This window comes from Myotis yumanensis, unplaced genomic scaffold, assembly GCF_028538775.1.
Source record: "Myotis yumanensis isolate MYYU_CA2020_CCGP unplaced genomic scaffold, mMyoYum1.0.hap1 SCAF_8, whole genome shotgun sequence".
Lineage (NCBI taxonomy): Eukaryota > Metazoa > Chordata > Mammalia > Chiroptera > Vespertilionidae > Myotis > Myotis yumanensis.
The window spans coordinates 31,668,654-32,227,353 of NW_027223759.1; the positions used below are offsets into that span (position 1 = coordinate 31,668,654).

Sequence of the window (558,700 nt, forward strand, 5' to 3'; positions counted from 1 at the left end):
AAGGCTTAGGAAGAGCCACACTCAAGGGGCCAAAGAGCCGCATGTGGCTTGAGATCCACAGTTTGCCGACCACGGACCTGGACCATTGCAATGTCCTTTAATGGTCTCCTGGGTTCATTCTCTCCCAATTGCTTCCAGTCCTTCCCACCCCATCCCACTCAATATGCCATGTGAACATGCTGACACAGTCCTGAACCTGTCACTTTCTTCTCAAAAACATCTTATGTAACCTCTGTTAACAGTTTCCTGAGTATTCTAGAAATGTTCTCTCTACATACTCTCTCTCACCCCCTGCACCCCCCTCTTACACACCTACATCCTTTTGTTTTATTTAGGCAGAAACACAGCATGTACCAAATGTATGTACTATTCTGTATCTATTGTCTTGGTACTTTTCCAATTCAGCGCACCTTAAAGTCCTTCCCTCTTTAATAATGGTCGATTGTTCTGCTATAGGAATATTCTGGGGTGATACTGAGTGCCGTAGACTGAGTGTTAGTGTTCCCTCAGAATTTATATGTTGAGACCTAACTCCCAAGGTGATGTGTTAGGAAGTGGGGCCTGTGGGAGGTGATTAGGGCATGAAGGCGGACTCCTCATGAATAGGTTAGTGCCTTATAAGGGAGACCCCAGAGAGCTCCCTTGCCCTTCCACTAGAGGGAAGACGGCCACCCATGAACAAGGAAGCAGGCTCTCACCAGATACTGAATCTGCCAGTGCCTTGATCTTGGACTTCCCAGCCTCCAGAACTGTGAGAAATCAATTTCTGTTGTTTATAAGCCCCCCAGTCTGAGGTATTTTGTTACAACAGCCTGAATGGACAAGACAGGAGAAATCATTTCAACCCTTGACCAGAAGCTTTTGTGATGTTTTCTGGGTGATAATTTCTGATAGATCATTAATGGACTTAATAATCATAAACCAGCTATTTTAAGGTGATTATTACAATTGCACATTGGCGGGAATTGAGTGGTCAAGTATAATAAGCTTAATTCATTAAAAGAGATTTAAAAAAAGATTTTCTACTAACTTCCATGTAAAGTTTGCTGTTGGGAGTGGGAAGAGGAGAGAAATGTAAATGTTTAAAATGTAAATGTTTTAGAAATTGCATTTTTATTTTTAAAAATACATTTGAAATACATAAAGACAAGGGACCAGGTCTGGTCAAGAAAAAGAACTGAGCAGAAGCTAGGATAGTTGCCATACATCTATTGACAACCTTTGGGCCAGGCTGTATTCTAAGCACTTTACATGAATTAACTTGTTTAATCGTCACTACAGTCTTATGATGAAGAAGCCAGACATACAGAGATTAAACAGCTTGCCCAGGGTCACATGAAATTTCCTGAACATACAGAAATGCTGAATGTAGACATATATGTGTGTATATATATATATATATATATATATATATATATATCATATGTATGTATTATAAATATATATTTGATTTCAAGAGCAAGGAAGATAAATCTCTAGATGCCATAAGTTAATAGGTAATTCTATATCTATCCTGGTGAGTTAATGCTTCAGGAACTATTACCCACATGGCCAGAGATATATTTGTTTTAAGTTAACAGTTGTGGGGGAACAAAATTCAAAGCCTCTGAACTTGAACACAACAGGAAATTGGGAGGGAAATTACAGTGCAGAGGTTAAAAATTGTCCTAGGCAATTTCTATGAGTAGAAATAGAATCACTTACAAGAAAATAGAAAAGCTGGGTTTGCACATGAGGTTTAAACCTTCACCACTCATGAAGTATAGAGACTCTAAGATAGAAACAGAGGAAGAAACTTGAGAAATCATGAGCCCTAACACTGAGGTAGAGGCAACTTTGGGGAGGTTTCCACAGTCTGGGGCACTAGTGGGAACACCTCCACCTCCACCACCTCTGAGAAATAATTCCCACAGAGGATGAGCTCACACACAGAAATTGTAAAACATTTGAGGAAGACCAATATGAAGAATATAAACAATTATGAATTATTAAAACAGATTATAACAAGTTACACAGCATTTGAGGAAATCCAATTGAAGAAAAACATCCCACAAAAAAAATGGGAAAATAGAAACAATGGAGTAATATAAAAAGAGACTTAAAAATAAGTATATTTAAGGTGTTTAAAACAAAAATAAGAAATCATTTTTTTAGAATTTAAAACCACTTTTTTAGAGTAGTTTTAGGTTCACAGCCAAATTGAGGGGAAGGTACAGCGACTTCCCATATACACCCTGTCCCCACATATGTATAACCTCCCCCACTATCAACATTCCCACCAGAGCAGTATACCTATAATAATAAAAGGGTAATATGCTAATTAGACCAGACATCCTTCCAGACATCATTCTGGACGAAACCAGGATCGGAGGGAAGCCTGGGTCCCGAGTTCCAGAGTGAAGCCAGTGCCGGCAGCTGTGAGAAGGAAGGCCTACTCTTGCACGAATTTTGTGCGTTGGGCCTCTAGTTTGTTATAATTTATGAACCTACATTGATACATCATTATCACCCAAATCCATAGTTTACATTAGGGTTCAGGCGGTGTTGTATGTTTGGACAGATGTATAATGATATGTATCCATAGGATATTACACAGAGAGTATTTTCACTGCCCTAAAAATTATCTATATTTCTCCTATTCACCCTCCCACCTCAACCCCTAGAAATCACTGACTTTCCACTCTCTCAGCAGAATGTCATCGAGTTGGAATCATGCAGTGTGCAGCCTTAGCAGTTGGCTTCTTTCACTTTATAGTATGCTTTTAAGGTTTCTCCGTGTCTTTTCATGGCTTAATAGTGCATTGCTTTTTAATGCCGAGGAAATTAGTTTTTTAAAAAAAGTAAATTCAAAGAGGAACTGAGTAGAAATTGTAGAAATAAAAAACAACAACATTGCATTAGAAAAAAAACCAACAACACCTCTTAGGTAGACACAACTCTAGATTTAGTGATTTGGAAGATATATCGGGTAAAGCACCCAGAATGAAGCACCAGGAGGCAAAGAGATGGGAAACATGAAAAATAAGTCAAAAGACATCTGAAGAACAAACAAGTATACATTGAAGAGGCTGTTCTAAAGGAGAGAGGGGAGGAGAGGGAATGTTCAAGCATTAATGACTGAGAAATTTTCACAATTGAAGAAAGACTTGTCCTCTGAGTTTGGAAAAGCATGCTGAGTCCACAAGGTAAATAAAAATGAATGCACACCTGGACAACCCATAGTGGGACTGCAGAGCATCAAAGGTAAGGAAAAATCATAAAGGTAAGGAGAGAAAATAGATTACTATCAAAATAATGATGATCCTGACCAGCCAGCACTATCCTGCTTCCTTGCTTCCTCAGACTCAAACTGCACCCACTACATGCTGCTGAAATGTTCTACCTCTGCTTCTGTAAATTTTACTTTTCTTCCTGGTCTAGCTTAGGTCATAAGCCTTCGTCCAGGAAGTCTTCCTGACTACCCCTGTTCCCACTTCCCCTTGTTCTTAATCACTGTCACCATTACAGTCCGCCCCCGACTCCTGGGTGACTGGCTTCTGTTTCTTGGATGTTTGTCTCCCCCCCCCCCCCCCCCCCCCACACACACAAATAATAAACACGGGAAGCTCTGGGACTTTATCCAGGATCTTTCTCTCCTCCTTCCAAGTTAGTATGGTGTTGGCTACATGTATGTGTTCGGTGAATACATATATGTTTTAATATGTTTTTATTGATTTTAGAGAGAGAGGAAAGGAGAAGGAGAGACAGAAACATCGATCGGCTGCCTCCCGCATGCTTCCTACTGGTTATTGAGCCTGAAACCTGGACATGTTCCCTGATGGGGAATTAAACCGGTGACCTTCTGGTCAACCAACTGAGCCATACCAGCCAGAGCTCAGTGAACATTTTTGAACACAATAAATTTATTATCCTTTGGAGTCAAAAATAAATTAAATTTTCATAAGCTTGTTGGGCCTTTTTGAAAGCCCTTTTGATGGTCTGGCCAGGATAAAGTGAGTAGGCACTCTTAGGCCATATATTATTACTTATCATCATTTTAAAAATAATGTTTTGTTTTTTTTTGCCTGGCTGGTGTGGCTCAGTAGTTGTGTATCAACCTATGAACCAGGAGGTCACAGTTTGAGTCCTGGTCATGGCACATGCCCTGGTTGTGAGCTCAATTCCCAGTAGGGGGCGTGCAGGAGGCATCTGATCAATGATCCTCATCATTGATGTTTATATCTTCCTCTTCTTCTCTGAAATCAATAAAAAATATTTTTTAAAAATGTCTTTTTAAACTAATAATTAAATCATATGTGCCTGGAAGAATACAGGAAGTAAATAAATATCATTTGTAATCCCACTAGTTAAAACTGACTACCGATAGTATTATTTATTCATTCTATATTCACTGGATATTTGCTAAGTATCTATTTTGTTCCAGGCACTGTGCTAAGTTTTGGGGGAGACAGCAATACATATTTGGTATAATTTTTGTTTATTTTTAATATAGATTTCTGAGTATATAATATGCAGATTTACAAAAGTGGGATCCTAGTTTATATGCTATCTTGTATCCCAACATTTTCATGCATTATCTTTAAAACATGGTTTTAATTAATCAGCTGCCTAATACTCCATTTTATGGATGTGTTATGATTTCTTTAATGAGTCACCACCCTACACTTACGTCGCTTTTAAAATACACCTTCTGTGGCCAATTGAATATAACAGCATCAACTTCAAGGTGATTCCTGGACCTCCAGGGGATATGAGTCAGAGCTGGGGTCTGGGTTTACTAGGGTGTTCACATGGACTGGCTTTCGCACGGGACTTTCAAGCAGTCAATTCCAAGGTCACCATAACACTTTCTCTGCAAACTGATGAGAGGGTTAGACCAGAGCAAGAACAAGGGGACCCAGAACTGGCCATCCAGGGGTCACTCCGACCTGGGGGGCAGCCAAGGAGAGCTGAACTTGGCTCTGCGCCACAGGAACCACCTAGAGCTGAAGATAATCATGGGAGAACTATGTTCAGTGGAGGGAAGGGAAATAAGTTAGGGAGGCCTCCCCCATCCCTCAGTTCTAGACTAAGCCAAGAAGTGCACTTTGAAGTGAATAGACTGCCTTCAGGTTTTTCCAGCTCCTGAGGCCTCACCCACGCTGGCGGTGGACTGGGTGAGCTGGGTTGTATTTTCTGACAGTGTGCCAGCTCCTGACTCCTCCTCCTGAGAATGAACTTGGGGCCCATGGATGGTGCTGTTTAGACATGTTGTGATGGGTCCAGAAGAAAAGGGCTTGTTGCCATGGCAGTCCTTATCATGAGCTGATGCTGAAGAGATTTAGACAGGTTATCTAAATCCTCACATTGTCAGCCCTGCCTGGAAAGGCAGCCTCATCCATTCATTCACTGAATTGATGAGTATGGATAGAGCACTGATGATTGTCTGAAACGCCATAGGTACTGGGTTATAGTAACAGGTGAGTTATATAGTCTGCTCCAGGCAGCTTGGTCTACTGTGAGGTTTTTGTTCCCATTTTTCAGCAGAGGAAACTGAGGTCTCAAGAGATCAAGAAGGTTGCCCTGCTCACCTAGCTGGCCCAGGCAGATCCCAAAGAGGAGTTGCATCCTGGGTGGCTCCAGGTCCTCCTGCACGTCCACACCCTCCCAGGCCCTGAAGGTCTGTTCCTTGAAATGCACACACTTTGCCCACTGCATCCTTTTAAGAGGCAAGCCTGACTCAAGTGGCCTGCGGTTCACCCTGATTCAGCATGACTTGTAGATAAGTCCTTCCCCGGATGATGAGAGGCAGTGCCCTCCAGGGCTGGGCTTATACACTGACACTGCCTGGGGCCTCCCTCAGGTGTTTATAGGCACAGGCCCAGTAGTGGAGCCATGAGACTCGGGGTGAAGCCAGGTGAACACAGGAGCTGCGCTGACCTTCTCAAAGCTGGTTCCCACTGCCTCTTCTCGCACACTCTGACGTCCAATCCAGGCCCCGGGATCCAACCTGGAACACTCCCTGAGGTGAGGCTTCTCTTGGAATTGACCCACCTGTTCCTTTGTTGATATAAACAAGAGTTCTCCTGTACCAGGTAATTGCGGGGTGATGGTGCCATACTTGGAAATGCCTCAGACAGTGGCCATTTTTTTAAGTGTACTCATGGCCCCTCAACCCCCGATATGGTGCTCACTCTGTTTTGGGGGTATCGAGGGGACATGTTGGATGGGAAATGCGGAAGAAGGCTCAGATCAGCCAGGCCAGGAAAACTCTTCATTCTGCCCCCAAGTTATTGCTGGTCTGAGCTTCCAGAAGGCTGCTCAGGCTCCTGTCCTGGCGTGGGAGTTGGGAGAGCTCCTCTCAGCTTGGGGTGCGAATCCCAGCCCCGGGCCCAAGCTGCATTGAGCCCATGGACGGGGTTTTCTTGGGGGAGAGCACTTTGGGCTTGCTGCCCCACACGCTTGCTTTGCTGGAACTGAGGGCAGACCACATGTGGGCCCCTGTCTGCTCTTTGGAGAGATGGCATTATTTCAACGTGGTAGCCAACAGGCCAACATTCCATCCAAAGCTGGCCTCAAGAACAAGGGCTATTCCTCTGGGGAAAGCTGCAAAGTGTGTCTCTTTCTTGCTCCCCGAAGCACTGGCTGTCACTTATTGTGGGCTTTGGAAGGGCAGGGACCAGGCTGGTGTGTTTACCTGTTTCCAGGCTCATGGAAGGTGGTCCATACAGATTTGAGTTGGCAAAGACGCCTCCTGAAGCAGGTGAGGGAATGCCAGCAGCCAGTGTGCTCCCAACAGGAGAGAGAGAGAGGAAGTGGGCAGGGGCCCTCCACCGCTCGCCTTTGGTTAGGAAGCATTCAGACCTCAGGGTCCCAGCTGTGGGTCTGTGGCAGGAGAATCCAGTGGTTAGGGGCATGTGTTCTGAAATAAGGCAGATCCAGCCTCAAATCCACCCACCTTCACCGACTTAAGGAAGTCATCCACCGCCTCCCTGACTCACTTCTCGGTTTCCCCATATCTGAGATGGGAGCACGAGAGCTGGCCTTGTAGGCAGAGTGAGGAGAAGTAAGATGCGTTGCTCCAGATTTGGTGCCCACAGACTACAAGCCGTGTCAGCTGCTGGTAGCCTTAGGTGGGACCATCTGGAATCGTCACTATTCAGTCATTTTTGACCTACCAAATGGCAGTTTTTCATGGTGCAAACTGACATTATCATCTCTCTGGTTGCCTTTGTGCTGCTGTGTGGGACTGGGTTGTGCCAGGGCCCCTGCCCAGCCTCCCCGAAGGAGTCAGGGCCTAACTCAGTGCCTGCTCTGGAGATGAAGGGGCCTATGCAATCACCTTCTTCAGCCCCTTCCTTGCCGGGTGGGGAAATGGACCTCCAAGAGGAAGGTTCTTGCCCAAAGATGTACAACTTGCTGGACATGAGCCTAGGCCCAGAATCTGATTCCTAATTCAGTTTTCTTTCCACTACCTTGGCCTGAAGCTGCTGCCACATTTGGAGCTAGGGCTGGGGCCAAGTGGGCCAGCTAGCTACCTGCATGCGGTGCTAAGGCATCGTGTGACAAGGTGCAGGAAGATGGCACCTTCCACAACTGCCCTGAGAGGCAGGCTGTGTGGGTCAGAAGAGTCTGTAGTCCCAGCTCTGACACTGAAGGGCTGGGTGGGCTTAATTTCCTCATCTGTACAATGGGCAATGATAGCATCAACTTCATGGGGGTGTTGTGGGGATGAAATGAGTACATATTTGTGAATCATGTTGTAAAATAATACAATTTGTAAATATAACTTCCAAAAAAACTTTTTTTTAATATTATAGAGCACTTAAAGAGTGCCCAGCATTTGGTAAGGGTCACTTTTGTGTTTGCTATTATTATTCTAAAGACATTTGGGGACTGGTATTGCCAGTAAGTGTGTGAGTTTGGACTGGTGCTGAGTTACTGAGAATAGAGACGAGCTCTCTAGAATGGACCCCAAGACCCCCTTTTCCTCTACCCCATCCCCTCCTGCATCAGCTGTGGCTCTAAATCTTTAAGAGACAAATACTTATATTAGCAGCCTGTGGGGACTGAGGTTAGTTGTCTTATTCATAAAGTATCCCAAGTTCCTAAACAATGTAGGGCACAGAGTAAAAGCATAGATTGCTCAAACATGTTAAATAAGTTTTAAGTAGATAATAATGTACACAGTCGGGGGGGGGCGGGGGGGAGGGATGCAGGCAATGGGAACAGGTATACAGAGGAGAGGTGATGTGCCTCCTAGGGCAGCTGCAGTTGCCCTGGACCTGTGCTGGCCCTCAGAGATCCAGATAGGTCACGGGGCCAGGTCTTCAGGTTCTGGGCAGGCCGGCCATCAGATGCAGCCTTTCCTGGGGATGAGCAGGAGGAGGTTATTCAATGATAATCTCGTCCCTGCTGCTCAGCTGAGAGCCATCTGCTCTGCAGCCAGCACTCCCTGCAGCTGGGGGTTCATCCCCTGAAGGGGACCCCAGGTGGCCTAGCATGGAGACCACTGTCACACACAGTCACTAAGTTACCTCGGGCCCTCCCTACCCTCTTTGATCAAATGCTTTTTTTTTTCTGAAAAGCAGCCATGTATAAAAATTATTCGTTGTCATTATATCTCCAATAGCCCAACAGATTGCCAAACTTCCAAAAGCTGAAGGAATTGAGTCATCTGCTAATCCAAGCTCAGTCTTCAGTCCCTTCAGAATCACTTCTCTCTTGGACATCTTTAACCTGCTGATATATTTCCATCTGACCAAGCATTTTTGTAGGCTGTGAGGTAAGTGAATAGAGCAATGCTTTCTATCTGGTCATCCCCCCTAGACTGTGTTTCAATGTCCCCAAGTTTAATTAACAGAACAGGGAAGTTGCCCTGAACTGAACTCAACACTTTGGAAGCTTATTTTTATAATTTTTATTTTATTTTTTTGTACCTCTGGAGGACCCTCCCAGCCCGAGTGAGCCGTTGGGAGCTTTTCTCTTCCCTTCCAGATGCTTCTCCCTCCCCCAGGGGTGAGGCCCCCACACTGGAGGCAGCTAGGAAGTCAGCCTCAGGCAACCTGGAGAGCAAGCCTGCAAAATCAAGGCTCCCCCCCAACACACTTTTTTCCTTTTTTCTAAGGTGACTTCCAGGCCTGCAGAGTTATAAAAAGTTCTTATGTGTCCTTTTCTGGCAGTTGGACAGCTGCAGAATGCCACTTGGCAAACACTTTTATCCAACCCAAGGCTTGGCATTTGATGGGAAAAAGCAGCTGAAGGTTATCACAGATTTGTCCTAGCAAGGTTTAAAATGCAACACAAAATGTGCTTTTCCAAATACCCCTTCCCTGAAGTGTCATGGACACAGCGCTGCATAGCTCCATGGCAGGCATGTGTAGCATCATAGACAGGCTCTTGGGAGGTAATAAGGGGGTCGAACCCCATGGGGAAGGAGGACAGGTCACCAATCTCAGCCTCCTCGCCCTTGGAGTGGGCACCCCCTGCCTGGGAGGATAGCTCAGCCCCATCTCAGGATGTGACTTCAGGGAACTCATCTTCTCTTTCTGCACCTCCCCTAGGCCCCATGGCATCCCTCCCTGTCCTGCAGAAGGAGAGGGTGTTCAAGTCGGGAGCACAGGCCTACAGAATCCCTGCTCTGCTCTACCTGCCGCAGCAGAAGACTCTGCTGGCCTTCGCAGAAAGGCGCAAGAGCAAGAAGGACGAGGACGCAGAGCTGATTGTCCTGCGCAGGGGAAGCTATGATGAGTCCACCCACCGGGTCCAGGTAAGGCAGGATGAGGCTACACTAGCTCTGCCGGGAATACCGGGACCATGCCATTCTTAGATGGCTGGGGTCTGGGGGACAGAGGGAAAGGAGACATCGAAACCCAGGAGGGATTCAGGGCCCTACCATGGATGGGGCAGAGAAAGTGCCCCAAAGTGGTCACCCAGAAAATGTGGGTTCACTGGGACCAAGTCCAGTTGGCCTGGCGGTATCAGCTTCAGTGCATGATGGGACAAGTCCAGGGAAACTAATGCTCAGAAAGGTTGTCCTGTGTGATTGAGAACCTGAGGGAGGACTAGTTTAGAATTCCATCACTGGGGTTGTAGCCTTTGAGTAAACTTAACCTGGCGAGTGGGACCTGGGGAGGGTTGGAGTGATTGCTGTGCTCTAAAGTCCCAGCATGTAGATCAAGTAATTGATTTTGACAAAGACATCCAAGGCTGGCGTATCACACATTACTATTAGTATTATCATTACTTTGTGGTCATTATTACATAGCAGCTGTTCAGAGCATGGGGTTTGAAGCAGATGGACCTGGGTTCAAGTCCTGGCTCTATCAGTTAGAGGTATGGCCTTGGGCAACTCACCTTCCTTATCTAAGCCTTCCATTCTCCAGACATAAGTTGGAGCTAATGACACCTGTTCCCCAGGAGTTTAGGGGTTAGGCTCTTGGTACAATGTCTGCCTTTAGAAGGCTCACTGGGGGACAGGCGTTAATGAATGGGGGTAGATGGCAGAACTGTTGCATATATGACACAGACTTTGGGATTATGGAAGCTCCATGCAAGTCCTAGTGTCATGTAGCAGCACCCCCCCACCCCCCAGGCTGCATTAATAGAGTATGATGTATAGAAGGTGGGAAGTGATTGTCATATTCTGTCCCACACAGGTCAGACTATTGTGTTACTACTAGGGCTTTACTTTTCAAGAATGGAAAGTTGGACTGGGCTGGTAGGTTGAGGGAACCAGGATGAAGATGGGAATGGCTCGTGCCCAAAGGACCTCTGCATCTGAGGTCTAGCCCACCATACATGTTGGTGGGAATGGAGGCAGCAGACATTCAGGAGGAGTGGGCTGCTATGCAAGGGGTGAGGCGGAGCCTGGCTCCCACAGCTCTGGGAGGTGATGTGAGTTGATCGAGTAGTGGATGAACACTTCCTCCATGACCTTTGACCTAACCCCATGAGACCCCCCCCACCCCGCCCCACCGAGAGTGCAGCTCTGTCACTGGTCATTTCAAGGCAGTGCTTGTCTTTCTTCCTCTCCTCACATTCAGTGGCACGCTCAGGAAGAGGTGGTCCAAGCCCAGCTGGAGGGCCACCGGTCCATGAATCCAAGTCCCTTTTATGACAAGAACACGGGGACCCTCTTCCTCTTCTTCATTGCCATCCCCAGGCAGGTCTCTGAGCAACACCAACTCCACACCAAGGTCAATGTGACACGGCTGTGCCAAGTCACCAGCACCGACCACGGCAGGTCCTGGAGCCCCACCAGAGACCTCACAGACTCTGCCATTGGCTCGGCCCACGGGGAATGGGCCACCTTTGCGGTGGGCCCGGGGCACTGTCTGCAGCTGCACAACGAGGCGCAGAGCCTGGTGGTGCCAGCCTACGCCTACCGGAAACTCCGTGCCCACGGGCGGCCCAGCCCCTCCGCTTTCTGCTTCATCAGCCACAACCACGGGCTCACATGGGAAAGAGGCAACTTTGTGGCCCCGGAAACCGTGGAGTGCCAAGTGGCTGAGGTCGGGGGTGCAAAACAGAGAATGATATATCTCAATGCTAGAAGCCCCCGTGGGGCCAGGATTCAGGCCGAGAGTGTCAACGACGGGCTTGATTTCAGGGGGGCCCAACTGGTCCAGAAGCTTGTGGAGCCTCCCCATGGCTGCCATGGGAGTGTGATCGCCTTCCCCAGCCCCAGAGCGGGGTCAGGCTCCTCAGACAAGTGGCTGCTCTACACTCACCCTACTGACCCCCGGCAGAGAACCAACCTAGGTGCCTACCTCAATACACGGCCCCCAGCCTCTAACGCCTGGTCCCACCCAGCTCTGCTGGCTGAGGGCAGCTGTGCCTACTCAGACCTTCAGAGCCTGGGTGTCGGCCCCGATGGCTCACCCCAGTTTGGGTGTCTGTATGAGCATAATAACTACGAGGAGATCATCTTCCTCATGTTCACCCTGAAACAAGTCTTCCCAACTGAATTTTCAGCTCAGTGAGCCGGCCATGTGCTACCCCCTATTCTTGTCCCCCTGCTCATGCAAATACCCTATGATCCAGCAATTCCACTCAGAAGTATACATCCAAGAGAAATGCAAGCATATAGCTGCCAAATACACGGATGAGCATATTTACAGCAGCTTCATTCATAAGAGTCCTAAACTGGAAACAACCCAAATGTCAATTGAAAACAGAATGGGTAACTAAACTGGGGACTATTGATGCAATGGAATATTACCCAATAATAAGATAATCAACTACTGCTATACATAATAGTAGGGCTGATTTTTCATATGGTATGTTGAGTGAAAGAAGTCAGACTCAAAAGAATCCATTCTTTATAATTCTATGTACATGAAGTTCAAGAACAGGCAAAACCCAGTCTATGGTATATACAGCAAGACACTGGTGGAGGAATACTGTTCACTGTGAAGGGTCCTGGGAACATTCTAATGTTTGACCTGGTGCTGATGAGGAGGGTGCATTTGTATGTAAAAATTCAATGAGTTGTACACACATGATTTGTGTACCTTACTGTATGCATGTTATACCTCAATAAAATATAAAAGTTGAACTGAATAGTGGATTTGCCAATTAAACCTCCAAATCAATATGTTACATTGGATTGTAAAACTTTGGAATGGAATTTTTTAAATAAACTTTTTTGGAGGAATAATGATAGATTTACAGAAAACTTGCAAAAATAGTATGGAGTGTTGCCATACATCCCACACCAAGTTTCTCCCAATGTTAGCATCTTACATAACTGGTATATTAGTCAAAACTAAGAGATTAACATTGCTCCATTACTATTAACTGAACTCCAGAGTTTATTCAGATTTCACCAGTTTTTCCACTAATGTCCTTTTTCTGTCCTAGGATCCAATCCAGGATATATTTAGTGCATTGAGTAAAACTGAATTTTTACTATAATTTGTGTCCATAGAGATACACACATACCCAGAGATTGGTGCACAGCTACAACAGGCCCCTCCCCTTCACCCACCTTCCCCTAAAAACTACTTGTTGAACAAATAAATAAGCAAGCAAATGCCAAGATCATGTGCTTCAGGCCTGGACTGCTGGACTGCAAATGTCGGAAGTTCAGCCTCTAAAGCAGCGGTTCTCAACCTGTGGGTCGAGACCCCTTTGGAGGTCAAACAACCCTTTCACAAGGGTCGCCTAAGACCATCCTGCATATCAGATATTTACATTACGATTCATAACAGTAGCAACATTACAGTTACGAAGTAGCAATGAAAATAGTTTTATGGTTGGGTCACAACATGAGGAACTGTATTTAAAGGGCCAGAAGGTTGAGAACCACTGCTCTAAAGACTCAAAAAGGTAACCCCCAGGTTAGTTACACCAGAGCTCCAGGTCTAGGCTGTGGCACATTGTCAGGGGGACTTTTCAGTTTTGAGCCCAAAGCTAACTAAACATTTTCCTTTATGCCATTGCCTGGGACAAAGAGGACTGGTTTGGAAAGTGTGTGTGTGTGTGTGTGTGTGTGTGTGTGGCACATGGTCATTGTTCTTGCACTGCCCAAGTGAGAGGGAGTCTGGTAGAGCAGCTGTGGTTAATATTCTGCCTGGTGACCTGACAAGCAGGGCACAGACTCAGCAGGGAGCCTGATCTCACCAGTGTACTCCCCTTAGATCAGAGCTCCTGGTTTGGGGAGCCCCCTTGGTCCTGGTCCTTGCAGATATTTGACTCAGGGCTGCTATCAGCTTGGAGGAGTTGGAGCTCTTATCACCATTAGGAACCCCCAGGGCCAGGTTCAACATTTCCATCATGTCCCCATTCATTTCTCCTCTGTGTTCAGTCAAGGCATCTAATGGCTCATTAAATGATAGTGGAGTATTAAGAGCTTCATGCTGAGGTCTCACCCATTGCCTCAAGTATTATAAAGACTTTGCAGAGCTAGTCCACTAAGGACCCTGGGAATAGATCAGGGTCTACACCACCCACTGCAGACACCAAGAATTCAGTTTGTTCCCCGGGATGGCTGAAGGCCACCATTCCACAACGTTTGCCCATTGAGTGTCAGTGAGAGACCAGATGTTGTTCTAGGAGATGAGGATTCAACAATGACTAGACACCCTCAAGAAACCCTCATCTCATGGAATAAAGTGGACAATAAACACATAAACAACTAAGTAGGAAATGCAACTCTACTAATTAGTGATTTAAAAGAATATAGAAGGGAACAATATGATCAAGAGCAGTGGCTACTATACCTGGATCATCAGAGACTGCATCTCTGAGGAAGTGAGGTCTTAACAGTGGTCCAGGAGAGACAATACACTTGATTGTTCTCCTCAAGGAGCCATCACCATGGACCGAGGACCTGGCCAGGGTCTAGCTGGATATGGGCCCACGAACATATTCTCCTGCCTTTCCCTAGGGTTGCCCTTGGAGCCCAATCCCTGGGTTTCTACCTGTACTTAGAGAGGCCCCTGGAGCACAGCATCACTGGGGAAGTTGTGAGAAATGCAAGTCCTTGGGTCGTCCTGAGTCCTACAGACCCTTTGAATCTGAAACTCGGGGCCCAGCAATCTGTCTTAACAAGCCTTCCAGGTGATTCTGGTGTGTGCAAAATTTGAGAACCTGGAGAAACCCTGGTGTAAACCCCAACCTGGCCAGGACTTTGTTCAAGATGCAGTACGCTCCTCCCAGGTCTGTAAGACCACCTTGACCACCCTGGTGGTCTTACTGATACAATGGCTGCCTGTGGGGCTCAAGGCCTAGAATCTCTGGGGACCTCAGATGAAGGTGGTTGATGACTGGGCTAGGAGTAAGAGGCTAACAAAGCTCTCTCTCTCTCTCTGCCAGCAGCACATGTGGATGGAGCAGGAAGAATGTACTGCTGGGGACATCCTTCTAATTTGGTCAAAAACATTAGAAGAGGATGTGCTCTGGGCCTGGAATAAAGATCCTTGGGAACTTCCCTTGGTAACAGCGGGTGTGCAACCTCTCGTTTTCCGCTGGCCTTTTACTGCCTTGCTGCACCCCCCATCCTCCGTAAGATGTGGTCCACCCCTGACCTGGCCCTTTCTCTGTCATATATCTATGCAATGAACTAAAACATCAGTGGGCTCTTGGAAGGTAAATCTGGCCCCTTCTTGGCCATTCTGTAACAAACATATGTTTCTAATTGACATAACTCAATAGAAAGGCTGGTAATGACTTTTTACACGATTCCAAAGTCGTAAAGCTACACAAAGAACTTCTGCAGGCTTTGTGTGTTCAGGGCCCTCAGCTGGGGCCACCCCTGTCTGCTCTTGGCAAGTCCACCACCTGCCTTTGTTCCACTGACAGATGCACGTGCCAGGTGCGTGATGACCACGGGACGTGCGCATACACAAAGTCAGCCATTGGACAGGCTGTCCCATGACAGTGGAAACTGTCTGAAGTTTGCCAATTGATAATGAAAAAGTCATTTTCAGTTGACAAATTTGAAGAGTCATCTTTATCCGTGGTCGGCAAACTGTGGCTCGCTAGCCACATGTGACTTTTGGCCCCTTGAGTGTGGCTCTTCCACAAAATACCACGTGCGGGCGTGCACGTACAGTGCGATTGAAACTTCATGGCCCATGTGCAGTAGTCAGTATTTTGTGGAAGAGCCACACTCAAGGGGCCAAAGAGCCGCATGTGGCTCGCGAGCCGCAGTTTGCTGAGCCGCAGTTTGCCGATCACTGGGCTAGGTCCACTATAGCCATATCAGATTCTGTCTCCTCCCCTAAGAATTGTAACCATGCCAAAGCCACACAGACATGTGCACATACACATGTGCACACGCATGCACATGTATGCATATACTCACGTAGAGTTTCTGCTCCTACTCTCTCCTCCTCCAGGGACCAGCTTGTCATGTTGATTTATGCTGCAAAAGACTGTGCCTCCTAAACAGATGCCCTGGATGGACGCCAAGATGGCCTGCAATTCCTCCCAGGGGACACCCTCCTCTGCATTGGACACCTCGGATAGGGTGATGGTGGAGGTCAAGAAGGCCCCTGCCAGAGGTGCGTGTGAGGCTTAGGAGAGGAGAGAGAGGGCTGGGGCCTTGTCCAGGGTGCTCACCTTAGAAGGCCCAGAGCCTGCCCCTGTGGAGAGGCTGGGGGTGGGATGGGGGGGGGGGGGGGATGGTGCTCTGCTAAACCCAGTGGTGCTGATAGGAAGGGTCTGCCTCTCTCAGGACAGACCCTCTCTCTGCACAGCTGAGATTAATTGGGACAACATGTGTCCACATAGACTAGCTGAAGCATGTGCATTCTTAGAAGTAAGGCCACATATAGCAGCAAGACACAGGTTAGACCTTTAGAGATGAAAGTGACCTTGAATCAAGTCCATCTGAAGTTTGGTGACTTCCTCAAGACCACATGGCCAGGTAGAAGCAGGGCCAGGGAAGCAACTGGGTTTTCTGAGCCCAGACCAATGTTCCTGCCTCTCTTCAAAGTTGTCTCTATTGTCTGTGCCTGAACATTCAAAAAGTGCAGGGTCTGTGTGTCCAGGTTCTGGGATGCAGAGTTCTGCTTGGTCTGTCTCCAGAGCCTGTGCCCTCAGCTCCTGGGCACGGTGCCACCTTCCCTGGCATTCCTTCATGGCTTTGCCAGAATGGGCAAGGAGATGGCAGCTTGGATGGCAGCCCTGGTCTGAGGACTTGCCAGTGCAGGGTATCTAAAAAGGCAGCGATTCATGCCCAGCCAGGAAGAGTGAAGAGCCCAGCGCTCCAAGGCCCTATTCAACGTCGTGAGGTTTCCATGCTGGAGCCAGATTGCCCCCCACCCCCACCATGGGAAGAAGAAAGGAAGGGATCCAGTATTTAAATGGGATACTTGCATCACACTGCTCAAAGAGGTGAGAAAGCTGACTGTACTTTTGGCAAAGTGTTACTTCTTCAAATTCCATTTTTGTACTGTTTTTAGGGGAGGGTTTCAAAGTACTAGATGCTGAACATTTGGAAGTGCAAAGAAGCAGGAAAAAAATTCCCACAAATCCCACTAACCAGAGGCACTTTTTCTTCTGGTCTTTCATCTGTGAACTTTTTTCCCCCTAGAACTGAGATTATGAAGCAGAGATGATGCAGGATGGTACTTTTTCTCCCCACTTGACATTATATATCATAAGTATTTCCTCCATGTTATTTTCTTGCAAAAGACACATACCATGGATAATTTAACCATTCCTTGAGTATTAGAAATTGAAGTTACTTTAATTTTTTTCTATTATAAGTACACCGAGATGAACATCTTTGTGAGCAAGTCTTGGTGCTCATCTGTGATTATTTCTGTACATTGAATCCTCTAAAAGGAATTATCGAGTCAGAGATGAACATTTGAAATCTCCTGAAATGTGTTGCTTGTAGATGTAGAGTATAACTCCCATTGTGAGTTAAATTCTCCTCTCCTGAAATGGCTTTCTTCTTTTGTACTTTTAGACACCTGAGCTCTGAGCGTTTGTTCTTTAGTTCATGTCATGGTCCTTGCTTCTCCCTGATGTCATCTATAATCTAGGTATATAATATAGAAAGTTCTAGAATCTGTAGAGGTCAGAAGGGCCCTGAATATTCTTTGGTCTAACTTTGTTCATTTGATGAGAGTTTATCTCAGGCCTGGGGAGGTGAGTGGCTTGCTCAAGGTCATACAGTCCTGGCCTAGATGGTATCAGGTCCCTGTAGGCACCCCCACTTCTCCACCTCTGCCCTAGACCAGAAGCTCAAGGTTCCCAGCAAATGCAGATGGAATCCCAACCATTGTCACCTCCTTTCCTTTTCCTTCACACCTGAAAGGTCCTTGGTTGAGCTGTCAGGCCCTCCTCCCTTCTGCACAAGGAGGCTCTGGGTCAGAGGGTACTCAGCTGGCCATTGTCATCTGAACATGTTACTTCCATGCATGGAGCATGTTCTTTCTTTTTAGATCTTTCAATGGCATTCCCAGTGCAGTTTTATAACACCAGGGCCACTTGGAATTCAGTGAGAACATAATTTCTAATGTGCTAACCACTTACACTTCTGTTGTTGCTGTTGTTAATCCTCACCCAAGGATATTTTTTCCATTGATTTTTAGAGAGAGTGGAAGGCAGGGGGAGAGACAGAGAGAGAAACATCAATGTGAGAGAGACACATTGATTGGTTCCTCCCGCACTTGCCCGACTGAGGCAGGGGATCAAGACAGCAACCGAGGTAGGTGCCCTTGACCAGAATCAAACCTGCGGCCCTTCATTCCTCAGGCCAATGCTCTCACCACTGAGAAAACTGGCCAGGGCTACGTACACTTTTTTATTCTTTGATCCAACCAGAAAACATTTATTGAATACTCATTATGTGTTAAGTATTGAACTGAGGGTATAAAAAAAAGTCTATCGGGACCTGACTGTGCACCGTCAGGCATAATTCTAAGCCCTTGGTGTGTGTTCACTCTTAATCCTCACGACAACCCTATGAGACAGGCTACTATTATCATTCCCACTTCACAGAGGGAGAAACTGAGACACAGAAAGATTAAGCCACTTGACCATGATTTTACAAGCTGGTAAATGACCAAGCCAGGCAGTCAGGTTCCCAAGCCTGCCCTTTCCCACCTGGCTATGGAGAAGTTAGACTGTAGACAATTGCTGCAGCACAGGACAGAAGTTCCCACATAAGGTGTAAGCTCCAGAGGGCAGGGCGGTTTGTTCCCTGCTACCTCCCTGGGGTCTAGGACAGTGGCTGGGCACATGGTAGGCTCTTAGGCAACATTTGTTGAATGAATGAGTGAATGGATGGATGGACACAGGCAAGGTACTGATTTAGTGGTATTGGAACCCTGAGTGAGTGTGGGAGAAAATCAGGAAAGACGGGCAAGGTGAAAGGCTTGGTGTGACCTGCCAGGGAGCATGCATTTCATCCTACCATAGAGAGAAGGAGCGGCAGACTCAGATTTGCATTTTAGAAAGTGAGCCCTGGTACAAATGGGAGGACAGAGAGATGTGGGTGGGGTGGGGTGGCACCTGACAGAGGACAAGCTCATGAAGGTCCCTTGAAGTCTGGGGGATGAACGACACAAGTGTGGAACACAACCAGGGCCAATGCATCAAAGGAAGTGGATTCTAGAGGTTCCTACAGATCCGGGATCAATCAGATGTGGGCGGGGATGAAGATGTCATCTGAATTCTGGCTTGGGAGACTGGGTGGATCGGTGACAGGAATCTAGATGGGCAGAGCACGTAGAACAGGTTTTTGGTGTAAAAATGGGACATACAGATGAGGTGGGGCTTAAGTGTTCATTGGGTATTCATAGAGACAGCAGCAACGTGGGTGGGAGCTCTGGAAGGTCAAGCCTAGAAATGCGATTTGGGAGTCATGGGGGAACATGCCCTGGGGAGAGCGAAGGTTGGATCAAAGAGAAGCCAAGAACAAAAGCCAGGGAAACGCCAATGGGGCAGAGGGTGGGGCTGAAACTGGATGGTCAGTCGGGAGAAGATGGGGAACTGGAAGGAGTAGTCAGAAGAATGTGGGGAGGCCACAGAGGGTAGAAAGATGTTGGGAGAAGGAAATAGTTGGAGATCTTTAATATATTTATATATGACTGATTTCAGAGAGAGGAATGGAGAAGGAGAGAGATGGAAACATCAATGATGAGAGGTAATCATTGACTGACTGCCTCAAGCACGCCCTCTACTGGGGATAGAAATCGGGCATGTGCACTGACTGGGAATCAAACCGGGTAGATCGACCCTCAACCACTGAGTCACAACAACCAGGCTCATTAGAGATCTTGATGAAGTTTCAGTGGGGCAGGGGGAAGGTGAAAACAGGCTGTAGTGGAAGGAGATGACCCTGTGATGGTGAGTGAGGACAGTTTATCCAAAGGTCATCAGTTTAGGGCAAGGGTGGGGAACATCCGGCCTTCGGGCCATATAAGGCCTGGGAAAATCATTTCGTCTGGCCCTGCCAAGGCAACTACAGGTTGGACTCAAAATTTAATAAATCTAGGAGCTTTTTTCATAGCAACATAAATTTATTTTAAGTGAATGATATTAAGCAAATGATGTTATAAATATCCAAACGTCCCTTGGCAGAAAAAAGGTTCCCCGCTCCTGGTTTAGGATGAAGATACGGGACAATCCCTGAGCAAGAAGGAAGCAAGTGGGAGCTGGTTCTTAGTCTTGGTCACCCTCTGGACAAACCAAGGTATGCCCAAGAGTCTTCTGTTTAATTGACCTGGCGTGAGACCTTTCAGATGCACAGCCAAGGCAGAAAGCTGTTGGCAGGGCGTGTCTTTGTCATCGTTCTTGTTGTGTTGGTTGTTTTTAAGGTAGAAAAATCATAAGCTTGCTTATAGGTGAGGGGACAGAGGGGAGACAGTCCGGGAGGGCCTGGGTGCTCTAGGTGCTTTCCAGTGTTGTGAGTGAACCTGCAGAAGTAGGGGAATGACAGGCAGATGTGGATGCATTTTTAAAAAATATATATATTTATTGATTTCAGAGAGGAAGGGAGAGGGAGAGAGAGATAGAAACATCAATGATGAGAGAGAATCATTTGATCGCTGCCTCCTGCACGCCCCCTACTGGGGATTGAGCCCACAAACCAGGCATGTGCCCTTGACCAGAATCGAACCTGGGACCCTTCAGTCTGCAGGCCAACGCTCTATCCACTGAGCCAAACAGGCTAGGGCTGTGGATGCATTTGAAGGTGGCCTTGGCACATCTGTTTGTGGGCACAAAAGAGAGGGATTTCTTTTTTGATGGCTTCTAGAAGTGAGCTGCTCTGCAGAGAAAGAGGAGGTGAGGTAGGGAAACAAGATCAACTAGGAAAACACAGGCTTGAGAGTGGGAACCATTGAAGAAGGCAGACGGATGTTTGGAAGACCTTGGCCACTTCGCTGGCTGGGAACTGTGGGTTTGTCCTGGTCCTACGCTGCCCGGCAGGGGATTTCTCTGGCAAGGTCAGTCACCCTGTCAAGAGGGAGGAGTCTGGCTGGAGGTTTCCAGGGAGGTATGGTGGGAAGAGTGGGGCTGAAGGTTCTGAGAGAGGAGTCCAGGGTGTGAATGCTGTGTGTGATAGAGGCTGAGTGTTGTAAGCGGGGATGGAGCAGGACGGGGTGGTTCGAGAACTGGGGCTTGTGAGAGGTGGAGGGAAGAAGGCTGGTCTGAGGGGGTGGAGTGAGAGGCTGAGGTCAGGGTTCAAATTGCACATGTTCCAAGGGCTGTAGCTACAATGGGCAGAAATGGAAGTAGATGCCGATCCAGACACAAAGTAAGGAGGACTCCTGCCAAGTCCCCAGGACTTGGGAAATAAGAGAAGGCAAGTGGTGACCAAGTTAGAGAGTCTTTGCAAGTAAATAATTTTGGGCTTTGTCCTATGGGCAGTAAGAAGCCACTCAAAGATTTTCAGTACAGGAGTGGCAAGTCCTGGGAAGACGAACCTGGACATTCTTTGCAGCGTGGCTACAAACCAGAAACTGTAGATCTAGGAGATTAAATAGGTCATGGCTGCATTGAGAACAAGGTCCTCCAGGTGGGAAGGGATTTGTAGTTTGACAGGTTCAACAACCAGCCAAGGCCCTGTCCTCTCTACCATACCTCAACCAGGTGGTCATCAAGACATGTTTGAGCCCAGCCAGTGTGGCTCAGTGGTTGCGCATCGATCTATAAAAAGGTCATGGTTTGATTCCCAGTCAGGGTTCATGCCCAGATTGCGGGCTTACTCCCCAGTGTGGGGCATGCAGGAGGCAGCCAATCAATGATTCTCTCTCATCATTGATGTTTCTATCTCTCTCTCCCTCTCCCTTCCTCTCTGAAATCAATAAAAATGTATTTTAAAGAATATATATTTGAGTTTACAATAAAAACAACTATAACTAGAATAGGGTGAGACCCATACTTCTTTTCTACCAGGAACCTATCTAATTCTACAGTCCACACACATCTCCAATGACCCTTAAAATGATCATCCAAAATTCTTGTATGCAGGGGACCAGCACCCCATGCCTGGAACTCAGCTACTCCTTCATCTGTGCTACTCCAACAATGGTCTAGGTAACTGTCACATGGGTGCCCAAGGGGATGCTGGTAAGAATTTAGGTGAATGGGGCAAAGGGTCTGGCCTAAGAATTTCGGAGTTCAGCACAGAATCTCAGGCTTATATAGCTCAAAATATGTATTATGCATGGTGGCTATGAGATCAAACAGACATGAGCGAGAATCTCATATCTGCCACTAACTTGCCAATGAATTATTTAACCTCAATGGTTCTCAGTTTCTCTGCCAGTAAAATGGAGATAACAATAAGATCGCCTTTGAAGTATCACGAGGATTGAGTGAGGCAACGCATGCTGAGTGGTTAGCGCAGTGTTTCGCACATAGTAGCTGATAGAGATGAGCTGTTGTGACACTTTAGCAGATATTTACTGGACTGAAATGATTCCCTTCCTAATGCACATGTTGAAGCCCTAACCCTCAATGTGACTGGATTTGGAAATAGGGTATCTAGGAGGTAATCAAGGTTAAATGAGTTCATAAGGATGGGGTCCTAATCCTTATAGAAGAGGAAGAGATCTCTCTCTCTCTCTCTCTCTCTCTCTCTCTCTTCTCTCTCTCTCCTCATACAGGGAGTGAAGAAAGGTCACATGAGGACACAGTGAGAAGGCCATCTGCAAGCCAGGAAGAGGGTCCTCACTAGAACCTGACCACTCTGGCACGCTGAGCTTGGGCTTCCAGCTCCAGAGCTGTGAGAAATCAATGTGTGCTGTTGAAGCCCCCCAGTCTGTGCTGTTTTGTTATGGCAGCCCAAGCTGCATGGCAATGCGGGTGAAAGCTGCAGCCTCAAGGGATGAACCAGACACAGGTGGACTCAGAGAGGTGCATACAAAATAACGCAAGTTGCGATAGTGAAGTGCTCTGAGCGGAGAGCAGGCAAAGCTGGACAGGCTGGGGGCTTGCAGAGGAGGGGATGCTCAGCAGAAGTGTAGTCAGAAGAGACTACAAGGCAGATGGACACAGACAATAGGGTGGTGAAGGCCTGCGGCGGTGGGTGGGGGTAGGCTGGGGGGGTCAATGGGGAAAAAAGGAGGACATATGTAATACTTTCAACAATAAAGATTAAAAAGAAAAGAAAAAACTACAAGGCAGGAACAGCCCAGGAAAGAGGTGATGCAGGGAGCAGGGGGTGGGCGGGGGGGGCGGCGGCGGCAGGAAGGGTAGTGCAGGGCACCACAGAGGTGACTTTCATGTGGCTTTGAGAGCAGATCAATGGGCACAGATGCAGTTAGGAAAACCCCAGGCTTCCTGAGACTCAGGGTGGCCACACAAGAGGAACAGATCAGGAGACAACACTGGGCAGAGGTTCTGATGGGAATGAGGCTGGAACCAGCAGGGAGGGTATGTTTCTTGTTTTGGTGCATTGGTCAGAGGCACTGCTGACAGCACAGAAGAAGAGGCAGAATATGAAGCTGGAAAGGAGCTGACACGTAATCACTGCGGAAAGTGAGTGGCTGTTGGCAGAAAATGCGTTTAGGAAATGCAGTCATAGGCCCTGCCAAGAAGGGTTGTCATGATTCAGGCTTGGGAAGTGCTCAGGACCGGAACAGAGGTTGGAGGCTGCACAGGGGCCTGGGCAGTGGCCGCCCAGCATGGGACAGCGGCAGCCAGGCAGGCTGACCAGTGCAGGCAATGGCTTGGCTCAGGGCCAGAGAGTTTGGCCAATCTGACCTGGGGGCAGAGAACCAGGAGAGGACAGTTGCTATGGCAACATGGTACCTTGGGGAGATCACTGGGTGTTTTGCTTTATACCCCAGGTGTGGGCCTTGGCCACAAAGATGCAAAGTTACCAGGGCCTTCAAGTTTATTGAGCTAGCACCTTCGTATTTTCCACGTTCGGCCCAGGAAACATCCAGGCAGCTTTCTTGGAAGGGAAATTTATACATTTTTTGTAAAAATTCAAATCATATCATAGATACAGGGGACAGCTCATTTTTAAATGAAGACTGTGATGAAAGTCAAGAATCCTTTTTGAAAAAAGTCACCAGGGCTTGTTTCTTAAAATCTGTTTCATAAGTAGGATTTTCATGCAAGTCACTTACTTAAAGTGGGTGCTCCAGAATTGCCCCTCTGGGCTGATTCTCATAGATGGTGGGTATAGCAGCTGGTGCAACCACTTTATTTTATTTTTTTAAATATATTTTTATTGATTTCAGAGAGAGGAAGGAAGGGGGAGGGAGAGATAGAAACATCAATGATGAGAAAGAATCACTGATCAGCTGCTTCCTGCACTCCCCACAATGAGGATTGAGCCCACAATCCAGGCATATGCCTTGACCGGGAATCAAACCATGACTCCTGGTTCATAAGTCGACACTCAACCACTGAGTCACGCCAGCCAGGAGGTGCAACCATTTCAGAATATAATACTGTATAGTCCTAGCTGGTTTGGCTCAGTGGATAAAGTGTTGGCCTGCGGACTGAAGCATCCGGGTTTGCTTCTGGTCAAGGGCACATACCTGGTTGTGGGCTCGATCCCCAGGAGGGGGTGAGCAGGAGACAGCCAATCAATGATTCTCATCATTGATGTTTGTATCTCCTCTCCCTCTCCCTTCCTCTCTGAAATCAATAAAAAAATATTTTTAAAAAACGAAGACAATACAGCATAATCCATCAAAACTGAAAGCATGCTCTGCCTTTGAACCTGGGTTGCTCTTCTGGGGATTTACCTAGCAGGCACCCTGACTGCACAGTATGCAGAGATCTGGCCACATGTGTGCATTGTGGCGTGGTTTGTGATAGCGAACGCCGGAAACCCTCTGCGTGTCCAACAGCAAATTGGTACCATGAATTATGCTGTGGCACAGAATGGTATGCTGGCTTTAAAAAAAAAGTGTGACCAACACAAAAACCTCCACGAAATGTTCAGAATATTGTTAAGTGAAAAGAGCAAGGTGCCTCTGGGCAAGCAGGAGAACTTACTTTTCACTGTGCTGGTTGAATTTTTAGTGTGAGCGTGTATTACTTTTCAATTTTAAAAAGATTAAAGAAAAAGGTCAGTCTCTTTACAAATCCTGAGGGCTGTGTGTCTCTGGGGACTCCACCAGCAGTTCACATGAAGCCAAGCTCTCCCGGAGGATTTCACACACACTTCAGGTACCAGAGTTGTCTTTATTCATTTAATTGTATTATTACAAAAAGTAGTGTGTGGTCATGAAGGAAACCTGGAAACGTAGAAGGAAGAAAAAAAAAATGTTTGTAGAGTTGTCACCTGAGCACTCTTCAAAATCAGTGATTTCCTGAAATAAAGCGTTTCCATCATTAGAATCAATCTCTTTCATTGGTTTCCTGATTTTTTTTTTACTTACCATTGTATTATTATGAATACTTCCCCATGTCCTTAACAACCTTGGCGGAAGATCCAAGTGATTTTTGTGGATGTGATTTTTCCCAGAGTCAAACTCCTTATTGCTGTTCACCAGTTTGATTTTCCGGTATGTTCACTGAAAGGACAGAGCAGCTCACTGCCAGGCCTTTGGTATTCATGGATGTCCTTGAGCACAATTAGGACTCTATTGGCCTTTGAACCTCTTGAGAAATTCTAGAGTTTCCCCCCAGATGGCGGAAATCACTAGGCTCAGAACCTGACCCAATTATGTTATTTTTAGTTGCAGATAAAGAGCACTTGATAGGATCCCATCCTCTTTCAAACCTGGGTTGGTAAGCCAATGGTGCGTGTCACTGATACTGGTTGTAGGTTGGAGCCAACCCACGCTCTGCCCTCCAGGCATCGATCAGGAGGGCCACCTCGAGACCTGCCTTGTTGTGAGCACCTACTTTGCACCAGGCACTTTCCACAATTGCACAGAGGTGCAAACTGAGATTCAGATGCTAGGTATTTGTAGCAGAGCCAGGATTCAGACCCTGGCCTCACCTGTGTGTGATTCCAGGGTCTGATTTACAGCTCAGAAACAGTTACCAGAGCTGTGGGGAGCAGAGGGTTGACAGGGCTGTGGACTGAGACCTCACCTGCCTACTCTTCAGGATGCTCCAGGCCCCAAGAGGCCCCAAACTCAGGCACTGTTGAACCAAATTGGCACCAAATTTGTGTCTGCAGGGGTCCAGGAGAGGATCTGGAAAGGCCTACTTGAAGATGCCAGTAGCAGAAGTGAAATTGAGACTCCTTGTGAGGAGAAGGAAGGCAGGGGCACACCTCCACATAAGCTCACTTCTTCAACACTGAGGTTTCATCTCTTCTTCCTAGAGCTTCTAGACCAAGTGCCCGTGCCTTGGTGCCTACCAGACCACCCTGATGCTGCTCACTTTCCTGACTTCCTAGAGATGTTCCAAGTACCCTTCCAGCACCTAGGACTGGCCAGGGCTGGCAGTGCAGTTGGGTCAAGTGCTCCGGTCTGAATCTGGGCCCACATGACCCCTGATCCTACTGTTTCCCTGTCAGGTGCTTTCCAACTCTCTCCCCTACATGTAGGGTTGACCAGATGCTCCAAGGAACTCTGAGACTCAAGCCTATGGGATCTTTCTGGACCCCCATGGCTAGGTGTGACTCAAGAGGACAGCCTTGGGTGCAGGGTAGTATTTCTTTTGTGTGATGGCACAAGATTGGGTGACTTAGAATGGTGCTGAGACACTGATTTGGGGTGACTCTTACATCAGACATAAGACACGTTTAGGGTTCTGGGCAACTAATGGTTCATAGGCAATCCCTGGCCTCGAATTGCATATGTGCTCCCAGGTCACCACTCACCTGCAGCGTCCCACCCATGGCGCTTCCTCCATCCAATAGCAATGAGGATGGCAGGGAGAGTGGCAGGTATTTCTTGCCCTCTGCACACCTGCCAACAGCACTTGAGCAGTCACTCTGCCGGCTCTAGAGGTCCCTGTCCAGGTGTCAGGCAGCAGCATCTCCTCTAATGGCTTTTGAAACCATTGCTCTTCACTGCCTGTGGGCTCCTCCAATCAGCTGACATTGAGCTCTCCAGGTTGATCTTAATCATGCCCCGTGGGGATGGACATTCCTTGAGAATGGGGCTGCTCTCCTGTGTGCAAGGCAGGGATGTTGTCATCAGTGAAAGAGATCACCATGTTGATTATGGCCCCCAAATTCAAGAGAAGCTGGTTAGAAGATGTGTTGTCCTATGTTTATGCTATAAGAAAAGGAGCTTTAACATGACCAGAAAATAAATTGTTGTTAATAATTTCTTGCGTGCTCTGGGCAAGACATGCATCTGTGTTTATCTATGAAGCAAAAAACAACCTCAGAAGGAATTACTGGAAGCTGGTATTCACACTGGCACCATGGGTGAAGCAGCATCATGGGTAATGAAGCACCCAGCAATGGATAAATGGTGCTGGGAAACGCAGTGGCAAGATCGTTGTCATCTCAAAATGGAGAGGCTCACACTGCCACCTTCATCTCGCTGTAGGAGATACACAAACAGCCAGGAATCATGTTTGTCAGTAGGCAACTAAACCTGAACTAGAAAAGAGGACCTGACATCATGAAGATGCTTCATGCACACTGATTAGACATCAAATATACACAACTTTCCTCCTCTCTGTCCACTATTCTACATCTTCTTTGATAAATCACTGTACCTCAGTGGGTCCATTAATTTCATAATACAAGTTTTTAGTACGTTGTTTATGTAGATGAGGCCCTGCAAAAAATGTTTACCCAGGCCTGACCCACCGCTAAGGGCAGCCCTGGTCTAGATGCTGGGATTTTCTGAGGGGGGAGGAGGGGAGAGATAAAAACAGAGGGACAAGGAAGCTGACCATATCAGATGGCTTAGGCAATTGGGTTGGGAAGGAAGTGAAGATGGGACGGGCCTTACAAATTAGGGAAACATGTGTGTCATGTATGTGTCAAGCAGGTGTCATGTGTGTGTCAAAGGAAAATCACATGAGTCAAATGGCAAGGATAGGCCCACTGTCCAACAAGTCTGTTGAGATGTAGGACTCAGTGGGAACAGAGGCATGAGAGAGGGAGGGTGGGAAGCTGGAAAGTGGGCGGCGGGGGAGGGGGGTGATGGTTATAGGTAAAGAGTGATGGAGGGACTCTAGGGATGCGTTGGTCAAGGCACCAAGGAACCAGGATTTTGGATGGAGCCTTCTTTTGATGGACCCTAGAGTGACCCGGGGCTTTGAGTCTGAGAGCAGGGTGGAAGGTGGTGCAGTTCAGCAGGGAAGGGAGAACATGGTGGGAGCATCAAGGTTGGATAGAGCTGAGGTGGGGATGAGGGAAGGAGAGGCCTCCACCAGTGGCTGCTGGAGAGTTGGCAGACCCAGGGCCCAGCTGTCTTCAGAAAGGCCAGAGCATGAAGGCCAACTCTCATCTCCACTGAGTCTCCACGCCCACTCAGGGCCTGCCCAGAGGGCCCCTGGTACGAGCTTGCTGAAGGTTCAGTGGGAGGAGCTAGGGAGGGGGTTTGGGGGAAACTGGCTTGGGGAGGTGGGGGTGATGATGGGAGTTCTCTAGACTCGAGTTTCCAAAAGGAACTTTGCCTGGAGCCCAGAAGTGGGCAGGGGGAGGAACACACTTGCTCTGGGCCTCAGAATCGAATGGGGTCAGTCCACCTGGATGAGAGCACTTTGCTCACTTGAAATCTCCTGCTGTGTGTGCTGCTGTGGGTTGCAGGGACTCTGTGGCACACATGAGTTCCTTTAGGGGCTACTTTCCTCAAGGTAGAGGCCTGGCTCAGGCCCTGGAGGGGATTCTCTTGTCATGTCCTGTGGGGGAAGGCTAAGTGTGGAGTTGGGGGGTTCCCTTGTGCAATAGGTCAGCACTTGCCCCTTCACCCTGGTGGGTCTGACCCAAGGATTGAGGGCAACCGTCTGGGGACCAAGGAGTGGATGCCACTTCAGAGTCCTCAATCTGCTGGTCCTGGATGGTGGCCTCGCGGAGGCAGCTTCCCTTTGAGCTGTGGGCAAAGACAGCCATGCCTGGCCACCCCCGATATAGAATGCAGGAAGGAGCATCATTGTTGGCCAGGTGACCAGCTTGCCCCTGGGGATGTGTGGGTTTCCTGGGTGTTCTGGAAAGACCCATAGGTGAAAACCCAGCCTGCATTTATGTTGCCATGGAGAACAGGTTGCCCCAGGTCCTTCACACTCACCAGCCCCTGAGGATGAGTGTAAAGGTGTCACAGAGCGGCCACCTGGGCCCTTGGAGCCATCACGTGGTGTCACCCAAGGTCCCTCCAGTACCCAGGGCTGAATGGTGTCTGAATGACCGCGAGTCTCCGATATGGGGAGGAGGGCTTGACGGTACCCCTCCCCTCAATTTAATTCAGCCCCACGCGGCTGAGACCCAGCTGAGAAGCCCTGCCCTGGGAGCCTCCGTTCCTTGGGTCTGTTGCGGGTTAGAGGGTCAGTGAGTGGAGAAGCCCTGGGGGAGGGAAGAAGGCTGAGAGATCTGTCCAGGGTGTGGCCACCCCACGTGAACAGAGGGACAGGCTTCTGAATGGCCACTGCTTTGGCATGTCCACGCCTGTCAGGTCCTGCTTCTGCAGAAGCCAGCTGAGCCTCCTGACACCAAAGGAGCTGCCAGTTCCCCCAGGACTTCAGCTGGCCTTTGACCCTCTGAGGACGGAGTCCCATCCAGCAGAAAAAGGGCGGGCGGGTGGGGTGGGAAGGTGGAGGACCCGGCTCCTGCTTGGTCTCTGCAATGAGGAAGTTCTCTGCAGCTCGTTTCCTTTCCCTCGCAAAGCGCCTGAAACAGGAAGTCGTCGGTCAGTGAGCTGGTGGCAGCAGCTGGGGCAACAGAGAGGGGACAAGAAGGGGTGGCAGCACAGGGGCCTCCGCTCCCCTTGGTGGTGTGTTGGTCGTGGGGGAGGCTGCCGGCCCCGCCCGGCCTGGCCGAGGAGGCCCACGCCCGCCATGGTCCCCTGCTGGAACCATGGCAACATCACCCGCTCCAAGGCGGAGGAGCTGCTCTCCAGGACCGGCAAGGACGGCAGCTTCCTCGTGCGCGCCAGCGAGTCCATCTCCCGGGCCTACGCGCTCTGTGTGCTGTGAGTACAATGCTCGTCCCCGCCTGTGCCCTCCCTCCGCCCGGCCTGGCCTCCCGTGCCCCCGGCACAGAGATGCGGAGGTGCTGCTCAGAGAGGGGAAACCAGCTGGCGGCTCAGCCAGGGCCCGGCACTGAGTCGGGGTCTCTAGGTCATGGCCTGGAGTGGTCCTGCGTGCACACTGCCCGGGTTTGTCGGGGCCACCGAGGCCTGAGGTGCACCGCTGTCCCCGGAGTTCAGGCTTGGCAGCGCTGGACCCCTCCAGAGCCACCCCGAGGCCTGGTCACACACTGCAGCTGCCCGGGCGGGCGGGCGGCTCCTAGGGGCTCCAGGGGCAGGAGAAGGGGTGCGGGCTCCGTGGGGTTGGCGGAAGCTCAGGGCTCCATGGGGGTAGGTGTGTCAGTGCTCGGTCAGCTCAGGGGCTGCTCGCAGATGCCCAGTGTGGAAACGTCATGGAGAACAGATGTGGCAAGGCGGCCCTCCCATGCCCAGGCTCCAGGCCCCTGGAGAAAACCGTTATCGGGGGGAACCACGAGAATGGAGTGGGTTCACTCCAGAAAGGACTTTCAGTTCACCCAGAAGTGGCATTTGGGGCCCTGCGCACAGAGGAAGTCACCGACACAGCAGCTACAGCCTCTTTCCTCCCTGTCTCGGCGCTTGGGGCCTCTCTGCTGCGTGAACTTCCCGGCTCCTCGACTCTAGATGTTGCTGAATGGGCCAGTTGTCCTAACAACTGAGGAACCAGCCACTTGCTGAAGGTTCCTTTTTAAAATACCCTTCTTGACCCATATCTAAAGGAGGCCCTCGCCCCCGCAGCCCTGTGGTCCAACCATCCAGCTGGGGCCTCGGGCAGCGTCAGGGCCCGGTGGGTGAAGGGTGTGTCCACAGGCACCTCTCAGCAGTGGCCCTGGGCTTGCAGAAAGGCCGCTCTGAGCTGGCTGGGCCCTGCCCTTCTCTGGGCAGGAGCGAAAGTGGGTCACTGAACTCGGACCTGTTTCGAGCATCGTGTCTAAGCGTTTGTGCATTATCCCGTTTCATCCTCACGACAACCTGAAGTACGGGTCCTGTTCTCACCCACTTTGCAGATGAAGAAACTGAGGCTCAGACAGGTTAAATGCACGACCATCGTCAAAGCCAAGACCATCTGCCCCCAGTGTCTGCCCCAGACAATCAGACTTCTGTCCCTGTCAAGCCAGGTGTGAGGATAGGTCCCAGGTAACAGCCAGGGAGGTCAGAGTGTTTACAAGGGCCAGCTGGGAGTACTTAGAAAATAACCCAGGCTCACAGCGGCCTGACCTACCAAGGCCAGCTTCCTGAGCCCCACCCCCTCCGCCTCCTCTCATACTTCGGGCAAGAGTCTCAGGCCCAGACTTCCCCGCAGACACTGCTCCTGTGGGGACCCACCAATGGGGCCTTGGAACCGGCAAGGTAATTCTTATGGGACTCCACTGGCCCGTGTGGATTTGTCCTCTGTCCCCGGAGGATCGTGGTCGGGGCTGATTCCTTAGGTGTCCCTGTGTGCCAGCCTTCTGCAGGGAGATGGCTTCTGCTCCCTTGACGGGCTGCACTTGTGCTCAGGCTGCACATGTGGAACGCCGGTCTCTCTCACTCCAGACTGGGAGTGTCATGCCAGCCAGAGCTGGGGCCAGACGCCTCGGGAAGCTCTGGTCCAAAGGCCCCTGACTTTGCAGGTGAGCAGATGGAGCTCGGAGGGCTTGAGGCCTTTGTCTAGGCTGCCCTGCTAGCTGGTGGCAAACTAGGGTCCAGGCCTGGTTTCCCGAGTTCATTCTTCCACCTCTCCTCCCTCCACTCCCCTCGCACGGATTGAGTTCCTCTCAGACCCTCAGCAGATGTTCAGGGTCTGCACCTTAGGGAAGGGGCCCATGGTGCCCTGCCCACAGATGTCCACCTCCCTCTTAGCCCAAGTCTGGACTTGTCCACCTCCCATCCCCAAAGCCCCAGACACCAGAGCTGGAGGCCTCCCTGGGAGCCCCGCCCCTTGGCCAGGTTTCACCCCCCAGGCCCGGGGCCCCCCTTTCTCTACTTTTTGTGGGGAAAGCCACCTTCCTGCGGGGTCAGGAGCCACTGGGGGCTGGGGGATACCATGGACTCCAAATTTCCCCCAAAGCTGGGAGACCTCATTTTGCTGTTACCCTTAATTTTGCCAATTAAAGAGATTTAAAAACTAAATGAAGGACAGCTGCCACCTCCCAACAGCTCATTTCATGAAAGAAAGCATCCTTTAACACCAAAGAAGCAGAAAGAACACACTCTTTAAGATAAAAATTTAAAAAGCCAATCCTTTAAATCAAATAGGTTTAATTTCCTGAAAAATAACCCACCATCCTCAGTTTTCTCTGTTCCCCACGTACGGGGTCCCTGGCCTGGTGTTGGGGACCCTGCTGGGGGAAGAGCAGCTGGGCTTTCCTCAGTCTCAGGAAGTCAGCGAGGGTGCAGGGCCCTGCATGGTGCAGGTGTAAGGTCAGGGCCTCGTAGTAACCCTGCTCTAGAAGTGAGCCAGGGCGGCTGGAGGAAGCCACATCTCCTGCTCTAGAAATACCCACATGGAAAAGACCTTACAGGCCAGGGTGCCCTCACCTCATCCTCCTGTGCCCTGCCATGTGGCCAGAGCTTCTTCCTGGTGCCCCCTTGTGAGGGGACAGTGGGGGTCCAACTGCTGATTTAGGCAGTGTGTTCGAGCTCCAGGAACGGAGTGTAGGTCCCCAGAAGTGGCCTTCATGCTCAGAAAAGAGGACAGGATTTGACTATTTAAATGGAACTGGGGGGTGGAGGGCAGGGCACCAAAGATAAGGCTGTAATTCAGTGCTGCCCGCGTGACCTGAGAGTCACATTCACCCCAGGCCTAGTGAACCTGCACTTCCTCTGGGGAGGTCAGCCCTGCCAGCTGCCACCTGCCAGTGGCAGGAAAGCCCAGCTCTCTCCTTAGCAACTCAGAAAGCTCTGGTTTAGGGAGACCCTGGGGGCCCATCTTTGGGTACAGAGAGCTGGAGGGGGAAGATCCCAGGCTGCTGACCACATGGTTTGGGTCCAGCTCTGTCGTCTATGATGAGGGTGTTGAGAACATGAGTGACAGTGGGCTCTCCCGGGTAAGGTCTATGTCAGCTTTACTTGGCCCCACTCAAAGCTGCCAGCAGAGTTGGTCCCACTGCAGGGAGTCTACAGGGCACTTGGGGGCTGCCCAGCCTGTCCTGGATGAAGGATGCCAAGAGGCTGTCAAGGTCGTGCCCTCTTCTCCTGCCAGGATTGTATTTCCACGCAGGACCGAGTGCACCTGTCAGTTGTGTTGTGCTGCAGAGAAGAAATATGCCTTTGGGAACAGGGGGTGTGTGTGTGTGGGGGGGTGTCCATCAATGTAAGGGCCAGCCAGGGCCAGCCTCCTCTTGCCAGGGCTGCACAGGCAGAATGGGAACAATGGTCCAGGGTTGTTGGAATTACAACCTGCCCGCCCTGTAAGAGCATCCTGGGCCCCCAGAGCGTCTGCTGGGACTGGGTTCATCATCCAATATGGAGCTGCCTAGTTGGGTGGTGTTCCCACCAAACCACACTGGTGAGAGTTGGCTCCCCTGCTGGGGGAGGGGCATGCACTGCCGCCTTTGGCTCAGAAGCCACAGCCTGGTCCAGCAGCTGTAGCAGGGAGGCAGCCTCGGTTTTCCTCAGCACACGGCCTGCCCAGTCTCCTTCCCAGAGACACTGTACCAGGCAGCCTGGACTTGGTGGCCTTATTGGCAGAGCCAGAAAGATGAAAAAGAAGGAGACAGCCATCAAAGTCCCTCAAAGAAGGCATTCTACTTGTTTGGGGAAGAAGAGTGTGACAGTCCCCTTGAGAAAGAGCAGGCTCTAAACCTTGCTCCTCTAACAAAAGGTGTTTACTAACCCGTTCTGCCTAGAAATGACAGCAAAAGACTCATAAAGGGTGTAATGTGTGCCAGGCTCTATTCTAGGTTCCTTTTGTGTATCGCCTCACTTACTGTCCACAATGGCTTTTGGACGAAGTGCTATTATTATTCCCACTTGACAGATGCAGAAACCGAGGGAGGTTAGGTGACAAGCCATGTTTACAGGATTAATAAATGGAAGGGCCAGGACTTGAACTCATGCTGTTCTTGGGGAGGAGCCAGCAAGCCTGGTCATGGGTGGGGTTGTGGGAGGGAGGCCTGGAGGAGAGACCCCTGGTGAAAGAACCACAGAGAGGGGCTTGGGAGGGCAGAAAGGTCCAGCAGAGGTATGAAGCCATTTCCTGTGGTGTGAATGGTTGTGATAGAATCCTCTTTCCTTCAACCCCCTTCCAAAGATCCGGTAAAGCTGACACTGCTCATTAATTACTTTTGTGCAAATGCAAAGAAAAATGCTGTTTTTTGTACCTGGTATTGGCAGAAAGCGGGGGAAATGCTGGCACAGACAGTGGCCAGTAGCAGAGCTGGAGGACCACAGGCTCCTGAAGTCTGGTTTGCATAAGAGTCTTTCCAAGGACAACCCCCCTGAGTTTTCTCTCTGTGTGCAAGCCCAGGAGGGAGGGGAGGCCACAAAGGCCACTGGGCGGTGGATTCCTGGGATCTTCTATGGGCAGTGACTTGGAACAACTGTGGTCAAGTCGAGTGTCTGTGCCCATGCCCAGCATCCCAGAGCAATCCTTCCATCCAGTGTGGACTCTGGGTTTGGTGCATTGTGCAAGCTTGCCTACCTGACAGGTTAAACTCATCTGTGCATAGACATCAGCTCTTCTCTGTTGAATGGTCCCATCTCCTGGAGCGTGAACCCACGCATGCTGATGAGATGTGCTCCTCCCAGCCAGGGCTTCCTCCCCACCCAGTGGTGGAGGTCTGCTCTCTCCCTAATTCATGCCATGTGGCACAGTCCTTATGAGGGAGCCCTCTGTGGTTGCTCTGATGTGAATTCTAGCCTTTGTGAGATGCTAGCCTCCGTATGCTCTCCCAGCAACCTCATTGGTGCAATGCCCACTCATGGGGTTAATTTTTCTACTGGGAGAGAATTCACATCCCATAAGATCACCCTTTGTACAGTGTTTAGTCATGCATAATGTTGTGAACCATCACCACTTTCTAATTCCAGAATATTTTCATCATATCATCCCCCAAAGCAACCCTGTATCCCTTAGCAGTCATTCCCTGTGCCCCCTCCTCCCAGCCCCTGGCAACCACTAGTCTAATTTCTGTCTCTACCATTTGCCTCTTCTGGGTATTTCATAGAAATGGAATCAGACAATATGTGGCCTTTTGCGTCTGGCTTTTTTCACTGAGCATAATGTTTTCAAGGTCCATCCATGTTGCAGCACAAATCCTTCCTTTTCATAGCTAAATAATAGCCTGTTGTGTGGAGACTTATCTGTTCACCAACTGACGGACATTAGGTATTTCTACTTCGTGGATACTGTGAATAATGCTGCAGTGAACATTGACATACAAGTTTTTGTGTGGATATATGATTTTTATTGTCTTGGGTGAACTGCTGGATTATGGGAATTCTCTGTTTAACTTCCTGAGGACCTGCCACGCTGTTTCCACAGCAACTGCACCGTTTTACATCCCCACCAGCAGTGGAGGAGGGTTCCAATCTCTCCACATCCTCACCAACACTTACTATTATCTTTTTGATAATAACCATCCTCGTGGGTGTGAAGTGGCATCTCATTGTGACTTTGATTTGCATTTCCCTGATGATTAACCATGTCGAGCGGCTTTGCACGTGCTTCTTAGTCATTTGTATCTTATCTCTTCTTTGAAGAAATGTCTATTCATATCCTTTGCCCATTTCAAAAATTGGGCTATGTGTCTTTCTGTGGTGGTCATTGGATTACTCAGAGGATAAAATGGGGGAATGTGGGAACACGTATAACCCAAGGCCAGCAAATGGTAAGCACCCACTGAACGTGGCCGCTCTTGTTTATAAGCTATAATGTGAATGGTGTCATCTCAGGAGTACAGGGCCTGTCTGTGAAGAGAATTCACAGAAAGAAGGAGCAGAGCGGAGGCAGTGTGTCACTTCTGTAACTTCCTGGAGGCCCGAGGAGCCTCCGGGAGACACCGAGCTGTCTTGTGGGGCCTCCTCAGAGGAAGTGCTCAAAGAGATGACGCAGGAAGAGGACTTGAATGACACACTGTGGCCGTGACTGCTGGGACCAGGGTTCAGTGCCTGGAAGCCTGAGGGAGAAAGTGGCCTGGGGCATGGATGCTGGGAATAACCACCAAATGAAACCAGATAGAGTGAAGATAAAGTGAGACGAAATGGAGGCCATCTCCAGAGTGACTAGTTCTGGTTTGGGAGGGAGGTGCTGAGGACTGAAGTCCTAGGCTCCGAGGAAGCTAGAAGGAGCGCAGTGTGTGGGAGGTGAGGTCAGTGCTGGTGGCCACAGCGGGCCTGGGCCCCATGGGAGGTGGTGAGAACAAGCGTCAGCAGACCAGGTCCCTCCTCCTTGGCCTGCTCATTGCACATTCCCTTGCCCGTTAATTAGAAAATCATTGTATTCCCATGTTCCGGGACCCAAATGGTTTGGGTTCAATTATGTATTACAAATAACACCTCTTCTGGTGTTTAATGCCGACTCTGGGACTCCAGGTTACCCTTCTAATTAGATTTCCTCCTCTCATGTTGCTCAGTCTTCACAATTGATTTTTCTAGACAGCAATGGGTATGTTGTCTGGATTATGTTCTAGAGTAGTAGTTATAAAAGATGATTTAACTCTAAATATTTCCATGTAAGAGTCTCTCTGTGTGTGAATATATATATATATATACACACACACACACACATACACACACATACACACACACACACACACACATATACACACACTAGAGGCCTGGTGCACAAAATTTGTGCACAGGTAGGGTCCTTAGGCCTGACCAGTGATCAGAGCCGATTTGTGGGGAGACCAGTGGGGCCATGTGGCGGGGGGCCCACTGGCACCCTCCTTGGCTGGCCTGGGGCCTGTGGGCTGGGGGCAGCTCCTGCATTGAGTGTCTGCCCCCTGAAGGTCAGTACACATCATAGTGACCGGTTGTTCCACCAGTCATTCTGCCATTTGGTCTATTTGCATATTAGGCTTTTATTATATAGGATATATATAGTATCTGTGTGTGTGTATATATATATATATATTCACACACACATACATATATATATCCATGTGCATTCTGTGTGTACAGGCATGTACATGTGTATGCATATAGGACCAGACTGAAATGCAGCTGCTGGTGGGAGAAGCTGGGGAGTGCCCCCTCCACTTCCCTGTGAGCCCCCAGCACCCCATGGTATGCAGTCTGGAATGACTGCTCCCCTGTGGGTTGTGTGCGTGTGCGTCAGTTTCCCTTGAAGATCTAAACTGATTTGGCCCCAGGAACACGGTATCTGCCCCAGGCACTGGAGCGGCTGAGATGTGACTGTCCAGGGCAAAGTGTCCCTCTTCCTCTTGTACTTGCTTTTGATCTATTTACGTCATGTGGAGCTGCTTCATTGTTTCAGTGTTTCTGGAACATCTTTGAAAAAGTCATAAAGGGCCTTCCTGTTCTGTGCGGCTGTCTCTGTCCCTCTCCTTGTGACAATGTTCTTTCTTTCTGCCTACAAGCTAATGTTTTGGCCCTGTTCAGCCTCTTCCACAAATTAGCTGCCCTCAGCCCCTTAAGAGGTGATTCTTGTCCGGCCCTCATTTGTGTGTTCCCAGGAAGAAGTGTCATTAGAACTAGAGGTGAAAGATAAAAGCACAGTAGGGTTCCAGCTATTTGCCATTAGTCTGGCAGGCTCTGAGGAGGAGTGGAGGCTGGAGGTGATGGGGCTGGGGCAGACATACCAATAGCAAAACATATGAAAAAAAGAAATACCGATAGCAAAACATATGAAAACATGTTCAACCTTTCTCATAAAGCAAGCTATCACCTCTCAGATTTGCAAAGATTGAAATGTCTGATAACAGTCAGTTGGCAGGGTGTGGGGAAATAGACACTTTCATATCCGGTTAGCAGAACAAAAAGTGACACCACCTCATTGGGAGGCGATTGCTAGTTTCTATCCGAATAGAGCCCTGTCCTTTAGCTCAGCTGTTCTTCCCAGTGATTGGTCCAGGATCACCAGGAATCTCAGCATGGAGTATTTAGTGTGGTCAGGAAGGAGGTGGGAGTGCTATTCTAAATGTTTTTATATCAACTCACTTAGTCTGCACGACAACAGTAGACCCCATTGTTGACCCTGGGTTTACTGATGGGGAAACTGAACTTTGAACTCGCCAATATATGCAAGGTATAGGAACAGAGATGTTCGCGGTAGCATTATTTACAATAATAAAAAGCATGGTCTAGTCAAGTAAATGATTGTACAGCCTAAAGGTGGAACATAACTTGGGAAGACTTCTAAGATATTTTTTTTTTTGGTGAAAAAAAGTACGTTTTTGGCACTGGTCAGTGTGGCTCAGTTGGTTGGAGTGTCGACTCGTGCACGGAAAGGTTGAAGGTTCAATTCCTGGTTAGGGCACACATGGGAAGCGGCCAATCACTGTTTTTCTCATACATTGATCTCTCTCTCTCTTTCTTTGTCTTTCTCTCTCTCTATTCCCTTCTCTCTAAAATAAGTAAAACATATTCTCTGCTGAAGATTAAAAAGAAAAAAGCACACTTCTGAACAACAAATATTGTATGATATTATTTGCATTTAAAAAGACATGCATCTACCCCAGCTGGCATGGCTCAGTGATTGAGCTTTGACCTATGAACCAGGAGATCACAGTTCGAATCCCAGTCAGGGCATATGCCCAGGTTGCGGGCTCAGTCCCAGTGTGGGGCATGCAGGAGGCAGCCGATTAATGATTCTCTCTCATCATTGATGTTTCTGTCTCTCTCTCTCCCTCTCTCTTCCTCTCTGAAATCAATAAAAACATATTTAAAAATAAAAAAATAAAAAGTGTGTGTGCATGTTTAAAAGTTCTGGAATGGCCCTGACCTGTTTGGCTCAGTGGATAGAGCGTCGGCCTGTGGACTGAAGGGTCCCGGGTTTGATTCTGGTCAAGGGCATGTACCTTGGTTGCGGGCACATCCCCGGTGGGGGGTGTGCAGGAGGCAGCTGATCGATGTTCCTCTCTCATCGATGTTTCTAACTCTCTATCCTTCTCCCTTCCTCTCTAAAAAATCAATAAAACATATTTTTAAAAAATTAAAAATAAAAAATAAAAGTTCTGGAATGATTTACAAAAGGGGGCGGTAAATCTAAGAAGCTGGACTTACAGGAGAAGGGGTAGGAGACATTTGATTTTTATTTTATATCTTTCTATATGGTCTTAAAATTTTAAGACAAGTGTATAATTTTAAAAATCTAGTTAGACAGTAACACATATGAATGCTTAGTGAAATGCCAGGCACACAAGCAAGGCTAAATAAGTGAAAATCCAGGCACACAAGCAAGGCTAAATAAGTGAAATTTTTGTAATGAGGTATTTATTCATTGTCTTGATCCCAGAAATAAAACGAGTATCTGTGAGTTGGAATGTGGTCCCCACCTGGAGGTTCAGCAGGAGTGAGTGGTTCAAGGTTCCTGAGAATCTCAAGTGGAGGAAATGGGGGGAGATTATGGTGGATGAGAACAGACCAGCAGTTTCAACTGAGAGTATAAAACCCAAATAGTGTTCCCTGAAACTCCCTATGCCTCTGGCCCAGCTGGACCACCCCCCAGTGTGTTCTCCCAAGGTGCTCAGACTTGACAACTTATCTTACTCGCAAAGGTGTTAGGAAAGTAAAAAGTATCTCCTCCTCCTCCTCCTCCTCCTCCTCCTCCTCCTCCTCCTCCTCCTCCTTCCCCTCACATTGGGGACTCCTGAACAAAAGGAAAGTGGAGCTTCTAGAAAGAGAAGAGAATCCAGGGCCCCTGACTCTTCCGCATTAGAAGCAATCCTAAGGCTCACTCACCAGCTGTTGAGGAAAATCCAGGTCGCTGATGGGATGGTGGCTGACCTTTGGGAGTATGAACTTATGGGGCCAACTGTCCAGGGACAGGCCACAGGGTGGGAGGGTAGCGCAGAAGGAGGGAGGTGCTCCACCCAGAGCCTCTCCTTGGCCATTGTGGTCCTCTCTGTGGCTGTGGCTGACACCCATTCAGCATGTCCCCACCTTGTTTAGCCCCATGGAGTCTTATTTACATTTGAAACATCCCGTCTGGCTCTGTTCTTTGGCCAACATGACAGCTCCAAGGTTGTGGAAACCCTTCCAGCTGTTGGATGGCTTTAGCTCAGACCACAGAGCTGTCAAGCACCAACGCAAATCATGCCCCAAAGACCCCCCTGCCTTTTCCTGACGCTCCACTGGATGTCAGGGCTGATCACCCCTCAGAACAGTCAGCTCCAAAGTTCAGAGACTTCACACTCAGACTCCTCGAGCCATGTCAGGAATTCTTGTCATTTCAGGTACCAGAAAAATGTTCCTGCGTGGGTTCTAATAAGGTCTTTGGTCTATTTCAGGTATCGGAATTGCGTTTACACTTACAGGATTCTGCCCAACGAAGATGATAAATTCACTGTTCAGGTAAGCCTGTAATAAACCTAGAAATCTGAGCTGATTAGAGCCTATGTTGGTGGAGAAAGAGTGAAAAAGAGGAAGAAGAGAAGGGGCCCCAGGTAGCCTAGACACTAGGACCTGGCTGAGCCTGTCTTCCTCATAGAACTCCATGGGTGGGAGTGGCTTAGCAGGGGAACTGTGACCCTGCTCTGTGACATGATGGAGCAGGCATAATAGACATTATTTGCATTAATGGGTGTGAAGGGGAAACAATGGTAAAGAAGGACCCAGAAGTGAAGGAAAGTTAGCTACTGTGGCTCCTGGGTTATTTTCTTCTGTGGCTGAAAGGAGTAAGAGTCAGTGGACCAGGAAGGAGAAAAAGAGGGGAACTTGCAGGAGAATAGACCACCCTTTCCAAGGGGCTAGAAGGTTGCCCAGAGGATTAGCACGAAACAGCACCTGAAAAAGTACTTTCCATTCGTAGAGGTCTGTCTTGTCAAAGGCTGACGGATGCTCATGGCATCAGATGCACCATGTAAAGTCCGAGTGTGTAAAACTGGCCGTGAGATGTTAGAGAAAAACCAGTGTGCGCCAGTCCAAGTCGGGAGGACCACCCTACTCTCAGTTTGTGTGACAAACAGCAGGGCTTTGTGTGACCACAGTGCATGACAGCTGAATGATGTGGAGGCCAGGGGAGCTATTTTTATCTGGCTGCATGAAGAGAGCAGGGGGTGGGCAGAATGAAGGTGGTGACATTCTCAGTGTCCTCAGTGGGGGCAGAGGAGTCACTCCTGGCTCATTAGACTAAGGCCAAGTGCACCCACATGGCAGCCAGAGCAGCCAGGATACACAAGAATTGGGACAACTGTGTCATGGAGGAGCAGTGACAGGTCTGCGGGGTTTAGTTAAAAAGAAAATGGAAGTGGAAGGGAAACAATCCCTGATTGCAGAATGGTAAGGGGATGTTGCATTTTGTGCAGGACTAAGATGCAGTAATACAAACAGAGCTGGCCTCAAGGGCAGGACCCTGTCACTGTTGAATAGAATGCCTCTAGGGAGGCTAGTTCTGTGGATCAAAGGTTTCACTTGGATCAATGAGCCATTTGGGACAGAGAGTGAGACCTGGAGGGTCATGCTTGAGCCACACAGGTAGTCATGAAGCTGTCTTCTCAGTAGTCAGGAGCTGTTTGCTGCACAGCTTCCATGGGAGATGCAAGTTTGGGCTCAAGCGGAATTGCTCCACCTGATCTAGGTCAGGCTGAGCTTTGCTTCTGGCTTCTGCATCCCTCCTATCTGTGCATCTGCACCAGTATCTAAAGAGTATCCATTCCAATGTCTTAGCTAGTCTGGGACACCCATATGTCTTGACCTGCTCCCCAGAAACAAATGTTGGCACACCTGGTACACGACTGTCCTTTCAAGTACTTGCTGGCATTATAACAGTCATCTCCCATATGGGCTTCACCTTCCAGGGATGTGACCAGCGAGGGGAGGGCTGCATGGGGCAGGCAGTGTGCCTCCATGGCCTCTTGGCTGGGTGGCATCCTTGATAGGTGCTTAGATGAAAGGAGTCTAAACTCTCTTAAGTTAAAAGTTGGTTGATGTGTTTGATCTTTTTCCCCTTGTGGTTTGTTCTATTCCTTCAAAGTAAAGAAGACTTTAATTATGACTAGGCCTTAAGCTGGAAAAGACGTGACTTTGTACCCAGGGCTTGTAAATGTTAGACCCTGTCTAGCATCTGTTTCCTCTCATCTCCACGCATTGTGTGTTCCTGTGAATTGTTGTCAGTCCTGCAGCAGCTTCAGGACCAGGGGGCCTCACTAGGTTTGGGGGGTTGCAAAGAACAAAGACTCGGTTTGGCTAACTCATGTAAGGGGCGGGCGGCCTTTGCGGGGGATGTACAGAGCAAGGAGGGAGAAGGCCTGGGACCAGAAGGGTTTGGGGCCCCACACCCCACGTGCTACCTGCCGCAACTCAGCCCTTCTCTGTGGGTCTGCTCTTCTCCCACTAACAGGCTCACTTCTTAGTTCCCAGTCCCAAGAGGGAATATGGTTGGATTTTCTGTGTGGGCCACTCAGGGGCCACAGGTCTGTGCAAAAATCCGTTGTCTTGAAGCAGGTGCCCACTCACCACTCTGAGATGGGGGTAGAGTTGTGGGGGCAGAGTGTGTTACCTGAGGCCCACACTCAGCCAGGGTGATAGGCAGGCAGGTTTCCTGGGAGAGCTGTGGCCCTGCTGGACATGTCTGCTCCTGACCCCAGCACTGGGCCTGTGACCTCCTTGGTGGCCAACACCGACTAACCAGGGGATAGTGAGCTGTGGGGCCTAGATGGCCCAAGGAAGTGCCCACCCCTAAGATACGCCTTCCTGTAAAAGGACAACACCTTACTAAAAGAATAGGAGTATATGCCTCCTGGGAGCGAATTAAGGCAGGCATGCAATTAGGCGGAGTCCCATGTTAATGTAAAAACATTCAAACCTGTAAAGAATATTTGTGAGTTTATTTGAGCCAAACTGTTGACAATTGCCGGGAAGCAGTATCTCAACAGATTGGGATAATGCTCCAGAGAATGGTGGTTTTTCATATATTTTTATACATTGCAATCAAAGGAGGGTGGGTTACATGATGTAGGTGGGTTACATGAAATCCACTGGTGATAGATAAGAGAGGCGGGAGAAAGCAAAACAGGGGGGAACCCTTGGGATTGAATAAAAAGTAAAATGATAGACACATACTTAGGTGGGTGCAGGATAGTTAACAGTCAACAATTAACATGATAACAATAACAATGAAGGAATTTGTGTTATCTGTCCTGGCACCCAAGCACATTAGGTTGTGCCCCAAGGGGTCTGGAAAAAGGGAAGTTACAAGTTACCCAGACATTTCAAGGATATGTTATCATAGATGTAAAAAGACAGATAGGCTCAGTTAAGGTAAAGGTTGACCTTGTCAGTGAAGATACCAGCCTAGGACGTAACTACCCACCATAACTGCTGTTAGTTAAAGTTTAATTCAGACCATCCTTTGTGGTGACTTTAGGTCTCTGAGTTTGCAAGCCCACCTGCAGGCCTCCCCTGAGCTTGTCAGGTTCGCATGCAGCCCCTTTCGTCCACACCCAGCTCTGGTGGCGCTTCAGCAGGATCATTGCTTATTTTAACTCGAGTTCCTCTTTTCATGTGGAGGCAAAACCTCATACTCTTTTCTGAGCTTAGCCACAGTTTCTAAACAACTCATTCCTTACACCTGAGTCTGCATAGGGCCACCAAATAAAACAAGGCTCCCAAAATATGAATCTGGCCTGAAACATTGCCAAGTGTGACACCAAAGGCTTCCATCGCTTTCTTATGTTAATTACTTTAGCTCTTCTCAAGGGGCTGCCCTCTTTCTGTGAAAGCCAGCGCCCCTGCATCTTCATTCTTTGCAGGGCGACCTGGAGAAGTGGGACCACGCACCGTGGCCATGACAGCCCCATTTCGGTCAGAAAGAAGAACCTGACACTCGGTGACTTTAGTCTTACTCCACCTTTGCAGACTTATGGAAAATCAGAGCTGGGTGGAAAAGATTAAACTACTAGTAGCTTCACTGGAACCCTTGTTTTAAGTATGGTCAGAGCTGAGACGGCAGGAGGTGGAGCTCACAGCAGCAAGTGTGTCCAAACCTGGCTGGGCGTGGGATGCCCTGGGCAAGGATGGACTTGGCCCCAGGAGGACAGGGAGGCAGGCGATGTAGCTTCTCCAGGAGCGAGGCCTCTTTCCCTTCCCACGGTGGAGGTAACCTTTGATCACAAGTGGCATTTGGTCTTGTGGTGAATCGGAGAGGGACCTGGAGCCAAGATCGGGCCCTCTGTTCCCAGCTGGTTCAATTCCAGATTTTGCCAGTCATGTGGCCGTGGGTGAGGATGTAACTCCACTGGAAAGTGGAAGTCACACACACGTGCCTCTCTGAGCATGTGTAAAACACCCAGCCCAGGTGGGTGGTTGGCATGGGGAGCCGCTGCCGCCACTGTGACTGTCTCTATTTGTTGTGAGAGGGAGCCGACATCCAACAAACGATCTCGTCTGCTAACCAGCATAAGTCAGGTCTGTCTCCTGTTCAGGTGAAGAGAGGAAGGGAAATGAGGAGAGGGAGGGAGAAAGAGAATGGGGAGAGGAGAGAAGAAAAGAACAAATGAAAAGAAAAAAGGAGAGGGAAAGAGAAAAGGAAGAGAAAGGAAGAAAGAGGGAGGAGTGGAGTGCATGAGGGTTAGGGGCAGTTTTGACAGAAGAGATGGAAATAGGTGTGGGGCAAAGAGCTGGCAGAGAAGTGGGAGGTGGAAGGGAAGGGAGACAGGTGGTATTCTAGAAGATTCTAGGCAGAACCTGGGTGGCAGATTCTGTGGCCAGCAGCTCTGCACCTTGGAGGTCTGTGTTAAGTAGTTTTCAACAACCCCTGTGACCCTCAGACCCAGAGAACCTTCTGGACTAGAGCCTGAGCCGCTGGTCCTCAGGGGTGGGCATCGCTGAGGGCAGGGGAGGCCAGAGGAAGGCAGGGCAGCTCAGCCCCTTAGGTCCGAGTTCCCTGCACCAAGAGTGGGTTTCTTGTAAAACTCAAACTCCTTCCCTGACTGGAAAGGGAAGTGACCTGCTCTTGGAGTCTGGGTCCAGAATAAGCTGCTAGGCTCCCACTGCCTTTTAAAATGATTTCCTGATCTAGCCGGTTTAGCTCAGTGGATAGAGCATCAGCTTGTGGACTGAAGGGTCCCGGGTTCAATTCTGGTCAAGGGCACATGCCTGGGTTGTGGGCTTAACCCCCAGTAGGGGGCATGCAGGAGGCAGTTGATCAATGATTCTCTCTCATCATTGATATTTCTATCTCTCTCTCCCTCTCCCTTCCTCTCTGAAATCAATAAAAATAAATAAAATAAAATGACTTCCTCCCTGGGAGACCGAGGACAAATGAGTTTGAGGCAGTACAGCGTCCTAATGGGCCAGCTGGAGCGTGAGTGAGGGGCGGCCACAGGGTTCATGAAGTGGCCTTCAGGCTTGTCACCTAACTGGCTACCCCAAACCCAAAGCCACAAAGTTCATGGGGCCCCTTGAGAAATGAGGCCTCGAAATAACGGAGGCTCTATTCCTACAACCCTGCCCCCCTGGCTTTTTTTTCTGACATCTTTCCTACCAAGAAGAAGAAGAAGCAGAAAATAAAAACCAGCCCGAGTCCCCAGACACGTCAGTATTCGCTGTGAACTTCCTGTCGTTTCTCATTTGAGATCTTATCCAGGATACTAAGTCAAGACGAGAACACGCACAGCTTGTAATGCAAGTGTAGGTGAAGAAGGAATTTGAAACTATCAGACACTTTCGGTATTCTTTCCCAATATAGAAGAAAAGCCAGTGGCTCGAGCCCTGCGTGAGACTCATGACTCAGTTCCTGGTCCCTGATGGCCGGGGGAAGGGGGGGCCACGTCATGTTGCTCTGGGCAGTGTGGCTTTCGGAAAGAGACAACAAAACAACTTTCTGAAAGCCGTTCCATCGCAAGTGTCCGGGTGGGTAAACGGTTCAGCCATTGTTATTAAACTCAGGAAGAGGGTGGCAGCTGTTATTGTTCTGCGTGGTCACCGACTGAAGTAAAGATTCCGTACGAGCCCCCGGTGAAGGATGTGGCTCTAACGCACACTTCCTGACATTGCGCAAGAGGGGGCAGAAAAGATGCCGGCAACTGCGCCAGGCAGGCAGGCCTCCGAGGAGGGGGGTGGCCCAGCGGGGGTCCCCAGTGGCCAAGCAGTCCCTTTGTGCCTTGACTGCCATTTCTGGAAGCCTGCATTTTCATTTGATTTTATTCTATTATTTTGTCAGGTTCTGTTTTCCAAGCTTCTGGGTATCTCAAAACGTCTTCCAGTTGCCTTCCCATTCAAAAGGGGAATTTGGTGGACAGAATATCCTTGGGAACCAAGTTATCCCTCAAAATGCCATCCTGGTGCTCACATGCCTTGAGAAATGTAGTAATATAAATAGTCGAAAAGGCAAAATCCAATGCATCGCAGGGAGCCAGTTTTTTTCCTGCCCTGAAGCTGGTGGGGGTTCCTTTCCATCCCTGTCATTTTCTTTTCATTGCTAGTTCCTGGAATGTGTTGAGCCTGTTTGCTTTGCAAACTTGGGTCTGGCTTTGGCTCAGAGGACTTTCCTTCTGTCTGGTCTTTGTGTACATTTCTATTCCAGCCCTTCTGCTTTCCATTTGCCATCCTACCTACAAACAACTGTCTTTACTCCCCCGTCCCCACCCCCCGCCATCTTGTCCCTGCTTCTCGGGCTCCGAGCCTCTGGCTCCCCTCACCCCAGTACCTGGACCCATTTCCTCTTTGTTGCCCAAAACAGATCTCACCCGGCGCCCACACCAGCTGTGGTTGGCAGGTTTAGGCACAGGATTAGGTTGCAATTGTAACCAATGAGATGTGAAGGGAAAGTTCTGCGGGGCTTCTGGTAAAGGTTGATTTGTCTCAGGTGAAAGGGTCCCTTTTCTCTCTCTGGAAGCTGTCACAGGAGGTGATGGCTGGGGCTGTCGCTGCCGTCTTGCAAGCACAAGGGCAGGGGGCTGGAGAGTGAGGCACTAAGCAGAGGGCAGAGCAGAAAGATGAAATGAGCCTGAGTCCTCAATGATGCCACTGAATTAACGGAACAGAATTCGCCAGCCTGGCCGCTGCCCTGCCTCCAGACTTCCTGTTTGTGAGATAATGGATTCCTTTTTTGTTCAAGTAGCCGAATTAGGGTTTTCCGTTACCTGCTGCTAAAAGTATCATAAGGCACAAAGGCTTGGATTATCCTATGGGAATTTCAGAGCAGAAAATGAAAATTTAAATTGAACATCAAGTGTCACTGCACCACAAGTCATGGTCTGGCACCCATAGTTCCTGACTTCCTTCTCTCCGAGGCTGTGGCCTGCACCATGCTGCCGGAACCATTGCCACCTCCCGGACATTCCCTATGGCGTGTCTGATGTGTCTCTAGGCCAAACATTCTGGGGGGGCAGTAATATTCCTTTCTCCAAATCTAGCCAGAAAAAGCTCAAAAAACAAATATTTTAACGATTACTTGCTTATTGCAGAATGGTTTAACATCTCCTGTCAAGGTGACCCTTCAAGATCAGGTTCTGGGGCCCTAGCCAGTTTTGCTCAGTGGGTTAGAGCATTGGCCTGTGGACTCAAGGGTCCTGGGTTTGATGCCAGTCTAGGGCACATGCCCAGGTTGCGGGCTCGGTCCCCAGTAGGGGACGTGCAGGAAGCAGCCAATTAATGATTCTCTCTCATCATTGATGTTTTTTTTTCTCTCTCTCCCTTCCTCTCTGAAATCAATAAAAATATATATTTTTTAAAAATTAAAAAAAAAAGATCAGGTTCTGGGCCTTGGCCAGGTAGCTTAGTTGGTTAGAGTATCATCTCAATACACCAAGGTTGTGGGTTTGATCCCTGGTCAGGGCGCATACAAGAAGCAACCGATGAATGCATAAATAAGTGGAACAGCAAATCAATGTTTCTCTCCCCCAAGCTCTTTCTCTCTCTTCCTTCCTCTCTCTTTCTAAAATCAATTTTTAAAAAATCAGGCTCTGGGTCTAAACTTCAGATATGCAAGAGGCTGCTTAAAGTTGCCCAACAGAAGAGAATCTTTCCTCTAAGAAAATACCTCACCCGAGAGGCTTTCCCTGTCCCTCCCTCACCCCTCACCTGCTCTCTCTTCTTCATGGCACTTGTAACTACCTAATTTATATACTTAGTACTTGATGTGTTTATTGTCTGCCCTAGAACTGCTCCTGGCATAGGGTGGCACTCTGTAAATATTTACTGAATGAATTAATTCTGCTGCCCCCTTAAGAATTTAGAAAAATCTGCATGTTTCATTTAAAGTTATGACTTGTTTTCCCTTGTTTCATTTATCATTCTTTTGTTGTTGTTAGTTCTCACTGGAGGATAGTTTTCCATTTATTTATTTATTTATTTAAGAGAGTAGAAGGGAAGGGGAGAGACAGAGAGAGAGAAACATCCATGTAAGAAAGATACATTGATTGGTGGCCCCTGGTCAGGTCTGGGGATTGAGCCTGCACCTGAGGTACCTGCCCTTGACTGGAATCGAACCCATGACCCTTCAGTCCATGGGCTGGCACTCTACCCATTGAGCCAAACCAGTCACCCCAGTGTCCGCCACATCTGTCGCCTTGTTGCTCTTGTTTCTCGTGCCTTGGTCGGTTTCCTCTGCCTTCTGGGCTCAGTGCTCTGGTCCCAAGTCTCGCTTGTGCTCTCACTCCCTCCGACGTGGGTTTTGATTTTGACGTTGAGCTTTTCATTTTGGGGCCAGCCTGCCTTATGTGGCCAGTGCCTTCTGTAACTGGCCCTGCTGTCTATCATCGTTCTTGTGGGTCTTTAGTCCTGGGTATTTAAAGGCTTTGCCTTTTCACATCCACACGAGGATGTCAGCTGCTTCCCAGTGTGTTTTACTAGTTCCTGCGCAGCATTTTCAGAGAAGGCTTCCTCTGGGTCTCATTCTCCCTGGCCTCCATTTCCTCCTCTGAAATATTGGGGTAATGGTAGTGCTTCTCACCTAGGGAGGTTCCCAGGACCAAAGCCAGGGTTTATGTGAAGCACATAGTGCAGTGCCTGACACATGACTCAACGAATCATTGTTGAGTAATTAATGAATATGCCTGCTCATTGGGCCTATGTCATCCCATCTTTGAAGGACTGGGGAAGACAGAGGCAGGGGACAGGGCAGGGGTTGGTGCCAGGGGTCTCGGTAGGCAGCAGTAAGAGAGAACCTTGAGGATACCCAGGGGTTCAGAGGCAGGATCCCAAAGCTCTCAGGGGGGGCCCACCTCATTATCCCTTTTCATCATTGCCCTCACTTATTGAGCCCTCTGTCTTAGGAGCCAGACACTTGCTATACACTCTTTAATTGAATACTGTGGAGGAGGTATTATCATTATTCTCATTTTAAATACAAGGGAACTCAGGCTCAGATGGGCTAACACTGTTTGCTTGGTTCATAAAACTAGCCAGTGACCTGCCATGTTATGGCCAAGGGTCAGACCACTGTCCCCCTCCTTGGCTTGGCCCTTGGTCATTGAGGTGCCGCAGCTAGAAGGTGAACGCCAGATTGGGTCTGGTGCTGCTCTCACGTTTGGCTGCTGGCCTTTGGTACCCGAGCCACAGAAGGTTGGGGCACGCTGTGGAAGCAGCTGTGAGCTGTATGGTATTTGAGCCATTAGCCTTCTTGAATGAGGCTCAAGATGGCCCTACTCTTAAGCTGAGTCCAGTCAGGGTATAGCTGCATCTCCTGACCATATTCCTTGAGGGTTAGCATGACTTGGCTTAGAGATTTCCCGGAGCCACCTGTCATCTGCTCATTCATTCAGAAAATATTAGTTGGGCACTGGTGATACGATAACCTCATTGACATAGTTCTTGCCCTCAAGGGACATTCAGCTGAGAAACTGAAGACAAGTAATTATCAAGATCATCCCCTGAGCCGTAGCCAGTTTAGCTCAGTGGATAGAGTGTTGGCCTGCGAACCAAAGGGTCCTGGGTTCGATTCAGGTCAAGGGCACGTACCTTGGTTACAGGCCCCTCCGCAGACGCATGCAGGAGGCAATCAATCGATGTGTTTCTCTCACATTGATATTTCTCTCTGTCTTTCCCTCTCTCTTCCCCTCTCTGTAAAAATCAATAGAAAAATATCCTCAGGAGAGGATTAAAAAAAAAAAGATTATCCCCTGAACCCTAGATCTATATAGCTTGAAGTAGAGGTGATCAGTTAGTCATTTTTACAAAGAGATTCACCATAAGAGACTAGGAAGTTCCCAAAGTCCCTTCATTTTCGGCTGTTCCCTGGGAGGCTGATGGCCCATCAGAGTGTCTGCCTGTCTGTCCACCATAATTTGGCTCCCTCATGACTTGGGAGAAAGGGTTCTGAAATCTTGAAATGAAGAAATGTGCTTTCTCAAATCCAGTGTCTCCAGCAAATGTACACTCTTAAGTCTCTAAGAAGAGGCCTTAGCACCTGATATTGGGACAAGGACAGGACATGAGGACATAGTCCTGGGCTTTAAAGAGGGAAACCAGACATCAAACAAGTAGATTAAAGGTTACTCAGAAATCTGCAAGAAAGACCACTTGTTGCTCAGGAAACCAGACAGTAGAATGGTTCTCTCCTCCTGGGAAGACATCGAAGAGATAGTTACCCCCATGAACAGAAACTCCTCCCTGCCCTGGGATCTTAGCATTTGCTCTGACCTCTGCCTAGAACTATGACCCCCAGATCACCATGTGGCTGACTGCCCTGATGTTACTCCCAGGTCTCCCCATATAAAGTCATGCCCTGCCCCGATGATCATTCTCCATTATACGCCTATTTATTTTTCTTCCTAGTCCTTAACACTGTCTTCATCAGTATTAGTTTCCTGTTGCCACTGTAAAAAATTACCACACAGGTAGTGGTTTAAAAACAGCACAAGCGTATTATCTTAGTTCTGGGGACTGAAAGTTTGAAATGGGTCATACTGGGCTAAATCAGGTGTTGGCAAGACTGAGCCTTTCTGGAGGCTCAGGGGCAGATTTGTTTTCTTGCCTTTTCCAGTTTCTAGGGACCACCTGCACTCCTTGGCTCATGACCCCTTTCTCCACCTTCCAAGCCAGGCCATCTCTCTGGTTCTGCAGCTCCTGCAAGAGCACCTGGCACATAGTAGGTGCTCAATAAATATTGGCTAAATGGTTGAATGAAGGGGTAAATTTGTAATGTGAGCGAGGGAGGAAAGGTCTCCATTTCCTCACTTCTAAAAGGAAGGCAGTAGACTGGAGACCGCAAAGGCCTCATGCTCTAAACGGCTGTGATTCCTTCTGTAACAATGACATCAACAAAGGCTTACGAGGGTGCCTGTTTCATAATCTGCTCTGCGGCTTCGGGCACAGTGACTGCCATAGGGGTAGGGTCTGGGGTGAAGTGAGGACAGCGGGAGAGTGTGGGGGTGAGCTGCAGAGTTCATTGAGGGGCCGCCCCAGGCTTCAGCTCCCCCGAGGCAGCTCCTCCCCAGGCTGACTCCCAGGAGAGGACTCAGAGCTTGTCTGCCAGCTGTCACTTCTGTCTGCCAGAGTACCTAGAGTGTTTCACAAAAAGAAAAGAAGCAAGCATCTCGGGGATATGTAGCTAAGGATGAAAATATTCCTCTAGGCTCCTGCAGAAGGAAATGGAGAATGCTCCTATTCTGGGACCATTGGGACCAGGGCGGCTTCCGAAAGATGAGCTGTCCAGGCCTTTAGTATCGGTGAGCCTGTACAATGATAAACACCATCTACATCCCACAGGCCCGTCGGTGTGGGGGTCCAGTCTTGAAGGAAAGGTGCTTCAACCATGCAGCATCTTAAATAATGGCCCTTTGCTTGGGGTCATTATTTAAGAGAAAAGGGGAAATGGAAACAGTGAAGAAGATGAGCTTCCTTCCTCACATGTGTCAGAGGGAAATGGCTCTCTTAAAGGCAAATGTTGAATATTGGAGGGGAAGGAGGACTTAGAGACTCCCAACCGCACCCCTTCCTCCCCCCATTTCCCACGCTCTCTTCAGTCTTGAGACGGATTGAGCCAGGCCTCGGAGCCGAGGCCCATGACTGTCTCTGGCCCTAGGTGCCCAGGGATAACTCCTCCGGTCCCTCATCTCCACCCTGCACCCAGCCCTCTGTGCCCCTCGGCCCCACCCCGTGCTTTGACCTGCTGATGTGGGTAAACACATTTTGACCCCGTGGTGAAAATGGTTGCACAGGAAGAAGCAGAAAGATCAAATAGCAAGTCCTGAGAGAAATGGGGAAGTAGCCGACTTCCGATCTGAGTGCTGCCCACGTCTTGCTCTCTACACAGCCTGCCTTGGACCTCCGAGTTACTCTCAGGCTAACTTTTCTTTTCTTTTTATATGAAGAAGGGTTACTGCAGATCAACATGTGCTATCTCTGCTTTGTCTCTTAGGAAGGTAGTCTGTGAGGGTGCGGAAGTTCAAACCAAAAATACAAAATAGAGCTAAAATCCCCCAATGCTGAAACAGGCCTTGCTTCTTGGGGCCCTGTCAATGCAAATACATTTCTCTAAAATTTAACTTTCCCAGACCCAGTAATGTTTTTGGCATCTTAAAAAATGGTCACAAATACTTTATGTAAAGCCCTTGGATGCTCACCGAGACATTCTTTAAATGTCAACAGTCCTCTGATATTTGGGGGAGAGAAGATTTGCAATAATTTGGCAATAATAACATCATACCTAGTCAACTAGAACAAACTTTGCAAAATTTCAAGTATGCTATGATTTCCTTTCAAAATTAGTGGATGGCCCGGCCAGTGTGGCTCAGTTGGTGGGCGTCATCTGTGCATCACCCGTTCCATTCCTGGTCAGGGCACGTGCCCAGGTTGCAGGCTCAATCCCCAGTAGGGGCCTGCAGGAGGCAGCCGATCAATGTTTCTCTCCATCTCCCTTTCTCTCTCTCTCTCAAATCAATAAAAACATATTTAATAAAATAAAATAAAAATCACTGGGAGAAGGTAGTCAAAAGATACAAACTTCAAGTTATAAAATAAAGTGTCCTAGGGGTGTGACGTATAGCATGGCGACTCTAGTGAATAACATGGTATTTGAAAGTTGTGGAGAGAGTAGATCTTAAAAGTTCTCATCCCAAGGAAAAAAAGTCACTGAGTGGTGATGGATGTCAACTAGACTTGCTGTGGTGATTATTTCACTATATATATAAATAGCAAATCATTATGTTGTTCACCCGAAGCTAATAGAATGTTATATGTCAATTATATCTCCACTTTTTAAAATGTAAGAAACAGTTATTGGGAACATTGCCTAGGAACAGATAGTAGTAATCATATTAATAATAACATCATGGCTTGGAGTCCTTATGCCAGACACAGCTCCCTCCACTGTCAGTCCCATGGTGGCTACAGGCAGAACCCAAGAGATGCTCTAGGGCAGGGCAATGCGTTCAAACAAAACAAGCACAGAGAGCAGAAAGTGAAAGCAGGCCCTCGCCATCCCCACCCTTCTCTCCTCCAAGGGGGTATGGCATTTCCACTTTTGTGCATTTAAATAGAGATATGAGCCTATACAAATAAATATACATATAAATATACATATAAATATAAATAGGATGAGTTGTACATATTGCCCAAAATTTTCTTTCTTCCCATGACAGTATGCCTTTCAGATCTCCCCAAGGCAGGTCACGTACCTCTGTGCTTTTGGAGGTGGGGCAGGGGAGGGTATTTTATTTTCTTTTTTCATGAGATGTAATCAACACATAACATTGTATTCATTTGGGGTATATAACCTAATGATTTGGTATTTGTATATGTTGTGAAATGATCACAATAGGTTTAGTTAACATCCATCACTACACAGAGTTCTGAATTTTTTTCTTGTGATGAGAACTTTTAAGATCTGCCCTTTTAGCAACTTCCAAATAAACAACACAGTATTGTTAACTATAGTTTTTTTAACTATTGTGTTTTAACTTTATGCTTAACTGTCATGCAGTAGTACAGTTCACCATCCTCCCATAGGTAGACATTTAGACAATTTCCTCTTTTTTTCTCTGGTTATTACTACAATAAGCAAGGCTTGTGTGTGCCTCTGTTTCCTTCAAGATGAAATATTACTAGGTTGTAGGAATGCATATTTTTACTGTAGATACAGCAACGTCACCCTGCCAGAGCCTCTTCCAACGAGCCAGCACCCGTCTGATGTCACGTGATGTCTACCATGTCCCCACCTCGTCTCATTCCCGGATATTAACAGTCTCTGTGATTTTCACCAGACAGTGGGTGAAACATGCAACCTCAATATTTTATTTTGTATTTCCCTCATTAGAAATGAGGAAAAGCACATTTTTATACCTGGATTGGCCGTTTATATTTCTTTACTCGTGAACTGCCTATTTGTATTCTTTGCAGTCTTTCCCTTTTTTAAAAACCTGACTTTAAAAAGCTCTTCATATGTTTTGCATAATAAGTTTTGGTTACATATGCTGTCAATAATTTCTCCCAGTCTGTCACTTCTAAAAATATTTCCTTACAGTTCATTTGTGATATGGAAGTTTACAACTTTTCTATAGTCAAATGTTTTCATTTATGGACTCTGGGTTTCATGAGTCACTCATTTCAATATTATTTATCCAGGGAAAATGTCATTTTTCCTAGCACTTTGGTAACATGCTTTTATGTCTAGCTCTTTATTTATTTTTACGTTTAACCTAAGATAGGGACTATAACACTGACCTCCAAAATGGATAGCCATACCATATATTAAACAGTCCATCCTTTTCCATTGATTCAAAATGCCGTCATACCACATGCTACATTCCCCCATAGTCCTAATCTGACTTTGGACTCATTCTGTTCCACTGGCTGGTAAACCTTCCTTGCCCCAGTTCCTACAGTTTCATTCCTGCGGCTTTACTGTGTGTGTGCCCAACCATCCAACCAAGTGCTTATTTATTGTTCTCTTTACTCCGTGGTGGTCCCCATGTATGTCCTTTTCCAGGTGAATTTTATAATCAGCTTGCAAAGTTCCCTAAAAATTACAGTTGGGATTTTTATGTAATTGCATTGAATGTATGGGTTAATTGGAAGGTCACTCAGATCCTTGTAGCACTGAGCTCTCCTATTAGCGGACATGGCATCTCTCTCCATTTATTCAGATGTTCTTTTGTATTTGGTTTATGTTTGCTACAAATAGTTCTTTTTTTATTTGTAAAGATTTTTTACTGATTTTTACAGAGAGAGGAAGGGAGAAGGGGAGAGAGAGAAACATCAATGTGAGAGCACTACATAGATCCCCTGCCTCCTACACACTCCCTACCAGGGATGGAGCCCACAACCCGGGCATGTTCCCTGACCAGGAATCGAACCAGCAACTTTTCAGTGCATAGGGACAATGCCCAACCAACTGAGCCACACCGGCCAGGGCTGTATATTGTTCTTACATCTTCCCTGTTACTGGGTGTGAAGTATTTTTAGTGACTTTGGCAAACAGAAAACACGACGTTTTCTGATTGGGTTTTGTTGATGTCTAGGAAAGTTATGATTTTCGGAGGGCGTTCTTACCTGTTTTTCTGAATTAGCTCACCAGTTTTAATCATTTTTGTTGTTGTTTTTTAAATATGTTGTTATTGATTTCAGAGAGGATGGGAGAGGGAGAGAGAGATAGAAACATCAATGATGAGAGAGAATCATTGATCGGCTGCCTCCTGCGCGCCCTGCACTGGAGATTAAGCCTGAAATGTGGGCATGTGCCCTGACTAGGAATTGAACCATAACCTCCTGGTTCACAGGTCGACACTCAACCACTGAGCCATGCTGGTGGGGCTTAATCTTTTTTTTTTTTAATGTATTTTTTTGGCTTCTCTGGGTACATGATCTTGTGATCTGCAAATAATGATCGATTTGTTTCTTCTTTCCAATATGGTTAATTTGGGGAAAGGAGAGTCGTTTGGGTTCGTTTCACTCTGGCTGGACCTGCAGTGCTGTGAGGCAGGTCAGTGGCAGTGGCATTCATCATTGTCTTGTTTCTGATGGCCGAGACGTTTCTGCTCTGGAAGGAGGATGCCAATCAAAAACAAGGAGTAAAATGAGAGTGCCAAGAGGAGGGCATCCACCAAACCATGCCCACCTTGGAAAGGTGGAGTAGATGGGAAGCTGCTAAGTACTCCCGGGTGGTCGGTGCCCAACGGGACCCTGTCTCTGACCTAGCCCATTGCTCCAGACCACTGAGCTCTGTTTCATCTTGGTTCTGCCTGTCACCCAGCATATTTGAGATGGCCCCTAGCTTGGTGATGGCCACACATTGGTAAGCCCACTTCCTAGATCCTAATCTGAATCCCTGGTGTAAATGAGAGGGAGAACCCAACAGCACCAGAAACCTATATCCAGCCTGACATTGGTGTAGTCGCATCCTAGCCCACATTCCTTCAAAAATCACAGATGAATCTCACAAAATGCTCTATTAAAATCTATATATATTATGTCAAAGAGCACAAATTCGTAGCCCAACTTATGTTTGGTTTGGTGTTATTTGCCTGACATACGTTTTTTAAAAATTATGAGCTAGTTAAAAGCATTTCTTAGAGTTCAGCGATTTTATATAATAGTCTGAATTTTCAGCTTCCCTTGAAAAATTTGAACATCTGGTAACCTTAGACCTATATTACCCCCTCGGGGATGTAACAGAGTATAGTGGAAGCATCCCCTTTTCAATGAGGCATTTCTCTTCAATGTGCCACAGTCCCCACCTCTCCCTACTGCCTCACTTCCATACTGTTCCACTGGTTTACATAATCTGCCTGGCCTCTGTAGGCAATTGAACTGTAATCTCTATCAGATGCAACAAATAATCCGATTTATTAGGCTAGCAAACATACATTGACCTGCTATTATGTAAATAAAATAAGAAAAACAAGTTCACTTGACTTGTTCTGTTCCCAGTGAACTCCTGCTGGTTCTTAGGATCACTCCTTGCTTTGGCACATCTTACAAACCCTACTCGTAGTAATCTGATCTAGATTCATGCCTGGGTGGACATAATGCTCACTCAATTATAAACTGCAGAAGAGCCGTCTTACCTATTGTGAAAATCACAGCTTCGCTGGCCTGCCTTCAGCCAGCTGGTCCCCTCCTCTTCACTCTCTGCCAGTTGCGAGCACCCGTGGTTGAGCTCACTCACCCAGACTTCTCGTCCTCCCCTGGGATGAGGCTTGGATTTTGTAGAGCAGGTATAGTGGCATTCCCCTTTTCTGTCTGGGGCTTCGGTCCCATGACAGGAGCCTTATCACTTCCTCAGAGCAGCAGGAGCCTGCAAACGGTGACTTTCAGTTCCTCTGTTGGGCACATGTTTACCAGAATTGGCCCGTCTACTCCTGATCACCTACACAGAGCCTCTCTCCCCAAAGGTCTAGAGTGAGCCCTGCTGGGGAGCTGGAGGATTCACATTTGTCACTCCATCTTACCAACACTTTGCTATCATCCCTTTCCAGCTTCTCCCAGTCTCAGACAATCCCACCTACCCATGAAGGCAGACTGGAAGCTTCCCATTTTCTAGGCTTTTGCCATCTTTAAGTGAAAAAGTATTTTTCCTAACTGAACAGTAACCCCCTCCACATTTCCCCCAACGAATTATTACCCATCTGGTGTCAACGATATTTTTTCCTGACCCAGTATTTCTTCTAGGAGCCATGCCGACAGAAAGGTCCGTGTGCAGAAAGGTCAGGCTGGGGCCTGTAAGAATTGAAGGGATGATTTTGCCCAAGTAGTCCATGTCGCTGGGCTACCTGCAGTGGCAAACATTTGACAACCAGTTCCCCAGGGAAGAAAACAAAGCCTGATTTGCAGTGGTTGCCAATTTCTGTGGTGTAAAGACTCTCACCATGGTGGCCACATTTAACAACAAGCTCTTGGTGTTCTGGAAAAATTGGGTTTTGAGCCAGCACAGGTTGGCACAAGCTGGCATGAGCCAGCAGCAGCTCACACCAGCCTGGGTATTGTAAACGCATACCTGCTGCTGTCCTGGTGAAGTCTGCATGCTGCTGGGACTGTAGGTGTCTTTATTAGAGACTCTGGTGGCTCATTAGCAGGTTAATAATCACTTCTGTCTCACTTGGAGCCCATTAAATCCCCAAACCCTTGCTTATAAGTTATTTTCTTCCATTTTTTCCATCCTTTTTTATCACATTTGGGGAGGATATATATATATATTTTTTTAAATATATTTTATTGATTTTTTACTGATAGGAAGGGAGAGATATAGAGAGTTAGAAACATCGATCAGCTGCCACCTCCACACTCCCTACTGGGGATGTGCCCACAACCGAGGTACATGCCCTTGACCAGAATCGAACCTGGGACCCTTGAGTCCACAGGCTGATGCTCTATCCACTGAGCCAAATCGGTTAGGGCGAGGATATATTTTTTACACCTGACTCTTCTACTTAATTTTCCACTCCTCTGAGCATCAGTGGTTTTTTTTTATCTGAAAAATAAGAGTTGATCATATATTAGCATATTCAACACACAGCAGGGACACAGCAGGTGCTCCATGGTGATAATGACTCTTCCTGACTGAGAGCCTTGCCCTGGATTTATATGAGCTTTTTAAATCCTCACCCAAGTTATACTTTTACTGATTTTAGGGAGAGTGGAAGGGAGAGGGTGAGAGAGAGAGAGAAACATCAATGTGAGAGGGAAACATTGATCAGTTACCTCCCGTCCATACCACGAACAGAAATCGAACCCACAACCTGGGTGTATGCCCTGACTGGGAATGGAACCCACAACCTTTTGGTGTACAGGATGACACTCAAACCAACTGAGCCACACTGGCCAGGGATATATGAGCTCAATTAAACATATGGTTGAGTAGGTCTTAGAATCTTCATTCATGGATGAGGAAATTGGCTGAGCCTTAGAGAGTTAAATATCATATTCCAGGTCACACAGCTTGTTAGTGGTGAAGTTAGAATTTGAATTTGTAGCTCACATGGTGTTTTTAAAAAGTTAGGTGCAAGCATTTAAAAATCTGAGATTTTATCTAAGAATCTGGATTTCTACCTTCCCTTCAATATTCTGAAATTCTAACAACTCTAGGCCTATGTTACCCCACGGGGATAAAACTGGAGCTAAGTGGAAGCCAATCCCTTAGAAGGGACATTTCTTCAATGCGCCACAGTCCCCAGCTCTCCCTAGTGCCTTACACCCTGCCTGCTTCACTCGTGTCAGGCTTCAGATTTTGTGCTCCTACTTATGGACCACACTGCTTTCTAACTAAATGTTACTTCCCCTTGCCAAGTCCTTCCTCCATACTTGACCAAGGGAGAAACAGACACAGAGGATTTTGGTAATTCAAGTCCAATCAGAAAGGTCACAACAAAGTGAAGAACCCATCTTTCGCAACCGGGCCACATGAGCAAAACTGCTGTGCGGCAGCGCAATCTCACTATAAAGCAAGGTCTTTACCACGGGTTTGATCCTATCCCCATAGTGCACTTACATAACCCTTCCTTTAACAGGCAACTGTTTGAGTGGGTGTCTTTATTTGAATGTGTTCTTTTAAAGTGTTTATTGCTGTTTTGTGTACATGCATTTTCAATTCACTGAGGTGATTTCATAGCTTTTATTCTGATTTCTACTTTCTTCATTTAAGGATCTTTTAAAGAGCTTCCATGTGGCTGCGTATACCTTTAATCTTTGTTTCTGGCTGCTGCATAGCATCCTATGTACTCCTTGAGCACACTTTACCTGTCTGCTGTCCCAGTCGTGGGCACCCAGTTTCCCTCCAGATCTCTGCCACCACAAATTTGTGATGACCCTCCATATAGATGGCCCAACGTGAGCCAGGGGTGAGATCACTGGGTCATAGGATATACACATATTTAATTTGTCTACATTGTGTCTGATGGCTCAGCAGAATGGCTGCACTGGTCTGCACTCCTGGGATTCTCTATAAAACACAGACTTTAAGGGGGGATTGACAGGAGAGAGGACTTTAAAATATATGACATCCATTAGTTCAAAATAGGCTTGCTTGCCTCATACCCAGATGCCAGAACACAGGCAGAGAAATCAGAGAATGGCAGCCTTTCAGAGTCCAGGAGCACAGAACTTACAGTGAAGGATCCAAAGTCCCGGTGCTGTCACATACAGGGAAAGTCACTTGGCCCTTCTGAGCCTCAGTTTCTTTATCTGTAAAATGGGAAGACCAACAGAAACTTAAGTCAGGTTGTTTGGATACTCAAAAAATATTCATCTTTTCATTCATTCATTCTCAACATGCAGGTAAGTACATGAGGCATTTTGTAAATGTTGGGTTTTGTGTGTGCCCAGTCTCATTTAGGACATCTTTTTTCCTTTGTCATTGGCTGAAGGATTCACAGGGCCAGAGGCCCAGCTACATGGTGGGGCTTTGAACTGGTCTGTGCAGAAGTTAAGGCAGGATGTGTGCTGAGCCCGGGGCAGGGGTGGGGCAGGGGGGAGGTGGGAGTATTGGTCCTCACAGGTAGCCATGTTTGGGAAGGAAGCTAAGGAGTACAAATCTGATCAATTCCTCCATAAAGTGGGGAGGAGTTCCAGATTCTTTGCTCTTGGTGAAAGGCCCGAGGATAAATCCTTGGATCAGCTGTTGAGGGAGGGCTTGAAATAGGCAAGTAAAAGGATTGATTTGAGAGTTGACCATCATAGGTCAAGTTCTCCCAGAAGCTGACCCTGAGCTTGGGTACCAGTAATTCACTAAAGAATGGCTTCCAGGAGAACCAGTAAGAGCGAGAAGGATTCAGGACAGTGGAGAGAGGCCAAGCAAAGGTGCATTTTCAGGTGAAGTCTCAGACCTGCCTAATCCCACAAGGAGCTCTGAAGTGTGAATGTACCTTAGGATTTGTCCTGCATTCAGGCAAAGAGCTGGGCTTTTGCACATACACTCCAGGCACATGTTGGCTACCTGGGGTGGGCCCAGGGAACATAATGCTCCCCAGTTTCTTCTCAATGTCCCTAGGAATGAGGTTGCCCCAGTGCCCAAGGATAATCATTTCAGGTTACAGGTTGAAGCCTTTAGTAGCGAAGCACAGAGCCCCCAGAAGAGGGAGGTTGGGAGCACAGAGCAGTAAGGGATCTAGAGGAACAGTGTCGGACACCAAAAGCATTCGCTGAAGGACCTAACTATAGCCACAGATTTATACGAACACCCAGACTTGGCACAAGCTGCTCCCTTGCTCTTTGTCTCGACAACTGCTACCATCCTTTGCATCTCAGCGTAAGCGTTGCCTCTTTAACAAATAATTTCCTGGCCCACTTGGCTAAGTCCCCTTGTAATAACAACCTCCCAAAGTGTTGTCTTCCCCACACGGCCTCTGCACCTTGTAATTGTTTACTTCATTGTTTATTGTCTCATGTCTTATTTCTGGGTCTGTGTGGATCCCTGCTGAATGCTCATGGCTGAGCCCCAGGTGGGGCACATGGTAAGAGGTTAATAACTAGGTGTGGGCTGCCTGTGGCTAGATGAGCCCCCGGGCTCTGGTTTATTCCAGCCCTGCTCAGGTGCAGGAGGTGGACTGGGGACCTGATCCTAAATCACAGAGAGGGCCTACACGGGGAGTGGAGGGTGACATGGGGCAGGTCTCTGGTGGCCACAATGGGGTTCAGGCTTGTCAGAAAGATGATGGGGCCCAGAGAGGTCTGATGGCCTACACAGTGGAGGAGATTGAAGAATGGGGGCCTCTAGGAGACTACATGCTGGGAATGAGGACACAGAACTTGAAGATTTGTCCCTTGTGGGGGTGAAGTCCTGCTAATGAAACAAGTTGTATGACACTAAACAAGTTACCAAATCTCTTGAAGTTTCAGCTTCTTCGTGGATAAATGGAGATAATTATGTCATAAAGTTTCAATAAGAGGAAGACTCAGGAAAAGTCCATTCTTGCCTTCAAATTTGTATTTATCAGTGTTTGCTTTGTAATAAACACTCAAAAATCTCAGTAGTTAACAAACATTTATTTTCCTCTCCTGGGTCTGCAGGTCAGCTGTGGCAGGCTGATCTGGGCTGGGCTCTCCTGGACTCAGCTGGACTCCAGGTTTCCAGTCAGGTCCAGGTCTGCTCCTCATGTCTTTATTCTTGGCCCGCACTGAAGGGCCAGAGGGTCTCGGAGACAGATCACCGGGGCCCAGGAGGGGCAAGCAGAAACCCACAATACCTGTGAAGCCCAAAGTTTAGAACTGGCACTTTTGCCCACATTGCCTTGGTCAAAGCAAGCCGCATAGCCAAGCCCAACCTCAGTGGAACAAAGACATGAATTCTTGAGTGCAAGATGTCGCAAGGTGCCATGATGAGGATGTGGCTGCAAAGTTCTATAGCAGGAAAGACTCACTCTGCCACTGCCTCCTCCCTCCTCTCTGGGCTTCTGTTTATGTGAGCTCTTGGAGAAAGCACAGCAACCTTTTCCATAGTTAGCTGTCAACCTGACTGTGATGCTAGGTATGAGGCATACATTCGACTGTGATTCTACTGACAGAGAATTCATCCTCTCCTGGCATCTTCACTGTGGGCTCAAGGTCCCCAGATGAGAGTTCCACTGTCTACACACCCAGACCACAGTGCTGGCAGAGAGCATTGTCGTGCCCTACCCCCTTACAACGACTGTGGTGACACCACCAACCTCAGAGGACACGTCTCAGCGCTGTCATTTCAGTACCAGCCGAGGTGTGAATTTCCCAGCCTGTAGCTCCTTTGATGTCAGAGGTTCAAAGCACTTTGTAAGACACTCAGGTCTTTGAGGAAAGCTCAGCGCTTACTCCCATGCACAGGTATCTGGGAGTGAAAGGCAGAGATTTGGGGCTCCCAGGGGGATCCCAGCTGACAGGTGACAAAGAGAACAGCCTATGGGAGCTGACCTAGCATTGAGGTTTCCCCATTGGGAGAGTGCACTGGGCAGGGCTGCTGTGGCTGCCGGCTCTGTTGGAGCCTGGTGAGGGATTACAAGTCCAAGGAAGGGGTTAGCTCTGAGAATCTGGGAGGGATATGAATTTCGAAGTGAGTACAAAGCCTATGCCAAGTTGTTCTGGGAAGTCTGCCCAAAACAAAGCAAGAGAGAAGCTGAAGAGCCCAGCTTCTGAAAGTGGGGGCTGGAGGCAACGTGGTAGGTGGGAGACGCGCCTGCCAGCTGAGTGTAAGACAGAACCCACCGAGTTCCAAGCCCACCAGTCCTGGTGGAAAGGGTCCTATGGGCAGCCTGCTAGGAGCAGAGAGCAGTGATGTTCCACTGGCGACAGCTGGTGGGTGGGGCTGGGCAGGCTGGGCAGTTTCCACTTTCTTCCTTTAAGCTTCATGCCTCCTCCCAGAGCCTTCGAATGGCTCCCTTGTGCACAAAAAGGACTTCGAATGAGCCTGGTGTCATCTTTCAGCCTCTCCAAGCCCTAGACCTGTGGTTTTGGGGACCCTGCCATGGGGCAGGCCAGTGGAGACGGGATTGTGCACAGACAGCAAATGCCAGCCTCTGCACCATCTCCACCAGCCATCACAGCCTGGAGGGCAGGCCTGCTGCCTCCCAGGATACAAGCTTCTCCCACATGCCGGGTTTCACACCACCCAACCCACCCCTGAGCTGGAGGCTTGAGTCTTTGGGAGAATCTCTAACTGCCTGGTTCTACCCGAGCTGGCAGCTCCTACACCCCCTCCTGTCTAGCTAGCAAGTCGTGGATGCCCACCCACAGCCTCTTGTTTTTTTTTAATCTTGAAATGTCCCCTGAGTTTCTGCTCTTTTGACAATGTCTCTGACCACTCAGTCAAGTTGTAGATGTCTCTGAGACTCAGTTTCCTCACTCATCTATACACTGGAGCTATGTAGCCACCTATAATATTAGATAGAATATAAATTAGATAACATACCTAGCACACCTGGCCCAGTTCCAGTTTCTTCCATTTGGCGGGGGGGGGGGGGGGGGGGGGTTCTCAACAGAGAAGAGCCAAAGAGGAGACCCTTCAGATAGACCTTCCCCTGCCCCAACACAGGACACGGCGAGAACTGTGTGCTTGCCACCATGACCTACATTGTGTCCTAAGTGACTGATTCAGGGGACCAGTCACTGTTTCAAAACAAGACCTGAGGAAAGGTGGAGACCCCACTCCCCTGGACCTGGAAAGTCCTCATTCCCCACCCACCTCCTCTGCCCATCAATGCCATTCCAGCCCACAGCCTTCCAGCCCACGGGCCTACACCAGGCCATTTCTGAGACGTGGCAGCTCCAGCGCTCTGCGGTCTGACTGCCAAAAAGTGGCCCCCTCAGAAGGTTCCAAGAATAGCTCTGGGCCATCCGGGAAGACCCCTCATGTGCCCTCCACTGGCCAGCCAGCTGCAGGAGCCACCTGGCATTGTTCCTCTCTCCTTCATCAGCTGCTGCTTGTGTGGCAAGACACTTGAAGAAACTCCACACGGCCCCTGTGCACCATGAGAACGCCAGGGTTCCTGTCCCTGCCTGGGGCTCTGTGCCAGGTGCCTAAAGCTCTGTCCAGCAGCCTGCCAGCTTTGGCTCCCCAGAAGTCCATATCTAGCACACCTGGCCCAGTCCTCTGCCTACCCCCACCCTCTCAGTCTCTCACTTTTCCTAGTTATAAAACAGAACCTTGCCGGAACCGGTTTGGCTCAGTGGATGGAGCATCGGCCTGCGGACTGAAGGGTCCCAGGTTCGATTCCGGTCAAAGGCATGTACCTTGGTTGCGGGCACATCCCCAGTGGGAGATGTGCAGGAGGCAGCTGATCGATGTTTCTCTCTCATCGATGTTTCTAACTATCTCTCTCCCTTCCTCTCTGTAAAAAGTCAATAAAATATATTTAAAAAAAAAACAAAAAACAGAACCTGACCTGCTTATCCACGAATGGGATTTTTGCAGGAGCCCAGCTCAGCCACACAGTGCCCAGGGCACCTGATTTCCTCAATACCTGTATGATCAAAGCGGGTGCTGCCCCTCCCCTCTGGTCAGTGTCAAGAGCTCTCACATCCACCCAGAGGCTGCACCCACCATGTGGTTGGTTGTGGGGCTGTGGCTACTGCCTCACCTCCGTCCACATGTACCGGGAGATTCTGTGATTGTCTTTCTATTTTCGGTATGTGAATGTTATTATGGTTATCTGAGCCTCAAAGATGTTTCCAAGATATTATTTTTGTTCAGAAACCTCTGGAAGGATATAGACCAGGAATAAAATTTAAAACAAATAAAAACAGCCCTAACTGGTTTGGCTCAGTGGATAGAGCGTAGGCCTGGTGACTGAAGGGTCCTGGGTTCAATTCCGGTCAAGGGCATATGCCCGGGTTGTGGGCTCAATCCCCAGTAGGGGCCATGCAAGAGGCAGCCGATCAATGATTCTCTCTCATCATTGATGTTTCTATCTCTCCCTCCCTCTCCCTTCCTCTCTGAAATCAAGAAAAATATATTAAACAACAACAACAACAACAAGAAACAACCTGATGCTTTTAGACAAAATGCCTTTTAAACCCGTCTAACCTTTGGCGCGCGTGTGTGTGTGCGCGCGCACGCGTGTATGTTCCCACATAATTAAATGAGCTAGGTTACAGGAGCTACTTTTTTATTGAACTTATTGGGGTGACATTGGTTAATAAAATTATATAGATTTCAGGTGTACAATTCTATATACATCATCTGTATATTGTATTGTGTGTTCACCACCCCAAGTCAAGTCTCCTTCCATCACCATTTATTTCCCTGTACCCTCTTCTACCTCCCCAGCCCCTTCCCCTCTGGTAATCACCATACTGTTGTCTGTGTCTATGAGTGTTTTTTACGTGTGTGTTTTTTAATCCACCTTTTTCATCCAGACCTGAAACTCCCATCCCCTCTGACAGCTGTCAATCTGTTCTCTATCTATAAGTTTGTTTCTATTGTGTTTGTTAGTTTATTTTGTTCATATGGTAGCTCTGTTTTTAATTTTTTGAGGTAACTTTATACTGTTCTCCATAGTAACGACACCAGTCTACATTCCCACCAACAGTGCACAAGGGTTCCCTTTTTTCCACATCCTCACCAACAGTTGTTGTTTGTTGATTTATTGATGATAGCCATTCTGACAGGTGTGAGGTGATAGCTCATTGTGGCTTTAATTTGCACATCTCTGATGATTACTGACATTGAGCATCTTTTCTTATATCTATTGGCCATCTGTATGTCCTCTTTGGAGAAGTGTCTATTCAGGTCCTTTGGCCATTTTTTTAATTGGATTGTTTGGTGTGTGTGTGTGTGTGTGTGTGTGTTGAGTTACATAAGTTCTTTGTAAATTTTGGATATTAACCCCTTGTCACATGCATCATTGGCAGATATGTTCTCCCATACAGCGGGTTGTCTTCTCAACCAGAGCGCCCACAGAGGTTCGCCCTTGCCCTCTGCCCTCCATGCTCACTCTCCTGCAGGGGCCCCAGCTGCTTCTTCACGGTGGCGGCCGGGACTGTGGGGTGATCAGGTCCTAGAGACAATCTTAGAGTTAAACTCTCATCTTGCAGTCAGTCTCCCTTGCGGGTGGGAGAACAGCTCTTTGTGTCCTGCACCACTCGAGGACGGTTAACGTGCGGACTCGTCTTCCATCTTCAGAGGGCGCTCCTGGTTCTCGTCTCACCCACCCAACTTTTCACCTCTGGGTGCACACTTCTGAGAGGGCCGGCCTCCTCCTCAGCCTGTTCCTACTTGACCTCCATCCACTCCGCATTCCCTGGAGCCATCCTGTTTTTATTACAGCGTATAGCTCAGAAAGGTGTCCACATTGGCCCAGCCAGAGAGGTCTGAAGGCCTACACAGAGGAGGAGATTGAAGAATGGGGGCCTCTAGGAGACTGGGGGCCTCTAGCTGACATGTAATCACTGTCCAGGTTAAGATATAGATAATTTCCAACTTCTGACAGTGAGAGGTGGACGGGAAGGTGGTGCCCAGCCCCCACTGAGCTGATCTCCGAGTGGAGGACACACTGCCGGGCCTCAGCTGAGAGCCCCGGGGGCAGGAGTGATGCTCAGGGCACAGGCTGGGCGCCTCTCCGCCCCCTCTGTGCGGTGCCTCTGTGGATGGGTGGGAGCCCCGGGTCTGGGGGCTCTGAGCCTGAAACCAGCTCTGCCCTCCCCATGGCCCCGAGGCCTCCAACACCTTTCCCACCTCCACAGAAAAATAGAAAAGAATGGCATCAGCTACCCACAACCACCCTTGCCATTCTCTCCACAGCAGCCAAATGGTATTGTCACCCTGCTTAAGACCTTTCTAGTGGCTTTCTTATTGAATGTGGAAAAATGCTTTGCCACAGTGGGATAATGATACTTAATAGTTTTCAATCATTTGTAAAATTTCCACAGTGCTTGTAGATGCTTGTTAATTTAAAGCGAAGGCTGGCAGGACCTTGAGGAGGGTGTTGTGCAGTGCCCCTCGGCTCCCACCCGCTCCTGTGCGGGCTTCCCCCTGCGAGGTGCCTCTTTCGGTTCCCATTTAGGACAGCGGACAGTGCTGGAAGTAAAATGACCCCCTGGGAGAGCTCAGCCTGCCAGCCTCCCTGCCCCTCCCCCACCTTTGCAGGGTGTCTGCAAGTCACAGGCCAACAGCTGTTTCTAGAAACATCATTTATCAGAATTCACAGCCCAGAGCCTCCAGCAGACTGGATGTTAGCTGTCCTTTGTTCTGAAGACCCCGGAGGTGGTCTCTTCTCCAACCCGGGGCTGGAGGTGGCCCTCTCCCCTTGCCCTGTACCTTCCCCAGGAGTATGTCCCTGGGTTGGCTCAGGTGTGAAGCCATCAGGAGAAGGGGCCCCTCCCTACAGGGCCCCGCTTGGAATCCACGTCTCTGTCTCCTGCAACTTTTCAACCGTCAGGTCCGTTTTATGCAACGTGCCCATCTCCCCAGACAGCCGCAGGGCCTGTCGGTACCCCTGCCAGGGGTCTGGGGGACCAGATGAGGCTGGGCCGAGCAGGGTCTCATTCCTTCCAGGATTTCTAAGCTTGTGGGGAGGCAGGCCCAGCCGGGCTTGGTGGGGCGTTGTCTGCAGGATCTTCATGGAAATGACCGCGCTGGAAAGATTCTAATGGGAGGCAGGAGAAGAGATGGTTATTTTGTTTCACCATCTGAGCTAGCCCCTATCACATTGTGTTCTGTGTGACTTTTGGTGATGAACATCAATAAATTCATGTCCATTCTGTTGATCTCATAAACCCCGAAGGGACGTCTGCTCTGTGCCTTGCACATCGCAAGTTGTTAACAAGCCGACGGAACTAGGAAATGCTGCTCTTTGCTGTTCAAAATGGCGCCTTGGTTATGTGCTCTAGGTACCTGCCGAAGACAAGGAGTTCGTTCCGGTGCCGGGAGAGTTGTCTCAGAGCAGAAATGCAGTCACCCGTAGGCACTGCCCTGGGTGTGTCTGTCCCTGTGCTGGGCTCACGTTCACAGCGAACGGCTAGGGTGTCAGGGTTTCCTTCTCTGTTTCAAAATGACTTGATAAATCTCTTCAGGAAGCCAGTGGCTATGGAATGAGGAACAAAGTCTGGAGGCCTTGACCGTTAAGGATCATGGGCCACCCCCTCCCTGGCAGCAAATGTGGTTCCCCTCCTGGCGTGAGCACTGACTGTGCTTGCAGGACAAACAGGCTCTTCTCCCATGGACTTGCCGTGCTGAGTGGCGGCTGTTTGTCCGGGCCCCTCCTTTCCAGCTGGGCTTGGCCGGTGGGGGGGCACCGTCAGGTGTTGAGAAGTGGAGGCCATCCTGCCCGGCTCCAGCTCCAGGGTGGGTGTAGCACCTGCAAGGCCGTTCTCTCCAGTTCCCATGCCTCCCCCTCGCCTGTGGCCTGTCTCAGGGTGGTAACTGCTCCCCGGTGCTAGCTCTGGGGTGTGGCACCCCTCTTATTGGTATCCCTACGCCCTGTCCACTAAAGTCTCCCCAAACTCCCCAGTTTCATGTGACATCTGCTTCCTGCCAGGACTTGACTGATATACATGATACTTCTTTTGGACATTTTGCATTTTAAATGATTGAAACGGCAGTGGTGAGGGGAGGAGTGCTCCCTGCTATCTACCTTCCCCCGTGCCCTTTCTCTGCATGCCCAGTCCCTGACCTGCCTGGGGTACAATCACACCCTTTCTCCTGGCTCCAAATGCAGCAAGTCCATCCAACCATTGATTGCTGAGCACCTCCAACTGCCAGGTGCTGCAGCACCATCGGGGGTACATCAGGCGACAGGTGCACATGCACTGGATCATCCCCACGGAGCCCTGTGCTCCCACCAGCCCATGGTCAATGCACTATTCACCAGAAGGCCCCAACTCCCGCCTCTCACTTTGACTGGCAGGTTTGTTAGGCCATGCCCAGGTGAAGCTGCCCTTTCTGCAGACCCAGAGCCTCGCTGGCCCCCTCCCTGCCCTCTTGGCCATCCTGCCTTGACGGAGGGTCTATCTAGGCCCCGCTTAGGAATAAGAATTCCTTGACTGGCTGCTCCTGTCTGTGCAGGGCCTGTGGAGCCCCCATCACCGGTCTACACTGTACTCCTCACCCACCCACCCCCAGTCTGGGCCTCCGGGTCCTCGTACCTCATTGTATCTGTAGGGGTTAGATTAACTTTATGTATTTGGGGGGTTTGGTTAACTTTAGAGTGTTCTATTATTCTGCATGCTTAGTACACTGCATATTTCATCAATTCTAGAACCTTTATCTTTTCATGTCTCTGAAATAAAATGTGTCCACAGTTGACGGTGTATGGTAGTTTGCATGTTAGCGTTTTAGCAGTATGTAAAACAATGCCTTAGCACCAGCACCTTAAATTCCCACATCCTACGTGCTCTCTCACACACCTATTCCCCGGCTGAGAACCCTCTTCCAGACTCACACACCCTTCGTTTCGCTTTGACTTTCTCTGATATTTTCAAATCCTTTCCCCACACGCCTAAAGGCCTGTCATCACTAGCTGCCCATTCTTTGGCAGAATGATGCTTTTATCACGACTGCTTTAATGAAGTCAAGCTCATTGATCTTGCGTCATGGCAAATTATTTTTGTTATTCTGCTCATTTTTTGGTGCCAAACCTATTTAAGTTACTTTCTAGAAGGCCTGGCTGCCGCTATTCAGATATTTCTGGTTCAATAATGCCTGAAGGAGATTGCTTAGCAGGGGGCTTTGTGAAAACAAGAGAATTTATTAAAAAGAACTTTTTAAAATCCTTTTGTTAAACTTTCTACAAATGCACTGAATAACTTGAGCTGCACACTCAAGCACACACACACACCTTTCCTGCACAGATTTAGACACGCGTGCTGTGTATATACACATACAAACACACTTGGAGAGAAAAAGAGAGGCCAAAGGGAAAGCCCTGAGTTAAGCTGAGAGGTTGAGGTGTGTTCATTGAAGGCAAATGTACCCTCACTGCAATGTGGGGTTAACCACCAGGAATAAGGAAGGGTTGGGGACAGGTCTGAATCCTGGTCCATTCCCCGAGGTCTGGGTCTGGGTCATCCATCCTAGTCTTCTCTCCCAATGCCTCTTACCTGTAGCCCTGAAGACCCTCACACCAGAGCACCGCCCCATCCTCCCTGCTGGGCCCAGTCATGCTAGGGCAGGAGGTACTCGGCTTAAAGGTGAATGAGTCACGACAACCCAGCCACACACAGCCCTAGACCCTGCTGGTTCACCAGGGTGGACTTTCCATCCCCTCCCTTTCTGCCTATTGGCCTCCTTTCCCACCAGCGATGGGACCCAGTCCCTTCAGTAAGAAGGCAGCTGGCAGTCCCTAGGGGAGCAGTTGGACCCCTGACCTCCAACTCCAAAGATGGCACCTTCTCAACTCATTTTAAAATCGCATGACTGTCTTTGACCTGATGGTGGTTATGATAACAAGGGTGAATCACAGGCACTCAGTGTTAGGACTAGGGGTGCTGTGCCCCTTCGAGGCCAGGGAAGACCCACCAGAGGGGGGTACCTCCTTGGTACTCATCCCTGTGTCCAGGCCCCTCTCTGGAGCCCAGCTGCGTCTTCCTCCCCTACCCAAGGCTGCAGCCCTGCTCAGCATCTCCCTGGCTGGATCAGGGACACCCTGCCTCACTCTGTCTACCTTTGCCCTTTGGGAGGGGAAGTCCAAGATGCCTCTGGATTTCTGGCTGGGCCAATGGGGAGATGACAGTGCCACTCTTCGAGACAGGGGATGCCAGGCAAGGAACTGGATAGGGAGGCTCGATAGGACACTGGGACCTGTTGGGTAAGGAGCTGTAGGGTACAGCATTGATGAGAATGTAAGTCTTCTGCTGGGAGTTGTCCCATCCACCCTGCTGCCTGATAACCCCTCAGGGGAACCAATAGGGGCGGGGCCTGGGGTGGGATCTCAATAAGCAGAGCCTCAGCAAGAGGAGCTGACTGCCCCTGGACCTCCTGGAATTTCCTGCTGAAGTCACAGAACTGGAGGAAGAACTGGCCCCAGGGCATTTGAACAGCCCTGGGGAATTGTCACCTGGCTTCTCTGTCATCAGCCACAGAGATACAAATCGGGGAAGATTTTTGTGCTAATTCATCTTCTGGACTTTGATAAAACAGAAGTATAGTAAATGAAAAAATATAGAAATAAAAGCCAAATAATTGCTAGAATCGATTTTTCCTGAATTTAAAAATAAGTGATTTTTTTCAGAGGGGTGGAGGGATAACTTCTCCGCCAAACACACACACACACACACACACACACAGAGAGAGAGAGAGAGAGAGAGAGAGAGAGAGAGAGAGACTAGAAAAACATTCCAAACTATTAAAAAGTTCTCTCAAGGTTGTGGGATTACAGGTGATTTCTATTTTTACAAAAAAAAAAATCTGTATCTTCACACAGACAATAGGGTGCTGAAGGCCTGGGGTGGAGGAGGAGGGGGTAAGTTGGAGGGGGTCAATGGGGGAGGGGGGGGAAGGGGACACATGTAAGACTTTCAACAATAAAAAATTATTTTTAAAAATTTTCTATCTTCTAATTTTGCCATAATGAAAATATATTACTAGTATAAATAAAACACTTTTTAAAATAAAAGGTTTTTTTTTTTAACTAAAAGAAAAAAATCTTTCCAACTGTCCTATTTGTGCCTTTCGCAGACTGGCTCTTGGGGGCTGCTGATCACAGGATGTGAGGGTGTGGGCGTGGCAGGCAGGCAGGCCCAGGGCTTTTTCTGGATCGCGGTTGCCCCCTGGTCTCTGCTGCAGGTGGCCTCAGCCCCCTGGTCTCTGCTGCAGGTGGCCTTTGTGGTTGGGTGATGTCCCAGCCAGTCAACCATGCTTCTGTTTGGGGTTCTGTCCTCAGGCATCTGAAGGTGTCCCCATGAGGTTCTTCACCAAGCTGGACCAGCTCATCGAGTTCTACAAGAAGGAAAACATGGGTCTGGTCACCCACCTGCAGTATCCCGTGCCACTGGAGGAAGAGGACACCGGCGATGAGCCAGAGGAGGAGACAGGTAGGAAGGAACACCGGGCAGAGGTGGCGTGTTTCTCTCACTACACGTGTTCATAGATTAGGTGGGTCTGATTATCAAGGGGAGAGAGTGTGACACAGTGGTTAAGGACACGTAAGGGCACAGGCTCTGGAGCAACATAGTCCTGGGTTGGACTTCCTACTCTTCAGCCTCTTAGCTGTGTGACCTTGGGTGAATTACTTAACCTCTCTGAACCACAGACTTCTCTTAAAGAGACAGTAAAAATAGTATCTACCTCTCAGGGTGTCATCAAATGAGTCACTAAACATAGAGCCCAGAGCCTAGTACATAGTAAGTGCTCAATAAATGCAGGTGCCATCATCATCAAAATAATTGGCTGCATTTCACTGGGAAAAAAGTGAAGGAGGGGGAATCCTTGCTGCTAACTGGAAAGGAAAGAAAGGTGTTTCTTTTTGTCATCATTAAAATAAAATAAAATGTACAGACCCTTAAAAGCATCTGTGAATCTGACCTGCCCTGTAAGCCGCAGAGGGACAGACAGAACAGAACAAGACCCGGCAGAGAAGGCCCTGCAGTTGGCAGCACACCTGGGTGGCACCCTTCTCTTCTGTTCCCCCTAAAAGTTTACTTCCTCAAAGAAAACCCTGAGATACTGAATTGAACCCTTCAATTTAGAAGGTCAGGGCTCTTTCTAAATTCCAGGGCCTGGAAACAACCAGGCCCCCCAGGGTGACCCCCAAGGGAGGGCAGATTAGAGCAGAGAGGCTGAGGTCCCTGGCTGTCTCCCCTCCTGTCCCTGGCAGGCTGCTGCCAGCCATGTACTAGACACCCTTCTCATCCCACTACCATGGGCTGGCTTGTGGGTCCCCACCCACCTTCTTCCCTGCTTCCTGGCGACCCACTTTGAGTGGCTACACAGCTCACCCACTGCCTCTGAGGGTGAACTCTCAAGGCAACCTTATCAGCTCGGTGGAGAGGGCGGGGCAGGCAAAGGGTTTCCAAAGGACCGCAGCAGCCGTGGAGGCTGAGGGGGACCCGGGCGGGCCATGTCTCTTCTCCCTCCCTCAGCCCAGTAAGAGGTGCCCTCAGTGGTGAAGTAGTCAGAATCGACCTGTCCATGTGTGAGTGCAGGGTCACTCACCAGGGCTGTGCCACAGCGAATGTCCCCCAGACGTCCCCCAGATGTGCTCGCCCTTGGCCTCGACACTGAGCGACCACCCTGCAGAAATGCCCTCCACATGAGTGTCCTCACTTGCCTTACAGCCCCAGCCCAGCTTTTCTGCCCCTCTGGGGATGGCCATCTGAGAAAGTCCCGAGACCTGTAAGAGCCAGAAGGAGAACCAGTGTCTGCCAACTGCAGGCTTTACTTCCCCAAATGAAGCCCAGGTCTCAAGGCGCTGCAGTCCCCATGGGGCTCATAACAGATTCAACCATCTAAAGAGCCAGAGAGCCCCACGGGAGAGGAAGTGAGGGCTGATCCTTTCAAGAGGCAGAGTGGCCAAGGCCGTGGGGCGGCCATTTGGTGTGCAAAGAGGCTCAGGCAGGAGGGCCTGGATGCAGGGGTTCAGGAACCTCACCCGTTTGCGGTGTGGAGGGTGGAAGTCCTCCTAAAGGTGAATGGGCAGGAGTTTCACTTCCCAGGCCAGTTCAAGTCATTTGTGTCCTATTTCAGTTCCCTTGTGAAGAAGACCCCTCAGTTGCTTTATTTTATTTATTTATTTATTAGTTAATTTATTTATTTATCTGTCTCTGAGGGCCTGGGGTTCAGGGGAGAAGGAGGGCAGAGGCTGGAGTGAAAGCAGAGAAAGGGGGCAAGGTAGGAGAGGAATGAGCTGGTGTCAGCCTGCCTGCTCCCCACCCTGCTCCTCCTGTTCTGGGAATGGGGCCTCTCTCTGCCTGGTTCAGGGCCTGCTTCAGCCTGGAAAGCTGGCCGTTCTGCTGAGCTGCCTAGGGCTGCTGGCTCCACCTGCCCAAGGCCAGGCGCTCTGCCTGGCATGGCCATTGGACTCCAAGTGTTTGCTGGGTGCCTCAATGGGACAAACCATGCTAGGCCCCCCGAGCCAAAGACCACTAAGACTGGGCCCCTGGCCTCAGTGGGCTCCCCGTCCAGTCAGGGAGGCAGTGAGGGGACGGGGATGGCAGGGGCAGTGTGGGCACAGATGGGTTCTGCAATTGGGTGAAGTGGCCTGCGAGGTCACTGCTCAGAGGACATAGTGCATCAGCTACGCGGCCCTCTCTGTAGGCGAGTGATCCAGAGAGAAGCTAAAGCTCAGTCCGAATGACATTTCTGCTCTTCTCTTGGGTAGAAGGTGTTCCATCTCCACCTGAACTGCCACCGAGAAACATCCCTTTATCTGCCGGGCCATGTGAGGCCAAGGAGGTGCCCCTCTTGAGTGAGAATCTGAGAGCCACCGAGGTCAGCCGGCCGAGCCTCTCTGAGACCTTGTTTCAACGACTACAGAGCATGGACACCAGCGGGTGAGTCTCCACCTGGTGGTCCCCTCAGAGGCCAGCCTCAGAGCCACAGCTCCCAGGCAGCCCCCTCAGAACTCACTCCTGGAGGTACCGCTTCCACCCCAGGACAGGTGGTTGTGGAGCCACTGGCCGGCCAGAGGGCCTGGTGTGTCTGAGGGAGCCCAGCTCACCTGGTGGCTCCACGGCATGGGCACTGGGTGGCCCTACTCAGAGGCTCCGTCTCACAGCCCAGCAGTGTGCCAGGAGCTGGCTCTGGAATGACGTACATCTGCTGCCGTCGGTGTGGTCCACACTTTAGGGACCTGTGCTGAGACTCCCTTACTGGGACTTGCCATAAACTACACCCAGCATCTTTCCATCACAGTGCCTCTAGAACAGGGGTGGCGAACCTATGACACGCGTGTCAGAGGTGACATGCAAACTCATTTTTTTGGTTGATTTTTCTTTGTTAAATGGCATTCAAATATATAAAATAAATATCAAAAATGTAAGTCTTTGTTTTACTATGGTTGCAAATATCAAAAAATTTCTATATGTGACACGGTACCAGAGTTAAGTTAGGGTTTTTCAAAATGCTGACACGCCGAGCTCAAAAGGTTCACCATCACTGTCCTAGAACCACCCCATCTACTGAGTGAGATGGCCCAAGCGGAGGAGCTGCCTGCCCTGCAGCCCGGACCAGCCACACAGCCCTTTCCTGCTCCGGGCCCCGCTCAAAGTGGGCCACCTTCCTTGTCACCGGTAAATGGGTCAGAGCAATAGTTCCATGTGTGGTACAAGCTGTGAGGTTTGCACAGCATGGCGCTCCTTCCTTTGTGATGGAGGGTGTGAGATGCTTTCATTCCAATACTCTAAGTCTTACTTGCTCTGACCCAGGGTTCTCAGCATACTGGCTGGTCCACACTGACGAGATGCGTGGCTTCTTTGCCCTGTGGTCCCTCTCTTAGCAGGCCCAGCACTTGCAAATCAGAGGCCCTGACTTCCAGGCCCTGGGAACGGCTTCAATAGGAAGGAAGCTCCCTGAGGATCTTGTCCCCCGTGCCCAGCATGTTGCCTCATGTATGAATTAGTTAGTACCAGTAACTTCCCTGCATTAATAATTTAGAAACATTTTTGTTTCTTTGTGAGAAAAGGGGCCCCCAAAGAATATCCCAGGGGCAGGCTGCTGCAACATCTCCAACTTGAAAGATCAACTTGAGCTGCCGAGGCTGCTCACCTACCACCCAATCTGACAGAATACAAAGGAAATGCCTGCAGGTACATACAAGCACCCGGTTGCTAAGATACCTGGTGTTTCCTGTTTCCACCCGGACACATCCCCTGATGCTTCTCCAGGCCCACCATGCTCTGCACACTCTGAGTTCCCTGTACTTTTTATCAACTGGCTACACATCCAATGCTTTGAATATGTTCCTACATTATCCTGATTATCCTGATATATGCATCTAAATAACAAATGCTTATTAAAATATTTCATGCAGAGCCCATTGTTGGTTTCCTTGAGTTTGCATTTCTCTCCAGGTTTAGATGCCAAATGCAGTGACTTCCTTGAGGAAATAGGCAGGGAGCCCAGTGGTGCCACCATCTCCCCAATCTTCCCGCCTCTCCCACATCTACTGACTCCATCTCCTCTCCAGTGCCTCCTCTCTAGGGACAGGTGTTCTCTAGGGCCCAGTGGAGCAGGACAGTGTATGCAGCGGAGCCTCTGGGCAGCCTCCTGAGGAGCCTGGGGGCGGCCGAGGGCTTGTGAGCAGGGGAGGCATGCTCTCTCTGGTTTTGCTTCTCAGTTAACATGCGGCAGTAGAACCTTCCTAAAACTTCTGCGTGGAGTTGGGGATGAGTACATGGCGCATGGTGGAGGGACCTCGGTGACACAGTGCCGGCCCTCTGTTCTCTTCTGGGTCATGAAAAGCTGAGATTCTTCCTTGTGTTTGGAAGTTAATCAATTTTGCTTGTTAAATAGCTCTGTACACAGAGGACTGCCTTTTGGTTATTGTTAATTATAAGACGACCTGCACAGTCTTTTGTGCAAGTGAATTAGATCTAATCAGTTAGGTGCTGGTTAACATAAGACCGCTGAGTAAAATTAACCTCTGAACAGCAGAGTTTCCATCTTACGTCAACACGTTTCTAACGACAAACATTTGAACAAGTATCGCTTCCTATAGCAAGGCTTCGTGGTCTCCAAGTTGTAAATCAGTAGTCATTAGAATGACTAAAAATACATATCTTAATATATATGGAGATTTTTATGATGTCAAGACTCAGAACAAGTATAGATTAAACTTAAATGTTCTGACAACTGGTACATAAATAGTTGCTGATTTCTCAAACTAGAGAAGTGGCTAGTTCACTTCTCTCTAATCTTAAGAGCAACAACTTTTCATACTTTCAAGGATCCTCAAAAGAAGCCCCAAAAAACCTGTGACCTCCAGTTTGAATTTGATTACCTGTCAAGGCTGGAACAAAGATTTTTAAGGCTTGCAATAATTTTTTTTTCACATGGGTATATCACCATCCTTGAATCTCAGCTTCCTCGTCTGTGAAACAGGAATAATAATACCTGCCTCATAACATTGATTTGGGGATTAAAGGACAAAATGAGCATAAAGTGCTTAGCAGAGTGACTGGGGTGTTATACTCAGGAAATATTTGCTGTTATTAATTTTTAATTATAGGAGCCAAGATTCAAAAGTTATCTAGAGCCCTGTCTGGTGTAGCTAAGTGGTTAGAAAGTGGTTAGGCAGCATCCCGGGTTTGATGCCCAGTCAAGAACACATTGCAGATTCAATCCCCGGCCCTGGTCAGGGCACGTGTGGGAGGCAACCAATCAATGTGTCTCTGTCACATCGATGTTTCTCTCACTCTCTCTTTCTCCCCCCCCCCCCCCCTCCACTCTCTCTAAAAAAATCAATAGAATGCGGAAACCGGTTTGGCTCAGTGGATAGAGCGTCGGCCTGCGGACTGAAAGGTCCCAGGTTTGATTCCGGTCAAGGGCATGTACCTGGGTTGCGGGCATATCCCCAGTAGGAGGTGTGCAGGAGGCAGCTGATCGACGTTTCTCTCTCATCGATGTTTCTAACTCTCTGTCTCTCTCCCTTCCTCTCTGTAAAAAATCAATAAAATATATATTTTTAAAAATCAATAGAAAAAATATCGTTGGGTGAGGATTAATAACAACAAAAAAGTTATCTGGGAAAAAAAGGTGCCGGGACATAGAGTAGGGGTGTGATCAGATATGGCCTGGGCTCTCCTCTGCTGGGCCGTGGTGTTCAATGAGCAAGTCTGCCCTGCAGCCCATGAAGGGGCTGGACCAGAACTGGGAGGGAGGCCCAGGGCAGGGCACCTGGGCTGCCACTACCACATTCCCAGCCCCATCTCCCATCACAGAGACTTCATTCCCCACGGAGCCTAGAATGCCTTGGAACTTCCCGACACAGGGGCTCCAGGTGGCCTTTGGCTGTGAATTTGCAGCTGGCATGTGAGCTAGAAACATTTGCCATCACTCAGCCCTCAGATTCCATGTTTAGGAGTAGATGAAGTAGTGAAACAACTCCACGGGACTTTTCCAAGGTGTTTTATCTTCTTTTTAGAGGATAAACATTTCTGAGTATCACTACCTTCCAAGTACTGGCTTGGGCAAAAGCCTTTATGGGTAGGTTACCAGGCCCCCTCCCTTGTCCAACCCTTTAATCTTGCTACAACCTGTTTTTCTAGCCCCTGGTGAGACCCAGGGAACCAAACAGATGGAGATGATCCCCTGAAGGACCTTGTCTCAGCAGGAGACTCAGAATGCAGATTTCTTCTCCTTTTTGCTGGTGTCTGTGGCCAGGGGAACAGGACGGGCATGTTTTTATTTGTGTGTTTTTCCCCTCAGGCTTCCAGAAGAGCATCTGAAAGCCATCCAGGATTATTTAAGCACTCAGCTCACCCTGGACGCTGATTTTGTGAAGACGGGCTCCAGCAGTCTCCCTCATCTGAGGAAACTGACCGTGCTGCTGTGCAAGGAACTCTATGGGTAACAAGCTGGTGGGCAGAGGGCGAGGACCTGGGCAAGAGAGTCAGCTATTAGGGTGACCCAGGGCTCCCCCTGGCTGCTCAGATACTGCTGCTGTACTAGGAATAATCAGACAGTTGGCGGGGCTTAGAAATCTTCATGGTTGTTTCAGGTTTTGTTTGTATGGTATTTGAATTGTAGTGCCTTTTTTTTTTTTTTTTTTAAACTGAAGTTCCTTGGAGGCCAGTTGCTATGGGAAGTGGTGAGCAGGAGGTTCTCCATTGGAGATATTTTTCCATTTGATGCTGTTGTTATCATTCATTTATCACCAAGGAAAACATATACACATGTTACTCTCTTTTTAACAAACAATTTCATGATGACTGGTAACAAGCTTTTATTTCTGCTCTAATGGAAATCCCACTCTTCGCTCCTTCCTTGTCCAGAAGAAAATATACCTTTAATTCTCTCCACTAAGCTTCTCCAGTCACTTCAGCACATGGGCAGTGTTCCCTGACAGCTGATTGCTACCTGGATCTGGGTCATTCAAGGTCATAGAATTAATCACATGCCTCTACTTCAAAAAGGAACCAAGAATTTGTTTTCCCCCGTTTTTGAGTGCCAGTGATCCTAAAACTAAGAACCCAGCAGTTTACTGAGCAGCTAGATATGAATACACTCAAAGCAAAAGTGTTCATTCTATACTCCCAGAACACAATATAATGAAAACAGAAATAACTAACAGAGCTAGCCATAACCACTCAACCATCAAGACATTTTTAGATGGTTTCCTAAATCACAGCTGAGTTAAGGAAGAAACTGACACAGTGATAGGCTACCTGGTGTAGGTGTGGGAGACTGAGTGCAGCAGGTCCACAAAAGACCCATATAAAACATAACTTTTAAAAAGGTGAGAGACCGCCCTGGCCCGTGTGGCTTAATTGATTGTCATCCCATACACCAAAAGGTCACCAATTCGAATCCTAGTGGGGACACATGCCTGGGTTATGGGCTCGATACTCAGTTGGGGGCATGCAGGAGGCGGCCGATCAATATTTCTCTATCACATAGATGTTTCTCTCTCTCTCGCTCTATCTCTTTCTAAAAATCAATAAAGACATATTTTAAAAAATAAAAGAGTGAGAGACCAATTTAAAATGAGCAAGTAATTGCTCACTAGTAAATACTGATGATAAAGTGTTGACTAAGGTAAGCAAAAAAATTTTACCAAGGAAAAGATGAAAAATGGAACAGTAAGAAATTACAGATCACTTTATAATGAAATCCACCCCACTGAGGATGAAAATAGCAGAATGGAAAAAACCAACAATATCTAGATTAAACAAAAAGCAAAGCAATATATGAAGTTTATACCAATGTATAAAACTAACAAAATTCCCAACAGAAAACTAACAAAGGACATGAACAGTTTGTACAAAGAGAAGTACAGTTACAACCAACCTTGTAAAAAAAATACTTAATGACATTAGAAATTAAAGATATGTAAATCAATTCACCAGCATTGAAATGCAGCGTTGAGAGAGAGAAAAGAAAATTAATTGAAGGAATTCGGACAGCACATCTGGCTTGGACAGTGCTGATGACCTTATAGTTGATACTATGACTCAAAGGCTTAGAAATATTGATCAAGTGCTGTAATCTCTGGTTATGCTTAAATTGCAATTGAGAATAAGAAAGGAAAAGCTATATGAACAAAGCTGTTCAGAGAAGCCTTTATTTATGATCCCCAAGATCTTAAAATAATCTAAATATCTACAACAATTTGAGCACATTTACCCCATAGATTATTTGGAAACCACTAGAATGTCAAATTTGTAAAAACATTAACAGTTTTGGTGAAGTAAGTGAAAAGTAGAACTCAAAATTGTCTGCCCACCATGCTTACAACAATTGAAAAAGATGAGAAGGGAAGGAAGAATCCATAAAGCTCTAGTATTGGCTCATCAAGGATCAGGCCAAGGAAAGTCTCTCTGGGCGTCCATCTGAGCTTGGATGAGGGGACTTGAACCAGGAAGCACGGATTTCCAGCACAGGGAGCCCTGGGGCACCTATTTAAAATGCAGATTCCAGACCAAATCAGGTTGGGACCCAGAAATTTGCATTTTTAACACAGGTATATGCGTGTGACTGTGTGTGTGTGTGTGTGTGTGTGTGTGTGTGTATGATTCTTAGCAACAGTAAATGTTGGAACCATGGGTTACTAAGTGATTTCAAAGTAGTTTTGAGATTCTAGATCAAAATTTTCTACAGGCCTTGTATGACTAAGCAGAGGTAAATCAGGTCTACAAATCACAACTCCAGTTTGGTCCGCGGGGTGTGGGATGGGAAGGAGTGGAGGTCTGGGGGATGGGCAGGCCTGCATCTTTGCCTTCTGGGAAGGACTTTTGCCTTTGCCAGACAGGGCTCAGATGGAGCCAGGGTCTCCTCCGCTGGAGTCCTCACTAATCCTTGACCTTCACCTTGTCCCCTGCCCCCAGAGAAGTCACCCGGACCCTTCCCTCCCTGGAGTCTCTGCAGAGGTTGTTTGACCAGCAGCTCTCCCCCGGCCTCCGTCCACGGCCTCAGGTAAGGCTTTGTGGGTTGGAAAGATGAGTTTGATAAACTGGGGTTGGGGGTGGGTTATCGAGGTTGCCAGAGTCCAGATGGCTGGACTGTCAGCGTATGCTGTGGGTGAAGGGTGAGAGCCACAGAACTCTGCCCATCCCCCCCACACCACCCCCATAAGGCATTTCCCACTGCCTGATTTTGATTTGAGAAATAAAGATTTTAAATTATGCACCCATCAGCAAAAGGACTTATTAGTACTAAATAAGGTGGCAGGGCCTCTTCCCAACATTTTCTTCAGAAACCTAAAGAAACGCATGAGGTGCCTAAATTCTTGATCCTGCCTTTGCCCCAGGAAGAGCAAGGAATACATGCACCTCTCTCCCACCACAGTCACCTGCTCACGGCCTAGCTGGGGGCCGAGACCAGGTGTCCTTTGAGCAAAGATCTGTGTGACAAGACGTGTCATCTGCAGAATTAAAAACAAGGAAACTAGTATCTCAGAGAAAGTACTTGCAGCCAAGATAAGAGACAAAGGGTTAACATGTATGTTTTTTTTTAAGTCTATAAATAATTCAGTCAAAACAACCCACTTTTTAAAATGGGGAAAGGATATAAGGAAGACTGTTTTACTGAAGAACTTGGAATGGCCAACATACACATGAAAAGATGTTTGACCGTACCTCGTTAGTAACCAGAAAATGACATTCAAAACGAGGACGTGTGTTCTTTCATATCAGATACGCAAAGAGCTGATTGGTGAAGTCAGGGTTTGATTGTGTGGGGACCAAGAACTCACAAGGGCTCACCTGTCCACACCGCTGGAATGGAAATGGATTTTCTGAAAGACTATTTGGCCATTTGCATCATTAGGGAAGGGAGAGCATTCACTCCCTTCTACCCTTCTTTAGTTTTTAACTGCTGGACTAGTCATAAAATAATACAATTGACACAAGACTAGATTAACAGGAGAAAAAAACAAATTGACACATGCATATGGGAAAGCCACAGTGAGATGCTCAGATTATAAAATGAGGCTCAAAGAAATGATCAAACTAGGCACCTTTTTATAGTTTTTAGAAAAACACATTTGTGAGAAACTGACAAGACAGAGAAAGTCACTGCTCATTAAAAGGAATGTATGCATGCATATAAGCATAACCAATGGACACAAGACACCGGAGGGTAGGGGAGGCCGGGGGAAGGTCAAGGGGGGAAAAAAGGAGACATATGTACTACTCTTTGTAATACTTTAAGCAATAAAATAAAATAAAATAAAATAAAATGAATGTAAGCAGGGCTTGGGCTCAGGCGAGATAGGCTTGTTGACACAGCTCTCTCATTCCGGATTCCCAGATGTGATAAGGTTTGTCTCAGCCTTCAGGAGCAGGGAGGGCACCTGTCCCTCCAAGGAGAGTTATCTCCTACTTTTGGGGGCACAGAGGAGAATAGGGCTCCTTCTGCTCCTGCTGCCTCCCAGGTGACTGCAGTTGGAAATAATCACTAGGCCACTGTATAGTGATATCAAGGGGTGGTCTGCCCTGGGCCGCAGCAGCAAGGAAATGTTAAATGCACGCGTCCTACAAGCAAGCAGTTCTGTATGTAGGCAGTTGTCTTAGGGACAAAGAGATGTTGACAAAGATGTTTATTGTGGCTTTGTCTCTAAAAGCAAAAACATTGGAAACCACACAAATGTAGAGTTGTTAAACTGTGGTGCAGAATTTTATATAGTGGATGCAATGACGTGGAAAGATATCCAAGGCATACTGTAGGGTGAAAGAAAAAAAGTAAATGGTGGAACAGTATGTACAGTATGTTGCGGAAATTGGACCAGAAAGATTTACACCCACAAAGCGCTAAGTGAAATTGCACATGTGAGCCATCTGAATGTGCTGGACTCTTACCAACATTAGACCCTTGCTTTTAAGTGGGCAAGACTCCTGGACCCCTGTGTGGAATTTATTTGAGACTGCCTGGGGGTATAAAATGTAACCTTATTAAAATGACTGCTGGCCTGAAGGTTGAGGAAAGACCCGAGTCTGCCCTATGTGAGAAAGAAGAGTCATTGACTTTGGAGCCCACACCCTCCTTTGAAAAGTCAACTGAAAAGCAAAGTGAAATAACTCGTCAATTTATGTAAACCCACAGGTGGCTCTCAGACCAATTCACCCGCTTCTAGGCAGAGCTGTGAATTATGTCCTCAACACCCAGGCTAGTGACATTTTGGCTGGATCATTCTTTATTGTGGGGGACTATGCTGTGGCATTATTGGGTGTTAACACATCCTAGCCTCTACCCACTAGACACCATTAGCATACCCTAGTTGCAACAACCCCAGTGTCTCCAGACTTGTCAAATGTCCCCTGGGGGGCAAAATTGCCACCACTGGGTTAGATCTGCATTCAAATCTCCGGGGGACACTAGCTGTGTGATCTTGGACAAGGTGACTCATCACTTTGACTCAACTTCCCCATCTGCAGAATAAGGATTATAAGAATAAATATACATGCAGATTAGATGAGTGAATATGTTCAAATTAAGATGGATTTGAACAGTGTTGCAAGAACTCATTGGATCCTCCTGTGCGTTCCACTGAATAAGACTCAGACCTATGGACAAAGCTCCAGCATCATTCTCACACCTTCCCGTCCAAGAACTCACCCCCGGTTTGTCAGAAACTTCATTTATAGTCTGTGAGTTTTTGCCAAGCCTGCTCCAAAAGACACAGATTCAGCAAGAGAGTGAAAAACACCAGCCTAAAACTGCTACTTAGAGGGAAGAAAAAATGACAGCCAGGTGACTATCCCAGGTAGCAAGCAGGTAATTCCAAGTGTCCAAGAGGGAGGATAAGGGGGTTAAAATATGTTACCTTTTCAATCCTTTATGAGAAAACCCTTAAAACAAGGGGATCCTGAACTGTCTCATCTATTGACCAAAGCAGTCAGAGAAAGTGTTGGTAGGTGTGATGATGATGGTGATAGTTATGGTGGGGGTGTGGCTACTGGTTGGAGGTGGTTGTGATGGTGCTGATGGAGATGACAGTGGTCATGGTGGGGAGGGGAGTGATGGTGATGCTGCAGATGGTGGTGATGGAGTGATGGTTGATTACTGATGGCAGAAGTAGTATGTAACGTGGTTGGGTGGGAAATTGAGGTCAAAAGCAAAGGGTGGGGTCAAAAGGCATCACTTGGTTGGAGATAACCCTGGTTCTGTTCTGCTTGGTATTCAATTAATCAAGCATATGTCTGACTCTCATTCTACTTCTGGGGGGCAGGGATGTCTTATTAACTCTATACCTGCAGCACTGGCAGTGTGTCTGGCACAGAATAGATGCTTTAGAAAAGTTTGTTCTGGGAATAAATGCTTGAGACTGTGGATTTGGTGCCAGGCCAACAGGATTCAAATCCTGCTGTGCCATTCACTAGCTGTGCGACTTCCAACAAGTAACTTCAGCTCTCTGGGCCTCAAGTACACCTTGAAAAATTGTACTGAGCATCTTCCCTGGGCAGGCACTGTTCCAAGCCCCAAGGTTGCAGCACTGAACAGAGCACTCTGGTCCCAATTCTCATGGAGCTTGCTTTCTAGCAGGGGAAACAGTGAACAAATAAATGATTGTGGTGATTGATATGCAACAAAGCAGGGTGATTTGGTAGAGATGTCTGTGGCTGGCTACTTTAGCGTGGTCAGGGAAGACCTCTTTGTGGATCTGAGACCTGAGTGATAGGGGATGGCCTTCCCAGATGAAATTCATGTCTCTGGGGATTCCTCAGAAAGTGTAGCTCGAGGCCATGGGCAGATCAGAAGTGAGGCTGAGAGTGTCTGGGCGTGGAGGATTAGATTATATGGTCTCTGAGGGCAGGGTAAGCAGTTTCCCTGTGGTGGGAAGCAGCTAGTCTAGGGCTTTCAGCAGTAGGGTGGCTCTATTTTGGGAGTAGAGCAGGAGCAGCGATGCAGTAGACGTAGGAAGAGGAAGGTAATTTTGTTTAAGCAAATAAGTGGATGAGGTGTGAAACTCTGGGGAGAAGCAGATTTAGAGGGAAGGAAAAATGACTTATTTTTTGGCCATGATGCATGTGAGGTGATTGGCAATATCCTTGATTTCTTCATCTGCAAAGGGGGATAATAACAGCACTCCTGGGGTTGTTAGGGGATGAAATGAGATGAGGCCTGGAAAGCGCTGAGTGTTACACCCCTCAGTGACAGGTCCTCTATGACTGTGTCCTTCTTTGCTTGTTTCCTCGTCTCCCAGGTGCCTGGTGAGGCTAATCCGATCAACATGGTGACCAAGCTCAGCCAACTGACAAGTCTACTGTCCTCTATTGAAGATAAGGTACTTGGGCGGGGGGGTGGTTCCTACAGCTCCTCTTGGCATCTCTTTGGTCCCCTCTTTGCTCAGAGAATGCAGACTGTGCTCCCTTTGACTGCCCCAAAGATACTGCCTTCCCTTCGCCTCCCAGCCTCAATGGCTTTGTACATTTATGCTCACAGGTCAAGGCCTTGTTGCATGAGGGACCCGAGTCTTCCCACCGGCGTTCTCTCATCCCTCCAGTCACCTTTGAGGTAAGTGGCTGTGCCCTTATGCTTTGCAGTTGGAGGCTGAGGGACATTCTCTTCCCTGTGGAAGGAGGGCTTTGGGCTCACCTGTACAAGGTCAAGGAGCCCAGCAACTGAGATTAGCCATCAGTGGAGCCACCTGTGAAGATGTTTCAGCATTAGAATGGGTGCCATATGAATCTGTGGAATCTCCTTCATGGGGAGGCTCCTCAGGAAAGATTCCCTTGGCCCAAGATGACTTAAACTTTGTCCTTCTCAACAGGGGTAGTAAGTGACATCAAATGGGACCTTCAAACTGGCTGCATAGTGCCTTAAGGGAAGATTAGGGGGGAAATGCATATCCCATGATTTCCCCAGGAGTGAGTGAGTTAAAATCCACAGGCTTCGGCCCAGAAATTTGTTTTTCTTAATTATCCCCAGAGATTCTGATGCATCCATTGCAGCCCTGGTCCCATATTCAGAAGCACAGAACGAGAGGTCCCAAGATGTCCCTCCCCGCAACATCCTTTCTAATCCTGATGATAATTCTATCTTCTGAGCATGGCAATTGTATTTTTCCTAATTGTTATCAATCAATGTTCAATTATTAGTTGTAACAAGGCTCAGGACCTTAATTCTATTAGTAAAATCCTTCCTGGAAGTAGACGACATCAAATTAATGAGTGTTGTCAGACTAGGCAGTGAATGAATAATTTTCCAGTAGTTCATCTGTTTCCTCCACCAAACCTGTTGGTAGAAGAACTAATGTGCACACAGCAGACTGGCTGGGCTCCTTACCACATTTTATCAATTCTTGGGAGCTGCCAGTGGAAACCTGGGTGCGTGACCCTGGGCAAGGGAGGCTTAGAAATAGAAACCAGGTGGCCCAATATGGGACACCGAGGCTGAACTGGCCAAGGGCTGCCCAGCCATATAGATGAGGAGCTCATGAAAGCCTGGACAGAGAAGAGATAACCTACATCTCTCCCCCATCTTCTTCCCCTCCCCTTACCCCTCCTTTCTCTTCTCCTCCTCTTCATAGGTGAAGTCAGAGTCTTTGGCGCTTCCTCAGAAATTGCAGCTCAAAGTTGATGTTGAGACTGGGAAACTGATCATTAAGAAGTCCAAGGATGGTTCTGAGGACAAGTTCTACAGCCACAAGAAAAGTAAGACCCTCACACCCATAATGCTCTCATCTGTCAGTGCTCTTACTGATGACTGGTCAGCAACAGGCAGCTGGGGATGCACGTCCTGCCAGGCACATGCCACCCCTATGCTAGGATACCCTCTGCCCCATCCTGCCTGTGGAACCCCCCACCCAGCTCTAGGACCCACCTCTCAGGGCCCCTCCTTCCTGAGGCCTTCCCTGTCCATTCCGCCTCCTTCCTCTGAATCCTGGGGACATGTGGCAGCTCTGTGATGCATTCCTCCCCAGTGGGGGCCAGGTTGATGCATACAGTCACCTCCCAGGGCCTGGTCCAGAGCCCTGCATGCATAAGGGCTCTGGCCCAAATCAGGCGGCATCTTTAGTGTAACAGAGACTGAGAGACAGTTTCAAGTGCATGGGCTCTGAAAACAAACTGTTCAAATTCACATCCCAGCGCTTCCTCTTAGCAGCTGTGTGACCTTAGACAACTTAACTGCACTGGACTTCAGTTTCCTCAGCTGTAAAATAGGTTGATAAGGATTAACTGAATTATCTGCATGTAAGGCTCCTTAGGAGTCTAGCATGTAGGAGCCACTCACAACACCCGAGGCTTTATACCATCAAGTAAACTCATCAGTACAATGGGAAATGTCCACATACCAGATGATTATAGGCAAGTTACTGTGGGCTAAGCACTGGGGATCCAAGGCCTCTCTACCCACACGGAATTTACATTCCAGAGTGTTGAGTGACCATAAATACTCCAAATACAGGGCGGGGCAAAGTAGGTTTACAGTTGTTCATATCGAAAATAATACAATAATTAATGAACCATAATAATACAAGGTTAAACTCTATTTTGCATACTCACAAGTGTAAACCTACTTTGCCCATCCTGTATATCAACACAATGATGTCAGCTGTTGACTAAGTGTTGTGAAGGAAAACATCCAGGGTAGTTGTGAGGAAGGCAGACTAGAGCAGTGAAGATGGATCAGGAATGAAGTCCTTAGACATGAGCGTGACAGGCCGTCATACTCACGCAGAGTTGAGACCACAGTGTTTGGCAGGACCACTCTATCCACTGCCGAGCTGGGCAGGAGAGATGGGGATTTATTGAGCGTTTGAGCAGGAGAGGACTGTATTGAAAGTGATCAGCTTAAAGCCATACTTTCCTCTTACCTGTCACAGAGAGTGAGTTAAAACTGAAAGGGCGGTCCCAACTCTGAGAAGAGGAAGGAGAAACCTACCATGAGTGAAGAGATTATCAAAGAGTGCCTGATTGTTCTAAAAAAAAACCTTGAGGTTTCTGGGTTGAAAGAAATACCTCCCAGGATTCTGAAAAGCACTGTGAACTCTTGTCAGCTTAATTCAAAGACTTTTTTTTCTGAACATTTTCCAAAGGCCAGATCTGACTTACAGACTTTCCCTCAAAGAATTAGCAATTTAAAGGTGGAAGCTGACATGTGAGCTTGTTTTAGAATGTATGTCAGAGGCAGGGTTAGCCTGGCAGGAGGATTGATTAGCTCAGCTGTTGGGTGGTGCAAGGAGGCTTCATACCACAGAGATAGCTCTGTCTGGGCTTTGAAGAATTAGTTCACCAAGCATGAGGCAGGGAGGGCACTTGGACTAAGACATTGGCATGTGCAAGGAATAGAGCAGGATATTAGGAGAATTACATGTTATTTGTGGCCGTAATGAGAGGAGCAGTAAGAAATGGGGTCCCAGATGTGGGGCAGGGCCTTGAATGCCAAAGTCAGGGCTGGAGATGTTCTCTTGTGGGCACTGACGTATTTACCACCAGTTTAGAACAGTGTTTGGCACAGAGTAGGTGATTAATAGATATATATTGAGTGAATGAATGAGTGAGTTCTAGACCAGTGAAATGCCACACTGGGAAAAGCCACTTTAGGTGGCTTTTGTAACTGGCAGTGTGGCTCAGTTGGTTGAGCACTGTGCGATTACTGATCAGAGCACATGCCCGGATTTCGGGCCCGATCCCCAGTATGGGGCATGCGGGAGACAGCCAATCTCATTGATGTTTTTTCTCTCTCTCTCTCCCTCCCTCTCTCTAAAATCAATAAAAGCATATTTTTTAAAAAAACAAAACTTGAAGGCAAGGTGAAAAGATAAAGTTGAGGAAAGCTTTCAGAAGGTAGAACAAATGGACAAAGTGAGGGAATAATAGAAGAGATTTTTTAAAATTATAAGATCGGTTAGGAGGTTCATTATCAAAATAATGTGTCAATAAGAGAAAATGGAGAGTGAGAAAATTTATTAAAGAAATAATTTAAGAAAAATCTCAGTACTGAACAACACCAGTTTCCAGATGGGAACAGTCCATCAAGTGCCCAGCACAACAAAGGAAATTGTTCTACCCTGCTACACACACAACATTGGGAATGCTTACAACACTGCATTCAAAGAAAAGATCCTGAAAACTTAAACACAGAAGATAGAATTACAGACTGTGTTTGGGGTCCCCAAGGTCACCTCCAGGTTCAATGATTCTCAGGAGTCTGCTCCTGGTGCAGTCATGGGACACACAGTTCCTCCAGCAATGAGGTGTGAACACACATGTGAAGAGCTGTCTACCAGGGAAAGTCATAAGAGATCCGGGTCCAGGACTTTTACTGGAGCTGGTCATGTAGACGCTCTCTTGCCTGGCACTTACCCAAATTTCAGACTCCCAGGAGGAGAGCAGGGGTTCAGGCTAAACTATGTTGTTCGTACCAGGTAGGCACCGTGAGCTGCTCTTAGCAGTTCAGCAAATGCTGGGACCCCTCCCCAAATCCAAGTTCCAGATGCCAGCCCAGGGCCACCTAGAAAGCAGGCTTTCCAAGGATAGCAGTCAGGCCTGCTGTGTGAGCTCACGCACGCAGGCAGATCAGAACAGCACTGAGTTGCTCAGTAGCAATGCTATAAGCTAGAGATGATGAGACAAGGTCTCCAGGGTCTGAGGAAAATTATTTCAGACTTAGGGTTCTGTTAGTGAAGCGTGAGGGTAAAGTTTTCAGACATGCGAGGCCTCCAAACATTTATCACCTTATTCCCCCTCTCTTGGGAAGCTACTAGAGATGTTGCTCTACGAAAATGAGGGCATAAACCAAGAAAGAGGAGGACACGAGATCCAAAAAAAATGGGATGTAATACAAGAGAGACAGGTGAATGGGTTCTTAGATGATGAATAAGGAAGGCCCTAAGGTAATGGCTATGTGTCCAGAGGTCACTGTCCAGGGAAGCGAAGGCCCAGAGGCTCTGGGAGAGGCTCCCCCAGGATGATAAAATTGATAAAAAGTGCTTGATCATGTGGAAAAGAGAGTTACAACGTTAGGACCAATGAACAAACATGGTGATCATTAATTCCAGGAAAAAACAAAAAGCTGTGTAGAGAAACAATCGGGACTTGTCTGTCAGTAGCATTTTCATAGTCACAATACAAAACACTGACTGGTTACCCAGCCAAAATTATGATATAATTATTGGAAAGATGATGGGGGGACTGGCATTATGAATTGGTGGTGGCAGGGGGACGGCAAGAGGGGGGGCAGGCTGTATGTGTGAAAGAGAGCTAAACCGTCATCTTCCATAGTGCGAAGTCAATATGCAAAGGAAATATTGAAATATTTTAACCTGAAACACCAGGAAGTATCAATATAGACATGTTATTTAGAGATGGAGTAAAATTCCAAAAGAATCCATTAAGAGAATTGAAAGTGGTTGTTTCTAGGAAGCAGAACATTAAAGGGAGGTGAGATGGAGGGGTGCTATTATATGTACAAATCTTATAGAACAACTTGAGTCTTTTAATCATTGATAGAAATAAAAAATGTTAATTTAGCTATAAATTAAAAGCAAAGCAAAAGTAGGAAAGGAGATAGGGAGGAGGAGAAAGAAATAAAGAAAAGGGGAAAGGGAGGAAGACAAGAAAACTATAGTCACGCTCTCTCTGCTCTGACCAGGCCACTCGTTCTAAGCATGAGCTTCTCCCTGGAAGAGCAGCCAGGGACAAAAGGATCTGGGAAACTAGGCACACATTTGGTGCTCTGCCTGAGGATGGGAGAGTCAGGGTTGTGGATGGTCAGATGCCAGAATGTAGTGGACACTCTGTACATATCGGGTGATGAGTAGGTGAATGAATAAGTGAACTTGCATTTCTCTTAAGTCCTGCAGCTCATCAAGTCTCAGAAGTTTCTGAACAAGTTGGTGATTTTGGTGGAAACAGAGAAGGAGAAGACCGTGCGGAAGGAATATGTTTTTGCTGATTCCAAAGTAAGTGATGATTACTAAGATAGCCGAGAGGGGAATGAGGGATGCATGTTTTCCAAGACTGGCTCTGTGCCTGGAAGTTCGTACCGAGAGCTCACTCAGTTCTCACAACCCATTTTCTACCTGGGAAAGCTGAGCCCAGCTGGGATTTGAGCAGTCACAGCCCCATCATCTTTCCCTCCTTCACGCTGTCTGCCCAAGAGAATGCATATTTTATTAATGTGTTTACGCAGCCCCATTGTGAGGCCGTTAGCTTCTCTGAGCTGCACTAGGAAGTGCTCTGGGGCACCTCATATTTAAACCTGAGTCCCAACCAGCGCTCTTTCCATTTCTACACACGGCCCCACTCTGCAGAAGTAAGGTGCCTGTTAGGACTGGCTCTTGGAGTGAGAGGTAATGCAGGCCAATGGGAATACTCGGGGACTTTGGACATCGCATGGGCAGGGTTCTCTGTGACCTAATCTCACCTCTGACATGCCAACCAGGGGCTGAAACCCACCATTGTAGCCCATGAGGCAGGACACAAAGGGCTCCCAGAGCATCCGGTGTCAGCTGATCACATGTTGGCACTGTGGTAAGGCTCAGGGACAAGGGCTCCCAGTACAGGTTCACAGTCCCCTCTGGGTGACATGGCAGGGTTGGGCTGGTGGGAAGCCATTGAGGGGGGGATCTGAGGGTGCCCAAAACTGGCCAAGAGGATGGGGAGGACTATGAGGAATGATAGGGAAGGGACTGGGAGAAACAAAAAAGTGGGGCCAGACAGATGATGGAAGGCCTGGCTGGGCATTGTTCTGGGCACAGGGACATAGGTCCCAAAACCAGTGCTACCCAATGCTGCAAGCTCAGAAGGGTTGAGACATAGCAGTAAACTGAGGCTCTAAATTTTGAGTATCCCAAACTAAAGGCAGGTTTCCGGGATAACAAAATAAAGACTACTAAGGAGGCTCTGACAGCCTTCCTGTGTTCTATTCAATTAGTTTCTTCACTTTAAATTATATTTCGTTACATAAGTCATCTAGTCTCATTAGTGGAAAAGTTACAAATAAGCAAAAAATTTAAAATAGAAATGCCTGTCTACCACTAGTAAACCTTGGACAATATATTTCAGGATGGGTTTTGTGTTTTTTTATAAAAATGTAATGATGCTGCCCTAGCTGGTTTAGCTCAATGGATAGAGCATTGGCCTGTGGACTGAAGGGTCCCAGGTTTGATTCCGGTCAAGGGCACATGCCCGAGTTGCAGGCTCAACCCCCGGTAGGGAGCAGTCAGGAGGCGATGGTTCTCTTTCATCATTGATGTTTCTATCACTCTCTCCCTCTCCCTTCTTCTCTGAAATCAATAAAATATATTTTTTAAAAATGTAATGATGCTATTCATATTGTTTTCTCAACAGGCTTTTTATACTTAACAATATATTTGCCCATCTATCCTTCTTGACAAAGTATTTCTGCACCACAATTTTTGAACCCTACAGTATTCTAGTGTATGGATGACCCAGAATACCATTATGAATTCATTTCCTAAGATTGGACATTAAGGTTGTTTCTCATTTTTTCCATATTGAAACACATGCTATAGTTCCTCGACATGGTGGGGCCCTTGTCCAGTTCCTGAATATTCTCCTGGAGTCTGGTCCCTGCCGCGGCGCAGCTGGTCACAGAACAGCCACTTTCTTAGTCTTGGGATCCATTTTCCCATTGCCCTCCTGGAAGTGCGGATTGATTTGTGTGCCTCTCAGTTTTCCTGAAGCTGGCCAAGCACTGTGAGAGTGTAATGTGCGGGTGCAGAGGCCTTTCTGAGTCTGTCTGCCCTTCAATCCCTAGAAGAGAGAAGGCTTCTGCCAGCTCCTGCAGCAGATGAAAAACAAGCACTCCGAGCAGCCGGAACCCGACATGATTACCATCTTCATCGGCACCTGGAACATGGGTAGGTCCAGCTGCCTCCCCTCCCTCCTGTCGCCTTCCCTTGGGTTCTGCTTCCTGCATCCAGCATCCTCAAAAGGGAGGTTGGGGAACCTGTCCCCCCCACCCCAGCCCACCTGCACAGCCTCCCTTCTAGCATTTTCCTGAGACAATAGGTAAGGGGGCGAGTCCTGGGACTTACACCCCAAGAGCCACTGCAGTGGGTTACATTGTGTATCTAAGTTGGAGAATATTAGGTAAAGAATCTGCATGTGTAGGTGAAGGGGCTTTTGGACACCTGCCAGTCTTAGGCAGCCCGCCAAGGGGCCCCAGACCTGAAGAAAGAAAGAACTTCCTTGAGTAGCATTGCCAGAGAGAGAGAGAGAGACAGCGAGAGAAGAGAGAGAAGATGCCCAATTAAATTTGAATTTCATGTAAATAACAAATAATATTTTGGTATAGGTGTTTACCTAGAAATGCATACATACTAGTACAGGGTGTCCCAGAAAAAAATGTATACACACTTTGAATAATTATAAAGGCAGTATTTATTAAAACATATTTCATTTTCAAAATGTAATAGAATCTACAGAACTAGTATGTATACATTTTTTGGGACACAATATATATACTAACTATATATTTCACTAAATGTATATATTTATATATAAATATATATTATATACCAAATATATAAATATTATATGCTGAGTGTAAATATTACTAAATATTCAGTATAACTCTGCAGCTAGAAATAAGTACTAGATGTATGCTAGCTATGTACTATATACTTATATACTAATATATATTTATATACTAACTGTAAATTATATACTTAATGTGAGTATTCAGCTCAAAATGAAAAATAAGTAGATATAGGATGCCCAATTAAATTTGAATTTCAGACAAACAGATATTGCATGGGATATACTTATTCTGAAGATTATCTGTTGTTTATCTGAAATTCTAACTTAACTGGGTGTCTATCTCCCCAAGCTGGTCTGGAACAGAGTCAGGCCCACCCCGTCCTGAAGCAGTGGATAGTCGCCCAGCAGCATCAGGAAAGGAGGGAGTGAAGGGGCGTCTACACACCCTCACATCAGACCTTGGCTGAGATCTCTCTTTTGCAAGGAAGCCATTGTTGTCTCCCAACCGTAGGCTAGAAGCCCCATCCCAAACCTGTCAGCCTTTGGGGTCATCTTGACAACAGAATGTATATTCCTCAAGGACTGTGTCTCAGTTCCCAATGTGGCTTCAAAGACCAGCTGGTGTTTGACCTCATGTGCAACTAGTTCAAGACACCATGTGGAATCTTCTATGTTTCTAGTCCTTGAAACTTCACATTATCTTTAAAAAGAAATGTATCTGGGGATGATAGTACCTAGTTCTCCATCTAAGGTATTTTGTTGGGTGGCCTGAATGGTTTTCGTGTCTGTGAGGCTCCCCCACCCCAATCCTTCCCCCACCTCTGTTTGAATTCTTCTGATGTACCTATGACTCACTTGGTGTTGGGTTTTGCTGTTGAAGGTAACGCCCCCCCTCCCAAGAAGATCACGTCCTGGTTTCTCTCCAAGGGGCAGGGGAAGACGCGGGATGACTCTGCTGATTACATCCCCCACGACATCTACGTGATTGGCACCCAGGAGGACCCCCTGGGGGAGAAGGAGTGGCTAGAGATACTCAAAAACTCCTTGCAAGAAATCACCAGCATTACTTTTAAAATGGTGAGCAGCTGGCCACAGCCCCAGCTGGGACTCCAGGGGAGTGGGCTTTGCAAGGCCGGCCAGGACATCTTAGAGGCAATGGTGGGCTCAGCATGTCAACTCTCAGCTTACAAAGTTGCCCGGGTGCTCAGTGGTTCTCCCCTACCTTCCAGGGCCAGCGAAGGGAACCTGTATTCAGAAATTGATGGGGCCCAAGGGTGTTGCTGAAAGTGACAGGTTCCTCCCTCTGCCCTACCTGTGCTTTACTTCATTGAAACTTGGTCAGTCCCGGCTCTCATCTTTAAGATACTCTGTGTCACCCGTGGGACACCCTTAGGAGTCTCCCAAAGTTTAGGGCTTACAGACAGGGAACTCCACACCTGGGAGGTGAGGACTAGGTGTGAATCTCTTGCTCTGGGGTCAAGCAGTACGTCCTGGCCGAGAGTCACACCATTGTCCTCCCCCATCAGATCGCCATCCACACCCTCTGGAACATTCGCATTGTGGTGCTGGCCAAGCCCGAGCATGAGAACCGGATCAGCCACATCTGCACCGACAACGTGAAGACGGGCATCGCCAACACTCTGGGTGAGCAGAGAGGGCCCCCTTATTCATAGCAGGCTCCTGCCAACATGCCCATCCATCCTGTCTGGCCCCACTGGGACGTCCCCCGATTAAAAACAGAGTCTCAGATCCTGAGACCCCCTGGTCCTGGGCAAACTCATCTGGGTCGACACCAGCACTCCAGGGATCTGGCTGACATGCAGGTTCTGACTTAGCAGGTCAGGTGGGGCCTGACTTCCTGCATTTCCAACCAGGTAGTGTCAGTGCTGATCCATAGGCCCCACCTTGAGTGTCAGGGACCTAGGGGGGGCTCAGCACATTTACTATGAAGGACCAGAGAGTAAATAATTGAGGATTTGTGGGCCATATGTCACTCCTCGTCCCCACTGCTGTCACACAAAAACAAACACAGATGCATGAAATGAATGGGAGGAGCTGTTCTATAAACTTTATTCATAACACAGGCTGTGGTCTGGAATTGGCCACAGGTGTAGGTTGCCGACCCCAGTCTGGATCTAGACTGACTCGGGTGGGATGTGACTCTGAGCTGGTGGGACTCATTGGGATGCTTCAGAGAATCGAAATAAGAGCAGAGGACCCCATGAGTGTGAGTCTGTGGGTGTATAAGTGAGTGTACACATGCATCTATCTGTGTGATTCTGTCTGTGAGTGTGTGTGGCAGGTGCCCCACGTGGGTGAGGGCAGAGGTGAGGGCGAGGCCAGCGGTTTCTGGGGTTGGAGTCAGGGACAGGACAGTCTCAGAGAGAACAGGAAATAGAAGAATTTTTGCAATCCATCTTGACAAGCTCTCTCAAGTTTTCTGCTGACAAACCGCACCTGCCTGGGTCTACACCCCCTCGTGCCTCCTTCCTTCCTGTCTCAGTAGCTGCCCTGTCGTGAAGCCCACGCCCTTCCACTGCCCAGGAACCTCTTTCTAGTGCTTGCTCCGTCTCTGCTGGGCCACCCACCTCCCCCACCTGCCCCTTCCCAAAGGGATGGTCCCAGTTTATCCCCAAGGCCCTTGCAAAGCTCATGCTCTGCCCAGGGGCTGTCCAGCCCAGACAGAAGGGGAGCCATGTGGGGGGTTTAAATTTTCTCTTAGCCACGTTAATGAAAACAGGCAAAATCAATTTTTTTAAAGTATATATTTTTATTCATTTCAGAGAGGAAGGAAATGGGAGAGAGAGATAGAAAGAGATATTTTAGGCTCTGCAGGTCATGCAATGTCTGTTGCACCCACTCAGCTCTGTCTATGGGTGTGGCCATGTTCCAATGAAATGTTGTTTATGGATTCCGAAACTTAAACTTCATATCATGTCAATGATGAGAGAGAATCATTGAACGGCTGCCTCATGCACGCCCCTTACTGGGGATCAAGCCCACACCCTGGGCATGTGCTCTTGACCAGAATCGAACCTGGACCCATCAGTCCACAGGCCGACGCTCTATCCCAGGGGTGGGCAAACTTTTTGACTCGAGGGCCACAATGGGTTCTTAAACTGGACCAAAGGGCCGGAACAAAAGCATGGATGGAGTGTTTGTGTGAACTAATATAAATTCAAAGTAAACATCATTACATAAAAGGGTACGGTCTTTTTTTTGTTTAGTTTTATTCATTTCAAACAGGCCGGATCCGGCCCGCGGGCCGTAGTTTGCCCACGGCTGCTCTATCCACTGAGCCAAACCAGCTAGGATCAAAGACAATTTTAATAATAAAGTTTATCAAGCCTCATACATTCAAAAGATTGCCATTTCAATAAGCATTCAATAAAGAAAATTATTAGAGTTTCCACTCCGTTTTTCTTACCAAGGCTGTTAATTCCGATGTGTCATTGGCACTCAGGGCTCATCTCAGTTTGGATCAGCCACGTTTCAAGGGCTCTGTACGTAGGCTCATAGCTGCTGTATTGGGCAGACCAGGTTCTCAGACTTCATGTATCAAAATCACCTAGAACAGAGGTTGGCAGACTTTCTCTAAAAGGTCAGATCATGAATATGTTAGGCTCTGCAGGTCTCTGTTGCACCCACTCAGCTCTGTCTATGGGTGTGGCCATGTTCCAATAAAATGTTGTTTATGGATTCTGAAATTTAAATTTCATATCATTTCAATGTGTCACAAAATATTCTTCTTTTGATTTTTTCCAACTCTCTAAAAATGTAAAAACCATTTTTAGCTGGCGGTGGACCAGTGTTTACCCCTGACCTAGAAGACTCGGCAAACCCAGAGCACTGCGCCCCACCCCAGATCCAGCAGGTCCAGGGCAGGGCCTGAGAATGTGTACTTCCCACACATCCCCGGGTGATGCTGATGCTGCGGGGCCAGGGAGCACACTTTGAGAACCGCTGGTCTAGAAGAGCGTAAAACTGATAGAAAAAGAGGTGGTTTAGGTGCAGGTTTTGGTCTCACAGGAACCTGGAGTTAGCTGGGTGGAAGATCACCCTCCCCGGCCCCCGCCCCCGCACCGCCCCCCCCCCCCCCCCCCCCCGCACCCCTGGCTCCTCCTCCTCCTGAGTCTTCTTCCCACGGCTTCTGTCTGCTTTCAGTGTCCTGCCTACGTGGCCTGTGTGGTGACTGAGAGCCCCTTCCGGGGAGATGCCAGGATGGGTTACACTGGCAACCTCCTCCCTCGGCCCTTCAGAGAACCCAAGGCTGCTGACCATCCTCTTGCTTTCTTACTCCGCTGGCGGAGAGTCTCATCCTCTAGGCATTCCCCCCTCCCCCCCCCCCCCCCCCACACACACACAGGAAGCTGTTTTGCTTCCTTCTCTTCCACTTTCCCACACCTGCTTCCGCCCCTCTTTCTTACCTTGATGTCCTGGTAAGCGGCAGGTTTGCCTGTTTGACATTCTGACTTCTTTCTCCCTCTCTTCAGGGAACAAGGGAGCCGTGGGGGTGTCATTCATGTTCAATGGAACCTCCTTGGGGTTTGTCAACAGCCACTTGACTTCCGGAAGCGAGAAGAAACTCAGGTAATAAATAGCATTTGTTCCCGAGAGCCTGTGTCAGGTTTTCTGCCCAGACAGACCTCACGCCTCTGATAATGGCTTTCCCCGTGGTCTCTTCAGAGGCAACTGCAGCTCAGTAGTGACCCCCCGTGTGGAGGAGGGCAGAGCAGACATTTCCTGTGTCATTAACCGAATAGACACCCGAATACCACCACTTCTTTCTAAAGGGGAGAACCTCACCTGGGGCACACTGACAGATGCCCCTGGGTCGTGAAGACAGCCATCTAGAACATTCCCATTGAGCACATGCTCCCGGGGCCCGGGCCGTGGTCTCCTGCAACAGGGCCAGAAATTCAAGTCTCGGTCCCGCCACCCCCTTCCCCCACGCCCCTCTGATGTCCCACCATGGTGGAGTAGGGAGCCCTGTGCTAAGATGGCTGTTTTGTCATTTAATCAGGCGAAACCAAAACTATACGAACATTCTCCGGTTTCTGGCTCTGGGAGACAAGAAACTGAGTCCCTTTAACATCACTCACCGCTTCACCCACCTCTTCTGGCTCGGGGACCTCAACTACCGTGTGGAGCTGCCCACCTGGGTAAGGAGCTCCCTACCCGCTGGGGCTGGGGCTGCGCATCTGGGTGAGGAGCTGTCTGCCTGGGCCTGGGGCTGCCCACCTGGGCGGGGAGCTTTCCATTGGGTGAGGGGCTTCCATCTGGGTGACCAGTGTCTGACGGGCTGGCCTGCATGGGACAGAGGCTACCTTGCATTGTCTCAGGGCAGAGGGCCACAGAGACACACAGACCGAGCTGGGCCAAGGCAGCTACTCCACCTCTGGGACTCAAAGCTGTTCCCATGGCGGAGTGTCCGCCTTTCTTATGGGTTGCCTGTGCTAATGCCTAGTTCTCACATGCCTGTCCCCGCTGCCCCTCCTCACCACCACTCTGCTACTCTGTCCTCCCGCTGGCGGGCCACACCCCTCAGCCTGCAAGTCCCAGGTCTCCAGGAGAGGCTAAAGTCTGATTCGATCAGCTCAGTTTTCTCCCCAAATCACAGGTCACTATCCAGCTCAGGGAAGCCATTCTCTAAGTTATATGCCCACCCCTGGTCCAGTGAGCAGTGGTCAGAGGGCCACATGGCACAGATGCAACCTTGTACCCTCGGGGAGGGAAGGGGGTGGACAAGCATGGCCACTGGCTGCATCTAGAACCAGATGAGGTTGTTTCCATGTTCCTGGAAGGAAGATGGAGCAGGAGCCAGACCTAGGAGCAGAACCAAGCCCGTCTGCCCAGAGACCTTGGTTAACTGCCTGTTGTGTCCGCGTCTAGCTGCCATCCTTTGAGGGGTGGCAGTGGTGGCCGAAAGTGACCTACTTTTACAGAGCAGAGAGAGCCCTGGGGCACAGACAGGCCAAGGAAAAGGCCTTGGGCCTGTTACCGATCACTGACAAGGCTGGAATTGAACCTGGACCTTCCCACTGTCCCACATCCCTTAGCTGCCTCCCCCTCCCACTGCCACAGCGGCTCTGCAGAGACTGGGCAGCTTGGGGTCCATCCTGATTCCCTGACCACTCCCTCTCCCCTCTCAAGGTGCTTCCCATGGCCCCTTTCCTCCTACTGAGCAGGCAGATGGGAGAGAGGTGGATATCACAGTCTAAGTGGCTGTCACAGCCATTCACTCGCCAGGAGAGGACCAAGTGCATTGGCCAGAGCAGAGGTAACAAGTCTTGGGAGAGAGGACTGCTAGTTCCCAAGGCCAACACATCCCCTGGATGTCACACCGACTCCCTGGGGTCCCAGCCCAGATCACAGAGGCCCAATGGGATTTCACATCCTTTCATGGCCTTGCAACAGGCTCGCTCAGTTCCCAAAGAGAGAGCACTAGAGACATACCTACCTACCTAATGAAGTGTTAATAAGATGATATTAAGAGACAGTATGAAAAAATAAAATGCCCCTCAGCAAATTTGGAATAACCAGGAACTTATGTTGTCAGGTTGATATTTCACTATTGCAGGATTTTCCCTGTAAAAATGGTTGAGCTAAGAAGCACCAACCCAGCAACCCCAGGTGGGGGCTAGGGTCTGGTGCAGCACCAGGGCTCTGGGGCCTGGTGCAGTGGGCAGCGGGCGATGGCGTGCCTCCTGAGCATGTTGGTGAAGAGGGGTGTCTCACAGTGGCCATGTCCTTGCTCCAGGAGGCAGAACCCATGATCCAGAAGATCAAGCAGCAGCAGTACGCAGAACTCCTGTGCCACGACCAGCTGCTCATGGAGAGGAAGGAGCAGAAGGTTTTCCTGCACTTCGGTAAGAACTGCCATCCTCCCCGGGACCCTCTCAGCCATCATTCTGTCTCCCCTTCTCCCCAAATATCCTCACGGGGCGGGGAAGAGAAGGGGAGGATTATGCCTGGAGGAGAAGGAAACTAGGCCAGATGTGAAACGTGGAAATGAAAGCTGAAACCAGGGTTTTGTTTGGTTTCAGAGGAGGAAGAAATCACATTCGCGCCCACCTACCGTTTTGAAAGAATGACTCGGGACAAATATGCCTACACTAAGCAGAAAGCCACGGGGGTGAGTCCTCATAGACCCCTCCCCTGCCCTCCACCTCCACGCTCCTTGTACATCTCACCGCTCTTGTGTCTGTTCCTATAAAGGTGAACAGACGGATGAATGTCCTTTTCCATTAGGCAACAAGAAAAAGAAGAAAATTGGAAATCTCGTGTAGATTGTGTCACAGAGCAAAAACCTCTAAGGAGAGGCTTGGCAGCCAGATTTAGACACTGTGAGGAGTTAGACTCATAAATCCTACAGTATTTGCCTTTTATCCAGGTACTTGAAGATTCTGAGAGGACTTAAAGTGTTATTTCTTTAACTGGGTTCTGAAGCTCACTTAGCAAATATATCTGCTAATCTGCCAAGTGATTCATCATTAAACAAGCTTCTTGCTGTGGGACTAATCGGAGTCTTTGTGGACTTATGAACATTGTATTTCTCCATGAGGAAATTCAGGTGCCAAACTTGATTGGTTATGGAATACCAATTAACATCATATGAGGCCACTTGTGTTCCAAATAACTGTGTTTGGGGAAAGCTACAATAAAGCATTTATTTATTTTTGTTTGACAGATATTTACTGATGACTGGGTACTCTGCTAGGTGATGGGAGATCAAAGAGGAGTGGGGTGTCTGTCCCCCAAGAGTTTAGAGTGAGAAAGACAAAACAAGATAAATATACTATATGACTGTGACAATGATGGATGCAGATCAGATTGCCATGTATTAAAAACCAGAAAATCAGAAGGCAGAGCTGGCTTAGAGGGATAAAATAGAGCTTATTTTTTAGACTTATTGTACAATATTTGTGGAAAATCTCAGAAAACATCCAGAAGGCAGTTAAAATACTAGATTGATGCTAGAGAGAGATGCCAGGGCTGGGTCATAGATTTGAGAGTTGTCGGCAGAGAAGACAAGGAATGAGCAGAAATTAGTACGGAAGAGCTAGGGACAGATCTGAGGGCCATCTATCTTCAGAGATGAGAGAAAGAAGCAGACAACAAAGGAGATGGAAAAAGTATGCTTGGTAGGTGGTGGGAAGACCGACCGCACAGCTCAGCCTCACAGACTTAGTGGTAACCAGTATGAAATGTGAGTCGAGAATGTGTGCCATTCACATGACCCTGCCTGAAGAGCAGGACTTATGGCTCAGAGTTTTCGGTAGACGTTAAAAGAACAGTGTGCGCAGAGTCTTAGAGATGAAATCCAGGCTGCAGGAGGACAGGGTAGCTCTTCACCAAGGCTGTGCAGATGAGTCACTGGTGGAGTTTTCAGAAATGCAGTTGTCTGGGACTCATCCCCACAGGTTGTGATGCAGTAGATCTGGAGTGGAGCCCCACTTTCCATGTCTTTGTGAAGCTCCACCAGTAATTCGCTGGGTGGCCAATGCTGAGAACTGTAAGGTTAAAGAAATGACAGTTTGGCAGAATCTATGAAATGACATATGCATCTACCCCATGATTCAGTTGTTCCACTTTGGTTTACACACAAGAGAGATCAGTACATTTGTTCACTGAAAGACAAATATAAGAGTGGTTATAACAGCTTTGTTTACAATGTCCGAAAACTGAAAACAACCCTACTTCCATTAACAGTAGAATGGAAGATTTGGTGTATACATACAATGCAATAAAACCACAGTAATTATGTGAAAGAATATATAAATGCAGCAACATGAGTGAAAGAAGCCAGACAAAAAGAGTATGTAATTTCCCCTTGAACAACACAGGGGTTAGGGCGCTGACCCTCATTCAATAGGAAATCCATATATAACTTTTGACTCCCCAAAAACCTAACTACTAATAGCCTACTATTGACCAGAATCCTTACCCATAACATAAACAGTCGATTAACACATATTTTGTATGTTATATGTGTTATATATTATATTCTTACAATAAAGTAAACTGGAGAAAAGAAAATGTTATCAAGAAAATTGAAAGGAAAAGAAAATAGATTTATAGTACTGTACGTATTTATTGAAAAAAATCCACGTATAAGGGACCTGTGCAGTCAATCTGTGTTCTTTGAGGGTTGACTGTATATTGGATGAGTCCATGTATAAGTTCAAGAGTAGGCAAAATTAATCAGTGGAGACATTATTCATAATAGTGTTCACCTCAAGGAGGTGATAGTATTGACAAGGAAGGGACAGGGAACCTTTTGTGATGAAATTTTCTAAACCTTGATCTGGGTAGTGATAAAATGGATGTATGCTAATGTAAAAATTCCTCAAGCTATACATTTAAGATTAGTACACTTTACTGTATGTAAGTTATACCTCAAGTCTTAAAAAAAACACCCACAAATGGACAGTCCAAAAGTAGAGGCAAAAAGAGAACATTCTTGAAAGAAAATTGGTAAAAATAAGAAAAGAAAAATATTGAAGGACGTGGCAAGGGTAGGTTCTTTTAGGATGAGTACCTTTACATTCTTAGGCAGAGGAGAAAGAGCTGGAACTTAAGGAGATAAGGATATTGATTAAAGAGGATTATTATCATTGCCAGGTTGCCTTGTTTACCATACCCAATAGTAGTCTTGCTCACCAGTATAGTCTTCAGAGGGCTTGTACACATTGTTTGAATGATTGGATGGGTAGCTGAATGTGTGGGTGGGTGAGTGGGTGGATGGATGGATGGATTAATGAATAAGTAGATGGGTGGTAGGATGGATGAATAAGTAGATAGGTGGATGGATGTGTGAATGGGTGGATCAGGTGTACTGGCCGGAGTATGTTATTAAAGGAAGTAGCTGGAAAAGATAAGCAGAGACTAGGTTGAAAATACTCATAGAGAGGTTTATCTGAGTTAGAAAAAATAAGAAAATATAAAAATACATGAGATTCTGAAATAATGAGGAGGATAAGTAAGGGAGCACAGCCAGGTGAATCAATCTTTGTTCTAAAGCTGGAGTCCAGGGAGTCTGAAAGTGTGGGGCATGGCAGTGGAATTGGGACTTGCAGCAAGCAAAAAGGGTTTAAAGCCACCTACGGGTAATTCCATAAAGAACCAACAGCAGATGAAGCCAAGGGTTATGAAGGCCACAAGTTCTTTTAAAGTTGCAGGCATTTTACATAGCTTGTGACTTTGATTTGCAGATGAAATACAACTTGCCCTCCTGGTGTGACCGAGTCCTCTGGAAGTCGTACCCCCTGGTGCACGTGGTGTGTCAGTCCTATGGTGAGTGGCATGCTGGAATCTGTCCATCTGTAAAATGGGAGAGCTCCCTACAGCCCTAGTCAGGTTGGTCACCTGAAGAAGTGGGTGTATCCTCAGTATTTCTAGAACTGTGTTCTCTCTCTTGCCCACTCCAAACTGCTCTACTGCCTTTCCCCTGGCTCCTTAAAAGAGTTGTCTACCCTCAGTGTCTACACTTCATCACCTCCACCCTCTCCTGATCCTGCCAGTCATTGTGGGATGGGGGGAGGTGTCATCTCTTTTACCAATGAGCTCAGTGACCTTAAACCCCCATCCCATTCTGGGCCATGAGCTTCTCACCAATACAACAGAGTGCTTAGACCATGAAAATATAGCATAGGCACATTTTAACTATGGAAGAGACAGTGTCACACACAGTTACTGAGACTTTTGAGTGTAGTTGTGGAAGGTCAGTGAAATGACAGGTGCAAAACTTCTGGAGGCTTCCATCAGTGTGAGTTGATTTCTGCTATGGGTTTGCCATCCTTGGTTTGACCAGAAGGGTTTCCCTTTCCCTGCTCAGAAATGCCTTCCCTCCCCTGCAGGCAGCACCAGTGACATCATGACAAGTGACCACAGCCCTGTTTTTGCCACATTTGAGGCAGGAGTCACCTCCCAGTTTGTCTCCAAAAATGGTAAGTGGTGGGCAGTGTCCATCCCTTCATATTCCACAAAGACAGAGGCTTTGGGCACTCATCTTCTGGTAGCAAGAGTCAATCGTCTGTGTTAGATGAAGGCCCCTTCTTCCAGCAAATCCACGGTCTGTTTATCTGGTTTCTTCATGTCCAAGCCACATCATGATTTCAGCCCAAAGCATTTTCTTGCTCTCTGTGGCAAATACATCAGCCTTTTAAGTCTTGGGTCTAACACAGTCTTTAAAATTGGGTAAATGAGTGTTTTCTAAGTTGTGGCATGTCTACCATCAAAGACAATCCTAGATGGGTCCTTGACACCATTTATTAGTAATGCATTTATCTTAATACATTTTAGGTTTATCTCTTCAGTGTAAGGCAAGCAACTCTGATTTTCCATTTAGTCTTGTGATCGATATTCTTAAATACATTTATGAAATTTTAAAAAGTGAGTCTAAAGAAAATTTAAGTCAATATTAGTGCAGCTTAATGGTAGGCAGAGATAATAAAAATGTGTAGATGGGATGAAATGACTGAATAAATAATACTTAGATTTACAGGTAAGTTTTCAAAAAACCAGCTTAGCCCTGGTCACCGGGCCAACCTCATCCTAACAGAGGCTGGTGTTCTCTCTGGCATGTCAAGCCCTGGGCCTAGGTGACTATGGAGCCATGTTATCACGTTCTCTGCCAACCCCCACTTCTGTGGGCAGCAGACAATCCAGACTCATTTATGAAGGCTGAGCAGGTGGCTCAACACAGGTTGGAAAAGCCTGTATCACTGTGTCCTTTGCACTGTGATGGGTGTAGATGAGGCTGCAGCAGTCTTCCTGGGACGCTTCTCCATGCTTTTGGGTCTAACATTCCTGGCCCCAGTGATGTGGCCTCCCCTCTCCATGCAACCATGACCCACCATCCTGTCTCCCTCCTAGCTCTGGCCACTGTGGCTTTCCAGAACCTTCACCTTTCCCCACCTCCCACCCATCTCCCCTTTCTCTGAGTTCCTGCAGCATTGATGGGTGGCCTCTGCCACTGCACCCTCGATGAGGACCCTCATTGCATCCTCAGCGTCAGGCTTGCTCTCCACTGGGACTCAGCCACTATACATGCTCATAAGCCCCCATGACCTGCATTGAGTGTTGGTTGAACATCTACCTAAGCAGAGCCTGGCCTAGATGCTGTGGGCTTAAAAAAAGAAAGGAAAGCTAAGCAAAATAAGCCAGGCAAAAACACAAGTACTGCATGGAATCACTTATGTGCAGAAACTTTTTTAGAAAGCAGATTTCATAGATCATGGAAACAGAACAGGATGGTGGATGCTGGGGGGTAGGGGGTGAGGGAAATGGGGAGATGTAGGTCAAAGGGTACAAACTTCCAGTTATAAGATAAAGAAGTTCTGAGGCCCTATTCAGCCTGGTGACTATAGGTAATAATACAGTATGACACTATTGTATACTTGAAATTTACTGAGAGAAGATCTTGAGTGTTCTCACCACACCAGAAACCCCCACAAACAGGTAACTATATGTGGTGATGGAGGTGTTCATTATCTTGGTCTTGGCAATCATTTCACAATGTGTATGTGTATAAAATCATCATGTCATACATTTTAAATATGCACAATTATGTTTGTCAGTAACTCCTCAATAAAGCTGAGGAAAAGAAAAAAAAAAACAGAAAAGAAGGAAGGATGGGAAAGACAGAGGAAGGGAATGTCTGTCCTTCCTCTCAGGTGGCTCAGAATTTATATGGCAGGAGAGAACACATGTTCAAAACCAGCCTAAGGATGTTTGCAAACGCATCTTCTAAATGAATAGCTTTGAGAGCAAGTTCTCAGCATGAGTGAGTGAAGAGCTCGAAGGTCAGGGTGCCTGAGGAAGGAAGAGCAGGGATCCCTCACAACCTGAACTTAGAAACGAGATGGATTTGGGTATTCAGCCGCTGAATCATCAGACAAGCTCTCTTTGTTGGAACAAATAGGGAGACCAAGGCAATGAGCTTCAGGGCATTGCCTGAGGCCACACAGCTCTAGTAGCAAAGCTGAGAGCAGCTCTGATCCTGGAATTCTTGGCGGTTCTCACTCTGTCCCCACCAGTTTGTGATTTGTCACAGGGGCTGTTACCACCATGGGGACACTCAGTGTGGGTGGTGGGACTTTGGGGAAAACCTCTCTTCCCCCTGGACTCTGACCTTTCTGGACCCCAAGAAAGAACATGTTGGGAGGCTGGGGCTGATTTAAAATGCTCCATCTCCAGGCACACTGTGGAACCCAATCTCTGTTCTCACCTGTTCCAGGCCCCGGGACTGTCGACAGCCAAGGGCAGATCGAGTTTCTCAGATGCTTCGCCACCCTGAAGACCAAGTCCCAGACCAAATTCTACCTGGAGTTCCACTCGAGCTGTTTAGAGAGTAAGGGGTCGTTGGGCTTCCTTTGGTTGTGGCAGGCACGACTCTGAGTCGTAATGATTCTTTGCCCCATTTCTTCCCTCTGGGATGGACTCAAGGGGGGTCTGAGAAGCAAGGCTGTAGATGGAGGACACAAGGGGACCCCTATTATGTAGCCTGCGTCTAGTGGCCCCAATATTTCTGAATGGATTTCAATTCCCATAATGGATCGTGGAAGAGATCTAGAGGTCACCTTGGCTTTACAAAGAAGGAAACTGAAGCAGACCCCTGCTGCTCCAGGGACAGGGCAGTCACTGATACACTGATCCCTCAGCCTTGTAGGCAACTGGGCAGCTGGATTCTTCCCTTGCCCCTCACGGCAAAGAATAGCCCACTTGAGGGTCCCCCCAATCCAGGTTCTGACTCAACCAGAGGATCCTGAGTGAAGGTCCAGAGGTACTGGAGGCCAGCACCGGCCCCGAGCTGCCTATTCTCTGTCCTACACCACAGGCACTTTCCCAGGTGATCTGCAGCATCTGAGAGCAAGCTGGATATGACCAGCCTCCTCTCTGCCAGCAGTTAGCACAAAACTTCTAGGCATGTCATCTAAAGCTGTTCTGTGTGAGAAGACCCATGTGGTGTCTAGCTCTCCTCACTGAGATGGTCCGGGTAGTGGTGGTGGTAGCAGGGGTAGAATCAACTCCATCATAAGAGGTGACAGGATGATGGAAGCTTCCAGAAATCGGGAAGAAGACCTGAGCCCCCAGCTGCAGGCTGTCCCACCCCCGACTCACCTGGGCCCAGTCCTGGTGAAAGGCCCAGCTTCTCCACAAACTCTCTAGGTCCCAGTTCACCCAGCAGGGCCAAAGCTCTTCCAAAAATTATGAGGATTTTCATGTGGGTGTTTTTAATAAACTATCGAGACATTTGCATGCATTTCTATGGAAACAGCATATTCGAAGAAGCTTAAATTAGCTTTTCAAAAGGCTGCTATCTTGAGTGGCGTGGGAGAGCTGTCATGTTTCCTAACCTCCTTGTCTGAGAAGTGATGATTTCTAGTTGCCTGGTTTGTTGCACAGAGGAGCCAAAACGGAGGGAAATCTGATTGTCCTAAAAATAACTAGAGCCCATTGGCAAATGACCATCCCCTACACCAAAACAGAATCCCCAACAAGCCCGACTCCTAAACGATGCTGTGGCCCCTACAGAGATAAGAGGCAGACAGTATCTTCATTGATCCAGTGGGCCGGCCCTGGGAGTCTGTTGTGTCTGGTTCTTATTTTGTCCTCTGAGAACCAGCCGTCTTGTCCTCCAACAGGTTTCGTCAAGAGTCAGGAAGGAGAAAATGAAGAAGGAAGCGAAGGGGAGTTGGTGGTGAAGTTTGGTGAGACCCTTCCAAAGGTAATTCAAGGAGAGCACACTCCCAGGAAAGATTTTGCAATTACCCAGCCAGCAGGGTATTTGCTGGATATTGCTCTGGGGGATATGACCAGAGGGAATGGGCATTCCAGGGGCCAAATGTGGAAGAGGCTCCACAGACCTACCCACCTCTGGGCCAGCTCCCTTTTAAGGTGGTTTGTGGCTCGCTTTCAGCGATGATTAAACATGAGCCTGTGTCTAGTGGCCCCAATATTTCTGAATGGATTTCAATTCCCATAATGGATTGTGGAAGAGATCTAGAGCTCACCTTGGCTTTACAAAGAAGGAAAGTGAAACAGATCCCAGAGAGGTTTGTCCACGGTCACATGATTTTAGCGACAGACCCCTGAGGCCCAAACTTCCCTGCAATACTCCTTTGCCTGGTCAGCCCCAGCTCGGAGGGTCAAGTGAAGGTGTAGAAAGGAGTCCATTGGCTCCTACACAAACACTGAATGCAGAGAGAACTTGCTACGACCATGACCCGTGTGAGCGGAGGGTTATAATTAAAAACATGTAGGCAAAACTTAGTGGGAACGCATTCATGTTTATTGCAGAAAAAAATGGTTTTCTACCTGAAACCCAGGACTGTTTTTCTGATGCAAAATTTATGGTGGACACATCTGGATGTTCATGCTGGGTGCACAATGGAGAAGGACCTGCTTCTTTGTCCCATAACCAGGGAGGGGTGCATCGAGGGAAGGTACAAGGCTGGGGAAATCTATCACGTGGGTGGGAGTCTCAGGCTTCCCCTGGAAGTTCCTCAGAGGTGCCATCCGAGATGAGGTTTGAAGGATGACCTTTAACAGGTAAAGGGAGCCATCCTCTCCCAAGGCTCAGGTTTCAAGGGCTGGGCTGCCCACACTGACATTAACTGTTGATTGGAACCAACTTTTGGGCCACACACACAAAGGCCATATCATCTCAGGAGCAGAGGCCAATGCCTGAATCGCAGTCTCCTAATTCAGGTACACTCTGATCGGGGTCCTCCATGAAGCGGGAGTGAACTGTCAGGGTCCTGGGCTGTTTTCGGGTACTGACTCCTGGTGGCTTTGGCTCCACGGTGACATCCTGCCTTATCCACCCTCCCCACCCTCCTGCGTCTTCTCCCAGCTGCTCCCAGGCAGCACCCAAATGGTTTCTTTTCGCCTTTGTTTGTCGGGAAGGATATCAGCATCCCAGTCCCTGCAGCACACTGTCCACTTCCGAGACCTGATGCTCCTCCTGTCTCTATCCCTTCCTCTCTACCCACCACCACCTCCCCAGGGTCTCCATCCCTCCTTTCTTCTTGCTAAAGCATCCTGATTCCTGATGAATCTTTCTGGAATGCCCACCTCAGCCTGGCGTACCCTTCTTTATCCTGTCCATTCTCTGCTGTCACATGGGATGAGCCCAAGCTCCTCGGTGTGGCTCCCAGCCCCTCCGCCATCTCCAGCCTCATCTGCTCCCCCAGCACCTTGGGGTCTCATTCCTTCCTGCTCCCTGAACGCTGCCACCCACCTCTCTCACCTCCTCTCTCTTCATCCTCTAAAACCCCTTTAGGACACCTTGACACTCTCTCCTGCCTCCCTCCCCGCCCCCACCATGGTAAGTGTGCACCCACAGACATTCCTCAGACACCAGCCCCTTGCTCCCGCTGCTGCCTGAGAGGGCAGGGTCTTCCTGCATCTGCTGCACTGGCCCAGGGTCAAACTTCGAGCTGGCCATCATGACAAGTCAGTGAACGGAGTGATTGGTGTGGCTCTGGGACCCCAGAATGCCTCAGAGCCCCACTGCAACATTTGTTCTGAAACTTTCTGTCATCAACATGGCACCAGGCCTGCACCAGGGGTCTCTGTGTAACTGTGGGTGGGAAGGAAGGGGACAGCCTGGAGCAAGATATTCGGGGACTGGGGACCTGTGCCTGTCATCCTTCAACTAGCTACAGGACACTCCAGACCCACCTGGGCGCTCTGCGTGGGTGGACACAGAGGCCCCTTCTGCCCAGATGGGCACAGCCTTGTGGTGCCGCCTTCCCTGCAGCCTCCATCCTGGGAGGGGCTGAGGGAGAATTGCGCCCTGCTGGGGAGACTGCAGTGGGAGTGGGTGCATTCAGACTTGGTTTCTGGTCCTGTCCCATTTGCTCATCAGCCTGGCCCCACTCCCAGGATCCTGGGGACTGCAAAGGAGGGAAGGGAGACAGAAGGTGGGGCATTCTTGGGGTCAGGCCCTGTTCCTGGGGCCCGGAGTGCAGTGTGATGGAAGGGGACAGGAAAGGAAGCTAATCCCGCCTGGCTGTGTAGGGGGTACCCATGGGCTCCTTCCTGCTCTCTGGGCATGAAAAGCAGAGATTCAAATTTGTTTAATGACAACATCTACAGGCCTTGTTTTCTCCAGCATCCCCTCCTCTGGGCTGGCGACCCTCACCCGCCTGTCCCCAACTTGTCACCTCTAATCCCATGCCCTTCTCTTTGCAGCTGAAGCCCATTATCTCTGACCCCGAGTACCTGCTGGACCAGCACATCCTGATTAGCATTAAATCCTCCGACAGCGACGAATCCTATGGTAAGGATCCCACAGGTGCCATAGGTGCCACACCTGCTGTTGGCTGGTGGCCTCTGATGTAACGGGGCATCTCTATCACAGAAAGCCCACCTGCCTTTCCCCATCCTACTCTCCTGCTGATCCTTCCTCCACCTCAGGGCCGCAGGCGGACAATAACTCCTCAGTCATCCTTCTTGCCCCTTTGGGCTTCTGGGAGTAATGACTAGTAGCCACAGCCCCTCCCATTTACTAAGACTTTCCTGTGTCAGCTTCTGTGCCCAGGGCTTTGCAGGAATTTTAAAATTTAATTCTGACAAGACCTTATGAAGCAGACACTATTCTCCCAATTAGTCAATGAGAAAACTGAGGCTCAGAGAGGTTAAGTGACTTGCCCACATCACACAGGTAGGAACTGGCTGAGCCCTTATTGGAACCCAGGTCTGCCCAGCATTGCTCAGTGCTCAGGCTGGTGGCCCCGCCAACTGTCCTACTGGAGAGACTCTGTCTTCTGTAACGTCTTCAGCCTGTCCATGGCTCCCACCCAATGTCAGGTTCGCCCTTACACTTGGCACATTCAGGGTGGCTACAGCATGGAGTGAGAGGGGTAATGGCCAGAGAGAGGAAGGCAGAAGCCAGATCAAGCAGCTCCCTACAAGCCAGGCTAGCGGCAGACACTTTATCCTGGGAGCAGTAGGAAGCCATCAGAGAGTCAAATAACTCAGTAATGTGATCAGCTTTCCATCTTACAAGTATGTGTTTGCAGTGATCAAGATGAGAGAGGAGCCCTGGCCGATGTGACTCAGCGGTTAGAATGTCAGCCCATGCACCGAAGGGTCATGGGTTCGATTCCTGGTCAAGGGCACATACCTGGGTTGCAGGTTCGATCCCTGGCCCTAGTCAGGGAACGTGCAGGAGGCAACCAATTAATGTCTCTCTCACATCGATGTTTCTTTCTCTCTCTCTCTCTCTCTCTCTCTCTCCCTCTCCCTCTCCCTCTCCCTCTCTCCCTCTCTCCCTCTCTCCCTCTCTCCCTCTCTCTCTTCTGACTCATTCCCCCTCCCGCCCAGCTTTCCACTCTGAAAGCAATGGGGAAAATATCCTCCAGTGTGGATTAGCAACAACAAAATCACAAAAAGATGAGAGATGAGGGGGCCAGAGTGAAAGCAGTGACAGTAAAAATGGAGAGGACAGGATAAATTTGAGAGGTGTTAAGAAGGGAAATGGTTGCCCAGCTGGCATGGCTCAATGGTTGAGCATTAACCTATGAACCAGGAGGTCACGGTTCAATTCTTACCCTAGCTATGGGCTCCATCCCCAGTGGGGGGAGTGCAGGAGGCAGCCAATCAATGCTTCTCTCTCATCATTGATGTTTCTATCTCTCTCTCCCTCTCCCTTCCTCTCTGAAATCAATTTTAAAAATTTTTAAAAAAAGGAAAGAAGGGAAATGGTTTGGCCTTGGGAACTGAGGCAAGTGGGTTGTTGAGGATGACCCCACACTTCTGGTTTGAGCAACTGGGTTAATGTCTTGTTTCCTGATCTGGGTCAGCTGTGGTGAGGAACAGGCACAGGAGGATGACAAGGCACAGCCAGGGAAGTGGGAGGTCAGGCAGTGGCATTGGGGACACTGTCAGAGTTGGTTTGCAAAGAAGGCAAGGTTATGATAGCAGATGTGCCGAGAGACCCAACAAAATAAAAACCAAACAGCGGTCCTTAGACAGAGTGACTCGGGGACCATCCACGTACTTGGAGAGGCAGTGTTCACAGGCACTTAGGCGAGAATGGCGGTGAGGAAGTAGAGGGTGTGAGGCAGGTGAGAAAGTGAACCTGGTCCAGGAAGGGGGTTTGTTTTCAGTGGAGGAATTTGAAGGTGCTCAGTGCTGATGGTGGAAGTCAGGAAACAGAAACAGGCAGAGACACGAAGGGTGCCTGTGGGTGTTGGTCACCCCTGTGCAGGCTCTGCCAAAGCCCTGGGACTTAGGTACAGTCACTGCCCTTGTTTGCAGAGGTGAGGACATGAAGTGACTTGTTCAAGGTCATGTAGCTACTGCGTGACTTTGACAAGCTACTGTGTGACCTTGGACTTGAACCTAGGCAGCCCAGCTCCAGAATCATTCCTTTTACCCCTTCCTAGTGTAGCACTAGAAAAAGGGTCCCCGAGCCAAAGCAGGGGTGGGCAGAGCCTGGGGAGTGTTCTGGCTCCAGATCTGAATCTCCTGTCCTTCTCAACGGGGCAAAGAGAAAAAGGATCCATGTGGATGCCGGAATGTTTGAAGGTTCAGTGGCAAGAAACAGGAACTCAGGTCTGATGGTTCCATTTCCTTGATCAAATACTGTATTATTCCTTTGTTTGCTCTTTTTGATATTCATACTCACAAACAGCAAATCATAATAATAACAAGGAAAAAAATCGACCAGCAGTCTCATTCCCCTCTACAGAAATCCTTTTTATTTTGGTTTCACACTTCTATCCTCATCCATAGGCATAGGTCCTAGATTTCTAGATTTCTAATCATCACAAAGATACCATTTCTATTCTGCTTTCCTCGCCTCATATTAGATAAGACCCATTTTCCACAACCCTCCTACATGGTCTTTGTGATTGTGGCTTTTCATGGCTTCATAGTATTCCATGGATTTGCTGTAGCCTCATTTTTCACAGTCGTCTTTATTACTGTTATTGAGGCTCTGTCAGTTACTTTTATTAGTGTTACCAATAATGCTGAGATGATCTCTTTGGGGACATTTTTATGTTCTTCTGAAGCTACATTTTTTTATTCTTTTGGATCATCTTTTCAGGATGAGTTCCATATTTGCTGGTCAAAGGGTATACATATGCCCGTGATTCTTGGCCCTTGTTATCGAACCGGTTGCCGGAAAGACTGTCTTGCCATGTGGACCTTGCTACGTCCCAAGGTCCAGGTTTCCCTGAGCCTCGCTGGCGCTGGGTATTTTTCTTCCTTCTGTTTTGTGCTAAGTTCATGTCTGTGAGAGAGCCTCTTTGTGCTGCTTCATTTGCATTTGTGATGGCTTTCGAGGCTGAATGAATTTCCATTTATTGAAATTAACCAGCTACAGTTCTCTTTTGTGTGAAATGATTGTTTGGGTGACCTGACTCTTTATCTGCTGGGCATTTAATTTTGAGGAGTTCCTCCTGAGTTCAGATAAAATCCCTGCTTTGTGAAGCTGACTGCAGAGAATGGTCCCAGTCAATCATCTCAATTTCCTGTGGTTTTTTTCCCCTCTATGTAGAAGTTTTAAACTTTTATATTCTCTTACCTGCCAATCTTATTTTGTCATTTCTGACATAGCTTCAAGCCTTAGAAAGTTGTCATTCCTCCAGCCAGGAGATTACCTATGATTTAACTTTTTTTTCACAGCAACTCATCTACATGGAGTTCATTTGCTATAAATTTTGAGATGTTTTCCCAGATTGCTGAGGGGTTGTTCTAAAATGTTTATTTGATGATCCCTGCCTTAGCCATCATCTTGAATGACTGCCTTTGGTGGTAGAACTAACTCTCCAGGCCAAATTCATGGTGTTTCTCCTGCAAAATGGCAGGGTCTTAACATTACTGTTGTCCCCTCCGTGTCCCCAGGCGAGGGCTGCATTGCTCTGCGGTTAGAGGCCACGGAAACACAGCTCCCCATCTACACGCCTCTCACCCACCATGGAGAGATGACAGGTCACTTCCGGGGGGAGATCAAGCTGCAAACCTCCCAGGGCAAGATGAGGGAGAAGCTGTATGGTAAGTGGCCATGACCCCCCACCCCCAGCCCTCGTCAGCGCTGCGGGTTTAGACAGGAGTGAGGGTTCTCTCGGCAAAGCTGTTGAATATTCTCTCTGAGAGTCGGGCATCGTCCTTGTTTGGTAGATGGGGAAACTGAGGCATAGAGAGTTTAAGTAATTGACTGAAGGTCATATACCAAGAAAGCAGTCAGCCCAAGGTGAAGTGCAGGTTCACCCAGTGCCAAGCTGAGATTGTAAATGAGATGGGGTTCTGCCTCACGTGGACAGTGAGACAGCAGGGCTCACTACATGTGGACCCTCTGGCACCCTCGGCTCCTCAGAGGGCGCTGGGCCATCAGGGGTGCTGCCTCCCATGGATGTGGCCCCCCCTTCCGCCCTGTGGGAGCTCCTTTCTCTAGCAGGACTGTGGGTTGGAATGAGGAGGTGTCGGCACCTCTGCAACCACACGTCAGTCAGAAATGAAGACAGGGTCCCAGCTGCCCACAAAGAGGTTGGCTTTGGTACTGGAAGCTCTGCTGGAGCCGCCTTCTTCTGTTTTATTTGGATCTGTCCAGAACAACTGGCTTGTTTTGTCCTTTGCCAACACCAACAGGTGGGAAATGTCACATGAAATGACCCCTCTGGGTCACATGTGTCAATTCTCCTCCTCTGAAGCTGACAGGCATAACTAATCAATCACTGAACTCACAGGAGGTGTCAGAATCTTGCTTAGCCTGCCTCCCCAGGCAGCAGTATTCACCGTCCGGCTCTGGCATGTCAACGGAAACCTCTGCCATCCTGGCCCAGACCTGCACGCTGGGCCCTCACATGCTTCTTCCTGGCCCTTTCCTTGCAGACTTTGTGAAGACTGAGCGGGATGAGTCCAGCGGGCCCAAGTATCTGAAGAGCCTCACCAGCCACGACCCCATGAAGCAGTGGGAACCTGCCTCCAGGTAGGGCAGGGGGGTTGCCAGGGCTTCCCAGACTAGCTGGCCTCACAGACCCAGCACCAGAGAGGGTAAGTGGAGCACAGAGAAACTGAGCTCAGCCAGGAGAGGCGCTGTCCTGACCACAAACCCATGTCTCTGGGGGTTAGTATGACTGCACCAGGCCTGGTGACTCCTCTGTGTTGGAAACTTCAGTTCTGTTCAACAAACATGTTCTAAGCACCTACTATGTGACAAGTTCTAGAGAAACCAAGGCAGATTAGGTGCCATCCCTGACTTAGGGACTCATAGCCCCACCCAGGAGAAAGCACCTGCAGAGATGGCTACGTGGAATGGTTGCCGTGTGTCCTGGGGACAGCAGTCTTGGTTCCATGGCCACAAACCCCATCCTGTTCCTAGGGGAGAGGCCACTGGGGGAAATGAACGCAGGCTGCTCTTGGCAGAGACTGGGCTGGCAATAACCCGGAATTTAGAAAAGTCCCCAATAACAGAGTCACCCCAGCTCTGACATGATCTCAAGTCCCAGAAAGAAGCCCAAGGCTGTCATGGTCTCTTACCTCCCGAGGGAGCAAAGTTGTGCTGTTTGCTGAGCGAAAATCCAAAGCCTCTGCAGAGCCCCATGCGCTCTGCCCCTGCTGGTCCCCACACTGCCTGTCCTCCCAGCCAGCCCTTGCACACGCCACCCACCCACTCAGAACACAGGAGCTCACGTCTCCAGCCCGTTCCTTCGTCTATGTCCAACCTCTGAGGGCTGTAGCCATGGATGCTAAAGTATTCCCACTCCATCTTTTTCTCCCACTGTTACCCATCAATGAAAGCATCACAGCTCTCACATGTCTGCTCTGCTCCAGAGTCAGGGTCAGTGTAGGTCTACAAATTATTTTCCTTTTGACTAGTATTAGAATTAATATTTGTTAAGCAGGCGCTGACGGCTGAGAGTGAGCTGTGCACAGAACCAGACTGGCTGAGCAGAAGGGAGCTGGGAGGCTTCGTTATAAACTGAGTACTCAGAACTCTGCCTGTTCGTTCTCATGACAGCCCTGTCTTACAAGGATAGCACTTCTGTCACCAAGAGGCAGCACAGTGTTGGTGTCTCAGGTCTCCTCACCTGGGCCATCTCCTTGGCAGCTTTCAGCTGACTTCCCATGTTTGAGACTCCAGCCTTGACCTTTGTTCTCTCATCTTCAAATGCCCACATGGCCACTTCCATTCTCACGCCTCACACACAAACGCTGATGTGTCTCAGGAGGAGCTCTCCATTCCCCCCACCCCAGCCTGCCCTCCCCCACGGTCACTCGCCCCACCAGCCTCAACAGCTTCTGATTCTGTTCTCCCCACTTGCTCATAGGCCCTCCGATGGTTCCTGGAACCGTTAAGGGCCATTGCAATTGCTCTTACCACTGTCTCCCCGCTTCCTTCTTACCTGCCTCCTCAGATAGGCCTTCCCTGGCTACCCTATGCCCAGTGGGTCCCAAGGCTCCTGCAGTCTACCCCTGCCCCTTCTGTGGCTCTCATTCAGACTTCGGCACTGTATAAACCCCATGCGTCTCAGTCACTGAGTTTTGTTTGTCTCCCCGACCAGATCTGAGATCCATGAGAACAGAGACTATGGCTGCCTTACTCACAGCCATATTCCCTCTGCCTGGCCCAGGGTCTAATGCACACTAGACACTCAGAAACTACTTTGTTGTATGAATGAATGAATGAATGAATGAATGAATGAACGAACGAACAAATGAACAAATCCTCTGCCCAAAAAGTGAAGGAGTTGAGGAGATCCTGAGGGGTCCTGCAGAACAGCAGAAAGCACCGTCCTCAGGCTGGGACTGACTTGTGACTTTGTATGTCTCCCCCACAGGGTCCCTCTCTGCAGTGGCTCCAGTGTCACAGAAATCATCAACCCCAATTACATGGGGGTGGGATCCTTTGGGTACATAAAACAGACCCTGTCCCCTGACCAGCAGCCTACAGCCTGGAGCTATGACCAGCCACTCAAGGACTCCTCCCTGGGATCTGGAAGGGGAGAGACCCCTCCGACACCACCCTCCCAACCGCCCATATCACCCAAGAAATTTTCATCCTCCATAGCAACCCGGGGCCCCTGCCCCAGGACACAGGAGTCAAGGTGAGTGTTCTCTTCACCAAGACCTCTCCCTTCCCTACGTTTTCACTGCTGGGAAACCCAGCCCTAGAACGGAAGCTGCATGAGGGCAGGGGTGTGGGTCCACTTTAGTCTCTGACTCATCCTTGGGACCTGGAGCACAGTAGACACTCAAGAAATACTTGTGGAATCTCCAAGTCCTACCTTATTAGTGTAAACTTGATTTTTTTAAATAGAAAATTTTAAAGATACGGTCAAGAAAAATACCCTCCTATAAAAACTACATTTATTGAAAAATACATTTCTATAACCAGTGAACCCTTTAGGCAATCTCTCGCTCCCTCGAGGCCCCTGGGGCACAGAGCTGGGAATTTCCATGTAGAAGTTCCTCTCCAACACCAAGTTCCCTTCTCTCTTCTTAGCCACGAGGTGCCTGTCCCCAGGTGCAGCTTTCCTGTCTCTCCTGTTAAGGATAGTCAGCAAAAGCCACAGCTGAGCCTGGGAATGCCAAAGGGAGAGAGCAGCTAGCCTGCAGAGGGAGGGGCTTTGGCCGTGAAACTTCAGCAAAACTTCAGCAAAGGCCAGGAGGTTAGAGAAAGATGACTCAGACAGCCTGTGTCAGGAGGAGGGAGCCAGGGACAAGCCCAGGCCAGGTAGCCAAAGCCATAGCCACCTCTTATACGTGCCACCGTAACCAAGCAAACCATTCATAAGCATCGCATGGAAACATAAGATAGGGAGCCGTGCAAGTTTCTAGTAACCATGGATGACAGATGGAAATGGAAAGTGCAGAGCCCAATGAACAATGATCACAGATACACAGATTATCATTAACATCATCGTTCCTTGGTGGCTGTCTTTCTTGTTTATAATGACTTCTGGGGGCTGCTCTCTTTTGTGAGCGCTTACGTTTCTCAGTGGTGTTTTCTGTCATTTCCTAGTAGCCAGGAAAGGGAGTGCTGTCAAACAGTATTCTCCCTCATCTCACCACTTTCCCACCTTTTTGAGGGGCAGCTTACAGTTTTATTCTTTAAGCTTTTATCTAAAATTTTTTAATATATTTTATTGATTTTTTACAGAGAGGAAGGGAGAGGATAGAGAGTTAGAAAAATCGATGAGAGAGAAACATCGATCAGCTGCCTCCTGCACACCTCCCACTAGGGATGTGCCCGCAACCAAGGTACATGCCCTTGACCGGAATCGAACCTGGGACCTTTCAGTCCACAGGCCGACGCTCTATCCACTGAGCCAAACCGGTTAGGGCTAAAAAAAATTTTTTTAATGGATAAATGAATGGAAGGAAGGAAGGAAGGAAGGAAGGAAGGAAGGAAGGAAGGAAGGAAGGAAGAAAGGAATAGAGGATGTGGCAGGTGGGACAGGAGAGGACAGGACAGGATAAGTGTGTGGGAAATGTGTTCCCTCCAGTTTCATGGACAGTGACAGCTTCAGAACAGGGACATCTGTAGGCAAGGGGCCCCCAGGGTGGCAGTCTAAGCTCACTGCTCACCAAGGAGATGATTAGAGGCAAGAAGCCAGCAGCTCCCACCCTTGCCTGCAGCCCTCTTAACTGCTCTCAATCCCTGGCTCAGCCTGAGCAAAGGCTGTGGAAAAGGGGGTGTCACCAGCATCCTCCATGTCGCCTCATCATTGCTCTACACCCAAAGTAGGATGACCAGCCATCCCAGTTTGCCCAAGACTGTCCCTTTTTTGCACTAAGAATCCCACATCCTGGGAGCCCCTTGAATCCTGGACAAACCTGAACAGCTGGTCATCCACCGAAGTCATGTGGTTAGAAAGATGGCTCTTCTCAGCCCCTGCTCGGTGCTTCACTCCTTTAGAAAAGAATCGACTCCAGAATCGATCTGTGAAGTGGAATCCTTTTGCCACAGGAATTAACTCTGTGCCATGGATATTGGTTGGTTTGCTTACTCCACAACCGTGGCCTACTATGGGAATTGGTTTCCTATCACCTTTGGTCATGGAAATAAGACTTTTACATTTCTGTTGTGATTTTCCCAGTCTCTCCTGCCCCAACCAAGCTTTCCCCTCTGCAAGAATGACAGCAGCCCCTCCCAGAGGCAGAAGTTGAGTTGCACCATCTCTGCTCTTGTCGTTGGGGAGTGAGCTTTGGAATTAAAAAAAGGCTCACATCCAGGGCCCTGCCCCTGATTCTCAGAAGCAAGTCTCTCCTCCTGCTCAGCCACAGAGAGTGGGCTGTAAGGTGTCAGATGCTGAGTTTTTCTCTTCTCCTTCTTGCCTCTTTATTAGAAGCTGATGGTCAGTGCCGCTTGTACCTTCCCACACCTTCCTTCCTGGGGCTAACTCATAGCAAAGGTCTTCGAGGTTCCAGACGGGGACAGAGGGTGGCCAGTGGTGGAGAGGCAGCTTTCCAAAGACTTCCTTCAAGGCTCTAACATTCCTAGTTATACAACTGCTTCCAGGTCTTTCCAAAGAGGAATGAGCCAAAAACTGAGTTGACAGTCAAGCCCCCATTGGCATGTCCCCGAGGCTAGTCTCCCCGATACCCCCTGTCATCTTGTCTCATTGGCACCTGGGCAAGGATGACATCTCGCCCCGCCCCCTGAGCCCACACCTTACTCCCCAAAGAGTCTGTTCGCTATGGCTTCTGAGCAGTGTTTCAGCCCATCCCATCAGTGAGAAGTGCCATGGCTGAACAGTCCGTGGGTTCCCAGGGACCAACATTTTCTTCTCGACAGCCTCCTTTTTGCAGAAAGTAGATCCCAGAAGACTCTCCAGGAGATTATGCCATTGGCCAGAAAGTAACACGTGGTCCCATTCCTGGTTCTCATAATTTGCTCTGCAGGAAATCGCCTCAAGTAAGAACCATAGAAGCCAGGAAACAGACGGAGGCAGCGCTTACCTGCTTTGGCCTATGATAGGCGCTCCCTCTCTGGCCACAAGTCAGCAGGCCCACTTGCTTGCTGCTGGCCTGTTTCCCCATCTCTCCAGGTTCCCTCTGATTTCTAGCGTGACCACTGTGCTTTCCTTCCCACCCTACACGAGGCCATGAAGGAAACTGTGGTCACTAGGAGCTCTCCAGGCAGAGACTGTGTCTTAGGAAGAGAACTATGTTAATTGGGAACATGGGCCCCTGAGCCCAGATTTTGTCCTGTTCACAGCTGACTCCTGGGCCTGGGGCACACAGTGGCTCATACATATCTGTTAAATGGCACTCCTTGACCTGGGACTCTCAGGTAGCACAGATGGTGGCTGAGGGTGTCTAGTCACCTGCAAGGCTTTCATTCCCCTGAGGGTCAGAGCAGAATTTGCTAGAGACAGCAGAGAGGCTGTGGGATCCTTGCGGGGAGCCAAGAAGATGGATCTGTTAGCAGTAGTGAGGGGCAGGCTGTGGAAGGCAGGCCTCTCTGATGAGGACTGAGGGGCCGGTTTTGATATTGGCAGTGCCACATAAGCCCTCTTCCTCTTCCTACAAATCCCCCAGCAAACTCCCCTTGCTCACCAAGGCTCTGGTGGCAAATGTCCAGGCGACAACTGAGATTACCTATGTGAGCATCAACATATGACTAACACAGTTCCTTTTCCTTTCATTTTTAATATTTTTAATTTATTTCGGAGAGAGGAAGATAGAAGGAGAGAGGAATGGAAACATCAATGATGACAGAGAATCATTGATTGACTGCCTCCTGCACGCCCCCTACTGGGGATCGAGCCTGCAACCCAGGCATGTGCCCTGACAGGGAATCACACCATGACCTCCTGGTTCATAGGTCGATACTCAACCACTGAACCACACCGGCCAGGTTCCTTTCATTTTTAATTTTGTTTTTAATTGAGGTGAAACTCACGTAACATAAATTACCCATTTGAAAGTGAACAATTCAGTGGCATTCAGTATTTCATAATGTTGTGCCACCATCGCCTCCATCTAGTTCCAAACATTTTTATCACTCCCCAAGGAAAACCCATAGGCTTCAGGCAGTCATTCCCCATGTGTTTTCCCCATGTGTCCTCTTCTCACGTTCCAGGCCCAGTGACTTGGGGAAGAACGCAGTGGAGCCTTTGCCTCAGGAGGACTCCAAGCTGACCAAGCCTGAGATGTTTGAGAACCCACTCTATGGATCTGTGTGTGCTTTCTCTAAGCTGGTTCCCAGGAAAGAGCAGGAGTCTCCCAAAATGCTGAAGAAGGAGCTCCCACCCTGCCCAGACCCAGGAAGCTTATCTCCCAATATCCTGCTCTCCAAAGCCCAGGAGCCCGAGGGCAACAAGGGGACAGGCAAGCCGGTGCCTACACCTGCACCCACACCCTTCATCAGTCCCGCGCCTCGGCTCCGCTCCTTCACTTGCTCGTCTCCTGCCGAGGGCCGGCCGGCCGCAGGGGACAAGAGCCAGGGGAAGCCCAAGGCCCCTGCCAGCTCCCCAGTCCCAGTGCCAGCCAAGAGGCCCATCAAGCCTTCCAGGTCAGAGCTGAGCCAGCAGGCCCCGCCAACCCCGGCCCAGCGTCCTCCCCTCCCACTCAAGAGCCCAGCCGTCCTACACCTGCAGCACTCCAAAGGCCGAGACTACCGTGAGAATGCCGAGCTCCCCCACCACGGCAAGCACCGGCCCGACGACACACCGCTCAGCAGGACTGCCATGCAGGTGCCCTGGGCTGCCTGTGGGGGTTCATGTGTGTGTGCGTGTGTGTGACACAATAGCCATGCTAAGGAGTTCATGCACGTGAGCCATGTGCACATATGTGGCACAACCACCATGCCCAGGAATGTGTTCAGATGCACAAGCGAGTGGGTGTGCATGTGCACATTATACAACTACTGTGCCTAGGAGTAGTGTGCCTGTGAGCTCATGTGCATGTACCTGCGTGTGTATGATATAACCTGTCATGACCATGGATGTGCTCAGGTGCACATGGGCTGGCATGTGTGCATGTGAGTATGAATGTGCATGATCCGACCATCCAGCCTAGGAGTGGGTTCTAATAAACAGTGGCTCTGGGAGCTGTTCTGTGAGGAAGGGGTGGAGACGGGATTTGAACCCAGGCCTCCTGTGTCAGGCCCATAGGAATAAGGTTCTAGACATATGAAGAGCCCAGCCCTATGGATTGGCTCAGTGGATAGAGCACCGGCCTGCAGACTAAAAGGTCTCAGGTTCAATTCCGGTCAAGGGCACATGTCCAGGTTGTGGGCTTGATCCCCAGTGGGGGGCGTGCGGGGGGCGTGCGGGGGGCAGCTGATCAATGATTCTCTCATCATTGATGTTTCTATCTCTCGCTCCCTCTCCCTTCTTCTCTGATTAAGAAAATAATTAAAAACAAACAAACAAAAACAAAGAGCCCAGATCATGTACATTTCATTCTTATCATCATTAGTATTAGTACTTAAAAATTTTCCAGTCCCCTTCCTTTTCATAAAATAGATTTCTTTTTTAGCAGAACTAATAATGCTTAGAACAGATTGTGGGGCCAGAGTGTCTTAGGTTTGAATCCCTGTTCTCCAGCTTCCTGGCTCTGTGCCTTGAGCCTCAGTTGACTCATCTGTAAAAAGGGGGCTACTAGTGGAACCTGCCTCATAGGCTTATAAGGAGGCTTAAATTTTATTATATACTAGAGGCCTGGTGCATGGATTCATGCACTGGTGGAGTCCCTCAGCCTGGCCTGCTCCCTCTCACAATCTGGGACCCCTCAGGGGATGACTGCGAGCTGGTTTTGGCCCGATCCCCACAGGCCAGGCCGAGGGAACTGGTATGCATATAAGATCTCTGGTTAATCTTTTCCTGCCCTTCCCCCTCCCCCCTTCCCTCTGAGATTCATCAATCTTTTCCATGCCTGTGGTTTCTGCTCCTGCGCTGAGCATCTGACCCCTGGTGGTCAGTGCACATCATAGCTACTGGTTGGTCGGCCAGTCACTTAAGCTTTTATATATATAGATTATTGCTATATGTTATTGTGTACATCTAAATTATGTATTTACATGCTATATAGTCCTATAATATATGCATAGAACTATATAACATATATTTAAGGTACTTAGGCCTTTACTAAGTGTTGGCTCTTTTCAGCACTCTGTTAAAGGAATCCTGACCTAGACCACAGCATGCGGGGACATGGGGACCTTTGGTTAAATCTGGCCTGGTGAGAATGCAATGCTGACAGTCTTCTGTCCTTGGCCCACAGTGAAGGCCCTGGTGAGCTTCGGTGAGATGTGAGCCCAGAGGAGCAGCACAAAGCCACTCGGACCCTCTCCTGGGACTTCCTGTTGGCCTTTCCTACCCAACTTCCTGTGCAGGGCTTCAAACTTTTCAGGAGAGGCCAGCTTCTGCATGGTCGGCAGAGTGTGTTGGCTTCGAAACTTGGCCCCAAGTGCTGAGGTTGGAAGGAAAAGCACACCCGAAGGGCAACAAACAACTCGGGCACCTGGGCCCCCAGCTTGATCTTGGTACTTGGGACCCAAGAGCCTTGTTCCGGTTATCATTTTGAAGAAAGGAACTAAAGCACTGATTTCCAGGTGGAAATATAAATAATAATAATATCAATAATAATAATGGCTGCATGTACCACGTGCCAGGTACCTGCTAAGTGATTTACAAACATTATGAGTTGAGTCTTCTTCAGCCCAGCAAAACCACGTTCCCAGATCCCCCAGTTCAACACAGTATGTTCTGAGTGGTTTGGACAAAGCATTAAACATTAAGGCCAGTGCCCTCCTGGAGTGAGACAGGGCTCGGCCTGCAGGGAGCTGGAGAGTCAGTATTAATTTAGGGTACAAGGAACCTGACCTGGACACAAACTGCATTAGCTAAAGCCCCCAGGAATTCGGGCAGAGCTGGTGCCGAGATCAGGGGTCTCTCTGGGTCCTCTCAGTTCTTTATTCTGAAAAAGGACAATCAGCACTTCCTCTCCATGGGAAGTGCAGCTTCAGCCTAGGCTAGAGATGCCCAGGCCTGAGCCAGGTCCCCCATGCCCTCCCTGATGTGGGCAGCCACCACCAGGCCAGCCCCCAACACGCCTCCCATCATGCTAATACCTGGCTGCCTGGAGGGTGGACCTCTTGGTGCCCAGCTTTCAAAACTGTGCAGCCTTTTCTTTGAACTCTCATGGCTTTTGGCCCTGCTTCCTTGGTTACTAGCATAGATCGGTGACGTCTTTCCTTGTTTTGCTTTTTCACATAACAGAATTAATGCAAGAAACCAAATCCAGAAAAGTGTGTGAGTGCCTGAGACTGGATATGCACCCACATCCCCTTGTGTGCAGTCTGTGTGATCAATAAATTGTGCCTCTCTCACTCAGCTCTCATCTGTGTGGCCTTTTTTTCCTAACATTCAGCCACAAACAATGCTTCTAGGCTGTTGGGGATGTAGAGCAGCAGCAAGGGGAGGGGAGGATGTTGAGGTTAACAGTGGTGATGGGCAATCTGGTTAGAACCAGTTTGAAGTTGGGCCTGGACCAGGAACAGCAGTAGATGTCACACATCTTCGAGGAATTCCGGGCACCTGCAGCCGCCCAGCTTCCACCAGAGGCATCCCCCCAACCACCACCTGCTGTCCTGCACTCACAAGTTCCTCCTGGCTTTTGTAAGTGTTCATTGCTAAGCTCCAGAGACAATAGACACTCCCCAGGTCGTGGGCCTTCAGCTCCTTGCATTTGGGGACAGCGTGCACTGCCCACGGGTCAGGGAGTGGCCCCCGTGCAGAGAGCCAGAACGGGGGCTGCTTGGCCTCACCTCCAGGGTACTTTGGCCTGGGCTGCTGTTCCCACCACCTCTGGCTACTCAGCCTCTGCTCTGTTTCAGACCGTAAGGGAGTGGTGTTCTTGGCAGCCATGGAGCAAACCATTCACTGGCCTTCAGCAATGGCCTGTGGAGGCTGCCAGGGTGCACTGGCATGCTGGGAGTGAGAACAAAGAGCTTGAGCTCCCACCTTCACTGAGAATGAACATCCAGGCCCTCACCACCATTTTTGAAGGTTCCCAGGAGAAGCAAGTTGAGTGGCAGTGTGGGGTGCACCTTGGACTCCTGGTCATCTTTTACTCTGAGTTCTGGTGGCCTGAGCAAGATCAGGGCCCGTTATGCCTCTCGCCAAAGCTCCAACACAGACATAACTGTGCAGGAACCTTATTTTCTTTAACCTTTATTTTTATTTTCTTTTGCCTTTGACTCAAATTGGCTTTACCCAGCACCTTGACTCACCCACCTCCCTCTCCCTTGCTTAATCATTAAGCCCTCAGGACAGCTGGTTCTGGTCAGCATCCAGTGGTCTTAGGAACAAGGTCCTGGATCTGTTGATCATAGAGACAGTTTTCAATCAAATTGAAGACAATATCTTGGCCTCAGTTGTGTTTTAGCTCTTGACCCAGGAAAGCGGAACAATCTCACAGAACAAATCCTTGTGAAGCTGGACAGACCAACTCCAAGGCTGAAATCAGGACAGATGCAATAATCCATTACCCCCTACCCTAGCTCCAACCAATTAGTTGAGACCAGAACCCTAACTCCTTTAGTTGCCATGATTAATGATTTTTTTTCCCCTCTATAATCCATGCCCCAGTCTTTGAGCATGAGCTATCTGCGACTCCGGGCATGGTGTCATTTCCTTAATAAGTCCTTACTTTCTTGGCTGCAAACTCCTGTTCATACCTTATTGGGCATTGATGCATGCAGGCAAACAGACCCTTTCTTTTGGGTAACACAGGCTGTGTGAGCACCAACCAGGCTTTGTCTATAAGCTGGTGGACAGCAGAGCCCGCTGCAATGACTGGAACTGAAACACCGTGAAATTGAAAAACTTTTATCCTTGTGCCTTTAACCACTCAGCCCCACACCCAATCCTCGAGATCCCTCACCACCTATGTCCCTGAGTTCTGGTCATCACCATCTATTGGGGGCCCCTATAGCCAGATTTCTCTGTCATCCCTGCTTTGCTCCCAATCCTAGGCCTCCCAAACACTCCTACAGCAGGATGAGAAGGGACCCCATAAATTCCTACCACTTAATCACCTAAGTAATTTATAGACAGTCCCTGATTTGGGGTGGTTCGGTGGTTCGGTGGTTCGACTTATGATTTTTTGACTTTACAAAGGTGTGGAAATGATACACATTCAGTAGAAACTGGACTTCAAATTCTGAATTTTGATCTTTTCCCAGGCCAGTGATATGCAGTACCATACTCTCTCGTGATGTGGCTGCTAGCCATAGCTCCCAGCCAGGCACTCCATCTCCAGGGTAAGCAGTCAATATTGTGTTGTTAGTGGCTTTTGGATATAGTTTTCTGAGCACCTTTAAGGTAGGTTGGGTGAAGCTATGATGTTTAGTAGGTGAGGGGTATTAAATGCATTTTCAAATTACGATATTTCCCATTTGCAAAGGGTTCATGGGGTTGTAACCCCATCATAGGTGGAGGAGAATCTGTATTTTATGTAAGCTTTTCTTCACCAAGTTCCCAAACCAAGCAGGCGGGTTCATGAGAAAGCTTCCTCACCAAAGTGCCCCACACCCAGATAAATTCTGCAGTCTTTTGAGATTGCGGAGGCTGCTACAGTCACTTTTTTTTAAAGAAGCAAATTTTTCCTTCTTTGCATGATTATATGAATGCTGGTTGAAATCAGCAGATTTTGTGCCAACAGAAAGGTGTTGTTATATAGTGGATATTCTCTAATAGCCCCTGGATGAGCACCGGGCACCCTGCTTGGCCTGGAGGCCAGCAGCTGCCCCGTTTCCTAGGGACTGACAACCTTCGGACTCCTCCTTCCTGGGTTTTGGTTCTGTTCCATCCTGATAGGAGGAAATTAGTCTTTCAGAAAAGCTCTCTCCCACAGCTACCTCCCCTAACTCTAGCCTATAGGTTCTCTCTTCTCCTGTCCTTAAAATAGCTGCCTTCTCTACGCAAGCTAATTTCCATGGAGATCCAGCTATCTGGGGGCCTAGAAGCTTTCTGCAAGGCAGCAAACCCAGTTCTCAGCCTTCACTCCAACAGAAAGAGACCCTTAGTAATACAAATGCCTGTTCTCACCCGCACAGACACTCCCCCACTCCCCAATGCGCGCACACACACACACACACACACACACTCCAAGGTCCCTTTCTGGGAAACTTGCCCTATGTCAGAACAACACTGGCAGGTAAAGTCCAGGACAGTTGAAGAACTTTCATCCTTGTCCTTTTAACCGCTCAACCACTCCTCAAGGTCCCTGACCACCTTTGTCCCTGAGTTCTGGTTGTCACCATCTATTGGGGCCCCCCTCCAACACACACATTATTATATGAACAGATTTTCATGCCTGTTATTTTCTGTTTGAGTAACTAATCTTCACTGGTCAGTTCTCTCTCACGTCACAGTCTGGGCTTCTCTGTGAGCACTTTTATCCCCGCCATGTACAGCTGGCAGTCTTCTTCATTCCCTCAACCACATACATGTTGATGGAATGTGATTGGCCTTGGGAGTCAACACATTTATTAAGGGGACCATGAGTGGTGGGGGAAAGGGTGGTACATCCTTGGCTGTGGGGGTCAGACAGAATGGGGTTTAAATATCTTATTTTTCATTTGCTAAAAGTATGATCTCATACTGGGCACTTAGGTCTTCTGAGTCTTAGTCTCCTCCTCTTTAAAATGGGAAGAAAGGTGCCTAGTGCATGGTGTGGTTGTGTGGATTCCTGAGCTCTGGGGAAACTCAGCCTGCCTTTTTAGACATTCATTGACACACATTAACTCTAGCCCCTCCCTCTCCCTGAAGACAAGTTTGGGAGGGAAAAGATCCAGGCAGCCAGGAGGGAGGCAACTGAGCAGGCACTGTAGGAATGTCTTGGAAGAGGTAGGTAAAGGTGAGAGGTAGGTGTAGGCGAGAGCATGAAACAAGTCAGGCAAGAAATCAAGGGGAGGGTTGAGACTGGGAAAGCCTTGAAGACAAAGGGCAGTGAGAGGCTAATTGAGGCCAAGGAGGAGTTAATTGAGGCCAGGTGGGCTAGTTGAAGCCAAGAAGAAGCTAGTTGAGGCCAGAGGAACTAGTTTAGGTCAGGGAGACTGGTTAAGACCAGGGGGACTAGGTTAGGCTTGAGTAGGGGATAGCTGAGGTAGGGCAGGGGGTGAGGGGCCAATTGGATAGCTACACATATCAGAGCTGCTCAGATTGCCTGAGCCAAAGGGAGTGCACCTTGAGGACACATAGGAAGTCCTTGTGCAGGTGCCCAGCCATGCTTCTCGGGGCAGAGCTGGCCAGTGCTCCTTGCCGTTTGGACATGTTGGCAGTTCCAGTCACCACACAGCAGTTCTGTGGCCTTGGCAGTTCTGGATCAGCCTGTTCCTGTGAGACTCAGCTCCAGCACTCCTGTTTCTCCCTCCTCGGGCTTCTTCCTCCTTCCCTTACCACATAAGTGACCCCTGGCCCATGCTTCATCCTGCAGAGACTCGAGCAGACAGTGACAGGAGGTGAGTGAGGTGCCAGATGCAAAAGGTAAGTGGCACTCACTCTCAGGTGCCCACCTGAGCTTGCACTGTCTTAAATGTAGTGCCCGATGCCTCACTTGCTTCACCCCAGCCCTGGCCTGCAGAGAAGGTGGGAGGAGGGAGCACTGGATTCCTGGAGGAGCTGAATTGCTGTGAAATGACAGAGCGCAGGCTCTGCAGCACTGGCAGGGCCCAGGGAAGGAGGGGGAGGGGCAAAGGGGCATATGGGAGAGCCTTCCTTTGCATTATGTAGAATCCTGTTTTTGTGCATCGGATATAAACTGAATTTTCATGCCCAATTTTGAGCATATCCCCAGAAATTGTCTTGCTTCAGTTATTTTAAAAGAGCCTTCAAGTTAGGTAGTGACCAACAGCCCAGACTCTGGAGCCTGTAATCTGGGCATGTGCCCTAACCAGGAATTGAACCACAATCTCCTGGTGCATGGGTGGACGATCAACAACTGAGCCACACCAGTGGCTATTATACTGCCTCACCCACCTGTTGTCTCCCCACCCCCCACCCCCAATGTGGCTTATTATTTGCTCATCCAAAATATAAATATATTAAGCCCTTCTGTGTGCTTTTCATAATATTATATATATAATACCCTGACAAGGTTTTTTTCAGACAATAAAAAGTATTCTCTCCAGATCATCTTATTACTAATAAACACTGGCCCACCCTAAGGCCGGCTTAAGAAACCCATATTTTCTGATATGAAAAGATGTTAAATGTTACTAATTAGAGAAATGCAAATTAAAACCACAATGAGATATCACCTCAACCATGTCAGAATGGCTATTATCAATAAAACAACAAACAAGTGCTCATGAGGATGTGGAGAAAAGGGACCCCTCGTGTACTATTGGTGGGAATGCAGATTGGTGCAGCCACTGTGGAAAGCACTATGGAGTTTCCTCAAAAAATTAAAAATGGAACTGACTTATGACCCAGTAATTCCACTTCTGAAAATATATCCAACGAAACCTCAAACACTAATTTGAAAGAATATATGCTCCCCTATGTTCATTGCAGCATTGTTTACAATAGCCAAGCTATGGAAGCATTCTAAGTGTCCCCTGATAGACAACTAGATAAAGAAAATGTGGTACATATATACAAATGGACTATTACTCAGTCATAAAAAAGAATGAAATTTTACCATTTGCAACAACATGGATGGACCTAAAGGGTATTGTGCTAAGTGAAATAAGTCAGACAGAGAAAGGCAAATATCATATGATTTCACTTATGTGTTGAATTTAAAAATAAAAATAAATGAATAAACAAAACAGAAACAAACTCTTAGATACAGAGAACAAACTGATGATTGCCAGATGAGAAAAGGGACTGGGGCATGGTTTAAAAAGGTAAAGGGATTACGAAGTACAAATTGGTAGTTACAAAATAGTCATGGGGTTGTAAAATACAGCATAGAGAATATAGTCGAGAATATTATAATAACTAAAAAAAAAAGAAAAGAAACCCAAGTCTGAATTTAAAGCATTTTTGCAGTCATCTATTGTTACATAACAAACCACCCCAAAACTTGGTGGCTTAAAACAACAGCAACACTTTCTTTGCTCACAAATCTGCAATTTGGGCAAGGTTTGGCCCAGCTCCACTCACGATCACTGCGTGGGCTCGAACCATCTGAAGGTTCATTCATTCACAGGTCTGATGGTGGATGTTGGCTGTCAATGGGAACACCTGTGGTCTCACCACTGAAGTCACGCAGAATCACTTCTGCTGTCTCTTACTTAAAGAAAGCCCACATTCCAGGGAAAGAGAAGTAGAGTTCACCTTTTGATGGGAAATGGGTCAAAGAACCTGAAGACATGTTTTAAACCCCACATCCTTGAAGAGAAATGCTGATCATAACTGATGGGCAGCCAGGAGAGGAGTCACACTATATCAGTGATGGTGAACCTTTTGAGCTCGGCGTGTCAGCATTTTGAAAAACCCTAACTTAACTCTGGTGCCGTGTCACATATAAAAAATTTTTGACATTTGCAACCATAGTAAAACAAAGACTTATATTTTTGATATTTATTTTATATATTTAAATGCCATTTAACAAAGAAAAATCAACCAAAAAAATGAGTTTGCATGTCACCTCTGACACACGTGTCATAGGTTCGCCATCACTGCACTATATGATACACAGGAAACTTCTTTAAAATTCTCCTTATCGGAGGAGACCAAGATGGCGGCGTAGGTAAACACCGGAGACCGCTGCCGCAAACAACCATTTCAAAAATACAACTAAAAGACTGAACGGACATCACCCAGAACCACAGGAAGGCTGGCTGAAGAGAGACTCTACAACTAGAAGGAAAGAGAACAGCAAATCGAGGCTCAGAGGCGGCGCAGTGTGGAAAATACAAAGGTACTGAGGTGCGTGCGCAAAGCGGGCTGGTGGCTGAGGGCGCAGTTGTCGTTTTCTGTCGGGAGTGAGTCTCAGACTCTGGGCTCCAGATCCGGGCGAGTCTCTAGGGACCCAGACTCAAACGGGAGAAGCGGGATTATCCGGCATCAGTTGGAACCTGAGGGCAGCTTTCTCTCCGAGGTTTGCAGCGGCTGCCGGGGTTCTGAGAAGCAGAGCCTCTGGGAACGGGACTGAGCGTGGCCATAACTGCTCCCTCCGCCCGCCCTGTTGATCCCGCCCCGCCCAAACTCTGCGCACAGCCATTTGCCGATCGCCTCAGGCAAAGGCTGGATTAGCGCCTCCCCAGAAGGCAGACGTTTTCCATACAGCTGATTCCTATAGCCAGTCGGCCTGGGGGTCAAATCCCTCTAGTGTTAACTACAACAATTAAGGCTTGGCTAGAACAAGACTTCGCACAGAGACCACAAGGGGGTGCACCAAGAAAGCATAAAAGATGCGGAGACAAAAAAACATGACAGAAATGGAGGATATGGAGCTAAGAATCGCAATTTTGAGGGCTTGCCATAAATTTGTGCAGAGCCTCACGAAAACTAATGAGACCCTCGATGCTACGATAAAGAAATTAGAAAGTAAGCATACACGGACTGAAATAAAGAATATTATACCCAATAGCAGACCAGAGGAGCACAATAATCAAACCAAAGATTCGACAAAAAACATCCAATTGGAAAAGCAAAATGAAAAAAGAATCCGAAAGTGTGAAGATAGTGTAAGGAGCCTCAGGGACAGCTTTAAGCGGTCTAATATCAGAGTCATTGGAGTGCCAGAAGATGAGAGACAGCAAGATATTGAAAACCTATTTCAAGAAATAATGGCAGAAAACTTCCCCCACCTGGTGAAAGAAATGGACTTACAGGTCCAAGAAGCGCAGAGAACCCCAAACAAAAGGAATCCAAAGAGGACCACACCAAGACACATCATCATTAAAATGCCAAGAGCAAAAGACAAAGAGAAAATCTTAAAAGCAGCAAGAGAAAGAGGCTCAATTACCTACAAGGGAATACCCATACGACTGTCAGCTGATTTCTCAACAGAAACTTTGCAGGCCAGAAGGGAATGGCAAGAAATATTCAAAGTGCTGAATACCAAGAACCTACAACCAAGATTACTTTATCCAGCAAAGCTATCATTCAGAATTGAAGGTCAGATAAAGAGCTTCACAGATAAGGAAAAGCTAAAGGAGTTCATCACCGCCAAACCAGTATTATATGAAATGCTGAAAGGTATCCTTTAAGAAGAGGAAGAAGAAAAAGGTAAAGATACAAATTATGAACAACAAACATGCATCTATCAACAAATGAATCTAAGAATCAAGTGAATAAATAACCTGATGTACAGAATGAACTGGTGATTATAATAGAATCAGGGACATAGAAAGGGAATAGACTGACTATTCTTGGGGGAAAAAGGGGTGTGGGAGATGCGGGAAGTGACTGGACAAAAATCATGCACCTATGGATGAACACAGTGGGTGGGGAGTGAGGGTGGAGGGTGGGGTGGGAGCTGGAAGGAGGGGAGTTATGGGGGGAAAAAAGAGGAACAAATGTAATAATCTGAACAATAAAGATTTAATTAAAAAAAAAAAAAAAAATTCTCCTTATCATCTCTCTCCCAAGGAACCATGTGTCCACACTGCGTGGCAGCCCTCAGCTCTTCTACTTTCTCAGTCTCCCTCCCTCCCCTCTCCATCCAGCTCTACTGTCCTCTCTCTATCCTAGCTCATGCAATCTCCACCCCCCTTTTTTATTGTTAAATTTAGACTTTCACATTTTCCCTTTCCCCATGGTCCGTTTTATCAATTTCCTCAATGGAACCTGCAATAAGTCTTTCCTTCTAAAGAAGATAGGAGGGCTAGGTTGTTGTTCTTTAATATTTTCATGTATGTATATGTGTATGCATTTGTGTATGTATATAGTTTCATACTAGTATTAATCCAGTACTTGAGATAGACTAGAGATCTTTCTATGCACATAACCCATGAATATAAATAGATGCGCCTGAATGTATAGGAAACAGGGCACATTCAAGGGAGACCTTAATTAGAAGGCTATTTACAGAGATGCTGGCAGACACGTGAGAATTACCCAAGGATGCTGAGGCATCCAGGGACTAGCAATCGCAGGGAGCCATCATCTCCCTTAGATCTGAAGGGTCCAAGGGTGGTATTACCAAAGGCAGTGAAGAGCTGGAGCCATAAAAGAAACCAAGAATAGTAGGGAGACAGAAAAGGTGTGAGTTAAAGATACCTTGACCTCCCTCTTCTCCTGACCTTTTATTCCTATTGGCCAAACCCAACCAGAGGCCAGAGGGCAAGGGAGCCCTGGTGGTGGTACTGTCATAGGGGTTAGCCTCCAGACTGAGAAGGGCAGAGAATGGATGGGGAGGACAGTGCAAAAGGAGAAAACCCAAGGCACCTCATTGCAGAAATGAGTAAGATCACCTTTTGATGGCAACGCTTTCAAACTACACATACATTGGGAGGGAAAGATATTGGGAGGACCACATGTCTAAACAATTAAGAAAAACAGACATTGACAGCAATTGGCATGACAGCCATTCTTAATTGCATGAGCTAATGAAGTGGGATCCCTGGCATGACTTACTCCAGAGTAATTTATACTTGGCTTAGAAAGCAAATGGTTTTTATAACAGATTTTTCTCTAATTATGTTTCACTTATGTTAATACGAGGCTTTGATTCCTCGAATAAATACCACAAAGCAAGATGGCTTGAAAGCACACTGAGCACCAGGTGGGAGCCAGACTGGGGTTTGCCCTTCGCTGCACACCGTGCAAAAGTAAATGGAAGTTTTTGCTTTGGCTTCATGGGGCCTGCTCTCTGCAACTAGTTTGTAAAGGCATGAAGGGCCACTGCTGTATCTCATGCTTCTTCTGGATCCCTCTGAAATAATGACACTCAGACTTTACCGTGTGTGAGTATCTCCCAGAGAACTTGTGGGAGTGCAGGTTCCCAGGCCCACCAGTGTGGTGGATTCCCTTGGTCTGGGCAGGGCCCGGGAATCTGAATTTCAACAAGCATTCCAGCTCATTCTGCTGGAGGTCAGTGCATTACATTTGGGGGAATGCTGTTCAAAGGCTGGCCACACGATTCATACACAGAGGAGGCAAAGTGGTGTGATAGATGGAGTGGGGAAATGATTTGGGGTCAGAGCTGGGTTCAAATGCCAACTTCACCACTGGTGAGTTGAGGCCACTTATCTTCTGTCATCTGCAAGAAGGTCACAATGCATGTACACTTGGAGGTAATAACTGAAGATCGAAAACCATGATTAATATACAGTGGTACTCACTGTTTGTACCCAGAAGCTTCTTGAGCAAGCCTTTCTCAGGATGATAGGGCTCTGGGAGTCCTACCTTGAAGACCCAGGAGAACCATACTGAGATACTGTATTTCAGTGATGGCGAACCTATGACACGCGAACTCTTTTTTTTGGTTGATGTTTCTTTGTTAAATGGCATTTAAATATATAAAATAAATATCAAAAATATAAGTCTTTGTTTTACTATGGTTGCAAAGATCAAAAAATTTCTATATGTGACGTGGCACCAGAGTTAAGTTAGGGTTTTTCAAAATGCTGACACGCCGAGCTCAAAAGGTTCGCCATCACTGCTGTATTTCATACATTTCAGAGTTTTTGAGGCTCACTCTTTCCTTGTTACACTCAGGAAATTACTGTTCATCCTGCAGCATATGGATAATAGGTTTCCTACCCATTCTCTCTTGCTGTTGGCATCATATCATTCGACAATATGGTGTTAACAAAAAATATTAAAACTAGCCGTGTTAAATTTTTGGTTCTGGTTCATCTTGTAGCATGATGAGAAGGAAAATCTTTTGCACAGCCCTAGTGGTGCAGAAATGTTAAGAAATTATTCTAAATATAGACTCCCAAGACAGAGGGACTGTTTTATGTCATTCTGTGATTTCTTTTTCACAGTGTGTTCTGTGTGCTGGAATACAGATTTTTAATGAAGCCAGAATGCTAAATGTAAGTGAACCTTTGCTCTCTGTTCATTGCAAAAGGCATTTGTTACATTTAATTGTCTGTGCATCTTGCATCAGACCCCCGAGCAGCAAAGCAAAAATCAGACCTCATAATGCAACAGCCTTGATTACGCCCAGAATCTAACTACCACTGTGGGTCTTTCCTAATCTACTTAACTGACCTTCAGTGAATACATGTACAAAGAGTTTCTAATTGTTCATCTTAAATCACCCTAATTGGACATGAGTAGGTGATAATATGTGACTTGAGGAATATTTTACATAATATAATTACTAATCCTAGATGATACATAATAAGCTTCCATTGTTTCTGCCAATAAATAGCCTACAAATTCTGCTTGTTATGGGAAATAAATTTGAACTGCAAGCTGTTCCAAGCAAGCCGTTCAAAACATTTACTTAAAACTTAGGTACAAAGTCTAGTAGCCTGTTAGTGACTACAAAATCTGAACAAGCTCTAGATCCATGCTTCTCAAACTTGGGTATCCACAGACTCACCCAAGGGGCCCCCTTGGCAATGCAGGTTCTGGGGCCACCCACAGAGTTTCTGATTCAGTAGTTCTGAGGGCGGGGTGAGGTGAAACTTGGAACAAGCGTGTTAAAGAACTATGCAGGTGATGCTGATGTAGCTAGCTGGGGACCAACTAGTCCATATTTCCTGGAGGTGTTCCTTCTCTCTTATATGTACCTGCCCATCCCCTTACCTGTGAGCAGATTCCCGACCCAGGCAACCTCTTCAGCACTGGCTGGGAAGCAGGTATATATATAAGATTAAGGAATATTCTTTGAGCTTTTCAACTTCTCTTGACCTGATCATGACAATTAATCACAAACAAGGTAAATTCTTGAAAATCCAGCAGGTTACCTATCTCAGGGATTGTTCAGAGAAGGACTAATACCGAATGCTTTTGTGCCAAATGGAAGTTCATTGTCATATGTGCTCTGTACTCGATCCTCACTACTCCATAGGCTGGGTCTTAAGTGTATTTTATAGAGGAAGAAACTAAGGTTCAGGGAGGTTGAGGCACTTGGCAAAAGTCACACAAGAAAGGCGGAGAACCACGTCTCCTAACTGTGCCTCCAATCTCCAAAGCTATTCTTTCTAACAGCGTGTTATGAGTTTGGTTACAGCCCTGGCTGGTGTTGCTAAATGGTTAGAGTGTCGGCCCGCACACCAAAGGGTCAAGGGTTCAATTCCCGGTCAAAGGCACATGACTGGGTTGCAGATTTGATCCTCAGCGACTGTTGGGGCACGTGCAGGAGGCAACCAATTGATGTGTCTCTCTCATACTGATGTTTCTCTCTCTTCTCACACTCTCTCCGTTGCCCTCCCCACTTCCTTCCACTCTATCTAAAAATCAATGGGAAAAATATCCTCAAGTGAGGATTAACAAAAACAAAATTTAAAAAAAAAAGAGTTTGGTTACATTGCCAGGATATTTGAAGGTGGGTTAAGCATTTTACATTAAAAATGGGGGGGAAATTACTTCTTGGAATTAATTTACATATAAGAGAAAATTACTTATGTATTCTTCTGTAAAACTCTAAGAGAAGTCTCCCTCAGTCTCTATTTTCAGACCTTTTACAATGCTTTCATACCTATTACGGGTAGGGATGAAATAGAAAAATAAGTTGAATCCTGATTTGCCCTTGGTTTTCTAGTCCTTTGGCACTGCCCAAGGACATGCTGACTTGGCTCCCTGGAGCTGAGCCAGGCATTTCAGGAACTGTTTCCCCCATGGGATCAGAAACATGATCTTCACAAACCTAACTGTGTAGAACTTTCTAAACTGACATTTGTAGTTTGGATGGTTTTGTAGTCTTGATGGTCTGCTCAGAGCTCAGTTTCCGGTGAGAGCCCACTTCCTGGTTCACAGATGACCATTTTCTGGGGGTCTTCACAAGGCAGGGAAAGAGAGTCTCTCTTACTCCTCTTAGGAAGGGATACCAAGCATCCTATCAGATTAGGGCCCCACCCTTATGACCTCATTGAACTTTATCTCCTAAAATCCCTATTTCCAAATACAGTCGCATTGGGGTTTAGGGATTCAACACATGGATTTGGGGACAGTGGGGGCAGGGGGAGAGGGGTGTGACACAATACAGGCCGTAGCAGATGGAGTTAAGTAATTTTCCAGGAAAGATGCGAATGGACAGCTTTCCTACCAAAGACAGAAAGTTCTGTCTGAGAAAGTAGCCTTTCAACACTTTTGTGGTGAAATGGCCGGTGGATCAAGAAGTCAACATGTGGCATTACCAGTCCTTACATGGGCACCCCAGAAGATGCTGTGGCTGCTGACTCTGGCTCCCCAATGTCTTAAACAGAATTATATGCAAATCAATCCATAGGTGAACACTTCCTGGCAGGCATGCTTTAGTCAATGGCTTCCCTGCTGGGTTTTGGGCAAATCAGGTAAGCTCTGGCCTTAGGGCTGCCTTAGGCTGGGTTCCCTAAAAGCTGAGCCTGAGACTGGGGTTCCTGTACAAGAGATTTGTTGGAGAAATACTCTCAATCTCAGAGGAGACAGAATAGGCCAGGGGAGGAAGTTAGGCAGAACTGTAGTTTTAGGAGCAATCTCACCTCAGCCTGCCCCGTGGGGACCTCCAGACATACTCTACATAACAGAGAGTGTCCCCTGCAGAGGCAAGGGCACAGGGTACCTTTGCCCACTCCCAACTGTCATTGGCTTGGTTTAGAAATTATATTCTCTATTCATTCAAAAAATGTTCCCGATGAGGAGCCAGGGACACATTTATTTTACATAAATTGGATTTATACCACATACTGCTTTTATTATAAACATTTTTAACAATATATAATAGTCATTTACCTCTTATTGTTGAAAATATAGATTGTTTCCAACATCTCCATTTTTTCTCCCAAGGTTCTCTATATATGGACATTAGTCCAAATATTTCTAGGCATCAATTTCTACAAGTAGAATTGCTGGTTCTGCAAATTTGTTAACATATTTTCATCATAACATTGTCTGGAAAATTAGTATATTCAGCTGTCAAGATCTGATGCTATGTGATGCTATGATCTTTTGAGGTTGGTATGGCTGTTACATTTGAAGGCATTCTTGGAGACTTTCAGAACCTGCTTCTTAATTTTCTTCAGTGTGTGAGGAAGTCACTTTTGTTTCTGATCTCCATGGGTCCTTCCTTCAAGTTCAGATCACTCCGTACTGGCGGTCAACAAAATATCCTTTTCGACATCTCTAGAAGCATGACTGTCCTAGTCCTGGGCTCCATAGAAGAGGAAGGGCTTTTATATCTGCTGCTGAAGGATCTTTCTCTGGACTAAGACACACTGGAAGATAAGCCAGTTTCTGATATTCCTTTCCTCTCCTCTGGTCCCTTACTTTGTCCAGTTCTATGTTCATGTGCTAAATTCACCAACTTGTGAAAGGCAGGTGAAGTTCAGATGATTTGAGGTTCAGACTGAGGTTTTCTATTCTACAAAGTTGATAGATGCCATCTCCTCCTGAGTCTGTCTCTCCCACCTCCCCTTTCAATATCTAGCAAACGGTCCTTTTTCTCTTTCAAAGTCCTGTTTATATCTTTTGTTACCAGAAAGGGACCAGGCCCAGAGCGGCTCTGCCTCGGGCAGGCCTGTAGTGTGGGGGTTCTTAACTTCGTGCAGGAAAGATTTTACAACATGAGTCCAGATGATTTTGAGAGCACGTTTATGAAACCTGGGGACAGGGCCGTGATGAATGTGGTTAAGTGGTTAAAGCATCAGCCTGACCACTGAAGGGTCTGAGGTTTGATTCCCAGTCAAGGGCATGTAACTGGGTTGCAGGTTTGATCCCCGGCACCAGTCAGGGCGCATGCTGGAGGCAACCAATCAATGTGCCTTTCTTATATGATGTTTCTCTCTCTGTCCTTCCCTCCTTCCCACCCTCTCTAAAAAAAAAAATCAATGGAAAAAATATCTTAAGGTGAGGATTAACAAAACAAAACAAAAAATTAAAGCTGGATAAAGTGAAATAAGGACAGAAGAAGCAATGGGAGAGAGCCTAGGCAGGGCTGCTTTGGCTCACTGAGAAGTCAGAGACAAGGGGGCCTTGAAGACAGGTTCAGGAAGTTAGCCCAGGCGGAGCTGCTGCTGCAAATCTCATGGGGAACCTTAGAGTTTAGGAGATGCACTCCTGTGGGGGATGGAAAGGGGAAGGAAAGGCCTGACACTACTCCCAGGAGGAATTTAAAGACTGGGCTTTGGGGGAGGTCTTAGAAAAGGGTCTAAATAGAATATTCATCAGTTTTATGCTGATGTGCCAAATGAGATTTATTCCCTTAACTTCATCTGTCCTTGGGTGTGGTTGGCAAATGGCACTAGTTGGATTTCTGCTACCTATTTCCCCAAGTAGAGTATTTAAGCTATTTACCCTCTGACTGGGGAGAAGTGTAAACCACTTACTCTTAAGTGCCCTTGGTAGGGAAGATAGGACTTCACCACTTACTGATGGCTGAACACTGCTTGGACGTTTACCCGTCTGTCTCAGCTTCCCTATTCCACTTGTCCTGGCTTACTGGCCTGTCTCATCTTGACCCTCAGATTACCTTCCAACCCAAGGACCCATTTACGGTTAGGCCATAATTTCTAGGTTTCTAATGATTAACGTAGGCAATCTTTTCACACCTTAAACTATTCTTTGCATTTTTCTTCTTTGTAAAAAACAAACCAACCTGTTTACAAGGTCAGGGGGATGCTCTCTCTAAAGCAGCCAGACTTTGGGCAGACCTTGGAAGGATGCTGGGTGTCTAGGGAAAGTTAGGCTTACCATGGGCCAGGCACAGTGCTAACTGCATTATATAGGACTTATATAAAAGGAAGAACCTATATTACAGGTTCTTCCTTTAAACCTCAAGACAACCCTGTGAGGTAGGTATCATTACGATCCCCATTCATCCACAGTTCACAGCTACTATGCGGACCCCACTCAGCTTGTAAACTAAGGAGATGAAGAAAAGGGAGGCAGGCCAAGAAGTAAAATATAAAACGGAGTAAGAAGCAGAGGAAACGTAGGCAGGCAAGCGGGCGCAGCCTCTTTCAGGTCTCCTTTCCAGCCAGGGCTGAGCCAGCACGATGCCCCAACGCCTCCCAGCGGCCGCCTCTCTCCCAGCAGTGCTTCCGGCCACGGGAGGGTGTCATTGACGAGCGCGACTGCGTCGGCGCAGACCACGTGCGTGCGTGTGGCGTAAGACGTCGGCGGGGAGGCGGGCCTTCCGGTCCTGGCCCAAACTATTTCCGACAGGAGCCGGAAGACTATCCCGGATGGCGCCGGGGGCGGCCTGCTGGTGGAGGTGAGCGTGGGGCTGCCCGCCTTCCCGCGCCCGCGGGTCGCCTCATGCTGCGGGCCGCGGCCGCCAGTCCCCGCTCGAATCGGCGGCGCTGAGGCGCCCGGGCCGCGTGCACCATGTCGTCGGGTCTCCGCGCGGCCGACTTCCCCCGCTGGAAGCGCCACATCTCGGAGGAGCTGAGGCGCCGGGACCGGCTGCAGAGGCAGGCGTTCGAGGAGATCATCCTGCAGTGTGAGCGGCGGGCGGGCCCCGGGAGCGGGCGGACGGACGGGCCTGCAGAGGCACGTGGGGCGCCGGCGGGGACCGGAGGCCGAGCTCCCGGCGCTGCCCGTGCCTCGGACGCCCCAGACCATTTTTTTTTTTTTTCTTAGACCTTCTCTTTCATTTTACCCTTGGGTGTGACTCTGGAGGGGTTCCTTTACTAAATCGTGCGCTCTTCGGAGGCAGGCACCGTGCACGCTGGCGTTTGTGAATCCCCGCAGCTCACACAGCGCTTGCTCCAGAAACGTCCTGTTTCTCGGGCAGCCGTGTTTTTGAAACGGGCACTGACTTTAAGCATTAACTCGCGCAATTAACATCTTCTGAGTGTCATGAAATGTTTGGCCTTTCATCCTTTAGACCTCTGTCCTTACTCCAACTTGATATTCTTTGACGATTGAATATTTTGAGGCTTAATATACTTTCAATTTGGGGCAACATAGTTTTTTGCTATTACTGAAAACTTCAATATAAGAAAGGTAGTTTCGCCCTAGCCGGTTTGACTCAGTGGATAGAGCGTTGGCCTGCCGACTGAAGGGTCCCAGGTTCGATTCTGGCCAAGGGCACATGCCTGGGTTGCGGGCTGGATCCCCAATGGGGGACATGCAGGAGGCAGCCGATCAATGATTCTCTCTCATCATTGATGTTTCTATCTCTCTATCCCTCTCCCTTCCTTTCTAAAATCAATAAAAATATATTTTTTTTAAAAAAAGAAAGTTTCCTTTCACCACCGGTGCAATATGAGTAGAAAAATGTACCCTTAAATGCGTTCTAATGAGCACTTCCTAGCTCCCCCCTTCTTCAATTTTACCATAACTGATGACACATTTAGGGTAAGAAATGGGCAGTGTTCAGTCCTGTGGTTTCATCTACCCCCTTGAAGTAAGCCTGACAAGTCTCTCCATTTATATTGATTGATGAGATTTGTAATACTAGTAGTTGACCTGTGTTGAGTTCTGATTGCACTAAATCAATGGATCCCAAACCTACCTATACATTAGAATCACCTGGGGATCTTATAAAATGTGCCGACAAGTTTGAGTACTGTAGTCAACATTTGGCATTTATTATTCCACTTAATCTTCCTGAAAATCTTACGAAGCAGGTCCTGGTGTCCATTTTACACAAGGCGGAGAGAGGTTAAGTAATCTGTCTGGAAAGGTACAGCAGGTTAACAGTGGGGGCCTAGAATTGAAGGTAGACTTGTTGGCTCCCAACTTGGATTTGCTGTTCTCCCTTGGTCCCCCAAGAAATGGCCCTTAGATGGGAAAGAAAGGGAGATGGTGGACCCCTGTTATGGCTTGTACTCAAAGGCCCTGGCAGACCAGTATCATTTCAAACAGCCAGAGGCACAGGCTAGCCTCTTACTCAAATGTGATTCCTTAGCAGGTCATCAGGTATTTATTGAATGCTTGTTCTTCAAGAGCTAATGCACATTGTAAGTCAAATTGGGTTGGAGGCCGAAACCGATTTGGCTCAGTGGATAGAGCGTCGGCCTGCGGACTGAAAGATCCCAGGTTCGATTCCGGTCAAGGGCATGTACCTGGGTTGCGGGCACATCCCCAGTAGGAGATGTGCAGGAGGCAGCTGATCTGTGTTTCTGACTCTCTATCTCTCTCCCTTCCTCTCTCTAAAAAATCAATAAAATATGTTTAAAAAAAAAATTGGGTTGGAGATCAGACTCAACTCCTTACTAACCATTTTTTTACACTTGCCTTTCTGAGTCTGGTTTGCTGCATCTATAAAATGGCGGTGACGCTTGCTCTGCCTGCTTCATAAAAACAAGGCTGTGCATGTAAGTGCTTTGGAAGCCATGTCCGTAAGTCTATAAATGAAAGATGCTTGTAATCAATCACATTGGCACAATTTGAATGTTTTTCTGCACTTTAAAAATGGGCATCTTGATGGGGTGTGAGGATGTAGAAAAGTCAGGAGAGATCAGTCCTGGAAAGGGAACATATCTTTTAATGAGCTGTGGTGGGCAGAGAATATCTGAGGGGCTAGAAGCAGGTAGGAGAGCAAGACCACCTTTCTTTATGCTGAGGATTGTCATTGGGGAGATCACTTCTAGTTTGACCTTGAAACGGCCCCACTGCTCCTTCCAGCCTTCCCAGTCAAGTTCTGACTGTCCATCAGCCCAGAATCTCATGTTCAGTTCCTGCCTCTGAGCCTGAAGAGAAAGATGAAAAGAGGCTGTGGGAGCAGTGGGCATTTTCATCCTTCTCTCTCTTTTTATTTTTTTAATAATTGGTGTGGGGTTTTTTATTGATTTCAGAGAGGAATGGAGAGGGAGAGAGAGATAGAAACATCAGTGATGAGTCATTGATTGGCTGCCTCCTGCAGGCCCTGCACTGGAAAGCAAGTCCACAACCTGGGCATGTGCCCTGACTGGGAATCAAACTGTGACCTCCTGGTTCATAGGTCAACGCTCAACTACTCAGCCACTCAGGCTGGGCCTGCCTTCTCTTTAGTGAGAGGAACTTTAGGAAGGATGCCTCAATACCGCATGTCCTTTGAAAGACCTAATATTATCACAGGGCACCCAGCTCTGCTGTAACATTTGGAAGATCTTCGTAGAGCCCTTTGACACTGGTGAATATCTGAAGTTGGAGCCACTTCCCTGTCCTGACTAGTTCATTAAATTAATGTAGATGAAGAGAGTGTTTTTTTTTCTGCCAGTAATTCCATTTTCAGATATCAAGGAGAAATAGAACTCAAGACTCTTATTTATTCATTTATTTATCCTCATTGGAGGATGTGCTTATTGATTTTGGAGTGAGAGGAAGGAAGAGAGAGAGAAACATCAATCGTATGCATCCTGGGGATGGAACCCACAATCTAGGTATGTGCCCTGACCAGGAATCGGACCTGGGACCTTTCAGATGCAGGGTTTGATGCTCCAACCAACTGAGCCACACCGACCAGGGCTGAACTCAAGGGCTTAAGAACCTTTAAGAAAATAAAGAAGCTCTTCTAACAGGAATGGTCATTAGCATAAACCCTATCAAAATTTTGTTCTTAAGCAGTTATAATCTTAGACTTTTAGGATATGCAACAACCCCCATCAAATGTAGCTATTCTGCAAATTCCCCATGGTCACTCTCTTGTTCTGGTTAAACACCACCCCCCACCCCCACCCCCAATCTGATCTTGCTGGGCCCCATGTGCCTGTCATTACTAACTACAAGTCCGTTTCTAGCTCTGACCTTTCTTTTGAATTCCTGCACTGTGTTGCTTGTCACATTTGCTAAGTTCAGATAGGGAACTCATTTTCTCCCTTAAGCTCTCCACTCATGTGTTCTCTTTGACACTGGTGACCACAAGTGATACAATAGCATCTTCCACCCAGTTTCCTGAGCAAGGGATCTCAAAATGATCTTTGACTTCTTAGGTTTTTTTTTGGTGCCCTTGACCGGAATCGAACCTGGGACCCTTCAGTCTGCAGGCCGACGCTCTATCCACTGAGCCCAACCAGTCAGGGCTTGACTTCTTAGTTTTTACTCCAGGGTAGAAGGTAACTGTGGGAGTAGAAAGCATTTTCCATTGCCTTTAATAGGGGGAACATGGGTCCCTTGACTGGGTTGTCCTTGCTAGGCCAAGCAGCATCTAAGGAGTGTATGTTCCTGAATTTTGGATAATTGCTCTAGTTGGTGACAAAGTACAGTACCTAGTACCTTGATACTTAATAAAAGTGAAACCATTTATTTATTTAGGTCCAAGTCTTTGTGTGTGTGTGTGTGTGTGGTCCAAGTCTTTATATGACATTAAGTAGTAAACACGTATGTAGGTTATAATAAATAACTTGATTTTCTCTCTTTTGGGGGGTAGATAACAAGTTGCTGGAAAAGTCAGATTTTCATTCAGTGCTGACCCAGAAGCTACAAGCAGAAAAGCCGGACATACCCAACAGGCATGAGATAAGGTATTTTGAAACTATCCTGTGTAATTTGTACCTCTCACGAATTGAAATTAGTCTCAGTTCATTTCTCTAATTTAGAAGCAAACCAAGTACTGTTTCTGGCTCTAGTTTTTGTCAGCTCTTTTTAGATAAGATTCTGAAGCCAGATAACTAAAATATTTTTTAGAGGTTCTCACACCTACCCACCTTTAAGGGTTATTGGTAAGATGTTAGCTAGAGAAATTGCTTAAGGCGGTAACTAGGCCAGTTCCTTCTCCAGCCAGTCAGGGTTCACATTTTCTAAATAATCAGACAAGTAAGCATTCCTGAGCAGATTTACATAGATCTTGTTTAATACAGATTGCCATAAGTTGCTTTTTCTACAAAACAGGTCTATTTGATCCTTTTTATTCAGTGTTTTTTCAACATATTTTAGTAGATTGTGAAATTAAACTAACAGGTTGCAACAAGCCTTTTTTTCTTTTAAGAAAGATTAGGGGAAAGGTCTGCGTTTCTATAGGAAGGATGAGTATTGTCTTGTTAAATATGCATATATGAGTTCATGATGTGTTTACTTGGGTCATTTCTTTCTGAGGGTGACGGTCCAAAAACCTGAAAACCAGTCTTCAAAGCAGGGTAATTGGAATCATTCTAGAGTCCTACTGTCTTTTCCCATATGCTCATGTTGCCATATTAAATTTGATGGTTTGTATGAGAACGGTAGCCATCATTGCTCTAAAATTCCATTCTTATTTGCATATTAGTTAACAGTTTTAAGAACAAGGTTAATGGTAATTTGGGATTTTTAAAAATCCCACAAATGCTAGGTGTAGCTTAATACGTATCTTTACTGCTGTAGCTGAATGGGCTGTGTAACTGCCATGCATGTTTCCACATCTGGCCAGATGGGAAACATGAACAAATGGGCTGGCCCAGGTTCCATCCTTGCTAACAACAGTTCAACAGAGTGTGCCTGGCTGGACCCTATTGGGGGTCTTCTGTAGCATTGAAAATACTCGGTTCAGTCTTCTAGTCAATTTCAGGTATAGAGAATACCATTTCACCTTTTCATCTAAAATCAATCGATTGAAAACTCGAAGCATTTTATTTCTACCAGGCTAGACTCTTGGGGACTATATTTCTGTATATATTTTTTTTCTGACAAACTCATTTGCTTGGAAAGGTACTATAAGTAAATGTAAAAACAATTATTTTGGCTGAATATCACAGGGGTGGTAATTTGATTGGGGGTCTTTCCTTCCCCACAAACGTGTGTCCATAATCAGGCTTCTCCTGACTGCCTGGTTCTTTATTTTCCATGAGTCATCTATGGTTCCTTTTTCCTTCACTGACCTGCCCCTCCACATATAGTCAGTTCCCTGGGCCTGTTGGTTCCTCCCACAGTCCCGAGTGCATCTGTCCTTTATTTTTACTTATTTATTTTTTTTGCTGTGCCCCTCTCCCCTTTATTTGTTACCTGCCCTTTCATTCCTGCACTGTGACACCTTCTGCACTCAGACATTGTGTGACTGTAGTGTGAGCCAGGTATTAGGGATATAGAGGCGAATAAGTCAGTGCCCATTTTTAAGGAAGTGGGTCTAATGGGGGTGACCAGTTCAAGGGGTGTTTGCTAGTGTGATAAGTTATGCACAGAATATGGCTACCTGGGTGATTATGTTTTTAAAAAAATTCAATAGTAAATTTGGAGAACTAATGGAATTTATTAAACAATTTGTGAATCTGGCAACATCCCATCTAGCAACTGGAAGTTGTATAAAATAGGAAGTTTTTATAGGAAGGGTGGGCCAAGGGATTACTAACAAAAGAAAAGAAAGAATTATTATTCCAAGGATTTTTATAATGCAGATAGCCTCTTTCTTTGAGGAGGGAGGAAATTGAAAGGGTCCACCTGACAGATTACCTCTAGATGTTGATCAGAAACTTTTAAACTGGCTGACTAATATGGGAGAGATTGAAACTGCAGTTAGATCAGACATTAAATGTAGGTTTGGGATTATAGGCTTTTAGCACAGGTGACCCCATTTTGGGCCTTTTGTTTTTTAAGTTTCCTTTCTCCCTCCTGTCTCCTTAAATCCTGTGCATCTTGTCCTTATTAATCTTAAAAGAATTGTACAATTGAAACCTATTTAATTTTATTAACCTGGGTCACTCCAATAAATTTAATATTAAAAAATACTATCAATTATCTGACTTCCCTCTTCAGTGTTTTAATCCCCTTGCTTACTAAATAGATTAAAATTAAACTCTTCAGCCTGAATATCGTGGATTCCAGTAATTTTCCAAGTATGCTTCCTGAACGGCAGCATCTGGGAAATTGTTAGAAATGGAAAGCCTTGGGTCCTTCCCCAAACCTATTCTTTCAGAAACTCTGAAAGTGGGGCCCCATTAATCTGTTTTAAGAAGCCCTTTAGGTGATCCTGATAACCTCTAACTGTTGAGAACCACTGTGTTAGTCCATGGCTACTCAGGAGTCCTTGTAAATCAGCCGGTGGACGTACGGATTATCAGCTCTATCTCAGACCTGTATCAGTCTGGGGTGGGGCCCGGGAGTGTTTAAACATGCCTTCTAGGTGACTCTTACCTACCTAGTGAAGCACTGTTGATGGACTATTGTTAGGAGTTTGACTTTTATTTTGAGTAAAATTGGAAGTAGTAGGAGGCTTTGAAGTGGCATGAGTGACCTGTATCCTTACCCTAGTCTCCAGCTCTTCTTTAGAATGTCAACTCCTTTTAAGAGGGCTTTTACATTTTGCATATTCCCCATTGCTCTGCATTAAAGTAAGGAGATTTGATAAAGATAATTTCTAATCCACATATGCAGTTAATCACCCAGGCCTGTTGATGATTTCTCATAAGATTGGGGAAGCACTAGGTCGCCTCAGAAGATGAGGCATTGTGTGCTTGAACTTGTGATAAAACTTTAGAGATGGAGGGTGGAATTGGAGGGAGCACTGTGCTCTCCCCCCTCCCACTTTCCCCTCTTTCTATTTCCTTATCAGTGGTGGAGGAGGCAGTTCTCCCCTCCTTTCAGGTGGTGGTATCCCAGCTTTCTTCCTTTCCTCCATCCATGTACATTCCCTGGGCGATGGTCTGATAATTCACATCTGTAGCTCCAGCTGAGACCCCTTGCCTGCTGCTGTTTCTGAGATACTGTGCAAACACCTGCAGAGTTCCCAAAACTGCATTGGTCCTTGAGGCAATCTGAACTCAGTTGCTACATGTCAGCCTCCAGCTAGAACCTCTTTGCTTGAGGTTCAGACTCCAATTTCCACTTGCTTGGTGGACATACCTACTTGGTTATCCTCACTGAACTCTTCAGCCCTCCCCCAAACCTGCTTCTCCCATTGTCCCTCCCATCTTAGTAGGTGACGCCTACATTCTATCAGTTGCACAGTCCAAAACCCTGGGAGTCATTCTTTATTCCTATCTCTGATACCCCACATCCAATTTAAGGGCACATACTGTCATCTCTCTTCAGAATGGATCTAGCTGGGATCTGACCACATCTCACCCTCTCACTGCTACCACCTTCATCTGAGCTGCACTATCTTAAACCCAGACTGTGGGCTGTATAATAGCTCTAACTGGTCACTCTGTTTTTACCCTTGTCCCCTGCATTCTGCTCTCCACCCAGCAACCATAGTCATCCTTTTAAAACCGAAGTCTCTCCTCTGCTCAAAACCCTCCAATGGCTTGCAGTCATACCCAGTAAAAGCCACAGTCCTCCAGCCTGTGAGGCTCTGCCTGACCTCCCCGCTCCTCCCCAACTGGCTCTAGTCACACTATCCCTGGAGAACACCATCTGTGTCCCTCCTCCAGGCCTTTCCAACACTTGCTGTTCCCTCTGCTTAGAAGGGCCCCCATGGACCACAAGGCTTGTACCTCACCTCTTTCCCGTCTCCATTCTTGTATGACCTCTCAGAGAAGCCTTCTTTAATCACCCTGCATAGAGTAGGACCCCTGTCACTCTGTACCTGACTAAGTTTTTCTCAGTACATCTGACCACCTGCCTTTATGTAGTTACTTATTGTCTGTCTGCTCTTAACTTCTTGTCAGTTGCATGAGAGCAGAGCTCTGTGCACTGCTTTCTCCAAGCTGCAGGAGCAGTGCCTGGCACAGAGTTGGTGCTCACATACTTGCCTGGTGAGCAGCCTGCTTGTCTCTTCCATAGTTACCTAACCTTTATTCTGGAACCTACCCTTTATTCCTAAAGCACGTGGTGGTTTGGGTAGTGGTTGGTCTCCTACTTTCTCCATCAGGTTTATGTGGCGTATAACTACACTGGCCTGGAGAGACTGGCCCGCTTTATTGGCTTTGTTGTCATGTTCATGGTTGAAATTCTGGAGTTATTGTTACACTACCTGATTGAAAGGGGTCTGATTTTCCCCCCCTCTTTTTTGCACATTCTCTTCATCTGCCTGGTTTGGGAATTCAGTCCCGGACATGATGGTGCATGGAATGATGGCCAGCTACAGGAAATGGCCCACCTGAAGATGAAACACCAGGAAGAACTGACTGAGTTGCACAAGAAACGTGGGGAGGTAAAGATAGCTGCTCTCCTTGTCTGTTTTCTGCTCTCTGTGGGTCTTTTAGTGGGAGGATGGGCAGGCTGGCTTCGTGTGGCATCACCAGCTCTATCTGTGGGAATGAAACAACGGGAAAGGTGTGAGGGCCTTGCTTCCATCAGCAAGAGGGCAAGCCATTGAGATAACTGCCCAGTTGTCATGCTCTAAGATAGCATGGAAGATACAAGTGGAGAAATTTGAAAGGAAAGAAGTTTTCTGCTTGGTCCACTGAAGATCGAAAGCTTTTTAGAAGCAGATAGCAGATGGGTGGTTACCAGAGACAAAGGGAGGGGGGTGAGGGTGAAACAGGTAAAGGGGTCACTTATATAGTGACGGATGGAAACTAGACTTTCGGTCGAATTATATATAACAGTGATGGCAAACCTTTTGAGCTCAGCGTGTCAGCGTTTTGAAAAACCCTAACTTAACTCTGGTGCCGTGTCACATATAGAAATTTTTTGATATTTGCAACCGTAGTAAAACAAAGATTTATATTTTTGATATTTATTTTATATATTTAAATGCCATTTAACAAAGAAAAATCAACCAAAAAAATGAGTTCACATGTCACCTCTGACACGTGTGTCATAGGTTCGCCATCAGTGATATAATGTTGCACACCTAAAACTTCTATAATGTTATAAACCAGTGTTATGTCAATAAAGAAAATAATTTTTTTTGAATCTTTTGAGAGTGAATCCTGAGATTTCAGAAAGAATCGTTAGAATTAAATCCTGAGCTATGTTAACTCTCAATGGTATTGTGATGACACATTATGAAAAAGTACAATAAAATTTACAAATCAGCTGAATTGATCATTTTATCAGCTGAAGAGTCTGAAAAGATAGCTGGGGTGCAGGGGTTGACAGAGTCCTCAGCAGGAACCTGTCAGTCACCTAGAGCTCTTCTCACCCATCCGAGCCTGCCTTCAACAGGGACCAGCCCCCACCATTCCCATGAGCATCCCTATGGGCCCTTCGGCTCCTCTCCGCCACCCAGCTCGTTTCTTCCTGCCTTGGCTCAACCCACAGGCACCTTTTCTTTCTTAAAAATAATTTAACCCACTGTTATTTAGTTTTCAACTGAGGCTCTAAAATCTCTTATTTATTAAAGTATTCTTCTTTACCCCCCAGTTAGCTCAGTTGGTGATTGACCTGAATAACCAAATGCAGCAGAAGGACAGGGAGATGCAGATGAATGAAGCAAAGTGAGTAGAGACAACACCTACTTTGGGACTGGTCGTGGGATCGTGCCCCTGTTTTATCTACTGTACTCTTGTGAGCAGGGCCAGTGGTGATCAGTGGCAAATGGTAGTAGCCACGTTGGACTCAGCAAGAGTTTCATTTTTGTGCATGTATAGCTTGGGATCTTTTTTCCTGCTCTAAAGATGGAAAAGGCCAGGACAGTGCCCTCAGTCTTCCAGGTTCCCAGCATACTCCTGGGAAGTACCTTTGGCCCTTGCAAATGTCCTTGGGGCATTCACAGTTCTCCCTGTGGCCGCTGGGTATGGGAGCTGGTGTCTTCTGTGGTGGAAATGGCCCAAGATAAAGAGTGTGTGGTCCTTGAGAGCAGGGATGAGTTTGTGGGCAGGATTATTCTTGATTGGAGAGAAGCCTGGCAGATAAGATAAACAGAGACTCAAGCCTGAGTCATTGTGCCTTTTTCCTTAACGTGCAGAGAGGGATATCTAGAGGCTTAGAAAAATGGGGGGCTTCCTCAGGCATTCTCAGTCAGTGAATGATAGAGCTGATGGAATACACAGGATTTCCAGCCTCTTAAGCCCCTGTTGACCACTCACATTAAGGACCAGAAGCTTCCTCTCTTCAAATTTTGCTTTTCTGAAAAATGCTGTAATAGTCATTCATTGTCTGGATGAATTTGACCCCAGATGCTTCCTCTCCTAATGAGGTTGTCCTGTAAACCATTGGGACTGGACTCTAAGTGAGGTGTAATAACAATGAAGTCTCCTGCATGGTGCCTGGTGTGATGGCTGAGGTCACTGCTGGTGCCCGAGCACATACAGCTCCAGCACCTGGCCAGGTCCTCTGGCCCCCAGCGGGGCTCCTGCAAAGTGCCATTTCTTCCCTGTGTTGTGCTTTCAGAATTGCAGAATGCTTGCAGACTATCTCTGATCTGGAGACAGAGTGCCAAGAACTACGCAGTAAACTGCAGGACCTGGAGAGAGCCAACCAGACCCTGAAGGATGAATATGATGCCCTGCAGATCACTTTTACTGCCTTGGAGGAGAAACTGAGGAAAACTTCGGAGGAGAACCAGGAGCTGGTCACCAGGTGGATGGCCGAGAAAGCGCAGGAAGCCAATCGCCTCAATGCAGAGAATGAAAAGGATTCAAGGTAGGAGATGTATCCACAGTTAGTAGGTTTCTTTTTTGCTAAAGTGGAACCTAGGTCTTTGAAAAGAAGGAAACAAACCTGGCAGCTCCTACCACAGGGTGGGGGAAAACCAGAAAACATTAATAAAAATAATTTTGAGAGTGGATGCAACTGTTGACAGCATTAAGATTTTGCCACAGACGAGGCTTCTGTGTTCAGCCCTAATCTCATTTGTAAAATGGGAATAATGGCACTTAACCTCAAAGCTTGTTATGAGGATTAAATGAGTTAAAAACTGTAAAGTAATAAAACTCAGCTAGGAACAAGTAAATTGTAAGTGAAGCTTAACTATTATTATTCATGCTCTTGGTATGTCGGTGTGAGGCTGTTTGCTGTAGAAACTAAGTTGCAGCCATGACTAACCCTGTATACACCTTTCTGTCCTGAGAGGCCCTGGGTCCCAACAGGCTTCTCACTTGCTGGCTCACTGCTTTTTCTAATAACACTAGAGGCCCGTTGCAGGAAGATTCCTGCAAGAATAGGGCTTCCTACGGCTGGAGTGAAGCAGAGAAGGGAGCGAAGCCCATGCGGGCTTCGCTCCCGTCTCTGCCACTCGGCTTGTTTCGCGCCCAGCCTGGCTTGTTTCGCTCCCATCTCCGCCTCCCGGCTTGTTTTCGGCCGCCTGGCTTGCTTCGCTCCCAGCTGGTGTATCCAAGTTAACCGCCATCTTTCTTGGCGGTTAATTTGCATATCATGCTGATTAGCCCGTGGGAGGCATAGCGAAGGTACAGTCAATTACCATGTTTGTCTATTATTAGATAGGATAATCCTCCCTCCAGGCTTTGCTCTGACATCCTTTATAACAGCATCTTTACCAATGTTACCAGTATGGATTTGGGACTTTGGAGTCTTTGCTCAGGGCAGTTGTTATTTTGAATGCACTGAATATTTAGATACATTATTAGAGCTAGTTTATTGAGAGCCAAAGCCCCATGCATTTTTTAAGCAAACATAAGTAGTGGGCTTTCTTTTCTTTTTTAATAGGCGGCGGCAAGCCCGACTGCAAAAAGAGCTTGCAGAAGCAGCAAAAGAACCTCTACCAGTTGAACAGTAAGTAGAGATATGCAATCAAAACTGTGCTCTGAATAATTTGATTCTCTCTTTTTAATATATTTTTAATTTCTATAAAACCATTTTATGGATTGCTGAAAGAAATGTAAAAAATTTAAGGAAGGAAAGAACCCTCATTACCTTCCAGAAAGTTGTTCCTCTTTACACCCCTCATGTGCTGTGAGTTCTAACTACCTGCACCCCTAACTCGTGACAACCTCCCTGTTTTCCTGTTGCTACTGACCCACTTTCTCCCCTTGCTTGGGGCAGTGTTATGCTGGGCAGGGTTCTTTTGCTCTTGGTTTGTGGCTTTAAATGGATGTTTGGGCAAATCCTTGAAGCATAAGTGAAGACTAGGTTCTGTTGGAACAAAAGGAATTGAATCAGTTGGAGCTTTTCCTAATCTGGAGACAGGGTGGAGAATCTTCCCTGAGACCCAAAGTTTTGTTTTGAGGTGGTGGGAGCTTTCATGACTGAGTTCCTTTTGTCTCTAATTCAGAATGTGTTCTTTTCCTGTTGAATTATATTTTGGAGTATGGCATTAGAATTATCTGGTTTTTAAAAAGTTGCTTGCATAGCCGAAACCGGTTTGGCTCAGTGGATAGAGCGTCGACCTGCGGACTGAAGGGTCCCAGGTTCGATTCCAGTCAAGGGCATGTGCTTTGGTTGCGGGCACATCCCCAGTAGGAGATGTGTGTGAGGCGGCTGATCGATGTTTCTCTCTCATCGATGTTTCTGGCTCTCTGTCTCTCTCCCTTCCTCTCTGTGAAAAATCAATGAAATATATTTTTAAAAAAAAAAAGTTGCTTGCATATAAATGAAGGGGGGTGGTTGAAATTCATTTAGGAGTCACCTAGCAGACAAAGGTCTTATTTTATAGGGAAACAAGAAGGTTCTCATACCAAGCCTTGGCTGTAGATGCAGAATGGACATTTCTTCTGTAATTGTAGAGGTGAAAAATGAACCTGACAAAACTGCAATGTAAATAAATTAATTGACCTGGAAATGAGGTTTGATTTCTTAAAAATTACAGCTTTGTTATTTTTGTCCACCAAAGCATTGATTGTCCACCTATTTGCCAGCCTAAGGGGGTGACTAGGTGTGACATGATTTAGACAGGTGGAGCATCCTGCCCAAGATCACCCAGAAAAGGGCTGAGCTGGAATGCAAAGCCAGGGGTGTCTGTCAAGGCCTGTTCTTAGTCTCTGTGCTTCCCTAAGAGAGGAGTTTCTAGAGGAAAGGACATTTACATCTTTGAAGGGTTTTGATAACCAATTGCCAAACCCTTGTATTTTCTGATGGCCCTGGGCCTTTGTAGAGTTCAGAGTACCTTTATGGCTTTAAAATTCTACTTTAAAGCATTTACATGATCTCAACTCATTTTTGCTACTCTTGCCATCTCTGCTGGTCTGTTGTCACCCTTGTGTGAACACAAGTGACTTCCAGAACCACAACCCAGAAGAAAAGAAAGCCCAGCCTTGTTCTCTTTCTTCAGACCTACCTTTGTTTCCCTGTACATCTTGGCCCAGACTGGGTTCAGTTACACGGAACCCTAGATGCAATAGCCAAGGAAAATAAGTTTACTTTGACTTGGTTTAACTTGCTTGATAACAGGTCCTTACGTATATACTTACCTAATCCAGATAATCATGGAAAAAATCTTGCTTTCAAGCTTCTATGAATCCAAAAATTAGTTGATATAGTCTTGGGTTATTACATTTTATTATTTTACTTCTCCATGAAGATTGAAACTCGGTAGGAGGTCATTAAGACCAAAATAATTACTTGACTTGCCCCTACCAGGAAAATGGGGGGGAGGGCGGTGGATTCCAGAGGTGATCTTGCATCCATAGGATGAGCAATAGCAAAGGAGTGTGTTCCTATGACTTGATGGCTTTGTGTGAAATGCGTTGGACTCTCCAAATGTCAGGAGCACCAAGGACTTAATTTTTTTTTTTCTTCTTAATCCTCACCAGAGAATATTTTGATTGATTTGAGGTGGGGGGTGGGGGTGGGGGAGAACATCCATGTGAAAGAGAAATCAGGAATTGAACCTGAAACCTTTTGGTGTACTGGATGACACTCCAACCAACACCCGGCCGGGGCAGGAGCACTGAGTAGTTTAAACATAAACTACCCAGAGTGTAAGTGAATTATGTTTAGATTTTGCTTTCCTGTTTTTTATATTATTAAAGTAATATTTAAAACAGTTGTTAAGGCAACTATTGATTTCATTGCCCTTTTATGGGTCCCTTTGCTTATTCAACAGGACCTTCTCCCTTTACTTGTTTTCTTATACTTTGTAGCTGCCCCTATCTGTGTCCCTTCCCTGTCTCAGGGAACTATTTATTGGTTAGTACGGTCCAGTTGTTCAAGGGCAGGAGGCCTTCAGCTGCTCGCCAGACTTCTGATGGCAAGAAGTTATGTGCTGGTTATGTGGTTCTGGGCTTAATAAACCATTATTTGCTTTCTAAGTGGGATCTGAAAAGATCAAAAGCTCACTTTTAAGGTTGTCCTCAGCTGAATTCTGGATATGATTTAGACAGGTTGAATGTTTCTTTTAGTATTGTTCAGAGCATGACAGCTCCTTTTTCTCCAGAGAACCCTTAAACATTGATGTCATAGCGAAGTCACATAAGTGGTATGTTACTGGGAAATGGTGTTGGCATTTGCACAACAGACTCATCATAAAAATCCTGTTGAGCCCAGCCGGTGTGGCTCAGTGATTGAGTGTCAACCCATGAACCAGGAGGTCACAGTTTGATTCTTGGTCAGGGCACATGCCCTGATTTCTGGCTCAATTCCCAGTAGGGGGCATGCAGGAGGCAGCGATCAATGATTCTCTCTCATCATTAATGTTTCTATTCCTCTCTCTTCCTTCCTCTCTCTGAAGTCAGTAAAAACATTAAAAAACAAAAATCCTGTTGGTCCAGATTGAGCAGAATCAAAGACTCTACCTCTTGCCCTTCTTTCCAGGGATGATGACATTGAAGTCATTGTGGATGAGACCTCTGATCACACTGAAGAGACCTCTCCCATGCGAGCCATCAGCAGAGCAGCCACGTAAGTAGACGGGTTTGGCCAGGAAAGGAAAATGCGGGTGCAGTTTCACAGAGCACATTTGTGGCCACGACAGCAATCTGATGCACCCAGGCCTCTGTGCTGGGGCACCGGTCCTCTTGCACAACCACAGAGATCAGTAGGCTCCTCAGTGACCCCATCTTGCAGTCTACTTAAAGGGAGGCAAGCCGTCCCCTAATGTTGCCACCTGCTGTGAAGGGAAGCAGAAAAAGTTCAATGGTTCCTAAAAAATGACAGTTCAACCTTATTAGGCAGGGTGATTGTTTAGATCAGCAGTCGCCAACCGGTGGTCCTCGGACCACTGGTGGTCCGTGAGATCCGAAAGGTTGGCGACCACTGGTTTAAGGAAACGTTTGGAGCAGCGGTCACCAACCAGTGGTCCGTGAGGTCGGAAAGGTTGGTGACTGCTGGTTTAGATCATACTGATTAATTCTTATTGGGATCCAGGATTCTTTTTATTTGGTTAAGCAGGACTGAAAGAATGGGGATTGGATATTAATAGCCAGAAATTGTTAGGTCAGTTAGACAGTTTCATTGTCAAAAGCATTATTGCCAAGGAAGTTCATTTAATTCTAGGGATCCTTGTTTCTTTTAAAACTTTGAGGCTGGGTTTCCCTCCGACCTTCCCACTGTTGTCTGGTGGTTTATACTGCAATGGGTTTCTCGGCTGGGGTTTGGGAACTCGTGGGAAACATACTCCCAGGTAACCTATTTTTGTGGACTGTTTTATTGATTGATTATTTGGGCAAAATGTTCCTAAGGTTTAAACCTATCCTCCCCTCCTCTTTAGTAAGCGACTCTCGCAGCCTGCTGGAGGCCTTCTGGATTCTATCACTAATATCTTTGGGTAGGTTAGAAACCTTCACCTTTCCTTGTTGATATGTATGTAAATATACCTAAGTATATGTACATGATTTATTATCTTTTTTTTTTTTTTAATGTACACCAGAATGTCAGTGGTACAGAATATACAGATGCCTTAATTTCAGCTTTTCATTTAGCTTCTTTCTTTTTCCTCAACTTCCTTTCTCTTAATCTTGCTGCGTGCTGATCTCTGGCCTTATCCTTTAGTCTGTCCGAGTCTCCCATTTTGGGACATCACTCTTCTTCTGATGCTGCCAGGTGAAAATATTATCTACTCTTATCCCAGCATGTGGGTGTGGGTCATTGATAATTAAGCTGATCACCGCTTCACTGCCCTCCATCATCTATGTCCATGTTCTAACCAAGACGCTTTGCATGTTCCTAGGAATGCCGGCAGCCCTCTGAATGGGGGCGATTAGGTTGAGCTCTGTACAACAGCCACGCTCTCGCCGCTCTTTCTTGGCATGTGTTCAACTTGCCTTGACCACAGTGTATGCTGAGGATGACTGACTAGGCATAGAAACGTCTTTAAATTGTTTTACAAAAATACCGAGCTCTTTCTGAGCTAGCACTTAGATTATGTTCAGAAAGTCTTCAGTAGTTTATGGACTGGGAAGCAGTAGTTCAGGACTCTTCTCAATGTTGAGTTTTGGAGTCCATGAGTTAGCAAACGGGAGTACAAGTATGTGCTGCCTATCTTCCCAGTTGTCCTTGAGTGAGGATGTTTCTGATTTGGCCAATCATTTTGTAGTTTGAAGGGTCTAAAAGGGAAAAAAGTTATTGATAAAAAGGTCTTTGACTCCCTTCTGAGGTTGATGGACAAGTAGCCTTGTGCGGTCTTTTCTAATGTTCTCCTTTGTGTTACTTCTTAGGAGGCGCTCTGTCTCTTCCTTTCCGGTTCCTCATGACAATGCGGATACTCATCCTGGTTCTAGTAAAGAAGTGAGGGTCCCAACAACTGCAGTGTGTGTCTTTGTAAGTATGGTTTCTCCCCAAACCCACACGAAGCCTAGTATGGTAACAGTGTGACAATTAAAGGGTCCTTTCTCCTGCTGCAGCTGATAAGCTATTTCTTGCTTTATTTATATCAGGCCTTTGCACCTGTCTCTGTCTGATGAAAGGGATTAATACGTTTTGCTTAGCTTCAGAGGATAGAATTTATTACAGTCACCCTCCGTAATACAGGACTGGCTAAGAGAGGATTGGAAGCATGAGGGATGGAGCAAGGGAAAATAATTAGAGATGTGAGAAATTAGTAATTCATGCAATCGCTGTCACCAGTTGGCTCCAATTTAGAGTAAGAGTCTAGTCCAGTGATGGTGAACCTATGACACGCGGGTCAGAGGTGACACGCGAACTCATTTTTTTGGTTGATTTTTCTTGTTAAATGGCATTTAAATATATAAAATAAATATCAAAAATATAAATCTTTGTTTTACTATGGTTGCAAATATCAAAAAATTTCTATATGTGACACGGCACCAGAGTTAAGTTAGGGTTTTTCAAAACGCTGACACGCTGAGCTCAAAAGGTTTGCCATCACTGGTCTAGTCCATGGTCTGTTTGGAAGGGTCAATAGGGTGACTATTGGCTTCATGATTCACACCTCTATCTGTGGGACTTCTGACCATTAGGAGCACATGGTTGGAAGCAGTTCTTGGCAGAAGCCATTATGGTATCAGGTACTGTCAGCTGGAGTTCAGAGCTGGGTCCTAGTACAAAAGGATAGTGTGGTCCCTGCTGGAGAGGCTGAGCAGACACTGAACCAGCGTGGAAACAGGAGAGTGCCTGGCTCAGGGCTCAAGTGAAGGTGGGGAAAGGCAGACAGGAAGAGCAGATCCCAGAAAGTTGGGCTGACTCTTGCAGTGAGTTAGAGGAGCCAGCTTTCTGGGGAGAGAAAGACTTGTTTTAAAAATGAGATGGGATTTATATGGGGGAGCTTTCCGTTCTAGGCATCAGGAGAAACTTTAGTAATTGGATATTTGCACACAGTGAACTACCTTAGATATAAAGAAAGTCCCACTGTACTCCCGTGGTTCCCTGGCAGGCCTGGCACCTCACAGAGGTCAATGATGATTGGTAAAAGGTCTGATTGCACTTAATGTCACAGTCCCTTCCTTGCCCTCAGCTCCCAGCAGCCCATTTTTTCCTCCTATCACATTTAAGTCATGTGCATGGGATAATGGAGCAGCTGATAATTGGGATTCTGTCAGTGTGTGTTTCTGAGAGTGGTCAGTTCACAGCTGACAACTATCCAACAGAACCAGCCTTCAGGAGCGTGACGAGGGCAACCATGGGTGTGATGGTGCATGATCTCAAGTTTTCAATCTGAGACCTCTTCAATAGAAAGATACATTCTTTTTAAAAGACAAGGAAGGGAATTACAGGAGCTAAAACGTTTGGTCTCCTGTCATACAGCTTTTCAGCAGTGGACACAGGAGGGACGGGAAATCAGATCACCAAGCAAGGAAATAATAAAGTGATGTTTATATCCAGTTATGCTCGAAATAATATGTTAAGTAAGCATCTTTTTCAGTCCCAGGCAAATGTGAAGATCAGATTTTGTCTTCCCAAAATAACCTTTTGGGCAAATGATTGATGACCTGTCTAATGATCTAATGTTTATAATCCATTCTTTCATGGTCTTGTGGGTTTTTTTTCCATTTTATTGTGGAAATTTTCAGTCATCAGAGTGGAGAGTAAAAAGAACGTTGGGGTACCATCATCCAGTCTGGCAGCTTCATTTAGCCACGTTTCTCCATCTTACTGTCTCTCCCCTGCACATTCTTGTTGGAGCAGAGTCCCAGACATTGTTTTATCCATAGATATTTTAGTATCCATGGTCTTTTTTTAAAAATATATTTTTATTGATATTTTTAGAGAGGGAGAGGGAAAGAGAGAAACATCAGTCGGCTGCCCCCTGCACAACCCCTACTGGGGATCAAGCGACCTCTTGGTGCATGGGTTGATGTTCAACCAACTAAGCCACACCAGCCTGGCCATGGTCTTTAAAAAATTTTATTTTATTTTATTTTATGTTATTTATGTTTTAATTACAGCTGACATCCAGTATCCAGGGTCTTAAAGAGAAGAGATTATAGCAACCACTTCTGGCATTTTCTCCTCTCAATCTAGGATGGGATGCTTTTTGCTTGGTTTTCTTTTTTTCTGACCACAGATGCCATTTTGTCATATCATGCGTTCCAGTGTGGATGCCAGTCTTAGTAATTTCCCTATGATGAATTTAAATTCTCCCAAAATAACACCAGTTAACTTTTGTTGAAGGTCTTGTAGTCAGGCACAGTCCTAGGTCACAAGACTTCTGGAAGTCCTTTTGTATAGATGAGCAAACTGAGGCTTCAGGAAGGTAAGGAACTTGCCAGAAGTCACACTGCTCATACACATTAATGCCCGCATAGAATCTCACTCTAACACTGCTGTGCCTCAGTAGCACTGGCATCTGCTCATATTGGGACTCCATGTTAGAATATCCTTGTTAGGAAAGCCATAAAAGCTTTCTTTATCATGAGAAGTCATGCTGTACATTAATTAGATACATAATGTGATGTGTATTCATGCAATCTGGACCAAAAGGGAAGCAGGTAATCACATTCTTACTCTAAAGCTATTAAGATCATATAAGAATATAAATTGAAATTTCTTATTCTTAAAAGAAATAAGATTAATGTGACAACAAACTTGAAGCAGTTTACACAGATTTTGAATCCTGAAAGGTTGCACTGTATTTAAATAAGTGGAACTGTTAGCTATAAGAATAAAATGATAGAATCTTAGGAAAGCCTGCGCTAGGAGCCCGATGTAGTTTATGATGAGATTCTTCTCATTAAGGATGAATGTTCAACCTCGTGAGACATTCAGAGGGCTCACTATATTGGGCTGTTTCTTCCTGGGAATGGCAGTGATTGGGTCTGAAAGGGTGCTTGTCTTGCAGGATGCTCATGATGGGGAAGTCAACGCTGTGCAGTTCAGTCCCGGATCCCGGCTGTTGGCCACGGGCGGCATGGATCGGAGGGTTAAGCTTTGGGAAGTGTCCGGAGGTGAGATCTCAGAGTGTACAAAAGGAAGCTGTGACATCTGTTTGACTTGGTTTCAGGCAACCTTTGAATTGTTCATCTTCTCAAAGCACAGTTTGTGTAAGGAGCCTGACCAGAGCATCATTACTGTCTCAGTTGCACTTTATAGCTGATGATGTTTTCTCTGTGTTTCCAAGCAGTGACTGGAAAACACTGTAAAGTTATGGATATGTTTGTGTTTTACAAATATATTCTAATCAGAATACCTTCCAAGAAAGTGCAGGTTTTTAAAGGAAAATTAAAAGCAGCTTATCAGACAAGGACCCTAAGATCAAGACACGGGGTTTCAGAATTGATCTCAGAGCTCTCAGAAATGGGATGGCATTTTGAAAGATGGGAGTTAATGAACCCATCTCTTAAAATGCTGAAGCTACAACATAGCCCAATTTCAACATTTTGAGATTCAGTTAAATATACATATACTTTTAATAAAGCAAGGTCAAAGAATAGGCTGAAGGTTTTTGTAGGAACCACTTTGTCAAGTTTCCATAGTTACAGCACATACATGCTCCCTGTCCAGCAGTTAATAGTTTCAGAGGGCCTTTTGTCTGTGTTATTTCCTTTGATTCTCACAATGGCCCTAGGCAGTTAGAAAGGTGGGTATCACCTGTATTTGAAAACTCAGGGGGCACTACCAGATTTACATAGTTGATTTACATGACTGATAGATGATTTACGTGGAAAGGAGTGGTGGAACCTAGGAGCTGAGTTAGGTCTTCTAACTGCAAGTCCCTTGTTTTCTCCATGACAGCCTCCCCTAAGCTGTAGAGTTGCTGAAGAACACTGTAGATCACTGTGGTTACAGAAGAGCAGTCTGTCTGTTAGAACAGGTGGTCAGTAAAGCTCCAAGTGTGTCTGCCCTGGCATTTGATTTTCAAGAAAGTGGCTCAGTAGTTAAATCCCTGGCAGTTACAAGTAGTTGAAGCCCATTAGAATTAGTCCACAACAGCCTGTTCAGTCTGCAGTTTTGTTCCTCTTGGCTAATATTTACTGAACCTTGGAAGGTACAAAGTCCAAGAGACTGTTTATGAAATAGTTTGGGGTGTCCTGTTTTTACTCTTTTAAAATATCAGAAGAATGGCACTCTCCACCCAGTAGGAACACCCATCCTTGCTCTTTCTGTCAAAGCAGAGGCTCCATTGGTAATTACTTCTATAAACAGCGTTAATATAACCTCCCTTGGTGCCTTCTAGATAAAAGAGCTTTTTACTTTTAACAAGGTGTTTGGTCTTTTGAGATCAATCTCTTGTGTGGAATAGCATTTATCGATCACTTCTTGCATTTTGGCTGCCAAACAAGTAGACGACTATTTTGGGCATAAGTCAGAGAGCTGTTTCTTAGAATTTGCAATAATAATTTGGTCTGTAAAGGTGTAATCTAAATAAAGACCTAATTAGTGGATGTTGGCCCTTTTTACTTTGGAAAATCTAATGAAAGCTAAGATCCAGGAAGAGGCATATAATGTGCTATATTTTTCAAGTAAGTATAGAGGTGGAGTTCATAGACCAGGTTAATAATCCCAGCCCTAAATATGTTTGACAGCTCCAAACCTGTATTCATATTGCTATTATTTAGAAGTGTTGAGTAAGAGATAACATTGAAATGTTTCTCGTCCTGTGCTCCCCTTTTATGAACTTGATTTAGAATGGGTCCGTAATTGTTTTCTTAGCTTGTCTATATAGGTCACCCTTAAGCTACCCTATAAAAAAGGAATGTAATCACTTCGTCATCAAGACTTGTAATCCTCTAAGCTTATGTCTGCATAATTGAAGTTTCCGTGTGTGGGGCCAGTTCTGTGAGAGTAGGACCCAGGAGCGGTAGCTGAGTCTGTTGGTGAGGGAGGCTGGATAGAGGGAGGGAGCACTGGCAGGCAGCTGGGTTGCCGGAGTCTTGGAGTTCATGGACATAGAGTAAGTGCAAGGACAAACTCCAGAAATTTCAAACTGGTTAACTGGAATTCTAATGACTAGCCATTTACACCTACCTAAAGCAAAAGCTCTTTTCAGACATTCCTGAAATGATCACACCTGGGTTCTGAAAAGTTGATGGTTCAGAGTTGGTAGTTAAGTTGGTCCAAACACGGATCAAACCCAAAGATGTGTTTATGATGTAAGTTAGAAAATTTTACTGAGAAATAACAACTAAATGAAACTCAGTCTCTAAGTCAATTGACATGGCCTATATACACTAAATTTCTCTAAAAGAACAGCTTAACACACATGCAAAATGCTAGGCTCTGCATCCACATATACCTTCATTGCTCTTAGAAATGTCTCGTATTCTGTCTGTCCTGCTGGTTGATTCTGTGATGGTGCAGGAATGCTGTTTTGACAATATAGTTGGCTTCCAGTGTTTCGGGTGCCCCATTTTAACTTACATAATGGCTTTACCTTCTCTTTCCTCCATCTTTCTTTTTATCCAGACAAGTGTGAGTTCAAGGGTTCCCTCTCTGGCAGTAACGCAGGAATTACAAGCATTGAATTTGATAGTGCTGTAAGTATCTAACACCTGGGGAAATAGGTGCATTCAGAGGTGTTTAGAAACAAGACATCTGGTTTTCAAAATTTTTAAATAACTCACCTGGTTTGCTACTTATCTTGAGTAAAATCAGTATTAAAGAAAGATGCAGGTAGATTACAAATTCTGTGCTGATCGTAACTGGGTTGGGGAGGCAGGTCTGCATTAACCCAGCTGATCTCTGCAGACTTGATACAAGTCCCAGTTTGGGCTGAGGTGTTGTGGGTGGAGAGGAGGGCATCCAGCTAGACCTGCGCCAGAGATGAGCAGATCTCCGAGGGGGTAGCTGGGAGGTGAGACAAGGGGAGAGTCAGTTCCTGTGGGCTTTCTGGCCGGAGCAGCGTGTAGAGAATTAGTATTTGCTGTTACTGAAGGTGGGCAGCGGAGGGAAGTGAATGCAGGAGGCCAAGTTCCATTTTGAGCTGGAGGGTCTTCGACCTTCAGGCGAGATTGAGCGAGCTTAATAGAAAGGTCTGAACGTAACGGGGTGGGTGAGTTGACAGACACTGGTGATAATAGTTGGTATTTGGATCAAGTGTATAGTTTTAGACATCTAGACCTTCTTGGACTTTATTATTGGGGAGTTTGTATTGTGTGAACTAAATTCCTCTATTTTGGCTGAAATTTGTGTCTCACCCTCCCTCCTCCTTTATTTCAATAGGGATCTTACCTCTTAGCAGCTTCAAATGATTTTGCAAGCCGAATCTGGACCGTGGATGATTATCGGTTACGGGTAAGACCCAGTTAGGAAAATTAGTATAATCTCCTAACTTCTCATGGTTATCGAGGCACAACAATGGTAGGCAATAGCAGGTCCATTTAATCTGCAATAGGAAACCTTCACTTTTCCATGAAAGACTCGGAACATTCCTATTTATAAGAGGAGGTACTTTCATAGATACCAGTCTTAGCTTAATTTCAGCGGTCTTGATGACAGCATATAAACTGACAGTAATTACCTCCCAGAGTATAGCTGGAAAAGTAGGATATAGACATACATATGGATGCTCTGTGATTGAGAGAAAACAACTAATGCTAGGAGTCAGATGGGAGGGCAGGGGGAGGGAGTGTAATGGGATCAGATGTGGAGGAAGCCTGTATCTGAACCCAGACTTGCCGAGAAGTCCTGTGGATTCCAAGACAAAGACCAAAATGTGAGGGTTATATTGCCTTTGTTCTAATGAAAAACACATCATTTGATTTGGAGACTGGCTTTTCTCCTTAAGCTTGAAGGAGTCTTCCCATGAGCTCGTTAAATAAGGGCTGCTGAAAGCTAAGATGGAGGGCGAACTTGACATTGGTAGGCATTTTACCAAAAGACTTTGACAGCAGCTCTGTGTGTCAGCCCACACAGAAAACGGCATGATGTCAAGATGAACTTATTAAAGGTAAATGCAGGGAGGTGGGAGCTGCGCTGGGTGGTGTACGGTGGTCTGTTTTGGTGACACAAGAGTGCAGCTAGAAGAATCATTAGAAACACAGTGAATGGATCCCTTAGACTTTCCATTTTCTTGAAGGTGCTGTGAAAAATGATCACAGTGGTAATTCTTGACTCTTAGTTGAAAGAAGATCCAGGGCTGCACATATAAAGTCTAAAGCGTGAAGATGACAGATTATGTTCCCTGAAAGCTGAAGAGCCTGCCTGGGTTCTTGTCTGAGTGAAGGAGTGGAAGTGGACTGCTGGCACCCACAGGCAGGGCTAGGCCCGCCTCAAGCAACAGTTCACTTCTGTTCAAATATTTGAGCGAGTTTTCAGCTTAAAGCGTGAGAGTTCACGCTAAACATGGAAAGATGCCTAGCCTGTTCTCGTAGCAGTTTTTTAATTCGTTCTGTGGTCTGCCATGTTCTGTGTAACTGCCGTGTAAGACAGTTGTATGCGTCTGCAATCATTAACTTACCTGAAGGAAGGTGGCTTTTCTTGAGTGGCCTCTGTGTATTAGATCCAGTACTGAGGGTGTTATGTGCATTACTGCTGTAGTCCCCAGGAAGGCAGCTAAGGTGGTTAGATGAGGGGGCTGAGGCTCCGATTTGCCCGAGGTCACATAGTTAACAAACAGGTGAGAATTGGAATTGAGGCCTGTGCTCTTTCCTGTATTGGATTGGCCTGGATTATTCTAGACTGGGAAACAGCTGAAGTGTTTAATTGAGGGACGTACAGCTTTCCTTACATTTGCGGCCCTTGGAGGGAGGACCCAGGCAGGCAGTTGAGTCAATCAGTTGTGCAGGATGTATTTTTCGTTGGTAGAGTTCTTTACAGGTGGGCATCACCTTTGGGTCTGACATAAGAGGAAGAGAATCTGGAGGTGAGGTAGTTCTAGAAGACAGAGGTCATACTGTTGAGGTTTTATCAGAGAGGGTTCTGCAACTGAGGGTGCTGGCAAGCTGGGCTCGTGTTGGGGCCATCGTCTCCTTCGCTGGACTAGCTGGCTCTGTGGCCTCAGGTCTGCTCACAGCCATGTCCTGTTCCTCAGTAAATGTGAGAAGAGATCCAGGAGGCCTTTTTCACACATCATACCCTTACTAAGGCCCGGAACTAAGTGGGCTTCCTGTTGTAGGGGCTGTGGCTCCCACTTAGACCCTCTCTACAGAGGATGAATGGACACCTATGGTCTAAAACTCAGATCCAAGCACTGGTCAGTATCTCTTTAACTTTGATGATAAGCGAATAGTGTTGGGAGAGACTAGATGCAAGAAGCAGCTGGGTGAGTGCTTGCTTTAAAACCCTTTTAGAAAAGGGCCCCTAGAAACAGCCTGGCATTGAAGGGGGCCCATGACAGGACTCCTTCAATACCAGGTGTGTTAGACTCCCTTAAAAATCTAAAGTCAGTGCCAACTGGCCCGGCCGCTCTCTGAGCTGTGACTTGAGGAACTGGATTGAAGAATCCACCCTGTTCAGTTCTCTGACAGTGACATGGAGAGGTGGCCAGAGGCAGGACTGGCTTTCAGGTGGTGGTGATTATTTCAGAAACTTCCTCATCAAGTTCTGCATTTCTCTGGCATCAGTGGTCTTCAGTTGATATTAACAGTAGCTGCCTGCATGGTGGGCAGCCCTCGGGGTCTGCCCCGGAACACGCGAGTCTGGGCAGAGCGCTAGAAAAGCATGCCAAACCTCCCTCCCATGTGGGGCTCGAGCTGCTGCAACAGCCGAACCCACTGTGGCATGTCTAGTGAGTCCTTGTTGAAAAGACTAAGGTAAAACTTAAAAGTAGTATTAAAATTAAATATTATAAGTGAATACAAAAAACTGAGTGAATGAAAAAAATTTTAATAAATCTGATCCACTTAAAATAAGCACTTTTTAAATGGTAAAAGTGAGTGCTTATAGGAGGCTCAATTCCTTGCTGTTGAGAACATAGAGATGGAGCTAGTCAGCCTCAGGCAGATCCATCCGGGTTGCCACCAAGAGCAAGATTCACAGAAGTCCAGACTTTAAAAAGCAAGCTAACAATACATATGAAGGGCCAACCAATAAAAACATTCCTTTTCTTTATTCCATTAGTCCAGTGGTTCTCAACCTGTGGGTCGCGACCCCTTTGGCGGTCGAAAGACCCTTTCACAGGGGTCGCCTAAGACCATCCTGCATATCAGATATTTACATTACGATTCATAACAGTAGCAACATTACAGTTATGAAGTAGCAACGAAAATAATTTTATGATTGGGGGTCACAACATGAGGAACTGTATTTAAAGGGCCAGAAGGTTGAGAACCACTGCATTAGTCCAATAGTTCATTCCAGGAAATAATTCAAGAAAAAGCTGTGTGCTCATAGTGTTCATTGCAACATTATTTGTTATCATGAAACTTTTAAAGCAACTTAAGTGTCTGCTGGCCAAGGAAATTTCAGCTAAATTGTCACCTCACCACATACAGGTTATTCAGCTATTAAAGTATTTATGAAGACTTAAGCGTGAGGGTGCAAACAGGAAGAGTTAGTGCTGTCCACATGTGCCTATTTCATACTGTTAAACCAGCGTGAGAAAGAGATTTGTCTTCCTCAGTTTAACTTAGAGGCCCAGGCTGTGTAGAGCCACATCAGGGTGACTCCAGGCCCATGTGTTTTCAGCTATCACATGAAAACCTGCTTATACTATAATGTTAAAAATAACATGAAATGTACAGAAATGTGAAAGTGTGCAAGAGTGAGTGCATTCGCATAGCCCATTCATGAGCGATGTCGTTTTCTCCCTATGTTGGTGAAATGTGATTACAGACAGTGCATATACACAGAACTAAGGACTTAATTTGCATTGCATGAGAAGTACCTACCCAGATTCCTGTCTCCTCTGACTTGTACAGATTGGATGAGTTGTACTGAGTGGACTCACGTTCCTGTACTGTGTGGAATGTCAGCTTTGGTGCTGGAGTTGCTTTCACCAGCAGGATTGGTGGCAGCTTTCACACTGCTGCAGCCCAGCCACCACCTGCTGGCACACTTGTAAGATCAGTCCCAGTTTCAGAGAGGTGTCGGGTGAGGGATGTGAGTGAGAAGCCGAGCAGACTTCTTAGAAAGGGAGAAGTACGCATGTCCTAAGTTTCTGTTCCTGTACTAAATGCAGTTGCTCCACTCAGTATAGCAGAAAGACGGGACTCTAAAATTTCAACACTGAAAACTTTACACGAAACTCTGAGGTCTCATCTTTGGGAGTGAGGTTGAAAGCCATCATTACCAGTGGAGTAAGTATACTAGGGTCTTTTAAAAAGGCTTGTTTTTATTAGAAAGAAAACATCAGTGAATACCTTTTGAGCCTTTGAGGTTTTGCAAATATAAAAGAGGTCAATGATGACTAGTAAAAGGGCTGACTCCCCAGGTCCCCTCCCTGCATCCTCACCATCCCCAGCCGCCTTGCTCCCATCAGGCTCCAGTAGTGCTTTGATGGGTAAAAGGGCAGCTGACACTCTGTGATGTCCCAGGTCTGTGTTCCTTGGCGAGCCCAGGGAGGACACGTGGTTGGCATCCCACAGCCAGTCTCGAAGGGATGTGATTACTGGGAGTGTGGTACCTGTGGTTCTGATCTGACTTTCAAGCTGAGACCTCTCTTTGAAAAACCCCCAGGGCTTTTAATTGTTTATTTAATGAGGCCTGATGTTTCCTTTTGTAAATTGTGTCTATTCTGACTTTTAGAGGCACTGGCTAAACCCAAGGCTTTTAAAATGTTGTGATTTGATATAATACAGTCTTATTAAAAAGGTGCAAGAACAGTGCAGTGTTTCAAAAAAGTCCTCTGGTTGCCCTTGCTGGTTTTGAGGATGGGACACGTGAACTTTGTACTGCTGATGTTTTTGTTTTTTTGCTTTTTTTGTTTTTTTATGTTATTGTGGTCAGAGATTTATCCTATTCCTCTAATACACCTCACCTCTGGGCAGTACCCGTAGATAGATAGGCTTTTTGGGTGTTTCCCCAGCTACTGGTCCTTCTGCCTCTGATGTTCCTGACCAACCGTTGGGTGTTTGGAGAAGCTGGCTCCCTCGCAGTGTGCTGCCCACAGGCTTATCCCGCCGTATTTTCTCTCTCCTAGCACACACTCACGGGACACAGTGGCAAAGTGCTCTCTGCCAAGTTCCTGCTGGACAATGCGCGTATTGTTTCTGGAAGTCATGACCGGACCCTCAAACTCTGGGATCTGCGCAGCAAAGTCTGTGAGGAAATTCAGTCTCTCTGTTTATATGTGGGATTAGACATTAACTGCAGAGGTGTTTATTTCTACCTCAAAGCCTGCATTTAGTGTGATACAGTTTGAATGCAAGTGAGAATGGTGCTGAGGTGGTGGCAATTTTCCATGTTTGAAGCTTCATGTGAATGAGGAGTTCTGTTGGCTTGGGGGTCTGAGGGAGTGAGGTTATGTGGACGGCCACGGAGGAGCCTCTGCGTGATGACTGATGTTCGGCTTTCTTTCAGGCATAAAGACAGTGTTTGCGGGATCCAGCTGCAACGATATTGTCTGCACAGAACAGTGTGTAATGAGTGGACATTTTGACAAGAAAATTCGTTTCTGGGACATCCGGTATGATACCCAAGAGCTCCCTCGGTGGGGAGGCATGTGAGAGGGTCTGTATGTGGTAGAACTGTGAATATTTGTATGTGGGTTTTTTTAAATCCCTGCAAATGCAGAGATAAACTCCAGTCCACATTTACTTTAACAGTTTGATATTCTTTACCATGAAATCGACAGTTGTGGTCAACATCCATGGATTTGCACTGTGTACTTTCCGGTGCATGATCAGCAGAGATGAACACCTGGGTGGGTGGGTAATTAAATGTAGTAGGTGGGACAGTCACACAGGTCTGCCCTGAGTGCTGAGGCATTCAGAGCCAGCTCCTTTGTTCAGGGATGTTAGAGCATGCCTCAAGACTCATCTTGAGAGGAGAGCAGGCTTCATATTGCAGAAAAGCCCCCGAGAGACATTCTGGGCAGGTGAGACTGATACTGTGTGTTGGGACCAGATGGCCAGGGGCTTTATATGCCATTTTGTAAAAGACTTGATCTTAGAAGCCATTGGATGTTCAGCAAAGGATTGCTTCCCAGGAGTCTAGTAGTTTGTGTGGGTGGCACTTTTAGAGGGAAATTAATAGAGTTGATGAGGATCTGAACTCCAAGCAGTTGAGGAAGAAGGTGGGCATCCACTTGAGTGAGAATTCTGGCAGGACTTGGTGACAAGTTGAATGTGAAGGTGAGGAAGGAGAAAACTAAAGCAAGACAATAAATGACAAGTTTAGGAAGAGGGTGCAGAGAATGTGTTCAGCTAAAGACATTAGTTTGTGGTTTCTAATAGACATTTGGAAAAACAAAAGCAGAATTTTTGAAAGAGGTTGGAAGTCCTCAAGAGAGGACTTTGGAGGTATGAGAACAGATTACTCAGACACACGTAAAGCACTAAGAAGATAGCACTTAGGGATCCGTCTGAGGAGGAGGAACTAGAAAGGGCAAGAGAGCCAGAGTCCTGTGGATGGGCCACGGCTAAGGGAGTAACGGGGTCAGGTGGCAGGAGGAGTCCAGTTGGATGAGGCTGGTTTGATAGGAGGTGGTTGGTGATCCGATTGAGTGAAGGGAGGGCAACTGGGGCAGAAGCCCAGTTGAACAGTTGTGGACGGAATGGGGAGTGAAGAGCCATGGCTATAGATGAGGCTTTGAAAGGCCTGGAATGATGCTCCTGACTCCTAGACATCACTTCAAGTTTTATTGGTGTAGCCCCTAATTTAAGAGATGAAGACCCCGAGTTCCAAGGCAGTGGAGTGTCTTGCCTCCAGCTACATACTTACCAACACTAAGATAAAACACTCTTACTTAGTTATGGTTTGTGGTAGGAAATCATCTCCTTGATCGCTTACTAGTACACCAAAATGCCTGCAGAAGGGTCTGCGCCTCCTTCACCTGCATCAGCAACAGGGTCCTGCCCAGGATTTCTGTTCACAGGCCTAGCTATGGACGGGCCCAGGTGAGAATCTAGAGAGTGAAAGAGAGAGGGCCTTGCAGAGTGTGGTGACTACCCCGGAGTCCCAGTTTCACATCTAGCATCACCAAGAAGTTGGGGGCCCCTGAGCTGAACTTAGTGTGGCAGGGAGACTGAGAAAGCACAGCTTTCTCCATATTTGGATAGGAGCCCTGGTTGGTACATGCTGATCAGAAGCTCCGATTGGCATTTATCGTATGGTTCCAAAAGTGGGCAAGGAAATGAATCCTTGCCAGATTTAGAGTTCTAGTTCTCAAAATTATTACCATAGAGTCTGTTGATGGAAAGATAATAAAAGCAACACTGGTTATTTTTATAAGGCTGGGAACACATTCACTGCCTGGAAGAGCTTTGCATTCTGGTTGGCTTGCCTTTTCCCCTTCTCTGCTCCATGGCATGCCATCCTGGTTCAGATGGGGAAGTCTGACATTTCTGTGGTACATTTTCTCAGACTTTCCATCTCTTTGGTAGGTCAGAGACTATCATCCGAGAGATGGAGCTCTTGGGGAAGATTACCGCCCTGGACTTAAACCCAGAAAGAACTGAACTCCTAAGCTGCTCCCGTGATGACCTGCTAAAAATTATTGATCTCCGAATAAATGCTGTCAGACAGACATTTAGGTAACTAAAGCCACGCTGGTTTGGAGCTCCTGAGAGTTGCATGAAGACCGGAGGCCCCGGTTTGCTCTCAGACCCTGAGTACTCTGAGCTCTCAGAGTGACGGTGCCCTCTTGTTTGTTTCAGTGCTCCTGGGTTCAAGTGTGGCTCTGACTGGACGAGAGTCGTGTTCAGGTTAGTGGTGATGCTCCTTCTGCCCCACCTCACCCCCAAGCTTGGTTCATCGCAAAGGTTAAGCATGGGCATTTTCCCGCTGGGAAAGTGAGCCAGATTTATACAGTGTCTCAGCCGAGCATCCAGGAGTGAACCTGTAGATTCAGTGCTAGAGGTCACTATCATGTCCTTCCTCCCTCCTGTTCCTTCGTGATTGTACCAAAATGAACTGGTTGCCCACTTGGTTCTTGCTGGGCACAGCAGGTTCGCATCTCTCCATGCATTTAGAGAAGAGCTGTTTGAGAGCTTTTAGGGAAGTGTGGGAAAGTCTCATGGAACAGTTCCGGCATCACAGTTAATGCTTCTCTCTTTCCTACTTTCACTGAGCCACGTGACCAGGCAGTCTGCCAGACAAAAGAAACCCGTCACCATTCAGGGGTTGACTCCCTGTGTGTGCTGAGTTGGAGTCTGAGATAGTGAGGGACTTGTGGCCTCAAGAAGTAACATAGTGACACTATTCTTCATTGGGTGGGTGAGGCCAAGATAACAGGGTGAAATAGCTTTGGTGTAACAGTCATGAGTGTCAAGTTCTGATTTTTTGGGTATACAGGACCAGTCTGTGTTTGTCTCATAAATGAAGACTAAACATTGCTTCTTGCCAGGAGGTCCATGAGGATGCTGGGGAAGGGCTGGGGGGGTGGGGGGGGGGGGGGTTGACACCATTTCCTGTCTTCTGTGTTCTCCAGCCCTGATGGCAGTTATGTGGCAGCAGGCTCCGCGGAGGGCTCTCTCTACGTCTGGAGTGTGCTCTCTGGGAAAGTGGAGAAGGTCCTTTCAAAGCATCATGGGTAAGATGACCCCTGGGAGCCCCTCTGAGGTTGTGAGCGGGTCCTGTGACTTCATCATGCTCTCTTCAGGCATGGACCTGAGTCTGCCCCATGAGGGCAGTGTGCACTCATGTGCTCTGCTGTGAGCTAGGTTAGTGGAGAGAAGCAGCCAGTCCCCCCAGTGCAGCCTGCTGCAGTGCTCTGCTGGTATGTTTATACAGAATCTTCCGGTTTGAGCAATCAGAATAGTGGCTGCTGGAGAAAAGAGTAGAGAAACATTCTCTTGTCTTCCCCTAGGCTCCTTTTTTTCTTAGCTTTGCTCCATCCACCCAGGCCCAACTGCTAATTAGAACACAGTCCCAGGGTTCCTCCACAACCACCTCTCTCTGTGCCTCAAAAGCAGTGACAATTTCTACTCCTCAGTCAGTCGTCCTGTCCCTCTCTGCTTCATTCACCCAGAGCTGTTCACTTAGGGTAGACTTGATCGGGCCTGCTCCTTTCATTCCCAAACTGCTTCCTAAAACACAGTGCAGGGTTCCTCCTGCATTCTTCTGCTCTTTACTAAGTGCCTGCCTGTGAGCGGGAGCAGCCGGGTGAGTAAAACAGCTGTGGAGAAAGCACAACCCCCAGGAGTGAGGGAGCCTGGTGCCGAGCTCACTGAGGCCTCACAGATGTTCTGACCTCTCCCTTTGAAGCTCGTCCATCAATGCAGTGGCATGGTCCCCCTCCGGCTCCCACATCGTCAGTGTGGACAAGGGAAGCAAAGCTGTGCTGTGGTCAGAATACTGACGGTGTCTCCTCAGGAGAGAGCAGATCCGAAGCCGGAGAAGCACTCAGGCCGCAGCTCTGTCCTGGCAGGTGGCATGTGGGGTGTAGCTTTGACCTCCAGAGAAGAGCCAGCCAGGCGACTTTCCTTGAGCAGGACTTCTGAGGATTTGGGCTGCAGTCTCCAATGACCTGGAGGAATGACGCTACCTCTGCAGCCACTTAGCAGAGGTGGGTCGCTGCCTCCATTCTGTGGGAAACACTACTAGCTCTGACCGTCCATACCTCAGCGGGGCAGGCAGCACAGGCAGTGCCAACAGCACCCCACATGTGTGTATGTGGGGGGGTCCTCCCGCTTATTTCTCCCTTCAGAGTCAGTTCTGGCCAACGCATGTCCTGTCGCCTTGGATCATTTTCCTGGTGAACTTGCTTTAATCATTGGATTAACAGATACCCAAACAGGATTACCCCTGTCCTCAGGTAGCCCGCAGGGACTGCCCTGGTTTCCAAGGAGACATGGGACTGCCGTCCACCCTGCTGGTTTGTATCATTATTCCGAAGCTCTTAGTGTGATCTCCTGATTACGGTTGGAATTTTCTTAGGTCTCCTAAACAATTCTTGGAAAGTAACTGTTCTTCGAAACTCCTGATTCTACATATCTATTTATTGGTCAAAACATAAATCTCAACTTGGTTACAAAATATTTTTTTGAGAGGAAGTGCAAAAACCTTTTTTTCCAGAGAAGTGTGTGTGTGCTGCAGGAGTAGGTGTCTTCCTAGACCCATCTGTCCCTTCCAAGAAAGTGGGTGCATGCCACAGTCTTTGGGTACAGCTGCTGGGACTCGGGTGTATCTCTGGAGCCAGCAGCTCCAGGTCACTGCCCCTGTGCCAAGCCCATGTGCAGTGCCCTCAGTGCTGGAGCGCAGGAAGCCCATTCCAGGAGGCGGGGAATGAATATCACCTTCCATTTCAGGAGCTGTGATTGAGGCCAGGGAAACTGGCCTGGGGCATTTTTTTTAAAGCATTTCTTTCCCATCTTCCTTGTGTATAAAATTTTCGTTCCTTGAGTGACTGAAACACCAATATTTTTATCACTTTCTAATTTGCACTTTATTTGTTCCCTCCCATACTTGCTCTCTGGACAGATGTTGGTGTGAGTGCTAGAGCCTGGTGAGGGGTGGGGGATGAGGAGTGCCTTTCCTCCCCCGGGGCAGAACTCCCCTTCCCTCTTGCCCACCTTCATCTTCTCTTTTCTGTTCAGAGAGCTCGAGTTGAGGGGAGTTGAAATTCACAGGCCAGGGCACATCTTTTATTTATTTAACTGTGTTGCCCAACAGAACTTGATTGTAAATAAAAAAGAAATCTGTTATATACTTTTCAAACTCCATGTCTCTTGGTGGTTCTTTTATTCTCCTTTATCCTAAGGGGCCGGTGGGAGCTCTTTTATTTATTTTCCTGGCTTTTATTCATTTGTAAGTAATGGAAATACTTTCCTGGTGTCTTTTTCTCCTTGTTCATTTAAGTCCAGGTTGTCACTGCCTATAAATATGAACGTCCCAGCTTCCCGTCATTTGCAATTCTTAAACAGGAAATGGGTGTCTTCAGAACTTGGGGAGCTGTGTTCTGAGAGCCGCATGCACTTCTGTTACCCCTGCAGTTGGCTCCACAGGCAGCAGGACAAGCTCCTGGGCCCTGCACTGGAGACTTTGTCCACAGGATTGATCATGAACTCTCCGTGTCTCCAGGCTCCTCTTCGTTGAAGGGGCATGAATTACCTCATTGAGGAGTGACTTTTAAATGGCAGCTCAGATACCTAGCAAGCATCCTTCTGCATTAACAATTAGGATCTCCCTGGAATGCCCCGTAAGACAGTTGCATCACAACACTGTGTTTACTGAGGAGTTGGCCAAACATCTGCTCGGCCCAGCAGCTTGAGTCAAGATTCCATCAAGAGCTGACGTCTCAGGCAGCACTCTCCAGAAAGCTGAAGAAACCCTTTGCAAGTGGGAGTCTTTTTTATTTTTTTAATGTTTTTACTGATTTCAGAGAGAATGAGTGAAAATCTTCAATTGGCTGCCTTCTGCCCGCCCCTATTGGGGATCAAGCCCAAAACTCGGGCATGTGCCTTGACTGGGAATTGGACCATGACCTCCTGGTTCATGGATCAATGCTCACCCACCAAGCCACACCAATCAGGCAAGGGAGTCATTTTTAAAGGAGACCCAAAGTTATCGTTGCAGTAGCCTTTGATTATCCTATTTTCTTTGAACTTGGAGGGGAGCATTCCTGCTGTCTCTGCTTTTTTAAAAAGTTTCAATTTGAGGTTCATCCACACTGAAGCTTTTCAAGTCACCTGGCCACCAAGATTGAGTTGATGGTGTAGACTCACTGCAGTGGAGTATGGCTTCCATCCAACTCGTGGTCTTCACCCTGCCACCTTTGAGGTTATCGGGGACCCTACCTGTGCTACTGATTCCATTGGAGGGTGGGAGGTGGGCAAAGGACTCCTGGGTGGTTATAGCTAGTGAGCTCCCTAGTCAGCGTTGTCAGCTTTGATGCATGCATTAACATGTCAGAAGTTGAGAATTTTTAAACATCTTAACTATTTCCTTAGTCGTTGCCCACAATAGTGTAGTAAATCAAGTGTGATGTCTTACTAAAGCACAGACTACGCACACTTGCCTTTATCCTAAGAGTCTTGTAAAGCCCCTCTGATCTTCACATGATGGCACATGGGACGTTTTGTGTGGACATGGGGAAACGGAGGGGCCCAGAGTGGGTGGGTGGGGAAGTTCCAGATCACGGAGTGTGCCAAGGTGCGCAGAGCTGCCTGTGTCTTCACAACTGTGTTCTTGGGGAACTGGACATTTTAAAATGTAGACTTGAAACTCATCACCTATGGGGCATCCAGAGAGGAGAGTGGCCATGATAAAGCATCCCATGCAAGACTGCTGGGCTGCAGAAACCAAGTGTTTCTGGCCTGGCCAGTGTAGCTCAGTGGTTGAGCATCGACCTATGAACCAGGAGGTCATGGTTCAATTCCGCTCAGGGCACATGCCCAGGTTGCTCCTCAATCCCCAGTCAGGGGCATGCAAGAGGCAGCCCATGAATGCTTCTCATCATTGATGTTTCTCTCCTCCTCTCTGAAATCAATAAAGATGTATTTTAAAAAATGAAATCATAAATGGTATCTCAAGTGGGCAGAGACCCTTGAAAAGCATTTAGTCTACACCCCATCCCTTGCTTGGCTCTCTTCTACAATAGCCACAAGAAGTTGTTGAATGCTTTCAGGGATGGGGAAATCACTACCACCTTTCTTTGAAAAAGCATGAGGTGTGAGAAAACCAAACCAGCCTCCACTCTACTTCTCTCCATTGCTCCAAGTTAATCTAATCTCCTCCAGAAGTGACTATTATAATTAGAACACGGGTGCTTATTTTTCATGGGCACTGAAACCCTTTTGCCACCCTGGGGTCCTACCCCAAGACAAATTTCAAATGTCCATCTTGAGGCAACGTGCCGAGAATGTACATGGTGCTCCTGTTCTCCATGCAGCAGGAGCATGTTGTACAAACAGCCCCAGACTGGAGTCCTGGGTTCTGAGGCTCACTGATTTCAGGTATAAGCAGCCCAACCCATAACAGCCCTCTATTCCCCAGGTCCATTGACTTAGATCATCTTGAAATTAAGGTGGCTTTTAAAAGCTCCCAATCTCTGGCACTTTTCATAAATAGAGTTGCCTCAAACTTCTCAAGCACTCTGCTTCAGTAAAATGAAGGCCCTGAAAAACAAGGCTTATATTCTGTAGCTGATGGTCACAGCGTGTACCAGCTTTCCTCATGCATGTGCCCTAATGAACCCCTGGATGATAACCTTGCCCCAAAGCCCATAAGCTTCTTAGCTGAACATCCCCACCCCCACAAGCCAGGGCTGGGATTGGTGGCAAGAGAGGAAACACGGCATGTTAGCTTCATCTCACAAGATGCCAACTCCAGAGAAACAAGTATTGCTAGAGCCCATGGTGGCCAGACTTTGAGAATTCACAGACCAGTAAATTTCCAAAAGGATTGTAGGAGAAGGATAGTGACTTTAAAATTTTTTTATCCTGACCTGAGGATGCTTATTGATTTGAGAAAGAGAGAAGGAGGGAGAAAGAGAGAGACAATCAGTTGCCTCCCGTACTCACCCTGATCAGGGATCAAACCTGCAACCTAGGTATGTGCCCTGGGCAGAAATCAAACCCAAAACCTCTTGGTGTACTGGACAGTGCTTCATCCAACTGAACCACCTGGCCAGGGCAGGTTGGCAACTCTTCTCTACTATTTTAAAGTTCATAAATAATAGAAAATGCAAAACTAATGACAGAGGCAAATTAGTGTTTTCCTGGGTTGTGGGGAGGGGGGTGGCAGAGGAGGTTGGTGGAGGAGTTGACTAAAATGGGGGCCAGGGAACTTTGGGGTGATGGAAGTGTTCTGTGTCTTGATCATAGTGGTGGTTGAACTCATCAGACTGTATATTGAAAATGAGTCAATTTTGTTGTATGTCAAGTATACCTCAATAAAGAAGGGGGAAGAAACACAATATTTTATCAAAAATTGAGAACCTGCCCTGGCCAATGTGTTCAGTGGTTAGAGTGTCGGTTCGCACACTGAAGGGTCACGGGTTTGATTCCTGGTCAAGGGCATGTACCTAGGTTGCATGTTTGGGAGGCAAGCAATTGATGTGCAGTGTGTCTCTCTTATCCCTCTCCTTTTCCCTCTCCCTGTCCTCTCCCCTTTCACTCTAAAAATCAATGGAAAAGTATTCTCAGGTGAGGATTAACAGAAAAAAAAATGTTGATAACCTTGCAAGGAAGGTTTGCCGGTTTGATTCCACTCGGAGCATATGCCCAGGTTTCAGGTTTGGTTACCAGTCAGGGGTGCACACTGGAGGTAACTGATTGATGTTTCTCTCTCACATTGATATTTCTCTCCCTCTCCCTCTCTAAAATCAATAAAAATATATTTTTTTAAAAGTCATAATTAATATAATCAGTTGGTCAAATGATGTTTTACATTTATTAGCTGACATTCCTCTATTTAAAAAAAAGTTTTCTCCCTTAGAAATTTTTTAAAAAAAGGTTCTGCCCTAACCGGTTTGGCTCAGTGGATAGAGCGTCGGCCTGCAGGCCTGCAGACTGAAGGGTCCCAGGTTCTATCCCGGTCAGGGGCATATACCTTGGTTGCAGGCACATCCCCAGTAGGGGGTATGCAGGAGGCAGCTGATCGATGTTTCTCTCTCATCGATGTTTCTAACTCTCTATCCCTCTCCCTTCCTCTCTGTAAAAAAATCAATAAAATATATATATTTTTAAAAAGGTTCCCCCAAGTTTATTGCCAGCTATTACACTGTTGCAATCCAATGGCTCTTTGATTCACTCAAAGAATATTAAGGTCCCTATTCTAAATGCTGGAGATGGGATAAGTAAAAACATTTTAAAAAGCTCTAAACTCTTGGAACTTATATTCTAATAATGAAGTGTAGGGGGGCAAACAATAAACAAGATTAAGAAAGTAAATTCTCTTGTATGTTAGATGACAATGAGTGATATGGAGAGAAGGAGGATAAAAGATTTGGGAAAGGGTATAAAAGGATGTAGATGAATAGGGTGACATTGAAGTGAAGACCCAAAGGAATGAAGGGCTATCAGTGGGAAGAGTGAGTGTTCCAGAAGAGGGAACTGTGAGTGCAAAGGCCTTGAGGCAGGTTTGAAGAAAAGCAAAGAGGCCAGTGGACGAGCTGAGTGGGTGAGACGGTGAGAAATTATGTCAGACAGCAGGAAAGCCAGGTCCTGCAGGACCTCGCAGAAATTACCACCTTAGGCAGGAAGCCACTGGCATGTTTTGATAGATGCTCACACCCCAAACAAGCTTTCTGCATATACTCCCTTCATTCCCAGACACCAGGTAACGTCCAGCATGTGAGTAAATGGGTTAGTGGCCACGTCGTGCCATCCACTCACTCCCTGGGTGTTCTTGGGAGCAGCTGTTCTGAGAACTGGGATCCAGAGGTGAGGGAAATGCAGCGGCTTGAGTCCCTGCCCTTGTAAAGCCTAGAGCAGGGGTCCTCAAACTTTTTAAACAGGGGGCCAGTTCACTGTCCCTCAGACCGTTGGAGAGCTGGACTATAGTTTAAAAAAAAAACTGAACAAATTCCTATGCACACTGCACATATATTATTTTGAAGTAAAAAAACAAAACGGGAACAAATACGATATTTGTATTTGCATGTGGCCCGCAGGCCGTAGTTTGAGGACCCCTGGCCTAGAGCAAGTGTCAAGTGCACTGTGCCTCTAACCTAGTCCTGGAGGATGGGGAAGGCTCCCCTGAGGAAGGGGCTCTTGAGCTAGAATCTGAAGAGGGACTGAGTCAGGGAGGTGAAGCGAGGAGAGAATTGTTCTGGCACAGAGAACAGTAGGACTGGGGTTCAGGACCATGCAGAGAGGTGGGAGAGTTTTAAAGATGTGTGCCTGTGTCCTGAGAGCAATGGGACATGGTAAGCAGGCGGGTGCAGAGCAGGGCTTGGAAGGGCCTGGAGGGTGGAGGTAGACGGTGCAGTCAGACACCGCAGGGAAGCAAGGTGGCTGCTGTGGATTCTGGGGGAGGCTCTGGGCCCAGAGAGCTGTGGACAGATTCCAGAGACACTGGGGAGTCAGGACCTAGTCCATAGGACAACGGGCTGGAAGAGAGGGACCTGTCTAGTTTGGCTTGCCTAGCACAGGGGTTCATCTTGAGGTTGACATTTCTCCTTGACCTTTTTGTTTATATCCCTGCCCCCAAGGTTGTATTAGCTGCCTACTGAGTTTAATCAAGTGTGTTGAGCACTCGAAAACCCCCTGTCCTTTGCAGGGATAATCAGTCTATTTCCAGAACCCAAAGAGGGTTAGGATAAAAAGCCGCTTTCTTTGAGCCACTGTGCCTCCCTCCAGCCCCTCCCCACTCAAGTGCCGGGGGAGGGGGGGAGCTCCTGCATCTGAGCCCCTCTGGACGGAGACCCTGGCCTAATGCCTAGAACTGCTGAAACGGCCAGTTCACCCATCTGGACACTAATCCAATTTTCACCCTGCTCCTTACATGGGATTTGGCTTTGAGACACAGACCTGGGTGCTGGACCCCACTCCAGATCCCCTACAAATTCCCCACACACGTCAGCCAGGGGCCTCTCTGGGGTCATCTGGTTAGACAGCGAGGGCTGGCTGCCACCCCGAGGGCACAGAGACCTTCTCCCCTGGGCCCAGCCACTGGTTGCACAAGGTATGTGACTGCCCTTGCACAAGCCTTCTCAGACACTTGGGGCAGGCACAGGGAAGAGCCAGGGCCAGGATGACAGGAGTCAGGTTTTCATGGAGTCAGTCTGTCCCCATTTCGCCTGTTCCGTGTAGCTTCCATGGACTTTGCTTGTTGGGGAGACTTGGAGGGCATTGGGCTCCCGAAGCTAAGACGGCCTCTTCATGGTGCAGCTGGGCAGGAGGGAGGAGGAACAGGAAAGCACCACCGGCTACAAACGGCTGCACAGAACTTTTCGGGGGATTCAATGCATTTGAAAATGGTATTTGTGAAGGGGCTCTGTTGTGCTTTTCCGGAAACTTTTCTATTTTAATTGCCATAAGACGGAAAACCTTAGGACGGAAAACCTTCTCTTTGGAAGCCAGCTAGACTTCCTGAAGAGGTCTACTAAGAGGTCTGCTGGCCCTAGCCAGTTTTGCTCAATGACTAAAGGGTCCTGGGTTTGATTCCAGTCAAGGACACATGCCCAGGTTTCGAGCTCCATCCTAGTGTGGGGTGTGCAAGAGGCATCCGATCAATGATTCTCTCTCATCATTGATGTTTCTATCTCTCTCTCCTCTCCTTTCCTTTCTGAAATCAATAAAAATATTTTTTTTTAAAAAAGAAATGTTTGAGGCTTAGCAATAAAAATAAAAACACAGCTCTAAAAAGTAGCACACTGCCAGGCAACACAAATTAGACAAAGACCCTATTTATAAATCAAACATGGAGATTGAGGCAGTAGCAGGAAAGGTCTGATGGATGTACTGCATCTCACAAGTAGGTTTTCTACCCAGAATGCTCTTGACTTTATATTCAGGATTGATTTTACCTTTCTCCAGCCCCCTAACACCCAACGTACATCCCAAGGTGGAAGAAGCTGCCAGAGACAGATAATATGGCTGCCAACGTCAAGACCAGTAAGTCTACACCACACCATGTTATCTTCAAGAAGATCTCCCGGGACAAATCGGTAAGTGGCACAGAAGTGAGTGGCTTGTGGAAATGTATGTTTGTTTGCTTATTTGTTTTTTAAAGGAGCATTTTCAAGAATAGATATGATCAACACCGAGACCCTGTGAGGCCAAAGGAAGCTCTATGTCTATTGTCTATCTCTGCCTGAGATGGACGATAAGTGAGATATAAGTGAATAAGTGAATTGCAGAAACACAACTTCTCTTCAGTTGCAGCAAGACTTTAGTCCTGAGACCCTTAATTTTTTTCTAATCACTCATTCTCCAACCAACCTCCAGTTTTACTTCTTTTCCTAACACAACCCCCAATTTTATTTCTCTTCGTAGCCAGCCTTGATCCCATGACTTACCATTTCAAACACTATTTTGCCAATCATTGTATTTGGTCTTTTGTCTATCACCTGCCCAGGGAAAGCCCTAATGCTGCTTCGACACAACTCTCTATTCCTGTGCACCTGCAATGCTCTCAACCTCGCTGGGCCTTCAGGGCCACTGGGTAAGGGAACATGACTGGCTGCTCCCTTTCCACCATGCTGCCTGTGGCTGCGTGGCCACTAATATCCCGGCAAACAGCATACTAGACATAGATAACACCACTGTTGGCTCCCTCAGAGGCACATTAGCTGGTCTAGATGTGCCTATGAACCTCCTGGCAGGGGAGACTGGGGAAGGTCCACCCCAAAGCCTCCGTGGATGGGGTCTCCTTGCTCCATTCAATGGCTTCTTAGGGGCCAACCATCTCGCTCAGCACCATCAATACAATGCTGCATATGTAATTTTAAATTTTCTAATAGCTGCATTGAAAAAGTAAGAGGAAACAGGTGGAATTCATTTTAATATTAAGTTTAATTGACCCAATATATCAAAAACTCATTTTAACATGTAAATGATATAAATATTATTGCAAACATATTTTACATGCATTTTCTGGTCTTCAGTCTACATTTACAGCACATGTCCATTTGGAATGGGTATGTTGTACCTATAAGTCACCACCTGTAAATAGTAGCTACCGTATTGGACAGTGTAGCTCCAGGTCCTTCTTCCAGTTGACTTCTGAAGCCTATACTGGACCATCCAAAAAACTCCATGATCTTTATGGTGTCACACAAGGAAATCATGCTTTGCACAGTCTCTCTCTACTCTCCTCTCCTTGCTGAGGAACTCCATCATTTTCATCAAATGCTCTGATTCTTTGGGGTGATACGTTGGGTGCTCCTCAACCTTTCATTCTTCAAACTCTTTTCCAACTTGTGTCTTGCCAGCATGCTTTATCTTGACTTCTGGCAGAAGTAGAGAGAAACCACTCCTGCTGGGCCATATCATTTATCTACTCTTTTGTTCCTCACACCTAAATATGCATCCTTTGAACCAAGACATTTAGGATTTTTTGTAAATGTAAAAAATAATTTGTCAATAATGTCTCACAGATTAGGATCATTCCAACTGCAACCTCTGTATGGGTCCCGGCACGGAGTGCCAGGGCTCAGGGGTCACTTCTCTGTGACTCTCTCCACTCGGCCCTCTTTCGTCATCTTCACCCTCCAGCTGGTGGCTGCCCCAGCTCCATGTGTCTCTCCCTCCCTGTCTTCCAAGAAAAGGAAGAGGCTATTGCTTCCCGGGGTCTCTTTTTAAGAGTAAGAAAATAGGCCCTGGGCCTGTGTGGCTCGGTTGGGCATGGTCCTGTTAACGTAAAAAAAACATTGAAACCTGTAAAGAATTTTAGTGAGTTTATTTGAGCCAAACTGTCGACATATGCCGGGAAGCAGAACCTCAACGAATTGAGATAATGCTCCGAAGAATGGCAGGGTTACATCCGTATTTATACATGAAATCCATTGGTGACAGATTTAAGGAGGTGGGATTAAGCGAAGCGGGGGGGGGGGGGGGGGGGGAACCTCTGTGATAGGATAAAAAGTAAAATGATGGACACATACTTAGGTGGGTGCAGGAACAATTAACATGATAAATGAAAGAATCTGCAGCATCTGTCCTGGGCCCAGCACACCTGGCTGTGCCCTAGGGGCTCCAGATACAGGGAAATCACAAGTTACCCAGACATTTCAAGGGTATGTTATTATAGATGCAAAAAGACAGATAGGCTCAGTTACGGTAAAGGTTGACCTTATCAGTGAAGATATTGGCTTAGAACGTAACTGCCCACCATAACTGCTTTTAGTTAAGGTTTAATTTCAGACCATCCTTTGTGGTTACTTTAGGTCTCCGAGTCATGTGGCCCCTTTCGTCCACAGTCCCCTGCACCCAGAGGTTGCTGGTTCCATTCCAGGTCAGGGCATGGGCTGCAGGCTCGATCCCCAGTAAGGGGCATGCAGGAGGCAGCCGATTGATGTTATGTTCTCACATCATGTTTCTCTCTCTCTTAAAAATCAATGAACTATTCTTTAGAAAAAGAAGAAAAAAGTGAGGAAATATTTTCCCACCAGAATTCTGTCCTATATCACTGGTCAAAACTGGGTCACATTCCCTCCCTAAGCCAATCCTGAGCCATAGGAATTGGATGATCATAATTGGATCCAGCCAATCAAAAATGATCCTCTGGCCCTAACTGGTTTGGCTCAGTGGATAGAGCATCGGCCTGCGGATTCAATTCTGGTCAAGGGCATGTACCTTGGTTGCAGGCACATCCCCAGTGGGAGGTGTGTAGGAGGCAGCTGATCGATGTTTCTCTCTCATTGATGTTTCTAACTCTCTATCCCTCTCCCTTCCTCTCTATAAAAAATTAATAAAATATATATTTTTTAAAAATCATCCTCTGGGGCTGGTCTCCTCTTAGCACAGGACCACATTGGGGATGGTGGACCCTGCCATAGTTGGTGACTTTCATCCAGGAAGAAGGAGCACGTGGCTATTGGATAGGCAAGCAGCAGGTTGGCTACAGTCTCACATTCAGTCCCACTTCTCTACCTGTCCCTGTCCTTTCCCTCCCCCTTCTACTCCCACAAAAGAGGTGCCTTTGCTCCCATCTGAGGTTCACGTTACTCATACCCTGAGTCTCATGGTCCACCACCTCCTTAGAGTCCTCCATCATCAGCCTCCCTCCTGGGCTATATCTGCCGCCTCTCCTTCTCTACCAGGACTTTGCCTGAGCAGCAAAACAAGTATTGATCATATGCACCTTAAAAACACCACCCACTCCCCTTGATGCTTGTTCCCTTTCTAGCTCGCTGACCTTCACAGCCAAAGCATGAAAATGAAGATAACTCCCACTCCTGTCACCAGCCCTCTTCCCTACCACTCACTTTTCAGTCCTCCCCTTCCTGACCATCTCAGCTGCCTAACTGGCCCTCTTTCCAAACCTGCCAGTTCATTCTCCATTTTGCTGCTGATGTGATCACAATCGGTATTCTCCTTTGTTTTTTTTTTTTTTTAAACATATTTCATTGATTTTTTACAGAGAGGAAGGGAGAGGGATAGAGAGCTAGAAACATCGATGGGAGAGAAACATCGATCAGCCGCCTCCTGCACGCCCCCCACTGGGGATGTGCCCGCAACCAAGGCACATGCCCCCGACCGGAATCGAACCCGGGACCTTTCAGTCCGCAGGCCGACGCTCCATCCACTGAGCCAAACAGGTTAGGGCAGGTATTCTCCTTTGTAAAACGTCGTTAATTCCCATCTCAGAGAGTTGTTGTGAGGATTAAATGAAATAATGTAGCCACAATGCTTAGCTTGGTGTCTGGTACAAGATAAACACTCTAAATGCTATTTAATTGCAGATTTTTCATCCAGCTACAAATGCTTCACTATCTTCCTAGATTCTTTAGGGTCAGTTGCCCTAAGACCCTTTCTGGCATCAGTCTGCATTCCCATTCGGTGACCATTCACCTGCAGATGAAAGCATCCTTTTGGCTGTGGGCTTTGTACACACAATTCTTTTGCCCAGAAAGCATCCCCCACCACCCAACCTCTCATCCCCCATCTGGTCACCTGGCCATGCCATTCTCAGGTGCTTTAACATCAATCACAAATAACCTAAGACTTGGGGATTCACTCCAGGACATCTGATGGGAGAAGGTAGATCTAGGACAGTGATGGCGAACCTATGACACGCGTGTCAGAGGTGACACTCGAACTCATTTTTTTGGTTGATTTTTCTTTGTTAAATGACATTTAAATATATAGAATAAATATCAAAAATATAAGTCTTTGTTTTACTATGGTTGCAAATTTCAAAAAATTTCTATATGTGACACAGCACCAGAGTTAAGTTAGGGTTTTTCAAAATGCTGACATGCCGAGCTCAAAAGGTTCGCCATCACTGATCTAGGAGATGATTTAATGCCAACAAAAATGATTTGGGGTGTTTATGGAAATAAAAATATGAATTTAAGAGGCTTAGGGAAGAAGGGGGTTAGCCAGGGTGCACCCATTCACTGGTGCACTTAGCAAATGTTGATTGAATTCCTGTTATGTAGCAGGTATTGTTGTAGGTACTGTGATGGCTGAAGGACAGAATTCTTGCCATCAAGGCACTCACAGTACCTCAAGCTAAAGTGGTGACTGGCGGTGAACCAACCTGTGCTCTCCCACAGGGGGCGTTGGTAAAGAGACCTTTGCTGCCAGGGGCATGGAGATGGACAGGATGAGGGCTGAGGCAATGATCCTCTCCCTTGCACCCAGCTCCACCCTCCCCCGTCCCTCAGAGCACAGGTTCAGGTTTACCTGTAAGGAAGCTCACCTGGTAGGATTTCAGAGACTTCTCCAAACTCCCGGCTCTTTGCTCAGTCTAGAATTCCTTTTAACAAGGAGGGGAGTCTTTTCACTCACAGCTATACATTAAAAGTTTAACATGCAAATGTGTGGGAGAAGCCTCATTTGCATAGATGTAACTTTCTACTAAAGTATTATCAGTTAATTCAACCAGTTGAACTGGTTGATATCAGACCTGGGCTTGATGGGTAAAGGTGGAGAGAACAGGGTGCACCCAAACGGGTGGGAAAGAGCAGATTTATGAGGCGGAGGCAAGCACACCCCTCGCCTTCAGTCCATCGTCTCCGTCCATGGCCACGCAGGGGGAGAGCAGGTTGCAGACCCAAGTGGCTCCTCTTCTCAAAACTCATTAAAAGGTTTGGTTCTTGCTGATTATTAAGATGAATGCCTTAGGTTACTGTACTTTGGCCATTTAGAATCCATACCTGTTCTTCCCACAGGTGACCATCTACCTGGGGAAGAGGGACTATATAGACCATGTTGACCAAGTAGAGCCTGTGGGTAAGTTGAGTTTAGAGTAAAATTTTCATGCTAGTGTTCCTTTAAGTTATCAGACAACTACTTGTTTTGTATTTATAAAAATCAGCTTGCTAATAATCTAACCAAAGAAATGCAGATTAAAGCATCAATAAGGTGCCACTGCCTGATTGGAAATAATTTTAAAGAGTATGGAGGAGACAAAGGACTCATCTCTAGACTATACAAAGAACACTCAAAACTCAACAGTAAAAGGAAAATAAATTCTAATTAGAAAATAGATAAAAGACATGAGGCATTTCATCAAAGAAGACATATGGATGTCAAATAAGCACATGGGAAAATGTTTGACATCATTAGTCAATAGAAAAATGCCAATTGAAACCACAATGAAATATTATATGTCTGTCAGAATGGCTACAATTAAAAATACTGACACCGCCAAATGTTGGTGAGGATGCAGAGACACTGGTTCATTCACGCATGGCTGGTGGGAATGCAACATGGAAGTCACTCTAGAAAATAGCTTGGCAGTTTCTTAAGAAATTAAATATACACTCACCAATGACCCAGCAATTGTACCCCTGGGCATTGATTTTCCCCAGAGAAGTGGAAACTATGTCCACACGGAAACCTGTACACATTTGTTCACAGCAGCTTTGTCCGTAATAGCCCCAAACTGGAAAGAACCAAATGTTTCTCCATGGATGAAGACGGTTAAGCAATCTGTGGCATATCCTAGCATGAGATTCTGCTCAGCGATAAAAAAGAAGGAATGGCTGATTCATACAACTGCTTAAGGATCTCCAGGGTGTTATGCTGAGTAGAAAAAGCCAGTCTCAAAAGGCCATGTACTGTAGATTCCATTTATATAACATTCTGGAGATGAGAAAAATTATAGAAATGGGAAACCGACCAGCAGTTACCAGGGGCGAAAGGGGTAGGGGTGTGGCTCTAAAGCAGCAGTTCTCAACCTGTGGGTCTCGACCCCTTTGGCGGTCGAACGACCCTTTCACAGGGGTCGCCTAAGACCATCCTGCATATCAGATATTTACATTACGATTCATAACAGTAGCAACATTACAGTAATGAAGTAGCAACGAAAATAATTTTATGGTTGAGTCACAACATGAGGAACTGTATTTAAAAGGCCAGAAGGTTGAGAACCACTGTTGTAAAGGAAGCACCTGAGGAAGTCTCGAGGCTGCAGTGGTGGACACACAGCTCTGCACAGGCGATGAAATGACAGAACTGTGCACACATTGTACCCATGTCAGCTTCCTGGTGGTGATATTGTGCTGTAATTATCTAAGATGTAACCACTGGGAGAAACTGGATGGCGGATGCCCAGGGACTTCTCTGTACTATCTTTGCTACTTTCTGTGATTCTATAATTATTTCAACTCAAATAGTTATTGAAAGAGAAAAAAAGGAGTGTACAAAACAGGCATTTTTAGGCACTGAGGATGAGCATGTCTCTCAGCAAAATGTCTCTGGAAGGTGGTTTGGCAGAGTGTTATCTAAGGCTAACCCAGGTCTACCATGGGTGCCGACAAAGGCGTCTATGAGGATGCTCATTACAATATTCATTACAATGGGGAACATTGAAGCAGCCTAACTCCCCTAACAAGAGGGGGGTAATTAAAAATTTATGCTACATTTAGTCTTTGGAGCCATGTGTAGCCATTGAAATGATGAGTATACAGTGTGTGTGTGTGTGTGTGTGTGTGTGCATGCGTGCGCATGTGTATAGATGTTTGCAATATTGTTGAATGAGAAAAGCAGTTACTGAATAGTATGTGTAGTAGGATCTCTCTTTTTCTTTAGTAAAAACATCCATGTAAGTGCATATACGTCTGGAAAAAAATTCTGTACCAATGTCTTGACCATGGAGATCTCTGGGGAGTGGAAATTTAGGTGACTTTTCTCTTTGCTTAATTTTCCTATGATGAACATAGTTTACAAATGCAAGTAAAGATCTCTGTCTATAGAGAAGGCCACTGGTCTCTCTTGTCTCCTCCAGCCTCACTGTTCTCTCTCTTTGCTGCAGATGGTGTTGTGCTGGTGGATCCTGAGCTTGTGAAGGGAAAGAGAGGTGAGAAGCTCTCGTCCTCTGGGAACAGTGGTCTGGGCTGGGCTGGGACTAGGAAGGGGTGTTTGTGTGGCAGGAGGGCTGGGCGCCGCTGGGGCTCTCCTGCACACTGTGCTGCCCTCCCTGGTATCATCCTCCGGAGCTGGTCCTGCTCACAGCAGAGCTCAATGTCCCCATTTCTCAGATGAAGCTGAGGACTCAGGGAAACCAGGTGACTGAGGCGGCAGGAGAAGTAAATGGTGACAGGGCCGGAGCCCAGGTCTGTGGGCTCCATCAACTCTGCACGTGTCCCCATGTCACGTAGTTCTATGCCACAGCCAACCACAGGCGGGCTCCTTGGTGGGTTTCTCCGAAAGGGGGAGCTGGAGGCTGCAGGAAGGCAGGGTTGGCCTGCTGCTCACGGTGGTGGTTCTGAACCACAGCATCACAGCTGCCTTGAAGATTCTGGCAGTTGGGAAGTGTGGCAGGTAATTTGGTACTAATAACAGTTCAGAAACTAAATTAGAACAGATTTGAATTATCCTTGTGACAGTGTCACAGACTCAGTTCCATTCTGAAGATGCCTTTTTAAGTAGTTGCTACTGGCAACCATGAGGCATTGTTCCTAACCCTGGATGTGCCCCCGGGAACTATGCCAGATGTGGGGCCATCGGCACTGAGAGGGCCTGGCAGAAATGGGGCTGAACATCGCCACCCCTGCTGTCTGCTCCCTCCTCATGGTGCCCTCACCAGGGAAGGGCTCCTGCTCCAAGGTAATAACAGGTCACCTCAAGCGATCCGTGTCTCTTATCCTTGGGACAGACACAGACAAAATCCTCAACTAACTCCCTAGGTCCATGGGGGACCACTTTTGTATGCTTTATGTTCTAGAACAATGTGTGGTTTTATTTACCACATTAAAGACAGTGGCAGCATGTGTAGGTTCGTGTAATTCTTTGGTCCACTGGGCACAATTTACATCTTTCAATCAGATTGAGTCTCCAGCAGTGGCCACTGCAAGCATGTCAAACTCAAAGGCTAACACAGACCAAATAAACGAGGCATGCGGCCCGTGGGCTGCGAGTTTGACAGGCTTGACTTACTAGTAGAGCATGCTGGTTTCCCAGCAGTGTGGGAAGAGGGGTTTCTTCCTGCATTCGACTCCATCTCTTCACTTGGTCCAAAAGCCTCTCTAGTTCCTCTCGCAGACCCACATCCAGCTCTGGCACAGACCTGTTTGCTCCCTGGCACAGCTTCCCTCTGCTTCTTACCTTTGCCCTCAGCTCCATCCAGACATCCTCCTCTCAGAACCCAAGCGACCTGTACTGTTTAAAAGCCTCCTGAGGTCACTGAGCTGGGGGTCAAGAGGAGGGGGTGGTGAGATGGAGGAAACAGTGCGGTCAGGTGACAAAGTAACAGGGTTCTTGGGAGGTGCCCCCAGGCCCCTGGCATGCCCCTGTACAGTAATTAACACCCGCCCTGGGAAAGGTGTGTGGCCCAGCTGGGTGGTGTGGTTCTCAAACCCCATCCCTCCAGAAGCTAAAGGTTGGACGCCGTGACTGATGGTGTCAGTGGTCGCCCATGCTCACTCAGCCGACGGGCAATCCCACCCTTCTCTTGCCTGCCTTCCAGTGTATGTCTCCGTGACGTGCGCCTTCCGCTATGGCCAGGAAGACATCGACGTGATGGGCCTGCGCTTCCGCAGGGACCTGTACTTCTCTCGGGTCCAGGTGTTCCCTCCTGTGGGGGCTGTGAGTGCCCCCACAAAACTGCAGGAGAGCCTGATCAAGAAGCTGGGGGCCAACACGTACCCCTTTGTACTCACGGTGGGTGACCCCTACTATGTGCACACCCCTGCCCTGGTTCCTTCACCCGCAGCACCTTGTAATGTGACCCAGAGCAAAGGAAAGGGGACAGGAGTGACTTCACATTTGTGGGCCTTCAAATTGCACCCTAGGAGGAAATTCTAGATTGCACGGGCTGTGGTTGTCTTTTTTTAAGCCCTTGAAAATAGCCTGTCAGCCTTTGAAGGCACCATTTGAACCAACGGCTTAAATATTTCCCTTCATCCGACTACCTAATTACATGCGCATGTTGTTCCTTAACTTGCCCAGCTATAAAAAGAAAGATGTGCCCCTCCGCTGGTCCCGAGGAATTCTAAACGGAAGAGTTCCTTATGGGACAGGAGATCTTAGGGAAATAAGAAGCCTTGTCTATAGCTCTGTGAGTCATGTCAGAGAAATCGCCTCACCTCTCGAGGCTGCGTCTCCCCTGGGAGCACCTGACTCCCCAAAGGCCAGTCTGCCTGCCCTCTGAGACTTGGCGTGAACTCTGCTAGTGTGTCTTATGATTATATGCTCCTCCAAAGTTACATGGTTCAGCCTTAAAAAAGGAAGGAAATTCTGATACACGCTACAACATTATGCAAAGTGAAAGAAGCCAGACAAATACTATGTGATGGTTCTCATAGGAGGTCCTTAGAGTGGTCAGACCCATAGACTCCGAAAGCAGAATAGAGGTTGCCAGGGGCAGGGGAGAGGGAATGGGGAGTGAGTGATAATGGGGACAGAGCTTTGGTGGGGATGATGCAAAGGATCTGGAGGTGATGGTGAGGATTGTGCAGAACAGTGTGAATATACTGAATGCCACTGGACTGTGCCCATAAAATGGTAAGTTTCATGTTGTGTATATTTTATCACAACGCTTTTTAAAGAAGTCACTTTAACAATGTTTCATGGTCCTGGGTGGTCCCATGCACTGGTGCTGGGAGTCTGAAGTGACATTACCTTTTGGAGATAACATGTCAACGTGTATCAGAACCTGAAAAGTGTGATTTTGACCTGACAGTTCCCTTCCCAGCAGAGTAGTCTCTGGAATTGATTGACACTGTGCTGCGGGGGATGAGGAAGGGTACTTATTGCGACATTGCTGGCCATGGCAAAAAAGTCAAGACCAGCCAACGAAGGTGTCTCGGAGCCCTAGCAGAGCCGTGACTCATGGCGGGAACATCGTCCTAGCACAAGCCCATCCTGAGGAGTAGGATCAGGGTCAGTGACATGAGCAAGCCAGATGTCAGGACACCCGCATCACATGGTCCCATGTCTGAAAAACACACACATACACACCCGCGTATTTGTGTGTCCGGTGTACACAAGACTCTCGGGCGGTTCTGTTCACGGCGTCCTTCTGGGAATTGGGGTCGTGCATGAACATGTGTTTCCTTTTGCCTGCTCCTCATCCTCGTTTTCTAGTTTTTGCATGATGAGCATACATTCCCCGTGGAATCACCTCTGAAAGAAGTGATCTGTTGTTTCTTTCCAGTTTCCTGACTACTTGCCCTGTTCGGTGATGTTGCAGCCAGCTCCGCAGGATACGGGCAAGGTGGGTTCAAGAAGAAATGCCATGGATTCGTTCCTTCAAAAGACTTTCAAAAATGGCTTTTTTTTTTAATGGAAAATTTCAAACATACACAGAGAGACAGTCTAATGAGCCTGTAGCTTGCCTTCAGCAAGTATTAACCATGAGTAATCCTGTGGACAAAATGGTAGAGTCCCTTCCCTCGTAGGTCTCACAGGTTGATGGAGAGAAACAGGCAAGAAGCAAGTAACAAGTACCTATGGTGCATTCGAGGATGCCAGGCGCTCTGGAGAGCAGGAGGCTATAAGAAGCAAAGGGAGCCTGGAGGGTCCTTGTTCAGGATGTTTAAGGACGGCCTCTCTAATTGGGTAAAGGAGACGCCATTCCCTCCTAGGGGACAGCCTTTCAGGCAGAAGAGATGCTGCATGGTGTGTGCTGGAGCAGGAGGAGCAGGGGTGAAATGTGGGACCAGGTCAGAGAAGTGTGGGAGGTCTGGCCAGATCGTGAAAGGTCTCAGGAACCGTGGTGTAGACTCGGACTTTTTCTGAGTGAGATGGGAGCCCCTGCTGGGTTCTGGACTTAGGTTTCCAAAGGATTGCTCTGGCCACTCGCTGAGAATGGGGTTGGATGGCCAAACCTGAGCTGCAAACCGACAGAGAAGCAAAGGGGCTGAATCTGTGCAGGGGAGCAGTGGCCATGGTGGACCAGGGACTCCAGGCAAGGAAGGAGGACAGGGGACAGGAGGAGGGAATGGAAGGTGCTGGGACCCAGAATTACTGGCAGAAGAGTCATTGGCATCTGGGATACCTGGGGGAGGGAGCTAGACACATGACAGGTGAGGGCAGAGTGGCAGGTCTACACCTGGATGGAGTGTGCAGTGACAGGCAGTGAGGGGTCCAGGGCAACGCTCTCCAATGTGGGTGTCCTGCCTCCATGTTAGAGGTTGTGAAATCAGTGCCATGGGCCCGCAGTGGCATTGAAGAAAAGTAGAACAGAATGAAACAGAAGAGAATGGGAAATCTCAGTGTCTCACATGCAGTAAAGCTCAGGGATATTTTACGGGAGTTGTTTCACATGCACGTGTCTGTTTGCTGGGCCACACTATAAACTTGACTTCTTACCATGGTGGTGAGATATTTGAAAGCCACTGGTCTAGAAAACCGGGTGTGGGCAGCCCAGATGGAGGAAGACAAGGTCACTAAATCAGACTGGGGGACACTGTGCCAGCCAAAGTGCCACCCTTCAGTCCATCCTGGGAGAGGAAGTATCAGAGCTCAATGTGAACTGAGGTCAGCAAGGCCTGGGAGAGGGGGCGTCTGCATGCCTGGGGGTCTCAAAGCCGTACAGCTGAGGAGACCTTTGCATTGGGGCTTGGAGAATACACAGGAGTTTGTCAAATATGAACAAGAGAGAAAGAGGAGCATTAAGCATTTCAGAAGAAGGAATCGTGTGTGCCCACGGTAGACTGGTGAAAAATGTGGCTTGTGCAGGAAACACACACGGTGGGAGGGCAGGGGGACCAGAAGCGAGGTGTTGCATGGCTAAGAATGCTGGGGTGATGGTGGGTAATGACATTTTTATGGCGAACCCTGAAAAGGATAAGGCTGAGACCAAAACAGAAGGTGCAAGTGACACTCCCAAGTGCCATATAACCTATCCAAGAAGGGTGGTCCTGACCTTGATCTTGTCTGCTCTTTGTCCCTGCAGTGCTGTGGGGTCGACTTCGAGGTCAAAGCATTCGCTACAGACAGCACCAATGATGAAGAGGACAAAATTCCCAAGAAGTAAGTTGTGGGAGTTGGTGAGGGGCCAGGGTGGGAGGTGGTAAGAGACCACCCTTCAATTTGTGTGTATGGCAGAACTCTTCCCAGGGGGCCTGCACGTTGAGGATAATGGAGCCTCCCTAGCCCAGGGCAGTTGGGACAACCTCTACCCAGGCTCCGAAGGATCAGTGACTGATCATTTGGGGGAAAAACCAAAAGAGAATGACGGGAGTTAGCAACCTCAAGGGCTCCTGTAAGGCCCTGAAAGCCTCCAGATTCCTTCTTTCGTTTTCTTCTTCTTTTGTCATTTTTTTCATGGGGTAAAACATATATATCATGAAGTTTACCATTTTAACCATTTTCAAATGTACAATTCAGTGGCATTAAGTATATTCACTATGTTGTGTAACCATAGTTACACACAAAATGTCTCATTACTCCAAGCAGAAACTCTGCTCACTGAGCAATACCTCAAATCTCTCCCATCTTCCCAGGCCTGGTCTCCCGTTTTCTTTAAAAAAAATAATAAATTTTTTTATTGTGTTTGTTTTTAGAGAGAGAGAGGAAGGGAGAGGGATAGAGAGATAGAAACATCAATGAGAGAGAAACATCATTAACTGGCTGCTTCCTGCACGCCCCCTACTGGGCATTGAGCCCACAACCCAGGCTTGTGCCCTGACTGGAAATCAAACCAGTGACCTCTTGGTTCTTGGGTCGACACTCAACCACTGAGCCACTCCAGCCGGACTTGTCTTCTTTTTCTTCTTCTTTTTTCCCCTGTTTTCTTCTTATACCTGAACACAGTTTCCAACTCTGTCACCAACACTTTCTCCTCATACTCAGCACACACCTATCGCTGCCATAGTAATGAGTAGCAGTGATGGAGCGCACATTTGAAGCATGTCATGTAAAGCACATGACATGAATTCCCACATCAGCCTCCCCCAGTGGAGGCGGCCCAGAGCCCTAACCCAGGATGTGAGAGTGACCCTCCGGAGAGCGGATGGGCCCCACACCACCCAGCTGGTGAAATCACAGAGAAAGGCCTGGAAACCAGGTCCCTGGGCCCCTCCTCCATCCCTCATTGGGTTCAGCTGTTTGTTGGGTCCCAGGGTGACTATGGGAGAGAGACCTGGGGGCCGTCCTGAAGAGGCCCGAGCACTAACTGCAGGACTGTCTGTGACTTCCCGTCCACAGGAGCTCTGTGCGTTTACTGATCCGTAAGGTACAGCACGCACCGTCCAAGATGGGTCCCCAGCCCCGGGCTGAGGCCGCCTGGCAGTTCTTCATGTCCGACAAGCCCCTGCACCTCGCAGTCTCCCTGAACAAAGAGGTAACCCATAGGCACTACTGTGCTCCGTGTGGGAGCAGATCTGGGGGTGGGCTCCGCCCAGTGCCCTAACAGCTGTGGGTGTGTTTCTAGGGACAGTTTAAGTACCAACCTTTGAGAACGATTGGCTCTTTTTCTTCATTTGGAGCTAGTAAAGGTGACCATTAGAATAAGGTCACACTGACTTGCACTCCACTCATTGTCAGTCCTGACCAACTGGCTATGGGAGGGGCAGAATGTCACACCCTGACTCCAGGCTATCTTTACCCCTCTCTGCCCTCATTTATTAGTGTGGCATCAATGTGTGTGGTATTGCAAACTGTTTACTTCCCTGGAAAATTCAACCATGGGGGGGCGGCCATGACACAGGTTAATGTCATCTATGAGGTGTGTCATAGACAAAAAAGGTGAAGAACCACTGGCTGAGGCTGTCTCTGGCCCTTCTGGTCACCAAGAGTCACACACACATGTTGGCAAGAGCCTAAATACTCTGCGTGCACGTGGGTGTGTGCCTGCATGTGCATGTGTGCACGTGCAAGCATGTGTGTTCACACATGTGCAAGGGCTTGCCTGCCTGGACCCAGGTTACACAGACACCTCCACTGAGGAGAGCTCTACCCCACTGATTTCATTCCATTTCATCGTTCTGCCCCAAATAACCTTATGGTTCCACCCAGAATCCCAGGGCTAACTCTGCAGTGACTCTCAGGACTTGGATATTCCGGGCAATTCACTCTGCTCCACATTAGTCACCTTTTCCGTCTCAGCACCCACAGATGGGCAGAGAGTGTTCCAGACCCTCCTCTAGAGGAGGCACATGGCTGTCACTTTATCTTCCTTGAAAGTATGGGGGATCCAGCCACTCATTCTAGTTAAAGAATTGAGATGAATTTAGAAAGCCACGAGATTAAAGATACCACCACACTCTGTTCCCTTTTTCTGATTTATCTGTTAACATTTTCAGATCTACTTCCATGGGGAACCCATTTCTGTGACCGTGACTGTGACCAACAACACAGAGAAGACAGTAAAGAAGATTAAAGCATTAGGTAGCACCTGCTGCTCAAAGCTGGAGGGTGGAGTCTTCTGGAATTTCTCAACCTAGTCCTATTTCCCGAGGGTCTCTCCTCTGGTCAGATAAGGCCCTCCTGGGTCCTTGGAACTACCTGTTTGCCTCTGTTGTCATGGACAGCAGGGCCTCACAGGGAGGAAAGCCCTTTGATGTCATCCCAGCTTAAGGCTGACTTTGGTCTGGGGACAACTTCCTGACAGGTGGTCTTCCTGGAGGGGCCCCGGGCCAGGTCTCAGGACAGCCTGGGCGGGAGTTTTCCTCCTGGGATCAGTGATGAGTTGTGTTGACAGATCAGCACAGCATGGTGGGAAGACACTGGCCTGAGGACACTGGCTTCCTGTGGGCTCTGCTGTGTGCATCCTCTCCAAGTCTCATTGGCATTCATGGCAGGGGCTCCTGGTCTACCTCCCTGGGTTTTGTGAGGGGCTTTGTAAATGGTAAAGTGCTACTGTTGCTGGTCATGTTGAATCCCCACGAGGTAATGGATAAGCCCCACCAATACTACAGGAGAGGCGCCGCCCACTTGCTGTTCCGACACTTCCTCAGCTCAAAGGGCGTCAACATGCAGGAGATGGTCTTATATAATGGTCTTATATGGGCTACATAAAAAAGACATGACAAAATAACATAGGTGGGACACCTCCAAATTCGCTTCCAACTCAAACATTTGATGACTAAGACAAAGGCAGACTTTGTGTGTTAGGGTGACTTACCATTCCAAGACTTTCAGGCTAAAACGAGGCCAGCCCCAGGCAGACCAAGATGGGTCACCCTATGTGTCATTGATAAGGTTCAGGAATTTTGCTGCATGCATACTAAAGAATTCTAGGTATTTCCTGATGCTAATATGAATGTTTAATTTACGGCTTGTTTTATATTGGTTTAGTTCATATGCCTTTAATTCCTTATAGAACCTGACTTATTTATTTAGTGTTCAATACAAAGTAACATGATTGTGAAAGTATCATTTGATACTTTGATTTAAAATTATTTCTCAAAGTTTTATGAATGCTAACATTAACACCATTAATTTTTTAAAGAAGCTATTAAATTTTCGGCTCTGTGCTGAGTGCTTCAAACAAATTGTTTCTTTTAATCCTCAATTTTTATTTTTTATTATTATTTTATATATATATTTTTTATTGATTTAAGAGAGGAAGGGAGAGGGAGAGAGAGATAGATATATCAATGATGAAAGAGAATCATTGATCAGCTATTTCCTGCACACCCCAGATTGGGAATCAAGCCTGCAACCCGGGCATGTGCCCTGACCGGGAATCAAACCCTGACCTCCTGGTTCATAGGTCGACGCTCAACCACTGAGTCACACCAACTGGGCTCAATTTTTATTTTAGTGGAGATTAAAATTCATCTTTTTAATCATCACAACACCCATATGAGTTAGAGACAGTTATCACTCCCATTTTGCTGATGGGCAAATTGAGGCTTAGAGGTGCTAAGTAACTCACAGCTGACAGCTAAGCTGGGATTTGAACTCAAGTAGTCTGGTTCCAGAGCCCACCCTCCTGTCCACCATGTGCACCCACAAGCCCATCCTGAGGGACCTCCAGATGGTTTCTGGCTTGGACACCTGGAAGGAGATGCCCCTTCAGTTAAGACAGAATGCTGGAAGGGGTGGGCTTGAAGGAGAAGAGCAAGTGGTGAGTTATTTGATGCTGGAAGATTGTGTGCCTTGGGAGGACACCCAGAGGCACATCAGAGGCTCAGCAGAGAGGAGGGGCCTCCCAGGAGGTGCAGTTTTAGGAGACTGGCTCATGGGTAGGAGTTGTGACAAAGCAAGTTGTAATGGTGAACAGAAGTGGCTTCAGAAATCTCAGCCTTTAAGCTTTGAGCTGAGAAAGCTAAGCCTGAGAAGCATGAGAGAAGGAAGACCAACCGCATCCCCAGAAGGCCAGGCACCTGCATGAAGGACCCCACATGAATCGCCCACCCCTGTCCTCCCCCTGCAGTGGAACAAGTGGCCAATGTGGTTCTCTACTCAAGCGACTATTACGTCAAGCCGGTGGCCCAGGAGGAAGCACAGTGAGTAACTGTTGGGGTTCTATTTCCTGGGCGGCCCAGGCTTCTTTGTCAAGTTCCCCTTTTGTCCTCTTGACAAGGGAAGTGAATGCTCAGCTAGCTTGCCAGCTCTTCACTTCCTTCCCTTTTCTCACTTCAAGGGCTGCAAAGAAGGTTAGCGTCTCCATTCCGTTCTCACTCCCAAGAGTTCTGAGAGATCGGTTAAGCTAAGACTTGACAGAGAGGAGAGAAATAAACCTAGAAATGTCACAGTGGGAACAGCCTGACCTTGTATGTATCCTTGGAAGACATTGCTAGAGACGATACTATTCCTTACCTCCCTCCCCGCAGCAGATATTCAAACAGTCTTTCAGCCCAGGGAGGGCTCTCTATCTTTTGATCTTCTCCTCAATTTGAAAATCTCATACCAATTGGATTAGCATGCTGGATCAAGTCTCAGCCCCTTATCACGAATGACTTTTCTCCCTTTATTAGAACCAAAACCAAGAATCAAAACTGCGATGGCTTCTTGGTGGAGGGAGAGGCCTGCCCGTTCTTGCTTTGTGCTAGGCAGGCTGATAGAGTCATTAAACACACATGCCCCAGGGAGGACCCCTTGGAAAGGTCTTTGTCTAGCTGGCATGTTCTAAGTACTGATGTATGCAAACAGTATTACCACAGTTAGAGGAAGGGGTGGTGAGGAAAGACAAACTGATTCGGCAAGATAATATTACCCGATATTTTAAAGGTAACTTTGGGATAAACTATTACCCAAAGCAGATCCAGTTATGCAGGAAAGAAGTATAACTCACCAACCAAGCCTAAGGTCTCTTTTAGGAGCATCTTTGCACACTGTGACCTAGGAGTCTTCCTGGCTCACCTTTGGGCATATGCTCAACAGTGATAGGAGGGAATGGTCCTCAGCTGAGTTTCCCCTAATATACCCCATAATCTGGTTCTCTTTTCAGTTCTCCGTACATTTTTGGACCAAATGATTCTCAGGAAACTAGGAACCAATCTAGGGCCCCCCTAGAAGTGGCAGGGAGACTGAAAGCTAGGTGGGAATGTGCTAATGGGTCTCAGACCAGAAGCCACTCAGAAGGCGAGGGCGGCAGAGCATGGCCCTCGTCCTTGAACCCTGGGGCTCCCTGGGCTCTAGTGGGTGGTCCTCCATCACTCATTCAGGAGTACTGCCCACCATTCAACCCCAGGTCCTGAAGGGACTGAGAAGTGGCCTTGCTGGCCATCCCTCTTCCTGTTACCTTCCCCTTAGGATATAATTTCTGATTTTGTCATTTGTGGCTCAAACCAAACATGTTAAGAGAGGTTCCTGCCCAGCCAGCATGGCTCAGTGTTTGTGTCAACCTATGAACCAGCAGGTCACAGTTCAATTCCTGGTCAGGGCATATGCCTGGGTTGCGGTCTTGATCCCCAGTGGGGCATGCAGGAGGTAGCCAATCAATAATTCTCTCTCATCATTGATGTTTCTATCTCTCTCTCTGTCTCCCTACTTCTCTAAGATCAATTTAAAAAAATATATATATATATATATTATATATATATATATATATATATATATATATATATATATATACATATATATATAAATATATTTAGAGAGAGAGAGAGAGAGAGAGAGGTTCCCACAGGGCCCAGATGGGAGGGTGGGGGCCATCTCATGCTCCAGCAGAATTCTGTAATGAGCATGCCCAGGAGCTTCCCGTACACACTGCAGGTGAGAGAAGCCACAGCTGCTTGAAACTCCACAGGAGGCTCAAATAGGGAAGCCATTCTGAGTGTGGTAGTTCAGACTCCCAGCCTGTCTCAGGGCAGGCTAAGGAAAGAGTTGAGGCCCACTCCTGGGCACTGTTTTTTGGGCCCCGCCCCGCCTACCCCTGGCCAGATACGGGGGTGGGGGAGGGGGGTGCCCGGCATGCTTCCCTGGTTGCAAAGTGGAGATCCTGCGAGTACCTACTCATTCATAAGGTTGGCAGGGAAGAGGTACAAGGCCACTCTGATGGCTCAGTGTGGCATGGTGTCAGTGTGCAGATGCGTGGCAGAGCCACTGGGATCAGTGAGCTGGGTCCTGCTGGCCTGGAGAAACATGCTGCTATGTCCCCAGCTCCATTTCAAATCTACGCTTTGATACCAGTCCCCTGTGTCTGTCGGATGGTGGGAACACCCCCGTCCGACTGACCATGGAAAAGATCTGGGAGCATGTGCTGCTCTGAACCCAAACCAGTGCAGTCTCTGGTTCACAAATGGAGGACCTTGCCTTCCCCTTTTTGATCACCCCCCCCCCCCCCAGAGTGACAGTTTTTGGCAACAGGTGGCCCTGCAGCCAGCTGTGTGGTTCACAGTCTCAAGAGGAGATCGGTATGGTCCTTGACCCTTGGGCCAGTTGGTATCATTTAACCCCACAGAACATTCTAGAATTCAGTTATTAGAGCAGACCAAGGGACTCGAGGAAATGTCGTACTGTTGCTGGCAGCCTATTTTGAGTTGTCAGTAATACGCCTCTGCCTCTCGTCAGGCAAATGCACGGGTACCTGAACTACCTTTCCAATGAATCGCAGGGAGCTTAGATCTGGAACATGCCTCATGGCACACAGGGGCTCATGGGACGGATGGTGGCTTTATGGCTGTGAGAGCAATTAGTCAGATCACCTCTCTGATTATCTTCCTGCAGAGAAAAAGTGCTGCCAAACAGTACTCTGACCACAACGCTGACGCTGGTGCCCTTGCTGGCCAACAACCGAGAACGGAGGGGCATCGCCCTGGATGGGAAAATCAAGCACGAGGACACGAATCTTGCCTCCAGCACAATGTGAGTCCTCACAGCTCAGGAGATGACTCAGTGTAAGGCAGAGCAGGGAGAACCAGGAAGCACACCCTGTTCTAGGACTTTGACAGCTTGGTTGAGTTCACCAGGTCCTTGAGAAGACGCCCCCATGATGGTGTGCCTGCATGGAGATGAGGGGTTGGTTTCCCAGTCCTTGCTTTCTATTGCTCCCCTGCATTCTTCTACTTTTCCTTTCTGTTTATGCAGCATCAAGGAGGGCATAGACCGGACCGTCCTGGGGATTCTGGTGTCTTACCAGATCAAGGTGAAGCTCACAGTGTCAGGGTGAGTGTCCAAGTCCCACCACTCTGTTGGCCCTGTCTTGGCCTTTGATTAAATTGTTTCATTCCTGAATGATGGGGAGACAGAAAGCACAGGAAGGGCCACAAATTCTACTGATTACCGAGTAGAGTTTTGGAGAGACTCTGTTGATTTAGTTTCATATTTCTGTCTGATAGAACAGCACATGGGAAAGGGTAGAAAAGTGGATGATGAAATATGTGTACTGTTAGTACCACATGACAAGAGTGGGTGTGCCTATGCTCATGTGGTGGAAGTTGACATGCAAAAAAGGATGATGAGTTCAGTGTGGTGCTGAACCTCAGGAAGGAATGGTGGCTATCAAGGGAACTCTCTTAGATCTCAGGGAGGCATCCGTCCATAAGGAAGAGATCTTTCCTTCCCTTCCTAATGTGTAATCACAGGATTTGGGAGTTTCCTTTTTATTCAAGAGCACAGATATCGCAGAATTCCGAGGAAATGGTTTTATCTTTTTTAGTAAAATGAATTTCATCCATTTTAAAAACCTTTTCCAAAAGAGAAAAACTTGAGCCCTGGCTGATGTGACTCAGTTGGTTGGAGTATTGTCCCATGCACAAAAGGTTGCTGGTTCAAATTCCTGGTCAGGGCACATGCCGGGGTTACGGCCTTGAGCCCCAGTAGGAGGCATGCAGGAGGCAGCTCCTCCCTCTTCCTTCTGATCTCTCTAAAATTAATTTTAAGAACATATTTTAACGAAGGGAAAACTTTGAATTCTCATTTTCCTTTTCAAATTCCATTGCCAATGGCTCTGGCCTCTAACCTATATGAGCCTTGGTTAGTTCAACCATCAAAGACAAGTCCAGGCATAGATTCAGTAATTCTGAGTAGATAAAGAGTTGCCCAAATTTTGGTTGGGACAACAAAGTAGAACATAGGTTGATTTTGCAAATTTTGTTAACAGTGTTTGTGTTCGTTGTGTGTTTTTCAAGATGTACAGTGTTTTCTTTCATTTTCGCAAAGAGGGTGTAAAGCAGAGTAGAGTTTCTCTTACAATAATCTTTGTGGCCAAGAGAGAAATTCTGATCTGTGGTTTACTCTTAAACAGTAGGGCTTGAACCTAAGTGCCTCCTCATTTGAACTAATCCACTTGAGAAATCACAAATGGAGAGGAATAGTGGAGTTGAATATTCAGGGACACAAAGGTCCTAAAAGTTGTGAGTGAAGGACAGGACTGGGACACGTCCCTCCTCTAAGTAATGGGAAATGAGGCCATGCTACATGGTGGGCAGTCACCACAGCCCTGTCTGCTTTTGTTTCCTAGCTTTCTGGGAGAGTTCACCTCCAGGTAAGCCTCGTCACCTTCCTTCCCGCTTGATTCCAGGGTATCAAAGAAACAAACCTGGGGTTCAAAACAGTCACAGTAGAGCCTGGTTTCCTGGCAGCTGTGCTCAGAGCCATTATGAAACCATGCCCTCTGCCTTTCAGGTGCATCATGCAAAACTTGGCCAAGAGCTGGGGATGTTTCTTTGAGACCACAGCTGAGCCTACACCTGGGCAAGGACACAAACACACACACTCAGGAAACCGGCACACTCCATGCAGCTGCCTTGGTGTGGCTGTGTGTTTGATAAAATGTACATAATATGAGGTTTACCATTTTAACCCCTTGAAAGTGTACGATTCAGTGGTGTTGGTTGTGTTTACAGTTGTTGTGTGATTGTCACTGCCACTGAGCTCCTGTACATTTTGACCATCCCAAGAGAAAACCTATATTCTCTCCCATTTGCCCCTCTCCCTGGTCCCTGGCAACTTCTAATCTGCTTTCTATTTCCAAAAGTTTGCCTATTCTGGACATTTCCTGTACACAGCATGAGACAATATTTGTCCATTGGTGTCTGGCTTCTTTCGCCCAGCATAGTGTTTTCAAGGTTCATCATGTTGTAGCGTGTGTCAGTGCTTCGTTCCTTGTATGGCCAAATAACATTCCACTGTATGGATATGCCACATTTTGTGGTCCTTTCATCTTTTGTGGACATCTGGGTTGTTTCCACCTTTTGGCTATTGCGAATAGTGACAGCTGCCTTTCATACCATGCGCAAAGAGGCAGTCTCACACGTTGGAGACAGGCACTGAACTTACATACTCCTTCACCCCGACTCTTACCATCTCCTTCCCTCACAAACCAGGGTATGCATCTTCTTCTAGACCCCATCTGTATGTCTGTACTGGGGTGTGGTGACAACAGCCTTGTAAACATGTGCTTTGACCAAAGTGGTAACTGTGGGGCGGGAGGTAGTGGGTCCTAGGTGAAGCACACACTCTCACACACACAGACTCACACACACCCTTGCCATTCTCCCTTTGTCTAGATTTCCCTTCTGCTTTCCTTCCTGACTCTTTTCCTTCTTTCTTTTTATATAAATTCCAATCTGCCCCGAAGCCCTTTAGCCTCTGGAATTTGGTGATCTCTGGTCATCTTTATTCTGCTCTCTATTCAAGAGACTGTGTCCCCGGTCCCCAACCCACCAGCCTTACATAGAAGATGTAACACATACAAATTGTGTACATTTTTGCAAAGGATATTTTTCAAAACTATTCTCCCTCCACCTGTCCTGCACCACAATATGGTGTCACCGAAACTAATAACCAGGAGGAAAGGAACCTGAAAATCCTAGACGCCTCGGCCACGAGTATGTGAAGTTTCTGGACCACCTGCCAGGGAATACATTTAAAATTCCTACTTGTTCACTTCTTGACATCTGGTTTGTTTTGCTCTGAATCTCACTGGATCCTGTGCAATTTATAATTGTGTGTGTAAGAACAATCTGCTTTCTTCTTTTTTGTAGTGAAGTGGCCACTGAAGTGCCGTTCCGCCTCATGCACCCGCAGCCCGAGGACCCAGGTCAGTCTGCAGCACCCTGACTTTCTCTGTCATTCACAACTTTCAGATTGATTACAAATTCACTGCTAGTCTTTCCTGACCACACCTGTGAGCACGGGCGGGCATGGCCATGTCATCCTCAAGGTGCCCGGCCCCAGGAAGACATGCTCACATGCTCAGTCCTGAGCCAGGTGCTTGTCCACCCTCCGTGAGCTTGTCCGAGCCTCCCTGGGCTCAGACATGGGCAATCTTTTTTTTTATTTTTTTTAAATATATATTTTAATGATTTTTTACAGAGAGGAAGGGAGAGAGATAGAGAGTTAGAAACATCGATAAGATAGAAACATCGATCAGCTGCCTCCTGCACATCTCCTACTGGGGATGTGCCCGCAACCCAGGTACATGCCCTTGACCGGAATCGAACCTGGGACCTTTCAGTCCGCAGGCCGATGCTCTATCCACTGAGCCAAACCGGTTTCGGCGACATGGGCAATCTTGTTAGGTATTGTCAGGAATGATTTAAAAGCATAGGTTCTCCTGTTGAACAGACCTAGGTTTAGATGTAAAGAAAGTTTAAGGTGAAAATAATTTTGAGAGCCTGAGGCTTTTGTATTTCATTTGGAAACATTAGCAGGCCTTTGGAAGATGAGTGTTTTTGACAGTGGAGATTGTGATGAGAAGATAGAAAATACCAGGAAAGAGGGTCAGGCTGGGGTCCTGACACCGTGGCTCCTGTGAATGTAACTCTATTGGCTCTCGTACAGTTGTTAAAAGTAAATGAAACAGTGCCTATACGACTCTGAATGTTCTAAAAACTGTTGGCCTGTACACGTGAATGGTGAATTGTATGCTATGTGAATTGGATCTCAACAGAGCTCTCTTAAAAAAGATGGATGAAGCAGCAAAAATAATACAGGTGCCATCTGGGAAATTCGGAGAAAAATTCTCCACTGAGTGTTCAGTGGCTTAGTTGTCAGGACAGAGGAATGGGCCTGCTCGAAAGGGAATCTCACAGTTACAGCAGTAAGGAACATTGGGAGTAAAAGTGGTGTAAGCAAGCAGGGTTTCTTTTTCCCTTATACTTTATATCTAGCTTTTATGAAATTGATAAGGAAATGACATCTGAACAGTAGAAGGGGCCCCAGATTCATTTGGGTTTGTCTCAAAAATATTTGGTCTCCAAGCATCTTTTCCAAATAGTTTGGATTCAAATGCTCAGTGTGCTTTGCCAAAACCTTCCCCCGGGGGAAACATACAGTCTAGCCATGTTTATTTTATTCACTTATGCTTGTGTCATTAAAATACTATTTTGAACTATGTGAGATTGAGATGCATTCTGGTCTCTGTCAAGGACATTTTCAAAGGCTATTTTAAAACTGTGGCCTGAGGAGATGTCACAGTTTATGTGAAATTGTTTTCTGCAGCTGTGAACAGGCAGACGTTATGGCTGAGCTGGGGGGAAGTGGCATTATTCCTTTTCTGGGTATGACATTTCCATGTTCCAGTCATTCTGGTCCTTCCATCGAACATATCACACATCTGGACTCTCCAATGATCTTTTTTTATACTATGAGATTTCAGGGAAAAAGGACAAGTCACCCTATGGCCTTGAAATTCTGATTTCCAGAGATTTATGAGTCACTCAGTTTTATTCATGGATGCATGCTCACGTCTCACCTGCCTAGGTCCCTGCTTCCTGGCCTGGATGACAGACTCCAAGCAGAGGAAGCTTTAGGTTGCGGCTGGGAAACTCTGCCAGGGCCAGGGGCCAAGTAATTTGCATGTAGTAAGTGCTGTAGAAATGCTACCAAGCTTTTATTGTCCCCTGTCAAGAGCATCCACAGGAACCCAGGGTGTTGATTGGATTCTCTTCTGGGCTGATGGTCCCACTTAGTATAATTTTATGCTGAGCACTGAGGGGGTCCTGGAGGCTTCTTGCCCAGGGGATGTTTTGATGAGTCAGCCTCTCCGTAGGCTTCCTGTGGTTAGCAGCCCACACAGACACTTCCCTTTCAGGGCTGGCTTCCAGGTGGGCACGAGGCACAAGAGCAGTGGCTTGCCATCAGCACGGGGCTCCCGAGAAACCATCTGGAGTTGTTTAGCATCACTTCGCTCTTCCTGGCTCACCACTGAGGGTTGCACCAGTACTTTACTAGGGAGGCAGAAAGCTAAAAAAGAACAAAAAAACACCCCAAATGAATAGCAATTAACTGGGGCTGCAAAACATACATGAGAATATAACCCAACAAAATGAAGATCAATATGCTAACAGAGAAATGGAGAGGGGCCAGAGGTAGTTCTCAAGGTCTAATGCCCACCTCAACCGCTGGGGATGCTGGGTAAGCATGAGGCCTAGGACTCACCGCTCAAGAGCTGAACGTGTGGATGGTTTGAAGTGGGTAGGCTTGGATCCTGACAGCACCTGGGGACTCTGATCTGGAATGGTCCTAGGGACACGTAGGGAGAGACGCTTTCAAAGAGAAGTGTGACATCAGAGAGAGTGAGGCCAACCAAGGACAGGGTTCTGGAGGTGAGATTGTGGCTTGGTCCCCTTGAGCAGGTGAGGGTTGTGGCACTTTAAAAAGAAGCGATGGCTAAAAATGCAGGGAGAAGGCTCTCTGAGCAGGAAAAGGCAAAGAAGAAGGAATTACATGCCATTATCATGAAATGTATGTATCTAGACCTTTTATTCCCCCAACTATAAATCACTAAACAAGGAAGACATTTTCCAGGTGCAGCCATTATACAGAATTTATGCTAATCTCTCTCTTTTTCATTCCATGCCGCAGCTATGGCAAAGGAAAGGTGAGCCGCTGCCCTTTGTTGCCCTGTGTTCTGTGACTTTCTCATCTGGCACAACCACTTTTAGGGTCATTTTGTACACACCTCGTGGTCTTGACACAGGTTTGGACCCTGGTTTTCCTTTTGTTTCCTAGTACTAAGACACACAAACAAACACATGCACACACATGACACATGCATGCACGGATATAGTGGGTGTGTAGTCTGCTCTTGGGTTTTCACTCTTTTTTGCCCATTAAAGAGATTTTCCATGAACAACTATGAGAAGGGTGGGGTCCTGTGTTCATCATGCAGGAAACTCTCCATGGGTTCCTTTGTTGCAAAAAGATCTGTTTTGCTCGAGATTTCGTTGTAAGCCTCATAGTGTGCCATGATCAAAATGTTCTTTGTTTAATTTTAGTTTTCAGGATGAAAATTTGGTTTTTGAGGATTTTGCTCGTCAAAATCTGAAAGACGCAGGAGATCCTGAGGAAGGGAAGAAAGACCAGGAGACAGCTGCGGATGAGTGAAGAGGTGACTGAGGATCGGAAATGGGATATTAGCAGTCCATGAGCAAAGCTCCACAGTTAGCTCTTTAGTTATGCTAAATACCAAAGTGTGAGTCTCTTCACAGAAATAAAGTTTGTCTGTTCTGTTGGGTCCTGAGTCAGGCTGGCTTTCTGGGGAGGCTGAGTGACGTCACCAACAGAAGCTGCAGCCTTTAGGGTACCTGAGTCTGGGATGGGGAGGGCAGCATCTAAAAAAGAGGCCAACCTTCCCTACAGCGGCTCAGCTCTGGCTCTTCAAGGTGAGAAGGCAGCTGAAATGGATGTGCTCACCTGTGGGGCCCAGTGTGTCCTGGGCTTTCTCCTAGGGTCCTGTGTAAGCCATTTCCCTGGAAATATATAGGGGAGGGGCAGTGTTTCTGATCACATTGACCAATTCTAGCTCCAGGACCACAAAAGAACCTCCTGAGATCAACTGGACAGAAGACAAATGTGGGCCAAACACACTTCACTGATTCAACTCTGGGGGCCAAGTCCCTGTCTGAGCTCAGGGTTGTTGGCTAAGTTTCTATTGAATGCAAGCAATAAACTCAGATTTGGCTGGTTTAAGGTGGGAAAGGAATGCATTGAAGGACCTTGGAGTGGCTCAGAGAACTGAATTAAAGGAAGAACCTGAGCTGCCATTTCTGGGTTGCGCAGAAATTGGAGAGGCTCCAGGGGTCCTGCCATTTACCCAGAGCTGTGGCTCAGCACCAGAAGCTCCTGGTCTCAGTCAGGTGGATCAGTGCCCTGTGGCCCACTATGGCAGAGCCAACCCTAAGACCGTGTTGCCCTAGAAGAGGGGATTCATTGCAAGCCTGACAGGCTTCTTGGTTAGAGTATCTTCATGGAGATCCGGCTTAGAAGGGGTGGGGCAGAGAGATTGCTTTGTGTCAGGGAAAAAGGAGGAGCTGCAGGGGGAGGAGGGAAAACCAAGGTGATGCCAGGGCCCTGTCCTTCATGGAGTCCCCTCCTGGCCTGTGGTACCCAGCCTGGGGGCCTGCTAATGATGCAGAGAGAGCTCTCTTGGTGGCCTGGAGGGACTTGAGGGATGGGTAGCTCTAGTCCACGCTCCAAGGAGCAGGATAAAAGGGGTTTAGAGAGTTCTGCACAGTTCAACCCACTCACAGGAGGTTGGAAGGTGAATGGGAGGGGGTCGTGTAAGGAGTGACACTTGGGGTCAGGTCTCCAGCGCTAAGAGCAGTGGCAGAGGGCTGGATAGCAGTGTGGGGTCCATGCACACGAAGGTGCCCAGAGCTGGGGTGGTTCTGCCAGATGCCAGGCTGGTCTGTGTCTTGGGGACTGGGATTTAGACCAGAGGCTCCACCTGGGACTTTGGACAGGAGTCCACATACACAAAGCGAGGTTTTAACTCTTGTGTTGAGTTTGAGGCATTCATATTGACAGGGATGAATATTCATTCATTTCTAGAGGAATAATAATAATAATAATAATAATAACAGGAAGAAGATTGGGCCTTTGGCCTGTGGGTTTGCAAGGTCAGACACAATTTCTTCTTCCTTATTTCTCCCATGCTAAGAGGACACAGCATGTGACCCCCTCCAGCCCGGGCCTCTCTCCCCGTATACTCAGGAAAGGGATGATCAGGGTGGCAGACTCCTCTGGGGATCTGAGCCCTTCCCCTGCTGCCACCCCTCCCCCAAAGCCCAGAAGCCATCGTGGTTGGCTCACACCCAGATCTTGGGTAAGCCAGGGACCCTGGAGTGCCTGCTGAGAGAACCAGCTTGCTGGTTCCTGCATTGCTTGACCCCAAGACATCCTAAGTCAGGGTGGATGTTATTAGGCCTGACCTTTGCAACTGTGTGGGTGGGAGAGACGGAGAGAAGAGTGAGCAGGCCAGTTCCTGGAGACCAGAGGTCAGAACAGTCCTTGCCCTCCAGGTTATTCTGGTACCAAAATGGCTGACTTTCGGATTTCCAGGTGCTGGTTAGTTTATGGCCTGCAGTTGGCCACTAGAGAGGGCGTGGGGGTGGGAGCAGGAAGTGAATGGCTGGCCAGCCCAAAAGGGATGTGGAACTTGGCTGGGCCTGCACACGCATGGCGTTGTGTCTGCTGGTGTACTCCCTGCTGTCAGGAGACAGGATGTCCGTGTGTAGGTCGGATGTGTGACCCAGGGTTTTCCAGGTGAGCACAGTGCAAGAAACAGGGTACAAAGGAGTTGAGGGTGCTGCATGGAGCAAGTGGTGGGTGGGAACTTGGGACAATGTTCTGCAACCACAACCAAAGGGCTAGAAAAGTAGGGATCCCTGCTATGTATTGAGCACCTACCTCGTGCTGGCCATTTCCCATATTACATCTAATCATTCCACAAATGCTTGCAAATTGGTACTGTCATTCCATTTGTTGGATGAGGAAATTGCAGTTCAGAGAGATCATGTACCTTACCCAAGGTCATACAGCTAGTGAGAGTCAGAGTCAAGATTTGAACTCTGGATTCCCTGACTCTATAACCAGACCTTCGTTCACCTTCTGATGCTGAAGTGGATGAGAGTTTGGAGGGTCAGAGGGGGAGATTAGCATTTGTGACTTTACAATGGCTGCCCTTAAGTTCTTTTCTTAAACTGAAAATTTTATTTATTGAGATAATTTTGTAGATTACATGTAGTTATCTGTCCCCCAAGGGGTAACATTCTGCAGAACGATAGTACCTATCCCAACCAGGATATTGACATTGGTACAATCCACCCATCTTACTCAGATTTCCCCAGTTTGACTTATACGTGTGTGTGTGTGTGTGTGTGTGAGTTTACTATCATTTTATCACATGTGCAGTTAATTTCTTTTTAGAGTGTCTGTTTTCCTGCTCCTTCAACATGTTTCATCACTTCCCTCCCAATCTATTGTCACATCCCTAATGGTTTAGTTTACTGAATCTTGTGGGTGGGATAGATGGGGAGTTGGACACATTTGGAAATGTATGGGGGTGGTTCAGGTTGCCACCATGCCTGGGGGCCAGGGAAACTGTATACCACACCCAGTGAATAAATGTCCCGTTCCACATGTCAATCATAACCCTAGTTCAGGGGAGAATGAGACCATCCCCGTTTTCAAGTGCATTGTTTTTCTCCTCTAACGGGAAGCGGTTCTTTTTGACAGGAGGTGCGCTTCTACATTGACAGGTCGAGAAGAAAGATTAGGTTGGATATGAAGTGTGTTATTACTGCCACCTTGCTATGCCCTTAAGGTGGGGTAAACATAGGGAGCAGCGTGTTGTCAGAGATGATTCACAGCATGACTCAGACCATAAAGCGGCACTGGGGAGAATGTGCCCTTACAGGCCTGCCACTCTGGGGAGATCTCCAAGGGAACAGCCATTACAGTGAACATAAAGGCTTCTTTGCTCTTCAGGGAAACATCCTTATCAGCTTTTAAAGATTACACATTTTATTTTCAAATAGTTTTAGATTTCCAGAACAGTTGACAAATAGTACAGAGAATCCCCCCATACCGTTTTCCCTATTATTAACATTAGGAGGCTACGTTGGCCACACTTAATGATTCAACACGGACATTTTACTATTAAACTAAAGCCCATTCTTTACACAGATTTCCTTAGTTTTTTACCCAATGTCGTTTTTTCTGTTCCAGGATCCCGCATGACATTTAGTTGTCATATCTCCGTAAGTTTCTCTTGGCTGTGACAATTTCTAGTACTTTTTCATAATTGCAAATCTACTTCCATCCAGCCACAGTATCTACCTGCCAACTCTGACTTGCACTCACATTCATGCTCATGGCTTTTTCACCTCTAAAATGATGATTTCTAGGGCCCAGATGTCCCCTGAGCTTCTGACATGTGCAGGCAACAGCACACCCAGGGACTGCAAACTCAGTTTGTTCAAAATCAAGTTCATCTCCTTCATCTCCTCTAGGGCTGCTCATGCTCAGTGGGGCTTCATCCCCTGGAGCATCACAAGTAGTCCTGCTCCCTCATCTCCTAATAAGAAGCAGTTGGTCCAGGTTATACGTCCTCTCTCACTCCTTTGGAGTGGTATCTAAGCCTCTAGAACAGCGGTTCTCAAACTGTGGGTGGCGATCCCTTTGGGGGTCGAACGACCCTTTCACAGGGGTCGCCTAAGACCATCCTGCATATCAGATATTTACATTACGATTCATAACAGTAGCAACATTACAGTTATGAAGTAGCAATGAAAATAATTTTATGGTTGGGTCACAACATGAGGAATTGCATTTAAAGGGCCAGAAGGTTGAGAACCACTGCTCTAGAATAAGACCATCGAGCTTATCTGTGGGGCTTGTGTGAAGACTAGACTTGCTGGTCAAGTGTTTGGCATGTCCCCGGTGGTCAGCACAAGGGCACTGTGTGCGACAACAGAAATGTTCTATATCTGTGCTGTCTATGTGGTAGCTTCTAAGCCACATGTGGCTACTGAGCACTTGAAATGTGGCTAGTATCACTGAGGAACTGAAAATTTAATTTTAATTAATTGAAATTGAAGTAGCCACCTGTAGTTAGTGATTATAGTATTGGGCATTGCAGCTCAGTATACCAGGGGCCCTTGGCTTGTCCCAGAGTGTTTCTGAATTAGACCCTTACATGCTCTGCCATGGATATGAGTCCATTCCCCTGGCCATGTCCCCATGCTGGATGCTACTCTGTGGCCTCTTGGGGTCTTCATTTGTTTTGCTCTAGAAAGCATTGCCAAGTGCAGTAGGGGCCAGAGAAGGCTGACAGGTGGGCAGGCCAGGGTCAGCTGAGTTTCCAGCAGTCCTTTGAAAGAGTATGGGGACACTTATTTGTGCAGTCCCCTAAAGATCTTCTCCTCTTGGATGGCACCACGCTCCTGTCAACTGGATGTCCCAAAGGGTGGCAGAAGCTCAACTGATTTTATCTCCAACTGCAGGCCCCCAAGTGAAGGGCTCCACCAACCTACCCTGCAGCTCAGCCCAGGGCCTCTGCTTCTGCCTACAGATCCCTCCCATCCTGAGTCCACTTCTCTATGTTGGCAGCCACTCCCAATAATCCAGGGTAGCTACCTGCCCTGATTACCTCAAAGCCTGATCACAAGTCCCAGTTTTGTGACCCAGCCCCTCCCAGCTTCCAGTTGCCCTCAGGACTCAGCAGAAAAGACTCACCCCATTATCAGGTTCACAGAGTCTTGTCTGACCTGCCTGACCTAGGCTTATCTCCTCCTGTTATTTTCCTTCCGTTAGGCTACAGCTGCTTCTTCTTCATTTTTTTTTCTTTTTTTTGAAGACTTGTTCTTTCTTGTCTCCAGGCCTTTGCACAATCTGGTCTCTCTGCCTAGAGCACAGATCCTGGGGTTCTCTTACCATTAGTTAGAGATAACTCCTGCTGGCATTTCCCTTAAACATCATTTTCTCCAGGAGCTTCCTCAGATGGCATTGTGTTCTGGCATCCCAGAGGTCCGTCCAAGTAACTTCTTTCTCTCCTGCATTCATCCACTGCCCAACTGTTTATCGTGCAAGTAACTACAAAAACCAGACTCCGCTTTAGATGCTGGCGGCACAATGCAGGTCCGGGGTCTCCTTAAGGTCACTTACGTTCTTTAAAAAAATTAAAATAAAAAAAATATATTATTGTTGGTAATATTACAGATGTCTCCCCCTCCCCCTTTACCACCCTCCTCCCAACCCCTTCCCACCCGGTCACTTACATTCTTGAAGGGGAAGGTTAAAGATTAAGAAAAAGTGAGCATAGATACAAAAAACAAAAAAAAACAAAACAGAAATTGTGTCCTAGGAAGACAAACAAACGCTAAGATCAGGGCTCCGGACACCAATGGTGGGGGTACGGTCCAAAGCACTGCTTGCAAGGGACACAGAGGGACGGAGCGGGAGGTCCGCCTAGGCCCGGCCCCGCCCCCCGCCAGGACAGGCCCCGCCCCCGCCCGCCCCCAGCCGCCGTGCGCGCGCTGGCCGGGCAGCATGGCGGCGGCGGCGGGAGCCCCTTCTCCGGGTTCACTGCAGCAGCCTCCGCCGCCGCCGCCCGAGGAGTCGTCGGACAGCGAGCCCGAGGCGGAGCCCGGCTCTCCGCAGAAACTCATCCGCAAGGTGTCCACGTCGGGCCAGATCCGCCAGAAGGTGAGACGCGGCAGCGGCCCGGGAGCGCGCCCCTCCCGCCGAGGCAGCCCCGTGAGGCCCGCAGCTCGGCCGGAGCGGCCGCCCAGGCCCGGCCCAGGGTCCAGCTGCCGGGGCGGAGCGCGCTCCGCGGTAACGGGCTGCGCTCCCGGGCTGAGCGCGCCTCCCGGCGGGGCGGCAGCGGGGACCCCGGGCCGGGGGCGCAGGTGGGCGCCGCACGGGGCGGTGGGCTGGGAGGAAGCCCCGCGTCGCAAGGTCCGGGAGGAAACTGAGGCCTAGAGGCGGGGTCGGGGGGTCGAGCGCACCAGAAATGGGGGCGCTTGGCTGCGCCGCAGGCGTGCACTCCCGGAGCCTGGGGTTCTGCCCATTTCTGATAACTGGTCAGGTCATTTCCCGTTGGCTGCTCTGCAGACACTCACCTGTGGTCTCCTTATAAATCCAGTGGATACCGGTGTGGAGGCTCGTCCCTTCACTCGGGTGCGTTTTCGTGCCCGAAAGGGAAGGGATGCCCGTTTGGTGACCGTCCCTCCCTCTCTCCTCGGGGAAGCGGAGACGGGGTTTTCCCAGGCTGTGCACCTGCTTGGCACCTAGATCTCCGTAGAGAACTCTAGACGCCAACTATTAGCTGCAGAAAGACGCGCTTCCTTTCTGCACGAGGAAAGTTGCACCCTTTGTTTTCCCATTGCGGTTCCCGTGGAAAACTGCTTACGGTTTTTGCTGTAGGTGAGCCCTCCCTGTTAGAATTCGTCTTCCTCAGGCAGGTGGCTGGACAGGTGGCCGGACAGGTGGCCGAGGGCAGGCCGGTCTGTGGGCAGCTTCGGCAGATCCAGCTGGCACCGACTTTCTCATCCTGCTGCAGTGCGCTTGTCCTCGGGCCAGTTAAGTTCAGCTGTTACTTTGACCGTGGGAGCCATTTCTCTCATTATCTTCTGCTGGCTTTTGATACCCGTGGCGGGTTAGTCCTTAGCCCCGACATGCTACGAAGCGGGTTCATTGTGATGTGCTCCAGTTATCCAGCAAATAGGTATTGAACACCTCTTCTGTTCCATGCGGAACAGTGATAACTAATGATAGCAAGTCTTCAGTGCTTGCTGTATGTGCCAGGCACTTTTCTTGGGTTAACTTTACAGCACGTGACGTGGGTTAGCTCATTTAGTACTGGTGATAGCTCGTGGAGTTGGGTGTTACCTATCATCCCCATCTTATGGAATTGGAAATCCAGGTAGAGAAGTTAAGGGACGTGCACAGGGTATCACAGGTAGTAAGTGTGGACCTGGATGTGAGCCGTGGTCAGAATACCAAGGTGGAAGGCCGTTTCTCCACCCAGGGGTTCCCAGTCTGTAGGAAATGGACACCTGTGTATTTTCTTGACTGTGTGGCATTGTAAGTGCTGTGGAAGCTCATAGGACTGAGAATCCAATTATCCTGGGAGGCAGGGATAGAGAGGTCCCCTTTACGACAGGATCTTGAGGGAAAGGATTTGCCAGGCTAAGTGGGAAGGGAGGGCTTTCCACAGAGTTTACTGTCGTAGCTAAGGTTTAAACACACCTGGGAATGGTCAGAAGGTGAATGCATCAGGTTGAGAGGAATTAGGAAGAGGAGATGGGAAAGGTAGATTTTGAAGGGCTAGCCTGGGCTTGGGTTTTTGGCCTTGGGCAAGAGTGAGCCCCAGAGGGTTATTCAGAGTATGGGAGTGACCAGGTCAGATGTGTTTTTAGGAAGATCTCCAAGTGACCTTAATCGGTACTGATAGGAGTTGCTCTCTCCTGTTGATTGGTCCTCCAGCATGTTATGTTCCTAGTGTAGGGTAGATCATGTGATTTACAAGTGTGATTAAGATTTCATCTCTCAGAGATTCCAGTATTTGACCAGAATTCTGTTCTTTGGAGATGGGTCTCCTCCTCCTCAAAACAACAACAACAAAACAATAGTAGCTGCTATACCAGCTGTTCTGATTGAGGAGTGATGGGGAGAGTATTAAAAATACACTCTGAGGCCTTGAGTTTCTGAATACAGTTACATCTGCTGTACAAATAGCTCAAGACTGATTTTTCTTTTTGGTAGTTTGTGATTGTCAGAATGTGGGAATTCTGAGGTTTACTGTGTGTGCAATAGCCCCTCCTCCCCCTTTTAAGCCAATAAGCTTAAAGAAAATTCTCTGCTGTATGTGGTGCATAAGAGAACTATTTAAAATGTATGGAGTATCATTCTGGGCCCAAAAAGGAAAACAGAATCCACTTTAAGTATTTAGAACAGAGGGAATTTAATGTAGGGCATGCTCGCATAGGTGATGAAGAATTGGGAATGCAGACAGTGGGCAGTGAGGCAACCCTGAGATGAGGCAACAAACAGGAAACTACTGCTACCCCTAAGCTGGAGGACAAAGGGAGGAGGTGGCTTGGCTGACTCCAGGAGGTGGCATAGCTGACTGACTCCCCAGAGGCTGGAACCACCCTAAGTTGTCTGGATGGGGCTGGAGCCTTGGGGAAGACACAGCTGCTGCCAGGGACTCACCCATCACCGTTCCTGCATGGGAAACTCAGCCTGCAAAGATCAACCCCTCCACCACTTGGAATACAGCAGATGAGGAATGGAACTGAGGACAAGCTGGCCCAGGACCAGAGCTGTATGTATGTCAAGTTTTGAAATATTAGTCCAGCAAGCTAGAGCTATCTTAATGGAAAAAAAAAAGGAAGTGTTTTAGGACAGTGCTTCTCAAATTTGAATGTGCAGCAGACACATCCCTTGGGGATCTTGTTGAAATGCAGAATCTGGCTGAGTAGGTCTGGGTTGGGGTCTGAGATTCTGCATTTCTAATCAGCTCCCAGGAGATGCTGCTGCTGCTGGTTCAGGGACCTTATGACATGTGTAAGGAGAGGCCTTACCAAACTCCAAATCTTTAGTTTATGAGTTTCTTTGAAGACTTCCCCAAGTCTTCAGCATACTGAAAATTTGATGTGTGTAGATTGGGGATGGTTATTTGTTAATTTAGCATTTCATTCATGTCTGATATTTTTATATGTTCCAGTTTTCCCAGCAAACAATTCATTTGTATTTCCTAACCATAATACACAATAATGATTCTATAGGACTGCATAGCTAGAGTGGAAAAAAGAAAATGGAGCTAATACACTGGTAAATTAATTCACCAGCACATTATAGGGTATGATGAAATTTGAGTAAAAGTAGTGTGATCTGTGGAGCTTATCAGTTAAGGTAGAGTTTAATTTATTTAAAAGCTTTTTAAAAGTTAACATTTTTGGCTTTGTGCATAAAAGTGCTTAAATTCATGATTTCAAATTTAAACAAAGCACTTTTCCATTGAAATGAAGACTACTAGAAATTAGGTAAAAGCTTAAAGTTGTAGAAGTCTTAAAAAATGACATCTTTATTAAGATATAATTCACACACCACACAGTTCACTCATTTAAAGTGTATAGTTCAGTAGTTTTTAGTATCTTCACAGTAGTGTAACCATCACCACAATCAATTTTAGAACATTTTCATCACCCCAAAAAGAAACCCCACAACCATTAACTCCCCATTTCCTCCCAACTCTCTCAACCTTAGGCGACTGCTAACCTACTTTCTGTTTTTTGGGTTTGTCGATTCTGGACATTTCATATACTAGTAAGTAGAAACATGCAGTACATACCTTTAGTGACTGGCTTCTCTTATTTATTTATAAATAATTTTTTGAAAAATTTAAATAAGTAAGTCCTCACCTAAGGATATTTTTCCATTGATTTTTTTTTTTTTTTTTTTTTTTAGAGACAGTGGAAGGGAGGGGAGAGACAGAGAGAGGGAAACATTGATGTGAGAGACACATCGATTGGTTGACCCCTGTGTGTCTCTGGTGGGGAACTGAGGTATGTGTCCTTGACTGAATCAAACCTGGGACCCTTCAGTTTGGGGGCTGACGCTCTATCCACTGAGCCAAACTGGCTAGGGCTGGCTTCTTCATTTAGAATAATTTGTTTGAAGTTCATCCATGTTGTAGCATGTGCCAGTACTCTTCCCCTTTTTATTCTTGAATAATATTCCATTGTATGGCTATACTACATTTTACATTTATCAATTGATGGGTATTGGGGTTATTTCCATTTTTTGGCTGTTCTGGATAATGCTGCTATGAATAATCGTTGTACATGGTTTTTGTGGATATATGTTTTGTTTCTCTTGGGCATCTACTTAGGAGTAGATTTGCTGGGTCATATGGTAACTCTGCTTAACTTTTGAGAAACTGCCAGACTTTTCCAAAGTAGCTGTACTATTTTACATTCCTGCCAGCAATGTATGAAGGTTCCAGTTTCTTCATGTCCTCAGTTACTGTCTTTTTGATGATAGCCATCCTAGTGGGTGTGAAGCGGTATAAAGGGTTTTCAAAGCTAGTGTTTAGTAGCATTTAATATCCTGAACTTTGGTGTCAAATCAAGTTGATTCACATCCTGCTCTTCTGCTTATAAGACATGTGATCACAGACAAGTTTCTAAATTTCTCTTAAGACTTGGTTTCCTTATCTGTAAATAGGGTAAATATTAGTTCTTGGGTTGGCAGCAGTGACAATAAATATTAGCTGTGCATTTCTGAGTCTCAATTTCCATATCTGCAAAATGGAATGATAATCATAGTTTTCAGATCCGTAAAATAGAAAGGATGATAACTCAGAGTTAAATGGAATAATCCATGTAGAACACTTAGCATAGTGCGTCACACATTGTAAGCATTCAGCAAATGGTTGCTTTTATGATTAGTTCTGTCTTTCTAATTATTCACTTTTTGTATCTCATAGTAGCCATCTCCCTAAACCTGTCCTTCCCTAGCTCAAGCTGATCTGGGTGAGTCTCCATTTCTGTCAGCTGGAAGAGCAAATAAAAACGAGTCTGGCAGACAATTAGCAATGGAGATCTTTTTAAAAAATTGCTAATTTCTTGAATACTACTGGAAACACATGGGCCAGGCATTATTTTCCTTTTTTCACAGATTCAGTTTAACTCAGCAAACATTGGAGATCTTAGGCCCTGGTCGGGTAGCTCAGTTGGTTAGAGCATTGCTTGGCTATGCCAAGGTTGTGGGTTCAACCTCCGGTCAGGGCACATACAAGAATCAACCAATGAATGCATAAATACGTGGAACAACAAATTGATGTCTTTCTCTCTCTCTTTCTCCCTCTCTCCCTCTCTCCCTCTCCCTCTCCCTCTCCCTCTCCCCCCTACCCCTTCCCCCTTTCCCAGTCTCTTCCTCTCGCCTTCCCTCCCGCTCTCCCTCCATCTCTCCCTCTCTTTCTCTCTCCCCCCTTCTCCTCGCTCCCTTCCTCTCTCTCTAAAATAAATTTTTAAAAAATTGGAGATCTTAAAATTATTAAGTGTGCTAGGCACTTGGAGTACCTTACTGAACAACAACAAAAACACTCCTAGAGCTAATAGTCTGAAAACAAGACAGACATTAGTAAGATGATTACATTTAATGTGCAGTTGTTGACAGCAGTGAGTGCTAAACAGGAGAGGGCTGGAGTGCTCTGGGAGGCTACAGTAGGTGAATTTTTTTTTTTTTTTAAAAGGTTGATGGGCTTTATTTTTTTTTTTTTAAATATAGATTATTGATTTTTTACAGAGAGGAAGGGAGAGAGATAGAGAGTTAGAAACATCGATGAGAGAGAAACATCGATCAGCTGCCTCCTGCACATCTCCTACTGGGGATGTGCCCGCAACCCAGGTACATGCCCTTGACCGGAATCGAACCTGGGACCTTTCAGTCCGCAGGCCGACGCTCTATCCACTGAGCCAAACCGGTTTCAGCAGTAGGTGAATTTGACTTGATACTCAGGGAGGTATGGAAAGGGCTCCTTGAGGAAGGGACTGTTTAGTTTAATCTGAAAGGTGGGTAGGAAAAGGTGACTTCTGGTAATGGTGGGCCAAGCAGCTGACTAAGCCATTCTTCCAGGCACCATCAGCTACAGTAATGGCAAACCTATGACACGCGTGTCAGAGGTGACACGTGAACTCATTTTTTTGGTTGATTTTTCTTTGTTAAATGGCATTTAAATATATAAAATAAATATCAAAAATATAAGTCTTTGTTTTACTATGGTTGCAAATATCAAAAAATTTCTATATGTGACACGGCACCAGAGTTAAGTTAGGGTTTTTCGAAATGCTGACACGCCGAGCTCAAAAGTTTGCCATCACTGAGGAGAGAGCTAAGATAATGTAGAATTACAGGTTAGGATTTGGGGAGGATGTAATTTGAGGAAGTGAGCATGACATTTGGGGCTGCTTTTTACCTTGGGGTCTATAGTGGGAATAGTGTTCCCTCAAAATTCACCCAGAACCTCAGAATGTAACCTTGTTTGGAAATAGGGGCTTTGCAGATATAATTAGTTAAGAATCTCGAGATGAAATCATCTTGGATTTAGGGTGGACTCTAAATGTAGTGTCTGGTGTCTTTATAAGAGAAAGGGGAGGGGGAGTTGGACACAGGAAACACAGAAGAAAAGAGCATGTGAAAGAAAACAGATTGGAGTTCTGTTACCACAAACTGAGGCCTGATGGGGCTACTGGAAGGAGGTAATGAATGGAATCTCCCTGGATCCTTTAGGCCTTGTTGACACCTTTTATTTTATTTTAAAAATAACTCTTTATTGTTGAAAGTATTACATATGTCCCCCTTCTCCCCCATTGACCCCCTCCAGTCCGCCCCCACTCCCCCCTCCCCGCTCCAGGCCTTCAGCACCCTAATGTCTGTGTCCATGGCTTATGCATGCTGACACATTGATTTTAGACTTCTAGCCATCTGTATCACAAGGCTACACATTTCTGTTGGTTAGGCCTCCCGTCTGTGGTACTTGGTTACAGGGCAGCCACAGGAAATTAATATAGGGCCATATACTGACTCTGAAGGGGAAACTGAGAGGCTGAGCTCTGCGAGGCTGTCAGAAATGCTTTGGGGAAAAGGGGAAGCTGAGGTATCAAGGTCTGCCAAAGGGCAGCAGTTCTGGGTGAACTCCCTTAATTTGGGTTGGGATCCCAAAAGCCACTTCCAAGATATGAGGATGAACCAGAAGTAGGACTTCCTAAGGACTGCAGTCCTGCTTCACATTGTGTCCTGTCTCTGAAATTAATCTTTTGTAGAAGCGATAATACCATACAGTCCTCCAGTCATTTTCACAAGCCCTGTTGTAAATTCAGTGTCTGGATACAATAAAAAATAGACAAACAGGGAGGCAAGGCTACATGAGTTAAAACAAATACAAACAACAGACTATGAAGACGGTTTAATAGGGGCTCCAGATATCAGATGCAGACTTTCAAACAACTATGCATCTCAAAATCCTTGACTGATTATGTTGCAAAGACCCCATTTCCAAATAAAGAGGAGATAAAGACCAGATTGAGAATTTTGGCAGAGACTTAGAAACTAAAAAAGAACCAAATGAAAAATTTAAAACTGAAAAATGTAATAATCAAAGCTAAATTCTCAAAGGAAGGGTAAATTAGACACAGCTGAAGAAAGAATTTAATGGCCAACAGATAGCTCAACATACCCACAAGAAAGCCTGGAGACATGGAAAATTTTAAAAGACAGGGTAGGAGATAGAGATAATATGAGAAGGTCTAACGTGTGTTCAGTTGTCATCTCAGAAAGAGAGGAGAGAGAAAATTGGGCTGAAACAATATTTGAAAAGATAATGCCTGAGAATTTCCCACAACTGTTTAAGGTACTTACGTCCACAGAAACGATAACCCCATGAACACAAAGAAAACCACAGCCAGTCACTTCATGATATAACTGCTGAAAACCATAGATGAGAAGGAGACTTGCAAGCATCTGGAGACAGATTACCTTCACAAGAGCAACAGTTAGATCAACAGCTGTGTTCTGAACAGAAACCATGGAAAACAAGTCAACTGAAATTTAAGTATGAAAGAAACTGACTGCTAACACGATTTCTTTACTCACCAAAGAAATCCTTCATAAAGACATTTCAAATAAATAAAAACAATTTTTTGGTGAGCAGACCCACATTAAAGGAAACACTAAGGTGTTTTTTTCTTTGTTTTTGGCTGAAGGAAAATGATCTCTGGTGAAAGGTTAGAGTTGCAGGAAGAAATGAAGAGCAACAAAAAGTGTATTTATGTGGAAAAGACCAAGTGATTATTGACTGTAAAAATTAATTATGTCTTTGGGTTTAAAATATCTATAGATTAAAATGTACAACAATGGAGTATAAGTCAGAAAGGAGATAAATGGAATAAAACTATTTTAAAGTCCTTGCATTTCCAGGAAAAAGAACCATTAATGTTAGACAAGTCTCAGATACATGTAATCTGTGTGGCAGCCACTAAATTGTGAAAGACTATATTATATTAAAGCTAAAAGGCAAGTAAAAAATTGAATAATTTCTAAATTTGAAAGAAGGCAGGAAAGGAGAGAAAAGGGAACATTGAGCAAGCAGAACAAATAGAAAGCAAACAGTAAATTGATAGACTTAAATCTTTATGTATCAGTCATCATATTCAATGTAAATGGACTCTAATGCTCCAATAAAAAGACAGTTAGGTAAGAAAACAAAACCTGACTAGGGCTATTTAAAAGAGACATTTAAAATAAAAGCATATCAAAAGATTGAAAGTAAAAGAATGGAAAAAAAATACTACGCACACACTAACCAAAAGAAAGTTGAGTAGCTATTTTAATATCAGACAAAATAGGCTTTGAAGGCAAAATATATTAGAGATAAAGATATACTGATAAATGATAAATGGTTTATTTCAGGTATAATTAAAATCCTCATGCACTTAATGTAATTTCAAAAATCAATACAACTGTAATAGAAATAAATCCGAAATCAGTGGGGTTTTTTTGGTTAATCCTCACTGGGAGAATATTTTTTCCATTGATTTTAGAGTAGAAGGGAGGGAGGAGGGGGAGAGACAGCCACATCAATTGGTTGTCTCCCGCACTCCCCCAAATGGGACGGGGTACCTGCAACCCAGATGTATGCCCTTCACTGGAATCGAACCCATGACCCTTTGGTTCTCGGGCTGACACTCCAACCACTGAGCAACGCTGGCCAGGGCCATAGTGGGATATTATAACATAACTGTCTCAGCTGCTGTTATGATAAGCAGATAAAACATTTGTAAAAATGTAGAAGAATTGAGCAGCATAAGTATTAAACTTGACCTAGTGGACATATATAGAGCACTGTACCTAGCAATTGCAGAATCAAATTATTTTCTTAAAAAAATATATTTTGCCCTAGCTGGTTTGGCTCAGTGGATAGAATTTCCACCTGTGGACCAAAGGGTCCCAGGTTCGATTCTGGTCAAGGGCACATACCTTGGTTGCAGGCTTCTCCTGGCCCAGGCCCTGGTGGGGTGCATGCAGGAGGCAGCCAATGATGTTTCTCTCACATTGATATTTCTCTCTGTCTTTCTCTCTCTCTTCCACTCTCCCTGAAAATCAATGGTAAATTATATATATATATACATATATACATATATACATATATATATATATATACACACATACATATATACATATATATACATACATATATACATACATATATATAAATATATATATTTAAGAGAAGAAGGGCGAGGGAAAGAGAGATAGAAACATCAGTGATGAGAATCTGACTGGCTGTCTCCTGTATCCTGTATGCCCCCTACTGGGAATTGAGCCTGCAACCTGGGCATGTGCCCTGACCATGACCTCCTGGTTCATAGGTTGACCCTTAACCACTAAGCCATACTGGCTGGGCAGAATAAAATTATTTTCAAATGCACATAAAAGTGCATTTATGCAGTATAAAAGGCACATTATGCTGGCCACAAGGCAATTCTCAACAAATATAAAGTGATTGAAATTATATAGACTGTTCCCTAACAACAATGGAATTAAGCTAGAAACCAATAAAATGAAAATTCCCATGTATTTAGAAATTTAGAAATCTATTTTTAATTAACTTATGAGTCAAAGAAAGCTAGAAAATATTTTGAGTTGAATAATAGCAAAATATCTATCTATCTATCTATCTAAAAGCCTAAGCAACCGTTCGACTGGTAGCTATGACGCACACTGACCACCAGGGGGCACTCAGCGCCATTCAGCTGACCAACAGGTGCCAGACGCAGGGCTCATGGCTGGCAAGTGCAGCTGTAGTGGGCTGAGCCTCCCCCTGCGCGCCTCTCCCCCATCCAGACTGGGACCAGCATCAGGACTGACTGGGTGCGAACCAGTGGCCCCTTCTCGGTCATGGGCGTGCCAGTATCGCCCTAGGACGGGGCGCACCAGAGACCGCAGCTGAGTGACGGCAGCAGGCGTAGTGGGGCCTGGATGAGCGGGGGCAGCTAGTATCAAATATAACTAATGGAATACAGCTGAAGTCATCTTTAGAGGGAAGTTTATGCCTTTAAATGCATTTATATTGGAAAATAAGACATGCTGAAAATCCATGAACTAGGTATATATGTATCAGGTAGTTAGAAGAATAACAACACATTAAATTCAGAGAAAATAACATGGACGAAATAGCGAACAGTATTTAATGAAATGGAAAACATTAGAGAGGACCAACAAAGGCAAAAATTGATTTGAAAAATCTGATAAAATTGACAAACTCCAGCAGGAATAATGTTAGAAATGAAAAGGGACATCATAGAAGGTCCTACAGACATTAGAAAGAATTAAAATGTATTAAAAATACTTTTACAACTAAAATGAAAATTTAGAAAAAGTGGACAGATTCCTAGAAAAACACAACTTAAAACTGACACAAGCAATAGAAATTGCATATTGTTTTATAACTATTAAAGATATTGAATTCATAATTTAAAATCTTCCAGTAGACCCAGATGACTTTTCCAGTGAATTCTAAGTATGTAAGAAAGAAATAACAACAGTGTTACATAGTAAACACTTCCAGGAAATGGTAAAAGAGGGAACACTCTATATCTTTTTATGAGACCAACAAAGCTTGAATAGTAATGTTAACGTAAGAAACATTCAAATTGTAAAGAATTTTTCTGAGTTTATTTGAGCCAAACTGTCGACAATTCCCAGGAAGCCAGAGGATGGTGGTTTTATAAATTATCATCAAAGGAGGAGACGTAAGTGGGTTACATGAAATCCATTGGTGATAGATTAGGGAGGTGGGAGAAAGTTGATCTTTGTCAGGGAAGATACTGGCCTAAGATATGACTGACTACCCACTACAAACTGCTTTTTAATTAAAACAGTTTAAATTTCAGACCATCCTTTGTGGTTACTTTAGGTCTCTGAGTTTGTAAGGCCTCCACGTAGGCCTTCCCTGAGTTAGTCAGGTTAGTATGTGGCCCCTTTTCATCCACAGTATAAAACTTGATATGGTCATTACAAGAAAGGAAGAATTCAGACCAATATAACAATGAACATAGGTGAAAATTTCCTAAACACAATGTATGATCATCTCAATAGATGCAAAAAACCACAAATATTTTGAGAAAATTCAACATTCATATTCAAATTGGAATAGGGAGGATGTCTGTAAAGGGTCAGAGAGTAAATATTTAAAGCGTTGTGGGGCCGTCCCGCCCCGGTGAGGTTGAAAGGGCCCCGGTGAGGTCGGGACGGCCCCAGTGAGGTTGAAACGGCCCCGGTGAGGTAGGGACGGCCCCGGTGAGGCTGAGACGGCCCCATTGAGGTTGGGACTGCTCCAGTGAGGTTGGGACAGATAATGGGGACCAGTATAGACTGATGAACAGGGGTAGATGCAGAGGCAGAGCAACAGTGAACAGACTGTCAAACTACAGTGGGAAGCCTGGGGAGGGTTTGGGGGGGGATTAAGAGATCAACCGAAGGACTTATATGCATGCATATAAGATTAACCAATGGACACAAGACATGGGGGGGGGGGGGTAGGGCCCAGGGGAATGTCAAGGGGGGGGGGAAAGGAGACATATGTAATACTCTTTGTAATACTTTAAGAAATAAAAATTATAAATAAATAAATAAATAAATAAATCAGTGCAAAAAAAAAAATAAAGCGTTGTGGAATATATACATTTCCTATGGCAACTGTTTAGCTCTGCTTTGTAGTGTAAAGCAACCATAGACAATATGGGCATGGCTGTGTTTTTTACAAAAATGGGCGATGCGCTGGGTTTGCTCATGGACTGCTTTGCCCACTCCTGGAATAGGGAAACCCCCATAATCTAATCAAGAGTGTCTACAAAAGCAGCAAATCTCAAGCCTAGTGATAAATGTTGATAGCTTTCCTCATGAGATGGGAACAAGAAATGGATGTCCACCATCACTATTTCAATTCAACATTTGCAGTAATGCAAGAAAAAGAAATAAAGGTATAAGGATTGGAAAGGAAGAAAATAACATCATTATTTGCAGATGATAGAAACATTGCCTTAGATCTACAAGTATACAGATAAGTTATAATAAATAAATGAATATAGCAGGGTTGCTGGATTCAAGGACAGTGTACAAAAATCTGTATTTCTGTGTGGTATAATAAATATATTTGCTCTTTGTCCCTGGTTCCTGACACAGAGCTCCTTGGTGATAGGGGTGTCTTTCCCTATTCATAACGAGCCCTTTTTGACTATACTTGACTTTATGCTAATGAGTTGACTCAGGGTAGGGACCCTTTCAGCACGGGAGCTGGTCACCAGAAAGACCAAACAAGTGATTAGAGGTATGAACTTTCAGCTTTACCTCCTCATCTTCCCAGTAGCGGAGGGGGGCTGGAGATTGAGTTGTAAAAACTCTCAAACCGGAGAGATTGAGGGTTGGTGAACACATTAATGTGCTGGAAGGGTGGCATATGCAAAGAGGGCATGGAAGCTCGGTCTATGCCTATACCTTTCCCTATGCATCTCTTCCATTTGGTGTCTCTTCCAGGTATTGGTAAGGATGTGGAGCAGTGATGGCGAACCTTTTGAGCTCGGCGTGTCAGCATTTTGAAAAACCCTGACTTAACTCCGGTGCCATGTCACATATAGAAATTTTTTGATATTTGCAACCATAGTAAAACAAAGACTTATATTTTTGATATTTATTTTATATATTTAAATGCCATTTAACAAAGAAAAATCAACCAAAAAAATGAGTTCGCATGTCACTTCTGACACGAGTGTCATAGGTTCGCCATCACTGATTGTGGAGCAAGCATGTCAAACTTGCGGCCGGCAGGCCACCTGCCTTGTTTATTTAAATGTGGCCCTGCGGCTGAATGGAGCAAGGGACCACTCATCTATTAAATTGGTAACACCACTTTAGAAGACATCCTGGCAATTTTACTTGCAAGTATATATATCTAACAGCTTATATAAGCAAATGTACTCCAAGGGGCATGTACAAGAATATAATTAGTGTTAGTAGTTGTAATAGCTCAAAAGTGGAAGCAATCAAATGTCTACCTATAGTAGAACAGATAAATGATGGCATGTCCTTATAAGAGAACACTACACATCAATGGAAATAAATTGCTACTTGCTGATTTAAGGATTAATCACTGCATTAAAGTTGTCTGGCCAAAAAAGCTAGACATGAAAGAATATGTTCTGTATGATTTCATTTATATCCAGGTCAGAACAGAGAGGATACTAAGGGGTTTAGGCTTGCCTGCTTGTGTATTTAAGCTTACGTGCAAGGAAATGAGTACCAGAGAATTCCTGATGGTGGGAAAGACGGGTAGCGATTGGATGGTCCATGAGAGAAGGAGCTTGTGGAGTGCTGGTAGTGTTCTGTTTCTTGACCTAGTCCTAGGTGGTGGTTAGTTGGGCTATCAATTTGTGATAATTATACATTTTTGTTTTGTGGACTTATGTTTATGTGTGCTATTTTATAATGAAAAAATTTTGTTTTAAAGGATTAATAAATGAATGAAAAAGTGGCAGCTGATCAGAGTCATGCAAAGGCCCTGTGGCCAGAAAGAGCTTTGGGAAATCTAGGGACTAAAAGAAAGCTGGTGTGGATAGAGTTAGCAAGCGTCAAGGAGACCCTGATTGTGCTGTGAGGCTGGGAGCTGGGTAGGAGAACCATGTTAGTAGTAGTGGGCTACTATTGCTTTAAGATTTTAATACGCAGACATAACCCGATCCAGGTTGAAAAGATTGCTCCGACTGTGTTGTGGCTGCTTGAGTGGATGGTGGCTGACCATGTGGTAAGAGATGATGGTAGCTTGGACCAGGGTTGTGGTGGTGGAGAGAATTGGTTGGATTTGACATGGTCAGAACTTGGTGATGGTTTTGGTGTGGATGTTGGGGAAGAGAAGGCTTGTGGTTTACATGACTAGCTGGGTAATGGAGCCCTTTTCTAAGATAAGGAACTGTAGTTGAGGACTATTTAGGACCATCTTGGGTTTTGTTCTCTCTGAGCTCTGCTGCCTGGTATCCTGGGTCCTGTTATGCTCAACTACCCTAATTTCACAGGTGAGGGATATAGACTTGGAGCAGTTAGGTGACTTGCCAGTATGCCAAGTCTCATAGATTCCAGGTTGCACCTCTTCCTACAGTACCCTCCAGCCCTTCACAGTTTTGTACAGTTCCTCTGAGCCTGACTGAGAACAGTGGGCCAGTGGCAGAGGGCCTGGTCAGGCTCTGGTTGTTGGCGTTTAGGAAGCGGGCAGGGGAAGAGGACCAGTCAGAGAAGGAGTGGGGAGATGGAGTGATGGGTAAGAAGGTAAGCCGCTGATCTCAGCACCCAGAGCTCCACCAGCACTATCGTTATCATGACTTTTGTATTTCCTTCTCCACTCTTTTCTGGATATGTTTAATTTAATTGAAATGAAACTGTGTAAGTTTATACTTTAATGTTATAAGCATTTCTCCATGTTATTAAAATCTCTTTATTCTTACCCTTTGTAATAGTTGCACCAGTCTGTGAAGACTGTCTTTACAAAGAAAGCTCTTTAAAAATTTTTTTATTATGAAAAATGTAATAATAATAATAGTAGTATACACCCAATATACCTACTACCAAGATTTAATAATTAATGTTTCCAAATAATGTTATCCATATGTGTTAAATATAATAATAGTAAATTCAGTGGTTATAATAAAAATTTGCTAAACCTTTTGAAAGTGATTTGTAGACATCAGGACAATATACCCTTAAACAGCTCAGCATGCATATCTTAAAAATGACATTTTCCTATACACCATTATTACAACTAAACTCCTAAAAATAAGGACTTTTGCCTTGACTGGTATGGCTTGGTTGGTTTGAGCATCATCCTATGCACCAGAACAGTGGTTTTCAACCTTCTGGCCCTTTAAATACAGTTCCTCATGTTGTGACCCCAACCATAAAATTATTTTCGTTGCTACTTCATAACTGTAATGTTGCTACTGTTATAAATCGTAATGTAAATATCTGATATGCAGGATGGTCTTAGGCGACCCCTGTGAAAGGGTTGTTCGACCGCCAAAGGGGTCGCGACCCACAGGTTGAGAACCGCTGCACCAAAAGGTGGCAGGTTTGATTCCCAATCAGGGCACATACCCAGGTTGCAGGTTCGATCCCCAGTAGGGGTGCATGCGGGAAGTAACCGATTGATGTTTCACACTGATATTTCTTTCTCTCTGAAATCAATTAGAAATAATAAAAATAAGGACACTTAAAAATAAGGAATTTTTCTATGTAGCATTATACTTAGACAGTTAATTGTAATTTTCTAATATTTAATATCCACATAGTTTTTAGATTTCCCCAACTGAAACAAAAATGTCTTTCATAGCCTGACTTTTGGGAACCTCATACCTGTCAAAATTCATGCATTGTATTTACTTGTATCTCTTAGTCTTTTAACTAAGAACAGCTCTCTCCACCAACCTTCTCCCTGCCCTCCCCTCTATGACACTGACTTTGAAGAGAGGAGGGCAGTTGTCTTGTAAAATCTGTTTCTGGATTTGTCTGATTGCTTCCTTGTGGTTTCTTTTTCATTGTTCTTTCATCCTCTGTGTTTGCTGTAAACCGAAAGTAAGAGGTTTGAAGACTGGTTATATTCAGGTTGATGTGTGTTCATTGGGTTTATGTGCAGATGCTAGACGTTTCCTTTGGACATGTGGATCTCCCTCTTGGCAGTTAGGAAGTAATCTGTGAGGTGATAACTGGACACTGTGAAAATACCCTTTTGTCCAACAACTGATAACCAAATGTTTTTCAGCATTCATACATGATACTTGCCTGAGTCAGTTTTATTGAGAGAGTCGGCAAAATGGAGATCCCCGCCATGCCCTTTCTTCCATTGCTTCCACCTTTATCTGTTGGTTTTCTTCTGGAAATTTTTCCACTTAACTGGAGAAGCTAAAAAGGCAGGATAATTGCCAATTTGATGTATAATTACCAATTTTTAAAGCAAGGATTTGGTACAATAGTCATCCCCAATGGAGGCAAATGTCAATCTCCCTCTCCTCCTCTCTCTCCCTCTCCCCCCTCTCCTCTCTAGGGTGTGTATATGTGCCACTGTGGATTCATGGCTGTTTTTATTCAGTGTTTGACTGTCAGTCATTCTTTCTGATGCTCACAACATTATCCCCATTTTCCCAAAAGAGCCTCCTCAGGCTGGCTCTTTGGTCTTTGAATGTTTGCTTACTGTGACACAACCTGTCTTTTAATTTTCTGGATGTAAACCAGAGGTTGGGTTGCAGGGCAGAGTGGACAGCTTCTGTCCTGTGGCTGAGGTGGCTGGCCCAGGGGCCACGTGTGACACTGCCCGTCTCTTCCCTATGCCTGGGATAGACAGTGCCCTGTGATTTCAGCACATCAGGCAGCATATCAGCTCTTTGCTTTTCATTTTTTGGTTGTATTAAAATGAATTGGAGAGTTTTTGTCTTCTCTCTGTCTCTCATTTTTGAATCTTTATTTATTTTGTATTTCTTTTGGTTGGTTCTTTATTACTGTTGGTTAGGCAGTCTGTGCCTTCACCAGGAGCATTTCTCATCTCTGCTCTGTCCTACAGCATTCTGTGAGCATCTCCATTTTGCTCTGTACACCACCAATGACATTTTTTCAGTGTACACTTTTCCCTTTAGCCCCTTCCACGTGGATTTTAATTCTGCTGAGGTGTGATGATTTGCTTCCTTTTCTAATCATGGCCTTTATCTTAGCTTGTTTCCTTTAAATTCATCCTGCTCTTATTTTGTTTGTCCCTGTATTTAAAAAGAATTAACTTAAATTTTTTAATAGAGGCACTAATCTTCATGTAATCTTACAAGAACATATTGCCCGGCTGGTGTGGCCCAATGGTTGAATGTTGACCTATGAACCAGGAAGTCATGGTTCAATTCCTGGTCAGGGGATATGCTGGGGTTTTCGGGCTTGATCCCCAGTAAAGGGTGTGGAGGAGGCAGCCAATCAATGATTTTCATCATTGATGTTTCTATTTCTCTTCCTTCCTCTCTGAAGTCAATTAGAAAATCTACTTATATAAAAACCCTGGGTGTAACATCACATCCCGAAGCTCGACCAACCGGAAGGAAGTTAGTTCTGCAGGGGTAGTCTTGGAAACGGCTGCACCTTCCCCCAGCTGTCCCCCCCTCCCCCAGGGCGAGGTTTCAGGCAGGAACCCGCCCTCGGAGCGGAGCGTGGAAGTACTGAGTCTGGCCTTCAAACCAGACCCTGACAGTAGGGAGGAGGCAGCCCCATTCCTCACAGAATCTGCTGTTGGATAGCTTGCTGTCAGTGGCCTGCCAGCCAGGAACCCCATTCACCTGCACCCTGGACCCTGACAGGAGGAAGGAGGGAGCCCCATTCCTCACGGAATCGGCAGGTGGCCAGCTTGCTGTCAGGGGCCTGCCAGCTAGGAATCCTATTCACTTGCATATCTGTATAAAGTTTTAATACATTATATTAGAGGTTGTGGTGGTGCTGTTTTACCCACAGCGTCTACAGGAATTGCTGCAAATTTACTTCTCGGTGGAAGCACCTTTCATTCCCAATATAAATTACCGATTCCATTAAATGAAACTTCAATTTCTAGACTCAATATAAAGAGTGAAGTTGCTAAAACTATTAAAAAGGCCCAACTCATTATTGATGAATGCACTATGGCATCCAGTCATGCTATAAACGCCATAGACAGATTACTAAGAGAAATTATGAGTTTGAATGTTGTATTTGGTGGGAAAGTTCTCCTTTTTGGAGGGGATTTTCGACAATGTCTCAGTATTGAACCGCATGCTATGGGATCGGCCATAGTACAAACGAGTTTAAAGTACTGCAATGTTTGGGGATGTTTCAGAAAGTTGTCTCTTACAACAAATATGAGATCAGAGAGGATTCTGCTTATAGTGGATGGTTAGTAAAACTTGGAGATGGCAAACTTGATAGCAGTTTTCATTTAGGAATGGGTATTATTGAAATCCCCTTGAAATGATTTGTAATGGATCTATTATTGAAGCTACCTTTGGAAATACTATATCTATAGATAATATTAAAAATATATCTAAACGTGCAATTCTTTGTCCAAAAAATGAGCATGTTCAAAAATTAAATGAAGACATTTTGGATATACTCGATGGAGATTTTCACACATATTTGAGTGATGATTCCATTGATTCCACAGATGATGCTGAAAAGGAAAATTTTCCCATCGAATCTCTTAATAGTATTACTCCTTTGGGAATGCCGTGTCATAAATTAAAATTGAAAGTGGGTGCAATCATCATGCTATTGAGAAATCTCAATAGTAAATGGGGTCTTTGTAATGGTACCAGATTTATTATCAAAAGGTTACGACCTAACATTATCGAAGCTGAAGTATTAACAGGATCTGCAGAGGGAGAGGTTGTTCTGATTCCAAGAATTAATTTGTCCCCATCTGACACTGGCCTCCCATTTAAATTGATTTGATGACGGTTTCCCATGATGCCAGCATTTGTGATGACTATTAATAAATCACAAGGACAAACTCTAGACAGAGTAGGCATATTTCTACCTGAACCCGTTTTTGCACATGGTCAGTTATATGTTGCTTTCTCTCGAGTTTGAAGAGCATGTGATGTTACAGTTAAAGTTCTAAATACTTCATTACAAGGGAAATTAGTCAAGCACTTTGAAACTGTTTTCACTCTTAATGTGGTGTACAGGGAGATATTAGAATAAGTTTAATCACTTTATCAGTCATTGTTTGCATCATTGTTGTTTTTATATCATGTTTTTGTTGTTTTCATATCATGTTTTTGTCATTTTTATATCATGCCTCTGTTATATCCTTTTGTTACTGTTTATTTATTAATAAATTTATATATTATTTTCATATACATTTTACTAATTTCCTTTCATCTCTCACACTTCTATTTATAGAGAAAGGGCAAATAGCAATATTAAAATATCTCCGCTAATTAATTCTCTTTTAATGTGCATGAATTTCGTGCACCGGGCTACTAGTATATATATAAGCACATATTTTCTAAAGCCTTCCATTTTCTATAATAATTCATTTCAGATTTCTGTATGTGTTTTATGGTATATCTCCAACCACCCACGCTTCCACTTTTTTGTTCTGATTTATTATCCTTGAATGGTGTTTGCTAACTGTGGGTTTGAACTGCCACTAGCTGTATGCTTGGCTGTCCCATCTGAGACTGGCCACAGTGCTGACCACTACTGCTTTCCTGCCCCTTTGGTCTGAGTAGTGGGTTGTTTTGGGTCACCTGCCACCTACTTCTGGCTGGCTCTGCGTTTCTGCGTCGACGGTGAAGGGTGCCTATGTTGGTGGTTTTCCTAAATCTACTTCCTCTGGCCCCATTAGGGTGAGGTACAGCCCAGGCTCCAGGACGAACAGTGATTTGTCCTGTGGCAAGAAGAGGGCCACTCTCTTTCTTTTTCTTTTTCTTTTTTAAAATTTACAATTTTAACCATTGCAAATTTACAGTTCAGGGGCATTAAGTATATTAACAATGTGTGCAGCTATCACTGCTATTTAGTTCCCTACATAGGAACCCCTTCCCCATTAAGCAGTCAGTCCCCATTCCCCCCTCTGTCCCAGGCCACCACCAATCTGCTCTCCATCTCTATGGATTTGTCTATTCTGGACATTTAATAAAAATGGAGTTATCCAATATGTGTCCTTTTGTGTCTGCATCTTTCCCTTAGCATAGTAGCATGTGTCAGTGCTTCATTCCTTTTTTTAAAAAAAATACATTTTTATTGATTTCAGAAAGGAAGAGAGAGATAGAAACATCAATGATGAGAGGGAATCATTGATTGGCTGCCTCCTGCACACCCCCTACTAGGGATTGAGCCTGCAACTTGGGCATGTGCCCCAACTGGGAATCGAACCAGTGAACGCTTGGTTCATGGGTCAGTGCTCAGTCCATTGAACCACGCCGATGGGCAGTACTTAATTCCTTTTATGGCCGAATAATATTCCATTGTATAGATAGGCCACATTTTATTTTTCTGTTCACCTGTTGATCTATCTTAGAAATGCTTTTACCCTTTGGCTATTGTGAATAGAGCTGCTATGAACAAGTTATTATTTGGATGTTTGCTTTCCGTTCTTTTGGGTATATGCTCAGAGAGTGGAATTGCTGGGTAATTCTGTGCTTACTTTATTGAGGAAGCTTCAAACTGTCTTCCACAATAGCTGCACCATTTTACAGCAATGTTAGAGTGTTCCAGTTTCTCTGCACTTTGCTAACAACACTTGTTGTCTGTTTTTTGTGTTTTTGAATTATGGCCATCCTGATGGGTGTAAAGTGGTATCTCATGGTATTTATTAATTTTCACTTCCTTAATGACTAATGATGCTGAGCATCTTTTCATGTGCTAGTTGGTCATTTGTATATTGTCTTTGAAGAAATGTCTATTCCAGTGCTTTGCTCATTTATTTTAAAATATATTTTTATTGATTTCAGAGAGGGAGAGGGAAATAGAAACATCTATAATGAGAGAGAATCACCGATCGGCTGCCTCCTGCATGCCCCCCATGGAGGATTGAGCATGCAATCCAGGCATGTGAACCAGGAATTGAACTGTGATCTCCTGGTTCATAGTTTGACACTCAACCACTGAGCCACACTGGCCAGACAAATTTACTGCACCTTTAAATATAAAAAGGTGCAAATCCAGAAACACTTCAATTTAAGACTCAGTGAGTTAATGACAATAGGGTGACACCTGTTGTGTGCTGGTCCTGCACTGTGCACCATGCAGAGTGGTCTGACTTCACCTTCATGACTGCTTGACCATCGATTGCCATGAGGTGGCTGAGGCTCCCAGCAACCCCAGGTCACATAACTGGGGAATGGTGGAGTGTGGTGCTGTTCCTGTGCCTAATGAAGCCATGCAGGTGATTGAGGAAGGCAGTAGGGTGGACAGTACTTGGAGATGTTGGGGAAACAGAGAGGCATTGTGTCACAGGATACCATTCAGCTGTGTACAAAGCACGTGCAGGGGAAGGAAGACAAAGGAATTGTGCAAACTGATCTCAGGGATTGTGCTGGGTGGTGCAATTGAGATTTCTTTTATTTCTATTTTCCAAAATGAGCATTATTATTTTATACAAAACACAAGCATGGCATGCTACCCTTGAAGTGAAGATTCCTGGTGGAGGCATGGTGACATGATGGTTTAGAATGCTGTGCTCTAGTAGCAGAAGATGGAGAAGAGTCTGCCCTCAGTCTCCTCTCTCGAATGTCCTAAAACACAGTTGGAACGGTTCCAACTGTTGGATCAAAACAGATTAAATTTAAGGAACCAGATATACAAAAGGGCATGACTTGTAAAAACATAGGATTTAAATTTCATAGCATCCTAATAAACATATACAGTCTATGGAACATCTTAGCTATGTTTTCCTTTGCCTCAATTTTTAACTCCTATGTTGAAAATAAATCTAAACAAGGAGTTCAAGGACTTGATATAAATTAGCCTGACACTGAAACGATTTTTAAAAAAATCCTCACCGAGTATATCCTTAGAGAGAGGAAGGGGAGGGGGCATTGATGTGAGAGAAACATCCATCACTTGCCCCCTGTACATGACTGGGGATCGAACCTGAAACCTAGATATGTGCCCTGACAGGGAATCGAACTGGCAACACTTCTGTGCAAAGGACAATGCTCAACCAACTGAGCCACCTGGCCAGGCAACACTGAAACTATTTGATGTATGAAACATCAGTTTCTTAGATGTGTTCATAATTATGCCAGGGTACATTTGAATAAATTAAGTAGAAATAGGCTGTAGAGAACAAAACAAAATAAAAGCAGAACAATATATTGTTTGGGAAAGCAGCTTATTAAATAATTTGTGTGTTCTGTAACCCACTTTTTTAATACCCTGAAAACATACTGGAAGGATCTTATTTCAGGTTGTAGTGGTGGGTGTTAGCAGTGGCTGGACTCTTGAGTGTTCTCGAGTAAAGTAATCACCATCCAGTATGCACAGTGGCCTGGCCTTGGGCTGTTTAACAAGGGACTTTATTTCCACCTGATGTTAGAAAACAGCAGGAAATAGTGGACCGAGTGTGTGCCCAGCGAGGAGGATAGTGATAGTTATGATCTTGCTGTGCATTTATTTGTGCAGCGTTTGGTTGGATATGAGTGTTTCCTGCTCTATACAGCACCCCCTGAGGTGGGAGGGGCAGATTGGGAAACTGGAGTGTAGGAGAGTGGCTGCTTTCAGCTCAAGTAGTTGCAGCTTCATGCCTTGCATTCCAGCCTTGGTGTGTTTCATTCACTTCTGAGTTACCAGAGCATCCTGTCTGTACCTCTGTAATGGAAATTTCCTAACTTACACAAAAGTAGGGAGAGGAGTTGGATTAATCACTCAGTCTAAACAGTCGTCAGTGCGTTGTGTCTTTCTTGTTTCATCTGTCCCCACCTCCCAACCCTACTTTTTTCTGTTATTTAAAGCAAATTCTTATGGTACTTTTTACTTTGTAAAAGTATTTCTCTACCAGCATGCAATTTCCTTAAAGGTCAAGGGTCCCCGTCTCTTTCATCATATTCCCAGCAGTGCTAGCACTTAAGTGTTCAATAAATATTTGTTGAAACAAAGAGTGCATTTCATTCTACTATCCATAAGGAGGCAGATTTTCCTTTGTAGGCTCAAAGATTCCGGTGAATCTTTGGTGCCTTAACCGAACCCCACTGCGTGTATTGTGTGTATTGGGGATGTCGCACCTGCTACTGGTGACTCAGGTTGGCCCACTTCCTGTGTAGAGAGCTTGGGTTGTGCCTTGATACATGCACACTTATCCATACGTTCACCCCAGAAAAATGGGAGGAGTTATGACTATAGTTAGCCTTGCTTACTGGTAACTTGTAAAAAAAAAAAAAACACAAAAAAATCTTTGCTCAAGCACATATTTTTTTCACTTGATAATGAATCTTAGAATTGAAATCAGACAGACCTGGGTTTGAGCCCGACCTCTGTCCCTTCTCTATGGATACAGGTTCTCTCTGACCCTCAGTTTCTTCATAAGTGAAATGGGGTGGTAACTGTTCACAGGGTGGTGAAGATTAAATGAAATGCTGATGATAACTAAGTTCCTGGTATAGAGTAGACACTCTACAAATACTGACCCTGTCTCGCATCTTCTTGCCCATGTTTCTGTGAAATTGGATGTTTACCATACCTCCCTTAGGATGGTGTGTAGATAAAGTGGGATCATCTGTGGAAAGCTCTTAAACCCTGGAACACCAGCATTAGTGATCATAGTGGCCACTGATGGTGACCCAACTGAGCTAGCTCAGCCTACCCACCTTTATTAGACAGGAATGCATTTAGCAGATCGATGACACCGGCAGGATCCAGATTGTTTCTGCTTTACTACCAGCATTAGACTGTTGCTTGCCACCTCATGATCTCAACATGGCTGCTATAGCTCTGTACACAGTGACTACATTCAAGGCAAGAAAGAAGGGGGAGTTGAAGCCACTTGTGTTCCCAAATATTAATGAAGCAACTCCTATGCAGAATTTCTGTGTAGGTCTGTTTGACCAAGACTGAGCTATGTGGCCGGAACTGAGGAAGTGGGATTAGGATTGTGATGATGGGCAACATTTGGTACAACCAGTCCACTTAGAATTGAGACCGTGTTAGCAAAGAGGGGAGGGAGACAGTAAAAGATGTGCCCTCAGATGTAGGGAAAGAGGCTATGGACTCCAAATGAAGGGCAGATCTGTGAGCAGCCCTTTTGGGGACTTGGGGATTACATTTTAGGCTACTTTTAGGCTCTTCTGCTTGTCCTTCGTCATATAGTGGGGACAGGAATGAGGCCTTTCCCTTCTTCTCAGTGGAACCTCTAATGACATAGGGGCTTTGGGATGTGGTAGCTTTAATCTTGGTGGCACTGCATTGAAGGAGGCAAACCAGTGGGAAAAGGGAAATTATGTTCTCTTGATTAGTAAGAAAAGAAAGGCAGTCCTCTTTTTGGGTTTTGTTTTAATTTTTATTTATTGATTTAAGAGAGAAACAAACATCAATTTGTTGTTCCACCCATTCATGCATTCACTAGATGATCCCCTTTTGTACCCCGACTGGGCATCAAACCCATCCGGATGACGTTTCAATCAACTGAGCTACCTGGCCAGGGCAAGGCAGTCCTTTTTCTCTGAGTTATTATTTTGGGTCTTTAGGAAAAACCTAATGTGGGGTGCTTTTGAATCAGATTGGCAGCATCCGATGTAGAACCTGGCTCTGCAAAGTTGAGAGGAATTCTCCAGCAGAGCAGTTACCCAGGTGTCTCTCCTGCTGGTTGTTGGTGCCACGCACACACAAATGTGTGCAGCATTTGGTGTGGCCCTACGTGTGCAAACGTCCTCAGCTTCTGATAGGCTGTGATAAGACCAGATGGTAGGTAGGTTGTCAATAAGTTGCAGGTAGTTCGGAATCAGGATGAACTAGTGGATGGTGTTTTGAATAGGTAAAGGAATTTACCTTTGCCTAGTTGAATTAAATCAGATTTATCAGTAGACTTTTATGCTGGTTTCATTTTGCCAACAAATATTTTTGGTCTGGTTGTGTAGGTCTCCCATTTACTGTCCGTGTGGCCTTGCATGAGTTAATTCTTCTGTTTCCTAATATGTAAAATGAGAACAAATCTCCAGAGCTGGTATGAAGGTTAAAAGGTAAAAATGGCTCATCTGTATGTAGTAAATGTGATGAGTACTTAATGTTTAAAATAACCTGTAATTCTTTGAATATGTTGTACATGCTTTATGCTTTTGAACAGATTATTTTTTGATTGTTTCCTGTTTATGAATTATGGTATTCATAAACTATAAACCATAGAAGAAGGTTCGAAATAAGAGTAAGGAGGCCTGACATTTCTTTTGTGGTCTGTTATGAGCTGTTTAACCTTGAACATATTACTCGGTCTCTTGGTAACCAGTTTTCTTATTTGTGAATTGGAATATTAGTGTCCGTTTTGTAGACCATAAGTGTTGTATTAAGAAGGCAAATAGATATGAAGATGCTCATGAAAAGTGTGCTGCACATTTAAGGTAATAAGTTTTTCTAGCTTCTTTCCATTGAAATATTTTAATAGTCCTTTTGTATATTAATGTTTTACGCTAACATTCCTACTTTTTTTGGACTTGGTGAATTTGGATGGTATTGTCTAACATAGTTAGTTCCATACCATTTTTTTGTTGAAGGACTAAAAATGTTTAAGGACAAATAGATGACTGAAGTGAACATTTGCTTAAATTTTCACTCCTTTTATTTGATCTCTATTCCCCCTTCTATTATCTGGCTTGCCTGCAGCCTCTGTCTCCTCCCTCAGGCAGGTAGTGATCAGGAAAATGGGGAAATTCTCACACTTGTATGCATGAGACACTGATAGCATCAGCAAAGCTCTGCCTGGAGTTGTACTTCTATCCTTTTATTGATTAACTTTGTTTTTCCTTTTTTTTTTTTTTTTTTTAACAACAGACAACATAAATTGTAATGTATGTAAATAAGCTGTATACACATGCACCCATGCACCCAGCAGAGCACTAGGATGTCACCCTCCGGGCTCCTTTTTGTCAGGCCCATGATTCAACATCTTTTAGTCACCATTCTGCTGACTCCAGGTCATGCCTTTTGCCAGTTTTCCTTGTAATAGTTTCTTTTTCTTTGTTACTGTTGTTTTTGCAGAAGTTATTAGAATATTCTGGGTGCTGGCTCTCACGTATCTTCTCCCAGAAAGTGGCTTCTCTCTTCTCTTTTTTTGTTAAGGTTCTGATGAGCAGAATTTCTCATTTGAAATGTAGTTGGCTTTAGTAGTCTTATAGTATAGTATTTTTAAAAATCCTGTTTAAGAAGCTTTTTCTAGTCCCAAAGTCATAAAGAAATTCTCCGATATCATTTGCTGAAACTTTTAAAGTTTTGCCTTTTGCATTGGATCTGTAGTCTGTCTGGAAGTGACTTTTGTCTGTGGTTTGTGAGGGAAGGGACCATTGTGCTTTGTCCTTCAACAGCCCATGTTTCAGCCCCATTCACTGACTTGTCTCTCTGCTCCTCTAACCTGTGATGCTGCTGCTGTCAGTTTCAGGTCTATTTCTGGGCTATCTTTGATCCCCCAATTCTACTTCTAGTAATTTGCTCTAAGGAATAGCCCAAGACAGTGTATGCATTTCGTTATAGCAGTATTGTTTGAAGTATTGTTGATGGTGCTGAGCAGGAAGTATTCTAAATGTTCTAGCAGTGGAGTGAGACACATCTGCACAGTGAAATATATACTCTGTAGTTGTTAAAAATATGTTTACTAATATGAAAGGGTGCTGACATTATAGCACGACAGAAAAAATAGGAAGTTCAAGTATGGTATGTACAGTCTTGATTCCATGCTTATAAATAGTTAACGTGCATGTTAATAAAACAACCCTTTCAGTGCACTTTGATCTGGCTTCCCCCGGCAGGTCCTCCTCTGACTTCTCCCATTGCCACTGTATTTGACATCCACGAGGTCTTCCAAGTGCTTTCTCACCTGCTCCCTGTTTTTTTGCTCACTCTTCTCATCTCTGTTTTGGATTCCCGCCTCCTCTCTGCACCAGTGTTGGTGTCCTGGGGTTCCTGGTTGGGTCCCTGGACTTCCTCTCATTCCATTCCTTATCCATAAGGGACTGCCTTTAGGCTTCTCTCTCGTAAACTTTCTCTTATACTCCCCACTATATATCTGCAGCTGGCTCTTCACTCAGCTGGCCCAGCACTCTCAAGGCCCTTAGAGCCAGGATGTCCAGAAAGAAGCCCACATCCTCCCCATGAGAACCCTCGGAATCATCCTGGTTTTCTGTCCTGCCTCCTTGCCTCTGTCTGTGGTGGGTCTTCTTCCCTAACATGCATGACTATGTCATGTCTCTTCCTCCCAGACGCTTGTTGCTGGCTGCTCTTTTACAAGAGTTTCTGGTGTATTCTTCCTGCCTCTAGGTTTTATGCCTTTTCTCTTTGCTCCACACTGTGGCCAGAATCATCATTCAAAAGTGTATATATGCCAGGGAGACACCACCCCTTGACCTGTGGCTCACAGGCCTGGCTGTCAGTGATCTAGGCCTGTTCCTCACCTTCCTGGCCCTGGTCCCTGCCTTCCTGACCCTGTCAGGCTCTGTGCAACCAGTGCTGTGACTGTGGTGGGTGTGAAGGACTGATGAGGGAGGGGCTCCCACTTCCTTACCAGAGAGGGGCATCCTCACCCTGTAACTGGGAACATGCATTCCCGCAGAGACAGAGGAAGTCTGGTGGGCAGGTGGGTTTGACCAGGGCTCACCGGGTCTGTTTTTGCATTTCTCTGCCTTCTCGTTGAAGCCTCTTTTAAGGACATTTCCAGAGCTGCCTTCCTCAGTTCTTTCTTTGTGTCTGAACTTCCCCTGCAGCAGGTGACTAAGCAGTCTCGCTGTGGCCAGGCACATGTCTGTCTGGGCAGTGGGTGGCTTAGGCTCAGGCTGAGTGCTCTGCTGGGTTTCACCTCTGGAGTCCAGCTGGGGATTTGCTTCCTCTCTGTTTGGATGTGGGCCAGTGCTCACATTCTCACTTGCTACTCCATCTGATTTTCAGTGCCTGTGTGTGTACTTTTCTCGTCTCTGGTGGTAACGAAAGTGTCCTGGATTGCTTGTAGGACAGAGTCAGCCCTCTTGTTTGTGCAAAGAACGTTACAGGATGATTCTGAGAGCCTGGCTGCCCAACATGCCCTGAGCTAGCTGCAGTTGAGATCTGGGTGTTTGGCTCTTTGCTCTGTGGGGTGTAAGTAGGAGCCCTGCCAGCCCTGCAGTTTCCTGTGGGTGCTCGTTACAGGCTGCCTGATGCAAAACATAGCAGATTATTCAGAGGTGTTATTTTCTTGACCACTTTTGGTTCATTGCTTTTGACCGAGTGTTTAAAAATACTCTGCAACATATCTATAGTATTCACAAGCAGTGAATCAGGAGAAGAAATTAGTTTCTGAGAAAGCTTCAAAGAAATACCGACTTTATCTCTTCCCCAGCCTTTTCCGCTGAAACCCACCAGTCTTTTTCTGAGCATTCTTGTTCTATAAATAGAACAGCAGCTCTCCTTGGGTAGCCCACGATCAGTTCTCATTCGCTCTCTGAAAGGTGTGTGTGTGTGTGTGTGTGTGTGTGTGTGTGTGTTGGATTGTGTTTTAATTTTGCTTTTCTTATGTGTGATATGTGTAGCAGGAGATGCAAGAAAAAATATTCGAGTGTTTATCCTTTAAAAATAACTCAGAACTTTTCTGTGTCTGTGCTTGTTTTTTTTTTTTGTTTTTTTTTTTTTAAATTTGCATTTAAGAAAGAGATGGAAGAGATTCCTTCCCCTGCAGAGGTAAGGAAAACTCGTGGGCGAGGAGAGGTGCTTGCACCTGTGAGCAAGTCCTGTGGGGTCAAGAGGAAAGGCTCTCCTGCTGTGGGGTGCAGGCGTCTGAGGTTCTGAGCTACTGTCCACACTAGCTGGCCTGTGTCTTTGAAGAGCACATTGAAATGAACATCACCATGTAAAGAAGGGGTCTGCAAAGAAGGTCAGGAAATCCCCTGGGATTGGAGGTTGGGCTGTCTCTCAGTCTGGGTTCTGTCTGGTTCTGGTTTAGCATATGTTCCCGAGCTTCCAAAAAGCCAGGCCTTTGTTCAGTTAAGGATGGAGGTTTCAGACTCTGACTGTAGTTGGTGTGTCTCTCCTTTTGACCACTGGGTGATGTTGTGTTCCTCTCTCTGGAGCAATTACCTGGGAAAGCAGGTGGGCGACCTTCTTACAAGTAAAGGTGCAGGTATACATCACAGAGTGAGTAAGTAGATTCCTCAGTAGATTTTCTCCTGGGTTGGTTCTCTTGGGAGTTGAGAGCATCTTCCATCATACCTGGCCTGTGGTTGTGAGTCGGCATGTGCCCAGGAAGTTCACAGAAGGGACATCCTGTAGCGGGGTAGGAGAAGAGCATGCTGTCTGCATTCCCAGGACACCCTGGACTGCTGTGCTGCTTAGGTGGGGGTTCTGCTGCACAGCCAGGTGTGTGTGGTGTGTGTGGGACAGGGGCTTTCTTCATTGTCATCATCTGGGGGCAGGTAACATTGCATCCTGAGTTCTGCTCCCTCCCTGGTTAGGAGTAGGCCGATGGAGGGAACAGATGACTAGTGCTCTGCTCTTACCTTCTGATGTATTTGGGGGACAGGAAGTTTCTATGTCTGGTTTTTTCTTATGTCATCTGAGGTGGCCCCAGATACCCAGATGCTTCTTACAGATACTTTTTTAAAAGTTACTTAAAATTTCTATGGGATTAGGTGATTAAACAAAAGCTTATTTGAACCAATATTCTTGTCCTTTAACAGAATTTTTGTACATTCTGCCTCCATTCCGTGATGAGACTCTATGTAGAATGGACATTTCTGTTAGGTGGGGTAAACCATACCCTGCAGACTCTGAGAGCCAGACTCTTGCTCATGCATCTTGTTTATTAGTTTTGACCTGTGTTAGTGGCTCCTAGTGGTTCCATGTGTCAATGACCGGGTAGACTCTGGAGCATTTAACTTCTAAGTGATCTGCTGGGCTCTCTCAGCCCTCTAGGTGTCCAGCCCATGGGATGCAATGTGAGGGGAACAGCTCCAGGATAAGCCATCCCCGATCTTAGCTTTCATTGAGACGAGGTGAGTAGACTGCTGTCCACCTCTTGATTCTCTTAACAAAACTCCTGTTTTGTTGTGGTCTCCTCAGATTTACAGGATGAGATAAATTTTAATGACTTTGGCTATCCACTTATCTCTCACTGTGTGGACAGACACATGTGCCTGGCCTGTGAATATGGGTGAGGGCTGAATGGGTCGCAGGTCTGGAGCCGCACTGAACCCCACAGCAACCTACGTCGACAGTTTTGGCAACAGGATCCTGAGAAATGGCAGGAGGCCAAAGAGCATGGAGACGAGGCCAAGAATAACTAAAAAAATACCAAATGCTGAAGTTGGAGAAGGCACTGGCCCAGGCCGCTTGCTGTGGTCCTTCTAACCTTCTGTCCATTTTTGCTGCTCCCCAGGCATGTCCAGGGCACACCTTGGGCCTCTGAAACTCCCACCACTTAGGCATGCCATCGCCCCACAGAGAATTGTGTTAGCCCTCCCCCAGCAGTGCGCTCGGCTTGTCCATAGGTCAAGGTCTGGGGAGAGTGTGAGAAATATTTCTGTTAGGCTGTCAGCAGTTAGAGACGCGCATGTACCAGACCGTCAGTGTGCAGCTTGGGTGGATGAGTGCAGTGGCGCTGTGAAAACGCGTGCTCATGAGTTCGTTTCTGTGCTTTCAGACTGTCATCAAAGAGGGGATGCTCACCAAACAGAACAATTCATTCCAGCGATCCAAAAGGAGGTACTTCAAGCTGCGAGGTCGAACACTGTACTATGCAAAGACTGCAAAGGTAAGGAGAAGTACCGGAAACTTAATGGGAGGAAATATCCGGGGACCTGCAGGGTGCTGGGTCTTCATCTGGGAAGAAATCTTCGATTTTTAGAGCTGTGTTTTCTAGAGAAAATACTCTAGGGTTCTAGATTTTATTTGTTCCCATGGAGATCTAGGTGCTTATAAACATTGAGTTTTATTTATTTTATGTTGCATGTCACCAATGGGGGAGGAGAAATGTCACAGAAATAACCATATTATAGCTGGATATCTTTCCTGCAGAAAGATTAGGGGTCACAGACTTATATATCTTTTATGGATTAGAGTGTATTTTTAAAAAGTACTTTGAGGTATAATTGGCATACAAAAAGCTATAGATATTTTTTAATGTATACATTTTGATGAGTTTGGAGATAAGTATACACCGATGAAACTAACACAAAGTATTTTTGAAATGTACGGGGCTTCTTGGTGTGTGAACAGCAGTTCCTTATCCCTGGGCTCTCTAGCCAGGGTACTTCCTGCTGGGTGTCATGTTGCACGTTAAGACTGAAAGCTAGAATCACCGGGCAGATGCTGGGAAAGAGGAGGAGACAGCGAGAGTCACTAAGTTACCGCCATGTTTAAACAAATGTGGTCTTATACTTTTCAGATATTTGTGTGTTTGTAAAACTAGTTTTTGGTATTCTGAACACTAGTATTTTTGTATCATGTTGCTGTCAATACTGATATTTTGGTGTTAAGAAAAATCTGAAATCTGAATCATTTGCATTTTGAGGTGTATCCTTAGAGAGTTAGTACACTAAAATTTGAAATTGAACAGAGCACCTTGTTTATAAAGGGTTCTGACCATGTCCCTCATTTTAAAAAAAACAACCTTACAGTTATTTTAGTTCTATGGGCATTAGGGGTTGGGGAGAGGTTATTTAAAAGGCCAAGCCTCTTTTCTGGGTTATTATTATTTCCTCCAGGGGTTCCCTATGGAGTCCTCGTAGAGGGGCCAGTAAGGTTAACAGGAGGTGGGGACTGTGATGGTAGGTTTGGGGGTAGAGGAGAGGAAAATGGGGCCTGTTCCCAGGCCTAGATTCCATACCTTTTTCTGGAGCCTTTCTCTCTCCAGGACTAGATACTTTCCACTTTGCTCCCTCGTTTTCTTTCACAGCCCAATGTCTTCTCTTTGGGTCAGTCTCTCTTCCACTAGAATAATTTATTTTAGTGGGGACCTTTCTTCCAAATTTGCTTACTGGAGAAGCTAGAGCCAGAAGGACAGAGGATCCTAGTCCAGACCCCTGCTCTCTCAGGTAGATCCTGTCTGAGGACATATTTCCCATTTAAAATGAAATGCTGATATTACAGAAAATAAATACAGAATTATATTATTATCATTATTTTTTCTACTAATGCAATCACTAGTGAACTCCCTGTTTAAAAAAAAAAATCACGGAGCCATGCCTGTGGCTAGATGGGGGGATGTTGTCAGCGCTTAGTTAGGCAACAAGCCTCCAATTTCAGGGTCCTTGGCATCTGTGGATGCTTGACTGGGATTGAGGAGAGTGGTGGGCAGCATTGGGCCAGGGCTTAGGAACGTGCCCACCTCAGAGGTGCCTTAGCTTCATGCTGACTGTGGTCCCTGTGTCTCTCCAGTCGATCATATTTGATGAAGTAGACCTGACAGATGCCAGTGTGGCTGAATCCAGCACCAAAAATGTCAACAACAGTTTTACGGTAAGACTCTGGGCACACATCTTTCCTGATTCTTCACCATATCTGGTTTCCCTTTTTAATTTGAACAAATGTGTGAGCAGTTCAGACTTTTTCATCCTTTTCACTCTGATGGGAACGATTCCTGGTAAATATTGAATTTAAGGCTTAAAATAATACTGTGGTTGCTGAATAACGGAGAATTTGGCACTTGTAAGCACAAAAGCTTGGTACAAATGAAAATTTTTAACATGTTGTAGTTTACATTTCTCTAACAGTTTTACATAGAAGTTTGTTTTTCATGATTATTGTAGAAAATTTGGAAAATACAGGCAAGTATGTTGAAGCAATGAAAAAATAGCCATAATTAGGCCACCTCAAAACAGAATGTTGATATTTTGGTGTATTTTTCTTTTTTTAGTTTTAAACTACCCCTCTCCCTCCCACTTATAAAAGTTTTGTGCTTTCTGCAAAAGTTCTAAGTGCATACAATCATATGACCCCCCCCTCCCCCCTCAGACAAAGGTAGCAACTGTGCACTCTGGAGTGTTTATCTTTATTTCTAAACTAGAGGCCTGATGCATGAAATTCATGCAAGAGTAGGCCTTTGCAGCCCCGGCTGCCCCGCGGCCCCACCCCCTGCCCACTGGTCATTCTAGAAGGTTGTTCTGCTGTAGGTCTAATTAGCATATTAGCTCTATTATATAGGATATCTGTGTCTTCACCCACATCCACCATAAGATCATAGTGATCCTTTTGTATTTACACTTTTTTTTCTCTTGACAATTTATGGTGATTATTTCTCTGTGTTAATTGATCTGAATGTTCATCATATTTTTTAATGGCTATGTAGCATTTCTTGTATGACTTTCCAATTTTGGCTTTAGGAGTTGACTTTAGAACCTATAAGTTATGACTCCAATATTAGGAATGGAGTATTTAAAAATCGTTTTCTTAGTATTACTAAGCTATCTCATTTAGACATAAAGTATGCTTCCTATTTTTTTTTCAATTCTTTGATAACAGTCAAGGTGGGTAATTTTCGTCATGTTTAGGATCCGATATTTTGGATTAGTGTTAGTTTCAGATACTTCCAGGTTTTGTTTTTATCTTATTTAATTATTGATTTGATTAATTGTTGATGTTGCTGATACAAATGGGATTTTCCTTTCTTCATTTAAATTTCTACTTTGTGATGATGTAACTAACTGTTCCTGGTTTTGCTTCATGGCTTATCGAATTAGCCTTTCCTGTTGGTTTCTCTTATCTTTTGCTTTATTTTACTTGGAATATTTTTAGCCTTTTCTCCATGAATTTTATGGTTAGTGTCTGGGAGAGACATCTAAAACTATGTAAATGATTATTCTTTGATATGTGGCTTTTAGATTTTTTAATTTAATAAGAATAGGTATTCTCATTGGAGTGTTTTGAGCATTAATTTAGGTGACCAGTTTGTTTTAGTATTTGTACATTTCCTAGCAATAAATTTTTCTTGGTAATGTTGAACTTTACAACCAAATTTTGGATTTAGAATTTTCTGTCCATGTGTGTGCTTTTCTTTGGTGTGGGAAAGTAGCCTTTGTTGTGTTTTGATTTCAGAGTTAAAATAGCTGCATAAAATTCATTTAGTAACTTTTTTTGATTTTATGTGTTCTGGAACACTTAAAAAAATCTTCACTGTTGAAAGTATTACAGATACCCCCCTTCCCCCTCTCCCCATTGCCCCTTCCAACTGGTTTCCGCCCTGCCCCAGGCCTTCACCACCCTGTTTTCTGTGCCCATAGGTAATGCATATATGCATATAAATTCTTTGGTTAATCTCTTCCCCCCTCACCCACTCCCTCCTTCCCTCAGAGATTTGTCAGTTTGTTCCATGTTTCCATGCCTCTGGTTCTATTTTATTCATCAGTTTATTTTGTTCATTAGATTCCTTGTTCGTCTATTTTGATTTTTAGATTCAATTGTTGATAGATATGTATTAATAGCCATTTTATTGTTCATATTTTTTATCTTTTTTCTTCTTACTAATTGCTTTTCTTTTGCTGCTTTTAATATTCTCTTTGTCTTTAATCCTTGGCATTTTAATTATGATCTGTCTTGGTAGGGGCCTCTTTGGGTTCCTCTTGTTTGGGACTCTCTGTGCTTCCTGGACTTACAAGTTCAGATAGGGAAAGTTTTCTGTCATTTTTGTCTTTAAATAGGTTTTCAATATCTTGCTCCCTTCTCCTTCTGACACCTCCATAATGCAAATGTTGGTGTGGTTGAAGTTGTCCCAGAGGTTCCTTATAATATGTTCGTATTAAAAAAAAAAAAATATATATATATATACACACACACATACATACATACACATACACATATATACACATACATACATCCTAGAGGCCCAGTGCACAAAAATTTGTGCACTCGGGGGGGAGGTGTCCCTTAGCCCGGTCTGTGCTCTCTCACAGTCTGGGACCCCTCGGGGGATGTCCACCTGCTGGCTTAGGCCCGCTTCCTGGGGGGGATTAGGCCTAAGCTGCCAGTCAGACATCCCTCTGGCAGCCCGGGAGCCCTCAGGGGATGTCCACTTACCAGTGGGGAGCAGGCCTAAGCTGCAGTTGGACATCCTTAGCGCTGCTGAGGAGGCGGGAGAGGCTCCCGCCACCACCGCTGTACTGGCAGCCGTTAGCCTGGTTTGTGGCTGAGCAGAGCTCCCCCTGTGGGAGCGCACTGACCACCAGGGGGCAGCTCCTGCATTGAGCGTCTGCCCCCTGGTGGTCAGTGTGTGTCATAGTGACCAGTTATTCCCAGTTGTTCTGCTGTTAGGGTCAATTTGCATATTACCCTTTTATTATATAGGATAGAGGCCTGGTGCATAGGTGGGGGCCGGCTGGTTTGTCCTGAAGGGTGTCCCAGATCAGGGTGAGGGTCCCGCTGGGGTGCCTGGCCAGCCTGGGTGAGGGGCTGAGGGCCGTTTTCAGGCTGGCCACAGCACCTTCAGGGTGGGGGTCCCCGCTGGGGTGCCTGGCCAGCCTGGGTGAGGGGCCGAGGGCTGTTTTCAGGCTGGCCACACCCCCTTCAGGGAGGGGGGTCCTGCTGCAGTGCCTGGCCAGCCTGGGTGAGTGGCTGATGGTTGTTTGCAGGCTGACCACAGCCCCTTCAGGGTGGGGGGTCCCTGCTGGGGTGCCTGGCCAGCCTGGGTGAGGGGCTGATGGCTGTTTGCAGGCTGGCCAAGCCCCCCAGCGGGGACCCTCACCCCATGAGGGTGTGGCCATCCTGGGTGAGGGCTGTTTGCAGGCTGTCCACAGCCCCCAGCCACCCAAGCTCCCAGTGGAGGCTGGCTGGAAGCAGGTATCTGGGATTTATTTGTCTTCTATAATTGAAACTTTGTTGCTTTGAGTGGAGCCCACAGCTGGCCAGGGCAGGCGGGAAGCTTGGCTTCCTCCATCGCTGGGGCAACCAAGCCTCCTGCTTGCTCCAGCTCCGTGGCTGCCGGCCGCCATCTTGGTTGGGTTAATTTGCATATAATCGCTCTGATTGGCTGGTGGGCGTGGCTTGTGAGTGTAGTGAAGGTACGGTCAATTTGCATGTTTCTATTTTCTTAGGTAAGATATATATAAATACATATTAATTTCAGAGAGGAAGAGAGGGAGAGAGAGATAGAAACATCAAAGATGAGAGAATCAAAACATCAAAGATGAGAGAGAATCATTGATTGGCTGCCTCCTGCATGCCCCACATGGGGGATCGAGCCTGCAATCTGGGCATGCGCCTTAACTGGAACCTAACCATGATCTCCTGGTTCATAGGACAGCGCTCAACCACCAAGCCACGCTGGCCAAGCTATCTTCATATTTTTTTATTCTTTTTTCTTTTTGCTCTTCTGATTGGGTGTTTTTTGCTTCCTCATATTCCACATCGTTGATTTGATTCTCAGAATCCTCTACTCTACTGTTGAATCCCTGTAAATTATTCTTTATTTCAGTTAGTGTATGCTTAATTTCTGACTGGTCCTTTTTCATGTCTTTGATGTTCTCACTAAGGTTCTTGTATTTCTCACTAAGATCCTTAAAATTCTCACTAAGACCCTTGAAGCTCTTATTAAGTTCCTTGAGCAGTTTTATAACCATTGTTTTGAACTCTGTATGTAGTAGTTTGCTTTTGTCCATTTCATTTAGTTCTTTTTTTGGAGATTTCTTCTGTTCTTTCATTTGTGAATGTTTTTTTGTCTCTGCATTTTGGTTGCTTCCCTGTGTTTGTTTCTATGTATTAGGTAGAGCTGCTATGTCTCCTCATTATGTGTTTTCTCATAATTTTGTTTTCTTTCTGTTAATTTTTGCTTTATATAATTATTTTATATAATTGGTAGAATGACCTTGTGTAGTAGGTGTCCTGTAGGGCCCAGTGGCTCAGACTCCCCAGTCACCTGAGCTGGCACTCTAGGTGCACCCCTGTGTATGTTGTGTGCACGGTCTTGTAGTTGAGCCTTGGTTGCTGTTGGCATCACTGGGAGGAATTGACCTTCAGGCCAATTGGCTGTGAGGACCAGCTGCGACTACAGTGGAAGAGCTGCTGTGCAGGAGACACCAATATGGAGCAGGACTTGCTTCAGTGGGGCTTAAGGTGCTCACAAAGTCTGCCCCTTGAGTGTGTTGCTCATGGATGTGTAAAGTTGTAAGTTGGTATGATCTGAAGCTGTCCACCTGGTGCACTGGCTCTGGGGCCTCTTGGGAGGTGCAAAGTCAGTCACTGCCTAGGTCCACCTGCCAGGAGCTACAGAGAGATCTGTAGATGGCTGCTACTTGTATTGGGCTTGGAAGTGCCCAGGCGAGGTCAAGCTCTCTTGGGCCTCTTAGTGATAGGTATGTGGCATGCTGACTCCTGCTGCTTGTTTGAGAGATTTTAGGAAAGACTGAAGCCTAAGCTAGGACAGGCCATTCATAAGGAGAAGCTGCTGTAAAAAGCTTGGGTGGGGGCTCAACGAATCACCAGGGTGGAGTGAACAGTGTGAGCCAGGCTGATGAAAACTCAGATATGGCTTCCAGTCAGCTCTGCGATGGGGAAGGTCTCAGCATAGGAAAAATGACCCCTGCAAGCACCTCTGTCAGGGAGAAAGCTGCCCCTGAGTTCTTGCTCCAATGTCAGACAATTCAGTTCTTCCCCATATGTCCCTGGATCCCCCCTCCCTCCCAGCCTTTGCCCAGTGCTGGAGTTCAGAGGGAGTGTCCAAGTAAGTTCATGTGCCAGCCCTTTAAGAAGAACCGGCCCTTTAAGAGGAACCGCCTGGGACTCCAGCTGCCTCCGGGTTACTCAGTCACAATCCCTGCTGGTTTTTACAGCCCGAAATTACTGGGACTTCTCTTCCTAGCCCTGGTACCCTGGGCTGAGGGGTCTGGTCTGGGGCTGGGACCCTTTGCTCCTCACAGGAGCTTTCTGCAGCCTAGATATCCCTTCTGATTAAAAAACATGCCACAAGTGGGTGTCAGACCAGCCTGTTCAGCACCTCCGCCCCTTCTACCAGTCTTGATGTGTTTTCTTCTTTATTTCTCTAGTTGTAGAACCAGCTTTGTTTTTCTTATCTGATTTTTTAAACCCTGTCTTTTTTAATTTTTAAGAGAACCAGTTATTGGATTATTGATCAGTCCTGTTTACTCATTACCTAATTCAATTTCTGCGAATATTTATTGTCCTTTCTTTTTTTTCACAACTTTATTTAAAACAACTTGTTGATTGGCTTATTTTCATATACATAATGTCATATATATATATAAAATGAAAACATGAGGGACTGAATTTAATTGAGTGCCTTTTTGTTCACATGCCCAAAGTTGTTTTTTCCCAGTAGAAAAATGTTATTAAAGACAAATTATTTTTTGTTGATCATTGAAGTTATTGAAGAAAACTTTGAAGTATATAACTATAAATAGGAAATTTGAAACCATCCATATTGCTATTACCCAAATATACCCAGTAATATATTTTGGTTTATGTCCCACCAAATACATTTTATAAAATGCAATTTTTAACTTTCTTCACGTAACAATGAGCTTTCTCTTATAATATCCTTCAAAGTCTTATTGATATTTTTAGTATTCCATCTTATCAGTGTATAAGTTTATGTATTCGGTCTCTATATTAAACATTTCAATATTGTGATGTACATTTGCACACAAATCCTTTTGTGCATTTCTGATTATTTCCATAGTATAAATTATTGGAAATGGAATTACATTTGAAGTAGAAAACATAAACTTTTAAAAAGCTTTTGAAAAATAAATGTGGTACTGATACTTGTTACAACTTGGATGAGCCTTGAAAATAACTAAGTGAAAGAAGCCAGACACAAATGGCCACATATTTTATGATTCCATTTATGTGAAATGTCCACAATAGGCAAATCTGTAGAGACAGGAAGTAGATTAGTGGCTTTGAGCGGCTGAAGAGGAAGAATTGCCTGCTAAAGTGTGCAGGATTTTTTTTTTTTTTTGAGGGTGACAAACTTCTAAAATTAGATATGGGAAGTGGTTGCACAACTTTGTGAATATGCTGGAAACCACTAAATTGAATACTTTTAAAGGGCGAATTGTATGGAAATTCTATCTCAATAAAAACATGATGGAAATAGTATGCATTTTGGGACTACACTTGTTACTATGGAGCTGTCAGTCTGATCTGAGAATGAAGTCTGACTTATATTTCATCTCTGTGGGAAAATTTGTGCAGAGGACCAAATGCTCAGCTTCCAGATGTAGAGCTTGTTCTATGTTGGAGCCTTTGGAACTCCATATCTGGCTGGTAGTCATGGGTGATTCCCAGCCCTCAGGGAAGAGGCACCTATTCTTTCACATTTATTTCCTATTTTGTTACTGCTCTAACACTGCCTTTTCATCTGAGGATGTGTGGAAGGACAAGAGAAAGAAAGATTCATACTGAGTTCCCCAGAAACATTCCAATATAAGGAAGCTCATCCCTTGAATAATCTGTGATGGTGCATGGAATATGGAGATAAATGGGGAGTGTTTGGTGCCCAGTCCCCTAGTCACGCTTCCATAGAGTCAGTAAGTTCTGGGCACTGGGGCTTTAGGTGATACAAATATTTTCTTTGCTTAAAATTCACTTTTAATGATCTGGCCTAATTCTCACCCCCTGCGATATTTACTGTCTGACCTCTGAACCTGTCACTCACCATGCAGCGAATGCAGGAGTCGTGTGCAGGTGTCTCTTCCATTGGCTGTGCCCTTCAGGGAGTGAGTGCAGAATGAATCAGTGAATTCACCCAGAAGCTACTGCACTTTCTGGAATATCTCATTTGGTTTTCCAGCTATTCCAGTAGTGATTTCCAAGCTCTACAACTTCTACTAAAATTTGATGCCTGGTACAAACTACCAGTCAACGAGAACTACTGTTACCATGAATCAACCAACAGATAGAAACGTCTAAGGGAGATGGGCGGAGGTACTTGTAGGAGAGGAGAGGTTTTGAGACAGGCTTGATGGAAGACATGGCATGAATGAGCTTCATGTAATTGGACAAGGGTCTGCCTCTCTTGTTCTTTAAGGACAGTGAGTCGGGATGAAGCTAAAAACATAGAGATTGCCTTTAGATTTCTGACAGGCAGAGCGGTGGCACTGGGTGCTTTCAGAAGGTGGGGAGTAGAGCAGACAGTGGGGCCAGCCCCTTACAAGGCCAAAAACACAGCAACATGACGAGAAAGAAAAGGGGATTTACCAGCTTCATGTCTCAGCCTCTGCAATAACATGAAATTCTATGCTTTTGATGATTAAACATGTTAATGCTTTTCTATGAAGACTAAAAGACTTGGTATATTATTGCCAAATTCCCTTAGAAATATCAATAAGATTTCATGAAAATGCTTATTTTTCTATCCTTTTACAAATACCATGTGTTCACATTTTAGAATATCTTTGCCACTTTGATAGTTTAAAAATGGCAATTTTCTTCTTCAATGATTAAAGTGAGTTGAGCTCAAACATTCCTTGCGGTCCATTGGCCATCTGTATTTCTCGTTATGAAATGATTTTTTTCATGTGCTTTTAGATAGTAGAGTATTTGTAGGGTTCAAAGTTACCTTTTTCTCTCACTCTTTGCCCTCAGGGGCTATAATAGTTGTAGTGCTCTTTTTTTTTTTTTTTTTTACTAGATTTCATACACTAACAGTGTGCTGATGTTACCAGGTAAAATGTTTTTCATTATCTAACATCTATTTATTTATTTTATTTATTATTTTTAATTGATTAATTAATTCTGTTATTTTTTCTCAATTTTCATCTGAGGATATGTTTTTTATTGATTTTTAGAGAGAGAGAGAGAGGGGTAAGGGGAGAGAGAGAGGAACATTGGTCCAACCGGGGAATTGAACCTGTAACCTTAGATATGTGTCCTGACCAGGAATGGAGTCTGTAGCCTTTTGTTGCACCAGACGACATTCCTACCAACTGAGCCACCCGGCCAGGGCCTAACACATTTTAAAATTATTTTCAGCTTTAGGATTACAGATTTGTGCTGAAGGTATATTTTTACTACCATAATTTTTCAAAGGAGTTTGTTAAAGCAGCATTTCTGTTTTATTGAAACTATATATTTTAAATAAATTTTTAAATTGAAATGTGACTTCCAGCCTGGCTGCGGTGGCTCAGCAGTTGAGCATTGACCCAGGAACCAAGAGGTCTCCAGTTCGATTCCTGGTCAGGGCACATGCCCAGGTTGTGGGCTGAATCCTTACTGAGGTTGGGTGCAGGAGGCAGCCTGTTCCTCTCTCATCGATGTTTCTATCTTTCTATCCCCCTTCCTTTCTCTCTTTCTAAAAATCAATTTAAAAAAATTAAAAAAAAATATGACTTCCATACCAAAAAGTGTATAAATATGAGTACAGAGTTTGTTGTGTAACCACTATGCAGATCAGGTGATAGAATGTATCCAGTTCCCCGGAAGCTCCCCTTCCCACATGTAACAACTGTCCTGACTTCTGATACTGTAGATGAGTTTTGATTGTTTTAGGTATTTGATGTAAATTGACTCATAATGTATATTCTTTTGTGTCTGTTTCTGATGTAATTCCTGATTTAATGGCATGTGGGGAATTTTTCTAGTTGTATTATTACTGATTTGTAGCTTAATTTTACTGTGATCAGAGAACAGAGTCTGTGATTCTAATCTTTTGAAATTATCGAGACTTTAATACCTGTTGGTTTTTATAAATGTTCCATGTGCATTTGAACAGAACTTGGATAGTAGTTCTTTATCTTTTTTAAAAAAATAGCATTTAGCCCTTGACCGGTTTGGCTCAGTGGATAAAGCGTCGGCCTGCGGACTGAAGGGTCCCAGGTTCGATTCCGGTCAAGGGCATGTACCTTGGTTGCGGGCACATCCCCAGTAGGGAGCGGGCAGGAAGCAGCTGAATCGATGTTTCTCTCATCGATATTTCTAGCTCTCTAACCCTCTCCTCCCTTCCTCTCTGTAAAAAAATCAATAAAATATATATTTTAAAAATAGCATTTAAAAAATCAAATGTTTTTAGAGAGAGAAAGGAAGGGAGAGGGAGAGAGAAATAGAAACAAAAATGAGAAACATCTACATTGATTGCCTGCCTCCTGTGCGCCCCCTATTGGGGATCCAGCCCACAATCCAGGTATGTGCTCTGACAGGGAATTGAACCAGTGATCTCCTGGTGCATGGTTCAATGCTCAACCATTGAGCCACAACGGCCCGGCAGTAATTCTTTATTTTGTTGATTAGGACACAAGTTTAGACATTTTTCTCAAATCTTTTATAATCTGATTTATTTTCTGCTTGTCCTATTAGTTATCGAGTGAGATATATTAAAATATCCTATTGTGATTGTAGTCTTATCTGTTTTTGTTTTCTTTCTGTTAATTTTTGCTTTATATATTTGGAGGGTTATTATTGAGTCCATACAGATTTAGAATTATTTTATATTCTTACTAGGTTGACCCTTTTATTATGAAATAACCATTATTATCAATCTTAATGTTTTTTGCCTTAAAGTTTACTTTGATGTTATTATAGCTACAATAGCTTTATTTTGGCTAGTAATTGCATTATAAGTAATGGTATATAATTTTCCATCCTTTTACTTTCAACATCTTTGTTTTTATTTAATGTGTGATTCTTGTAAGCAGTATATAGTTTTGTGATTTTAATATTATTGTATATTTAATTTGATTATGTCTTTAACTGGATTATGTTTAATCTATACTTAATTTAAATATATTTTTATTGATTTTTTACAGAGAGGAAGGGAGAGGGATAGAGAAGCTAGAAACATCGATGAGAGAGAAACATCGATCAGCTGCCTCCTGCACACCTCCTACTGGGGATGTGCCCACAACCAAGGTATATGCCCTTGACCGGAATCGAACCTGGGACCTTTCAGTCCGCAGGCCAACGCTCTATCCACCGAGCCAAACCGGTTTTGGCAAATCTATACTTAATTTAGATACTCTTGTACTTGGGTATAAATTTAACACATATTATTACTTGTTTTCTCTATGTCTCACATTTTATTTTTTTTTCACACCTTTATTTTTTTAATCCTCACCCGAGGATATTTTTTCCATTGATTTTTTTCTTCTTTTTTTTAGAGAGAGTATAAGGGAGGGAGGGATGAGAGGGGAGGAGAGAGAGAGAGAGAGAGAAAGAAAAAGAGAGAAATATTGATAAGAGAGGGACACATCTATTGGTTGTCTCCCACACCCATGTGCCCTTGACTGGGAATCGAGCCTGAGACCCTTCATTGCTTGGGCAGGTGCTCTAACCACTGAGATACCACCAAGAGCAGTGCTTTCATCACTTTTAACTTAAGTCCTATTTTAATAAAGACTTGATGAAATGTCATCACCTCCTTTACTGTTACTTAAAGTTTCAAAATGCAGCAAAAACAAAAGTGGTGGGGTACACCATACCTCGGTTCTCACAGTGCCCCCCCACCCCTGGCATCTCTCCCTGAGAGTCATCACTGAGTCCATTTGGCTTATTTTGTTTTGTTATAATGCTGTCATGGATTTTTGTCTGTTTCGTTCACAGCTTTCCCCAGGTGCCAGCACAAAGTAGGTGCTCATAAGTACTTGTTGAAGAGTGACTTTGTCAGCACTAGTTTCAGGATGATTTGGGCCCTGTTGTTGTCACTGATGTCACTCAGCAGAATGCTTTCAGTGGCCCAGGCTTTCCTTGATGCAGCATACAGTGCCACAGGGCGGCAGGTAGTGCCGATGCAGGAACAGCAGGCCATCAAGGAGAGCTTGGCTGCAGTGGGGGGCGGGGTCAGGGAAGGCCTTCCGGGCTAAGGAGGATTATGGCCAGTGATGCCAAGTGTCTTAGGTGCAAGTGGTTCCTGTCAGAGGGAACAGATGTGTGAGGTAGGCAGAAGTCAGGGGTGTAGTACTTTCTTGGCTTTGAGGGGATTAAGACTTTTTTTTTCTAAATGTATTGGGAAGCCATTAAGATTTTTAAAGCTAGGAGTGGTATTTGTTCTGATTCTGGCTGCTGCTGGAGACTAGATCTGCAGAGAAGAGGTGGCCAGAATACGTGTGAGGAGGTCAGCAGGGTCCTTTACTGTGGCCAGGCAAGGGATGTGGAAGTTTGGCTGGAGCCATGAGGTTACCAGTGCCATTCTTTGTTTTGCATGACTTGGGAATTCAATAACTGTATTGAAGAACACTGGGGAATTGAGCAGTCCATGGTAGATGGCTTCCTAGAAAGCATCTGGTCACATTGCACATGGCGAGACTCAGGCAGCTCCGTACTCTCCCTTTACCAGGAACCTATTGCTAACCCCTTCCAGTTTCAGAAACTAGACCTCTTCACCTCAGAGACTGACTTCATGGTGGCTGGTGTCCAAGGCTCTGTTCTTTTTGAGGAGGCAGAATTAGTGGAATTCAATTTCGTGAAGTTTTTCTAAACTTAGTAGGACAAGGAGCTCGTCATCTGAGGCAGACAGGTGCTCCTGATGGGTTGCAGGAAGCAGGTCAAAGGCTGAGGGCAGGCAGGTGTAGGCTGCAACCTGGCCTGTGTCCCTTGAAGGGCAAGGTGCCTGGAGCATGTGGGGATTGTGAGACATTCATGCCCACAATGTGGGCAGAGGATGGCCCACATTGCCTGACAGAGGACAGTGGCTTTTTTTTTCTCCTATATTTATTTTTAGAGAGAGAGGAAGGGAGAGGGATAGAGCGATAGAAACATCGATCAGCTGCCTTCTGCACACCCTCTACTGGGGATTGAGCCCGCAACTTGGCATGTGCCCTGACCGGGAATTAAACCAGTGACCTCTTGGTTCCTGGTTCAGTGCTCAACCGCTGAGCCACACCGGCTAGGTGAAGATGGTGGCTCTTGATGGAAGTTTCACTCCCTGGAGCTCTTCACTTCATTCAGTGTGGCCCTCCCACTTGCTGTCATACCACCACCCACTTGTTGCTCTATGTCGTGGGGGACTTGTCTGAGCCTTACGCCTCAGACCCCTCAGGTTGTGGTGCTGGCGTTGGGCGACACATTGGCCCTGGGTTTGGCTGAGGCATACATTGGTTGGGGATTGGACACCCTCCCACAGGGGGCCTCTAGGTCCACCGCAGTCACAGTTGACTGAGCAGCATGATTATAGGCACTCTATTCAATGAGTTAATTGAAAGCAGTTACCAAATAATTTATTATGTCATTTGGTACTTAATTGGAAGTTTTTATTTTAGTTTGGTTTACTTATATTACTTAAATGAAATATCACATACTTCTTCTGTTTGTTGAATAATAACTTTTAATTAAACAAGTCACTGTGGATTACTCCAGATTTCACTGGGCCTAGTGTAGCTGACTGTTCACTTTTACCCTTTGGGTCATGGCAGCAACTGCAGTTGAGTTGGACCTTAAAGAGAAAAGACAAGTTTTATTGGAATATATCTGAAATATAAAACCATTAAAAAGAATCATTCTGCTCATTGTTAAAAGCACTAACTCATCTGGTGCCTCCTCATTTCTTACCTAATGCAGTCCAGGGATCTGTGCTCCCATCATCCTACCCTCCTGCCCAACACAGACCTGCTCTAGCCAAGCCTCTGCCCTTTGTAGGGAATGACTGCCCTGTGTACAAGTCACCTGGTCTTCATGGGGCCCCTCCATCTGGAGCCCTCTCCCCAGTTCTCTCTATAGATCTGTCCATTCTTCAAAGGTAGGGCAAAAATTTTCTCTTTGGTAAGATCTCCCTGTTCACACCGTGGCCTCTGCTCCTTTGGGGCAGTGGTTCCCAAACTTGGCTGTGCCTGAGCAGTGTTACTTAAAAATGGTTCGTGGCACCATCCCCAGAGATTCTGGTGCTGTTTTACACAGGGATGATTTGTTTAAGTTTTCCATGATTTTTTAAAAACATATTTTTATTGATTTTGGAGAGGGGGGGGTGGAGAGAGAGAGAAACATTGATGTGAGAGAGAACCATCAATTGGCTGCCTCCTGTATGCACCCTGACTGGGGATTGAACCCACAACTCAGGCATGTGCCTGACACCCTTTGGTACATGAAATGGCGCTCAACTAACTGGCCAGGACCACTTTCCATGATTTTGAAGTGTAGCCACCTTTGGGACACTTAGGTGACACTGCATGAGCACAGGCTCCTAGTGATCTGTGCACTTGGTCACACACACCTACTTACCTCTTGCCTTTCACACTTGCTGTCCCCTGTGCAAGATACACCCTGCTGTGCCAGTCAGTGGGAGCTCGAAATCACCTCCTTGCTCATTTCTGTTCAGAGAGAATGTTGAGTCGTTTCTTCTTTGCAAAGCCCTGCGGGATAAATGTTCATTATTGTGGCAGATCCTGTGGGCCAGCCCCATAGATTAGCTGTACCCACTTACCCACACCTTGAGTGCCGGAGTGAGCAGGAGCCAGGAACTTCCCTGACTGGGGATTGAACCCGTGGGAGGAGCCGGCTCCCTACTGTGTGTGTGTGTGTGTATGTGTGTGTTTCCAACAAGTTTGACAGTTTGAAAACTTCTTTACCCCTGGAGAATATAGGAATATGGGACAACAATTATGGCTTTACCCTGGCAACCTAATTGCTAAAATCAAACAGAAACCAACTGGAAAAAAATGCATGATGTAGAAAGACTCGTTCCTTCTTTTAACAATACTGTGTTGTGGCAAACCCTGAGTGCCTGAGGGCAGACAGAGGTGGATAAATACTTTCCCTGTGATTAGGGACTTCACAGCCTGTTGGACATGAAAAGAAATAATTATAGTCCCTGTGACAAGAAGAAGTTTCAAAATAGAGAGGGGCTGGGGAGGTGGGGCTGGGGAATGGAAGCTTCCCAGAAGGGGACATGTGAGCTGGACCTGAGAGGAGACTGTCTCTTACAGAACAGCCTGGGAAGAGCCGGCAGGTGCCTCGAGTTCAGAGATCCGACAGACTAGCAGTGTGTCCCAGGTACCCGAGGCCACAGAGGGGGCTGCTTATTTATTTCCTGAAGTGTTCAAATAATAAGTAATGATCTTAGAGGAGATTTAAATAGGGGGAAAAAAAGATCCCACAGTAGCTCAGCAGCTGCTTCTTTTTTCCAAGTTCCCTTCAGACTTTTTATTTTATAGGCAAACACTAAGTGATACATATGTAAATCACACGTCATGTATGTACCCGTATAATTTATATTTTTGCTTTATTATTTCATCATAAATGTTTCTACCTCAGGAGTCTGTAATGATCGTTTTTATAGTTGCAGATAATTCATTGTGTAGACAGATGTGTCATAAATGATCAAACTTTACTTACTCCTCAAAGTATTTAGGGACTAAGTATGGTTTTCATTTTTCCTGTTGATACTCTTCCTAGAGTGAGTATCTTACTAGTAGGTCCCAGGAAGGACATTTGGGAAAATGCATGTAGTCTCCCCAGCAGAGCAGCTCTGATGCTGAGCCCCCTTCCCAGGAAGGGGGCAGTTTTCCCTGAGAGGATGGCCTGTGCTCCATCTTTTCACCTCTGTCACCTGCCCTTGAAGTTGAGAAGATAAAACTTTTTCTGCTCTATTTGATTTGGGTTTGGTTGTGGCTTATAGCTTCACTTTTGGGCATGAGTACTTCTGTATTCCTGCTTCTACTTACATTGTTTTAGATGGATCATGATGGGCTCTTTCGTGTATTCTAACCCCCCAGAATCTCTGGTGAGTATGTCACCTGTGATAAAGGAATAGAGGAGACCGGGCTGGGTTTGATGATGAGAAAGTGGACAGATCAAGGGACCCTGGCATTAAGTGACCGAGCTGGTGGAGGAAGAAACGTGAACAGAAAGCTGGATGGAACATCTGCTGTCCAGGCAGTATGGCCCAGAGAATGGTGGTGGAGAAGTTGGAATGTGCTGGGGTGAAGGGTGAGGGGGTGGTTGGAGGGGACGGAAGAGCTTGGGCAGAGGGCGGAAAGTGAGGACTGAATACTTGTTGGTGTCATAGAAGAACAAAACGGAGGAAAATACATGCCCCAGGTTTATTTTTAAATTTCAGGAAAATGGATTGGTCAAATAAAGAGGAGATTGAAAATAAAGAGGGTTTTCAGTATAAACTGAATGAGAATTAAGTCTAACATATACATGTTAGAAAGTTGCTTCTGCATAACGTTATATTTAACACTGCATACACAAAAGGGAATTTATGTGTAATTCTTAGTAGTTAATGTTTAGAAAATCATAAAAATGTGTTCATTAGAAATAGGTCCCGCTGCCCTGTTAATTTCCTAGGGCTGCCATAACAAATTGCCATATGGCTTATGCAACAGAAGTGTATTCCCTCACACCTCTGGAGGCTAGAAGTCTGAAATCCAGGTGTCAGCAAGGCTGCACTCCCTCCTGACGTCCTAGGGGAGATCCTGTTTCTCACCTCCTCCAGCGTCTGGTGGCTCCAGGTGTTCCTTGACTTGTGGCCACATCACTCTACCAGTGGTCCTCAACCTTCCTAATACCGCCACCCTTTAATACAGTTCCTCATGTGTGGTGACCCCCAACCATAAAATTATTTTCGTTGCTACTTTATAACTGTAATTTTGCTACTGTTATGAATCGTAATGTAAATATCTGATATGCAGGATGTATTTTCATTGTTCGCGACCCACAGGTTGAGAACCGCTGCCTAGTCTCTCCTCCATCTTCATATGGCTGTCTCCTCTTTCCCCTGTGTCTTGTCTTATCATTGACACTAGTCATTGATTTAGGGCCCACCCAGATAATCCAGGATGATTTTATCCCAAGATCCTTAATTACATTTGCAAAGACTCTTCCAAATAAGCTCATAGGCACAGGTTCTGGGAATTACAGCATCATGGACATATCTTTTGGGAGGCCATCATTCAACCCACTGCATCTGCTTGTAGGAAAAAATGTCAAGATAAGAATGGTGTAAACATGCGAAGTTCATTCTTCCATGCAAAAAGAAGGTAGTTCTTGTTCAGTATGGCAGTCCTCCAGGGCATCTGGGTCCTCCCAGAATTTGATTCTCCTGGTTCAAGATGCTGCAGAGTGCCAGTCACGCCCATGTCCCCTTTTGGGAGATGGGAGACAGGGAGGAGAGAAGACTATGTAGCCTGGCAGGGGTTTGTAGCTTAGGTTCATGGGTTTCCCCACTTTCTAAAGAGTCTGTGGATATGACTATATTTTATTAAAATTAGTTTCCATTGCAGTCCTAAGTATTTCATTTTCTATATTTAGAGACATTCTGAGAAGGTTTGTATAGGCTTTATCAGACTGCCAAAAGGGGTCGTGGCACAAAAATATGTTTTTTTATATATGCACACACACAAGTATAACATATAAGCTTCAGTGTAAATTGAATGAGAGTTATATTCTCATGTAGGATATACAGGTTTAGAAGGCTGGCTTCTGCAAAATACCAGGTTGAAATCTTGCATGACTCCATATGGCTGTTGGGATGGGGATCTAGCAGGCTTCACTCCTAGCATCATCCTAGTGATTGCCCTGCAATGACCATGTCAGAATAACCATGTTGTACAAAGAGAGGACTGGTCTTTCATGCCTGTGTTATAACTTCCTTTTCCCCAAGTGATATTGTTGAAATATTTTATGGTACCCAGAAGTTTCGTGAGATATTATAAACGTGTTCTTTGTTAACTGTGTGACTTAGGGTAAGACGCTTCATCTTTTAAGGCTTCATTTTCTCATCTGTGAACTGGGGATAATACTGATCCATCTCACAGGTCATTTTATTAGGTTTGCAAAAAGTGCACTCTAAATATTTCTGGCTTTTATCTCCACCACCACTCATCACTACTAATAGGAATGTGATAGGGTTCAACTTGCTAACACAGCAGTTATTCTGATTTAAAGGGATTCCAAAGGATTTCAGATGAAGTCAGTTTTCTTTTTTTTTCTTTTCTTTTTTTTTCAGGAGGGGACCACAGGTTTATTGGGGGCTCCACACACGCACTCACGGTGTCACACGACAATGGCACGGTTACGCAATACACACGAGGTGGCCTCCGCCCGCAGCTGGGGCCCAGAGGCAGTGGGGTGCAGTCTCCTCCCTTGCGGCCCAGACCCAGCTGGGTGCTTCCTCCTGGGCAGCTGAGGGAGGGGCTCCGGGGCAGGCCCCGGGCCTGGAACGGGGAAGCGAGCAGGCAAGTCCATGGGAGGCTGGGGCGCAGGGGCCGCCGCTCACTCCAGGGACTGGAGCATCAGCAGCTGTTTCAGCACCTTCGTCTGGCTGGTCTCGCGGATCTTGCTGGCCAGGAACATCTCGTCCACGACCGTGTAAACCTTGTAAAAATTGAACACCAGGTCCAGTTCACAGACGTTGTGGAAATATTCGTTTAGGACCTCCACGAAGTTGTGGATGGCCTCCAGGTAGGCCAGGTTGTTGTCGTTGACGTCCACGCAGATGCAGAAGTAGAGGCCGGCATAGCGTCGGTAAATGATCTTGAAGTTCCGGAACTCCACGAAGTTGGTGTGTTTGGCATCTCGGACCGTGAGCACGGCGTGCACCTCCTCGATCAACTTCTGCTTCTCATCGTCATCAAACTGCATGTACCACTTGGCTAGGCGCGTCTTGCCCGCTCTGTTCTGGATGAGGATGAAGCGGATCATGGCGACCCCCGTCTGGACCCCAGCTGCCCCGGTCCCGCGGTGACTGGGCCACTCCCGCTCTGCAAGGTGTTGGGGGATCCAGGCTGAAGTCAGTTTTCTAGACTTCTAAAAAACTGCAGTTGCAGAATAGATATCCGGAAAGAATTGTTATCCTTAAGAGTTCGCAGGCTGCACTACTGTAAACAGGAAAAATGAAATATAAAGAAAACCAAGTGTGATTAAAAATATAAGACGCCTTTGTTTAATTACCTTACATTTTAATTGCATTTGGTTTTCCTTGTATTTTCCCTGTTTTTTATTACTCTAAATAAAAAGGAAGCTATGTGATGGTTTAAGTAATATTTCTAGTTTTTAAAATCTTATCTACTTGGCAATCATGTTTGTTGAATGAATGAAAGTTCCTTATTAAGCCTGCAAAGGGTGAAACTGCAGACCTGTTTCTCACGCTGTTTCCAGCAGATGTCAGTCTGTGGTGTGGTCAGGGCTGCTCCTTTGGTGAGGATCCATGACCTTTACCCAGATTTCAACATCAATTTTCCCTCTCAGCTTGTTTGGAGCTCAGGTACTTCCTGGGCAAAACCCCTGGGCTGGTCATTTTGGCTTGGAGAGAGGAAAAGCTATATATATAATTGGCAAATTTCCTTGCATGGAAAAACTCTTCCTAATTTTTTTGACTGCTGGCCAGGATCTGGGATGGGAGAGTTGGACTTGTGGGTTGGACTGTCTCATAAGTCCTCTTAGGCCAGAAGCCCTGCCAGCTGGGAAGCTCTACGTTAGGGAAGCAGCACCTGCCGCCTAGGCTCCCTGCCATGAGTGAGCCCACCCAGTTCCTGGTCACGTGGAGGGCTCCAGGAGAGCCTGACCTCACGTCCTGGCTGTGCCAGCTGTCAGCTGTGGGATCTCAGTTCTTAACACCTGTTGCTTCATCCTCCCATTAGCACAGTGGGGGCAGTACTACCTTGCTCATGGTGGTGGGGCAAGCACCAGGCACATAGTAGGTGCTTAGTGAATTAAATGCTGTGATTGTTAAAACACATCTTGGACAGTAGAGCAGGACTGAAAGGGCAACTGCAGAAGGAAGTTAATCCAGCAAATTCTATGCTTTATAATCTGTGTTCTCAGTTTCAAGAAGCAGGAAGAAGCAGGCATCGAGCCCAGTTGGTGGCTGTGTGTTTGCTAAGTGTGGGGTTTTGCTGAAGCAGCACCTGCTCTGTGGCACAGATGGTCTGCAGAGCCAGGGACTCCACGTGAGCGCTTGGGATTCAGTTCTTACAATTGTTCCAAGCAGGCAGAGAGAGAAGACACTGTCTTCTGCTGACAGCCTGGCTGGTGAGCAGTGGAACCAATTGTGGTGTCTATTAAGTGGATTCAGAGTTGGGGGTGGGAGAAGAGGAGTTGTCTGGGTTGTGTGTTATTAGCGAGTAGGGAAATTTGTGAAGTCCAAGCTATTTTCACAATACTGTTTGTGTGTGTGCGCATGTATGTGTTATATATGTGTGTGTATATGTATGTATGTATGTGTGTTAATTATTAATACTTCTAATTGTCTTTATTTCCTAATGACAGGAAACCCAAACCTAAAAAAATAGATAGTTGACAGACTATAATTTGACTATTGTACTTTTGTAAAGCAAAGAGTTCTTTGAGAAAAAAAAAAAAAATGGAGAAAGTACATGGATTTGATTAAAGTTTTTTCTTTGTGTTTCTAGGAAATTAATAATTTTAGTCTTTCTTTACCCAGTATTCTTTGATAAATATGCCAGGGATTTGACTGGGCCAAGTCCTGTTTGGCTGTTTTTTTCCTTGAAAGTTGGGAAAATGATATCATTCTGTACCAGAATGAGCTGGTATTTCAGAGCATGTTGAGTGGTGAGATCTTTTATTTCCTTGAAACAATTTATTAAAGTAAGGTAATTCCCTGCTCTTTGGTGGGGAGGCTGTACTATTATTTATTGACTCAGTAATTTCTCCCCTCCAAAGCTGACGCACCTGGTTTGAAATGTAAAATCAAAAATAAAACATGGGATTTTTCCCCCACCCCCTGCCTTTTCCCCCCTCCAGATGGTGGAGGACTGTAGGAGCCGTACTAGTTCTGTACAGGATGTTTAGCTAAACCTTAAGATCTCCACCCAATGTGGAGGTGCTCAGATAAGGCGCCCTACTCGGGGCGACTCCATGGCTATTCCCAGGCTCACCTCCATCCCTGGATGTGTATTAGAAAAGCTGGTTAGTGTCAGGGTGCCTTCTTCTCTATAGCCTTCACTGGCTGCAAAGGTCTAAAGACAGTGGGTCAGAGTAATTAGACATTTGGAAAATGGGCATGGGGGTGGTCCCCACCTCATCAGTGGAATGGCTGTAGGGACACTGACCTTGAGGCAGGAGCCCTTGTGTCTTTCCTGTCCCTGACACTGAAAAGCAGGACCACTTCCTTGTCTGGAAAATAAGGGCCCAGGCATAGCTGAGCCTGGAGGCTGTTGCCAGCTCTGGTTCTGTCTTCTGAGAAATGAACTTTATGGTTCGCTTTATCAAGAAGTATCTAATCACACCAAGGAATAGAGTGGGTATTTGTTGTTCCCAGAGTCATAGTGCTGGTTTGTCCAGGGCACTGCCTGTTCACACACCCTGTTGTAGATGAGTTAACACCTATTAATGATTCTTAGCACCCACTTTGACTTGCAGAAGTTTCCTGGCTTGAGTGATAAATTATATGGTCACTTTAGTCATTCAGAAAAAGGTTCACCCTGTCTTTTAAAGAATATTCCAGTACACTAAGATATGTAAACATTAAAAATATTTTATAACTTGGTTGAGGCATAATTGCTGTACAGTGACCTGCACTATTTGAAATGTACAGCTTGATGAGTCCACACATAAACACACCACCTATTGAAACTGTAATCGCAGTAAGGATAACAAGCATTTAGTCCCCCAAATTTCCTTATAATCTTTCCCTCTCTACCCCTCGATCCACAAGCAAACATTTCTGTTTTTGAAGATTAGTTTGTATTTTTTAGAGTTCTGTGTAAGTTGAATAATGGTAGTATGTTCTTTTTAAAAAATGTCTGGTTGCTTTGGCTCAGTATAATGATTTTGAAATTTTCCTTATCAGGTATATCAATAATATGTTCCTTTTCCATAATTTGTTGATCCATTTACCTGTTGGTGGGTGTTTGAGCTGTTTCTAGTTTAGAGCTATTGCAAATAAAGCTGTTCATGAGCATTCATATAATAGCATATGTCTGTGTGTGGAGGTATCTTTTCATTTCCCTTGGGTAAATACTTAGTAGCAGAATTGCTGGGTCATATAGTAGGTGTATGTTTAACTTTTTAAGAAACTGCTCCACTGTTTCCCAAAATGCTTGGAACATAACATTCCCACCTATAGTTCCAGTTGCTCCACACCAACTCTTGGTGTGGTCGGTCTTTTTATTTCACACTAGAGGCCTGGTGCATGAAAATTTGTGCACTGCGGGGGCGGCGGGGGTGGGGGGGGGGGTGTCGCTCAGCCCGACCTGCCCCCTCTCACAGTTTGGGAGCCCTCAGGGGATGTCCTACTGACGGCTGAGGCCCGATCCCGTGGGGAGCGGGCCTAAGCTGCAGTCTGGCCTCCCTCTGTGGGAGGCAACAGGGCCGATCAGGGGAAGGTGCCGCCCCCATCACTCTGCTGCTGCCGCTGCTGCCGGCTCTCAGCCCTTGCTTCTTAGCGCTGGCCCTGCCGGCCCCCCCCCCCCCCCCCCCCCCGGCCCACTGGTGGGTGAGGGGCGATCTGGGGCCAGGCCGGCTGGGGAGGGGGCTGTGGGGTTGAAGCACAGCAGGTTGCACTCTGTCCAGCCTCTGGAGGCATGGCGCCAGGACCAGGCCTGAGCCGCTGCCTCTGTGGCTGTCTCTGCGGAAGGGGCAGCACGGGGACTGGGACTGCGCAGCCTCCACTCCCACTGCCTCTGCGGAAGGGGCCGTGGTGCTGGACCGGCCTGTGCTGACACCTCTCCCATGCCACCAGCCCTTGGCCCTCGCAGTTGCTGTGGCTTTGTCCGGAAGACGTCCGGCCTATCTGATCTGATTAGCATATTACCCTTTTATTAGTATAGATGTTCTAATATATATGTAGTGGTATCTCATTGTGGTTTTAATTTTCATTTGCATTTCCATGGTGACAAATTACATCAACATCTTTTCATGTGTTTATTGGCCATTTGTCTGTCTTTTGTAAAGTATATGGTAGAATCACTTGCCCATTTTTCTATTGAACTGTTTATCTTATTATTGAGTTGTAAGAGTTCTTCACACATTCTAGATATAAGTACTTTGTTTGATATATGTTTTGCCAATGGTTTTCCAAATCTGTGGCTTGCCTTTTTAAAAATGATATCTGCAGATGAATAGTGTCTTTCTTTTTGGTGACATTGAATTTATCAGTTTTTTTTTTCTTTATAGTTCATGCTTCTTGTGTTCTGTTCAAGAAACCTTTTTCTACCTCAGCTTTTTCTAGAAGTTTTGTAGTTTTAGGTTTTACAGTTAGGATTGTGATTGATGTACAGTTAATTTTTGTGTAATGTGAGGTAAGAGTTAATATTCATTTTTTTCATATGATCGATTTTTCCAGCAGCATTTGTTGAAGCGACTTTTCTTTCCCCATTGAATTACCTTGATACCTTTGATACAGGTCAGTTGACCATGTATTTGTGAGTGTATTTCCAGACTTTCTCTTCTGTTCCATTGATCTATATGTCTACACTTACCCTAATGCCACATTTTATTGATTACTGTAAGTTTACAATATGTGTTGAAATAACACAGGGCAATTTCTCTAACTTTGTTCTTTCTTTTTTACTTTATCTCTCTCTTTTTTAACTTTGTTCTTTCTTAAACTTGCTTTTGTTATTTCAAGTCCTTTGCATTTTCATGTGACTTTTAATATTAATTTGTCAATTTCTAAAAAAATAAGTCCTCCTGGAATCTTGATTGAGATTGCATTGACTCTATAAATCAGTTTGTGGAGAATGGTATCTTAATAACAGTGAGGTTTCTCTTGAATGTGATATATCTATGTATTTATTTAGCTTTTTAAAAATTTCTCTCAGAAAGTTTTATAGTTGTCATGTAGATATCTTTAACATCTTTTGTTAGATTCATTTCTATGTAGTTTATTTTTGTTTCTATTAAATGAAATTTAAAAAATTATTTTCCAGGTGTTTACTGCAAAAATATAAGAATATAATGGATTTTGTGACCTTGGAAAATAACTTATCAGTTCTAGTAGTTGTTTTGTAGATCTCCTAGATATTTCTATGTAGACAGTCAGCATGTGCAAGTAGGGACAGTCTTACTTCCTCTGACCCAGATGCCTTTTATTTCATTCTCTTGCTTCATTGCCAAGGCTGCCAGTACAATGTTGAAGTAGTGAAGCAGTAGTCCTTTCCTTTCTTCCAATCTTAACAGGAAAGAATTCAGCCTTTCAGTGTTAAGTATCATGTTAGTTGTAGGCTTTTTTTTTTTTTTTAATCCTCACCTGAGGACATGCTGAGAGAGAGAGAGAGAGAGAGAGAGAGAGAGAGAGAGAGAGAGAGAGAGAGAAACATCGATTGGTTGCTTTCTATATCCTCCCCAGCTGGGAATCAAAACCAGAACCCAGGTATGTGCCCTGCCCAGGAATTGAGCTGGCAACCTTTCAGTACATGGGACAATACTCAACCAACTGAGCCACTTGTAGGTTTTTTATAGGCACTGTTATCAGTTTGAGGATTTTCTTGTTTGCTTGTAATTTTAATTATGGATGTATGTTGAATTTTGTCAAATACTTTTTTGGATATATAAAAGTAATCATGTTTTTTCCCTCCTTTATTTTTTTAAAAGGGCAAATTAAATTGATTGATTTTCAAATGTTAGACCAACCTTGCATTCCTGAGATAAACCCTATTTCTTCATGTTGTATTATTCTTTTATTTATTATTGGCTTCAGTTTGCTGTTATTTTGTTAAGGATTGTTTTTTGTTTGTTTTATTAATCCTCACCTGAGAATATTTTTTCCATTGATTTTTAGAGAGAGTGGAAGGGAGAGAGAGAGATAGAGAAACATTGATGTGAGAGAGAGACACCAATTGGTTGCCTCCTGCACGTGCCCAACGGGCACTGGGGATTGAGCCTGCAACCAGCGTACATGCCCTTGACCTGAGTTGAACCCATGACTCTTAAGTCCGCTGGCCAGTGCTCTAACCAACCAGCCAGGACTTTTAAAGATTTTTGCATCTATATCCATGAAAGATACTGATCTTCAAATTTTTCTTTCTTTTCATTGTCTTTATTAGGTTTTGGTACTGAGGTTAAGCTGGCTTTATAAAACATAAACTAGCATCATAAAATGAGGATCATTGTTCTGATAAAGTATGGTGTTATTCCTTTCTTAAATTTTGGCTATAATTTACCAGTGGAACTGACTGAGTGTGGAGTGTTTTGGGGTAAAGTTTTTGATAGTACCTTTGAAATTTTTTGATAATGAATTAAAATTTTTAATGGATGTAGGCCCGTCAGGTTTTTTGTTTCTAATGGCTATATAGACATTTTATGTATCGATTTCTGTTTGTTGGAGGAAGAGATAATAAACTTCCCGAGAGAAAGAATGTCCTGGGACTTGTTGACTCTCCATATCCTAGTGCCCCAGAGCCATGCATGGCACAAAGTAGACATTCTGTAAATAGTCTTGGGTTAATTGGTTTGTTGTTGCTGTGTGTCTATCCCTTGGCTTTTCTGTCTGGGAAGCTTTTGTGTCTGCTCCATCCACATGGGACTGTCACAGCTGTGCCATGACAAAGGGAGGTGCCTACTAAGTCAGGCCAGCTGGCCTCGGCTGACCCGAATGCCATGGCTCCCCCTGTGGCCGTTCAGATATCTGTGATTTGTCCACAGCCCTGGGAGACAGATCATCTGGGTCAGAGCTTGCTGAAGGGAAAAAATTACAACATTTTTCTGTTTTAGTTTTTTAAAATGTTGAATCCTCTGGTTGGAGTGAAATTTTTGAAATATATTTGAAATACCAGAGGGAACACAGGAAATTTGGTCAGAGGAAAGGGGTAAACTGGGTGAAGCTTGGGAAGGGGGTTATAGATGAGAAGGGTTATCCCGAAAGGTGGTGACTTTGCATGTGATCTACCTGCCTGCTGGGAATGTGCTCTGAGATCCTCTTTCCTGGATCACTTACAAATAAAAGCCCCCGACTGAGTATATTGGTCACTTGGGGAGTTCAAGGCAGGCTGATTTGGACTGGACATCTCTGAGAGGACATGACTGCTGTGGCCATGTCCTCCATTTAGGCCCCCAACATCTGGAGGGGGTCTAGTGCCCACTCCCCCATTGCATCTCGGAGGCTGGTTCTTTGTGCACCTGCAATAGCTCCAGAGGTTGGGTGTGGGAGCCAGGGCTCCCTCATCAGGGCTTGAGGCAAAGGACAAGAGGACAACCATGTTCCTCATGGTCTTGTCTCCTTTCTGGATTGAGATTCGAAGGACACAGGCCCAAATGCTAATTAGAGTGCTGCATGCACGTGCTGGCACTCATGGCTCCCCAGGCCATGTGTGTCATTGGGTGGGCACTCCACCCCTTGAGGAGGGAGCTCCATGGGCCACTATGTTCCTTGGATGTGATGATTGGGCCAAACTCTTCTGGCCCTAGATATGTCCTACGAGCAGTGTGGCCTTGAGGAGTCCCCTGTCCTCTCTGGGCTTTTATTTCCCAATGTGAGAAAAGGGGTTAGAATAAATGGTCATCCAGTTAACAGGCATATGCACTAGTCTGTGACCTCACCTTCCAGCTAAACCTGACTGTGTGACAGTCATCAGCTGTGAGAGAACGGGCTCAGATCCAGCCATCCTTGCTTGTCTCCTCCTACAGCTTTGTTTCACAACCATCACATTTGAATACCATGTTGTGGTGTTTTGTTTTGTTTTCTTCTGTGAAAGTAACATGTCTGTAGACATTTTTCTTAGACTTAGTTCTGGGGAGAGGAGATGACTGCCCCCTTTGTCTTGCATGGTGGATCACCTGGGAGGGGTGAGGCCATTTCATGGCCAGGTTCCCACTTGAGGATTCTGCTCCTGCTGGCCTTGTTCTTTACCTAGAGCAAAGCTTGAGAGCATCCTCACACAGGTAGCAGTGTGGCCTTCTTCCCAGACAGTTAAGCTTCTAGGCTGACTCGCAGTCAAGTCCACAGGCTAAAACTACATAGAAATGTTCCTTGTGAAACGGGTGTGTTAGGGGAGTTATGCTGAAGTATTTATCAGTGTAGTGTTTTTCACTTTGTGAGGCCTTTCACTTTAAATTGCTTACTAAATGTAAGTACACATACACAGTTTTCATAGGTGACTCTGTAAGTGGGAAGTGTTCAATTCTATGAGTTTTTATTGAGCACGTATTACCTGCCGGGCACTCAGGGATTCCTCTGGGAACAGCACTGAGACCCCTCCTTTGTGGAGCCAGAGGCAGAAGGGACAAGGTACATGTTCCATCTTTTATGCAGCAGATTGCATTTTACACCTTCACTTCTAATTATCTTTATGCCCTTCCTAAGGTATATTGTTGTAATGTACCCTGCGAAACACAGAAGGACGCCTCAAGAAGTCGAATTAAAGAGTCACATTTATTGCAATCCGGGACTATGAGGGGGCATCTTGCTCTCCCAAATCTCATAGTAATAAGATGGTCGCAAAACCAGACTTATATAGGCAAAGATCACAAAGGTATTGATTACATCCCAGGGTTTCGAATGAGGAACCTGGTTCGTAAAAAAGCAGTTTACAGAAGCAGATCAGCATGTTATCTAAATTATAGGTTGGGGTTTCAGGATTGACAGAAACACATTAGCTAGAGCCCTCGGGTCTGGAATGAGGAACCTGGTCAGACTTAAGCATGTTATCTAAATTACAGTTTTGGGTCTCCGGAACACTGAGTCAACAGGGACACGTTAACTGGAGCCCTCTGACCTTGGGATAATTGTGCTGTCCTTCCCAGGTAAAGGAAAATGTGCTTTCTAAGACCAGTATGACCACAACCAATGGAATATTCACAGTACAATCAATAGGGTATTCAATCGAATGGGGTGATTTATATAATTCAGAAAATCAAAATAACTTCCCTATTATTTTAGCAAACAATTAAGTACAGAAACCAAACAGCAGGGTTAAAGTTAAACTATAGTTTCTACCCGAGGTGATTGCCGCCATACTTCATTATGGGACCAATAATTTACATCAGAGGTTAGTGATAAACTTTTATAGAGAGCCATGTATTTTCAGGCTTTGAGGGCTGTAGGGTCTCGGGCTATATGTAGCAGCCAAAACAATGTCAATAAGTGGGTGGTGGCTTCGTTTCAGTAACTTTGTTTAAAGAAGAGGGGACAGGCTGGAATTTGCCCAGCCCTGACTTGAGTCCTCAGATTTGGTCTGTGGGGTTGTTATTTCAGCCTTACTGGTATTCTCTGTTAAATCAGGCTTCCTTAGTGTTGCTGCCCATTTGAGTTGAGAGTTTTGTTTTTTGTTGTTTTTTTTAAAAATATAATTTATTGATTTTTTACAGAGAGGAAGGGAGAGGGATAGAGAGTTAGAAACATCGAGAGAGAAACATCGATCAGCTGCCTCCTGCACACCCCCTACTGGGGATGTGCCCACAACCAAGGTACATACCCTTGACCGGAATCGAACCTGGGACCCTTCAGTCCGAAGGCTGATGCTCTATCCACTGAGCCAAACCGGTTAGGGCTGAGTTGAGAGTTTTGAGTTCTTATCTAATGAAGTAAATTAAGCTATTTACCTGGAAGATAAGGAAAACTCAAGTTCTGTGCCTCAGCTTTCTCTTCTGTGAGGTGAGGGGCATGGTGCCTCAATTCAGATGAGGTTTTGGATGTTTAACAGAAAACACAGGTAATAGTGGTTTGAGTAAGGTAGAGGCTTATTTTTCTATTTTTGAAAAAACCAGGGCCAGAGACCAGGCTTTCCCTCTTGGTCCCCTCATGGCAGATGCCACAGGAGATGCCACAGGGAGACAGGGAGGAGGTAGCCCGGGCCAGGGATGGCTGCTGCTGCTTCCCCCATTGATGGCCCTAGCTGCAGAGTGGTGGGAAATGTGCTGTTAGCTAGGCCACCAGAGGCCACCAGGCACAGCAGGGTCAGTTTGGAACGAAGAAGAGGAAAATGCTTGTAGTTTTTGTCCCAGATGTTGATTTTGTAGGAAAAAAGAAAAGGATAGGTATATTTTAAAACACTTTTTTACTGTAGAAAATTTAGAAAATACAGAAAACCAGAAGGAAAAGAAAAAATAATCCCTTAACCCCACCACCTGAAAGGTCAATTTCCAGTTTTCCAGGCTGTGTCTTGCCCTTTAATCAGCCTCCCTCTCTCCATCCTTTGTTAGGCAGTACTATAATGTAAAGATGCCTTCTCATACATTCCTTGTAAACCTGGCTTTCCCCTTTGGCGGTTTGTTTTCTGGCTGCATAGCATGTTGCCTGGTTTACTTAGCTCATCAATAAAGGCATGCATAAGACTGTTCCAAGGGTGGCCTCCTGGTGAGTCAGCACTTGCAGCATTTTTTCCTTGGGCCTGGGATATCTTACTGCCTAATCAGATTGACCTTTGGTGGTCAGTAAAGTGCTTGGCTGACCTTGGACTGCAGAGGTTGCTTATGAACCCAACCCCTCCCCTCCCCTCCCCTCCCCTCCCCTCCCCTCCCCTCCCCTCCCCTCCCCTCCTCTCCTACCAGTTACTGTAACATTACTTTAGATGTACTTGGGTGTAAGCAGATCTACCATCAAACCATCCCAGAGAAAAACAGATACATTATGACAACATGGTGGTGGCAAGATTTAAAATTGCCAAAGCCTTTCTACCCTCCTCCCTCCATCCCCATGATCCACTGTTAGGGTACTTAGAGTTCATGATCACTGGATCAATATTAGTTTGAGCTAATGACTTGGAGCTCATTGCTCCCTCTGTGCAGTAGCCAAGAGGGAGATGCACTTAGTCCTTTTTGCTGGGTGTGTTTCTCTAACAAAAAGTGCACTGGCCCAGTTGTGATCACTAGATGCAGGAGGAGGCCGGCCAAAGGGGAGCACAGTGCTGGGTTCCCCGCCTTCAGGCTCTGCCTTGGAATTACTTATTGTGTCTTAGATCTTTGTGCATTTTGCTCATAACTCCACAACTCAGCTGCAGCAACTCTTACTTTTTTTAAAAAAGGTAAAGTTCTATATTTACTGTAGCATTTTCTTATGCACTAGTATTTTTATTAGGATTGCTGTTATATGTTAATGCTTGGTTACAAAATTGCACAGGTTTTGAGTGCTCTGCCCCATCTCATCCTTTCCCATGAGACTTGTTTTTATTGTGCCTTTTTATAGAGTGCGAGGGTTTACCGCATTGCCTTATAGCAACCCGTGAGAGAGAATTTTTTAAAACGTGCAATACTGACTATTTCATCAGGGGCACTGAACTCTTTTCCCATAGATTGTCAAATAAAAAAAATGACAATGGCCAACAAAACAATATCTGTTTGGTGTGAATGAAGTATAATTATACCTATTTTTTTTTTTTGGTCAAGTTGGCAAAATAATATATTTTTTGGTGTGTCACAGAATTTTAGTAATTTGTGTGTCATAAGATGGAAAGGTTGAAAATCTCTGCACTATAGCAAAAACACTTGTAATGTTTTACCAATGCTAGGATTGTTTTTTATTCACCTTTATATACAAACTAGAGGCCTGGTGCACAGCATTCATACACTTTGCGGGGGGGGTGTCCCTCAGTCTGGCCTGCACCCTTTAGCAGTCTGGGAGCTCTTGGGGGATGTCCTACTGATGGCTTAGGCCCGCTCCCCATGGGGAGCCGTCAGTCGGACATCCTTAGTGCTGCTGCGGAGGCAAGAGAGGCTCCCGCCACTGCTGCTGCCCTCGCCAGCCATCAGCCTGGCTTGTGGCTGAGTGGCGCTCCCCCTGTGGGAGCGCACTGACCACCAGGGGGCAGCTCCTGCATTGAGCATCTGGCCCCTGGTGGTCAGTGTGCATCATAGTGACAGGTCGTTTTGCTATTCGGCCAATTTGCATATTACCCTTTTATTATATAGGATACTAGAGGCCTAGTGCACGGATTTGTGCACTGGTGGGGGGGGGCATGGCCTGCGGGGATCTGCCCGCTGTGGGAGCACTGCTCTTCCTGGTCAGCTGAGAGGCTGTGGACCTGCCCTCTGAGTGGCTGCTGGATGAGGAAATTAGTCTGAGCTGATATTTCTGGTTAATGTCTTGAGTAAAGGTGTGTTCTGTGTCCTGGAGGTACTTGGCGGAGAGCTTTGCACCCCAAAGTCACTCGGTGAATGTCCTTGATATGTGATGCCAGGTTGGTTACACCATTGGGAATGTTCAAGGCAGATGTGCTCCAAGATCCTCAGCCATCAGGACAGCCTCCCCGGGGAGTCCACAGTCACGTGCCCTCTTGCCATCTGCCTATGCCAGCTCCCCACGCTCTTTCTAGAACACACCTTAGAGGGGCTGCATCAGCTGGTGGGGTCAGGCCAGAGTCTGGATTGTCTCAGGTATTTGATAGGTGCAGAGACTCGGCCTCACCCTGGGCCTGCTGGCAGCTGCTCCCGCTGTGGGAGCACACTGACCACCAGGGGGCAGCTCCTGTCTTGAGCATCTGCCCCCTGGTGGTCAGTGTGCGTCATAGTGACTGGTTCACCAGTTGTTCTGCCATTCAGTTGCTGGGCTTTTATATATATAGTCTAGAGGCCCGGTGCACAAAAATTTGTGCACTCGGAGGGAGGGGGGGGGGTCCCTCAACCTGGCCTGTGCCCTCTCGCAGTCTGGGACCCCTCGAGAGATAACGACCAGCTGGCTTAGGCCTGCTCCCGGGTGGCAGAGGGCAGGCCCAATCCCTAGGTGCAGCCCCTGGTCAGGCTCAGAGCAGGGCCGATTGGGGAGTTGGGGCGCCGTCCCCTGTCATGCACAGAGCAGGGCGGATCAGGGGGTTGGGGCGCCGCACCCTGTCACACTTAGGGCAGGGCCAATGGGGAGGTTATGGCTCCACCCCGTCACACACAGAGCAGGGCCCGTGAGGCGGGGGGGGGGAGGGGGGGTTGGGGCGCCGCCCTCTATCACCCACAGAGCAGGGCCGATCAGGGGGTTGGGGCGCCGCCACTGTCACACTCAGGGCAGGGCCGATGGGGAGGTTATGGCTCTACCCCGTCACACACAGAGCAGGGCCCGTTGGGCGGGGGGCGGTTTGGGGTTCCTCACCCTGTCACACACAGAGCAGGGCCGATCAGGGGGTTGGGGCGCTGCACCCTGTCACACACAGAGCCTCAGGGCAATCAGGGGGTTGGGGAGCTCCCCCCTATCAGGCACAGAGCAGGGCTGATCACGGGGTTGGGGCGCCTTCCCCTGTCACGAACAGAGCAGGGCGGATAGGGAGGTTGTGGCCCCGCCCCCTGTCACACACAGAGCCGCAGGGCGATCGGGGGGTTTGGGCGCTGCCCCCTGTCACGCTGATCCCGGTGCCGGGAGGCCTCGCGGCTCCGCTGATCCTGGTGCTGGGAGGCATATTACCCTTTTACTATATAGGATAGAGGCCTGGTGCACGGGTGGGGGCCGGCTGGTTTGCCCTGAAGGGTGTCCTGGATCAGGGTGGGGGTCCCCACTGGGGTGCCTGGCCAGACTGGATGAGGGGATGATGGCTGTTTGCAGCTAGTCACACACCCTTCAGGGTGGGGGTCCCCACTGGGCTGCCTGGCCAGCCTGGATGAGAGGATGATGGCTGTTTGCAGCTGGTCACACCCCCTTCAGGGTGGGGGTCCCCACTGGGGTGCCTCCTGGCCAGTCTGGGTGAGGGGCTGAGGGCCGTTTTCAGGCTGGCGGGTGACTGAAGCTCCCAACCGCTCCTTTTTTTCTTTAATTTTTTTTTATTCTGGGCCAGCTTTAGCTCTGAGGCTCGGCTCCAGCTCTTAGGCCTCTGCTGCTAAAAGCAGGTTTCTGGCCTTTGTTTACCTTCTGTATTTGAAACAATGTTGCGGTCCTGCTGGCTGAAGCCTGGCTGACTAAAGCAAGTTTCTGGGGTTTTGTTTAGCTTCTATATTTGTTACAATGTTGCTTAGAGTGCAGCTCAGAGGCCGGCAGCAGCAGGTGGGGAACCTGGCTTCCTCCGTCACTGGAGCAAGCAAGCCTCCCTGTTCGCATCAGCTGCCTGGCTGCCGGCCGCCATCTTGGCTGGCAGTTAATTTGCATATCGCCCTGATTAGCCAATGGGAAGGGTAGTGGAGGTACGACTAATTACCATGTTTTTCTTTTATTAGATAGATAATAAAGATGAATAAGTAAGTGCCATAACCCAAACAAACAAAAGGACTCCCAGGTCTTATCACTGAGATTCTAGATTTAAACACTATTATAGAGACCGTGGTTCTCAAACATGGGTGGGATAGGGGGTGAGGGAGTGTGATCAGCCCACAGAGGACTTTAGTAGTCAGAGACATTTTGAGTTGTGATAACTTGGGGGTGGGGGAGTATGTCCAGGATTGCTGCTCAGCATCATACAATGTTGTGGGGGACAACAGAGAATTAATTGGCCTCAAATGTCAGTAGTACAGAGGTTTAAAAACCCTAACATAGACATATAGTTTTTTAGGTGTTTCCTATGAATATCAATATATATGCATTAGTTTCACAAACAGTGGGATCAGTGATACACATACTAATTTGTAACTTACTTTTTAAATTTCTGTGCCTCATCATCCTTTTAACAATTGGCTATAAGGTATTCTGTTGTATGATCGAGTCATCATTTATTTCACCACTCCCCAGTTTTGGAGATTTAGGTTATTTCTAGTGTTTTGCTGTTGGAAATATGCTAGATTTTTTTGGTTTGTATTTTGCCTTCTTTGTGCCTGTTTCCTGTTTCCTACCTGCTATTGGGAAAGTGCCTTCTGGGGCACCACCTCTATACCTGGTGCCCTTCCTGTGGTGGTGCCCCAGGGGCTCTCTGCCTCCACCACCCATGCTCAAGGTGGGCTCTGCTCTATCTCTGAGGTTTCCCACACATCAAACACATTGCAAGGCTTAATGAAGCACTGTTGAAATAATGAATAGATGAATAACCCCAAATAGGTTTTTCATGTTTCAGTTTTAGGTATTACTTCTTGCTTCATTTTGCTTTTTGTTCCTTTTTAAAAATCTGTCTTCTGATAGATTACATGTGATTTTTAACCTCTGGCCCAATTGGCTGTGCTGCCTGCCTGGGCGTCCTGCATTCCTGGGTGCTGGTGTCCTCAGGAAGGCTGTGAGGTGGGGCAGAGCCGGGAGGAGGGTGCTTGGCCTTGACTCTCTGCTCTGGGCCCCTGGGCAGGTCAGTCGCTGTGGTGGTGGTGACCCCATCACCACTTTGCCCCCAGAGATTGAAAGTGAGGTGCGGATTCAGGGAGGAAAGTGTTCCATCAGTAGTTCATGCCTGGCTCCTCTCTGGGGCTCAGGCAGCAGGCAGAGCTGAATGCCTGGAGGTCTGGACCTGCCTTATGGGGTTTCTTTTGCATAGGGACTTTCAGGAACTTGTTTGCGTGTGTCTATTTTTGTGTTTCGTACGGCTCTCCGTGAGGAAGTGGGTTGTCTACGCACATCCAACTGTTTTGAATAGTCTGTGTCTCAGGGGGCTTTAAAGTAGGATTTGTGTGCACCATTCCAGGATTTTGGGCAGCATCTGAACATCAGGATGTGAGTAACAGGAAGTGACAGAAATTACCGAGTGTGTCAGATGCTTATTCTCAGCCACTTTTTCAAGCCCTGCAGACCGGGGAGCTATATTTAGGAGAGCGTTTCCAGGCTTCTGGTCCTGTCCCAGTACTGTCGCTTTTCCCCTCTTCTGGTCAGTGCTGACCTGCGTGGGGCTGCTTTGTTACTCTGGCGTCTCTGCTCCTCTTTGGTGGTCCACAGGTTTTTCTTGTCCATTGATGTTAAAACTCAGTTTTTGGTTTTGCTGGACCACTCTAATTCTGATCCATTTTGAGCAGTTGGATTATGTTTTGAAAGAGAGGAGAGCAGCAGGTAAGAGTTCCAGATGATGGTGGGCAACATGGGAAGCTGTGTGGGAAAGAAGTTACACTGTAAGGATTTAAATGAAGTGAGTTGTGGGCTCGATCCCTGGTGAGAGGTGGATCAATGATTCCCTTTCGTCATAGATGTTTCTATCTCTCCCTCTTGAAAATCAATAAAAATATATTTAAAAAATAAAATGAAGTGAGTGGAAAGAATTATAGATTATTGGGTCTGTGGAGGGTTGACTTTTGTCTTGTATTTCTTATAAGAGGAAGGCTGGGATTTTTAAAGCCATTGGCTTGGTATATGACTTCACCTATATGTTAGAAACAGCCTTTAGTCCCTATCTGACCAGACAGAAAGCCTGCAGGACAGGTAAGCTTTTCTGTGATGAATTCCTGTTGTCTGAGCTTTGTCACAGGAGAAATTTCACCCCTGATCTTGAAAACAAGCACGGTGGAGCCTGGAAGTCACCTGCCTAGGTAGAGTGCCTACTCCTTACTCGTACTGCTGTAGATGTGGGTGATCTTTGCCCAGTGGTGTTGGACGGTGCTTTAGGCAGGTGCTGACCAGATGCCCACATGGGTTGCTCAGTGTCCCCTAAGCCCAGGTGTCTGCTGTGGCTGTCCTCGCTGCAGGAGTAGCTGGGGAGCCAGCCATTTGCTCTTATGCGTCGTCTTGTATGCCCTGACCGGTGCTGGGCCTGATTATGGCTCCTGTTGCTAGCAGCAATAATGTTCTATCTCCTTCCCTTCGGAGTGATCTGAGGGCCAGGCACTGGTACTCATTTTGCAGGTGAAGAAGTTGAGAACTAGAGAGACAAGTCATTTGCACCAGTGACTCTGACATTTTAGTCTATGTAACTTTTGCAGTATTGCTCCTGTGCCACACACCAGTAACCCTCACCGAAGCTTATTGAGCTGGCTTGTCCTTTAAGCTGCAGGACACTTATCTCTGTGCTTTGAGGATCCTGAAAAAGGAGTTTCCAGTGTTCAATGTTAGCTTCCAATGGCTGCCACCCTAACGATTTATGGAAGACGGGTTATGTTGGGAGAGAAGGCTTTTTATTGGTCTCTAAAAGCTTCCTTCTGAGGGGTCCCACCAGTACCTGCCTCTTCCTCCTTTTATAAAGCATGCCCCTTACTTTCACACACTCAGCCAGCTCTGTAAGATTAAGGATTCTACTCCAGGATGAGATATTTGAGAGGCAAGTTAGGCACAGTAGTGTCTGCCATGAAATGTATGGCAGCCAGTGGTGTCTGTCTGGTGTGAAACTGCCAGAGAGTGCCTGGTGACGGTGTTAACTATGGTGAGAATGCAGGCATGGAAACCAAGTTCCAGCGCTGGAGAGTTCCCCAGTTTCACCAGCAGAATCTCTCTGCAGGCATGGCTTCAGGCTGACCCATTCCCTTTTGTAATGCTAAACTATACGTTTATATAGTATAACTAGAGGCCTGGTGCATGAAATTCTTGCATGGGAGGGAGGTGTCCCTCAACCGGCCTGTACCCTCTCCAATCTGGGACCACTTGGGGGATGTTCAACTGCCGGTTTAGGCCGGCACTACCCTCCCCTGCAGGCCTGGTCACCCCCAACTGCCCTCCTCTGCCAGCCTGGTCGCCCCCAACTCCCCTCCCTTGCCGGCCATCTTGTGACGACGTTGTGCAAGGGCATCGTGTTACTCCACCTAGGCTTTTATTATATAGGATAAACTATGTGAACTGTATATGTGTGTATATATACATAAACATAAATACTGTAAACTACAAATACAAGTCATGCTGTATGTGTCACCAGCTCTGGCTTGGGTATTTTAGCTTATTTTTGTGCCAAAATGTTTAACATTTTAAAAATCATTAAATATTTTAGACATTCAAAAAGTAATATAATGGCCTGGCCAGAGTGGCTCAGTTGGTTGAGCATCGTCCTGTGCACCAAAAGGTTGCTGATTTGGTTCCGGGTCAGAACACATACCTGGGTTGCGGGTTTGATCTCCGTTGAGGGCCTATAAGGAAGGCAACCAATTGATCATTCTCTCTCACATTGGTGGTTCGTTCTCTCTCTCTCTCTCTCTCTCTCTCTCTCTCCCTCCCTCCCTCCCTCCCTCTTCCTCACTCTCCCTCTCCCCCTTCCTCTCTCTAAGTATGTCCTCAGGTGAGGATTAAAAAAAAAAAAAAAAGAAAGTAACATACTGAACAACTGTGTACATTTCCTGGCCTGAGAAAGAAGCATTATGGATGTCCTCAACATCTATGATGAAAGGGAATCATTGATCCACCTTGCAGTCCTTTGTCATCCCTTTCCTTCCCTCCTGCCCTTCCTCCCCAGAGTTCACCCCCATGCTGACTTTGGTGTCTATCACTTGTTTGCATGTTTTTAATACTTGCTCTACTCATATATGTAGGTACAAACAATATGTAGCATTTTTCACCAGTTTCAAATTTTTGAGTAAATGGTGCAACCTGCTTTTTCCACCCAGCATTGTTTCTGAGATTTATTCATGTGGCCACATCCATCTCTAATTAAGTAGTTCAAAGTTTAAAACAACTAATTCCTGGGGAGTGGGGAGTGGGATGTGAATCTCACAGTTACAAGTGTAGCCCACGTTGAGGACCACAACGCTTAATTGTTAGTGTTTATGGCTTATGTATACAGTGTCCTACTGTTGACTTGGGTTTCCCCAGTTTCACACTATAAACAGCACTACTGTGAAGTCATACTGGTCTTCCTGGGCACTTGGGCACAAGTTTCTCTGGAGTGTGTTTCTGAGGGTAGAATTGCCAGGTGTGTACGTCTTCTGCTTGACGAGATACTGTCAGATTGCTCTTCTAAACGTCACTTTTTAAACTACTGGCAGCAGTGGTAATCTATGAGGGATCTCCTTTCTTGTTTGTAGCCAAGCTGCTGGCAAGGTGAAAAGCTCATGGGTGAGATGACATTCTGATAAGACACCTCAGCCTCAACATGTCCGAAATGGAATTACTGGTCCCCACCCCACAACTGCAGAGCCTGTTCACAGCTTTCTGTCCCAGATAGTGGCTCCTTTTCCAGCTGTTCAGGTGTTGCTATTGGCTCCTCTGCCTCACAGCCAGCCAGCCGTCCGTCCGTCCGTCCATCCATCCATCCATCCATCCATCCAGTCAGTCTGTCAGGAGATCCTGTTGCCCTCAGCATACTTCAGAATGCACCTTCCCTTTTCTCTTGATGGGATCTCTGAGCTCCTTCCAAAGGGTTTCCTGACTTCTGTCCTGGCCCTTACACTCAGTTTTCAATAAAGCAGCCAGAATGGATGTTTTTAAACCTAAGTCAGATGCCAGACTTTTGCTCAAAAGCTCTGTGGTTCCTATTCCACTCCGGAGTAAAAGCCCAAGTTCCTACAGGTACGGGCATGGCTCTCTGTGTCCCGTTGTTTCTCCAGGCTCTCTCCTGCTCCAGGCCTTTGCTCACCTCTTCCTGCTGTGCCCTTTCAGCCTTTTCCAGTGAGGCCTACCTTGGCTGCAACCTCGTTTTTCTGATCCTTTTTTCTATAGACTTATCACCAGCTGTATAATTTCTGTTTGTTTTTTTGTTAATCCTCATCCAAGGATATTTTTCCATTGGTTTTTAGAGAGAGAGGAAGGGAGAGGGAGGGAGAGACAGAGAGAAACATCGATGTGAGAGAGACACATTGATTGGTTGCCTTCTGCACGCATCCCGACCAGGGCTGGGGAGCCTGCAACCAAGGTATGTGCCCTTGGCCGGAATCAAACCCAGAACCCTTTAGTTCACAGGCTGGTGCTCTATCCACTGAGCCAGACTGTCTAGGGCTATAGTTTATTTCTTTATTATGTTATTTATTCCCTGTCTGCATTTGAGCAGGGATCTTGTCTGTTTGTTTAAATGAATTTATTTCTTAGAAAAAAGGAAGAATTTGGAGCCTGAGGCCTCCCAGCTGGGTTGGGGTGGAGAGTAGTCAGCCTGAGGACATGTCTAGGTATGTGAGAGGGGCCCCTGATGGTTCTGTCTGTTGGGCAGTGGGATCTATGGGTCTGGAGCTGGGGAGGCAGCTTGTCTTGGTGGCATTTCTGGTAGTTTCCACAGTGCACCTGCTGTCGATGGGGTTCACCCACCAAGGAAGCACAGTGCTGTGTGAGGCAGGACCTGTGGTTCACGACTGGTGTGAAGCACAGCCTGACTGATTTCTCAGGCACTGCTGGTGTAGAAATGAGGCCTGCTATTTCCGGGGCTCTGCCCTTCACAGGCCACGTGTCGCAGCCGGCGGCAGCACCATGGCCCTCCTGTGTACTCGGGCACAGGCATATGCATAGGATGTGGTTTTCTTTGGGAATGTGTGCCAAAGGTGTGTCACATAATGTTTCCTTGGCAAGTCAGATGTTTCATGAGCTTGCACTGCCTACAAATAGGGACTTTAATAAGATAAGATTACACTTTTAATTTGTGCTGAGAACACAGATGTCCTTGTCCTTAAGAAAGATAGCATTATTCTGGAGTTACTCCCAGTTTTCCCACCTTAAACATATTAGATGTTAGAAAATGTTGTTGATTGTTGTTACTTATTTTTGGTGTATAGGATGATGCTCCAACTGAGCCACCTGGCCAGGGCGTGGTTGCTTATTTTTAATTAAACCTTTTATTTGGAGAGCAATGTAGATTTACACGGAATTGAAATAATACAGAGATCCTTTGTGTCCTTCACCCAGTTTCCCCAGGAGTAAGGTCTTGCAAAGCTACAGCAAAACTTCACAACCAGGATGTTGACATAGACACAATTAAAATCCAGAACGTCTTCATCTCCACCGGGATCCTCTGGTTTCCTTTAATAGCCACACCCCCCTTAACCCTCCGCAACCACTAATCTGTCATTTCTGTACTTTTGTCATCTCAAAAGTGTTCATGGGATCCCACAGTATGTAACCTTTAGGGACCCACACTTTTCACTCAGGGAAGCTGCTGTGGGTAGGTGGGGGTAGGGGGTCAGCAGTCAGGCCTGGAGCCAACTTGCTTGGTGTCTGGCCCCCTACTTAGTTAGCTGTGGGACTTTGGGCAGGTGACTCAGTGGGCCTCAGTGTTCTCTCGATAGCTACTTCATTAGGTTGTAGAGAAGATGAAACAAGCAAATACCTATAAATACCCAGACATTTCCCTGGACTACTAAGTGCCCCACCATGGGAGCTGCCACTGTCATTTGACACCGCCTTTGTCATACCAGCTAGTGTCTTTATAATTCAGGAGTCCACCTTCTCATCCAATTAAACATCACATCTGTATTCTTCCAGCACGTCTCCTTTTTCTCCTTGATTTCTCGAAGAAATCAAGGCTTAATAATCTTGGCTAATTCTTCCCAGGACCTTGGAAGATATTTGTCTGGCTTTAGTGTCATAGACTCATTTGGAGTCTCCAGATATTTTATATTTCCTGGAAGTTCATTTTTTGGAAGCAAAAGTTCTTGTTTCAAATAGAACTTTTAAAGTTCTTTTTTTTTGGTATTTAGCATGTAATTCTAAACTTAAGAATATAAGAATATGATATAGCTGTATAGTATTCCACTATAGCAGCGGTTCTCAACCTGTGGGTTGTGACCCCTTTGGGGGGTCGAACGACCCTTTCACAGGGGTCGCCTAAGACCATCGGAAAACATATATATAATTACATATTGTTTTTGTGATTAATCACTATGCTTTAATTATGTTCAATTTGTAACAATGAAATTGGGGGTCACCACAACATGAGGAACTGTATTTTTAAAAAATACATATTTTATTGATTTTTTACAGAGAGGAAGGGAGAGGGATAGAGAGTTGGAAACATTGATGAGAGAGAAACATCGATCAGCTGCCTCCTGCACACCTCCCACTGGGGATGTGCCCGCAACCCAGGTACATGCCCTTGACCGGAATCGAACCCAGGACCCTTCAGTCTGCAGGCCGACGCTCTATCCACTGAGCCAAACCGGTCAGGGCGAGGAACTGTATTAAAGGGTCTCGGCATTAGGAAGGTTGAGAACCACTGCACTATAGGAATGCTCCATAATTTATGCACCAGTTGCCTACGGATCTTTTTTTTTTTTTTTAAATTCTCACCCTCGATGATATGCTTTCCTTGATTTTAGAGAGAGAGGAAGGGAGAGGGAGAGAGAAACACCGTTTGGTGGCCTCCTGTACACACCCTGACCAGGGACCAAACCTGTAATTTGGGTATGTGCCCTGATTGGAAATGAAACCCGTAACCGTTCGGTGTATAGGACGATGCTCCAACCAATTGAACTACACTGGCCAGGGCATACCGGTTTTATCTTGATCAATATTTGAGTCATTTCCAATCTTTTATCTTTACTATGAATATTGCCATGAAAAACTGTGTATATATATTGTATGTCACTTCGCATGAGGCATATTTGTAGGGTAAATTTATAGAAGCACTGTTGATAAGACAAAGATTTGTATCTTAAAGTTCGCTAGATTTCACCCTGTGTTCTCCATAGGAGTTGTGTTAATTCATGCCCCCAATATAGCAGGTTACCAGACTGTTCTCTATCTGGGAGATTAAAAAAAGGTGTCTTGCCCCAGCTGGTTTGGCTCAGTGAATAGAGAGCGTATGCCTGTGGACTGAAGGGTCCCGGGTTCCATTCTGGTCAAGGGCACATGCCTGGGTTGCAGGCTTGATCCCCAGTAGTGGGTGTGCAGGAGGCGGCCAATCAATGGTTTTCTGTTATCATTGATGTTTCTATCTCTCTCTCCTTTCTTCCTCTCTGAAATCAATGAAAATATATTTAAAGAAGAAAAAAGGTGTCTCATAATTTTAATTTGCATTTATTTTGTAAGATTGAGCATTTCTCATGTATTCAAGATCCATTTCTAACACTTTAATATTTAATTTCTAACATTAAAAAAATAGCTCTACCAGTCTCTCATATTCATTTATACGTCTGCCTTCTTTTGCTTCGGCATAGAATTCATCAAGTTACTGCGGTAGCCGTGGTGGGTCATTCTCGTCCTGTACTAATCTGAATATCACTGTGTTTCAGTGTGTCCACTTCACAGTGCTGAGTGTTCGGGTGTGTGCAGTGCAGGCCTGTGAAGAGTAGTGCTGCTGTGTCTTGATGAGGATGGCACGTTTGTATTGCTGTTGTGTGTGTGGATGGAGTTCCCGAGCCATGGGGTGAATATAAAGTCAGCTTTACTGTTTTCCACAGTAATTGCAACGAACCGCCTTCCCACCAGCATGTGAGAGTTCAGGGTGTTCCGCATCCTCACCAATCCTGGATATCTGTCTTGTTAGTGTTGCCACCTTGTGAACATGCCGGGGTTTTAATTTTCATTTTCCAGATGACTTGTGAAGTGGAGCACCTCTCCATGTGGCTTTCCGGCCTTTTGTGAAACAACTGTGATGAAATAATGGTTCAAGTTTTTGTTCATTTTTTTCTTAGTTGGTCTGCTTTTTTTCTTACTGATTTTTAAATGCTTTTACCATCAGGATTCCAGCAAGAGTAAGAATTAAAGTCCACTAACTGCTCTTCTAGCTTGCCTCAGGGAATTATGTGAGAGATGCTTTTTACCATTTCTCTCTTTCCCCTTCCTTTCTGTTTCCCTCTGTCTCTTGTCCTTCCAGCTTCAAGGCCTGGGGTGTGCTTTCTCTCAAGCTTGTGGGTTTCCATGTAGCTGTCTTGCTCTGTGGTACTACTCTGCTCCTTCCCTTGGTATCAAGTCTGCTTATTCCAGCCATGGACCCTGGCCCGCTGAGTCTGGGATGTCACTGACTTGTCCTGTCACATTCACGGTATTACCCTGGTTTTAATTTGCATTTATATTTTAAGTTGATTTAGTTATGTGAGCCATTTTTTTACGTTAAAACTTTGCTTGAAAAATATAGACCAAAAACATTCTTTGGTCTGCAAAGCTTTTCCTGTGTGAAAGCTCAATTTTAGGGATAGTTCTAGCTTTCTCGTACCATCTTTAGTTTCTAGGAGTTATGGTATTGGCTGCAGTCCAAATGGACACTCTTATTATTCCTTAGAGTGTCTCCTCTAAATCCTGCCTTCTTTTGGTGATGTGGTGAGCAGCCAGGAGGGAGTCACCTGAAGGTCTCTTCCAGTACCTGCTTCTCTCCTGGGTCCTGTCCTGGCTGCTCTGTTCCCAAATCAAGGGACTGAATAGGGAGCCCTGCCCAAGACATCTCTCTTAGAAAGCTCTCACTTCCCTTTCCTCCCGAGGAGGCCCTCCCAGCCTCACCTGTCTCACTCTCAGTCCTGGGTATCTGAGGTGTGCAGACTGCTCCCTGGTGTCTGGGAGGCTTCTCCTGGGTTGGAAGGTGATTGGGGATAAGGAGAGGAGTCATGCCTGGTCCGTGGGTGGCTACGAAGCATGGATTCTGTCTCAGGTGGCAGAGTGTGACCAGACAGAGGCAGAGACTGATTTTTGTGTGTGTGTGTGAATCCTCTCCTGAGGATATTTTTTCCATTGCTTTTCAGAGAGTGTAGAGGAGGAGAAGGAGGGGGAGGGGGAGGGGGAGGGGGAGAGGGGAGAGAGAGAGAAACAGAGAAACATCAATGTGAGAGACACATTGACTGGTTGCCTTCCACACACGCCCTGCTGAGACTGATTTTTATTTAGTGGGTGGGAGTCTTCTCTGATGATTCTCATAATCTGGGAGGTGGACTCTTGGCCCCAGAATGGCCTCAGAAAGGTTGGTCCACAGGGAAGAGCCTGAAATAGCACTGAGAGTGACAGTGGGACACGCTTACACGTGAGCGCTGTTCTCAGCACTTCCGGGTCCCCACCTAGAACCTCACAACAGCCTGGTATGTGTCCTCACCATTAGTAGCCCCAGTTTTCAGATGAGCAGATGGAGGCACCGGGAGGGGAAGCAGCTGTTCCAAGTTGCACAGCTTGTGAGGGCTTTGGACTCGGGATGTGTCCTGAACACTGTGCGTTGGGTCCCATGCTTGGTTCTGTCCACATTTGGTTCCATTTAATCTCATAACAGCCGTGTCAGTTAGCTTTTATCACCCCCCATTTCCAGAAGAGAAAATATGACAGTCTTCCCACGTTCCCTAACCAGTCAGTGGCCAGGTCTGAGGCTTCCGACAGGCACAAGTGTTTCTTGAAATAGCTGAAAACCAGGTTCTTATACATTTATCTGTTGGTCAGTGTTTACTCCCTGTAAATAACTGCACAGATTGAGGAAATGACATCATTTATCATTTGTTCCATTAAGTCACCATCTTTAAACATAACAGTTTTGTCTGTAACTTGCTGTCCAGTGGTGCTAGTGCCCACGAAGCTATTCCAGTAACCCCTCTCCTTCCTTCGGCATGTGGGAGAGGGAGGGCCCAAAGGTCCACCTGCTCCGACCACAGAGCTGAGTTCTGGAATAACATGCACACTTGATCTTGTACAGGTTGTCACGGGAGTAGTGGAAACAAGGCTTAAAATAGAACAGGACATGAAAAATCTCATTGTTCTCTTCTGTAAATACCTTATTGCATAACCCCCAATAAAATGCCCTTTTGGCTCAGTGGATAGAGCGTCGGCCTACGGACTGAAAGGTCCCAGGTTTGATTCCGGTCAAGGGCATGTACCTTGGTTGCGGGCACATCCCCAGTAGGGGGTGTGCAGGAGACAGCTGATCGATGTTTCTCTCTCATCGATGTTTCTAACTCTCTATCCCTCTCCCTTCCTCTCTGTGAAAAAATCAATAAAAAACATATTTAAAAAAAATCCCCAAGTTATGCAAAATAAATTGTATTATATTTTTAAAATTGTATTTATTATACTGATAAAAATGTTCAAATATTAAAACTCACCCCGGAGTGAATAAAAAGAAGTATTTGCTGAGATTTTATAGTTACTGATGAAAAGTCCTTAAGCACTGACCCAAGGCCTTGTCTATTGCCCAGCTGTTTTATGGCCTTTTCTGACCACCCTCCAAAGCACCCATCAGCCCCATTCCCATGATCTGCTTTGTCCTCATGGCACATGTCAGTTTCTGAAATGTCCTTTTTGCCTGGGGTGAGTTCTTTGTGAGCAGGAACCTTGGCTTGTCATGGTCTTTGAGACACTCAGCAGGTGTTTGCTGGGTGGATGGGTAGGTTCAGTGCTGGGATATAGGCTATATGTGGTGCTTTTGAAGCTTCAGAGACAGTGGCTCCCACCCCCCACCCTCACTCTGGAGGGCACTCACTTCTCCAGTCTTCTGTTTTCTGTCTTTCAGGCTCCCTTCACCTTCCTCTAGCTTCGCCTCTTTCTACACCCAGCCTGGCCCCCTTCGTGTAGTTATCCCAGTTACCCTGGTTACCTAAAAGAATGAACAGTACCCTGCATCTGTGACTCACTTCTGATTATCCCCTTCTCTGGTTAAGCTTTGTGGGTAGTTTATGGAAATCACAGAAGAGATAATCTACAAAACAGCAGAAATCCAGAAGTTAAATAACATACTTCATTGGTGAGTCCCTGGGAAAGCTGCCGTTTCTCTAATACTGCAGATGGGAATGCAGAATGGCACAGCCCCTGCAGAGGGTTGGCAATAGCTACAAAATTACATATGCATTTACTCTGTCACCGCAATACACTGGTACATATGAAAAGATCTGTGTAAAGGCTGTGCATTTCGGCACTTTTGACATGCCAAAGGCTTTTCAACAACATAATACCCATTAATAGAGATCGGGTTGAACAGACTGGGTACAGCTACAAGAAAGACCAAGGAAACACTGCATGCTGCTAAGGAGTGAGGGCGGGGTCTTATACTCAGAGGGAAAAGCAGAGGAGGAGAGCGTCTGTGGTGTGCTACTGCTTCTAAAGAGAATTGTGCTAATACATGTATTAGCAAATATCTTACACATGGAATGATAAACCGTAGTTTTGTTTATTTATTTTTAGGGCTCCTTTGGCATAGGGAGGGAACCAGGATGGAAGGAACAGATACAAAGCTAGACTTTTGAATGTACTATATTTTGTAGATTTGACTTTGGAACCATGTAGATAATTTACATCAGTATAAAACAAAAATAAGTAAAAGGCTATAACTTAAAAAAATTTTAATAGACATGGTCAGTTTTTCTTTTCCCACCCTTTTTTAAAAGTAATTTTTTTAAACTATATTTTTATTTCAGAGAGGAAGGGAGAAGGGGGAGAGAGAAAAACATCAATGATAAGAGAGAATCATTGATTGGCTGCCTCCTGCATGCCCCATACTGGGGATTGAGCCCACAAACTGGGCATGTGCCCTTGACTGGAATTGAACCTGGGACCCTTCAGTCCATAGGCTGACATCTATTGGCCAAACCAGCTAGGGCCAGTTTTTCTCTATAAAGTTTATATGCTGTTTACCTCCTGTCAGTACTTCAGGAGAACTCCCCCCCTCACCGCCCCCATATCTTTGAAAACACTGGAATATCATCTTTTAAAACTTTGCCAATCTGTTAGGTGAAAAATAATTTGTTATTTTCATTTGCATTCCCTGATGGCTAGAGTGGTTAATTAAGCATCTTTTTGTTTATTAGCCATTTTGTATTTCTTCTGTGAAATGTAAATTTATAACCTTTTTTTCCGTAAGAAAGATTTCTTCTGTTGGTGTGTAAAGACTTTTTTATATGTTGTGGGTATAATTGCTAGTTGTTGATTATTACCAGGTTCAGTTATGTTGCTCAGGCCCTGCGTGCAGTAGCTGGCTGTTATTCCATTGTCATGTATTAAAAGGTCTTGTGTGAGAACACTTACATGTGGTACATGTGAAATGCCCACCCTGTTCTTTGAGTAACTTGGACCAGACTGTCCCTGAGCTATGTCAGTGCAGGATGTCACCCCATGAGCGCTTTAGAACAATAACAGCTGTTTCTATTCCTTTAAAAATTTTTCCTATGGCTTATTACTGTGCCTGAGTAGTAAGTAGATCATAAGTGTCCACTTAAGTTGATTTTTGGTGAATGTATAACCTAAATATGATTGTCTTTTGGTTTGAGATTGTTCTTGTTTTTTAGTGATTCATGATAACCATTTTTATGCTCTGTTCAATTGAGTATTTGAATGAAGCAGTTATTTTTCACTAAAATATATATGGTGAAAGTAGGTTTTTAAGATGTTTTTATAGTTGTTAGCATTTGTATTTTGTTAATAGATTTGTTGAATATGTTCCTTTCTTTAGGTTATCACTCCATGTAGGAAACTCATCCTGTGTGCTGACAACAGGAAAGAAATGGAAGATTGGATCGCAGCGCTGAAGACTGTCCAGAACAGGGAGCATTTTGAGGTAGAAAGAAACTCTTCTTGTTGCCCTTTCCTTAGTTTGCTGCCGTCTGGGTGTCTCTCATGTGTGGGTCGTACAGCTCTGGACTTGCGTTCTCAGCATGGTCCTTGTAAACTAAGGTCGCCCCATCGTACTGCAACCCTGTCTTTTATAACCTTCCTCCTCTCCTCCTCTGGATACTTTATTGATTCCTGTTTAAGTTACCATATTTAAGAATGTCAGAGGTTCACCTTCTCTTTGCTGCCTTTATTTTCTTCTTCCAGCCGACCCAGTACAGCATGGACCACTTCTCAGGGATGCACAATTGGTACGCCTGTTCCCACGCGAGGCCGACCTATTGCAACGTGTGCCGCGAGGCTCTATCTGGGGTCACGTCCCATGGACTGTCCTGTGAAGGTGTGGACGATGTGTTATCTGCTGGGAAAGGTGGTCTGACCCTAGAGGTCCAAATGTAGTCACCCCACATCATCAGAAGTGAAGTGATTGCTGTGACCCCATGCTTATTTATTGTGCCTACTGAGGAGTCTTTGATAAGTTCTTTTTTGTAGTAATGGATCAAAGGAAAGAATGGAGGCAGTAATAAGGAGACATGGAGAAGAAAGTAGAGGCCACGGAGGGAAAGAGTTGAAACTGTCAGCCCCAGTGTAGTTATACCCCCTCTTGGGGTGAATTGGGCTGTGGATAAATGGATTGAAAGTTGTCTTCTAGATCTAGAGGGCAGGGTTCCAGTGTTTGGGCAGGATCAGAGAAAGGCAAACTGTCTTCCTCGGGCCAGATCCCACCTGTGCCCTGTTTCTATGCAACTTGCGAGATTAAAAAGGGTTTTACATTTAAAAAAGAATGTTTTTATTGATTTTAGAGAGGAAGGGAGAGGGATAGAGAAATAGAAACATTGATGAGAGAGAAACATAATTTGTCCACCTCTTACATGCCCCCCACTGGGAATCCAGCCGGCAACTTGGGCATCTTCCCTGACTAGGAATCGAACCCATGATCTCTTGGTTTGTGGGTCGACATTCAACCAACTGAGCCACCACTGACTGGGCTGGTTTTACATTTTTATTTTTATTATTATTTTTAAATATATATTTTATTGATATTTTACATAGAGGAAGGGAGAGGGATAGAGAGTTAGAAACATCGATGAGAGAGAAACATCGATCAGCTGCCTCCTGCACACCTCCTACTGGGGATGTGCCCGCAACCAAGGTACATACCCTTGACCGGAACTAAACCTGAGACCTTTCAGTCCGCAGGCCGATGCTCTATCCACTGAGCCAAACCAGTTAGGGCTGGTTTTACATTTTTAAATGGTTGGAAAAAGTCAAAAGAAGATGACTATTTTGTGACACAGAAAGTCAAGAAATGGACATTTCAGTGTCCATATGTGAAGCATGGTTCATGGCGGTCCTTGGGCTGCAGGGGCAGGGTGAGCAGTTGGGATAGAGACTGAACTGGTTACTCTCTGGCCCTTTCCAGAAGGTCTGCCGACTCCTGGCTATACTGGGTGTCTGGTCTCACCGAGATCAGTCCCTACCTATGTCCCAGTAGTTAGTTCATAACACAGGGAGTGCTGTCTGTTTGTTCCAACTGTCCAGGAGGCTTGGGCAGTTCCACTGGACCATCTCCTCAAGCACAGGAAGCAGCTGCCATGAATGAGGCTTGAAGGTTCATGTGTTCATTCTCTCACAGTGTGCAAGTTCAAGGCCCACAAGCGGTGTGCTGTGCGTGCAACCAATAACTGCAAGTGGACCACACTGGCCTCCATCGGGAAGGACATCATTGAGGATGAGGACGGGGTACGCAAAGGGGCACTGGTCAAACTATTGTGGCTCTCCTCTCCCTCAGTTCTCTTCCTTGAGGTTTTGAGTTGCTCCCACTCTGCATTTGGGGGCTCACTGTGGGCTTTTGTGCTGCCGAGCTCTGTCCAGTCCCTGTGAGTCATGCTGTGCCCGGGGTAGGAGTATGGGTGGGACAGTCCTGTTCTCCCTCTGCTTGTGGTGAGAAAAGTGTCTTGATTGAAGTCATTTTGGAGCATCTTTGCCCAAGGTCTTCTGTGCCCTTGTGTGGGGTGCTGGGACATGTCCCTAGTGCATGTCTCTGCTTGGTCTGCAGATTGCCATGCCTCACCAGTGGCTGGAAGGAAATCTGCCTGTGAGTGCCAAGTGCACGGTGTGTGACAAGACCTGTGGCAGCGTGCTGCGTCTGCAGGACTGGCGCTGCCTGTGGTGCAAGGCCATGGTGAGTGAGCGCGGCCCTCTCCTGAATCCTGTCAGTTCCTCGATGGGAACAGCCCATTCCTCCTGCAACTGTAGGCCATATGTGAAGGAGGCTGTGACCCTTTGTGATGCATGGATTCTTGTTCCAGGTACACACGGCGTGTAAGGAATCCTTAGTGACCAAGTGCCCGCTGGGCCTGTGTAAAGTGTCGGTCATCCCTCCCACAGCTCTCAACAGCATCGATTCCGATGGTGGGTATCAGGCTCTCTCCTGGCCTATCCCGTTCCTCATGCTCTCCCTCGTGCATTCTCCTTCCTCACTCTAAAAGGCTCTGTTGGTGATTTTGAGATGTGGTGGGGAAGAGGTCAGGCCCAGCCATCAGGGGAGAGAACTTATGTACAAAGGTGGTAAATGGTGTCCTGATGGCCACTGGGCAGGCTTAAAACTCAAGGCTGGTACCTTGGTTAAAGGTGATGGATCCAGTAGGCTGTGAGTAGACACCGAGTCAAAGACTTGTGTCTGTCTCTGCTGTGAGCCATTGAAATCATGTGCTACGTCAGCTGGTCTCCATCTAGCAGCAGGTATTAAATAGCACGTGATTCCATGCTGTTGGCACTTGTCCAGAGCATGTTTGATGATGCACATTAGTACGTCAAGCATGGGAAACCCTCTGGCCACGAGTTTGACATGCTTGTAGTAGTGTTTGTTGGAAAGGTGGGAAAGTGGGGCCTATATCCAGGAGGAAATCAGCTCTTCAGAATAAGAGCAAGAGTGAAAGAGCAGTGCGGTGCCCCTTCTTTCTGAAATTTAGAATCCTTGTAAATATGAAGTCAGACTGGATGGGCACTCACTCTCTTCTGTAGGGATAATGGCGATGTGGAAATATGCTGATTAACTCTTGCTGGTTCTGTGTAAGTTACAGGGCCCTCGGGTGATTACTTCCTATAGGATCAGGCATGCCCATCTGTCTTTCATGGCTTTTAGTCTTCCTCTGCCCTTTTCCGTTCTCAATCCAGGCTTCTGGAAGGCCACATGTCCTCCGTCCTGCACAAGCCCCTTGTTAGTCTTCGTCAATTCAAAAAGTGGGGACAACCAGGGCGTGAAGTTCCTCAGAAGATTCAAACAGCTGCTGAACCCTGCCCAGGTTTTTGACCTCATGAACGGAGGGCCACACCTTGGGTAAGCTTGTAAAATAGATCTTTCTTGGAGTTTAAACATTTTTTGAAGATAATGCATGTTTATTATTAAGAGATTCAAACATACATTTTTAAATAGGAAATAAAGGCCGTGTTTCTTGAATCACCCCCTCGTTCCCCAAATTCTACTCGCAGAGGTACCCACTCAATAGTTAATAGAGTTGGGTGTCCTTCCAATTTTCAAATGTATATTTCAGGCGTGCACACACACTTTTGAACTGAATGTGGTGCATTGTTGCCTGGCATTGTGCAGTATACTGTTTAAGGGTGTCAGCATGCAATAGTGTGGGCGTTTTCTGATGTCAGTGGTTACAGACTTGCTTTGTGGCTTTCAGTGGCTGCTTAGTATTGGGGAGACTTTCCTCCAAGGAGGCCAAACAAGAGAGTTTTCATTTTGGAGGCACAAGAAGATGCTCACCTTGCAGGTGCAGTGACACATGCAGACGTGCGAGGGCCCAAGTAGCTGGAGAGCTGATGTGTCTTCTTCCTAGTTTTGTGCATACTATAGGTTTGTAAAGACATTTGCTTCTGTAAATTTTGTCGTTTGAACTAACTCCGTCCTCATTTGGAAGCAGCAGTTCAAGGTCAGCGCTGTAAGCCTCCTAGCTTGTGAGGGGATGGATCATCCAGGGTATTTGTAGTGGGAAGTGCTTGGGGGCCTGTTCTCTGGTTTGTGTTTTCTGGGAGGGTGCTATGTTTGGAGCAGGGGCTGATGTAACAGGAGCTGCGGGGCGGGGAGAGGATGTGCACATACCCCCAGGGCCTGATGTGGGGATGTTCCCATGGCAGCAGCTGCTGGAGAAAAGTCCCATGGCAACTTTCTAGCCTGCTCCCTCCAGGCAGCACTCCCGAGATGTAGATAGGTGGACTCAGTTAACTGAATGACGCAGGAGCGTATTCACCGCTGGGTTTAGAAAGGAATCTTTTTAGTTAAAAAATGGGGCCAGTGCTCTGGCCTGGTGGCTCAGAGCATTGTCCCATACACCAAAAAAGGTGAGGGTTCAATCCCCGGTCAGGGAACATACCTAGGTTTTGGGTTTGATCTCTTGTTGGGGTGCATATGGGAGCAACCTATTGATGTTTCTCTCTTTCTCTTTCTCTGAAAGCAATAGACATATCCTCAGGTGAGGATTAAAAAATGGGGAGGGGGGTAGTGAAGGGATCAGACAGCCCTTGTCCTGATATACTAAACAGGTTCACTCAGCGAGGCACCGAGAGTGTTGGACGAATGCTGTGGAATGGCTTTGGACAGGGAATTTGAGAAGAACCAAATATTCCTTGGCTGCATGCAGACCCGTGTTTGGGGTGGTGTTGTGTAGGAGACGGGGCCCCACAAAGGCACAGGGGCAGTTGGTTTAGTAAACTCTTATTTCTGGGAAGCAGCTTCGATCTCACACTTTATAAACAAACTTAGGCACACTGTTTCATTTTCTTGATTCCTGCCCTTGATGTGTCACCTGTCCTTGGAGAGCAGGAGGCCTGGGAGAGGTCAGTGTTCTCAGAGAAGCACCCTGACAGTCAGAGGCAGCCTTGCTGCTTCAGAACCTCACCTGTGTTTATTCCCTAAGTCACGTGCATCCCTCATTCCCTTTTGTCTTTCCAGGATGTCCTCTGGCTCAGATTCAGCTAGGTGGAAGGCCTACTAAGGTGGGCCCCTGCCTGCCGGGATGTAGCACATGGACACATAGTCAAGGTCACACGACAGCGTCTGTCACCATGACAGGGAGACATGCAGATTCTGTGGGAGCCACAGGAGGAGTTTATAAATCAAATCGGGGTTTCTCAGTTTCTCCCTGAGCCAGTGTTCGAGGAGAATTGGTGTCATGGGGGGAGGGAGGTTTGGAGCCTGTTGGGCAGAAGGTACTGTGTGTGCCAAGAGGTGAGAAGACAGTGGGATGTCAGCTGCTGGCCAGGGAGGGTTGTGGGTGCTGGCCAAGAGGTTGGAACCTTTCCAGGAAACAAGTGGCAACTAGTTAAAGTGAGACACTGGACAAGACTTGTTTAGGGAAGATCATACTGGTAGCAATCAGAGGTATTCGCAGGAGACGTGAGCTAGGAAGAAGGCTCATGTAGTGCTTATGAGAGAAGCAATGGTGGACGGGACAGCAATGGTGGTCTGGTGACTGTTTTGATGGTAGCTCTGCTATTTTCCCAGGAGGGGAACCTAGAACACCCGAGTGACTCTTTTGGTAGACAAGTGCAAGTATTGTCCTTCAGGAAAGCCTGGAGGTCATGGTTTAGGGTCATTCAGGGTTATCGGCATATGTGTGGTCTCTGAAGCCAAAACTTGGATCAGGCCACTCAGGAAGTGGGTGAGGAGTGAGCAGAGGGGGACACTACATGCGAGGGGCAGGTGACCATGAAGAGCTCGGGAAGCAGATGGAGGTGGGTCACGTGGGGAGGAGGGATGGGTCACATCACCTGGGAGGATGCAGTGGCCCAGCGGGAAGGTAAAGTGGACATAATTGTGCTTCTTGGGCTCCTCAGCTGCCCATGCAGGTTCTGGCTGCGTGTGAGGACTAGGCGAGGGGGTAATGGGCACAGAGGCCTCGGGTGGGAGGCTTTTGCAAATGGGGCGTGGGGACTAGGCAAGTGGGGCGTGGGGACTAGGCGAGGGGGTAATGGGCACAGAGGCCTCGGGTGGGAGGCTTTTGCTCTCAGGTGCCCAGTGGCCCCAGCAGGCTGAGTCTGAGCACCTGGGCTCTGCCTCTGAGGGACTTAATCACAGGGAAGGTGCAAGGTCGGCCTGAGTACCACAGACGGAGCCCTCGCCCAGGACTAACTGGCCATCATTTGTCATTTAGAATGCACCTCATCTCATTACATTCTCTTTTCTTTGCAGCTTACGCTTATTCCAGAAGTTTGATACATTCCGGATTCTGGTTTGTGGTGGGGACGGCAGTGTTGGCTGGGTCCTCTCTGAAATCGACAGCCTCAATCTTCACAAACAGGTGCCTGAATGTGGAGGAGCCCAGCCCTGGGAATGGGGTGGGGGTGGGGGGGTGATGTCACAGTTAGAGAGAAGCTGGGCTGTCTTGGTGACACTCCATGTCCCCTTGGAGTACTGTTCCCAGGCAGGGGTCAGCTAAGGTCTGGAAGGGAAGAGCTGGTAGCTCGATAGCATCATGGGGCCAGGGGCTGGGGCTGGGGCTGGGGCTGGGGCTGGGGCTGTGACAGGGGAACAGGAACTTCACAGTTAGAAGTAAAGGTATGACCTTTTTGTCTACTTAGTTGGGCAAAAACGAATAAGATGAACAATGGACAGGTGTGGGAAAGGACAGTTTTTTGTGGCATTAGGAGATGAGATTGATGCAGTCTGGAAGGACAGCAGTGTGGCAGTACAGAGCAGAGTCTAAAGGTTGGACGCTCTTTGAAAGAGCATAGCTGGGAAAGGGTCTGTATGATTTTCACCAGTAGTCGTTATGAATGCCCAGGTAGGGGATCATCAGTGGGGGAGTGAGCTAGCTCAGCGCAGAGCTTTGCCAGGTGGAAACCACCCACAGATCTCCACTTCCTGCCAGGGGGTGAGTGCAAGATGCCACAACATGCTGATTTATAAAGTGCAGGCACGGAACAGCATGGGTGATACGAGTCTGTTGTTGATAGAGCGAGGTCCAAGGAAGCCTAACTGTGACTTGCAGTTCCAGTAAGTCTATTTCTGACCCTTCCTGCTCTCCAGGGTATGTCTTATTTTTATTTCTTCACTACTGGTGAAATCAAACATCTCAATTAACCGTGAATTTTTTTTCTTTTTCTTTTTTCAATATATTTTTATTGATTTCAGAGAGGAAGAGAGAGGGAGAGAGAGAGATAGAAACATCAACGATGAGAGAGAATCATTGATTGGTTGCCTCCTGCACGCACCACCTGGGCATATGCCATGACTGGGAATCGAACCATCACCTCCTGGTTCATAGGTCGATGCTCAACCACTGAGCCTCGCCATCCAGGCTAACCATGACTTTTTAAGTGAGTTACCTGTTTATGTTCCTTGCCTACATTTCAATTGGGGTATTTGCCTTTAAAAAAATTTAAAAATTTTAATTTTTAAGGATTATTGTCATATTAGGGGTGTAAACTCTTTGTTGGTGATATTTTTTCCTAGTTTGTCATTTGCTTTCAACACACTGTTTTCCAGATCTTCGACCTGACTCTCAGGTGGGGTGGACTGTTTTTAGGCATTTTTTTAGCCTCTGGCACTAAAATGATGTTGGAAGTTGGACAGTGAACTCTCCAGCAAGGCCACTTGCTCAGGAAAGAGAATGCTGCCCTCTAGTGGTAAAGTTAGAGCACTACACTTAGGTCCTGTGTTCTGTTGACTTCCAGGATGATCATCAAGTTTGTCACTAATCAGGAAGGCAGGTTTCATCCACTCAGCTGAGTTCAGTGAGCACTATCTCCTTTGGCTTCTCTGTGGCACTTGATTCTCTGGTCAGCCATCTTTCTCCTAGCTTTCCTTGGTGTTTCTCGTCTTCCTGGCTGCCCCTTCCCACCTCAAGCCCAACATTTCCAGCACTGAGCACCACTCAGCCCTGCCCGCCCCCCTTTCTTTCCTTAGAGTCTGAAAATTATCATCCACCAGACATCCAAGCCAGAGATTTGGCAGTTGGTCATTCTTGATTCTTCCCTTGCCCTCCCTCCTCATTTCTACTTAGTTGCTGGGCTCAGTCCTGCCACCCCAGAGTGTCTAAGCTAGCCCCTGTGTGCTGCCGTCCACCCTCCCCGGGGACTTTCACCATGGGCAGTTCTGCCCATGAACCCCCCTAAGTGTTCTTTGGTGGCCCCTTGTCTTTAGGACAAAGTCCAGACTTCATAACACAGCTTGCTAGGGTCCCAGTTTGGCTCCCTCTTCCTTCTCTGCTTCTCTGACTTTTTCCTCACTACCCTCCTCTTGAGGAACTCTGACTTGGCAGGGGGTCACCTCTCCAGCTGGACCATTACTGTCACCTCCATGCCTTCACCTCCACTGCTTGTGCCTTTTCTTTTAGGTTCCAGGGAGCCAGTGCCAGGACCTCTTCACCTAGTGCTCGGGCTCCTGGTCCTCACCCTCCAGCTTGCTGTCCCCCCCAGGGTGGCAGCGCCTCCCTTGTGGCTGGAGCAGGTGACCATTGGGTGTGCAGTTATTAGGACCAGTGACCCACCCTGCACACTGCATGTAGACGATGGAGGTGGAGAGGTCTCGGCAGCCAGTGTCTAGGGAGCTTCCTGAGGACTGACTTGATGTGGTGGGAGCTCTGGGGTGGGAATTCCAAGGGGAGGGTTGAGGCCTGAGCAGTGCAGGGGGGGTGGTCTCTCTGGGGAATAGCATGTAGAGGTATGTTGGCTGAGCACTGGGTGTGTTTGAGTTTTGTGGCCAGACTGGATGTCCTGGTGCCTTTTCTGATGGGACTTAGAAGCCATTGCCAATGTTTTTGGAGGAGTAAGATGACGCTAGTGGTGTCTTTAGAAGATGAGCTTGGCTTCAGTGAGTCAGATGCAGTGGATGGAGGGACAGGCGGTGGGAGTTACAGAATCATTCTTCAGGGGTTCAGACACTCAACAGTCAGAGACAGGACTGTGGCCATAGCTGTAAAATGGGAGGGGAGGGGATTTGGGAAATGTAGATCAGAGAGGTACTAGAGCAGTGGTTCTCAACCTGTGGGTCGAGACCCCTTTGGCGGTCGAAGGACCCTTTCACAGGGGTCGCCTAAGACCATCCTGCATATCAGATATTTACATTACGATTCATAACAGTAGCAACATTACAGTTATGAAGTAACAACGAAAATAATCTTATGGTTGGGGTCACAACATGAGGAACTGTATTTAAAGGGCCAGAAGGTTGAGAACCACTGTATTAGAGGGTAGTTAAAATGTAGCAACATGTGAGATACAGCTTGTGGAGAGGGAGGACTTTTCTGTGGGATTAGAAAGGCCGTGGGCTCTGTGGCTCTGCCTGGGATGGAAGCCCCACTCCTTTTGGAGCAGGTCTCTTACACTGAGATCAGCCACCATTGTCAGCAAAGAGGAGGGGGCTCAATACTGTATCTTCCCACTGTGTTCTGCCAGTGTCAGCTGGGAGTGCTGCCCCTGGGCACAGGGAATGACCTGGCTCGCGTGTTAGGCTGGGGCTCGGCCTGTGACGATGACACCCAGCTCCCGCAGATCCTGGAGAAGCTGGAAAGAGCCAGCACCAAGATGCTGGACAGGTGAGTGGGGCGCATTCTCGTGTTGCACCACAGGAGCTGGTTGGAGACAAGTCATCTCGACCAGCTGTTCTTACCTGGGGTCCCTGCGAACCATAGGCCTTTGACAAATAGTTGTAAAAATTTGACCTGAGCCGGAATTCTTTTTTCCTGGGAGTTAAGTTTTGACCAGGATTATGAAAAAGATAACAGACAGGTTATGAACTGAGTGCTGAGGTCTTCTCTTGAGGCCAAGCCTGATCCACTGGGACTATTAAAGAAGGTGGCTCTGTCCCCTTGAGCCATTGCAGCCGTCATCTGATGCCTATCAGTAGAGTGCTCATTATCCATAATTGAGCAACCCCATTTTCTCATGTTCTGTTCCTAGAAGGATCTTAAGTATTGGATACATAGTCTCTGTGTGTTTAATAACACTTTGGCATCCTTCTTGGGTGAACTGCTTTGAGTTCTGACTCATGTCTGAAATCCTGCTAACCAGAGCCTGTGGTGGATTGGTGTCATTGAAAATGCTCATGTTCTTCACGATCCTGTGGTTGCCATGAGCAGGTTTGATCACGCATCCACTCAGCTGCCCCTCCCATGTTGTGCATTTGATGAAGAGCTGGCTGCTGGCTTTCTCTTCCATCACTGGAGCCATAGTGACTAACTGGTGTAGCATTTTTCTTAGCTTTGGGAGGAGCCAAGTTAGGAGACACAGCCAAGATAAAGGACTTACAGATGAAGTTAGAATTGTTGTAAGGTCAGGTCTCCAGGACACAAGGAGGGAGGTGTAGGGCCTGCCTGGGAGGTGGAGCAACCTGCTGGGAGCTGCCTTTGTGTGCAGGTGGAGTGTCATGGCCTACGAGACTAAACTGCCCCGGCAGGCCTCCTCTTCTACCGTCGTCACCGAGGACTTCAGCGAGGGTTCCGAGGTATTTTCCGGTCACCTCCCCTCCCCTCCCCTCCCCTGTACCCCAGTGCTCTCATGCCCAGCCCTAGGTTAGACCAGGAGTTCAGGGTCAGCTCAAGGTTGAGGTGGAGCCACATGGACTCTGACCTCCCCAGGTTTTGGGTCATCTGGATGGAGGCTTCCCAGTTGTCATCAGGATTTGGGGCCTTCGTGGTGACACTTCCCTAGGACTTCCCACCCTCCCTGTACCTGCTGCTGCCCCATCATCCTCTTTGTAGCCTCCCTTTGCAGCTAGCTGTGCCACTTCAACCATTCACTCTTCTTTTTGTTTTAGGGCTGTTATGTCTTAATAGTTCATAAGGGCCTAAACTTTGCCTTCCTTATTTTATATCCTGCAGTAGTGCAGTTCTGGCACATAGCTGTGCTCATCCCCACTGGGCAAGCTGGCTGCTGGCTGAGCAGGAGAGAGAACTCTGCCAGGGGCCGTCTGCTCGCCAGCAGGGTCAAGGACAGTGGGCTAGATCAGCGATTGGCAAACTGGCCCCCAGGCCACATCTTCCTGGGCCTGCTTTGACATGGCCTGTGAGCAGAGAATGGTCTGTACCTTTCAAGAGAGGAAGACTATGTGTACGGTCTAGCTGATAGTAAAGTTTGTTGGCCCTGGGCTAGGGACTAGGGATTACACAGCGTCAGATCTCCCATATCAGCAGACAGAGATGAGTGAGGAAGGGGGAACTTACATTGAGAGAAGAAGATGGGCCAGGCCACATTCCCAACCAGGTAGACAGATGTGTTGTCTGCTGTGAATGGAACCTGAGTTAAGGAGTGTTGCCTATGGAAACAGGATAGAAGATCCTAGTTCCTAGCACAGGCTGCTGGTGGTGAATCTCAAGCTAAAGGACAAAGAAGCATGAGATACTTGTCTTTATCAATATGCTCTTTTTTGTTAAGGCCCTTCTGTCCACATCTGGATCAAGCCTTTGACATCTTTCAGATAGCACTGGCAGGTCTCAGATTGTTGAAGGAAGTGAGCTGAGGCCCGACTAGCGGGCGCAGTGGGTGAGGAGTTCACTGGGTGAACTTCCTACAATAATCCCACCCTGTTTTGGGGTAATTGTAGGTGCAGCAAATTCTCTTCTATGAAGATTCGGTCGCGGCCCATCTTTCCAAAATCCTGACTTCTGACCAGCACTCGGTGGTGATCTCATCAGCAAAGTGAGTGCCAGCTGCCTCGGCGGGTGGGGGGTGGGGGTGGGGGGGCAGGGGCGCCCACACGGGGCCAGTCCCCAGCCAGGACTGTGTCTAGAAGTGATTTTCTGCGCTTTCTCCCAGAGTGCTCTGCGAGACGGTGAAGGACTTTGTGGCTCGAGTGGGAAAGGCCTATGAGAAGACGACCGAGAGCTCGGAGGAGTCTGAGGTCATGGCCAAGAAGGTCTGTTCCCTGAGCCCCTGACTGGGAGGGTGTCAGGATGAGAGGCACTCCATTCCACTCCATTTGTTCCCGTCCAGTGCTCTGTCCTGAAAGAGAAGCTGGATTCTCTCCTCAAGACCTTGGATGATGAGTCCCAGGCCTCGTCCTCTCTGCCCACCCCGCCGCCCACCATTGCTGAGGAGGCAGAAGATGGAGATGGAACGGGCAGCAGCTGTGGCTCAGCTGTGGACCGCTCGATGGGGTCAGCATGTCCAGCCCGGCCGCAGATATTCAGGCCTCGGGAACAGCTCATGCTGAGAGCCAACAGCCTGAAGAAGGCGATTCGTCAGATCATAGAACACACAGAAAAAGGTAGCTGGTCTCTTAATGACAAAGGGAGCTTTCTTCAGGCAAGTGCTGGGCACACCCAGTTTCCTCCGAACATGGTGCTGGAAAGGCATCCACCATGTAGGTCAAAGCCTGATAGCCCGAGGTCACTTCCGGCCTAGCGGTTTATCTCTAGGCTGCCTGACAGGAGGCAGCACCTCCTACCTGAGCGCATGCCCGCAGCGTTTCTCCCTGCTCACCTACTTGGTCTGATGTAAAGACTGTGGAAAGAGAACCCAGGGATCCAGAAAGTAAAAGGCAGAGCTGGAGGGTGCCCCTGGCTGGTGAAAAGGTGCCTCATGGGCATACGCAGGGGGCTCCTTGGAGAAACTGATCCCTGAATAGGGGGCCCACTCCCTAGAAGGGAGTTAACCTGTGGGAACTCTGCCCAACCAACCTCGGGTGCAGCCCTGCAGGATGTGTGTCCTCCAGTTGGAGGAGGGGCTGCTCTGGGGGAGTGTGTTCTGAGAGAGCCGTGGTGCTTAGAACTGAGGTGCTCTTAGGACACCTGGAGAGGTGGGCCCCATCCATCAAGTCAGTGGACAGAGAGAGGTTGGAGGTTGGGGGAGCCCAGGGAGGTAGTCAAAGAAGTGGGGGGACCATGTGCACAATGGTGTCTGAGTCAGGACTGCTGCAGTGGTGGAGGGTGCCCTGGGCATGGGCAGGTCATTGGCCTGGCGTGCTGACTGCCCACCATCAGCCTGGGGCCTGGGAGAGGTAGATAGACCACATAGGATAAAGATTTGCCTGGCTAGTCACTCCCTTTCTCCAGACTCGGTTTGCTAAGCTTAGATGAGAATGCTGAAAAACCACATTGACCTGTGAACTTCATTGCCTCCAACCTAGCCGGGACCCCCAGATCCCTCCTCGGCAAGTTTTTTCTTGTCTTGGGTCTGTCTTGTCTGTCATTACCCTCGGAAACCATTTCACAGGTCCACACCCTTCAGATGCTTTCCTAGCCCTCACCTTTTCACTCTGAGCAGATCAGCTGCTTCTTGCTTCCGTGAGAAGAATAAGTCGTGACCTCCTACCTACATACTGGTGGATGCACGAGGTAGAGCTCTCACCACATCTCCCAGGGCTGCTCTAGGCTCTCAATCTTTCACTCACCTTCTTTCCACATCTTCAGCCTCTGGGCCCTCCTCCCCAGCCAGCTGGCATGGATGCCCGGTGCCCATGGTACTTGCAGTGTGGTAGGCCCAGGGGGACAGTGGGTGAGGTGGGAGCTTCAGGTCTAAGCTGTAGCCAAGAGGACATTTGAAGGAAAATCAAATTGGTAGATGAAGAGGGGAGTCTGTGCAGCAGGACCTCCATCAGCCTGGCCTTTCCTACAGTAATGTCCTTGGGCTGAGCTGTGGACGTTCTTTCCATGCAGCTGTCGATGAGCAGAATGCCCAGACCCAAGAACAGGAGATGATTGTCTTAGGTCTCTCTGAGTCAGAGGAGAAAAAGGACCTGAAGTCAGAGGACACCATGTGCCACAGTGAGAGCTGCGGGGTTGCCAAGCATAGAAGTCTCCGCAAAGGTACAGCCGCCAGCTGGGTGACCCTCAGTCCTGCGATCGGGCCTATGACACTCAGAAAGCTTAACACATGGCCTTTCCCTGTACCACCTGCTGTGCGTCGTTTGTCTGGGGGCAGGTGGGAGAGGGTGCTGGGGAGGGGGGAGCCTTGCTGCTGAGGAGTGTGCTTTCCTCAGAACCTCCCTGTGCCCCAGACCCAGTAGGGCTCAGAACCTCCCTGTGCCCCAGACCCAGTAGGGCTCAGAACCTCCCTGTGCCCCAGACCCAGTAGATCTCAGAACCTCCTGGTTGCAGCCAGCCACCTGCCATGAACATAGGAAATTTGTTCCAGCCAGAGCCAGCCTGGCCTGGCATTTAGGTCAGAGCATCACCCAGCCCCATGGGTCCTCTTCCTGTGCCCCTTATCTGTCCTGGAACAGCTCAGGCTCCAGGTGTGGAGAATGTCCCTGCCCCCTGGCTGTTCATGGCCCCTCCCTTGTACCCAGACAAGCCAATAACAGGTATCTGTCTCGGAGTTCACTCCATGGTCATGACCACTTAGAACGCGTCCCCAGTGTGAGTAGGGTCCAGCCCCTCCCTGCCCCGCCCCAGCCTCACCCTCTTGAAGGCATTCAGACCCACTTGCCTCTTGTCCCCTCTTCGTCTCTCTCTCTGGGCCTCTTTCTTTATCTCACCAGCTCCACATGGGCTGACCAGTGGCTTGTAAGCTCCACACTTCCCCCGGCCCCTCCACCTGGCATTTCCCTAGTGAACTTTCCCAGTAGTCAGTCATGGTTTGTTTTGAATAGTCTTGTGGCTTTGTGTCCTGTTTTTATAGTGTCCAAGTCCCCATGTGAGAAGCTGATCAGCAAAGGGAGTTCTGCCTCTCTTCCTCCCCAGTCAGGAAGCCGGGATGGCCTGCCAGCGCTGAACACGAAGATCCTCTTCCCGAGTGAGTGTTCCCACCACCAGGTGGGCACAGTGGTGAGCCTGTCTGTGGGAGGGTGTCAGGCCCGTCGCTTTGCCCAGCACTGGGTCTGTGGGAATAAACGAGACCGGGTCTCTGTCCTCCAAGAGTCTATAGGTCCTTGGGAAAGTAGATAGAATTCAGAGTTCAGTCACGGTATGAAAGTGCTCTTAGTCATTACAAAGGGCAGATGGCACCCAGATCGCCTCACAGGTGGGGGTAGGGGAGTGGGGCTCCAGGAACGCATGTGAAGCAGGCAAAATAGTTGTCCTGAGTGAACAAGGAGGGTGGCAGGCTGTGGGTGGGACTGTGGAGTCGTGCCTCTGTTGCTAGTATGACTGCAGCAGGAGCAGTTAGCCGCCGGGAGGGCTGGCCCAGTCCTCTTCCCTGCCCTTGCTCTCATTTGCTGGGATGAAGTGCAGGCAACTCCAGGGCAGTGGTGACAGACCTTATCTTCATAGGAAGAAATGCCATAAGGGGTTGAAATTGCCAGCAAGGCTCCCTTAACCAGCTTCAGGTAGAGTCTGGAGGCCTCCTAGCCACACCATCTACTCCTATAAGTGATTTGTCAATTTCTAGTGAATCTCCACTAAATAAAAAGAAAATTTCAGAAGCCCTTGGGAAGTGAGCCCTCGGAAATGAGGAGCATTTGGGTAGCCAGTGATAAAGATATTACTGGAGGCATGGATGGGCAGAACGTTCAAAAATAGGTTTCATCTCTGCCTTAATGTGTGATTTAAAGATTTTAAATGGATGCAGGCGGCTTGAAGGTGTTTATTTCTCATGACTGTAGCCTTCCAAAGCTGGATGACTGGGTTCTAAGATGAGTCGTACGAAGAGCTCATTCTGGCGGAGCTTTGTACATTTAATGAGGACTGTCTTCACAAGCCATCTTTGTACGTGTCTCACAGGTGTTGATTTCTGTCACCAGTATGTTTGCTTTTGTCTCATGAATATGGGTTGTCTCCCTCACAGATGTTCGCGCGGGGATGTCTGGTTCCTTGCCTGGCGGTTCAGTTATCAGTCGCTTATTAATTAATGCTGATCCCTTCAACTCCGAACCAGAAAACCTGTGAGTGTGGCATGAACCAAGGGGGCATGTTGGTAAAAGAATGCTGGAGCCTAGAAAAGTGACTTGGCATTAACTGGAGTAATTTGTGAGCAGTTGACTAGGGGACCCTTTTCCAGCTGGTGTCAGCTGGTAAGGAAACCCCAGAAATGGGACGATGGGACGATGGGATGTAGCCTGTCCTGGCTCATTTCCGATGGTCATGAGGCAGCGTCTTCTGAATATATGTAATGTTCTGAGTTTTTGGCAGGTTCAGAAACTCCAGTTGGGAACTAACTTTCCACTTATTCTTCATTATCACTGTTTGGTAACCTCGGCTGACCCTGTGTTGGCGCCTCTTCCTGACTACTTCCTCCCCACCCCCCCACCCCCCCTGCTGTTCTGCTGCTTTCTCCTATGGGGTCTGCTCCCGTTAGAGCTGCAGTCACAGATCCCTGGGCTGGAAGCTCCTGGTGATGCCCAGGGAGACACTGTCCTGGGCTGAGATGTGTGGGGAGGAGAGTTCCAGAGTTGCTTTGTGCTCCCGCACTGTGTCCTCTGCCCCTGGCCTGAGGCAGTGAGCAGTGTGTACAGCAGTTCAGTTGAGTCTGTTCCTGTGTGTGTACACGCCATTGCAGACACAGATGGTGTTTGAAAACCCATTCTTCTAGGTTTTCCTTTCTGCTGGCTGATAGCAATTTCTGGGCAGTTAGCGACAGGTGGTAGTGATTGGTTAGAAGTTGCCAACCATGTGTTTGGTGTGGTCGGGGAGAGCTGTTGAGAAATGTGCGGTTACAGAGACTCTGAGTTTTGGGAAGGTGAAGCTGGAAGTACGAAGAATGACAGTCCTGCCAGGCCAGTTGCCAGGGAGCTGCCTCTGTTCAGACACCTGTTGCCACGTGCTGGCCTGCCCAGTGCTTGGGCATCCTGTCTAGGACCTGCCACTGCCACCTACAGGCCTGTCTGCTCCTCACTCCAGGCCCCTCCCGGGGTTGCCTGGGCTCTTGTTTGGACCCTTCCTGACATTGTTTCCTCGAAAAGGCCTCCTGTGAGCAGTGTCCTGGCCCTCCCTCCCCCCCACAACTCCATATTTTGTTTGTTTTCTTAATCTGAGATCTCTGAGGTTCCAAGTCTGGCCGCCGCAGCCATTGGTCTACCTTTGTTCTCTCCTCTTCAGACTGGGGAGACTTCTCCTTCACCTAGGGAGACCAAAGCTGCTTTCCTCCTCCACCCAGGCTGGGGCACCAGGCCGCCACCCGTCACCCCAGGACCTGGTCATTCTGTCTGTGCTGCCATGGCCTTCTGTGGCCTGCCTGTCCACTTCTCAGGCCCCCGAAGCCCTGCTTCCTCCAGGCCCTGAGCCCTGGGAACACTGTTCAGTGAAGGGAGCCAGACACAAGAGCCCCTTGTTGTTTTGGGACCCCATTTCTATGAGATGTTCAGAGGAGGCAGATCCATAGAGATAAGAAGTTGATTAGTGGTTGTCGGGGGCTGGGGAGGGGTTGAGAGTGCTGGCTAACGGTGTGAGCTTTCTTTTTGGGGTGATCCTGTAATTCTGAAATGGATTGTAGTGATGGTTACATGACTCTGTGATTGCATCAAAATTGCGTTGTAGTCCTAGCTGGTTTGGCTCAGTTTTCAGATGGTCGGACCCACGGACTGAAGGGTCTCAGGTTCCATTCTGGTCAAGGGCATGTACCTCAGTTGGAGGCTCTATCTGCGGTCCTGGTCGGGGTTTGTGTGGGAGGCAACCAATCGATGTGTGTCTCTTACATTGATGTTTCTCTCTCTTTCCCCCTCTCCCTTCCACTCTCTAAATATCAATGGAAAAATATCCTTGGGTGAGGATTAATAAAACAAAATGAAAAACAGCCCCCCAAAATCTCATTGTACATTTTAAGTGAGTAAACTATATGGTATATGCATTATTTCTCAACACTCTTACAAAAAAAAAAAAAAAAGAGTTTTGCCTTCAGAAGAACTGCTAGAGGTTGGGAAGCTGCTAAACAGGGTTGTTTTAATTGCTCTGAAACCCCTTTTGCAGAGAGTATTACACAGAGAAATGTGTCATGAACAATTATTTTGGCATTGGCCTGGATGCGAAGATATCCCTGGACTTCAACAACAAGCGTGATGAGCACCCGGAGAAGTGCAGGTGGGTGACACCTGTGTGCACACCTGTCCTCGAGTCTTCCCCATTTCTCCTGGTCAGTAAGGTAATTTTTGGAGTCAGCAGATAAAAGGATGTGCAGTGTGCTACCTGAATGCCTTGTGTCTGCAAATGGAGGTGCTTTCAAAGGTGGGTGGAAGCAGGTGAAAGTCCGAGAGGCCAGCTCAGAGGAGGCTTCCCCGAGGGCTGTCCAGGTTTGGGCAAATTCAGCACAAGAAAGCGAGTGACCCCAGTCAGTGGGAAGAGGGACTGAGTCTCTTAGGAGACTCATAAGTCTATGAGGTTCCTATCCAGGGGCAGGCAACACAAAGTGTGCTAAGAAGTGGACAGTGCGTCAGGAGATGGCAGGCTGGTTATTCCTCCTGTAAATCGCACACCCAGAAAAGACAGAAACCCCCAGCAGCATTGATCACCAGCACTTACAGATGTGCTTTTCAATTGTCGGGTGGTAAACATAATTTTATAGTCAGAAAAGCTCATGGTTTATAAAATTTTTGTGAAGTTTTACCTTTCAGGGTATGATTACTTTCTTGAGAAATACTACTTTTCCAGTCAATAAACATACCTCTGTGCCTTCCTTTCATAGATACTAACAGGAACATGTCCTTCCTTAAGGGGTCGCTGAGAATCGCTGAGTCTCACCCTTTTGTGATCAGATGCCACCCCACACTTTTTAGCAATGACTAGTTAACTAGAAAGAAAGCCATGACCTACGCCCGTTCTGTCATTCCTTCTCTAGGAGCCGAACCAAGAACATGATGTGGTATGGGGTGCTGGGGACCAAAGAGCTGCTGCACAGGACCTATAAGAACCTGGAGCAAAAGGTCCTGCTGGAGGTGAGCTGGGGGCTTCCTGTGAGCGCTGCTCCCTGTGGACCCCTCGGTGGGAGCCCCCCACAGCGGGGCCTCCTCGGCCCTGGGGCGGGTTGCCTGTGAGGAAGGACTGGTTGATGCCCGAATCTCTCCTTTCCTTTTCCTGCTTCTCCACCACGCAGTGTGATGGGCGGCCCATCCCGCTTCCCAGTCTCCAAGGAATTGCTGTCCTCAATATTCCCAGTTATGCCGGAGGGACCAACTTCTGGGGGGGCACAAAGGAAGATGATGTACGTACAGGGGTTCTGGTTAGCATGGGCCTGAGCTTGGGGGCAGGGAGGCGGTGACCAGAGAGGCAGCCCCTTCAAGGAGCATTAGCCACTTGGGGCCCTGATAGAGCATCAGCACTCGGGGTGCTCTGTCAGTGATGCAGAGGGATGGATGCACACCACCTTTCTTGTATTGGCAGTGGGGGTACAGTGGAGAGCAAGACAGGTGGTGTCCCCTGCTCATGAGAAGGGAGGCTGACTAGAACAGATGTGCTCAGAGGCACAGGTGTGACGCTGAAGCCAGGCCCAACCCTGACTGGTGGCGATCTGGGAAGGCTTCTAGGAGGAGCGGACATCTATGTTGAGTCCTGAAGGATGATTTGGGGTCAGCCAGGTCAGTTGGAGTGTTGGGGGAGGGAAGAAGAGGGGGAGGCTCTTCCAGGCAGAGGGAGCAGCAGATGGAAGGCTTAGTGGCTAGACAGTGACATGGGGCAGAAGTTGTCTGATGGCACTGTGCAGCGGGTGGGGTGCAGAGAAGTTAGAGTTCACATGGGGTTGTATAAGCCAGGGGAGAACTTCGGAATTTATGCTGAGAACTCTGGGAGGCAGTGGTAGGTTTTAACCAGGGGCATGGCTTCCTTTGGACATAAGAGCTAATAAAAATAGTTAACACTAATTGGACACTAATATGTGCTGGTCACTCTTCTGAGACTGTGAACATAGTCAGTCCTCATAACAACCCCTTGAGGCATGTACCAGTATTACCCTACTTTACAGATGAGGAAACTGAGGAACAGGGTAATGAAGTGACTTGCCAGGGTCACAAGGCTAGTAAGTGGCAGATCCGGGATTTGATCCTAGGCAGCTTGGTTTCAGGATCTTAGTAACAGGTTCATACTGTAGCTGCTGCTTCAGTTAGGACGCATCACCTCCTTGTAGGGGCCTGTCTGCTTTCACCAGTGCAACAGCCCTAACAGGGAGAAGTATGTGGCATGTGTTCAGGGAAGTGGGAGCCCAGGTCAGCTCTGCCTCCACCTTTCAGACCTTCGCAGCTCCGTCCTTTGATGATAAGATCCTGGAGGTGGTCGCTGTGTTTGGCAGTATGCAGATGGCTGTCTCTCGGGTCATTAAGTTGCAGCATCACCGGATTGCCCAGGTACTGGCTGTGGTCCTGGAGGCAGGGAGGGCCTGGGAGGCCGTCTCTGGGAGAGCAGGACCTGGCCCAGAACCACAGTCTTGACACTGCACTCTCCCCAATAAATGCGTCCTGGTGCAGAGCCCAGAAGAATGGGTGCTCAAAATTGGGACCAATTAGCACCCAGCCTGAGCTCCCTGCCCTCTTTCTGGGGGTGCCCCCTGTCTACCCCTCTTGCTGAGGTGGGATGAGATGAGACAGGCCAGGCCTGGATTTGGACCATGCCTGCAGCTTTCAGAAGCGGCAACTTGTGCTTAGGAACAGAGGCTGAGCATATATGGTCGGTGGAGAAAGTGTGGCCTCGCCTAGCTACTCTGAGGCCCAGTGCGGGAGGGGATGTAGCTTCTGCACCGCCCCCCACCCCCCGTTACTTATTTCTGGTGACGGGTTGGGAAGGGTCTGTCAATCTGTGGGGTAGGGGAGGGTGGTGCTTTATGCCTAGAAACCTGGGTGGGAGCTGACACACCAGCTGACTTGAGCCGCAGCCTGTGTTGTCCCACCTGTTCCCAAAGGAGGCTGCTGGGATTTCACTGTTTTAGGTCTTTGACTGCATTTTTTGTTGCAGAGAGGAGCAGTGCATTCTTCCCCACTTGTGGGCTGTTGGCTCTGTTCAGTGTCGCATGTGCTCAGGGACCCAGTGGCTCTTGGAAGCCGTGCGTCCCGACCCTGGGCCTGGTGTTTGTGTCTGATCACTGAGATTTCCTCTGCGATCACAGAGGCAGTTCTGGGCGAGGGGACAGTGGGGCCAGGGCACAGACCCTAAGGCTCCCTGAGCTTCGACCTGGACAGGGATGCTCTGACTGCAGGGTTGGCTGTGGGTGTGGTGCCTGCTGCTCCAGAGGGCAGCTGCCTGTGCCGGGTGCAGGGCAGGAAGGTTCCTGTAGTGCTCAGCGGCTGTGAGGCTCCTTGGTGAGCTCTGTGCACGAGTAATGCTGTGATGTTTGCTCAGTGTCGCACGGTGAAGATTTCCATCCTGGGTGAGGAGGGCGTGCCTGTGCAGGTGGACGGAGAGGCCTGGGTCCAACCTCCGGGATACATTCGGATTATCCACAAGAACCGGGCCCAGATGCTCACCCGAGACAGGGTAAGAGGCTGCCTTTGGGGCCAGGGCTCACCTGCAGGCACACCTGTGCTGCTTCTATAAGAAGACTCGGGGGTTTTTAATGTTTAGTTCTAGGAAATTATTCTTTTTTAGACGCCGGTATTAAGCCAACGGTGTAGGAATTCCTAGGACCGTTTCTCTTCCCCAGTGTAGAAGAGTCTGCCTCTCCCTCTCTGGGAGCCTAGCATGTCAGGTGTGCTTGTCATTGGTAGAGACGTGCTCACCTAGAGGGCAGTAGAAAGTGTAACTCTGGGTTCTCGTGCCCTAGGCATTTGAGAACACGCTAAAGTCCTGGGAAGACAAGCAGAAGTGCGAACTGCCTCGCCCGCCGTCTTTCTCCCTGCACCTGGGGATCCTGTCCGAGGAAGAGGCCACCCAGATGGACCAGTTTGGGCAGGCGGCGGGAGCCCTTATCCACAGGTCAGTTTCCGCTCACTGGAGCGCCAGGCTCCACGCCCATCGTTGGCATGCATGGGTTGAGTTCCTCCTCCCAAACCCTTGGTGCTGGTTGGCCTCCTTCACACAGCCCAGCAGGGTTTCTGCTTGCCCTTGGCTTTGATTTACTTCCACCGATCCTCTTTGAGAGCTACTCAGTTTACGTAGACGGAAGTTTAAAATCTAGGGTGTTTTCAGAGCCAGCTCACAGATCTGCACACCTGTCCTGGATTCCTAGGAGCAGTGCACTTACAGCTTCCACTTTAGACCACCCTTCATCTGCTCTGATGTGTGGAGTTTCTCGTTTTCTCTAGCATCCGAGAGATAGCTCAGTCCCATCGAGACATGGAGCAGGAACTTGCCCACGCCGTCAACGCCAGCTCCAAGTCCATGGACCGTGTGTACAGCAAGCCCAGAACCACGGAGGTACCTGCCCTTTTCCGGTCTTGCTCCTCTGGGCATGTGTAGCCCTCGGGCCTCCTCCATGGTGTCTATCCTGGTTGTTCTCAGGGGCTGAACTGCAGCTTTGTCCTGGAGATGGTGAACAACATGAAGGCCCTGCGCAGCGAGACAGAGCTGCTGCTGTCCGGGAAGATGGCCCTGGTGAGCTGAGGAGCTGGGCTCTTGCTGTGGGACTTGGCCATTGTCGCACATTTCAGTCCAGATTTTCTGGCTTTAAGAATCTAGACTCATTGTTGGGAGGGGCCTCAGAGATCCTGTGACCTGACTGTGTGGGTGGAACACACACTTCTGGCCACACCTCACCCACGCCATCCCTAGCGTGTCAGATTCCTGCAGATGTGACCGCCTTTGTCATCGTAGACAGAATTCTCCCTTAGTCGTCTGTAGGTCGGCAACCATCCTCCTGGGCCTGGTAGGCACACGAGCTCACTGCCCATCCTCACTCAGCCCTGCAGACCTGGCTGAAGCGGCGGCTCTGGGGAGGCACTCAGGGTGGGGAGGTTACTGGGTCACAGGAGCTAACATAGGGAAAGGCCGAGAGATGGCCTGACCAACCTTCTTGTTTTAAAAAATGAGGACTTGGAAGGCCGAGGAGGCGAAACAACTTGCTAAAAGTCACACAGCTGGAGAATGGCCCCAAAAGTCTAGTTTTAATACCCTCTGCTCTTCCCTCCATTGTGCCGTGCTATCCTGGAATGGAAGGGCATTTCCTGCAGCTGGTGCTGGCGGGCTGGTCTGTCCCTTTTGACAGAGGGCCCCACGGCACAGGGAGGCAGGTGAAGCGTCAGCCCTGTGAGTGTGACTGTCCGGCAGGCGTGGTTTCCTCCACTGTTTATGAAAGGAGAGTTTAATTCTCTCCCCCAACACTCCTTAGAAGGGGAGGTTTAGAGGACCTCTCTGAGTGAGCTCAGCCCTGGGGACTGCGTGGCCCCAGCTCCACTGCTAATAACCAGCGCGTCTCTCTTCCCCACGCGGGAGCAGCAGTTGGACCCCCCTCAGAAGGAGCGGCTGGGGGCTGCTCTTGCCGAGATGGACCGACAGCTCAGGAAGCTGGTGGACACCCCTTGGCTGTGCCAGCCCCTGGAGCCCAGTGATGAAGAGGTATGTGGGCACAGGCCTTCAGCGTGGGCACCTTAGGTGCTGGTGTTGAGTGTGCTCTGTACAGCTTTGGGGTTAAGATGATGTCAGTCTTGTAGCCCCTGATATGGCTTCTCGAGTCTTCTCTAGTCAGATGCTGTGGAGAGAGGCTGGCGGGAGGAAGGAGTTGGGGGGTGGTATCGAGAAGGACCCTTGGTGACTGGGCATGTGTTGCCCTTGGAAGCAGAACTGCCTGCTGACCAGGGAGTGGGTAGAAAGAAGGCTGAGCCCAGCCCACTGTTTCCCCTCCTGTGGACAAACATTGGTCGGTTAAATGGCAGCTTTTTGGAAGTTTGTTTTTGACAGGGACAGAGTTGGTGTGTTTGACACTTACTCACACTTTTCTTCTTCATGCATTTAGAGACCCCCCACTTGGCACAGGTTCTAGAGTTGGACAGACAGGACCCCAGGCACATTGCGCCCTGGGATGCAGTCACCTCCTGCCGCGGAGAGCAGGCAGAATAGCCCAGACAGGTGCTTGCCGAAGGGTTGTTTTTGTGGGCAGCGTCTGGATAAAGGCAAACCCTAGGCTGCTTCCTCTCAGGGATAGCGAGCAGAGTGGGCCAGGAGGAAGTTTGCCCTGGGTGACACATCCCACAAGGTAACTCCTGGACACGAACATTGAGCAGCACAGCCCTCGGCACAAGGAAGCCTCAGATGCTAACTCGGAGTGGAAATTGTGCTCCTACGTCCTGCCCTGACCACGTCGGGCTCCTCCCTCCACACAGATTTCCTCTGAAGACGGAGAATGGAGGGCTAGGCTTGTCTTCAGTTCATGGGCAGAGGAGCAGCTGCAGCCATGGGGGGCTCGCAGCCTGGTGCATGGTTGCAGGGTGACCAACCCACCCTGTTTGTTTGGGACTGTCTGGTCTTGGTACTAAAAGCCCATGTCACAGGGATTATGGCTCCAATGCTTCAAACCTAAGAATGTTTTAAAAACAAATATCACCAAGTGCTGTGCAGCCGCCACAGAAACAAACACAAACCACCACAGGTCGTCCCTGTGGTGACCCTATAAGCATGTCTAGAGCCACTGGTTTCTAGGTTCCCGGACATGGGCTCAAGGGATAGCGCAGGTGTTAGTTCTTGCAGGAGTCGGTGGGAAATAGTACAGGTAGGTGGAGCCTAAGAGCAGGTTTAGTTACAAACCAGAAACGCTCTGCACTCAGGGAGGGCAGCATGCAACACAGGGAGGGGCTGTGGCATTGCCTTCATCTGATGGAACCTGAGGCCAGAAATTGCAGCCAGATGTCCTGGGAACACCCTGGGCCCTGGGGCCTCCTGTGGCTCCCCTGCTGGCCGCCTTGCCACTCAGTGCTCCCTCCACCGCGCTCCGGCTCAGTCTCCCTTGCGAGGGAGGAGATGGGGGTGAAGTGCAGAGGCGCCAAGGAACCCTGGAGGGGATGGTGGCATTTCTACTGACAAATAGGAAAGTCATTTACTTGAAAGAAAAAAAATAAGGCAAATCTATGAGCTGGGTTTTTGGGAAAGTAAAATAAGTCAAACCACTCTCTGGCAAATATAATCAAAGAAAAAATGAACAGAATGCAGTGTTGAAGGGAATGTAACAAAACACAAGAAAATAAAGTAAGTTATAGTAAAAGAAATGGTAATAAATTTTAAAATCTTGATGAGACTGTTGATTTTTCAGGAAAAATTTAAACTATACAAATTGAAATCTGAAGACATTTAAAAAAGAATAGCCACAGAACAACTTGCAAAATAATCTAAGTAAATACAGCTTCCAAAGGCAAACTGCCAAGGGATGTGTACTTCCACATGTAAGAAGCAGCATTAAGCTGGAAAAAGATGGACATTGTCCCAGTTCATTTTTTTAAATTGTGGGGAGAAACATAAAAGGTACCAGTCTCTGTCCTGTCTAACTTTAGTGTTAAGTGTATTCACAGTATTGTGAAACAAATGTCCAGAACTTTCAGTTTATTTTTTAAAATTAGCACATTGATTCCAAAATTCAGTGTTATCAGTAGATCCGTACAAGTCATTTCTTTAAATCAAATAATTGATGAAAGAAATGATTTTTAAAAGAACTCTAGCTGGAAAGTGCAGCGGGATTAAAAGGTCATTTTCTGTCCCCTGGGAAATACTGGCATAGGCAGGTCATTGGTGGGGAAGGGAGGGATGGGCTTAGCCAGTGACCTCCTCTTGCCCAAAAGTGTCCATGTCCTGAGCAGCCTTGCGCTGCAGGGAGGAGCAGGGAGCCATCAGCTCTTACAGGACAGACAGCTGGTTTGTTGGTGGGTGAAGCGGGGGTGGCCGGGGGAGGCGGGGAGGGGATACTGAGGTTGCTTGGGGACCTGGTCAGGGCCCTGGTTCAGATCAGCGTACTGAGGACAGACCGACCGGGAAGCAGTTGGGGAGATTGGGCACAAAGAGAATTCATTCGATATAAGTGGATTGTTGGTGGTGGTTTCCCGTGATAATGGTGCTGTGATTGTGTTTAAAGAAGAGAGCATTGTCTCTTAGAGTTGCTAATGAAGTAGTCTTGGTGGAATAATTTATCTGAAATGTGTGTATTTTAAAAGGCTGGGGAGTGCTCACTTTGGCAGCACATATAGTAAAATTGGAACGATACAGAGAAGATTAGCATGACCCCTGCGCAAGGATGACATGCAAATTCGTGAAGCGTTCCATATATATATATATATATTTTTTTTTTTCACTTATACTTAATTTAATACCATGTTATTTTTTTTTTTATTGCTTAAAGCATTACAAAGGGTATTACATATGTGTCCTTTTTTCCCCCCCACCCTTGACAAGCCCCTGCCCTCCCTTACCCCCCAGTGTCTTATGTCCATTAGTTATGGTTATATGGATGCATACAAGTCCTTCGGTTGATCTCTTACTCCCCTCCCTCCTGTCCCCCAACCCTCCCTGGCCTTACCACTGAAGTCCGACAATCGGTTTGAGGCAGCTCTGCCACTGTATTTATTATTGTTCAAAAGTTTGTAATGGTCTTAATTATCCATGAAAGAATGAGATCATGTGGTATTTTTCCTTCATTGACTGGCTTGTTTCACTTAGCATAATGCTCTCCAGTTCCATCCATGCTGTTGCAAATGGTAAGAGTTCCTTCTTTTTAACAGCAGCATAGTATTCCATCGTGTAGATGTACCACAGTTTTCTAATCCATTCATCTACTGATGGGCACTTAGGCTGTTTCCAGATCTTAGCTATGGTGAATTGTGCTGCTATGAACATCTGGGTGCATATATCCTTTCTGATTGGTGTTTCTGGTTTCTTGGGATATATTCCTAGAAGTGGGATCACAGGGTCAAATGGGAGTTCCATTTCCAATTTTTTGAGGAACCTCCATACTGCCTTCCATAGTGGCTGCACCAGTCTGCATTCCCACCAGCAGTGCACAAGTGTTCCTTTTTCTCCACATCCTCTCCAGCACTTGTCGTTTGTTGATTTGTTGATGATGGCCATTCTGACAGGTGTGAGATGGTACCTCATTGTTGTTTTGATTTGCATCTCTCGGATGATTAGTGACTTTGAGCATGTTTTCATATGTCTCTTGGCTTTCTGAATGTCCTCTTTTGAAAGGTGTCTATTTAGATCCTTTGCCCATTTTTTGATTGGATTGTTTATCTTCTTTTTGTTAAGTTGTATGAGTTCCCTATAAATTTTGGAGATTAAGCCCTTATCAGATATGACGTTGGCAAATATGTTTTCCCACGAGGTGGGTTTTCTTGTTGTTTTGTTGATGGTTTCTTTTGCTGTGCAGAAGCTTTTTATTTTGATGTAGTCCCGTTTGTTCATTTTCTCTTTAGTTTCAACTGCCCTAGGAGCTGTATCAGTGAAGAAATTGTTTTGGCATTGAGATTTTGTTGACTTTGTATTCTTCTAGAATTTTTATGGTTTCCTGTCGTACATTTAAGTCCTTTATCCATTTTGAGTTTATTCTTGTGTATGGTGTAAGTTGGTGGTCTAGTTTCATTTTCTTGCATATGTCTGTCCAATTTTCCCAACACCATTTATTGAAGAGACTATCTTGGCTCCATTGTATGTTCATGCCTCCTTTGTCAAAAATTAATTGAGCATATTGGTTCGGGCTAATTTCTGGACTCTCTATTCTATTCCACTGATCTATATGTCTGTTCTTGTGCCAGTACCAGGCAGTTTTGAGAACAGTGGCTTTGTAATACAGCTTGATATCTGGCATTGAGATCCCACCTACTTTGTTCTTTATATATATATTTTTTTAATAAAAAATAAAAGGCTGGGGAGACAAAGTAAGATAACATGTTGATAATCAGCCTCATTCTACTGGTCTCCTGTCATGAATGGATGAACATATCCATATTAAAAGTTAGAAATAAATGTAATGCTCATTTACACTAATAGAAATTATATAAACGCAGGAACAGGATTTTGTTTGGCTCCTGCAGGAAGCGCTGGGAAGTGCGAGGTGGGTGCCAGCCTGTGTGGGGGACCCATGAGCCGGGCTGATCGCCTGGGAGCTGAAGGTCTAGCAGAGCAGCTAGACTTTCATAGTAGAGGACTTAAAACTTAGAATGCCTATGATAGGAAGTCCATGAAGGCGACTCTGAAGGGCGTGCAGGGAGATTAGAGCGAGCGGCTCCACAGCACATTCCCACTATGAGGTACTTGTCATTTCCAGACTCTAGGTTTGGTGCAGTGCCAGTGAACATTCCTATGCAGTTTTTTCAGTGTGACCAAATGTCCCTATCATAAGCTGCGAAGTCTAACCGTGAGGGTCAGTGTGGGGATGTAGGGGGCTGGGTCCTGGGGCGGATTCCAAGCCGGCGAGGGCAGGAAAAAAGGGGCACAGCTGGGGAATAGGGAACGTGGCTTTATTTGCAAGTGCAGCCAGTGACACACGCTCAGCTTGAAACACAGGTATCTGTGTGCACGGAAGACAGGCCCACCAGGGGGGAAGCAAAGTCGAGTGAGGGATGCTGGGCAGTGCTGGCTCTGCCCGGCCCCTGGAGTGCGCTATGGGGCTGTGGCTGTCCAGTGGGGACTTCGGCCAGGGTCACGCTTGCTCCCCTCCTTGACAGTCTGCCTCCAGGAGTAAATCCAAGGGAAGAGTGCAAAGTGCAGGAAAAGCTTTATTTAGGAAGTTGTGCGTGACACTGATGGGAAAACAAGGCAGTTCTGTAGCTGCAGACAGATGACTCCTGCAGGCCACGTGGGTGGGGGGTATGGAGGGAAGAGGGGGGCATCAGCCTGGGAAAGCACTAGAAGATTGGCTAAATAACCTATTTAATAATCTTCCTATAATGGTACTGATATCTATACTAATAAAAGGGTAATATGCTAATTAGACCGGGTCAACCGAACATCCTTCTGGACAAAACCGTGATGGTGGGGGCAGAGGCAGAGGCAGTTAGGGCCGAGATCAGGCTGGCAGGGAAGAGCATTTAGGGCTGAGATCAGGCTGGCAGGGGAGAGCATTTAGGGCTGAGATCAGGCTGGCAGGGGAGAGCATTAGGGCTGAGATCAGGCTGGCAGGGAAGAGCATTTAGGGGTGAGATCAGGCTGGCTGGGGGTTAGGGGCTATCAGGCCGGCAGGGAAGGGCAGTTGGGGGCGAGATTAGGCCGGCAGGGGAGGGCAGTTGGGGACATTAGACAGGCAAGCAGGTGAGTGGTTAGGAGCCAGTGGTCCTGGATTGTGGGAGGGATGGTCCGAGGGGTCCCAGATTGGAGAGGGTGCAGGCCAGGCTGAGGGACACTTCCACCCCCACCCCTGTGCAGGAATTTCATGCACCGGGCCTCTAGTTTAAATTATATTTACAAAGCTTTTTAATCACATGGGAAATGCATGGTGTAAAATGAAAAGTGAAATATGAAAATACACACAGCGATCACTGTGAAACCACTTTTAAAAGGCATTAGAAATTAACAATAAACACTAGGCTAAAAATAAAGGAAAAACACAAGAATAAGTAAATTTGGAACAAAGCATCTTTTGGCCCTGCTGCCTCTCTGATCCAGGTGTGACTTGGGGCTTGGTGCCCTGCGGTCTGATTCTCAGTGTTTCTTGCTTTCCACACAGAATGTGATGGATCTTTCCAAACGCAGCCGCAGCGGAAAATTCCGCCTGGTGACCAAGTTTAAGAAGGAGAAGAACAGCAAGAACAGAGATGCCCACAGCAGCCTGGGAGCCCCGGGTACCTGCCTCCTTCCTCTGGCTGTGTGCGCCGCTGTGTGTGCCTCCCAGCCTCCCCTTCCTCCCCTGGTCCTGTGGCTCTTCCCCGATTTCCCAGGCTGACCCCCGCCCCCCCCCCCCCCCCCCCCCCCCCCCCGTGGCCTGCAGGAGTCGTCTGTCTGCAGCTACAGAACTGTGCCTTGCTTTCCCCTCTGTGTTGGGTGCTGACCATTGTCATTTCCTGCCCTGAACTTGTTCCCCATGTAGACTAGGTGACTGGCCACTGCGCCACCTGCTTGCCTGGATTGGGGGTTTGGGGTGGGAGGACAGCAGAGGTGACGAGACAGAGACACAGAGCTCCCACTCAGACCTGCTTCCTCTGTGGGGCTGCTGATTACCTTTCAGTCGGTTCACTGATCAAGGCCCCTGCACCTCGGGGACCTGGGCCACCAGCTCTTGTGGGCGGTGAAATCAATAGAAAATGATACTAAAGGAAATTTTTCTTTTGGGTCAGCAAATTGGTGCTTAAAGTCTCTGTCTGAAGAGTCAGCCCTGAGCACTGCTGTCCCCAGCGCCCTTGGGTGCCAGGGTCCAGCCTGGGCTTGGGTGGCATTGGTGCCCGCTGGGGCAGTGCCCTTTGATTATTCTTTTTTGCATGTTTGCCCAGAAATTGGGTTTCTTTTAATGATTGTGGCTCTGACTACATGAGCTTTCTGCGTGTCTCCCTTCCTGCTGTGGCTCAAACTGAAATGAACCCTCTTAGAACAGCGATTTTCAACCAGTGTGCTGCAGAATGTTTAAAAAATGCAGTGCCTGACTGTTCAGTCAGGGACACTGACCTCCTTCCCTTAGATTGTTCAATTAAAAAATAATCATAGCAGCCAGCAAAACAATAGCCATCCGAAATGAATAAATCAAAATTATGCCTATATTTTTTGTCAGATCGGCAAAAAATATACTTTTTGGTGTGACGCAGAAGTTTATGTGCCAGGAGGTGAACGGCTGAAACTGCTCGAGGTGGAGGGAAAGCTGGCTTTAGCTGGACAGCCAGACCCACTTTCCCTCCATTTGGTGCCTCTGACTCCTCTGGGGACACGGGGACAGGGCTGCAGGGACAGACACCAGCTCCTGCCGCAGCTGCACCCCTTTCTGCACAGCTCAGGGCAGTGCCAGTTGCTGGGGCATCGTGGGTGCTGGCTGCTGTGGTGTTCTGGGGTGCCTGTTGGGGTGTTGTGGGTGCTGGCTACTGTGGTGTTTCAGGGTGCCTGCTGCTGGGGTGTCTGGGGCACCTCGGGTGCCCGCTGCTGCCTGCCTGGTGCTGGACGCTGGCACTCACTGCTCTCCTGCTTTTCCGTCTCTGACAGTTCACCTCTGGGGGACAGAGGAGGTTGCTGCTTGGCTGGAGCACCTCAGTCTCTGTGAGTATAAGGACATCTTCACTCGGCACGACATCCGGGGCTCCGAGCTCCTGCACCTGGAGCGGAGAGACCTCAAGGTACTTCCACACCTGGGCTTGCCCGCGGCTCCGTCTGTCCCCTCCCTCTGACCTGGCCATGTCCCAGATCAGGATTCTCTTTACGTTTCTTCTCGGTCCTTTGTGTACAACGCGGGGTGACGTATGCGACTCAGGGTGACGTGTACGACTCAGGGTGACGTATGCAGTGCTCTGGGCAGTGGTGTCTCTACCCACCATAGCCAGAAGGAGCCAGAGCAGACAGGCAGCGGGGCGGGGAGGACCTTGCTCTGCTGAGCCTGGTTGGATGGGAACTGTTGTCACTGAAGAGCTCCCTGTGGTGGAGGACTCGGAACAGAGGTTCCTCTGTTGGTGACACAGTCAATTAGAGTCAGGGAGACCGTGGCTGCTGGGGGCCTGGCAGCTTCTCCAGTGCAGCCCTTCTCACCTGTGTCCATGCGCACGGCTTACATTGCAGGCTGGGTGCCTCGCCTCATCTCAGGAGGGACAGGAGAGGTGGCGCCTGGCCCAGCTCAGGGCTGTGGTCTCGGGGCCATGTCCTGGGCAGTGGTGCTTGGGGAGGGAGGGTTTTACTTGCTGCCGGTTGTGTGTGGTCTTTGTCTTGGGTGATGTTCCCTAAACAGTGTTAGTGACTGGATCACAGGAGGGGTGTGGAGGCAGCTGCACACTTGTCACTTTTTATGCCGTTCCTGTCCATCTGGTGCCACCATCACTTCCCTCATTTGTGTGCAGAGTTGCTGGGCAGCCCATGGTGGTGCCCGGGGCCTGGCTTGCTGCCTGGCGTCAGGGTGCTGTGCTCTTGTTGCAGGACCTCGGCGTGACCAAGGTGGGCCACATGAAGAGGATCCTGTGTGGCATCAAGGAGCTGAGCCGCAGCCCCCCTGCCACCGAGGCCTAGCCTCCGCCCTCTCGGCCTGTGTCCTCCGTTCCACCTGCGACTGAGGCGGGGCCCGTCCTGGGCCCTTCTCATGGTGCTATTTCTACGCCCTGTGCTCGTGACAGGAAGCCTCTCGGACACTGTTCCTGGCCAGCTCCAGGGCCTCGGGCACACCAACATGGCTACCTTTGGACACGCACCATTCTAACCCAGTGGTGTATGTGGTGACTGTGCCACCACCTCTCTGCTCGCTGACCTACATCCTGGGCCAGGTCTGGCCTCCCTGGCCCCCGGCATCCCAGCAGAAACAGCCTGGCTGGGCTGCACACAAGTGTCCCAGGGCTCCTCTCTACCCTTTCATAGCGCGTTGTCAGGCACCGTCTCCCACCAGCCTCTCATGGTTCTCCACGGAGCCCTACGAGGCCGCCACCCACTGCAGATGTCCCTGCTTATGAGGTCCTGCCTTCCCTGGTTCGTAGGCACCATGGATGCATTTCCAGTCCTGTTCATTCAAATGTGACGTGAAAAGAAAGGAACACTCGCTCCTCCTGGAGCTGGTAAACAGGTACCACGTTCTAGGGCTGATGAACCCCTGCCCCGTATGTCTCGGGTCCCTCCTGAGCTACGGCGGGGTACATGGTCCTGTGTGTCCAGGATGCAGTAGCCTCGGTGCTGTCCGGGGCTGGGAGCACCCGATGGCCGGTGGCCTCCCTGCAACGGAGGCTGTGTGTTGCGCTGGGTCAGTATTTCTCTGGAGACAGCATGTCCATTCTGTGGGACAACAGGCTGCTGCCTGGGCTGTCCTGAGAGCCTCTGACCCGTGGGTGGCTTCTCGTTTGGTGCTGCCAGGCCCCAGGTTCCTGGAGGTGTCGGTGCCTGTGTAGCTCTGCAAGCTGTCACTGCCTTTGACTTTGCCCCTTGCTGCCCTTCCAGAGACAGTCACACCTTACAGGGCTCTCTTCCACCCCGGAAAGGGGGTTCTATGACCCCCACCCCTGGGTGCCAGGATCCCGCATCCCAAAGGGGAGGGATGACCTTGTGAGGGGACTGGGCAGGAGGCCTCAGGGCGCTGTCCAGAGTCACTCATAGGGGCCCCTTGGGGACTCACAGCTGAACAGCATTTACCTGCCACTCACTTTGCAGACCCCTCTGACCAGCGTGCCCAGTGGGTCCTCCCTGGGCATGGCCAGGCACCCGTCTCTGGTTTGGGGGTGCTCCCACTGGTAGTTCTTCTGGGTGCCCACTCCTGTGCTCACGTGTGGCGTGGCGACGGGGTTTGGAGTGAGCCCGGTGTTCTGCACATACCTTCATTGGAGGTGAGACCAGGCAGTTGTGTCTGCCTTCCCTGCCTCGTGATTCTCTTCCCCATCAGAACAGCTGAAGGTGAAGAAAGGCACTGCCTGTTCGAGGTGGGCACCTGGATTCCGAGGTTCCCAGGGCGTCTGGATGGGACAGGACAGGCTGGAGCTCGGGGAGGAGGTGCGGGGGGAGTTAGGTTTGGGTCGTGTGTGGTATTTAAAGTTAACACGTTGTCAGTGATGAAAGCAGCACTGTTTACATAAAAGCCATTTTTAAAAATCTCGTCAGAAGCAAAGGAATGAACGTCAGTTTTGCATGAAGGTGCGTCAGTGAAGGGCGGGCGTCCGTTCCTTGTGGTGTCTTTGTGGTTGCACGTGGGGCTGTACCTCTGCCCGCTCCAGCACCCCTGCCGTGTCCTAGGGTGGGGTGCCTGTCAGTGTGGGGGCAGGAAGGATCCCTGGAGAGTGTTGGAGAAAAGGTTTTGTGTTCTCGGGTGGGACTCACCCTCATATTTATGATCTTAATTTATACAGCACTCACCGTGGAGCATATGCCTGCTGTGTTGCTATGTACATAGTCCACGTCAGGGGTTGTAAATAAGTGGTTCTGTGTGTAAATAAAACAAGCCTGTTTTGGATCTCTCATTGTCTGATTTCTTGTCCTCATTCCTTGTACTTTGACATAAAATGTCGGTTGCCATAAAATGTCGGTTGCCAAAATCCTTCCAAACTGCATCAGAATGACATTTTTCAGCTGCTCTAAAAATAAGTTGAATTTGTTCATCATAGGCTTTTCTGCATTAACTTTGATTTCCAAAAGTATTGTATTGAAGATGACCTAGCTTGCTTACTGAGTTTTTGGGTGCCTTTACATTTTGTGCCCAAGGTCTCATCGTACCCTAGTGCTGGCCCCGTGCTGTGTAATCTAATTTTGAGCATTTCTAACATTCTTAGCTTTTGTGGAAGCCACTGCTTGATGCCTGCAAACACCAGGTCTCCTTTCCTTCCTGCACTGTAGTGGTTGCGCCAAATATGCCCTGCAGCTGTGACCATGTCTCCTCTGCGGCTTGACTGATGTGACTTACTTTTGGTAAAAAAGATTCAGTATTTACTGGGATTTCCAGAAAGTTTCCTTAAAAACCTGGGAGCATGCCTTTCTTTCCTCCTGCTGTTGGCCTGGAGGGTGGACTTGATGGCTGGTCCTCCAGCAGCTAGCTTGGGCCATGGATGGCTTGAGAATGGAAGCGAGTATCGAGGTTAATGATTTTGTATGGGAAAAGCAAAAGCTTTTTTTAGAGACATGAGTTATAGTGATTATGCAGGTGTGGGGCCAGGGCCCCTACAAGAGATGGGTGAACTGGTGCAGAGAAAGCTGAGCAGACTAGGCACATCTGAGCAGATGGTTGTGGTGTGGAGGCCTCAATGGAGGCGTGGTCTGAGAGCACTGAGGTGGGCTGCACAGGGGAGCTGCCCACGGGGGTCGGGGCGGGGGGTGCAGCTCTGACTGTACCAGCCCCGCCAGGGTGCTGGCCTTAGAACCTGTCTGTATCAGGCAGAAGCGAGTGCTCAGCCTCCTCAGTTTGGATCACAAAAGCATGAACAGGTTGTAGACACATGGAAGGTGAGCACTGGCGGGGAGGTAAAGGCTCCCTGGCTCACGTTGTTCAGAGGCAGATTCAACCATAAGTCTCTGAGCCATTAAGGAAATGGTGTTGCCAGCTAAACTCCAAGTGAGCCTGTGCTCACTTGGTCCCCAGGCACCTCAGCCCCTAGGCCTCCAGGATGAGCCTCCTCGGGAAGGCAGTGCCCAAGTGTGAGGTTCTCCCAACACCCACGGGAGGTGTACCCACAGGGACCGCGGATGTGCGAGCCTTTCCGGAGCAGGACAGAGTGGCCAGCGCAGCAGGGCAGGGGCTCACCTCACAAGTGGGCGGGGAGTTTGTGCCATCGTGTAGCAGCTTGGGCTTGTGACTGCTGCATTGGGCATCTTCTGTTTCTCCGAAGAGAGGTTTCATTGTGGTCATACCACTCCTGTGTACTTGGTTCCAGGCTGGGCTTACATGTCATTTAGCTGTAGATTGAACCTTGAGGTGTTACATCCCAGAGGACCTTGTTGTCCTCCCCCAAGACGGTGGGGAGCAGGAGCTGCCTGTGGAGGGGGACATGTGTGGTCCGCTGGTAGGTGGACTAGCTGTTAACATCAAGTTGGGTGCTGTCACATTTGATGTTTCTGTTTGGGGTCTCTTGTGGGCAACCCCACCTGCCTTGCTCTCCCTCCACTTTTATTTGAATGGAGTGACAGCAAGGTGGGCAGGGCACCCACTTTGAGCCCATGGGTGTCAGGCCTAGGACTTTTACCGACCCTAGAACAGGGGTGGGCAAACTTTTTGACTCGAGGGCCACAATGGGTTCTTAAACTGGACCGGAGGGCCGGAACAAAAGCATGGATGGGGTGTTTGTGTGAACTAATATAAATTCAAAGTAAACATCATTACATAAAAGGGTACGGTCTTTTTTTTTTTTTTTTTTTAGTTTTATTCATTTAAAACGGGCCGTAGTTTGCCCACGGCTGCCCTAGAATGAGGCAGAGTCTGAGAGGATGTCAGTGTAGCGCTGCTGGTGGCGTCTCGCCACCTGGGGGAAACCTCTGGGAGGTGGAAACCAGCAGAGAAAGGCACCAGCACCTGGAACGGCTGCCGCAGCTCTGCTGTGAGCTCTGAGGTTCATGAGCCAGGAGTCCTCAGGCCAGCGCCACAGGGTGCCTGGGTGGGAGGGGTGAGCACTGGAGGGAATGTAGACATTTCTCCCTCCCGACCTGTGTGAATTTCACTGCTTCACTTTCCTCTTTGAAAGGTAGTGAGTCCCCAGAACACAAAATGAGTTTGTTGTGTACTTGACTGACTCGCATTACTGCCCTGCTTTAGATGTGACACAATCAAGAACAGAATGAGATGAGCTGCTGTGCCCCCTCCCCGATGGGGTGAACGGCCTCTAATACTGCACAGTCAAGTCCGTTCTAGAGGGAAACGTGCCTGTGAAGCCATAGTTCTGGATTACTGGAATTCTTGTAACCCCTTTTGGCAGAAAAATGTCAGGGCGAGTAACTGTCTTCTGCACCCTATGCCAGTTCTGTTCCCTAGAAGGAAAAGGCCACTGCAGTTTCTTCACAGTTTTTCCCAGGAATCTGAACTTATTTAAAACCAAAACATGCTTTTGTTGTTTCTACTGTGGTCCTGATACAGTATTTCCAAATATAAACCATGCTTATTTAGCATCTGACATGCACTTGGGGAAAAAAGTCCAAGCGGAACACGAAGCAGTCAGCTTAAAATGGAACGTGAAGACACTTTATTTGTTCTTTATTAAATTGTACAGCTCTCTCTGCAGCCCCAGTGCATCGCAACTTTAAGAAAAAAGGGAGCTGGAGGCCCCGGTGGCTCACTGCGGACCCTAAGGCACACCCACCCATCCCCCTCTGTCTTGGTGAGTCACATCCAGTGAGGTGTCTGGCTTCTCAACAGCAAAGCTTTCAGTTATTACATTACTTCATTACCTTAAAATGACAAGAAGGGTGCAGCAGGAGACATGTCAGTTACAGTAAAAGGAACAGGAGAGTTTGCACCGAGGGCTGGGCTCCCAGCCACACTGAGCTCACAGTCCAGGATCTTCACAAACATGCCGCCACCCCAAGTGCGCATCCTGAGGCGGGCTGAGTGTTGAGAACATGGGGGCAGCTTGCTAGTGAAAGTCCAACTTCTTACAAATTAGCACAGTTTAGACCCAACAACCTCAGACAAATAGGGAGGAGACTGAGGGTTCCAGCTGGTTCTGATGAGGCTGGAAGGGGGACAGGAGGCAAAAGCGGGCTCATCCAACCCAATGTCCACTTACTTCCTCTCAGCGAGCGGGACAGGAGACCCCGTCCACCTCTGAACATGGAAGTGCTATCTTAATGTCGGTGATGAAGGGCTGATGAGAGATTTGTGTGACGTTGTAACCGTACTTCGCCTTGTTGGAGGCATAAAAGTGAAGAATTTACTTTCTTTTCAGGAATCCCACTTTTGACTGAGTTAAGTGAATCGTCTGTGTCCTAAGTGTCAGTCGGTTCGTAACACAGATGCAGCATTTGTCATGACTGCCAGTTACACCTTTTAAATCCATAGCTGGCCATGCCGAAGGGAGAGCAAAAGGAGCTTGTGCACATTTCCTTTGTTTGTTCCAGGAGAGGTTTCTCGGATCATTAGCTCAGCGCACAGGCTTCCGGAACGTTCTGATCATGGACGACACACTTTGAACTAGAACAGACTCCCTCTGTGTCCTGCACCAGCCTGGCCAGCCCATCAGTGTGCTGAGCTCTCAGAACCTCTGAATGCAGATACTACGTTGTCTGAACAGTGAAGGGAGGAGAGTGGACTGTGTGCACTTCACTGGCCAACATGCTATGCGAGCCTGGAGTCGATGCAGAACTAGGCAATGTTCTTGTAACTGTGGTGGCTGGGTCCAGTGCAGTCTCACTGGCGCCTGTAAGACAGCCCAGCTGGGAGTCCCTCGGTGGCCATGCTGTGCAGGCCGGTGAGAAAGTGCACTTGCCTGGCCCGAGACCAAACATCCCTCTAATAAAGTGGAAGCAGCCTACAAGCCTGCTCTCACGGAACCACAAGCAAAGTTGGCAGGGGCAGAGCCCGCTGCTGGCCAGGCCCTGGTACCAGTTCCGACTGGACCCGAGCCTACAGGGACCTCAGCGGTGCCGGCGCTATCTGAAACTCCCCACGTGGATGGATAGAGAAGCTTCTGGTCTGTGGGGCCGGCCAGGTGTCTCTGCACTGGAGAGAAGGCCATTGCTCTGCACGCGAAGTGCTTCCTGGCTGCGGGAGACAGAGGCTGTCACCAACTCACAGTCACTGACACGGGGTCCACCCAGGCCGAGGGGTGTGGAATGACTTCAGGAGACCAAAGTGGGGAGCAAGTAAGGAGGACTGGCAACCCCTAGTGTGGCCTGGGTGGAGGTGACGACGCAGTGGTGAGCTGGGTCTGGGCACTGGGGTTTGAAGTGTGGGTTTCAGAGGATGTTTGGAGGTCCTGGGAGGTATAGGTGGCCCAGAGGCCAGGGGAGCAAGCCCACTGTACACAGAAGAGGAAAGGGTAAGAGCGGGGAGAGCAGGGGGACTTGACTCCGGAGGAGCCCTGCCAGGAAGAGGTCAGTGAGGTGAGGCAGCTCTGGAGCAGCCCCCAGGGGCAGGTGACAGCTGGTGGACTTGTGATGGGGAATGCCCCTGTTTTCAGGTGACTGAGACCTCTGTGTCTGAAGGAAAGACCCAGAAAGTTGGGGGGAAGGGGGGAGGAGATTAAACTGTGTGGCTGCGTCCTCCAGGTGAGGCTGTGAGCACCTTTGTCCCAAGCTCACAGGCCTGGTTCATGTTCTAAAGGACACGAAGTTTCTCCAAAGTGCTCAGCCCTGTAATGAGACCTGAGGCTTCGGCCAGAGCTCTGAGTAAGAGCGAGCCGTCCAGAGGCCTCGGCGTCCATGAGACAGTGAGAAACCTCACGTTACCTTTTCCTTTTCCCCAGAGCAGGGTCCTCCCTCCCAATGTCATCTCGGACTGTGCTGAAGTCATCGTCCTCTTCCACCAGGAGATTCTGCATTTCAAAATAAGGAAGGAGCCACATATTCAGACATCGTTTTAGCCTACGTTTGAATAAAGTATGTAAATTTACCTAAACCAACATAAGGATATATCCACCTTTACGTAAACTGGATTAATAACTGACAGGAAAAACTCTAGTGCCTTATGACAGACTGAGTGGCAGGCAGAGCAGAAGTGACTTTGCAGCCACCTGACCTTTGCTTGTGACTAAAAACGCTGCCCCTGGAGTGAGCCCTGCACAGGCCCCATCAGGACGACAGGGAGAGGCAGAAACACGCTGTGGTCTGGGGGCAGCCATGTCCACCCGGCACCTCCAGCTCCACTGGAGCTGCTGAAAGGTGCACCCGTCTGACTTCCTGGGAACCTCCTGGAAGTGTCTGGCAGTGCGTTATAGACGCAGGACGCTCAGCATGGCCTCCTGAGGGACGAGCGCTCTCCCGGTGCTTGCCGTCAGTTTTACATCTGAATTTATTTACCATAAATACTAGCCACTCTCAGTGTGAACCAATCAAAATGTTAACCTGAAGGAAGATAACCCCGAAGGACAGCATAGGTCAGAGGACCACATGGCTCTGGGGGAGCTGACTGGGTCACCTAGGCTGGGACCTCCACAACTGCAGGGCTGCCTGCTTCTGCTCTCGGGAGAAACTATCCCAACAAATACTGTAATCTCCAGTCCAGTAACTTGTACATGATGTGCTTTTGTGAAATTACAGAGATAATGAGACAGACACCATGTCCCCAGGGTAGTGAGGGCTGGGCATGGCCCTGCAGTTAGCTCCCTCCCCCTGGCTGCCATGAGGAAACCTGAGTTAAATGTGTACATGGCCTATAATAGAATTATCAGTGAAAGTTAGCAATTAGTGCTAACCTTTTACCATATTTGCTTCATTTTAGTATTTTCCAAGGAAAAGAGAGACTCGGTTGATGCCCACCCCTGCTCCAGGTAAGCCCACCATCAACTGGGTGCTAGTGTTCTGTCTGCATTGTCATTCGATGGCAGCACAGGAGGTGGACTCAGCATTTACATGGCTTAGACTTTCTGTAAAAAAAACATCCTGGGACATCATTTTCTACACCAGATATGTTCACCTGGATGCACACAGCTCTGGTTTATAAATTTTAACTGCTGTGTTCTATACCTGTTTCAGTATTTTTCCCCATTTTATCCCCTTTCTGAGGGTCATTTAAGTTCTTCCCAATTTACGCTGTCACACAGTGGACATTTTTGTGTCTCCTCGCCCCCAGTGTGAGTTTTTCTGGGGTGATGACTGAGTGGAATTACCTTTCCTGAGTGCTGCCCGCTGCTTCCAGAGCGGCTGGATGCAGTGCTGGGGGTCTGGCCACAAATCACTGCTGACTCGCAGCTCCCTGGCTACCCGGAAGATGCCCACCTTTTCATCTGCTTATTGGCCATTTAGTTTTCTGAGAATTGCCAGATATTATTCATCTTTGCCTATTTCTCCCCAATTGTGTTTTTTTGAAACTGATTGGTAGAAGTATTTTACATTTGGATAATGATCCTTATTTATTCTATTGTTGCATATATCTTTTCCTATTTGTGGCTTGGCTTCTGATGACGGTTTCTTTTGATGTATAAATGTTTTTCCTTTTAATGTAGTCAATTTAATCAATACTTTGAGTTGTGCATTTTGTTTCTTATTTTAAGAAATCCCAAGTCAAATATTTTCTTACATCTATTCTTCTAAAGATTGGAAATCACTGCTTTTCACATGTAAGCCTTTACACTGACTGCTGTGCTTGGTGTGAGCAGAGGTGCACAGATGTTATGGGACCTGGGCTAATGTAAGCTTGAGGACCCTCTTTATGAAAACCAAAATGATGACTGCATTTTTTTCTACATGGAACCAATTTCCCCAGAACCACTTACTGAATAATAATTTTTAATGTGGATCTGAAATACCTGTCAGTTCCCTGTCTGTGGGGGTCGGTTTGGGGGCTGTAGCGTCAGTCCTAATGCTGACCAGGCAAGGACCCTGGCCGAGCTCTTCCACATATTTATCCTCTTTAATGTAATCCGTCTGGGTTTTCCCTGGGACGACACCGTTACTACTGAGAGGCTTCCTTTCTAAGAACATGGTAAAAACTGAAGCTTTAACGCCACTCAAAATTTCTGTGATACTCTCCAGAGAGGTCTTAGAAGGCTTCTTGTTGGATGTATTCCTAGTTACCTTAGAATTTTATGGATGTTGATCTTGTAGTCTCTTGAATGTCCTATGCAGAAACATGGCAGGTAAACAGCCTTATTTACTTTTTAGGGAAGAGGGTCAATTGTCTAATACAGTGTTGACTAGAAGTGGTGATTAAGGGATTAAATCAATTGATTATCAGTAAATAGTTCACTTAAGAATTAAAGAATTAAAAAGTATTGACAACAAACCAGGTTTGTCGGAGGAATGTAAGAATGGCCCATGTCAAGGACATACTTCTTAGTAACACCGATTTTAATGATTTACAACGAAGAACTCAGCAAACTAGGAATGGAAGGAAATGTAACCTAATGCAGGTACCTACTCAGACCTACAGCAGCATTTTACTCAGGTCAGACCCACAGTTAGGGTTTTGGTGCTGAGGCCCCACTGGCCACACGAGGAGCTGTCTGCTCTCCCTCTTCGTGTTCTGTGCTCTGAACAATTTATATACAAAAGACTCTGTGCCTTGAAGATTTCATAAATCATTTCTACGAAACCATCTAATCCTGGTGTTTTGTCAAAGTGGGAAACTTGCTGTTAAACAACTTACCTTAATACCAATAATATCTCCATCTTTCAAGTAGTAAGGTGCCCCCTGCAAATTATCTTGCTTTTTCTTCTTTTTCCTCTTGGTAATTTGCTGGTTCTATAGAAAAATCAAGCATCTTGAATAAAGAAAACAACCTCGCATTCTTACTAAATTCCCTCTGTGAAAACTTGCAGGGAAGCTGTTGTTATGCAGGAAGCCCCACACTTTACCCAGCTGGACACTGGAAGCCACTCAAACTTGTCAGGAAAGTATTTGGCAATTTCAATCTTCTCTACAGGAAGGGAATAGAAGTCAGCCAGTCGCTGCCGCAGGGAGCTGGCAGTGCCCCGGGCAGCGTCCCACACCACGTCCACGGGCAGGGCATATGCCCGTTCGCCAGGGAGGCGCATCTGTGTCCTCAGCAGCATGTCCTGAGGGCTGCACCAGAAAACAGTAAAACATCAGCTTTGAAGTAAAATGAGGAACACACGATAGATACGAGCGGGGTGATGTGTGAAGCTTCCCTTCCAGCTCTTCTCATTTTTATAAGAGGTTGCCACTAAACCCTCATTTCCTTTCATCCTGACCCAGGATGGAGTGAAGCTCCTCCCAGACGAGAGGGTTCCCAGCCACAGTGACTGCCTGGGCGGTGCTAAAAATCTGACTGCTGTGGGGTAGCCAGGGAGGAGGGAAAGAACAGTCAGAAAGATGGGAGTAAAAGAGATCTATGGGAGTTGTTATGTACATGAAGTAAAAACTGCAGGCAAGACTGGAAGCTGGAGGGGGAGAAATGAAAACTACTCTTTCAGTTGTTTTTAGGATGGTGCGACAATGAGTGATTTTAAAGATTACTTCTGTTATATTGGTGTTTTTACCAAAGGAAAGAGTGATGCAATGGGAGAAAAGGAGTAATTGGAGGAGACCGAACCTTCTCCATGCGGGAGTGGAGGGTCAGCACAGATGCTGGGGTGAAGAGGACAATGAGGAACCAGAAGCTGGTTAGGGGTCTAAGTAAGTGCAGAGCACAGGCTTCAAAGGGATACTGCTTATTGAAGACAAAAGATCCTGCTTAAAACAGATATGCAGAAAGAGCTCACACACGTTAGACCCCATTAGAACAGGCAAAATGTATGAAATAATTCACAAACTACAAATGGCTCACAAGCCTTTGAAAAAAATGCCCAATCTTAGTAGCAATCAAAGCAAACCTTTAAACAATGACAATATTCAATGTTGATTTGAGGATGAGGTGAAGTAAATACTCAGAAACACTGTGTGAACATAAATTGATATAACTTACCTGGAAAGGAATAATTTATTTTAAAAGGTTTAAAATGTCCATATCATTTGATCCAGAAATCCCCCCCTGCCCCCCAGAAGCTACTGGTAACACAATTTGTATTAAGACAGTCACATCACAGGAAGGTCAGTGTGGCTGAAAGAGCGCGATCAAAGTTACTGGATGTCAGGTGAAGGAATCTTAACACTCGGTGATGCTAACAAAGATGGCTTATTCAGTTAGCTGCCACGCGTGCAAAATGGAAACCATCCCCACACGCCATGACATTTTGAATTTAATTTAAAAAATCAATTTGCAATGAATATTATAGATATATTACAATTCAGGTGTTCTTGAATATTCTCAGCTGAAAATTCTCATGAAAAATGATTTTAAAGTTGGTCAGGGCTGCCACTTGCGTCTACAGACGCTTATGGCGTACAATATAAAAGATTCTTCTAGCCCTACCCGGTTTGGCTCAGCGGATGGAGCATCGGCCTGTGGACTGAAGGGTCCCAGGTTCGATTCCGGTCAAGGGCATGTACCTGGGTTGTGGGGACATCCCCAATAGGGGGTGTGCAGGAGGCAGCTGATTGATGTTTCTCTCTCATCGATGTTTCTAACTCTCTATCCCTCTCCCTTCCTCTCTGTAAAAAATCAATAAAATATTAAAAAAATAGAAATAAAAAAAGATTCTTCTATAGTGAAAAAATAATAGAAAGAAACTTTGGGGTGCTTCTTTATTCAAAAAATACATTGACTATGACAAAGGCACTGTTCTAGATATTGGGGATACAGCCATGACCAAAAAACAAAGTACTTGCTCTCGCAAAGATTACATCCTAGTAGTGGGAGACATAATATGTCAGGTGTGATATTAGGATGAAAAAAGTGGAAAGAAGGGCCAGAGTGAGAGGTGCTATAAGGCAGTTTGACTTTAGACTCTCCACCTGCATCAACAGAGCAAAACACAGCATCCTGCTTGTCCTTCAAGACTGAGTGGGCTTAGTGTGCACTTGGACTTACTGAACAAGTCTAATTTCTATGGAAAATGGGTTCCATGTTACACAGAACAAAATCTGTTTTAATCTGCCATACCACTGAGAAGCCACCCATTGTGATAAGACATGGAATTCTTACCCTAAGTGTTCTTCTTTCTGAAGGGGTTCTAAGCAGATCTCAGTTCTCTTCCCCAACTTATATTCCCTGATAATCAATAAAACAAAATAATAGTGACATCATTTAATTTTTTAAAACATTTTTTTGTCAATTTTAAACTGTCTTAATAAGCAAAATATTATACATTTAAGACGACTATGGCCCTAGCTGGTTTGGCTCAGTGGATAGAGTGTCGGCGTGTGGACTGAAGGGTTCTGGGTTCGATTCTAGTCAAGGGCACATGCCCGGGTTGCAGGCTCAATCCCAAGTAGGGGGCGTGCAAGAGGCAGACGATCAATGATTCTCTCTCATCATTGATGTTTCTATCTCTCCCTCTCTCTTCCTCTCTAAAATCAATTATATTTATATATATGAAACTTTAATACTACTATGAACAATTATACTCCAACAAAATGGAAAACTTAGGAGAAATGGGTAAATTCCTAGGAACATGTAACCTACAAGGATGAATCATGAAGAAATAGAAAATACAAATTATTACTAAGGAAATTGAATAAAAAATCACAAATCTCCCAACCAAGAAAAGTCTAGGACCAGATGGTTTTCACTGATGAATTCTACCAGACGTTTAAAAAAGAATAGTAATCCTTCTCAAACTCTTTCAAACTTATTTTATGAGGGCAGCACTACACTGATATCAAAGCCAGACAAGGACACTTTAAGAAAAGAAAATTACAGGCTAATATCCCTGAGGAGCATAGATACAAAAATCCTCAAATTAGCAAACTGAATTCAACAATACATTACAAGGATCATATACCATGATCAAATGGGAGTTATGCTAGAGATGCTAGGTTGTGTCAAATATCTGCAAATCAACTAGTGTGACATACCACATTAACGGAATGAAGGATAAAAATCTGATCACCTCAATAGATGGAGGAAAATACATTTGACTAAATTCAACATCTTTTCATGTTAAAAACTCAACAAACTGGATATAGAGGAAATTACATGAGGAAGGTCATATATGACAAGCCCACAGTTAACATACTCAGTGGTGAAAAGCTGAAAGCTTTTCTCCTATGATCAAGAACAAGACAAGATGCTTGCTCTTGCTGCTGTTATTCCGTAGTACTGGAAGACCTAGTCAGAGCAATTAGGTAAGAGGAAGAAGTTAAACTGTTTCTATTTGCAGATGACATGGTTATATTTAGAAAAACTTAAACCCTATACCAAAAAAACCTATTAAAACTAATAAATAAACTTGCAGGAAACAAAATCAATATACAAAAGTCAGCTAGCTACATTTTATACACTAACAGCTATCAGAAAGAGAAAGTTCCATTTACAACAGCATCCAAAAGAATAAAATACTTAGGAATACATTTAACCAAGGAGGTGAAAGGTCTGTCTACTGAAAACTGTAAGACATTGATGAAGGAAATTGACCAAAACACAAATGGAAAGATATCCCATATTCATGCACTAGAAGAATACTGTTAAAATGTTCATACTACCCAAAGTGGTCCACAGGTAAAATACAAACCCTATTAAAATGTCAATGGCATTTTTCACAGAAATAGAAAAATCAATCCTAAAATTTGTATGGAATTTGTATGAAATTATATTATGAAGCTATAATAATCAAAACATTATGGTACTGGCATAAAAACAGACACATAGTTCTATTATGGAACACAACAGAGACCCCAGAAATAAATCCACATATATGCTCAATTAACTTACAACAAAGGCACCAAGAAAATACAATGGGGAAAGAATACTCTCTTCTATAAATGGTGCTGGGAAAAGTGGACCACTATCTTACTACACCATACACAAAATCTACTCAAAATAGATTAAAAACTTGAACCTAAGACTGGAAACTATAAAACTCCTAGAAAAATAACAGAGCTCCTAAGTTCCTTGACATTGGTCTTGGCAATGATTCTTTGGATTTCACTAAGAGCAAAGGCAACAAAAGTGAAAATAAACAAGTGGGACTACATTAAACTAAAAAGCTTCTGCACAGCAAAGGAAACCAACAAAATAAAAAGGCAACCTATGAACTGGGAGAAAGTATTTGCAAATCATATACCTGATAAGGGGTTAATACCCAAAATGTATAAAAAATCCATAAAACTCAATAGCAGAAATCCCAATTTGATTAAAAAAAAAATAGAGGAAATGAATAGACATTTTTCTAAAGAATGCATACTAATAGCCAATAGGTACATGAAAAGGTGCTCAACATCCTACACTAGTCATCAGGAAAATCAAATCAAAACCACTAGTTTTCACCTCACACCTATTAGAATGGTTATTATCCTATATAATAAAAGCCTAGGTGGCATCGTGGCATCACGCCCTCACGCGATGCCGCCACAAGATGGCCAGCAGGGGAGGGCAGTTGGGGGCGATCGGGCCAGCAGGGGAGTGGTTAGGTGTAAATCAGCTGGCAGGGGAGCGGTTAGGGGCAATGAGGCAGGCAGGCAGGCGAGCAGTTAGGAGCCAGCAGTACCGGATTGTGAGAGGGATGTCCCAGATTGGAGAGGATGCAGATTGGGCTGAGGGACACCCTCCCCGCTACCTCTCCCCCCACCTCCCCACCTCCCCCGTGCACGAATTTCATGCACTGGGCCTCTAGTAAACAAATAAAAAAAAAACCCAAGAGATAAGTACTGGTGAGGATGTGGAAGACAGGGAAACTTTGTGTATTATTGGTGGGAATGTAAATTGATACATACATTGTGAAAAAACAGTATGAAGGTTCCTCAAAAAATTAAAAATAGAACTACCATACCAAATGATCCAGCAATCCTACTTTTTCAGGATATCAATGAGAAAGGAAATGAAAACAGGCTATCAAAGAAATACCTGCACTCCCATGTTCATTGCAGCATTATTCACAACAGCTAAGAGACAGAAGCAACCTAAATGTCCACCAACAAACAAATGAATGGATAAAGATGAAGTGTGTACACACAAACACACACGGCTATTTTCAGCCACAAGAAAGACAGACATGCTGTTGTTTGTGACAACATGGATGGACCCTCAGGGCATTATAATAAGATTAAGTCAGACAGAGAAAGACAAATACTGTATAATATTTACTTATTGTAGAATCTGAAAAAGCCAAACCCATAGCAGTAGACACCAGAATGGTAGTTACCAGGGGCTGAGAGAATAGATATTAAATGTTCTCACCATGAGAACATTTATGTGATGTGATACAGGCATCAGCTAACGCTACGGTGGTGATAGTTTTACAATGTATGTGTATCAAATCAACATGCTGTATGCCTTAACTTACACAATGTTATATCAGTTACAGCTTAATAAAGCTAGAAAAAAAAACACTCAAAATTCTGTTCACAGCCTCTGGAACATAGTAAACTTCCATGAAGCTACATTTTATACTTAATATGGAAACTGAAGCTGTTCCAGAGTTTGATTTACGGTAAGAAGCGTCACCCAGTTGACATGTGGAATTGCCAGGGTCGGGCTTTGTTACTGAATTCAACAAGGAACCCACCTGAGCTGCTGCTGGTTTTTTCGTAAAAGCCTCCCGGGGCGCTTACTGTCCACTGTCCAGGCTCTGAGGAAGGCAGGGGACGGGATGAAAAACTCTGACAAGGAGGGCAAGGTCATAGCCTAGAAAAGAAACAGGCATTTATAGAAATTTGCCCGAGGGTTTGGAAAAGCACTCTTAAAAAGATACTGCTTTAGGAAGAAATGAAGCACCATACAAGAACATCTGAGGGAAAGAGTATCTTGAGTAATGGTACTATCTACTGAAACATTCCCAGAACTAACTCAAACTAATCAGCTGAGAGAGAAGTGAGTTTCTGATTTCTAAATCTGAGCCCAAAACTCTTTTTTGATCAGAATGTTTTAGAAAATGAAACTTTAAAATTAATTTTTAGATGAGTCTAACTCACAAGAGCAGAGGTCACTGTAGAGGAAGCAAGGGCTTCGTCTACATCCATCCTGTGATTCTCTAGCAGTGTCTGCATTGCCCAAGAAGAATCTTTTGATTCTGAAATATTTCAATATCTCTGGATCCCACTGCTAGCCCCAAACTGATGCACTAATTCTAGAGGAGTAGGTAATTATTTATATTATTTAGGTTGCAGTATATAAAATGGCCAATATTCATCCATTTTAACCTAAAAACAGCAACTTTGTATCTTTCAATCCAATATGAGGAAAACAGGTCTCTTCCTACTTGGTCTCATGATAATTAAACCATCTGCTTTTTTTGAGGACACAGGTCAAACGTTAGTGACTGATACTCTTACTATCTGCCCCCACATTTTTCCAAGAGGAAGAAGGGATGTTCACTTCAGTCCAACAATAGTAAGATGCTTCTGAAACATTTAGTGTTGTATTCAATTTAGTCTTTCCATTTGGACAAAACACTCTTTCTCTATGAATATTAACACACAAGACACTATAATCTGACATAAAGCTGATATTCTGACCTGGGAAATGGATACTGCCTCTTTAACAACATATAACACATGGGTCACAATGATACAAAAACAATGTAAAGGTTAAACTGAATGTTTTACAAATGTTTCAATAAATCATGTTTACCTAAAAGGTAAAAATAAACATAAGCTGCAAGTCACTGAGGGTATATTTGAATGAAAGCACAGCATGCCTGTCAGAGGAGGAGGAATGAGAGCCGCAAGGGCAGCTGGCGGAAAAGAAGACCAGGGAGCTGAGCCGTGTGCGTGTCGCCTGCTGGGTACTTACCACTGAACATGGCATGTAACACATGCCATATCAGAACAGACTGTAAGTGAGGGAAGAGGAGATAGAAGAATAGATTAATATCTCACTGGAAGCAGCCAGACCCCCACTCAGGTACGCTGCAGGAAGAAGTCTGACCTGAGCCTTCAGCTCCCCTAAGGTGGCATCTTCTGAGATTTTGACGTCTCCCAGGTAGCAGAGGGGAACATCCGCATGCACATCACCAGCAGCACCTGCAGAGGACAGAGCCAGATGTTAGAAAGGAGCTTGAATGCATTTATTTCATATTTTTAAAATATATGCCATGTTTTGATGTTGTAAATACTTTTAATACAATTCCATTCATGTAACTCAGAATCAGTTCCTCCAATTCAGGCCTCCTGCCTTTGGAGGGGAGGAAGCTATTGGCACAGGACCATGGCTTTCTCACTGGTGGGGGTTTGAGGAATTTCACACATGTGTCTACTAGAATGTTCTTTTTGATACTCCTTCCTCAAAGAGTACTTTGCCCTTATTCTTTGTATCACCTTCCTGTTTCTTTCTCACATCACACCTATCCCACCTGTTTCTCTCTGTCTGTTTTCTTGCTTGTGTATAAAGACTATGACAGTCAGGGGAGGGCAGACCTGCATTCTCATTGTCAAGTGTGTGGCAGGGTGGGTGTCACGTGGTTGATGTTTACTGACAGTCCTTGAGAGTAAGAAGGCCTTCTACATTTGTTATAAAAAGGGGGAAATAAAACACGCTCTCATCTAAAATCCTGGGTATAAAAGTTGGCAACTAAATTTAAAATTCAGAATAATTTAACTCATTTTTGCTTTAATTAAATCTCTTAGTTTATTGTTGGGCACACTGCTAATATACAACAAAATTAGATTGGAAATAAGTTAAAACAAAAAGCTTCATGAATGGTTTTTCTTGTATCTCAAGGACACCAAATGCTAAGAGATACTTTTTGGAAACTCCGGATTTAAAAATGTTTCTCATGTGTTGTTATATAAAGAAGGACTATCAAACAATGATCCTATTTTTTCACTTTCATGGAAAAACTCACTGATTAAACACACTTTTTAAGTTTGTAGCCAACTCTATATGTAACTATTATTCTATTACCATAGCATTTTTAGAATTAGTTAACACATCTAATATGACCCAACCAAAAAATAACTTAATGCTAATTTCATAGCTAATTCAACATGAAATTATTTTATTGGTCTAAACATGTATTCTTAACTTCAAAGAGTAAGGAGAGAAGAACTTGATTCATTTTTAGTAGTTTCAATACTGAGGTTTAAAAAATAAAAAATAAATGTAAGTATATAATACTTTAACCCCCGCCCCCAAAAAAAGCTAAATAACTAAGTAAAGCATGATTAACAATATATAAAGAGTTGATCCTAATAATATATCTACAGTTACAAAGGAGACTGATTGGTGTTTTCTTTATAATGAAATGGAAACCCACTGTTGACAATGGAAAATCAAACTCGCTGCCTGTGATTTCTTGCTCATCGTGACATGTGCTGAATTCTGTCTGTGGAGAAACCACTTAGAAGTAAAGCAGAGCATATATACTGTTCAGAAGGCAGTGGGGGTGTGGAATGACCTGCAGGCAGTTCAGGGTGGGGGGGGGGGGAGTGGTGAAGGGTGCAGGGGACAGACTCCAGCCCTGCCTCTGTCCCAGCTGCCTCCATATCCTAGTCTACCAGGAGAACCCTGAGAGAGGGCATAAAAATTCCTTGAAAAAATATACTGACAAAGACTTTAACAAATTGTACCTTATAGCGAATGGTTGGTTTTAAAGCACTGTATAAAAGGATGGTGTTACTGCTTTGGAATGACTTGTGGGATAAATAGGTTGATTTTCAACCATACATTTAAAAAAAGAAATAAATGTCATTTGCCCTCAGAGCAGAAGCAGTTGTTCTATTTTCTTTAGGACACGTAGGCCACTGCGATTCTGTTGGTCTCACCTGGGGTGGAAGCAGCTCTCCAGACCCCGCCTTGAGAAGGGGTACAGTTCATCTGGTCCAGATGTCTCTTCCCCTGACTGTTGGGCCCCGGAGGCTGGTACCACCAGATGGGCACCTTCAGGAGACCCTGGAGAAGGGAGCATTTCTCACTGCTGTGAGGTACACAGATTAAGTGAACTTCCATTGCTACTTCCATAAAGAGGAACATCTTGATGACAAAAAGTGTTCCCAAACTTAATTGTTTTTCCTTTCAGATGTATAACTGCTATATATTACACTTTTAATTGTTTTTACAATCAAAAAATTTAAGTGATAAAATAAGACTAAATGTTCATTGTTTAGAAGTAGCTCAGTAGTTACATACATGAACAGTATAAACAAAACAGCAAAATGTTTGACAGAACCAACTATATAAATATATCCAGGTCCCGTGAGAGCAGCAAGGCCCCAGATCCAGCTGTTTTCATTCATTCGAGTTCCCATGGGAACTTGAGAGAATCAACAGCCTAATGGTCTAAGTTGGATTCCTATACACACACTACAGGAAATAAGCACATTTCCTTAAACCTGTCTTGTAATTTTAGTTTTACTAGTGTAACAACTGGTTCTTCACTAACCTTTTTTGTCTGTTAGTAAAGAACTTTAATAGTTTTATTAGGGATTAAAGATGTTACAGAAGATGAGAATGTGAAAACACCATGTAAAATATTTTAAATATGTATTTCAAGAAATGCATATTAAAATAACTTGTTTATTAAGTAGGTGAAGATTAATAAACACTCAACCTCCATTCAATGAAATAAGTATAAATCAGAAAAACAAAATTCTATTTTTTTTACTTATCAGACTGTCAAAAACCAGAAAGTTTAATAATATTCTATATGTTGTTGAAAGTATGGGTAAATTGGTGGCAGAAATATAAACCTGAAGCAAAGTTTTTGGAGAGTAATTTGAAATTGTCACAATTTAAATGCCACGCCCTAGACCTGCCATCCATGGTGAGAATTTGCCTTCTGATGGACGAGCCCTGAGACAAAGTCACGGGTACAAAGACAGTCACTGCCAATTGTTGATGGCAGCAGAATAGAGTGGTAGGTCTAGGAATTTATTCTGTAGATAAATGGACATTTATAGTATTTTTTGCAGGGTCATTTATATTAACAAAAGACTGTAAGCAACCGAAATCTTCTTTGAAAGAGATTGGTTAAATTATAGTACCTCCATACAATGGGAGATATAGATACCACCTATAGAATGAGATGACTTGATGTGTATTGCTACACATCAAGGTGGGTGGGCAAAGGTGGGTTTACAGTTGCAATGCAAACAATACAATTAGTAAATAATAATACAAGAATAATTTTGTATTTCATGTACTCATAATTGTAAACCTACTTTTGCCCACCCCTATATATGGATAACAAATATGTATATATGCGCTATGTACACACACAGACTTACTTGTGTGTTGACACAGAGGCATCTGGCTACCTCTGGAGGGACACACTGAGTGGCTGGGGGGGCAGGGAGGATAGTTATTTTTCCTGGCTCAGCTTTTTATACACTTTGAATTTTGTATCATGAGTATTACCAATTCAAATATTAACTTTAAAGAGCATGTATATAAAATACCACAGAATTTCATGAAGTCATGGAAAAGAATAAGGTAGGTCTGTATGTGCTGAAAAAACCAACAGATATAAAACACTGTATGGAATATGATCCCCTGTATGGAAACTTTAAATATATATGCATATATTTACACTCAGCATACAAACAGGTATCACTTTTCTTCTTGAAAGGACAAGTAAGTTAATTGTGGCTCTTTCTGGGGAGAAAGACGTAGAAGAAACTTTTTTTTTCATTTTATATAGCCTTCTAGGCTGTGTGAATTTTCTAATCATAAGCTAATGGATATCTGAGTACTGGAGTTTGGGGTCAACTTTTTAAAAAAAAATCTTTACATGTGTCCACATTAAAAATACGAATAAGTAATTAATGGGTTTAGAAAATGGGAACATGCAGTGTTTATGAAAGAGGAGGGAAAGGAGCCCTCATATCTGCTGGTAGGACTGTAAATCTAGTACAACTCTCTGGGAAAACAATTTGGCAACATACATTCTCAAGTCTTTAAAAAGTTCATGCCCTTTGACTTGTTAATTCCATCTTTAGAACTATCTGAAGATGATTTCGTTTTTAAGTACTATTATAAGAAAAAATTTAAAATAAGATAAATTTCCAACAATGAAGATAAAAAGTTAATTAAACTGTGATAAGTCATACATTGTAACTGTTTCAGGTTCACAAATTAAATAGAAAAGGTAGAAAATAAAATTGTATATACAATTGATTTTATAGGAAGGAAATACCTAACATGTTAAATATGATGGCTGTGTCTGGTAGACTTTGGGGTAAGTTCTTTGTTCTCTTTCTGACTGTCACACAGAGACAACAATAACCATTATTCACAGAGTGTCTATTGGAAGCAAAGTCTTACCGGAGAAGGAAGTTTTCCTTCAGTTAAAAGCAGAGTGTCTCCAGAACATAGCATAAGCTCTTTCAGTGTTGCATCCTGGGAATACGGAAATTCTTTTTTGTTACTTGTGACTTCTGCAAGGAACAAACAGACCACTGGACTTTTGTTTGTGAACCCTATGCCTCTATTACCCTTGAAATAAATAAATGAATAAATGATAAAGCAGATGTTGAATAGAAAATAGGCTTATAAAACAGTCTATTATTATATATCAAATTATGAGTAGGAACTACAAGTATCATAGAAGATTAGAGGAAAGAGAGAGGTGAGAAAGAATGAGACTGATTTACAGAAGATGACATTTTAGTTAAATAATGAGACTGATTTACAGAAAATGACATTTTAGTTCAACCTAAAAAGATTCGTTGGATTTGGAAAGGTGAATGAAACAAGAGAAGGAATTTCTCATGAAAAAGTGAACAAAGTCAAGGTCATGTCAAGAATAAGTATGGGCCCTAGCCGACTTGGCTCAGTGGATAGAGTGTCAGCCTGCGGACTGAAAGGTCCCAGGTTCGATTCCGGCCAAGGGCACATGCCTGGGTTGCGGGTTCAATCCCCAGTGTGGGGCGTGCAGGAAGCAGCCAATAAATGATTCTCTCTCATCATTGATGTTTCTATCTCTCTCTTTCATTCTCCCTTCCTCTCTGAAATCAATAAATAAATATATTAAAAAAATAATAAGTATGGCTTGTTTAGGGAAGAGCTTAGACTAGACTGATTAGAGTGGACAGTATCAGAGTAAGGGGGGGGTGGGGGCTGGATGGGAAGGGTGGTCACAGATCTAAGGGATGTGGAATAGAAAAAAGGGAGCTTTTAGTTCCTTTGTAAACAGCCACTCAAGACTTCTGAGAAGGAGTTTTTAAAAATCAATCTGGCTGCTACATGCATAACACACTGAAGTGGGGAACACCTGGGCTCAGGGAGGCCAGTTGCAATAATTTAGGTAAAAGGAAAAATAAATGGCTTGAACCAGGAGGCCAGCAGTGGACTCAGGAAGGAGTGGAAAAACTGACAGGCCTTTGAAAAGGCTGAGCCCAAACAAGAAGGCGGCAGGTAAGTTGGATTGGCCACATTTCAGGCTGAAGAAGATCAGGATGGGAAAGACAGGCAGCAAATCGGGAAGAGAAAGCAATTTTGAGGGTAATGAGTTTGCTCTAGACAGTTTTAGAACTGTTTGATACCAATTTGGGACTTAATAGAGAAGAAAATCTGGAAACTATGTGACTACATATTACTCTCGACATCCAAACTATACTAGTATGTCCTGAAGATTCTTTTCTTTTTTTAATATATTTTTATTGATCTCAGAGAGGAAGGAGAGGAAGAGAGAGATAGAAACATCAATGATGAGAGAGACTCATTGATCGACTGCCTCCTGCACATCCCCTACTGGGGATTGAGCCTACAACCCAGGCATGTGCCTTTGACCGGAATCGAACTCAGGACCTTTTAGTCCACAGGCTGACGCTCTATCCACTGAGCCAAATCGGCTAGGGCCTGAAGATTCTTTAGGTCCACTTCTTACTCTGGGCAGTCAAATCCATGTCCAAGATTCAAGAGGGTCCTCTCTCCATAATGTTACTGACCATGACACAGCAAAGAGTGTTCGAGGGGTGACCCCGCTACCTGCTTCAATCAACTTCTGTTGATGTTCAGTGCCACTGTATGTCACTGAACAGAAGCAGGCAGATAGGGGAGGGGTGGCTGACCACGTTTTACTGTCTAAACGTTCTCACAAAGCTTCATTTTGGGTCTACTTCTAATGCTGTGAGATTGGATAGGAGGTTGGGTGCTATTTGGATAAGATTAACCAGACCCCACCTATCCTGTGATACAACTGTTCCTAAGGCTACCCTAAGAGTTTGGCTGGATCTAGAGATGTAGTTAAGATCAGAGCCTAAGTGATTGGTTGGTAAGATGAATTCTGCCATCAACTCTGAGATTAAAATATTCAGGTTTCAAAATTCAGAGTGTATCTCCAAATTCTTTCATTAGTTCAAATGTCTTTTGTTTGCTAAAGTTCTCTGCTTCCTAATGAAGAACCACCATTCCCAGGAACACACTCTCTTACCAAAAGAGGACTTAACACAGATGTCAGAAATAGTCCCACTTGGCTGAGACCTTCCCTCTGAATGCTCTCAAATAACTACAGGGAGGGAAGAGTAAAGGTGGATGCATGTATACATTTTTGAATCCTAAACAAATTAAATCTTTCTCTAGAATTTATTCATGAGTAGGATAAGTATCCTGTATGAAAATACCATATAAACACAATCATTTTAAAGAGTGAAATATATAAAAATAACCTTACTTCTTCATACAAAGGCTCCCCAGCTTCATAGCACCAATCCATTTTCCTTAAGTGCCATGTGTCACCTGTGAAAGCAGCAGAATCAGAATGAAAAAAAATTCACAAGAATGTGTTTTAAGAGTTTGTCAGGAATGACCCTTCTGGGAAATGAAAATTGAATGGGATTTGATCTAATAATTAACTAATTTTTTAAAAAAAATTCCCTCACCTGGCTAGTGTGCCTCAGTGGTTGAATGTCAATCTATGAACCAGGAGGGTCACAGTTTGATTCCCAGTCAGGGCACATGCCTGAGTTGTGGGCTTGATCCCCAGTGTAGGGCAGGAAGCAGCTGATCAATGATTCTCTCTCATCATGATGTTTCTATCTCTCCCTCTCCTTTCCTCTCTGAAATCAATAAAAATATATTTTAAAAAATGAAATCAATAAAAACATATATTTAAAATAAAATTCTCTCTTCCAGAGCATGAAAAATAAGTTGTTTCCACAATTTGGTTAATCTCCTATTCCACCAAGAATAGATGTATAATTGTGTATCCTATATAATAAGGAGGTAATATGCAAATTGACCGTCACACCCTTGCACACAAGATGGCCACCCCCATGTGGTCACAAGATGGCCGTGCCCATGTCATCACAAGATGGCCGGCAGGGGAGGGCAGTTGGGGGCGACCGGGCTGGCAGGGGAGGGCAGTTGGGGGCAATCGGGCCGGCAGGGGAGGGCAGTTGGGGGCAATAGGGCTGGCAGGGGAGCAGTTAGGCGTCGATCAGGCTGGCAGAGTGGTTAGGGGGTGATCAGGCTGCTAGGCAGAAGTGGTTAGGGATTATCAGGCAGGCAGACAGGCGAGTGGTTAAGAGCCAGCAGTCCCGGATTGTAACTGGGCCTAAACCGGCAGTCGGACATCCCCCGAGGGGTCCCAGATTGGAGAGGGTGCAGGCTGGGCTGAGGGACACCCCCTCCAGTACACGAATTTCGCACCGGGCCTCTAGTAATTATATATTTGCAAATGAAAACACTTGCTACTATTACATGATAGCTATGTTACACCTTTGTTTACATGTATACACATATCACACATGAGTATAAATATATGTACATATACATATAAGTACAGAAGTTAAGTTTCATTTCACTGTCTTGGCTGAAAGTATATGCTAACATTGCTCAGCAATTGATAATGTGTTCAGCAAAACTGATGCTATCCAATTAGCGGTTAATCTAACAAAAAATAGTACTTTTGGAATACATTTAATAAAGTTGGTATAACACTTATAAATGTAAACAGTCTTTAATTAAATTTCTGTTTTTCACATGCTTGCTGCACTGAGGAAATGGGAAGAAAATTTTTTGAAGGGAGCCGAGTCAAGTGGAAATTGGAAATCCTGGTTATTAAGTTAAACAGCAACATCTTAAAAATAGTCAATTCCCCCACCCACTGAAAGAAACTACAGCCAGAGGAATAAACCTAGATCTCATATTCATCCTGCATAGGCCATAGGTTTTGAATCCCAATACTCTTCTTTGCAGACCCTTTTTGTCATTAATTCTAGTTTTAAATACAGTAAGATTTACAAGAATATTTAACTTAATCTAAGTATATATATTTTTTGCAAACACACCAGTAAGTTAAAAGTGAACACCATTACTTCATAGCACAGCAAGATGGAAAGAACTCGGGTTCTGAAATCAGAGAGACTGTGTAAATTACACTTGCTGTGTAACTCTGGGCAAGCCATTTAACCATTCTCAGCCTCTGTCCCGTCCTCTGTAAAATGGGAACGGGGATGATCCCTGCATGGGAACACTACTGTCGAAATGAAATGGGACAATGCATAGAAGCTCCAGAGCACATGACCTTCCCTTCCAGACAAGGAATGCAGTCAGAGAGTGGCAAAGCACTCCAATGAAAGCATGTGATGCTCGCTGGCTGGGTTCCCCTGGTAGCTACTTCAGATGTCCTGCATTTGTGTTTTCATTCATATGACATTCCCTAATCAATACTAAACCACACAGGTATGAAGCACAATCACCAACATTCTGAATCAATGAGGTTTAAACAAAACCAGCAAAAGATTGGAGTGATTCCACAAGGTAATCTTAACTTCATCTCTTTTATGTCTTTGTTGGATCCTCAGTGGTCGGCTAATTTACAACTAGTGTTCTTCCAGCTTGCAAACAGAATCAGGAGAACTTATTATGTACACACAGATATAAAGTGTAACAGATAACCCTGAGAAAAAAAAGGGCTGAAACATTTTCATTAGGCTTATAAGTACTTTCTTATAAGTCAAGGATGTGGATAAGATTCTACATCATCATGGCCTGTAACTTACCTGGTAGGCCAAATTTCTCCAGCATTATCTTCAAACACTGTAAAAAAAAAAAAAAAGTATGTTCATTAGTTTCCTGTTTCAGAGTTACAGTATTGAAAGAAACAACCTCTTTGGACCCTGGGGCCTATTTAAGTCTGATCAAATAGGTAATACACATAGTTAAGAAGATGACCGAATAAGCTCTCCTTCCTAAGAGCTGGAGGGAAAAAACCCAGTTATGTTTTGAGAGAAGACCAGAAATGCTGTTGTGGGTGTGTTGTAATTTGGGATGACAATCAAACAACCAAGTAGCAGCTGGTTATGTAAGCCTGGAATTTTGAGGCGAGATCCAGTTTAAGAATTGAGCCCTAAGGTACTTATAGCTGGAGAGAAGAGGAAGTAGCAAACTAAGAAGGGGTAGGAAGGGAAATCTGAAGAGCTGCAAGGAACAGTCCTCACATATATGCCATGCTGCCAAGAGAGAGGGAGAGAGAGGAAGACTGAGAACCACCCGCTGCACTTGGTAAGAGCTGTTTCGGTGGTGTGGTGGGAACAAGTTGCTTGCCACGAGAACAGAAAGATACACACATCGCTCCTTTGTAAAGATTTGTGATTTTCTTTCTTTGAAATTAAAAACAAACACAACACTCAAATTCAAAGAGAGAATCTTAAAAGCAGCAAGTGAAAATGAAAAACTCCAAATGAAAAACTCCAAAAATATTTTCAGCATGTAACAAGAGTAAAGGAACTTACTAAAAAGGTGTTTACTCATGGAACTCTTTCACCACATGCAAGAGGATCGTAAAATGATCCTCAAGTCTCAATCGCTGCTGCAGCCATTTGTGTTTGTCAGTACCCCAACCCACTTCTCGTCTTGTATCCCAGATTCTTTTTTTTTAAATTAAATCTTTATTGTTCAGATTATTACAGTTGTTCTTTTTTCCCCCCATAGCTCCCCTCCACCCGGATCCCACGCCACCCTCTGCTCTTACCGCCCCCCCCGCCACTGTCCTCACCCATAGGTGTACGATTTTTGTCCAGTCTCTTCCCGCACCCCCCACACCCCTTCCCCCCCCAAGAATAATCAGTCCACTCCCTTTCTATGCCCGATTCTATTATAATCACCAGTTTATTCTGTTCATCAGATTATTTATTCACTTGATTCTTAGATTCACTTGTTGATAGATGTGTATTTGTTGTTCATAATTTGTATCTTTACCTTTTCTTCTTCTTCCTCTTCTTAAAGGATACCTTTCAGCATTTCATATAATACTGGTTTGGTGGTGGTGAACTCCTTTAGCTTTTCCTTATCTGTGAAGCTCTTTTTTTTTTTTTTTTTTTGAATTGAACATACCATGATTTTATTGTCATATAATCAAACAAAATATGAAGCTTAGAACTGGATCACTTGGCCCTTTCTCTTCTTATCTCCTCCCAATTCAAAATGCTTGCATCTCTTAATAGCCAGCATTCTCTTAGATCTGCAGTTAGACTCAACGCATTCAAACCTCAGCACAATCTTCTTTGTAGTTTTAGCCTTTTTTCGGAAAATCGGCTTAGTCTGCCCACCATAGCCACTTTGCTTCCTGTCATAACGCCGCTTTCCCTGTGCATACAGAGAATCCTTGCCCTTCTTGTACTGTGTTACTTTGTGGGGTTGATGCTTGCCACACTTCTTACAGAAAGTTCGGCGGGTTTTAGGAACGTTCACCATGTCTGCGAGAGCTATCAGCAGGAAAAGGAAAAGTTATCTGTGAAGCTCTTTATCTGACCTTCAATTCTGAATGATAGCTTTGCTGGATAAAGTAATCTTGATTGTAGGTTCTTGGCATTCATCACTTTGAATATTTCTTGCCACTCCCTTCTGGCCTGCAAAGTTTCTGTTGAGAAATCAGCTGACGATCATATGGGTACTCCCTTGTAGGTAACTGTCTGTCTTTCTCTTGCTGCTTTTAAGATTCTCTCTGTCTTTTGCTCTTGGCATTTTAATTATGTGTCTTGGTGTGGTCCTCTTTGGATTCCTTTTGTTTGGGGTTCTCTGTGCTTCCTGGACTTGTAAGTCTATTTCTTTCACCAGGTAGGGGAAGTTTCTGTCATTATTTCTTCTAATAGGTTTTCAATATCTTGCTCTCTCTCTTCTTCTGGCACCCCCATAATTCGGATGTTGGTACACTTGAAGTTGTCCCAGAGGCTTCTTACACTATCTTCATATTTTTGGATTCTTTTTTCTTTTTGTTTTTCCAGTTGGGTGTTTTTTGCTTCTTTGTATTTCAAATCTTTGACTTGATTCTTGCGATCCTCTAGTCTGCTGTTGGAACTCTGTATAATGTTCTTTATTTCAGTCAGTGTATGCTTAATTTCTAGTTGGTCCTTTTTCATAACCTCGAGGGTCTCACTAGATTTATTAAGGGTCTCACTTAATTTATCAGCGGTTTCTTGAAAAACCTTATAACCGTGGTTTTGAACTCTATATCCAGTAGTTTGCTTTCCTCCATTTCTGTCATTTGTGACCTGTTTCTTTGTCTCCGCATTTTTTATGCTTCTCTGTGTTGATAGAGTGGCTTTCTGTGCTAGGTGTCCTATAGGGCCCAGTGGCTCAGCCTCCCCAATTACCTGAGGTTGACACTCTTGGCGCACCCCTTTGTGGGCTGTGTGCTCAGTCTTGTAGTTAAGCCTTTTTTTTAAAAAAAATATATTTTATTGATTTTTTACAGAGAGGAAGGGAGAGAGAGAGTTAGAAACATCGATGAGAGAGAAACATCGATCAGCTGCCTCCTGCACATCTCCCACTGTGGATGTGCCCGCAACCCAGGTACATGCCCTTGACTGGAATCGAACCTGGGACCTTTCAGTCTGCAGGCCGACGCTCTATCCACCGAGCCAAACCGGTTTCAGCTGTAGTTAAGCCTTGATTGTAGTTGGTATCGCTGGGAGGAATTGACTTCCAAGCCAATTGTCTGTGAGAATCAGCTGTGTCTACAGTGGGAGAACTTCTGTGCTGGAGGCACCCTTCTGGGGCAAGACTTGCTTCAGTGGGGCTTTGGTGCTCACTGAGTCTGCCCCCTGAGTGTGTCCCTTATGGATCTGAGGAGTTGTAATCTGGATGGTCCCACTCTGACCACTGGGTACACTGATCTTGGATCTCTAAGGAGGTGCTAATTTAGCCTCTACCTGAGGCTACCTAGCAGGGGCTATGGAGAGATCTGCAGATTCCTCTTCTTTGTTTGGGGTTTGGAGGTGCCCAGATGAGGCCCAACTGTGAAGCAATGCAAGCTGCTGTGGGAACTTGGGCCTTCTTTTGGATGTTCTGGGTCTCTCTGACCCAGCTGCAGTTTGTTAGGTAATTTCAGATTGCAAAGGGCCAGGCCATTCATATGCAAAAGCCTCTAGGAACAGCTAGGATGGGGAAAGGGGCCCCAGGAATCAACAGGGTGGAGCAAACAGCTATAGCTGATCCTCAGCTCTGCCCTAAGAGGCCCCGGGTCTCAGTGTCCCGGTAATCACTGCAAGCACCTCTGAGAGAAAGCCGCCCTCGAGTTCCAACCGATGCCAGACAGTCCAGTTTCTCCCCGTATGAGTCTGGGTCCCCAGAGACTCGCCCGGAACTGGAGTTCAGAGCAGTTGGGAGCTTGTGTCTCCCTCCCAATTGAAAAAAACAACCACGTCCTCAGTTGCCAGCCCTTTCCACGTGTGCCTCCATACCTCTGCACTTTACTTCCGCACCTCCTCTGAGTCTCAGTGTGCTTTTCTCATTCCTTCTAGTTGTAGAAGTTCCACTCAGCCAGCCTTCCTGTGGTTCTGGACAATGTCCGTTTTGTCTTTTAGTTGTATTTTTGAAGTGGTTGTGTGAGGCAGCAATTTCCCGTGTTTACCTATACCTCCATCTTGGTTTCTCCTATCCCAGATTCTTTTGAAGCAAATGTCAGGTATCATATAATATCATTTATTAATATTTACATGAAGATAAACATCCTTAAAAAAATAACCCTAAAACAATGACATTTAAAAAAAATTAAGAATTCTTTAATAACAATTATCTAGTCAGTGTTCAAATTTCCCTTTCTTCCAAACTATTATTAGTTCTTCTGATTTGAATTAAGGGCCAAATGAAGTCCACACCCTGCCCTGCTTGCTGTTTCTCCTAAGACAAGATCTTTTAACCTACAGGCCCTCTCCCCTGTAGCTGATTTCTTGAAGAGTTTTCCACTTTTGGACTGTGCTAACTGTACTTCTAGGTTTGATCAGACTCAGGTTGTTTGGGGGTTTTGGGAGGCAAGAAAAGCATGAGTAGTGTTAAACTTCTATAATGCCTGAGTGTTGTCCTTTTTGGGTTGTGCACAGGCTTTCAGGATCACTGCCTTCCAACGTCATTCGGAGTTGAAAAACTGAGAATTTAAAATTCTTTCTTTTTATTGGCTGGGATTGTTTATTTAAAAACTTGTTATCTGTCTAGTTGCCCTGCAGTATAGTCTGTAAAACAAAAACAGGACAAATGCTCAATTCTTTCCTTCATGGTTCCCAAGCATCCACTTGGTTACCCATCGGTACCTAATGAAGATGGCATTTTTAGGGTCATATGAACTCACAGACTTTATATATACCAGTCAACTTTCATGACCATTCCCACTGAGGTCCAAGCTGTCTCATCTTTGACCAGAGGCAGCCTCTTCATGTTGGCTTCTGTGTTTCTTTGCCGACGCCAGTCATCTTTGCTGGCTTCTCTGCTTTCTGTTCTGACAAGATGCTTTCTCTCTCTCTCTCTCTCTCTCTCTCTCACACACACACACACACACACACACACACACACACACTCACTCACTCACATTTCTACCTCTGTGTATGTAACTGTGTCTGTATATAAAGTAAAAACAAAGGAAATATGCCACAATGTTCATATTATGGGATAAGGTATGATGAGAGGTTTTAATGTTTTTAAAAAATCTGTTTCTACATATTCCAAGTTTCTATGATCAACATTATTGATAATAATAAAAAATAATCTAATGTAAAATTCCAGTTTGCTCACCAATTTTCAAGCTCCCAAAACTACTCCTTTAGTGGATACATAGAATTATTTAAAGTATATTATGTAAACCCCTAGCCTTAGGACCTCAAAATCCTAATACAGATTATTCCTGTTCCCCATATCAGACACCCACAGACTCCCCTCCTCCCCCAAGTAAAATAACTTACTTCTCTCACAGAGATTGTTTCTTCTACTATGATTTCCATCTCTGACCCAGGCTGGATATCACTTCCCATGGCGAAAAACAGGAACAGCTAAGATCGAGACATAGTGTGAATGCAACTCAGTCTAAATTTTAAAATTCTACAAATGTATTATTTACTCCCCAAAAAGAAAAGTTTCATGTAGTCCATGAAACTTTAAAAAAAATATCAAATTATGTAAAACAAAACTACGTTGGGTAATATAATGTTACAATTTAAATAATAATCTCAACTACCTAGAAATGTAAGATGCTTAATCACCAATGTTTTTACTCCTAAAAACATCTCTCATAGATATTCTTTATTCTTCCATGATCTCCATCTTTCTTGGTCATTCCTCAAAGGGACTTGCAATTACTATACACTATAAGCGTAACTCTGTTTTTCTCTGAATCATTTGGTTTCTGTCCATATACTATGATTCCCAAGACTCTACAGGAAAAATGTGAGTCTGATCTCTTGTCAACTCAGCTGCTTAGAGCCCTATTTTCCTTCCCCTTAAAAAAAATATGTCTTTATTGATTTCAGAAAAGAAAGAAAGTGAGAGAGCGAGAGAGAGAGAGAGAGAGAAATGTCAATGATGAGAGAATCATCAATCGGCTGTCTCCTGCATGCCCCCTATGGTGGATCGGGCCCGAAACCCAGGCATGTGCCCTGACAGGGAATCGAACCATGACCTCCTGATTTATAGGTGGATGCTCAACCACTGAGCAACACTGGCCGGGCCTACTTTCCTTTGTAACTCAACTTCACATGTCATGTTTTCCTTCTCCAGCTTATTCAAGGAAGAAGAAATGAAAGAGAGGTGGCTGGAAAACGAATGAAGTGGATCCAGACAGAGGGCTCCTGATATGAACCAGCTAAACTCGACACAGTCTTAACAATAAGGACATAAATATGACTTTGGGACTGTAATGAAAGTTTATTAAATAGGTAGGGCTTCTGGCAAAGTCAAACAGATGGTATTTATATAGGAAATGAATACTGATAAAGACCAAGCTGTTGAGAGATTATATTATTGCAGAGATAGTACAACCAGAATTAATATTCTGTATTTCATTAAATCTAAAATTTAATTAGCTATTACTCATTGCTTTATGTACCACGAAAAAAGAAAACACGGTGCTGGCTATAACTGTAGGATGCCATGGACAAAATATGCAGCCTAATCTCACAGATGTTAAAAGTTGGGGGGAAAGGGCACATTTCAGAATTTCTGAAATATGGTTGAAACTGGTAGCTGTAACATTCCCCTTAACCAGTTTTTGCAGAAAAAGAACCTTTTGACTATGCTTTGACATAGTATTTTTCATTTACAATTTTTTATTCTCACCCGAGGACATACTTAGAGGAAGGAAGAGAGAAACATGGATGTGTGAGAGATATATTGATCAGTTGCCTTCCGCATGTGCCCTGACCTGGAAATCAAACCCAGCTATATGCCCTCACAGGGAATCTAACTGGCAACCTTTTGGTGCACTAGACGACACTCAACCAACTGAGCAACACTGGCCGGGCTAGTATTTTTTATTTAAACACAGCATTCCTAAAATAAAAGGTTATCATTTAAGGAAAATAAAATGTTTAAGAATTACAGTTTTACTGGAATAGTTAAGGTATCCTATCTAATAACAGATAAACATGGTAATTAACCGTAACTTCGCTACCCTTCCCATTGGCTAATCAGCAGGATATGCAAATTAACTGCCAACCAAGATGGCGGCCGGCAGCCAGGCAGCTGAAGCGAACATGAGGCTTGCTTGCTCCAGTGACGGAGGAAGCCAACGTTCCCGGCCTGCCTTGCCCTGCTCTAAGCTACACTCTAAGCAACAAAGTTGCAATTATAGAAGCTAAACAATCCCCAGAAACCTGCTTTCAGCCAGCATCGGCCTCAGAGCTGGAGCCGGCTCTCGGCTCCAGTGACAGCTATAGAAGGTAAATAAATCCCAGAAAAAAAACCAAAATACAGTAAAAAAGGAGAGGCTGGGAGCTTCAGTTGCCCGCCAGCCTGAAAACGGTCCTCAGCCCCTCACCCAGACTGGCCAGGCACCCCAGTGGGGACCCCCACCCTGAAGGGGGTGTGACCAGCTGCATACAGCCATCATCCCCTCATCCAGGCTGGCCAAGCACCCAAGTGGGACCCCCACCCTGATCCGGGATACCATTTAGGGCAAACCAGCCAGCCCCCACCCGTGCACCAGGCCTCTATCCTGTAAAGTAAAAGGGTAATATGAAAACTGACCCTAACAGCAGAAGGACTGGGAATGACTGGTCACTATGACACACATTGACCACCAGGGGGCAGATGCTCAATGCAGGAGCTGCCCTCTGGTGGTCAGGGCGCTCTCACATGGGAGGAGCTCTGCTCAGCCACAAGCCAGGCTGATGGCTGCCAGTACAGCAGTGGTGGTAGGAGCCTCTCCTGCCTCCTCAGCAGCGCTAAGGATGTCTGACTGCAGCTTAGGTCTGCTCCCCGCTGGCCTGTGGACATCCCTAAAGGGCTGCCGGGCTGCCAGAGGGATGTCTGATTGCCATCCTGGCCCAATCCCCCGGGGAGCAGGCCTAAGCCAGCAAGTGGTCACCCCCGAGGGGTCACAGACTGCGAAAGGGCACAGCCCGGGCTGAGAGACCCCTACCCCCGAGTGCACAAATTTTTTGTGCACCGGGCCTCTAGTCCTATATAATAAAAGCCTAATATGCTAAGTGTCCGGTCGTCCCCTCAACCCATCAAAGCGTAATATGCTAATGATATGGTACGGCTGCTCAACTGCTCCCTATGACGTGCACTGACCACCAGGGGGCAGACACTCGAAAGGTCAACCAGTTGCTAGGATGTGCACTGACCACCAGGGGGCAGACGCTCTGACCAGTAGGTTAGCTTGCTGCTGGCGTCCAGTCGATCGGGACTGAGCGAGATGGCCAGATATGCCCTGGAGCCCTCTCATGGTCCCTCCCCGGCTGGCTAACCTCCTGCGTCCCTCCCTGGCCCCGATCGTGCACTGGTGGGGTCCCTCGCCCTGGCCTGAACCCTCTCACAATCCAGGACCTCTCAGAGAGCCGGTTTTGGCCTGATCACGCAGGCCAGGACGAGAGACCCCACTGGTGCACGAATTGGTGCACCTGGCCTCTAGTGAATTATAAAGTGAAGAACTGACTGTGGGCAGGTGGGTGTGGTGGCCAGGTGATCTCATGTTACCTGAGAGGAAGTTGGTGCTCTTCCAGGACAGAGTCCCAGTGAACTCCCCATCTTCAGTTCTGCTTCCTTCAACGTATAACTGTCTGGCACTACAAAAATTTTTTATAACAGAATGAATATTATTCATTCCTACCTTTCTGGGCAAAATACTATACTTAAATCAATTTTTCTTTTGAAAATCAAGAATGTCAAGAAAGAGAAAGCTGCACTCCATGAAAAAGGGTTATATATATTATCGTTATGTTTGATTTTCTATTTCCAAATGCTAGAATATATTATTCCTGTTATCTGTACAACAATGCTAAGGTATGAGGTGACTATGAATATTCTAGAGTCTACTGTCAATAATTAGACTCAATTACATCTAATGACAAGTGTTACAGAGGTTAGAAGAAAGACTCTTCCATAATAGATACCTCAATAAAGTTAGCAAATTAAAAAACTGACAACAAATCTATAAGGATAAAAGTAGATCAAAACCCATGACTAGCCAAAGCCAGTTTGGCTCGGTGGATGCACGTCGGCCTGCGGACTAGAGGGTCCCAGGTTCGATTCCCGTCAAGGGCATGTGCCTTGGTTGCAGGCACATCCCCAGTGGGAGGTATACAGGAGGCAGCTGGTCGATGTTTCTCTCTCATCAATGTTTCTAACTCTCTATCCCTCTCCCTTCCTCTCTGTAAAAAATCAATAAAAATACATTTTAAAAAAACAACAAAAAAAACAAAAAAACCCATGACTAAAATGAGGATCAGCTAATCAGAAAGACAGCTGTTTCAAAACAGAAGTGTTTGAATTTTGGTTAAGATATTCTGTAACACGTGAGTAAGACACCTGGATGAAAGTATGTCCTATAAATCAATTTCTAAAAGGTAATTAAAGAATATTAGGTATTGGAAGCCATCATTTAAAGTAAAAGTGTTAAGAAAGTTAGATAGCATGAATGAATATGTGTCAGCTTTTGAAAGCTACCACAAAGATTTACCTGGACAAAGAAGCTTCCCATTTCTATCAATAGGTCTCAAACAGCTGTTCTCAGCTGCAAGGAAGAAGAAGCTGGTCAGTGCACCAAAGAAAGGAAACTCAAGAGCCTCTACTGTGTTAATTAGCAGGAAGCTATGATAAGCTAAAACAAAAACAATCCCTCCTTCCCCAACAACCAGAAAACAAGTACAGGCAGTCTTCACTTTGTACTGCAGTAGCACAGGACTGTAAGAATGCCTTGCAAGCTGAAACGGTGCAAAGCAATCTTAACAGTGAGAAGAATTACAATTTTCTTGCCCTTTAAAAGATACTGTCTTATTTCTTTGTGTGAAACATGTCAATAGTGTAAACAGGGCTTGCTTTCTTCAGCTACTCAAATGACTTATGCTACACAGTGAGCATCTTTTCTTTTCACAGCAAACTGTCATACTCAGATTTCTAAGTTTGGATCAGCTTCCAATATTTTACATTTTGTGCTTTCAACCTCATGAAATATGCCCAAGAGCCCCTTTAATGTGAACTGTTTTTTTTGCTAGCATCACTTCTGGGACAGCTTTATTCTTTCTGTCACAACCACGGTCCTCACTTCTGTGGATAAGTGCCCATTCATTAAGTTCCTCCACCTGCGTGGCTAGTCTCTTGAATGATTGCATGTCAACACCCCCATGTCAGCTATTTCTTCTATCACTCCACGTGCTTTGTTTCTTTGCTGCACATTCCTCTTGGTTGGCCAGTTTGATGACCTGTCCTTATAAAATGTCACATGGGTTTACCACTGGGAGAAAAGGAGGCAATGAACTATACACACTCTACTGTCCGTGTGGTGAAATTAATGATCAGACATGCAGTGATGTACGTTTGTTATTTCTGTAGTGATCTGTGGACTGAAGCTGGGAGCCACGTTTGTGCTTTACACAATTATGCAGTTAAATCCAGTGGTAGCTGGAATTTGAACTGTGTTTCTGGGTCATTGTTACATAATAAACTGTGATAACTGAAACTTGTGCACATAGGAACTTTGCAGAGACTGTCTCTTTAAAATGTTAGGTGATTTTTTTTTATGCCCATTAAATGGATTAGGGCAGGTGTGCCCTATTTTTGAGGATGCAAATTCCTGTTTTGTGGGAAGGAACACACCAGGTTTGGTCCAGTCAGAATTCTTACAAAGTTGGACATGAAATGGGGAGGTTGGGAGGGTGGAGCCTTCTGAGAGGGAAAGTATGACATGGGTCTTAGAAGTCCTAATTTTATTAGATGTTGGCAGAATCTCCTTTCTGAGATTCTTGAGTTCTGTATTCTATATTATAGTCATATGAAACTAGCACATAATTCTAATACAAATTTTTTTATTGTTAATCCTCACCCAAGGATGATTTTCAATTTATTCTCCCCCCTCATGACCCCAAAAAACCACCTTCTAGGATTTTGAGTGAGATTGCATCGGATCCACAAATTAATTTTGAGAGAATTAGCCTCAGCAATATTGTGTCTTCCGACCCAGGAACATGGGACATCTCTCCATTTATTCAGGTCGTTTTTATTTTTCACAGCAATGTTCTCTAGTTTTCAGTGTACAGGTCTTGCACACATTTTGTTAAATTTATCCCCAAGTATTTTATGATATCTTATTCTAAGTGTTTTCTTAATTTCATCTTCCATTTGTTTTTGTTACTAGTAGGTAAACATACAATGGACTTTTGTATATGATTTGAATTCCTAATAAACTCACTTATTATTTCTAGTAGCTTTTTAATAGAATTCTTAGGATATACAAATGGACCATAGCACATCAACAGTGCTCACCATCACTGCATAAGGAAAATACAATAGAACACACCATGACCTACCAATTCATATTCACTAGAATGGCTATAATAAAAAATACAGTGCCAACTAGTGCCCTGACATATTACTGGTTCAGCCACTCTGGAAAATAGTATGGCAGCTTCTTATAAAGCTAAACATAAATTTGCCATTTGACCCAGCAATTCTAATCCTGCATAAAACAGGATGTCCACACAAAGACAGTGTTTATAGCAGCGGTCGTCAACCAGTGATCCGTGGACCACTGGTGGTCCATGAGGTCCAAAAGGTTGGCAACTGCTGGTTTATAGCACACTATTCATAAAAGCCAAAAAGTGAATGAATCAATCAACTGGTAAATGAATAAACAAAATGTAACATATCATAGAATGGGATACTAGGAAAAGGAATAAATTACTGATACACAGTAAATCATGGATGAATCAAAAAATGGAGTGCTAAGTGAAAGAAGCCAGACATAAAAAAAACAACTTATTATATGGTTCCATTTACATGAAATGTCCAGAAAAGCAAATCTAGACAGAAAGTAGGTGAGTGGTCATCAGGGGCTCAGAATGTGAAAAGGAATGAGGGATTGTTTTGGAGTGATGGAAATGTTCTAAAACTCAATTACAGTGATGGTGGTAAATCTCTATACCTTAACTAATAATCACTTAATTAGGCTTCCAACAGGAATTTGATATATAAACTGTGGTATATAAACTGTACCTCAATAAAAGACTGTTAAAGAAAACCCAATGCTGAGTGAATAGTGAATTTATAGAATGCTATACTCAGTATCTTAATTTATGTAAGTGTAAAAACACAATCTACACATACACATATATAAGGGAACATAATATATACAATATGAGTCCACAGACTAGACACACACCCAAATCAGATATAGTGGTTGCAACTGGGGAGGGAGAGAGAGTGGGTCTGAGGAGGACACAGAGGGCTTTGTAATGTTTCAAACAAAACAAACACATGCCAAAATGTTAACATCTGTCCATTTTGGGTGGTACGTGCATGAGTTTTCCCTAAATTATTTTGTGTACTCTCCCATAATTTTTTTCAATTAAAAATCAAAACTAAATTAAACCCCAAAGCCAAAAGCAAACATAAACGATTACCTAGTTCCTTCATTAATTTTAATTCCTTTATGGCTTTAATTCGAATATCAAACACCACCTAAAATAGAGAAATAAACTAATGACTGTGTATAAGTTGAAAACAGTGGGAGGAGAAGAAAATGGAGATTGTCAGTGAGTGCATGTACAGATTGAATTATTAATTACCTGATATTTGGTAGTTTTTGCCTACTTAAAAAAATTTTTTTTCATCCCTGAAATTCCTTTTCTCTCTTCTACATAGTCAAAATAAAAAACTTAGATTTTAATGGTCAAGTTTTTACCAAACTGATGTTAACTGGAACAGAACTCCTATAGAAAATCAGAGAAACAATTCTAGCTAGAAAAAACAAAAAAACTGACAAACAAGTAACCTTTTTGATGAGAGGAAACAAAAGAAATTTCAGGTCATCACCTTCCTTTATGTTAAGAATGATATATTCAGTGCCAATAAGCATAAATTATATAAAAATATATAATACTAACCCAAGGGCACTATTTAAAATGTTTAAATTACTTTATTTTAGAACTGTTTTCATTTTAGTTTAGGCTAATTGCCTCTAGGGCAGCGGTCACCAACCGTTTGGACTCACAGACCACCAGTGGTCTACGGACCACCGGCTGGCAACTGCTGCTCTAGGGCATAAAATTGTGAAAATTTAGGGGTAAAACTGATGTCAGAGATCCACTCTACCCTCTCACACTGTGCTAAGAAGGTTCAGGGATTTCACCAAAGTCTCCCACTTAGGGTCAGGGTGGTAGGTCTTAAACTTTCCCCTTTACTATACCAACAAATATTAATGCACCTTAAGAAATTATAATACTCACAGAAAAGAAATCACTCTAATGGTTCTTTTAATGTTATAGAAAAAAAGCAATGAACTGAGACTACATAAATAAAAAAAGATGTTTTCTGAAATAATGTTTAAGGAAACTAGTATCACAGTCTTTAAATGAAAGACTGGAGGACGCCCTTTTAGAGAGAGGATGGCTTTATATAGAGCAGTGGTCGCCAACCTTCCAGACCTCACGGACCACCAATGTCCACGGACCACCGGTTGTTGACCACTGCTCCAAAGGTTTCCTTAAACCAGCAGTCACCGACCTTTCGGACCTCACAGACCACTGGTTGGCGACCGCTGATATAGAGCACAGAGTATAATGTAGAGCAATTTCAGTTAAACTTAAAAAACAAAACAACACAAAACATATATACCTGTTTTAAAATTACCAAAATGACCCTTGAAAACAGCATTTCACATTTTGATAAAGATAAATATATCTTCATATTTTGATATAGCATTATATATTTGACAACAAAGCCAGAGGATTCCATTCCAGTTAAATAGCTAACTCCCACTTTCTAATTCTAGGCTTTGGAGGGGGGAAAAAGGCACATATTTTCTTGAGATATGCCAAGGACTAATAATAAGTAAACAAGCAGTAATCAAATATTAAAAATAAAACATTGATTTCTTAGGATTTAGAAGTCTGAAACTTTTCTGAAAGAGTAAGGTATTGCTTTCTAAATAAAACTGTTAACTAAAACACTGTCAACTAAACTTTAATTATAATCTACTCACTGCGTTAACAGTTGCTGATATTTTAACTTGGTCCTCTTCAGATTCTAATTGACATAAATTATTAACTTGGACCCAGTCAACCTCATTCACAGTAGTGATCCATTTCCCTTGTTTGGTCAACAAACTGTAGGTAAAAGATGTTTAAAAAAAAAAAAGTGTCTTTACAAAGCACTTTTATGGATCAGGAAGAATCAGAAAAATCAATACTGTTTCTCTGGCACCACTTCTAAAATCTGCCTCGGTGCCTTAATGTGACTCACTGAAGTTGACTAACTTCTACTGAGCTGGCTTTATGAAAGTTGACTATCTTTTTAGGACAGTGTCAGGCAGTACTCTATGGCGTTTATATTCTATGGAATCTATATTAATGACTCAGATATTCTTTGACTTAGACAAATAATTTGTTGCTACACTTTTCAAAGAGAACTGTTGTAACTGAACAATCAGCTGTTGACTTCTGCCTGCACACTTATAACAGTAGGAGGGCTTTAAGAGCAGCTTGCGCAAGGCCCACCCACAGGACTCCGATTTAATAACAGGACAGCCATGTACAGTTGTGCAGACCGACACTGCATCAAAGTGCCACAGCTAAGGGGTATCACTTATATCATACACACTGAATATTTGTATTTTATTACAGAGTGCTATTTTATGATAGCAGATAGCAGTAGAGTGTCTTGTTCTAACAAGCCTTTCCTACAGGTAGTAGTAAAAGATCTTAAGAAAGAAGTGACTTCTTTCTAATTCACATGGAGGCACTGAATGGCTAGTGGAAGTCCTCTTTGGGAGTGCGTATCAGAGCCCTGAAACACAATCCTACTCTTTATTTCAGTTATTCCTATTTGGACCCCACGTGAAGTTAGCAATCCTAAATACAGCAAAGTTTTAAGCACAAAGATGTTCCCTGAAGAAACCCTTAAAATAGTGAAAAGCTGATGATGACAATGATGATGATGCTAGCTAAAATATTCAGCACTCACTATGTGCACACCCTGTAAGCACTTAACTCTTTCAATACTTACACCTTTATGAAGTTGGTACTAACTATTATCCCCATTTTACAGAAGAAGAAACTTCTTTAAGCAGGCAGAGAGAGATGAAGTAACTTGCCCATGGTCACACTGTTAGGAGGTGATAAAGCTGGAAACAGATCCAGACAGCTGGTTCCAGAGCCCTTGTCCTTACCCACTACCTGTACTGCCTCCCACAGGAGCAGCTGGGTATACTGTAACATCAACACTGATTCTTATGTAGAATGAGTTTTATGAAGAGTCTACAAACATGGGGAAAGCAAAATATTGCTATCTGCAAAACAACTGGCATGTTCAAAAAGAAACATTTTCAAAACAAAAAAACCAATGATCTGAGCTCAAACAAACAGGAAAGCTAAAAATGGACTGACATGCTTGGGAGGTGCAGTGACACTGTTGCCAGTCTCCAGTCTTCAGTTCTGTATTTCCCAAGTCCTAATAAGTGTATTACTTTAAAAAAAGAAATACATAATAAACTTTTTAATTAGATACACATGGTGGGGAAGTAAATGTCTGGAAAACACTTACCCAAAAGAATAATATTGATAAATGTCACACAAAATTAGCATAATCACAAATGCTCCTCTGTGTCGCAGCCACTAAATAATACAGAGGCTCTGTAATCTAAGTATATTCACAGCACTGATGAAGCAGGGAACTGACTAGGTTTGTAACCTAAAGTCTCCTATATGTGGAATTTGGGGGGAGGGGGGAGTTACAGTATGTGACACAATGACTACAGAAACTGACACTCTACAGCAATGGTTCTCAACCTTCTGGCCCTTTAAATACAGTTCCTCATGTTGTGACCCAACCATAAAATTATTTTCGTTGCTACTTCATAACTGTAATGTTGCTACTGTTATGAATCGTAATGTAAATATCTGATATGCAGGATGGTCTTAGGCGACCCCTGTGAAAGGGTCGTTCAACCCCCAAAGGGGTTGCAACCCACAGGTTGAGAACCGCTGCTCTACAGTGTCAAGACATGGATAACAAAAATGAAGAGAGGCAGTGTTTCTGGGTTCCAAATGCAACTTATGGAAATGCGGGCATAGTTCCCCATGTAACTGCCCTATGTGGGCAGCTGGGAGGAGCTCAAGAGTCATAAAAAGGATGAAAAACTGAATTGCCGTACGGGATTTTTGTGACAAAATAGTCAGGTAAATTTAGCTATGATCTTAATATAATTCTCATAAAAAATTTCAGGAACAAACTTTGTGAGACTATGTCTTCAATTTTATAAGGAGCGCTAATCAGAATTTCTCAGATAGGATTCTGCTTTATAGCCAACTAATCTTGACTGTATCTTGTTTACATCTATATTATGTAGTTATCACATTACAATATCATTTTTCTCCAACTTGCCTAACCTAGAACATTCCTACTTACAAAACACAGAACACAATGTCTAGAAATAAAAAGAAACATTTAACTCTTAGTAAAATAAAGCTTTAGAGTTCTAAAAGATAGTGCTCTAATTTAAATAACTTAAAAATTTTTTTCGAGTTACCTGTTATTATCATTACTGGAATCCTGAATCAGAATCGAGCTTCCGTTTCTGAGGCCTTGTTCTCTGAATGTCTTCTTCAAGTCCTCCTTGGGAATGGCAGTCCAGCTCTCTCCACCTACAGATGCAGTATTGCTGGTGAAGATGACACCTCCTGGAATTGCTAAGGCTGTGAATACTGTGCCCACTTCTGCATTAGCTGGGAAGACCTGTGGAGATTCTACCAACTGCCGACACTCTTCACTGCCTGTTGCCAGATGAAGAACATTCAAAAGCAGAGGTTCACAGTCACTACCAGTGGGAATCTGGATTCCGCCAACCTACAATAATGCCAAGACATCCATTAGTATAGTTTACATTTGCCAACATGAAGTCAACACAGTAACAAAAGACTCCTCTTGCAGAATAATTCTCATGTTTTTTCTTTTCAAGTGAAGTTCTCACAAATGTCTTTTAAGTATCAGAAAAATAACTTTAGATATTTCATTTGAAACTTTCTCTTAGCTGTCTTTTATTTTTTAGGAGAGAAATCTGGAGTGGGGACAAAGATGTATGAGTCCTCGGTGGTGGTAATGAAGCCTTGGGAATAAGTGCGAGGGAGAGGTCACTGAGTGGCTGAGATGTTCCTCGCCCTTTTCCTGACTTAGAAAGTTCACTCTGCTCTTACAAGTCACCTCTACTCCCTAATTCAATAGAGCTATAAGCCTCCTTCTGAGTTCCCACAGGGAATATGCACAGACACCCCCCCCCGTCCCCAGCACTTAGTGCAGTTATACCATAAAACCTGAATCTTTGTATTTAGCTCCTGACATCTAGCCTGGCAGAGAGGAGGTGCTCAATAAATATCTCTTTAACACATAACTACTACTAACTGTACCTAAAATTTATTAAATATTTCAGTAGTTTTCTAATCCCTAATTGCCTTCACATATGCTGAATAAAATTTCATTACAATGACTTAAAAAATCCAAAACTATCATGAATATTTCTTCAGTATTTTCTTACCTCCACTCCATTCCATACAAAGATGTCTTCCTCATCAGCAATTTCAATGTCACACAGTGTCAGATCATCTCCTAGGACAAGGAGGTAGTCAGTGAGACCATTCATCTAAAGAAAGAGCTGAGACACTTAATTTTTTTAAAAAAATCTTTCCCATTAAGAAAAATTAAGAAGGTAGTAACTATGTTTATTATATCACTTTTATCTTTATTCCTCCCATCACACCCTTTAGTTTTTTTCCTTTTGTAAGCATTTCCCTATGTTGCTGCATAAGTTTTGTGAGCATGACAGCAGGAAAAGAGTTTAATATAAAGTCAACTGTACTTGACCCTGTGAACAGGAGTAAGAATTAGGCATCAAATGGTCCCAGCTCCACTACTAATTAGCTGTTATGTCCTTGTGTACTTCAAGTCTCTACACTTCAATTTTCTCATGTATAAAATGGGGATAAAGGAATTTTGTAACAATCAAATGAGATAATTTATATAAAACACTTACCTTAGTATTTGGCAAAGTGAAGCCCAAAATAACTGTTACCACTGTGACTGCTATTATTACTGTTTTGTTGTTATTTAAAGGAAGTAAATACTTTCAAGCTCTCAAAGTACATTTGTTTGTTTTGCTACAAAATGTGAAGCTAAGAGCTGGGTTAAAAAATCATGCTACATAGCCCTGGCCGGGTGGTTCAGTTGACTGGAGCACTGTCCTGTACACCAAAGGTTACAGGTTCGATTAACTAACAAATTAATTTGGTACAGAGGCAGCCTTAAATTTCAGAAAATATAAAATGTTTCCATGTTAGCAAAATTTTACATGTTTCATAAATTGGACACATTATAAACTGGATAGATTACATAGTTAACCTCGATGAGGGGGTGGGGGGATGAGAAGAGATAAACCAAAGAACTTACATACTTAAATGCATAGCCCATTGACATGGACAATAGGGTAGTGAAGATGGGGGAGGGGGGGAAGGGGAGGGGCTGAGAGGAGGGGTGAAAGGGGAGGAAATGGGAGATACTGTAATACTATCAACAATAAAAAAAAATTATAAGTAAATTAAAAAAAAAAAAAAGAAAGTAATAGGTAGGGGCGGAAGACTGGCCAGGAGTAGAAAATCACAGATGAGCCCCACAAAAATATAAATATATAAAATGAACTGCTGTGTCTTAATATTTATCTTACCATCAAGTGTCTGATAGATGTGAAGTCCTGCTGGTACAAACTTTGCAACACTAAGGACCATGTCTCCTTCCCAAAATTCTAACAGCTACAGAATATTTGTAAAAGAAAAAGAGAACAAGAAAAGTAACATATATCACATTTCCAGATTAAATAAGACAGGTAATGTGACAATATACATATGTGGAAGATACAGAGAGCAAACAAATGAATACCCCCTTCCCACCCAAAAGGGAAAATAAGGAAAGAAGATATCACTCATTGTTACATCAAAGATGGTTAATCTCCCCCATTAGTGATGGAAAAATCTTGGCATACACAAAGGGCACAACAACCATCTAAACAATTCTATGTAACTTATGGGAAGACCACTTTTATCAGAGGCAAACTGACCAACGTGCCAGCCCAGGAATCTGTCCAAAAGAGCAAAATGATTTAATCAGTGCTGTTCAGAAAAAGCGGCACTGACTCTAACACCTGAAAGGAATGCTTCCCACTATAAATTTAAACCGTGTAATAGATTATCGGGGGTTTGTTTTATAAGTTTGTAGATCCAAGACTCTGGGGACTGTGGTAACCTCTACAAAATAACATCACCCATAAAGATTAGTTCTATTTAGTCTCTCTCCACAATACCACAAGACAGTTCTCTTAAGAAGAAATTTCATATTTATAAACCATTAGTTAACTGTCAATCTCACAGCCCCTTGCCAGTGGCTGGCTTCTAAGATAACAGACCTGCACTTAAAGGTCCTTTTCATTTATCACCTAATGTCATCTTAGGGTCAGATCCACAACTCCACTTCATCAACATTGCCAGGATTGGCTCCGAAATGAACTTTTAATGCAAAAGTTCAGAAATATTAGACAATTTTAGAAATCCTGATGCTGATCCAACATTTAAATATAATTCAAATCAACTAAAGTTAAAAAAAAAACTGGCCTGCTTTTCTTTGTACAATAGGAAAGTCAAAAAAAGGCTAATAATTTTAGTAATTGATAGTTCAGAAAATTCAATTATTTCTGGAAAAGAAAAAAAAAAGCTTACATTTTCTGTTTCCCTTTTCCTAGATCAGGAAGTAGAGTGGGGAGAAGAAAGAGTAGGAAGACCAGGACAGGAATCCTAGTTCCACCACTAACTAGATGTCTGACCTCAGACAATCACAAATAAATCACAATCTCTTCATCTTGGGGTTAGCTTGTCCCAGGAGGTTAAAGAACCAAATGACATAATTAATATGAAAGCTCTGGGGGTAAAATAAAGAGCAGTCTTGTTATTGTCATTAAAATACAACTGGATAAATTATTTGGAAAAAATGATTACGACAATGTTTGTTTGATATAAACCAATAGGTATTTTCCTTCACTTAGCAATCTTATTAATAAACTAGAGGCCCAGTGCACAAAATTCGTGCACGGATCGGGTCCCTAAGCCGGGCCAGCGATCAGGGCTGGCCAGGGCCTTCCTTCATTCCGCACTGCCCCCTGGTGATCAGCACACATCATAGCGGGCGGTCAAACTCCCAAGGGGACAATTTGCATATTAGCCTTTTATTATATAGGATGCTATTCTGTACTGAAAGGTAGAAGTGAGCTGCTTTTATTTGTTCAGTAGTTCTTAGTTTTAGATAACATGCCTATCTTTATCTCTTCATTACCTTTAAAAACACTTTTTACATTTATTCAAAAAAGAGACAACTTGGTACTCTCTCCCCAAAATAAAATATGCCAGTTTGATTCTGCCCCTGCAAAGCTCCTGCAGGACTATGCCTTGATTGGCAGAGAAGCCTCTCTCTAAAAGACTGACCAGTGAGGGGAGAACACCTGAGCCATCCCTCTATGGAACTAAGCAGCTTTGAAAAATAAATAGTCATATCTTAAATAGGATTTTTGAAAAGAAATCCAGCTTGAGATGGACCTTAATGTCTAAATTAAGAAGAAGTGCAACTAAATTACCTGAAATATTGATTGTCGAAGATCTCCCAAAGTTTTTCTTTTATCAAAGGTTAAATCCCACACACTTTCTGTTTGAGAGACTACTGGGTGCAGGGCTCCATTGAAGAAATGATAATGAGGGCCCAGGTGGAGATGCAATTCAAAGATATTGTTTGTAGAATCATATTCTGTCCTTTAAAGAGGCATAAAAAGTACATAAATGCTATGTTTTTACAACAAACAGTTTCATTTCAAACCAAAAATATTTGATTTACAATATAAATAAGTTCTCCATTCCACCTAAGTAATTATAATTAACATCATTTTCTTCCATGCTCCAAAATGACTCATTTCAGCTTCTCAATAAATAGCAAAATTTCAGCTCTGCCACCATGCATTCCAAGGAAAATGTATTTTAACGTACATTGTGCAATGTTACTCTGAATACTGACACTCAAACTCTTCCAATCCTGAGATTATAAACAAAATGCTAGAAACCTGCTCCTAATAACTGTGAAGTGTCAGATTTGCAAACTTTTAATTCATCCTGACTTCCACTAGCTCCATAGAGTTTCCCTTGAAATATCTGAGGTTGATCTAATAATCCTCCCGAGTCTACTCCCTCCAGGCCCAATGACCTCAGCAGCAGCCTTGCAGCACAGTGCCCAACACTCTACTCCAGGCAGTGGGCCAATGGAAAGTGGAGGAGACTTTTGCCACCGTCCAGGTACTTCTGACACAGTCTATTAATGTGGTCAAAGACAGCATCAGCTTTTTTGATGGCCACATGACTAAAACCTCTTGGTGTTTTTTTGTTTGTTTGTTTGTTTAATACCATCTGCTAAGCCACACCACTCATGCAGGTTATTTTTTATCCTTAAGATATTTTACTCTTTTAAGTTTTTAAATTTTTAGTGTCTTGATTTTTTTTTTTTTTTTTTTTTTTTTTTTTTTTTTAGTGTCTTGATTTTTGAGATTTCCTTTCATCTTGGCTTGCCATTCAATCTACCTGCTATTTTCTCCCCAGGTTCAAGGCAATGATAAAAATGTTGAACACACCCCTGCTACATAAGCAGCCACCTTGGTCCACGAAAAGACCATTGGACTTCCATTTCTCTAACCCAATACCCCACAGACCATGTCAGAGAGCAAATAAAGAACCAATTCTTCAGGGGCCAAGATTAGACATCCAAAGAAAATAATGCTGAGACCATTAAGTTCTCACAAAACATCCCCTTAATAATCCATTACAAGTTTTTGACCAAGACTGACAGTAAGCCCCGTAGTTTGTAGAATCTACATTTCCTTCCTTTGCCCACCTCTGTTCTTCTGCCAGTTCTCCACAACTACTTAAATATGAGGGGTGATTTTCACAGCAGGTTCTCTTTGTACCAAGGGAATAACCTGACAGGCTAGGATACAATTTAGCTAACTATGCGCTCACAGATTTCTCTAGTCTTCTAAGGCTTCAATTCTTACTTAGCAATGGCCATTTACAAGTCATCATTTCGTTCACTCTCACACGATAAGGATAATTTCAAAGTCAAAGATAATCTCACTATAAAAATTCAGCTGAAAACAAATACTGGCATTAACTAGATGACTTTTTTCTTTCTTAATTTTCATTATTAAATACTTAAGACCTAATTTAGATTAATTCTCCAGAAAAACCATTCAATCTCTAAAAGTAAGTTAGTTACCTTTTTGTTTGCAGTTCAATGTTGGCTGCATCCATTTCATTCAGCAAATGACATGGAACCCTGTATCTTGGATTAGCTCGAGCTGTGGACAAAATTTTTCATTAACTTATGCTGACTAAATGAAAACTGGTTGCTGAAAATTAGCAAGGAAAACTAGAAAGCTTTATCTGTGTGAACAATCATTTTCTCTGGCTCTCAGTTTTCCATCTGAAAAATGAAAACATTAGAACAAATGACAGGTACACAGTTCCTTAGGTCAAGTTAGAAGAATTCCACTTTCTCAACTCTCCTTAAATATACCTTTTAAAATGAACACCATTTTCTTTTTGATAACAATTGTAATAATCTGTCACTGTAAAAATTCTGAAAATCATTTTAAAATTGATATTACCTATAATCTCATTCCCAAAAGATACCGCTAAAATATATACTTTTGGTCTTTTTTTCTATACTACACAATGTGTCTTGTACACACACACACACACACACACACACACACACTTAAAGCAATTAAATTTGTTACAAAATGGAATTATTTTCAACAAATTTGTAACTTGCTTTTTCATTGCATATACTGTTGAGTATTTTTCCAAAGCTTTAAATGACTGCAGAGTTGTCCATTCTTTAAATAGCATAATTAATCTAACCAATCTTTCTGTTAGACATTAAGGTGATTTCCATTAGTCATTATTACAAAACAATGGGGTTAACAAACATCTTTGAACATAAACAGTTATACACAGCTCTGATTATTTCAAGACAAATTTGTAGAAGTAGCATTAATTTAAGGTTTTTAAACACATACAACCAAATTCGCTATATTACTTTATATGCCTACTAGCTATAGAGGAAATGCCAACTGTTGAGCATCAGAATCTTAAGAAATATCTGACTTGGTAGGAAAAGAGTGTCATCTCAATGCTGTGTTGTTGTTTTTTAAACCTCACCTGAGGATATTTTTTCCATTGATTTCTAGAGAGAAATCAATGGGGAGGGAATGGGGGAGAGAGAGAAACATCTATGAGAGACACATTGATTGGTTGCCTCCCCTACACATCCCTACCTTTGGTTCCCAGGCTGATGCTCTAACCACTGAGAAAAATCAGCCAGGACTCAATGCTGTTTGGATTCACATTTTTTATTATGAGTTAGGTTGAATTTTTTTTAATTTTCTTTTTATTAATTTCTTTTTTTATTGTTTAAAGTATTACATATGTCTCCTTTCCCCCCCCATTGACCCCTCCCCGGCCACTCCCACCCCGCCAGGACAAGCCCCTACCGCCCCAGTGTCCATGTCCATTGGTTATGCTAACATGCATACATAGAAGTCCTTTGGTTGATCTCTTATATCCCACCCGCCCTCCCCTGCCTTCCCTCTGAGGTTTGACAGTCCATTTGGTATTTCTCTCTCTGAATCTTTGTTCATCAGTTCATTATATTCCACTAATGAGATCATGTGATACTTATCTTTCTCTGACTGGCTTATTTCGCTTAGCATAATGCTCCCCAGGTCCATCCATGCTGTTGCAAATGGTAAAAGTTCCTTCTTTTTTTTTTTTTTTTTTAGTATTTTATTGATTTTCTACAGAGAAGAAGGGAGAGGGATAGAGAGCCAGAAACATCGATGAGAGAGATCGATCAACTGCCTTCTGCACACCCCCCACTGGGGATGTGCCCGCAACCAAGGTACATGCCCTTGACCGGAATCGAACCCGGGACCATTGAGTCCGCAGGCCGACACTCTATCCACTGAGCCAAACCGGTTCGGCAAAAGTTCCTTCTTTTTATAGTAGCATAGTATTCCACTGTATAGATGTACCACTGTTTTTGAACCCACTCATCTGCGATGGGCACTTAGGCTGTTTCCAAATCTTAGCTATTGTAATATGTACTGCTATGAACACAGAGGTGCATATATCCTTTCTGATTGGTGTTTCTGATTTCTTGGATATATTCCCAGAAGTAGGATTACTGGGTCAACTGGGAATTCTATTTTTAATATTTTGAGGAAACTCCATACTGTTCTCCACAGTGGCTGCACCAGTCTGCATTCCCACCAGCAGTGCATGAGGGTTCCTTCTTCGCCGCATCCTTGCCAGCACTTGTCCTTTGTTGATTTGTTGATGGTAGCCATTCTGACAGGTGTGAGATGGTACCTCATTGTCATTTTTATTTGCATCTCTCAGATGATTAGTGACTTTGAGCATGTTTTTATATGTCTCTTGGCCTTCTGTATGTTCTCTTTCAAAAAGTGTCTAAGTCAGCCATGGGCAAACTATGGCCCGCGGGCCAGATCCGGCCCGTTTTAAATGAATAAAACTAAAAAAAAAAAGACCGTACCCTTTTATGTAATGATGTTTACTTTGAATTTATATTAGTTCACACAAACACTCCATCCATGCTTTTGTTTCGGCCCTCCGGTCCAGTTTAAGAACCCATTGTGGCCCTCGAGTCAAAAAGTTTGCCTACCCCTGGTAAGTCCTTTGCCCATTTTTTGATTGGATTGTTTATCTTCCTTTTGTTAAGTTGTATGAGTTCCCTATAAATTTTGGAGAGTAAACCCTTATCAGAGATAACATTGGTAAATATGTTCTCCCATGCAGTGGGCTTTCTTGTTTTTGTAATTTTTTATTTGCAGTTTATTGGTTGTTCCTACTTCTTTATTTTGCATATTGCTTATTTATAAATATACTTTTCCCAATTTACTACTAAGGACAATGGAATATATATAAAAGCACTCTACAGATAGCAAAATATATGACAAATATATTTCCTCTATTTTCCATAGCTTAATATTGTTTAAGGTTTATATCACTTTTTTTATAATTTTTCGTTTCTTTGCTTTTAAGCTTAAAAGGGTCTTTACCTTAAGATTAGAAAAATATTTCTATTTATACATCTTAAGTTACTTTTTTGCATAAACATTAAAAGAACTATAATTTCATTCAAGTGATTACTATAATCACAGCTTTATGTTTTTACTGAGAGCAAATTTTCCTTCAATAGTCCATTCTTCAATTTTCATTGATTTATCTCTACGTAAATTTTAGAATCACTTTGTCAAGTTCCATTCCTTCATTCCCCAGAAAAGTCCATCAAAATTTTGGCTGGACCTTTATTCAATTCCCAAGCTAATTAGAAAACTGTCATTTAGTACATATTTCAATTATGTACATACTAAACTTCATTTTAGTGAAAAAGACAACACTCCATCTGAAGATAGTCTTTTTCTGTTAATATGTTTTTATAACTGTGACTTCTGCTCCAGGAAATATTTATGAGAATCATTATCATATCTTTTTTCCCCTTAGAAAAGTACAAAGCCCTTTCTGGTCAATAGAATAGTTATGTAACTGTTTCAGATCCAGAAAGTTAATTTCTTTTCACTGACATGCAAATTATTAATTCTTTGTTCTTATTCTTTATAAAAAACGATCACCTTTCTCATTTCCTAACAACAGTATCCTCATCTCTAATCACATCTTTAATCTAAAGAGCTTCCTAGTTAGGATGTTTTACTTTTGAGTAGATCTTAGGAAGTGATCAAGTCTTACACACTGATTTATGTTAGTGGCTTAAATTAAAAAAATTATCATTGTGTGTCTCAATGTTTAACCTCTTGGTACAAGCTCTCTCAGAAGGTTCAACAACGAGTACATCAAAGATACTTTAATTGCTCAGAAAATATTACCTTGAAGGAAAGACACAAGAAAGAAAAATAAAAGGGAATATACGAAAATGCGACCAAAGCCACTTACAACTAAAAGGCAACACATGGCCAGATGAGAGAGTCACACCTGAGGACAGGGCAACAACACTCAGATCTGCTCACAGTATGTGATCCAAGAAAACCCAATTCTGAAAATCTCACTATGGCCTCATATTAGAGAAAAAAATAATTAGAAATATAGGTTCTTAAAATGTGACAGATTGTTGGATTTCTTTCAGCAACATATATTTCTTACTATTAGCTTAAAAATATTTTTAAGTGTTTCAAGAATAAACCTCCTTTTAAAAGGGTAACAATACAAATAGCATTTAATATTTATCTTTTTAAACTCATCAACTTAAACAAACAGGAACATTTTTCTTTCCATACCTTCAGGTGGTCTCTGCAACTGGGATTTCCGGTAAAACAACATATAGGCGCTCTCTTTGCCCTGAAATTGCTGTTTAATATCCTTTTCCTCAATGGGTTGGACCTTGGAATCATTTATATCAAACCAGTGAGAACAGGAGGTTCTATCATTTAATCCTGGGGATTCTGAAGTAAGTGTCTTGAAAATTTGTTGATCCTTCCTTTGGAAATCAGACTCAGCCTGCAGAGAAGAGTTCTTCAATAGACTGACTGTACTTTCATCTGAACTGAGTAGAAAGATCTGAGAATGAAGCTGTAAAAACTAGACAGAAACAAACCAACAAAAATACTAGGTTAACAAAAAAAATTTTTAAGATTGGAAGTGATTTTTTAAAAAACCTTCATCTTCCTTTCTGATATCAGATATTTTAACTTCCCTTTTATTTTTGGCCTGACCAGCTACGAGGGAAAAAACAGCCATTTCAGCCATAATAAAAACATTTAATAAAAATCAAAGTTCTCTCTGTTAATCTAGTAGTTGTATCAAGAAAGTTGTCATGCCACAATCTAAAAAATATTTTCATTATACCTCAATAATGCTGTTTTAAAAAGTACTTTATGGAAACAGATTAGGAAGAACAAGCAGTTCTGAAGTATTTAAAGCAACGGAAACAAAGCACAAAACAAAGGCAATCACATGATGAAGCCTCAGAGAAGATAATTTCAAGACTAGTGACTCAGACTAACTCTGTTGGGATAAATTAGAAATTGTAAGCCTAAATTATTGCTTCACATTAACTAAACTGAATGTTTTCTGTCCAGGAAGCTGACAGGCTAGGCTAGCTCAGGAAATCAAAGCATAAAAAGGCTGTCATAATCTCAAAGACCATTTCTCAGGTTTTTCTAGCTCAGTGGTTCTCAACCTTCCTAATGCTGCGACCCTTTAATACAGTTCCTCATGTTGTGGTGACCCCCAACCATAAAATTATTTTTGTTGCTACTTCATAACTGTAATTTTGCTACTGTTATGAATCATAATGTAAATATCTGATATGCAGGGTGTATTTTCATTGTTACAAATTGAACATAATTAAAGCATAGTGATTAATCACAAAAACAATATATAATCATATATGTGTTTTCCAATGGTCTTAGGCAACCCCTGTGAAAGGGTCGTTCGACCCCCAAAGGGGTAGAGACCCACAGGTTGAGAACCACTGTTCTAGCTAAAGGATTAGGAAGAACACTGTTCTCTCTCCACTGCCTATCCCACTGCTTCCTCCCCTACTCCTCTACTCTCATTCCCTAATCTCTGTGCAGCCTTGCATCTCCTTTTCTCTCAGTACAAAGTTACCTCATATAGGAAATCGCTTAGCAAGTATATGTAACATTCACTGAGCTCATCAATCATTATGGAAAGGTGAAAAGCTTCTCTTGGAAAGCAATAATCTATGATAATGCCAACTCTCAAATCTGAAGTATTATTTTATTACAAATAGAAGGGTATATGGTATATGACACAAAATATTGTTAACACTGTGTGTACCAGTTGATAAAATAGGTTTGTAGCTAACTTGTTTTAGGTACAATAAAATATCAAACATTTGAAAACTCTGAGTAATGAACTTTTTGAAAAGTTAATTTTTTCTTTGCTTGATAGTTGAGATTAACTCTTTTAAGATTCAAACTTCACTGAAGTCAGCTCCCAGTAGCAGCAGAGAACTTTTACTGAACTAACCCTCCTAATAAAAATAATAAACTCTAGATAAAATAATGAAAACATCTGTTTGCAGAGTAACCAAAAGCAGGCACAAAGTGGAGGAAACATAATCCTTCAAATAACAGACACAAACTAGGTGAGTTTTACATTAATAAACCACTTTTTGGTTTGTATCAGTGCATGGCAGAGGAGAGTTCAAGCAAAGTCTCAATAAATTTAAAAGAACTAAAATCATAGCATGTCCTCAAAGCACAAGGGAATTAATTAGAAATAAATTTCTAGATATAACAAAGATAACTCAGACATCCCCCAAATATTTGGAAATTAAGCAACACACTTCCAAAATACTCATGAGTCAAGGAAAGAATCAAAAGGAAATTACAAAATACTTTGAACTAAATTATAATGAAAACATCAAATTTAGCTACAGCTAAATTAGTGATTAGAAGGAAATTTATAGCTTTAAAAGCATGTGTTGAAAACACAAAAACCCCTTGTTCTAAACTCTGATGGGACTGCAAGTGGAGCCTACTTTCCATAAGAACTTATCACTCTGTTCTTCAAGGAAGGTGAATTCCCCAACACCAGAAACCTCAATTTACTTTATGAATAAAACCCAGAAATGAAGATGGGCTTTAGCCTACTGCACTTGATGGATGACTAGGGAGGCTGTACATTCATTCAGCTTTCTCAGTATCTATATAGAGTATTATACTGTATATTGTGTTATGTAAAGGAAGTAACTAATTAAGTGCCAGATATGTAGACCCAGCTTACTGGGTTCTCATAGTATTATCTCCATCCATTCCCACTTAGTATCACTTACTCTTCCTAAGCACTGATCAAGAATATAGATGTCACAAAAATTTTATCAACAAACTTTAATGAAAACAAGAATTATTATGATAACTGCAGTAGTGACATTTATATCACATTGTATTTTGAATATTCTATATTATGTATTATTTTGAGTAAGTCAATAAACATTTCTTCACACACACACACAAAAGCATATATAAAAGGTTTAAAAACAACTGAGACACCAACTCAAGAACCTATAAAAAAGATGACCAAGTTAAATCCCAGAGTTGGAAGGAAATAATTAAAGAGCAGAAATCAAGGAACCACAGAAGAGATGAGAAGTAGAGAAAAATCAAAGGCAAAAGTTTGTTTTTGAAAAAGTTTAATACATTCAATAGGCCCCTAGCAAGACTGATGAAAAAAAAAAAGTAAGAAAACACAAATTATTAATATTGGGAATGAAAAATACACTAAAAAAGATAATTCTGAACAATTTTATGCCAATAAATTTGAAACCACAGGTAAAAGGACAAATTCCTTTAAAAATATAATTTTCCCAAATGAGAAAATAGAAAACTTAAATGACTACAATCAAGGAAATTAAAAATATAATTTAAAAACCATACTACAAATAAGTCCCAGGTCTAAATAGCTTCACTAAACAGTTAGAAATAATCAATCTTATGGAAGTTCTTTTCCAGAATATAAAAAAGGGAATATTTCCCAACTTGCTTTATAAATCCTGCATAACCCTGACACTAAATCTGACAGACTTTACAAAAAAAATAAAATTAAAGATGGGTATTTCTCATAAACATAGACACAAAAGTCCTTAATTCATATGAGCCAAACGAATATAGCAACACATAAAAATATATTATGACCAAGTGATTTAATCCAGAAATGTAAGATTTTATAAACATTAAAAAGATCAGTCAATAGAATTCACCATATCTATACTAATAATAGAGGAATATGCAAATTGTCCAGGACACGGTCACAATAACAGTAACGACCAAATAGCAGGATGCATGGGGCGACAAGGCCGGCAGAGGGGTTAGTGAGGGACGATCAAATGACTGAACAGCAGGCTGCGTGGGGTGACCAGGCCAGCAGCAGGGTTAGTGAGGAACGACCAAACGACTGAACAGAAGGCTGCCTGGGGCAACCAGGTGGCTGGGGGGGGCAGTTGGGGGCAACCAGGCTGGCAGGGGGGCAGTTGGGGGGCGACCAGGCCAGCAGAGGGGAGAAGTTGGGGGTGACCAAGCTGGCAGGGGGGCAGTAAGGGGCAACCAGGCCAGTGAGGGGGCAGTTAGGGGCGACCAGGCTGGCAGAGGGGGGCAGTTGGGGGCAACCACGCTGGCAGGTGGGGCAGTAAGGGGCGACCAGGCTGGTGGTGGTGGGGGGGGGCAGTTGGGGGCGACCAGGGTGGAAGTGGGGGCAGTTAGGGGCGATCAGGCCGGCAGGCAGAGGTGGTTAGGGGTGATCAGGCTGGCGGGGGGGGGGGGGGGGGACAATTAGGGACAATCAGGCAGGCAGGCGAGCAGTTAGGAGCCAACAGTCCCGGATTGTGAGAGAGATGTCCGACTGCCAGTTTAGGGTTCCGAGATTGGAGAGGGTGCAGGATGGGCTGAGGGACCCCCCCCCCCTGCACAAATTTTGTGCTCCAGGCCTCTAGTTAACAGAATAAAAGAGTAAAACTATGTGATCATATCAATAGATGAAAAACAAACAGCATTTGATAAAAATCCAACCCCAAGATGAAACTATCAATCAAGTCTGAATGAAAGCTAACTTCCTCAAACTTATAAAGGCTATTTACTAGTATATATATTTTTAAAACCTGCATAGCTAATATACTTAAAAATGAATACTGAAACATTGATCCAACCATTTTAACCTTCTATGAACTCAGGGCCATTAAACATTTATTTATCAACTGTGATCTAATTAAAGGATGCACTTAAACACTTATTGAAGTAAGCTCTTCGCTTCTGTAGAAATAGCTCCCAAACATTTGCTGTGTGTTCTGTTGCTCTGCTTGTTTCCTGTTGAGTTATCTCATTTCTGGCAGTACAGTTTTTACATCTGATTGTACAGCCTAGGAAACCAGATCACCAAGTTTACTAGAAGTGTGTGTAAAAGAAAGGTAAAGTGAAATTTGGGTTAATACCTGAAGACATTTCTATAAGTAAAATGATAAGTTTTAGGGTATGAACTTTGTGACATTATTTGGCTGTTTTGGTTAAAAGCCCCTCCCCTTTTCTTTGCTTACTTCTTGATTCTATGATAAATTATTTAACTTAATAATAAGTAACTTAATGGAATTTTAACCATTCAACAAAAATATTGATTTTGTTTTCACATAATTTAAATTTTCTTCAAAGAATTCTTGTTGTGGGATCATAATAAGATTTCATGAGAAAAGGACTTTCTATAAGAATGTCATATATTACCTTTCGCAGTGGTCCATACTGTTTTCTGTACTTCTTGTTCCAAGATATTCCTATCTTTTTCAAAAGTTTCTGGCCCAGCAGATCAACAAGAATCAGATTACTCTCCTCCTTATGAAAGAAACACAAAATCATTTAAGAATATCTGTTCCAATTACCTACCAATGGTAAGAAGTGACCATTACAGGATGCAATGTGACCTGCACCTACACCAAAATTCCATGTTGAATTCCTAACCTTCAAAATTTCAACTGTGGCTATTTTTGGATAGGGTCTTTAAAGAAGTTAAAACAAGGCCATTAGGGTGGGTCCTAATGCAAACTGATTGGTGTCCCTATGTGGAAATCTAGGCGCACACAGAGACACCAGGGATGCACATGTACGGGAAAGGCCTATGGGTGCTGGAGGCTAAGTCCAGCGGGTCCTCGTAATAAATGCGAGAAGTCCTCAAAAGATTGAATGGACTCTTTCAGCAGAGCTGAAAATCTGCATGTTATTACCTGCTGCTGGAACAGCTGAAGGCAATTCCCCCAACTTGATGGTACTTTATTGTTTACCAAACCTTACCTTTGATATGTATATCTGCTTTGCTATAGGGCAAAATGTGTGAATAAAAAGCCCTGGGTGAGGAGATTCGGGGAATTTAGTTACTAAAGCTAAGCCTCTCCTGGCTCCCCCAAAAGGCCCCCCAAACTTATATTTCATGTCTAGTCTCTTTATTAATTTATGTCACAGCCCCTTCTCCAGATTCCTGAACCCTAGCAGATTCAGGTTAAGACCCCAGCATATGGGACACAGAGAGGAGGCAGAATCTACAACAGACAAGGAGAGAAGCTGCAAGAGAAACCAAACTTTGATTGATCTTGGACTCCCAGCTTCCAGAACTATGAGAAAATAAATTTCTATTGATTTAAGCCACCCAGTCTGTGATATTTTGTTACGACAACCCTAGTAGACTAATATGGTGACCATCAAGGACTGAGCCTAAGTCCCCAATAAACAATTATAAAAAACTGTTTACAAATGAATGAATAAATGAAAGGAGACCTAACATTTATTACAACAGGGTACTAAGCAAACATTAAAAGTCATCTGTATGAGGTATTACCAATATTAGGAATGAAAAAGGAGACATAACTTCAGATCCTACAAATACTAAAGGACAATATAGGAAACAGTAAATTCTAAAACAGTATGTAAAGTGAATCCCAATTCCATTTAAAATGACAATAGTAATACTAAAGAAACCCATAACCCAATCCCAATATAAGTGTGTAAACACAAAGAAAACAGAATGTAAAGAATATAGTCAAAGTGTTAACAATGACTGAGCATTTGGTTTATTTACATTTTTTTATTTTTTTATATATTTTCTAGGTTTTTTTCCTCTCTCAAGTTTTCTACTATGAATATGTATTTCTTTTAAAAGCAGAAAGTTTCCAATAAAAATAAAAGTTCAAAAAGAGATACAATGTCCAAAGGAAAAAAATAGTATCAGATCCACCAAATCAACCTCATTTACATATATCTGATATAGATACACACAAATATAAGCACACTCTCTACCTGTGATAAGATTGCTTTTAGAATCATCAGTGGATCATCAATCTCTTCTTCATTCTGAAGATCTTTCAAATTCACATCTGGTTTACTTTTTTCCTCCTAGAAAAGAAAACAATAAAAAAGTTTCTATCACGGGGGAAACACTTTGTAAAGTACATGATTGTCTAACCACTATGATGTACATCTGGAACTAATACAAAGTAATATGAATATAAACTGAAAAAAAAATTTTTTTTAATATAAAACCCCCTTTTTTAAAACCTCCAATTCCTTAAAAGGTAACTAACAAAATAGGAATGTTTATGTTATGAAGATTTCAAGATGGAGAAATGACAATAAAAACAATATAATTTGTATATGGTTTTGAATTCCAGCTTTGCTTGAATAATCCTGGACAAGTTATTTTCATCTCTCTGACCTCATCTATAAATTAGGATCGTGAGATAAGTAAAGCTTCTAGCACAATACAGTGTTACAACATTTTCTCAGCACTAACAGAAGCCACATTACTACATGTGGAGCAACTATTCATTAATAACATAATTAACTGTTTGATAATCAAGAAGATATGTTTTTAAGTATTCTACATCCTAACATAATGATTTGTATCTTACATTTTGACATTTTATTGTGTTTTAGTTACATTTAAAAAACTGGTGGAGAGATTGGGGTTGATGGGTAATGCATCATAATTTTGCCCGTTGGAAATAATTGGAACTAGAATCTCAGTTCAGGCTTTTCCTCAGAACATCTGGAAGTTCTTTTCTTGAGACTATTCAAAACTTTTTCATAAAATGTTAAAGAAGCACTAAAAAATGAAAAGATATATCATTTTCATATGTAGATTAAAAACCCCACTAAGCACGTAAGAGAATAGCTGATTCTAGAAATGCTCACAGAAGCATAAAGAGGAGGGATAGGCACAACCCTCCTGAAGAATAACAACACAGAGGGAGACCTCGCCCTACCACATGGCGTGACTTCTTTTAAAGCTACAGAAATTAACAATGTGGTGTTTGCCTAGGAATGGAAAAGAAGTATGGAGCAGAAAAGAATGCCCCAAAATGGATTCACACATACATAAACAATTGATATAACAGGATTGGCATTCTAGATTGGTGGGTAAAAATTGATTATTGAATAAATGGTAATGGGCAGTTGGGTACCCAAATGAAAAAAAAAAACAATCTCACAACATTCACAGGAGATGATTCCAGGAAGAAGGAAATTTTAAATGTAAATGAAAAACAAACTTTTAACTGGGATAAGAACATACAATACAATATACAGATGATGTATTATAGAACTGTACACATGAAACCTATATGATTTTATCAACCAATGTCAGCCCAATAAATATAAAAAAAAAGTAAAATAAAGGTTTTTAAAAATAAATAAAAAAATAAAAATCCAAAAACCCCAAACCTAAAAAAAACCCCACAAACTTTTAGAAGACAACATAGGAGGAAAATCTTCATCATCTTTGGTTGGTGCCATGCAAGACAGAAGAAAAGCTAAGGAATTAATGATTAAAGGACTTAAGCAATATGCTAACTAAATGTAGTTCGTGATCCTGGACTTGATACTAGAGTGGGAAAGAAAATGCTATAAAGGATTTGGATCAGACAAATGGTGAAATCTAAATATAAATTAAATGTTAGCTAAAAAGATGGTATCAGTGCTGAAGTTTCTGATTTTGATCTCTGCTTATGAAAGGGAATGTCTTCATTTTCACGAGATAAGCACTGACGTATTTAGGGATAAACTTAACTTCAAATGGTTCAGCACTAATAATCATAATGTTAACTCTGTGTGTATGTGCACGCACACGTGTGCATGTGTGTGTACAAAGAGTGTGTGCTTGCACAAATGTGGCAAAATGTTAATTGGAGAATCTAGGTGAAGAGTATACAGGACGTGTTTGTACTCTGCTGGTTATGTTTCTGTAAGTATGAAATTGTTTACACTTGGGTTGCGGGAAACGTCTTAACTCGGTTCATATAGATTTGCGGTGGAGTGCGGGAAACGTGTAAATTCGGGCCGATTGTAACTGCGTATTACCAAATATTTGTTTCAAAGATACCTACCTGCGTATGCGAACCGTTTCATACCCATTTCAATCGAACCCATACTTCAAAAGATATAGGCATTTTAAACTAACTCTGATTTTGCGCGGGAAACCTAAATAATTGCCCGCGCCAGCTTATATTTTGGCGGGAAATTCACCCGACACCAGAGTGTTAAGAAATAAAAATTTTAAACTATCTATACTCACTTTCAGTGCCTATAAAAGTATTCCAGAGTGAATACATAATAAATGACAAAAGATTATCTTCACCAAATAGGACTAAAAAAGGAAAAATATTTCAAAGATACTTCTAAACTAATGTCCACGCTCACCTGAAGTTGCCAGTTTCCCAAATGATCGACATCTTTAATATACACATGATAGTGCCCTCCATAGCAACCACCTTTGTGTATAATAACTGAGAAGAGGTCATACATGTATTCCAAGTCATCCAGTTGACTCTACAAAAGACCATATAAACATGGATATAGTTTACACAAAGTGGGAAGATACATAACCAAAGGGCAAAAGAATTTTAACTACTGAAATAAAAATTTCACTGTTTATTATTGTTCTTTAAGGGTAAATTAAGATAAATTTGAACTGACTTTAAATTTTAAAATTCTTAATTCTTAGAAGATTATCTATCATTGATCCAATACCAAACACACTACACCAATCACATTCTGTGTCTTGCTTAAACATGAAAACACATACCCAAACAAGATGCTACTTTTATGTACTTTGGCTAAGATCATGTAAACCAATGTGATAACAAAACACACTTGCCTATCAGTGCGTCTGTGATCTTGGCAAGCCCATCTTTGTTATGATACCTATTTTGCCACTTTATAAATGTGGTCTTTAGCTGGTAAATTTTTCCTGTGTTCCAACTAGATTTGTCACGTGCCTCAAAGTCAAAGCCGTATCTGTCACCGCTTCTGACATGTTGGTCCTCTGCATATAAGAGGAATTTAGCAATTATGAATACTAGCTGGGTTTGTGAGGCAGCTTAGTGGAATGAAAAAGTTTTTTGTTAATTTATTAATTCTATGATCAAACTTTTCTGTAATTAATGCGCTCTATAATATGACTGACCCAACAGATGAATAACTACACTGGCATTTAAAAGAAAAATCTACTTTAGGTTAAGAGATACTTTGCATATTGGTGCTATTTGAAGGGATCCCAATTATTTGAGAAAATATATTTGCTTAAAAATTATACTATTAAAGTAAGCAGCATTCTTTTTTTAAATGTCTGGTTCAGGCGAAAGACAAGAGAGATATAAACAAAGATGAGAAGTGGTAATTTTTTTTTCATTAATACAGATATCAAAAAGAAATATTGCAAATTCCTTGGATAAGTGCTCAATGTTCTCCTTATTTCAGTTTTGTTATTTCAAAGTATGTTAAAAATCATTTGACAAACTGCTGTTTATAAAAGGACAAAACTTTTCCTATATGAGATGATGGATGTTAACTAAGCCTGTTGTGGCAATTATTTCACCTACATGTAAATCAAGCTATCATGCTGTACACCTTAAACTTATAAACTGATGCATGCCAATTATTTCTCAATAAAACTGGAAAAAATAATTAACTCAATTATCCTGAAAAACAGTTTTTATGTGTGTGTGTGTGTGTGTGTGTGTTTTTCAGGCAGTAAATGGAGGGAAAAGTCCACCAACACTGGAAAAACTGTTTATTCTGTGTGTCCAATAACAAACTCAGGGCCAACACAAATTACAACCTTTGAATGTTAATTCATATAATAAAACAACCAAAAAGCTCAGTAATTACGCTTGAAGTAGAGGAAGGCCCATCTAAATTTAAGAATATTTTTAAAAATTACTTTCATGCATAGAAATTCAATAGCAAGCTAATAAATGTTCTGGTCTTAATAAACATATAAAGAATGATTTGTAACAAGAAATACATCAGTCTTGTCATTGTGATCTTGACATGTATAACAATTACATAGAAAATATTTTTAAATGGCTTATAAAGTAGGTTGATCATGCAATTAATTTGTTTCCAAACTTTCTCTTGCCCAAGTCTTAAGTACTACAAATCCCAGGCTAGTGAAGTTCCAGTTACCTGTTCACTTTCTAGATGTGTGATTCATTACTGCATTTAAAGTAAACTAAATCCAAATAGCAAAGTGCCAATTAAAGGTAACTTCTTTTAATGTAAGGTGACTTCTAATTTTGCTCTTAAATTTCATATCAAAGCTTTTTCAAGAGAGTTTAATAAAAAGAACTGAGAACAAATCCATACTTTGGAAATTCAAAAGGACTGTAATAAACCAGGAGTTCGCAGCTGGGAGTGATTTTACCAATTCCCCTTCCTGCAGGAGACATGGACATTTGACAAGGTCTGAATACATTTTTGTCACTAGTGGAGAGGAGGGGGAGGTTGCTGCTATCATCAGGTAGCAACCAGGAATGTTGCCTCACATCCTACAATACATGGGACAGCATAGTGCCATGGCTGAGATTCTGCAATAAGCCAACTGAAAACCAGGTCAGTTAAGAATTCAATACTGAGAGGGAGAAAAAAAATAATTTAAAAATAAGAGTTCAAACCTGTTCACAAAAAGGCTTGAGATTGATCCGAAGAGGGAATGTGTAACAGCTAGTTTCCTTGTATCGTTCACACTTCACAAAATCAAAATTAAATCTTAATAATGAAACAGTAAGAAAGGGAGGCAGCTTACGTAATTTGGCCGACTGTTAAAAGAAAAATTTTTTAAATTTTTAAAAAGCAGTTGCATAAAAGAATACATGTTTCTTAACATATAAAAAAGCAAATTATGACATAATTTTAAGAGGAATATGTCCTTAAATCACAAACTCATCATGATGAACTGAATATAGCCCTTGATATAAACTCATATATTTTACAGGACTAAACGTGGTATCACTCATTTATGCTTACAACTAAAATTTACAATCCAATTTTATGTTTTTAGTGTTCATACCCTAAAATCAAAGCTATCTGATGAGCATGTTATAACTGGATAGTCCCCTCCCTAACAATGTTTCTTTCCTGCCCAAGTCCTAGTCTTTCATCTTCTTCCTTTTATTTACGAAGAACTGGAGCTCTTAATCTGGGATCTCCAGACCTCTTTCAATGGATCTGGGCCCTTGAAATATCAAAATTGTACATGTTCATGTATTTTTCTGAGGAGAAGATCCATAGCTTTCATTAGACTTTCAAAAGCGCTCTAACTCCCCAAACATTAAGATCTACTGATTGGGGTTTTATAGTTATTGTTCTTACAAGCAGGTAAGAAGTTTTTTAAAAATTTCTTGCTTTAAAACAAACCACATAATTAAGTTTTTTTTTTGTTTGTTTGTTTTTAAATATATTTTATTGATTTTTTACAGAGAGGAAGGGAGAGAGATAGAGAGCTAGAAACATTGATGAGAGAGAAACATCGATCAGCTGCCTCCTGCACACCCCCCACTGGGGACGTGCCCGCAACCCAGGCACATGCCCTTAACCAGAATCGAACCTGGGACCTTTCAGTCCGCAGGCCGACGCTCCATCCACCGAGCCAAACCGGTTTCGGCTGTTTGTTTTTTTTTTTAAAGTCATCAGCTTTTAGCCCTGGCCAGGTAGCTCATTTGGTTAGAGTGTCATCCTGACATGCCATGGTTATGGGTTTGGTCTCTGATCAGGGCACGTACAAGAGGCAACCAATGAATGCATAAATATGCAGAACAACAAACTGATGTTTCTCTCTCTCTCCCTAAAATCAATTTTTTAAAAAAGTCATCAGCTTTTCCCAACCCTCTTACACTAGTGGCACGTGAGGGGGGCAAAACATCCTTCCCCACATATAAAATTATCCAAAATCATAAATATTAAACATTCCTAAAAATGTATGTAAAACAATCCTAAAAATCAAGTGAATAAAAAAAAGTTAAATGATAAAACAGCAATTTAACCACATGGTAGATTTTCAAACAAGCTCAAAAAATAAGTCTAAAAAACTAAACTACAATGTGGCTGAGAAAAGAAAGACTGCTCAAAACAAGAAAATATGCATTAATTTAGGTAGTACAACTAAACCTAAATTTAGAATGCAATAAAACTAATGCAACTACAACCGAATGTAATTTTAAAAGTATCAAGATAAGCTCAGCTGATGTGGCTCAGGGGTTGAATGTCAATCCATGAACCAGAAAGTCATGGTTCAATTCCAGGTCAGGGCACATGCTTGGGTGGCGGGCTCCACCCCCAGTAGGGGGCGTGCAGGAGGCAGCTGATCAATGATTCTCACACTGGTGTTCTGTTTTGTTTTTTACTTTTTTAAAAAATTTTATTGTTCAACAACATTACAAACTGTTGAAAAAAAATTAGAGGCAAAGAAGCATCAAACAGACTGTCACACTGATGTTTCTATCCCTCTCCCCCTCTCCCTTCCTCTCTGAAATCAATAAAAACATATTTTAAAAAAGTATCAAGATCAAAATATTTCCACTGAAAAAGAATTAAACCAATGATATACAAGATGCATAAAAGAACTGCTTTTGTTTAACAAAAGGTTTTTGTTTTACTAATGTGCCAATTAAGCCCAAGTAAAACTAAAAATGTATTTAAGTATCTTTCAAAACTTTTTATCCTCTGAATTTTATATTTACTTTATTAGATTGTAGTCGTAATGCCAAAGATGAGATACAAACTAAATAAGAAAACAATAAACCTCTCTATTTAGGTTTCCTAAAGGGGTAAAGGCTGGATAGAAGTATGGACTAAACAGTATAATATTTACCCTGGTTCAAATCCTATTGTGAAAGCTACAGGCGTTGAGTTTATTGTTTTTATTACATTTTCACCTACAATGACCAGGATCCAAATCAGTATCATGTGTTATCTAAATCATTCCTCATTTTCTTTGTTAGAAAAGTCAGTCATTATCAGCTGTAGGAATAGTGTTATCTTGTTGTCGTAACAGAGTAACTGCAAAGATATGTCTTTTGTGGTTGTTCTTTCAGTGAGTACTCAATAACCACCAAGTGACTCGAGCTCCAGTTCATCATGCTAGGAAGCGCCTATGATACCATCCATCAGCAGTGGAATAGTGACCACTGTGGAGAACAATGGCAGCAGAGGAGTTGATGCCACATTGCAGAAAAAACTGTTGCTTACGTCCTGCCCTCCTTTCATCCTGTGTTTTGCTTTGCTATACAAAAAGAAACCTAGAAGTACTATCAAGCCCTTTTATTAGGGCATATTAGATCTGCTGGAGTTGGGAAGGGGATATGTACATATATCGAAACTGTAAAATAAGTGCATATGCAGAAAGTGAAGAAAGTCATCTATTTTCATAGTAGTAGACAAAGAAAGGAAAGCTCAACAAGCATCTTGGCTGGCAGTAATAAAAACATATTGCCTTCTTTGTAATGGTAATTTGCAAAAAGCAGTGATGGTGAGTTTATAAACAAAAGGTGTATTTAAGAAACACTAAGGTACAAATAAATTTTTTCCTGAGAAAGAAAGAAGTTGAGAAAATTATTGAGTTGAAAGCTTAAAAAAGCCTTTACTGTAAAAATTAAAATACAGATAACATGTAAATGTGTTTTCGATCCTTAGTATTAATTAACAGCTTCATGTATATCTTCCACAGCTTCAAACAAGCTGACTTCACTTGATAGACCTTCTTGCTAAAGTACTAAGTGGGCAACCTAAGAAAAAGCAGAGTGTCTGTCTTTACCTTTGCTGCTTTCACCAGCCGGTCACAAGATCCACAGTGGTATAAGTTGTCACAATCAAACACTTCCTCTTCTACATACATGTTCCAGAGTGCATCTTCCAGACCTGTTACGTTTTTAACCGCTACTGTTAGATCTAAGAAGTCTTCCTAAAATACACATAAACATAAAATTGAAAAAACACTTTCACAGTTCACATATATATCATACACATAATGAAAATAATCAGATATATTTTTTCTACAATACTGTACATATGAAGGTATAGATCTCCTCCTGATCCGATACAGTGAAATTCATAACCAAATCATCTTTTCTAAAACAAACTATAACTGAGCTTAAAATATATCAAGAACGAATTCATTGTAGATACAATAAAACCTATTTTATCAGGAGTTAAGACCAATGACAAATATACATCTGAATTGAGAAGTGTGTACATGCAGGGCTTATTAGTGTTGAGTCCCCAGGCTAGAACAGCAAGGGGAGGGCTGAATACTCAAATGGAATTCTGCTTACTCATCTGCTTCTGCCAGGGCTGGTTTAACACATACTGAAGAAGTTATAAGAAAAACAAAATTTTGAGCCAAGATACAAAGGTATTCTTAATGAAAATTAAGAGGGTATTTTTCAAAATGGGAGTCTATAAATTATACTGTAACTACATTTGAATTACAACATGTTTTTAGTAATAAAATCTTAGAAAATCTGACAAGTTTATAGAGTATTTAGTTTTAATAGCATTAAAGGCATTATTGGGACTATAAAATAACAGTACTAAGTTCATGATAGAAATCTAAAGTAATACAAGTAACATTTAGATATGGTCTGTAATATATGAATGTGAAAAGTTAATTTCTGTAATTTATCATGTGCCTTAATATACAAAATGGTTTGAAATTTGTTTGTGATGTATTATTATAGATGTCATCATATAGTAATTCAAAGACACACAACACCTGAATATTTCCAAATTAGGCTGGCCAAACCTATTAGCACAGACAAAAAGAATCAAAAAGTATCTTTTATCCCCAATACTCATAAAAAAATAGAAAGAGAAGAAAATATCTGTGCCAAAAAAGCAATTAATGCAACATTTAGAAAATGGCATTTAATTTTTTACTCATAATATCAAATACAGAAACTTTCTATAACTCTTGCCATAACAAAAGATTTTTATTAAAGGACAGCTGTTCAGATTAAATCATTTGCTGTCAAAGATAGGTAGAGTAAGTGGAGATTATTATATTTACATGAACAAATTTCCAATTATATTGAATGGACAATCTGTGTCATGACAAAGTATTGTAGGTTATACTGGATTAAACATTATTATAATGGCTTTATATATGTTTATATATAATAAACATATTTTTAAACATATAACATGTAAATATAAGCATACAAGTACAAATGAACTTTCTTAAAGACATTAATAAACTAAATCCAATATTTAATTATAGATATTTGTCAATACCCTATTTTTATTACTTCCCTAATTAACTTGATAATATTCCACCACCAACCATGATGAAGTCACTTTCCTTGTTTGGCCACAGATCTCTACTTGCAAACATCTCCCAACTCTATTTTCTAACTATCAGAGTAATGAATAAAACATTAAAACTATGTTTTTAAGATATTTGCTTCTTTCAGTTTACATGGAGAAATCTGGATTATAAACTTATGACTTAGGTGCAGTGAGAGTAAAAGAAAAAAAACAATAAAGTGATTTCCAGAAATAAACAGTTTAATCCTCACATGGTACATCACAAATTTAAATGTATGAATTATTCTTAACCATATTACTTATTACTAAAACACTTGCATATTCACCTGCTTTTCACTGACATTCTTACATTCTTTACAAACAATCTGGTTAACAATGGTCCCATGATATAGACGATTGATGAGATCATGGCCGGAGGTCCCAACTAAAGAAGTTTCCAAAGCACTAAAGAGAATTCGATTCAGTTCCTGCACATCATGTTGCCTCATTTCCTATAAAACAGGTAACTTTTAAATATGATTTTGTGCTTCACATTTTTAAAAACAGATTTTTAAAGTGATGTTAAAAAAAAAAATCCACATGATTTATCAAATCTAAAGGTAAACCTCGATCAACATAAGGATGACTAATCTAAATGGGCTGAGAACAGGTTAAGAGACCACCACCTATTTTCAGTTTTATTACAAAACAAAAATATGAACAGGCAGAGCAGCACATCTATTTCATAAAAAAATCATACTTGGTTTTATTTTATACAACTAACAGCTTATTTACTTGTTGCTGTCAAATGTTCTGTGTTTGTACACAGTGCCATACCCTTAGGGACACAAAGAGAACAAGGAAAGAAAGTCTTACAATAGGACACAGGAAGACAATGAAGAGAGACAGGAGAAAGGCTGGGAAAGGAAAGTGAAAAGACCTGCCAAGGATGACTTTATAGTTTTGCTTGAAGCATATGTTCAAATCAGAACACTCGGATTCAAAACCAAGAGCACGTCACAGAGGCAGACAGAATTATTGCTAGGCGGCTTTTTAAGCTGATCAAGCAGTTTGCTATGTAAATGGTAAACTCTTTGTAATAGGTGTTCTACCTCAACTAGTCCATATAAAGATTCTCAGGGTATAAATTGTAAAAATAAGCTCCTATACTTCTCTCTGTATCCACAACCTTCTCCCCACCCCCAAATCACAACTGTTATAAAAGCCTGCAAACAACAAGTGTCCAAAAATATACTTCTGGCTTGTAATTATTTAACAAAAGAGAGTAAATATTTAAATAGTATATTGAGACCCTAAAACAAAATTAAAGAAGTTAGATAACATTAAACCAGTGTTTACTCTTCATTGCCGGCAATGTTTCTTAGAGAAGCTGACCTCCGTACCTCATTGCTTGTCCACCCAAAGCTGTCAGTGAGGTCTGCTGTGGAGGCAGCTTCCTGGTCTAAGAGCAGGAGCTGAGCAAACAACCGCTGTAACTGTAAAGGTATGATTCGAACCTGAATGAGAACAAATGCATTTCTAAATAAGTCTTTTCAATGTGGTTTGGGGCTTTTTAAAAGAACTGCATACTAATTTTCTTATATCTCCTAATTCACTCAGTTCACCCAGAAGAAAGTTTACAAATCTTATTACAAAGGGTGATCTTTTTTTTTCAAAAATTCAATCCAGCCCTAACCGGTTTGGCTCAGTGGATAGAGCATCGGCCTGCGGACTGAAGGGTCCCAGGTTCGATTCTGGCCAAGGGCATGTACCTTGGTTGCGGGCACATCCCCACTAGGAGGTGTGCAGGAGGCAGCTGATCGATGTTTCTCTCTCATTGATGTTTCTAACTGTCTATCCCTCTCCCTCTCTGTAAAAAAAATCAATTAAAAAAAAATTCAATCCAAAGTGTTTTAGCTGTCTGGAGTTTTCTACCTAGACATAGTTCAGGTCAATACTAAAACCCAAAAAGGCCTTAAAAAACTACCTCATTGATTACAGACGGTTAGTAATTTAAGTCTCTAATAGTTCATTCTTTCTCTAAAATGCCTCAGACACAGACATACTCTCATGAGGAATGTTCCAGTCATAGACGGGCTGCACCTGCCTCACTTTCTTCCCGTAGGTTCCTGTCTTATTTGGGCTGGAGAGGGCTGGGCTGACAGAGAATGCTGGTCAGAGCCTAGTTTTCAGACCAAATTTAAGCATCTAAAGTGAGAATCAGCCTTTAGAAACTTTTATGGCAATTTGACATTATCATGACATCTTTATTATATCCCACAGAAGTATAATCTGCAACAGATTGGGAATTTTTAAAAATACACAAAAACTGGCCCTTTGGGGTATGTAAATATTTTTCCTGGGTTGAGGGTGATAACAGATGTTAGGTGGCCTGAGAAGCACTGGGCTGGATCATGAAAGACTCCTCGTAAGAAGTACTGATTTTAGCCTGAAAGCAACAAACTTCTGAATGATGTTTAAGCAGGGGAGGAACATCATTAGATCTGCACTTATGATAAACCAATTCCTCATTCAATTTATTTCCAGAATACCAAAGTGAATGAATACTGGTTATTTGTTGTTATTACAAATAAGTGCATTAAATAGAGTTTCTGTTAGGCTAGTATGGACCATTTGCAAATATTTCCTTCACCAGAAGAAAGAATAAACACAGTAGCAGCAGCAGCAGCAGAGACATTACATTTGAAAAATTAATTGTTCCATTGTCAGCAGGGAATAAGCTAAGTCACTTTCTGAAAATAATAATTATATTTGGTAATTAATTAATAAAATTATTGATTTCTATAAGAAATTTAATTCCTTCCTTAAAAAACACTCCCTCAATACTCAAAACAACAACAACCACCCCTGTAAATCATAGATTTAATACCTTTGCATCAGGATTATCCTTTTCCTCTAAAGAACCAAGCTCTTCTGGGCCAAGAGAAAATAAAGCTTCTAGACAAAAAAAGTAGAATCAGAGATGTAAATGACATTATTTCATTTTAGAAAACCAAGGCCACCAATAAATAAAATCAGTTAACAATTCAGCAATATGATTGCAGCAATGTTTATACCTTTACACATTTTACTTTCTAGTAATACTATTTTTAACCACTGACTATAAAGGGCATGCTAAGGTTTCAGCATGAAAGATCTAGAAAAGGAAAATTATTCATATAAAACTAAGAGCAGAAACATCAGAAATCTGTGATGGCCATAGGCAGTAGGTCCCTAGAGCTACCTAAGGAGTTTCAGGAAATACAATAAATAATAGTTTTGTATATGATCAACAGCAAGCCATCCTTTCCTGAGAAGGACCACCTTTAACTCTGAGATTATGCCCTTCCTTTTTGGGGTATGTAAATATTTTTCCTGGGTTGAGGGTGATAACAGATGTTAGTGGTCTTACCTAGAAAAATAAGTTGGTAACCCAATGCCAGTCCCCGGAATTTTTTAAATACAGCATCTCGCTATGCCACTCAATGAGGGAATATATGAATCTTTTGGGAAGTCTGTATTCAAACCTAGATAGGAACTCCTACTGGGAACTTTGATGTACTCCAGGGAGAGAAGGGATGGGATGGGTGTTGTCCCTTACTGGCAACCACTCCTGCCTAGTGATTACTATTATGAATGTTATACTCCTCCATAATTCCTGGGGGGAACTGGGAAAAAATGAACTACAAGGACTTTCACAATCATCTCCCACTACTCTCAGCTACACTAAACTGGGAGTACAGTGAAACCCAATCTAGCCCAACTCCATAAAATATGATTCCAAGAAGCTCCAACACTTTTCTCCCCCAGTCCTTACTCTTTCCCAATTATACTCTCCCTTCAATAAGCACTGGGATTCATGCCAGGCCTTAAAAGGAGTTCACAATCCCCACTAAGATATCAACCCATGTGCTTGGCTGGTGATCTCCTTTGCTAGAGAAGATGTCCTGGGACTCTCAGCCCTATTCTTGCTTAGGGGTACTCATCATGACCTGCTCCACCCCAAACACCTGCCTCAGTCTCTTTTTAAGGCTACTTTTCTACTTTAAGTTGCCCTTTAACTTCAACAATATTAAAACATGGAAAAGTTCTAGCTCCGCGCGCCACCCCCCACCCCCACCCCACCCCCCCCGCCAGGGACCTACTTATTCAGACAGAAAATTTCTTTCTTTCTTTTTATTGCTTAAAGTATTACAAAGGGTATTACATATGTGTCCTTTTTCCCCCCCCGCCCCCGCCCTTGACAATCCCGTTTTCTTATGGTGGAATTACTGAATGCAACAGGGAGAGATTTTTATGGCGGGGATGGAGTCAAGAACAGAGGCCCCACTCTTAAATCCCACATGCAGTCCAATCCACTAGAATGGTCCTCAGAAGGGGACATGGTAAATATTTACTAAATCTCTGGAGGGAGGAAGTCTTTCTTAAGCTCAGAAGCAACAGAGAATGTTACAAAGATTTGATAAATGTGCAGCGGTGGTAAGGGGAATGTGGCAGTCGACACAGGATGAACCAGGTTGTCTGTCCTCAGAAAACAGAGACACTGTGGAGAGCTAAGCTACAAAACCACATAGAGTTGGGGGCCCCAGTCAGGGTCATGTGAAGGCAAAATAACATTCACACTGAAATCAAGACAGCACAGAGATGAAGACTCCTGTGGAAGAAGCTAGTCTGCAGAGATGGGAATGGGATAAACATGTAGAGAGAAACAGGAGCAAGAAATTAGGGCCCAATAAGGACGGGCTGGCTTCCTGAAGGTCATTTCTGGGATATTTCCTTACATTCTTATAATAAATTCCCTTTGAAATTTAGTTAATTTGAGTGGGTTTCTGTTCCTTGCACACAATCCCTTTGTCTAACATCTTTCTTAGGTTTTTGAAATTCACTATTTCCAGATTTTAGAAAGATAATATGAAGAAAAGGTTAACATGATGTTAACTTTACACCCTCAGCAGGGTCTGGGGCAAACAGTATCTGTTAATCAAGAAGATTAATATTCCTGTAACAAATGAATGAATATTCACCCAAGTGAGATAACTAGACTATAAAAGGCTTCACATCAGGTCAGGTTCTAACACTCAAACAAATTTAGATCATATCAGGTTGTCAGAGTTTTCTGAATTGCAGAACTGCAGATAAATGATTATGAACTGTTTAAATAATGTGACACCCCTCCCCATTCCAAATGATATAATTGCTTTGGGTAACTCTGGCTTATGTGTTTATTACTTTGGAGAAATTTTAAAACTCAAAAAATACAAATAGTATAACAATAATGAAGGCCAGTACTCATGACAAAACTGTCTTTATGTTGTCTTTTAAATGATAAGAATTAGAAAAGTAATATTGCCTTTCTAAATTTTGTTACTAAATATTAGTGGTTACATAGAATATACTTAAAATAACTTAAGCTCCACATTACCATTTTGTGTGTCACAATAACAATAAACATATGCTGTAGAATACACCTTTAAGATACTTTGTCTCTTTGTGATCTTGCACAATTACATGGAGATGAGGGTTACAGGCTACTAAGCAAATGCACGTAATATAGCATACCTCTGAATTCAGGTGTAAAATGAAGAGTCTGAAGAAGGGAATTGAGGTAACAAGTTCCACCCTGATTCCTGATTCCGCTTAAATTGGTAAACTCTCTAGGAGCAGGTGGCTCCAATGGTTTGGCCTTTAATTTTTTTCCTTTTCCATACTGATTATTTGACACACTGGAATAATCCTCTTCAAATAGGTCCCCAAACATTGTGAAACTAAATATTACCTTTAAGAAAGATGACATGTTATAAAAAGCTTTTATTTTTACAACTGACTTTCTCCCCGTCGCCCTATCTGATACCTGGGAGTCTCTATTTCTAAGTCTTCCCTGGGCCAGTGACTGAACCTGTGTTCCTGACACGTAACACGGGATCCCACCTAGCACACGTGGTCATTTAAACAATCAAACGACAGTTAAAGGAAGGCGCTGAGTGCACAGGGGTTGGCTCACAACGAACCACAGCTGTTCTTACAAAGGTATACTGGCCTCACGAATGAAAACAAAGGAAACCCGTCGCCACAGCCGACCTACTGCCGGGCGGCGGAGGCCAGCCTGGGTCGGTCAATCCCTCCCTAAAATCTCTGCTTCGCACACTCCTCCTACCGGATTATCACACTGGAATGAATTAAATGGAGCTAATTACCCTTTACCGCAGCTAAGTGCATGGCCCCCAAGCTGGAGAGTCGCGAGGAGGTTCACGACCATGAAAATTACGGAGCAAAAGGCCGCCTCGTCGGTACCCAGCGGTCCTGACGTCGGCCCCAGGGATCCAGGCCACCCGCTCAGGGTCTCCCGTGAGTGCGGCGCGGCGGAGGGCCGCCTGGAAACGAGAAACGCAAAGCTCCCTGCACAGCGCCTAAGTGACAGGAAACGCTGAAATGCACTTATTTTCCTGTTCAACGCTTTCCTCAAAAGAGAAGCACAAGAAGTGGAACTCGGAAGTCCGACCTCGAGCTCGTGGCCGGGACTCCCGTCTCTCCCACTCCCGGCCTAGGCCAGGCCCTCAGGCCCTCCCAGTCACCCCGGGCCCGAGGCGCGAGGAGGCCGAAGTCCTCCTGCCGAGGACCACTGACCCGACGCCAGAACTCCGCGCCCCCGGGCCGGCCTCTCCCTCCTCAGGCCGTGCCGCCCACACGGTCCCTACGCCTCCCAGGTCCCTCCCCAGAACCCCGGCCGCCAGCTCCACTTACTGCCTAAAGCCCAGACCCCCGCCCCGGCCCAAAACCCTGGCGAACAGACGCGCCCCGAATAGGCGCCGCCATTTTGGCGCAGGCGTGTCTCCGGCAGCTTCCAGCGTGAGCAACTTGTGGAACCCGGACTACGCGACCCAGGATGCCCCGCGGGAGCTCCGGCCTTATGGGCAATGTAGTTCTTTTGTCCCGGGCGTTTGGGAGTCGGGGTGGGAGGGGAGTGCTTGCTTTCCCCGTCAGTTCGTCAGTTCCCGGTCCGCGGGCCCTATAGGTCAGGTGGCCGCTCATTCAATCACACTTAAAATTCATACTTATTGCTGTTGGCAATCCGCACTAGTTGCGGTGGAGTACCCAAAGATCACTTGTCTTTTGCAATGGCTAATTCCCAAATTACCTAAACAAAGGAGACATTTGTGTAAGGCTTCAGCTTGGCTATGCACTTTCAAAGACATTCTCCAGTGTATCTCTAGTAAAAAATGTACCACGTAGCCTTGAACCTTTATAATAACCTCAATGTTTGTTTTGTCTGCACCAACTCTAAATACACAAGAATACAGTAAAAAATACCTCAAAAGTATCCTCTCTTGCTGACTTGAATACCTTTAGTGGACTGTGTCAGTTGCTTACGTATGTAGGCCTTACTTTTGGCACCTCCCCAATCCAATCCAGCTTCCACCCTGGAATGAATGAGGAAGACAGGGAGACAATCCTCTGGACTTCAGCTAAAGGCTGGAGAAATCGGGAATAGCTGCAAGGCAGGAGTCCTAGTGAATGCCAGACTAAGAGATTTGTGGATGGAATACTTGAGGGAGACTCCTGTAGCTGGAGTGTTCCAAAGTATTGGTAGGGAAAGGCCTGGAGGCAGCGCACCAGCTAAGAGGTCAAAGGTCTAGGAAACTGCAGTGGAAAAAGTCTGTTCTCAGTTCTCATTAGTCTTCACTTGGCCACACTGCCCCTTGGCTTCAAGACTCTCCTCCCTGGCCCCATGGCAGACTATCCTATTGCTTCCCTTTCTGCACTTTGCTTTCTTTTACCGGCTGTGCTTCATTCCCCTCTTCCAAATTGTAGATATTCCTCAAACTTCCATTCCCTGGTCAAGAATGAGCACCGGGAGGTTAGCTCCACCAGGACACGGGCTGTTAAAACCAGAACAATTGTTGGCATGGAGACTGAGATGTCTCTGAAATGAGTGCATCTGCCCTGGAAATTCCAGAAAGTGATCATGAGATGGACTATGAGGAGCCAGACAGGTCAGCAGGTGATGAAAAACCTGCTCTGTAAAAGAAAAAGACCAGAGAAGTGTGGGGAAACACAGGACTTGGTTGGAAAGTCTGTAAGGAGGATTCTCCGAAAGGTCGGTGGCCTCTAGGGGAACCTTGCCGAAGGCGACAGCCCCTGCCTTGACTTTTCCAAACAAGTCTGAGCCCCCGGGTGTTTTGCTGGAATCTCTATGTTTAGTCTTTAAACCCGACCTTGTAGAAGCGTGTGCTTTCTCAAGGATACTTATGCTGCTGATTGTATCTAGAGGTTAATTTTAGTTCAAGCTGTTGTTACAATAAAAGTCTAAGGAGGCAGGCAATCAGGGCTGTTTTGGTGCCTCCTGCCAAGCAGCCCCTTAGCCTCTCTTTCACAGAAATGTGTGTTAGAGTAATCCATTCATCCGTCCCTCAGGGTCTGCTGGTCAGTCCCAGCGGAGAAGGTTGGATCAATCACTCAGGCTGAGGTTCAGCAGTTCCCTGGCAAGGAGCCATAATGAGTAGCTTTTTTATGTTTTCATTCATTCATTTATTCGTTCATCCATTCTTTAATAAATATTTAGTAAACATCTTTGTTTATTTAATGAGCATCTACTAAGTGGCAGGCACAGGGCTAGAAGTTTGAGATTTAATATTAATCTGACTGATATAGGCCCCTAAATTCATAGAGCTCACTTTATAGTGAAGGAAACTAAGAAAAAGCTACATGATAGCTGTAGTGATAAGTAACTTGAGGGAAATAACAGAGGAATGTGACAGTAAATGGCAAGGATGGGGGCTGTTTCTGATATTGGCCTCAGAGCAGACTTCTTAAAGGAGAACTTCCCAATGAGGAGGCACAGGAAGAGCTCAGGAAAGACCCCTCCAGGCTGAGAGAACAGCAAATACATAGGTCCTGAGGTGGGAAACTGTCCTGTTCCAGACGTAGAAAGGAGGCCTTGAATAAGTGGAGAAAGCAAATGGCAACTGGTTAAAGGTGGACTCACCCACCATTTGGCCAAGGTGAGGATGTTTTTTAATTGCAGTGGGAAGCCATTCAATGGTGTTACGCAAAAGATAGCATAGTGATTGATGTTTGAACAAACCCCGCTGACTTCTGTCTGCAGGGCAAAAAGGAAAGCAGAAAAACTAATTTATGAGGCAGTTCTTGGAGTTCAAGTAAGAGACGATGGTGGAATGATATCCAGGCACTAGATAGCGGGGCAGATGTGAGATCTACTTTGGAGGTAGGACGAGACTTGGTCATGTGGTGGCTTTGTAATGTATCAACCTGGCTAAGCTGAATTTTGTTTCCCAGAATTCCCTTCCTATTTCTGAGAGGAGGCTAAGCTGAATTTTGTTTCCCAGAATTCCCTTCCTATTTCTGATTAGGGTTAGTCACAGAGACATTTTTACCTGAAATTGCAGGAGCAATTTTTGTTTTCTTACATGCAGAAGTGTGGGACAGGCACTTCTGTAGCTCATACATGTTGTCACCTCTGTGCAGACTCACCTCATTAGCATGAAGCAGCAGTTGGACCTGCACCTGCCCTTCCTTGCCCTGGCTCCTCCTTCAGCTTCTCCCACGCCTGGGCTAGGTGTGTGTTTAGCTCGGTGAGGAAGAGCACCAGCTTGTCCTGCAGGACCCCCACATCATCAAGGTTGGAGATAGTAAGAACACTTCAAGATTCTAGTCCCTTCTTGTAGATCCAAGTTCATTCCTGGGGGTCCAAGCTTATTGATTCCTTCCAGAAGACCCACCCTGGTGTCCTTAAACTCTAGCATCAGAGGCAAAGACTATTTACAGAGATCCGTTCAACCAGCTCCCACATGAGTGAAATCCCTATGAAAAATCCCTGACTATTGGTAGTGTTGGTGGTTCTGCTTCTCTGACTGAACCCCGACTGACACAGCTTGAATGGAGGGGCTGTGGGAGAGTGATGCCCTGTACATTATTTTACTTGAAACACCAAGTAGATGAAAATAGCATTTACTGAGCCAAACTGGGAGAGGAGGAAGGCTCTGGTAGGGAACTCAAAAGTTGTGTTTTGGATATATTAACTCTTAGAAGCTAGTGAGGTAAAATTGGAATGCTATTAGAATGCAATTTGTATGGCCAGAACAAATAAACTAGGATGGGGGGGGGGGGCAGTTTTTGAATTGTTATTATAAGGAAGAGCTTCCCAAAAGTCTGGGATGTCTACAGATAAAATAGCTTACTTCAGAGGTGAGCTAAAGAATGGCCATGTGACCCTGGCCAGTCTTGCTCAGTGGATAGAGCATCGGTCTGTTGACTGAAGGGTCCCGGGTTCAATTCCGGTCAAGGGAACGTGCCCAGGTTGCGGGCTCAATCCATAGCGGGGGGCATGCAGGAAGCAGCCGATCAATGATTCTCTCTCATCGTTGATGTTTCTATCTTTCTCTCCCTCTCCTTTCCTCTCTGAAATCAATTAAAAAAAAATTTTTTTTAAAGAAAGAATGGCCATGTTGACAGGAGAGGAGATCCAGGCAATGGATGGGTACAAAAGTGTACTTAATTTTAAATAGCCTTCTAAAAAGGTTTTTCACTAAAACTTTAGTCATAGGGCCTCCTGCATTAAAGAGAAGCACACCACATCTACAGTGACCCCCACCCTTGCAAGCAGTAATAATTTGGGGCCAACTCTTTTGAGGTTCATGATTACTCTTACAAAAATTGGGATTTTGACCCAAGTGGTTGGCAAAGGTAAAAAGCTTGCAATTTTATTGGCATTTTTGTTTCCTTATCTATGCTGTTACTTAATCTATTTGTTATGCAATCTGTACCCAAATGCTATAAACAAGAACGTTTTAAACTGAAGGTCATGTGTTATTAGTGGATTATCAAATTTATTGAGAGGGACTCTGATTAGCATTTAAAGAGAGAGAGAGAGAGAGAGAGAGAGAGAGAGAGAGAAAGGGGGAAAGAAATACAATAGTGAAATTATACAACATCGACTCTTCTGTCTGGCTTAGTTTATTCTGCAGAATTATTTTGAAATTCATCCTTGCTGTTCAAATATCAGAACAAAAAACAAACAAAACAAAAAACCCAAAACCAGTCAATGCCAGTGATTTACTCATAAGAAAATATTGAATGATATATTTTCCTGATAAGAATAGTTTTCTCAACGGTTAGAGGGTTGGCCCACAGACTGAAGGGTCCGGGGTTCAGTTCCAGTCAAGGGCATGTACCTTGTTGGCAGGCGCATCCCCACCCCCTCGGGGTGGGTGAGGGAGGCAACCAATCGGTGTGTCTCTTTCACATCCATGTTTCCCTCTGTCTCTCCCCCTCCCTTCCACTCCCTAAAAATCAATGGAAACAAATATTCTCGGGTGAAGATTAACAACATCAGCAACAACAAAAAAATAGTTTTGATCTTTACCTGGGCAAAGATAGTGCCATGACTTCAATGCTGGTTTACAAAGGGAACTATTAAGCAATGATTTTTGGACCCTGCGTACTCAGAAAGATCAAAAAGAAAGTAAGTTTCAATAAAGCTTGCATTTTTGGAATTTGTCCCAAAGGAAATATTGGATTTTATCCTCAGACTACTCTTGGGGCAGGTTTTGTGCCTGTACTTCTTCCATCAACTGTATCACACAAGTTTGACAGCTGGGCTGCTCCAGGCTGCGGCTATCCAATGGCTCCTGCGGTGTTGACTGGCCTCCTTCCTCTATGTGTGTGTCTCCTGCTGGCACCTGGCTTTGCCCAGGCAGGCAAGCTGCTGGTCATCCCCATGGATGGGAGCCACTGGTTTACCATGCGATCCGTTGTGGAGAAACTCAGCCACAGAGGGCATGAGGTGGTCGTGGTCAGGCCAGAGGTGAGTTGGCACCTGGGACAATCATCCAATTATACTGTAAAGACTTATTCCACGTCTTACACTCTGGAGGATCTGAATGATCAGTTCCGGATTTTTGCTGACTCTCAGTGGAAAACTCGGGATCAAAGTGTATTTGCCCTGATAATGAATCCAGCAAACAATTTTTTTAAATACTTTTTTTCAAATTGTAGGAATTTGTTTAATGACAAAAAATTAGTAAAATACATAGAAGATAGTTCTTTTGATGCGGTGTTTCTAGACCCTTTTGACATGTGTGGCTTAATTGTAGCCAAATATTTTTCACTCCCATCTGTGGTCTTCACCAGGGGACTATTTTGCCACTATCTTGAAGAAGGTGCACAGTGCCCCAGCCCTCTTTCTTATGTTCCGAGGTTTCTCTTAGGGTTCTCTTTTGCCATGACCTTCAGAGAGAAAGTGTGGAATCACATTATCCACTTGGAGGAACATTTACTTTGTGGCTATTTTCTCAAAACTGGTTTAGAAGTTGCCTCTGAGATTCTCCAGACAACTGTCACAGCATATGACCTATACAGCCAACCATCCATTTGGTTGTTACGAAATGACTTTGTTTTGGACTATCCAAGACCTGTGATGCCCAACATGATCTTCATTGGGGGCATCAACTGCCACCCGGGAAAGCCATTGTCACAGGTGAGTTACCTCTAGCTTCCCATGCTCAGAATAGTGTGCCTTGGACAGGAAAGAAAACAAGTTTACTTACTGCACCATGATTTGTAATTTACATTATTTGCATTTGGAATCCCTTCCTAGTTTAATGAATTATTTTGTGTCAATTCATTTAATTCTGTGTTAGCAAATTTTATAGAGTTGTCCCCTTTGACACTCACTTGTATACAATTGAAGTAATTGTATACAGAAATACTGAAAAACACAATAAGAAATAAAACCTCTGTTTTTGTTAATCCAGTGCTACACAATAGGAAAATGCTCTTAGCAGTTTTGTATGCATCCTTTTCTGAAGTTATTTTACATATATGCATATAGCTAATGTAAATTCTCACTCTCATTTTATGAAAATGAAGTCTAGTATCAGACTGGACATATTGTTCTTTACCTTTTTCACTTGCCTGTAAATCATGGACCTTTTTACTGCTATTACATACGAATGTGTGACATTCTTTTTAAGAGTTGCATAAGATTCTTTACTTTGTGTGCACTGTAGTTTATTCAAGTAAGCAATATTGATTGATAGTTAAGCTTTTTTTCTTACTTTTTCTATTTATAAGTAAGACTGTACTAAACATTTTAAAATAAGTTCTTTATATTCACACATTTCCATAATCTCGCTCTTATTGTAATGGGCCAGACTCCTGGGGAATAGGGTTGCTGGGTCTAATGCTATGCACATATTACACACTTGACAAATGGCTTTCAAAATTTTATTTATTTATTCATTTATTTAATTTACCATCACCATTTATCCCCACTTTGCCCTCTTCCACCTCCACCCACCTTCCCTGTCCCACAAACTTCCAAAATATTGAACAGCCTTACACTTTGGTTAACAGTGTATGAGAGTTCTAGGTTTTCCATATCATCTCCAGCTTCACATGTGTTCCAACTTTTAAAATTTTTGGTAAAAAATTCTACATAGCTGCTTCAATTTTCGTAGATATATTGGTCATTTGCATTTTTTGTAAATTATGTATTCACATTCTTTGAACATCTTTTGTAGGGATATTTTCCTTTGTAGAGCTAATTTCTATGTCTCTTGTTTATTGGGAATATTAACACTTGGCTTTTTATTTATGCTGCAGATATTTTTTCCTGGGCTTTTCTTTCTTATTTGTCATACAGGTTTTTCATTTTTGAGTAGTCAATCTGGTTAACTTTCTCTTTAATGGTTTCTGGATTTCAACTTGTTTAGGTTTTTCCAAGCACGGGATATATAAACGTATTTTCCATACTGTGTCTTAATTTTTTTAAGTCCTCTGATATTAATAATTTTTTTTGCAACGAGATTATTTTACATAAAATAAGAAACTAACTTATTATTTTTCTGATTGGAGAGTTCATGTCCTATCATAATTTAATACAAAATCCATTCTTCATCCCTTGAATTGAAATGCATCTTTATAATATTTAAAACTTCCGTATTTATTTACATCTGCTCTTGCACTTCTAGTTTTGTCCCACTGATTTATTTACCTATTCATGTGCCAGTCTCATACTTTGATTATAGTAACTTTGCAGTAAGTTTTAATATTTGGTAAGACATGCCTCATACTCACTTTCTTTTTTTTCTGATAGGCGTGAGAGTTTGAAAATACTCAGAAGGACCATATTTTTACTCTCTCTTTTGTGCTTTATGTTTTTGACATTATATTTCAGATCTTTTTGTTTTGTGTATCTGCTTAGCAATTATTATAGTGATAGTTAAGTTTGCTACTTTTGTCTCATGACCTTCATAGTAGTTTTTAAATGGCTGATGTGTTTTGTTTATTAAATATTTGCCTTTATATAAGATTTTTTCTTTTACATATTTTTATTTCTGATTATGGGTTTTTCTTGTTTGCTTAAAGAAGACCTTTTAATATTTATTGTAAATCTGGCTCACTGGTGATGAACTTCTTTAGTTTTTGCACATTCAGAAAACACTTTATTTCTCCTTCAATTCTGAACTATAACCTTGCTGAGTAGAGTATTCTAGGTTGTATATTCCTTTCTTTCAGCACTTTCAATATGTCTTACCAATCCCTTCTGGCCAGGAAGTTGCTGCTGAAAAATCAGGAGATACCCTTAGGGGGTTCTTCTTGTATGTGACATGTGACTAGTTGTTTTCTTCTTGCTACCTTCAAGATAGTTTCTTTATCTTTAACTTTTGCTGTTTTAATAATAATATGTCTTGGTGTGGGTCTCGGGGTTCACCTTGTTTGGAACTCTCTGTCCATCTTGGACCTGGATGTCTATTTCCTCTCCCAGGTTAGGCAAGTTTTCATAATTATTTCCTGAAATAAACTTCTTATTCACTTTTCTCTCTTCTTGGATCCATATAACATGAATGTTGGTGTGCTTGATGTTGTCCCAGAGGTCCCTTAAATTCTCCTCATTTAAAAAAAATATGTTTTCTAGGAGGGTGAGGGCATGTGCTGGGTGGGGAGAGGGACAGGAGCAGGTGGGGAGAGGTCAATGGGGGCAAAAGGAGACATATGTAATACTTTCAACAATAAAGAATTTAAAAAGAATTAGTTTTTCTTTGTGTTGCTCTAATTGGTTGATTGCCAATGATCTGACTTCCAGTTCATGGACTTATTCTCCTGTATTATCTAATCTTCTGTTTATTCCTCCTAGTTTATTTTTTGTTTTTGTTATTATATTGTTAAGCTCTGCTTGGTTCTTTATTATACTTTCCAACTCTTATTTATATATTATTAAGCTCTGCTTTGTTCTTTATTATACTTTCCAACTCTTGGTTCTTTATTATACTTTCCAACTTCCAATTCAGGAAGTTTAAGTTCTTCCTGAATTCCTCTATTCTACTCTCCTGTTTGGTGAGCATCCTTTTGACCATTACTTTGAATTCTTTATCAGGCAAATTACTTATTCTGTTTTGTTCTTTGGTGGAAATTTTTCTTGTTTCTTCATTTGAGACATATTCTTCTGTCTTTTCATTTTGTTTGACTTTGTTTGTTTGTTGGTGCCTGTTTATATGAAGTAGACAAAATTGCTCTCTCTCCTAGTCTTGAAAAAGTAGTCTATGTAGAAAAGACATGTGTGAAGGCTATGTGTGCTGGATGGTTTTAGCAGTCGAGTTGGAGCTGGGCAGATGCTTGTGGCTCCTTGAGTGCTGGCTTGCTAGGCTGGGGTGGCTTGAGTATGGAGGCCTAGTGTGTGTGATGATGCTCTGTTGATTCGATTTCCTTCCTCTGTTCAAAGCTGAAATGGGCTCTGAGCTGTGCAGCTGGGAAAATACTGCAGCAACCATGCAGGTAGCACAGATTGCTTGGAAAGAGTTACCGCCTGCCCTATAGGTCCCAGAGAATTCCTGCAGATTCTGGAGAGCTCCCTCAGTTCCCCAAGCCTTCTGTGTGTGGTCAGTCTCTCATTTGTTCTGCAGAAGCTGTTCAATCAATCCTCAATTGTTCCTCGAAAGGAATTGCTCTCTATATAGGTGCACATTTCAGTGTGCTTTTAGGAAAAGGTGAGCTCAGGATCCTCCTGTGCAGCAGCCATCTTGGAACTCCCCTTTTTACTTTTAAATGTGACTACTAATAAACTTTAAACTGATGTAGCTTGCATTATATTTCTCAGGGATAGCACTGGGAAAGATGGTAGTGCCCAGGCTTTTTCATGGACACTTCTGATCAGGCAATAGGTTTGAGTCTTAATTGCTATTATTAGACAGAGGAGAGAAAGGAGAAAGAGAGGGATTTTGATGCTAGGGGATGAGGAATTTTTACTCAATGAACCAAAAAAAAAAAAAAAAAAAAAAAAAATCCCATATTAGTTTACCTTAACACCCTACCACAAGATTGCTGATTATGGACTGGGTGGAAGTTTCTCTTCTAATGTCCACATTAGTCTCAGTTGCTGCCCACTGCCTTCTGCTTATAGAACAACACCAACCCACAGGACCACCTCAGCTGGAAATTCCACGAGGCCCCACAGAGGTCTGTGGGCCCCACTCCAGAAACCAGTACTTATTTGGGGCCAATTCCAAGCTCATGATTACTTTTGCAAAAATTGGGATTTTGATCCAAATGGTTGGATCAAAGTAACAATCATCATCCTTGCCTGAAAAACTTGCATTTTATGTGGTGTTTTTGTTTTGTTTTTTCTTATCTATGCTGTTACTTAATCTACTTGTTATACAATCTGCACCCAATGTTATAAACAAAAATATTTCAAAGTGAAGATCATGTCTTATTAGTGGGTTATCAAATTTGTTGAAAGGGACTGTAATCAATATTTGAAAAGAAAGAGAGAAAAATGAAAAAGAAATAGAATTAAATTGAATGGGATAAAAAAATATCTCAGTTCTGAGGATAAAGATAGTTATGTGGAACTTTTACTTGTGTACTGCATTTCCATGTTATATGTAAATTATTGCTGTGGGTCCTGAACCAAATTGTTTGAAAGCCACTGTCTCAACCCCATATTGACCTTGTGCCAGCAACCATAACACACTTATGCAAACATTTCAGAGTATAATGTGGGCCAGTGGTCGCCAAAGTGGGGAGGACAGGACAATGTTTTGGAATACTAGAATGAAAGAGTACAACTTGTGTTGCTATGTATCACTTCACTGATGTTTAACAGTATTATTGAGGTAAACTGCATATGATAAAGTGCATACACATGGCACATAGAAGTTCGTAAGTTCTGATATATGTAAAACTCCACTGAAGTTGTCACTGCAACCCAGATCACAATTGCCCCTGTATTCATTTCCTGGGGCTCCTTTAACAAAAGATGAAAAACTGGGCGGCTTTAAACTGTTGGATATAGAGTTCAAAACCACACTTTTAAGGTCTTTAAAGAACTGTTTAGAAGCCCTCGAAAAGACTGGTAAGACCGCCGATAAATGTAGTGAGATCCTCAAGAAATCTAATGAGACCCTCGATGTTGTGATAAAGGACCAACTAGAAATTAAGCATACACTGACTGAAATAAAGAATATTATACAGACTCCCAACAGCAGACCAGAGGGTCGCAAGGATCAAGTCAAAGATTTGAAATACGAAGAAGCAAAAAACACCCAACCGGAAAAGCAAAATGAAAAAAGAATCCGAAAATATGAAGATAGTGTAAGGAGCCTCTGGGACAGCTTCAAGCGTACCAACATCCGAATTATAGGGGTGCCAGAAGATGAGAGAGAGCAAGATATTGAAAACCTATTTGAAGAAATAATGACAGAAAACTTCCCCTACCTGGTGAAAGGAATAGACTTCCAAGTCCAGGAAGCGCAGAGAACCCCAAACAAAAGGAATCCAAAGAGGACCACACCAAGACACATCATAATTAAAATGCCAAGAGCAAAAGACAAAGAGAGAATCCTAAAAGCAGCAAGAGAAAGAAAATCAGTTACCTACAAGGGAGTACCCATTCGACTGTCAGCTGATTTCTCAACAGAAACTTTGCAGGCCAGAAGAGAATGGCAAGAAATATTCAAAGTGATGAATACCAAGAACCTACAACCAAGACTACTTTATCCAGCAAAGCTATCATTCAGAAGTGAAGGCCAGATAAAGAGCTTCACAGATAAGAAAAAGCTAAAGGAGTTCATCACCACCAAACCAGTATTATATGAAATGCTGAAAGGTATCCTGTAAGAAGAGGAAGAAGAAGAAAAAGGTAAAGATACAAATTATGAACAACAAATACACATCTATCAACAAGTGAATCTAAAAATCAAGTGAATAAATAATCTGATGAACTGGTGATTGTAATAGAATCAGGGACATAGAAAGGGAATGGACTGACTATTCTTGGGGGGGGGGGGGAGAAAGGGGTGTGGGGGTGAGTGAAGAGATTAGACAACAATCGTGCACCTATGGATGAGGACAGTGGGTGGGGAGTGAGGACAGAGGGTGGGGTTGGAACTGGGTGGAGGGGAGTTATGGTGGGAAAAAAGAGTAACTAATGTAATAATCTGAACAATAAAGATTTAATTAAAAAAAAAAAAAAAAAAAAAAGAAAAACTGGGCGGCTTTGAAACCCAGAACTTTGTTGTCTCCTAGATCTGGAGACCAGAAGTCTTAAATAAAGGTACTGGCAGGGCCTCATTCCCTTTGAAAATGGAGGGGGAGAATCTTTTCTAGTCTCTTCCTGGGTTCTAGTCTCTTCCTTGGCTTCAGCTGCTTCCCATCTCTCTGCCTTTGGCATCACGTGGCCTTCTCTTGTGTGCTCCTGCCTTCATGGGGCCGTCTTCTTATAAGGACACCACTCACATTGGAATCGGGGTCCACCCTACTAAGGTATGGTCCCATCTTAACTAATCACATCTGCAATGATCCTATTTCCAAATAAGGTCATATCCTGAGGTACTGGGGGTTAGGACTTCAACATACCTTTCTTGAGGGAGGACACATTTAACTCATAACAACCTTCAAAAGTTTCCCTGTGCCCATTTGTAATCCTTCCAGCTCTACCCCTCCCTGAACCATCCCCCTTTCCACCCCTTCCCACCTCCCAGAAACCCACCACTGACCTGCTTTTTGTCACTATAGATTATTTTGCATTTTCTAGAATTTTATACAAATGGAATTATACAGTATGGACTTTTTTTTTTAAATCAGGCATATTTTATTCATCAAAATTATATTGAAATTTATCCTCGTTATTCATTTATCAGAAGTTCACTCTTTTTTATTGCTGAGAAGTATTCAACTGGATGGATAAACCACAACTTGTTTATCCATTCACCCGTGGATGGATATTGGTGCTGTTTCCAGTTGTTTATATTACATATAAGGTTGCTGTGGATGTTCATATACGAGTTTTTGTATGGAAGTATTCAGTATCCGTTCATAGGGTGGTCCATTAAGTGTGGCCACAAGAGGAGACACAGGAGAGGCTCCAGAAAACAAAGTTTATTACAGTCATAGGTCCTCAAGACAAAAGAGAGGACACGTCAGGCAGAGCTACAAATGGATGCACCAGGGTTGGTCAGAAGGGAGAAGGTGTAGGAGCCAGGGAAGATCCTAGGCCAGGGCCTTGATTGGAGTTTTGTGGAAAGGCCGGGCAGGGCAGGACAAACAGCTTAGGGCTGGTTAGTTAGAACATTTTAGCAGGCTGTCAGCCTTAGGGGTGTCTCCTACTTGCTTGGTTCTTGGCCCTGGGATGATTAAGGCTGAGGAACGTGTCCCACAATGGCTTCAGATTGGTTAGTTTGCATGTCAAAGGCATGCACTGTGCTGGGTCCTTTGCCATCTCTAATAGCCATGTGTATGATAGGTCCATGTTTACCTTTTTAAGAAAGTGCCAAACCACTGTGCTTCCCCCAACAGCACTTGAGCTTTAAGACAGCCTTTTCTTGCATTTGTGAAAGATTTCTACTTGATATGAGGTATTATCTTTTTTACACTTTACGTATTACATATGTTGTATATGCTTATCCTATATAATAAAGAGGTAATATGCAAATGGACCCTCACTCCATCATGCCATCACAAGTCAGCTGTATCCACAGTGGAGGCACGGTTCCTGTAACGAGCCGTAATGAGCAATCATCAGGGACCTGAGGCTCTGTGGTGCCAGGCCAGGAGACCTGAGGCTGGGCCCCCACCCAGCAGGGCTTGACGGGGAACCTCAGGCCGCATCCCCCACTCCAGAACCAGACTGGGGGACCTCAGGCTGTGCCCCCATTCCTGGCGCCAGGGCAGGGGACCTTAGGGTGCACTGGGGGACCTGAAGCTGCACCCCCCACCCAGCGGGGCTTGATGGGGGACCTGAGGCTGTGGCCCTCACCTGGTGGGACTTGATGGGGGCCCTGAGGCTGCACCCACCCACCCGGTGGCTTGACAGGGGACCTGAGGTTGTGCTCCCTGCCCGGTGGGAGTTGATGGGGTGGGGCCGGCCAGGTCTGAATCTCGCTCAATGGGGGTGGTGCTGGCCAGGTATGGGTCTCACGTGATTTTGAGTTGCACACGTTTGGCAGGGACTTGACTCTGGTTCCCATGGCATGCTACAGACTCTGACAGGAGGAAGATTTTCATATAAATTTTACTAATTTTCTTTCATCTCTGACACTTCTATTATAGAGAAAGGGCAAATAACAATATTAAAATAAATCCTCTAATTAATTCCCTTTTAATGCGCACGAATTTCGTACACCGGGCCACTAGTATATTTATATTATTGAATTTGATTTGCTAAGATTTTGTTTAGCATATTTGCATATATGCTCACGAAGAGTATTGGGCTGTAGTTTTATCTTCTTGCAATCTCTTTATCTAGTTTCGGTATGTGGTAATGCTGGTCTCATAGACCCATTCTATTGTCATAGAATGAATTAGGGTGCTTCTTATTGCTTCTATTGGAATATATTGTATCTGCATTCTAGAATATATTCTGAAATCATAATATGTATTATTTCTTCCTCTAATATTTGGTAGCATTTATCAGCTAAACCACCTGAGATTGAAGTTTTATTTGTGGGAAAGTTTGAATTACAAATTAAATTTTAATTCAAAAATATATGTTATTTCCATTCAGCTTATTTATTTATTCTTGATTAAAATTTAGAACTTAAGAAGAAGGGGTCAATGGGTGAAAAAAGGGAACATCTGTAATACTTTCAACAATAAACATAAATAATAACAGAAGCTGTCCCTTTGATCTGAGCTATAGAATATATTGGCATAAATTTCTCCATGATATTCCCTTATTTTTCTTTTAATAGCTTTAGAATCTGTAATGATGCCATCTCTCCCATTCTTGATATTGGTAATTTTTTTTCTCCTCTTTGGTAGTCTGAGGATAAAATCCAATTTTTCCTTTGGGACAAATTCCAAAAATACCAACTTTATTAGAAATTACTTTCGTTTTTATCTTTCTGAGTAATCAGGGTCAAAAGATCATTGCTTAATAATTCTCTTTGTAAACTGGCATAGGGCATGATCCCTGCCCAGGCAAAGATCAAGACTAATCTTATCTGAAAGTGTGCCAGGAGGTACCTCAGTAAATGATTTCATTCATTATATTCTGATGAGTAAATCATTGGCAATCTGCTGCCTGTGTGCTTTTGTGAATATATTAACACACACCACACCCTCCTTGGGGCAGGTTTTGTGCCTGTACTTCTTCCGTCGACTGTATCACACAAGCTTGACAGCTGGGCTGCTCCAGGCTGCCGCTTTCCAATGGCTCCTGCGGTGTTGACTGGCCTCCTTCCTCTATGTGTGTGTCTCCTGCTGGCACCTGGCTTTGCCCAGGCAGGCAAGCTGCTGGTCATCCCCATGGATGGGAGCCACTGGTTTACCATGCGATCCGTTGTGGAGAAACTCAGCCACAGAGGGCATGAGGTGGTCGTGGTCAGGCCAGAGGTGAGTTGGCACCTGGGACAATCATCCAATTATACTGTAAAGACTTATTCCACGTCTTACACTCTGGAGGATCTGAATGATCGGTTCCGGATTTTTGCTGACTCTCAGTGGAAAACTCGGGCACAGTATTTACATTCTATGCTAATGAGTTCATCTAACAGTGTTTTTGAATACTTTTTTTCAAATTGTAGAAGTTTATTTAATGACAAAAAATTAGTAAAATACATAGAAGATAGTTCTTTTGATGCGGTGTTTCTAGACCCTTTTGACATGTGTGGCTTTATTGTAGCCAAATATTTTTCACTCCCATCTGTGGTCTTCACCAGAGGATTATTTTGCCATTATCTTGAAGAAGGTGCACAGTGTCCCAGCCCTCTTTCTTATGTTCCAAGAGGTCTCTTTTCGTTATCGGATACCATGACCTTCAGGCAGAGAGTGTGGAATCACATTATCCACTTGGAGGAACGTTTATTTTGTGGCTATTTTCTCAAAACTGGTTTAGAAGTTGCCTCTGAGATTCTCCAGACAACTGTCACAGCATATGACCTATACAGCCAACCATCCATTTGGTTGTTACGAAATGACTTTGTTTTGGACTATCCAAGACCTGTGATGCCCAACATGATCTTCATTGGGGGCATCAACTGCCACCCGGGAAAGCCATTGTCACAGGTGAGTTACCTCTAGTTTCCCATGCTCAGAATAGTGTGGCTTGGACAGGAAAGAAAACAAAGTTTACTTACTGCACCATGATTTGTAATTTACATTATTTGCATTTGGAATTTCTTTCTGGTGCAATGAATTATTTTGTGTCAATTCATTTAATTCTGTGTTAGCAAATTTTATAGAGTTGTCCCCTTTGACACTCACTTGTATACAATTGAAGTAATTGTATACAGAAATACTGAAAAACACAATAAGAAATAAAACCTCTGTTTTTGTTAATCCAGTGCTACACAATAGGAAAATGCTCTTAGCAGTTTTGTATGCATCCTTTTCTGAAGTTATTTCACATATATGCATATAGCTAATGTAAATTCTCACTCTCATTTTATGAAAATGAAGTCTAGTATCAGACTGGACATATTGTTCTTTACCTTTTTCACTTGCCTGTAAATCATGGACCTTTTTACTTCTATTACATACGAATGTGTGACATTCTTTTTAAGAGTTGCATAAGATTCTTTACTTTGTATGTACTATAGTTTATTCAAGTAAGCAATGTTGATTGATAGTTAAGCTTTTTTTCTTACTTTTTCTATTTATAAGTAAGACTGTACTAAACATTTTAAAATAAGTTCTTTATATTCACACATTTCCATAATCTCGCTCTTATTATAATGGGCCAGACTCCTGGGGAATAGGGTTGCTGGGTCTAATGCTATGCACATATTACACACTTGACAAATGGCTTTCAAAATTTTATTTATTTATTTATTTATTTATTTATTTATTTATTTATTTATTCATTTATTTATTCATTTAATTTACCATCACCATTTATCCCCACTTTGCCCTCTTCCACCTCCACTCACCTTCCCTGCCCCATGAGCTTCCAAAATATTGAACAGCCTTACACTTTGGTTAACAGTGTTTGAGAGTTCTAGGTTTTCCATATCATCTCCAGCTTCAGATGTGTTCCAACTTTTAAAATGTTTGGTAAAAAAATTCTACATAGCTGCTTCAATTTTCATAGATATATTGGTCATTTGCATTTTTTGTAAATTATGTATTGGCTTTCTTCGATCATCTTGTAGGAATATTTTTCTTTGTAGAGCTCATTTCTATGTCTCTTGCGTATTGGGAATATTAACACTTGGCTTTTTATTTATGCTACAAATATTTTTTTCTGGGCTTTTCTTTCTTATTTGTCATACAGGTTTTTCATTTTTGAGTAGTCAATCTGGTTAACTTTTTCTTTTTTTATTGCTTAAAGTATTACAAAGGGTATTACATATGTCTCCTTTTCCCCCCCTTGACAATCCCCCAGCCTCCCCTACCCCCAGTGTCTTATGTCAATTGGTTATTCTTATATGCATGCATACAAGTCCTTCGGTTGATCTCTTACCCCCTTTCCCACCCCCAAGCCCCCCAGCCTTCTGGCTGTAGTTGACAGTCTGTTCGAGGCGGCTCTGCCTCTGTATCTATTTTTGTTCATCAGTTTATAATGGTCCTTATTTTCCATAAATGAGTGAGATCATGTGGTATTTTTCTTTCATTGACTGGCTTATTTCACTTAGCATAATGCTCTCCAGTTCCATCCATGCTGTTGCAAATGGTAAGAATTCCTTCCTTTTTATAGCAGCATAGTATTCCATTGTGTAGATGTACCATAGTTTTCTAATCCATTCATCTGCTGATGGGCACTTACGCTGTTTCCAGATCTTTGCTATGGTAAATTGTGCTGCTATGAACATAGGGATGCATATATCCTTTCTGATTGGTGTTTCTGGTTTCTTGGGATATATTCCTAGAAGTGGGATCACTGGGTCAAATGGGAGTGGTTAACTTTTTCTTTGATGGTTTCTGGATTTCAACTTGTTTAGGTTTTTCCAAGCCCAGGATATATAAACATATTTTCCATACTGTGTCTTAATTTTTTTAAGTCCTCTGATATTAATAATTTTTTTTGCAACGAGATTTTTTTACATAAAATAAGAAACTAACTTATTATTTTTCTGATTGGAGAGTCCAATGTCCTATCATAATTTAATACAAAATCCATTCTTCATCCCTTGAATTGAAATGCATCTTTATAATATTTAAAACTTCCATATTTATTTACATCTGCTCTTGCACTTCTAGTTTTGTCCCACTGATTTATTTACCTATTCATGTGCCAGTCTTATACTTTGATTATAGTAACTTTGCAGTAAGTTTTAATATTTGGTAAGACATGCCTCATACTCACTTTCTTTTTTTTCTGATAGGCGTGAGAGTTTGAAAATACTCAGAAGGACCATATTTTTACTCTCTCTTTTGTGCTTTATGTTTTTGACATTATATTTCAGATCTTTTTGTTTTGTGTATCTGCTTAGCAATTATTATAGTGATAGTTAAGTTTGCTACTTTTGTCTCATGACCTTCATAGTAGTTTTTAAATGGCTGATGTGTTTTGTTTATTAAATATTTGCCTTTATATAAGATTTTTTCTTTTACATATTTTTATTTCTGATTATGGGTTTTTCTTGTTTGCTTAAAGAAGACCTTTTAATATTTATTGTAAATCTGGCTCACTGGTGATGAACTTCTTTAGTTTTTGCACATTCAGAAAACACTTTATTTCTCCTTCAATTCTGAACTATAACCTTGCTGAGTAGAGTATTCTAGGTTGTATATTCCTTTCTTTCAGCACTTTCAATATGTCTTACCAATCCCTTCTGGCCAGGAAGTTGCTGCTGAAAAATCAGGAGATACCCTTAGGGGGTTCTTCTTGTATGTGACATGTGACTAGTTGTTTTCTTCTTGCTACCTTCAAGATAGTTTCTTTATCTTTAACTTTTGCTGTTTTAATAATAATATGTCTTGGTGTGGGCCTTGGGGTTCACCTTGTTTGGAACTCTCTGTCCATCTTGGACCTGGATGTCTATTTCCTGTCCCAGGTTAGGCAAGTTTTCATAATTATTTCCTGAAATAAACTTCTTATTCACTTTTCTCTCTTCTTGGATCCATATAACATGAATGTTGGTGTGCTTGATGTTGTCCCAGAGGTCCCTTAAATTCTCCTCATTTAAAAATAAATATGTTTTCTAGGAGGGTGAAGGCATGTGCTGGGTGGGGAGAGGGACAGGAGCAGGTGGGGAGAGGTCAATGGGGGCAAAAGGAGACATATGTAATACTTTCAACAATAAAGAATTTAAAAAGAATTAGTTTTTCTTTGTGTTGCTCTAATTGGTTGATTGCCAATGATCTGACTTCCAGTTCATGGATTTATTCTCCTGTATTATCTAATCTTCTGTTTATTCCTCCTAGTTTATTTTTTGTTTTTGTTATTATATTGTTAAGCTCTGCTTGGTTCTTTATTATACTTTCCAACTCTTATTTATATATTATTAAGCTCTGCTTGGTTCTTTATTATACTTTCCAACTCTTGGTTCTTTATTATACTTTCCAACTTCCAATTCAGGAAGTTTAAGTTCTTCCTGAATTCCTCTATTCTACTCTCCTGTTTGGTGAGCATCCTTTTGACCATTACTTTGAATTCTTTATCAGGCAAATTACTTATTCTGTTTTGTTCTTTGGTGGAAATTTTTCTTGTTTCTTCATTTGAGACATATTCTTCTGTCTTTTCATTTTGTTTGACTTTGTTTGTTTGTTGGTGCCTGTTTATATGAAGTAGACAAAATTGCTCTCTCTCCTAGTCTTGAAAAAGTAGTCTATGTAGAAAAGACATGTGGGAAGGCTATGTGTGCTGGATGGTTTTAGCAGTCGAGTTGGAGCTGGGCAGATGCTTGTGGCTCCTTGAGTGCTGGCTTGCTAGGCTGGGGTGGCTTGAGTATGGAGGCCTAGTGTGTGTGATGATGCTCTGTTGATTCGATTTCCTTCCTCTGTTCAAAGCTGAAATGGGCTCTGAGCTGTGCAGCTGGGAAAATACTGCAGCAACCATGCAGGTAGCACAGATTGCTTGGAAAGAGTTACCACCTGCCCTATAGGTCCCAGAGAATTCCTGCAGATTCTGGAGAGCTCCCTCAGTTCCCCAAGCCTTCTGTATGTGGTCAGTCTCTCATTTGTTCTGCAGAAGCTGTTCAATCAATCCTCAATTGTTCCTCGAAAGGAATTGCTCTCTATATAGGTGCACATTTCAGTGTGCTTTTAGGAAAAGGTGAGCTCAGGATCCTCCTGTGCAGCAGCCATCTTGGAACTCCCCTTTTTACTTTTAAATGTGACTACTAATAAACTTTAAACTGATGTAGCTTGCATTATATTTCTCAGGGATAGCACTGGGAAAGATGGTAGTGCCCAGGCTTTTTCATGGACACTTCTGATCAGGCAATAGGTTTGAGTCTTAATTGCTATTATTAGACAGAGGAGAGAAAGGAGAAAGAGAGGGATTTTGATGCTAGGGGATGAGGAATTTTTACTCAATGAACCAAAAAAAAAAAAAAAAAAAAAAATCCCATATTAGTTTACCTTAACACCCTACCACAAGATTGCTGATTATGGACTGGGTGGAAGTTTCTCTTCTAATGTCCACATTAGTCTCAGTTGCTGCCCACTGCCTTCTGCTTATAGAACAACACCAACCCACAGGACCGCCTCAGTTGGAAATTCCACGAGGCCCCACAGAGGTCTGTGGGCCCCACTCCAGAAACCAGTACTTATTTGGGGCCAATTCCAAGCTCATGATTACTTTTGTAAAAATTGGGATTTTGATCCAAATGGTTGGATCAAAGTAACAATCATCATCCTTGCCTGAAAAACTGGCATTTTATGTGGTGTGTTTTTTTTTGTTTTCTTATCTATGCTGTTACTTAATCTACTTGTTATACAATCTGCACCCAATGTTATAAACAAAAATATTTCAAAGTGAAGATCATGTCTTATTAGTGGGTTATCAAATTTGTTGAAAGGGACTGTAATCAGTATTTAAAAAGAAAGAGAGAAAAATGAAAAAGAAATAGAATTAAATTGAATGGGATAAAAAAATATCTCAGTTCTGAGGATAAAGATAGTTATGTGGAACTTTTACTTGTGTACTGCATTTCCATGTTATATGTAAATTATTGCTGTGGGTCCTGAACCAAATTGTTTGAAAGCCACTGTCTCAACCCCATATTGACCTTGTGCCAGCAACCATAACACACTTATGCAAACATTTCAGAGTATAATGTGGGCCAGTGGTCGCCAAAGTGGGGAGGACAGGACAATGTTTTGGAATACTAGAATGAAAGAGTACAACTTGTGTTGCTATGTATCACTTCACTGATGTTTAACAGTATTATTGAGGTAAACTGCATATGATAAAGTGCATACACATGGCACATAGAAGTTCGTAAGTTCTGATATATGTAAAACTCCACTGAAGTTGTCACTGCAACCCAGATCACAATTGCCCCTGTATTCATTTCCTGGGGCTCCTTTAACAAAAGATGAAAAACTGGGCGGCTTTGAAACCCAGAACTTTGTTGTCTCCTAGATCTGGAGACCAGAAGTCTTAAATAAAGGTACTGGCAGGGCCTCATTCCCTTTGAAAATGGAGGGGGAGAATCTTTTCTAGTCTCTTCCTGGGTTCTAGTCTCTTCCTTGGCTTCAGCTGCTTCCCATCTCTCTGCCTTTGGCATCACGTGGCCTTCTCTTGTGTGCTCCTGCCTTCATGGGGCCGTCTTCTTATAAGGACACCACTCACATTGGAATCGGGGTCCACCCTACTAAGGTATGGTCCCATCTTAACTAATCACATCTGCAATGATCCTATTTCCAAATAAGGTCATATCCTGAGGTACTGGGGGTTAGGACTTCAACATACCTTTCTTGAGGGAGGACACATTTAACTCATAACAACCTTCAAAAGTTTCCCTGTGCCCATTTGTAATCCTTCCAGCTCTACCCCTCCCTGAACCATCCCCCTTTCCACCCCTTCCCACCTCCCAGAAACCCACCACTGACCTGCTTTTTGTCACTATAGATTATTTTGCATTTTCTAGAATTTTATACAAATGGAATTATACAGTATGGACTTTTTTTTTTAAATCAGGCATATTTTATTCACCAAAATTATATTGAAATTGATCCTTGTTATTCATTTATCAGAAGTTCACTCTTTTTTATTGCTGAGAAGTATTCAACTGGATGGATAAACCACAACTTGTTTATCCATTCACCCGTGGATGGATATTGGTGCTGTTTCCAGTTGTTTATATTACATATAAGGTTGCTGTGGATGTTCATATACGAGTTTTTGTATGGAAGTATTCAGTATCCGTTCATAGGGTGGTCCATTAAGTGTGGCCACAAGAGGAGACACAGGAGAGGCTCCAGAAAACAAAGTTTATTACAGTCATAGGTCCTCAAGACAAAAGAGAGGACACGTCAGGCAGAGCTACAAATGGATGCACCAGGGTTGGTCAGAAGGGAGAAGGTGTAGGAGCCAGGGAAGATCCTAGGCCAGGGCCTTGATTGGAGTTTTGTGGAAAGGCCGGGCAGGGCAGGACAAACAGCTTAGGGCTGGTTAGTTAGAACATTTTAGCAGGCTGTCAGCCTTAGGGGTGTCTCCTACTTGCTTGGTTCTTGGCCCTGGGATGATTAAGGCTGAGGAACGTGTCCCACAATGGCTTCAGATTGGTTAGTTTGCATGTCAAAGGCATGCACTGTGCTGGGTCCTTTGCCATCTCTAATAGCCATGTGTATGATAGGTCCATGTTTACCTTTTTAAGAAAGTGCCAAACCACTGTACATCCCCCAACAGCACCTGAGCCTTTTCTTGCATTTGTGAAAGATTTCTACTTGATATGAGGTATTATCTTTTTTACACTTTACATATTACATATGTTGTATATGCTTATCCTATATAATAAAGATGTAATATGCAAATGAACCATCATGCCATCACAAGATGGCTGCACCCACAGTGGAGGCAGGGTTCCTATAACAAGCTGTAACAAACGATCAGCAGGGACCTGAGGCTGTGTGGCACTGGGCCAGGGCGGGGGACCTGAGGCTGCACTCCCTGCCCAGCAGGGCTTGATGGCGGTGGGGCCAGCCAGGTCTGAATCTCACCCAATGGGGGTGGGGCTGGCCAGGTCTGGGTCTGGTGCGATTTCGAGGTGCACATGGGTGGGCAGGGACTTGACTCTGGTTCCCATGGTGTGCTACAGACTCTGACAGGAGGAAGATTTTCATATAAATTTTACTAATTTTCTTTCATCTCTGACACTTCTATTATAGAGAAAGGGCAAATAACAATATTAAAATAAATCCTCTAATTAATTCCCTTTTAATGTGCACAAATTTCGTGCACCAGGCCACTAGTATATTTATATTATTGAATTTGATTTGCTAAGATTTTGTTTAGCATATTTGCATATATGCTCACGAAGAGTATTGGTCTGTAGTTTTATCTTCTTGCAATCTCTTTATCTAGTTTTGGTATGTGGTAATGCTGGTCTCATAGACCCATTCTATTGTCATAGCATGAATTAGGATGCTCCTTATTGCTTCTACTGGAATATATTGTTCTGCATACTAGAATATATTCTGAAATCATAATATGTATTATTTCTTCCTCTATTATTTGTAAGCATTTATCAGCTAAACCACTGCTGGGAGCTGGTCCATCCTTTGCTGCTTGACACAGTCGCTGCAGGGAAGAAACATCTGCACAGCATATGTTTCAAGGGACCTGGCATATATGGCATACTGTTCTTAATATGTTTGCTCCCCTTCTTGGCGCTATGTGTTTTAACCAAGGTCACCTCTCTGAGAAAGGTTGTTTCCCCAGGTGGGGATTTTCCCCTGGAGTTAGGAATTAACAGGACTAAGGAAGGGAATAAATCAGTAAAACTCCTTAACTAAGGCGGGTAGTTAATCACTTTAACTACAAACAATCACCCTTGAGCTACATAATCTTTACTCCCTGGAATGGAGATAAGAAATTGATAGGATTAAAATCAACTGGTATAAATACAGATGTAACAAGACAACAGAAGACAGAACCTAGAGACAGAACCTAGCAAGAAAACATGGCAAGAGAACCTGACTAGAACCTGGTGACAGAACCTGACTGGAGATCTGGGCTAGAACATGGCTGGAGAACCTAGCGAGAGAACATGCACACAGAACCTGGGTGGAGAACCTGGAGAACCTGGCTGGAGAACCTAGTGAGAGAACATGGTAACAGAACCTGGCTGGAGATCCTAACCAGAACTTGGCCAGAGATCGTGGCTAGAGATCCTGGCTAGGCTGCTGATCAACTGAATGCTGCCTCCGTGTCATTCCTTCATCACCGACTCCATCCACACCTTTGGGGACCCCGGGACCTGCTGGGGTTGGACCCCAGCAAACCACCTGGGATTGAAATTTTATTTCTGGGAAAATTTGAATTACAAATTAAATTTTAATTTAAAAATATATATGTTATTTCCATTCAGCTTATTTATTTATTCTTGATTAAAATTTAGAACTTAAGGAGAAGGGGTCAATGGGGGATAGAAAGGGGGACATCTATAATACTTTCAACAATAAAGATAAATAATAACAGAATTTGCCCTAACCGGTTTGGCTCAGTGGATAGAGCATCGGCCTGTGGACTCAAGGGTCCCAGGTTTGATTCTGGTCAAGGGCATGTACCTGGCTGTGGGCACATCCCCAGTAGGAGTACAGGAGGCAGCTGATTGATGTTTCTCGCTCATCGATGTTTCTAACTCTCTATCCCTCTCCCTTCCTCTCTGTAAAAAAATCAATAAAATATATTTTTTAAAAAAATAACAGAATTTGTCCCTTTGATCTGAGCTATAGAATATATTGGCATAAATTTCTCCATGATATTCCCTTATTTTTCTTTTAATAGCTTTAGAATCTGTAATGAGGTCATCTCTCCCATTTCTGATGTTGGTAATTTTTTTTTCCTCTTTGGTAGTCTGAGGATAAAATCCAATTTTTCCTTTGAGACAAATTCCAAAAATACCAGCTTTATTGGAATTTACTTTCTTTATTATCTTTCTGAGTAATCAAGGTCCAAAGATCATTGCTTAATATTTCTCTTTGTAAACTGGCATAGGTCATGATCTCTGCCCAGGCAAAGATCAAGATTATTCTTCTCTGGAAGTGTGCCAGAAGGCACCTCAGTAAATGCTTTCATTCATTATATTCTGTTGAGTAAATCATTGGCAATCAGTTGTGTGTGTGCTTTTTAAAAAAATATATTTTACTGATTTTTTACAGAGAGGAAGGGAGAGGGATAGAGAGTTAGAAACATCAATGAGAGAGAAACATCGATCAGCTGTGCCCTGCACACCCCCCACTGGGGATGTGCCCGCAACCAAGGTACATGCCCTTGAACGGAATCGAACCCGGACCCTTCAGTTCGCAGGCCGACGCTCTATCCACTGAACCAAACCGGTTAGGGCTGTGTGTGTGCTTTTATGAATATATTAACACACACCACACCCTCCTTGGGGCAGGTTTTGTGCCTGTACTTCTTCCATCAACTGTATCACACAAGCTTGACAGCTGGGCTGCTCCAGGCTGCGGCTATCCAATGGCTCCTGCAGTGTTGACTGGCCTCCTTCCTCTATGTGTGTGTCTCCTGCTGGCACCTGGCTTTGCCCAGGCAGGCAAGCTGCTGGTCATCCCCATGGATGGGAGCCACTGGTTTACCATGCGATCCGTTGTGGAGAAACTCAGCCACAGAGGGCATGAGGTGGTCGTGGTCAGGCCAGAGGCAAGTTTTCGTGTGGGACAATCATCCAATTATACTGTAAAGACTTATTCCACGTCTTACACTCTGGAGGATATGAAGAATCAGTTCCGGATTTTTGCTGACTCTCAATGGAAAACTCGGGCAAAGTATTTATATTCTATGCTAATGAGTTCATCTAACAGTGTTTTTGAATACTTTTTTTCAAATTGTAGAAGTTTATTTAACGACAAAGAATTAGTAAAATACATAGAAGATAGTTCTTTTGATGCGGTGTTTCTAGACCCTTTTGACATGTGTGGCTTTATTGTAGCCAAATATTTTTCACTCCCATCTGTGGCCTTCAGCAGAGGATTATTTTGCCATTATCTTGAAGAAGGTGCACAGTGCCCCAGTCCGCTTTCTTATGTTCCGAGAGGTCTCTTTTCGTTATCGGATACCATGACCTTCAGGCAGAGAGTGTGGAATCACATTATCCACTTGGAGGAACGTTTATTTTGTGGCTATTTTCTCAAAACTGCTTTAGAAGTTGCCTCTGAGATTCTCCAGACAACTGTCACAGCATATGACCTATACAGCCAACCATCCATTTGGTTGTTACAAAATGACTTTGTTTTGGACTATCCAAGACCTGTGATGCCCAACATGATCTTCACTGGGGGCATCAACTGCTACTCGGGAAAGCCATTGTCACAGGTGAGTTACCTCTAGCTTCCCATGCTCAGAATAGTGTGGCTTGGACAGGAAAGAAAACAAAGTTTACTTACTGCACCATGATTTGTAATTTATATTAGTTACATTTAAAATTCCTTTCTGGTGCAATGAATCATTTTATGTCAATTCTTTTAATTGTGTGTTAGCAAATTTTATAACACCGTCCCCTTTGATACTTATGTGTATTCAATTGAGTTAATTGTATATAATTTCCAGGATGTGTTTTTTAATACTGTTTCGGAAAAAATACTGAAAAAACCCCTTTAGGAAAATGCTCTGAGCAGTTTTGTATGATCTTATCCAAATTTTCTGAAGTTATTTTAGATATATGCATATAGCTAATGTAAATCCTCACACTCATTTTATGAAAATGAAATCTAGTATCAGAGTGGACATATTGTTCTTTACCTTTTTTATTATTGATTAAGGTATTACAAATGTGTCCTTATTCCCCTATTGTTTCCTCCCCCCAAGTCCTGCCCTCACCCTCACCACCTATTGTCTGCGTCCATCGCTTATGCTTATATGTATGCATACAAGTCCTTTGGTTAATCTCTCCCTCTTACCCCCACCCTCCCCTACCTTCCCTCTGAGGTTTGAGCATCTGATCGATGCTTCTCTATCCCTAAATCTGTTTTTGTTCATCGGTTTATATTGCTCATTATAATCCACAAATGAGTGAGATCATGTGATATTTATCTTTCTCTGGCTGTCTTTACCTTTTTTCTTGCCTATAAATCATGGACTTTTTTTTAAAAAATATATTTTTATTGATTTTTCACAGAGAGGAAGGGAGAGAGATAGAGTTAGAAACATCAATGCGAGAGAAACATCGATCAGCTGCCTCCTGCACATCCCCCACTGGGGATGTGCCCGCAACCCAGGTACATGCCCTTGACCGGAATCGAACCTGGGACCTCTCAGTCTGCAGGCTGACGCTCTATCCACTGAGCCAAACCGGTTTCGGCTAAATCATGGACCTTTTAACAGCCATTATATACAAATGTGTAACATTCTTTTTAAGAGTTGCATAAGATTCTTTACTTTGGATGCCCTGTTGTTTATTCAAGTAAGCAATATTGATTGATGGTTATGCTTTTTTTCTTACTTTTTCCTTTTATAAGTAAGACTGTACTAAACATTTAAAAAAAAGTTCTTTACATTCACACATTTCCATAATCTTGCTGTTGTAGGCCAAGAGTCCTTAGGAGTAGTGTTGCTAGGTCTAATGCTATGCACATATTACACATGCAACAAATGGCCTTCAAATGGCCTTGAACAACCTTACACTTTGGTCAACAGTATATGAAAGTTCTAGTTTTTTCCATACCATCTCCAGCTTCAGATGTGTTCCAACTTTTAAATTTTTTGGTAAAAAAATTCTACATAGCTGCTTCCATTTTCATAGATATAGTGGTCATCTGCATTTCCTCTTCTGTGAATTATGTATTCAGATTTTTTTTGTATTTGTATTCACATTCTTTAGCCATGTTTTTGAGGGCTATTTGTCTTTTTAATAGCAAATTATTACAAGTTTCTTTAGTATTAGGAACATTAATGCTTAGCTCTTTATGTATGTTGCAAACATTTTTCCTGGGCTCTTCTTCCTCTTTTGTCATACAGGATTTTCATTTTGGAGTAGTCAATCTGGTTAACTTTTCCTTTAATGGTTTCTGGATATCAATTGCTTAAGTCTTTCCAAATCTGGGATATATAAATGTATTTTCCATACTGTGTCTTAATGTTTTTAATTCCTCTAATGTGAATAGTTACTTTTTTTTTTTTTTAACAAGGAGAACCTTACACAGAAGTATACAGATCTAACTTTATTATTTTTCTAAATGGATTGTCCATTGTCCTAACATAGTTTTATAAAATATTCCACTCTGCATCTGTTGAATTGAAAGGCATCCTTATTATATTTTGAATTTCCATATTTATTTGCATCTGCTTTTGAACTCTCAGTTTAGAGAGAAGAGAACGGTCTGTGAGGAATCCTGTGACAAGTGACTAAGAGGACTTTTAGGAATAAGAAGGTCCATTGTTTGGTTTTGAGTTTTTTTTCTCTGTGCTGCGTTGGGACATCTCCTACCTTAGGGGCCCTTGATTTTCATAAAAGTTTTGCTACATGAAACAGCCTGGCCTTTGCATATTCCAGCACAATTATTTCCAATCATCACAATATTTACATTAACCACTAGTGGCCTGGTGCATGAAATTCATACACATTAAAAGAGAATTAATGAGAGGAAATATTTTAATATTGCTATTTGCCCTTTCTCTATAATAGAAGTGTCAGAGATGAAAGAAAATTAGTAAAATGTATATAAAATCTTCCTCCTGTCTGAGTCTGGCGCGCACCGCAGGACCTAGAGTCAAATCCCTGCCCACCACCCTCACGCGCTTCGAAAACACAGGAGACCCAGACCCGGCCGGCCCCACCCCCTTGGGTGAGACCTAGACTCAGCTGGCCTCACCCCCATCAAGCCCCTCTGGGTGGGGGGCACAGCCTCAGGTGCCCCGGCCTGAGGTCCCCCGTCAAGCCCCACTGGGCGGGGGTGTGTGGCCTGAGGTCCCCCGTCAAGCCCTGTGGGTGGGGGGCACAGCCTGAGGTCTCCCAGCCAGGAGCCAGGCCTGGGGCACGGCCTTAGGTCCCCCCTCAAGCCCAGGCCTACCCCTCCTCCCCCACAGCGTCATACCAGTGCTGAATGGGGATGCACACAGGCAGTGGGAAGTTAGTGCTGGGGGCGAAAGTCCCCGCCCCTGGCCCAGCCCACAGACTGGTCGTGACTGGGACACCGTAATGGACAAATTAGCATATTATCTCTTCATTATATAGAAGATAGGATCAGGCTCTTAAAAAACACACACGCATCAATTGGTTGCCCCCTGCACACCACACCCCCTTCTGGATTGAGCCCAAAACTGAGGAATGTGCCCTGATGGGGAATCGAAACAGCAACTCTTCAGTGCGCACGATAATGCCCAACTGACTGAGCCATGTGGGCCGGGGCAGACATTCTTTTTTTTAAAAAATGAGCTATAAGTCATATCATAACTTTCATCCTTTATAAGCATACAATGCTGTGGTCTTTAGTATATTCATGAACACAAGCAACCATCACCATTCTCTAACTCCAGGGCATTTTCCCCACTCCAAAATGAAATCCCATGCCCACTAGCAGTCACTCCCCCTGACAATCTCAAATCTACTTTCTGTCTCTGTGTATTTGCCTGTTCTGGATATTTCACGCAAATGGAATCAGGTGATATATATGGTCCTTTGTGACTGACTTCTTTCACTTAGTGTTCACAGTCTATCTTTTTGTAGCTTGTATAAACCTTTCATTCTTTTTTATGGCAGAGTAATATTCCATGGCTAAATTATAGTTTATCTGTTCATCAGTCCACACACATTAGGTTGTTTTTACTCTTCAGCTGTGAAGAATATGCTGCTGTGAACATTCTTGCACAACGAACTCAACATTCTGACTTTAGGACCCTGGTGCCTAACCTGTACACTTGATTGTCTCCCTCTGTGCACTGGAGACTTTTCAGGAAATGTCCTGCCTGTGGAATTGGCCGAGGTTGTTTGACTTACAGCAATGGCCTCTAATCACTCAGTGGACATGGCATTTGTTGATTTTGCAGTGTTACAGAATAACGTACAGTTGACCCTTTTTGTTGTTGTTGTTGTTTAACATCAAAGGTTCGTCATTGAACAAATATCTATTGAGAGCCTTCTGTGTGCATGGCTTGCAGTTCAATGGGGAGACACACATTAGTCAGTTACAAATTGTGAAACATAACGTTGGCCGTCCAGATGCATTGTTTTTAGAAAGAGCCTGCTGGGCTGTGCTTGCCCTGGAGGAGCGGACCTGCATTGTGCTCCCTTTGTGACCATCTGGGAGTCTTATTGTCGTTTAGATGGACCCAAACCAGAATGCTGCCACCTTCTTGCCCTGATCACTCCCCTGAAGGCTGCAATGAAAGTTTGCTTCTTGTGACTGCCATTCTGGTAGGCATGAGGTGACACCTCATTGTAGTTTAATTTGGCTGCAATGAATTTGCATCTTGGCTGTGTTCTTGGGCCCAGCTTTGTGCTTGGGTGATCCTTTCTATCTTGTTCCTCAGGCTTTTCCTCCCTTCCCTATCCCAGCATGCCTCCTGTGCCAACAGGCATGGGTTAGGAGAGGACTTTGCGTGCCAGTTCAGCTGTGCGTGACTAGCTGTGGGCGAGTCTGTTCTAGCCACACTGGAAACCGCCTCTCCCTTAGACAGCCTGGTTCCCTCGGCCTCTTGGACCTCCCTCAGCAATGTGCCAAATCAGGCAGGACAAACATGACCCTCTCCCTAAGTCTCGGTCGAAAAACCTGAAGATCAGGAGATGGGTCCCACCCCGGGCAGGTGGAAGAGCTGGAAGGAGACCTGGCTTTCCGACTCCTACCTCAGGCTCTCACTGCATGCTGTTTAGACTTATACTTCTCAGATTTTAATTTCCTAAAGGCAAGGGGCAGACTCCATGCTCATAGTGTCATTGACCAGCTTTTCTAAAAAAAAAAAAAAAAAAAAAAGCACATGGTTCTTTAAATGTTCTGTTTCTTGGGTGAATCCTCACAACTAAAAAAAACAAAAGAGAAATTGAAATGTGAGACTAAAACAAACAGGCAAATCAAAAGCAAGTTTATTCATTCAGCAAACTTGGATCGAGTGCCTGTTGTATGCTGGCACTGTTCTGGACACTGGGCATACAGCGCCCTTAAAGTGCTCTTGTTCTAGGTGGGGGAGGCGCATAGTAAATAAGTAACAGGTTAGGTGATGGCGAAAGGGGTGAAGCGAAATGAGGAGGGAGATGGGGCTTCAGAGTGATGGGCTGGGCCCTGTGATAATGGGGCCATCAGAGAAGCTTTCTTTGAGATAACACTGAGTGAATCTGGAATGAAGGGAAGGAGCGGCATGTGGATTTGCAGGGAAGAGTCAACACCGTGGTTTTTATCACTGTTTGGAACTGAGGTTGTCCAACTGCAGCCCACAGGTGGAATCTCACCCGCTTCCTGTTGTCATGAACAAGAGTGATGGGGACACAGCCGTGTCCATTTGTTTAATGTTGCCTATGGTTGTTCTCCTGGTACAACAGCAGAACTAAATCATTGCCAAGGAGAACAGATGGCCCACAACATCCAAACTATGTACTATTTATGGCTTTAAAGAAAAGTAATTGTCCACCCCTAATCTAGAACAGTGATTCTCAAAGGGTGTTTTGGAAACCTTGAGGATCCCCGAGACCCTTTCAGGGGTCTGCAAGGTCAACCTGTTTCCTTAATAGTACTAAGACTATTAAATTTTAGTTTGCTTGGTCCTGGGGAGTTTTCCCAAGACTTCACAACGTGCAAAACCACAGCAGAGCAAGTGCACATGCTGACAGGAGAGTCCCTCTCCTCCAGTCAGACATTAAAGGGACTTGCAAAAAAGGTAAAGCGACATCACTCTTTTGACTACTTTTTTTGTTTGTTTTGGGAAATTTACAGTTACTTTCTTAGAAAAGATGTCAACTTGTAATGGGTTTCATCTTGTTATCTCAAATTCATGAGGAAGTACTTTTTATATGTGTCAGTTTCAATTTCTGAAACAGTTTATTTGAATATATGTTACCCACATAAACAAACATTTCTGGGGTCTTCACGCATTGAGAGTAAAAAGGAGTCCTGAGGCCAAAAGGTTGAGAAAGGCTGATCTAGAAGTAGCCAATTCTATTTTTTCTTCTGAAGCTGCAAGTTACCCAAAAATGTCATTTTGTAGGCAACAAGCCTCCGTTTCTCATCGGTAGAACGATGGTCAGCCAGGGCTTTGTATTGCATGAGATGAAGGGTGAGTGATAGGGTTGAATTGTGTTCCCCCAAAAAGTTTTATTGAAGTCCTTACGCCCAATACCTTACAATGTGACCTTATTTGAAAATACAGTCTTTGCAGCTGTAACTAGTTAAATTGAATGAGGTCATTAGGGTGGGTGGGCCTTAGTCCAACATGACTGGTGTCTTTATATGAAGGGGAAATTTGGACACAGACAGGGACACAGGCAGAAATGGCCTGATGTTCTACAAACTCAGGAACAACAAAGATGGCCTGCAAACCACCAGGAGCCGGAGCAAGGCTGGAACAGATCCCCTACCCAGGCCTCAGAAGGAACCAGTCCTGCTGACACCTTGACCTCAGACTGCCAGCCTGCAGACTATGGGAATAAAGCTCTGTTTTTCAGGCCACCACAGTGTGGTGCTTTGTTACAGTGGCCCTAAGAAATGAAGACAATGGGAAATTGTTTTAGAAACTGAACATGTCGGGGAGCCCTGTGCTGGAGCCACCTTCTTCCAACTGCTGGTGCACCTCCATCAAGTGCCCTGTCACCTGACACCTTCCCACCATTTCATATTTCTACATTTTCTTCTCTTCTTCATTTCTGCCTCCTCTTCTGTCCCCTTCACTCCTCCTATGGTTATTGTATTCACAGTGCAGGTCATGCAGGGTCACTTTTTGACGCCGAGAGTGTCCGACCAAACCCAGATGGAGCCCTTCCAAGGGAACTGCACTCAGCTCATTCTCACCACCCCTCAGGGGAGGGACTGATGCAACCCCCAGCTGGCAGGTGCAGCAATGCAGGGGAAGGGTGGTGAGGTCGCACAGCTTGGTAGGGGCAGGCTGGCTCCAGCATTCGTGCTCTTAACCGCAAAGTGAGATGTGTGGTGTCAGAGCACATATGTTAGGATTAGATTCTATCTTCTGCTATAACAAAACTCCCCAATAACAGTGGTATAGCTGGGAGCAGGGGGCGGTGGGACGTTCTATTAGGCTTCTCTGTGCCTTCCTTTAATCCGGCCACGGCTGTGGTAACCAGGATTTGGAGTGAGCAGTTCCATTGTGTTGTTCAAATCATGAATTTACATCTGTTCATGCTTCCTTTCCACTGTGAGGAGAGTTGACAAGTAAGCAGAGCAGCATGGACAGCTATTCATCTGTGAACATGGTCTTCACTGATGCTGTGGAGTTCTGGTGCTCAGGAGAGAAGGCAGGGCTGCGGTGGGCCTCCTGGGGCCTGTCCAGGTTGTCCTCCAACCAGAGAGACAGGTTGGTGCAGACAAAGAGAAGAACTAAACCCAGAAGCTTAGGCAAGAGCTAAGAAGCATGGTTGGCTCAAGTTACCTGTGTTCTTAGAAATAGTTAAATATTAATGTAGGTTCTTGCTTATTAGAGGGCAAAATTCAGAGCACAGAGAAGTAGGCCAGGTCTGTGAAGAGGGGCAGGTAGTCAGTGTAGGGGAAATAGCCGGGAGCCCTCGGGGTCAGGCAGCGTAACCCATTTACTCTTGCTGCTACCTGCACTCCACAGGGATGGCCTGCCTCCCCCGTGCGGTCCGGGGCATTTCTGCAGGGGTTTTCCTCTTAGGGCTTTGGGGTGTGACTCTCAGTGACAAGCTGCTGGTGGTCCCCCAGGATGGAAGCCACTGGCTCAGTATGAAGGGCATAATTGAGGTGCTTAGTGACAGGGGCCATGACATCGTGGTGCTGGTGCCAGAAGTCAATTTGCTTCTGAAAGAGTCCAAACACTACACCAGGAAAATCTATGCGGTGCCCTACGACCAGGAAGAGTTACAGAGACGCTTCCGTACCTTTGGGAACCGGCACTTCGCTGAGAGATCGCTCCTGACTGCTCCCCTGGTGGAGTACAGGAATAACATGGTCGTCGTTGACCTGTGCTTCATCAACTGCCAGAGCCTCCTGAGGGACTCGGCCACTCTGAGCTTCCTCCGGGAGAGCAAGTTCGATGCCCTGTTCACAGACCCGGCCATGCCCTGCGGGGTGATCCTGGCCGAGTTCCTGGGCCTGCCCTCCGTGTACCTCTTCAGGGGCTTCCCGTTTGCCCTGGAGCATACGTTCAGCCGAAGCCCGAACCCCGTGTCCTACATCCCCAGGTGCTACACCCAGTTCTCAGACAGGATGACTTTCTCCCAGCGGGTGGCCAACTTCCTTGTTAATCATTTGGAGAACCTCGTATTTCACTTTCTGTTTTCAAAGTACGAAGACCTCGCATCAGACCTCCTCAAGAGATAGGTACACTTACCCACCTCATATCAGAAGGGCTCCATTTGGCTCTTGAGATATGACTTTGTGTTCGAGTATCCCAGACCAGTCTTGCCCAACATGGTCTTCATTGGAGGGACCAACTGTAAGAAGAAAGGGGTCTTGTCTCAGGTGGGTGGCTTTATTTCTTTGTGATTGCCCCGTTTCTTCACTCTCTGCTTCCCTCACTGGTCTGGCTCCTCCTCTGATTGTCACCTGGGAGGGCCACCTGACGAAAGGGATGCCAGGCTAGGAGGAGGGGGTGGAGGAGACCTGAGGCTGAGGGTTTGAATGATGCAGAGACTTTGAATGAGATAGCACTCATGCCTGGCAACAGCAGCAGTTATCTTTAACTGGGTAACCTGGGGACAGTCATGGAAGGAGCCTTAAAATTTTCCAAGCCAAATCCTGCACTTACCTGTTGAAGAAACAGGTGAAGCCTTGACCAAGAGACACAGCTAAGAGGGTAGTCCAGGTCAAAACCCATTCTTCCAACTCTGTGCCATGCTTTTTCCCTGGTCCCTAAACCAGGGGTTAACAAACTATAGTTGGTGAACCAAATGGACTTCAGCCCACAGGCCTGTTGCTATATGGTCTAGAGCTAAGAATGGTTTTTATATTTTAAAAAGGACGTTAAAAACAATCAGAACTATGAGACAGAGGGGTACGTGGCACACTCAGTCTAGTTACTATCTAACCCTTTACAGAGAGAGCGTGTTGACCTCTGACCTAAGGCAAGGGTTTGTAGATTCCCTCTGACAGATGAGGAAAGAGGGCTTTGAAAAATAAAAACTTGTGTTTGTTTTTAAAAAAATATTATTTGAATTTTTACACCTTCGAAAAGCTTCAGATCACGTAAACTTTCAGACCAGAATTCTCTTTTTCAATGCATTGTTTTTTCATCAGAAAGAAAGCCTCAAAGAGGTCCCAAAGACCCTTACCAACCTTCTTTAATATCTGCCAATATCTCTGTTGATACGGTCAATGGTAGCTACAGGGGTGAAGAGCATAATTGGACAAACTCCAGGAAGCACAGGGCATAGAAACCTCGTATGTCAATAACATTTAATTAAGAAGTTAATAAGCAAAAGTGTAAAAAGAATCATTGGCTATAAGAAGGAAGGAAAAATATCATTTTTGATACCTTGGTACCAATCATATATTTTTGCAAAAAAAAAAAAGTTCTATTTACTCACATTGAAAAAAACAGGCTGTCGTGAGTGTGCTTTTTGGGCCTTGAAGCTTTGCCTGTGCTTGGCTTTCATCTGTGTCTCAGTTAGCAGTCCCTGCGTGTCACCACAGAGAGAATTCTGTGTCAACTTGTATGTGTAATTATTAGAAATTAAGTTGCAGTGATCAAAATCAGTTTCACTGGTCAAACAATTAAACCATTTCAACACTATGAAAAAGTGTGCACTTTGGAATAATGAGAATGGGAGTCATGTAGACATGGCGGGGGCACAACATCGTGAAGGGACGAAATGCCACTGAATTGTTCACATTAACATAATTTGTTTTGTTATATGGCCTCATCCAATAAATATTTTAAAAAAGAAGATACATCATCAAACAGAAAAAATTAATGCCTGATTTATAGCTAAAAAAACCACAAAAACCTCGACACTCCTTAGTAGGCAAATATCATGATCAGGCAATACATAAACAACAGAAGTGGCCAATAAAAGTTTGAAAACACATTTAACTTCAGAAATAATCTGAGAACTTCAAATTAATAAACGATGAAATTCGAGTTCACATATCAAGTCAGCAAGCCTGTTGTATTGGTAACTATTGGCCTGACTTCAAATGCATACTCATATTTCTTTCAAATATGTGCAAAGCCTTTAGGGAACCAGTGCTTAGCAAACAATCCTTGCATAACACAGAGTCACAATCAAGGGTGCCTATCCTCAGGGCAGCCTGTGCGCTCCCAGCCTCACCTGTGTGGGAGAGCATGAGATCTCTTCCCACTTACGCCCAGGTTAGTGTGACTCTGACCACAGCCCCACCAGCCTCCTCTGCCCAAGGAGGGACTCAGCCACCTCCAGGGCTCCTGGGCGTTTCTGCCCAAGATGTCTTGGGGAAGCCCCTGAGGCACCCAGCAGGTGGTTCCCACTGGGAGACCCTCAAAAAACGAGGCCCTGGGCAGCCCTGGATGTTCTGAAGCCACTTATCCCACCCAGGACCTCCTCACCAGCCTCATGCACCTCATCATCCCCCCCCTAAGCAGTTCTACTTGTGCCACATTCTCTGCCTCCAGGAGCTCCAGGTCAGGCCAGCTCCTGGGACACTCAATATAGGCTGAGACTTTCTGTGAAGTGATAAAAACAATGTGGTTTTCTTGCAGCCTTCTTTGGGAAGCATCTTCCCAGAAAACTATATCCAAATTTCTCAGTACTAGCTCTTTTGTTCCCAAGTTTTCTCCTCTTGTGTTCTGTAATCATCTAGATCAGGGGTGGGGAACCTTTTATCTGCTAAGGGCCATTTGAATATTTATAACATAATTCGAGGGCCATACAAAATTATCAACTTAAAAATCAGCCTGCTATATTTGGTCAAACATTTAATTCACTCACTGATAATGTCTTGGCAGGGCCAGACCAAAGATTTCTTGGGCCTTATACAGCCCGCGATTGGAAGTTCCCTGCCCCTAATCTAAATAGTGGTCCTGAAATGGGGGCGAATTTTGACCCTTGCGGGATAATGTCTGGAGACATTTTTGGTGTCACAATTGGGGGTGACACTGTCAATTAACTAGTAGGTAAACTCCAGGGATGTTGTTAAAAATCCTACAAAGCACAAGAAATACCCACCCACTTATTCCCAACCAAGAATTACCTGGCCAAAATGTCAATAGTGCTGAAATTGAGCAATGCTGGTCTGAACAAATTCCAAGTGAGTATCAGTAACTTCTACCCAGCAGGGCCCGGAGCTGGGTGGGGAGGGGGCAGCAAGCATCCTTTGCCCACCCCTGAGCTAACCGCTGCCCGCTACAGGGGTCTCTGCAAGCAATAAGCACTCAGGCTGCAACTTCAACATTTACTGGTTGAGCTGAGGATTGAATTCTAAGCAAGTAAGGGGAACCAAACCCTAAAATGCCGAGTCATTCTTAATAGACACTTTTAGAAAATACATGACTTAGGCCAATGTCTACAATTCCTAGGATGGTTTGCTTCTCTTTCCAAACCCGTGTTTACCTTTATGACTGGATATCTTGGAGATGAACAAACCTGTGGAACATTTTGACAGCGCTATTTCTGTCAGTGAGTAATTATCCATAGAGTAGCTAAATGCTAGCATGAGTCAAGGTTTAAAAAACAATATTCAACACGAGTCTCTGAGAAGCTAGAAACTTGGTTGGATAATAATTTAGATAATTTGAGAAGAATGTAATTAAGTGGTTTATCTTATATTGAGGTGTAATTCACATACCACACAGTGCATTTAAAGTTTACAATTCAATGATTTTTAATATATTCACAGAGCTGTGCAACCATCACCACAATCGGCTTTAGAACATTTTCAATCACCCACAAAAACACACACCTGTAATTATCAGTTACTCCCCATTTCCTCCTCTCCTCAGCCTCTGGCAACTACTAATCAACTTTCTGTCTCCATGGATTTGCCTATTCTGATCATTTCATACAAACTGAATCATGTAATAATGTAATTGACTTTTTTCACTTAGCATAATGTTTTTCATAAGGTTCATTCATGTTATAACATTATTTTTTATTGCTGAATGATATTTTGTTCCATTAGCATAATAACTTCATGTAGCTACTCATTCGTTGACGAACATTTTAGTTATTTCCAGTCCCCAGTACCCCTGCAGCTTTGATTCAGGTCCTTGCCTCTCACAAACAAGCTCCAGGTGGGACTCCCTGGGTCCAGGCTGACCCCTCTAAACCATTCTCTACTTCTTCACAAGAGGAACATTTTAAGAACACAAAGCCAAACATAGCACGCCATCCTAGGTGGCTGCCCCAGTCTTCAGGAGAAAGCTCAGGTCTGTGGAATCGAGACCCCCTCAAAAAAGAGAAGTTGAAGTCCTAAGCCCCAGCATCTCAGAATGTGAGCATCACCCCAGCTGGTGAGGCTCAGTGGTTGAGCGTTGGCTTATGAACCAGGAGGTCATGGTTTGATTCCCTGTCAGGGCATATGCCTGGGTTGTGGGTTTGATCTCCAGTGTGGGGTGTGCCGGAGGCAGCCAATCCACGATTCTCTCTCATCATTGATGTTTCTACCTCTCTCTCCCTCTCCCTTCCTCTCCGAAATCAATAAAAATATATATATTTAAAAAAAAGAAAAGAATGTGAGCTTCTTTGGAAACAATCTTGGCAGAGACCATCAAGTTAACATGAGGTCATTAGGGTGGCCCCTGATCTAATATTACTGGTGTCCTTATAAAAAGGGAAATTTGGATACAGACATATACAGAAGGAAGACAATGTACAGGGAGAAGATGACACGCGATTGGAGTGATACATCTGTAAGCCAAGGAAGACCAAGGATTGCAGGCAAACCCCAGGGACTGGGAGAGGCAAAGAAAGATCCTCCCTAGAGCCTTCAGAGGGAGCATGGCTCTGATTTGGTTCTGCCCTCCAGAGTGTGAGACAATACGATAATACATTTCTCTTGTTCTAAGTTCCCCAGTTTGGGCTCTTGGTTTCAGCGGTCCCGGGAAGGGAATGCACCCTGTTTTCTTCCGCCTCCTGCTTCCTGCTCTTGCACACTCTGCAAGTTTCCTGGGTCATTTAGTTCTCGTACCGCCCAGAATGCTTCCTGCCATTCCCATGCCTCTGTGCAGGAGTAGGTGGGAAACACCAAAGCATTTGAGAATGAGTTTTAGGGGCATGATGTGGCATCAACTGTGACTTAGTGTCATGCAAAGAGCCATTAAAATGGGTGTTGGGAAAGGCAGAATCACTCATGTAGTCTTTGGGCCCCATTCGCCTCATAAGATCCAGAGACAGAGAAGCATTGATCAGACCATCAAACCTCAGAAGGTAAGCAGGGGAGGGTGGGGGTAAGAGGGAGAGATCAACCAAAGGACTTGTATGCATACATATAAGCATAACCAATGAACACAGACACTAGGGGGATGAGAGCATGAGTGGGGGGCCGGGGGACAATGAGGGGATAAGGACACATGCGTAATACCTTAATCAATAAAGAATAATAATAAAAAAAGAATGGGCCTGGGCTTGCAAGTCTTTCCCACCACAAGCCTGTGCCGCCTTATCACCTTGTGTGGGAATGTCTTTTTGTTTCAGGCTCAAAGAATGCTCCTCTTTCTTTTCTTTTTTTGAAGCGTGTGGGTCCATGGCACTTGGCCAACACACTGTTGTATTTGTACTCCAAGGGGAGGGGACAGGGTCTTTCTACTGCTGCACAGTAGGAATGCATGTGGGTGAACTGCTCTGTGTCCGCTGTCATAGGGACCTGCTGGCCATGGGGGATCACTATTGGGATTGATTCACTCTGTCTCTTCCCCATGTAACTAAAGCATGCTGGGTGACTATGGTGTGTTCTTGGCAACTCCAATAGCAAGATGCAATGGGCAGAGGTGTTGGGCCTTCTGTCACTGATGGCTGGCATAGTGATGATCTTCACTATCTGCCAGGAAGTTGGAGTCCCCTATCGGAGTTGGTATCTGGTACCCTGTAATCTGCTTTGACAGTTTGGAGCTGTGAGCAGAGTCACCAAGGAAACATACCATGGCATGGAGGATAGGTATAGGCTTCTCAGCCCTACAGTCCCAGGGTGGTGCTTGCTCCCTGGGGTGATAGGCTGACTGAGGTGCTGGCCACCCTCTGGCCACATGGAGACAAATGAGTTGTAGATAATCTCCTTGTTAACAGGGAGCAAGCGCCACCTTGAGGCTTTAGGTGTAATGGGTAAGGACAGACATACCAGAGGTGGCTGCTAAGAAGAGCAAGGAAACTCTACCCAGGCCTTGTCATCTGTTGTCTCCTTCTCTTTCTGCCTGTTTTTGTTTTCTCTCTAGTGCCTTCAGACAGCTGTAAAAAGGTTTTTTTGGTAAGAATTTATAATCATTACCGGTGAGAGCATTGGTCTGATAGGAACTACTCCTGTATTACCAGAAGACAAAAATGCTTCTAGGTGAATTAAAAATTTTTTTTCTCCTGTTAAAAATCCCAATGAGATTTTGTTTGGTCTTGCATTAAATCTATTGCTTAACTTGGGATAAAATCAAGAGTGTTACAATGTTAAGTCTTCCCTTCCAGGACATCCGTGCCTCTTCATTTATTTGATCTAGATTTATTTATATCTCCAATTGGAGCAGAGAAAACACCACCACTATGACCAATTCCCTAGGTAAACCCATGTTCTTACTTGGCTTATAACATCTTGTCAGGTTGAGTTATAACCACAAGGCAGATGACCACAGTGATGAAAGCTAGAGAGGTGGCCCTGGTATATATACTCTCCTACACGTGTCCAGTGCAGTTACAGCTGTACAAGGAACAGGGACTACCAAGTTATTAACAGAATGAAGAGGAGTCAACTCTGGTGACTTGCTGCTTCTGCCACTGATATGGTGGTGACAAGAATCCTTAATGGTAGCTTCTCTTGTTAATGATAATAACAGCAGCTGCAGCACCAATAACAAACTTGAAGTTGTACCTTCCTAGCTATTGGCTCCATTTGCCCTCATGCTTTTAATGTAGGACATGAGCAGCCTCAAGCCTACACACTCAAGAGATTTTGAATGGCTTTTTGTAGGAGTGAATGGAGGACAGAAATGATAGGGTTTAGCCTGTGAGTAGGAGACAGAAACGGAGTCTTGGGGAAAAAATAGAGTTATGTCTTGGACGGAAAGAGGATCTGCAAAAGAGAGTAGAGAACTTGCTGTTGGAGAGGAGGAGGGAACCAGGATCCTGGACACACAGCCTATAAGGAAGGGTTAAACCAAACACTGCCTGCACAGTGGCGGCTGGTGTTCCATGGGAAGTGTCTTGGTGTGCACACATTTGTCCGATGGTGGAATCTGTTATCACTGTGAATCGTTCATGGGGTCATTTCCTCCCAAAGGGAAGCCTCAGCCTTGCTAGTCATGGTGGCCTGGGCCTGCAGGTTGGTATGGCAGAAGCCAAGGATGCCGAAGAGCACACTCAATGAGGAAGGGGGACGTCACAAGGAGCCCACCCACATCATCACCAGAGTGAACAGGACAAGGAGATGGAGCACAGATGGGAGTCACTTTCTGGAGCAGGCCTGGCCTCATGGGCATGTGACTCATGAGGTTGCTCAGGGCTCCACCCTCAGAAGGAGTGCACAAATTATGCAGCTCATCCTGTTCTGGAAGAATCTGTTCTTATGAGGACTTAGGAGTATAAATGACCTTGGAGAGAAGCCTGAACATAAACCACAGGATATATTAAAGGGAGGCCCTGATTAAGGTACACCCTATTCCCGAAGCAGAGTAGCAGAAGACTGGAACTTTCAGCATGCAAGAGAAGAGGAATTCAGACAGAGACTGGTCTGAGGCCAGGTGACAGCTCCCTCCTGTTTTGTGGTGAGCAGGCCCTCGGGGAACGGTGCTCTCTGACCCCACTGTGTCATTGCCCATAATGGCAACTCTTATCCCATGGAGTAGGTATAGGCATCTCAACAATCCCTGTGTTGTTTTCAGCAAGTCTCGAGTTCAGGGTTTCTCCAGTTATTTCCACATTTGACAGCTGCTTCAAGTAGACTCTTCCCTGAACATTGCATGAGGTGTGTCCTTGTGCAAAAGAGGAACAGAACCAGAGAGCCAGCGTCCACCTCCTGTTAGAGAAAGCCGTCTTAGCAATGTTATATGTATTTTTCTGGATGTGCTCAATATTGCCCACACGGGAGGAAAGAGTTTTAAGAGTTATCAAATACGGTCACATCCAGCAGAGAGGTTTTGGTTGTGGACTAGCATTGGTGACTTCTTGGAGTTCAGTCATAGCCCAGTAAAACATGGTTCACAGAGGAGTGGGTGGGGAAGAGAATGAATGGGCATCCACAGCCTTGTTTTGACAATGGGATGAAAAACAAGAGCGTGAACTAAACAGTTCCTCTGAGAGAGCAGTGGACTCAGATGAATTTTCCAAAGTCAGGGGGATCGATCTCTCCCTAGGGGAAGCAAAAGGGTAAAAGGCTAGTGGTGAAGGGCAGGGGCAGGTTCATTCTGTAATGATTAATGTAAGTAGTGCACCCTGCCCTCCAGTGATGTGCCAGTCTGTGAATTGGCTTGATGATATGATAAGACAAAGGAAACAAGTATATAAGACACACTGTGATCTGGGGAGTCAGCTGCTTTTGCATCTACTGAGATGGCTACAGGACTCCAGCTTCCCCCACCACTGCTCATGGGATTGCTGCTCTTCCTGTGTGTCGGGCCCTGGACTGAGGGCGGGAAGGTACTGGTGGTCCCCATGGAGGGCAGCCACTGGCTCAGCATGCGGGAGGTGGTGAAGGAGCTCCATGCCAGAGGCCACCAAGCAGTAGTCCTCTCACCAGAGGCAACTTTGCATGTCAAGGAGGAGGACTATTTCACCCTGAAAACCTATGCCATTCCATTCACCCAGGAGGAATTCCAGTATCTCATGCTGGGCCATATTGACCTGGTTTTTGAAAGAGCAAGTTTTCTAAAAACATTCTTGAATTCTATTGTAATTTTGAAAAATGTGTCTTCGGTCTTTCAAAAGTCTTGTGAGGAGCTGGTGCATAACCAGGACCTGATCAGGCATCTGAATGCCAGTGCCTTCGACGTGGTTTTAACAGATCCTGTCTACCCCTGCGGGGCAGTGCTGGCTCAGTACCTGTCGCTTCCTGCTGTGTTTTTTTTGCGTGCCATTCCATGTGACTTCGATTCGGAGGGCACACAGTGCCCAAATCCTTCCTCATATATTCCTAGGTTGTTAACAAGGAATTCGGACCACATGACATTCCTGCAAAGGGTCAAGAACATGCTCTACCCTCTGGCCCTGAAGTACATTTGCCATGTTTCTTTGTCTCCTTATGCACCGCTGGCCTCTGAGCTTCTGCAGAGAGAGATGTCACTGGTGGATGTTTTTGGCTATGCATCCGTGTGGCTGTTCAGAGGAGACTTTGTGTTGGACTACCCCAGGCCAATCATGCCCAACATGGTCTTCATTGGGGGCATAAACTGTGCCAACAGGAAGCCATTATCTCAGGTCTGTATTAGTGCTTATATCCACTCAGTGTGCCAGGCAGAACACATTTTATTTTTTTAAACTAATTCCAAGTGCTTACTTATCTACCAATCTTTCTGTTAATTTCTACCTCTTGTTCTCTAACAGTCTTGATGAGATAAATTGTTCAAGTGTCTCAAGTAGTGTGGTTAAGGTTTGCAATGGTCATAAAAAAAAATGAGAGAGAGGGGTATAAAGTTCTATAATAGGATTTACAATGGTGTGATTCAATCAAGATTGTTCTTTTGTTATGGAATCATCTTCAGGGTTGTGCAATTTTCTTCAGCTGTGTAGGACCAAAGAAATTGAGTTTCGAACTTATTTATCAGGGAGTTTTTGCTTGTGGGTGTTCAGTGGAAGGATAAAGGAACTAGCAAATTGCATTTATTTACATGATCATTTATAGTGGTCCTGTTTCAGAAGAGACTGAGGAGAAATATAATGCAAGCCACGTGTATCATTTAAAGTTTTTAGTAGGCATGTTTTAAAAAAGCAAAAATATTATTTTTAATATACTTTATTCAACCAAATATATCCAAAATATTTTTCTTTCAACATATTCTCAATATAAAATTATTAATGAGATATCTTACTTTTTTCTGTCCAACACTAAGTTTTCAAAATTTGGTATGTATTTTATACTTACAGCATATTTCAATTTGGATTAGCCACATTTAAAATACTCAATAGTTATGTGTTACCAATGGCTACTATATCAGATTAGGGGCCCAGTGCATGAATTCATGTACCTTGAAAGGAACTGTGGCCGCAAGGTTGTTGTGGGCACAGGGGCGGGATTTAGCCCATCCTCCGTTCCCCCACCTGCCCCCTCCTGCCACAGCCCCTGGTCCCCTGTCTGCAGGCAGCCCTGTTCCTGCCGCCGTCACTCCCACATGCTGATGGTGCCAGCCCCACTCGCACCTGCTGATAGTGAGGAGCAATGAGGGCCAGTGCCAGCAGCGGGTGCTAGTGGTGCCTGCTGCCCCAACTGCCCCTCAGGAGCTGAGGGAGGTGGAAAAGCCCTCAGGGGGGATCGGGGGCCAGCAGCTGCTGCTCGAACCCGCTGATGGTACTGAGTGATCGGGACTGGCGCTGGGCGCCAGCAGCAGGTGCAAGTGGTGGCTTTGGCACTGGCTGCGGGTGTGAGCAGGTCCGGGTTTGGCAGTGGGTGTGAGCACCAGGTGGCACTGCAGCACGCGGGAGTAAAGAATGAATTTTCAGTAACCACCAGAGGCTCGTCCTGATGACAGCGACGGGCCCACCTTGGTCTGGCGCCCCTGCTTACCTGCTCCTCCATCTTGCTAGGGCCAACGCCTGCCATGTTCCTTGCTCTGTTGCCTACTGCTGATGCCCATCATGTTCCACGTGTGTGCCCCCCTGGTGGTCAGCACACGTCATAGCAACTGGTTGTTCAGTTGTTCGGTTGTTCCACCGTTTGGTCTACTTGCATATTAGGGTTTTATATATACACTAGAGGCCCGGTGCACAAAAATTTGTGCACTTGGGGGGGAGGGGAGGGGGGTCCCCCAGCCCAGCCTGTGCCCTCTCGCAGTCTGGGACCCCTCGGGAGATAACGACCTGCTGGTTTAAGCCTGCTCCTGGGTGGCAGAGGGCAGGCCCAATCCCTAGGTGCAGCCCCTGGTCGGGCTCAGAGCAGGACTGATTGGGGAGTTGGGGTGCCGCCCCCGTCATGCACAGAGCAGGGCGGATCGGGAGGTTGCGATGCCACCCTCAGTCACGCTCAGGGTAGGGCCAATTGGGGGGTTGGGGCACCGCCCCCTGTCACACTCAAGGCAGGGTCGATTAGGGGGTTGGGGAGCTCCCCCCTGTCACGCACAGAGTAGGGCCGATCAGGGGGTTGAGGAGCTCCCCCCTGTCACTCACAGAGTAGGGCCGATAGGGGAGTTGGGGCACCGCTCCCTGTCACACACAGAGCAGGGCGGATCAGGGGGTTGGGGCACCGCACCCTGTCACACACAGAGCCGCAGGGCGATCAGTGGGTTGGGGAACTCCCCCCTATCAGGCACAGAGCAGGGCTGATCAGGGGGTTTGGGCGCTGCCCCCTGTCATGCTGATCCCAGTGCCGGGAGGCCTCGCGGCTCCACTGATCCCGGTGCTGGGAGGCATATTACCCTTTTACTATATAGGATAGAGGCCTGGTGCACGAGTGGGGGCCGGCTGATTTGCCCTGAAGGGTATCCTGGGTCGGGTTGGGGGTCCCCACTGGGGTGCCTGGCCAGTCTGGGTGAGGGGCTGAAGGCTGTTTTCAGGCTGGCGGGTGACTGAAGCTCCCAACCACTCCTTTTTTTCTTTTTTCTTTTTTACTCTGGGCCAGCTTTAGCTCTGAGGCTTGGCTCCAACTCTTAGGCCTTGGCTGCTGAAAGTAGGTATCTGGTTTGTTTGGGTTCTATAATTGAAACACTGTTTCAACTCCAGCTCTGAGGCAAGGCTGGCTGAAAGCAGGTTTCTGGGGTTTTGTTTAGCTTCTATATTTGTAACAATGTTTCAAACTGCAAGCTCAGAGGCCGGAAGCGGCAGGCGGGGAACGTTGGAGTCCCCCGTCACTGAAGCAAGCAAGCCTCATGTTTGCTTCAAGCTGCCTGGCTGCCGGCTGCCATCTTGGCTGGCAGTTAATTTGCATATCGCCCTGATTAGCCAATGGGAAGGGTAGCGGTGTGACACCAATTTGCATGTTTCTCTTTTATTAGTGTAGATAGATAGTATATGATCAATATTTGTAAATGTTCCATAGAAATGCCTAAAATTTATATTTTTAATTTTTCTATTAAAAAAAAACCCTCAACATGCCCAATTCTGAAAAAGATGTCTTAACCTATTCCCTATTTAACTAAATTTTGCTCAGTTTCTATTTGGAATTTTAATAATTTTTGCTTATTCTATAGTTACAAGATTGGTACACATAGTGTTATTACTGTTTATTTCTTCATAGTTGGCTTTTACAATTTTTTAAATTGTGGTAAAATATACCTAAGATAAGATTTACCATCTTAACCATTTTAAAGTGTACAGTGTAGTACTGCTAAGCACTTCACATAGTTGTACAACTAATCTCTAGAACTCCTTTCATTTGGAAAACTGAAGCTCTATGCCCATTAAACAACAACTCCCCATTTCCCTCTCTTCCTAGTCCCAGGTAAACACCATTCTTCTACTTTATGTCTCTGTGAAATTGACTATTTTAGGTACCTCATTCAGCATGTGGATATCCACTTTTCCCAGCAATATTTGCTGAGACTGTCTTTTCCCCATTGAATGGTTTTGCCACCCTTGCCAAAAATCATATGATCATATATGTGAAGTCATCTTTTTAACTTAAAAACTTCATAAAAAGTTTGCTTAAAGAGTTTTTGATAACATTTCCCCTCTTCTGATAGTTTCTTTTGATGTAAGAATTTCTATCATTCACACAATATACCAGTGTATACACACACACACACACAGGCAGTCCTCGGGTTACATCGGACTTGACTTACGTCGTTTCATGGTTACATCACCATCTCCCATTTACAGTATTTATATAAAAAAAAGTTCCATTATTTCGACGTATGTACATATGTGCTTTATGTTTTTTATTATTTATTTACCACAAGTAAAGGTAAGAAATTGTTATCTTTCTTTAAAATTTTTTTTACTGTTTCACTTCATTACTGCTGTGTATGTGCTCCATGTGAGCGACGTAGGTGCTTATGTAGGTGGATTCTGACTTATGTCGAAAATCGAGTTACATAGCGTCATAGGAACGGATCTCCGACGTAACCCGAGGACTGTATGTATGTGTGTGTGTGTGTGTGTGTGTGTGTATAATTTTATTCTTTCCATTTAGTGTAAATTCATTTTTTTGCATTGTTCCCTTTTTTAAAACAAGTGTTTGTTGTTACTTTGGGAATTCTCTGTCACTTTTCCATTTCCATGTAAATGCAGTGTAGCATCTTCAAATCTCTGCTCTCCTACCTCCCTCTTTCACTTATAGGCACCCTTGTGATTACATTTTTACCCAAATAATCCAAGATAATTGCCCTATCTCAAGATCATTGACTTAATCATACATGCAAAGTCCTTTTACCATGTCAGGTGACTTGTCTGCAGGTAACAGGGATTAGAAGTGGACAGATTTACAGGGCCATTTTTGTGCCTGCTATGTATGGTAAGTCTAAAGTTAAAACCAGATCTCATTGAAAACTTTCAAGTTTTTCTCTAAATATTGAAATTTTTGTTCTGGTTTCTTTGGGAATGCCTGTCATCCACAGATTTATATTTTCCATTCTCTGTCACTATCATCTTTCTTTTTTAAAAAAAAATATATTTTATTGATCTTTTACAGAGATGAAGGGAGAGGGATAGAGAGTTAGAAACATCGATGAGAGAGAAACATCGATCAGCTGCCTCCTGCACACTCCCCACTGGGTATGTGCCCACAACCAAGGTACATGGCCTTGACCAGAATCGAACCTGGGACCCTTGAGTCTGCAGGCCAACGCTCTATCCACTGAGCCAAACCGGTTAGGGCTGTCACTATCATCTTACTCTTTAAGTTTATCTCCTCTATTTTTCTGATGCATCATAGGAGAGTATCTCTGAAAGAATATGTTTGTATCACTGATTTTACTTTCTGCATTATCAATTGTTTGTTTTTTTGCTTTTGATGTGCATTTAAAAATGTTATTTTTTGCTTACTTTTCAAGTCAGTTTCTGTCCCGCCGCAATGATATGAATGTACTTATTTTCAACAAATATTTTTTTCATAAAGCTCCAAGGTAAAAAATTCCTCTGAATTTTGTCAAATGTAGATATGTCAAATGAAGCACTCTCCCTGGTCTTACAGAAATATTCTTATCCTCTAAGTCAGTGGTTCTCAACCTTCCTAATGCCGCGACCCTTTAATACAGTTCTTCTTCATGTTGTGGTGACCCCCAACCACAAAATTATTTTCCTTGCTACTTCATAACTGTAATTTTGTTACTGTTATGAATCGTAATGTAAATATCTGATATGCAGGATGTATTTTCATTGTTAAAAATTGAACATAATTAAAGCATAGTGATTAATCACAAAAACAATATGTAATTATATATGTGTTTTCCAATGGTCTTAGGCGACCCCTGTGAAAGGGTCCTTCGACCCCCAAAGGGGTCGCGACCCACAGGTTGAGAACCGCTGTCTTAAAGTGACATTAACACGGTCAGCCTCAAGACGATGTTTAGTAAGTAGCAAAGTGTATGCAGACATTTGCAACAGTTTTAAAGAGAAACAAAGAGAAGTCCTATTAGCGTGGTCCTAACAAGAAGAACAAATAGGCATAGGCATTGAACCGTTTATAAAGTGCCGAGTACTTTGAAAGTAGAGCTCACTTGCAATCTCCAAAAAAATGTCCTGCTCTTCCTCCCCATGTGCTTGAAGCGGAACGTGGGCTGGAGTTACTTGGTGTCAATGTGCAGCAACTGCTCTCTGCCGTTTATGATCAGGGACTTCAACTCGCCGTTTTGCTCCACTTCCACCCTTTCTTGGCCATTCTCGACAATCCTCTTGGTGGTGGTTTTCTTGCCATTAATGATTTCGGTGGAAGTTGACACGGACTTGAAGTTACCCACCCCACCGCCACTACCACAAGACGTGGAGAAGGAAGAGAGGCCCCCATTCCCCAGAGAAGCGAAGGAATGAAATCCTGTATCGAAAGCAGAAAACCCACCAAAGGCTGGGAACTCACTGAAGGTGGGGAAAAGGGGCGAGGACCCTCTGCTCCTGCTTCTCCGACCTCCCAAAATGTGATCAAACGGGTCTCTGAACAAGTCAAACGAAAATGGGTCCCGGCCGCCAAAAAACTCCCTGAAGACCTCGACCGGGTCGCGGAAGGTAAAGACGCACTCAAAGGGGTCCTCGAAGGGCCCGCCGCCGCCGCCGCCGCCGCCGGCCTCCACGCCCGCCTCGCCGTAGCGGTCGTACACGGCTCTCTTCTTGGAGTCCGACAGCACCTCGTACGCCTGGGCCACTTGTTTGAACCTCCTCTCCGCCTCCTCCTTGTTCTCAGGGTTTTTGTCAGGGTGCCACCTGAGCGCCAGCTTGCGGTAGGCCTTCTTGATGGCGTCGGAGGAGGCCTGGCGGGGCACGCCCAGCACCTCGTAGTAGTCCACCATGTTGGACGGCCGGCCACGGCCCACGGGCCACGGGCCACGGGCCAAACAGGCAGCGGCGCGCGCCTGGTGTCCTAGGGCTCCAGCCCGGTGCCCAGTGAGGCCGTCCGGGAGGTGTGCCCCTTGTGACGTAGCCCGCATCTGATTGGTCGAGGCCACAGAAGGCGGTGCTAGGCCTCTCCCACGCACTACAAGGCGCTCTGTGACGTGTTTCCTGTGGTGCCAAGGCCCCGCCCACTTAGGCTCCGCCCACTTAGGCTCCTCCCACTGGGCCCCCAGTTGAGCTGTGATCTCCAAATAGGGCACAAAAGAGAGGAACCTAGGTTGTGGAATATACCTTTAGTGAATTTAGTCTGACCCTGGGCTAAAGAACAGTCATAGAGTTTGCCTAGACATCCATTCAACTTTTTGGCCTCAGGACCCGTTGGCTTTTGTTTATGTGGGTTCAATCTAGCAATACTCCATTAGAAATGAAAACAATAAAAAAATCCATTAATCAACTTAATAGCAATAAACCCATTACACGGTATCATAAATCATATTTTTATAGAAAAAATACTTTTTCAAAACAAGATTTAGTGAAGAATGGCGTCATTTTACTTTTTTTTTTTCATCTCTCCGGCTTAGTCAAAGAGAGCTAGATTCTTTTATCTGCTTCTGCATTCAATCTTTTGCTGTATCACATGTACAGGGAACTCCCCTGTACACTTAAGAGAGAACGAGAGTGGAAAAGTCCGATATCATGATTATGGAAACAGTTTAACTTTGCAAAATTCCCCTGAAAATTTTTTTGAGATTCCCAGAGTGCCCTGGCCCATAGCAATATCAAAATGATTGAAGCTTGCTGGCTGCATTTATAGTGATGTGTCTAAACTTAGCATGCAGTGATTATTTCCACTAAAACGCTATAACACAACCATGATTTTATTTTTGGCCTTTCTTGACATCTGATTTCTCTCCACATTCTCATTCTCTCTCTGGCCCTATATTTTTTTGCTTTGATAAATGGTGAGGCAACACCAATAGAGGTCACTTAGTTCTAAGAGAAAAATGATTAACCAATGAACTCTCTAATACCCTAGATCAGTGGTCAGCAAACTGCGGCTCGTGAGCCACATGCGACTCTTTGGCCCCTTGAGTGTGGCTCTTCCACAAAATACCACGTGCGGATGTGCATGTACAGTGCAATTGAAACTTTGTGGCTCATGCGCAGAAGTTGGTATTTTGTGGAAGAGCCACACTCAAGGGGCCAAAGAGCCACATGTGGCTCGCGAGCCACAGTTTGCTGACCACTGCCCTAGATAATAATAGGCTAATATGCAAATTGACCAAATGGCTGAATGACCGGTTGCTATGACATACACTGACCACTAGGGGGAGACATTCAATGCAGGAGCTGCCTCCTTGTGGTCAGTGCATTCCCACAGGGGGAGCACTACTTAGCCAGAAGCCTTGGCAAGCATAGCAGCAGTGGCAGGAGCCTCTCCCGTCTCCACAGCAGCACTAAAGATGTCCAACTTATGGCTTAGGCTCGCTCCCACATCCAGAGGGACTGCGAGAGGGCACAGGCCAGGCTGAGGGAACCCTGCCCCCCTCGCCCCCCCCCCCCCCACCCCGTGCACGAATCTCATGCACTGGGCCTCTAGTTTCATCATAAAGGGTAGTAGATTCAAAAGGGTGTGTGTGCTATATCACCAGAACAAACTGCTAACTTTGAAAGGCTAAATATAAAGCCTGGACCTGGCACTTAGTAAGCATATGAAATGAACAGTAATAAGAAGCTGATTGGGAGTAGAAGTCCTTGTGAACAAAGCAATGTGGGAAGTTACAAAGCATATTTGTGGAAGAGCGAGTGATCCAGAATGGCTGCAGGGAAAGAGGCAGGGGAAGAGGTCAAGTGGAAGAGCTTGAGAGAAGCAATGAGCTTGGGCAGGTGGGCTGGGTCCATTCCCAGTTCTGAGGCCAAGGCTGAGGAGTGTGAATTTTATTCTGGGCCCTGAAGCTGTTGACCATGGTTTCGGAGGTGGTGGTGGGGTGTGACCATGCAAAAGCAGCTGATATCAGGAATCAGAAGGCACAGATAGGTCCTGAAGCCCTGAAACAGGACCATTGCAGCTGGCTCTGAGAGGCAGTGGCAGAATTATCTGGATTCAGTACTTTCTTACTTGGATATGGGGCCTAGAGAAAAGGGAGAAGGGAAGTCACATCTACACAGAAACATTTACTGAGTGCTGAAGGTCTGCAAAACCATAGACTGGCACCTGAGCAAGAGAGTCATTCTAAAGCTGATGCTGAAATCCTACCTGTAAGCAATATAGATGGATACATAGGTAGGCACATACACAAATAGCAGAGAAAGATATGGAAACTGCTAAAGGATACAAGGCAGAATAAAACAAAACGCTACAGAGATTCAAGGAAGACCAATTTGCTTCCCCTGGAGGGTCTCATAGACTATTTAGAGGGCAATGGACTTGTTTATGCAGCTCCTTTACTTTAGGAGCTTCAACAAACAGCTCCAATCTGATTCCATTAAAAGAGCTAGGAGTGGGTGGAATGTTGGGTCTCTTAACTACTGGCTTCAGCTTAAAGAGAAATCATCTAGTGGATTCCAGGAACTCTCTCGCAGACAACCTATTCTGCAAGAGCAAGACCAGCCCTGACTGGTTTGGCTCAGTGGATAGAGCGTCGGCCTGCGGACTAAAGGGCCCCGGGTTCGATTCTAGTCAAGGGCATGTACCTTGGTTGCAGGCACATCCCCAGTAGGAGGTGTGCAGGAGGCAGCTGATCGATGTTTCTCTCTCATCGATGTTTCTGACTCTCTATCCCTCTCCCTTCCTCTCTGTAAAAAATCAATAAAATATATTTCAAATAAATAAATAAGTAAATAATCGATTTGTTCCATTTACTTATTTAAAAAAAAAAAGCGCAAGACCACATCTCTGCCCTGCTCTATGTTTCCTTGGCCACTCATGCTCCCCCACCAGAGCACAACTCACCTTGCCCTGTAATTGCCTGGTTGGTTGTGCACTGGAGTCCTCCTGATAGGCACCAACTATTTCTAACTTGGTTTTCTGGTGCCAGTTCCTAGCATAGTGCCCATAGGGCCAACACTTCGCATAAATATTCGGTGAATGGGAGAACTAGCAATGGATTTGTATGTCAGGTCTGCTCAGGTTCTAGGGCAGAGGCTTTACTGGATTGTTTTGTTGTGGTTCTTGGTTGTAATTCTTGAGAGTGAATGTGGATTGCCTGCTATTCATATTAGTAAACAATATGCCCTAGTCATGGGCAGAGTTGGGCCCCAAACCATCTAGGTACACAGAGGCCCCCAAAAGTCCCGAGGTGCTTCGTGATGCAGGGAAGTTATAAAATCATTATAGTGGTGACTGTGTTCACCGCCCTTTGGCTCCATGTAATCTCAGATGAACTCTCATGACGTTGAGACCTCGGGAGAATTATTGCTCTTAATGTTGAAACTGGAGTACAATTTCAGAATTGCAGATAAAGGCACACCAATGAGGCAAGGCATTGCTCCCTCTTTTCTCCTCACCCAGAATCTTGGTCCCGGAGATGGAGAGGGCTTGAGGAACAGAGGAGCTTCAGAGTGCATGTGCATGTGGGTATACAAACATGTGCACTCATCTATAAGCACATACAAAACTGGAGGCTTGTGGAGGAAGGATGGTGGTACACGGAAAAGGGATTCTAAGTACCTACTCTAAATACCAGAATGAGAACATGCCCCACAAGACCCCAATGCTTTAAAGTTACACGTTTATGACTCTTCTAACAGATCCCTCAAGTGTGGGTGGCCACTGTTGTTCATGGTCAAAATTTTGGGCTCTGTGCTTTCATCCTTGGATTGTATAGAACAGCAATGGATCCCCAAAGGAAAGCGTGAGATACTCAGTTCTGTCTGCACACCAATTTGCCCTTTCTGTAGAAGGGGCATTTCTATTAGGCAATGACCATATTTGTTCCCTGACCCTTCACCTGTTGTTTTGGGGCACCAGCTAGTACTGGGTATTGCTGTGTGAGCACATTCTACTTGGTCCCAAAGTCCTGCCCTCTGCCTTCCCTCCATTTATATCAATTGGGTAATGAGTGTGGGGATTACAGCTTTACTTCTGACTTCTGATTGGTTGTAAAGTTCAATCATGGCCTTACATACTAATATCTGGGCATTAATGGAGGTTAGTGGGAATTGTGGTTAAGAGCAGGGTCTCTACATACATGTAAGTAAAAATTTCCAGGTAAATATATTTATTTCTGGATGATATGAGCCCAATGACACACATATTTGCACTTTACATTGTTGATGTATATGCAAAACAAATGTGTGCATTCAGTGATCTTTAAGTATTTTATCTTCTAAATTTCATTTTGTATTTATTAAACTATTTCTGACCAGAAAACAATTTAATAGTATATATGTTATAGTGTCTATACTTTTCTTTAACCAGGTAAAAAGAGAGAAATATTATTATAATTTCCATACTTCTTGAGTACACAATAATCTTACTCTTCATTGAATGTTGGTATTTCTGGAGATAGAATCACATGTACTTATAAACACTTCATTAAATGAAATGATTCAAATATATTTCTTGTCAGGAATTCTATAACTAATAATATAAATAATCATCAAAATAGAGCTTTGTGGTGTGCATAATAACTCACTGATATTTTATGATGGAGACCTTTTAACAATCATTCAATAATTATTATGGCCCAGCTGGCATGGCTCAGTGGTTGACCGTCGACCTATGAATCAGGTCACGGTTTGATTCCGGTTGCGGGCTCGATCCCCAGTGTGTGGTGTGCAGGAGGCAGGCAATCAATGATTCTCTCTCATCATTGATGTTTCTAGCTCCCGCTCCCTCTCCCTCTCCCTCTCCCTCTCCCTCTCCCTCTCCCTCTCCCTCTCCCTCTCCCTCTCCCTCTCCTTCTCTCTCTCCCTTCCTCTCTGAAATCAATAAGAAATATATTAAAAAGAATTATTATGATCTCCATTTGATAGGGTAAAACTAAGTTATGAAATATTAATAAACATATGGTATATAGTTCTAATCTAAAAAAGAAAAAAGAGCAGGTCTCTAGGCTCTGGCCGTCGCAGCCTGGGTCTCAGCTCTGCCGCTTAGGAAATGCAGGGTTCTGGCAAGTCACTTTGTCTCTCTGAGTCTCAGTGCCTTTGTTTATAAAATGGGAATAATAGTATCTGCCTTTACAGGACAGTTCTAGAGGATTACAGATGTGTTGTAAAGTGCTTGGCCCCCTACCTGGCACATGGTACATGCTCAATAAATACGTATTATTTTTGTTCACCTCTCCCCTTTGCTTCAACAAGGTCATCAGAATTTCCCAAAGTATCTTCCTTTCCCTCGCCCCTGGGCCTGTGTGATGAGTATAATTTCAGTTTTATTTTATCTATATTAGCCTTTTATATACAGAGTTGTTCTCACTGCCTTTCCAAATGAATACAGATCTGTTCTGCAACAGGCCTTCTGTGTCCACGTACTCAAGGGGCTCTCCTTTCCTGCCATTCTCTACCCCATCAGCATTGGACTCCTCCTTAGTCTTTTCACAACCTCTCACGTGTCTGTTTATCTGTTTAAATTGTTAATCTGTCGCTCTTGACAGAGGAAGCGGGAGACTCATGTTTGGGGATCTCTGCTGCAGCCTCCAGGCCCAGCGCTGTGCTGGACTCAATAAATACTTTTGGATGAATGAATCAAAGATGATTGAGCTTTCTTAACGGTTTCCATGGGCCAAAGGTGGGCTTGCAACATCATTTTCTTTTCTTGCTGAAAGCCATAGTCAGCGTTCTCTCTCACTTCAGGAGAGGAGTCTCCTTTTCACCGCATAGCCTTTTTCCTCCCAGGCAACACTCGCTCAGTCCTGGGAAATGCTCATTGAATGGGGTAGAAGGTGCTGGAGAGGCTTCACTTTCTCTGTTCACTCCAGAAGGTGATCTGAGCGGTTGATAAGAATTTCAGCCAGTTATAAAACTGTGGTTGCCTATTAAGAAAACTTTTTATTGCTCAAATTAAATTTCCTGCTATCTTTCACTGACGGCAGCTCTAGTCATGGAACAAAAATCAAACATTAACTGGCTGTATAGATTGGTTCTTGGAACCTGTAAGTGGGAGAGGACAAACCTCAGGCAGACACCAGTCTTGGTAGCAAAGGCAGGTGCACCATGGCGGCAGGGTCCCGGGGCCCACGTCCGCTTGTCCTGGGCCTGCTGCTGTGTGTGCTCAGCTTGGCTGTGTCCCAGGCTGGGAAGCTGTTGTTGGTCCCCATGGATGGCAGCCACTGGCTAAGCTTTAGCAACGTCATCCAGCAGCTGCAGCAGAGGGGGCATGACATCGTGGTCTTGGCGCCTGAAGCCTCGATACACATTAAAGAAGGAGCGTTTTACACTTTGAAGACCTACCCCGTGCCATACCGAAGGGAGGACTTGGTAGCATCTTTTATCGACGTTGGGCATAATGCATTTGAGAAGAAGCCTTTCTTGCAGCGTCTGATCAAAACTTACAAGAAGGTCAAAGAGGACTCGGCCCTGTTATTGTCGGGGTGCTCCCATCTACTGCACAACAAGGAGCTGATGACCTCCCTGGCCGAAAGCGGCTTTGATGCTGTGTTGACAGACCCTTTTCTTCCTTGCGGCCCTATCGTGGCCCAGTATCTGGCTCTGCCTGTTGTGTTCTTCTTGAATGCACTGCCATGCAGTCTGGACTCTCAGGGTACCCAGTGCCCCAACCCACCGTCCTACGTGCCCAGGAGTCTGTCATTTAACTCAGATCACATGACCTTCCTGCAACGGGTGAAGAACATGCTCATCACCTTGACAGAGAACTTTATGTGCAATATGGTTTATTCACCGTATGGGCTGCTGGCTTCGGAAGTCCTTCAGAAAGACGTGACTGTCGAGGACCTTATGAGCTCTGCATCAATATGGCTTTTCAGAACGGACTTTGTGAAGCTCCCCCCCCGGCCCATCATGCCCAATATGGTTTTTATTGGTGGGATCAACTGCGCTAACAAAAAACCATTGTCCCAGGTGTGTAATTTGAGCGGGAACTTCACAAGCCTATAATCTCACAAGTACTTTGGGTAGATGAACTTGTCACAGATAGATTCTGAATGCCTAGGTTCAAACGCCCTCTTGTTTAACTTCTAGCTTGCAAGTTTCCTAGGTTGAGTTGTCATTTATATTTGTCTTTGGAGTCATCTTCTCGGTTTTTTCTTTGGATCTGAGGCTTTAGGAAAGTATACGGAGGCATTTTATTCTCTGGGCTCCAGTGGATTGTCATCAATGAGAGGCAACAAGGGTTAAATGCCATATGCCCAGAGCACTGGGTTCAGGGTTCCTTTGCAGAGAACAAAAGTGTACAGGACTACCTGGCCTTTAATTGGGGCAGTGCAAACAGCTACTGGTGATACAGCATGGCTGTGGAACAGCACAGCTGTGGAGAGGCTCAATAGTGTTATAGCTCAATTAGGAAACAGCAGGGCTACAAGGAGGACCTTGGGTAAGGCACTTCTCTAGCTAGACCATTCTACTCTGCTCTCTCTGCTCTGTTAGCCTGCTCTCTTCTGGGGAGAAGTCTTTGGAAGGGGGTGGGGAAGAGACGCAGTCTGCTTTTTCAGTTTTTGGTGAAAAGGGAAAATGCATTTTCTGAGCGAGAGAAGTCCTGCACCTGGTCCCAGATTGGTCTGTCCTCATGTAAATGAGGAATCCAAATCCTTGCAGTTTGAATAGTCCAAAAATTACTGTCCTGATTGGTCAGAATGGAGCCTCCCCGTAGGTGAAGATGTTGACGAGGGGCATATATTTATGGAGCTTCAATTGGACAGGGAAAGTCTCAGCTTCATAGGTTGAAATAGGATTCCAGGAACACTGCAAGCAGGCAGTTCAGTGTGGGAGGCAGGCAGCTTAGTGCAGGCTTCTTCCTGAATCAAGGTTTGCATGAGAGGGCCCTGTTTACAAACAGCTGCTAGGCTCTTTGTAAATTTGAGCCCCGTTAGCCACCTGGAGCCTTTCTCAGTAGGTATTGTCTTTCTCGGGGTCTACATACTCTACACTTCCATTCCTGAGCCATGGTCGGCAAACTGCGGCTCGTGAGCAACATGCAGCTTTTTAGCCCCTTGAGTGTGGCTCTTCCTAAGCCTCAGGAGTACCCTAATTAAGTTAATAACAATGTACCTACCTATATAGTTTAAGTTTAAAAAATTTGGCTCTCAAAAGAAATTTCAATCGTTGTACTGTTGATATTTGGCTCTGTTGACTAATGAGTTTGCCAACCACTGGCCTAGACCAGTGGTTCTCAACCTTCCTAATGCCGCGACCCTTTAATACAGTTCCTCATGTTGTGGTGACCCCCAACCATAAAATTATTTTCATTGCTACTTCATAACTGTAATGTCGCTACTGTTATGAATCGTAATGTAAATATCTGATATGCAGGATGGTCTTAGGCGACCCCTGTGAAAGGGTCGTTCGACCCCCAAAGGGGTCATGACCCACAGGTTGAGAACCGCTGCTCTAGAGGATATTGTCTTATTCCCAATGCTCTTGATAAAAGTCCTGAGCTCCAAGAGTAAAGATAAAATCTTTGTTCTATAAAGAGAGTCCTCAGAGAAAGTACAGCCTGGCACTGGACATACCTTTGGAATGTCTGAAAGACAAAAGATGGTAGAACAGCATTGAGAGCAAATGAATAGAATGCAAGAATTCCAAGATGTCATTCCCCTCTCAGGGTGAGGGACTGTCTTTATGGACATGTAGAGATTCAGAGATGATATTCATACATATATTTTGGGTCTGGGGAAAATAACTAAACAGAAAATCAGTAAGAATAGAGACTCGAAGATGGTGAGGAGAAGAAAAACTGGTATTTGCTGGTGAGTGTGAATGAATAATGATAAAGTGACATGTTTCCAACATGCTAAGTGCTTATAAGCGTTCTTATAAAACAAAAGACATTTGGAAGGGAAAAATCTAATAAAAGCCTGGAACTAAAAATACAGTGGGGCCTTGACTTACGAGTGTTTGAGATACCAGCTGTCTCTCCGCCGATTTTTTGCAGAGTTGATAGAGTAATTTGAGTTAACGAGCTCCTTAACGAGCTCGGTCTCTGAACGAATTAAACTCGTAAGTCAAGGCCCCACTGTACTAAACTCTCAGCCAAAGTAAGGAACTAGTTTTAAAGGCCTCATTGGAGCCAGTAGGTACTTTCACTTCAGCAGTGGCCCCGTTTTTTTTGAAAGGTGATCGGGGTGAGGGAATCAAGGGTTATTTTCAGTTAACAAACACGTTGCTCCACTCTTTGGCTATTCCAGAGTCTGTGAAATTGCAGCAAGGTTTAGGGCAAGTTTTGCCAAGTACGGGGTGGACCTCACCATTATCGAATCCCATAAAAGCTGGTCTAGGATAGACTTGGCCATGCTAACACAATCTGCGTAGTTGGCCTTTGTGAACTGTCAATGAACTTCCAGGCCATTTAACTATGGCCAGTGCTGATATTTAACTTTGGGTGTTCATGGCCCTACGGGTTCCGTTAATGTAAGCACACCCCGCTGGTTGCAGAGTGAGTGTGCGAGCGTTTGCAAGGAGGGGAAATTAGATTAGTCTCTTTCTAGACCAGCCGTGGGCAAACTACGGCCCGTTTGAAATGAATAAAACTAAAAAAAAAAAAAAAAGACCTTACCCTTTTATGTAATGATGTTTACTTTGAATTTATATTAGTTCACACAAACATTCCATCCATGCTTTTGTTCCGGCCCTCCGGTCCAGTTTAAGAACCCATTGTGGCCCTCGAGTCAAAAAGTTTGCCCACCCCTGATTTAGACAATAGTGGTTTCACTCAGGAGTGAAGGTAATGGTTACTTGGAGCTGAGCTGTTCTCCACAGGAATGAGGGCTGTAGTACATTTCTTAAGGAGAAAGAACCTTGGAAAAAGCATCTTCAGGGTGTTCTTGCTGCAAAGCAAAAATACAGCCTGGTGGTGGAGAGGATGATGCTGGCCTCCTTGACTTGTCAGATGAGACCAGTGGCCAAGTCTGAGACAAAGCGTTTGGAGCCAGAGGCCTGGAACAGAGTCTGGGGACTAGACAGTGGGTGTCCTTGGAGGAAGGCTGCTCAGTGTTTTTCCTGGTCATGCTCTGAGTCAGGCTTGGCAGGAGCCTCTGAACACTGGTGTGTGCTGAGCCCTGTCAGAAGGCTCCTCCATCTCACATCCAGGGTGCCCAATGTCCTGGTCTAACCAGGACTGTCAGGTTTTAACACCAGAAGTCCCATGCCTGAGGAAACCCCTCAGTTTTGGGAAAACCCTGCTACATTGTACAATCTCACTAATGCCCTTGGCATTCTTTGGAGACATATAATAGTAAAACCATTTGGAGATTCTCAGAGGGTTGATTAGATCATTAATAACCTACAGTTCGGGGGGCGGGGGGGATTACCTTATTTATGCCTTGCTCTGTTTCCTCTAAATGAATTGCCACGGTGAGTATGGCATGTGTAGCCTTTCATGTATGTGGGTGCAGGTGTGTTCTGTGCATGTGTGCATGTGCGTGTGTATGTTTGCTGAAAGCTGGAGTTGGCTTTGAAGGTTGGGCACAGGGCAATGTGAGTGAAGATTATTGCCAAGGGTTGAATCTAGGGGCTTCCTTACTCTCTTTCTGGAGACAGGGCCACCATTCCTAATTTTGCCATTCTTCTGACTGTTGCATCCTTTCAGAGCTTTTGTTTGACACCCATCTCTAAAATCTGTTCCATATTATTTCAGGGATTGGTCTTGGATAGGTCGTCATCTGTCATCAATTTACTAGTTGGGAACATCTGCCATCACTGTTCCTCACCCCTATACACACAGACAGCTTCCTTTGCTGGAGATAGTGGAGTGACCTTCTAGGTGTGACCTTCCTTTGATGACAGTGATGGACATGTTGCTATAAGGAATCAGCTTCTGGAACAGGACATGAGCAGTCAATGAGAGTCCTTTGCTGCGGGGGTTGGGACTTAGTGCCTGTTCATCCTTCCCACGGTGGCTTTGGTAACCAAGGTTTACGCCTATGCCCTTGCTATTTTTTGAACTGCACAGAAGGGGCTCAGATCATTGGTGGACAATTGGTCAGGGTTCCTGTCCTTCACTTTGTATCTCTCAGACCTACAGAGGAGCTTATAGCAAAGATAGGGTCCAACATATTTCTGCATATCCTTCTTGCTAAAGCAGGAAAGTTGATTTGCACTCTTTAGAAAGCTCTTCTCCAGGAAAGGTGGGAAAATGCAAGGCTGACTGGTTACATTTCAGCACTGAGTTGACATGAATATGATATTTAATCATCCGAATGACTGGCTGCTGTGTGGAAGACTCTGCTATAGGCTGTGGGGAATCAAGCATTGTTAAAGGTTGTCTTCTATTTGTTTTTTCCTTGTAAGCCTAATCCTTAACACTCTGTATAGCTTTGTGCTTTTACTCTATTCATTCTTCCTCCATACAAAGAATATTCCAGAAGCCTTGAAAAAACACTACAGACCTTTACTATAGACTTCCTTAAAGGGGAAGTGCAAGAGTTTTAGAGTCCATAGAAAGCTTACACACACACACACACACACACACACACACACACACACACATTTCATCACATTCTTAGGAGGAAGACATCTGAGTCACAGCTTAATGTATGCAGTCACCCAAAGAATACAAGAAAACATTAACTGGGAATTTCTCTTTTGCCTCCAGGAGTTTGAAGCCTATGTAAATGCCTCTGGAGAACATGGAATTGTGGTTTTCTCTTTGGGCTCAATGGTCTCGGATATTCCAGAGAAGAAAGCCATGGAAATTGCTGATGCTTTGGGCAAAATACCTCAGACAGTAAGGAGATGCTAAACTTTTCTATCTTCATAAGAGCTGTAACCCCAGACCTCCAGCTCTGAATTAATTCTCTGAGTTGGACTTTAGATTCAGGTTTCCCCTGCCACTCCCCAATTATGAATCCCAAGTTCTTCTTTTTTTTGCAATTCCACTCTTAACTACTCTGTTAAACTATGGCCCACTTCGCTTGGACATCTCATTGTCTCTAAGAGACTCAAGGAGAATCTATTAAAAATAAAATAAATAGGATATTGTTTCTTCATATTAAATAAGAATATTTCTCCAAAAAGCTGTTAGTTAGGACAATGGTGTATAATTATATTTCTGCATCCACTCATTTATTAAGTAGACTGTCCCTTGGAGTGCAGAAAAGTGCAAAAATCATAAATATATAGCTTGATGAATTTTCATAAATTCACAAAATGTTAGTAGCCCCCCAGAGCCTTCTTAGTCACTTCCTCCCTCACCCTCGCCCCCTGGTTATGCTCTTTCTGAAGACTCTACTTTCTAGCTACTATAGCAGTCTTTATAAAAAATCATATTCTGGTCTTTAAACCCTCTTCTCGTCTGTAAGGTGCTGTGGCGGTACACTGGGACTCGACCATCGAATCTTGCGAAGAATACAATCCTGGTCAACTGGCTGCCACAAAATGATCTGCTCGGTATGTGGAGAGGATTTAATGTGTAGGTCAAACCAAGGTTAAATTAAGAAAGTGGGTTAGGCACGGCCATTTAGCTGGAAAATGTTATGGCCAACATATTCCACACTGCTTTTTACCCAGCAGGGCATCTCAACCACATTCTCTTCTGCAAACTTCTATAAGGGGCACTGTGGACAGCACTGAGTGCGTGGAGGGCTTTCACAACCTAGTGATGCCAGAATGTGACACTCAGAGATCTGACCACCGGCATCCCTCCCTCTTTGCTTCCCAGGTCACCCGAAGACTCGTGCCTTTATCACACATTCTGGCTCCCATGGTATCTATGAAGGAATATGCAACGGCGTTCCGATGGTGATGATGCCTCTGTTCGGCGATCAGATGGACAATGCAAAGCGCATGGAGACCCGGGGAGCAGGAGTGTCCTTGAACGTCCTGGAAATGACTTCTGAAGATTTAGAAAATGCCCTCAAAACTGTCATCAATGACAAAAGGTAAGAGAGAAGGTATGGAGGAATACTGCTTGTGTTTTGCCCATTCCATTCACAGTAATTATTCAAACAAATACATGAAAATCTATTTATAAGTAAGATCATTTGGGATTATTAATCATTTTATAAAAGCATGCTTGATTCCTATGGAATCATGGGAATGATTTTAAATATTATTTTCTCTCATAAATTTATAACTTAATTTAAAAAATAATGTCACCATAATAGATGCCTGCTCTATAAGTTCCTGCAAAGAGAGAAATTACAGGAAGCATAGTGTCCATAAAATAGAAACAAACCAGGTGCTTCAAAGTACAGCTTTTCCCAGCACTGAAATCTGTGAGAAATTTTGTTCTTGGGGATTTATAAATGGGGGCTCATGTGAAATCACTTATAATAAAATGCTCACTTATTTATGGATAATAAAGACCATTAAACTGATGAACAAAAATAGATACAGAGGCAGAGCAGCATCGAACAGACTGTCAAACTACAGCGGGAAGGCTGGGGAGGGTTGGGGGTGGGGTAAGAGATCAACCAAAGGACTTGTATGCATGCATATAAGCATAACCAATGGACACAAGACACTGGGGGGTAGGGGAGGCTGGGGGAAGGTCAAGGGGGGAAAAAGGAGACATATGTAATACTCTTTGTAATACTTTAAGCAATAAAACAAAATTAAAAAATAAAAATAAAAATGTGAAAAAAAATAATGAAAAATGAAGACAGGTTTGTTCAAATGTGGCTGAAGATGATTCAAAAGGCAAAAGCCATCAGATCAAATGGTCTCTACATGAAATTTATTGTCAAGCTCACTAGTAATAGGCTGATTAAAACCTTATGGAAATAAGTGATACCCAGAGGTAGATTTCATCCAACAGTTAATAATGTGTGTGCAACTACATTTCTGCATGTGTGGATGCATGCATGTGTGTGTGTGTGTGCACGCCTGCCTATGAGAGTGTCAAGAGCTTTCGCCTGTAATTGCTTCATTTCAGAAAAGACATCAGGCAAGAGGGCAGATGTGAAACCTGGGAGTGTGTTCAGATAGGAGGAGATAGGACACGGGCACACACTGAGCCTGGACAAGGGAAAAAGGCGGGGAGATGATAGGGCTTGCGTGTGTGTGTGTGTGTGTGTGTGTGTGTGTGTGTAATGCCAGTGGATAAAAAAGAAATATCCACAGAACCCCAGGGCAAAGTGCCCAGAGTGTTGGGTGACAACCTACCCAGAGCAGTTAGTGTGGTTGGCATCCCTTCATTCCAATTGGCTGCTTCTGGAAGTCTGGCTTGTCAGGGTCACTCCGTGCTACTCACACATCAGTACAATTAAGACCCAACTTCTCTCCATGTGCTCATGAAATTTATTTTCTATGTTCACACTAGTAATATAATTTAGATCTTTTGTTCAGTGGCATAGATACCTCTTTGAAACCTAAAAATGACTTGGTAGAAGTTGTTTAGTACATTATTGTTTTTTCAAAACACTAATCCATCAGCTCAAGTTATTAATTATCTTTATCTATTCATTGTTGAGCCATCTATCTGGTTGTGAATCTCCATATTTCCAACACTCTAAGCTTAGAGCATACCTACATGATATAAAGAAAATTGGAAAAAATTTAAAGAGCAGATTATGCAACCAGGCCATAACAGGTGCTCAATAAATATTGAATGAATTAATGAAAGTCCATGCCGAACCGGTTTGGCTCAGTGGATAGAGCATCGGCCTTCGGACTCGAGGGTCCCGGGTTCGATTCCGGTCGGGGGCATGTACCATGGTTGCGGGCACATCCCCACTGGGGGGCGTGCAGGAGGCAGCTGATCGATGTTTCTCTCTCATCGATGTTTCTAGCTCTCTTCTCTGTCCCTCTCCCTTCTTCTCTGTAGAAAATCAGTAAAATATATATTTAAAAAAAAAAGAAAGTCCAAGGAAATCTGTCTTAAGAGAAATTTTATATATAAGAAAGATGTTTAACTGAACTTATGAGCACAATATTAATATTACATTATAGTAATATATCCAAATAAAATGATAGACATGTTTAAGGACAGCAATTATCATAATTGCTTCTGAATAGAAGTGCTTTTTTATCTTTCCTCTCTTTTTTCCTTCCCTTTTCCTTTTGTTTCCCTTCCTTCTCTTCCTCCTCTTCCTCCTCCTTCTCTTTCTTCTCCTGGTGCATGTATACTAAGCATTGAAATATCTAACCCATTTTGAATTTGGATGTTCTGTTTCAGCTGGCAACACAGCCAAATACACAGGAATCCATTTTGCTTTAACAGGCTGCATAGACACAACCTCATGCAAAATTTAGATCAATTAGGTTGACAGTTTACCATTGTCTTGGAGATGGCACTTAAAAATGGCTTTTACTTTGGCTAGGTGTGATTGTTTACACATTTGAACAAGAAATCATTCATAATTTCTGACATGACCTTTTTCTTTATTCCTTTATCTTACTATAAACAACATATAATTAATTTCCTACAAAAATATCACTGAAAAGAAAAGAAGGAAAGTAACATGCAGGTTTCAGACAATTTAAAATTGTAATTTTTGGGCTTCCAGTAGCCTCCCCTCCCATCCCTTCCCCTCCTTTGCCTTTCCCCTCCCCTCGAACACTGTGTGTGTGTGTGTGTGTGTGTGTGTGTGTGTATTTGCTATTTATAATAGAGATATATTTTCTCTACCAAGTTTGGAAAAACCAGATGTGCTTCTCACTGGAAGCAAGCATACAAGCATAAATGGAGGTTAGTTCACTGCCTTCGATGTTCCAGGTGTTAACATAACTGTCTGTGTTTAGCTATAAGGAAAACATCATGCGCCTCTCCAGCCTCCACAAGGACCGCCCCATTGAGCCACTGGACCTGGCTGTGTTCTGGGTGGAGTTCGTGATGAGGCACAAGGGAGCCCCGCATCTGCGCCCTGCGGCCCACCTCCTCACCTGGTACCAGTACCATTCTTTGGACGTGATTGGCTTCCTCTTGGCCATTGTGCTGGGAGTTGCCTTTGTTGTCTATAAATGCTGTGCCTTCGGCTACAGCAAATGCTTTGGGAAAAAAAGGCGAGTTAAGAAATCTAACAAATCCAAGGCACACTGAGAAATGGGTGAAAAATGAGGTGATCCAAATTTGCAGTCAGTGTGAAATACAGGTCATGCTCATTGAAGAAAACTTTACTGTAAGTTAGACACCCAGAGTGTTTTTTTAAAATAAAAATAATTTAATTGCTAGTCACACCTCCAGTTAGAAATATTTGAAAATGTTTTCTGCCCCCTTCAATACCTTTCATCTGGACTATATTTTCTACCGTTCAAAGGACTTGCCAAGAGGTTTGGACAGGTCCCTCCTTCACTCTGCATTACTTTTCTTACTCAGCAATGAGGCCTGTTTGGGAACCACTGCTGTCCCCGCCTGAGATGACATCATCGGGCTTCTATAGACTGTTGTGATCAATTCCTTCAGTAGTAATGGCAGGTCCTAATTTATTCCTATGCTTCACAGATATCACTTTGCATATTTAAAGAAGTAAACCGTTATTCCTTTAAAGCCTAGTGCCTTGTACTTGAATGAATGAATGACACAGAGCCCTTGGAGAACAAAGTATGATTTCTTTCTTTGGGGGAAAAGAGTAATGTGTGAAATTGATAGGTAATGTGTTTGAAAGGATAACCATTGCTTGTGCCAAATGGATCTGAATTTGATAAAAGCCCAAAGTGCAATGTCTGGCTAGTATATTTTTCTCTGATGTGTGTTTCCCACAACTAAAAACATATCAATAAATTTATAGAAATTATATTTCTTAGATATTCTTCTTTTCATTGATGTTGCGTTTATTTATTGTTAAATTACATGTTCCCATTACAAAAGTAATGTATGATTATGGCAGAAAATTTGAAAAATACAGAGTTGTATACACACACACACACACACACACACACACAACAAAAATCACCTGAGATCCTCAGAAATAATCACAGTTGCTATTTTGGCAAGTGCACATAAAATATCGCAGCTATGCCCTATATTTGCAGCGTTGTTTATCATTCTTTCTCTACTTCATACTATCACAAACTTTCTCCCAGGTCTTATAGAAACATTTCATTTGTTTTTAATACCCAAGGACTATTCTATTGCATGGATATACCAGGATGTATTTAACCACAACTTCTGGGTGGATCCACTTTTATAAAAAAAAAAAAAAAAAAAAAAGAAGAAGAAGAAGCTAAGTCTGAGCCTATATTCCTGACTATTTCCGTAGGAAAGACTTTACAACTAATCAGTGGTTGTGTCAGTTTGGGTTTCTCTGCAGTGATGATTCAGGTCAAGTAGTTTATTTGGGAACTGAAGGTGCATGGGCAGTGGGATGGGGCGTGATAGCCACCAAGAAGCTGGCTGTCCCCTGGGTGACAGAGCTGAATCCCCCTGGTGGATGCTGGGAGCCAGCGCACAAAATGCACCCAACTTACGCTGGGGAGAAGCAAGGCCCTTGGGTATCTGAACACTTGCTTTGCCAGTGAATGGCTGTTCCCAACTGGTTACTAATTTCCTGCACTTCCAGTCAGCATGGTGCCTCTGGAAGCCAGAGAGCCCCCGGGGAGGGAAATGCTGTGTGGTGGTGGAGGTGGCTTTGTCACTAAAGGGAGAAGAACACAGGACGTCTGGGTGGGGCACGGCCGCTTCTCATTGCAAGTGGTTTGAAATATTCCCAAACTGCATCCTGAGATGGTGTGAGAAAGCCAGGTTCCCACACCTCTGCAATACAAAGTAATATATTGCCAAAAAAAAACATCAGTTTGTTAAGAGAAACGTGGGAACTTGTTTTAAATTTGCTCCTATTTTATTTATTATTACTATTAAAAGTTGATTTTTTTACAAGCTTATGAGCCATTTGTATTTCTGTTTTATTCCTTTGCCTGTTTCCCTCTGGGGTGTATTGCCCTGAGGGTTGGCTAAGAGCGCTTACTGCCCGAGTGAGAATATTCTCTGCCATGTACTGGAAGTATTTTCTCCACTTAATTATTTTTGCCTTTAATTTTTTTTTCTCACACCTCCGCTTGTTGCTTTGTGTTATTTGCAAACGTTTTAACCATACATGCTTCAAGTTGGAGCTGAGTGTCACGTGTATAGCTAGGGCTTCTCCTGACTCTACCTCATTTGCTCCTTCCCCAGGCTGCTTTTGGAACACAAGCTCTTCACACCAGCTCCCTCCCCACATTTTTAGACCCTGCGGTGACTCTTGCATTGGGTCCACCCTCTTTCTAGGCACTTCCCGTCCACCCAGTGACCATATCCTGGCCTTGCTGCCCATGTTCCATGTCCCCTCGTCTCTCTCAGGGACCATGAGCTGCTCTGACCTCTCACAGGCTCCTCTGCTTCTTCATGTTTCTAGTCCCACAAGTAAGAGAACCCAACTCTAGACACCTTAAGCAAATAGGGGGTCCTTTTGTAAGGAGATGGGGTTCCTAGGGACTCAGGCTCATGGCCAAGCGTACAAAAGGGCTGGGATGATTGGAGCCTCTCTTGTCTTCTTCTGTCCTTACATGCTCTGTGAAAGGACCGGCGGGGCACGTGGCCCCGCAGGCATCCGGCAGGGAGGATGACGAGCAGCCATGGCCGAGGCAGCGCCTGACCAGATAGGCGCAGGCCCGCGGACGCCCAGAAGGACCCGGGCCGCCCTCCTCGGCCTCCGAGTCACTTTCGGGCCGAGCAGCGGGCGACCCAAGGGCCAGGTGGGGTGGTGGGCGGCCCGCCTCCCGGTGACGCCCACGGCGGCAGGCCTTGCATGGGAGCCGAGTGGCTGGCTTCCCATCCATTAAGGGACCTCCATTTTGTATGGAACCATGTGCTCAGCGAAGGCTCCCTCCCCCTCGGAAGGAGCCTCTGCTAGCCACACCCACCATTTCTCTGGACTAACCAATGGTAATCAAGGGAAGTGCACGCCATCGCTATGACCACATCCTGTGTAATGGGTCACCAGCTCGCACCTGGCCAATCGGCGGGGGGCACAGCCCCCTCTCCCGCCCCTACTCCAACCCTCTATGAAACCCCTGGTTCGAGCAGACTGCTCTCTTTTTGCCACCTGCTGCTGCGTCAGTAAGGAAGGTAGAGGAGCTAAGCCCGGGCTTAAAATAAAAGACTCTTTGCTTTTGCATGGACTGGCTGGCTCCCTGGTGGCTTCTTGGGAATCTTGAAATCTGGGCATAACATTTGGGGGCTCGTCCGGGATTCCCAAGACCATCGAGGGACTCCCCATCCGTGAGTCTGACTGACCGCGGTAGGTGTCTGTGTCATGTGTCTGTGTCGTTGTGTGATCTGTGTGAGCTCGTTTCTGGAATCTAAGTGCCTGAGGGGTCTGGCGGACGCGCCGTGTACGACCACAGGCCGGGGAGAGTTAGAAGACGTTCTGCTCCCCATGAGGGATGTGTATCCCCCTCATGAGAGAAGTGTATTCCTCTCGCGGATCTGAGACGAGGCGGTTAGCTCCCGCCGGGTTTGGCGTAATGCCATCGTCTAGTTACTTCCATGGAGTTGAAAGGCTGTTCTTTGGGGCCCTGTTTGTCTGTCTGTGTTTTTGTTTTCTGTGGACTGGACGGATGTTATGGGACGGACTCAGACTGGTCCTTCGGGTATTGTGATTGATCAGTTCAAGGAGATTGCGGGAGGCTTTAGAACTCCCTCAGAAATTGGGAAGTTGTTAGGAATTGAATGGATTGTTTAAACTCTAAATGAATGTCTGGTGAAAATATGTGAATGTAAAGACAGGGGAGGGCTCCCCGCCCGCGCGCCTCCCAGGCAGGGAGGGTGAGCTGGGAATCACTGTGCCTGGGGCCGCAGGGGCCGCTTGCTCTGCAGTCGGGGGCAGGCGTGCAGGAGCGGCGCGCGGCTGCCCCGGAGCCCGGCTGCGGCGGCGGCCCTGGGGGCTCGGCCTCCGGCCTGGTCGGCGGCGGGCGCTGGGCCGGAGCCGGAGCCCGAGCGGCGGGGCCGGGAAGAGGCCGGAGGCCGGGAGAGGCGGCGGCGGCGGCGGCGGCGGCCGGGCGCGGACTCGTTCGCGGAGCCTGGCGGGGGCGGCGGCGGCGGCGGCGGCGGCGGCGGCGGCGGCGGCGGCGGCCGCCGGCGTTGGCTGGCGTTGGCCCCGGGCTTGTGGCAAGTGATTGGAGCCAGGTGGAGCGCGGGGGGCGGGGCCGGCGCGTCGCTCAAGGGAGGCGGGAGCAGCGAAGGCCCCCGTCGGCATCGGGTCCGGGGGAAGGTCCCCCGCGGAGCCTGCGGGCCGGACACCCGGGAGGCCGGGGGCGGCTGCGGCTCTGGATGCTAGCCGGCCTCTTCCCATGGAGATCGCCCCAGCTAGAAATGTAAAAGTTTTAAAACCACCAGGAAGTTGATAGTCAAATTTACATGTGGATAGCTATGGGGTTTGCCCCAGCAGGAAAATTGTGACCATTTTGAAATTTAGCAGCTATGCCAGGCTTATTGGCTGGAAACTTAAAACTTTTAAGTTCAAATCACCTATAAAGCAGGAAGTGTGCTTGAATCCAATTTCTAAAGTAAAAGTACAATTATTTCAGGTAGAAACTGGTTTCTGTAAATTAATCTGTCCTTATTGCTTAAATATGTATCCTTGTTGTTAAATTTAAATGTATTGTTAATCTGAGGAATTATTTACATGTCACCTAAAAATTAAGGCTAAAAGTTTTAACTGGAAAGCATGGCTTTGGTATGATGGGAGGAAAGAAATGTTAAATGGATGATAGGCCAGTAAGCTGGAACTGGTCACTGGTGGTGGATTGTGAGAAGGGCTGGACACTGCCTAACTTCTCCTTCCTTGGTACCCCTAAAACATCAGAGGGTACTTCTGGCCTTGATTTTCTTGGTTTTGGATTTGTTTGTTTGTGATAAATACCGTTTCTATCTAAATAAGACATAGGTCAAGAATCCTGTCCTGGGATGTGGGAAAGGGGAGACCCTCACATCTGTTCCTGTCAGGCCCCCATCAGGGGGCTCCGGCGGTGTTCCTGTTATCTGCTCAAGAGCCCAAGGCTGTAAAAATACTTGTTCACTGAAAAGGTGTAAGTGTAAATGTTTATTTGATGTTTATAAGCATCTCTGTTGTTTACTGGGAACTTTGATTTTCTATGTGATATTCTGTGCTGGGTTGGGATTTTGGAATTCTGGGGTAATTTAAAAGGTATTTTGTGGCTTTTCTAGTAACATTTAAGGATGGGGCTCACAGTTCCCCAAGGCAAAGACTTAATGGGCCTTTCCCCCTGCCTGTAAAGGAAAACAATGGGCCTTGAAATCTATAAAAATAAGCGGGAATGAAGCTGGTCTAATGTACTGAAAGGGTTTGGTCCTAGCGCATTCCCTTGAAAGAGGCCTGGTTGCTGAACCTAGTGAGGGCCATGGAGTGAAACCCTCGCGAGGTCTGAGAGTCACTGGAGCAGCCGGCCACCATGGGGTCCTGGGGAGAACCAGAGCTCCTGGTGTGTCGCCCAGAGGCAGTAGCCTCGGCTCCCCCACTGCCTGTGGGCCTGGAGGTGAAGTTGGGGGCCCTGGTGCTCCTGCTGGTGCTCACACTCATCTGCAGTCTGGTGCCCATCTGTGTGCTACGCCGACCGGGAGCCAGCCCCGAAGCCTCAGCCTTCTGCCAGAAAGTCCTAAGCCTGACGAGGCCCTGGCAGCCCTGCACGTGCGACCTGGGTCCATCACACCCACGTCCGGTCAGCGGACCCATCCATGATCCGGAAAGACTTCGTCAAGCTACGGCGTGATCGACCTGCCTGATGCTGGTAACATTGAATAGACTTAGATAATGCCTGCGTCTTCATGGACATGGCTCCAAAAAGACAAGGACAATTCATAGGAAGATCAAGAATAGACTTTAATATCACATGTTTAGTAGCAGAAGATGTGGCTGCCTAAAGCGGCCATGATACCTATATTATGTTTCATTGTATTGATATGTCACATTAACCTTTAATTCTCTTGCAGGTTTGAATTTATGTTGGCTGTCCTGGAAGGGGACTGTGTGGGGTGAACCCCAAGAGTAGAAAGTGTCTGGCTGCCAAGAGGGCAGGTGCCCAACTGGGCAGGAACAGTGCCCATCAGGTTTTGGTCTCTGTTGAGAGACAGCTAACAGTTGGCAGCCTGTAATACTGTCTTGCAGGCCTTTGTGACAATGCCCATGTCAGGGGTAGTAAGCTGGAAAAGTCCTGATTAGAATAGAAGATCTAAGGTATAATTATGCATAGAAAGAAAATTTAATGCCAACAAGTACTGTTTTATCAAAAAGAATTGGCAAGGAAAGTCAGAAAATCTTAGAGTAGATCAATATGTCTTTCTTCTTATGTAATTCCTCCGAAATTTGGCAATGCTAACATGGCAATACGTTTCTTTGCATAGATTCAATAAGACCGGTTCCTAATAATGGTTTTATTAACGGAAAACTTTGACTGGAGTATCATGTTTTAAAGAGCCCTGTCTGAGCTCTAAAGACTTGAAGCCAATAAGAATGCCACGAAGAAAGCCTGGTATCCTGCTTGGAAGCCCTGAAGATGGCTGGCGCTGAAGTGTCAGGCCGATGCCCTACCATCACTGGCGGTTGGTAAGAGTAGAAGGGGAGCAGTAGGGATGCCTCTACGTTCCTGCGGAACCCCCACACACTCTGGACTGCAACAGGTAGGAGGGCTACTGAGATGGGCCTTAAAGCCTGGAGCGTGGGCTCAGGTGGAGTTGCTACAGGTGAGGAGTTCACCTAACTCAGCAGATACTGCAGGTGGGCCTGATGGCAGCTGGGTGGCATGGCTTCCTGGCCCTACGGGGCACATTAAGATTCAACCATGAGATTCCAGCAAAGGTAGTCAATCACCATTCTTGTTGTGTTTATGCAAACATCGGGATTAATCTTGATTTGGCTTTTTGATAGCCATAGAGGAATTTTAAAAAGAAAAATCCTATTTCAATAGAATTTATTAAATCTGAAATGGTTTCTTTCCCTTCCACTGAACCATTTGTTAAGCTTATAGGGATAGTTCAGTTGATAGTTCTGGTAGAATAAAAATGCAGTCCGTCTCATGATTGAGCCGGAAGTTCCAAGACAAGGGGGGAATGAAAGGGCCGGCGGGGCACGTGGCCCCGCAGGCATCCGGCAGGGAGGATGACGAGCAGCCATGGCCGAGGCAGCGCCTGACCAGATAGGCGCAGGCCCGCGGACGCCCAGAAGGACCCGGGCCGCCCTCCTCGGCCTCCGAGTCACTTTCGGGCCGAGCAGCGGGCGACCCAAGGGCCAGGTGGGGTGGTGGGCGGCCCGCCTCCCGGTGATGCCCACGGCGGCAGGCCTTGCATGGGAGCCGAGTGGCTGGCTTCCCATCCATTAAGGGACCTCCATTTTGTATGGAACCATGTGCTCAGCGAAGGCTCCCTCCCCCTCGGAAGGAGCCTCTGCTAGCCACACCCACCATTTCTCTGGACTAACCAATGGTAATCAAGGGAAGTGCACGCCATCGCTATGACCACATCCTGTGTAATGGGTCACCAGCTCGCACCTGGCCAATCGGCGGGGGGCACAGCCCCCTCTCCCGCCCCTACTCCAACCCTCTATGAAACCCCTGGTTCGAGCAGACTGCTCTCTTTTTGCCACCTGCTGCTGCGTCAGTAAGGAAGGTAGAGGAGCTAAGCCCGGGCTTAAAATAAAAGACTCTTTGCTTTTGCATGGACTGGCTGGCTCCCTGGTGGCTTCTTGGGAATCTTGAAATCTGGGCATAACACTCTGAGTGACAGCTTTGCTCTTCCCCATTCTCTTGTCCTATTCTGCTCCTCTGTCCCCACCTCATTCACAGGGAATGCCCTTCCGTGAGGACAGGGACCTTCTTGCTGCCATCCAGAGTCTGGACGACAGGAAGGTGGAGCCTTTGCATTCGCTTGTGACCCTCAACAACCCCCCCCCCCTTAAGACAGCCAATGGGGTCTCTGAGGGTAGGGACCCCCATCATCCCCACCATGTGGGCACCTCACACTGGAGTGTCCTGCGACCCTGACAGCCCTGCCTGTGGGCTTTGAAATCAGGGCAAGAGCTGTGTTAAGCCCCTGAAAACCCGTTCCATTCTGGGAGCACTGTCCTGCCCCCTCCAGAGTCACTTACTGGTGGCCGGGCCCTGAGGGCCAGGCTTTCTGCTTCATTAACAGGGTATGCCTTGCTCTGAGGAAAGGGACCTCTGGCTGTCATCCAGGGTCTGGACCGAAGGAAGGTGAGGTGTTTGTGACCTGTGGTGACCCTCCTCGGCATTCATGTGGCCCCGCTGCCCTAACCACTTGACCACTTCCAGCTGTTGACCTGGCCCCACCCCCTCGTTCACGTGATCACTTCCAGCTGTTCACCTAGCCCCACACCCTTGTTCATGTGACCACTTCCGGCAGTTCATCTGGCCCTTATTCACTTGACCACTTCTGGCTGGTCACCTGGGCCTTCCCCCTTGTTCTGGAGTCCCCACCCTTATGTTCACCTGAGCACTTAGCCACATTGGCCTGGCTGCTTTGCTCCTCATGCAGAGGGGTGGAATTCCCAATCTCTGGAAGTTTGGGTAAGTCTCTAACACCCACAGCCTCAGATCACCTTCTGCTCACAGGCTGCCTCCTACCCAGCGGGGAGGGCTGCAAGAAGGGGGATGCCACCCCCCCCCCCCCCTTTCAGACAGCCATGGAGGTCTCTGAGGCTAGGGACCTCCCTTCGTCCCCACCATGGGGGCATCTCACACTGGAGTGCCATGCAACCCTGACAGCCCTGCCTGTGGGTTTTGAAATCAGGGCAAGAGCTGTGGTAAGCCTGTGAAATCCCTTTCATTCTGGGTGCAATGTCCTGCCCCTTCTAGAGTCACTTATTGCTCACAGGCCCTGAGGGTCAGTTCCTGATTTCTCAACCCCAAGATCCTATAGGACACTGACTGGGTTCTGTCTTGCCCAGAGTTCTGAATTCCTGGGAGGAAGAATCTGATTAGTCCAGGTAGGCCAGATGTCCTCTCCTTTTCTAATCAGGAGTGTTGGGGGAGGGATTACAGAGGGAAACCATGACCACCAGGAGCCCATAACTGTGACCCGAAGGGTCAAAAAAGAGGGAAACTGGTCTCTGGAGAGGTGCCACCAAATGCATCCACTACACACTCACATTTCCCCCACTTCTTGCCTTGGCCCTTTTCATACCTTTAAGCTCACAGGTTTCTACAATGTTTTCTTATTTTCAAGTTAGTTCCCTTAGAAATAGAGGTGGGAAGCTCTGCAGAGTGAAAGCACAAGAGTGGCTGATTTTATGAATGGATTGCATGTGAGTCAAATATTCCTGTCACGATCTGAGAAATAAAAAATATTTTCACTTTGGAAAACCAAGCAGAGTCCACGTCTTTCTCCTTGATCTCATTGTCTTTGTGTTCTCTCTAAAAAATGTATTCAGGGGCATCTCATTTTTTTTCTGTACTTACACACTCACCATGTGTATAAGAAAAAAATGGTCATATTCACCACTCCCACTAGCCATGTCCTTCACAATGTAGCTTTGCAGCTCTTCTGGTTAAGAGGAGAGATCTATTACCCTAGCCCAGTGGTCGGCAAACTGCGGCTTGCGAGCCACATGCGGCTCTTTGGCTCCTTGAGTGTGGCTCTTCCACAAAATACCACGTGCAGGCGTGCACGTACAGTGCGATGAAAACTTCGTGGCCCATGCACAGAAGTCGGTATTTTGTGGAAGAGCCACACTCAAGGGGCCAAAGAGCCGCATGTGGCTCGTGAGCCGCAGTTTGCCGACCACTGCCCTAGCCCTTGCATCTGGGCTGGCCTGTGACCTACATTGACTAATAGAATATGGCAGAGGTGATGGTGCCAATTCTAAGTCTAGGCTTCAAGAGGCCTTCATGTTTCTGCTCACTCTCTTGGAAGCCCACCTAGCTGCTATAAGACACAACTATCCCAATCATCCTAGTCACTTCAGCCAATAGCTAGCCAACTGCAAGATCCCTGTGTGTGAGGCCATCCTAGACCAGCCAGCCTTCACTTAACCCACTGGCTATTGCAGATGTATGAGTGATTTCAGTAGTGCTTAGCTGGACAAGGCACAGATCAACAGAACCACCCAGCTCACCACCCATTGACTTGCAAACACTAATAAGTGGTTTTGAAGAGGCTTGTTACACAGTAGTGGCTGATACATTCACTTTCAGCTCTAAATTCATGACATTTTATGTGTTGCATCTTAGACCCTCAAAAGACAAAGGTGTGTCCTATCTACTTCTGTATCCATCACTGAATGGGGAGCCCCGCTTAACTGCTGTGGAATTGCAACCATGTCACTTAGAGTAATCGATGGAAGAGAAAAGAAGGCTTAGAGGGGAGTGGGAGGAGGTAGGACAGAGGGGTCTGTGAAAGATGGGGCTTGTGATAATTGTCTCCTTGTGTCTATTTCATATCAGTCAATATTGTTCCGAAGGGCAGACCAAGGAACAATGCATACTTTTTATGGGAAGATGTGCTTGGCACTATAGAGGGAAGCTCATCTTCTAACCACCCAAAGTCAATGAAGTAGAAATGGGGTAATGAGGGTAATGAGCTTCCTGGTATCAGAGGTGTCCAAGCAGAGGCAGAGGAACTCACTCCCTCTTGGCAGGGCAGGCAAACATTGAGTGTAATTTTGACTGAGCACCAAGGCCCAGGTGGCTGTGAGTCTTGTTCTGTTGCCCTGTAATGCATGAAAGGCTTCTGAGGCCAATATTTCATTGCTCAAACTGGTGATCTGGACTCTCTCACAGCTGCAAGTGGCAGGGAAATCCTTTGGGCCCCACTTTTGGTTTAAGGACACAAGGTGCCTGCCTTCCTTGAGGTTCTTTATCTTCTAAGTATTCTGCCAGTGGAAACCCCCTTCTTCATCCTGCAAGACACCCAATCCTTAGGGAGGAGTCCTCTTCCCAGGACTTTCTGTCACCCTCCTCCCCTCCAGCTGCCCAGACCACACCTCTCCACCCTGGGGCTCTATGACAGTATCCCCAGGTTGTGAAGCACCTCCCTCTCACCATTTTCCTCTCCCAAACAGGCCACCGTACTTCACCAGACATGTGGGTAATGTTCAAGAAATGTTTAAACAGCATGATGTGGGGTTTTTCTCACAGGATCTGTGCACTCTTCAAAGTCCTCAGTTGACAGAGACTCAGGGAGGCAGTTGGAGCTCAAAGTTCCAAGGGTCTGGCACCTAACGGTGATGATTCTAATGAAGACCTCCACCCGCCAGGAGACCTGGTCCTCATCTGTGTTACCACTGAGGAGCCCAACTGTCTCCCGTTTTGACAACTGATCCTGCCATTGTCCAAGTCACCATTGATGTATATTAGGCAAAGAACAGAGCTGTTTCTTGTGTTGTATTTTTGTTCCATCTTGGAGAGAGTTTGGAGAAAAGGTCAGTATTTAGGTCCCAGAGTAGCTCTTTAAAGGATTCCCTAGAGGAAAGGGCACGGGATGGTGAAGGGCCTTGGGGTGGAGTTTGAGACTGAGGAACTTGGGAACAAGAGGAGAAAGGACCTGGGAGTTTTGAATCTTCCACCTTGACATCTGTGTTGGTGTTTGTCAACCCTTAAGAAGCTGCCGATGTGATAGTCTTTGAAAGAACTGTGAAACTTGCCGAGGTAGATTTCTAATTCATCTTTCATTTTCAGTGCCTAGAAAACAGGGACGAAAGTCTGCTTAATCAAGTGTATTATTTATTGCTGTGTAACATATTATCATAAGCTTAGTGGCTTAAAACAACACCCATTTATTATTCCTTAGTTTCTGTGGGTCAAAGTCTGGGCATGTCTTAGCCAAGTCCTTTGCTCCAGGATCTCACAGGCTGCACTCAAGGTGTCAGATGACTGCATGCTCTACAAGCTCATGTGGTTGCTAGCAGAATCCAGGTCCTTGTGGTTGTAGGACTGAGGCTCTCAATTCCTTGCCACATGGCTACCTGTATCAGCAGTTCACATCATGGCTGTTACCCTTCAAGGCTGGCAGAAGAATTTCTGTCTCCAATCTGCTAAGACTGATATGATATAATGTGATTATGAGAGTGGCTTCCCATCACTTTTGTCAGCCTCTATTGTTTAGAAACAAATCCTGGAGTCTGCCCACCCTCAAAGGGAAGGGATTATACAAGGTGTGACTCATTGTTCATCTTAGACTGTGTCAATGCACCAAGTATTTTAAAAATCTTGTTTATGTCAAAAGAGCCTGAGAAAGAGATGGCAGAATCAGCAGTAGACTCAAACGAGGACCTGTCAGAAGAAACAGAGGACCTGGAACCTCTGGAACCAGATGATGGTGGTAAGAAAGTCACCCACATCCTTGCACTCCGGTCTGATCTTGGCCACTAACTCCTTGAGGGCAAGTCCTAGCTGAGGTTTAAGTATCTCCATCCACTCGGTGGACAGATGCAGCTAAGGCTGTGTAGGTGTCGGGGAGGCTGGGGCACAGAGAGCACCTTCTGTAATGGTCACCTCAGCACCAAACATGTGCCATCTCTGTCTCAGGCACTTTCCAACAAGTCACAAACCTCCTCAACATCATAGACAGCGAATCAAAGATGGATGCTGCTGGGGCAGGTCCTGACATGCGGAAGACACTGGCCTCGGTGATAATCACGGAGAAGGCCACCGCCAAGCCCTGTATAGTGATGAACGCTCTCATCCGCTGCCTACAGGTGCCAGAGGTAGGGCCTCCTGCGCCCTCAGCTGCTCCTCTGAGCCCAGCCATAGTGGCTGCTCGTGTGTCCATCTACCACTCAGCACACAAATACTGACTGTCAAAGGTGCAGGGCTAGGTGCCGGGGTATGGAAATGGGCTGGACTGTGAAGTTCTAGTTTCTTGAGGACCTAGTGGAAACTGTGGCTATGTCAATTTTTAAAAGCTCTTCCATATTCTGACACAGTGGGGTTGGGAGCCATCATTCTAGAGCAGGAGCAAAGCTGGTGGATATGGGAGAGCAAAGACATAGCAGTCCCAGGGTGCAGAGATGCTGGGCCAGTTAGCTTCTATCCACATGGAGCCATACAATTGCCTAGACCCGTGGTCGGCAAACTGCTGCTCGCGAGCCACATGCGGTTCTCTGGCCCCTTGAATGTGGCTCTTCCTAAGCCTTAGGAGTACTCTAATTAAGTTAATAACAATGTACCTACCTATATAGTTTAAGTTTAAAAAATTTGGCTCTCAAAAGAAATTTCAATCGTTGTACTGTTGATATTTGGCTCTGTTGACTGATGAGTTTGCCGACCACTGCTCTAGAGCAGTGGTTCTCAACCTTCCTAATGCTGCAACCCTTTAATACAGTTCCTCATGTTGTGGTGACCCCCAACCATAAAATTATTTTCATTGCTACTTCATAACTGTAATTTTGCTACTGTTATGAATCGTAATGTAAATATCTGATATGCAGGATGTATTTTCATTGTTATAAATTGAACATAATTAAAGCATAGTGATTAATCACAAAAATAATATGTAATTATATATGTGTTTTCCAATGGTTTTAGGTTGAGAACCGCTGGCCTAGATAGTCCAAGATAAAGGCATTGAGAACCCCCAAGTGACTGGCAGGCAGCACCACACACTGGAAGGCCACTGAGTGCCTGTTTTATGCCAGTTTCCAAGTTTTGAACAGTTTTTCTCTTGTGCCCATAAATATTCTCCAGGGATTAATCTTGATTGCAGGAAAGACTGTTCTTATTACAATTTGCCTGGCCATTTATGTGGGTTCATTAAGAGTGCCAATTATGCATGTAGGCCTTCTAGAGTTCATTTTGAAAACCCAGAGCAGTTATTCTCAACAAATGGGGTGCAATACTGCCCCCAAATGGGTAAAACTGGTTCTTGGAGGGGAGCAGAAAAAAATCTTACTTTTTTATGTATAAAGCACAGATACATAAACAGATCATAAACAGATACATACTATATGTGTGGTATTAAGGTTTCATGAGGGCCGATCAGGGAAGAAATGTCTAAGAAGACTCCTTAGGAAGCAACAACAAAAAAGAAAGGACCAGTTGTGAATCCCTGATCTTGAGCCTTGTGGTACTGAACAGCAATGGCCACAAGGAATCTCTGATTGGTGTTTTACTAGCCTCTCTGACTCACTAAACCAAGACTAAGAAAACAAGACCAACACTCTCTGTATCGGATTTCACGAGTAGAACATATAAATTTGGGTGAATTCCTCTCTCTTGAGGTCCCTAAATATGCTGAGATGTCCAGACTGTTGGAAAGTGATCTTCTTACTGCCTGGGGGAGGAAGCCGTCTTCCCAGAGGGCTTTGCAGGCAATGGCCCACATACAGAGTCATCCCTCATTTCTTGAGAGTGGCTCATCGTACCTGAATAAATGAGAGTCATTCTCAAATCCAGCTCCCCGGGTGTGGTCTGGATTATAACCTCTTCGTGCAAACCTGTAATTTATAACAGTGATAAGTGCTATCTAGGAATTGAAATAGAGACAGAGGAACATTCCCTGGTCTGGAGCGCCCCCTCACTAGGGCAAAGGGCAGAGCAAACCCAACTTGGACTCTCAGTTGGGCCAGTGCCAAGTCTTCAGGACCTGGCATGCTGACTGTTTGACACTTGCCTTGCTGAGCATGTCAGACTGAACACAGGGAAGAGGGAACCATTTGCAGGCCACACTGATGGGGCCAGTTGGAGGAGTTCGATGGAGGAGGGAAGGGCAGGCGATGGAAGATGGAGGAGTAGGGGCCTGAGGCTTGGGATTTTCCCGTTCGCCATGCTTGTTCCCCAGATATCCACCCAGCGGAAAGTCAACATTTACAACATCCTGCAGGAGATCATTCAGCAGGAGGGGGAGCTGGAGGAGCAGTGTGTCCACAGGCTGGTGACCATTGCCTCCAAGGAGATGCGGGAGATCCTGGAGGTAGTGGAACTCTGGCTTCATTGGTATCCTGTCTCTCCGCCAACCTAGGGTGGGGCTGTTGGTGGGCATGGCCTATGACAACCAAGGCCCTTGTCCAACCACCTCCTAGGGCAAGAACAGGCTGAGCCCAGGGGGGCCCAGCGGGGCTGGAGAAGGCATGAGACTGGAGGGTTTTATGAGGATCCAGCTGGTGGTCATCCCACATGTCCCTCTCCGGTCCCCTCAGGTGGAGGGTTACATGAAGGCAGAGGTGGCCAGTGACACCCTGGTAGCTTTGTCCCGGAACCACTTCAGTGTGGTCATGTATGAGATGCAGCACCGTCTCAAGCCCCTCGACCTCACAGACGAGTTTGTCATCATCACCCTGGCGAAGCTGGCCAACGGCAATGGTAGGGTGTGGGGGCCCTCAACCCAGTTCCTGGCCCCTTCGGGCTGTCCCAGTGCTTCCTCCTAGTCTCTGCACCCCCCGCCCCCTCCATTTCTCTCTTTTCTTCTCTTTTTCTGGAATTCCTTCTTTTCATCTCCCTGGATCTCTCAGCTGTCAAGATTCTTTCTGTGTGTCTCTGCCTCACATATTGGTCTATATTTCTCCATCTTTCCATCTCCTCCAAACCTCTCTTCTCTTCCTTTGAGGCTCTGTTCTTCTGTGTCTTCTCATCTCTCTCTCTCTCTCTCTCTCTCTCTCTCTCTCTCTCTCTCTCATTTCCCTTCTTTCTCATTCCCTTTCCCTTCATTCCACAAAAGAGGTACTGAGTCCATGCAGGCATTGCGGTGGGTGCTGGGCCACAACAGGGAATAAAACATGCACAATCTCTACCCTCATAAAGGACCATAAACAAGTAAACAAGAAAATAAGTGACCATAATAAGAGATGAGGGTGTGAAGAGGACAGCCAGGTGGCTGCTTGAAATCAGGATGAGGGAGAGGACTTCATCTCTGTAGGGTCCTCATTGAGGAAGTTATATTTCAGCTGTGACCTAAAGGATGAGATGATGATACCTGTGCGAAGAACGGGATGCACTAAGAGAACATCATGTGCAAAGGCCCTGAGGCAGGAAAAAAGCTTGGCTTCTCTGAAGAGCTGAGAGGTCAGTGTGTCTGGAGTTAGAGAGCCAGGGGATATGCTGTAAGATGAGGTTGGAAAGTTAGGCAGGCCGAGTGGGTAAAGAGTCTGGATTGTATCTGAGGGCACCAGAAAGCTACTGAGGGATTTCAAGGCTGCAGAATTGCCTGATGAAACTTAGCTGTTGTGTGGATGGAGATGGAAGATGTGTGAAGGTGTGGTGATGGTGGCTTGGGTTGGAGTGCATTTGGTTAGCAGTGAATAGATGGAAAGTATGGATGGGTCTTGGGCATGAAACTACAAGTTGTGTGTAGGAGGCGAAGAGGAAGCAAGAATGACTCCCACATTTCAGGTTTGAGCAATAGGGTATGTGGTTGTTAATGTCCTGAGATGGGAAACATGGAGAAAGAGAACACTTGAGGGCTCAGAAAGAACCTCATTTGTATGTATGGAGTTTGCATTCCTTGTGAGATGTCCAAGTGGAGAGGTCATGTGGGGAGCTGATGTGTGGATGCTGAGTTCAGAGGGCAGATCTGGGCTCAGCCTTCCTACCAAGAGACCTCAGAGTATAGTTGGTGTTCAAAGCCACTGACCCCAAGAGCATGAAAGTAGAGAGAGAAGAGAAGAGAGAAGCCTCAGCATTAAAAAGGCTTAGGAGGGATCGTAAGAATGGGGAGGAAGGTGAGGACAGTGCAGTGTAGTGGGCCTTGCAAAGAGGACAGTGATTCAGCAAGGGCCCAGGGGCCGTTGTGTCCCATCTTGCTGAAGGATCCAGTAAGATGAGGCTGGAGAAGGCTGCTTGGCCAAGAAGAGTTTCATGGTGTGCTGGGGATGGAGCCTGGGCAGGCTGGAGGGAGGTGGGAGGGGTGAAGACAAAGAGGATCGATCACTTGCTGTGAGATGACAGCTGGAGGGGTTCAGGGGCAAGGGAGGGCCTAGAGAACCAGGACAGAGGGACAGATGGATGAATAGGAGGAAGGGCCCAGCCAGGGAAGGAAAGTCTAAAGCAGCCGTGGGCAAACTATGGCCCGCGGGCCGGGTCCGGCCCATTTGAAATGAATAAAACTAAAAAAAAAAAGACCGTACCCTTTTATGTAATGATGTTTACTTTGAATTTATATTAGTTCACACAAACACTCCATCCATGCTTTTGTTCCGGCCCTCTGGTCCAGTTTAAGAACCCATTGTGGCCCTCGAGTCAAAAAGTTTGCCCACCCCTGGTCTAAAGAAAGCATGTTGGTGGGGATGGAGGCTCCAGCACAGTGGAAGGACTAGGCTCAGAGAGGTGTCGGAGTGGGGCCTGTCACCTGTTACCCTTTCTCCCAACAACCTCTTTTCTCTGTCGCCTTCCCATCTCTGTTTCCTTTCTTCCTCTGCCCTCATTTTTTCTGCCTGCTGGTCTTCTTTCAGTTCCTCTTCCTCACTCTCTTTCTTTGTGTTTCTCATCCATCCAAGAAAATCTGTGACACCCAAAGGGAATAGACATCATTCCAAGGAAGCCAACGTGCTTGAGAGCTTACTGTCTCCCACTTCCTGCCTCTCCCATCTTTCCCGAGGCTCTGTCTCTGCTCTCTCTCTTCCTTCTGTCTCTCTGTTGCTCCTCCCATTTCTGTCTTCCTTTCCCTTCACCTACATCCAGCAGGCTCTTCACCTCTTGACTTCCACACTATTTCCTGTGGCCATAGGGGCACAAAGGGGTTCCTTGGCTCGGCAGGCACCGGGGATTGGGTTGGGGGCAGAGTGGAGGTGTCATCTTTGCCTTCTCCTGGCTGACCCTGCTTCCTCAACCCCTCCCCCACACTACAGTGTTTGAATTCATGCCTTACATGGGCATCACCCTGGCAACCATATTCACGATGCTGAGACTCGTCAACGAAGCCAAGATGCGCCAGGTGATCTGTGGTGGTACGTGTCCCCTGTGGGTCTGCAGGTCTGGCCCAATTAGGGTGCTGGAGGGGAAAGTGGAGTAAGAAGTGGGTGTGTGAGGGGGTTGTTGAACCAGAGGCTGTTTGTTCATTTATATCCAAACATTTGTTCAATCTACTACTTGGTGTGGCCTCTGATTGGCTCTGGGGGGGGAGGGGGGCGGGGGGGGGGGGGCCAGGTGGCTTAGAGGAGGAAGCTGTCCCTGTGACTCGGAGTAGCTTGCTCTGTAGTTAAGCTTCTCAGACCAGTGAAGGGGATGGGATTCACAGGGTGGAGACCAGGGGAAATGTCTCCGTGTTGGGCCTGACTAGGGCAGGTCTTTGATGCTATTAACATCCGATCTCCTTGCCCAAGTCTTCCTTACATAATGTTTTCTTGGTCCCCAAATCCCTGAACCCTGAGAAAAATAGGGCAAACTAGGTTTGTTTCCCTCTGTATTGGCCTCCCCAGGATGTGGGTAAAGAATTATGTCCAGGCCCCATCCTTGACCCCTGCATGTGAATCTCAAGGGCCAGGGCCTGGACATGCCTGTGTGCTTAATGCCCCCCCTCCCCCAACCCTGGGGGATTCTTTTATACACAGGTATATGGGATAAAAACTAGGGAGTGGTGAGGGGCTGGGAGGGCAGAGAGGGAGGGACACAGAGGGGATTTTTCTGGGCTGTCCCTGGCCATCTCAGTAACCTACTAGCTGTGGAAGTGTGTGATCGCTCCCTCCCTCCTGGAGAAGGACTCAACCCTACTTCCAAGGTCTCCTCTGTCACATATTTTTGGCTCTGCGGATGGGGCTGTGTCCTGCCTCCTACCCCTCTGGGTTCCCCCTCTCCCACCGTAGCCATGGAGACCTTCTGTGAGACGGTGCAGTTCTACCTGAGGCATCTGGAGGACAGCGTGTACCCTGTGATGACAGAGGAGCAGTTTGCTATAAAGCTGTTCCCTATGTATCGCTATTTCGTGACAGTGTGGCTGAGGAGCTACAACCCAGAGGTGAGATGAGCCCTTCTCAGGGGGGCCTGCCTTCCCCCAGGTAATGGCTCCCTAGACTGTGGGGCTGGGAGAGCTGAGACACCCCTGGGGCTAGCCTTGTTCCCAGGACCCCAGAGAGATAGTGACCTAATTAATGGCAGAGCTAGGAGGTCATGCCCCTGAATGCCCGGGCACTGGTGCCCCAGGAGGCCGGCTTGACAAAGCCCTGGGAGCTTCTAGATGGGGGTCGTGTTATGTGCAAGTGGGAGCTCTCCATGTGGTTTACCTATGGGAGCTATTTCCATGCCAACTTTATGGCGTAGGACTGTTTTACAAATGAGGAAAGAGAGACAGAGTGAATAAGTACCTGTACAAGGCCACCTAAGTGAGAGAGCCAGGACTCATGGGGACAGCCTGGTCTCACTGCTCACCTGTGGGGCCCTGGGCAAGGACTCAACTCTACTTCCAAGGTCCCCTCTGTCACACCTTCTTGACTCTGTGGACAGGGCTGACATGACTGGTCCTTGCTGGGGGCCCTGGGCCAAGGAATCCTGAGATTCCCCTCCTGTGGTAGGTGAAGCTGGGGGTCATCAAGTCCCTGAAGCCCATGTTGAACCTGCTCCTGCCCAACGATGACCTGCGGGAGGAGGTGTACGACTACCTCCCCCTGCTGCTGGCAGAGTACCAGGGCAGCCTGGAGGCCCTCTTCATCACGCAGGTGCGGGCTCTGCAGGAACTCGCCTGGGCTGGAGGCCTGGTCCCCAAGTGTACCAGAGGGAGGGGGAGGGGAGGGTGCGGGGGAGGGGAGAAGAGGTGCCATCTGGATGGAAGGTGGGATGTCTGATATTTGGACGATTGACAGCAGACCCAACATCTGTGCCCTATGAGGAGCCATGGGGCCTGGTACTTTTACGGGGAAGGGACAAGATCCCAAAGGGTCTTAGAGGCCACGGCGAGGCTATGACCTTTGTGTAGTTTCCTGGGGCTGCTATAACAAAGAACCACAAGATGGGTGGCTTAAATCAACAGAAGTTTATTCTCTCAAGGTTCTGAGGACCAGAAATCTAAGATCAAGGTAGGGGCAGGGCTGCATTCCCTCTGAAGGCTCTGGGGGAGAACCCTTGCTTGCCTTTCCCAGCGTCTGGTGTCCAGGCATTGCTAGGCTTGAGGCAGCATCATTCCTAACTTGTCCTTCATTTTCACGTGGCCTTCTTCCCAGTCCCTGTCTCTGTGTCTTCTCTTCTTATAAGGACACCAGTCATTGGATTTAAGGCCCACCCTAAATCCAGGATCACCTCATCATCAAGGGTCTAGACTGTGACCATGAGTTGGTGGAAGGTCATCTGCCACCATTTGGCCATCTGTTGCAGGTCTTGAGGCAGATCCTAGAAGTGTCGGTCATCACCAGCACCCCTGTCCCCCAAATGCATCTACACACTATTTTCACAGAACTGCACACCCAGGTGAGGCTGGCAAGCACAGCTGGGCATGGCATTCTCAGGGTGGATCTGTAGGACTCGGGCTGCGGCAAGTGGCCGACCGGGTCAAAAGGGTGGCGGAGGCTTTGTCTTTCTCCTCTGCACCTACATTCCACTGCTCGGCTGTGATCTCACCCACCCTCCCTGCATGGCCCCTTCCTAGGTGTGCACCAAGGCCCCCGTCCAGCAGCAGTACAGCAGCCAGAATGTGAGGGAGATCGAACACTGCTTCATAGCCCTCGGTGAGGCTCTGAGCACAGCTGGGGCTGAATCCCCCCCCTGCTCTGACTCAGTGGGAGGGACTCAAACTGCCCTCCCCCCTGCAGCTCGCTCCTACCCTAAGGAGCTGATGAAGTTCTTTCTCAGCCAAATGGAGATAAGCAAGGAGGCCATCCGCGTGGGAACCCTCACCCTGATCAGGGCAGTGGTGGGCGCAGATGGTGAGCAAGGGCAGGAAGGCGGGTGGGGGTCAGGAGAGGTGGGTTTCACCCATGTCTGGACTTCCGTCATTTCCTCTTTTGTAGACACCACTGGGTGGGCTAAGGAGCCAACGCTCTCAGTTCCTTCATGTTTTCTATCCTTGAACTTAACCAGCACTGTGACCCATCTTCCCCACCCCTAACCCTCTCCTTACACTCTGAGTCTGAATTTCAGACTGTTAACCCGAATCCTAGTACTAACTCCAAAGCTAACTCAAAGATGAATAGAAAGACTCATATATCATGTAGGTATATCCCTAAATCATCATTGACCCAATACCCAACTTTAGACTAAACTCCTGTTTCTAAATCCTTAAACCCAAACTCTGGCCTTGATATCAAAAGGGAAATACTGTCTCCAGCCACGCACTAGCTCAGACCTCACCTTTTGAACAATGTGCCCCCTGCTGGCAGCATGCAGCCCTGCAGGTACATGGTGAGAAGAGCCTGGGTGGCTTTTGCTCAGCCCTTGAAATGAGTGTCTGTGTGCAGGGCACAAACCTGGCAATTGTGTGCAGGACCTTCTGCTGATAATAAACCTCTCTTTTCAAGAAATGCAAATTTAAGCATCAACAAGACCCTTTCTACCTATCCAGTGGGCAGAGATGATGATGACTAGATTGGCCTAGCCATTTTTCTGTAAAAGGTGATAGTAAAATTATTTCCAGCTCTGCAGGCCACATGGTCTCTGGAACAGTGGCTCAATCTGCCACTGCAGAGCAAAAGCAGCCATAGACTACAGAGCGTGGCTGTGTTCCTATAAAACCTGATTTACAAAAGCCGGTTTGGGCTGAATTTAGCCTATGGGCTACACTTTGCTAATCCCTGGGCTAGAAGAACGAGAAACCAGCTTCTTATACTTCTTTGACAAGGGTGTAAAATGATAAAGAATTTTGGATGCTCAATCGGACAGGGAACAAAACCTGGGCTCAACAACCCAACATTTTGTCAATTGTCTGAATGAAATAATTGCCCAAATGTTCATTATAACATTGTGCATAAAAGCAAAAGATTAGAAACAACCTAATTTTTTTCTATAGAAAATTTGTGGAATGATAGTATAACCGAATAATGGAGTATCATACAGCCATTAAGGGTGTAGTCAATCTATACTTTTTCATGGAAAAGCTGCCCTTTATATATTTAGTGTAATAATACAGTGTGAGACAGTATATAGAGCATGGCCTTGATTATTTAAAAGAAATCTATACGTTTATGCATAAATGGGTTTAAAAGACACAAACTGTTGAATGGTAATTTTTTATTTTAATCTTGCAATGAACATACAATATTTTTAAAAACATTTTTACTTTTTTTAGAGAGGAAGGGAGAGGGAGAGAGAAAGAGAAACATTGATGAGAGAACAGAACATCGATTGGCTGCCTCCTGCATGCCCCCACAGGGGATCCAGTCCCACAACCCAGGCATGTGCCCTGACCAGGAATCGAACCAGCAACCTTTTGATGCACAGGACGATATCCAACCAACTGAGCCACATTGGCCAGGGCAGCACTATTTTAAAAAAAATTATTTTATTTAAAAAATGGCTTTATTGGTTTAAGAGAGAGGAAGGGAGAGGGAGAGAAAGGTAGAAACATCAATGATGAGAGAGAATCATTGATCGGCTGCCTCCAGCATGCATCCCACTAGGGACCAAGTCCACATCTTGGGCATGCGTCCTGATAGGGAATCGAACCATGACTTCCTGGTTCATGGGTTGATGCTCAACCACTGAGCCACACCAGCTGGGAGTGCACTATTATTTTTTTAATCTTCACCTAAGGATATGTTTTTACTAATGAGAGAGAGAGAAAAACAAAGAGAGAGAGAGAGACAAACATCAATTGGTTGCCTCACATACATGCTCCCACTGGGAATTAAAACTGCAATCTTATGGTGTATGGGACGATGCTCCAATTAACTGAGCCACCTGGCCAGGACAACATACACTATTTTTACAATCAGAAAAAAAAATGTAACATTCCTCCTCAGTGCCTGATTGCCTGTCCTCATTTCCTGCTTTTCCTCCACCAGCATGGAATTCCAGTAACACCTAGACTTGAACATCAGCCAAAGCACCCAACCCTAATTCTGTCCACACATTATCTCTCCAGAACCGTCTCATGGAGGTGCTTTCTCATCTCCCTTAATCTTCTTCCTCCTCTAACAGGATGTGCTGTCATTAGTTTTAAAACACACAGCAGCATGTGCTGTGTGCCAGGCCCCATGCTAACTCGTTACTGCTCACAGGACCTCTGTGAGGGAGGTACTATACTTACCGACATTTTATAGGTAAGGAAACTGAGGCACCGAGGGAAACTGAGTGATTCACCCGAGGTCACATAGCTGGGGTGTACTGGGGACAGGTTTTGAACCCGGGCAGCCTGGCCCTGGAGCCCAGGCTCTCCTCAGCTATGCTTTGCAGCCTACTCATACCCACTGTGTGCCCAGCACTGTGTGCCCAGCTGAGGGGACCAAGAAGCTCTGAGGTGGAGACCCTGCTTTCTTTCTTTCTTTTTAAAAAAATATATTTTATTGATTTTTTACAGAGAGGAAGGGAGAGGGATAGAGAGTTAGAAACATTGATCAGCTGCCTCCTGCACACTCCCTACTGGGGATGTGCCCGCAACCAAGGTACCTGCCCTTGACCAGAATCGAACCTGGGACCCCTGAGTTTGCAGGCCGACGCTCCATCCACTGAGCCAAACCAGTTAGGGCTGAGACCCTGCTTTCAAGGAGAGTTTGACTGGGTTCAAAAGAGACATACAACTAAACCTGGGCCTCGCTGGTGTGGCTCAGTGGTTGAGCGTTGATCCAGGCCCTAAGAGGTCACCAGTTTGATTCCCAGTTAGGGCACATGCCTGGGTTGTGGGCTTGATACCCAGTGCGGGGCATACAGGAGGCAGCCGACCGATGTTTCCTTCTCATTGATGTTTCTATCTCTCTATCCCTTCTCTCCCTTCCTCTCTCTCTAAACATCAATTTAAGAGAGAGAGAGAGAGAGAGAGAGAGAGAGAGAGAGAGAGAGAAGTAGAGACTGAGGGAGTGAGACATAAACACATCGCCCTAGGGTGGGCCAGTGTGGGGTGGGCCAGGCATTGGGAGGCTCTGAGAGCAGTGGTGGTGAGTTGGAGGCTGTGACGTGGACAAGCCACCTGGTGCCTGTCCAGGGAAGGTGAGCTCCTGCTGCTCTGGGCATCTCAGAGCCCAGCCCTGAGGCCATCGGCCCGCCAGGTTGGTTTTCCTCTTTCAGATCCCAGAATGAATATCAAGACCATCTGCCTGGCCATCCGGGTGGTCAAGAATACCATCTCTGACACCCGCTCCAAGGTAACAGGGCAGAGACCTGGACGGGTTGGCGCTCAGAAGTCCCTGCTGGGAAGCAAAGGGAAGTCGGCAGGGGCCTTCTTCCATCAGCAGCGCCTTGGCTCCTCTCCAGCTCTGTGGGTGGAGACCGGCCTCCCGAAGTAACGCCTTTCAGTAGGAAACCTAGCTCCCAGCCAGCCCTGAGTAGGGCTGGAGGTGAGTGAGGCCCATCAAAGCTGTGGCTCGCTCTCATCTCACTCTCACTGCTGCCTACTGGGGTCTCAGACACACTTGGACAGAGGGAAGGCCAAGGGGACTCAGCTTGGGCCAGAGCTGCTAGCCTGCCTAGGGGTGTTGTAAGGTCACTACTGCACGTGAAAAAAGCAAATGAGGGAGATTCTGGGGAGGACATGCTGCAGAGTGGGATCCTCTGGATGAGGCAGGGGTAGTGAACAGAGTGGGTAGTGGTCAGGTGGCTCCTGAGACCCCTTCTAGCCCAGAGCACCCCAATTCTACTGTCTCATGTCATGGGATTGGGTGTTGGATGCCCAGCTTCCCACCCTGGAGCCCACCCCGACCCCCAGCGTGTCTGTCGCCCTGTCCTCTCAGGTGAGAATGGCAATTCTCCGCATCATCGGCCAGCTGGCTCTGTCTGGCTTCCAGGACAGGATCAAAGGCTGGGGCCTAAAGTACGTGTCCATTCAGCTGACCCTGTCCACCTACAAATTGGTGAGTGGTCCTGGCATGCAGACCATGGAGCAGGTGGACTTTGGAAATGGTTTCCAAAGTGTCAGAGGAAGAATGTCCCTGAGCTTGAACTATATGCATATACGTCCTTGACACAAGTATGCAGACACAGTGAACTGTAGGTAAAGGAGGGTGCAGCCACACAGGCAGGAGTCTAGAAAACACAGAGAGGCATTCCCGGCTCTGAGCATCTTGGAGACTCAGTGTCCAGGCTTCAACCGCATGGGGGTGAGGAGATCACACCCAAGACCACAGCAAGCCCCTTGCCAGCCCTCAAGCAGGGACCCCTCGGTTCTGCATTCCAGACAAATCGCCGGGAGAGCTTTCATCAGAGGGACCTGGAGGAAAAGATGGTCCACAAAGTCACCATGGACACCGTGAAGATCATAACCTCTGCTGTCAGTGGGATGACCAATGTGAGTGAGCCCCGCCCACCTGCCCACTGGGCTGGCAAACTGAAGCTAATTGCTCATGTCTGCATGGCTCAGGCTTGGGGAAATGGTGCATGTCCAGGACTGTGCTGTTGCTTCTCCCATTCCCACTGCCTGTGATGCTTGGGGGCCTTGATCTTCCAATTGCCTGAGCTGTAGTCCTTCAAGATCCAGTTCCAGAGCCAGATGCTTGATGGGAACTTAGAGCCCCCAGATGCTTGGGCAATGGCTGGCACACAGTAAGCCTTACTATGTATCAGTTGACTTACTGCCCGAAATGTAATTGTTGACTTAAATCCCCTTCAGTCCTGATAAGTTGTGTGTGTGTGTGTGTGTGTGTGTGTGTGTGTGTGAAAACAAATTATTTTAGTGGTTTAATTCCATAAACATACAGCAAAGACATGAGGACATACACCAAAATGACACAGTATGACCCCAATGAATTTACAGGCTTACGGAGAAATAAATGTGACAACTTTCAATTGCAATACACTGTGACATAGCAATAAGATAGGAAACATTTACCATGCAGCTCAAGGAGGCTATCATTGTCCATTAAGTAAGGCCCTGGGCTAGATACCCCTGTCCAATAGCAGTTTATCTTAATAACAGAAATATTTAGAAGAAAAATGATTTCTATAATTCACCGAGCCTGTATATAGCAGGTACTGTGCCAGGTGTGCAGCACATGGACACTCATTGAATGATCCCAACAGCCCTGTGAGTTAGGCTCTCTTATTATTACCCTGCTTTTGTAGAGGAGGAAACTAAGGATCAGAGAGACATAAATTTGCTCCAGGCTTCGAAGCATCCAGGATTAAAATGCTGTTTCCAGTTCACCGTGAGGCCTCCTCCTTGGGGGAACCCAGGAGCTGAGGATTCTAGTCCTGGCAGCCAGAATAGCTGAGTGATGTCACTTGTTAATTAGTAGCAGAGGGGCCTTAGTCCAAACTCCCAGAGACGCATAGTGAGGCTTAGGGGACCAGGATTAGCTGGGGGTGTTCAATAAGCATCCAAGGAGGGGGGAGATGGTAGGATGAAGTTGGGGGCTCCAAGAATCTATATTAGTCAGCGTTCTCCCGAGAAACAGGGCCATAGGAGAAACACACATACATACACACAATTTATTTCAAGGCATTGGTTTGTGCAAATGTGGGGGCTGGCAAGCCTGAAGTTTGCAGGACAGGCCTGCAGGCTGGAAACTCAGGTAGGAACTTCCTCAGAGAAACTCAGTTTTTTTTTTTCTCTTAAGGCTCTTTAGCTGATGGGATGAAGTCCACCCACCCTATCTCGGATAATCTCCTTTAAGGATTACAAAACCCTTCACAGCCACACCTAGAGGAGTGTTTGGTTGAATAACTGGGTACTCTCACCTAGCCATGTTGACACATAAACCTGACCATCACAGTGGGCAAGCTCGGCTGAGTCATCTGCCCAGTGTGCACCTCTGTAGGATTTGGGGTCAGAGGGAAGGTGCTGGTCGAAGAGGATGTGATGGTGTGGGGTCGGTGGGAGGTCAGCCGGGGTGGGAGTTGGGCCCCTAGGACTAGCTGGCTTCCTCTGCCATATCAGGGGGGTGTCACTTGATGGCCCTGACAAAGACTGGGGTTGGTAACGGAGCCAGCCAGGGTTGAGGCTGTCAGTGGGTGGGAGTACAGTTTTGGGAAACTGAGGTGAGGCCCACACTGTGGGGGAGCCTGACTCATCCCCTCGTGTGGCCATGGGACGTCCCAGCTAATCCTGGCCCCCTCTCTCCACCAGGAGTTTTGGGTGAGGCTCTTGTGCTACATCATGGAGACCAATAACATGGAGGTCTTGACCCCCATCTGCATCAGCCTCACAAACCTGGCAGAACGCCAGTTCCACATCATGGATGGGGAGGCCAGCGTGGCCAGCAAGAGCAGGCATGGTGGGCAGATCCCTGAGCCAGCTGGTGGGATTGGGCAGGTCCCTTAAGTGAGACCCTCCATGTCTCTGACCACTTCCCCTCCTCCAGGAAGCATCCCGAGCCCAAACAGTCAGGCCAAAGACCCGCCCTTGCCTCATCTGAGGAGGTAGTAACACTGGACAAAATTCCTCTGGCGGCTCATTCTTCATGTCCCCAGACCCAGCCCAGACCCCAGCCTTTCGAGGTCCTGGCTCAGCCTCTCCCTTCGTGTGACCTCTCTGAGCTGCTGTGAGCCAGGTGGAGGAACTATAGATGTCCCATCGTTGAGTCCTCCGTAAACCACTCCACTGTGGTCCCCGCGACTGAGCACTGTGAACATCAGAGTCAAAAAAGTGACTAGGCCCAGCCATGTGCAGGATGACCCTGCTGTTCCCAGGGGGCTGCTCTCAGGGCCCAGGGGTTTGCTGATGGGCATGGCTGACAGTGGAGGTGATTTGAGGTGCCCTTTAGGACCCAGGGACAGCAAACGGTGGAGCCTGCTTTGAGCAACCAGTGAGGCCACCCCCTGAGGTCTCCCTCATGCCCCCACTCCCAACCCAGCTCTGTCACTTGCAACTTCTCGGGAAGCCTGGTCCTCCCTTGCCCACTGGTCCAAGCGCTGTGTTTGTTTCTTACAGACTCATTGACTCCCAGCACCTGTACAGTTGCGGGGTGGTGGGGGGTAGGTGTCTGATTACTGTTGGCTCAATAGATGCCAAGGTTCACAGTAAGAGACGCACACTCTCATGGGAGACCCTAGTGTCCACTACAAAGTGGGCTTATTCTGAAAATAGCACCTTCTAAGCCCCAGCCCATAGCATGATTCTCCACTCTTCCCAGGATAAGCCAAATAAAGTGATGTTCTTTATGGAAAATCCCCTGTGCCCATATATTATCTCTGTGGACAATGGGGTCGTGTTAGGAAAGCACCTCCCAGGATAGAGCCCCACCTTGGGGACACGGGGTGGGGCACCTCCTGGTTTGGGCCAAGCACTCCAGCAGGGGTCGAATCTCCTTCTTCCTCAGTGGACCTGCCTGCACCGCAGAAGCTGCTCGCCCGTCTCCTGGTGAGTGGCTCGCCCAGGTTGTGCCTTGGCCTGGCTGAGACCGTGTCCTATGGTGCCTCTCCCTGGAGCTCCTAATTCCCAGAGCCCCCAGAGTGGGGAGGGAGCTGGACGATTGGACAACAGAGCTTTCCTGGTCCCTGCTGTCCCTCTGGTATAGGTGTGCCAGGGACAGTGGACTCGGACCTGCTCTCAGATTCCACTGCTCGGCCTTTGAGCATCTCAAAGCACCCCCAGGACAGTGGCTTGCCTGCCCCCTGGAGGCGGGCTCCATCTTGCACCTTTGTGTGGACCCCGGATGCTAATCCATGACCCATGGGGCAGGGAAGGAGCTCACGATCTGGTCCCCGGTGTTCTTTGTGGGGGCGAGGAGCCCAGGGCTGCCCAGACCATGGGCAGAGCCCCACTGGAGTCTGGGTTCCCTGCAGGTGCTGATGTCATCCCCCTACGAAGGGGAAGGGAGGGGGATAGCCATGCTCAACCTTCTGAGGACCCTGAGCCACAGCATTGCACCCTCCATGGCAGACATGTGGGAGCTGGAGATTCCACTGCTGATCAAGTACCTGGAAGGTGAAGTGCTCTCTCAGCGTGCAGACTGGGCTACTAATTATGTGGCTTGCACACCAGGAGGCGAGGCTATGGTAGACCAGCACAGCCTATTTTGGTCCTTGGGAAGGTGGGGAGGGAAATATAGCGTGTGGTGAGCATGCCCCATGGGGGGCTTCACAGGCCAGGCTAAGGAGGTGCCTCAGAGGGGAGCAACAGAGAGTAACATGTGTGATCCTTCTTTCTGCAGAGCATACTAAGTTTACCTGGAATCAGGAGACTTGGGCGGACAAGTTGATTCAGGTAAAGAGGTGACCCCGCCTGCGGAGGCTGGGGAGGATGGATGGGAGGGCACTTGGTGGGGTTGGCATGTGGAGATTTTAGGAGTCCCTAAAGGACACACTCTCCTGTTAGAAGATTCGGGGGGTATGAAGCATTCCACAGCTGTGTCTAGCAGCAGGGGAGAACAGAGGACCTTCCATTCTGTGACACCAAGTACTCAGGAAATCAGCACAGGGCTGACACCCTTCCCACCATCTCACAAGCCACAACTGTTCCCCAGACCCCCAGGCCCCCAGAATGTTAGCACTGGATCAGGACTCTATGGGTCCAGTGATTCACAGATTGGGGAGGGGGTTAGAGAAGGTGGGTCACTACTCAGTACCACACAGCTTCACCGGAGCACTGCACACCAATGTCTTCTGCCTCCCCAGTTTCTGAGACTCTCCCTCAAGAAGACTTGGGGTTCCAACTGGAGCCTGCGTCTGGCCAAAGAGCTGAATAACCAGATCGAGAGCTTTGACAGCCCCTCTCTGGAGAAGGTTGGTCCCCACATCAGCTGTGTGAGAGCAGCTGTACCCACGGCTGTCTACAGGGTCCTGGGAAGAGAGAAGGGGGGTTCAGACCAGTGGGGTTTTGTATTGTGTATATGTGTGTGTGTTTTTAAGAGCCTGCTTGTTGAAGCTGGGCAACCTCTCCTCCAGTCACCAGCTTCCCCATCCTTCTCACCTCACTCTCCACCTGAAGTTGTCTGATATCAGAGTCTAACAGGCATGACTGAGATGTCTGAACAGATTTTGGTAGATAGGGAAAGGGTGAGGATGACATAGAGCCACAGAAGGCTAAAGGAGTCTCCAGGTTCTAGCTTAGCAGTAAAGAAGATAAGGGCAAAATTAACATCAGAAATCATTATCTTCCTATATACAAAAAAATACAATACAATATAATGAAAACATAGTCAAAGGACCAGTGCAATGTAAAATATGTAATCAACATATCTTCAATCATAAAATATTAAATATGCAAAGAACACAAAATTGCAAGGGGAGGCAGGGGAGCTAAAAGAAGCCCTAATCAAATAGATGCCACCTCTTGTTCGTAAATAGGGTCTCAATGTTGTAAAGGTGTCCATTGTTCTCAAATTAATCTGCAACATAATTTCTCCCAGTCAAATTCCCAGAAGGAGTTTTTATGGAAATTTGACAATTTTATGAAATTTTACAAGATTCTTTTAAAGTTCATCTGAGTGGGGAAAAAAAGTAAGAGAATAGCTAAAAATATATTGAAAATGAAGCAGGGTCAGGAAGGACTCACTGTCCCAGAGCAAAGACTGAAGTGTACTAAATAAAGTAAAACTGCGGGCAACCAGAAGAATACATGGGGTGAATATTTTTATGATCTTAACATGGAATAGACCTTTATATGCATGAAAAGAAACCAGAAAAGACAAAGGAAAAGAAAGACACTTTCCTCTATGAAAATGAAAATTTTCTGTGTGACAAAACAAAATTATCATAAATAAAATCAAAAGGGAAATGAGACATGGGGGAAATAGACCACTGAAAGTGATCTGCCAGTTGATTCTTCTGATACTCGTTTGTTAAGAAGTGAGCCTTAGACTACGCTTCCTGGTTATACCACTTCCTGCTTGCTTTCTCAATACTATAATCATAGTTACCTTCTACAGTTGTGTGGATTAAATGTGGACTTCAAATATATACATCAATGAAAACAAAATAGGAGAATAACTGAACAGGAAATGTGGAAAGAATATAGACAGAAATTCCAAGAATGGATCTTGAAACTATGCAAAGGTGATCTACAAGACTAATAAAGAAATAAATTAAAATGGGAATGTCCCACCTCTCACTGGTAATGTCCTATTGTGGGGGAGAAAGTGGGAAAATGGGTCCTCTTGGATTAGTTGGTGGGAATGTAAATTGTTTTAATTTGTATAGGAGAGAAATTTGGGCCCCACTATTTATAATATGCTTGTCCCTGTACATACAGTCCAACTGCCCCTGAACATTTATTTTAAAGACTGTACACTGAAGTTCCATTTGTCCTCTGATATTCTAGAGCTTCCTGTACCGGGCGTTGGGCTTCACCTTGGCCACAGGCCTGGAGGCCGACAAGGTGGAGGTGTTGCTGCTGGAGCTGCTGTACAAGACCGATTACAGCAAGGACTTTGACCGAGAGGTGAAGGCACTCTGCAGCCCCCTCCTATCCGTCAGAGCTCTCTGGACCCTCAGGGGATATGGCATATGTGTGTGCATGCATGTGCACATGTGTACCAGTGCACGCACACGTGTATGCATTCATGTCTGTGCATGTGTGTACCTGTGTGCGTGTGAGTGTGTATTGTGTTCCTGAGTATACATGTGTGTACCCATGCGTGCATGTGTGTACTTGTTCATGTGTATACACACATGCGTGTGTGCACCCATGTGTGTGCACGTGTGCATGTGTGTATGGTGGCTCCTCCTCTGCCCCCTGCCCGCCCCCTCACTCCAGCTGACTGGGTCTCCCCACAGGGTGTGATTCTGTGCTTTGGCCTGTGCGCCCAGGGCCAGGTGAAGACTGTGCTGAGTGTGCTCCAGGACTTTGAGGAGAGGATTCAGGAATCAGAGGAGTCCTGGCAGATTGGTGCTTGGCGGGTAAGGCTCCTCCTCTTTACAACCAGGTTTCTAGGGGCCTCTTAGAGCAACAGTGCTCTCAGCACCCAACCAAGGTTCTTACCCAATCACAATAAGAACCTCTCTTCTTGCCTGGCCAGTGTGGCTCAGTGGTTGAGCATTGATCCATGAACCAAGAGGTCACAGGTTCGATTCCCCGTCAGGGCACATGCAGGAGGTAGCTGATCTATGGTTCTCTTGCATGGATATTTCTTTCTATCACTCTCCTTTCCTCTCTCTCTCTCTCTCTCAAAAAAAAATCAATAAAAACATTAAAAAAAAAAGACCCCCCCCCTCCATGTCTCCTATCCTCAAAATAACTGTGATCTGGAGGCCACCTCCAACAGAGCTTTTGCTATTGGATAATTTAAAGAACACAAGGTGGGCCTTTCCAGAACCCAGATATTTCACAGGAGTCTGAGCCTTTAGCTATTCATGATGAGGGTACCTGGGTGCAGGCTGGCAGTGCAGGGTCTCAGGCCTCGTCCAGCCTCACTGGGTCTGAAGAAGTGAAGGTGCTTTCCACGTGTTGGGAGCTCTGCCTCAGTGAACCAATGGGGCTTGGATGGAGGTGGTATAGACGAGAGCAGTGAAGCTTGTCCAAAGGCGTGCAATTGGCCAGGCATTGGACCCAAGCAGCCATGGCCAGCCTCTGGTCCAGCTTCCTGCTGCAGGGTCTGGTGCCACAGGTTGGCGGAGGCCCAGTGGGCAGTCATCTGGAGTCACTGATGCCTCAGGCTTTGGCCTTGACCTCCACCCTTGCCCTGGGGTCTAGCTGTTTGGATGGAGAGTGTCTCTCAACCTGCTCCACAGAACAGGACCTGAGACCTGGATTTTTATTTGCAGCCTGGCAGGGTCCAGGGGCCCCCAGCCTCATACCCACAGAGGGTTTGGTGGTCTCCGACACCTCCTTTCAGGAGAGCAGGGCTGAGGTGTCTGTTCCTGCTGGATCCCCAGCGTCATGAGAGCCCCTGGCCCAGAGCAGGTGCCTGGCAGGTGGGGGTATGAGGGTATGCACAGCCTGCCTCTGCTTAGGAGTCTCCACACAGCCAACTACTCACAGCTAATGGGCAGTCTGACCTTGCTCTGACTTACTTACCACGCTACACCCAGGGCCCAGCATGTTGTAGGTGCTCAATAAAAAAAGTATTGAATGAACGACTGTTTTAGGCACAGTTGGCTGACTCAACGGCTCTTTTGGTCTTGTAACCAGAGATGATCCGAGAGCAGCAGGGGCTGACCCTGCTCGCTCCTAGCAGGGCAAGTTGAGCACATTACCCCCACCCAGCAGGTCTTCTCCTTGTCGTTGGCCTTGCAGAAGGACCACCCCTGGAGGCGGGAGACAGTGAAGAGCGCTCTCATGGTGATGTACAGCTGTGTGGCCTTGCACTGCCACTGGCAGATGCTCCTCACTCATGTGGACACCCCCATCACCGCCAAGATCATTCACCACTACACCAGCAGCTCCCAGGTAACCCAGGAGAACACAGACCCACCGTCAGTGCCCAGGAGATGCCCTCCTTTTGCCAGGCGGGCAGAATGTCACCCTGCATTCCTCTCTGGGTGGTGGTGAAGCCGGGAGCTGGGTCCAGGCAGCCCATGGCCCACATGGAGACATCCAGGAGTCCTACGTGACTCCCAGCATTTGGGAGGCCCATTGCCCCAGTCTGTGCTATTTTTTGCTGCAGGAGGACGTGTTGTGTAGCCCCTTCCTCAAGTGCTGGGAGGGGTGAGCTTGGGTCCTCAGAAGTCACAAGATGAGCCCCCCTTTCCAGTCTCCCTCGCTCCCTCTACCCTAGCCTCTGCCCTCCACCCCAGACAGCTGCCCCTTGGCCTTCCCATAAGGGACAAGATGTGGGGTTGTCTTCAGAAATGCAAAGGGACTAGCTACTTTCTTTGAATAACAAGGAAGGGAAAACACAGAGAATGAAGCACATATCATTTTGTTATTATTTTTAAAATTGTAGTAAAATACCCATAACCTAAATGTTGCCATCATGACCCTGTTAAGTGGCATTACGTACATTCACGTAGCTGTGCAGCCATCACCACCACCCATCTCCAGCACCCTTTGTCCTTCAAAACTGAAACTCTGCACCCATCGAATGACTGCCCAGCCACTTCTCCAGCCCCTGGCAGCCCCGTTCCGCTTCCTGTCTCTGAGTCTGACTGCTCCAGGTACCTCGTATAGGCAGAATCATCCAGTATTAAAATGCCCTCAAGATTCATCCATGTTGTAAAAGCAGAGAGGTTTTATCTCAATAACTTTTATCTCCCATGACACACAGGGCTTGGTGCCCCTGGCCAGCGAGGGTGCTCAGTGACCGGCACTGCTGCCCTCAGGTGCAGGTGGGGGGAGGGGGGGTCTGGCCCACAGCCCCACCGCGTGGCAGGTGCTCTGTCAGTGGCTGAAGGACAGCATGAGGCTGGCTGTCTCTCCGGGTGGTGGAAGGAGCATCCTTAGGCGGCTGTAGGGTCCAGGCATGAAGACTGTGGCTGAGGATTCTTGGACTCACTCACAACACGCTTCTTTCATCCCACTGCCTGGTCTGCGCACAGGACATCTGCCTCAAAATGGCCTTCATGAAGAGCGTGGTGCAGATCTCGAATGCCATCGAAAACCTCAAGGGCCCGGGGGACTTTCAATTTGCCCAGAAGATGACTCTTACTGCCATTATAGTGGTAAGCTGGGGGCCAGGGGCCTGGGACCTGGGCAGTGTGGGGTCTAACTCTGCAAGTTCCTGAGGGTGTCTGAAGGACGAGGGGCCTCCCGGGTCTCTGAAGTCCATTCTGTCTCAGTTCTGCTGTGATCCAGCTGTAGGAGTTCTGAGATGAGAGTCTCATATCTGATAAAGGGTTTCATAGCCAGGAAACAGCCCGGCTTTGTGTGCCCCTGAGGGGGTGGGTTCAGGGTGGGGACACACAGGTCCACCAGCTCAGCCCCATGTTGCCCCAGCATTTCTCTGTATGTAGGAAGGACCTCTGGGCAGGTGTCGGCTGCAGGCAGAGCTTCAAACTATTTTTGCACAGAACTTTGATAAGATCTAGAAAATGTCACCCAAAGGCAAGAAGCAGTGACAGGTGCTGATGGAGGTTGTGGGACAGCCACTGCCCTGGCCCCAGACCTCCCCATGCCCTGTAATGCCTTAGCCCCGGACACTGCTCTGGCTGTGTCGGAAGCAGTTTAGGAGGGAAGTGAGATGTGGGTGGTACAGGAGGCCCTGAGAAGGAATCGAACGTGACTTTGGCTCTTGCCTGGACCAGAAGCTCTGTGCATGTCATTTCACACCAGTCACAGGACTGCCGAGTCCTCATTTTACATGTAAGGGAACTTGGTCTCAGGCAGGAGAAGTGGTTTTCCCAAGGATACAGTAGAGTAATGCATACCTGAGTGGGAATCACACGTCCATCTTGAGTCCCACACCTTTCACCAGATTTTGCCCTTCCCCGAAAATGGCAAAGGCCAAGTGATCCTAAAAATGTCAGGTCTTCCTGGCATTAGTGCTGGGAGTACTGCCACCATCAGGGCCCCTGAGATTTAAGGGCCCCATCCTTCCTGGCCTGGGCCTCTGGGTGGCTTGGCAGCTCACTGCCCTGCTCTGCCGGGCAGGCGATCATCAAGGCGGAGCCGACCAACAATCTGGTGTCTCCCATGCGCACCATGGCCATGGATGCCCTCCTGCACCTGAGGTGAGCTGGGCCCCTACGTGTGCCCCAGGCACCTCCCTCTCCTGGGCAGATGCAAACCATCCCTCGGCGCTCCTTGGTGCAGGTCTGCCTCCGGAGCAGGGGTCTTGGGTGGCAGCTCCCAGGCAATGGGCCATCCTGGAAGATGGGAGTCTGCTTCCACACATCTTGTCCATAATTCTCAACAATATTTCAGGCTGTGCTCTTCTCCTTGGATGGGAGGTGACAAGCCAGGCTGAGGGACCCCACTGGTGCACTAGTATATGCATAATCCATAAACAGACAATAGTGTGGTGAAGGCCTGGGGAGGGGGCAGGAGAGGGGTGGAAGATGGCAGGAGTTGGGGGACAACTGTAATATATTGAACAATAAAGATACATTTAAAAACAAAGAAAGAGAATGGGTTAGATATCTGAAGCAGCTATGTACAAACCTGGAGGGGTTATCAAAACACAGATGGCTGGGCCCTAATCCCCAGAGTATTTGATTCAGTAGCTCTGAGGTGGGGCCATAGAATTGGCATCTGTATATATAAAAGCCAAGCAACTGGAACAATGGAACAACCAGAATGACCAGTCACTATGACGTGCACTGCGGAGGCCAACCAGCCTGATCGGGGCTCCGATTGGCCTCCCCCAACCTCCCACAGCCCCTACCCCTGGCTGGCCTGGCTCCTGATCCGCCCTCCCCACCCCAATCGGGAGTGGGCCTGGCTGGCCAACCTCCCGTGTCCCCTCCCCCCGCCAGCTCTGCCTGATGGCCCCCATCAGGGCAGGCTGGCCAGCTCCCACCCATGCACGAATTTGTGCACTGGGCCTCTACTTTCTAATAAACTCTAACGTGACCTACTACTGCTGGTCCACGTATTACATTTGACCCTGGGCTAATACCAACTTGGAAGGCAGAGTCTATGGTTGTGTTCTTGGAGGAGCAATGGAATGTTTCTGAGCAGGAGATGGACAGGGTTAGAGACACCAAGTAGGAGAGGTGGCCTTGGATCCTTGGTTCTGCCTCTCAATCCCTGACATAGTCACTGGACACTGATGGCTGAGCAGAGCACAGACCCCTGGGGAGGGTGCACACCTAAACCCCCAACCAGGAAAGCTGGTCTCTCTCTTGATCTGTGACATGCCTCCACCCCAAGGCCCTGCAGGAGATGGTGCACATGAGTTGTCTGGCAGAGGGTCAGGAGCCCGGGATGTCTCCCCCTCCCAGTGGGATCTCAACTTCCACTGATCACTCCTTCTGTCACTTTTTCTTTCCTTAGCAAAGTGAAGCCTTTCTACACCACAGAGGAAAACAGTGAGCTGATGGATATCAGTATACATTCTGTAATTTCTCTCCAACCCCCAGGAAAGGACAATGAGTCCATTAAGGTAGGTCCCTCTGAGCCACCTCATTTTCTGGGTCAGGACCTGGAAGTTTACTTTAACATGAATAGTGCTGAGAGCTCACCATCCTGAACCACCCATCTGTGGTTAGAAGCAGCAAAGTGCAGCAGGCTCTGTTTGTCAGTGTAAGGTGATGCTAACTGCTGTAACAGATAAACTCTGAAATCTCTGTGGTTTAACAACATGAGAGCATAGTTCAAATTGGCAGTGGGGGTGGGGATAGAGCTGCTTTACACAGTTATTCAGGAGCCCTGCCTTCTTCAGTGCCTGGTTCCAAAGGTCTGCATGGGTATTGATATCCATCATGGAGAGGAAGAAAAAGGGTATGGAGGATTTATGAACTACTTTGCTCACCTTCTATTGGTCAGAACTCAGTCACATGGCTCCACTTAAATATAAGGGGTGCTGGGAAATGTAGTCCCAGACTGGAGAGCTATTTTCCAGGAACACTGTTGGAAAAGAAGGACAAATCTTTTGTGGTCAGGTAGCCATCTGTGCCTCCAGGGCCTGGCCCTGGATGAAGAGTCAGGAGAACTGGACTCTAGGAGTTCAGTTTCCTCCTTTGTGAAACGGGTTCCTCTTAAGAAGCTGACTTTTACACCATGTGAGAAGACAAGTGTAAAGCACTCAATTTGAGCAAAAGTAAAAGAGCTGTTTATCTGATCATCTTACACTGTGCACCCTCCTCATTGCTGCCTGGCTTTTCCCTCTCTTGTCATAGACCCTGTACACGAATGCCCTGTGTGTCCTGCAACAGCTGATGGAGGGCCTCTTGCAGAGGCAGATGGACCCCAAGGGCCTGCAGGAGATGGTGCATGTGAGTTGTCTGTCAGAGGGCCAGGGATGGCCACCTCTCCCAGGAAGCTGGCCTGAGGGCCAGGCTCTCTGTGGGAAACAGGGGTATGAGTTAAACATTGTTTTGGTAACTTTATTTAGATAAAATTTAAAATTTGCCGAAAAGTTGCAAATATAGTAAAAAGAACTCTTGTATACCTTTCACTCAGATTTACAATTTTTAATATTTTGCCACATTTTTCTCTTCCTCATCACACACACACACACACACACACACACACACACACACATACACACACACACACACACCTTTTAAATCATAGGCAGTTGCAGATATTAAGAACAAGAAGAGTCTCTTTTTTATTTCTTATTTTTTTAAGCCTCACCTGAGGATGCTTTTTATTGATTTTGGAAAGAGGAACAGAAAGAGAAAGAAAGAGAGAGAGAGAGAGGAGAGAGAGAGAGAGAGAGAGAGAGAGAGAGAGAGAGAGAGACATTGATCCTTTGCATCCCATCAATGCCCCGACTGGAGATTGAACCCACAACCTAGGTATGTGCCCTGGATGGGAATTGAACCCTTTTGATGTACAGGATGGTGCTCCAACCAACTGAGCCACCCTGCCAGGGTAAGAATAGTCTCTTATATAACAACTAGAGGCTCAGTGAATGAAATTTGTGCACTTGGGGGGGTCCCTCAGCCCAGATTGCAAGAGGGCGCAGACCAGGCTGAGGGACCCCACCAGTGCATAATTGAGGCTGGGGAGGGATGTAGGAGGTTGACCAGCTGGGGAAGGGTTGTGGGAGGGCTCCAGGGCATGTCCAGCCCATCTTGCTCAGTCCCGATCAGCCAGACCACAGCAGAAAGCTAACCTACGGGTCGGAGTGTCTGCCCCCTGGTGGTCAGTGCACGTCATAGCGAGCGGTTGAGCAGCCTTAGCATATCATTAGCATATTACACTTTGATTGGTTGAATGGCCCACCAGATGACCGGACACTTAGCATATTAGGCTTTTATTATATAGGATAATGATCAAAACCAGAAAATTTAGCATTGGTACAATGCTATATTCTAATCTATGGTCTATAGCAGCGGTTCTCAACCTGTGGGTTGCGACCCCTTTGGGGGTCGAATGACCCTTTCACAGGGGTCACCTAAATATATCCTGCATATCAGATATTTACATTACGATTCATAACAGTAGCAAGATGGTGAGATGTATGGATCAAAGTTTATGTAATTTTTGTATGTTTGCACACAGATAACCAATTGTTCTAGTTGTTTGTTGAAAATGCTATCTTTTCTCCACTGAATTACCTTTGCACCTTTGTCAAAAATCAATAGACCATGTATGTGTGGCTCTAATTCTGAACACTTATTCTGCTCCATTGATGTACTTGTCTATCTTTATATCAGTGTCATCCTGTCTTGATTACTGTAATGTTATGATAAGTCTTAAAATCTGATTGTGTGGGCCCACTGACTTTGTTCTTGGCTGCTGCATCCCACAAACATTGATATGTCATGTTCTAACTTTATTTCAGTTCAATATACATTTTAATTTCTCTTTTCATCTTTTCTTTGACCCATGGGTTATCTAGAAATTTTCTAATATTTGAGAATTGTCCAGAGGTCATTCTGTTTTTGATTCCTACTTTAACTCCATTGTAGTCTGAGGACACACTTTGTATGATTTGAGTCCTTTTACATCGACTGAAACTTATTTTGTTGTCCAGGTATGGTATACCTTCGGCAAATGCCTTGAGTGCACTTGAACACTAACCTGCTGTGTTGGTCAGAGTGTTCCTAAATATGAATTAGGCCAAGTTGGTTGCCAGTGTTGTTGAAGTTTCCTGTATCCTTCCTGATTTTCTGTCTTGTTCTATCAGTTACTGAGAGAGAGGTGCTGAAACCTCTAACACTCTGGCTTATTTATTTCTCCTTTCACTTCTATCCATTTTTGGTTCTGGAGCTATTAAGCTCTGTTAGTAGATGCATGAATGCTTAGGTCCTGGAATGCAGGGTGGGCTGTGCTCCTGGCCCTTGCACTGACGGGCAAACATTTGGAGCAAGGCCCAACACACTAATTAGTCAAGAGCCATCTCGGTGAGGACGCTGGGGGGCGCACTCTCTTCCTACAACCTCATCACCCTAGTAGTGGGGCCTGGGAAGGAAACCAGAAGTGTCTAGAACTATCTAATAGCATTGAAAATTGGATTCTGAGTTAGAGGGATGGGGCAGGGATGGGGGGGGATAGTTGGCCAGGAAAGGGCTGGCCCTGGGATTTTAACACCCTCTTCTGGTTATGGGCTCCATCTATAGCTCCTGGAAAAGTGGATCTTGTCCGAGAAAGAATGGGAGCGGGAGAAGGCTATGAACCTGCATCTTTGTCTCATGCAGAGCTACATCCAGAGCATCGGCGTCTGCGTGAGTACAGGAGCACCAGCCCCCTGCCTGGTTCTGCCCCCCGCCCCCAAAGAGCCCTGTGGGAAGAGGTCGCCTCACTTGGGAAAGGCAACGAGACCCCTGGTGGGGCCAACCTGGCACTCTGGGTGGGAATGAGGGAGAGAATGGGCCGAGGCTTGCAAGTATCTAGGTTTTGTGGGTCCTGAAGCTCATACCATGATGAGAACCCTCTCTGAGAAAAAGGATACACAATTATGAACACCACATTGGTTAGAAAAGTGCATATTTACTTAAAATGAGAAAATAAGTTACTAAACATTGCAAATAATACAAAGCTTGACAAGTACCACAAACACCTAGAAAAGCAATGAGGTGTTTTCGTTGGTTACCCGTCTGACACAGCTTGAGGAGACCTCTCTTCAGAACCCAGGGGCCTGAGGGTAGGTACCCTGCCCCGTCACACAGCTAGTAAGGGGGGAAGCCCAAAGTTGAACTGAGGGCTCAGTTACAGGAATGAGATAGGTGCCTGGACATAGAGCCTGGGCCTGAGGTCAGTCAGACTCCTCAGATCCTGGCTGCTTGGCCTCCAGGGGCCCAGCTGTGGGGCTCAGGAGGCAGGAATGTGGGCAGCAGTTGGACAGTGGCATCTTCCCCCTTCCCAGACAGGGGTGGTGTTTTCAGAGCAGGGTTTGCCCTCTCTGGCTGCCCATTACCCTGTCCCTGGGCAGCACCAGGTGTGTGAGTGGACAGAGTGTGAGCTTTAAGGCCTCCTGCCCCTCAGATCCCCCTGAAGCTGGGGCAGTTTGGCACACTGATTGGACTCATCGCCCCATGCACCTGTGACTCCAACAAAAGAACTCGCCTGGCCTCAGCGGACGTCCTGTCCAGCCTGCTGGATCTGCATGGTATGTGGAGGGTGGGACCTCACAACCAGCCTCTCCAGGCTGGGAGGAGGGCTGACACCAGGGCTGTCAGCTGTGGGGCTGTCCTTGGGGGGTGGGGGCGGGGGACAACCTCTCTGTACAAATAAGGTTGACCAGAGAGACAACAGAGGGTGCAGAGCTCATTGAGAGACCACGGAAGCTTCTGGAAGGAGAGGCTCATTAGTTCAGCATAACTCACTGCGGGCATGTGTTGGTTACTGAGGGCCCCACTGGCACAAGGCCAGCTCACAGATACCAAGGAGCCAGCAAAACTGGCCAGAGATGAGCTGAGGGGAGAATGCAGTGTGGTGACCTTCAGAAGGGGAGAGGTCACCTCTGGTGTGGTGGCTGGTGGGGCATCCATCACAGCAGGGACTGCTTGAGCTTGTGCAGAGATGGTGTGGGGAACAATGAGAGTAAAGGCATGTGGGACAGGGTGTCTAGATGCTGTGGTCCAGTCCCTCAGAGCCAAGGTGCCCTGAGAGTCAGGACAGGCGGCTGCTGTGACATAGCCTGTGACTGGGCCTTCTGTACTGACTGTGTCTGAAACTACTCCCAACAGCAAGCCAGACCTGCTCTTCATGGGATGCGTGCAAAGAGTTGGAGCTTGCGAGATGCAAGCAGGACCTCCAGGGCTTGGAGGTGGAGAAGATTTTCAGTGCGTCCTCCAGAATCGCTAAGGTGATGACCCAGGAAGCTTCTGTGGGCTGCTGGGCTGCTCTCCCAGTGCCTGGATCACCTCTGGGGGCAGGATCTTGCTCAGTTTCCATCCTCTTCTGGGAGTCACAGCTTCTGTGGCCTTTGGTCCAACTCATGCCATCTGTAAATGGCCTACAATATGTGAGGTCCCCATGGGGGTTTCCTGGCTCACAGTAGGTGTTAATAGTCCCTGGCTGTCTTCCCTCCTTCCTTGTGATGTGCTACACTGAGGGTGGAGGGGGCCCCAGAAAAAACTGAACATGAGGCCCAGCACACAGGCCTTGGCTCATGGGAAGGCTGATGGCATACTTGTGACTGAAAGTGCCCAGAGCCACCCAAACTCAGAGGGCAGAGGGGACTTCCTGGAGGAGGGGGCTTGTGTAGTGGTAGGACAGATCAGAGGGCTTCAGGGCTCAGGGCACACTCTGAAAGAAGGCTGCAAAGACAGGTCAGGGAGGGTTTGGGGTGAAGCTTCCTGTGCAGGGTTCAGGCAGGGCTGGCCAGGTGATGGGGAGTGGGAGGTGCATCCTGGAGGCTTTGGAAAGCCCTGTTGAGCCATAGGAGGCTTGGAATAGAGAGTGACATCCTAAGCAGGCCCATGATTGGGACAGAGACAGGCTGGGTAGGGAGGTGGGGGGGGGGAGGTCATGGCAATGGTGCTGAGAGAGAATGGGGGTCTGGGCTGGGGTCGTAATGTCAAGCAGAAGAGGAGAGTGCATCAGTGGTGACAGGTGGGGCAGGGAACTGGGCCTGGGACTCAGATGTCAGACCCCAAGAATGGCCTTCTCTGGTCCTAGGTGATTTGCATGCAGTTTAATTGCGATGAGGTGGTCTCGCTCATCCAGAAGCTCTGTGAGAACATCGGGGCCATGGGCCTCCAGCATGACAAGGCCTCCGTCACCTGGATAGACATCTTCCTCCAGATGCGGGTCAAGGAGCTGGAGGATAAGGTAGAACTGTGGCTGGGCCACCTGGGGCTGGGACGGCCCAGTGCTCCCAGGCTGCAGGGACCGGCTGGGGCCCAGGTGCACTGGCTACCAACGCCCACCCCACAACCCCTGGCTGTAAAGAGGAGCAAATAGAGTTCTAGAATGAGAAAGAAAGGTGTTGAAGGTAGATAGGTCAGTAAGTGGGCGGTGGACTAGGGCCCACAACTCTCTCTGTCAGAGCGCACTGCCTCCTACACCAAACACTAATAAAATCTGGGAAAAGACCAAAGGATTTATTGGAGGTGTGCTGGAGGTTTAACTTACCCACCGTCCAGTTGGGTGAGAGTCTTACGAGGAGGGGTGTGAGGGCGAGAGACCCCTGAGGGCCAGGCTGCCTTGGTGATGCCTGGCCCTTCCCCAGGTGGCTGAGATCCTGGGTGCCATCTTGGTCCACCTGCCCGTGGTGGATCACCAGGAGGTGCGGCGCCACCTCATCGAGGGCATTCTCCTGTTGGCCCACTACCACCAGGAGACGGTCCTCACGTCGCTCCTGAGGCAGCCCCTGCCCATGCAGAGGTAGGTGGTGGGTGCCCTGGGTGGGGGGCCAGGGGCTTCTGTGCAGCCCAGACTGTGCCGTACTTACCAGAGGACTGGGACCTTGAGTGGTGCCTTGTCTGACCCTCTCCCTGTATCTCCCGTAGGAGGTACAGCCTTTGGGGAACCATGGACACAGCTTTGTGAATTCCAGCAGGCAGTTTTTGCATCTCCTTGTCCAATTTGATCTTGTTGGACTTGTTTCTTTGGCCCTTTAGAACCCACTAGGACCTTACCTCCCTGTACCTGTGTAACCAGGTCCTTCAAGTCAGGGGTCCTTTCCCTTCTCAGCAGGGCCACAGGCTTGGACTTGGGGATCAGGAAAGCTGCTTCATTGTAGCCTGGCCTCACTCCCTCTCCTGTGGAATATGGAGATGAAACCTCTTCCTCAAAGATGTGCTGGGAGGAGTAGGGGTGAGGACACTGCTTAGTGGCCTAGGACCAGCCTGACTCAAATCGGGCACTTGGAGGCTATTACTGGATGTCATCCATAGGTCAGCAAACAGTAGGCCTGGTGGCCACCTAGCCATGAAGCGTGGCTTCTCAGGAGTACCATGAGCGGGGCACAGAAAGGTGGCTGAGCGTGGAGTCGGGGACCTGGGCTCATGCCAGCTCCCTGAGGTGCAGCCTCAAGTCTATCCACTACTCAGGGGGCTGCTGGGGTCCAAAGAGGCTCTTATCTGCCAGGGCACATGGCAGGTAACCCACAGTCCTTGTCCTCTGTCGTTGGCTAGCCACCTGGTGGAGGTGTGGCTGGCTGTGGCGGAGAATGTACCCTTTGCCCGGTTGATGCTCCACGGGCTGATGGGCCGGCTGCAGTCCCGGTTCACCCCCAAGGCCAACGCCACCTCCAAGGCTGACATCTGGCGCCTGGCTGCGGTAGACCCTCTGATGGTGAGTTGCAGGGGCAGGCCCCGGGGCTCCTCCGGGGTTCTGAGTCGGAACCCCGATGCCTCCTGTTCTTCTCTCTGCAGACCCTCTGCACTATCCACCTTCTCATCGAGAAGATGGACAAGGACGACAAACTCCCGGACCTCCTCCCGGACCTCATCTACACCCTCCTGATGCAGCTGGGCAGCAGCCAGGGGCCGGAGGCAGTGTCGCCCGCCCTGAAGACGTGGAGACTCATCCACACGGGGACCCTGCCCGAGGAGATCAACCTGCAGAGGTGCTCTCGAGGGCAGGCAGCTTGGGGTGCAAGGCAGTGGGCTTGGGTTACACGTGGCCTTGGGCTGCCTCTTAGAAGTCACCTCCACCAAGAGGCCCTCAACATCCCCTCCTGTGGGGAGAAGTTTCTGGAACCTGATCTTACTCACAACACTCCCTCACATGGGTCCAGCACAGTGTGGCTTTCAGAGTCTGCAGACCCAGTCTTAGCCCCTTGAATTGGGCCCAGCAGGGGTTGGGACCCTGCTTCACAGACCTAGGTGCAGTGCTTGCCCCACTGAGGTGCTCTGGGCGTTCCTGGCGGGGCTGCCACGCCATGACATGGTCCCACCTTCTTCCAGGATCACAATCAAATCCATGCAGCTTTTGTTCAAGAGACTTGACAGTGAGCGGCTGGTCCACATGCTGGAAGAGCAGGGCGTGTGGGCCCTCCTGGAGAGTGGCTCCACTTTCCTGCAAGGAGCAGGCCTGCTGGCCAGGTGGGCACCCAGGCTCCCATGTGGCAGGTGGCAGGACTTGCATTGTGTTGACCTGTGTCCCACACTTTGGGATGCAGGGCAAAGGGAATCTCTCCTTCCAAACCTTCATGCCCCAGGGCAGGAAATGTGAGGTCAGAGGTCGATGGAGCTTGGCCAAGGCCACACAGGGCTTCTGAGCAGGTCTAGGATGGGGGAATCTAGGTCCCGATCACTGATGAGCAGCCCTCGTTTGAGTCCTTTTTATAAAAAGGTGATGGAAAGCAAGTACTTCAGGGGAGAGAAGGGGGAGGTACAAAGTGCTAGATCTGCCCATGAGTGCCCAGCTCGAGAGCCGCTCTGCACGGGGGGAGCTGAGATGCCCTCCCTGCCCGGTGGGCTGTGCTCCCCTCCACAGGCTGTGCATTCGGAATGCGGAGGGCTACAGGCAGAGGCTGTCGGAGCTGGTGCTCAGAGGCATGGCCTCGGAGGTCCTCAGCTGCCGTGTCAGCAGCACAGCGATCTGCGTGGAAGTAAGGCTCAGGGGTGGGTGCGGTGGGCTGGGGAGGAGAGGTGGGCAACCCCCAGCTCTCTTGGGGGGCTCATCTCAGGGGCAGGTGCTCAGGCTGTGAGGGGGATCTAGTCCAGGGGGCAGGTGAGCATTCACTCATTCCTTCCTTCATCACAACAGTAACTCAGGGTGGGCACTGTGGGGAAAGGGGCTGAGACGTGGTCTTTGCTCTGTGTGTAGCAGCCGAGTGATGTGTGCTGTGGTGAGTGTCACAACACACAGGTGGCCGGAGGAGGCCACCTTGGGCTCTTGGGGAGATGGAAGTGCTGGGGAGGGTCTTGCAGGAGGGCTTAGCCAGCCAGGAAGATTGGAGCAAGGGGTTATGGCCACTGGGGCCCAGCTACCCTCTCACGCACATGGGGTGCTTCAGGGGTCATCCCTACTGAGAGGCCCTTGTTGTCCCTTACTGGTGGGGAAGAGAGGTTTCTGGAGGTTCAGGGAATTGGCCAGAAAACTTTGAGGAGAAATTCTATTGGCTGCACGATGCCCCATATACCACAGGAACCAAACATCAGCCTAGTGCGGGGTCCCCAGACTTTTCCTGTAAAGGACCGGGTAGTGAAGTTTCAATTTTAGTGTCAGCAGTTTGGTGTTTAGTTTTCTTTTGGTTTATTTAAAAAACATTCATGTGTGCGCGTGCACACACAGACACACACATGCACACGTCACAGGGGCCCCCTCGGGTTGATGTCCTGGCATTTTGAGAACGAGACTGGTGGTGGCGCTGAATCCCAGATGAGGGAAATGCATGCTTCTTGCGTGGTTCTGTTTGGACACAATGGACGCGGCTCCTGCATGGGGTAGCCGCTCCATCACATTCACTGAAGAAATGAATGACGAAGGAGTGTGTGAATATGGGTAACACTTCCCCAGAGTTTCCCACCTATTTCCTTACTGAATCCTCACGGCAACCTCACGAGGCAGGTGCTGGTCTCACCATCTTTTTGCAGATGAGGAAGCGGCGTGGCCTGCCAGGGCCCCACAGGGGCAGGCGGAGGAGCCAGGGGCGGGCTCCAGGGGTTCAGGCTCTGACTCTCCTCCGATTCACAGGGAGACCATTCTGTGCGCTGCATATAGTCACACGCAACGTCTCATGACAGAATCGGGCCTGGTTGGGGATAACTGCAAAAAGTTTTCCTTTCTAGTTCATGAGCGACCCAATTCTGTACCAGGAGAGGCTGCTGAAGCCCGCCATGCAGCTGCTAGAGAAGGGCGTGGACCAGAGGGAGGAGGTCCTGCAGGTGCTGGCCCTGCGTGCCCTCGGCAACATGGCCCTGGGCGCCCCCAAGAAGGTGCTGCATCCGACCTCGACCCGGGGGCCCAGGGTGCAGGACCCAGTGGGCTGAGGGTCAGAGCTGAAGGCTCCCTGCCCCCCACCCCCCAGGTGAGGCAGTACCGCAAGCTGCTCCTGGAGAAGTGCCTATACGCCCTGAGGGATGCCCGCAGCACCAGCGTGCCCTCTGAGGGCATGGAGGCCCTGACCAAGATCCTGGCCGAGCTCCGGGAAGGGGACGTAGGGTCCTTCTTCAATGCCATCTCCGAGCAGTGCAGGTCCTTCTTTGACAACGTGAGTCCAGACGAGAGCCTCGCTGGGCCCAGGCCCTGGGTGGGGGCTGCGCAGGTGCTCGACCAGGTGAGCAGAAAGGACAGCGGGTCTCACTTGGCGCTAATGGATCAATTGGCTGAGCATGGATCTTGTAAAAAATGATCTTGTTCTGGGGCCCAGGGGACCCTTCTCACTGCTATAAAGGAATGAGCTTTCCCTTCCAATTCCCTGCCGCCCACAAATGCTCTTTGGCCACCTGTGACATGCCAGATGGGGCCTCTGCTAGGCAGTGTGTGCCTGCAGATTCAACACAGCCCTCCTCTAGGAAGCGAAGGTCACAAATACCTGAGTTATGCCCAGTCCCAGAGCCCTGGAGGAGAGACTCCGTCCTGATGGAATGATCCAGAAGGCTTCACAGGGGTCAAGACATCCAAAACGGTCCATGGAGAATGGCTGCAGTTTTGTTGGGCTTCTAGTTCCCTGAGTTTCAGAACTGCTTTGTCCGTCTTGGCCACAGGAGAGCGAGCTGCTGCGCTTGAAAGCCTTCCTCCTGTTCAGCAAGCTGGCCAAGGTGGTCAGGGTTTCCAAGAAGCACTTCTTCAAGGGGGAAGTGAAGAGAGCCTGGGTCCCGCTCATGCTGCACTGCCAGGACCCCTGCCCCGACGCAGCCCAGGTAAGGCACCCTCGGCTCTGCGTTCCAAAGTCTGGGGCCCGCTGTTCCCGAGAGGAAAGTGTTTTTGGGCCCGCTGGCTGAGCTGCCTGCAGGCTCCCCACTCCCGGAGAGCCCAGAAACCACATTCAAGGCGCCCCACAAACCGGCTTTCTACGGGGGCTGAGTTTCCTTCTTCCCCCATCACTTCCACCTATTGCCCTTTCTTCTACCAGATTCACTTTGGGGTGTTATGGTTCAGGCATGTTTAAAACTCACCTTAAACCCCACCTGCTCCCTGTGGGGCAGGCTTGTGGGGTGAGGGTGAGGGGCTCTCCCTGGCTCTGTGACCCTGTTTCTCCTCCCTCTCCAAGTCCCAGCTCCTGTAATGCTTTGGGTGGGTGGAGGGAAGGGGAGAGACCCGTCTCCTACGCTAACTGCTGCCTCGCAGGCTAACACTGGCTGGCTGGGGACACACAGGTAGGGAACCTCTCACCGCACACACGGACCATGACCCTGTCCTCTGTCTTCCTATAGAAGGGGAGGTGGTGGCTGAGATCAGGGGCCATTCTGCAAAAAACAAGTGACAAAGACACACTTGTGGGGATATAGCTGACTGCAACCAAGGGGTCCTCAATAGCTCAATTTTTAACTAGCACCTTAGTTCCCAGTTCTGGGGTCACAAGGTAAGTCCCCTCAATCCTGCTGCTGTGAGGCCTGCCAATTTGCATGTGGGGTGGGGGTGGTCTGGGTGGCATCCACAGGGATGTGAGGGGAGGCCTGCAGTGCCCCCTGACTCGGAACTTTGCCTCCCTGCCTGGGCTCTGCCTTGGGCACCCTGGTGACCCAGGGCACAGAGCATCACCTCTTGGAGACTCCTTTCTTCATTAATCCTCACCTCCATCAAGGGCTCCCACTGTTATTCCACGTCTTATCAGCAACTGTCCTGTGGGCCGGTGCTTCAGGGAAGGCACAGCAGATAAGTGACCGAGGGGCTTTAATGAAGGAGCCTCAAAGAGGACAGGCGAGGGGACCAGCATGGATGGGAAGTGCCAGAGGCTAGCCCCAGCGGAGCTGCTGCCATTGCTATCCCTGGGCAACAGATGCTGGTCTCTCTCCTCCTGCCCTCTGTCTCCCATCAGCATCCTCCTATGACCTAACCCACCAGAGGCCAGAGCCTGCGGGCCTGGCTGGTGCAGTCCTCAGAAGCAGGAAGAGCTGGTGCAGGGCATCTGGGGGAATGAGAAGGCTTGCCCCCGTCCTGCCAACCCCAGCCAGGCCCCCAACCCAATCTCCTAAAGGGCAGGTCCCAGGCAGGGCTGCTGAGGGCATGAAGGTGCTGGCTCAGGGGGCAAGTGGGCTGCCTTGGCCCCCAAGGGGCTTTTTATAAATGCTCACATACTAATTACCTAGGCTGGCAGGGCTCTGGTCCCAGGTGCCCTCCCAGGGCCCACCAGCCCACCCTTCAGCTTCCTGAGGCTTTTCCAGGGATACCCTCTGGCTTTATTGATGGAACGCAGCCGGACCAGCCCCACCGCTCCTGTGAAGCCCCCGGTCCACCTGACGTGCCTCCTGCCACCCTGCTGTGTCCCTCCAGGCCTGTGTGGAGACCATGTATCAGTGTGTGCACTTCTGGGGCTGCAAGGGCCTGGTGGACTCCTCGGGGCAAAGAGACACCAAGGGGGCTGATGAGATGGCCACTTTCCAGACGACCCTGTGCTCCGTCCTGGTGAGGAGGCTGAGGGGGGGCTCACCTGTTGGCAGTGGCTGCTCAGTGGCTTAGGGCTTAGGGTCTCAACTGCCAGAGCCGACCTTGTGACCCTGTGTTCACCTCCTAGAGGTGAAGTGTCGAGACCAGCACTGTCCTGCAGAAATGAATGCAAGCCACACGCCCATTTTTAAGTTTCCTAATAGCCATGTTAAGAAAAGGGAAAAGACAATAGGGTGGTGAAGGCCTGGGGCGGGGGGCAGGGGCAGGGACAGGCTGGAGGGGGTCAATGGGGGAAAAAAGAAAACATATGTAATACTTTCAATAATAACGATTTAAAAAAAGGGGGGGGGGGGGGAAGAGATGAAACCAAATTTAATCATAGATTTTATTTAACCCAATTGCTCCAAGTCTTTATTGTTTCAACATGTAATCAATGTAAAAATTATTAATTCAGGCTAGCCATCTTTCACGTGCTTAAGGGCCACACATGGCCATTGGCAACTGTATTGGACAGCATGGTTTTTGGACAAATATAATCTCCTCCCTGGGCCAAACAGGCCAAAGCCAATACGACAAGCTTCACTCTCCGAGTTTTCTGCAGAATGGATAATGGAACACATTGCTGTTAACTCAGAGCAGGTTGATAACTTGGGTTGATAACCTTCCTGGTTTCCTCTGAAGGTCTATAGTGTTCAATGATGGGGACTTTGGCAGAGGAAGGAATATGAATAATGGGCACTTTGAGAATGGAGGAAGTCACTTAGTAAATCATCCCAGGAGTCCACACCCCAATGGCACTGTTTAATGCAGCAGAGGCTGCAACTTATGAGATAAAACACCTTCTTTTCCTTGAAAAATTACCCTTAAGAGAGAGTGACAATTTGCTGTGTGACCCTGGAGTCACTCGCCCTCTTGGCAGACCCCCTCCTGCATCAGACAGATGGCAAATACACTTTGTATTCCCATCCGGGACCGAAACCGTCCCAGCTCTGTGTATCACTTGTTTTTTTGCAGACTCAGAAAAAGCCTGCTGTTCTCTACAGTTTCTTGCTAGAAACAATGCCCTACATTAAAAGTAACTTGTCAAGGATCAGAATCGCTTCCTGCAACTTGGCAGGTGAGCGGGCAGATGTCTCCTGATGCAGGAGGGACCTTGAAGGCCGTGGGGTCAGTCCTGGGTCTGGAGGGGATGGGGACAGGTGCCAGGTCCAGAGCTCCTGTCTCACCTTGCTGCCTACATGCCTGATTCTCAGGTGTCCTCAACAAACTCCTCAGACACCTGGTAAGGTAAAACCAGATCGCTCACTCACCTAATACCTGTGTGATGAGCATTTCTCTGGCTATCACTTAGGGATTATTATGAAGCAGATGTCTGAACATTATCTGAAAAAGCTGGACTTTGTGGCATTACGGAATTGTAAGTCGTGGAGACTCAACTGTAGGTGGGGAGCTTAGTGAAGTGCCGAGGGAGCAGCTTGCTGACCTTGGTTGTGGGCTTTGTGGGGGTTGGGGTTGTAACCAGGCACAAAGAGACGGATGGCCCTATGGAGGGCTTCCCAAGGTAGACAGCTCTTTGTGGGGTGGTGTTGGGAGGAGGGGGTGCAATTGTTCTGGGCTTCTGCCCCGCCCCCTTCACAAACATTAGTAAAATGCTTCCGCCCTGATTCTGTCAGCGGATCCAGGCGGCAATTGGGGTTCTGGGGATCCCACTGTCCGTTAGAGAAGGGAAGCCCTGAGAGATGGCAGATGTGTGTGAAGACACAGCTCCACCTGCCTGTGGGCAAGTGCAGAGGGCAGGGGGCGCAGCCCAACTGCCAGGTCCTGACCCTCCCATTTGTGCTCTCAGCCCTCCAGGAGCTACAGTTGGACACAGATCCTGGGGTGCAGAGGGCAGCCCTGGAGACTCTCAAAATCTTGGATACCTGCAGTCAGCACCAGCTTTTGGCTTCCCCCAAAGGAAACTCCTAGGTGGCCCGAATGTGAAATGCAAACTGCCCACCCTGCCCATAGCAATGCAGACCACTTTGAATTTAGTTTGTAAGGAAAGCATTGTTCTGATAATCAGTGTCCCCTCCTTTCCACTGAAATAAACCTCCATTGCCACGTGGATGCAGACTCTTGGCTGTAAGGTGACGAAATCCCAGAGTCAGGACAGCGGGGCAAAGGGAGAGGTCATTGTTTCTAGCAAGAAACTGTGGAGAACAGCAGCCCTAAGCATCAGAATCCACCTTTGTCTTCACTGGCATTTAGGTCCCAGCCATGCTGATGGTGTCCACTGCCCATGGCTGTGCCAGGCAGAGAGCCGGGTTACTGTGCAGGCCCTGCCCCAGGGCCCCCACTCTTACAGGGAAAGGAGGCATCTACCAGCCAAATGTGACACACATCAGAGCAGCGGTCGCCAACCTTTCGGACCTCACGGACCACCGGTTGGCAACTGCTGCATTAGAGGGCACCATTCTGTACAGTTCATGGGTCCGTTACTGGCAGAGCTGTAAATTGGCTGAGATGCAAGCCCAGTCCCTTCTGACTTACCTTCCTCTGCTAGATAACAGGACATCAAACCTTGAATTTCTAGGCTCTCTGGCAGCGAGGCCTGGCCAGAGACCTCAGCACAGGCCCACTGGGTAACGGGTTGGGGTCAACCAAGGCACGAGCAGATTGGGGCAAGAATGATAGTTTTCCTGGGAAGGAAGAAAGGTCTAGAACTGCAGGGGCCACTCCAGCCTTGGCCGAGCCAGTCAGCACCCACTGCTAGTCCTCCTTACTGAATCACAGGGCTCTGGATTGAACATGTCTCCCCAAGTTCACACATGGAAACCCTAACCTCAGTGCGAGTGCCCGAGATGGGACCTTGATGATGGGATTAGGGCCTTTATGACAGCGCCCGCTCTGTCTGCCATGTGAGGACATGGTGAGGAGGCGCCGCCTGCAATCCAGGAAGGGTCCTCATTGGAGCCCATGCTGGCACCTGGACCTCTGACGTCCAGCCTGAGAACTGGGAAATAAATTTCTCTTGTTTAAACCACCCAGCTGTAGTATTTTGTGATGCGGCCTGAGCTAATACACATCGGTCATGAGGTCCCAGGGCACAGATGTGGGGGGAAAAGGGTACACATTATTATGAGGACAGTGACAGCCTAGGGAAGGGAAGACATCCAATCTTATCTAATATTTTATTTAAAATAAGAAATCCATAGCACATGGCAGCATAACAATTACTCAACCTGGGTTTAGTCACTGTGTTCTGAATATTTGAAATATTTTATTAACGAAGACATTCTGTTATCAACCGCTCCGATAAGAGTCAGATGTCATGGCTACCATGTGGCTACAAGAATACTTGGGGAACATCACAAGAACGCTTCAATACAGCATGCTTTCCTCTAAAAACATAGAAAATGACTTTGTATGGGTGAATTGTGCTTCAATGTGCTACCTCCTGATGTGGAAGGTGCCAAGTCTCATGGGTCTGAATTTAAAAAACTAAGCAGCTGAATTTTCCCTTCAGAGATCATTGTACCCAGGGCTTAAACTTATATTTCAAAGCAAACAATTTCTCCCAGGAAATGGGAAATATAAGAGAGAATTCGGTTGGTACATCCAAATTTAGCAAAGAAAACATGAGCAAAATAGCCCCAAAAGGATACCATTAATACTTTTAACTGAGCAACCTTATTCCAATAATTTCTATACCAAGAACCTGTCAGTCATGTCAATGAAACCAATTTCATGGAAATCTGCTTTGAAGGGGAGATAACTAAAGCAATTTCTAAGTCTTAAGAATTTAAAAAAACCACGCACACACACACACACAAACAGAATAAAGGGGCAGTGGGACAACTGTGGAGAACAGCAGCCCTAAGCATCAGAATCCACCTTTGGATTGTAGATTTTTAGCTTCGAGTTTTCTAACACAAGATCACTTATCTTCCAACCTGAAAGATGTGCTCTTTCCTCTAGGAAAAAAAAAAAAGACAAAACGATCTCAGTAAAATTCCACTAGCATTCTCAAAGCCAGTCACTAAAAGCTTAACTGTTATTTATTTCAATGTCTATATATATATATAAATATTAGTGTGTCCACTATAGAAAATGCCACCATGCTCAATAAATACCCTAAGGCAGCGGTCGCCAACCAGTGGTTCTGGACCACTGGTGGTCCGTGAGGTCCGAAAGATTGGCGATCGCTGCCCTAAGGAACGTAAAGAAAAACAAACAAACCTCCCAAAACAACAACTAACAAAAACTAACATTAAGCCCTAAGGCAGAATGCAAACAGGTAGTTAGGTTGACAGGCTTGTTTTCAAATGCTGGTCCAGCAGTTACAAGACTGAAGCTGAATTCCCTATTTATTAAAAGACAGACCTATCTAATCGAAAGGTTCGTGGGGGATTGAGGATGGCATGAAAGGGGCCTTTTATGACAGTGCCTGCTCTGTTCACCGTGGCCTGGTGAACAGAAAGCATTCAGGTGTCAGCCATTACAATTCCTTCTGTAGCCTCAGCTCACGGAGATTTGGTCCTTTTCCTCAAGAAATTTATAATTTAGGGCAAGAAGGAAAATTATTAAATGTTTATATTGTGGTTTAAGATGAAACTGCAAAGGCCTCCAGTGGAGCTTATCAAATTCCAAGGGAGCCAGGAGTGTCCCCCGGGACCACCAAGGCCGAGTTCTCCTCTTGGTCCTCTATGTCCAGGCACACATGGTCACCAGGCTGAGCCGGTGAAAAGTGAGGGGACACTGCACTGAGCACCCAGAGGGTAGAGTAGAGGCAGGAGTGACCTGCCACACTCCCGGAGCCAGTTAGTAAGCAGGCGGCTTAAGAGATGAGGCGCGAGCAAACCAGGGAACATGGTGGGAAAGGCACAAAAAAGGGAAAAGACAAGGAGGGAAGCCGTGTGAGGAAAAGGTTTAGGTTCAAACAAGTGGGGACAGGGACTAGAGCAGGGGTGGGCAAACTTTTTGACTCGAGGGCCACAATGGGTTCTTAAACTGGACCGGAGGGCCGGAACAAAAGCATGGATGGAGTGTTTGTGTGAACTAATATAAATTCAAAGTAAACATCATTACATAAAAGGGTACGGTCTTTTTTTTTTTTTAGTTTTATTCATTTCAAATGGGCCGGATCTGGCCCGCGGGCCGTAGTTTGCCCACGGCTGGACTAGGGGGATGTGACGTGTCAGGGGCTAGGAGAAGCCTCAGAGACAACCCCGGGGCTGAGGGGTTGGTGAAATGTACCCTTTCAACCGAGAAACAAGGTGATGGTGATGAGCGGTGATCTGTGAGAGCAAACGGAATGTGCGAGCTTCGTGCTCCCGAAGTGTCTGCCAGGAGCACATGGCTGGGCACTGAAAGCCTCAGCCTCAGAGGACTCAGTCACCCTGCCGGTGGCCAGATCCGAAAAAGTCAAGTGATAACACTCAACGACCCACTGACTTGTCCCACCCCCTCATCTTGTCTCTGGAGAAAATAAAAGGGTGCAGCACATTCAACTTTAGCTAAGTGGTCTGCACAAGCGACACTGCAGGAGGCGGGAGGGCGCTGAGGTTACTGGCTGCCCTCTCGCAGCCCAGCACATGTGAGATTCTGCACCGGCGGCTCTCAAGGGCCTGCTCCTGCTCCGTCCTTACGAGGAAATCCAGAAGTAAAACAATGCCATGGTTTCCGGACCAATTTCTCCTTACAACAGCTCTTCTCTGAGTGTGAGAAGGAGAGGGTGGAAATGACACGGTTGGACAAGGACCGATACGGCATGCAAAGTGATGCATTCTGCTGGGAATCGTGTAGAACTTTCTCGGGAAGAATGCTTTTCAGCTCCACCTGGGCACATCTTACCATGAACATGTGCTTGATGTGAAGAAACAGAATTTGGGAGAGAGTTTAGAAAATGAACATGCACAGAAGAATACTGTTATCAAACAGCCACGTTTGACAAAAACTCACCTTGCCTTTCCAGTCGGGGGAAGAGCAGACCTCTTCCCCTGGCCTCGGGAAGGCCCGGCCCACCATGTGAGGGGGATCCTGGGACTCTGCCCAACTTCCACACACCTGAGGGTCTGATAAGCGGCGTCTTTTCGCGTGGGGCTGAGGCCTGCAGTTGGCGGCCAGCTCGAACCACGGAGATGAATGGAGCTCAACTGTGGTTGAGTCCCGTGAACTTCTGATGCTCCGCTGCAGTGACGATGACAACTTCCGGGCTCCCAGTAAGCCAGAGTCTGGATCTAATTTTTTAAAGAAGGCTTCTTTCTGATTCTGAACTTCCACACTTGCTTCATCTGGAGATGCTTCAGCACAAAAAGGCACCTTCGCCCGCTGAGGTGATTTTTGGCAATACTGCTGATGCAGCTGGTCAAATTTCTCCTTGATTCCATCGTAACGATCTCTTGCAGAGCCTAGAGGATGTACCCCAGGTACTGAAATAGCTTTGCTGAGTGCCGCTGACTCCCTAAGTATTCCAAGAGGATTTTCTCGGAAAAGATCAGCTGTGGGGTCAGAGCAGCCTGGGCTCCATGTGGGGTCGGTCTTCGAAAATGATGCAGATGAATCACTTTGGGGCAGGCATCTTCCTGTTTCAACAGCCCGTTTGCCCAGGTTTTTAAAAGCCTCATTTAGACTCTTCACTTTTGCTTTGCTGAGAGGTCTACTTGGCCGGTGGGTTTCTAAGCCCTGGGGGCTCCTGGGGCTTGCTAGACCACTTCTGAGCACATCGACCCCGAAGGAGGAGGAGCTGGGGAGGGAGGCCAGGCCTAGCTGCTTCCTGGGGCTTGGGCAATATTCCTGGTGAAGTTTCTTAAATTTGCTATCGAACGCCCTGTAATGATTCCCTCCCTCGCCCTGCAGCATTCTTGGTCTGGAAACTACTTTTACAGGAGAAATTAACCACTTTAATGTCATTAATCTATTTTCCCGATCAAGACGATGTGTTACACTAGAGTCCACATAAATTAATGAAGACAACTTCCGAGGTGTTCCCTTAAGCTCCTTTGAGATTTGGAGTTTGTTTACTTCAGGAAAAGCTTTTTCCAATTTTAATCCTGCCTTCTGGCCAGAAAGATCTCGGAAGTTCTGGCTCTCTCTTAAAACCCCCGCCTCTTTCACAGGCTCAGAGCAGGGCACGAGTGTCTCCTGGGAGTCCCTCCGTGAGTGCCTGCCGCCTCTGCAATATGTTCTGTTCATTCTGCTCTTGCACCCGTGTCTCCTCCGAGAGCTCCAGTTTCGAACAATGAAGGTTTTGGTGGAGATGACGCACGAGGGCTTTGAGCTCAGCAGCCGGCTCATCGAGTGCATCATGCCCGCATACAGGTCGCTGATGGTAACGTTGCAAATGTCACCAGCCACAAAGGACTGGCTGCTCAAGAAGCTGTGACCACTGGTCTCTTGCAATGAGACACTGTCATTTCTGGGCACGATGACCGTGTCTGGGGAGCAAAGGCGTGAAGATGCAGCTGGCTCAAAAGGACTGTCTTCAGAGACATGGCCACAGTATCCTGGAGAAAAGCACACAGGTAAATGTGTGTACGTTATCACTTCAAACAAGCTGTATGCAGAGATCATGGAACGGAAGGCTGGATCATGACCATAATGGTTTTTTTTATAAAGCAATATAAAAACAAAAGAAATATTACACATATTTGGGAATAGACTCTTCTTTCTACCTATGAAAATTAAATTTCTACGTTCCACCAACCTTCCCAAAAAGAGCCTCTCTTCCCCAGGGGACAGTTTTAGGAACTTGGTTGCCTTTTCAAAGACTAACTGGGAACCAAAAAATAGTGACAGTTTGCCTACAGGGAGGGCAGAAGAAATGAGAGTCCTGAATACAGCTGTTCAGACAGCTTTGACTTTTGCACAATGTTACATGTTTTATATATTAAACAAATAAATTTAAACCAACAAAGATGGGGAGCACTCTGAATTAAATACAGACAGAAAAATGACCATAATTATCAAACTGATAATGAAAGAGAAAACAGAAACCAAATAACTTTGCACAAAGTGTCGTGCGTGCTCCCTCAGATGGACACCACGGCCACAATGGGTGAAACTGCACTGTGTCACTGTTTCATTGCTGGCTTGTGCCCAGTTTACTGCTTTATGTAGAATTACCTGCTTTTAGGTGAAGTGCAGGTGTCTCTAACAGTTTTTGAAGTGCAGGTGTCTCTAACAGTTTTTGTTGATGAACCCTGCACAGTGGACGGGGATACGCCCAGCGTAAGGGGCTGTGTGGCTCTACCAACAGTGCACGGGACACGGTTCATGCAGTTTGTCACTCACCATGGGCAGGCCTGGGAGGTGAGGCCAGTGAAGGGACCAGGGTCACACATGTGTCGTTTCCGTCTCCATGATCATACTGAAATCAAAGCGTGATTTTTAACAAAGGAGTTGTCAGATGTCGGCTCTGGGCCCACTAAGATGGTTCCCCCCAACACCAGGCCCACTGGATGTGAGGAGGCTGTACACCTGAGCCTGGCAGCAGCAGTGACAGGTGTGTGCCAGGATGTCAGTAGCCACTTGGCCTTACAGCAGTGGTGGGAAGAAGTGTCTTAGTAAAACCAGGGACTTTGTCCAGGTGGCCTCCAGGATACCCTGGAGAGGCCACCACCTGCCAGGACACCACCTGCTGCCACTTTAGGATAAAGGCAAAGGCATTTCGGTGCACCCTCCAATTCAGTGCCCTCAGACACAGGTTTTCTCTGGTCAGCAAGCACATGAAGAAAATATACATGTTCCTGCTAAGTTTGCTGCCTTTGAGATGAAGAATTTATTCTACACATGTACGTAATATTGGTATTAAAATGTCCTTTTTTTGCCGTGGCTGGTGGCTCAGTTGGTTGGAGCGTTATCCCATACATCAAAAGGCCACGGTTTTGATCCCTGTTCGAGGCTCAGATGGGAGGCAACTGATCAATGTTTCTCTCTCTCTCTCTAAAAATCAATAAACATATCTTCAGGTGTGGATTAAAACAAAAGTCCTTTATTTTATGAAAAGATATTGACAGGCTCAGGAAACTACTGAGCTGGCATCCTTACATGGACCTGTACCTTCAGCATTTTTGCTCTTCCCAGGCAAAGCTCTGGAAACGGGCTACAATAGAACTCAGGGGGCACCAGCCCTGGGAGAGGGGCCACCTCTCACAGGGCTTAGAACCTGTTCACTCAAAGATAGGGCCCTACTGGATTTCTGAGCCACCCCAGGACACAGTGGGCAACAAAGGCCACACCTGCAAGCTTCCCTGACCACATGCCCTAGAGGACCCCAAGCATTTACTCAAGAGAAGTCTGCAAGCTTGTGAACGAAAGGGCTTGGAAACAATCGTTCAAAATGCTCTTTACAGGCTCCGTAGAGAGAACACAAGCCTACACTGTCCCTCAATACGTCTCTAGTCTGTGATCAGTTACAGAGATACATACTGGGGAATGCATTTACCTCTGCACATCCTTTATCTTGTAGCAGTATGTCCGCTTGGGTCAAGTATTTCCTTCTTAACTCATCTTTCAAAGGGCTCCAAGGCACTGCAGGCTGGTAAAAAAGAGAAGTCAGCATTCTTAAGAGATTTTGGGGATGGATGAGCTCTTGGATTCTGAAACAAACTGGCAAACTCATTAATGCGAAAATCTTTAAATGAAGTTCCTCAAAGTCATCTTTCCATTTCTTGCTGGTACCAGGACAAAGTGGTCCAGCCCCTCTGGAAATCCACCTGACCAGGAATCTGACCTTAGGGAATTTACCAGTGGAACAATCCAAAAGTTAGAAGATAAAACATGCAGGGGTTTATGACAGCATTACTAGAGCAGAAAGAAAAGTAAGTAAAACAATCTGAATATTCTTAGGTGAGTTCAGGATTCAGCTACTGAAACCGACCCTGATCTGTATGTTTTATAAGAAAAGAATTCAGAGTTCCAACTGAGGAGGCAGGAATGGTAGCCTCTCACCTGCCTCACACTGAAGACAGTGGGTCTCAATCTCCTCTCTCGGTGGCTGAGTGGGGTGAGGACTGGACTGGGGATGCAGATGTGGGTAACACACGCATTACTCAGTGTCCCTACTGAGGGGCTGCCTACTTCCTGTCACTGCCGCCACCCCTCCACTATATTCACTAAGCACCGCTTCCCTCCTCGGGGTCATCACCTTATTCTAATTAGATGCTCAAAGCCACACATGGGTGTATGAGCAAATCTATGCACAAAAAGAGTGATTTCAGAGGGAAACCACGTGCCTGCTACTTTAGCATCTGACCCGGGCCAGGGAAGATGCTCCATATTCTGTGTGTATTCTTGTCTATCCCAACTAAGTGGGAAGGTGAGAAGCAGATTCTATAAGGAGACAGTGGCTTCCAGGACCACTGGGGCATGCTGGGAGACAGACACAAAACAAGGGCCTACCGGAGTATGTGACCTCATGACTCAATGGGCTTTAAGGGCTCACCTAGAAATATTCCCTAGAACACCATCCTATGACATTGCCTCTAAGGAGGTAGACCTACTTAGGACCCAACTTTCAGTATTGCATGTTCAATCAAGGCAAATGACATAGTGTGAACCATAGCTGTGATTTTTCTGTGTGCAGAGGGAACAGCACCCAACATCTATGTACATTCAATAAATCAGACTTGAACTTGAACTTGGTTAGTGATGGCTGTCAAGTGATAGATTTGCTGCCTAGGGGAACTGAAAGGGGGATGACAGACATAAAGGGTGAGATTAGCAAAGAGCAAGCCTCAGAAGAGGAAAGTACAGGTAAGAGGGTGTTGAACCTGCACCCCAAATCCCGACTGTCTCTTCATTACAAAAGGCAGATCTTACCATTAAGGCCCCAGCAGCCAGATCTTCCTGGTATAAAGTTGCATCAACATCACTGCTTTTTGAATCTAAAAGCAAAAAAAAAAAAAAAAGGAAATTTCAACCAGAATTTTTAAGAAAGCTTGTATTTTTCTTTCAAGGATGGTTTTTGTATCACTGGAGCGTGTTCTACGGTAAAAATTCCAATAGCTTCAAGTGTGCTCCCTTTAGTTGGGATGCAGCCGTCTGCCACGGTTCCTGAAAATCAGTAATGCAGAGACCCCACCAGAACAGGAGCTGCCTGGAGCGGTGGAGACAGGGAAAAGCAGCTTTTATAGCATTTCTAGCTCTCTCAATGACCTCTGATCCTAGAAGCCGAGTCCCTCTAGCCCAGTGGAGAGTTTGTGGAAGTTAGCAGTTCATACCACTTAAGGGCAGACCTTAGGTCTTATTAAATTCTTGACATTAATTTTTTTTTGTAAAAAGTTAAAAAAATGAGGTGGGGATGAGGGGCATGTGTTCATTATTTTAGAATATTTGAGTACTGTTTATATGTCAAGCAGCACAGTGCAAGGCCGCTCCTATGGGGAGCTAGGGAGGAAATAACAGGACACTTAAAGATGTTCTACCTTTTAAAACAGACCTTAGAAAAAGCCACAGTGAGGAATCTAGAGCTTAAATGCTGTAACAGGGACATGTCAGGCCCAGCCCCTCGGGTTCTAGCCCAGGGCACACTCACCCTCGCCCAGGTCCTGTGTGTAGGGCACGGGCAGCTCGTCACCTCCAGCTGTGGCTTGCACAGCGCCATCTCTCCTGCTGACTGTCTGCTCCGGGGAGCCCTCAAAGTTCAGAAAGTGAGAAAAGACACGTTCGTTTCAGTCATAAGACATTTCAAAGCCACTGTAAAGTAACAAGCCTCCAGCCCTTCCATTCACATATGGGAGAACAGGGGGTTTCACAAAGTTTCTCTTCCAGCACATTCTGGGATCAAAGGCCTCAAAACTTCTAGTAGATGGTCAAGGTTCCCCTTGGAAAGGAAACAAGCTTTCTTTCTCTAGCTGTGCCCATGGCAGCTACTTCAAAAGCCACTTGGATGGTGAGGGACGGAGCAGGCAAAGCAAGAAGCCAAGGCCCAAGCGAAAGGGCCTGACCTGGCCCTCGTATGGCAGCAAATGAAAAAACAACACGAAACAGGACAACACTGTCACTAGGTCGTCAGGTAGAACCCAGAAGTTCAAGAGGCCCCTGGGGGACTTCGTGTGACCTCGATGCTGTGAGGTCTACAACTCCTTTACAAGCTTCAGCAGGTGGAGTGGCCCTGCGAGCGGAACCAGGTGAAGACTTGCAAGATCAGGAGTGAGGACGTGGCGAGGCCCAGCCCTGTAGGGACAGCCCCGAGGCATCGTTGCTAAGGGCCTGGGTAACAGAATCCTGCCTGGAGGACTTGACAGAGTTATTTGTGGCTGCTGTGTCTGGAGGTGTGGCAGAACTTGGTTTGAGAATTATGGGGAAGTAGCCAATTCTCATCAAATCCTATGTACTGGCAGCTCTGGGGTCTACAAAGAGAACCCAAGTTGTGTGGTAGGACCCAAGTGGCCTAAGTAAACAAGCCCACAGCCCCCATGCAGCAATCTCAGGGAGGGGGCGGGGGGCAGGGATTGAGTATTTGGGTGTCTTCGAAAGGAGAAGGTAGATTTGGGCATAATCGCCCCTGGCAATTCTAGGTTGTAGACATCTGAATTGTCATCACTGACTACGCCCAGCTGTCTAATTCCAGGAAAGGGGTTTAAAATTCTGTATACCCCAGGTAGGGGAGGTATCTACACTTTAAGCAAAACCCTTAAATATCCAGATGAGAACATTTTTCCACCAGGACCACCAAGCACTGGTCTGATTGGTAGGCATCATTATTATGTATAATTTAAAAAGCACATATCTGTCGACCTCCATGGCGGCCTGCCCCTTACAACACAGAACTGAGAAGCTGTGACACAGACCACGTGGCTAGCAAAGCCTAAAATATTTATCACCTCGGCCTTTACAGCAAGTGTGCTGACCCTGATTTGCAATAAAGGAAGGTGTGAACAGCTAAATACCTATCAACAAGAGAGCAGTTTTAATGGAAGAGAAGTGTTCACAATATATATTAAGTAGGGGAAAAAGGGTAGAAATATGTATAATTAAATATATGTGAATTATAATGAGGAATCATGTTATATTAAAGTATTATTCGTGATTATCTAGAGAAATCAGGTCAATTTTAAGTATATAGTTATATGTATTTCTAACAGTTCTACGATGAAATGTATTATGAATGTCATTAAAGTAATTAATCAGGGAGAAATCTGACTTCTGAATTGCTGTTAATGGCATTGGAAACCTAACACTGAGGTTTTCATTCTGAGCACAGAATCCTTAGCCGAGAAGCGGTAATTAAGAAACATCAGACATCCTTGCAAACGTTCCTATCGTGGAAGACTGAGTAGCAGGAAGGCAGCTGTATCGGCACCTTCCGTGGACATAACGTGGGCAGAGCTGCAGTGTCCACGGATGAACTCGGGGAAAACAAACCAACCACAGCTGGGACTTTGAAAGGTGGCACAACGTGGGAGGAAAGAATCGTGATGCTGCCCACGGCATCCTCTCCCTAGTCTCTCTCCGCCTCTTTCAGAAGAGGCAAGGAGGCATTTTTCTTTCCTAGAAGGACCTGGACTTGATCTTTTCTGTAAGAACCCAACTAGCAAGCTCACAACTGTGGCTGACGTGTGGGGCGGGGAGAGGTCTGTCCGGCTGGCCCAGCTGTGCATGTGGGGGTCCAGTTGTCAGCCTATGGTAGAGGAGGCACCGGGGGACAGAAGGGCTTAAGCACCACACAGCTCCTCCTTGAACTTGACAAGCAACAGAAGAAATGCTTCTCAGTAAGTCCTTAACAACAGGAAAATAGGGTTTCTATTTTCCATGGAAGGGCCCTGCAGTGGCTGCTGGTATTGTTACAGCTCACCCACCCTTTATTCGCATCAATACCCCTCCACAGCGGGGGTGGTGGCAATAACATGTGACATTAAATACCTGGATCTGTCCTTTGCTTTTCTCCTTTTCTAGTCTTCCACCCCAAATTCTCAATCCTCGAGAAAAGAAATGAAATAAAATTACCACTTAAGTAATTCTGAACACGGGGTTTCTGTTTAATCTGCACTCAAAGAAAACCAAATGACAGGCTAAAGAAAAGCGTAATATTAAAACCAAGCCATATTTCCGATCCTCTGTTGCTCTTCATCTTTGTGAAGTTGAAGGTTTTCTTTTTTAAAACCAAGATCAGACAAATATTTGTCGTTAATGAAAATCTCTACCTAGTGTCAGGAACCCCAGGAATCTGCGTTTTAACAAGCTCTCCAGATGGTCTTCTGCATGCTAACGTGTGACTGCTATCAAGGTGTTTAGGTGCTTCAACTGCTGTTCTCATCAAAATGGGAATCGGAAATGAGTTTTCGCTGGTGAAATCAGTGGTACTGGAGATACATGAACTGGCAGAATATTCCAGGCACGGCCCATTCTCACTGAAGCCTGTAGGAATGATTCCTACAGAGCCCTGTGTCCTGCCCAGGATACCTTACCTTCTGCTTGTGCCAACTTTCACCCAAGGTGTAGCTGGGAAGGTAAAGAGACAGGACTTCCTTTAAGAGCAGGTCTTGTGAACCTTTTTGTGCCTGTCTTATCCAACACATGGCAGAACTGGATCTGAGGTTGGCTTTCATTAGTAAGAACGAGTTGGAAAGGCTGAATGGGAGGAACTGACATCACCCAGTGCAAATTTTCTCAGCTATTTACCAAAGAGAACCCATGAAAAGTAAGTTTGCAACACCAACTATTAAACAGTTAACCGTAAATATTGAGAAGGGGGAGGCGGGGATTCCGTACCCTGGGGCGTCTCGTAGGTCAGCGTGGACATTTGCACCACCGGGGCATCCTCGAAGGGTTGGTTGTACTGCAGGAGAGCAAGGGGCATCACGTCGGGTCCGAGGGAGCCAGGAGCCCCTGACCTGGGCGGAGGAGAGCCTCCACTCCCCCAACTCCGTCCCCTGCCCCTGGACCGCCAAGACTGCCGGCACCCCTAAACCGGCCTTCTCCCTCCTACCCCCGGCTCCTAAAGCCCACCTCCTCTCCCCTGGCCCCGCCCCGAAAGTCCCCCACCTCTCCCCTAGCCCCCGGCCCCCAAAACCCGCCTCCTCTCCCCTAGTCCCCCGCCCCGAAAGCCCGCCTACCTCCCTAACACCAAGCCTCAAACTCCACGTCCCCTCCCCGCTGCTTCCCTCCCCACCCCAGCCCCCAACCCTGTCTTCCCCTTCTTCGCCGGCCCCGCGCCCCTCTCAGCGGGCCGGTGGGGGACCGACCTTCTCTAGCAGCTGCTGCATGTGCCTCTGGAAGCGGTGGCGGCTTTTCTTGAGCTTCTGCATCAGCACGGCATCCCCTGGGACCTCGCCCTCCATGGCGCACGGAGACCCAAACCGGGATTCCTGCAGGAAAGCGTACTGGGAGCCTTTCCCCGCGTCCAGGTTCAAATAGAGACCCCGCCCTTCCGGCCCGCCCCTCGGGTTTCCCATTGGCTAGCGTGGAGAGGGTTGGCGCTGATTGGGCCTTTCAAACGCGGTAACTGAGCTTTTGCCCGGCCAATCGCGCCCGAGTTTCCGCATCCGCCGGGCCCCGAGGTGTTGCGGTGAGGGTGCGCGGGGCGTGCGCGCAGTAACACCGCGGTTGTCCCTCGGGCTGCTCGCGTCCCTGGTAATCAGCAGCGCCGCGCGGGAACCCTGCGAAGTGCGTATAATTACCTCCGTTGTGCACATGGTGGCAGCCCCCTCACCCACAGGCCTCCCTGGGCCTTGGCTCCCTCGCGTTGTCTCGAGAGCCAGGACCAAGAAAGAGAACACCTTCCCCCCAAATTACGAATACAAAAGGAGGCAGGCATTTAGAAAGAAGTACCGTGCGCGTCACAGAATCCAGTGATGATTATTTTTCTTTATTTAAATTCTTTATTGTTTAAAGTATTACATGCGTCTCCCCCCCCCACCCCCCCCCTTGACCTCTCCCCGGGCTCCCACCCCCCACCGCATGCCCTCACTCCCCTACTGTCTGTGTCCATTGGTTATGCTCATATGCATGCATACTAGTCCCCCGTTTTTATTACCCCTCCCCCCCCCCCCCCCCCCCCCCCCCCCCCCCCCCCCCCCGCCTTCCCTCATAGGTTGGACAGTCTGTTCCATGCTTCTATGTCTCTGGTTCTATTTTTGTTTGCATGCATACAAGTCCTTTGGTTGATCTCTTACCCCCCCTCCCCCCAACCCTCCCCAGCCTTCCTGCTGTAGTGTGACAGTCTGTTTACAGACTGCTCTGCCTCTGTATCTATTTTTGTTCATACGTTTATAATGGTCTTTATTATCCATAAATGAGTGAGATCATGTGGTATTTTTCTTTCACTGACTGGCTTTTTTCACTTAGCATAATGCTCTCCAGTTCCATCCATGCTGTTGCAAATGGTAAGAATTCCTTCTTTTTTACAGCAGCATAGTATTCCATCGTGTAGATGTACCACAGTTTTCTAGTCCACTCATCTGCTGATGGGCACTTAGGCTGTTTCCAGATCTTCGCTATGGTAAATTGTGCTGCTATAAACAGGGGTGCATATATCCTTTCTGATTGGTGTTTCTGATTTATTGGGATATATTCCTAGCAGTGGGATCAATGGGTCAAATGGGAGTTCCATTTTTAACTTTTTGAGGAAACTCCATACTGTTCTCCACAGTGGCTGCACCAGTCTGCATTCCCACCAGCAGTGCAGAAGGGTTCCTTTTTCTCCACATCCTCTCCAGCACTTGTCGTTTGTTGATTTGTTGATGATAGCCATTCTGACAGGTGTGAGATGGTACCTCACTGTTGTTTTGATTTGCATCTCTTGGATGATTAGTGACTTTGAGCATGTTTTCATATGTCTCTTGGTCTTCTGTATGCCCTGTTTCGAAAAGTGTCTATTTAGGGCCTTTGCCCATTTTTGATTGGATTATTTATCTTCCTTTTGTTAAGTTGTATGAGTTCCCTATAAATTTTGGAGATTAAACCCTTATCGGAGATAACATTGGCAAGTATGTTCTCCCATGCAGTGGGCTTTCTTGTTGTTTTGTTGACGGTTTCTTTTGCTGTGCAGAAGCTTTTTATTTTGATGTAGTTCCATTTGTTTATTTTCTCCTAGTTTCCATTGTCCTAGGAGCTGTTTCAGTAAAGATATTGCTATGACATATGTCTGATATTTTGCTGCCTATGAATTCTTCTAAGATTTTTATGGTTTCTCGTCTTACGTTTAAGTCTTTTATCCATTTTGAGTTTATTTTTATGTATGGTGTAAGTTGGTGGTCTAGTTTCATTTTTTTGAATGTATCTGTCCAATTTTCCCAACACCATTTATTGAAGAGACTATCTTGACTTCATTGTATGCTCTTGCCTCCTTTGTCAAATATTAATTGAGCATAATGGCTTGGGTCGATTTCTGGGTTCTCTGTTCAGTTCTATTGGTCTATATGTCTGTTCTTGTGCCAGTGCCAGGCAGTTTTGAGGATAGTGGCTTTATAATATAGCTTGATAGCTGGTATTGTGATCCCTCCAACTTTGTTCTTCTTCTCAAGATTGCTGCAGCTATTCAGGGTCTTTTTTTATTCCAGATGAATTTTTGGAGAGTTTGTTCTAGGTCTTTGAAATATACCATTGGTATTTTAATAATGGAGATTAAATTGAATCTATAGATTGCTTTGGGTAGTATGGACATTAAATATTTTTAACCTCCTACCACGCCATTTTAGTTCATATTTTTTATTGCATACTTGGCCTCTTCATTGATATTAATTTTGTAGTATTTTCTCTTAAGTATAGAAAGGTAATTGTCTTTTCTCAATTATGGTTGACCGAATTCCATGCATATTTTAGAAAAGTTGTATTCAGCTTCATAACTCAGTCATATTCATGTGCTTGTCCTGATACAATTACCATAGCATGTGATAGGGGGAATCTTCACCTCCCCAAAGCTTGCTCCCCAATCCGATCATGCCAGCCAGCAGAAATGAGGGGAGAAGCGGCGAGTGAGGACTTCAGGGCTCACGTAGTGTAAGTGGCCAGGAAAAGCATTGTGATGGACACAGATGTGCTGCCCAGATCCACCTTCAAGATGCCCCTGCTGCTGGGAGGGCTGCCTGCAGGTGCCCTCCCAGGTGCAGAGAGGGAGGTCTGCAGCCCCTGAGCTCCCTTTGGAAACCTCGCAGGCAACCCATCCAGCCTGTCCAATTTCAATTCTCTCCTTCCCTTCCACGGGTGCCTGACCGAAGGGCACTCCCTAATAAACATTCTACACACGAACTCTGCCCCATTCTGCAGCCTGAGAATCCGACCTGGCTGCAGGTGCCACAGAATCTACACATTCAGTTTGTAGCTTTTTCAGTTTTCACACAAGAGCTGAGGTTTTTTCCTCCTCCCTCCTAGAAAGTGTTGAGAAATTGAATGTGCTGGTCCTTCCGCCCTGTCTGCACACTCAAGTTAGTTTTCAAATGTTTAAGTGTCACATTTAGAGACTTGAGGCCTTGGATAACATTTTCTTTTTCTTTTAAGGCTTGGAAAACTTTCTCTTCTGTGACTAAAAAGCGTGATTATGACCCTTTAAAAAAATATATTTTATTGATTTTTTACAGAGAGGAAGGGAGAGGGATAGTTAGAAACATCGATGAGAGAGAAACATTGATCAGCTGCCTCCTGCACACCCCCTACTGGGGATGTGCCTGCAACCAAGGTACATGCCCTTGACCGGAATCGAACCTGGGACCCTCAGTCCGCAGGCCAACGCTCTATCCATTGAGCCAAACTGGTTAGGGCGATTGTGACACTTTTGAAAATTGGCCTCTCTTAGATCCTGGTCCTTACTCCTGGGAAACCACACCCAGGTTCCAAGGCTTCACTGACTGTCCAAGGATCTGCTCTGTCCCAGGGGCTCATAGGCAGATTGAGAAGAAACATTTCTCAATCTCAAGTTCATGTCTTAAATGAAAGGTCCGAAAACGTACCTGCTTTGGCCAATCCTCTCTAAACCAGCCAAAGCCGGTGCATTGGCCCTTGTCCTCAAGCTTGGTCTCCCAGTCCTCTCTGACTGGCTTTCCTTAACCCCTGGCCCAAAGTGGTGGCCCATGAAGGAAGAAGTCCTGCAGGATGCTCCTAACTTTACACTATTCCCTAAGATCTGACCTCTCCCCTCCCTCATACATACCTTAGCAACCTAAATATGTGACCCAGACTCACTACCAAACTCCTTCCCCACCTCCCCAAACCCATGTAATAGGGAAGGATCACAAGTCAGCTCCTTCCCTGGCAATGGGAGAGGCTGGGTGCAGCACCTTGGGGTCTCACAGGTTTCTGTAACCTTCAGGGATGAGGGGGTGCTCAGCCCTGCTCCAGAAGCTCCACTTCTGGATGCACCTGCACAGCGCCCTCTGCTGACTTGGCCAGAATTTTCAACCATCAAAATGCTGTTTAAAATTATGTACAAAGGAAAAAATTCTCACGGGAGTTATTTTCTGCTCTCATAAAGTGGGTCAGAATTTTATAAAATTTTATACAATAAATGGGGATTTGACTTTGGGCAATATACAGATCACATGTCATATAAATGTATAGTTGAAACCTATATGACCCTTTTAACCAATGTCACCCCAATAAATTTAATAGAACTTTTAAAATGAAGGTTTACTCTGAATAGAGTTGCCATGCACATAATTCTATGTTGGAAAGGTGTGGAAATGTCATCACCTGTCTGTGGCTGAACAAGCACAGCTTTTAGATGGTTCCAGCATTGACATAGAAACTGCTACGTGACAGGGAAACATCGCTCTGAGATGAATTATCAACCACAAGCATCAATCCCATCAAATAAAGGGCTTAACTCTCTTCAGTCCCTCCAATCCTTACTAAAGATTAGATTTTCTGTTAATAGTATTACTACTATTACATCTCCCATCTTTTTTTTTTTTTTAAATATATTTTTATTGATTTTCTACAGAGAGGAAGGGAGAGAGACAGAGAGTCAGAAACATCGATGAGAGAGAAACATTGATCAGCCGCCTCCCGCACATCCCCCACTGGGGATGTGCCCGCAACCCAGGTACATGCCCTTGACCGGAATCGAACCCGGGACCTTTCAGTCCGCAGGCCGACGCTCTATCCACTGAGCCAAACCGGTTTCGGCTACATCTCCCCTCTTAATCTTTTTATATTCAACCCCTGCTACTATTGCTTCGAATGTTTTTATTTCTTGAGAGAAATAAGAATTTCTGTGTATCTCTTATTTATCACAATTATTTCTTCAAATTTTTTAAAAAATTTATTTCAGAAAGAGGAAAGGAGTGGGGAGAGAGATTATGGAAACAGAGGGACTGGAAAGTAGCCGACAAGTTGACTTTCCAAAAGTTGTCAGTCAAACCTCACAAAATGTGCTTATTCTTTGATTTAACGAGTCTCCCTTTTCAGATCTATCCTAAGTAATCAAGGATGTTGGCCAGGATATAGCTGTGGGATCTGTAGTGAAGCATGTTTATAAAGTCCAACAGGAGAAGGAAAGTTGAGTAAATGATGATACCTATCTATGTTCCACTAAAACTGTTCCACTAACAGTTTTGAAGAATGATATTTCTTGTCATCTTAAATGTATGTGATTGTGCTTTAGTATAATGATTAAAAACATGCATTATAAATCTGCATTTAAACAATATCCATTGTATGTTTTAAAAATCTGAATATGTACCAGTATGTATCAAAATGTTACCGGTGTTACTACTGGATGATGGGATTATGGGTTATTTTTAGTAGTAATTTTCCTCATCTGCATTTTCTGGAATGAACATATATTCTGCAATTATGAGCATGCATTACTTATGTAATGAAAACACAGCAGAACAAATCATGTGTTTTTACTTTGGCTCTACAAAATTAGAGACCATTCACCCAAATAGGACACACATGGCTCAAACATTCTAAAACTGCTGTCATACAACATTTGATCATAATGATACCTCACCTCCCAGCTTTTACCCAGAAATGCTTTTTCCTGGGAAAAGTAGGCCTCCAGCTCTTTTGGTTGATGTTCCCACCTCAGGTTCATGTGGTGGGAAATTGCTTTTTATTCTTCACCTTAGGCTTTTTGCAATGCAAATACACTCTTCAGGTCATGATTAATGCGTTTTAATGGGCTATCCATTTTAAAAAATCAATAAAGAGAATTAACATTAAAAATAGAAGGCAATTAGATTGATTTGGATGACCTATTTTTAATAAATCCCATTATTTATGGATCTGAAAACTCTCAGGACCTCTTTCTCTGGAGCCTTCAAGAATTAACTCTTCTGTTATTATAATTTTAAAACAGGAGGCACCAGGTTAATTAATAATTTGCTAAATACTTTTCAAAAAAAAGGACCTACCTTAGAAATATTCCTAATTGCTACTCTCCTTTCTTCTTTCCTTAACCCATTTTAGTTCCTTCTTACCACCCATGGTTTATTGGAGTAAGTTTGAAAAAGAAGAAACTTTGTTCTGTTTCTTGAAAAGTTTTGGTGTATCCAGTCCTTACTTAAGATTAGATTTTATGTTAATAGTATTACTAGTATTACATCTCCCATCTTTATCTTTTTATATTCAACCCCTGCTACTATTGCATCTAATGTTTTTAATTCTTGCAATAAATAAGAATTTCTGTGTTTTTCTCATTTATCACAATTATTTCATTTTTTAAATATATAACTATATTTTATTGATTTTAGAGAGGAAGGGAGAGGGAGCGAGAGATAGACATATCAATCATGTGAGAGAATAATTGATTGGCTGTCTCCTGCACACCCCACACTGGGAATGGCACCCACAACCCTGGCATGTGCCCTGACTGGGAATCAAACTGCAACCTCCAGGTTCATAGGTCGATGCTCAGCCTCTGAGCCATGTGGGCCAGGCTATCACAATTATTTCTTAACAGAATTTAGGTGTGTATGTGTGTGTGTGTTTAGGAATTCTCACTTATTTTTTTATTTTAAATGTCTTGCTTATATCCCAGATTTTTTCTATTGCTGAATGGAATATATACTTTAGAATTCTATGAATTCTCTTGGTTCTATAGTTTTGAAAGTGACAGAAAAAAAATACTAATTCCCATTTCAATGGCCTGTAAGTAGTATTTTTACCGCATACTTGAATTTATTATGAAAATATTATGTTCATTTGCAGCTATCCCTCTGAAATTAATAGTAAAATTTGCTAGTGTTCAGAGGAGAAAAAACCCCAAGAAACTGACGGAAAATGTCTCCTTTACCTGGAGCACTACAGTAAGTGTCCTTGAGCCTGCCAGTCCCTGAGGGAACTGTGAGCTTCCATCCCGAAGGGTCCTTGGAGTTGAAGTTAGTGTGCTTAAGAATATGAACATGCAAACTAAAACCAAGACCATGCCCATCATTAAGGCTGTGATGATGATAGCTCTCTCCTCCCATTTGGATCCTGCTAATTTTTATGGTGGGTTTATGGTTCACCAGGCTCTGGCATTGAGATGGTTAATTTTATGTCAACTGGGCTATGGGATACTGAGATATTATCTGGTCAAACATTCGTTCTGGGTCTGTCTGTGAAGATGTTGTCAAGAGAAGCTGGCACTTGAATCAGTAGACTGAGAAAAGCAGATTGCGGTCCCCAATGTAGGTGGGCGTCATTCAGTGTGTTGAGGACCTGAAAAGAACAAAAAGATGGAGGATGAGAGAATGTTCTCTCTCTGCCTGACTGAGTGACCTTGGACTTCTCCTGCCCTTAGATTGGGACTTAAACCACCAGCCTTCCAGTTCTTGGGCCCTCAGGCTCGGACTGGAACCACACCATAGGCTCTCCGAGTTTCCAGCGTGGAATGGGCAGATCAGGGACCGCTCAGGCTCCATAATCATGTCAGCCAATTCTTTTTATAATCTCTTAAATTTGTTGAGGATTTTTTTTAATGGTCTAAAACAGGAGTGGGAAATGTACAGCCCGTGGGCCATATTAGGCCCGTGAAATCATTTGGTCTGGCCCTGCCAAGGCATCAGGAATGAATTAATTAAATGTTTGACCAAATACAGCAGGTTAATTTTTTAACTTGATAACTTTGTATGTCCCGAGAATGGTGTTATAAATAACCAACTGGCCCTTGGCAGAAAAAAGGTTCCCCACCCCTGGTCTAAAATATGGTCAATCTGGGCTTCATGGCTGTGCTCCCGCCAGGAAGGGGAGCTGGGGCCAGCTCTGCGTTCGTCAGGTTTCACATTTTGTGCTTTCTCTGTTGATTTTTCTTGGTTACATTATCAAGTGGTTTGTATTTTCTTCTTAATTTTTCAAAGTACTAACTCTTAGATTTATTTATTAGGCCTACACATTACATGTCTTTTAATTGATAAGTTTTTAATTTTATATTTTATGTATTCTCTTTGCCTTACTCTTTTTGTTGTCATCTAGCTTCTTGATGGGATTGTCTGCTTAATTATCTTCACTCTTCCCTATTTCATGATGGAGATGTTTAAAACTGGAATTGTCCTTGGGTCCAGCAGCACATGTGAGTGGACTTAGAGCCAGGCTGCCTGGGTTGTGATGTAGGGAAAGGTGCCTCTGCTTTCTCATCTGTGGGTAAGAATAGTGCCCTCCTCATAGGGTTGTGATGAAGATTAAATGCAATGATACTTTAAAACTCCTCGGTATCTACTATATGTGACTGGGACTTAAGCATTGATTCAATTGATTCCTTAATAGTTGCAGAGTGTGCCATTGCATGTGTGTATCATCCTTTATTCTGTGACTCCCTACTGATGAGTAGATGGTTTGCATTTTTGATCTCCAACTACCGAGAAAACACAGAGCTCTGCATTTCCTTGCATAGGTGTGCCACATATTGAGAAGTACGAGGAGTGAGCAGAACGGATTCACAGAGAATGCAGGGCTACAGGCATATTCACATGACATTTGATGGACATTGACAAAATGCCCACCTTGGGGGAGGGTCTACCAATTCATAGTCCTACAGTGTCTTCCTCAATACAATGTGTTATCAGAATCTTTCATCTTTGCTAATCTGATAGGTAAACCCTTATCTCATTTTAATTTTCCTTATTATGTTGAGTATATTTTATAAGTGTAATGGCCATCACTTTTCCATTTTTCTGTAAAGTTTTTTTTTTTTGTCTTTGCCCATTATATGCTCTGCTCAGGGTATCAATGGGGCTCATACATGGTCCTGATTGAATGACTTTGTGTTAGAAAATGTAAGGGAATTGGGAGATGGATCCTGGGGTAATCCACTTCCTGAAGTGGGTAATAAAACTAGTAAAAACACTAACACTATTCATTGAGCAGAAACTGTGCTAAACAGTTCACATATATTGTATCTGTTTGTGATCTCAACAAAGGAGGGAGATGACCTGTTTTGAAGTCTCAGTTCTGCAATTTTTAACCAAGGCCACCTTGGGCAATTGAAATGAGCCTCAGTCATGTCATCTATAAAATACGAAGAGTATCTAGTTCATAGAGTTATAGAAATGAAATAAAACAAGCTAGGTAAGAGCACCTGGCACAGTGCTTGCATAAAGTATAATGGTGCTAAGCAGAGTAATTTGCTAACAATGCAGGTGTGGGGCTAGAGAACAGGCAGAAGAGAGTTACTTCCAAGTCACATTGTAATGCCATGAGTGGCAATGACAGGAGAATGTCCATCCAAGGTGTGAGGTCAGGAAAGATGGGTGGAGGCGTCCTTTTCTATTTAAACTTCCCCAAATCATGGTTTTTCTGAGGCCTGGAAAACACTTCCAACTTATTTCAGAGAATAACTTTTGGATCTAGCTTTAAGAGTTTTATTTAAAAAGCCAAATGGAATCCAAGTATTAGTGCAAGTATGAGGGCAGAGATTTCTAAATGGTTCTGGAACAGGGACTTCAGTTAAATTACTTTCCTTCTCTGTTTGGAGGGCAACACGGTTTTGCATTTTCCAGGTGTCTGTTTTGCTCTTTCATTCTTGGCTTTTACGGGACACCTACCCTGCTGCAGATGGAGCCTAATGGACTATTTTGCCCCTAGAGTTCTGACAGTATCACCCTTCTTTGCCACAACTTTGAACAGATATGAGCAGAGAATGCTGCCTTTCAGCCTGTGGCTTCCCTCCGTACCCGTGTGTAAGGCTTTTGCTAACCTTTCCAATGGCTCCGAGGATTATGGGAAGGGATTTTCTAAGCCACGGTGGTGCCATGAGTTCCATTCCCTCAAGCAGCTCATCGGTGGGGAGATGAGATTCAGCTCCCGTCCCATTTATGGTGGAGATTATATACCCACTTTGATGCTCTTATTTGAAGACAAGTTTCAGAAAAAGGGGAATGTCCATTAAGGTCACAGAGAGGGTCACTGGATGTGACACTAACATTGTGGAAGTTGGGCTCATATATCCCACTGCTGGGAAGCACAGGTAGCAAGGGACCTGATTTCATTATTCAGGGAAATAGTTAGACCTGTTGCAGGTCAAGAGGGGAGTCATGACTGTCAGACCACCTGAAAGAGCCCCCATCGCTACTCACCCACCTTGATCTTACCTACAATTCCACTCTATTGAGAAACGTGGGCGAGAACTGTTGGGAACATAGCTGTCACCCAGCCACGGCTGTACTTTATGACTGTAGGAGAACCTTCCCTTCTCCCTGCTCATTAGAGGGACAGGACCCTGGACAGTGCTGTCTTGTCACTGAAATAATAGTGACAATAGTGGTGACAATAAGCATACTGTTTTGTTAAATCTTTTCCTTTTTGAATGTAAGATCTATCATCACAGAGCACTGTACAAACATCCATGGGTAGTGGAAAAATACTCGTGAGCCAACACCCCTGGAAACCCACCAAGATCAAGGAATAGGACACTGTCTGCACCCCAGAAATTAATTTGTGCCCTGCCCACTCAGGTGGTCCCTGTCCTGACTTTGCGCTAATACGTCCTATTCTGCTCTGGTTTTGCACGTGTGACTGCAACCCTAAACAATGAGGTGACTTGGCCAGATTCTGAGCTACGTAGATGTGGATACACACTGCAGGTTCTTTTGTACTGTGTTGCTATCTGGGTTAGTTTCCCAGGAAGAGGACTCTGAGACAGAGTTTAAAGCAGGACGTCTATTTGGGGGTGCACTTGGGAATGACCCCTGTGGAAGGGAGGGTATGGAAAGGGAGTGGACAGAAGAAGAAGTCAGTGGTGATGCAGACCCCGGGGCAGCTTCTGCCCACCACACAGGGCTCTGTGCTAGATGGTTCTTCTGATTGTCCCACATTGGACCAAGATGGCCAGGCCTTTTAATGCCCACATTGACCAACACCAGGTTCTTCATCCTTTTTTATGAATGAGGTCTTCAAATCTACTCTTCTTTTATTAGGTTATTTTTTACCAACCACTTGAATTTGAAATGAAACTGCAGTTGTTGGAATGTTTAGGGGAGGAATCTAGTGTGTGAATATTTGGGAGAAAAGAATTCCAATCTGAGATTTGGAACTAATGAGGCATTTCTGAGTTTGTCAGCAAGGCACAGTTTCGCCCTAGGCTTACCAGGGTTGGTTGGTTTGCTCGTTTTTGGTGAGGATCATTACTTACACAGCAAGGACCAAGCACTCTCTATCTGCAGCTCTGGGAACATGAGAATGCCCTGAGAATTCCGGGATGCAGAAGACATCGTTTCTATTTCCCTAGAAGTCACAACACAAATGAAGTGGCAGTTGTGGTCATGGGGCATGTGACACAGAGAAGCAAAGGGTAGAAGTGGCTGGTGCCTGCTGAGAAAGGTTCTTGAACCAGGAGTGCCAGAGTCGCACCTTCAAGGCTGAGTGCAGGCATTAGCCAGGCAGGGAGGTGGGAGAGAAAGCGCCCAGGTGGGAGGGCAAGTCAACATGCAAGGACTGGAGGAGAGAAGGAGCATCAGGCACTGGGGGACGGATAGGAACCCAGGTCCAAGGCTGTGACGAAGAGAGGACGTGTGTTGGTCAGCCAGCTCACTGGTGTTCAGGTACAGCAGGGAGGAAGGAAGGTTGTAAGGTAGGTAGGCATCCAGTAGGTTGAGCCAGTCTGGCAAATAGCTTTCCCAGCTAGTGGGGCCATGCATTTGAGCTCATCTTGATGTAAAACATCTTCCCTAATGTTGCCTGTGACACTACTTCTGCCTTTGGGCCATCTTCACCACTTTTTCTTCATTCTCTTTTCTGATGCTCAGGAAGTTCCCATTCTGCCTAGAGCAGGCATTAGAGATCCAAGAACAGAAAACATCACAAAAGTAAAAAGAGACAATAATAAAGTAGCTGTTTGTGAAATGTCATCAGCTGGACCTGAATTTTGAGTTGGTGTTGACCAGACATCATGAATAAACCAGGAAAAGGTGTGATCTTGTAATTATGAGTGTGGCCAGGACACCAAGGAGTCATCTGAGCTAGGACAATTACTAAAATGCCCATTGTGTCGAAGCACCAAGGGTGTTCTTAAGATTGGCATAATCTTTGGAATCAGGGAAGCTAATGGCAAAAAAGAAAAAAAAAGTCGTAAAAATTCTCACCCTAAGTTTAGGGAATAGAGGGTGGGGAGGGAACTTCATTGTAAGGATGAGGTTAATTACTCTTTCTTATTCTTTCTTCCCACGTCGATCGTAGGAGAGAAAGAAATTCTCAAAGTCGATTCTGTAACCTGTCCCTTTAAAGGACACATTAAGCACCCAGTCCTAAGTGGTTTTAAGCACACAGCATCACAGGACTTGATAAATAATTGATATAAATTAATGGCCAATGAAAGAAACATACCCTCACTGATCTATAATTACTGGAAGCATCCTCATATATTTTTCATAAAAGTGTCGTTCCATGGCAGTTTTTTTTCTCTAAAATTCAGTGTATTCGGAATTGAAATTGCTTTCAATAATGGCTTTCAATTGCTTTCAGTGGCGGGAGAGTCTCTGTCAATATGGGCATCAGAGAAGCCTATGATGTGGGTGCTCCCTTCTCATCTTCTGACTCCACTGGACTCTGACCCCAACTGGTGACACCACAGGAGACTTCGATGAGCAGGACTGCCTTTCCCACCACGCCTTGGGGAACCGCCCTGCTTCGGAAGCCGGGTCCAGGGTTGGCATGAGAGGAAGTTTTCAGCTCAGCCAACTGGTGGCTCCATTCCATTCCCTGCAAATAGAAGGAGAGTTGTGAAGGAAAGTCTCATACGCCTTTTCGTTCCTCCCTGCAGGGTGAGTAGGATGGGCCTGTTGTTAGTCCATGGTGAATGACTTTCTGTTCCTTGACCCTAGAAACAGAATTGCTTGCAGACAAGAGTCTCCTGATAAAGGAGAATTCTTCTCTCCAAGGTAAGGAAGGAGCTCAAGTTCCAGGGAATTGGAAGCTCAGGCAGAGAGCCCGGTTTGATCTTAGTTCCACGTCATGGCGCACAGCATGGCCATTGATGTCAGCCTCATGGCACACAGATGATCAGTCAGCCAATATTTATCAGCATTGGTGACAGGATCCAGGGGAGGCACAGGTGCTGTGCTGGTCACCACCTTCTCTAAGGTGAAGGTTGTCTACACCCGAGAAATCACATCACACAGGGACTTTATAATTTAGTTTTGCACTTGTTTCTGGTCTGTGGGAAAGTGAGCAAGAGGCATTGAACATAGTTGAGTCTGGATGATTTACCCCATTCCAGGACTAGAAAAAGCTAGTCAGGGGCCCAAACAGTAAAAGCATACACCACTGTACCTGCAGTTACCAGGACTCTACAATGATGCACATTCAGTCTTGGTTGTTGGTTATAACATTTTTGTGTAAAGGCTAATGATGTATAAATTGGAGCTGATCCTTAACCTGAAGTCTGCAATTAAGAACATTCAAGGCCAAAAAAAAAAAGAACATTCGAGGCCAGCACAGGTCTCATGGGACAAAAATCAAGGTGTTGGCAGGGCTGTGTTCCCCTCTGGTGGCCATAAGAGGGAATCCATTTCTTGATTTTTTTCAGCTTCCAGAGGCCACACACATTCCTTGGCTCCTGACCTCTTCCTTGTAGCATCTCTCTGATTGCACTCATTGTCACATCTCTGGCACTGTCTTTCCTTCCTGCCTCTTCCCCTTAAGGGGACCCTTGTGATTACATTGACCCCTTGGGTAATCCAGGAAACTCTCCCTATCTTAAGTCCAGCTGTTTAGCAACCTTAACTCCTCTTTGCCATGTAACCTGACGTGTTCACAGGTGCTGGGCATTAGGACATGGGCCTCTTTAGGGGGTGGTGGGCATGGTTCTGTTTACCATAGCAATCTAAATGGGATGCTTCTCAAGAGTCTACACTTTTGCTGCTCTTCAAAAACACTAACATCCCGCCGGTTCTGATGGTGTTGGTGAGAGTGTTTCTACTGCACATGATAGTGAAGTAGAGGTAACGGGACCTCACTCCTCAGAAGTAACTGACCGCTTGGTCGATTCCTCTTATTTCTCCGATCCTGTCACCCAGGCTTCCTGAGACTATAACATCCCTCTCCTCCCTCTGCCATCTCTTGTTGGGATTAAATGGTTTCTTTTCCCCCATTTATAACCTGACCACTGGGGAAACTCAAGGATAACCTTCCTAAGAGACAAATCTGGCAATTACTCAGATAAAGCCCTTCAATGCCCACATTTCTGTAAGGTAAATGCCACTTCTCTGCCAGGCTCCGGAAATTCCCCGCCCAGGCGCTCAATCTCCCCTCCCCCACCTTTACTGCAGACCCCAGGTGCACTCAGCTGTTTGCTTACTTGCATCTGGGTTTTGCTTCCTAGGAACACAGTGGGAGGGCAATTTTTTCTCTCTCCCCCAGGCTATTGCAGTGCTACTTGGTCATGTTGCCTTGATGACTTCAATGTCCAGCATTAGGCCAGGATGTGGTTGGCACCGAGTCAGTGTTAGGCTGATGAATGAGTCGAGTGATGAATAAAGGAATAAATCAATGGGTAAAGTGAGAATGTAAATATGAGAGGCTGTGTCTGAGCTCACGTGTCAGGAAAGGATTGCCATCGAATGGCTTATCCTCTGCAGAGGGAGCTGCTCCGATGGCAGCCATTGGAGAACAGAATACAGTAGGAAGACCTCCCGTTAGGTTTGATGTGCAGGGATGGCTGGCCATGAACTTGGGTAGCAGAATAACGACCGCAGGGAACAGAGAGAGACCTCATGCAAACGGAGCATGTCCACACGTGAAAAAGGGACTTCTTCGACATTTGTTCATTGGGCTTTTATTGAGTCCTACCACGTGCCAGGTTCTGCTCCAGGCCCTGGGGAAGCACTGGGGAAGCTTCCAGGCTGGCGGGGGACAGAGGGTATCAAAACCATGTGACGCCATGAAGAAGAAGCTCCCATCAAGTAGTGATCAATGCAACGATGAAAACAAGACAGGATGTGTGACAGAGTGACCAAGGTTGGGGGTCGGGCTTCACTAAGGAGGAGACCGTGTAACAGAGACCCAGAAGACGAGAATGATATTGAGAATATAATAATGATGATGATAAATATTTCTAAATGCTTATTGTGTGCTAAGTACTATTTTGAGTGCTTTATGTGTATTGATTAATTAATTCAATCCTCACAAAATCTCTATGAGGATGGTGTAATTATTATCTTCATTTTACAAATGGGAAAACTGGGCACAGAGAGGTCAATAATGTGTCCAGGGTCACACAGCCAGGAGTGAGTGTTAGTCTGGCTCTAGAGTCCAACCTCACAGTTGATTTGCTGTTAATAGTAATAGTGATAATAATGGTAACAACAGTGAGCACTGCATGTGAAGGAACTACTCTAGGAGCTTTACACGGGTTACTCATTTAGTGTTTACAACAGTGGTTCCCAAACTTATTTGGCCTACCGCCCCCTTTCCAGAAAAAATATTACTCAGCGCCCCCTGAAAATTAATTTTTTTAAAATTTTAATAGCAATTAAACAGAAAGATATATGTATTAATGTTTCTACCTTTTTTGTAAAATATAGTAAAGAAAGGTGTAAATTAGAAACATTGAAGTTTGAAATTATGAAACTATTTATTGAACTCAGAATAGAAAGGTAATACAAAAAAAATTAAAACAAATGCACCTGTGGCCATCACCGCCCCCCTGGATCGCTGCAGCGCCCACCAGGGGGCGGTAGCGCCCACTTTGGGAATCACTGGTTTACAAGAACCCTGCAGAGATGCGGTGACTATTTTCACCATTTTCTAGAAGAAGAAACAGACACAGAGAGGTTGAAAAACTTGCCCAAGATCACACAGGTGAAATGGTGGATTTCTGCCCAGGCAGGCCTCTCTGGAGCCCCAGCTCTTGACCTTTTCCTACGTGTCCTCAAAGCAGCCACTTGCTCCTGATCTCGGGAGAGTTCTCAACAAGGCAAACAGAAAGCACCAGGAGCCTGACGAGGGACCTTAGGGAGGCGCCGGGTGGGAGTCTCCGCAGATTGCTGCAGGCCATAGTACGTGGTGGGCTTTATTCTGGCCACAGTGGGAAGGGTTCTAGAAAGGGATCTGATGGAATCTGACAAGTATCTGGACGAGATGGCTTTGGAGGAGATTGGAACAAAAGTAGAAGCCGATGGGTCGGCTCGCGCTGTGGCTGGCTTTCAGGAAGGAGATGGCTTTGCCTTGGACAGGAAGCAGTGACCAGAGAGATGAGTAGATTTGGGGTACACCAAATCAGAATGGGAGGCAGAGCCAACAGGAACGACTGATGGATTGGGTCGTGGGGGGAAGGGAAGGACCAAGATGAGTCCAGTGTGGTGGTCAATGGTGTTTTGAGCTTCTAGTTAGGTGCCGATTAAGGGGTGGAAGGTGGCTTGGACTCAGATGCTCTGATCAGAACCTGTTGGGTCTGAGATGCTTATTAGACACATAAATGGTGGCATCAAGAGCAATCCTGAAATTCCTGAAAACATAATAATACCTTATCTCCTAATAGGAGTTTAGGTGAAAAGGGCAGCAGAAACAGCCTTGACCTTTGAGTTTCATTAGGGCCAACCTGCCTCCCTGTGCTTGTTATCTGAGTGACTCTGTGTGACTCTGAGTGTGTGTGTGTGTCTTATGTGTCTGTGCATATCTCTGTGTGTGTGGGGGTAGGTGGGGGGGGGCATGTGGGTGCCTGTAGCAGTTTTAGCAAAGAGGTTATTAAGCAAAAGGCCCCTGGAACCAGACAGCCTGGATTTCAACTCTGGCTCCACCACTTGCTGGTTATGTAACTTAGGGCACATTACTTAACCTCACTGTGCCTCCGTGTATTACTTGAAAAATGGGGCTGATGGTCCTGGTGGCACCTACCTCAAGGTATGCTGAGAGTGTCAACAGGCAGAGCACATGCAGCATCTGGCACTGTGCCTGGCACAGAATGGGCACTCAGTGAATGTTAGCTATTGTCACATGCGCTTAATTGTAAACTTGTTTAAAATAGGAATTCTTTATTGGGTGAATGGTCCAATACTTTCCTATTTGAGATTCATCATTATAGATAGAATGAATATAAGGAGAAAGCTGAGCAGAAAGCCTGCCCTTGGTCGTTGGGTGGAATGCCTCACCCAAACTGACTAGATTCCCATCGTCACAGGCACCCGTTTCCTCGTTACCTAACACGATTTTTACTTGACCGAATTCCTCCTGCGTGGGGCTTTGCCTTCTTAGCGTGAGTGAATTTGCAGCCCCTGGCCCAGGGCCTGGAAGTCAGCCTGTCTCGGTTTGATGGACAGGTTGGGGCTTCCAGGGTCATCGTACTGTGGTACCCACTTTCCCCTTGGAAAATGTCCTTCCCATCAGCTTACTTTCGGGGCAAATATTTAGTTATCATCTAGGGTCGCTCGGCTATTTTTTGCCTCTGACATTTGAATCCCTTCCCACTCTGGGCTTACTCTGTGGGCTGGTAGTACTTCTAATAATCCTAATTGTCCATCACTGTTCAGGGCCTCTTTCCATTACACTTCATCACCCGCAGCCATCATGCTTTTAAGCAGCATCCAGGTGTCCCTCCTGCCTGGGGGTGGGCTTCTCACCCCCCGAAATAGAAGGCAGATGGAGCAGTTCTGCGAACCCAGGCGGGCCTGTGATGTGTGTTTCTTCCCATCCCCGTTACCACCTAAAAGCGGTCACAAATCACTCAGAACTTATTTTTCTCCTCAAGCCAAGTTTCGGTAATTTGGATAAAAGGGAAGAAATGGGTTCTTATTGCCTGGAGCTCGAAACTGGGGCAGAGCAGGGTCATATAGGCCAAATTGACCACTGTGTGAATTTTCAAGATGCAAAGCAGTCTCCTTCCCTCTCTCACCCAGGGGCTGGAGCACTCTTGGGCTGGAGTCAGGGCAAAATGTTTTCTCAAAAGACCCCCCCTCCACTCCCACCCTGGTACCCCTGCTTTGTCTATTCCAAATGCAGATTTTAAAATGCTGTTTCCTCTGCAGCTCCTTGAAATGATCTGCTTTAAGTCTCAAACCCTGTTTCTAACTCCTCGCTCATCGACGTGGCTGAGAAGCTTGTCTTGGTGTCAAGAAATGTTCATGCATTGCCTTGAGCACCTGGTCCGAGGAGTTTAACCCCGAGCAGGACACACTCACTGGTCCTTTACTCTGCGTCCTGGCACATGAGCTGAGAGCTTGACAGCTGGTGTTATTGTTTGAGGTGAGGACACGAGGCTCACAGAGGTTGGGGCCTTGCCCAAGGTTGCCCTGGAGCTGGGACTTTAATCCAGACCCACCTTCTGGAGATTCAGTGCTTAATGACTACAGTATTCTGTCTTATTCTGAGTGATTTACTATAAATGCATAAGGAAAATTGTCATTGTTTACATTTATGTTGGTGAATATCAAATACTTGATCTGTGAGTCTGAGCAACTCTTGGTCCTTGTCATTTTGGTATCTCTATCATCTCCATCTCTATCTCTGTCTCTCTACTTCTATTCTCATTCCCCATTCTCATCCATATTCTCATCTGGCATCACCATCTCCATCATCTCCATCATCTCCATCTCCACCTCCACCATCTCCACCATCTCCACCATCTCCATCATCTCTATCATCTCCTTTCTATCATCTCCATCTCCACCATCTCCATGATCTCCACCATCTATATCATCTCCATCATCTTCATCTTTATCTCTGTCTCTACCTCTATTTCTATCTCCATCTCTCTGTCTGTATCAACTACTGTTTATTCTTGTTTTCAGTCCCAGTGTGGGTTCTCATATGCAAAGAAACGTGGATGCCTGACATAAAAAAATCATTGAGTAGCTTCATTTACCCCTTATGTCTAGCATAATTGAGGAAGGCTCCCCATGAGAACAAAAGAGTTTCAAGCTCCTACTTCTTATCAAATCACTCAGTAAAACCTTGATCTCTAAAGAGGTGTTGGGCCCCACAGTTCTCTGGTGAGGTCACCCTCAGGGGATTTTGGAAGGTGTGAAGTCTAAACAAGGGGCCCAGAGCAGGCCAGGTTGAGGCTGCCACTGCTGAGGTACCGTGTACTCAGGGATGGATCAGGAGCTTCTCACTTGAGAGCAGGGGAGAGACAAATACCTAAGGAGCCAGTTTCATCTGATTCTGTCAGGGGGAGCAGAGTTCCAGGGTTTGGGGAGGCATCCGAAGAGCACCAAATCCAGAGAAGCCCTTTTCCCCTAGGCAGAGATGGCCCCTGGGTTTACCAGATGGACCATCTTCAGGTGGGCAGAACGTTATCTTGTCCACTTTATTGGCTCCTACTTTTCTCATAGCTGCTGGCCTTGGAGCTGACCATGGTGCTGGCAGGAATCTGTTTCTTCCTGAGCCCTTGCTATTCAAAGAGTGATCGTGGACCACTGGAAAGACCTCACCTAGAAAGACCTTGTGAGAGATGTAGCGTCTAGGTCCCACCCCCCCTCCATATTTCTTGCCAGATGTCCTACAGGGACACTCACTTGCCACCGCTCAACAGGCTGTATTTTGCCTCGTTCCTGCTGAGTGATGGCATTTCTTCGGATGGCACAGGGATCCTGGTTCAACATTTCGAACCCATGTCCCTGAAATGTAGGTGCAGGTGGAAACATGTGGGGTTCAGTATTGATGGGGGTGGGCTCCTCACTATTTCAGTGGGGTCTGGGAAACAGAAGGAAAGGCGTCCTCTCCTGCTGTCATCTGCCATGGGAATCCCAAGCACATGGACCCTGAATTAGAGGAACAAAAGAAGTCAGAAGGAGGAAGGACATAATATCTGCTGTGGCTGGTCCTTTCAGGATCCCCCTCCCCCAATTTTGACACAGCCTGAGACACAGGCATCTGACTGAGGATCCCATCTGACTGAGGAGGAGCTGGGGTTGGATGGTTTGAGCTCTCACAGTTAGCAAAGGCTCAGAGCTGGTGCTCAAACCCACAGCGGTTTCATTCATATTAATGAATTATTTTTATTGTGGCAAAATACACATAAGTTAACATTTGTGATCTTATCCATTGTTAGTGTATGGGTCAGTAGCATTACAGGCATTTACATTATTGTGCAACCATCACTACCATCCATCTCCTGTTCATTCCATTGTGATGTGTTTCCTCACAGCACAGAAAACAGGAAAGCAAAGCTGAGAATAGGGTCTAAAAGTTCAGCAGGGAGCACGCTGAAAGGTTCTGCTTCTCTTAGGGGGGCAAAGAAGGCTCTGGAGACGTGCTCTGGGCCAATATCATGATTCACTTATGAAATCTACTTGGGTGGGGGATGTAAGGTGCATGAAAAATCTCTACTGCAGCCACCGATTTTGCTCAGAGACACCACCTTCTGGCACTTAAAGGTAATGCAACAACATAGCAGTTAAAAACACCTTTTTTATAAAAGTTCATATTTGTCCTCAGTAGAGGAATTTGGAGATTTTATTAAATCTTGACTAAAATGGCAAATCTGTAGGTTATATACCTATACCTATCTATCTACATCTTCACCTATACATCTCTACCTATATCTCTAGCCCTCCCATTGCCTGAGGGTATTTACTTATAGCAAAGACTGTTCACATGGGACTTAAGGATGTATTAAAGACATTTGAATAGAACTTGTTTAGGCCAGATGATAATTTGATACAAGTTTGGTACTGAGATGAACATTGGGATAAAACAGTGATTCCCAAAGTGGGCGCTACCGCCCCCTGGTGGGCGCTGCAGCCATCCAGGGGGACGGTGATGGCCACAGGTGCATTTGTTTTAACTTTTTTTGTATTACCTTTCTATTCTGAGTTCAATAAATAGTTTCATAATTTCAAACTTCAATGTTTCTAATTTACACCTCTCGTTACTATGTTTTACGAAAAAGGTAGAAACATTAATACATATATCTTTCTGTTTAATTGCTATTAAAATAAAAAAAATTAATTTTCAGGGGGCGCTGAGTAATATTTTTTCTGGAAAGGGGGCGGTAGGCCAAATAAGTTTGGGAACCACTGGGATAAAACAAAGAACATGATGGTTTAATAGTCATAAAACGAAGGAGAAAAGTCTACACTAGCTTAATTAACTTAATTCTGAGACCAGATGGGGTGCCTTGGCTCCTGATAATTCTCACAGTTACAGTAAAAGCCCATCTTGCTGCTCTTCAGATGGACCCTCGCAGCTGTGCGGTGCTGAAGATGCAGGTCTGGGAGGTTTGGGGGTGCCAAAGGCTTCCATGGGAGTTCTCTGCTCTTCCCGTGGGTATCCGTGGTGGTACTATCTGTCGCAAGGGAGGGGTTGACAATTACACCTGGTCTCAGAGGCTGTATCAGTCACTACGGATGCCATAACAAATACCACAGACTGGAGGCTTAATCAACAGAAATGTATTTTCTCACAGTCTGGGACTAGAAGTCTGAGGTCAAGTCGGCAGGGTTGCTTTCTTGTGAGGCCTCTCTCCTTAGCATGCACACGGCCATCTTCTCCCTGTGTCCTCACGGGGTCATTCCTCTGTGTGTGCCTGTGTCCTAATCTCCTCTTTTTATAAGGTCACCAGTCATATCAGACCAGGACCTACCTCAGTGACCTCATTTTAACTGGATGACCTCTACAAAGACCTATCTCTAAATGCAGTCACATTCTGAGGTCATGAGGGTCAGGGTTAAACCATATTAATTGTGTGTGTGTGTGTGTGTGTGTGTGTGTGTGTGTGTGTGGCACAATTACATCCCCCACCCAAGACTGGATCCAGTCTTATGGGGGAGGCAGCAAGGCTGAGCCATGGTCGCAGGAAGTGTACAGTAGTTGCTCAGAAGCACTGGTTTCCCCAAGACTTCACAGGGCTGCATCCGCCTGAAGACTGCCCTCCACACCACCAAACCCTCCACTTCCTGCTACATGTCCCTTTCAGTGTGTGTGTAACCCTCCCTGTTACTATCAAGGACCTATAGGGGATGGCCCATCTAATAAACTCTGAGGCCCCCAGTCTGGTGCTCAGGGCCCTTCCATTCTATTCTGCAGTGCCATGACACCCCTCCAGTCCCAGCTCAGAGGCTTCCCAACACTGGCTCTCTGCTTCCATCCCCAAGCCAGCCTCCTTGTCCTCTGGATCTCTTTCTCTAGGTATATTTTAAACCAAAGGCAAAATTGTATGCCCTGTTTTGCAACCTACTCCAATCTTGCCCTGGGAATACAGCTTTAAATCAAGATTAATTTAATGTCTCTACAGTACTCCATCCAATGAAGGCATCATTCTCCTTCCAGCTCTCTCACTTCCCCCTCCATGCTCCTTCTGCCACCTGCTTCCCTATGCCCTCGGAGGGTCACTGCTCCGTCACCTTCCACAAGGGCATCCCTTCAGTATGCATTCTGTTCTTCAGTCTCTATAGTTTTCTAGCTTTCTAGTCCTTTCCAGTTCTTCCTTTTTTTGGGGGGGGGGGTGGTTTCAAACTAGATTTTAGGTTCTGGTTTTCAATTCCATGTTTTTCTGAAAATACCTGGAAGGATGTTGTGTAGACTGCAGGCTTAGGAGAGAGAGCACCTGATCCATTGGCAGGGTTGGAAGTCATGGGGGTAGGGGAGGTTTCAGTCCTGGGATCCACATTAAGGGCAATTTTGAGGTTCCACTTTTTCTCTCTCTAGGTTTTTAATCTGATTCTCTTTAGCTTTTTTAGTTTCTGGCTAGATCTCTTCTGACATGGGTCTTTATTCAGGACAAGCACCTGTTATTTCCAATTTTCCACAGTTTCCACCCTTCCCTATTGCCTTATAATCTGTTTGTTTTCATTACCTGTTGGCCCTTGGTGTCATTTATATCTGAAGCTCCGCAAGTGTCACACTCACCATTATAATGTGACCCTATTTTTACATTCTTTGTTTCTTTTTGTCAAAAGGCTTTTCTCCCTGAATTAAATATACCACTATAATTAATTGCATCTTATCTCTCCATTTAGATTTTGCCTAAATCCCTCTGCCTTTACAAAATTTCCCCTTGACACTCATTATGTTTAATCTCCAAGCCCTTTGCATTTGTTTGCACTGTAGAAGCAATTTTCAGATATGCTATCTTATTTCTACTTGTCTATAGCATAGACTTCATATATTAATACATAATAGAAGTTATCACCAACCTCCAAGGAGCATTGACTATAATAAAACTGCTTCAACGATGATGGTGGTGCATCAGTTAAATAAAATTACTACAAGTCGCCAACTGGCCATCATTACTTCATTTCTCTTGTGGAGTTTTCACAAAAACAAAGTGTAGTTTCAAGGGGGCATGGAAATTATTCTAAATTAATAAAGCTAGCTTCACTGAGCCTTCATGCCGCCCCCACCACCCCTGCCTAGCTAGCCCAATGCTGAATATTTGATGGTGTGGAGAAAGTGAACAAAATCTGCAAAATCAAACAAACAAACAAACAAACAAGCCCCCAATGCTTGTTAAATTCCCTCTATTTAAGATTTCTCCCTCATTAAAAGCTTCTAATCTACTAATTATTCTTGCCATTACTTTGCATAATGAACACTTCCCATTTTATTTGTGGTTTAAAAACATGCCACTAATTTGTAGAAATTAAATTTTAATATGTTTTAATACTGATACTGTGGGCACGCCAGGGTGGGAATTTTGTGTTTTTACTTTACGAGCATTTGAAATACCATGTTTTATAATTATGGATACTTTGCTCATGTTCACTCACTACATTGCTTCTGTAAGCCTGGCTCCAAGAGTCCTCTTTCAGTGGCTGAAGTTTTCTCTGCCCCTCCTCTTAAAAGAACCTCCCAGAGGAAGGCAGGGCCAGGGAGCTCGGGCTATAAAAGCCGGTTCCTCCTGCAGGAGGCGGGACCTTTGGAGTGAAAGCAAACCCTACCCGAGATCCTCCACTGGTATGTTCTCCTCTGCTTTTCGTCTCTCCGTAACTGTTGTGCTTGCTGTGACTCGTAGAACTGGTGCCAGTGTAGTGTCTCTGAGAAGGGCATCGCTTAGTTTTCCTATGAAGATCTGGAGCTAAAGGAAGACAAAATTGGAAATTTCCCAAAGAGCTGTGGGGAGAAGTAAATGCTAGTTCACAGATGTCTTTAGCACTCATTTGAATTTAGATAGAAATGGAGAAATCTCTGCTATATTTTTGAGTGATTTAAAATACAATTACAGCTCCCCCCTCCCTCCTCCTGATTGACAGAGTCACAAATTTCCTCAAAGGGGCTTTATTAGGAAATTCCCATCTTAAGGCTGCAGCTGACGACCTAACTCAGTTCTAGGTCCTGAAACTACTGGGAACATAATGAAGCAGGTCTCCTGTAAACCAAGACTGTGTTGAAATCTAAATTAGCGTCAAGAAAGAATACATTCAAATAGTCAGTATTCTTTGATAATTCAAGTGGAAAAGTATATTTGACTTATTTTTACTTTATTTATACTGTGGTTCCTTCCAGTTTTTCGGCTTCAGAAGCATGCTCATCACTTGTATTATTTAGGAGCAAGAAACACTGAGGAGGTGGATGAATAATTAAAGGTTTTATTTCTATTTAATTTTGAGTCCATTATGGCCAACACTGACTCTCAGTGTGAGGATTCTTAAGCTGAACGTAAGGGGATGGTTATTTCTTAAATCTGTTAGCTATGCGCTATCCAAATACACTTATTACCAGAGAAGTTTGTGTATCCTGAGAGTGTAAATAATTTTATTTTAAAGCTGTGGAAAAAAAATAAAGCTGTGACTTTGAATTTATAATTCTTTAAAATCTGAAACAGTTATTATCCATGATTATTTTTTTTGTCTTGTCTAAGAATTAATGTTATTCATGGCATCTGTGAAGATTATAGGGTTCCAGGTACCATAGGAACCCCCTGCTTTTCCCCCTATTCTAGGGGATTCTCAGAAAATAGCACCTTCAAGCATTATCTGTTGCTGGATTCCACCTCTTGTCTCAGAGGAGACACTTTGGGGCAGGAGACACTGGGATCAGTGACTTCAGGAGCCTCCATTGGCTTTCACCATTTTCTCAGCTTTTACCCATCTATTCAAACTCCAAAAACGTGGCCGACAAAAAGAAAGATAACTAGAAAAGCAGGAGAATGCCTATGCCACCACGAACCTCAGTTCTGTGGCAGTGGATGACATGTGAAAGCCAGGTGTACACCAACCCTCCCAGTCGCTGCCACTCCCACGTGCACCGTGGCAGCACGCCTGGCAGTGGGGGTCGGGGTGGTATCTCTGGATGGTGTCAGTTATATCTGAAGCTCTGCAAGTGTCATACTCATCATTGTAATGAATAATTGAAGGGAGAGAAGAGTGGAGGTGCCTGGGGTTTGGACGGGCCTTTGGAACATTCTCATCTGAGCATGAACGATTCAGTTCCTCTCTTGTTCAGTATCACAGGCATTGTTATTTATTCTTTCTCTTTCTTTTCCTTTTTTACCATAAAGAGACGTAGGACTGTACATCCTGTTGGAAAATGGCATCTCAGGTCTGGTGTGACCATGGCGACTAGATTTAAAGCTGAAATGCAGTTTTAAAACATGCCAAGTGCCATTCTTGTATTAGGACAGTAACATAGCAGACTGATTTTTTGTTTTTGTTTCTGCATTGAGCTCAGAGGATGCAAGAGTATTATGTTGTGAAAGGGTGACATCTGGATTATTTAAAATTATCCATGAAAGTCAATAATAAAAATAACATTGGGTCAATTTCTCCCCCAACCAACGGAATGAGTTTTCTAATGCTTTATTTACATTTTGATAGTGTATTAATATAGTAAAAATGACAATTGATTCCTTCACAAAGAGGTATTTGTATTAGAGAGCACAAAGTAGTTTAAGGATTGTGCTCTCAGGCCAGCCAGTTTGGGTTTGAATGTATTCTCTTCTACTTATCAGCTGTGTGACTTGGGGGAAGTTACTTGACCTCTCTGGGCCCTGGTTTTCTCATTTGGTTCAGTAGGAAAATAATAATTCATAGAACTCGTGGGAGGATTGAGAGTTGATACAAAAGAGTGTCACACAGTGCCTGGCACATAGTAGGCCATACATAAGACATAGCTGTTATTTATTCCTGGCAGTAAGACGTTGTTCCTGGCCTGATGATGATGTGTTTCGTGTGCTGGCAGGATGAATTGTCTTGTTCATAGATTCAAGTTGTGATCAGAGAAGAATACTAAGCCAAAACTGCCTCTTAAGCACCTGTCAATTACATGCTTGTGTTTTACAAAGATTCAGTTACAAGTTCTGAAGGCATTTGATTGAAGCTTGAGATGAGGAAGGCATTGGTGTTGTTTGCAGCTTCTGGGTTAGCCCCATGGTTCTCTGGTTGGAGTCCCCTGACCAGCAGTACCAGCAGCTCCTGGAACGTGTTAGAGACTCAAAGTCCTTGGTCCACCCCACAGCTTCCGGGCACCTCAGGTGGGACCAGCAATCTGAGTTTTAATGAGGCCTCTGGTGGCTCATTGTGTTCGGAGAACATGGGTTTCTCTGGGTGGGAAACTTGAGAAGCTGTCAGTCTTTAGTTTGGCACATGCCCGGGTTGTGGGCTCGATCCTGTGTGGGGCATGCAGGAGACAGCCCATCAATGATTTTCTCATTATTGATGTTTCTATCTCTCTCCCTTCCTCTATGAAGTCAATTATATATATGTAAGAGGGTGATGGTCTCACTCAAGGTCACAGGGTTAGTGGCTGAACCCAAACTCACTCTCTAAAGCCAGAGCTCTTAACCACTAGGATTTCTTGCCTCCTGTGTCTCCACCTATTCATAATGAATCATTATCTTTCCATTTCATTACAGTGCATCCCGCTCATGGCACTGTCCCCCTACTTCTTTTGGGTGGAATGTTCTCCTATTGATGGAAATTTAGGTTATTTCCAATTGTCCCCACTATAAATAACAGCAGCGACCATCTTTTGAGTAAGACATTGTTAAGGATGCCTACGCTTATAATTAGTCAAGGTGAACCACTTGGCCTCCGAAAACCAATCAGAAGCTCATGCCCGGTGTCGGCAATGTCGGGACCAGCAGCTTGCTGCTCATCTACACGCTTTCCCGTGTCTCACTGAATTGGAATGTGATCAGAAAGCAAAACTTCCCTTTTCCCACAGCAGCGTCTTCCTTTCAGGCAAATAAAATCATTTCCTGCCGGGTGGCGCCCTACTTAGAAGCAATTTGCTATATGGGGATCATAGTGAAGACCCTGCAGGATTGATTTGCGGTTTTGCAATAATGTATGTGAAGCACCAATTAATACTCTAGGCCTCTCTTCAAAATGCCTGGGGAGAGAAGTAAAAGGAGCATCATTGTTTTAAACAGCCGGGACCGCCCTTTCCCAGGGAGGTTTAAAGAAACTTCCAGTCCCTGTGGGTGGGAGAGTCAGAGGCTGGCCTGGGACGGCGGGCGATCTGGACACAGGAGTCAGGCCCACGTGGCCAAGAGCTCAGGAACCATGTGGCTGAGCATGGGTCTTAGTCCTTTCCATATTGAGGATGTGGAATTAGTGTACAAACCAAAGGAGGATTTGGAGGCTGTGTGAGGGTATTTATCCCTTTAAATTAATCACTCACTAAGTATTTGTGCAGAGCTACCAGGTGCACTGTGCCAGCCTTGGGAAGGTAGTGCAAAACGAGATCCATCTGGTCCCTGACGTCAGCAAGCTGACGGGCCACAGGGCTCATGAAACAAATCAGGGTGGTCACAGCAGGTGGAGAGGTCACCGGGCCCCTGAGCCAGCCTGGGCATCACAGGGGACCTCCCTGAAGAAGTGATTCCTGAGAAGATGAGCAGGAGATAACCAGGAGAGGGTCTGGGAAGATTGGGCGGGTACTGAGGATGAGAAAGGTGGGGCTCATGTGAGGAGCAGGCCCATGGGAGAGGCAGGATGGGTGAAGGAGGTGGAGGGGACACAGGGGTACTGGGCCTCTGGGGAGCTGGGTGCCAGGAGAGACTGGGGTAACGGGGTGTGCAGGATGGCTGATGCCTGCGTTCTAGAAACGTCCCGTTTGCTGTGTTTGTGGACAGCACAGGGACGTGGTGTGTTTGGTTTGCGGCCTGGGATATGGGCTTTGGGAGACAGGGGCAAAGGGTCCAAGTGGGAGGGGCAGGCCTGAGCGTGAGGAGTAGAGGGCAGCCCTGGGGTGTCTTTATGGGAGCTGAGGCTTCTGTGATGCCCAGGTACAGCCTGCACCCCAGCCTGGGAGGGTATTGCCACCGGCCACTTTGAGTCTCAGGGGGACCAGAAGGCGCATGCTGGCCCTCAGGCCCCACCACCCCCGCCTGCAAGGTCCTTCTCCCCCTTCACTTGCGGGTGTCAGGGCCAGGATTCCTCCCCTGACCCGACAGCCCCTTCCTCTGGCCGCTACAAGCTGCTAGTTACAGCTGGTTCTGTAAGTCCTCTTTACTCCAAATCCATGAACCTGGAAGTAGCTATTTTGAAGCCACAGTGTGTGGTGGTCTGTGATGTGCATCACACTGAGGAGAGGGAGCCCCAAGAGGCCCCAGCCCTGGGCGGGA

At 45.7% G+C, this 558,700-nt stretch overlaps 14 protein-coding genes, 1 long non-coding RNA gene, 4 other non-coding genes and 1 pseudogene across 38 annotated transcripts; 14 read left to right on the plus strand and 6 right to left on the minus strand.

The window, feature by feature from the left end:
* Window positions 1–5,727: 5,727 nt before the first annotated feature.
* On the plus strand, window positions 5,728–12,493 carry NEU2 (neuraminidase 2). The gene is made up of 4 exons (XM_070423360.1): window positions 5,728–6,006; window positions 8,612–8,764; window positions 9,543–9,748; window positions 11,025–12,493. The coding sequence occupies exons 3-4, from the start codon at window positions 9,548–9,550 to the stop codon at window positions 11,961–11,963; spliced, it is 1,140 nt and encodes a 379-aa protein (XP_070279461.1). The 5' UTR covers window positions 5,728–6,006; window positions 8,612–8,764; window positions 9,543–9,547; the 3' UTR covers window positions 11,964–12,493.
* Window positions 8,749–8,882, minus strand: LOC139015888 (small nucleolar RNA SNORA36 family). Its single transcript, XR_011472538.1, has one exon. It is a non-coding gene; the product is annotated as a small nucleolar RNA SNORA36 family (small nucleolar RNA).
* A 17,234-nt stretch (window positions 12,494–29,727) lies between the features above and the next one.
* On the plus strand, window positions 29,728–125,269 carry INPP5D (inositol polyphosphate-5-phosphatase D). 2 transcript variants are annotated; one of them, XM_070422421.1, is made up of 27 exons: window positions 29,728–29,957; window positions 40,430–40,493; window positions 72,299–72,449; window positions 74,735–74,906; window positions 78,781–78,921; window positions 81,399–81,486; window positions 85,715–85,795; window positions 85,954–86,025; window positions 87,041–87,164; window positions 91,311–91,417; window positions 93,238–93,340; window positions 94,843–95,039; window positions 95,489–95,606; window positions 98,456–98,552; window positions 98,986–99,124; window positions 100,723–100,831; window positions 101,009–101,097; window positions 104,177–104,258; window positions 104,822–104,911; window positions 107,203–107,316; window positions 108,611–108,693; window positions 111,165–111,252; window positions 114,828–114,977; window positions 115,815–115,911; window positions 117,764–118,030; window positions 122,014–122,626; window positions 124,158–125,269. In XM_070422421.1, the coding sequence occupies exons 1-27, from the start codon at window positions 29,824–29,826 to the stop codon at window positions 124,158–124,160; spliced, it is 3,573 nt and encodes a 1,190-aa protein (XP_070278522.1). In that variant the 5' UTR covers window positions 29,728–29,823; the 3' UTR covers window positions 124,161–125,269. The 2 variants fall into 2 exon arrangements, with proteins under 2 accessions (XP_070278522.1, XP_070278523.1); XM_070422422.1 differs by having other exon boundaries at window positions 74,738–74,906.
* A 15,889-nt stretch (window positions 125,270–141,158) lies between these two features.
* Window positions 141,159–175,141, plus strand: ATG16L1 (autophagy related 16 like 1). Of its 3 annotated transcripts, XM_070422437.1 has the most exons (19): window positions 141,159–141,434; window positions 145,290–145,383; window positions 149,816–149,921; window positions 151,079–151,152; window positions 152,048–152,299; window positions 153,323–153,388; window positions 156,365–156,451; window positions 157,260–157,316; window positions 157,541–157,591; window positions 158,206–158,308; window positions 161,286–161,391; window positions 163,850–163,920; window positions 164,606–164,677; window positions 169,464–169,584; window positions 169,844–169,949; window positions 171,868–172,017; window positions 172,141–172,188; window positions 172,914–173,015; window positions 173,690–175,141. In XM_070422437.1, exons 1-19 carry the CDS (start codon window positions 141,320–141,322, stop codon window positions 173,781–173,783), a joined length of 1,875 nt encoding a protein of 624 aa, XP_070278538.1. In that variant the 5' UTR covers window positions 141,159–141,319; the 3' UTR covers window positions 173,784–175,141. The 3 variants fall into 3 exon arrangements, with proteins under 3 accessions (XP_070278538.1, XP_070278539.1, XP_070278540.1); XM_070422438.1 differs by lacking the exon at window positions 157,541–157,591; XM_070422439.1 differs by lacking the exons at window positions 157,260–157,316; window positions 157,541–157,591.
* On the plus strand, window positions 159,398–159,669 carry LOC139015901 (small Cajal body-specific RNA 6). The gene has a single exon (XR_011472549.1). It is a non-coding gene; the product is annotated as a small Cajal body-specific RNA 6 (non-coding RNA).
* Window positions 168,720–168,980, plus strand: LOC139015900 (small Cajal body-specific RNA 6). The gene has a single exon (XR_011472548.1). It is a non-coding gene; the product is annotated as a small Cajal body-specific RNA 6 (non-coding RNA).
* On the plus strand, window positions 173,902–208,280 carry SAG (S-antigen visual arrestin). 3 transcript variants are annotated; one of them, XM_070422440.1, is made up of 16 exons: window positions 173,902–173,990; window positions 181,906–182,036; window positions 187,209–187,269; window positions 189,296–189,340; window positions 190,949–191,142; window positions 192,638–192,697; window positions 194,381–194,457; window positions 195,634–195,769; window positions 196,731–196,815; window positions 198,809–198,881; window positions 201,547–201,684; window positions 201,907–201,984; window positions 203,282–203,305; window positions 204,807–204,862; window positions 207,631–207,646; window positions 208,044–208,280. In XM_070422440.1, the coding sequence occupies exons 2-16, from the start codon at window positions 181,962–181,964 to the stop codon at window positions 208,150–208,152; spliced, it is 1,227 nt and encodes a 408-aa protein (XP_070278541.1). In that variant the 5' UTR covers window positions 173,902–173,990; window positions 181,906–181,961; the 3' UTR covers window positions 208,153–208,280. The 3 variants fall into 3 exon arrangements, with proteins under 3 accessions (XP_070278541.1, XP_070278542.1, XP_070278543.1); XM_070422441.1 differs by lacking the exon at window positions 207,631–207,646; XM_070422442.1 differs by lacking the exons at window positions 203,282–203,305; window positions 207,631–207,646.
* Window positions 208,281–214,083: 5,803 nt separating this feature from the next.
* DGKD (diacylglycerol kinase delta) lies at window positions 214,084–326,950 on the plus strand. Of its 4 annotated transcripts, XM_070422431.1 has the most exons (31): window positions 214,173–214,254; window positions 244,967–245,077; window positions 246,703–246,783; window positions 288,504–288,671; window positions 293,037–293,141; window positions 293,402–293,534; window positions 294,831–294,937; window positions 295,254–295,379; window positions 295,507–295,609; window positions 296,375–296,537; window positions 299,397–299,505; window positions 302,603–302,742; window positions 303,563–303,650; window positions 304,749–304,843; window positions 304,961–305,060; window positions 305,138–305,411; window positions 306,802–306,951; window positions 307,766–307,879; window positions 308,870–308,966; window positions 310,987–311,097; window positions 311,852–311,948; window positions 312,107–312,214; window positions 313,236–313,349; window positions 314,338–314,472; window positions 314,759–314,910; window positions 315,240–315,351; window positions 315,436–315,528; window positions 316,369–316,488; window positions 322,571–322,685; window positions 324,028–324,158; window positions 324,946–326,950. In XM_070422431.1, the coding sequence occupies exons 2-31, from the start codon at window positions 244,985–244,987 to the stop codon at window positions 325,033–325,035; spliced, it is 3,624 nt and encodes a 1,207-aa protein (XP_070278532.1). In that variant the 5' UTR covers window positions 214,173–214,254; window positions 244,967–244,984; the 3' UTR covers window positions 325,036–326,950. The 4 variants fall into 4 exon arrangements, with proteins under 4 accessions (XP_070278537.1, XP_070278532.1, XP_070278533.1 ...); XM_070422436.1 differs by lacking the exon at window positions 288,504–288,671 and having other exon boundaries at window positions 214,084–214,254; XM_070422432.1 differs by lacking the exons at window positions 214,173–214,254; window positions 244,967–245,077; window positions 246,703–246,783; window positions 288,504–288,671 and adding an exon at window positions 280,634–280,906.
* Window positions 264,122–264,908, minus strand: LOC139015122 (AP-2 complex subunit sigma pseudogene; annotated as a pseudogene).
* Window positions 319,076–319,182, plus strand: LOC139015842 (U6 spliceosomal RNA). Its single transcript, XR_011472499.1, has one exon. It is a non-coding gene; the product is annotated as a U6 spliceosomal RNA (small nuclear RNA).
* A 1,873-nt stretch (window positions 326,951–328,823) lies between the features above and the next one.
* USP40 (ubiquitin specific peptidase 40) lies at window positions 328,824–399,995 on the minus strand. 10 transcript variants are annotated; one of them, XM_070422425.1, is made up of 33 exons: window positions 399,913–399,989; window positions 399,366–399,578; window positions 398,731–398,947; window positions 396,062–396,129; window positions 394,575–394,688; window positions 393,519–393,683; window positions 391,685–391,831; window positions 388,548–388,691; window positions 386,293–386,421; window positions 383,896–383,991; window positions 382,333–382,440; window positions 377,377–377,677; window positions 373,278–373,359; window positions 371,599–371,770; window positions 369,646–369,730; window positions 368,464–368,534; window positions 367,462–367,778; window positions 364,918–365,041; window positions 363,338–363,395; window positions 360,400–360,453; window positions 359,418–359,506; window positions 356,186–356,272; window positions 351,014–351,050; window positions 348,682–348,746; window positions 346,332–346,406; window positions 343,835–343,961; window positions 342,000–342,094; window positions 340,639–340,757; window positions 337,119–337,184; window positions 334,930–335,137; window positions 334,721–334,816; window positions 331,864–331,949; window positions 328,824–331,173 (listed from the first exon to the last, which is right to left on the minus strand). In XM_070422425.1, the coding sequence occupies exons 3-33, from the start codon at window positions 398,927–398,929 to the stop codon at window positions 330,945–330,947; spliced, it is 3,813 nt and encodes a 1,270-aa protein (XP_070278526.1). In that variant the 5' UTR covers window positions 398,930–398,947; window positions 399,366–399,578; window positions 399,913–399,989; the 3' UTR covers window positions 328,824–330,944. The 10 variants fall into 10 exon arrangements, 8 of the variants coding, with proteins under 8 accessions (XP_070278526.1, XP_070278527.1, XP_070278528.1 ...); XM_070422426.1 differs by having other exon boundaries at window positions 399,366–399,542; window positions 399,913–399,938; XM_070422427.1 differs by lacking the exon at window positions 399,366–399,578 and having other exon boundaries at window positions 399,913–399,995.
* LOC139015125 (uncharacterized) lies at window positions 329,175–358,284 on the plus strand. The gene is made up of 4 exons (XR_011472408.1): window positions 329,175–331,278; window positions 331,881–332,013; window positions 332,855–332,903; window positions 356,997–358,284. It is a non-coding gene; the product is annotated as an uncharacterized lncRNA (long non-coding RNA).
* On the minus strand, window positions 352,322–352,741 carry LOC139015123 (large ribosomal subunit protein eL42-like). The gene has a single exon (XM_070422443.1). It carries the CDS (start codon window positions 352,704–352,706, stop codon window positions 352,386–352,388), a length of 321 nt encoding a protein of 106 aa, XP_070278544.1. The 5' UTR covers window positions 352,707–352,741; the 3' UTR covers window positions 352,322–352,385.
* LOC139015462 (UDP-glucuronosyltransferase 1A8-like) lies at window positions 399,386–405,679 on the plus strand. The gene is given in 4 exon segments (XM_070423250.1): window positions 399,386–399,458; window positions 400,010–400,121; window positions 404,796–404,877; window positions 404,879–405,679. Coding segments are annotated over 4 exon segments (1,068 nt in total).
* Window positions 405,680–414,796: 9,117 nt separating this feature from the next.
* On the plus strand, window positions 414,797–466,395 carry LOC139015126 (UDP-glucuronosyltransferase 1A1-like). 3 transcript variants are annotated; one of them, XM_070422446.1, is made up of 5 exons: window positions 414,797–415,692; window positions 461,314–461,445; window positions 462,020–462,107; window positions 462,379–462,598; window positions 465,402–466,395. In XM_070422446.1, exons 1-5 carry the CDS (start codon window positions 414,838–414,840, stop codon window positions 465,697–465,699), a joined length of 1,593 nt encoding a protein of 530 aa, XP_070278547.1. In that variant the 5' UTR covers window positions 414,797–414,837; the 3' UTR covers window positions 465,700–466,395. The 3 variants fall into 3 exon arrangements, with proteins under 3 accessions (XP_070278547.1, XP_070278546.1, XP_070278545.1); XM_070422445.1 differs by lacking the exon at window positions 414,797–415,692 and adding an exon at window positions 442,530–443,393; XM_070422444.1 differs by lacking the exon at window positions 414,797–415,692 and adding an exon at window positions 455,752–456,626.
* Window positions 425,202–426,085, plus strand: LOC139015127 (UDP-glucuronosyltransferase 1A7-like). The gene has a single exon (XM_070422448.1). The coding sequence runs from the start codon at window positions 425,216–425,218 to the stop codon at window positions 426,083–426,085; it is 870 nt and encodes a 289-aa protein (XP_070278549.1). The 5' UTR covers window positions 425,202–425,215.
* LOC139015416 (UDP-glucuronosyltransferase 1-6-like) lies at window positions 433,471–434,355 on the plus strand. Its single transcript, XM_070423234.1, is given in 1 exon segment — window positions 433,471–434,355. A coding segment is annotated over 1 exon segment (885 nt).
* On the minus strand, window positions 447,853–449,579 carry LOC139015128 (dnaJ homolog subfamily B member 3-like). The gene has a single exon (XM_070422449.1). The coding sequence runs from the start codon at window positions 449,561–449,563 to the stop codon at window positions 448,847–448,849; it is 717 nt and encodes a 238-aa protein (XP_070278550.1). The 5' UTR covers window positions 449,564–449,579; the 3' UTR covers window positions 447,853–448,846.
* Window positions 466,396–477,842: 11,447 nt separating the features above from the next.
* MROH2A (maestro heat like repeat family member 2A) lies at window positions 477,843–517,907 on the plus strand. Its single transcript, XM_070423251.1, has 41 exons — window positions 477,843–477,924; window positions 478,131–478,309; window positions 480,382–480,513; window positions 480,740–480,902; window positions 483,383–483,481; window positions 484,337–484,488; window positions 485,042–485,185; window positions 485,838–485,930; window positions 486,109–486,187; window positions 486,272–486,385; window positions 489,678–489,754; window positions 490,340–490,459; window positions 490,783–490,893; window positions 492,670–492,817; window positions 493,862–493,902; window positions 494,328–494,469; window positions 494,696–494,748; window positions 495,159–495,266; window positions 496,804–496,923; window positions 497,259–497,381; window positions 498,718–498,870; window positions 499,959–500,081; window positions 501,010–501,089; window positions 502,354–502,462; window positions 503,199–503,294; window positions 505,593–505,697; window positions 506,458–506,581; window positions 507,162–507,280; window positions 508,096–508,248; window positions 508,649–508,803; window positions 509,556–509,715; window positions 509,796–509,989; window positions 510,330–510,467; window positions 510,862–510,976; window positions 512,160–512,306; window positions 512,399–512,581; window positions 513,078–513,233; window positions 514,807–514,938; window positions 515,935–516,037; window positions 516,272–516,337; window positions 516,767–517,907. Exons 1-41 carry the CDS (start codon window positions 477,843–477,845, stop codon window positions 516,886–516,888), a joined length of 5,013 nt encoding a protein of 1,670 aa, XP_070279352.1. The 3' UTR covers window positions 516,889–517,907.
* On the minus strand, window positions 517,872–530,194 carry HJURP (Holliday junction recognition protein). The gene is made up of 9 exons (XM_070422450.1): window positions 530,091–530,194; window positions 529,618–529,684; window positions 528,769–528,824; window positions 526,439–526,538; window positions 525,724–525,788; window positions 524,348–524,440; window positions 523,195–523,270; window positions 520,864–522,407; window positions 517,872–518,876 (listed from the first exon to the last, which is right to left on the minus strand). The coding sequence occupies exons 1-9, from the start codon at window positions 530,184–530,186 to the stop codon at window positions 518,844–518,846; spliced, it is 2,130 nt and encodes a 709-aa protein (XP_070278551.1). The 5' UTR covers window positions 530,187–530,194; the 3' UTR covers window positions 517,872–518,843.
* Window positions 530,195–558,700: the final 28,506 nt, after the last annotated feature.

Bases quoted from the DNA above. Each gene is read 5' to 3' on its own strand.
- NEU2 (XM_070423360.1), top strand. From the start codon at position 9,548: ATGGCATCCCTCCCTGTCCTGCAGAAGGAGAGGGTGTTCAAGTCGGGA. The intron at 9,749-11,024 runs GTAAGGCAGGAT...CCTCACATTCAG, and splicing joins AGTCCACCCACCGGGTCCAG to TGGCACGCTCAGGAAGAGGT.
- INPP5D (XM_070422421.1), top strand. From the start codon at position 29,824: ATGGTCCCCTGCTGGAACCATGGCAACATCACCCGCTCCAAGGCGGAG. The intron at 78,922-81,398 runs GTAACAAGCTGG...CCCTGCCCCCAG, and splicing joins CTGTGCAAGGAACTCTATGG to AGAAGTCACCCGGACCCTTC. The intron at 99,125-100,722 runs GTAAGGAGCTCC...TCCTTGCTCCAG, and splicing joins GTGTGGAGCTGCCCACCTGG to GAGGCAGAACCCATGATCCA.
- ATG16L1 (XM_070422437.1), top strand. From the start codon at position 141,320: ATGTCGTCGGGTCTCCGCGCGGCCGACTTCCCCCGCTGGAAGCGCCAC. The intron at 141,435-145,289 runs GTGAGCGGCGGG...TTTGGGGGGTAG, and splicing joins CGAGGAGATCATCCTGCAGT to ATAACAAGTTGCTGGAAAAG. The intron at 163,921-164,605 runs GTAAGTATCTAA...TTATTTCAATAG, and splicing joins GCATTGAATTTGATAGTGCT to GGATCTTACCTCTTAGCAGC.
- SAG (XM_070422440.1), top strand. From the start codon at position 181,962: ATGGCTGCCAACGTCAAGACCAGTAAGTCTACACCACACCATGTTATC. The intron at 192,698-194,380 runs GTGGGTTCAAGA...TTGTCCCTGCAG, and splicing joins CTCCGCAGGATACGGGCAAG to TGCTGTGGGGTCGACTTCGA. The intron at 196,816-198,808 runs GTAGCACCTGCT...CTCCCCCTGCAG, and splicing joins AAAGAAGATTAAAGCATTAG to TGGAACAAGTGGCCAATGTG.
- DGKD (XM_070422436.1), top strand. From the start codon at position 214,099: ATGGCGGCGGCGGCGGGAGCCCCTTCTCCGGGTTCACTGCAGCAGCCT. The intron at 293,535-294,830 runs GTGTGGACGATG...ATTCTCTCACAG, and splicing joins CCATGGACTGTCCTGTGAAG to TGTGCAAGTTCAAGGCCCAC. The intron at 313,350-314,337 runs GTACTGGCTGTG...ATGTTTGCTCAG, and splicing joins AGCATCACCGGATTGCCCAG to TGTCGCACGGTGAAGATTTC.
- LOC139015123 (XM_070422443.1), bottom strand. From the start codon at position 352,706: ATGGTGAACGTTCCTAAAACCCGCCGAACTTTCTGTAAGAAGTGTGGC.
- USP40 (XM_070422423.1), bottom strand. From the start codon at position 398,965: ATGTCATCTTTCTTAAAGGTAATATTTAGTTTCACAATGTTTGGGGAC. The intron at 394,689-396,061 runs GTATTAAATCTA...GTTCTCATTCAG, and splicing joins AGGATAATCCTGATGCAAAG to GTTCGAATCATACCTTTACA. The intron at 368,535-369,645 runs GTAAGATAAATA...TCCTTGTCCTAG, and splicing joins CATCTATCAGACACTTGATG to GAGATGATCTGACACTGTGT.
- LOC139015127 (XM_070422448.1), top strand. From the start codon at position 425,216: ATGGCTCCTGCAGTGTTGACTGGCCTCCTTCCTCTATGTGTGTGTCTC.
- LOC139015126 (XM_070422445.1), top strand. From the start codon at position 442,530: ATGGCTACAGGACTCCAGCTTCCCCCACCACTGCTCATGGGATTGCTG. The intron at 461,446-462,019 runs GTAAGGAGATGC...CTCGTCTGTAAG, and splicing joins TGGGCAAAATACCTCAGACA to GTGCTGTGGCGGTACACTGG. The intron at 462,108-462,378 runs GTATGTGGAGAG...TTTGCTTCCCAG, and splicing joins GCCACAAAATGATCTGCTCG to GTCACCCGAAGACTCGTGCC.
- LOC139015128 (XM_070422449.1), bottom strand. From the start codon at position 449,563: ATGGTGGACTACTACGAGGTGCTGGGCGTGCCCCGCCAGGCCTCCTCC.
- MROH2A (XM_070423251.1), top strand. From the start codon at position 477,843: ATGGCAGAATCAGCAGTAGACTCAAACGAGGACCTGTCAGAAGAAACA. The intron at 490,894-492,669 runs GTGAGTGAGCCC...TCTCTCCACCAG, and splicing joins CTGTCAGTGGGATGACCAAT to GAGTTTTGGGTGAGGCTCTT. The intron at 512,582-513,077 runs GTGAGTCCAGAC...TCTTGGCCACAG, and splicing joins GCAGGTCCTTCTTTGACAAC to GAGAGCGAGCTGCTGCGCTT.
- HJURP (XM_070422450.1), bottom strand. From the start codon at position 530,186: ATGGAGGGCGAGGTCCCAGGGGATGCCGTGCTGATGCAGAAGCTCAAG. The intron at 528,825-529,617 runs GTACGGAATCCC...TCTTTTCTCGAG, and splicing joins GACCTACGAGACGCCCCAGG to GATTGAGAATTTGGGGTGGA. The intron at 518,877-520,863 runs GTGAGTTTTTGT...TTTTTTTCCTAG, and splicing joins CCCCCGACTGGAAAGGCAAG to AGGAAAGAGCACATCTTTCA.